General features: G+C 52.2%; 14 protein-coding genes, 2 long non-coding RNA genes, 2 other non-coding genes and 1 pseudogene across 34 annotated transcripts; 10 read left to right on the forward strand and 9 right to left on the reverse strand.

The window, feature by feature from the left end:
* Positions 1–12,253: 12,253 nt before the first annotated feature.
* RTCA (RNA 3'-terminal phosphate cyclase) lies at positions 12,254–22,970 on the reverse strand. Of its 2 annotated transcripts, none has more exons than XM_059674269.1 (11): positions 22,682–22,970; positions 22,476–22,576; positions 20,460–20,603; positions 19,701–19,824; positions 18,534–18,592; positions 16,973–17,114; positions 16,450–16,604; positions 15,281–15,339; positions 14,215–14,309; positions 12,990–13,094; positions 12,254–12,622 (listed from the first exon to the last, which is right to left on the reverse strand). In XM_059674269.1, exons 1-11 carry the CDS (start codon positions 22,724–22,726, stop codon positions 12,521–12,523), a joined length of 1,131 nt encoding a protein of 376 aa, XP_059530252.1. In that variant the 5' UTR covers positions 22,727–22,970; the 3' UTR covers positions 12,254–12,520. The 2 variants fall into 2 exon arrangements, with proteins under 2 accessions (XP_059530252.1, XP_059530254.1); XM_059674271.1 differs by having other exon boundaries at positions 16,480–16,604; positions 22,682–22,966.
* A 2,837-nt stretch (positions 22,971–25,807) lies between these two features.
* Positions 25,808–43,822, forward strand: DBT (dihydrolipoamide branched chain transacylase E2). Of its 2 annotated transcripts, XM_059674272.1 has the most exons (11): positions 25,808–25,928; positions 27,221–27,344; positions 30,576–30,651; positions 32,323–32,504; positions 33,947–34,068; positions 35,714–35,930; positions 36,593–36,759; positions 38,621–38,698; positions 39,921–40,112; positions 40,226–40,297; positions 42,164–43,822. In XM_059674272.1, the coding sequence occupies exons 1-11, from the start codon at positions 25,878–25,880 to the stop codon at positions 42,329–42,331; spliced, it is 1,449 nt and encodes a 482-aa protein (XP_059530255.1). In that variant the 5' UTR covers positions 25,808–25,877; the 3' UTR covers positions 42,332–43,822. The 2 variants fall into 2 exon arrangements, with proteins under 2 accessions (XP_059530255.1, XP_059530256.1); XM_059674273.1 differs by lacking the exon at positions 38,621–38,698.
* A 3,125-nt stretch (positions 43,823–46,947) lies between these two features.
* On the forward strand, positions 46,948–62,266 carry LRRC39 (leucine rich repeat containing 39). Of its 2 annotated transcripts, none has more exons than XM_059673612.1 (10): positions 46,948–47,254; positions 48,526–48,716; positions 52,337–52,442; positions 53,031–53,187; positions 54,440–54,576; positions 55,797–55,942; positions 58,215–58,367; positions 59,839–59,978; positions 60,102–60,170; positions 62,034–62,266. In XM_059673612.1, exons 2-10 carry the CDS (start codon positions 48,604–48,606, stop codon positions 62,087–62,089), a joined length of 1,077 nt encoding a protein of 358 aa, XP_059529595.1. In that variant the 5' UTR covers positions 46,948–47,254; positions 48,526–48,603; the 3' UTR covers positions 62,090–62,266. The 2 variants fall into 2 exon arrangements, with proteins under 2 accessions (XP_059529595.1, XP_059529593.1); XM_059673610.1 differs by having other exon boundaries at positions 46,955–47,254; positions 60,096–60,170.
* LOC132221488 (U6 spliceosomal RNA) lies at positions 55,090–55,196 on the forward strand. The gene has a single exon (XR_009450018.1). It is a non-coding gene; the product is annotated as a U6 spliceosomal RNA (small nuclear RNA).
* Positions 60,882–69,819, reverse strand: TRMT13 (tRNA methyltransferase 13 homolog). Of its 3 annotated transcripts, XM_059673607.1 has the most exons (11): positions 69,587–69,819; positions 67,177–67,223; positions 67,020–67,086; positions 65,835–65,897; positions 65,361–65,430; positions 65,099–65,205; positions 64,578–64,745; positions 64,322–64,394; positions 63,926–64,000; positions 62,777–63,206; positions 60,882–62,502 (listed from the first exon to the last, which is right to left on the reverse strand). In XM_059673607.1, exons 1-11 carry the CDS (start codon positions 69,731–69,733, stop codon positions 62,307–62,309), a joined length of 1,443 nt encoding a protein of 480 aa, XP_059529590.1. In that variant the 5' UTR covers positions 69,734–69,819; the 3' UTR covers positions 60,882–62,306. The 3 variants fall into 3 exon arrangements, with proteins under 3 accessions (XP_059529590.1, XP_059529591.1, XP_059529592.1); XM_059673608.1 differs by lacking the exon at positions 65,099–65,205 and having other exon boundaries at positions 64,578–64,630; XM_059673609.1 differs by lacking the exon at positions 60,882–62,502 and having other exon boundaries at positions 63,063–63,644.
* Positions 69,820–69,937: 118 nt separating this feature from the next.
* On the forward strand, positions 69,938–94,379 carry SASS6 (SAS-6 centriolar assembly protein). The gene is made up of 17 exons (XM_059673604.1): positions 69,938–70,127; positions 75,966–76,026; positions 77,519–77,598; positions 78,011–78,115; positions 79,038–79,209; positions 79,813–79,878; positions 80,700–80,819; positions 83,485–83,676; positions 84,364–84,558; positions 84,659–84,748; positions 84,827–85,006; positions 85,342–85,423; positions 86,698–86,831; positions 89,148–89,276; positions 91,492–91,589; positions 93,220–93,314; positions 93,404–94,379. The coding sequence occupies exons 1-17, from the start codon at positions 70,063–70,065 to the stop codon at positions 93,508–93,510; spliced, it is 1,971 nt and encodes a 656-aa protein (XP_059529587.1). The 5' UTR covers positions 69,938–70,062; the 3' UTR covers positions 93,511–94,379.
* A 1,301-nt stretch (positions 94,380–95,680) lies between these two features.
* Positions 95,681–114,272, reverse strand: MFSD14A (major facilitator superfamily domain containing 14A). 2 transcript variants are annotated; one of them, XM_059673605.1, is made up of 12 exons: positions 113,994–114,270; positions 108,949–109,044; positions 107,192–107,254; positions 106,043–106,170; positions 104,509–104,623; positions 103,721–103,939; positions 103,409–103,522; positions 102,745–102,816; positions 99,782–99,894; positions 98,575–98,672; positions 97,656–97,819; positions 95,681–96,960 (listed from the first exon to the last, which is right to left on the reverse strand). In XM_059673605.1, exons 1-12 carry the CDS (start codon positions 114,075–114,077, stop codon positions 96,754–96,756), a joined length of 1,473 nt encoding a protein of 490 aa, XP_059529588.1. In that variant the 5' UTR covers positions 114,078–114,270; the 3' UTR covers positions 95,681–96,753. The 2 variants fall into 2 exon arrangements, with proteins under 2 accessions (XP_059529588.1, XP_059529589.1); XM_059673606.1 differs by lacking the exon at positions 108,949–109,044 and having other exon boundaries at positions 113,994–114,272.
* Positions 114,273–114,474: 202 nt separating this feature from the next.
* LOC132220471 (uncharacterized) lies at positions 114,475–115,631 on the forward strand. Its single transcript, XR_009449793.1, has 2 exons — positions 114,475–115,424; positions 115,459–115,631. It is a non-coding gene; the product is annotated as an uncharacterized LOC132220471 (long non-coding RNA).
* Positions 115,632–116,619: 988 nt separating this feature from the next.
* On the forward strand, positions 116,620–116,724 carry LOC132221509 (U6 spliceosomal RNA). The gene has a single exon (XR_009450036.1). It is a non-coding gene; the product is annotated as a U6 spliceosomal RNA (small nuclear RNA).
* Positions 116,725–118,185: 1,461 nt separating this feature from the next.
* Positions 118,186–134,248, reverse strand: SLC35A3 (solute carrier family 35 member A3). Of its 3 annotated transcripts, none has more exons than XM_059674895.1 (8): positions 134,143–134,248; positions 130,324–130,528; positions 129,557–129,711; positions 129,355–129,477; positions 126,302–126,473; positions 124,179–124,297; positions 121,927–122,060; positions 118,186–120,893 (listed from the first exon to the last, which is right to left on the reverse strand). In XM_059674895.1, exons 2-8 carry the CDS (start codon positions 130,508–130,510, stop codon positions 120,803–120,805), a joined length of 981 nt encoding a protein of 326 aa, XP_059530878.1. In that variant the 5' UTR covers positions 130,511–130,528; positions 134,143–134,248; the 3' UTR covers positions 118,186–120,802. The 3 variants fall into 3 exon arrangements, with proteins under 3 accessions (XP_059530878.1, XP_059530880.1, XP_059530879.1); XM_059674897.1 differs by lacking the exon at positions 134,143–134,248 and adding an exon at positions 133,759–133,874; XM_059674896.1 differs by lacking the exon at positions 134,143–134,248 and adding an exon at positions 133,504–133,528.
* Positions 134,249–138,386: 4,138 nt separating this feature from the next.
* On the reverse strand, positions 138,387–179,570 carry AGL (amylo-alpha-1, 6-glucosidase, 4-alpha-glucanotransferase). Of its 2 annotated transcripts, none has more exons than XM_059674602.1 (34): positions 179,242–179,570; positions 178,525–178,671; positions 172,257–172,467; positions 171,123–171,289; positions 170,025–170,228; positions 168,655–168,836; positions 168,384–168,495; positions 166,980–167,106; positions 165,994–166,096; positions 165,804–165,901; positions 164,572–164,711; positions 163,354–163,541; positions 161,906–162,029; positions 160,565–160,728; positions 160,194–160,295; positions 159,659–159,814; positions 159,411–159,561; positions 158,813–158,937; positions 158,614–158,726; positions 158,373–158,507; positions 155,373–155,503; positions 154,350–154,486; positions 153,237–153,370; positions 152,590–152,765; positions 151,241–151,343; positions 149,358–149,583; positions 147,815–147,926; positions 146,306–146,441; positions 145,337–145,449; positions 144,592–144,803; positions 143,522–143,619; positions 142,064–142,151; positions 141,827–141,960; positions 138,387–139,546 (listed from the first exon to the last, which is right to left on the reverse strand). In XM_059674602.1, exons 2-34 carry the CDS (start codon positions 178,604–178,606, stop codon positions 139,429–139,431), a joined length of 4,602 nt encoding a protein of 1,533 aa, XP_059530585.1. In that variant the 5' UTR covers positions 178,607–178,671; positions 179,242–179,570; the 3' UTR covers positions 138,387–139,428. The 2 variants fall into 2 exon arrangements, with proteins under 2 accessions (XP_059530585.1, XP_059530586.1); XM_059674603.1 differs by lacking the exon at positions 179,242–179,570 and adding an exon at positions 178,751–179,162.
* On the forward strand, positions 145,673–145,789 carry LOC132221446 (small nucleolar RNA SNORA51; annotated as a pseudogene).
* A 2,562-nt stretch (positions 179,571–182,132) lies between the features above and the next one.
* On the forward strand, positions 182,133–217,052 carry FRRS1 (ferric chelate reductase 1). 3 transcript variants are annotated; one of them, XM_059675127.1, is made up of 16 exons: positions 182,133–182,487; positions 199,753–199,948; positions 201,041–201,177; positions 202,402–202,496; positions 202,832–202,979; positions 204,271–204,453; positions 205,534–205,632; positions 206,501–206,648; positions 208,235–208,348; positions 209,190–209,302; positions 210,005–210,091; positions 212,703–212,800; positions 213,035–213,093; positions 214,005–214,148; positions 215,382–215,443; positions 215,893–217,052. In XM_059675127.1, the coding sequence occupies exons 2-16, from the start codon at positions 199,753–199,755 to the stop codon at positions 215,983–215,985; spliced, it is 1,776 nt and encodes a 591-aa protein (XP_059531110.1). In that variant the 5' UTR covers positions 182,133–182,487; the 3' UTR covers positions 215,986–217,052. The 3 variants fall into 3 exon arrangements, with proteins under 3 accessions (XP_059531110.1, XP_059531109.1, XP_059531108.1); XM_059675126.1 differs by lacking the exon at positions 182,133–182,487 and adding an exon at positions 192,991–193,195; XM_059675125.1 differs by lacking the exon at positions 182,133–182,487 and adding an exon at positions 193,205–193,339.
* A 5,274-nt stretch (positions 217,053–222,326) lies between these two features.
* Positions 222,327–261,081, reverse strand: PALMD (palmdelphin). 2 transcript variants are annotated; one of them, XM_059674539.1, is made up of 8 exons: positions 260,564–261,079; positions 245,823–245,903; positions 240,191–240,318; positions 230,791–230,905; positions 230,612–230,645; positions 230,378–230,491; positions 227,181–228,257; positions 222,327–222,700 (listed from the first exon to the last, which is right to left on the reverse strand). In XM_059674539.1, exons 1-8 carry the CDS (start codon positions 260,606–260,608, stop codon positions 222,657–222,659), a joined length of 1,638 nt encoding a protein of 545 aa, XP_059530522.1. In that variant the 5' UTR covers positions 260,609–261,079; the 3' UTR covers positions 222,327–222,656. The 2 variants fall into 2 exon arrangements, with proteins under 2 accessions (XP_059530522.1, XP_059530523.1); XM_059674540.1 differs by lacking the exon at positions 245,823–245,903 and having other exon boundaries at positions 260,564–261,081.
* Positions 247,301–251,917, forward strand: LOC132220884 (basic salivary proline-rich protein 4-like). The gene has a single exon (XM_059674541.1). The coding sequence runs from the start codon at positions 250,852–250,854 to the stop codon at positions 251,659–251,661; it is 810 nt and encodes a 269-aa protein (XP_059530524.1). The 5' UTR covers positions 247,301–250,851; the 3' UTR covers positions 251,662–251,917.
* Positions 261,082–312,993: 51,912 nt separating the features above from the next.
* PLPPR4 (phospholipid phosphatase related 4) lies at positions 312,994–340,170 on the reverse strand. The gene is made up of 7 exons (XM_059673239.1): positions 339,882–340,170; positions 329,704–329,889; positions 324,969–325,098; positions 323,097–323,292; positions 321,216–321,273; positions 320,285–320,458; positions 312,994–317,189 (listed from the first exon to the last, which is right to left on the reverse strand). Exons 1-7 carry the CDS (start codon positions 339,957–339,959, stop codon positions 315,864–315,866), a joined length of 2,148 nt encoding a protein of 715 aa, XP_059529222.1. The 5' UTR covers positions 339,960–340,170; the 3' UTR covers positions 312,994–315,863.
* A 49,970-nt stretch (positions 340,171–390,140) lies between these two features.
* PLPPR5 (phospholipid phosphatase related 5) lies at positions 390,141–429,960 on the forward strand. 2 transcript variants are annotated; one of them, XM_059673657.1, is made up of 7 exons: positions 390,141–390,784; positions 409,470–409,602; positions 410,797–411,047; positions 416,917–417,093; positions 419,422–419,541; positions 424,001–424,134; positions 429,603–429,960. In XM_059673657.1, the coding sequence occupies exons 1-6, from the start codon at positions 390,581–390,583 to the stop codon at positions 424,130–424,132; spliced, it is 1,017 nt and encodes a 338-aa protein (XP_059529640.1). In that variant the 5' UTR covers positions 390,141–390,580; the 3' UTR covers positions 424,133–424,134; positions 429,603–429,960. The 2 variants fall into 2 exon arrangements, with proteins under 2 accessions (XP_059529640.1, XP_059529641.1); XM_059673658.1 differs by lacking the exon at positions 424,001–424,134 and having other exon boundaries at positions 390,147–390,784.
* Positions 429,961–446,531: 16,571 nt separating this feature from the next.
* Positions 446,532–448,701, reverse strand: LOC132220461 (uncharacterized). The gene is made up of 3 exons (XR_009449791.1): positions 448,450–448,701; positions 447,588–447,701; positions 446,532–447,013 (listed from the first exon to the last, which is right to left on the reverse strand). It is a non-coding gene; the product is annotated as an uncharacterized LOC132220461 (long non-coding RNA).
* A 1,324-nt stretch (positions 448,702–450,025) lies between these two features.
* Positions 450,026–488,595, reverse strand: SNX7 (sorting nexin 7). 4 transcript variants are annotated; one of them, XM_059674658.1, is made up of 9 exons: positions 488,398–488,590; positions 476,729–476,911; positions 474,355–474,465; positions 473,643–473,807; positions 472,987–473,185; positions 470,807–471,006; positions 468,944–469,030; positions 458,064–458,216; positions 450,026–450,420 (listed from the first exon to the last, which is right to left on the reverse strand). In XM_059674658.1, exons 1-9 carry the CDS (start codon positions 488,539–488,541, stop codon positions 450,343–450,345), a joined length of 1,320 nt encoding a protein of 439 aa, XP_059530641.1. In that variant the 5' UTR covers positions 488,542–488,590; the 3' UTR covers positions 450,026–450,342. The 4 variants fall into 4 exon arrangements, with proteins under 4 accessions (XP_059530641.1, XP_059530644.1, XP_059530643.1 ...); XM_059674661.1 differs by lacking the exon at positions 488,398–488,590 and adding an exon at positions 488,053–488,182; XM_059674660.1 differs by lacking the exon at positions 468,944–469,030 and having other exon boundaries at positions 488,398–488,592.
* Positions 488,596–566,171: the final 77,576 nt, after the last annotated feature.

A 566,171-nucleotide genomic window follows, 5' to 3' on the forward strand; every position in this document is an offset into this window, starting at 1 on the left:
GGGCTTGTAGAAGGCTTCGTTGATGAAAAGGCTGATGAAAGCCTAGATGTCAGGGGTGCCCTACAATAGCTTCCACGAGAGTGAAAGATTTCAATATTTTAAAAATCAAGCCATTGGTCTCATTGTCTAATTATTGCCTGTTTATCTAATCGCTTCAAATAAAAGTGACCTCCCAGGAAGCGCATAGGGAACCAGAGGGACAGCAAACCCGAATCACCCCGGGAATCCCACCCGACATTCCAGGGGGCGGGAGAGAAGGGGAAAGGGAGCTTCAGATGGTTTCCTTTCCTCAAAAGACACCAAAACGGAGACATTGAGACACAGAGGTAAGAGGATTCGGCTTAACCGGTGCCAGAGTCTCCTCAACGTAACGGCAGGCTCTCAAACGATGCGATGCGAGAAGCATTGCTTTTGAATGTTCTGGAAGAGGAGAGAAAAGGAAAGTGTGTGTCCAGAGGATCTCAGAGGAAAGGGGGTGGGGGGAGGGCGGAGATCACGCAAAGACCTGGTGTGCACATATGCCTAGCCCATGGACACAGACAATAGTGCGGTGAAGGCCTGGGGGGTGGGCGACCTATGGGGGGAAAGGTGGACCACCTTTAATACTTTCAACAATAAAGGTTAACTTAAAAATAAATAAATAATAAATTTAAAAGATTTTAAGAGCGGGATCTAGTCCGCTCTTCCTCGTTATAAAGAAGTCTGACATGTTCAAAGCTGTTGGGTTTGCTGCATCGAGAATCCCAGGCCCTCGAGAGCATCACTACCCCGACCATCAAGCCATCTGCCCTCCTTGCAGAGCCTCAGCCGAACAGTTAACACTCACAGAGCGTCCCAGAAAGGCTATCACTCCAGAGCACTGAGCATTGCTGCCAGGTTCACACCTTCCCAGACGCCACATAATTAGAAACCACAGATGTGAGTGACATGCGTTAGACTCTCACCCTCATCCCCGGATCCAGCGACGCGCACAGCAGGCTGGTGCCTTCAAGGGGCAGGACATGGACCTTCCTAACTCCTCTGCCACCGCCTGTGTGTGGGTCTTCACATCATGCGGTTCTCCATCTCTCGGGGGTACCGACGGCGCGTCCTACAATCCAGTTGAATTCTGACTCTCCCCGGGGTGAGCGCAGACCCCACAGGTCTGTCCCACAAGACAGGCCCCACTTCCGATGCCGCCACAAGTCCCGCGTGGCCCCTGCACTTCTGACCGTCCAGCTCTGGATCGGGCCACTCCTCAGGCCCGACCATTTGCCAGAACGGCTCCCAGGCCTCGGGAAAGCATCCTACTGACTCTTGCCCATGTTTTCATAAAGGATTCAAACCGGGAGCAGCCCCAAGGGAGCCATGCAGAAGGCGAGGTGTGGGGAAGGGGCCCTCTCTGACGCCACAGCTTTGGGAAGGTCTCCAACGCCCTTCCCAGCGTCTCTACCTGCCGAAATCCTCGTGGCTGAGAGCAGCTCAAATGATACTTCTGTCCGACTCAGTCACTCCCTCTCCGGTGTCCCCCAGACATCTTCCCGCACCTCTCTTTGGGGGCGCCGATCACACTAACTAGCATCTGCCATCAAGGTCCATGACTCCACCCCCACTAGACTCTGGAGCGCCTCCACTTTCAAAGGGTGCCTTGCCTGCAATAAATCCTCCACACATTCGCTCCCTGCAAAGGTGACGCCTGTCTGCGGGACGATGAGTCATCCGGAGTGGCTGGAGCAAAGGGCGCGGGAAAGGCAGTTCGGGATATGAAACTGGAGCACAATGGGCGTTTCCAACGACGGGCTGAGGCGTTCGGGGTGTTGTGAGCCCCCCCCCAACACCCCCCCCCCCCCCGCGTCCTGATTCCTTCAGCTCTCTTTACAGTACGCCAGGCTTATCCTGTGTTGTTGGTTGTTTTCAAGCCGTAAGTCTATGTTGGGTTGAAAACCAGAGCAATCAGACTGTTAGCAGAGGAAAGAGAAAAGAACCCCTGCTCCTCATTCCTCCGCAGCCCAGGCACTGTGGAGGCGACACTGAGATGCCTGCCTTTGACAGTAGACCTCCGATGGGTTTAGGCTCTGAGATCTGAGCGCCCCTCAAATCAGCCGTGTCCTCTGCAAAGGGAGGATGACACTGTCCTGGCTGTAACTTGTAAAGGACGAGAAGGAAGCCCCACGCCGTGGGTGGGAGGAGGAAATGACAGGAGGTGACTAAAGCGCCTTCGCACAGGTTACGCCCGCCAGTGAATGGGCAGCTTCCCTAGCTACCGCCTCCACGACCTTCTGTTGCAGGGGTTGCCGGAGAGATCTGTGCAGGCAGAACGGCTGAATCAAAGCCGGTGAAAGTCTGGACGTATTGGGAAGAATCTGCATTTCCTGTTTTACCCTTCAAGTGCATGGTCTGTGTGTAGCTTAACTATTGAGAAACGTCCCTGTAAAGGCAGAATTTGGGGTAGAAATTATAACTCGGGCTATTGCTTCTCTGATCCAGTGCCTACACGTGCTCTTACTTGCCCCTTCCTGGGGCTGAGGTCTGCAACCCAAGGAAGATGTGCTAAAGTGTGCTCCCTTCTAAGGGAACCAGGAAACACTGTGTTGTCTGTCTGGAAAGTGACCTTGGTTTCTGGAGAACAGTTTGCCACCTTGAGGGCTGTTGTGAGTCACAGAAGCAAGGCCCGTCTGTGAGAGATCGGGACAAATGCCCAGCCAGCGTCCTGGGAGCAAGTGCCACCACAACCCCCCCAACCCCCCCCCCCACCCCCGGTTCTATTCTTTCTCTTCTGATCCATCCTCTCCACACTCTGCCAATCCCTCAGGTCCACCCTGAGCCCAAGAGGAGTCCCCACAGCAGGAAACTGGCTAATCAACTGGACCTGGTGTCAGCCGACCTGCGTTCAAATCCCAGCCTAGCTGCTTGCTTGCTTTTTAAATATATTTTTATTGATTTCAAAGAGGAAGGGAGAGGGAGAGAGAGACAGAAACATCAGTGATGAGAGAGAATCATGGATCGGCTGCCTCCTGCACGCCCCCCACTGGGGGTCGAGCCCACGACCCCGGGCCTGTGCCCTGACCGGGAATGGAACCGTGACCTCCTGGTTCCTAGATCGACGCTCAGCCACTGAGCCACGCGGCCGGGCCCCGCCTCGCTGCTTTCTTCCCAGCTCCGTGACTTAGCCCGACCTGCATCGCTTAACGTAGGCATCACTGTGCTCCTCTGCACCGTGGGAGTCAGCGAAGTGAGGGAGAGCATTCCAGGCCGTCAGACTGTGCCTGGCAACTGCAGTCAACAAAGGGTAGTTGCTGTCATCACTGCATTAGCCTTCACTGGAAGATACCCTGTCTATAACTTGTAAAGGACAAGAAAAAAACATAGCGCCAGGCAGCCCGACCCCAGGAGCTCAGAGAGGCGACGAGTGAAATAGTGCTTACGAGGCCTGTTGAGTCACGCAGGAGAGAAGTAACACGGGTGTGGGCAGCTAGCAGGGGAAAGGGCTGACCCACGAAAGATCGCCTGCCGCTCACCTTTACATGACAGCAGCTCCGACTACAGAGGTCATGAAAGAGACAACCACCCTTGACATTTGACCCCCTAGAAGCTGCCACGGGCTCTGAGTCAGCCAACCGGGTTACAGATTCCAGGGACCTGACTCTTGTAAACACAACCAGGACGCGTGAAAGATGCCCGGACCCACCCCTCCCCCAGGACCTGGAGACGAAGCAGCCAGATCCATGGGTGCACACACACACACACACACACACACACACACACACACGCTTCCTAGAGCAAGTCCTTTCAGACGCTTCCTGGGCCCAAAGCACACCCCCAGGACACTGACCTGCGATTTGTGGGGCCCATACTTCCTCTTCGGCATAAGGATACCCGCTTGGGCTGTAAGGACCCCACATATTCTGAGTCACCTTCTCATTCTTCTGGGCGGCACGAGCCCCTTGTACCCGGGTGAGAAGACAGGAGAGGTCTGCCCTATCACATGGGCAGGCCGGGGGTTCGGTTACCTTCTATCAGTTAGATTGCAGGCCAAGGGAATCGTATCGGGTTACAGGCTAGGTGTGCAGGCGTCGCAAGGCAAGGACGGGTATGGATGACAGAGCGCAAGGCTTTGCCGTCGGAAAACACCAACCTGGCACAACGTGCAGCCTGATCCCAGACTTCTACCCCAAACTGCCCGGAAGCTCAGAGGAAAGCCCACGGGCCCGCCTAGGAAGGCCGAGCGCATCGGGGCCTGTGGTGTCACTGAGGCACTTTGTGGTGAGCCAAGGACCAGCGGGAGGGAGGGCTGGCCTCTGAGCTGGAGAGGCCAACCGTCTGTGCTGGTGAAGAGTGAAGGGCACATTCCCTGGGTTCAGCTCCCGGCTCTGCCACTCGGGAGCAATGACGCCCTGGGCACGTTTCTCCATTCGTAGAAGAGCGCTGATACTAATAAATGCCAGAAATTGGCTATAACCATCAATACCAGGCTAAGAGTGCTAATGATAATAAATACCAGCCGTTGGCTGTACCCACCAATACCACGCTAAGAGCGCTAATGATAATAAATACCAGCCATTGGCTATACCCATCAATACCAGGCTAACAGGACCTTTCCCGACAGTTGCTCTCTCAGAAACACAAGGACTGATGCGGACACTGGCCAGGGATTCCCAACCTCATCCAGCTGCCATTTTGGACTCGATAGCAGCGCTGACACCTACCCACCACATCCATCGTCCCGGCTGTGACAACCAAACTGTCTCCAGAATTGCCAGGGCCTCTGTGCTGGAGCCAGGAATAGCCGCGTAAGGACACACCATCTTTGTCATGTCACTCTCGCCTACATGTCCCATCCACTACATTCACCATATAACTAAATGATACACAAACCACAATGCAGAAGGCTGCCTTAAAATTACTTCCTCCCTTGCCCTTCATTCAACTCTGTGTAAAGATGGACAATGTCTGTCCTTTTTACCTACGTGTTTTCAGTGCCTGGCACACAATGGACAATGAATGAATGAATGATAGGTGAAAGAATGAATGAATGGATGAGTGAATGAGTGAATGAATGAATGGATGGATGGACGATGAGTGAATGAACACACTCCAGCTTTTTCATGTTGTTAGATAACTCTGCGTAGCGGTTAGGTTTCCTCACTCTTTGACTCCAGTCAACACGCAGAGGAGGTAAGCACGGATCACACACTCACCAGTGACGAGAAACAACGCTGCGACAAGCTGGGCCAGGGTCCCGGGCGGCGGGAGGCCGGAGCACCCTTTCCACAGACTTCAGGGCTCAGAGCCGAAGGCCAAACACCTGATCTTCCCCGGGGAAACAGCGCCAAAGGCCCAGCCCGAGGACTGGGGCCAAATAGGCCAGTGAGCAAGGAGGCCGGCAGCAAATCCCGGCGAGGGCTGAGCCCGCAGAGTCCCAGCGAGCAGCTGACAGCAGCTCAGACCCAGCAGCTGCCTGGGAAACGCCACGAACGGGCAGAAGCGCTTTGGGCCCACCGAAGAGGCAGCTGTGATTACGTAGAGAACAACTGAAATATGCTATAAAATAACACGAGCGTCCCAAAGCTCAGCAGACAGAATTTTCAAGGGAGCATCTGCTATTTCCAGAGGAGCCCCAAAAAGTGATGCAACTGCATCAGGTGATGGCGTGATGTTTCTGAAGCACACGGTGGCGGATTCCTGAATCCCCAGCTGCCCGCCGCTGGGAAATAAACTGGTAAACAGACACACAGCCTCGCAAAGCCGTCACCTGCCCCTACCGCTTCCTTCACGGCCCCTTTACCGTCCCCCCGGCCTTCATTCAGCTAAAATGGATATTCTCTGGGCTCTGCGCCTTTTTCCCTTTTACACATCCATAGTGAGCTTGCTTATAATGGCGGGTTCTGTTTTCCTGCAGCATGGATCGCCTGGCGATTTCTGATTGGATGCCAGACTCTACGGTTTTTTCCCTTATTGGGGGCTGATATGTCCGTGTCCTTGTAAACATCCCTGAGATTGGTTCCGGGCCACAGTGAAGTTAGTGGGAGGCAGGTGCGCCCTTTCGGGGGTCTTTTAAATGTGTTAGGGGGCACCAGTCAGCATTTGTTCTAGGACTAGCTCTGCCCCACTTCTGGAGTGACCATCTGAGTGCTCTGGACAATGCTCTGTGAACTAGGCCGTTTTCTCACAAGGTGGGGGTGGGGGGTGCGGGGGTGGGGGCTGGGGCGCAGTGGGCAGGTGTGTGAGCGCCAAGTGCTGTTCCCTCTCACCCTCTCAGGTGACTGGTCGCGGCCCCAGGAACTTGCTCACGTGCGTGCGCTCGTCAGTGCTCTGCTGAGCACCTGAGGGACCCTCTGCAGGTCTCTGGGCTCCTCTCTCTCCTCTCCAGGACTCTGTGGTGCGGACTTGAACCCTCCAGGTCTCCTCAGGCTCTCAGTCCACACCCTCCGCTCAGTGAGTTCACCAGGTTCTGGGGCTCCCCGCCCTGCCCCGGCCTGGAAGCTTTCTCCTCGCAGGAGCGGAGCAGTCATGGGCTCCCGGTGCCTGCCCTTCAGCTCAGACAGCATCTCCTTCATGGCTGATGGGCAACGTCTCGAGCATGACCGCCCCATACGTTCTGTTCGCTTTCCAAGTGTTCTCAGGCAGAAGGGCGCACCTAGCACCTGTTCCGCAGCCCGGCTGGAAACAGGAGCCTGACAAACATGTTGGTTATGTGTCCTGTAAATATCCACAGATAACAGATAGCTACGGCCCAGCTGACCTGGCTCAGTGGTTGAGCATCGACCTATGAACCAGGAGGTCAGGGTTTGATTCCCAGTCAGGGCACAGGCCCGGGTTACGGGCTTGAACCCCAGTGGGGGGCGTGCAGGAGGCAGCCCATCCATGAATCTCTCTCATCCTTCATGTTTCTCTCTCTCTCTCTCTCCCTCTCCCTGCCTCTCTGAAATCAATAAAAATATATTTTAATAAATAATAGTTACAAATCCCTTGTATGTACATGACTCTTATACAACTAGGCTTTAAATTTTATAAATTAATTATAGGCAAATCCAAAAGCGAGTAACACTTGCTCAGATGAACAGCATTATTTTAATGGCAGCTTGCAGGTGCCTGAGGAGGTGGTTTGCCTTGAACTGGGCACAGCAGTCCTCGCTCCAAACAGGTCTGCCTGCCTCGGGCAGCGGTGACTCGCTCCTCCCTTCGTCCTGTGTGTTTAAGTCCCTGGAAAACATCCGTCTGCACCATGTCCCATGATGTCATTCAGCCTCCGCTGTGTTCAAACACGCAGTCACATGTTGAGTCCCCTTGTTCTCTGTGGTGCCAGGCAATTACATGTGCGAGTGTGAACGCTGGGATTGTGTGACAGCGTGTGGCCGTACGATGGCACTCAGATGATCCTGAATGTGCACATATTAATTTTTAAAACAGTCACTGAATTGGAAAAGCAAACATTTAAAGATTCTTGTCTAGAGCACACCGTTTGTTACAGACACTGCAATTCCCAGGCAGGACAATAAAACTTCCATCAGCGTGGGAGCCACGGTGAGCAGGCTGACGACGTATGTGAGCCAAACTGTGAGGTCACGTCTGCAGCACCTAAGACGGCTGGTCCCGGGAGGCGCGGGAAGCGGGGCTGTGAGGAGCTGGGAGGGAAAAGTGGGGAGGACGCTAAGCGAATGACAAGGCACCTGCCGGGAAGAGGGGGAGAAGTGAGTGCGACAGGATCTACTGATGACAAAGGAGGCAAAGAGGAGGAAGAGAGAGAAACCCGTGAGGAAGAATCCAAAGAATATCAGTGTCAGAAACGCCAAGAGTAAGAAGACGGGAAAACAGATTATCCAGGGTCTTTACAGAGAAAACACCATCTCCAGGGCGGGAAAGGACACGATACCCCAGTCAAGGGCATGTGGAAGCATCCGGCAGCTTTCGCCAACAGCCAGCGCGTGGACCACGTGGACCGCGTGGATCTAGTGGATTTCGGGGACCGCGGGGATGGGGAGCCCAGCAGGGTGGAACCCCGGCCTTCCGGAGGGGTCGGGGGAGTTCAGCGCTGGGCGCTGGGTGGGAAATTCGGGCGCCTGGACCCCTCAGACAACAAGAACTCAGCAGGACAGCTGGGAGGCACTGCCAGGGTTTCCCTCTGCAGAAGCCTGCAGCTCGGGTCCGCGGTCTCGCCTGGGGAGCTCCGCATCTGCTTCTGGTGTCCTGGGCGCTCTCCTGGTTTGGCCTGTGACGTGGCCATGACCCCTGACTCTCGGACACGTTTTCCCACCGTGTGACTGGAGGAGCCCTTCCTTCTCTATTGTGACTCGTTCCGGCCCTGTCCATGGCTTCCCTGAGCCTGGTTCCCTTACCTGCTCTGCTCCGTCTAGACTCAATGACGCTACTCACCGCCTCCCAGGGTGAGGGCAAGGCGTCCAGGGAACAGACAGGCCCACAGGATGGAAAAGCGGGGAGGGCCATGAGAGTAACCAAGCTCCAGGGAGTGAGGTCTCTATGGAGACCTCGGTGCTAAGTGGATGCCAAGAAGAATACCTGCTTGGGCCCTGGTTGGTTTGGCTCAGTGGATAGAGCGTTGGCCTGCAGACTGAAGGGTCCCAGGTTCAAAGGGTCTTAGGTTCGATTCCAGTCAAGGGCACATGCCTGGGTTGCGGGCTCGATCTCCAGTAGGGGGCGTGCAGGAGGCAGCCGATCAATGATTCTCTCTCATCATTGATGTTTCTATCTCTCTCTCTCCCTCTCCTTCCTCCTTCCTCTCTGAAATCAATAAAAAAATATATATATATTTTTAAAGAGTACCTGCTTGGTACTCTACACCTGCAAGTCCATGTGGCGAGAGTGCTCAGCGGGCCCTGGCTGGGTGGCTCAGTTGGTTAGAGCACTGCCTTGACATGCCACAGTTGTAGGTTCCATCCCTGGTCAGAGCACATGCAAGAATCAACCAATGGCTCTAGCTGGTCTGGCTCAGAGGATAGGGCATCGGCTTGCAGACAGAGGGGTCCTGGGTTTGATCCCAGTCAAGTGCACGTATGTAGGTGGTAGGCCCGATCCTTGGCCCTGGTCGGGGTGCATGCAGGAGGCAACCACTCAATGTGTCTCTCTCACGTCGATGTTTCTCTATTTCTGTCTTTCTCCCTCCCTCCCACTCTCTCTAAAAATCAATGGAAAAATATCCCCGGGTGAGGATTAACAACAACAAAAAAATCAACCAATGAATGCATAGAATAACAAATCGATGTTTGTCTCTCTCCCTTCCTCCCTCCCTCTAAAATCATTTTTTTTTAAAGAATGAATAACTGAGAGGTTGAATATGCAAAGCCAGCTGAGAGATGTGAAGGGCACTGGAGAAAAATATCTCAACTGCAAGCGTTAGTGCCTGAGAACCCCTCCATGCCATCAAGGTTGGCTGTCTGCACACGCCTACCCACTGCGTGTGGGAGGGGACCAGGCGGCCAGAAAGGTGAGAGGGTGGGAAAGGGCAGGGTTCCAGGCTCCCGGCCTGGAGAGGGAACCTTTCCCCTTTGTGTTCTCTGGGGTGACGGAGGGGGCGAAACCCGAGCCAGGACCGGAGTGAGATGAGACGCCGTGCCCTATTTCGGCTCAAAAGCGCCTTAGGAATTCGACGTCATTGGTTCTTCACACGGCCCACTGGGGAGCCGCCCGCTGCGACGCGGCGTGACGGACCTCGGGTTTCGCATCAATGGGCAGTCTTTTCCGAGACAGAAAGTCCGCTGAGGACATTCACCAGAATCTGCCTGATAAGGCTGCTCTTGGGGGCCGGGGGGGGGGGCGGGTAGCTGCGAAGATTGCCTTCGGTTCCGGAGGCGGCCTCACCCTGCGGTCTCATGTCACCTGCAGCAGGCACTGCCCTATTCGGTGGAGGAATACATGGGTTGTTTAAAAATGTCCTGCCCAAGGCAGCAGAATGATTCTAATGGCTTTCTTTATCTCAACATTGTGACTTTATGTGTTCTGCAAGGACCCGAATGTTTCCACTTACACTAGAAATAGGATCCTGGTAGACTATACAAAGAATGGTAGAGCTGGGAAGAATATCAGAGACTCTGCCCGGCCAGTGTGTGGCTCAGTGGTTGAGAGTTGACCCATGAACCAGGAGGTCACAGTTCGGTTCCCGGTCAGGGCACGTGTCCGGGTTGCAGGCTCCATCCCAAGTAGGGGGCGTGCAGGGGGCAGCTGACCAAATGATTCTCTCATTATTGATGTTTCTCTCTCTCTCCTTCTCTCCCTTCCTCTCTGAAATAAGTGAAAACATATTTTTTTAAAAAGAATATCAGATTCTAGTCCTCATCCTGTATCATAAAAGCATAGTATGCAAATTATCCCCTCAACCGGGAGTTGTCCAGGAGTTCGACCAGGGGGTGGGGCCGGCTGGGGGAAAGGAGGGGACCCCGGCTGGGGACCCTACCAGTGCCTGAATTTCGTGCACTGGGGCTCTAGTAATTTTATAAAAGAATGGAAATCTAACAGTTCTAAGCATTTCAACTCAACTGATACTTCTGTAAGCGATCAAAAAATAGGGTCCCCTGAAAAGCTAAGGCTCCAGGGCTGGTTAACTCACCTAAGCTGACAACTAGGAAGCGGTGGAGCTGTCGGCAAACTCGCATCTGCTTGTCTGTTGGCTCTGGCGGGGCCTGGCGGGGCCGTGACATGGTCGGGAAGAGAGCGTCATGCTGCGGCCTGGCCTTTCTCCCGCCGGCAGGACCCCCCGCACACCGAGGCTGGTAACCTGAGCGCGAGGAGGGACGTGCTGCACTTTGAATCAATGCTGAGCAGAGGCGAGCAGGGATTGGGGGCTGCCTTCCTACTTGAGTTTCTGGAATCTGATCCTATGACAACGGGGTAACAATCGGCCTGCACCTTTCTTCCCATGTCAGGCGTGGATTCTACCAGCTGTGCCCCAGCCTGGAGCCTCCTGGGGCCAGTGCTCCTCCCAGGGTGTCAGGTGGCCAGGCCAAACCAGTCGCTCGCCTCGGGGCCCTTTTAGAAACATAGAGACTCCTGGGTCTCCCCCCAGTTACCCCGTCAGAATTCTAGAGGGCTGAGCGGGCAGCCTGGGAGCGGCATCTGTGTAGGCCGCCCTGAGACGCTGGTGCACGCTGCCCCTGGAGAAGCCCGAGTCCCGGACAGGTGGCTCCGACCGGCGGCTGCACAGCCAGTCCCCAGGCGTCTGAGATAACAGGTTCGTGATGAACGCGGAGGCGCCTCGCGCTGGGCTGTCTTAGCCAGGACACAGCTCTTCAGGAGCGCAGCCTAGAAACCGCCTTCAATCGCCTTACGTCTTAATGTATTACCCCAACTACATGATTTGGAAAATGGGGAAAAAACGGAAAGCAGCAGCAGTATCTACAGGGGTGGGCAAAGGTTGGTTTACAGTTGTGAGTACACGAAAGTTTATTCTTGTATTATTATTTCTTCACTATTTTATTATTCATTTGTATTATTTGTCTTTCTATTATTCGTTATTATCTTGTTACTATCCTTAGGACTTATCTGTTAGGTAATGATGGCTGGGATTTCACCTGCTTTTGCCCACCCCTGTGTACACAGCTCCCTCATTCCCATTAGTCAGCTGCCTTGAACATTTTCCATGTATTGCTTTCCTATTGTTCCTCCCTTCCAATCTCTCCCTCCCTTCCTTCCTCAATTACTGTACAGTTAAGCATAACAAATGTACTTCGCTCGACTGTTCTGTACAGACCAGCTCAGCGCTTCCTGAATGTGTGGTAACGCCACCCTCTGATCTATGTCGTGGACTGTTTTCATCATCACGGGTTGAAGTCCCAGACGGAACCAAGTTTCAGTGCATCCCTCACTACAGCACAGTTCAGCCCGCTTAGCTCAGACACCAAACTGGTTCCCACTGCTCACAGGGCAGGAAGTAACCTAAGCGTGGGAGCGCCCGGGGCTGTGAGAATGCCGGGCGATGGAAGGCACGCTGCGTTCCGAGACACTCGGCCAGTTCGTCCTGCGAGCGGAACAGTAACAGAGCTGGGGCCCAGGTCCTGCAATTCTCCTTGTTTGGCTTTCACAACACGCCCAACAGGTTCGGCGCCGGCGTGTTACCCCGGGCCCGGCGAGGGCGAGGGAGAGGGTGCGTGGAGTTAGGATGAGACGACGCTCACTGAGTCGTGGACACAGCGAGGGCGTGAGCGGGGAGCGGTCCATTCACGCGGTGCGTGAGACTCGGCGCAGCGATCAGACCACGCAGGTATCACGGGCACCTCGGCATCCCCGACTCCATTTATTAAGTAAGAAAGGAAAGCACACGTACTCCGGGGGAACAGAAGATTTTATACCAACACGTTCACACTGAGATCAGCTGTCAGACACCCACCGGCGGACAGCTCCCGGTCCGCGTGCCGGGGACATTCTGAGTCAGACGAATGGGACGGCGCGGCCCCGCAGATCTAGAACACTCTGTACTCCGCCTGGAGTTTCAGTGGGTTCGCCAGCAAGGACTCCCGATGCGCGGTCCTGCGGTATTTACGACATGAGTCAGCGCAATAGGTCGCCGCGGGCCGTCCCCCAGGCACAGCCCCTACAGGTTTGGATTCGTCATCGCGACCCCTTGGCACTCGATGATGTAGGCGTCTTTCGAGGCGTCTCCTTCCTCTTCTGATTTCTTCACCGTGAATTTAGCCTGAAACCAGGGGAGAGCTCAGTGCGCAGGTGATAGGAAGTGCCCGCAGCTCCATGGGCTTCAACAGGTGGGTAGCTAACATCAAAGACCTTTTAAATTTTTTTTTTTAATTAAGCATTTAAGTATTTTTTCTTCTCTCTTAAAATTGGTTCTCTGACCTTTTTACAGTTGATGCACACAGCTTCATTTCTTGCCTTTTTCAGTAACATGGAGCATGTGTCCACCTTACTACAGTCTTTATAATGTAGTTTTATAAAATAATATAAAATGTATAAAGACAACTGGGTTTCTGTTTATTAAAATCTGTACCATGATTTTAATGGTACCAAACCGGCTATGATAAAAATCAGCTACTACTTCTGCTCACCTTTGCTAGCTGTTCAGCAAAATGTATAGCCGTCTGCGTGTGGAGTGTCACGGGTCCTGTTTTTATTCTGGAAACTCCGTTGGCCAGTGCCATGAAAATGATCAGCTATGGAAAAGGAGTAAAGAAGAAACATCTCACACAGCGGCTAATATTGGAGTTAAAATTCCCTTGCTTCCCACATATAAACACCAGAAATCATAGCAGCTGAAAGAATTCCTATTTCTTCAGGTTTCCAAAACCCTAAGAAGATGACAGAAAACCCGCGTCACCCAAAGTCTATAGTGTGGTATCAAACTGTTCCACAGCAGTCCTCAATATAGATTTTTTTAAAAATTAATGCTTAAGAATAAACTATTGCTGAAAGGCAACAGTTAATCAGACCAACTACCTGCACGGGCTGGTCTACATAATATGACAGGCTTCTTCCACCCTCTAAGAGTACACCCTTCTAACCGGTAAATCAACACTCTAATTCAGAATTACGGCGAGGGTGGCGTAGACCTGGGCCGGAAGGAAGGGACTGGCGGTAAGGGAAACGGTCTTAAGAAACTGGTCAAGAGCCAGAGGAACAGTTTCTAAAGGGAGGCTGCTGGCTTGAGATGGAGAAGAGAAAAGTGTGGCAGGAGGAAAATCTCTCAAGACAGTGGGCCACGGGAGATGCTTGGAAATAGTCACTGGTTTCTCAGTGGGAGCCGGCGTGTCCGGGTAGAGAGGCCACGGCACTTCCGAGAGGAGGCGCTGCAGGCGTGAGTGACGGGGTGAGGAGCAAGACGGGGCCGGGGACGGAGGCCTGAGAGCTGTCAGTGCAATGGAACTAACCCATGAGACGGGGCAGAGTCACCCAGGAGTGAATGCAGACCCAGAAAAGAGGGGTGAGCCCGAGCCCCGGGCTCCCCAACAGCTCAGGGTGAGATGATGGGAATGTCAACAGTGACGAGCCAGCAAAGAGACTGGATAGATGGCCTTGAGACAGGAAGACAGTGTATCAGCACCACGGGAGGAAGTACTTCAGGAGGGAAGGGTGATGGGCTGTGCCAAGTGCTGCAGCCAGGTCACGTGGTGAGGTCTGGAATCCGAGGAACAAATTCCAGGATAATACTGTAATAACTCACTCAACTGAGCCACGCCAGGCGGGGCCTGACCGTCAGTATGAACATGTACACTCAACGCAACTACCGAGCGCTCAGATCCAACAGGCTCCAAGGCTGGCCCCGGAAGCCACTACCTGGTCTTGCAGGTACTCGTCCACGGCCCCGCCGTGCCTCAGGTTTGCCAGGAGCATCTCGGCAGCGTCGATGCCAACCTTGTCTGCATTGACACCTACGGGGCACGGAGTAAAAAAACCTGCATTAACGGAGCGGCCAAAACCGGAACTCGCAGATGCCCGTCAGCATGGCTACGCCTGACATTCTTCAGGCCTCTCCACTCAGGCAGTGTGACTTCCCGGACAGGAGCTTTTCTGTATTTAATCTTCTGGACACTCGGCGTATGATTGTCTAACCACGAGATGATCAAGCAAACCCAGAGGTGGGAAATCTTATGAGAAAATGGTCTGGACTTTTAAAATGTCAATATCACCAAAGGGGGGGAAATGGTGAAGAGACTATTCTGTAGCAAAAAGGAACTCAACAGACGTGATGACCAAATGCTGTCTGTGCTTTAAAAAGATAATAAAACAAGAAAATGCGCCCGGCCTGAGTGGCTAGTGGTGGAGCGTCGACCTATGAACCAGAAGGTCACGGTTCAATTCTTGGTCAGGGCACAGGCCCGGGTTGCGGGCTAGATTCCCGGGGGGGAGGGAGGGGGGGGCGTGCAGGAGTCAGCCGATCAATGATACTCTCTCATCATTGATGTTTCTCTCTCTCCCTTTCCTTTCCTCTCTGACATCAATAAAAATAAGTGTTTTTGAAAACCCCACGTTGCACTAAGGGACTTTGGAGGCTGCTGGTGACGTCTGTAGGTGACAGACACCTTCCTGGGCGTAAGGATGGTGCTGTGATGATGCTGCCATCTTCAGAGATCCTGCAGCTCGATGTTCAGGACGGGAGTTGGGGGGGGGTGCGCGGGGGGGGGGGCAGTGAGAACAGGGTGGGGCGCTCACTAGCCCTGCAACTCTTCTATGGGTTTCAAATCTTTCAAAGTGTAAAGCTGGGGGAAGACTGAAAATGTAACGGACTCTAAAACAGAACCAGTCAACCATACCCTTTTCGGCCTGCCACCCAGCACTCCTCGCGCCAGAGAAGTGGAGAGTTTAACTGGCGCTGGGCACGGGGGACCCCCTTCGTTTGTACCTCGTTTGCCCAGCGCTGACCCTGCCAGCAGGCAGCCCGTGGACGTCTCAGCCACCACGCTGCGGAGGAAGAGAAGAGCATGAGCGCCCGAGCCACCGAGACCCTCGCGGACATGCCAGCAGGACACAGGGCAGCCGCGGGCCGACGGGGAGAATGAGATCTGGCTGGTACGCGGCCAAAGTGAGTGCTTCCCATGGAGAGCAGCGTGATTGGCGTTCTCCATCCTCGGGGAGGCGGGAGGGCCCTCACCCTCGATGCCAACCACCCCCAGGGGAGGCCCATCCCGCACGAGGTGTTGCCGCCCCACAGCCACACTGCGCCGTACAGCAGTCAGGGGTGACCTTAAATGGGAAGGTCTTTCCACAGGGATGCTGGGTCTCATTTTAGGTTTCAGACAGTGTTACCACACTAGAGCACGCATTTACTATAACCCCGTTAGCAGTAACTCCGAAAAAGACCTTAACATTTAAATACCCACAAAAGAGACTTTTACACCTCAAATAAGCATTTTTATAACACGCAAATCACTAACTCCTAATTAGATTAATAGAGTAGTTACATTTCTATTTCTTTTCTTTAATCCTCACCTGAGGATATTTTTCCATTGATTTTTAAAGAGAGTGGAAGAGAGAGGGAAAGACAAGGAGAAGCATCAAGGTGAGAGAAACACATCAACTGGTTGCCTCCTTCACACTCCCCGACCAGGGCCAGGGAGGGGTCCAGGCCAGGGAGGATCCTGCAACTGGGGTACATGCCCTTGACCGGAATCGAACCCGGGACCTCTCAGTCCACAGGCCAATGCTCAATCCACTGAGCCAAACCAGCTAGGGCTCTATTTCTTTTCTAAAAGATCTTGGCCATATCTAATATTCGTTTGTCAACTGACTTCACACTGAGGTACAGAAAAGCAACAGGAAATAGTTCTCCCAGGTCAGCTTCAAAGGCTGACTTCTGATGAGCGTCGGCGCTGAAGTTCACCATACAGACAATGCAATGAAGGCAAACCATCCTCAGAAAAAATTCTGAATATAATCACCTTCATTCACTGCACAGCTGTTTCAGGTGTAAATGCCCTTTAAAATAGATCTCCTTAACTCGATAAACTTCAACAAAAGGCACAAACAAACCACCCTCCAAATCTTGCACGTGAATGAGACAGTTATTTCAACCCAGGTCTGGGAGAAAGCCCGGGGCCGCACATGATGCCACTGCCATTGCCGAAGGCGTGGTCCCGGGGCTCCTGCACCGGCTGGATGTTCACGTACAGGTCCCTGAACTCCTTCCGGAGGCACCTCACGGCCGCCGCCGCCATCTCCTTCGCTACCTGTTTTGGCGAAACAGAAATGCAGAGTAAACCAAGTTCACGATCATTGTGACAACTGTCTTCACACCTTCGAGACAAACAACTTCTATGTGCGTTACAGAAAGGCTTGATTTGCATGAGCAGAGAGCACAGAACTGTAAGAAAAAAATTTTTAATAAAAAGATTAACAAATTAATTCTTCTAATCATTTCTAAGTTTAGTTGCTAGAATACTTATCAAGACTTCACACACTGCTAAGAACATCTGGACGACTTACTTTAGATCAATGATTCTCTCTCATCATTGATGTTTCTATCTCTCTCGCCATTTCCCTTCCTCTCGGAAATCAATAAAAAATAATAATAATTTTTAAAAAATGGACGACTTACTTTAAATGGCAAAGCGCCGGCCACAAAAGCCCTCCCGGATATCTTCGTCACAGAGCCACGCTCGGTTATGTTTATCGGGTTCAGCTGTTTCACTGGAGACACTTGGACAATCACTTCACCACCCCCTTTTGGGTAGTAGCCCCTAAAAAAAGCATGACGAACACTCACATACCCTGATTACATGACACAAATAAAGCTCGATATTTACCAGGTAATAACATGGGGATGATATCCAACCACAGAAATGCTGGTTAAAACTTCCAAGCCCCCTTTGAGACCTCTGCTGCCCAATAGGGTAGCCTCCATCACCAAGGCACTACTTCAATGAAATAAAACGCAAGCTCAGCTCCCCAGTCGCACCAGCCGCATCCCAAGGGCTCAGGGGGACAGGCGGGGGACGTTTTCCTCCAGGCAGGAGGCGATCCTGCGCAGGGTTGTTTCAGAATAAAACCTTGAGGTAGGGCCGTGTCTCTTTTGCGCCTGCCACGTTCCAGTGCCTAAAACAACGCGTGGCGTGTAGTAGGTGCTCAGTGAAGAATGTGAGTGTTTAAGGAGCTGAACACCAACACAACTGATTCGACAGGAGACGCTGAGAACCCGCGGGGGAGGGCGCAGGGCTCCGGTCCACAAGGCGCTCCCCGTCGGGGAGGCTACGGCCCCTCACACGGCGGGAGCCAGGCTGTGAGGCCCACACCAGAGGTGCGGATATGAACTCGCGGACAAGTCACACAAGAAATTGCAAGTTTCATCTGGAAAGAAATACAGGATTCCAACTTTTAGGAGAGCAGGGGAGGAAAAACATGAATGACGACACACAAGTGTGAAGGCACAAGCAGGGTTAAGGAATAGCAGGCGGTCGCATAATCAGGACACACAGGATGTGGAAAGGAAGAGGGGAACAGTGAACCCGGCCGGCGCGGCTCAGTGGTTGAGCGTCGGCCTATGAACCAGGAGGTCAGGGTTCCATTCCCGGTCAGGGCACAGGCCCGGGTTGTGGGCTCAACCCCCAGTAGGGGGTGTGCAGGAGGCAGCCGACCCATGGTTCTCTCTCATCACTGATGTTTCTGTCTCTCCCTCTTCCTTCCTCTCTGAAGTTAATAAAAATATTGTGTGTTTTTTTTTTAAAAAAAAAGAGGGGGACAGTGAAGCCAGAAGGTACGTTGGAACAAGACTTCAGCGTCATCGCAAGAAATGTGGCCTTTCTCTTGGAAAAGCACCCTGAGGGACTGTGGCAGAGGGTCCCTCCTGTGACCCCCCGTCCCTGTCCAGCCGCCGGCGCAGTGGGCCCTGGATCCGCTCCGAGCCCGGCTCACACTAGACAGGAAGGCGCCTCAGAGCAGAATTCCCCTGAAAATCTCTCTCCCCGCAAACGAGTGAGTATCCCACGCACCTGCTTCCCAGGCCCACGCCCCTGCTGCTTGCTGTTGGCAAACACAGAGCACAGAGATTCCCTACAGGACATAAAGGAGAGTGGGCCCAGGACGCTGTTCTCTGCCGTCTGACCTCTCCACTATTTTTACCCTAAGTGGTGGGTCCGAGGGCCGCGAAATAAGCAACTTACCTCATCTTAATGTCACAATTAAACTTGAAACCAAATTTTTCAGCAATTGGCTTGAACACCTGAAAAATCAGAGCATTGTCGCCTTAACAACCAATAGTCACTGATTCAACAAGTGCATCTATTAGACACAAGTGCCCCGTACGGAGACTGAGCTAGTAACAACGTGTAGGCTAGTTCCAGTTTTCAAATAAAATAAGGGGCGTGGAGCTGAAGTGCAAAGTTTAACATTTCATGAGCCAGGGCTGCGCAAGTCTGTGTCATGAGAATAAAAATCGCAACTCGGGGTCCGTGATCCCAATGATCATTTTACCCGGGAGGCCGCTGTTTCTAACCCTTTCCCTAGAACGCACTGTAAGGAATCAGGGGGTTTTGCTGAACAGGATTCTATTCCGCCTTCTCGCTTTTTTTAAATATAACATACATTTAGGTTATTTCTTGGCTAGTATGGATAGTACTACAGCGAACACAAGTTCTCTCAGAGATCTTAATTTATCAATTCTTTTGGACAAATACCCAGAAGTTGCATTACTGGATCAGGCGGTCATTTTATTTTTAGTTTTTTTAAAATATATTTTGTTGATTTTTTACAGAGAGGAAGGGAGAGGGACAGAGAGTTAGAAACATGGATGAGAGAGAAACACCGGTCAGCTGCCTCCTGCACGCCTCCTACTGGGGATGTGCCCGCAACCAAGGTACATGCCCTTGACCGGAATCGAACCTGGGACCCTTCAGTCCGCAGGCCGACGCTCTATCCACTGAGCCAAACTGGTCAGGGCTATTCTTAATTTTTTGAGGAAGCTCCATATTGTTCCCACAGCGGCGGTACCACACTGGATTCCCACCAGCAGTGCACAGGGGCTCCACTTTCCCCACCTCCTCGCAACACTTGTCAATCATAGTATTTCATTCTGGTTTCGAGTTTTTTTCTTCCAAATCCTAAGTCCCAGAACTGATTTTTGTATAATAAGTAAGAGAATGCATGTAATAATGACTCTTGAGCTTTTTAAAGGGTTCACTATGAACCCTACCTAAGCCACAACACTAAATCTACGGCAAACATAAGCCCACCGTGAAGAAATACACAGGAATGCGCACAAAACCACTCGGATACATTTACATGGAGCGCGCAGGTCCCCGTGGTGTGTCGGCGGCCTCGAGAGCCCTCACCATGGCCGTGTAGTCGATCTGCGGGGCCATCTCAGCGTTGGTGCCGCCTCGCAGGCGCAGCTCGGAGGGAGACGCGGCGAACAGGACGCAGGGCAGGGACACCTGCAGCAAGAGGCACACGCTCCTGAGGGGAAGGCAGAGCGGGCTTAGCTGCGCTTTCCTTCGAGACGGGCCGCAAGAAGGTGATCCTGACACATCCCCGTTGGCGGAAGCACAGACAGCGGGGACGGCAGGTCCACGCCCTCAAGTTTAAAGTTAAAAACCATTTCAGTCACTGAATGACGAAATCCTCCATCTTAAAGACATAGTCGCAGAAACTGGCCTGACATGTACATGTGATAAACCCATTTCTCCAACGAGAAAAAGGAAAACCAAGTTCATTCTAAAAGCAGTAGAACAGGGTTCGTAATGAGCTGTGAGTCAAGAACGGAGTATACTCCCAGGCAGAGATGGGGACGACTACACAGCATGAAAACAGCCGTTTTCACATATGCAATTCCTATTCACAAAAAGCAGGGACACAAATATGCTATGCTATACACACGAGAAAATCCCAGCTATGTAATAGCTGCAGTTAATAAACAATTAGGTCCCCCAAGTCTCAAACCCTCAACGGTGGGTGTGTTATCTCCATTTTAAAAAGTGAGGGAACTGAAACTGAGGAGGGCTCAGCCAGGTGCCCAGGTGCGGGCAGGACCTGCATGTGAACCCGGGCCTGACTCCAAAGCCCAGACTGAGGGGGAAGGAAGAGCCACGCACCCTGCCGTCTTGGTGTCGGCCGTGTGGCTCCCACCTTGGATCTTCTCGGGTGTAAACGTTATCTCGGTGGAGCCGATGTCCGCTCCCTCCAGCTGCCCAGCGCAGAGGTCTCGAATCATCTCCAGTCCGGATAAGTGCTGAGGCCTTTAGATCAAAACACTGCATCAAAACGCGTGCATTCCGACTGCCTACGGCCCCGCGTGTCCGGCAGGAGGACAGCGAGGCCTACCCCCGGGTACTGCCGTGACACCTCCCAGGGTCAGCGCTTCCTCGGGGGTTTTATGCGCCCGGACGACCTGCTAGCAGGTGTCATCTTAAGGGATCCTTCCAGACCATGTAGCTATAAACACATACACTGACATGCTGTCAATTAGAAGTATGCAAAAGAGGGAAAGTAATAAAACTGCCTAGTGCCCCCACTCTCCCTTGCCCTTCCCTGAATAGTCTATGGCACCTGTTAGGGGCTGAACCGTGTTCCCCTGAGATTCATATGCTGATGCCCTGACCCCCAGCACCTGAGAATGTGACTCTATTCGCAGACAGGCCCCTAAAGGAGGTGATTAAGGTAAAGGGGGCAGTGAAGGCGGTAATCCATTCTCATGGTGTCCTTATGAAAAGGGGAGATCAGGACACACAGAGGCGCCCGGGATGTGCCCGTACAGCAGGATGACCGTGAGAAGAGCAAGAGGGTGGCCACCTCCAAGCCAGGGAGAGAGGCCTGGGTCAGAACCCTCCCCTGTGGGCCTCGGAGGAAACCAACCCCACCAGCACCTTGATCTTGAACTTCGACCTCCAGAACTGGGAAAACATAAACTTCTGTTTTTAGGCCGCCCAGCCTGTGGGATGTTGTGATGGCAGCCCCAGCAAAGCAATAATGTGCCTAATGCAACCTTCATGAATTGGATGTCCCTGCTGGAAAGGGGTTGCTGCGAACTCTGGCACAGGGAGTGAATATTCACCACCTCACTCACTGCCTTTTAATCATTTCAAAATGGCCTGTGGGTAAAGGAAGAGGCTAAGAGCTATCTGATCGACAGCTCTAGACCGCATACAAAATGCGCACAGAGGGATCGGTCCGGCTTCCAGCTGGGTCCTCTTCTAACAGGTGCATCCACCCGAACCTTGTGGGATGGCATCCCTGGCTTCCAGACACACGGGACGAGGCCCGGGGCAACGTGTTCCCCTTCTCCGCACGCAGCCCTCGTCCTGGTCCTATCACAGCTGCCTAGTGGCCTGAACGAAAGCAGACGGACCCAGTTCTCAGCCCCTTCCTGTTCTGATTTGAAAATGTGCTGTTCAAAGAGTGTGTTTCCTCCAGCTCCACAGGCCCATCGGCCTCACCTGTCTTGCCCGCTGCTCCGTGCTCCCCAGGCAGCTGCGATGCCCCAGGAGAAGGGGAAGCATTTTAAAAGATAACTCGTTAGGAAACCAGACAACTCTAGCCAGAGGACACAGGCCCTGTTTTCTTCCTTTCTTTTTGATTGTTTTTTTAATTGAATGTTTTGGGGTGACACTGGTTCACAAAATCACGCAGGTTTCAGGGCACAAGTCAACAAAACATCATCTGCACACGGCATATGCCCATCACCTCAAACGAAATCTTTCAGTCCTCGCCCCCCCCCCCATGACAGCTGTCAGAGGGGAGGGGGGTTGGGGGCCTGTTTTCTAAGTTTGCCCCTGGAGGGTTTCAAGACCGAACAACCCAGGCCACGGCTAACAGCCCAGGCTGATGCCTGCACACGGGGACCCTGCTGCCCGGATCTTCTCAGCATCACTGCGGGGGCTCCTGGGTCCCCAGCCCCAAGCCATCTCCAAGGCCCAGCCCCCCAGCCCACCCCATCCATCTCCCAGCCGCCATCCCCTAGGCCCTGCCACCCCCCAGGCCCCAGCCCACCCATCCCAGTCTCCCAGCCAGCATCCCCTTGGCCCTGCCATCCCCCAGGCCCCAGAGCCCGCCTCCCACGGCCTGTCCCCTAGCCCCCAGACCCCTTGGTCCGCCCTCAGACCCCCAATTACCGCAGGCCGGGCGTGCTGCGGCCGGCTCGGATCTTCTGCACCCGCAAGGGGAGCCCCAGGAGGCAGCTCAGGGCCGTGGACACCCTAAGGATCTGGCCGCCCTGCGCAGGGTGCGGGGCGGAGACAAGAGAGATGGTGAGACCACCAAGCTCCCCACCACACCCCACACCCCACACCCCACCCCGCGGCCTCGGGCTCGCACTCACCCCTTCCAGGAGCCCGCCGTCCACCTCCACCCGCAGGCCCGCCATGGAGGGCGCCCTGGGGCCCGGCCCGCAGGCGCACAGCCTCCAACCGCGCGCGGCGAGGAGGACACGCCGGCTCCCGCCCCGCAGCTCCGAAAGCTGGTCCTCGCTGGGGCGCGGGGCCGGCGGAGAGGGAAGGATCGGAGGCTCCGGGACACGATTCCGCGGAGACCACCCGCTTCGCGCCGGGTCCGCACCCCCGGCAGCCACTGCGCCTGCGCGCCGCGCGCTGCTCGGGGAGGAGGGGCGGGGGGGCGGGGGGGACACGAACCGGATTCCAGCAAATCCGGGCGGCGGCCGGGCGGGGCCCCCAGCGCCGCAGGAAATGCGTCCCCAAGGCGGTGCCCTGAGCGCGGACCGCAGTGCCGCGGGCTGCGAGCCTGCCTCTCCCGGGACCGGCCCGCAGCGGCCCCGCAGGCCTGTGCGAACGGCCGTGCTTTCCCCGTTTCCTCCACGACCCGCCGCGCCCGGAGCTGGGGCCTCTTCGAGCTGCGGGTGCGAGACCCGGCCGGGCCTGCACGCACCGACTCCTCCTCCCGTCCGGGTGCCTCGTCCGCAGCCTGTCCCTTGAAATGCGTGTGCCCTGGTGTCGAGTATTATTATTGCTTTTTTTTGTCTTTATTGATTAAGGTATTACATATGTGAACTTGCGCCCCATTGCCCTCCTCATTATTATTGCTTTTCCTCTCGCGAGACGCGCGCACAATAGTGCGGCCACTTTTGAAAAGAGTCTGGCAGTTCCTCATGATCGTGGTTAAAATTAAAGATATATATAATAGAACCGATGTCTCAACAAGTGCATTTTCAGGTATAAACTCTTACCTTGTTAACCACATGCCATTGGCTAACCACTAGCAGCTGTGTCACCTCGAGCTCCTTAGACGTGCAGACTCTCGGGTCCTGCCCTGGTCGGTTGCATTGGGAGCTGCATGTTAATAAGACAAGACCCCCAGTTGATATGAATGTGCAGTGCAGGCTAAAAGCCACCGCCCTGGAGAAACTTTGCAGGAGGATCAAGAGTGTTCCTGCCCTGGCCGACTTGGCTCAGTGGATAGAGCGTCAGCCTGCGGACTGAAGGGTCCCAGGTTCGATTCCGGCCAAGGGCACATGCCTGGGTTGTGGGCTCTTCCCCAGTGGGGGGTGTGCAGGAGGCAGCCGATCCATGATTCTCTCTCATCATTGATGTTTCTGTCTCTCCCTTCTTCTCCCTTCCTCTCTGAAGTCAATAAAGAAATATATATTTTTTTAAAAAAAGAATGTTCCTAGTGTGGACATTTCCAGGCACGGAAAGGTCCCCAGCAGGTGGCAGGTGCCGGTTCAGTCCCCGGTCAGGGCGCATGCCCAGGTTGCAGCGGCTGGCTCCCCAGGAGGGGGCGCACAGGAGGCAGCCAATCGATGTTGCTCACATCTACCCACATTTCTCTCTCCCTCTCTCTAAAATAAAAAAATATAGTTTGAAAAAAATTGATGTTCATGCAGGTTAGAGCACAAATCAGTACTTCAGTCATTGTTAAGGACGAATACTCCTCCTCCATGATATGGATGTGCCACATTTTATTTATCCATTCACTTGTTGAAGGAAATTGGGGGTGTTTCCAGTTTTTGGCTATTGTGAACAATGCTGTTACAATCATTGTTGTACTAGCCTTTGTGTAGACATATGTTTTCCTTTTTCTTGGGTAGACACCTAGGAGTGGAATTACTGGGACACAGTCATATTTATTAGTTAACAAAAGAGAAGAAAGTAATTCTTTGTCCCTTTTGAGTGAAAGGATTAACTAGTGAGTAGGAGGCATGCCTCTTGCTTTTGGAAAGAAAGGTAAGAAAACATAATACTGAATTTGGAAGCAGTCGGCCATTGAGGTAAAAGAGGATAAAAGAAAGGAAATAAACTAGATGTTTTCTTGGGAAAAGGTAGAGATAAAGGGACATTAAGAGGAAGAGGTGGTATAGGGACCCTAGGGAAAAAATAATTCACTTCGAAGTGTTTTTATGTAAACACTTGCATGTAGTATTATCAAATATATCAACAGTGCTTATAAAGTGCTTTGTTAGATTTTCTTTTAAAGATAATGGCTTTGATTTATTGCTCACAGTAGTCCGTGTGTGTGCACGCGTGCATGTGTGTGTGTATAGGTGTGTGTGAGAGAGAGAGAGGGAAATACACTGAAAGGTAAATAAGGCAGATAAAGAAAGGTGAGTTTAGATAATATTAGACATTGAATTTGTGTAATACCTGAGATTTTGTTTCACAGCCACTAATCTTCACAATTGAGGACTTATAATGTTCTCTTTGTCCCAGTTATTTTTTTTTCCTCTCTGTATTTCTTTAGACATCCGTGCAGATTTTCATTCCTAATAAGAGGCAAAAACAGACCAATGTCACCCTGGAAACTTGGCTGTGCAAGCTCTGATCTTATCTTTCCTGGTTCTGAATTTCAGGCAAATAAATGTGCACCAACGGTCATCTTTGTAGTCCAAGAGGCAAATAAATCCGGTTCATAGGTCTGTGACATATATTTCCTGTGCTGAGAAGGGAAGAACGTGTTAATAACATGCTTATTTTAGACATCAGGGCAAACGTGTTCATCTTCCATGAAAAAATACGGAACAGCCAGTTCAAATGGTCAGGGATGCTCGCTGGGATAAGAGCTGCCAGTCGTCGGGACATGGTTCAGTACAGGCCTGTGACCCCATCAGTGGGTCGGAGCCTGGCACCCATCATCCAGGCGGTTGCAATCCCGGCGGAAGACAGGAGCTATTTTCCTGCGCATCCTCAGGGCTGGGTCACACACCTCCCTCCGGGTAAGTGCCTTTCCTTTGTGTTCCCTTAACTCTGCCTCCCCCGCCCCCGCTGCATGGACTACAAAGATGACCGTGGGTGCACACGTCCGACCTCGTCCGCGAAATGAAACCCGGCTGCCCTCCTCCCACTGGTTCCCCATCTTCCAGCTTTTCTCCTCGGGGCATCCCCTCCCGCCCCGCCCCCGCAGTGGGTGTCGCTCAGGCCCCGCCCCCCTCTCTGATTGGCTGTCCGGTGGGCCGCTCCTTCGCTCTCATTGGCCGTTCAGGGGGAGGTGCGTTTCCCGGATCCCAATAGGTGGTCGGGCAGGGGCCACGCCCCCAACCGCGGCGCCGCTGTAGTTTCCGGAGTAAGATGGCCGCAGTGCGCGTGCTGCGGACCTGGAGCCAGAGAGCCGGGCGGCTGGTGAGCGGGCCGGGCGGGCTGAGGTCGGGGAGGAGTGATGTGTCCGCAGTCTTGCGGGGGAGGTGTGTGCGTGTGTCCTCCGAGGGCCGCGCGAACCCGGCACGCGGGATGGAGAGGTGGGGGGACACCCGCAGAGCGAAGGGCACCGAAGGTGGGAGCCGACGGGTCTGGAGACCCACCCCCTCCCCGCACCTGGGCGCGCACCTGGCGGGACTCGGCGGCCCTCCCGCTCCCTCTGCACCCCGAGGCCCAGCTGGCCTGTCGCTGAGCAGCATCCGGGTGCCGGGCGCTGGGACAGGCACCGGGGATGCACCCATTGAGCATTCAGGGAGCACCCACTGGGTGCCAGACACGACGCGACGACCCCAGCTCTCAAGGGCCTCGCAGTCCTGGAAGAGGCCCTCGGAGCAAAGCATCACTGCACGGTCCTTGCCCCCAAGCAGCGGAGACACCTGCTCCAGCCTCATCCCTGGGCGTGCCCTTGCCTCCCAGGTCTGCACCTGTGTCTTCCCAACCTTTGGCTCCATGCAGCTGCGACCCACCACCATCACCCTGCCGTTCCCCACTGTCACTCGGTGTTTTAGCACTAAGCAGTGAACATCCCGTCATCGTAGTGTTCATCTGATTTGTATTCAGTTCCTACTCTGCCCCAGTCCCCTCTGCCCCAGAGCTTCCTACAGGGGGCGACCCCTAATCTTACAAGGTCTTTCGGGAACCCGCTACGGACCAGGTCCGGTGCTAGGCATCCACGATGCAAATATGAATAAGACCGACACCATCCCTGCCCGCACAGAGGTTAATCACAGCCTGTGGTGGAGGACAGACAGACAGACAGACAGAGAGACAGGGATAGGCCTAGACAAGCAGTTACAGCACAGCGTAAGGCGTGCGATGCATGGACAGGTCCTACAGCTGCAGGAACACCTAGGAACGGTCCCGGCGTTCAGACCGGAGTTCCCAGAGGACATTGCATAACTGAGCTTTGTGAAAGAGAAGTAGGAGGTACGGGGAGAAGCCAGCCAGCCGTCCCCAGCAGCACCTGCCCGGCGAGGTACCGGCCTGGCTCCCCTGAGAGCTTCCCCATCCTTGGCTTCCCCGGGACCCGCTCCCCGATCTTCTTCCTGCCACTTGATGTCCGGTATTCTGATTGGGGCCTAGATCATTTCAGGTCGTTTATGCAGTGGTCACGGTCATTCCACTGTTAGAATGGACGTGAAATTCCGTCTATACTTAGAGAGGGAAGCCGTAAAGATCGCGTATCAGAGCTTCTCCTTTTGGTCTTCTGGTCCTAGGTTTGCGTTCGCTACTTTCAGACACGGAGTGATGTTCGTGCTTTGAAACCCAAATATGTGTGTTTCTTCGGCCACCCTTCCTTCAAGGCTAGCCATCCGCACCGACCTCTGAAAACAACTGCTGGTGAGTGTGACCACCATCGCCGCGTGAGAGAACGTTTTGTATCTTACTCAGCACTTTATCTCAAGTGATTGTAGACTTATCAAAGTTTGTTTTCTTTTTCAAGTGGACCTTTTATTCCTAGCCTGGCCCTCCTTGCTCTCCCCACATTTATCCTTTTTTTTATTATTATCTTTGCACCCTACCTCTCCCCCACTCCCCTCTCACACACTTTCCCTTGATGTGTGTCTTCATGGAGTTGGGAATGGGTTGTCTTGGGCCATCTTGTCTTTATCACCTGGCTCATCTGTGTGCAACAGTCAGCGTGGATAGACTGTTTCAGTCAGGGAAATGTGACTTGATCGTCTGATAGAATCGTTTCTGCCCTTGTACTCCCTGCGGTGTTGGTGGTTGGAGGAGGACTTCATCTGTCCTGGTGGGTGGTGGGATGAAACCAGCCCAAGGTGCCCCTAGATACAAAGTTCCCTGCTGTTACCATTTAATTCCCCCCCACCCCTACGTTTTCTACCCTCTCTGAAGAACTTGAGGCTGAAAGGTTTAGATTTGCGAGGACACTAAACTCTATTTTCTGATGTTCTCTTTAGAAACCTGGTAAAGAACCCTGGACTTCTGTTGTGTCATTACCCTTTTGCCAGATATGGGCACCTGGGTCTGTGCTAGCAGTGAAAAGCAGGGGGTTCCAGGCAGACCCACCTGAGGACAGTCAGTCCTTCCATGCCTCTGACACGCCATCTGCCACAACACCCTAAGATATGTGAACCTACTGTCACCATTTGTTTTTTTTAAGATTTTTATTTTCAAAAGTCGGTCTTTGGTGAGAGAATAGAGGCCATTGAAGCTCCAGTGTACAGGCAGTTATGAGCTCTGGGTTCGTGGCCTACCACTTGCTGGCTGTGTAACATCAAGCAAGTGACTTAGTGTCACCTGGAAAGTGGGAGTAATCACAGTATCTGACCCTTTGTGTTGGTGTGAGAATCAGTTCATGCAACACAGATATTTACTGAGCACCTACTGTGTGCCAGGCACTGCTCTAGGTGCTTGGGATACACTCTCTTCTTTAGTCCCCAGCTTAGTAAGTAGCTAAGCTGGAAGCCAAGAACCTGATTCCTTTCTCACTTCAAACTGATGACCATGATCTATTCATTTTACAGCTTATATGTTTCTTAAACCTGTCTTCTCCTTTTCAGGCAGCTTCAAACATGTATAAATCTGTTAAGCTCCGTCCTTCAGCTTCTTAACCTGCAGTAGCCTCCTAACCACCTTCCCTGCCGCCCCTTCCCGTCTCTCTCCGCCACACTCCCGCCGGAGAGAATTGTCTCCTAACATTGCAGACCTAAAGCTACAGCCCTGAGATGGCCACGGGCACTCCCTGGCAGTAAACCACTGCTGAGTAGCAGCCCTCCTCAGAGCGGCTTGAAGCGACATGATTTATTATCTGTCAGGATCCTGGGCGTTGGCCCGGCTCACTGATGTGACTGTTTGGCTAGAGCCTCACCTGGGCTGGAGGGTCCAGGATGCTCTCCCTCACACGCCTAACGATTAGTATTGGTTTCCGGCTGGGACATCGCATTGCTCCACCCCTGGCCTCTCATACTCCGCCAGGTTAGGTCGGCCACCTTCCAAGAGGGACAGGGGAGAGCTGTGAGCGTGAGGTCCTCTGAGGCCTAGGCTCCAGAATTCACACACTTTCCCTGGCCGGTGTGGCTCAGTGGTTGAGCGTTGAACTAGGAGGTCACGGTTTGATTCCTGGTCAGGGCACACGCCCAGGTTTCGGGCTCCATCCCCAGTAGGGGGCATGCATGAGGCAGCCGGTCTATGATTCTCTCTCATCATTGATGTTTCTATCTCTCTCCCTCTCCCTTCCTCTTTTTTTAAAATAATTTACACACTTTCACTTCTGCTATATTCTATAGGTGAAAGCAAGTCACAGGCCAGCGTAGATTTTAGGAATGGTGAAACAGACTAACCCTCACTGGCCCCTGATTACCTGTAGGATAAACTTCAAACACCTCACCTCCGCCTGGCACACAAGGCCTTTTAAAGTCTGGGCTGATTTCTCCCCACAGGTCCTGGCCTCAGCCACATAGAACGGTTGGCCATTCACGAACCGTGTTGTCACATGTCCATGCTCTTGCACATGCTGTCGGCTCATCATGTTCCTTGCATAACCTGGCTTTGCATAGAGGTGTCATTGTGCATTTACTTGTCACGTTTCAGTCACTCAGGTTGGGTCCCGGTCTCCATGGTAACTGTTCTTGAGCACTGACCTCTGTGTGCCTCTATGTCCTCGGGCAAAAAAGGCTTCAAACTAGAGTTGCTGGCTCAAAGTCGTGGGCCTTTTTTTTTTTTTTTTAAGGCTTTGGGTACTTAGTACCAAACTGTTCCCGAAAGGTTCCCGTTTAAATGAGCAGCAGGCCGAGAGAGGGCCCGCTTCCTAGAATGGAAACAGGCTCCTGAGACCTCATATCGAAGACACATTTCTTTACTACTAACTTACCTCCTCATATTTATTAAAGAAAAATGTGCTCCTTAATCAGCTGTTTGTGTATTTTATGAGCAGTTGTACCTATTAGCAGTCTAAAAATAGAGGCACATTCTTAAATCAGTTCAGAGCCATTTGCTAACCAAACATACTGACTTTCTTGGGAATAATTACCATAAAGTTGGCATCCAAGTGTTATAAAAAGGGGGTAGATCTTTGAAAAGGGGTAAAAAGTGGAAAGTGGAAGGAAAAGACTCAAATGTAATAAGTTGGCAGAACATAGTTTGGGCAAATAAGAATCTCCCATCGAGTTTTCTGTGTAGGGATCTGCCTGATCTTTAGCCACTAAGAATGAGAGTTTGAAGCCAAAATACAAGGTCAACAGAGACCTGGGAGCAGGCTGTTGGTGGTTATTACAGCTTCATAACATGAAGCAGGGCATGCGGTGGGGTCTCCCTAATACACACCATGTTTCACAGCCTGTTTACATCCCCTTGTAACAGAACATGGCTTTGGAAGCTGGGAAGTGGGAGTTCTGTGGCAGTGGCGGTGGGTCGGTGGCATCGATGGACTTATTTAAATGTTTGATGGCTATGAATGATGATGATGCTGTTAAAAATTGTGAAATTTTTATCTGTAAAATGAAATCATTTCTGCCTCTGCTGGAGAATATTTTCTAATTTTAGGTATAAAAGTATCTCTTAACAACACGTGACATGTTTAAGGAGATTATTTCTCATTTGTCTTTGAAGGTCAACGGGGACAGATTGTTCAGTTCAAACTCTCAGACATTGGAGAAGGCATTAGAGAAGTAACTGTCAAAGAATGGTAAGTGATTATGAAGAAGTTGTAAGTCCATCTTAAGATAATCAGAGTGAAAATAAGTAGGTTCGATTAAAATGGAGAAACTTGCTATCACCTCCCAAAGCAGTGGGTGAAACGAGCTGCTGGTGTCAGCATGCTGGTGAGCCAGTTCACACAACACTGCGTCTTATTCTGGGCAGTGTCTTAAGCATCATTTTCTCCACCTTTTAAAGACTTTCGCAGCCCACCCCTCGTTTCAGCTAAAAGCAGAGAAGTTCACCTCTAAGGGATGACATGTGTCAGTGCACTTGCTGCCTTTCCGGAGGGGCGGAATCCCGGGGCCCTGCCTGTCTGGGAGGGAAAGCCCCATAGGTGCTCACACCTCATGTGCCTGTCACGGGTGGTGTGTTATGTGGACTGAGACCTGGTTAGGACAGGAAGACAAGGCATAAGAATGACTGAACTATAGTGATGTTAGTGAAGAATTAATGCAAAATGTCAGGAATGTGCTAGATACGTCAAGAGTGGTATTAGATATAAGCATAACCAATGGACACAGACACCAGCGGGGGGAGGGCATGAGTGGGGGGGAGGAGGCAATGGGGGGATAAGGACACATATGTAATAACTTAATCAATAAAGAAAAAATATCCCAGAAGGAAAGTAGGGGAGGGCGGGGATAAGGGGAAGAGATCAACCGAAGGACTTGTGTACATGTATATAAGCCAAACCAATGGACATGGACAACAGGGGGATGGGATCGTGAGTGTGCGGGGCGGGGGGCGGGGGGGACGGGGCGGGGGGAGGTTGGGGGTTAATGGGGGGGATGAGGACACATTTGTAATACCTTAACTAATAATAAAAAAAATTTTTTTTAAAAAAAAAATAATAAATTAAATTTTTTTTTAAAAAAAGAATGGTATTAAACTCAGAATCACATGCAGTATTTGAGGTTGGTCTCATTCTCCCTGCTCTGTTTGGTAAAGCACACTTAAAACAGTTATGGGATAAAGGGATCGATATAAAAGGACAGGCAACAATAATTCTAGAAGAGAACTCAAGCCAAAATTCATGAAATTACAAAGGTTGTGTGCTGGGGACATCAATTTTTCAATCTAATTCTAGAAATAATAGGCACCCCTTAAAGTTTGATACAGGCTAATATAAAACACACATTTAAAATACTTTTTTAGAACGCTTTCCAAGGAGTGGGTAGAGCAGAAAATCTGAAAATTTAATTAAATTTTCAGATTGCAGATCTATGAATGGTTTTAAAATGTTGGTATTGGGCCGAAACCGGTTTGGCTCAGTGGATGGAGCGTCAGCTTGCGGACTGAAGGGTCCCGGGTTCGATTCTGGTCAAGGGCATGTGCCTGGGTTGCGGGCACATCCCCAGTGGGAGATGTGCAGGAGGCAGCTGATCGATGTTTCTCTCTCATCGATGTTTCTAACTATCTCTCTCTCTTACTCTCTGTAAAAAATCAATAAAATATATATTTTTTTAAAAAATGTTGGTATTGGAGATAACACCAGAGAGGTTCTGGAAACCCTGATGGTCTTTTCTGGAACACTCTTTGGTGCGCCTCTGGGACTCTCTGCCAGCCTGGGTGGATAGGACCTAACTCAGCGTGGCGTCAGCGGTGCAGGCTGCTCGGCACTTGGTCACACGGCAGGTCTGACACCTGTTTCTCGTAGGTTCGTGAAGGAAGGAGACACCGTGTCTCAGTTCGACAGCATCTGTGAAGTTCAGAGCGACAAAGCTTCTGTTACCATCACCAGTCGTTACGATGGAGTCATTAAGAAACTGTACTATAACCTAGAGGACACAGCCTATGTGGGGAAGCCACTCGTCGACATAGAAACGGAAGCTTTAAAAGGTACTGACGTGCATGTCCCTGTTTGCCAAGTTGATCGCTGCTGTCCTTGTGTCCTTGGGTACCAATCAAAAGGGATGTTTATATTTAATAACTTACAGGAAGTCAGGGAAATAGAAAGGTCCTTGGTGATGCGTGATTATCTTTTGACCAGTCGCCATAGTAACTACATGGACAGGAACAGTGACCTGGTGGCCAGGCTTCTGGAAACCATAGTGGTCACAGAAGCAACAATGAGAGATCCAGGACACTGGTCACTGCTAACCAGAGGTGTAGTGTGCACAGTGGGATGGCTGTGTGCCGCGGACACGGAACCGAACAGCACTGGTGCTGATGGCTGTGAAAGCCAGGCTTCCTGGAGAGGAGACGCAGGAGAGAAAAGGAGGAAAAGCCGGAGGAACAGTGCGGAGACCCGCATGCGAGGAAGCAGCGGCCGTGGGTCTCACCATCAGTGCGCGTCCTGACAAGGATTCCAGATGAGAGCGCTCCAGGGAAACGGGCACCGGGCAGGTGCCGTGGGGCGCACAGCTGGCTGCCCTCCCCGAAGCCCAGGGCTCTGTCTCCCCGGAAACAGCGCTGTATCGGAGGCTGGCGGGGACCGTCTGTGAGGCAGCCCTCGCCGGCAACCTGGAGGAAGCGCTGGGGTTCGGACAGGTCCGCAGTGAGAGGCAGAAGTCCTGAGGGTGCCTGAGACACGAAGGCCCTGGGGCTGTGCGAGAGTGTAATACTAATGCAGTCCCTTCGTCATCTGTCAGGTTTCACACTTACGTTTCTTATCCTTACACGTGAGTAAGTCTGTTGAACCGATGTAGGAACTAAACCCAACCCAACGGCAGTGACAGCCCAGTTTAGACCTGGGATGTCCTGAGTCTCTGCACCGTGGCCAGCTCCCTCCAAAAGCTGGGAGGTAGCTTATTGAAGCCTTTCATCATTTATTTAATTTCTGTTATCAAAGCAGGACTCTGCATTAGAGAAAGTTATGAGATAAGAAAACCAAAAATAAGAAAATGAAAACATGCTCCCGCTACTCAGAAATCACCACTCTTCACACATCAGTGTTCAAAGTAGAGGAACATTTAAATGCTGTGTCATCGCAGGGAAGCATTTAGACTGGTCCCAGACTTTACATGATCCTCCCGTGTAATTTACCTCCCATCTGATCCTTATTTCATGCGACTTATAAAAGAAATTTATTAGGAAAGTGTTTAAAATACAACATGTTTTGAAATTTATGGAAGAAGCTCTCATTTTTTTAACAGGTAGCTGGCTACGTGATGAAGTGAATGCCAGGTACAAAGCCATGAAACACCACCGGATACCAGTACCCCCACACTCTCCTGTTCGTTTTCCTTTCTGAAGTAGCCCGACTAGTACGCCTTTTGTCTGTCATGCAGAATCTATGTATATATTCTCAGCTGAAGAGTAAACATGTACCTTGTTACCAGATTCCGAGGAGGATGTGGTGGAGACGCCCGCCGTGTCCCATGACGAGCACACTCACCAGGAGATAAAAGGCCACAAGACGCTGGCCACCCCGGCGGTGCGCCGCCTGGCCATGGAGAACAACGTACGTCTTCTTAGCGTGTAAACGTGAGATGCAGAGAGTGTGTGCTTGCATCCGAAAACTAGCCAGCCGTCCAGATGAGATGGCTCCAGTTGCGGGGGAGAAAACATGGGAATGTCTGTTACCGAAAAGTGGTAGTTGCGTCAAGGCACTCGTGAGAAATGAGAAAACCATTGGGAACTCATTACTTCTCCTGAATGAGGAGCGTGCTTTTACTATGCTTTCTTAGGGCTTATAAGAGTCAGGGCCACCATTGATGCAGCTCTTGTGAATACTCGTGTCTTAGGTCAGGTGCCCTAGGAGCAGAGATTGAGACAAGGATTGGGGACGTGATGATTGATTGATTGATTGATTGATTGAAAGAGTGAGCACCTTTACTGGGCATGAGCATAGGGGAGGGCAGAGGCGGGCAGTGCGCCAGGCAAGGATGGGTCTCCAGGATGTGCCCTGACCCCGGGGAGGTGGGGAGAACCCCAGAACTGAGTCAAGGAGGCTGGCCTTTGGAATTCCTCTCATCAGCCGGTCCTTGGTGCCTAACCTCCCGGGAAGGTGGCTCCTGGGCGGGCAATGAGAATTTACATGGTGTTTCATTTAATCTTCACAACTCTGTGAGATAAGATAGGAGGAGGTCAGGAAACCAGCCCAAGGTCACAGCGTGGTGGTGGAGCCAGGATTCTGAAGTCCGTCTCCCGGTCTCCACTGACTGCTTTCCTCAGAGGAGACCTGAGCCAGACGCTGCACACTGACCCCCACTGTAGCCCCGGAGGGGGTTCGGACTGTCCCCATTTTGCAGATGTGGGAGGCCAGAGTTGATGAAGTTGCCTGAAATCGAGGAGGGAGCTGAACTGGGGACTTGGACCCAGATCTGCTTCCTTCCAGGGCCCGAGCTCTTCCCAGTGTGCCCACGGGCAGGTGTTTTGTTGGTTTGTTTTTGAGAGAAGTAACTAAGTTCCAGTGGGAAAAACAAATGTGTACTTTTTGGAAGTAGAAGAGTCACTGAAGTGTTCACATCCCTTCAACAGTTATCCGACGGTTGCTCCAGAAGCCAGCCCGAGGAAGAATCCGGGGCGCATTCCTTCATGTACTTTATAGCCCAAAATTAGCAGCAAGCGCATGTGTTCTAATCAGGGAGATGCCTACATAAGTTATGGTATAGCCTAGAGCCTTCATGGCCATTTATTCGCCATTAAATGCATTCATATATGAAGAGCATTTAGCATAACAGAACATAGAGATAATCGTGGAACACTAGATCATTAAGAGCATCAGGTGACCTCAGTTCTCTGTAGTTTCTAAAAATAGAAAAAATCAATTAAGGACCATGCAAGAAATTTAAGAAGAGTTGATTGTTTACAAATGTAAGTTTTCATACATAGGCATGGATTATCTACAACGTAAATACCGCATGGTTGCCACGTGGACAAATACACGGTATGTGCACAAGTGACGTGATGACTTAGGAGGGCGCTGTGCTTACCGCGCTCTGTTAGGATAATGGAAATGTTACTTCCTTCTACTAACTTCCTGGGCAGAGGTACTTTTTTTTTTTTTTACCTACAATGCATTGAATTCCACTTAGCGACCTTCATGATGGATTTATTTATTTTCAGGTAGTTCTATTTTTCACATTACGTGTATCCTTTTTTAGATTAAGCTGAGTGAAGTTGTTGGCTCAGGAAAAGATGGCAGAATACTCAAAGAAGATATTCTCAACTTTTTGGAGAAGCAGACAGGAGCCATATTACCTCCTTCACCGAAAGCCGAAATTATGCCACCTCCACCGAAACCAAAAGACAAACCTCTTCCTACCCCAGTAGCAAAACCTGTGGTATTCACAGGCCAGGACAGAACAGAGCCCGTAACAGGTACAGTAACGGTACTGCCGGTAACAGTGTAATCTACTGGGGAGCAGCGGCCTCCTTAGGTCCATGCATATAATAGGGTATTTTGATTTTTTTTAAATTTTCTTTATTTATTTTAAATAACATGGTGTTTGTAATTCTTACTGAAGGGAAAGTTCAAGTTCAGCATACAATTTATTTTTAATGATGAAATAACAGTTTTCCCAATTTATACTGTTAATTTCTGAAGCGTAAGTAACGTGTTAGCCAGTTTCTTGGAATATGAATGTGTAAACGAATAACTGTTCAGTTTGAAGTCTCCAGATATTTTAAATATTCATTATATTTTGTTAGCTCTCAAAGTAATTGCGTCTGACTTGTTTATGAACACTAGGATGATAAGTTCCTGAAGAGGGATATTGCAGGAACGCTGCTGGTGGATCCTGGCCTGCAGCCTATAGAGTTATCTGCACACGCAGCCTTGAAAGCGGCCACCTGTTGTGTTGTTGAACTTGGCACTGGGGGTTGGATGGCATTCAGGGCTTCAGCGCTGACACTCATGGCTTTCGAGCTACATAATGGTGTGGGGAGGAGTGTAATTGGGAGTAAACAACATTAACCTTCTATTTTAGGTTAAAAGGAGAAGGATTAAAGGATTTAACAATTGAAAATATACTGTTTTCCAGGCTTTCGGAAAGCGATGGTCAAGACCATGACCGCAGCCCTGAAGATCCCGCACTTCGGGTACTGTGACGAGGTCGACCTCACCGAGCTGGTTAAGCTGCGAGAAGAACTGAAACCCGTGGCTTCTGCTCGCGGCATTAGACTCTCCTTCATGCCCTTCTTCATGAAGGTGAGGTCCATTCACTGCCAGCAGGGTGGAGCAGGGCATGTAAACGCTCCTTTCCAGATATTCAGCGTGTTAACTACGGGTTTGAATGAAAATACTACTTCTCACCAGATCACCTAGAACAGTGGTCGGCAAACTGCGGCTCGCGAGCCACATGCGGCTCTTTGGCCCCTTGAGTGTGGCTCTTCCACAAAATACCGACTTCTGCGCGTGGGCCACGAAGTTTCAATCGCACTGTACATGCGCACCCGCATGTGGTATTTTGTGGAAGAGCCACACTCAAGGGGCCAAAGAGCCGCATGTGGCTCGCGAGCCGCAGTTTGCCGGCCACTGACCTAGAAGAACATGCCCTGTTGTCACCCACTTGCCTCTTGGAGCTGGTGCGGCTGGTCCTGTCAGTGGGTGAAACCTTTGTTCTGTAAGGCCCACTCCAGCGAAGCTCTGATTTAAACAAAAGGGAGAGTTGGTATTGATCTTGCGTATCACTGACATATATTTACTTCCATTTTTAAAAAAATATGTGTTTATTGATTTTAGAGAGAGGAAGGGAGAGAGAGAGAGAGAGAGAGAAACACCGATAAGAGGACCATCGATCAGCTGCCTCCTGCACGCCCCCTACCAGGGATCGAGCCCACAACCCAGGCCTATGCCCCCACCAGGAATGGAACCGCCAACCTTTGGACGCATGGGATGATGCTCAGCCAACTGAGCCACACCAGCCAGGGCTTCCATTAATTCAGCAAACTTATGTTGAGGCTCCTGATCATTTCTAGTACTAGGCTTGGGACCAGTATAAAATGGAATAAAACCATCCACTAACCTTGAGCACAGTCTAGCTCACATGAACCACCACTCACAAAGTTGTTACATGTGCCAGACCCCGTACCAAGCATGCTGCATACGGGATCTCTCTTAATTCTCAGAATGACCCAGACATCCCTCGCGTCCCATTTAAGGAAATGGGGGCCCAGAGAAGCGAGACCCTAAATTTCTGGTTCTGGTCTGTTTTACTCAAAATGCATACGGTTATCGCTAACTGCTGTGTGGCTTCCCACCAGCCTTTCCCCACACTGCACCGAGGCTGAGCTCCCATAAATCAAACTCTTACCATTCCCCAGTTCTTTCCATGGGCTCCCCTCATCGCCTTCAAGATGGTTTCTAAACGCCCGAGTGCGGCATTCAGGTGCGACCATGAGGCGCTGCTGCCCTCTCCAGTCCTAGCTCTCAGTCGCTCCCTCTGTCCCGTCAGACTGAGCTACCATCCACCGCCGTGTGCCTTCCCACCTTGGTCAAATACTTGCATCCTGAGTATAGCCTCCTCCATGAGCCTTCTGTGGCTGTTATAATTTGAGTTCAACCCAGGAAGTCATTAGCACTGTCCTTTTCACACACGGACAGCTTCCTGCCTGGGGACCACAGGTTTGCCTCTCATGGGAACTCTACTCAGAGTGAGGAAATCCCTTAGAATCGAGGCATTTTCTCTGGGACCTGGCCAGCCCATGTGTGGGGTGGGGCAAAAGCAGGATTGCAGTTGTGAGTACCCAAAACACGGTTTACTGTTTCTTACTTATTAATTATTGTATTATCTCCATACAAACCACTGTAAACCTGCTTTTGTCCCACCCTGTAGTTGTTTTGAAAAACCTTTTTAAATTAAAAAAAAAATTTGTGGGGAGAAAATCTTGATGTTTACAAGCTACAGGCTGCTTTCTCTTTTATTCTTAAGTCACCAGGGTGACCCTGTTCCACCTTGCAGGGCAGTCACCTGCCCCGGGGATGTGGGCTTGCAGTGGAAGGTGGCATAAGCAGGCGTCCCCTCCTCCCCCCCCGAGTTCTGAGTGCTAACCTTGCTCTCTGCTGCCAGGCCGCCTCCCTGGGATTGCTGCAGTTCCCCATCCTCAATGCCTCGGTGGACGAGAGCTGCCAGAAGGTCACCTACAAGGTTGGCTGTGTGTGTGAGAATGTGCTTGGCCTACACAGAACGCGGTGCAGGTGTGCTTGTCTGAGCGGCGTCTGGGTCCCGCAAACGTGATGCGTTTTAGACTAGAATCACAGGTAGGGAGGGAGCAGTAAGCTGAGTCTCACTGGTGGTGGTTGTGGCGGGTTTGCTGGTTAACAATGATACTGTGCAGCTATGCATTCTTCAGCCCTTGTGGTTGAGGCAATGGGTCATACTACCCACCCCATCACCCCTTCCCTCAGAAAGAATAACCTCTCTCAAAACAGAATTCCTGCGATTCTTAAAACAAGGGTGATTCAAATGAGAGAAGTGAGAAAAGTTTGAATTCCGTTTGAGTAAACTCTTCTGTTTGGAGTGAAAGTTGATTAAGACAACTCTTGGGGAAGCTGATTCTTACCTGTGTTTGTGTGTCTCACTAGAAATGTACGAGCAGGAAGTGACTTGGATATTCTGAGGGTTGTATCTAAAGTCTTCCCAGGCGATCAGTACCATTTCCTGATTGAGGAGAGGCTGGTTACAAAGAGTTTAGACAAGGAAATGATGTTTGTCTCCGATCCCAGGATCCTGGGACAGCTCAACTGTTTACGATGAGATGTGCATCCTTCCAGGATTTTATTTTTACATACATTACACACAGACACACAGACACACACACACACACACACACACACACACACACACGCACGCACACGGAATTACGCATACTGCTTAATATTGCTTATTTAACTTTTGAACTTTATAAAAATTCTTTCTTTTTCATTTAATATATTATGGACATCATTACCTGTCAGTAAATACTCTGTTACCATTTATTTAGCCAGTGACCTGTTGTAAACATTGTGGTTGTTTTCAGTGTCTCAAATTTACTGACAATCTGAACCCACCATCCCTGTGTGTGTCTACATGCTTCTGTCTTTATCCCTGTAACAGATTTGTATAACTGTTGGTCCGTATTGTTGTTAAATGTTTGCCAGAAAGCCTGTGTCAGCTTACATCTCCACTAACAATGTATATTCTTACCAACAAAGAGTTTCTTTTTCAAAAAATGTCTTGAAATCCTTTAAAAATCACTTCTTTGAAGCCATCCCATTCTGGGGAAGTAAGGTTTGGCAGCTGTTCTGGGGCAGTGGAGGTGGTCCTCTCCTGCTACTACGAGAAGGCTACTGCAGTAGTGTTATTATTATTGTTATTGTTATTGTTTTAGGCGTCTCACAACATCGGGGTGGCCATGGACACCGAGCAGGGGCTGATCGTCCCGAACGTGAAGGACGTCCAGGCGCGCTCCGTGGTGGACATCGCGGCGGAGCTGAACCGCCTCCAGAAGCTGGGCTCCACGGGGCAGCTCAGCACCGCCGACCTCACGGGGGGCACCTTCACCCTCTCCAACATCGGCTCCGTGAGTGCCCGCGCACACTCACCAGCCCGACTCAAAAAAAAGTTTTAGAAATGTCACGGGCCGCTTGCTCCTCACACGCCTAACGTTTCCACTCGTCTTCGCTTGTTTTTCAGATCGGCGGTACCTACGCCAAAGCAGTGATCCTGCCGCCCGAAGTCGCCATTGGGGCTCTTGGGTCAATTAAGGTGCGTTTGTGAAATAACCGAAACAGTTTAAGCAAGTCGGGAGAGTGAGCACAAACAAGAGTAACCTTTTTATGATTATTATCATTATTATTATTTATTATTATTATTGATTTCAGAGAGGACGGGAAAGGGAGAGAGAGAGAGAGAGAGAGAGAGAGAGAGAGAGAGAGAGAGAGAGAAGCATCAATGATGAGAATCACTGATCAGCTGCCTCCTGCACGCCCCCCACTGGGGATCGAGCCCACAATCCAGGCATGTGCCCTTGACGGGAATCGAACCTGGGACCCTTCAGTCCGCAGGCCAACGCTCTATCCACTGAGCCACACCAGCCAGGACAAGAGTAACCATATCTGAGGTTTCCCTCACTTTGCATGGTTGAGTGCAGTGCTTGGCGGGGTGAGCAGTTGTTTCTTCCTGATGCCCCGGCCAGCGGTCCCAGCGGCCTCTGTAGGGAGGGCCTGACTGTGCCCCTGCGAGTCCTCCCCTGTGGGTCCGCCCCTGTGGGTCCCCCGCTGTGGGTCCACCTGGGGTCCGCCCTGAGGGTCCCACGAGTCCCACTGCGAGTCTATGGAGAATCACAGATAAGCCATCTCCTTTCCCACAGTGCCTTGCTTCAGAATGCCAAGGAGTAAGGGTTGCAAGGGTTGTTAACCTGGCTACAAGTCAGTCATGGGGGTTTTTCCTTTTTTAAAAAAATGTCCTGCCGAACCGGTTTGGCTCAGTGGATAGAGCGTCGGCCTGCGGACTCAAGGGTCCCAGGTTCGATTCCGGTCAAGGGCATGTACCTTGGTTGCGGGCACATCCCCAGTGGGGGGTGTGCAGGAGGCAGCTGATCGATGTTTCTGTCTCATCGATGTTTCTAACTCTCTATCCCTCTCCCTTCTTCTCTGTAAAAATCAATAAAATATATTTTTTAAAAAAATGTCCAAGCTCACCCCATACCAACTGAATCAGAATTTAGGGGGTGGGGCTGGGCATCCCTATTAACTCGGGGTCCAGAACCCCCAGAGGTAAAACTCTATGGCCCTGGATGGCATTTGTATGCCACCATTATTGCCTGTCGTTATCACTACATCAACCTCGATGTTGATCTGTAGGATTTCAAAGAACCTTTCTGCTTTTTTTATTTCATTTTTTAAGTCATTCGCTTTTAAATAGCCATCAGTGGTCTAGAAATTTGGGGAAAATATAGGTCCTTTACCAAAGACAGACTGAGAACAGCGTGCTCCATACGTGGCCTCTTCCACTTTCACTTGCCCAGCCCCGCGGCCGCCCTGCCCCCCTGCTGGCCTCCCGCCCTCCTCCCTCCTCCCGCAGTCTCTATCTCGGCATCCACATGGCGGGGTCCCCACTGCTGGTGAGGAGGCCCGCGTGGCGAGGCTCCCCCTGCCCACCCCATCCAAAAAGATGCCCCTCCCCTCTGCTCTCTGCACGCTGCCCCCTGCCAACTGCTCTGCTTTTTCTTCTGCGCTTTTCACAGTCGGACCCTCTGTATATTTCACTTGTTTTTCCTGTCTGTCTCTCCCCATTAAAATGCTCACTCCATGAGGGAAGGGTCACTTGTTCTGTTCACTGCTCCATCCCCAGAGTCTAGAAGGGGCCTGGTACGTAGCAGGTGCTCAGTAAACGCGGGTTCAGTAGCTGAAATCTGAGATGAAAGTCACTGTGGGTGGGGAAGTCCCGGGCCCAGCTGCCGTGGGGGAGCTGAGACTGGAGGCTCGTCCTCGGGGAGGCCAGCGGGATGGCGTTTCCAGAGCCCTGGGAGGCCTCCCTGCTCCGCGAGGAGGGGCGCGCAGTGTCTCCGTCTCCTGCTCCATCTCCTGCTCTGCGCGGCGAAGGCTTGACGCCCTGTTTCTGCGTTTCCAGGCCCTTCCTCGGTTCAACCAGAAGGGAGACGTGTATAAGGCGCAGATCATGAACGTGAGCTGGTCGGCCGATCACAGAGTCATCGACGGGGCCACCATGTCGCGCTTCTCCAACCTGTGGAAGTCCTACTTGGAAAACCCAGCGTCCATGCTGCTGGACCTGAAGTGAAGACCGGACGTCCCCAGCTGTTGGAGCTTCCAAAGAGAATAGAGCCTCGCTGTGCCGCGCCCCATGGCAGTCCGCGTCGTGCCCGTTGTGTTGGATGATTAAATTCTGAGGCGCCACGCTTCCCCCTGCTCTGACACCCTCTCCTGCAAGCGAGGAACAGTGGCTGGTTCTTCCGCGGCTATAGTCACATTGTATAGGTCATGGTGTTAGTTCTTAATGGTGCTGAGGCCGCTGTGTCAATGGATTGAAACTGCCAAGAACAACACAATTTGTGTCCCTGGAAGACAGGTAGCCATAGATAGTATCTGCCCTATTCCTTTCCTTCTCTTCTCTTCTCTTAAACTGACTCAGTGAAACTTTTTGATTACACTAAGTAGGGAAAAGGACTGTGTACAAAAATACCTTCCATTCCCCACAGTAATGCAATTGCTGTATAAACTAAGTGCAATTATACTTTGGATCTAAGATACCCAGGGGTATGTTACTGTGCAAAGGTCATCGGCGTCAATGCCTTATTTATGTAAATTAGTATCTTTTAAAGGGGGAGATTGTAAGTGGATCTTAATGCCCAGTTACATTTTATAACCAGTGTGTGGCTCAGTGGTTGAGTGTCGACCTACGAACCAGAAGGTCATGGTTCAGCCCCAGTCAGGATACATGCCCAGGTTGCCGTCCCAGTGTAGGGCATACAGGAGGCAGCCGATTGATGATTCTCTCTCATCATTGATGTTTTCTCTCTCCCTCTCCTTTCCTCTCTGAAATAAAAAGTATTTAGAAAAGAAAAGGAGAGAGTAAGAGAGAGAGAGGAGTCAAATGGGTAATTATGGACATTAAAATAAATTTCATATAGAAATGAAGATATCATTTGGTAGAGGCCTACTTTAATCAGAAATAGCATCATGATGAATACAATCCAACATTGTGATTTGATTCAGAAATTTAGTTGTTGCAAATGTCTAAAGAACTTCCAAGTGTTACATGTTAGAAAAAAATTGTTTTAACATGTACTTGATTTTACATGTTAATAATGGAAGTAATGTTTAAATTAGAAAACAATAGCTTGGCCTTGGCCAGGGAGCTCGGTTGGTTGGAACATTGTCCCCATACACCAAGGTTGTGGGTTCAATCCCCGGTCAGGGTACGTGCAAGAGGCAGCCAATGAATGCATAAGTCAGTGGAACAAATGTTTCCCTCTCTCTCTTTCCCCCTTCCTCTCTCTAAAAATCAATAAATAATAAAGAAAAATAAATTAATGAATCAACTGAATGTCGTTATATTTTAAATTCAGATAATATGAAGAGTTGCAAAGAAAATAAAGCATCCATAATCCTACCACTATGAACATGTTGACAATGTATCTATATACATAGCAATTCTTTATAAAAATGGGGTCATTCTATACTATTTTATAATTTTTTAAAATTTAACATATAGGTAACTTTAGATGTCAATAAACACTTCTACATTATCATACATTTAAATGGCTGCAAAGTGTTCTATTGTGTGTGTTCATTATACATTTCAATATTACATGGCTACTGTACCAGCCAGGAGCACCATCGGGAGGGCGGTGGGCCCGCAAGGCTTTGCTGTGTTCCTAGAGGTTGACGTTAAGGGGAGAACCAGAGTGGGCCTCTGTGCTGACGTCTGAGGACAAAGGGGGCAGCCAACTCTGAATAATTGGTGCCGAACCTGACATGGCTCATGTTCTCCTTCGCCATCGAAGTGACCAGAGGGCTTATTTACGTTATAGGACGCACCACCATCTAAGGCAGTGGTTCTCAACCTTCCTAATGCTGCGACCCTTCAATACAGTTCCTCATGTTGTGGTGACCCCCAACCATAAAATTATTTTTGTTGCCACTTCATAACTGTAATGTTGCTACTGTTATGAATCATCATGTAAATACCTGATATGCAGGATGTAGTTTCATCATTACAAATTGAACATAACTAAAGCATAGTGATTAATCACAAAAACAATATGTAATTATATATGTGTTTTCCGATGGTCTTAGGCGACCCCTGTGAAAGGGTCGTTCGACCCCCAAAGGGATCACGACCCACAGGTTGGCGTCCCAGAGGTTGAGAACCGCCGATCTAAGGGAACACGCCTGGAGGTCTGCCAGCTCCGAATGCAACGGAGATGGACCAATCCCGAGGCGAGGCAGCCCCAGGACCGAGCACAGGCCCGGCCACACACCCACGCACATGCTGGTGGCCCCGGGGCAGAAGGCAGGCCGCTCGCCCTCGCTGAGCAGGGGACGCTGGAGACGGCCCAGACCAGAGCCACAGACACATCAGACGCGTGACGAGCACAACTGCGGCTGTTCAAGAGCCTCCCCTCCCTCCCTCCCTCCCTCGGCTGCTCCTCGGCACCACGAGGCGTGTCAGCAGCCAGGGCGTGGGCGGCTGTGGGCGGCCTGACAGCCAGCAGAGCCATGCAAACGGGGCAGGACTTGGTTAGATCTGGGGAGAGTCGGGGACAGTCCAAGAAGGGTCCCCTCGTCTCAGCCTGCGGAGGAGGCGGCACCCTTCACCTCTGCGTCACACGGAGCTTCCTGCAAGAAGGTCCCAAATATGCTCCACATACAGAAACGGTTCTAAACCCGGAGAGGGAAGGCCTAAGGGGGACAGTAGTTCGGAAAATGTGATTTAAAGAGAACATTTTAAAAAAATCAAGTCTGTGAAGTCCGTACATGAGTCACAAGAGTGCAGCCACCTGGAAAAACCTAGCGATTTAATTTCCTGGAAAAATGCAGCCAGAGTGCCAACCACGGGAGCAGAGGCCAGTGACGCGGATGGCAGGTGCGACCCAGTTAAGTCCACCTGCAGGGACGCATGTAAGTCAGGCGACTGGGGACATTAGCTGTTCCAGGGGGACCGGGAGCAGGCCCGGGTCGGCACCACACTCTCAAGGCTGCGGACCAGGGGCGTCCGATGGCACGTGGCCCCTGTGTCCCTGGCGCAGGACTAGAAGGGCCGCTCGGCTCCAGTGCTGCTCGGACGGCGCAGGACAAACTGTCACAGAGGGGCCTGATTTTTTCAAACCACCACTGTCACGACACTCGTTCCCCACATAAGCTGGTGAATATTAGAAACATGGATATGTAAATGCAAGGCATTCCCATTTCTTAAAAATATTATACTGAGTGTGTGTGTGTGTGTGTGTGTGTGTGTGTGTATTATATAAATTTTGTTATTGATGTCAGAGAGGAAGGGAGAGGGAGAGATAGAAACATCAATGATGAGAGAGAATCATGGATCGGCTGCCTCCTACACGCCCCACACTGGGGATGGAGCCCGCAACCCGGGCCTGTGCCCTTGACTGGAATAGAACCGTGACCTCCTGGTTCCTAGGTCAACGCTCAATCACGGAGCCACGCCGGCCGGTGGAAGAGAGGAAGAGCCGCTCGCCAAGGCCAGCCTGGGGCCGCCTGGGAGGGGGGCCAGGTGCCGCCCACCTTCCTGATGAGGGTCACCTCCGCCCCGGAAGTGGTTCTGCAGGGAGGCACAGCCTGAGGGTCTGCGGGCAGCGCCAGGGCTGCAGGTCCACGGGGGCCTGGTCAGGCTCCTCCCCAAGGTCCCGCGGCTTCCAGGTGTCCTTCCAGCTCCCAGGTGTCACCCACTCACCTGGGGAGGCTGTGGCGTTTCCGGAAGGGAAGCAGCCGCCACATTGGTTTTGCATCTTTAAGGACGCTGGGCGCCCTGGGCCTCTCCTTGACTCTCAACTCTTGGAAGAAACAGCCCGCGTCCCCCAAAGCAATATCCTGGCGGTGGACACAGAAGCCCAGAGAGAGGTGGGTGTGGAGGCCGCAGAGGCGGGTGGCAGGCAGCTGACGGGCCTCCACCTCCTCGGGGAATAATTCTGGTAAATTTTGGAGTTCACAGCTGCTGGGCAATAAGGAGTTAAGGTCAGAAAACAGGGTTGGCTGGTCTCGGAGGCTGAGGGTGGCTGAGTGGGTCCAAAGGTGGTGACTAGATAAGAGGTTGGAGGGAGGTCAGAGGCAAAGGAAAATGAGGAAAGGTTTTGCAGAAGAGACTGCGCAAATAGATTCTGGAGAACAGCGTTATCACTCGGCCAGCACGGCTCAGGGGTTGAGTGTCGACCTATGAACCAGGAGGTCACGGTTCCATTCCCGGTCAGGGCACATGCCCGGGTTGTGAACTCCATCCCCAGTGTGGGGAGTGCTGGAGGCAGCTGGTCCATGATTCTCTCTCATCATTGATGTTTCTATCTCTCTCTCCCTCTCCCTTCCTCTCTGAAATCAATATATATATATATATATATATATATATATATATATATATATATATATATATATATATATATATATTAGCCCTAGCCGGTTTGGCTCAGTGGATAGAGCGTCAGCCTGCAGACTGAAGGGTCCCGGGTTTGACTCCAGTCAAGGGCACATGCCCGGGTTGCAGGCTCAATCCCCAGTTGGGGGCGTGCAGGAGGCAGCCGATTGATAATTCTCTCTCATCACTGATGTTTCTCTCTCTCTCCCTCTCCCGTCCTCTCTGAAATCAATAAAAATATATATATTTGAAATTACATTAAATACTGGCAATGTGGAAGTCACGGAAAGCGGAAGGACTCTCAGCAGGCACTCTTCTCGGAGCGCAGGAGGAGGCAGGCCTGCTGCTCTGTGATGCCCGCGGCTCGGCGTCCTGCCGCACTGGGAATGCACTCACATCGTCACCAGCTGATGCTTCAGAAGCTCCACGTGGTCCCTGCTATTCTCAGCTTTGCCCGTGAACTAAATTTAGAACTAGGCTGACATTGCCTCTCACTCGGTGACAGCCTGACCCAGGGTTCACTCACTCAGAGCCACGCTGGAGACGGGTCCCCTTGCCATACCCTCAGCTGGCCACCGCTAGCGTGGGGCATGTCAGCTTCTGTCACCACCGATGATGGTAAGTCTTTTTAAAAAAATGTTATTTCTCCTCCTTCACATATAAATAGGTTGCTGCTGATGATGGTGCCTTTACTGGGACTGTGTTGGCCAGAATGTACAGCTGAACTTGGAACTGGATCTAAACAACTCTGGGGGTTCCTGGTCACTCGTGTGATTGTCCTTCTCTGGAGGGTTCAGGAGCATTTGCTTTGAGGTTGTATTTCTCTCCTTTTGACTTTGGGAAGCTGAGGTTCCCGGTCTCGGCACTGTGGTCCTCGCCTCCGGCCAGGCACCGTGCTGGCCTGTCAGGGGATAAGCAAGGAGGAGACCGCAGTCCTAGGGAACGTGGCCACGCTGTTACCGGACAACTGAAGGTGCCCCACGTTGACGGCAGATGAGGAAATGAACGAGCTCATGCAAGTCTAGTAAAACGCACATTTACATGTAGATACTTGGGATTTTAATAAATACTTTGTTGTCTGATAGGCAAATACTTCAGACTGGCTCACCTCTGAGACAAATTGCAGGTTGACTGTGATACAGCCGGGTGGTGGGATTCTAAGCATTTGTATCCCAAGGTTTCTAAATGGCACAAGATCCCGCAAGCTCCCCTGTGTGGGTTCTGTGGGCGTTGCTTAGAAACAGGGACCCTCTCCTTAGGGTTTTCTGCATATTGGCAATTAGTTATCAATTATTTGTCTGTCTTGGTCTCTCTTACCACACATACTGCATACTTCTTCTTTAAAGAAATCAATAATGTAGAGGCAATTAATAATGAAAAGCAGCCCTAACTGGTTTGGCTCAGTGGATAGAGCATGGGTCCTCAAACTTTTTAAACAGGGGGCCAGTTCACTGTCCCTCAGACCGTTGGAGGGCCGGACTATAGTTTTAAAAAAAACTATGAACAAATTCCTATGCACACTGCACATATCTTATTTTGAAGTAAAAAAACAAAACGGGAACAAATACAATATTTGTATTTGCTTGTGGCCTGCGGGCCATAGTTTGAGGACCCCTGGGATAGAGAGTCGGCCGGCAAAGTGAAGGGTCCCGGGTTCGATTCCAGTCAAGGGCACATGCCTGGGTTGCAGGCTCCATCCCCGGTAGGGGGCATACAGGAGGCAGCCTATCAATGATTCTCTCTCATCATTGATGTTTCTATCTCTCTCTCTACCTCTCCCTTCCTCAGTGAGATCGATAAAAAATATAACTATATATAGAAGCTATTTGATCATGATGTACTCAGTGAGCATTCTGAAATGCATTTCTTTCCTCCTCTGGTACCATCAGGTCCTTTCTGAGACGCACCTGTGATCCCGCCATTTAAACCTAAGGAAGCTGGGGACTCTGTGACAATGTGGAGAAACCATGTCAGGGAACGGGGTTTGCTCCGGGGCTGTCAACGCCGTGAAGGAAGTGTGGGAGAAGAGGATACAGATACTCACGGAAGACCTGAAGCGAGAGAAGGAGTTTAAACAGAAGTAGGCTATAATTCCTTTATTCTTTTGAATGAGTGGAAATTCATGGCATCCTTATAGGAAAGAGCATTTCTTACAGGCCTTAGTATTGAATTTGATAGAGATGTTTATTTATTGAAACCTCAACACATACCCAAAGCAGACACCCGACTCAATCAAGAGTGGCCGTGTGACGGGGGCTCGGAAAACACAAGGTCTCTCTGTGAGAACCCTAGTTCCCCTAAGTCCCCAGAGGACTCTGCTCAACATTCACCAAAGTTTGATCAGTACCATTTAGTCTACTTGTCAGTGATTGTTTGCTCAACACCATATCCCCTAGGGTCTAAAGCAACATCCGGCCTGGCCAGTGGGGCTCAGTGGTTGGGTGTTGACCTATGAAACAGGAGATCACGGTTTGATTCCCGGTCAGGGCATATGCTTAGGTTGAGGGCTGGATCCCCAGGGTGGGGCGTGCAGGAGGCAGCCGATCAATGACCCTCTCATCACGATGAGAGCTGTTTCTCTTTCTCTCCTTCTCCCTTCCTCTCTGAAATCAATGAAAACATATTTTAAGAAATAAAACAACATCTGGCAGAAGGCTTTGTAGACTCTCACCTATTTCAATAGCAGTGAGCTCCAGCCAGGGCCTCCAAGAATCCCCTGACTCCTAGATTTGGCTATATTTAAGTCGTTTGGTTCTCCTCTGCCTTCTTGGTATCTGCCTGCTTTCCCCACTGAATGTCTCCAAAGTGCTCTGCTATTCTTGCAAGAGCCCTTTTCCTCATTGATTCCCCATACCTTCACTCCTCAGTTCTCTTTCTAAGCATTACACGGTCTTGCGTTAGTTAGCAAATAACAGAAAATGCAATCGAAAATGGCATAAGCGGGAAGAAAGTCCTGAGGTGAGGCACTTGCAAAACGCCAACAGCCTTGTAGAGTCGGCTTCTCTTGTCACCTTCCACTGCCCATCTCCGCTGAGCTCCCCGAAATGTCACAGGATGACTACACTCCCAGACCTCACAGGCGGGCACCAGAGAAGAGAAGGGAAGAATGGAAACTATTTCTATTTCTTTATTGGCCAGAATTGGGTCATGTGTACACCCCTCATCCAGTTACCTCCTCGGGAATGAGATTGTATGATTGAGTCAGACAAATTAAGGCTTACTGGTATACCTGGGTTACTTGGGGGAAGTGTAGACGGTTGAAAATAACAGGTATTCTCCCAGCAAAGAAGGGGAGGAAAAGATTATTGATGAGCAACTACAGGTGTCTGATAACTGTCCCTAAAAGCATGGGGAGGGGCCATTCTCCCAACCAAAGCCAGGAGAGATAATGATGCTGCTGACAGTGATGAGGGTGGCAGCCCTCGCTGTGCACCCACTGCTTACTAGGCACACAGTGAACTGTGTTTTTGCACCACCTCACGTGATCCTCTCAACATGCTGAAACACAGCCTCCCCTGAGGAGGAAAACCGGCATCCTAGTGCCTTCAACCAGAATGTCCACTTTTCCGGGTGAAGGGACCCAGGGCTGGAAGAGCAGCCACTGAGTCACATCTCCGGCGTCTACCTTGTTGCTCAGCTGTGCGTGGCTTTCATTCCTGCAGTCACCCCAAGGCCCCAAATAGAAACACCAACTGCAGCCAGGGGATTGGACTCCGGCCAGCGGGCAAATGCACTCCCTGCCCCTGCCAGCACCCCCTGAGCCAAGGCTTCCCATGACGCGTATCTGGCTGCAAGGGGGGGTGGCCCAATGACATTTGTGCCCACTTACATTTAGAGGATCTGTTACTGAGGAAGAAGAGGGGTAACGGATACTGGGGACGATAAGCAGTCGCTGTCACCCATGGGTCCTATTATTTTCTCCATTTTCAAGATGGGAAACCCGAGGGACAGGCCTCAGTCACTTGTCAAAGATCACGTTGCTAACAAGTGTGGAAGGGGTATTCGCACTCACGCAGTCCGACGCCCTGTGCGTTACCTCGACCCCAGGTCTCCCACTTCCCTAGGTTGGCTCTGTCTAGGGAGCTACTCTGAGGAAACCCCTTGTTTAGAGTACACACTTCTGATCAAGTCGACTTTACCGCACTCGTAATAAATCCTACTCGTTTTTAAAACAGTGGCCAGGCATCATGGCGTGGTTCTAAACCAGCCGTGGGCAAACTACGGCCCGCGGGCCGGATCCGGCCTGTTTGAAATGAATAAAACTAAAAAAAAAAAAAAAAAAGACCGTACCCTTTTATGTAATGATGTTTACTTTGAATTTATATTAGTTCACACAAACACTCCATCCATGCTTTTGTTCCGGCCCTCCGGTCCAGTTTAAGAACCCATTGTGGCCCTCGAGTCAAAAAGTCTGCCCACCCCTGTTCTCAACTCTTGAATTTCACCTATGACCTGGGTCTCATCAAGAATCATTTATTGCAGCAGCTCTGAGTTCTCTCTGTGCAAGAGTAAGGAGTGTGAATTACTAGTATTTTCCCCTACCATGTCTTCTTTTTCGGCTTCATGACTAGATTGTGATGGGGAGGGAGTAAATGCTAGTAAAATGTAAATTCTAAAAGTTGTTATGCACCCCTCCTCCATCACTAAGGTTACATCTAGACCCCTCTCTGGCCTTACTTAGGTCAGCCCCTGGGGACATTCATTCATGCATGCACCAAACTGACCGTCACCTGGCCTGAGCACCAGGGGGCGCTAAGGATGAACCACCCCCAGATTCTACCCTGGGGTTACAGACAACACTTATGCTAACAGCTATAATTACTATAAGCCATATTAGAGGTTTCTGACTATCTTTAGGGGAAAAGAAAATCAGATACCATTTGATAAATTTAGGGAAAATGCCTATCTTTTTTCACACCTAGACCAAAATTAGTTTTTAGTTCTAGCTAGAATCTTTACTTGGAATTTGCAAAATGTAATTTTCTCTTAATTTTAATCTTAAAACAATTTCATTGTCAATCAGGAACTCAGCTGTTCAGTCTAGAAGGCCACACACACCAACATTCCCTTGTTAGCTGATTAGTTAAATCTTAGGCAAGTCGCAGATGAAAATATACAGACTCTACAGAAATATTTTACAAACACAAACAGCAAATATTACACTTTTAGAGATATTTGGGTTTCTGTGCATTAAAATAAAACCCTTGCTGAAGATCAGTTAATAGGTAAAACTGTTAAGAATATATCTTACCTCCCAGATGTCAAGAGATTTTGGCCAAGAAATATTCAAATGTTTTAAACCTCCATTCTCTGATGACTGCTTCAGTGTTTTGGATTAGATGGTTGCACAGCTCTGTGCATATACCCAAACCGCCGAGTTGCACTGTAAAAGGGTTCGGTTTATGGCACTAAGCTACGTCTCCATAAAGCCGCTAGAACAAATTCATGGGGAGTTACGATGCTTTTCAAAGACGTAAAAACAAAGCATTTGTGATACTGATCATATTTAACATCCTTACAAAATAAGTTCTTGTTCGCTCTCCAGACACTGCTGATCAGTTGTTTTTGAAGGGCCCTCCTTGATAGAAGAGTGAGTGCTCTGGCTAACATCCAGTGCAGTGTCTGCTCTGACCGGTTGAACAGGAAGGTGAGTGTGGCCTCTGTCCTGGCCTGTGAGCTAAGGGACGCCCTGTCTCCCAGGCTCGTGCGGATCTGGGAGGAGCGGGTCACCTTGACGAGGCTGAAGGAAAAGGTCACCAGGGAGAACGGCAGAGTGATTTTGAAGATAGAGCAGGAGGAGTGGAAGGTAAGCGCGGCCGGAATACTCGGTGGTTTGTCCACATTCTGCTTTTCGCAGGAGGAGGGTTCTGAGACTGGGTCATTCAGACTGGAACTAGTTAAGAAATTCTAATTTTAATTACATACCCAAAGGAATGAACAGCTGAGAAGACATATAATGTCACGGTTTTTGTGTGTGTGTGTCTGCAAAAACTCAATTTGCTTCTCCTCTGCGTAAACTTAAATCATTTGTAGTATTTCTTCTTCTAACCCTTTTCAGAATTAATTTCTCATTTTTTAAAAATAAAGGATGACCATCTGCCTAATGAAAATCACATAGCGTTTCTGAAGCAAATAACTCAGTTAAAACTTCACAAAATGGAAATGGATATTATTGTTTTATCAGGTCCACCGACTCTCATATACACACACAGGCACACACGTGCATGCACACACACAGCCCCCCAAAAGTGAGTAACATAATGCACTGGAAAGATCACCCACTTTCCAAGGTTCGTTCACAGATGCAACACTTCCTCTACCACCCCACTTCCGTGCGGCAGGACACGGAGTGACGGAGTAACATCCTGACTGTCTTTCCTTTCTCTCGACTCAGACCCTTCCTTCTTCCCTCCTGAAACTGAATCAGCTACAGGAGTGGCAGCTGCACAGAACTGGTTTGTTGAAAATCCCTGAGTTCATCGGAAGATTCCAGAACCTCATTGTGTTAGATTTATCTCGAAACACGATTTCAGAGATACCCCGAGGGATAGGTAAGGAACTGCTTTTATTCCCGTGCTGTCTTACCCACCTGCAGGTGTGCTTTCCACTAGATTTTTGTTTGAGGCCCCGGCTGGGTAGATCAGTTGGTTAGAGCATCATCCCGATATGCCAAGGTTGTGAGTTTGATCCCTGGTCAGGGCACATGCAAGAATCAACCAATGAGTGAATAGATAAGTGGGCCAACAACTCGACATTTCTCTCCCTCTAAAATAAAAAATCATACATTAAAAAAACCCACGATTTTTGTTTGATACATAGAATAAAGATCTCGTCGTCCCGTAGCCCTGAGTCTTGAGAAAATTTTAAACATTCTGACCTACATCGACGCTCCTGGGTTTACTGAGGTGATTCAGGAGGAGAGATCCATGCAGAAAAGTCTCTTCAGAAATGTATAGATTCTAAAACCAATATTCCTGGTTCAGTAATTCCTCCTTGAAGGAGACAGTGTGAAGGCAAGAAAGGAAATTAGAAAGATCACTTAGCCCTGGCCGGTTTGGCTCAGTGGATAGAGTGTTGGCCTGCAGGCTAAAGGGTCCCGGGTTTGATTCTGGTCAAAGGCACATGCCTGGGTCACAGGCTCAATCCCCACTAGGGGGCATGCAGGAGGCAGCCTATCCATGATTCTCATCAATGATGTTTCTCTCTCTCTCTCTCTCTCTCTCTCTCTCTCTCTCTCTCTTTCCCCCCTCCTCCTCCTCCTCCTCCTCCTCCTCCTCCTCCTCCTCCTCCTCTCTGAAATCAATAAAAATACTTAAAAAAAAAAAAAGAAAGATCACTTAAAGGAGAAAGGAAATCCCCAAAGTGAAAATTTGTCACAATATAGTATAGATAAAACGGAATGAAAAAAATAATGTGTTTTTGCCTAAAGCACTGGTACATCAGCCCCTTATCTGGGAAGAGTTAACAACCTGTCAACTGTGAATATATCACCATAAAACTGGCAAGTTCTTTTTTTTTAAAGTATATTTTTGTTGATTTCAGAGAGGAGGGAAGAGGGAGGGAGAGATAGAAACATTAATGAGAGAGAACCATGGGTCGGCTGCCTCCTGCACACCCTATACTGGGGATCGAGCCTGCAACCTGGGCCTGTGCCCCGACCGGGAATCGAACCGTGACCTCCTGGTTCATAGGTTGACGCTCAACACTGAGCCACACCGGCCGGGCCTGGCAAGTTCTTAATGTGTAATACTTCCTAAGGAAACATTGTCCACCCACCTGGTCTCACTGTGCACTTTTTCATAGGGCTGCTTACTAGACTTCAGGAGCTGACTCTCAGTTACAACAAGATCAAGACGGTCCCCCCGGAGCTGAGTAACTGCGCCAGCTTGGAGAAACTGGAACTGGCTGTCAACAGAGACATCTGCGAGCTTCCTGCGGAGGTCAGGGGAGAGTGCCGGCGACGCCGGTGCCCATCTGCTAGTGGCTTGCTTCTCTCAGTGGTGGGGTCATTCCAAGCAGCACCAGTAAAGAACTGGTACCCATTTTCTTCCAGGGAATGTGTAGTGAAAGCCGTTTCCTGTTATTGTAAGTAAGAGGCATTGTTTAAACAAGAGAAACCTCCGCTTAGCATAAGATACTTCTGTTACTGTCACAGTGCTCACATCCTCCATTGACCAGGCTGTGATCCACCTGAAGGCCAGAGTGAGTCTTACTGATTTCCATTCCTGGAGGCGAAGGCACAGCCTAGGATGTAGTTGATAATAAATGCGTATCGAATGAATGAACCATCATCATGAAGCACAATGTGTTGACAGAAAAAACTCTTTGGTAACTAGTTAGTTGTAATAGAGTGCCCAGGTTGTTTTTAAAAATACATCTTTTTATTGATTTCAGAGAGGAAGGGAGAGGGAGAGAGAGAGGTAAAGGAGAGGGTCCCATAAAAGATTATTTTGGTGCTCGCTTCGGCAGCACATATACTAAAATTGGAACGATACAGAGAAGATTAGCGTGGCCCCTGTGCAAGGATGACACGCGAATTCGTGAAGCGTTCCATATTTTTAAAAGGACACATATGTAATACCCTTTGTAATACTTTAAGCAATAAAAAAAATAAAAATAAAATAAAACCAACATTTCTCACTTAATTTTCTAACAATTTTGCTTGTCAAATAAAGTCTAGAATTTATATACACTAGACAAAATAAAACAAATGAAAATGTCACCTACAGCACATTCTAAAAAGTTGATTCATTTTAACTGTTTTGTATTTCTGTTTTTAAAAAATCTGTACTAGAATTCCCATTTATAAATTATAATAAACAACATTTTAGAAGTTATATATATATATAAAAAAAAGATTATTTTGAATTTGAGCTTTTCCATGCCAATCTCCGCTCCTGGCTGAAAGGAAAGCGTGTTTACTGTGAGAAAGGAAAGAAGTCCCTCCCGGCAGGTCTGCGAGGCCTGGGACTGGGTCTCTTCGGGAGAGACTTTCCTGGGAGTAGATGAGCTTCCGTGGGAGAGGGCTCCATGCTGGAGGTCACTTCGGTTTATTTGATTTCCGCGCTGAGGACATCGCGCCCACGCCTACGGGGAGCTCCCTCGCCAGGGGCGTGTCCGGCCCCTTCCCTCACTGTGGGACCCTCGCTTGTCTCCTCAGCTCGGCCGCCTGACCAAGCTCACCCACCTGGACCTGAGCATGAACAGCTTCACCGCCATCCCCGCCGCCGTGCTGAGCATGCCCGCCCTCGAGTGGCTGGACCTGGGGAGCAACCAACTCGAGCAGCTCCCCGATGCCATAGAGAGGTAAGGCAAGCAGCTTCTATTCCACACTGAGTTCAGGGAGGAAGGAGGGAGAGAGAGAGAAACATCAATGAGGAGAGAGAGTCACGGATCGGCTGCCTCCTGCACGCCCCCTACTGGGGATCGAGCCCGCCACCTGGGCCTGTGCCCTGACCCGGCATTGATCAGTGACCTCCTGGTTCATCGGTTCATCCTCAACCACTGAGCCACCCCGACCAGGCAAGCAAACAACTTCTAATGCTACCAATGGATGTGATGAAGTAACCTAGGATAAGAAATAACAAAGAAAATGAAGGGGACCCCAGGCATAAGCACAGTAGATACATCTAGTTCTAACGGTGCTACCATTTAATAGAAGAGTTTCTTTTATTCCAAAAAAAAAGAAAAGAAAGTAAAATAGCAAAACTTGGCTACCTGGCTTCCGCAATGTGACGAGAACATGCTGCCATGGTGACCACATTGCTTAGCGCATGCCGCACTCTTCTGTGCACGTTAGGAGTGGACGAGGAAGCTGGACTGCTCAAGGCCACAGTCAGTGTGCGACCCGGGACTTGAACCCAGGCCGCCTGCCCCCAGAGTCTATGGTGTTAACCACATGCACACTTCCTTTGCCCGCTGAGCACATTAGTAATTTCTGATTTTCGCTGATTCGGATTCGATCCCATTTACAGCAGGCCTTCTTTAACACTAGATTGCCCAAGGAAGTCATTTTGACTGCTTTTTAATTTCAATTAGAAAAACAATTATGGCCGAAACCGGTTTGGCTCAGTGTATAGAGCGTCGGCCTGTGGACTGAAAGGTCCTGGGTTCGATTCCGGTCAAGGGCATGTACCTGGGTTGCGGGCACATCCCCAGTAGGAGGTGTGCAGGAGGCGGCTGATCGATGTTTCTCTCTCATCGATGTTTCTGACTCTCTATCTCTCTCCCTTCCTCTCTGTAAAAAATCAATAAAATATATTTAAAAAAAAAAAAGAAAAACAATTATGTATATAAGGACACAATGTCTTAGAATTTTGTGACTTTTTGTACAACATATAAATGCGTTTATTAATAATTGTAGTTACCTCCCCCCTCCTTCATTTCCAGTATATATATATGTGTTATACCTATATTGCCCAAAAGCAGTCATTTTGACTGCTTGGGAAATTTTAAATAATCAAATGACTCTTATTACTGAATTGAGTAAATTTCTTATATGACCAGTTCGGCTCTGTATTGAAATAACAGTTTTCCTTTTTTTCCATTACCGTCACATGATAACATACAAGTACATGATAAATTGTCGATACTTGATAAGTTGCAGTTGCTCAATAAGCTAAACTAGTACTTGTTATTCGAATCTTTATGCAGTGATACTTGTTCTAATAAGTTGTTTATTTCTTTTGCGCCCTAAATTCATGAAAGAAATGTCGAATAGAAGTGAGTTATTGGAAAAGCTAAGGAACATAAGTGAAGAGTGCTCCGATATTATTCTTTCACAATGCAGTCATTTTGACTGCTTTTGGGCAATATAGGTATATACTAAGTTTCAGTCTTTCTAGTGTTAAGAAAGTCTATGAGAGCAGTGAAGAAGTCTAGAATACACTGATCTCATTTCCACTCCTGCACCATGACACTGCCCTATAGGAATGAACTCCCTTGCCGAAACCGGTTTGGCTCAGTGGATAGAGCGTCGGCCTGCGGACTGAAAGGTCCCAGGTTCGATTCCGGTCAAGGGCATGTACCTTGGTTGCGGGCACATCCCCAATGGGGAGTGTGCAGGAGGCAGCTGGTCGATGTTTCTCTCTCATCGATGTTTCTAACTCTCTATCTCTCTCCTTTCCTCTCTGTAAAAACTCAATAAAATATATTTTTCTAAAAAAAGGAATGGGCCTGGCTGGCATGGCTCAGTGGTTGAGCATCGACCTATGAACCAGGAGGTCACAGTTCAATTCCCGGTCAGGCCATATGCCCGGGTTTCGGGCTCAACCCCCAGTAGGGGGCGTGCAGGAAGCAGCCAATCAATGATTCTCTCTCATCATTGATGTCTCTGTCTCTCTCCCTCTCTCTTCTTCTCTGAAATCAATAAAAATATATTAAAAAAAAAAAAAAAAAGGAATGAACTCCCCAATGCCGTTCCCTTATAAGCAGGTGAGGTGAGGTGAGTTCACTCGATCGGTATGCTGGCTGGTGGAGATGCTGCAGAAGGTGACATTTCTTTGTTAAGTTCCTAAGAACCAGGGTGTCTGTATCGTGTGCGACTGACTCATCGCAGAAACCTCTTTCAATTCTTCAGGATGCAGAGCCTGCACACCTTGTGGCTGCAGCGGAATGAAATCGCCTGCTTGCCCGAGTCCATCAGCAGCTTGAAAAACCTGGGCACGCTCGTTCTCTGCAACAACAAACTGCAAGACATCCCGGCGTGCATGGGCAAGATGCCCAGCCTGAGGTACAGATTCTCCACACCAGACTGGCACGCTCCTTTCTGGCTGCGGAACAAAGCCACACAGCGGAATCACTGCACATCTGAGTTCTCCTTCAGATGAATACACCCATTTCAAAGGCGTGACCAACTTTGAAACCCTAATTTACAAATCGGATGCATATAATGCCGAGTCCATAAAACTAAAGCCGTGCTGGGATTTATCAGCATCAAGGAATGCCCTATATTTTTTAATATGTTTTTATTGACTTTTAAAGAGAGAGGAAGGAAGAGGGAGAGAGAGAGTAACATTGATGAGAAACATCATCAATCGGCTGCCTCCTGCACGCCCCATTCTGGGGATCAAGCCCATAACCCAGGCATGTGCCCTGATCCGGAATTGAACCGAGATCTCTTGGTTCCTGGGTCAATGCTCAACCATTGAGCACATGGCCAGGCAAGGTATGCCCTCTGTTGGTGACGTTTTCATGAAAATCGCCTAAGTTCATTACTATTAAAACTCCTTTGGTATCTTCCTCCCAAAATTTAACTTCTTGGCAGTGAACATAAGACATGAGAATTCATGCCAAATCCCACATCTGTAACAAAACCATTCATTCACATGTGCAGCGACTACCAAGGTCTGTACCAGATGGTGAAGTTACGATGATAAAAAGACACAAACAAGTCTATAAAATACGCATATTTTAAGTTTATTGCGTTCATTGTACAGATAAAGCAGACTTTCTGTTAGATGGCCTGGCTCAAGTGCAGGCCAATGGGAGTGTTCTGAGCATGTCAGGTCGGCCAGGTGAAGCTATCCTGTGCAGTAGCTTCGGGGAATTACATGCATTTTTGGCTGACTTTCAAGTTACAGTTGGTCTATCAGGTCATAACCCCACTGTCAGGTGGAGGAGCCTCTGTGTTTGAGATGCATTAGGAATGCCCTGGGAAGTCCCACTGCTCCACATTAAATCCATGCTGCTAACAGTTGCTTGCTTTTATTTATTTTAAAATGTTTTTATTGATCTTAGAGAGGGAGAGGGAAAGATTGATGAGAGAAACATCCATCAGCTGCCTCCTGCACGCCCTCTACTGGGAGGAGTCCTCACTCTGGGCATGAGCCCTGACCATTGGAACCTGTCAAACCAGTGACCTTTCCTGCATTGAAGGACGCCCAACCGAGTCACACCCGCAGGACTAGCAGTTACTTTTCCGAGCTCTGGAAATAACTTGTCTCCAGCTGGTATTTTTTTCTTCAAGAAAGAAACTTAAAGGCTCTTGGGCTATGTCACATCTCACCAAGATGCCCAGGCATTGGGACCAGCTAGAAAGAGTTTAGAACAGCGGTCGCCAACCGGTGGTCCGTGGACCACTGGGGGTCCAGGAGGTCCGAAAGGTTGGCAACCGCTGGTTTATATGATCATCGTTGCTCTGTCTCCAGGGAAGTGCACACTCCCACGGCACCTGTAAACCCTGGTTTCTGGCACTCTGCTAGGTTTGTCAACTTCAGAGACAACCCGCTGAGACTGGAAGTGACCCTTCCGGCCCCTGAGAGCACCGAGGAGGAGGAGGAGCAGGAATTATTCGGCCTCCAGTTCATGCACACCTACATCCAGGAGTCCCGGAGACAAGCAGGTATGCGACTGGTTCTTCCACAGGTTCTGTATTCCTTCTGGTGGTGAAGTGTTTATGTTCATGAACTCCTTTGTGGATTTCTTCTATCTTTTTAAAACATGTTTTTATTGATTCTAGAGCGAGAGGAAGGCAGAGGGAGAGAAACAACAATGGGAGAGGAACATCCACCAGCTGAACCTGCAGGTTCTGCAGGTGAGGAGCAGCTAGGTGCACGTCCCACATGTCGGTCAGGAGGCTAAGGGAAATGAACAGGGTGGGGGAAGCTGCGATTGACCTACGGCTGGCATGCTGAAGGGCAATCGTTACTTCCCGTAGAGAATTAGGTACCCGTGTCGGAAATGTAAATGGACAAGACTGTGTCGGTGATTCTCGTGTGTGTATAAATGTTTTATGAAACTTAAGTGATTGTGCCTCCTATAGCATAATCACTTATTTCTGGGCATGAGTTGTTGAATGGTACAAAATGGATGGTGTGACGTAAATGAGCATTGTCTGACCCAGTGTATCAGGTTAATTATTGAATGACTAGTAGCCCTGCGCAGGAATCTGTACGCCAGTAGCTCACTGCCACCCTCCCGTAGCTCCCCCCTCCCCCCTGCACCCCCCTCATGGCTTGCTGCCCTGCCCCCTCCTGTAGCTCTCCGCACCCTGCTTGTACCTCGCTGGCCCACCCTCCTGCTGATCCATGATCTGGTCGTGATATGCTTGGTCGTTATGCCTCAGGGCATAATGGCTAATTAGCATATTCCTCTCTTATTATATAGGATGTATTATCTTCATTTATATTTCCTTGAATGGGGGGCGCATGAGTAACTAACTTAAAATAGAATCAAACTACCTTACTTTAATAATATTTTGCATACAACTTATAACAAGAGAAAAAGGTAACTTAAACAGTCAATACAACCAAGTCTGCTTATTATTTATTAAAATGATGAGATTCATGAACTAGCACTATTTCTAACAGTTACTATTCATGGAGTACTTGCTCTGTGCTCCGACCATTCTAAGCATTTTACATTCATAATCTCATCTGATGTTCACAACAACCTTGCGAGGTAGGCTTTATTATTGCCATCACCCCCATTTTAAGAGGAAATTGAGGCACAGAGATTAGGTAGCTTGCCCAAGGTCACACAGCTGAGAGGTGGTAGGCTTGGGATTTGAACCCACGCAGTTTCACAAAACATGAGATTAAACTAAAATAGAAAAGTCAGGAATTAAAAAGAGGCTGTTTAATTTACGATTCATGTAAGCACAGACCTATAAAAAAGTTTCCTAAGAGCATCACTAATCCAAAACTAGTAATTCTGAATCTCTGTCTTGGCAAAGGTACCAATGATTAACACATTTGTTTACAAATAAAGGCAGAATCACTCAAGGATGCGATGTGGAAAATACCAGTCGCGCCATGTGATTGGCTTAATATTGCTGTGCATAGAAACTCTTTACGAGGTAAATGAGGCCTCAGTGTGAGGTGTCTGGTTTCACTACCTAATTTTCACTACACTCCAAATTCTTTTCCCAAACAAGAGAGAACACACTTATATCTGTATTTATACATGTACAAGTAGCCTCTTAAAAGGTGTGAGATAATTAACTTCAGAAGTTATTTGCAAATTTCGACTTAATTTGTGAAGTGAGCTTCTCAGTGTCTTTTTGGAAGTTCTAACTGTATAATACCCAATAGAACGAAATATTTTTTTCTTCCCCTGGAAAACATCGCTTCGGTTTTGGAGTTTGCTTGGACAAATTCTGAGAATATATACACGCAGGTCTGACCCTGGAAATCTGATTGGTTGATTGTGCATAGCTCTGGGTCTGTTTGCAAAGGAAAAAAAGCAAACTGACTATTCTTTCCAAATCTGCTTGGAAAGAAAAACCCACACAGAAGCCAATGCGCAGGCTGCCCCGTTAGAAACTGACAACTGATTATTACGCCTTGAACTTGAGAAATAAAAAGGACTAAATAAAACCAAGGGACAGTGAATTCCAAAATTCATGTACCTAGAAAGTGACTTTGCTAGCCCCATGGCGACCTGTTGTGTGTTTCAGATGCCGCAGCCGTCTGTGCGACCACGCCCCCCGCCTCTACAGACCCCGACGGCTGACGGGACCCAGGCGCCTGCTGAAGTGACTTTGGTGAATTCTCTCAGGTCTGGACTCTTCTCAAGTAAAAAACAAAGCTAGTACCAAAGTTCAATGAGGCACAACGTTTTTTTAAAGTTCGCATGACCTGCTATCAATGATATTTTTGTGAATATAAAAATACAATGTAGAAGGCCTTGTTTTTTGGTGGAAGACAGATGGTGTTCAGTTTCTTCTCCGTCAAGCAGTCGCGTCTGCTGGTGGAGCCTGCGCGGGTAAGGCCGTGAGCAGCACGTTCTCCAGGGACACCCCCGGGTCGGCGTAGCGCTGCAGCGCGCCCCGGAAGCCCCGCCGCTGCAGGTACTCCAGGCGGCCCTGGTCAATCAGCAGCTTGCACAGGCGCCCCAGCCTCTCCTTCTCCTCCGCAGGGAGAAACCTACACAGAGAACACACACAGCCACGCTCGCGTTTGTCAGTTTGCAACAAGCTCTTTATGGCTCCTGTGTCCTGGAAGCCGCCGGTGAGCTGCCAGACCCTGGGCGCTGTGTCCCACGCTTCCCAGACACGCTTCACTTATGACCACAGTGCAGACGTGAGGCTTTGAGCTGACGGCCACACACATGTTCATGAATGAACTTTGGCAGCATTCGTCTGAGAACAGAGATGACGAACAGTCCCGCCCCAGAGCTGTCCAGTTCCCCGTCACTTACCCGGGCAAAGTCCCGGCGCGGTCCTCAGGGCCCCTGTGTCCCCCGCCATCATGCTCCTCGCCGTCCTCGCTCTCGTCATCTCTTGTCCTGGGGACACTGGAGGCCTCCAGAGCAGCTGTCCGCCTCCCACACGTCGCCCAGCTACTCATGCGCTGGAAATAGTGGAACTCCAGGGCTCCCAGGCCCCGGGCCCTGAAATAGTCTTTGCCCACATAGTGTCTCCAATCGCACCTGTGGTGACAGCACAGCGCGACCACAATGCCAGCCACAGGGCTCCACTCCTCCGCCACGAGTCCTTCACCTCCGTCCCCGGCCGCAGCGTCCAGGTCTTTGTCTGCCTTACTGTTCTTTATGCGTTTGGCTGAAGGCTCCTCATTCCCCTCCTCACGCCTGGCTCCGTACGTTTCAACCAGACAGCGTAATGCCAGATCTGCAAACACAACCACGGCCCCACGGCAGCGTCTTCCCCGTGAGTCCTTTCACTTCGAGGGAGCACTATGGCTTCTAAAACCCCAAACCAAAAGCAGCCAACCTGCTTAGCTTCCCACCAGTGATCAATCTCTTCTGAATGGTCAGCTTTGTTCGTATTTGCTCTTTTCTCATTATTGTCTCACTTTCTTGAATGATTTATTCTGCATAAAGTCTAGTTCCCAGTAAAACTGTCCGAAGCTTAAGGTCTAGTTTGCAAAATCTTTCAGTCCAAATCCTGGGACTGACTTCAGGTCTCCTGCCCTGGCGGAGGAAATGCCTCGCACAGAGCAAACTCATCTCCCTACACTTACAAGCCATGGAGGTTTCCACCTCAAGAAAAGCCGAAGAAAGAAATGAAGAGGCCAGGCGTCCGTGTAGGCTGGCGGAGGTGCCAGTTCTGGAAGGAGAGATGGAGGGAAGACGCAGAGGGAGAACCAGGAAGGAAGAGCCACCGAGAAGCACGCCATTCAAGAAGGGGAGCAGGAGGCCCTGTGTCTGATCTCACTCGGGGCCATGGGCAGCTGAGCAGGAGGCCCTGTCTGCTCTCCCACGGGCAGTGCCCCCGGGCAGACCACCACGCTGTGACCACGTGACGGGAACACAGAGACACCCCTGAAATGGCGGGGCGGTGCGCTAGGACCTCAACAGCGTGGAGATGCGATGGGTGTGCGGGCTTACCTGTCGCCGCACCACACAGGTGCTTTCCGATTCCTACCACAGGCAGCCTCTCCCTGCTCAGCACGGGAATCCTGTCTGAAATAAGAGGAGAACTAAGTCAGCCCCTCGTGGGATAAGGCCTTACGGTGCCTCCCCAAACAGAGAACTAAGAGTCTTTGAATTTTAGGGCTGAGAGAGACTCAAACGAAACGTTCGCACTTGGTGGTTTAGGAATGAGGCTCCAAGACGCAGCGGCTGGAGGAGGAGCACAGGCGGCTGTGAGCGAGCAGTGTGACGGCTGCCTGACCCGGCCTCGCTCTCGCGCCTGACGCGTGTCATGCGTGGCCGGACTTCCAAGCAACCCGAGTTGGAAACGTCTATGATTTATGGCAGACAACGGAAAGTTACGCAACTCACTCAAACACAGGTGTTGAATGTCGATCTGAAGTCTTTGAAACACTGAATTTTTCTTTCTGTGTTTGCCATCTACCTGCACAAACAGAACATTATTATAACCATGGCTTTTCTATGTTTAAGGAAAAGCTTTATTAAAATAAACAAGTTCTATTTGTTTTCAAAATGCAGAGCAAAATCCCCTTTCGTTAAGAGACATGCCTCTGGCCTACGAGGACGTGCAAGCCCATCCGGGCAGAGTGCGGCCGAGGTCGCTCACCTTGAACCTCGTGGGCACCTTCTCTACGAGGATGAAGTGAACTTCTTCGGCATCTTTTAAGGCAATATCAACCCAGTGAGATAATTTCCCCTTTCCTGCTCCAAACTCAACAAAGCATCTTCTTGGACCAAGTAACTTTAATTTCTCAATGTTACCTAAAATAGAAGCCTGCAAACCTCACGAGATTATTTTATAAACGAGAGCAAACACATCTGGCTCAAGCGGGAAGAACAGCAGAAGGTAATGTCTACAGAAGGCGGCATGGTCACAAGGAAGATGTCTGTGTGGCTTTAAATTTTTTTCTCTTGCTTTGTTTTTAAATATTTAACACGCGGTACTCAGACCCACAGTCAGGCCAAACATTTTAGTAGACGTTTACACATACTTATTAGAATGGAAGGGTTCTGTCCCTGAAAGGCACACTGAGTGAAAGCTCATTAGTAGCTATGTTTAGAAGGAACGGAATGTTAGCTTCTGACAGACCAGAGGCCATGTTCAAGATCAGCGTGGCCTACACATACCTGCTGCTTCAGGTGTTTGGTTGCAGAGTCACCATTGTTAGGGTCATTAAGGGCATCATGCAATGCAGGATGGGACATAATTTGATCTTTAAGTGTCGAGTTCAAACCTGTGCCAAATGTAAGCACCAGAGCTTAAGCAGCCAAACCTGAAACCACAGGCTCTGGACCATGGTGGGAATACCCTTAAACCACGCTGGTGCCGGTTCACGTACCACCTAGCTGTTCTTCAAAATCTTGAACTCGCAGCTTTAGGCAGACTTACCCTCACTTGCTTTTTTCAACTTCTTAATTAAAATTTCCAACTGTTCTTCAGGGAGAGAAGAAATTGGAACCTACATACAAAAAAATGAGGGGTGAGCTGATCACTAAGAATATCAATTCTATAGAAAATGCATTCTAAATTTTAAAAAATTAATTTATTCCAAACAAAAATTGGCACACAGCTTATTCAACGTGGAGACAGCTTATAAATACTGTTTAAAAGTAAAAAGTCCGCCCTAACCGGTTTGGCTCAGTGGATAGAGCGTCGGCCTGCGATCTGAAAGGTCCCAGGTTCAATTACGGTCAAGGGCATGTACCTTGGTTGCGGGCACATCCCCAGTGGGGGGTGTGCAGAAGGCAGCTGATCGATGTTTCTCTCTCATCGATGTTTCTAACTCTCTATCCCTCTCCCTTCCTCTCTGTAAAAAATCAATAAAATATATTAAAAAAAAAAAGTAAAAAGTCAAGTACTTACTAACTGTTCAGGTATTTCTGTTTCGTCTTTTAGGCCTGCATTAATATCTTGAATAAAGAAGTCCTTAACCAAAACAAAACCATAAAAATGCTGTTATTAATGTGAAGAGCTCACAGAAACTGAACTGAAAAACTGATCCTTCCCTTCTCCCCTTGTCTGTGCCTCCCTTCGACCCATTCATTCATTACACAGTTACTGAGCACCTACTGTCGTCCTTCATTACAGTTACTGAGCACCTACTGTGGTCATTCATTACAGTTACAGAGCACCTAGTGTGGTCATTCATTACAGTTACTGAGCACCTACTGTGGTCATTCATTACACAGCCACTGAGCACCTACTGTGGTCATTCATTACAAAGTCACTGAGCACCTACTATGGTCCTTCATTACATAGTTACTGAGCACCTATTGTGGCCCTTCATTAGCTTTGGGTGCTGAGGATTCACCACAGGAGAGAACAGAACAAGGAACTCTGTGTACACGGATCTTCTATCCTAGTGAGTGGTTCTGTGAACATCTGTCATCTAGAGAAATTCATCAGTAATTTTCTATGAAGAGTTTTAACCTCACTACAGCGCAGAACGGAGGGCTGTGCCATTTCTGTTCACGGCGTTAAAGCAAAAACAAAGCATCAACTATACCCATGGCTGCTGATCAGACAGGAACCATGACCAACACCAGAGGCAAGATACCGATGTCGCAACAGTTTAGGTCTGATTTCTTCCACCTAAAATACTAATGAAAATAGATAATCATTCTCTCTGGGAAGCCTGTCTTGGTCTCTTGGACTTAATTTTAATTTTTACGTAAGTGTGTGTTCTTATCACATGTGCACTCCTTCCGTTGACCTTATTACGATACCCGTTCTTGACAGCTTACTTACCAGTTTCAAAGAAGCCCCTTGGGATCAATTTAATTGGAATAACCCTAGGAGGCACTAAGGAAATATTTCTGAATAAACACGTTGTGAAATCATTCTCTGAACTACACTCTGGTTGTATAAAATTCTATTATCTGAACGAGGACTCTGTCGGATACAGTGCTGGCCTTCACACATGCAAACGCAGTGACCGCATTCAAGCCTCGGAGACGAGAGTTAAGTGCTCACATCTGTAATCTACTGAGCCTGTAAAACATCACACAGCACACGGTCACCATTCAGTTCTACCGATCAGCTACTTACAGGTTTGGGCTTCTCTCTTGAGTTACATTTTCTCAAATGCTTTGCTAATTGATCTTCGTAGACTGTGCTACATTTGAAGAGAAAATTATTTAAGGTAAGACTTGTGACAATTACTGTTTCCGGCACAGAAAAACCCCTTATCTGACCCCGTACTTACTGTTTCGGATCTAAAGGACACAGGATTCTTTTTCGAGCATTTTCTTCCTAGTAAAGATAAAGGATATATTTATTTGAATAAAATATCAAATTCATTGCTTACAGGTACTAGCTTTGACTTCAGTGTAATCCTAAGTTGATGCATTCCCGAAACAAGGCAGAGAGTCCTTAAGTGGCCATGAATGAAACATTGGCTCAAGTAGGTCACAGGGTTCAACAACTAGTGTCCAGTGCAGCTGGTGTGCGCACAGATGAGCAAATACTGCTTTGGACGAGGCCCCGCAGCTTCCTACAGGTGATGAAGACGGCCTGCATACGAACCTGCACCTATGACAGCACTGATGAAGACACCACTCTCAGTTCAGGCACCACTGAGTGAGGAAAATACTGCCAATTTAAGTTATGATGTCACTGATTTCGGGATACATCCTGATTTCAGAGATGCTCAAAGAAAGGGTCTTAGACACGATGAACTATGGCATTTAACCATTGGCTCGGTGGCCAAATTCTACAGGCGAGCAGAGTCGCACCGTTTGTTTCTAAGTCACGTGGATTGAACCATATGCACTAGGAAAATTCAAGGGAAATTAATCGTGATGGCAACTCCACGCGATCTGTAGGGGACAGGGCAGTACTTGGAGGTCTGGTCCTCAGCTCCAGCTCCTAACTCTGTGACCTTAGTAGACCTACTGCCTCCACCCAAACATGACCATTAATTTTGCCTCCAAAGGGGGAGGAAGATGAAGTGAGCTAATTGTTTCTAAAAACCTGCGTAGCACAGGGCTGGCTCTCGGGGAATACCAACCGACCGGCTGGTAAGGACTGATTCTGAGTCTGCTGTCACCTTCCAGCCGTGTGGCTAAGCTCACGTCCGAGGTCTCAGAGTGAGAACAAAACCACACATCTTCTTCTTCAATCGAGGGACGTCTGCCGGTCCCCTCAAAGCCGGCCCACACACCTGTGGGTGTGCGCCCGAGTTCTCACCCTAAGTCCAGGCCGCCCCACCCCCGAACCAGGGTAAGCTGGTTCCCGTGTGCTGCCCTCTGGGCCAGTGCCAGGGCATTCAGCGTCTGAAGCAGGGCGATGGCCACCACGGACAGTGGCGGATGAAGGGGCTGAGCTGTCCTGCATGGAGCCTAGAAGGGTGAACCGGGACTAACAAAAGCCACACACCCAGCACTGGGCGGCCCCAGGCCCGAAGCAGACACCTGCCTCTTCTCCTTAACCCAGAGCCTACTGGCAGGGCCTTTCCCCACCGGCACCCCTCCTCTGTTCCCATTCCTATTTTCCTATCATCTACACCCCAACTCACAGTCCAGTTATAGGGGGGACTGTACTAGTGAACACAATGGCTGCCTGTTTTCATTTTTATTTTTTTAAATGTGTTTTTATTGATTTCAGAGAGGAAGGGAGAGGGAGAGAGAGCCACCGATCAGCCCCCCCCCACCCCCCCCATCGAGCCCGCAACCCAGGCCTGTGCCCTTGATGGGAATCCAACCCGCGACCCTTCAGTCCGCAGACCGAGGCTCTATCCACCGAGCCAAGCCGGCCAGGGCTGGTTTCATTTTAAAAGGGAGAGTGGATTCTGACATGTTTTAACCCGCCCGCCCCCCCGCCCCCCAATTAGGAAGTACAGATGATGGGGAGAGTGATTAACCACAGAACTTGTATGCATAAGGCATAACCCATGGGTAAGGGGTCAATGGGGGGATGGGGGGGGGCATCTGTAACACTTTCAACAATAAAGATTTAAAAAAAGGCGAGCAGCCACAGCACAGTGGGGATGTAAAGCGCCCGCAGGGAATGCGGTCAGCAATGGCGATAACCACGCGGGGCCAGCTGGGGGCTGGGGCGGGGGGCGGGCACCCTAAGTTACAGGACTGTCTATCGCTGTTGTGCACCGGAACTGACAGGCTATGGAGCGTCACCTGCAACCGAAAAGTGAAACAATAAAACTGCCCCTCCAGGAGCGGGGGGGGGGGGGGGGGCATCCTCGGGGTGAGTTCGGGAGGCCGCACGGGCTGTTCATTTCAGGACTGGACACGGGCGGGGGGGTCCCTTCGTCCACACGGTGCTGCGCACCCCCAACCAACACAGATGACACTGCGTGTCAACTGTCACCGAAAAGTAAAGAAACACCTGCTTCCAAGTCACACTCTAAGGAGCTTCTCTCCGCCGCACTGACGAGAACAAACGGGGTGCGGATCCCCGCGCGTCATGGAGGGACCCCGGGGGGCGGCGACGCGGCGGACGCGGGAGTCCCTCTCCTCGTCGCCCCCCGGGGGCCCAGAACCACGGGGATGAACCGAAGAGGCTGGAAAACGCGGGGGATCGAAGCCCAAGTCGGTGCGAGAGGGGAGGGGCGGGGCCGGGAAACTTGGTTCCGACTTTCGGGCGGGGAGCTACCAGACCTCCGCGGCGCCAGCGTGTTCGCCACAGAACCTCCTCCCGGCTGCCGCCACCATCCTGCAGAACCTCTTCTTCTTTGCCACGTAGTAGCCGCAGCGACCCTCGGCTGGGAAGCCCGTCGCGTGCGGAGTCGGCGCAGAGGCCGCCATCGTTCAGGGCAAGCAGCGAGTGGAGGGAGGGAAAGTTGTCAGCTCCCCGCGGGAACCTCTGCCCTTATCAAAGATGGCCGCCTCGGGCCCCGCCACGCTGGTGACGCCGGGACTACCGCTCTGCCAGCCCCGCCCCCGCCCGACCGGAAGAAGGGGACGGTGGCCGGCGAGGTCCAATCCGCCTTCAGTTTCCGCCCATTTCTCTGCTCCGCCCCCTCAGCGGAAGTCGGGCGCCAAACTCAAACCTTAGCAGCACCCGGACGCCGCTGAGGCGGGTGCCGGGGCCGGGCCTGTGGCCGCTGTGCGCAGCGGCGGGACCGCGGTCCAGCATGAGCCAGGTTCTGTTCCAGCAGCTCGTCCCGCTGCAGGTGAAGTGCAGAGACTGCGAGGAGAGGTGAGGCCCGCGGTCCCCGCTGCCTGCGGGTGGCGGTTGGGGTCGGGCGGAGGGGGAAGATGGCGGCTCCGGCCGGTGGGCTGCGGCCTGCGGCGGGGTGTCGGGCCGGCGGCCCCGGGACGCGGGGTTGGGGTGGGGGGGACTCAGCAGGGAGGCAGGGCCACCTGTCGCACCGAGCGGCCGTTGCCGAGGACGCGGAGGGAGGCGGGGGAGGAGGCGGCAGCCGCCGCGAGTTGGTGTGGGGACCGTGGAGGTGCGAGCCCGTCTCCGCTCTGACCGGCGGGACGTGGGCCGGGCCGGGTCGCGCTGGGCCTCAGGCCGGCCCCGGGTCCCGGGATTCTGCCACAGCCAGTGTGGTGGTGCATCGCCCGTCCCCATGGACCACACGTTAAGTGACTGAAGTAGGCGGAAAACCAGAGGGGCCAACCAGAATTTCCAGTCGTCCGTCCGAGTAAATACCGCCGACGGGCCAAGCGCCGGGCCCCGCGCGGGGCCGCAGGGTCGGGCCGACGGGCCTGGTCTCCGGGGCTGACAGCCCGGGAGGCGGGAGTCAAGGCCCATCTCGCAGGCAGACGCAGTGACAGGCTTCACTAGGGGCGGCGCTTCAGTGGGGAGGTCGGACCAGAAGTCAGGTAGTGGGATCCCCCCCCTTTTTTAAATATATTTTTATTGATGTCAGAGAGGAAGGGAGAGGGAGAGAGAGAGAGAGAGAAATCCCAGTGATGAGAGAATCACTGCCCGGCTGCCACCCGCGCGCCCCCCACTGGGGGTGGAGCCCGCAACCGGGGCTGCGCCCCGACCCGGAATCCAACGGTGACCTCACGTTCATAGATGAGGCTCAACCACTGAGCCACGCTGCCCCCGCCCCTTTATTTGTTTTATTGGGGTCGCATTGGTTGATAACATTACCGAGGCTTCGGGGGTACCGTTCTGCGTATTGTATTGTGTTCAGCACCCCGAGTCGAGTCTCCTTCCATCAGCATGTACCCCCCTTTCCTCTCTTTAACCCCCCTCCCCCAGAAGATTGCAGTTTTGTCTTGGTTCCGCCGCTCGTTAGCTTCTGGTTTGTGAGCTGGTATAACGTTCCCGCCCAGGTGATGGCTGGAGGGTGAGGACACTGGTATATAGTGCGATTGGGTCCAAGACCCGTGGGCAAGCCAGGCGCCCACCCCCACCCCCCACCCCCGTGGTGCCACGCCGTCAGCTGCGGGCGGAGATGTGCGGGTCGTTTCTGTCGGTCATTGGTTCCTGCTGCCCAGGGTGCCGGCCATTGGACATTGAATTGGAGCGAATCCAAACGGATGTGCCATAGAGTGAATGCACAGTGGTCTACGAAGACTCTGTGAAGAGAAGGGATGTAAATATCTCGATTTTTATGCTGATTATGTGTATTAACATTGCCGACGGATCGCGAGAATTCTCGCTTCATATTACACAGTGTTTTACAAAGTCTCATGCTTTAAAAAGATAATAGCTTGTAAGAAAATGTAATAAATAACTTCAAAATGCAATGGGCATGTAATTTTAAAGCGCGCCTTTAACATTTATGTAAAGCGTTTTTTGTACTCGTTCAGTAGGAACTTACCTGGCCCCTGGGTGAAGCTGGCAATAAAACTACTGGTCCGCAATGTGTTAAGATGGCGCTATTTGGGGTATGTTGGGTTAAATGTGGCTTCTGGAAAATGTAAAATTATGCTGTGGCTCATATTCATGGCCTCCATTCTTTCTCGTTCTAGAACGAGGATAGAAAGATGAAAGGTGAGGGTATAATTTCTTTCTTTCTTTTTTTTTTTAATTTTTTTTTTTTATTGCTTAAAGTATTACAAAGGGTGTTACATATGTATCCATTTTATCCCCCCCGCCCTAGACAGTCCCCTAGCCTCCCCTATCACCCAGTGTCTTCTGACTCCAACGCCGAAACTCCTAGCTCTTCTCGATCTCATTATGTCGTTGAGCAAAACTTCTTAACTGCCACAGCTGAAGGTCTTTTTAAAGGGAAGGGTTTATTGGGCCATTGCTAGGCATGAAACCTAAACTACCAGCAGCACACGCGTGGGAAAGCTGTGCTGGAGTGGGCGAGTGTGTGTGTGTGTGTGTGTGTGTGTGTGTGTGTGTGTGTGTGTGTTGGGGAGACTGATAAGTTGTGTCGGGAGGGTTTACACTGGCTCTAGGGAAGGGGGTGGGTGAAGGTGAGGCGGCTGGTTCGGGGCGGGTGCGCAGTCCCCAGGAGGCGTCCTCTGGGAGGGCTCGCTGTGGGCTGCAGGTGGAAGCTCCTGGCCTTGGATGGCCCAGGCGTTCTCTCAGCCAATCGCAGAAACAGCCACCTGGAGGGCAGCCCGGATTCCGCAGTCTTGTCAGCTGGCCCACAGCTGTTAACTGGTTAATTACTCCTGTCTGCTGCGCTTACCCCCGGGCTCTCATTTACTAGTAATTGAGAATATCTCAGAATTTAAGACACAGTGTCACCCTTTTCACCCTCCTGTTTAGAAACCTTTCCTATCCCCTGTAGCAGGGTCAGCAAACTAGAGCCCATGGCCAGGTGGCCCTCTGCCCATTTTTGTGAATAAAGCTTTATGTGTATTGGAGCAGAGCCATTCTCATTTGTTGAGGAATCCTCTGTGGCTGCTTTAGCTACAGGGCAGAGATGAGTACTTGTGGCAGAGACCTATGCCTGCAGAGCTAAAGCACTCACTGTCTGGCCTTGACAGAAAGGTTTGCTGATCCCTGACCTGTGGGAAACAATCAGACTCTAGTTAAGTATTCAAGGCCAGGTCACTCAACAAATACATTGCCGAATGCCCACTGTGTACCAGGAGCTGTCCGGGTGCTAAGAGTGTAAAGCTTCCTGCCTCCTCCCTTCCAGCCCCAAAACTACAACAGAAAACCCCGGTTTTCATTCTGGTCCTCAAGGAACTGAGCTTCAATAGGGGCAGCAGTTTTCCCGGGGGAGGCAGCACGGCACAGGTTCAGATTCAGGCTCGGGGCCAGGTTGGCTTGAAATCCCAGGTCTGCCACTTACTGACCTTCATTTTGTACAGGTTTGTTGTTGGTTTTGTTTGTTTGTTTGTTAGTTTACTGAATGTCTCTGTGCCCATCTTTAAATCGATGATAAAAGTCCCTGCCTCATGGGAGTATTAAGAATTTGCAGTGAGTTAATACATATTAAAGTGCTTAGAACAAACAGTGCCTGGAGCATAGTACGCATTCACTAAATGTTAGCTGTTATTAACGTGTGACTAATGCATGAAGTTTACAAATTACTGAGTCATAGAGAAGGAGGCAGTTTCGTGGAAGACAGTGGCACTGCTCGGAGAACTGTCTGGAGGAAAGTGATGAAAAATGTTGAAGCCCATGATTTGATTCCAACCTGCTTTTCATTTGTGTTTCCTGAGCTCCTCTCCCCAGTATACTAGTCACACGAGACTACTCGTTCCCCTCCGAGTGCAGCTCCTCTCAGTGCTGCCTCTAGTCCTGCTCGCCTCTGCTCCAGTGCTGCTTCCTGCACAACTTTCAAGGTCTGTCTGCGATCCCGTCCACATGAGGGTCTATTCAAGGTTGCTTACGTTGAAATTAATTGACTTTATTTCTTAGATGGCATGATATCGGTGAAAAATCTGAGTTCTGGTTTGGGCTCTGCAATGTGACCTTCACCAGGTTTATAACTGCACCTCAGGTTCTCCCTTTGTAAGACAAATGATATTGACTTCAGATGACTGTTGTTGACTAAGGTTTATTCCAAGGGCCTGGCAAGTGCTCCGTGTGTGGGCGCTCAGTGAGTGTGACTTCCCTCCCTCTCTGGAAGCCCTACAATACAGTCAGAAGCAAAACTGGGTTCAAGTCATTTCATCTGATCTCAGTGTGAGGACACGCACCATGTTTGTTTCTGTTTGTAACCCTAGCACCCAGCACAGTGCCTGGCTTAGAGTAGCTTTCAATTGTTTGAATTGAGAGTTTAAAGTCATAGCTTCTAGGCGGCAGAGTTGGGCTAGAATCCAGGTCTGTAATGCCAGATTTACCTGACAAGGAAGATGTGATGTAGATGTATGCATTGTTCAGAATGTGGCATTAATTTTGAGAAATAGCATTTTTATTGAGGTTTTATTGATTTGTTTCATAATGTTCCTATGACATTAGCCATTACAATGGATAAAATAAGATTTCTGATTTCAGATAGTATATCCTCTGAAAGCACAGATTTTTCTACAAGATATTTGGGGAGGCGTGGGGGAGTTGAAGTAAACATGGGGAATAGGTTTAGTCTGTGGGCCTTTCCTCCTTTTTTCTCCCCACATCTAATGGGTATAAGCATTTGGAATATATGCAACAAAAGCATTAATATGATTGGAAAACTATTACAAATTTGGAAATGAGAAGGTTTTCTCTCCCCCCACCCCCAAGAACGCTTAATTTAAGTGGAATTGGAGTAGGACGCTGATCTGTTTTACATATATTGCTCTCCATACTAGCAAAACAGAAAGAAAACATTCTGTGGGTTTAAAGATAATTCTTCCTATTTTTGTGGTGTTCAGAGAACAGACACAAGTTATGGTAACCTCATCATATGAGCTAGGATTTTAAGCCAATGTAAAATTATAAATCAGAGCATAAAAAAATCAAAGCACTTGAATCTAGCTTTGGTCAGCTCTTACCAGGTTTCCCATCTGGGCGCATTGCTCTGTCGACACTTTTTATTTCTGTAGCATATAAGTAGTGGTGGGCTGTGGGAAAGGTTTAGAACACACCTTTGTAAGAATAACTTAATATTGAACAAATTATTTGTTTCTTTCTCTTTCCATGTTACTTATTTAATTCTAGCACAATAGTTTGAGAACCATTTATGTAGAGATGTTTTTTCACTAATATTTTCCCTTTATTTCCTAATTATTTAAATATCTTTGTTCAATTTGATTAATGTTTATGAGTACCTTTATCTGTATGCCTCTGTTCAGTACTGGATTCTGCAGGGTGCCGTATAGAATGTGGAAAGCTACAGTTTCTTTCTTTTAGGGCCTAAAGTGCCTCTAGAACAGTGGTTCTCAACCTGTGGGTTGCAACCCCTTTGGGGGTCGAACGACCCTTTCACAGGGGTTGCCTAAGACCATCGGAAAACACATATATAATTACATATTGTTTTTGTGATTAATCACCATGCTTAAATTATGTTCAACTTGTAACAATGAAATTGGGGGTCACCACAACACGAGGAACTGTATTAAAGTGTCGTGGCGTTAGGAAGGTTGAGAACCACTGCTCTAGAATAAGATAGGTGGTAACCTGTTGGTGATACTTCTGTGCATGTACTGCATGGAGTATATTGAACAGATGTACTTTGTGGATCTGGAAGAAAAAAAATTTGTGTGTGTGAGGGGAGGGAATATGTTATCCTAGTCCTTGACTCAACATTCCAGTATCTTAATATTACATCACATTTTAAGTTTTTTAAATGGAGTCTCTCATAAATCATTTGATTATTTGAATTGGTAATTTTTTAATGTGAGAAGTTATTACATTGATGGTTTACCTTTCAACAGATGCTGTTTCAGCATCAGGGTAGGAAGGTTATGGTCCAGGCTACTACTAGGCATTCCCCTTCACTTATCTCTTTTAATCCTCAGGACAATCTCATTTTACAGGAGAGACAAATCTAGCCTCAGGTTACAGACCTGATTACTACTTACTAGTGGGAGAAGAAGAACTTGAACTTCGAACCCAGGGTGCTTTCCCAGCATCTCACACGTGAGGAACACCTCACATGTGAAGACCCTGTAGCTAACATAGGAGGGGGGGTAACTGTGTCCTCTGACGGCTTCTGATGGTCGGGCTTGTGTCTTCACACAGGAGAGTCAGTGTTAGAGTGAGCATTGAGCTGCAAGCAGTGTCCAATCCGGTTCACAGAAAGGTGGGTATTTACTTTGATTTTGAACTATGATAATTTCTCTTACATTGCAGGTAATTCTTTTTGTGGTTTAAGAATGTGAGATCTCTTTTACACCTATTTTGCTTTTAATTTGGGGCCATTTTGTACTTGCTGGTCCCGAGTGGGGGAATGAACTACGATAACTAAGAGATTATGATACCACCTATTTCTAAAGCACAGAAGAATGGGGGTGGGGAGGCTGGGTCCCTGAGGTTTGCCAAGGACACTTATGATGCTAGAATATCTGTTGCTACCCTAGAGAGTTGGCATTTGCTGGTGTGCATGTGAGAACGGGATGGATGAATCTCTGCAGGGAGTTATTCTTAAATCTTTCACTTTGCCTTTGGAAGAGCGGCAGTTGGAGCATCGGTCCTAAATGGTCTTCAGATGGATGCAGACCACAGAGCTGAGAAGTAGGGCATTGTTTTCTCCACCACGGCTTTCTCTAAAACATCAGGGACTGGGAGTACTGGCAGCAGCTTCAGTTTTTTACAGCACCTTGGGGTGGATTTCAGGAAGTGCTTCCATTGCAGTTGCTTGAAGAACAGGGCATTCTGAGGCAGAGCAAATGCCTGGACTGCTGATTTTTGGAAGAGATTATCCATGTTCTTCCTATGCGTGCCATGGGACCCTTCATTTTCCAGCTCTCCTCATGGGTGGTGTAGGTTTTTCTAGGACCCCTAACAGTTCCTCAGTCGCCACAAGTAGGTTTCATGTCAAGTGGAACCTTATTCTGACCCCAGTGCCTGCTTTGTTATTGTCTCCTTCATCATCTTGTCGCTCTGCCTGTTTTCCTGACACCCGTGTCCTCTGAGTCCGTGATGTTGGCGTACTTTTCTGTCAGCTTTGGCTGCTGTGAGGAGCTGGCACACGGTCAACTTGATCTGGAAGCAGGTCTTGATGAAAGGTGTTGACTCCTTTGAGACTGAGGCAGGTGGGTTCCACATGAGGCCATCTGGAGCAGGAGGGTGGCCCGGAGCAGGAAGCCTGCAGCATGTCACCTGATACCCCGTCCTCTGCCCGAGACAAATGCTCCTTTTTTCCCAGGGTGGACGGTTGTGATTTCTGCTGATGTGTTTGCCACTTTTGAAATACCAGACAATTAACTTGCAGGAAACTGAAAATATAATTGATTATGGTATAGTCAGTGGTAAAGAATATTTTTGTCATTGTGTCATAGTGTAGCAAGGGCTGGGTCAGAATTTTCCTAAGGCTCTCTGCTAGGATGATATTCCTGAACTTAAAGCTCCTAGCGTTTAATTAACTTCCTAACCCCCTAACCCCCTCCCCCCGTGGCTCTCAAGAAGCAGAATAAGTCCCCTGTGAAGATGGAAGTCTGTAAGACTAGGGAAAGCCAGCAGCTGCAGGCAGCAGAGCCAGCTGAAGGCTGATGCGGATGCATTGATGTTGGGTGATCGCACTTTTTTACTCAAAGGTACAGCTACTAAACACATTAAAAATCACTTTCTTTTAGGATTTAGTTATCCGTCTGACCGATGACACTGATCCATTTTTCCTCTATAACCTTGTTATATCGGAGGAAGATTTTCAGAGGTAACTAAATTTACTTTTCTGATCTTTTATTTAATCTAGGAATAAGTAAGTTTTTAACTTCTATGAATGTATTAGTACTATTCTCTTTGAAACACATACATACCTATTAGGAACATTTAGGGATTTGGGGAACACTGGACTATTTATAATTATTCAGAACGTTTTTGGGAAAATAAGTATTTCATAGATTATTAGAGTTTTGCTTACAGTAGCTCAGAAATTTGGATCTTTAGCTAAATTTATTGACCTTTTTCCTCTCATTGAATAAATTTTATAAAAGTCAAAGTTCCCTAGTTTATTAAATCTTGATTATGCATTGTTAGTAAAGAAAAAATCATCTTCCAGAGTGTTAATTATAATAAAAGATAGTAGTTAAATTTTCTAAAAATATCTTTTCCTGTTTTCTGTGTAGTTTAAAATTCCAGCAAGGTCTTCTGGTAGACTTTTTAGCTTTCCCGCAGAAATTTATCGATCTGCTTCAGCAGTGTACTCAGGAGCATGCCAAGGAAACCCCAAGGTGAGTCTCAGAGCACCGCGTCACCTGCCTTCTCTCAACACCAGCCTCTGTATAGGACAGGTGGATGGCACAGGATTCTCTATGTGTGACAGGTGTCCCTGTCCATCTTAAAAACGGGGGTTCCAGGGCTCCAATAAATCCTAAATTTACTTAATCTCATGATTAAAATCAGCAATATTTACTCTTAATTTTCATTATCTGAAATATTTAATAGCATCAAGTGTATGTTTTTATAATGAGCTTGGAAAAAGGAGAGAATAAGTGGTTGTGTGTGTGTGTGTGTGTGTGTGTGCGCGCGCCGCGCTCTCTCGCATGTGGGCATAAGATGCTGATGCCTGATCCTTTCAGTGTAAACTTCTCCAAGCTTTATCTGTTGCTTCTTCAGCTGATGGTTATTGATCAAATCAGTTATGTCAGAAGGGACTACAAAAGTATGTTTTTCTAATCCTATTCTTTCTATATTTATTGGTTATAATTCATTCATAATCAAGAACTTACCCTCATCAATTAGGGAGATTTGATTACTCTGAAAAGTCATACAATAAAGAATAAATGCTTAATTCTTTTAAATTGTCAATTTTTAGAGTAAGAAGTTGGTACTGTAGTTATTTTTGTGGTTTCAGTTTTTTATTTTAGTTCTTTGCTTTCTCTCATGTGTCTTTCATCGTAAAATCATGGGCATTAATATATTCATTATGTTTCAATCAGTCATTTTTCTTATCCAAGTTACACGTTTTACTATTTACACCAGTTTATCACATTTTACCGTTGGGAGTCTTTCATATTGGCCCCTAGGATTCCAATATGCCCCCTTTCCTGATCCTTCTAATCATTGATGATCCACTGAGTCATGGAAGGTGACTCAGTGGGAGAGTTTCACTATCTCATAACCGTGTGACAACATGACCCTTCGTTTCCCAAGGTTTCTGCTGCAGTTAGTGTCTCCAGCGGCTGTGTTGGATAACTCTCCTGTCCTTCTAAATGTGGTAGAGACAAATCCTTTTAAGCATCTTACACACCTCTCACTAAAACTTCTACCTGGCAGTGATGTGGAGATAAAGAAGTTTCTAGCAGGCTGTTTGAAATGTAGCAAGGTAAGATTGAATTCAAGGTATTCTTTTAAAATAACTACCAAAGGACTCCGATAAACCACCGAAGAGCTATATTGCTTTTAGCTTTGGTTTTCTGAGTAAGATGACCAGAAATTTTTGTAACATGCAATGAGTTTATTTATTTTTCATTTACTCAAGATACAAAGACAGAACTGGACCAGGAACTGAGAAAGTTAGGTCCCAGGTTTTTCACTTCTTTTCTGCGATCTTGGGCAGGTCACTTAAACTCTGGGTGTCATAGTTTCATCAGCTTATCGATACGTGTAGGAATATCTAGCCCATCTTAAATTGAATGAAATAAAATAAGTGCAAATAAAACAAGTGCTCTGTACCAACATTGGGAGGCCTTTTAAGCATTTTCAGGAAGTCTCCTTAGTCAAATGCTGTAGACCAGTGCATCTCAAAATGTAATTGCACACAAATCTAGGGATCTCGCTGGTGCAGATTTTGACTCAGAGGTCTGAGGTGGGGCTTGTGATTCAAGTTTCTAACAAACTCCAGCCTGATGTTGAGGCTGTACTTCGCTAAAGTTTGAGCAGTACCATAATTAAATTGTAAGCTACATCATTTTATTTTTATAAACAGGAAGAAAAATTATCATTGACACAATCGCTAGAGGATGTTACTAGGCAACTGAATTTCACACAAAAGGTAAATCAGGTTTCATTTTTCTTTGTAAGTCATCCAAACATTGGTCCTGAATTGCCTCTGGAATCCCATCCAGGCTTCTGTGTATTTTTTTTTAAAGCATGCTATCACAGAATTCCTCCTCCTTTTTCCACCTTTTTCCTACCAGTTAGTTATCATAACCGGATGCTTTATCTCTTCGATATTTTATTCCATCCAAACACTTTTGTTATTCCCAGCATGTGACATGTTTCCTCCACGTCTTCATTAAGTAAGACAACGTGGAGTGTCTGTTGCAGGTTCCTTCTCTGCTCCTCTTGTTTCCCTCATTCCTCTTGTCTAAAACGGCCTTTCAGTTTGTCTGTAAACCTTCCCGTTTTGTTATGTTTAGAATTAATTCCTCTGGTAGGTTTATTGTTTCAGTCAGAGCTATTACTTTTTGCCCCTCGTACTTGAAATTGAGGACCACGCTATCTGATAACCTGCTATTCTGCACAGCACGGCCCAGCTTGGGAGCCTGTGCCCAGGCTTCCCGTGTTAAGTGAATGCTTCTGACTGTCTGGCTCCAGCCGGCGTTTATACTTCTTCATGCCAGAGGAGGGGACTGGGTGGGGAAGAGCCAGATTTAACTGAAAGGTTAAAGATAGACAAGCTTGACCGGTGGGCCGTTGCAGATCTGAAACTGCTTTTATTCTAATCTTGATTTCCTCAAATTCAAAAAATCTTTGCGTATATCTTGAAAAACTGTGGTTCCGTATTCCTTGATATCCTTGTTATATTGGCATGTTCTAAACTAATGATCTGTTCAAGAGACTCTTACTATTTTGTATTGAACTCTGATGCAGACTTTATCAGAAAAAGTTCAAGAATTAGATAAGTTACGGAATGAATGGGCATCCCACACAGCAGAATTGTCGAGTAAGCATTCCCAGGAGCTGACCAGTGAGAGGGAAAAGGCCTTGCAGGTATGAACATCAGAGGGAACGGGGGAAATGTTTTGTTACTGCTTAGTTGTAGTGTTAATTATAAAAGTAGTGTGTGCTTACTTTAAAGTGTTCGGACTTCACAGAGTCTAGAAAAATTGTCTCCTTCAAAGTCTTACCACCCAGAGATAAACTATAAATATTTAATGGGTTTTTCAGACTTTTCTCCATATTTGTAAATAATATGTAATTTGTAAATATTTGTTTATATTTATAAAACTTGAAATGTGTAAACTATATATAATTATAGATACACTAGTGGCCCAGAGCGAGATATCACGCACAGTAGGCCGCCTCGCTGCTTCTGTGGGAGCCGGGCGGGAGCCGCGCCGCTTCGGGAGGCTGGAGGGAGCTGCCGCTGCTGCTTGCAGGAGCAGGGCAGGGACCTAGAGGTGCTCCATGCATCTCCTGATGACTGGTTGTGCACACAGCTCCACCCCTTGCTGCGCACAGCCCTGCCCAGCCTGTTGAACGGTCGTTACTGTGACGCAGTAAAGGACAATTTGCATATTACTTCTTTATATATATAAATAGGTGTGTACACACATTGGGCTTTGGTTTTGTCCTCTGCTAGTGAGATCCTCCTGGATCTATTGGCTGTAATGTTTTTTCACTAACATGACATTGTAGGTATCATTCTTTTTTGGTTCAGCTGTTCCTTTTCAGTGGCTGCATAGTATTCATTGTTTGCATATAATAAGTTAACTGCCTACCCAACTGATGGACATTTAAATGCTTCAAATTTTTGATTATTATAAATAATACTGTAATGAACATTCCTTGTTTCTAGAAGTGAGATTGCCGTATACCCAGATAGAACACTAATGGATGCTGCACACTATAATGTCAAAGTGGCGGAAGGATTTGTTTGCCTTCCCTACTGCGTTTTCTGATCGGTTGTGAATCAGTCCTTTGAGACTTTAAAACCAGCTGCTTTGTTCTCCTCTTGCTGATAGCTATTCTGTGGGGCAGTGATTAAAACTTTGATGTGTATCAGAATCATCTGAAATAAAGTAGAAAGTCTAAATGATGTAATTCTGTCCCTCACCTTTCAAAAAAAATCACACACACACACACACACTCCAAAATGGTGATGATCACTGGGACAAAGCCAGTTTTCTCCTTTTGCTGCCTTTGGCCTCGGTTGCCGTGAGCGTGTGTTACCCCTAGCCGGCCGCAGTTAGCACCTCTCCCAGGCTCTGCTTGTTTTCTGGATCGCCCTTCAGTGTTGTCTTCCAGGGTGGCACTTGCAGTTCTATCTGGACTCTTACTTGTTCTATCTTTTTTGCTCCCTTCTCCCCTTTCCAGTTTTTAAAAAATGAGGGAATTTGTAAAATAGTAATGTAACATTCCCAAAGTATTTTATGAAAAATTCCTGCACCTGGGGTAGGGATTTTTGAATGGGTATAACTTTCCTGGAATGCAATTTTATTTATTTTCATTATTTTTATTTTTAAAAGCAAAACTTTATTTAGAAACTCACAGAGGTATAAAAAGTGAGCCATGGAAGAATTGAGCCAGCTTGGCTGGGTGGGCTCAGGAAACAAGTTACAGAGATAAAAGAATGGCCTTTGGAGCTTAGGAGAAAGAAAAGGGGGCGGGGGGAGGGGGAAGAACGTGCTGTAATGCAGTTTTAGAACTTGTATCAAGCTTTATATTTATTCACACTCTTTGACCTATAATTAATCATAAGGAAATAGTCTGAATTTTGGATGTATATCTATGTACAATGATAGGAATCATTTTATTTGTAATTGTGAAAAATTGGAAACTCAGTGACCACAGTAGTGCAGGGATTTAATGAAGGAAGGTACAGCTATGGGTGAAATGTTGTGCAACTACTCACATGTTTAGAGTTTTTTTCAATGATGTGAGAAGGTGCAAATGGTAAGGGAATGAAAAGCATGATTAAATTGTATAAATAGTTTAGCCCTAATATGTTAAATTTAAATATGTATGGGGGATGTTATTCCTAAATCTTTAGGATGAGTCCCTGGATGAGATTATTGGTCATTTGTGATTTCTTTGTGCCTTTAATAGCATATATAACTGTCATAATCAGAAAAGTGTAGTTTATTTTTAAAAAGTATTTAGGATTTGATAGTGCTCACCAGAAATTATTAAGATACGTTTGTGGTATGATTCAAACAGGCAACATGGTATTACACAGTTAATACCATGTTCAGATTTTATTTTAGCTAAAATGTAACTACTAAATGTAGGGCTGAACTAATGCACAATACCTTGCTGATTTCACAAATTTAGGTGTGTGGTTTCTTTTGTTGTTGTTTTTTTAAAGCAAATACTGTAAGTTCCTTATGTACCCTCTCATTTGGTTCAAACTGTTTTACAGTTTGCTTTTTTACTTCATCCTATATTGTTCTTCCCTGAACTTGAAGACCATTACATCTCAACGTGTGTTTAGGAGGAGCAGAAGTTACGAGCGAGATTAGAGTGTCAATCTGCCTTTGTTGACCTTACCTGCTCCTTCATGAAGTTCATGATTGAAAACAGCTCCTCTTCAAAACAAGGACATCCTATAATTACACAGAAGAATAACTGAGATTGTTTTTTTCTTCACATCTTCTTGTATTTGTACTTCTGGTTTTTCCCTTTGAATTTGGTACTCTGTTTTATTATATAATAGGCGCAGGTGCAGTACCAACAGCAGCATGAGCAGCAGAAGAAAGAGCTAGAAATCCTCCATCAGCACAACACCCAGCAGCTGCAGAGCAGGCTGTCCGAGCTGGAAGCAGCTAACAAAGACCTCACCGAGAGGCGATACAAAGGCGACTCCACCATCAGGGAGCTTAAAGCAAAGCTGGCCGGAGTTGAGGAGGTACCGAGCGATGGGCTTGGTGCTTTTCCCCGATGTCAAGAAGTGTGGGCGACAGAGCTGTTCACTCTTGACTTAGGTCTCGCCTTGGTTCTCTTTAAAATCAGTCAGAGGGGTCTTACCGGGCCTCGCCCGGGCCATACCGCATACTGACTGATCAGAAGCTCCCCGGGCTGGAACCAGGCATCGGACAGACAGACCTGGGAGATACGTCGGGTTGGGTTCCAGCGCCCCACAGCACAGCGAGTGCGGTGGTTTTTAAAACTCGTCAGGTGATTCAGTATGCACATCAGCTTGAGGGCCACTGGGTAGATGGTGGAATGTTAAGGTTTTTAATTTATTAACCTTACGTATTTTGAAATTCTGTTATAATCAGTATTTATTACTGAAGTGATTTTTAAAACTGTAGATTTCAAGACAAATTTCTTAGCTAGTTTTTTCAAGTTGTAGTTTATTCACAAGTTAGGATTGTTTTATTTTCCTTTGTGATTGGGTTAGTTTTTAGCCTATTTCACAACTGGATTCCGAATCTATAAGTTACATATACCCTTAGACTTTTGTATCCTTCAAAAAACATCAGTACTGGAACTTCAAAATTATTGAAGACTTTGTATTTTAAGCATCTTAATTATAGGTAACCAGACCAGCAGCTTCGCTTTTTCGCAGTGCCTCATTATTTACCGCCTCTAGGAGCTGCAGCGGGCCAAGCAGGAAGTGCTGTCTCTGCGAAGAGAGAACTCGACGCTAGATGCTGAGTGCCACGAGAAGGAGAAGCATGCTAATCAGCTGCAGACAAAAGTGGCTGTTCTAGAACAGGAGATCAAGGACAAGGACCAGCTGGTCCTCAGAACAAAAGAAGCATTTGATACAATCCAGGAACAGAAGGTCTATTTTACAGTGTTGTAAACAAATTGATGATCACATTTGTAGTGATGCTTTTCCTCAAAAAGGGCCCTAATTATTCATGTTTTTAAAAATACATCAGGTGGCTTTAGAAGAACACCGTGAGAAAAATCAGGTACAAATAGGAAAACTTGAAGCAACCATAAAATCATTATCAGCGGAACTGCTTAAGGTTTGTCTTTGAAAATTTAACAGAATGTTAATATTTTATTGGGTTATGTAGAAATATACATATGAAGCTCTTTTACAGGCAAATGAAATTATCAAGAAGTTACAAGGGGATCTGAAAACTTTAATGGGGAAATTGAAACTGAAAAATACAGTCACCATTCAGCAAGAGAAACTCTTGGCCGAAAAGGAAGAAAAATTACAAAAGGAACAAAAGGAATTACAAGAAGTTGGGCAGTCTCTCCGAAGTAAAGAGCAGGAGGTGGAGAACGTTTTATGCTTCTGTGTGATTATTTGTAGAAGATAACACATTTCCTCAGATGTATAGTTCAGATTTCTACTTTGTTATAGTTGAGAATGGCTTTGGCTTCTTTTTTGTTTTTCAAAGAGCATGACTAGATTCAACAGAAGTTAATAACTTATTTTTGTTTGAAAAGTTAGTTATGACTCACATACCTTTAGTGTTCATTTCCTAAATAGGTGAGCCTTCATTACTTAATAATAAGAGTAATGAACTCTTAAATTAATATCAGTCAGTACATTTCTTCAGTTTTTAATGTAGTCTTTTTTATACTTATGAGGATTGACTTATTTCAGGTATGCAAATTACAAGAACAATTAGAAGCTACAGTTCAAAAACTTGAGGAAAGCAAACAGCTTCTAAAAAATAATGAAAAGTGTGAGTATGTTACCTTTATATGTAAATGAAATTCATTGTTTTTACTCATAACCTTAATATTATACTTAAATTCATAGAAAAGTCTAGGAAAATCAGGATATTGATATATGCAAATAATTTCTGCTTGAAATATACTGTCTTTTGTCTTTGCTATAGTAAAGTATATCACCTGCCCTATAAAACAGTTACCATCATTGAAAGAAACTACATCACCTATATCAGTGACTCAGAATTAAAAGTGTTGAAATATTAACTGTAATTTACTTTTAAAATTCTTCCCTCTTTTTTAATTGCCGTATTTACCTAATAGTAATACAGTGGGGCCTTGACTTAAGAGTTTAATTCGTTCCGTGACAGAGCTCATAACTCAAATTACTCGTATGTCAAATCAACAGTGAACGAGTGAGACACATGATGCCGGGCTGATGTTGTGGCGTTCACTGTGATGTTCACTGCACCAACTAGCGGTGGGGTATCTGAAGCTGGCTCGTAATCCGAATTTTAGCTCGCAACTCAAAGCAAAAAATCGGCCGAGAGACGGCTCGTATCTCGAAAAACTCATTAGTCGGGACACTCGTAAGTCAAGGCCCCACTGTAATATAAATTATTTGAAACTAAAATACAAAATTAAGCCTTTAACATTTTTCTGAGTTATTATATTGGTTGTCAGATATGAGTGTGAACTTTAAATAAACTGTAAGATACCATTCTTGAAATGAAAGCCTTCAAAGAGATCCGTGACTAGCAGACACATACTTGGGGAAGTAATAGAATAAGGAGTTCTGTGTGCTAAAATAAGAATCTTTTTTTTTTTTTTAATAAGAATCTTAAATGACAAAAATTTAAATTAACCTATATTGTTCTCCTGTTATATAAGGCAGTTTTAAGAAATTTAAATTAAAAAAATAACCTCAGCATAATTTTTAATATTTAAAATTATTAGGAAAATAAAATCCTATATAATAAAGCGATAATATGCAAATTGACCCTCACACCATAATGCCATCACAAGATGGCAGCACGCACAGCGGGGGCGAGGCAGTGGGGCGGGGTCCGGTGGCTGCTCCACGCAGCTCGGAGGCGGGACATCGTGGCGGCACACCAGGACTCAGGGCCGTCCAGTGGCGTGCTGGCCACGCAGGTTGGGACTCCGGGACTCAGGGCGGTCCCATGGCGCAGGAGTGGGGGAGGGGGTCCCCGGGTCTCGCTTCGCGCGACGGGTCACTAGTAGCTTAATAAAGTTCTTTCCCTTGTTTCTTGTTGTTTTCTATAAGTGATCACATGGTTAAATAAAGAACTAAATGATAATCAGCTAGTGAGAAAGCAGGACGTGCTGGGACCTTCTGCCACTCCACCGGTACATGCTAGCAGCACGATCAGAAGTGGACTGTCTCCTAGCTCTAACATGGTAAGATTTAAGTGCAGGTGGGAGAGGTCTTAGTAAATTCCCTAAAACAAAAAGTACCCCCAGGTGGTCACGAAGTCTCCATGACACAGGCTGGTGCCGATAGCCTGGAGTCCACAGGCACTGGCACTGAGTAGGGTATGTCCCTGCAAGTGGAACAGGCGGACTGCTCTAACAGAGAGGCTGTACTTCCAGGGCACACTTCTTGTAAGACGTTAGTAGATCGAAATCATTTGGTATTAACTAAAGTACTGCCAAACGCGCTGAAAACTTACACACACGCACACACACACACACACACACACACACACACACACTCACTCACTCACTCAGGAGGCCTTGGGAAGGTGAGAAGGATTGGGCTCAAGTGGGAACTGTGGTGGAAGGGACCTCAACGGAATTGTATTAGAAAGAGGAAAGCCCTGTTAAGAGGCTTTTCAATTCCAGAGTCTAGAAAAAACTGCTGCGAGATAGAAGCTTTTAGTTCCCAGAAGCAGATCCCTTGCTTTTCCCTCCAAGAAATGGCACCTAGGTGTTGCTAGGAGCTGGACTGGGTCTCCCAGCTAGGCCTTGGGCTCGCCTGTGGAACCTACACATTTCACAGTGTCGACATCGGACAAGTCCACTCTGACTGTGCCGTCTTAAGACAAAAACAAGACCACTCCAGCCCTGGCTGGTGGCTCGGTTGGAGTGTTGTCCAGTGCACAAAAGGTTGCGGGTTCAATCCTCGGTTGTGGCGCATATGGGAGGCAACTGGTTTTGTTTCTCTCTCTCCCTTCCTCTCTACCTAAAAAATTTAATAAACATATCCTCAGGTGAGGATTAAAAAAGAAAAAGGAAAAAAAAATGACAAAAATCCAGACATTGCCAAACCAACAAAATGGGCAACCATCTTATCCTTGGTCACATGAGTGCTTTATTCCTAGTTATAGCTTTGGCCTGAATGCATTTCTCCTGCCTTTAGCGGAGATTTACTCAGCTACCAGGCAGACAGCTACCCTCACCTCCTGATAGCTTCCAATCCACAGGAAAGCCCCACTTTCTGAAACCGTCCCTGAAGTCATCCAGCACATGGTTGTCATTCCCGTCAGTACTTCAGCAGCCTGTGTTCCTCATGGTGTGCGGTTTCCCTCACTCCAGGAGCAGTAATCAGCCCAGCGTGCCACCCGTAGGTGTGTTCTGTAGTCCTGGCCAGAGTGCATTGGCAGAGGTCCTCAAACTCAAATGCCTAACTGAGTTTCAATCTGCTCTAGTGAACCAGGTAGTACCTGGTGTTTAAAGAAGGGAAAGGAGCCCTGGCTGGTTTGCTCAGTGGATAGAATGCCAACTTGTGGACTGAAGGGTCCTGGGTTCGATTTCGGTCAAGGGCATGTACCTCGGTTGCAGGCTCCATCCCTGTGCAGGCGGCAACCCATCAGTGTGTCTCTCAAATCGATGTTTCTCTGTGTCTCTCCCCCTCCACTCTGGAAAATTCAATGGAAAAATATCCTCAAGTGAAGAGTAAAAAAAAGGGGATCGCGGGGGGGGGGGGAGGGGGGCGGAGGGGGGAAGGATTTCGGCTGAGGTACAAAAGGTGGAAAGAAGTGCCTGGTGCTGAATTACGAAGTTGAAAGGACTCCTGATCAGCCATGTGAAGGGTGTTTTTGTCATGCAGCCATTGATGTACATTTACTACAGATTTGTGTTTCAGTTGGGCTCATTAAATAAATTGTTTCCATGACATTGGTTAATGGTGTCGTTACTATAATGAAAATTATTGGTAAAGCAAATAATGGTCTCCATTAGTCAGTTTAAGAACACTGATGCTCTTATTTCTACTCACTGGCAGGAAATGATTTTATCCCTGATTGGTTATTGATTTGTGAATCTATCCCATGGTCCCCCTTTTAAGGACGGGTGTGGGGCATTAGATCGAACCAAGATGCTTCCGAGTCTTTGTCTGAATAGTTCCAGGAGCCTGGCCAGTGGGGCTCAGCTGGTTGAGCATCGTCCCATGCACCAGGAGGTCACCGTTGGATTCAATTCCCAGTCAGGGCATGTGCCCGGGTTGTGGGCTCAATCCCCTTCCTCTTTCTGAAATCAATAAAAGAATTAAAAAAAAAAAATAGTTTGAGGCAGGTCTAGTGATTGGTCTGTTGAGCTTGCCCAGCCCCTGGGAAAGGTGAGCTACCCTAGCCTCGTGGTGTGTAACAAAGAGGAGTTTTGTGGTGTGATGAACAAAACTGGCCTCTGAGATAGTGCTGTTAACTCAGTTATTATAGCAGATGCTTATTTAGAAGCAATTTCTCATCCTTAAATGTTGTGTGTGTTCATTTTTAGGTTGATGGTAGGCTGACTTACCCAACTTGTGGCATCGGGTATCCTGTCTCTTCTGCATTTGGTTTCCAGAACACCTTCTCTCATCCCGTGTCTGCCAAAAATGCCATCCACCCGGCTTCAGGACCAAAGGTAAGAAAATTAACACGTAAGGAAACATATATAGCCAGTTATTAGCTTATAAATCCATTTTATCTTTAAAAACTGTTCTGGTCAGTTGTATTAGGTAATGTGTTGGATGAGTACATCACTGACTGTCTAGTGCAGTGATGGCGAACCTTTTGAGCTCGGCGTGTCAGCATTTTGAAAAACCCTAACTTAACTCTGGTGCCGTGTCACATATAGAAATTTCTTGATATTTGCAACCATAATAAAACAAAGACTTATATTTTTGATATTTATTTTATATATTTAAATGCCATTTAACAAAGAAAAATCAACCAAAAAATGAGTTCACGTGTCACCTCTGACACGTGTGTCATAGGTTCACCATCACTGGTCTAGTGTGTAAGTCAAAATCATAGGACTTCTCGTACTGGATGGAGTTGTGGTCACTGCCTGCTTTGGAGACTGCTGATGGGTGGTCTTGTGCTAGCGTCTGCTGCGTGTGAACGGTGCCCCTTCATTCAGCTGGCGCTCTGCTACGGGCCAGTCTTCGCCCAGTGCTCAGCAGCGGTCTCTGGCCTTACGCAGTCGATTTGTAGGATAAATTCTGGAAAGTAACTGGGCCGTAGGCATTTTGGCTTATCTGGCATTTCCCTGGTAATTAAGTGGGGAACATCTTTTTATATATTTATGGGCTATGTTTCTTTTATTAAATTTCTGTTTATCAGTTTTATTCATCTTTGGGCGATTTAATCCTTATAAAATGATGTCATGAATGTTCTTTACATGTTCCAGACATTTACTGTTGGTTTTATATTTTTACTGTGGTTATTTCCCTATTTTGGACTTGTCTTTTTAGTCTCTTTCTGGTGCCTTTTTAACTTAAAACTTTACGAAGGTGTAATTTACATACCATAAATCTCCCATTGGTGAGTTTACAGTTTAATAATGTCAGTCAGTGTATACAGTTGTGAAAGCATCACAGCAGGCAGTGCTAGAGCACTTACACTTTCCTCGGGGTTCCCCTAGTGCTTCGCAGCGAATCCCCTCTCGTCCCCAAGCAGCTAAGCGACAGCTGATGTGCTCTCTGCCTCTGCGACCTGCCTCGGCACTTGCTGTGATGGACTCGGGCAGGCTGTCGTTTTTCCGTCTTTCCGCTCAGCACCGGGTTTGAGGTTGGTCGGGTGGTGGTGCGCATCAGTACCTCACTTCCGATTGCTCGTGCTGCTCCTTGGGTGGGGAGGCCACGCTTGCTCCTCCCTCTGCCATTGGATGGGCGTTTGTGTCATTTCCAGTTTGGGGCTGACTCCACTACAGCTGCCATGAACGTTGGTGTGCAGCCTTTGTATTTCCCTGGGGTGAATACCTGTGATTAGAATGACTGGGTGGGGCAGATATTTAATTTTTAAGAAACTGCCCAATTTTTCTGAAGTGTGGTCCAGTATTTGGTAACATTCTTTTTGTTTTGTCCAGTTTTCTAATTGTTTATGATGGGTGGTCAGAAACCATTATGCATTGATATCTGATACTATTTTCCTCTCCTTTTGCATGTTGATTTTTTATAAGGAGTTCTAAAACCATCTTGTGTGGCTCTGAAAAGTCCTATTTCTGTTTAATGTTATGTTGAATGTGTAGAGCGCTGTAGGGAAAACTGATCTTGAGACTGTGGAACCTTGATAGCCAAGGACAGCAGCGTTCACCTTTCTATCCTGTTACACGAGCCTCTGTCTGTGCCGGCTTTATTAGGAGTTTTTACCACATGTAGACAGCTTTCATGTGCCTTTTCTTCTTTGATCTATTGGTGGGGATTTGTGTTTGTGGGTTTCCTGACGTAGATACATGTACACATCCATGGCGTGAGACCCACTCAGTCACAGTCACTATGTCTTTAAATAGACTTCCATATCTCATGCTGGTGTTTGGTTTGGACTTTTACATGGATTGTTGGAAAATTCGAATTCCTAGCCCTTGTTTATTAAATAACTCTGTGCATACACTTGTCTAAATGTGTTCGTGCTTTGTCTCCGCCGCTCATCTTGCTTGTGTGGTAGGAACTGTTGGGGCAAGGAGAAATATCCTCAGATTAAATCTCCTCCACGAAATGTGTTTGTGTTATGAGCTGTAGTGCGCCTGGACCGCTGCGCTCTCGATTATCAGGAAAAAAAAGTAAGCACCTCGCTCCGTATAGACTTGTCTCCGTTCTCACCAGTTTCGTTACATGAGGTGTTTTCTCGCTTCACAGGTTCAGTTTAACTTGCAGTTAACAAAACCAAATCCGTCACTAGGGGACATTCAGTCAGGAACAACTCTTAGTGTGCCCGGCTCCGCTGATAAGGAAAAGTAAGTACTCCTCGACATAACGCGGGATGTTCGCCCTTTTGAAAACCATCTGAAAGCATTTCATCGGGGCCTGAAAAGCCAGGGCACCTGCTACTTATCTGCGACATTTTAAGTTGATGTCCATGGAACGTAAATTTAGTCACTCTTGGCTATAAGAAAGGGGGTTTTCATATATTTTTGAAACTGTAGGATGCAGTCAGATATATAGTAAAATTTTATTTTCTAAAAGATTTTCCTAGGTAACTGAAGGTCCCCTTTCAAATATTCGCGGGCAGGTAGCTAGAAATCTTACTATTTCCTGATAGTAACCTGAGGAAGCAGCTCGTTAACCTGCTGGGACCCTTCGGCAAGTAAGCGTACAGGCTGATGAGATTGTCCCAGCGAACATGCATACGTACGTCAGCTTTCCTGTCCGCGCGGCCCCGCTGGCCTGCCCAGCGCCTTCCTGTCCCTTGGATCTCAGATGGGTTCACCTGCCGTCCGTCGAATCAGCGAGTTGTGGCCGAATTAAACAGCTCAGATGTGCAGACTGGTCTTCATGTTCATAACAGTGGTTTCTTGTCAGCCTGCTTCCTTGTTACAATGTGATGGCGTTCAGGGCCACCTGCTGGCACTGGTGGGCATGAGCGGCCACCTCGGGGATTTAAACTATGAGCCTAGCAGAGGCTGCTTCCCCAGCTCCCGGCCGTTGTCCTTGGGTGCTCTTAAGCTGCCACCCGACGATATGACAGCAGTCAGCGCTGGGAGCCTCTTGCTTTTCCACTCTGGATGTTTACATACTTACCCAGGTCACATACCAAACCAGCTTACTTGCACAATGTGTGATGATCATATTTGCAGAACAAAAATCAAGAAATCGTGTCCATAAAAGTAGGACTGGTCAGCTATTTTCTGTTGAAATTTGTTAGGTTTTGTTATCAGCTAGTAAGAAGTGGCAGTGGGGATCAAAGATTCAAGAAGAAAAAACATTAAAATGGAAAAAATACCTATTCATCTTTCCTGAAAACTGGGAAAAGACCTTCCTCTAATTTTAAGGTTATAAGGTCATCGTTTAGCAAGAGCTTTTCCTTTCCCATTGCAAGGATGCTACGAGAGAAGCTGCTAACGGGGCAGGTTGGGAAGAAGGGATGCAGTGGCAGAAGGAGAAAAGACAAGGGCGGACATGGCTTTCTTTTTGAAATATCACGTTTGTATTCATCTAACCAGAATCCCTGTTGTGACTGTGTAGTGATATCTAATGACCCCTCTGAAGCACAGACTTTAAAGAGCTTTTGGTTAAAGAAAGAAGAAAGCATTCATTTAAACAGACGCAGTAGGAAAGTCTCAATGGCATGATGGTCTCAGGGCATGCCCGGGGTGTGTATAGTCCTCAGAGAGCTCGTTTCCCCCACATCCCCAGCCCAGCTCTGCGGGTTTAGTTTTACGTGTTCTAATCCACTCTGCTGGGAAGAAGGGCAACGCAGCTTGTGGGGCACATAAGTTATTTGCTTAAGAAAACGGTGAATACAGTGATTTATTTTGAACAAAACTATAAACATATATATAGTATATAGATTAGATGAATAATCACAATTAACTACTAAAGAGAAAAATAAGAGTTTAAGTAAATAAATACTGTTTTCCTCCTAAGTGGTGAAAATGTAGGGCTGGAGCCCAAGTATCTGAAGAAAAGGGAGGACAGCATTCCTTTGCGGGGGCTCAGCCAGAATCTCTTCAGCACTGCAGGTGAGGCCTCTGCGTCCGTCCACTGCGGTGGGAGGGAAGGGGACCGAGGCTGAAGGGAGTCCAAGTCACCTTCTCTTCCTCATTTGCAGACCATCAGAAAGATGGCCCGTTAGGAGCGCTGCAGACATCCTGCAAACCCGCCTCGGTCCCTTCCTCCTCCTCTGCGTACTTCCCCGGGCAGCTGCCGCACAGCTAACAGTGCCCTCTGCCCGCATGAGCTGGCGCCGCCTGGTAGAGGAACTGTGCGGCAGGGGACACCCCACACGCACGCAGGAGCAGTGGCAGAGCTGCCTGGCCGGGCAGCGGGCTGTGCGCGTCTCGGGTGCTGCTGTTGTTGCTGTCCCTGCCGGCGGGCGGCTCAGAGGAGCCGATTGGACTTGGGGACTTGGGGAAGGGAGGCTCTCGGAGCCGGTGCCAGGCTTTGGTGTGTGAACACGGTGCTTTACAGGACAGCAGTGGGGTTTTCTTAAACTCGGCCTGAGCAGCTCTTACACGTGCCACGGCAAGGGTTGGTCGCTATAAGGGACGTTCTGATCACAGTGACGCCTGGTAAAGGCACACTTGTCCGACGGAATGGGAGCCAGAGGATGCTCGTGATTCGTTTTATCCTTTTCATTGGTAAAAAGTTTTAAATTTTCACCTAAGAATTATGAGGGAAGATGGTTATCTCCTAAGGTGTCTGTATTATCGACGATAATGTACAGTAAAGGGAAAAAGTCATAAAATTAAATCAATCCTTTATAGCAAGTATTTTCCTTGAAACCTTTCAGTTAGCTATTGAATAACTTGGACGTGTATTTACGTGACCAGATTAGGTATCACCTGCTTGAGTCATTTGAGCTGCAGTTTACAGGATTTTACTGCTTCCTGAAAGTCTATGCTCATCCAAATTTTCTTTCATTTGGAGTTTTATTAGTGTTTTATGCAGTTAAATTTGTATTAGTGGCGTTTTGTTTTGAAAATTAGTACTATACAAAAGAGCATCATGAATATTCATTGTACTAGCTTTTTAATTTCAAAACGGGTTTAATTGTGTGCGTAATAAAGTAGGCAACTTTCTCTTGGTTTAAGTTTCAAATATGAGTAGTTTCTTGAGAAAAAGTAGGTGATTTAAAAAAATTCACCCAGAATCTTAGGGCCCATTTTTCTTATTGACAATCATTCAATCAAGAGTATCATTCTCTTAAGAAACGTCTCAGTCAGTTTTTATTTGTAAATATTGCTAATGTTCATTTAATCTTTCAAAAATTATTTTCAAGGACCATATTATACAGATAAGGAAAGAGACATTTCAAGATATTGGCATATCAACAGTTCCAGGGTAAGACAAAGAATCTTTGCTAATTTTTTAATGAAGCCATATTGAATCTGATACTTTGCAACTGCTAGCAATTACAAGGTATCCTGAACTAGGGAACTCCCCTAAAACATTTAGTAACCGTTACTGGGCGATGACTTCTCATATGTAGTTGTTTCCTCATTTACATACCCTACATGCATAAGAACACTTGGTTACAGCACCTTGAAAGTGCTTACGGAGTGTGGGAAGAAGCCTCCTGGCCATGTTGATCTGCTCTTGTGAACATTGTGTAAACATATATGGACAGGCTGTGGATGGGATGACATACAGGTAGCTTTTTAAAAATTTTTATATAAATTAGAATTTCCAAAAGAAAGATCACTTTGATGTGCCAAAGATTTTATATTAGATATACTTGTACTGACTTTTGAGTGTGCTAATTCTTTGCTCTACCTCTTAAACTTTTATTTGAAATTGTTTTGCAGTGTAAAGTGTACATGTTAATAATCAGAATGTTGAATTTAATGTATTTCTGTGAACTGTGTGAGCTTGGTTAGTAAGAATATTTTGGGAGTAGGACATGTAAAAAGTATACGACCCTGGCTGGTTTGGTTCAGCAGCTAGAGCTTCAGATTATGGATCGAAGGCTCCCGGGTTTGATTCCGGTCAAGGGCACATACCTCGGTTTTAAGTTCCTCCCTGGCCAGGCCCTGGTCGGAGCACATGCAGGAGGCACATGTGTCAATGTGTCTCTCTTATATCAATGTTTCTCTCTCTCTTGCTGTCTTTCTTCCACTCTCCCTAAAAATCAATGGGAAAATATCCTCAGGTGAGGATTAAAAAAACAAAAGTATATGAAAACTGGAAAAGGACTGATACACAACATCTCTGCTTAGAAACTTGCTTTCACTTATGGATTAAATTTTCACTGTCTTCCTACAAGAGTATTTTATAGTGAAGGGAGAGAAGTGGATTCAGAGAGAAGGCATAACGCTGTGATTTGTTACTGAGAAATGATTATGGTGACAAAGCCAGACTGGCCCTAGAGGGAATCACAGATCAAGACTTTCTTTTAAAAATCATTAAAATATTTAATTTTATTAACAGAGTATTTACATTTTTTAAGACCTTATTTAACCATAAGTGAATGTTCCAAGTTTAAAAAGCATTAAGCAATAATCACACACAAGATGAAAACCCTGTAAACTATACAATACTTTATGTACAATTTTTACAAAGTAACACTTTTTTAAATAATATAACTGGACACAAAAATATACACTTTAGAGAAATTCACATCAGGAATCGTATAAAGCTCTCTCTAGGGTCCTGAAAATGTAGGACACACATTAGCTCTGTAAGTAAGTGTTACTGTGACAGTCCTGAAAGGCCACTATATATATGTATTTACATTAGACATCACGTGGACGTTTTCAAGGCTACCAGCTTGACTATAGGTTTCGGTTATGTGTTCAAGTGTTGAGGTTATGATTTTGCGAACATGAAAGGGTAGTGGTGTAGGAGCTGGGGAACAACTGAGCCAACATGTAGGTTACAGGCTCCCAACACTCAACTGAATGAAACATGGCTGACGTTTTATTTTAAAAACAGTAGTGAAGAATGTTTAAAAGGACTACAAACAGGCTTGAAACATGATTCAGGTTTAGTATAATTCTCTCGAGTTTCTCTCCTGCAGACCGTTCCCTTACCATTCCTTTAGTGCATCTGCATTTAAGGCTTTGAATCATTTGACCCAGGTTTCACAAGGTTAAAGCGAGCAGGCCCCCAGCCACGCCTCTGCTCCATCCGCTGTGATGTGGATAAGCCTAAAGCCCATACCTGGGATGGTAGCAGAGACGCTGCTAGTATCTAAGAAGTCACAGATAGAGCTTTAATGAAAGGACATATATAATAAACAGCTTGGTGGCAAGGAAGTGGTGCGGTTAAACAAAAGGTTTCTTTTCGAAAGAAATTGTAACATCTTTGGAAAACTGTCCAGTTCTTTCTTTAGTTCCCCGGAGTCCATGCAGATCCGTTCCTTAAGACACCCCTAGAGTGTGGAGGTGACGTGGAATGTACATCAGCACTCGGGCGCAGTCAGCCTGGTGCAGCTGGAGAAGGCTCCCGGGCCGGCCGCGCTCACACGTTCGTGTCCTGGAGTAAGGGTTCTTTGGCTTCTCCTGGCGCCTGTGCGCTATGAGGGTGGCTGTGGCCGCCACAGTGCTTCCTCCAGCTGCTGGACCGCAGGCTGAGGTTGGTGTGCTCCGGGATAAACAAGGCCACCAGCAGAGCCAGCAGCACCGAACAGGCTCCAAAGAGGAAGGGCGGGCCGGGGATGATGGAGTTCTAGGGGAGAGAGAGTCAATGAGCGTTTCTGCACAAACATCATTGTCCATAAGAGATTGCTTATCTTGTAGTAATTACCGGTCGCTATGAATTCTAAGCCATCGTTGCTCTCTTTCAGCATTAAAGCCACAATGAGGAAAAGCATTCCCTTTCAGGAGGAAGGAGGTGCTCTCAGCCTCATGAGGGCCTGGGGATAAGACCCCAGAAAGCAGCCTGTGCAGAAACAGTGTCACTGGCGGCACAGGATCTGCACACCCCGGGAAATCCACTTAACGCGTGTTCAGAAGGAACCAGGACAAGCCTCACAAGGAAAGCCAGCAGCTCCAGCAGACCTGGTTCCAGCCGCACTCGCACTGCAGGCCTAACATCCTAACATCGCCCACAAACCACCGGCTGACGCACTGGAACCAGCCTGAGCTGGTCACAAGGCTAGTGGGCAAGGAAACTGCTGAGTGGCCTGTACTGTCTGCCGTTAATATTACAGCTGTAACGAGGCCTAGCAAACGACGCCCCTGCCTTTTCCACAGGAGGCTGCTCCGGGCCCCGCAGCACGACCAAACCAGCACGCTGAAACCGAAACCGTTGTAACTCTCGGGGGGGGGGGGGGGGGGGGGGGGGAGTACGCACCGCCCATCAGGCCTTGGTTTTTAAGTGCTAGTCAGCCTAAAAGAGCGAGAATGTCACACAATTTTTACCTGTTCAAAGTGGTGCTGTGGGCTGGTGTTTGTCCCCAAGTCCGTTCCTGTCATTGGCAGCTCTTTCAGTTCCACGTGGAATATGTAGAAAATGAACCCATAGAGAGCCGGTCCCAGACCGTTGCACAGCCCCCGAATTCCTGTTATCATCCCTTGAACAACACCTGAATGGTTGGGACAGAGCATCACTTAGTGCAGCTCGGGTCCTGGCGACCCTGGAACCTGCACCAAACATGGGAAGCCAGAGCCCTTCTCAGACGCTGGGAGTTTGCTGCAGTGGCAGTGCCATCGCAGTAATCGGCTGACAGTGTGACCGGCTGTGCAGAGGGGAGCTTGGGCGATGCAGCAACTATGCGCAGAAGCCTTTATCCCCCCGCCCTAACACACACACACACACACACACACACACACACACACACACACACACACACACACACACACACACACACACACACACACACACACACCCCCCCCCCCCCCCCCCCCCCCCCCCCCCCCCCGAGGTTCCCAGGCGACGAGTCCGGCCAGTTCAGGAGCACAACTGTGTCCCCAGTAGTCAAGGGTAGCCCTCTCGTACCTATTTGTCTCTGAGATGATCTCATTCAAAATGCAACTTGCATTCCTTCATCATTTACCAACCAAGTGGCCACTGCCTCTCTTGTAAGATCCCTTTTTTTATGACTAGTTGCCGTTTCAAATAATTATTGGCATTTTAGGAATTGTGTTCCCACCACAAAGCCAAGACGATATACATGTCTGCACTGAGCCCGGGAGACTTGCACGGGAACGCCCCCAGGGGTCTGTCTAGTTCACCCGCGTAGACATAAGGGGTCAGCATGAGGCCAAGGCTCTGTGTCCCCCAGGAGAGGACAGGGTTGGAACATCTGCCCACACAGCTGCCATGAACCCAGCAACTCACCTTGTTGGTCGGCATCAGCAGTTCGGGACACGAGTGCGCTGACGGCAGGAAAGGTGATACTGGACATGGCGGCCACGGCCCCTGCGGCCCACATCATCCTGTGGGCAGAGTGGCAGAGCTAAGACCCCTGCTCCCCCGCCTGTCTCCGTGGGCGCCGTGTGAGCGCTGCTGGGAAGCCACGTCACTAGACCCTGGGAAGGTCCTCCCCCCAACTGCGGAGAATAATGTATCAAACAAACAGGAAATGTTTCCAAACACGTGAGGTCAGTAACTTCCTACAGGTTCCCACCGACTTCTGATTCAGTGGAGGCATCACTGGTTTGATCACAACTTTGGATGCTCCTGGTTTGATGTTTGAAATAAATGTTTTATAAACTGTGAAGAACTCCTAAAAGCTGGACTAGAAAAACAAATGCCACCAGAACAGTCTGTTCAGCTTGTGCAACATTAGTCCAAACTGGAGTTCGGTCCTGACGCCAGAGGACAGGGGGACACCCATCCCTCCCTCATGCAGGGAGCCAGCCTGGCAGGAAGGGAGACGTGTCCAGCAGGAGGCTGGACCGAACCACTGGGCTTGCCTCCCAGACCCCTGCTGCTGTCGGTATAGCCGCTGGGGCCACTTAACTCTTTCCGACAAAGTAACTGACTTTCAGGCCCAGTTGCTATGGGATTATGTGCTTTTTCTGAAAGACAAACTGATGGAGGCAATAAATGCTCATTAGAGAGTCAAAGGCTCCATAACCTCGTTCAAAACCCAGCCTGTGAGTCAGCTATGAAATGTCCCTCTGTCCCCAGGCCATCCTAGAACATTCACACACAGGAGAGATGTGTATTTTACCGTTTGAGGGGAAAAAGCACAGTAAGACTGAGGTCTAAACCTCAATTGAGACACAAATAAAGAACTACAAAAAATTGAATTATATCTCAAAACAAGGCTAACACCAACAGTTTAAAGCAGTGGTTCTCAACCTTGGCTGCACATTAGAATCACCTGGGAATCTTTTTAAAATCCTGATTTCTGGGCCTCGGCCTCCGGAAATTCTGTTTCTTTGTTACTAATGTTGTGGCCCCACCCCATAACAAAGGAACAGAATTTCAGGAAGATGAGGCCCAGAAATCAGGATTTTAAAAAGATTCCCAGGTGATTTTAATGTGCAGCCAAGGTTGAGAACCACTGGTTTAAAGGAATTAAAATAAGTACACCTACCAAGGTTCTGAACCGAAGCCATACCACGCCAGCTGTAAGATCTGAAATCCCAGGCCCAACAAAATGGTGTTCTTATTTCCAATGGATCTCATGAGTAAACTCAAGACTATGGTCTGGAAAAAAGAAAGACCAAACAGTTTGTCAGAACAGTCACTTTAAAATATGGGGTGACGCCTCCCGCCGGGAGCAGGTGGACTCCTTTCCTAGCTGGGGCTTTCCGCACAGCCGCCCTAAATCGAGCCCCTTCCCCGCCCCCGTGGCAGGCCGAGCTGGCCTCCCTGCCGCGGTGCAGCGCTGGGACTTGGGGAACGGGACAGGGAGCTTCCTGAGCAGTTCTGAGGTCGAGGTGGCAGGTCAGAGGGTTCCAAGCAGGACCTGGCGACCCCTCTGATGTGACAGCTTTACTCTGCAATGCTTATTCCCCAAATTAAGGAAACCTCAACAGTACAGCTATCCACACGCCCTTCGCCTGCACTCACTGCTGCTGGCACCAGGGCCCGGCGCACGGCCCCTGGGAAACAGCTGCCCCCCGTCTTGGCTGAGTCACCTCACTGAAACCCCGTCTCCTACAAAGTGTCCCTTCCGCCTGGCAGTAACAGCACCTACTTCACACTTGGTCACGTTCACACCCGTGCTCAGCACTGTGCCCGGCACGGTGGACACAAGCACTGAACGAACACTGCTATGGGCGGAGGGGTTTCCTGCTGCTCGTTCTCTTTCAAAGGTAACACGTTTGGCAGTGGCCTGGGGACGGCGGAGGTATTCCTGCTCTTCTAGTGAAGGTGCTGCATCTACCACACAAGACAGCGAGTGAGCCCGCCAAGAGCAGGAAGCAATTCAGAAAATGACTACTTGATGACTGGTGACACTCTAACCTCCCAATCATCAAGGCTCACATTCTGTAAGACAGCCATTGAAGAGTTTCATCAGATTTCAGCACCAGCAAAGGGTTCCTGAAGGATTAGGACCCATCACTGTCTTCTCAGACGTCCCCTCCCACAGGCCAGCAGGAGACTGCGCTCCCAAGGCATGGACCTGGACTGCAGTCCTCACCCACAGCCGCGAAGGAGGCCCCGCGGGAAGCAGGGCGCAGAGCAGCCTCCCGCACACACAGACACTGCGGGGGCTCCTCCCAGCACAGGGGTTCTGCCTCGTCTGTGTACCCCAGCACCAGCTCTTAATAGTGTTTATGAAAACGTCTGATTTTAAACGTCACAATATTCTCAATGGAACAAATTGCTTAGTATATACAGTGTACAACACAACAAGAAACAAGGCCGTATCCTGTCATTCACTGTAACTCAGACTGATTCATGACGTAACCAAGATGACAAGTGATTAACATTAACAGTTAACCAACATCAGCTGTGGTCAGTCACGCACATATCTGCCAGGGCCCGACGATACCCCACTGGACTCTGGGTCAGAGGGCAGTGCCCGTGCAGCCAGTGAACAGGGCAAAGTGCTGGTCAGCAGAAGATGCTGACCTGGGGGAGAAGCGGACACGGCACCTATTTCACAAGGCACCTCCAGGCTGCGGTGCCATGAAGGAAAGGGTAGTGTGAGGGGGGAGGAGGAGGAGAAAGGTAGAGAGGGAGGGAGGGAGGGCCTGGGCCGCAGGGCACTGAACGTGGAGCACTGAGGCGGGAGCCTGTGGCCGGCGGAGAGCAAGGCTCAGAGCATCTGCCCAGCACCTGCCAGAACCAATGACGGGCCCTGCATACCCAGTTTCATATTAACCCCCCCCACCCCCCCCCACCCCCGTGCTGACAAGCTTGTTGCTAATTCTTCAAACTTGTGAAGCACTTTGGGGACTCACGCCCTAAGTTGGCATCTGCTGGGCTGCGGGCATGGTGACGGCGAGGGAGGGCCCGAGGCAAGTGGGAGACACCCTGCCTCACAGCCTCAGTGAATGCTGCCCGGCTTCGCCATCCAAACCCTAAACACGTCCTCGCCATCTCAGCTCGGCGGCCTCTGAGAGAGAGCACTGCGTTGGGAGCAGCTGGGCTGAATCCCAGGAGGCAAGGTGGGCCGGACACGCCCAGCTCCATTCTGACCATGTGCCCCGTCCCTGTCCGTGGGCTCCACTGACCACACACACCGCAGGACCTCGGAGGCCGCGAGCGAGTGAGCGTCCACACGCAGCACTTCCCAGCCCAGGGCTGCCAGGCGGCACCAAGTCACAAACAGCACTCACACTCAGTCAGGAGGCACATTACGGGATTTAAAGTTTATCACTAGACCTGCTCCCACGCACAGATGATGATATCTGCAGGGGGCGCCCCGCTAAGGGATGAAGACTGCGGAGCCCGATGGCACGACCCTCCTTCCTCTGAGCAGGCCCGGGACCTGGCAGCCTGGACCAAGTGGGAAGCGTGTGCGATCGCCTGCAGGGCCAGAAAAAGCCAAGCGCCCCGGCCGGGTGCGGGCAGGGCTTCCAGACAGGAGGCCGAGTGGGAAAAGGTCCCGGGCACTGGACTAGAACTTACTGAGGAACAGAGAGAGCTTGCTGGCCAGGAAACAGATCTAAGAAAATCCAAATTCTTCCTCAAACCGCCAGTTACATCGGGTCCCAAGACACCACTGCAAGCCACCCCTCTGCCAAGGCCCCCGAAGGCACCCGCAGGGCCGGTCCCTCCACCTCTTGAACTTCCTGTCCGCTCCCCGAGCCGTCCTGCCTGCTGCTCCCCACACACCAGGTCCAGCCTCTCCTTATCCAGGTGTACACCCTGCTTATTGCTGCAAATCAATACGCTATCGCTCTGACTTATACATCATACGTTGGTATGTGTCAGTCAGTCCCCAAATCTCATCCATATTAGCTGCCTGACAGTGAAATTTCTGAGCCTGTGGCCCACGAAGCCCGACAGGGCAACTCCACCGAGACCCCATCCCGGGTGCAGCCGGACGGCCGCCAGGCCCACCCTCCGTGACGTCACTCGCGGTGCCTGACGGAGACTCACCTGCGCAATGATGGAGAGGATGCCGAGGACCGCGATAAAGGCCGCCACACTTTCTGGTGAAAACTTCATTATCTGGAAGGTTCCAGAAAAAGTTCCATCAACAGAAAAGCAGAGCAAACACCACACTACTGCCACAGCTTGCACAGCAACATTAGATGAGCCAGAAAAAAATCAAACTACTCATTTGTAACCAAAGTGTTCTGAGGAAAAACCTGGCTTTCCCGGAGAATCAAGATTTATGGTAAGTGTTCACGTGCTAACATACACCCACTAAACACAAGGTCAGCAAATTTAAACTAGTTTAGAGGAACGAAACGAGACAGCCATCAGCGCACAGAATCCACTTGACAAATAAGCAGCAGGTTCTGTGCTCTTCTCGGGGTGCATCGCTGCCCCGAGACCAGGGCCGGGAGGAGACTGACGCTCCTGGGCGCCACAGTCTCCGAGCGGCCGGGGCCCGCCGCCCTTGCGTGGGAGCGAAGACAAGCTTGAGCCACCGGGGCCGCAAGGCTCTCTGCCTGAGGAACAGCAGCCCAGGCGGCAGTGACGCGGTGAGCCGGTGCGGCCCACGGCCTTCGTGTCTCAAGTCTCCGCCAGCCCAGCCCCCTCCGATGGAGATCTCTCTGCCAGCCCAGCCCCAAGCGAGGAAGCGGGCAGCGCTCACCTGCCTGAGGTACAGGAAGAAGCTGGAGTACTGGCCCGCCTCCGGGAGGTAGGAGAGGAACACGGTGATGCAGATGAGCAGCACGATGGAGTCCTGGCCCACCTTCTTCAGGGACTAAACGGAACCACGGAGGGAGCGTTCCCGTCAGCGCCGAGCTGCCGCGGGCCGCGCGGACACCCCTTCCAGTTCCTTTCGTCCTCCCCAACCATCTCAAGAGGGTCTCAGCATTTTCCCCAGAAGCACTGCAGCCCGGGTTACGCTGCCCGGACTCAGCACGCACCCCGCCCCAGAGAAGGGAAGGGGTGAACTTGCCGCGAAGGGGTCGGCCTGCTCCCAGGAGATGGGTGCCCCCCAGGACGCGGGCCGCATCTTCTCAGGCAGAGACTCGGGCACAGCCACCAGGATGAAGCAGATGTCCAGCAGCGCGATCGCCGTCGCCAGGACCACCACCAGGCTGTCCCCGTACACCCGGCCCAGGTATGCGCCGATGGCAGGGCTGATCACCAAGCTCGCGGCGAACGTGGCGGAGACCTGGAGCCAGGCAAGGTCGGAGGTGAGAGTGAGGACTGACCCCTTCCTCCCACAGCGGCTGCCACCCCTGCTGTCTCCCCACCCCTCACCCCCACCCCCACCTGTGCCTCACACGCTCTTCCTCTGCAGGAAGGAAGCCAGGCACCACCTGTGGGCCTAACCTAGGCCCACACGGCTCCTGCCTGAGAGCTGTGCGAAGGCCAGCGGATGCGAGGGGAAGGCACGGGCCACGCCGCACAGCAAGGCCTGCGGGCTCAGTGCGGGGCGTTCGCCCCTGATTTTAGGTCAGCGCTGTCCCGCTCCTGACCTAGTAAAGGAGTCCTCAGTTTTATATAATGTTCAAAAGAACTTCAGTAACGTAACAAGATTCTGTAATTTCAAATCTGCCATGTGTGACCAAATCCATACGGAATGCAAGCATCCAAACATACAAGGCTGTACGTGAGACCATGTGCAGTGTGGTCTGAAGGGACGAGCGCATCAGGAAATGTGTGTGCACCGCCACGCACTGCCCGTGTGAGATCGCTAGACAAGCCAGGCCCCCGGGGCTGGGAGGAGAGCGGCCGCACCTGTCCATAGGCCATGCTTCTTTCATGCTCTTGGGTTATGTCCGCCACGTATGCGAACACCACGGAGAACGTCACTGCAAACACCCCAGACACAGAGATGACGGCGAAGTACCACCTGGAGGGAGAGAAGGGGCAGGAGAGGTGAGGGCCTGACCTCCGCGGGCAGCTCGGCGCTCTGCAGGCCGGGCGGCGCTGGGGCAGCAACACACAACGCACGACGGAACACTGTCTCCAGTCAATCCCTGACCAAACCGCTGGAATTTTTAAGTGGCTTCGTTGTTTCTACTTAAACCAGCAACAAAGCTATTGAAATCCAACCACCACTGTCGCCCACAGCACTGACACACACAAACAAAACTCAGCCAAGAACACAGGTCACTGCAGCTCCTGTGGCCTGAGTACAGAGCCCAGATGTTCTCCCACAGTGTCCAGCTCTGTGAGTGCTGCAAAGCAGCCAGCTCCGTCTCAAAGAGGCCCACGGAGCTCGGAAGTGAACTGGGAAGTGACTATAAAGAGCGAACACGAGATGATAAAAGCTGAGTCCAACACGTTCCAGCGTCATGCCGGGACAGCTTTCAACATCGCGTGTGAGCGTTAGCGAGCCGGGCAGTGGGGCTGTGCTGCCCCCGAGTGCTCTAGCGCTGCCCCCGACAGGTGGCCTCTGCTCATCCCCGTAGCCGCTTGTGACATTTCATGGGCCACCTGCGTTCCAAGGGTCTGGTCCCTCCGATGCAGCACTAACGCCAACACTCAGTGGACAAGGACATCAGCCAGAGAGCGAACGGATTTACCACTAAGCTGGGCTCTGGGTCTTGGGACAGCCATTCTCTGGCGCCTCCCCAGCGAAGATGCCGACTTTCACCAGGGGACAGTGAGCCCATCCGTGACACCACAAGCAGCACGTGCCTGAACTCAGACGCCACGGGGGGGGGGGGGGGGGGGGGCCGTGGGGAGGGGGGGGGGCAGAATCCCCGTGTCCTTCCAGAAGGTGTTGTGCCCGCCCTGCCACCTGGCTGCCTGGACTGTGACATGAGCTGGAGCTCAGGCTGCCTCCTGGACAGCGAGGTGGCAGCAGACGACGGCAGAGGGAGGTCTGCTTCCCTGGAACGGCCAGCCAGCTCGGTGGCCACCACGTCCAGGCTTCTCGAACATGGAGAGGCATCGGAATCCTCAACTTTAAGCTACTGAGGCTTTACTGCTATGTAACAAAGTGACTCCTAATTAATACAGAGAGAGATGGTGACCGGTGCTAACATTCCACATAACAGAAAGGGAAGCTGGCACCCTAACCAATCCCTGAACTCCAGCGGCCGCTTGCAGGTGTCCGCACGCTGCCTGTCGCCTCTTGTTCTGAGAACTTTGGGACCCATCACTCAGCTACTCTGCCTACAAGGGCCTCTTCTCCGCACCGAAGACTCACGCACAAGCGCACAATGCAACACTCAGACGGGACGGCCACAGAGTGAGAGTGACGGGAGTCAGCACGCAATGAGCAGAAGGGCCGTTTCGTTGCTGCAACCCGACGGGCACCTACCACGGGCTGATCTTCATTAAAGGGATCGGGGCGCAGGTGAAAAACACCGTCAGCAGCAAGAAGGACTTCCGGCCCCAGACGTCAGAAAGAGCACCGATGAGCGGGGCGCTGAGGAAGGACAGCAGACCCTGTGGTGGGAAGGGAAACAGCGTATCACGCATGTGATGAGCCCAAAGTGAATCCACGGGAGAGTCAAACCAGCTAATTTCCAAAACAAGTGCATCACCAAATTCTACATGCACAACTCATTTCTTATCTGTATGTGATTTCAGAATGCCCAGGACTGTCTAGAACAGCGGTCGCCAACCGGTGGCCTGCAGACCACTGGTGGTCCATGAGGTCCAGAAGGTTGGTGCCCGCTGGTCTAGAATTATCTGCAGGGTCTTGCTGCGTATGAAATATGCAACGCTCCGGCCGAAACCGGTTTGGCTCAGTGGATAGAGCGTCGGCCTGCGGACTGAAAGGTCCCGGGTTCGATTCCGGTCAAGGGCATGTACCTGGGTTGCGGGCACATCCCCAGTAGGAGATGTGCAGGAGGCAGCTGATCAATGTTTCTCTCTCATCAATGTTTCTAACTCTCTGTCTCTCTCCCTTCCTCTCTGTAAAAAATCAATAAAATATATTAAAAAAAAAAAAAAGAAATATGCAACGCTCCGATGACTTCGCAACCCCAGGAACTCCGCAGGAGCAGCTGGAGAAAGACTATCGTGTTAATTATGTTTTTATGGTCACAGGCTGTTTACAAAATCTGCTGGTCAAAGGAAATCTGGAGTAAACAACATGCAGAATATGCCAGACCTGACCAGACTGACACAGTTCTGTATTTCTGCATTTCTAAAATAGCTCTTTTCTCTTCAGTTTATGTTCTTACTGGCAGTTTACAAACGCATTCGGATCTCGGCGATAAAATGCCACACCTACACCCGGGGCCTGATGGGAAGGGGTTTATCGGGGTCACAGCTGGCTACATTTGAGTCAAAGCCCAGCGAGTTTAAACATTAAACCCAAGACACCCTCTAGCTGTAAAAATGGACACTTATCGGGTCAATTAACCAGCCTCACCTACTGGCAGATTACATGGCAGGCCAGTGTGTGAGGTGGTGGGCGTGAGCACATGCATGCAGACTGTATACATACGACTGATCCTACCTTGACTCCTTGAATCAGGCCATTCATCAGAAACGTATGTTTAGGGAAGGTTTCATGTAACACCTAAAGAATCAAAAGAAAAACCTCAGGCTACATTTGTCTCAGTAAAACATCTTAGCTACGTTTTGAACCATCCCGTCATAACACAACCTCCCTTCATTTCCTGCAGCTCAGCTCTGCAGGATGCTGGGCACGTGAGGAAATGCTGCCCCTGAGCACTGAGGGCATCACCGTCCCAGGCCCTAACCAGGCCCTTCAGACCCCTGTCCCTAAGAAGGACCCCACGCGGACACGGAGACATGGTCAGACCTCTGCCCAAGGCTGCACGGGAAGTGGCACAACCAAAACTGAACCAGGAAGGGGGTGTGCACATCCGTGTGTGTCATCACCAGCCGGTCTGCTCCCACGTGTGAGCAACTGCTCTCCCTCCCTCACAGACAGGCGAGAGCGAAGACGGAACACCAGGGGCATGTGAACTGCAAAAAGTGGGTCTAGAAAGTTTCCATCAAGTGAGAGAAACCCCAACCCATGGAAATGTCCAACGAGCCGTTCAGTGCTCCCGGGCCCAGCGGGTGGAAACCACAGGCCCCGGGAGCCCTGGCGTGACAGCAGCCGGAGGGAAGGTGGGAGAATGAAACTGGCGCCTGCGCCAGGGCCTCCACGGCTTGGCAGCCCCGATCGCTGGCACTGGGCTGTGTCACCGCCTCACAGACGCACCGCGCTCCCGCGGGCCCAGGCTCTCCCTGCCGCCCGTCCCTCAGGCCCAGAGGAGGGCAGTGGGCACAGGAAGGGCGGGACTCTCCTTGGGCAGAAAAACTGCTGCGAGTGCTTCCTGTCACCTTTCAGGGAGGCCTCCACCAGGGTCTGCACGCCTCCCAGTTCCTCTCCGCTGCCGCCAACGAGAGAATCCACCCGGTGGCTCAGACGGAAACCCGAGCACATCAGGAATGAGGCGTTTTAGGAACTTACAGAAATCGAGAGTAAAGTCCAGAGCCCTGAAATACCAAGCGCCCAGGACGGTCTGCAGCGAAGGACAGAGCCATCCGCCTGGACACGCCGCGCCCTGCGAGGAGCAGTGGGACCAGCACACACGGGCCTAGTGTTTCTCGGACCACCGACCGGGCAGTCAGAGGGAAGCCACTCCTCAGCATCTCAGACCCTCAGACCTACGGCCATTCGTTCTCTTGATCTAATGTCATCAAACCAGCAATTGATGACTGAACACCTTCTTCCTGCCCCTCATCTACACTAACTCCCCCTCCTCCCTCCTCCCTCCTCCTTCCTGTCCCGTCTACACCAGGGAACACTAGCCAGCACCTGGCTCGTTCACTCTGGCAGGGAGGTCTTTTCCCAGGTCCCAGAGGTGGGAACGTCTGGGTGAGATCAGCTCAGCCTGTCCTCAGCCTCCCTTTCTACACGGCCACCTCTGGATCTTGGGCTTAAACCAAAGTCTGCATGTGGAAACGCAGCCACATGAACGAGTCTCAAAATAAGCCTGCGAGTGACGCAGGGCAGACTCCTGCCCCTGAGCCGGTGGGTGTAAGACCTGGTCCACCCCGGCAGGCACGGTCCCTGCAGAATCCCCCGCCCCGCCCTCCCGACAGGGAGCCCCCTCGACAGCGAAGCAGTGGAAACCGCGCTGAAGGTGACGGTATTAGGAGAGGTAGCACGGAAATGAAGAAGGGCTCTCCCCCCCTCGTCCCCCGGAACTGTAGAAAGAGGTTTTACAGGAAGTGATAAGTGAAAAGATTACTTACCACCAACGTGGGTGCCGTCAGTAATCCCCAAGCAAAAAACTCCAAAAAGATGACGATGACCGCGTGGTACACACTGGGAGAGCCTATTCCTTGAGGCTGGAAAACAGAGGGCAGCCGATCAGCAGGGCCCGCATCCGAGTCCCAGGAGCGGGGCCTGGCGCTGCCTCTCGGGCACACCTGGTACTTCCTTTTGCTCAATTCTCCTTTTCAACAGCTCGCGCCTGGCCCTCTAGCTCATCTTTAGAGTCATTTTACCAATTCGCGCGGGAAAACGTGTGCCTTCTCCAGTGTCAGAGAGGCAGTCCCCCGCTGTGCTGGCAAGCCCATGGAGACCACAGAAAAAGCCAGCCTCAGGGAACTCGGGTGGGCAAGTCCATTTCCCATAAAATGCAACCGTAAGCCTCGGGCTTCGGCTTCTCACAGGCCGCTCCGCCGTCAGCAACCTGGTCAGACGTGAGAATAACCGCAAGGCTAAGGGGCTGCGGCGACTCGACTTTGGACACAACAAAGCAGCCACCCGCACAGGCAGACGACCTGCGGCGGAGCAGTCACCGTGACAGCGCCAATAAGGGTTGACCGCCTAAATGCCAGGGAATCACGCACCTCCGGACGCAGGCAATCCGATTAGAAATGGGCAGAGGACCCGGACAGACATTTCTCCCAGAGGACACACAGGCCGAGAGACACGGGGAAAGACTTGAGGGGTGCCCATGGAAGCCACCCTGAGGTACCCCTCACACCTGGATGGCTGTCATCGAGACATCAACAAGCCAGTGCTGGGGAGGATGTGGAGGAAAGGGAGCCTCCCACTGCCCTGTCCCTGGGAATGCAGATCGGGGTCAGACACTGTGGAAACATAACGGAGGATCCTCGGAAAATTAGAAACAGAACTGCCTTATGAGCCAGCAAATCCACTTCTGGGTATTTACCCAAAGAAATCCAAAACGCTAATCCCAAGCGATATTATGCACCCTTTACCCCGATGTTCCTAGCAGCATTACTTACAACAGCCAAGATACGGAAGCAACCTAAGTGTCCATGGACAGGCGAATGGATAAGGTAGATGTCACACACACACACACACACACACACACACACACACACACGTATGTACAGTGAAATATTATGCTGCCATAAAAAAGAATGAAATCTGCCCTAGCCGGTTTGGCTCAGTAGATAGATCTCGGCCTGCGGACTGAAGGGTCCCAGGCTCAAGGGCACAGGCCTGGGTTGCGGTCTCGATCCCCAGTAGGGGGCAGGAGAAAGGCAATCCATGATTCTCTCTCATCCCTCTCCCTTCCTCTCTGAAACCAATAAAAATATATTTTAAAAAAAGAAAAAAGAATGAAATCTTACCACCTGCGACATGGATGGGCCCCGAGGGCACTTTGCTAAGTGAAGTAAATTGGACAGAGAAAGACAAACATCGTGATTTAGCTTATTCGTGGAAGCTATAGAACAAAATAAACTAAACAGAAATCAACTCACACACACACAGAGCAAACCGGTAGCTGCCGGACCGGAAGGGTGTGCGGGGGCTGGGTAAAAAAGTGAAAGGGATTAAGAAGTACAAACTGCAAGTTTTAAAAATAGTCATGGAGCCCGGCCAGCGTGGCTCAGTGGTTGACTGTCGACCTATGAACCAGGTTCGATTCCTGATCAGGGCACATGCCCGGGTTACAGCCTCAATCCCCAGTGTGGGGTGTGCAGGAGGCAGCCCATCTCTCATCACTGATGTTTCTCTCTCTCTCCCTCTCCCTTCCTCTCTGAAATAAAAATATATTTAAAAAAATGATCATGGGAATGTAAAGTACAGCATAGGGAATACGGTCAGTGATACTGTACTAAGCATGTGTGGTGTCAGATGGGTGCTAGACTTATTGGGGTGAGCACTGTGTAAAGTATATGAATGTCCAATCCCTATGTTGTACACCTGACACTAATGTAATACTGTATGTCAACTGTAATTTAGAAAACACCGGAAGAAGGCACTTTAAAATTCATCTGTCCCAAATGGTCCACACTGAGTAAGAGATATATCAAAATATTATAGAGTTTTTAACGAAAAACTGTTATTTCTACACTAGGGGCCCAGTGCATGACATTCGTGCGGGGGTGGGGGGGCTCAGCCTGCCTGCGCCCTCTCACACTCCGGGACCCCTCGGGAGATGTCCGCCTGCTGGTCGTGCCCGGGCCTCTAGTACTGTGATAAGGCCACGGCTCCTTCATCAGTGGCATGGCACACAGCAGGTGGTGACATCTGTGCTGAATTTAACCTGGGGAGCTGTTCTGTAGTGAATTACGTTGTTTTCCACTGAACAACTGTTCTTGCTTCCAGGAAGTATAAACCCTTCTGGGAATCTCCCTAGAAAAATATGTCAAAAGCAAATGGTGCAAACAGGTTTAAGGTGAGCAGACCCAAGAAGGAACTCCTGACACGCAGGCGGGGAAAGTGGGTTTACAGGTGCAAGTGCGTGACACACAGTTTATTCTTTTATTGTTATTTTTGTATTATTTGCCATACGAACAACTGTAAACCCACTTTGCCCCACTGTGTAGAATCACACACCTTCATGTCACTTGCCTTCACTGTGTCTGACTCAGGGCAGCCTAATGGTTAGCTCCCCCCCACCCACCCCCAGCCCCGCTGACACAGGAGCTGAGGATGAAGGGGGATCTTGGAAGGGCTCAGTTCCCCCAACTGTTACAAACTGTGACACATCCAACTTTCTGACAAATCATTAACAGCGCATTGCACGGCCTGTGATGGATGTTAAGGTGACTGACCAGGCTAGAAAGATGCCCTTCGCAAAGGACAAAGCAAGGCAACCTGTTAAGGCCGCTGAGCCCCGAGCAGAACAACTGCGGGGGGAGGGCGCCGGCCGGAGGGAGCTGCGCCCAGAGCGGCGCTGGACTCTGAATACGTCCACCGCGCGCAGCTTCCGCAGGGGCAGAAGTAACACCCAGCGCAGCCTTCCTCCCCTTCTTAGGCCGTGTTAGTAATGGTGGTCCTCTGACCAATTACAAGGAGAGGCTGGAAATCAAAGGCCATTGGAAAACCATGTCTATGACTTTATAAAAGGTTTACTTTTGTTATTTTTTTAAATCGATGTTTAGAGGGAGAGGAAGGGAAGGTACCACCACCAAGCGAGTGGAACACCCAGGGGCTGCCCCCAGCGCCCCCACCGGGGGTGGGTCCACCTGGGCACCTGCCCTGACCGTTCTGGGCACGGGATGATGTCCAACCGACCGAGCCACACCGGCCAGGGCAGAAGTTTTACTTGCAAAGTTCTGCTTGTTTTCATTAACAGCTAGAGTGGGTTAAAATATAAACCCTGCCAAAAATTACCCTGACACTTACCGAGATGTAAATGTCTCCTGATTATATGTAGGAATAAGCAAAATATCAATAAAAACCATCTAGAAATGTGCGGGCACACACATTTTATCACAGGAGGTGTTTTTGCCACTTTAGACTCACACTAGGCCCTGCAGGAATCAAAGCACAAACAAAGCCTCTATTCCTAAAGGGCGTCCAGGGCTGGAGGGAGGTACAACCAAGTGCTTCCAGATGACACACGATGCTCTCCCCAGGCCCCCCCCTCCCCCCCATGTATCCTCCACCCTCCTGAAACACTGCTGGTGCGCAGACTGGCTTGTCCAAAAGCAAGCTCTGAATTCACTACAACTCTGATCAGTAACAAGATGAAAAATAACCTCACATCTCACAGGATGAGCAATGGAAGCGTCTGTGAAGTGAGTCAAAACCGTAAAGAGGAAACAACACGGGCTTTACGAGAAAAGGAAAGCGTTTCTTCATCAGCGCCATCGGACCACTTGCTCTTACCCAATCCCACCCCGCGCTGCCGAGAGGTGCGGGTTGCCTTAAAAATTTAATCCAGGGCCCGGATTCTTCCAAGCATTTCTCTGCCCAGCAGCGATTACCGACCTGCTCAAGAGTCAGGGCTGTCCACACCTGATCAAAGTGATGCTTTGATTAACCAAGAACAAAAAGAAGTTTGAGGACTGAGTTGCAAAGGTTTTTTTTTGACCAAATGTCAAATCTATGACATCTAAGAAACCTGACAGTTACCTAAAAGTATATTCTGAAACTGTCCCATACGCCCCAAGCTTTCTGAATTTTAGCATACTACTGGTCCTATTCTGCAATGTCCAAAAAGAGAAAAAAGAAAAGGTATTTGTTTCAAATGAATTCAGCAAGCCCTCCGTGCGGCCCACGCCCATGTAGCTCTGGCCTGGCCGCTGGTCGGGGTCCCGATGTGAAGAAACGCGGGGTAAGAGGAACCATTCTGCAGGCTTCCCGGGAGCGAGGCCAACCGCCAAGTGTAGCAACGGGAGGTGACAGCCGCGGGCGCCGGGCGAGCTGCTCCCGATGGAGCCCCCGGCCCGGCCCGCTCGGCCCGCAGGGAGTCACCGCGATGGCAACTGTGTCTAAGGAGCAGCACTTTCTCCCGCCCGACCCGCCCTCCTCTCGGAGCGTCCTCCTCCGACCGCAGGCGCGGAGGTCCTGTTAGGGCTGCTGCCCATTACGACCCACAGGTGATCGGAAAGCCGGGAGCTGCCGTCTCGGTCCAGGCCCGGTGACCGCGGCCGCGGGGCGGCCCACCCCCGCCGGCTCACCGGGAGGAGGAGCGGGGACCGGGCCGTGAGAGGCGGCCGCACGAGGTACCCGGTGAGCAGCATATGGACAGGCGGGCGGGCGCCGCTCCCGGCGCCTCGGCAGCGCGGCCACGGCTCGCGGGGCCCGGCATCCCCTGTCCCCGGCAGAGGCGCACGTGGGTCGCGGCCAGGCCCTGAGGGTCGCCGGGAGCGAGGGCGGCAGGTGAGGACGGGCAGGCGACCCCTCCCCGAGATCGGGCCCCGGAGGCCGCAGGCCGGGCCGGGCCGGGCCCCAAAGCCCGCGGAGCCGGGGCCCGGGGGCCCGAGACGGCGGCCCCGCGACGGGCGGGGTGGCGGGAGCTCGGGGCGACGGCGCGGGGGCAGGGGGTCGGGTGGGCCCGGGGCACCCGGCGGGCCCCGCTCACCGTGCCTCCGTCCTTAATGATGATCTTCTTGGCCAGCATGATACTGCGGTTCGCGGCCCGTTTCTTCTTCTTCCCCTGCGTCATTTTACCATCCTCGAGTCCCGCCGCCGCTGCTGCCACTCCCGGGGCGGCGGCCCCGCGGCGAGTCCGTGCCGCCGCTACTGCCGGGCCGAGCCGCTCGCGGTGCTCGCCGCCATCTTCCAGGCCCGGCCTGCCTCGGGCGGCGCGTCACATCGTGCGATCGGCGACGAGCCGCCCGGCCCCGCCCCGCGACGCCGCCCGCGCCCGCGCCCGAGACAGTGCTCCTCCCCACGTGACGCCGTCGCCCCGCCCCCGAGACACTGCCGCGCCCCACGTGACGCTTTTGCCCCGCCCCCGCGACACTGCCACTCCCCACGTGACGCCGTTGCTCCGCCCCCGAACCCCCACGTGACGCCGTTGCCCCGCCCCCGAACCTCCACGTGACATCATCCGCCCCCACGTGACGCCGTCGCTCCGCCCCCTCGGCCGCTGGGCTGTGCCGCGCAGGAGGGAAGCCGGCGGGGTTGCTGGTGCTACGGTGTCCGGGGCCCTCCGCTCACCCGCCCGCTTGGCCCTAAACAGCCAGGGCGGCGGGGGGGCTGGGTCCCCCTCGCAGGTGATGAGGCGTTAGTTCTGCAAACCACCTGCTTGCAAGTGGTTGCTCTGGAGCCTGCGCGCTCTCCACCTGCTGTAAGCAAAGGCCACCGCGGGGAGCAGCTGGGATTCCAGACAAACCCACTTTCCAGAAAGGTCTTGTCCGGGGCGCGGGGCCCAGAGCTGAACCGAGCGCGCGCCTCCCGCAGCCGCCAGGCCCCGGGCCTGGTCTGTGGGGCCTGTCGGCACGCGTTACCTGCCGCGCGTTGGAGCCCGCTTCCTGTTCTGCCATTTTGCTTAACAGCCAACTTGATGGAGGGGCGTGGGGCGGGGTCGCTACGAAGGACAGTGGCAGGTTGACGTCGGGCGGTGCCGAGTTTAGGTTTTGGTCATCGCACCGTGTGAGCCTCAAACAGAGTCTTCGGCGTGAGGGCGGGGCCCGGGCCCCCCAGGCGGTTGGAGGAATCGCGTGCCGGTGCGGAGGGGACAGTGACGCGCAGAACGCGGGTGGCGACCCAGCGCCGGGCTGGGGGCGAGTGGAGCGGGGAGCCCCCTCCTGAACGCGGCTGCGCTGCCGGCTCCGTCCCGGTGGAACGAAGTGACAGCCCCGACGTGTGTGTGTGTGTGTGTGTGTGGGGGGGGTGGTGGGGGGTCCCGGCAGCACAGAGCCCGCTGCCGGCTCCGTCCCGCTCGGTCCCCGTCCCGAGGGCGCTCAGGCGCCTTTGGAGTCACCTGGGAGCAGGGCCTCCGTCCTGGCCGGGCCTCAGCCCCCTGCAGCCCCGCCGCACCCGCTGCCCGGCCCGGGGACCCAGCGAGGTCCCCTGCAGCCCCGTCAGGAGCCCGGAGCGAGGCCCCCGCCACCCCGGCCCCGGCGCTGGGACCTGAGACGGGAGCGAGCGCCGGGTCACCCATCACACAGCTACAGAGCACGAATCCACAAGTTAAAGGGGACGGTGTTCTTTGTATGATTGTTGCAACTTTTCTATAAGTTTGAAGTATTTCAAAATAGAGTTTAAAAATAAATTTGAATAAATTTGGTTGAGTTTCCTGTTGTGTTCCTGGAACGGAGTAGAAACAAACCAAGTTCCGCGGGGAGAAAGGCATTTTAGCCGACAGATACCTGCAGTCACGTCCCATCCGCAGGAGCGCTCGGCGTTTGTTCCTGAAGTCCTCAGGCGGCAGGTGGGTGCGGCCCGCCCGGAGCTCTGGGGGCCGCGGAGGCCCGAGGGGCGCCGGAAAGGGTGCAGTTAGAGTTGGGCGCGCAGGCCTCGCGCTGGGGGAGCTGCGATGGCGGGAGGGGAGTCCGGCCGTGGCAGACTCCTGGTGACCTCCGGTGGCCTTGTGTGCGACTTGGGGTTTGAGGACTCATGAAGAGGTTGTGTGGGGTGTACGGGTCACAGCAGAAACGAGCACTGGTACCATAAGCAAGGGAACGACGGGAATAAGGCCGCGGCTCAGGCTTGGAAAACAGGAACGAGGGGGCGGAGGCTCAGGAAGCCACCTCATGAGGCCCCTTGGAAGGGAGTGGGACCTAGAAGTAAATGCTCCTAAAGAAACGATTGCGAATCCAAAACCCCAAACTCACCACGTGTTACAGAACTGCAGCTCATGCCCTCACAGCATCCAGTGACAAAGCTGCCCGTACACATCGGAACTGAAAATTAAGTGAACACTGTACGTGCCACTTAGCACTGTATCTGATTACAGCCACGTTTACCTACCCATGAGTCACGTTCTGTTCAGAATCATTTGACAAAATTTCTGAAATTAAAAATGACAGTGACATTGTAGCCCTCGCTGGTTTGGCTCAGTGGATAGAGCGTTGGCCTGCGAACTGAAGGGTCCCGGGTTCGATTCCGGTCAGGGACACAGGCCAGGGTTGCGGGCTCGATCCCCAGTAGGGGGTGTGCAGGAGGCAGCCGATCAATGATTCTCATCATTGATGTTTCTATCTCTCCCTCTCCCTTCTCTGAAATCAGTAGAAATACATTTTTTAAAAAATGACTGTGTAGTACTCGCTTTGGCAGCACATATACTAAAAATTGGAACCACGGAGAAGAGTAGCATGGCCCTGAGCAAGGATGACATGCAAATTCGTGAAGCATTCTGTATATTTTTAAAAACTGACAGTGCATCCTGAAAGGTCTGTATGAACAGCTGTCCCTGCTGTGCTTCCCCCTTTGCCCAGGAGAATGTGTAGAGGCGCACAGGCCCTGTGAGGGAGCTGGCGGCGCCGTTAGGGGCCCAGGCGATGGGAGTGTGTTGTTCCTGGCGGCCCCCCCAGATGACAGCTGATAACTAATGCTCACAAGGTGACTGGGAGGGGGGCCCTGGAGCCAGATCTCAGGGGCAGCCTGGAGCGAGTCCACCCCGTGGGCAAAGCACCCGTCAGTGATGCCAAGCAGCGTGGGGGCTTTCCTGCTGGCAGTGCTCCGTGACCAGCACCATGGCCGGGAGTGGGCAGCACCGTAGGTCCGGGGCGCGCATACCTGGGGAGGACCGAGTCTGGCACCCCTGGACTTGCGGGCTGTCTTCCTCTGGCTGCTTCTGGCTGGTGGCTTCTCTGTGATGGACTGCAGGTGACAGAGCTTCCAGTGAGGTCTGGTTTTCTAATGAGTCGTCTCACCTGATGAAACCTGGAGAACTTGGGAGAGCCGGAGCTGCTGCCCCCGGGCACTGCCCGCTCCAGCGGGATCCAGCTCTCCTGCCGGCTGTTTGCTTTCTGGGGGGGCATGCTCCGGTCCGGCCCTGAAGGAATGCGCTGTGAGAACAGTCAGACCGTTCTGATGGCCACTGCGTCACCATCTGACTGAATGGCAGTCGCTTCGATAAGATTTAGACTCCCAGGTGTATCTGCATGGCCCTGCACTTCATGAACTGTGGCATACAGTACTTTTTTTTTTTCTAGGTGGACATTTCTTTTACTTATTTCGTTTTTCAATACTTTCAACAAAAGAAATATTCCCATTACCGCCCCCCCCCCCAAGTTTAAATAAGTGCTTTTCATGAGCAGATACCAAAGAAAATTACACATTAAAAAAAAACTGATATTCTTATTTTAGCAATGTTTTAAGATAAAGCATTTTGTACAAGGCTACTTCAGTGATAGCGGTGCAAAGAAAATCCTGTATGTTCCTTATCACTTGACCTCTATGCATTGAATTGATAGTCATGAAAGAAACAATTATATTCAAATTATGAAGAAGATCCGTACCAGTTACTGTAATTACCTAACCTTGAGGCTAGCAGAGAGATCATTAATTTAAAACAAAACACGTTACCAGGTAGGCTAGCATCACCATGCGAGGAGAAAAGTCCAGGCTCGGCTAAATGAGACCCAGTCTTTCGGGCTGAGCATGAGCTAGGCGAGGTCACCTGTGGTGCCGGGAACCAGAGAGCCGGGGAAGGTGTGGGGTCGCTGTGGGCATAGAAAGGGGTCACTCATGGGCCATGTCTGACACAGGGCAGCGGGGCGCCAGGGAACGTAGGAAGACGTTTACATCGCTAATTATGAAAATAATGTACTTTCATAAACCTACTAAGTGGATAACCGGGTACCAAAAAAATGACAACGAAATTTGTTAATTTAAAAAAGCCATTTAACAAAAGACCATTTTATATATTTCTCTGAATTATGTCATAAAATTTAAACATACAAATTACATTCCCAAGCCCAAAAGAATCTTTCAAAACAAATACATATATATAGACAAATTCAGAACCCAAATTATTTAAAAGTTGTTTATATCACAGTAAATGATATCTCATAAGAAATAAAGCGAAAACATGACCGGTCCCTCCAACAGTCCACGTCAGAGGAGCTCAATGCCTGAGGACGGGGCGATTCTTCAAGTCGGTTCTGCCCCCCGGCCCGTGCAGGGCACCCACCCTAACAGCCTGCAGTTCCGCCAGGCTGCCCACCAGTGTGTGAGCAGTACTCCCACCCTAATAGCCTGCTGGGTGATGGGTTCACGAGCAAATGCTGAAACAGCCAGCACAGTGGATTAGTTATTCTTAAAACATCCTACTGTTGCCTATGTGTCCAAAGCCGTGAACTACAGTCATAGCCTCCAGGGAGCAAAGCCAGGTGTTTTGGTAAAGCAAGGCACACAGGGCCGGTTTGGATGAAGGCGCTTTTTCTTTGGTCCTACGAGGACTTTAAATACGCTACGTCTCCTACAGATTGTTCAAGTGACTTCCCACAGAGCTCACGAGCTTCTGTAACCTTCCCTGACATACCGCATGCATCCACAAGTGGTTACAGATGGCAACGATGGAAGTGTAAATAAAACGAGCAATGGGAGACCCTGTTTTTAAAAGAAACTCAGTTGAATGACTACAGGATGCATTTTAAGTCTAATAATTCGGTAGCAGGAAAAGTGCCGTTTCTTAGAATAGTCAGCATTAACCACGTCTACTGAGCACAAAGGTAGTTTCCGTTCAGTCTGTCTCCTTACAATCTAGTTTACATATCAAACTACCCCTCCTTCTATGAAACGTGACCTCCAATATAAACGGACGTAAACATGTAAATTCTGCATCTACACTACGTGTTCCTCCATGAAACAGCCGACAGCACTCCCAGGACTGATCCCCTCCCGGCGAGGAAACACCCTCATGTGGCAGCTCAGACTTTCATTGCCAAACACCATGCTCTGCATTTCTAACAGAACTATCAACTGGCACTTTTCTCCCATGAATTAGCATATTTTTTATAATGAACGAAGTAGTGGAGAGAGAAGTAGTGAAGTAAATAACATTTAGCAAAGTCCATTAGAGCGACTTTTTACAGGAAACTTAAAAAATATATTAAGTATGATGAAAAACAAAGTAAAATAATTCTACTCCCTGGTAATCCAGGTGTCAATAAATAAACCCACATTCCAACTTCTGAAGTATTTTGCCCACGAAGTCCTCTTCTCTCTCCTGCTAGCCTCTCCCTGTGCCCCTGGTAAATAACTCATCCAATTTGCCACTTGGCCTGCGGTGCCGAGCAAATGGAAAAGAAACCTTGTCAGAGGCCAGGGGAGCCAGCGCCTCCCGCCTCCCACCTCCAGCCCCGGGGACTCAGAGCCCCTGGGCGGGGTGTGAGCGCTTGGGAAGCGCTGAGCGGCCCTGGGTGTCAGTCCGAGCGCCATCCATATGAGGTGATACCGTGGCAACCTGGAATGTTTCCAAGGAAAATTGTTTTGGTCTCAATTCCTTGATGTCAGTCCTACTTTGGTGGTTGTTTTTGTCAACAGTTGTAGACTTTACAGGTCAATGAGTAAAATACTCAGTAAAAACATTCTAATGTGTACAGTTCACGCTGTGATAGTTCAAAACTCTCCAAATGGAGATATTAGACAAGAATTATTTTATTGTAAGTTAATAAATGAGTTTTTCATCCCTTTAAATTACGTATTAAAACTTTAATGGAAACACACAGGAATTAATTTAAAGCACCACGAAAGACGATGTGATTTACAGAAAAGAAGCAGGTAGGGGAGGACAGCTCCGCTGGCGCCCACGTGCCCAGTGCCACCCGCACGGGCGGGGATGCTTTCGAGGCTGAGACCTGACGGGCAGATGGAGAAATGTGTGTGTCTCTACGTGGAATGTGAACGTGGACTCTGCACTTCATTCTCTGACCAGCCAGACCCAGAATGGTACGTCACCAGTTTTTATGTAGCTGAATAACATTTAGCGATCTTATGTTTACCAATCTTTTGTATAAACAGAGAAATCTCGGGTCCGTGAAAATGTTTCTCAGGCCATACTTCTATTTCTGCACAGCTTTTATAGGCAATAATCCTAACCGTCAAACTCTGACTATGCCATTGGCTTGCTGACCTGCACAGAGGGTGAGAGACACCGAAGAGAATGAAGTAGCTCGTCTGCAGACGTGACCGCTGACACCTGCTGCTGCGCTCTTGCAGCGCGTGCACAGGTCATCCCTGCGGCGGTCCGAACGGCAGATCCCCCAGACGCACATCTCCAGTCCCCGCGTGATTCTGATCCCGGCAATACCTCAAGCTTGGATTTCTAGAGGCGACAGGCCTGCTGTCACACAGACAGAGACTTGAGCTGCACATTCATGTTTTCCAACCACCTGGACAGTGTGAAGAGCGGCGACACCTCCCGGGGCTCTCAGCAGTCCTGCGGGTTCCCGCAGGGCGAGCCCGGACCCCTGCGAGCCCTGAGAGCAGCGCCCCCTACGCTTTGGTGGGGTTGCCTGCAGGCTTGGGGTCGTAGCCGTATAGGAAAGTAGCTGCTATTACAAGGATGGCTCCCAGGAAGAAGACACTACACAAGAGAAAAGGAAAAAGGCAAAATGAGACTAAAAGCAAACAAGTTCCTTCTCTTCTTTACTCTAACAAGTGGTGGGAAATGCTGCCGTAACAGGCGAACCGAGCCTGTGTTTACTACACCCAGCTGCCCAGCTAGTGTCCACATGTCCTCTCAGTTCTCACAGCCACACGAGGACGTGGTGGCAGTTCTCCTTTTTAATCCGAGAAGAAACTGAAGGCAGCGAGTTCAAGTAACTGGCTCCCAGTCCACCACTCCCCGTGACGCATCTGGCTCCAGCTCCCTCCTCCTCCTCCTCCTCCTCCTCCTCCTCCTCCTCCTCCTCCTCCTCACTGTCCCCCAAAGCAAAGATGTCTAACGTATTTCATCTTAACGTGCCCTGTGCCTGCAATACATTGAATAAGACCTCAATTGTTTTAAGATGTGAAACTGTAAAGGGAAATCTACACTCTTCAAACCAAAGTAAATTTCAGTTTAAAATCCAAGGCAGTAATCAGAAAACCTCAGGACCAATTTTTCAGGGTGCTTTTTAAAAGAGAGAAAGACTAAATGCAGGGAGACTTGGTTTCTTTTTATTTTATCCATAAATATGAGCCCTTACTATGACCTGGAAATGACCTTAAGCTGGACGTAAACTAGAATACCAACCCTAACTTTTGACATGTATATTCTTCAAGAGAATGAAAGCTGCAAACCTTTTAAAATGTCATTTTTTGGCTTATTTTATGACTTTATAAGGCCAATGAACTTTTAAATATGACTTTACATGACTTTTTCTTTGGGAGGAAAAAAACCCATTCAGATCCTTTGGGAAACTCCTGGACAGCCAAATTTGTATAAAAACTTTTCCAGTGGAAGACAATGTCATGCACATAATTTAAAACCTTTTTAAAAAGATAGCTAAAAGGAACCCTCATTACATTTCCATGATTTTTCAAAAGTTGTAATAGAACAGCATTTTTCAGACTAGATCTTAAGAGAAATCCTGACTTTCCTATACCCTTTTGGAGATTTAAAGAAAAGATGTTACCTGGTTGGCACAAAATCTTGTAGCCAAAAATAGGATATCAGTGTCGATAATATTATGGATAAAGAGGTTGCAAATCCTTTTAAAATATTATCTGCATACTTTATAACAGCTGCTATGACAAGGCCGCCCAGTGCCTGCAGAAGTGTTAAAATATTATTTTTAAAAACAAGCATATATAAAACTGCTTTTCAAAACAATGTCATTACTTAATGCAGCTTTAAGCCTTTGGCCTACAGTGTATTCCCATTTAGTGATTTTCATTAAGCACCTCTTCTAACCAGTGGCCTCCACGGTTTTGTTCCGTAGCCTCTATTTCCAAAGCTGCCTGGTAAAGTGACCCCCAGTGTGACCGCCACTGTGACCCGCCGGTGTGACCCGCCGGTGTGACCCGCTGGTGTGACCCCCAGTGTGACCACCAGTGTGACCTGCAGTGTGACCACCAGTGTGACCCGCCGGTGTGACCAGCAGTGTGACCCGCCGGTGTGACCCGCCAGTGTGACCCGCAGTGTGACCACCAGTGTGACCTGCAGTGTGACCCGCCGGTGTGACCTGCAGTGTGACCCGCCGGTGTGACCAGCAGTGTGACCGCAGTGTGACCCCCAGTGTGACCCCCCCAGTGTGACCCGCCAGTGTGACCCCCAGTGTGATCCGCCGGTGTGACCCCCCGGTGTGATCCCCAGTGTGACCCGCCGGTGTGACCCCCAGTGTGACCCGCCGGTGTGACCCCCAGTGTGACCGCAGTGTGACCCGCCGGTGTGACCCCCAGTGTGACCCTCAGTGTGACCCGCCGGTGTGACCCCCAGTGTGACCCGCTGGTGTGACCCCCAGTGTGACCCGCAGTGTGACCCGCCGGTGTGACCCGCCGGTGTGACCCCCAGTGTGATCCGCTGGTGTGACCCCCAGTGTGACCCGCCGGTGTGATCCGCCGGTGTGACCCCCAGTGTGACCCCCAGTGTGACCCGCCAGTGTGACCCGCCGGTATGACCCCCAGTGTGACCGCCAGTGTGACCCGCCGGTGTGACCCCCAGTGTGACCTGCAGTGTGACCTGCAGTGTGTTGTGATGGGTTTGCTCCGAGTACAAGTGAAATACCTCCCCTCACCCAAGTGAGTACGAGCCTCGTGTTCAGACAGGTGTGAGGGCCGGTTCCCAGCTGGCGAGGTGTTTCTTTTGAATAAGAATGCGGGTCACTTGAGCGTTAGCTTGGCCAGCCTTTCCTGGCCTCCTAACTTCACTTCCTCCCCCGTTCCTCCCCATCCAACCCCCCTCTCACTGTCCTCACTTACTTGCCCTAGAGCAGTTTTATCGGTGCTCTTTCCTTAGGAGCAGAGAGAACTCCCTACTAAACCCCTCAGAGCCCACTGCGGCTAGTGAGTGGGGGTGTGGCACCCCGCAGTCTCCTTCCTGCCGCCGCTCTGGACCATTCCCTCGCCTCTTGCCCTCGCCTGGGGGAGGGACAGAGCCTGAGGGAGGAAGTGGGCGGAGGCCCCCAGTCGCTGCGGGGAGGTCTGAGTCCCGTCCCCCAATGCTCTCTCGTCTACTCACTCCTGTGGGTCCCTCCGACCAACGTCCAAAGCTTTCCGTCCCACAGCCACTTCCTAAGGGCAGAGGCTTCCTCTCTAAGGTCAAGGCCATCACACGGAACTGACTTCCTGCCTCTACACGCGTCTCTGAACTTGCACTCGCCCTGTCTCCTCTGTGGTACAGACAGAGCATCCTTCCTGCCCTCGCAGCCCCGCCCCTGGCTCCCCCCGACCACCTTCTGCAGGGGCCCTGCCCCCCCCCCCCGCCCCTGCCAGCGGCTTTGCGAGGCAGGACCTGCAGCCGTGTCTCCCACCCTCCCGGGTGGTGAGTCAGCCTAGAGGTGACAGGGCTCAGCCTGCACACTCAGGGCACAGGCTGTGCCGACATGTGGCCACAGGAGGGGCGCGCTGTCCCCAGTTGCACCTCTGGCCCTGCTTCCTGAGCTGACGGGTGACCGCCTTCCTGTGCCCACGGCAGAGAAGCGGGAAGTTCCATCTGCCCGGCTCCAGCCTCCCGCTCTCACGGGGCATCTCCTCCTGGTAAAGCGAAGGCCCCGGGCCCTCCCGGCCCCTCCTCGGGGGCACGCAGACCAGCGCTGTTTACTTCTGGAGAAGCCAGGGCGCTGAGCGCGGCCAGGGGGACCCGGCCCCTCCCGCAGCTCACGGGGGCCTCTGATCCTCTGCGTTAAAGCCAGTGCATTCGCCTCACACAGGAAAGTGAATGCTTTACCTGAAGAACAACAACGGCCCAGGTCAGCCGGTTGTAGCCCTGGAAAAACCCGTTCTGTGACACCAGCTCTCCGTCGTACACGTACACGCCCATCAAGCCAAACACGCTCCCGAAGAAGCCTGCAAGGCGGGAGTTTACGTCAGCTCAGCTGTCGGAGATGTCTGGCCACTGCACATGACTTTATACTTTTCTTTTAAATTGTTTACTTGGACATTTATGTAAATTTAACAAAAATGCACTTAGTGCTATGAATATAAGAGGAAGACATGGGAACAGAAAGAGAGCAGTGGCGACAGATCTAAATCTTAGAGCATTAACACAAGATAATGCAGAAATCACATGACTCCACGGCTCCCCTCCGAAGACTTGGAAAATGCTCGCTTTGGGTACATGTCAGTGCACCTGTGCCTTCCTGCAGCCAGGCACGCTCACGTGTGGGGCATGCGCTCTTCCTTCCTTCTCAGGAAGCTGGAAGGGTCAGTAACAACAGAAAATCAGCGCTGAGAGGCAGTCGCGGGCCTCGCTGCCGAGGCCTCAGGAGGGAAGGTCACGCAGGACAGCAGGTGCCTCACTCACTGCGGCCGCCCCTGCCCTCCCCCAGCCCCCGCAGAGCTGCCCAGGACCTGATCTCAGAGGTCCCCAAACCTCCTCGGGGAGTGGAGTTCAGGGGCACACGGGCACCCTCAGGTCTGTAAGGAATGAGCCGTGGGTGAGGGCAGCAGTGTTAATAAAGCCATAAGTAGCCACTGTGTTCCACGGGAGGGGACTGGGAGGTGGGGAAGCCATCTTTCCAAAATTGCATTTTGCCAACTCCATCCTTCTAACATTTCGAACTCTCATTTCGAACTCGAAGATAATACTGGCATGCTACAAAATGAGAGAAACCAGTGCTCGCACAGGTACGGTCTTATATTAGAAGAATCACACTGGGTAATTATTAAAGTACATCAAATGCAGAAGGGTACATATGTAGCAGTATGTGCAGAGATCTGCATTCTTCTATCAGTTGCATAGTTGTCCATTGTATGAACAATAATATGAAATGCACGTATAACAAATTGTTCTGGGTGATTTACGCGTGTGAACTCACAACAAACCTACGGGGTAGATAGTCTTGTCCACTTTACAGCTGGAGAAACAGGGCCACAGAGATGCTAAATAAACCTGCTGAGCTCATGCGGCAGCTAAAGGACGGGCTCAGGACTGGGTCCCCAACGCAGCCTGGAGACACGACCTTGACCATTGCACTAGGTGACCCCTTGACAATTACTAACCAGCCTTCTCCACTGTCCATTTTACAATGGAACCAATGCTGAAATGAACAGCCTACCTTCCCGGTCTTATGCAAGCCCCGCTGTAGCATAAATTCTCCGCCAGAGGTGGGGTTTTACATCACTGACTTTTTTTGTTTAAAATTTTGTGAAACACTCCCAAACTGGGATCCAACAGGTTATACCAATCTGCGTGTTTGGAAAATACTACAGTGCTTTCATTCACGGTTTGTAATTCCAAGCTCTGTACTGATCTACGTGTCCTTTCAAGACCTTAGGCGGCCCACCACTGGATTGTGTGTGAGGTCAGAGCAATGAACAGAAATCCATGAAGTTCCACAGAATCATCCGCTCGGAAAGATTTCCATGTTTCATTTATAATTCAAGAAAATTGTGGGCACCTCACACAAACCTTGACTCTTTCTCTCTCCTCCGATATTTGCATGTTGATGGCAACAGCTGACGTCAGGGCCTGCTGTGTGCACGTCTTTATCCTCAACACTTCACATGCATCTCTCATCTAATCCTCAGAGCAACATACAGAGCTCGGTAAGGACACTTTACAGGAGAGGAAATATGTATGTTTTCTCAACGTCTTCCGGGAAAAACGCAGCCACATTCAGGCTCCAACGCTGAGGACAGAAACAGCCTCCACCCACCCTACGTCACAGACCTCAAACCCCACATTCCTGAGTAAAAGTACAACCTTTTTAAAGGGCCAAAACCTGGCCAGGTACTTGGATCAACAGCATGTTTCATGAAAGGCTTGTTTACTTGAAGATCTACAGAAATCTTTAGATGTAACAATACAACCACCTTAAAAAATCACATTAGCAAAGACTTCAGACTTACCCAGTTGAATGTTTCTGATCCACACCGACTGCTTGGTTTCTTTTAAGATTTTCTCGAAGTACACCCCAGCGAAGCCACTGGAAAAGCAGGCCGTGAGGACGGCCATGAGGCCCACAAACTGCGAGCCGGCAGAGAGCGCCTTCGAGTCCAGCTCCTGGGTATCCGAGGGCCACTGGGCGAAGGAACACAGCGCAGTTCAATTCCGGCGCAGCTCCCCGTGCACAGAGCCCCGCTCAGACCCGGAGGCGAAAATGCCACCACGCTAGCCCTGGGGGCTGCGGAGGAGCTTCTGAAAGACAACCTTAGAACCGTCTTACTTCACCCCACGGCGGTATTGCTGTGGCGACTACTACTCTCAGCCTAGCCTGAGAGAGAGAAAGGGACGGACTGCGGCGGCTCAGAGCGGCCTCTCCAAGCACCGTGGCCGCTGAGACCCGGAGTGTGAAGTGTGGAGTAGCTAAGGGAGCCTGGGGCCGCCCTGCACCCCGGCCCTACCCTCCACCCTGGCCGTCCCCTGCACCCCGGCCCTGACCTGCACCCCAGCCTCCACCTGTACCCCGGCCCTGCTCACCATCCACCATCTGGGCTGCACCCTACCCTCAGCGCTCCTGAGACCACTTACTTGCCTATGGTCTTGTTTTGTTTTAATCCTCACCTGAGAATATTTTTCCATTGACTTTAGAGAGTGGGAGGGACAGAGAGAGACACACACACATTGATGTGAGAGAGACACATCAATTGGTTCCTCCCACACACGCCCTGTCTGGGGCCGGGGATTGAACCTGCAACCCAGGTACATGCCCTTGACCAGAAATCAAACCCAAGACCCTTCCGTGCGTGGGCCAATGCTCTAACCACTGAGCTCCCAGCCAGGGCACTTGCCTTCATCTTTAATGTCTCTGTCAAACCCATGTTCCACCTGGATTCATTACTTGATATCTTAATTTAAAATATCTCACTTTGTAAACTGAGTATCTACTTTAGCCTATCCTAAGCAGTATCTGTGAAAATAAGGGTGTGATTGCCAGTTGTATTTTCCAACACCCATCCTATATAATAAAAGAGAAACATGCAAATTAACCATCCCTCTGCTACGGTCAAGCCATGCCCACCAGCCAATCGGGAGCGAGTATGCAAATTAACCCAACTAAGATGGCGGTGGCCACGGAGCTGGAGCGAGCAGGAGACTTGGGTTGCCCCTTGCGATGGAGGAAGCCAAGCTTCCCACCTGCCCTGCTGGCCCTCGCTCTGCTCAAGGCTACAAAGTTTCAATTGTAGAAGATAAATAAATCCCAGATACCTGCTTCCAGTCTGCCAAAAAAAAAAAGAAAAGAAAAAAAGGAGAGGCTGGGAGCTTGAGTCTCCGGGGGGTGTGGCCAGCCTAAAAACGGCCATCAGCCCCTCACCCAGGCTGGCCAGGCACCCCAGTGGGGACCCCCACCCCGAAGGGGTGTGGCCAGCCTAAAAACGGCCCTCAGCCCCTCACCCAGGCTGGTCAGGCACCCCAGCGGGACCCCCACCCTGATCCAGGACACCCTTCAGGGCAAACCAGCCGGCCCTCACCCGTGCACCAGGCCTCTATCCTATATAATAAGAGGGTATTATGCAAATAGACCCTAACAGCAGAAACACTGGGAATGACTGGTCACTATAACACACTGACCACCAGAGGGCAGACGCTCAATGCAGGAGCTGCCCCCTGGTGGTCAGTGAGCTCCCACAGGGAGAGCTCTGCTCAGCCACAAGCCAGGCTGCCAGCACAGCAGTGATGGCGGGAGCCTCTCCCACCTCCTCAGCAGCGCTAAGGATGTCCAACTGCAGCTTAGGCCTGCTCCCCGCTGGCAAGTGGACATCCCCCAAGGGCTCCCGGGCTGCCAGAGGGATGTCTGATTGCCAGCTTAGGCCCGATCCCCCCCAGGGAGTGGGTCTAAGCCAGCAGGTAGGTGGACATCCCCCGAGGACTCCCAGGCTGCAAGAGGGCACAGGCCAGGCTGAGGGACCCCCCGAGTGCAAAAATTTTTGTGCACCAAGCCTCTAGTTTAAAATAAATACGGAAAAGATTTATCCAAGGGACACACTACACTCTGGGAAAGTGCTGTGGGGCCTCTGAGTGGCAGGAACATGATAGGGTTGGATTTGTTCTTAGACAGACCACAGCGGTGACTGCATGGAGGCTGAATTTGGGGGGCGGTTAGGACTGAAGGGGAAAACATCCTTTTCACCCCACAACGACAGTACTTTTATAGAGCCAAATGGCCACAGGAGAAACAGAGGCAGGAGCAGGGCAGCGAGGTGCAGACAGGCAGGACACAATCTGGGAGAACAAGCAGCAGAGCAGCGAAGTCTTACTGGACGTCCAGGCAGAAGGGAGAGGCCAGGCCCACCCCAGGCTGAGTAAGCGTGACTGGCAGAAACAGAGACAGGAGTGGGGGCGGGAGGTCAAGTTCGTTTATCAGGTCAATTGGAGAGCCCAGCCAAGCTGCCTAGCAGGGCTTAGATACACAAATCTGACACCGCGGGCCACAACCAGAGCTGCCGGCCGCGAGCCAGGAGCCTCCAGCACGGTGTGCCAATAGAAGGCTCCACATGGTGGCATCTCCACAAATAAGGACATAACTAAGGAAATAACAAGCTGACTGGGGACCAGGTCCCCAAGTCAGTATCCAGCAAAAGGACCCGGAGGAAACCCGTGAGGAGCCGTGAGAAAGAGGGGCGAAGAGCGGAAGGAATGGCCTCGGGTGCTGGTGGCGGGAGGGAGTCTCCGTCACCTCGAAGCTCCTGGGACCCGCTAGCAATTAGCTTCCCTCCACACAGCAGTGTCCTAGTCCCTAACTAGCTGGTCCACTTCTTTGCGTCAGACCATTGGGTTTTCACATGTTTCTTAGCACCAGGCACAGCCCCAACGTATCGCCCACAGGAAGCTCTCCAAAGTCTCGGCGGGGAGGATAAGCATCGATTTGCTTCCCTAGACAGCAGAGCCACCTGTCCTTGCGCAGAAGACAAGGCTGTGGAACTGCGACACAGTGACAGGAGAGCTTATCTTGAACAGGTACCTGTACAAAAGCCACTCCGGCCATCAGAATCACCAGGGAGAGCCACTGGTACACACCCAGCTTTTTGCCCAGCATAGACACAGAGAACAGCGCCGTCGTCAGGATCTTCAACTGATACGTGACCTGGGAAAGGAAACAGCGAATGTGAGTCATGGCCGAGGGTCCGCTGGTTACAAGGACCCGAGGAATGCACCTTCGGCACCTGGTAGGTGGCTGCGTCGAGATTGGACAGCGCCACGTAGAGCAGGTTGTTCTGAAGAGTGTATATCCCGGATGGAATAGCAAGCTTGATCGTTTCCATAGGCTTGTTAACGATCTCATCCCGCAGGATTCGATTCAGTGCTCTCAGACTGCATTCTAGGAAAAACACACAGAGGTGAAATCAGGCACCGAGTGACGCTGAGTACTAGCACCCTCTCTCTAGGCCGCAGTGTTCTCTCTTGTGAGGGAGGACATTGCGCTACATGTTAAGACACTTTAGGTCTAAACTATACCTTTAATGAGGCTAACGTTTCCAATGTTAAATATTATCAGCAAGCATATTCAGAACAGCACGATCCGTACATCCTACTCGGAGCCCTGGCCCCTGTGGCTCAGTGGGTGCTGCCCGTGCACACAAAGGTTGCCCCTTCCCTTCACCATCAGGGCACGTGCTGGGTTTCAGGTCCCATCCCGGCAGGGGGCGTGCAGGAGGGAGCCAATAGATGTTTTGCTCTCTCATTGATGTTTCTTTCTCTCACTCCCTCTCCCATCCCCTCTCTCTAAAACTCAATTAAAAATCTTAAAAAAAAAGGCGGTCTTAATAAAATGACAAATATTGAAATGTTATGAATATACTAGGGTATTAGATAATGCAATAGTGTTCAGATGTGTAGTTACCAACATATATTTACGTATATGCCATATATAAATAATACCAAACAATTAAATAAACTTCAATGACTTACAAACAACAACCTGGATACCTACGGCTGTCTTTGTAGACTAGAAGAACGCAGGCCATTATCTTCAGAATCTCCGCCGCCACCACGGCCGTGGAGGACAGGTACCGCGGCCCCTCCTCCTTCAAAGTCCTGGAGTAGCGCATCGTCAGCACCAGGCTGGTTGTCTGGAAGACCAGGATCCCCAAGGAAAGGTATTTGAGGTTGGCAGACATTGTTTTATCTGCATCTGCCTGAAAAACAGAATAAACAGGGCAAATAAACAAATTAGAAAAGACATCAACTGATACATTAAAAAAGCCAGTAAGAGCCATCAGGCCTCAAACAAGATGGAGTATGTACGCTCCACCCCCTTCCTTCTGCTCTGGACCGGACACTGAAGCCAGTACCAGGAGACGCTGAAAGGTGAGGAAAAGAGGACAAGCTGGCCAGAGACCTCGCAGGAGGCCAGCCTCCTCAGAAGGGGCAAGCGTACCTTGTCGCTGGAATCCATGGCAGTCCCGGGGAAACCCCCAAATCTTATTTCTTATAAAAGTGCAATAAATGAGTCAGATAATTTACACTATTGGGATATTCAATTTTCTTTCTATGATGGAAACGAAAACTTCCACGAACTCAGTTCCCTCGTAAGTGCTCAGAGAAAAGTGTAAGCCTGCCCAACACCACGCCCAGCTCTAATCTTTACGGATTTCCGGTCCCTAGAACCGTCTGAATTAGACAACTTTCCATTGTTTCTCCTTCCCTTTCTTCCTCCAGGTGTCAGGTGACTGTTTATATACCATAATGTCAACTTTCTGTGAGTTAATTTTTACCTTGGTTTTCCACAGTCTGCAGAATCTGCATCACACATTCAGGTAAAATCAATATTCCTTCAGCTATATAAACATATCATATTTATATTTTCAGTTTTAGATTAAAAAGTGCTCGGTTGTACTCTTTCCGTCCAGCCAACGATTGGGCAGACAAACTGTGGCAGGGACCCTCGCCCACCTGTCTCTCCCGCCCACCACTTCCCACTGGTGTCCTGCCACGCAGCCCAAGGCAGCAGCTCCCCGTGTCCCGCAAAGAGCAGGCGGGAGTGGAGACGCGGGTGGGCCCGCAAGCACCGGCCCTTCGTAAAGGCTCGGGCTGAGGAGACGGGGCAGCAGGACACCTGCCACCCGCATTTCACAGGCACTTCCTGCGGATACACAGCCATGAAGGAGACACACAGGATCTGTTTCTTCCTGGGGCGCATCCTCCAGCATGAAAGACGCGTGTCACTCAAATAATCCCAGAAAGAGTCTGGCCAGGTCACAGGGCAGCAGGACAACAGCGCAGGGAACTACGGCACCTCTTTTCAATTATGCCCACGTGGCTAAACTCAAACACATTCGCCACGCCCTCCAGGTGGTGCCAGGTGAGGACGGCATAAGGTCGAGGGCAGGCCTGCGGCAGGCCGGGACTCCAGGAGGCGCTCACGCTGAGTGTGTGCAGGCTCCGGGGGCAGCTCTCCGTGACTCTATCCTCTGAGGTCAGCCCAGCGGCACTGCCGTGAGCTTCTGGACCCCGGGACCGAGCGCGCAGACTTGGGGTGCCCCTGCTCGTTAGCGGGCTGAAGCCTAAGTGAGGCCGCCCGGTCACACTGCCCTTAAGCTTGCATGCTTATAAACTTCTGCTTTTCTCTGGGTCATCTGTCGTTTATTATAGGGGTCTCAGCTAAGAACTTAGAGGGGCAGAGAGAAAATTACTTTCCTCCTCCTACAGGAGACCAGCAATGCTATCTCAAAAACTGACCTCTAGGAGCAAATGAAGGACTGAAACATGGGACGGAAAAGCGCTTTCAAGTAAAGGCTGTTCATGAAAGTCTGAAGCCAGGTTACCCCACACAGGAGCACCCTTCCTCCGGGAGCACGGCGAGCGTTTGACTGTCTCATTCTATGATTTAGTGAACAATTATTTATTGAGTCTAATCTCTTTAATGCTGTGCTCAAGTATTAAAGTGCTAAAGAAACTTAAAAGATATAATTACTTCTCTTAAAAAGCTTATGTTCTAGCTCGGCCAGTGTGGCTCAGTGGTTGAGCAGCGACCTATGAACCAGGAGGTCACAGTTCAACTCCGGGTCAGGGCACAGGCCCGGGTTGGGGGCTCCCTCCCCCGTGTGGGGCGTGCAGGAGGCAGCAGATCAATGACTCTCCCTCATCATTGATGTTTCTACCTCTCCTTCTCCCTTCCTCTCTGAAATCAATGAACAACAACAAAGCCGCTTATATTCTCGCAGGGATAAGTCCCTCAAATAACCATAGCACAATGCAAACTCCGCAAGTGTAAGACTCATCAGGCCGGACACACAGAGAGAAGAATGTGTCGGACCATGGTCGCCTCCGGAGAGCGGATGAGAAGGGGTGGCACTCAAGGCCTCGAAGGACCAGCAGAGTTTCCGCAAGGACGGCAGGTGCGGGAGGCGGCCTGGGAGGGAGGGTGTCGCCGGCCAAGGCAGCGGGGCGCAGGCTCGGAAATGACATTTCAAAGCAACCGCCCCGGTCGGGCTAACACTGAGGCTGTGCGAGGGAAAACGATTTAAAAGCCAAAAGAGAAAGGGACACATTGATCTGATGGAGCCGGACAGCTCGCAGCTTTGAAGGCCGCCCTGATGATGTGGGTTTCTTCACTGCTGGGCGAGCAGTGGCCAGAGGAGGCCTGGCCTGCGGCTGCGGGAAGCACGTGGAGGGGAGGAAGGGACTGGCCGGGCGCGGGCAGCAGCGGTCCGGCGGCCCCGCTCCTGTGCGGGTCACAGCAGAGATGCGGTTTCCCAGGCCCAGCCGGGGGCCGTGGGCGCGAGAAATGCAGGGCCGAGCGGAGTGGCCGCGCAGGAGACCCGGCGGGAGGGCACCGAGGCGGCACCCCGAGCCCCATCCGTCCGGGCCCAGGGGTCCAAGAACGAAACGGCTACCTGAGCCCCGCTTTCCAGTGCCGCCCGAGAGCGAGCGGATGGGAGCGGCTCGGCCAGGCCCGGCCCGTCCCCAGGGTCCTCCCTTCCCGGAGCCCGTCCCGCTGCCGCCGGTGGCTGAAGGGAACGGGAACCCACAGCCTCCGCCCCCGGCAGGCTCCCCGCCGTTCCTACGGGGCCCCTGGCCAGGACCTCACCTGGCCCGGCCCACCCCCACCCCGACCGGAACCTCACCTGCCCCGACCCCTCCCTCCCCCCCACCCCCACCCGGACCTCACCTGGCCGGGCCCCCCCACCAGCCTCACCACGTCCCGCAGCCTCTGCGGCTTCTCAGCGCGGCGCCCGGGGCGGCGGGCGGAGCCACCGGGGGCGCGGGGGTCACCGGGGGTCATGGGGACCGCCCCCCGCCCGGCCCCCCTCGCCCCGGCTCCCACGCGTGGCGGTTCCCGCCCCCGGGCCCTTCCCCCTCCGCCCGCACATCTCGAACGTCGCCCGGGAGCCGCAACGTGTCACTCGCGCCCCCGCCCGCTCACCTGCCCCGCTCGGCTGGGCGCCGGGGTCCCCCGCGCCCCCTGCCGCGCGGCGCCGCCCGCCGTCCCGTCCGTCCCCGCCGCCAGCGCTTCCGGTGCCGGTCCCTCCGCCGCCGCTCCGGCCGCCGCCGCGCCCGCGCCCCGCCGTTCCCGCCTCCGCACGGCCCCCCGCCCCGCCCGCCGGCGGCTCCGCGGGAGGAAGGGCCCGGCCTGCGGGGCAAAGTCCTGGGTACCGGGCCGCCGCGCCGCCCAGGGCAGCGGCCAGGCTCGTGGGGGCCCGGACCCGGCGCCCCCTCCCCCTCCCGGGCCCTGGCTCCCCACTCCCTCCCGGCCCTGGCTCTCCCCGCGCCCCGCAGCGTCTGGGGCGCCCTGGGCCCCTGCACTCACCTCTCCGGGCTCGGATCCGGTCCCCCTGCCCGGCTGTCCTGGCGCCGCTGGGTCCGGGCGGGTCCGGCACCTGCCGCCCGCCCCGCGCGGGGTGGAGGCCGCCCGCCCTCCTGGGCTGGGCTCCCGGGGCGCGTCCGGGAGCAGCCAGAGCCAGAGCTGCAGCCCCGGGCCCAGCCCGTCCGAGCCGGGCCAGCCGGGGGGAGCACCTTTCTGGATGAGGAGCTGCGCGGGGTGCGCCCGGGCAGTGGGCCCGCGGCAGCTCGGAGCCCGAGCCCTCGCCGCCAGGCAGGCTTCGCCCTGCATTTGGGGAAGGAGCCCTGGGGCCTCCAGACCCTACACCCCGTTCCCAGGTCCCCTCCCTGCGAGACGGGAGTGGGATTCAACCCCAATGTGTCCGCCTTGAAGCTCTAGAACCACCGCGCTTAGCTGCCCAGGGAGGAAAACGGGATGGGAACAGGTGGCAGCCAGCGAACCAGCGAAGGGAGCCCCGGGATAAGCAGTCCCAGGGAGGCCGCCCCTGTGGCTCAGGGGTTGAGGGTCGAGCTCTGGACCAGGAGGTCTCGGTTCGATTCCCGGTCAGGGCACAGGCCGGGCTTGCGGGCTCCATCCGCAGTAGGGACGTGCAGGAGGCAGCCCATCCGTGATTCTCTCTCATCCTTGATGTTTCTTTCCCTCTCTCCCTCTCCCTTCCTCTCTGACATCAATATAATCTCTAATAATAAAAGTGTAATATGCAAATTGACCGAACATGGAACTACAGTCCAGATGTCCTTCGACAACCATCCGGATGAAGCCGGGGCTGCCAGGGAAGCCCGGGTCCCAGGCGCCTGAGGGAAGCCGGTGACGGCAGCCGGGGGAAGGAAGACCAACTCTTGCAGGATTTCCGTGCATCGGGCCTCTAGTAAATTTATAAAAGACGTATCGGTAAAAGCAGAGATGGCCGCGAAAGAAGAGAGAGAACCGGCAGCCTGGGGACAGGGGCAGAGGGCGGCTTCGGCCTCCCTGTGGAAACAGCTCAAAGGCAAAACTTTGGCAGCGGAAGGACAGACAAAGGGAACCACCTGTCAGCGTCAGGACAGCCAGAGCCAACAGGGCGCGTCTCCGGGTAGCGGGTACGGTTGCCAGGTAACACTTAGGACACCTGGCTACCCTGAAATGTCGGATACACAGGGCATAAGTGTTTAGTCTCTACAACATTGGGGATATGCTTACACTAAAAAAAATCCATTGTTGATCAGAAGTTCAGCTTGGACTCGGTAGCCTGTGTCTTTATCTGCGAAACCTGGCAGCCCCGCTGGAGGCATGAACGCACTCAAACATTGCGCAACCACAGGTTTCCGACGGTGCGGAGACGGGGAGACCGAGTCAGAGGGCACTGGCGCAGCTGGCGCTGAGCATGGCGCGCACTGAGTCACGGTCCCCGCTCCGTGGCTGGCAGTTTAGGGACTTGAACGGGTTAAGAGTAAGAAACAAAAAAAGAAAGAAAAGACTACAAATAAGCCCCGGCCGGTTTGCTCAGTGGTTAGAGCGTTGGCCTGCGGACCAAAGGGTCGCAGGTTCAATTCTGGTTAAATGCACGCACAGTCATCCGTGGTGGCAGGCTCCTCCCTGGCCTGGGCCCTGGTCAGGGTGCGTGTAGGAGGCAACCAATCGATGTGTTTCTCTCACATCAATGGTTCTCTCTGTCTTTCCCTCTCTTCCACGCTTCCTAATAATCAATGGAAAAATATCCTCGGGTGAGGACTAACAACAACAACAAAGGAAAAGACAACAAAGAGTGGGGACTGTGGTGATATTTTTTAAGATGTCTGTTCAAAACAACACACACACACACACACACACACACACACACACACGTGTCACTGTTTGGAGAATTAACCTCAGGTTCCCGGGTGTCCCTTATGCTTGGTTCCTGCCCAATTATGTTCCTCAAACTGTCGACTTGAAATCCCAGCTCACGAAGGAGAAAAACCAGTTGGTTCCTTCAAGCTGCCAAGTGGGCTGCATCTGGCGAGGTGTCAGACATTCAGGGCAAACAAGGACTAACTCCTCGTCCATCAGGCGGCTCTGGGAGGACTCACTGAGGTCCCCCCCTCATGGTGCGGACAGCAGCCATGGGACCCTTTCACTTGGAGAACGCCCACCTGACCAGCATGAAGTGAACTTGCTTTTCGTTTCGTCCATTAGCCAGGAGGGGCTTCTGGAAGGTTTTCCTGTCCACCGACCTGCTGGGTCTAGAGTCGGGGTGTCTCCCGGGAGGGAGGCGTCTGCTCTTGCTGCACCTTCAGGACCTGGGGTCACTCCGCAGGCTTGCTCCCTGGAGGGCGGGGCTTGCAGATTCTGCCCAAAGCTACCGGATGACCTGATGCTCTGCGTCCCTGCTTGGTGGGGGACCAGCTTGGTGGGGGACCAACTTGGGGGGGGACCAGCTTGGTGGGGGACCAGCTTGGTGGGGGACCAACTTGGGGGGGGACCAGCTTGGCGGGGGACAAGCTTGGTGGGGGACCACCTTGGGGGGACCAGCTTGGTGGTTTGGGGCAAGGAACTGGCTTCGTCTCAGAGTCCAGGTGAATTGCAAATGGAAGTGTTGGGAGTTCCCCTTTACCTGGTCTACTCACCTGGCAGAGTCACCAGACACCCCGTGGGTGACTAGGAGAGCAGTGAGGAGCAGGGGCTGTGCTGGGCAGCTGCTCAGGGCCTCAGGGCTGGGAAGGGGTGAGGGCTGCAATTCTAGGGACATGGGTCTCCATTCACCCATCAGGAGAACGCTTTTTAAAAAATGTATTTTTATTGATCTCAGAGAGGAAGGGAGAGGGAGAGAGAGAGAAACATCAATGATGAGAGAGAATCATGGATCGGCTGCCTGCTGCACACCCCCAACTGGGGATCGAGCCCCAAACCCGGGCATGTACCCTGACTGGGAATCAAACCGTGACCTCCTGGTTCATAGGTTGACACAACCACTGAGCCACACCGGCCGGGCCTAGCGTACATGTGATTGTACACCCATGTGCAGTTGGATTGTGCTGCATACCAACTACTTCCTGCTGTCTGCCTTCAGGGCACATGGTAGGCTGCATTTCCTGGCTCTCTGGGTTGAGGGGGACCACGTGACTAGCTCTGGCCAATCAGTTGTAAGAGGAGTATGTGTGACACTCAGGGCCATAGCATCCAATTGTCAATTTGTGACCTTCTGCACCTCTCCCTCTGCTTCTGAGCCTGGCGTGCTCCGGTCCTGCCTGCTCTCCCAGCCTGTATCCTGGAGGGTGGAGGTGCAGAGCGGGGCCCCAGCAATGGGCACCCAGCAGAAACAAGACCTCAGTCTGCGTATTGTCCGTCATTACGATCGATGGGCAGAGACGGGTGTGGCACTGTGGCACTGGCCTCGGGCAACGGAAGCTGGAATAACGGTGATCTCTGTTGTGCGCTGGGCTGTTGATAAAACTGCCGCCTGCAATAACTTGGAAGCTAAATAATGAACGCGGGAGACAGCAATGCAGACCCTCTGTAGGCCGCACACTCATTTCTGAGGAAGCAGAGGGGGTGCCAGCTGGCTGGGTGAGCCTTCGTTTCACTTGATGGACAGTTTCTCCGGGTCAGAGTTAGTGCTTCGAAGCTGCTTAAGAAAAGGAAAGCCCGGCGGTGTGGCTCAATGGTTGAGCGTCCACCCAGGACCCAAGAGGGAGCCCGTTTGATTTGGTCAGGGCACAGGCCCGGGTTGCGGGCTCAATCCCCAGTGTGGGGCGTGCAGGAGGCAGCCAATTCTCTCTCGTCACTGATGCTTCTATCTCTCTCTCCCTTCCTCTTTGAAGTAAATAAAAAAATATATATTAACAAAGAGGAACCATAATTTGGAGAAACTACTGTTTAAAATTGTACAGCGCTGCTCACGGAATGTAGGAGACAGTGAACTGACGTTCCCTGGAACATTACAGAATATTCTGGGCCATGAGGAGCTGGCCTGGGTTCCTGAAGACCGAGATCAGCGTCTCCGCCCTGAACAGGTTTGGGGAAATCCCAGGGGAGCGCAGAGTCGCCAGCGGGTCTATTTACACATCGAACGTTTATTTTGCTCCTGACATCAAAGTAAATAAATTACCAAACAGCCTAAAGTCTTCTTTCTCTCTGTGCCCCTCACATCCTGCAAAAAGATCAGGCCCCGAATACCGAGCCTGAACCGCGTGGCAGGCCTCGGTGTCCGCAGGTCGGCTCGGGGTAAAGGAAGGAAGGAAAGCAAGCGCAGGCCTGGAGGAAAGATTTTATTTGCTTGGCACACAGACACAGAAAGACGCTTGCCTACCAGGCAGGACAGCTGAGGACACATCAGAAATGCTTCTGCTGAATTAAAGGCAATGAGAGGATTTCTATCTCTATTTTTATTATATGGAGATTCTTCTCCAGGCTACACTCGTCATGGCAGGCGTGGGTTCATAGGCAGCCAGGAGCTACTGTGACCTATAACACACTGACACACAGACTAAGAACAGTTACTCCGTTTTAGAAAATTAATATAGCATTTTCCCCTTCACGTTCTCAGCAGTATGCCCACCGTTTTTGCATTTTAAAAATGTAAACCATCTCATTGTAAGAAACGGAAACGGAAGAATTTTATAAAACTGGTTTTAGGAAATACCTAATGCTTTGTGGCTTTTCCCTATATCCTATGCATCATTAGCATAAGTAAGTGATATTAAATATACTGTTGGTATTAATGATAAAGCACATACTAATGTATCCATGAAAAAATAAAAGCACGTCTGACCCTCTGTGCCCCATTTCTGAACACATATTATTCTACAGGCGGACCCTCCCAGAACTCATCATTCACTGAGTAGTTGCTGAAAGCAGTGGGAAGGTGCCAGAAATACTACAGTCAATGGCAAGACCATTCATCAAACCACAGCCTGTTCAGTCTGTACTGTGACCGAAGAAAACGGATCCCAGCCTCTCATTTCATGTCACTCATGTACAAACAGAAGATGGCATGATTTCTCTGTTCTCAAACTCCAGGTCTCACACTCGTTATTCGTGAGCCTTCGAAGGACACTTACTGAAATCGAAAGAAAAACACTCCCTTGGTCATGATGACTGTCTCTCTGACTCAAATCAAAAGCTGCCTATGTACATTTAAAAAAATCAATGCTTCCACAGGCTTGACCTAAGTGTGCGTCCATGTTGCATGAGTGAGACTTTCCATGTGACCTGAGCCGGTGCATATAAAGCACTTGCACTGCGTCCCTGCTCCCGCCGACCAGGGACTGCACACGTAACGAGCCCCCGAGTCAGCTACAAGTCGTAGAGCGTTTCGAGAACAGTGGCGATGGACCAGGCTTGCGTCTCGCAGCTGAAGGGGCAGTGCTGGCCGTTCTCGTTGGTCAGCTCCGGGAGCCCTTTCCAAGGGGACCTAGAAGGGAGAAAAGCCGTTTTATGAGACGTAATCTAACACGGATCCCGTGGGGTTAACAGAACAGGCAAGAGGCCTGGGGATTCTGCCTTCCTGTATAGAAAACATGCACGCAGGGTCTTTTGCTACGAAACAGGACATCCTAAAGAGTGTGTATGAGGAGTCTGGATGGACATCCTTCTTTCTATTTGATCTTTGGGTTGAAGACTTTCAGATACAAAGGAATCCCTTTAGGTATTGAACACACAGGAGAAACTCCCATTCTGGGCAATATGTAGAAAAGGAGACCGATGTCCCTCTGGCCTAATTCCAGTCCTTTCGGAGTAAGTTCATGAGACTCAAATTAGATGTATTAAGTTTGATCTTGAGGAAACTGTAAAATTAAGATGAAACAATGAAGAAACATCCAATTATGATTTGGTGAAAGATGGTGATTAAAAACAACATGAACTTCCATACTAATTTCTCATTCTGCTGAATACAGTTGGTATTTATTGTGCATTTATTATGCTCTTATACTAAGTGCTTTAGACACATTATCTCATTTTAATGCTTCTAGAAGCCCCATTAGGTAGGTACCATATAGTGATTCCTGTTTATAGAGGTTTATGGAGGTTGATGACGCGCAGAGCTTGCTATCAGAATGCAGTGTTATTAGCATATCAAGTGTATTCTTCATGTCAATGCAAGCTCTCCAATGTAGAACATAAGTTTAAAATTACAGAATTCTATGACGTTTCATTTCTTCAGTCGGGGTCTGGGAGCATGTTTGCTTCGTTACTGTGCTTTGTAGCTTGTGGCTATGTTACATATGCTTTTCTGTAGCTATCCAATATTTCATGATAAAAATAGAAAAATAACTCCATTGGGTAGATGTGGAGATACTTTGAATAATAACTAACAGCATCAGCTAGTGAAAAACTGCCATAGAGAAATGGGAACTGTAGACAATGTTTGTTTCCAAGTGTTCAGGCGATGTCAGAGGGAAGTGCAGAGCAGCGGGGGGCCGGGTGTCTGTGAGGTGGGACGCTGTCCCTTCCAAGTCCCTGTGCGGGAGGCCTCGCCCAGGACCTCGAAGCGGAGGAGGTCAGTGAAGGTGCAGCAGGGCGGCCCTGATCCAGCCTGATTGGTGTTCTTCTAGAACGGGGACACTCGGGCAGGCGGCGCTCTGGGAGCTGGAGAGAGGGCTGGAGGAGACCCTCCCCGGCGCCTCTGAGGGGGCACGGGCCACCCACGCCTGCATGTCAGGCTCCCGAGAACAGCACCCTAGTAAGGGATGCGCGGGAGACCATCCATTTCTGTCCCTGGAACCACTCAGTTGTGGTGCTTTGCCACGGCAGCCCCAGCAAACTGGCGGCTCTGCCTGAGTGCTGAGGGCAACGCAAAAGCCAGCCGGCAGGTCCGAAGATCACGTGTAGGGTAACCCTTGGAGCAAGGTCATGGGACAGGTGGGGGGATGGGACCACAGGTGGAAGGAGAAAAACGACCAGGCAGGGCGAGCATGCTGACTGCCCCTGGGCAGAGGGAAGAAAGCGGACTCAATGCAGATTATGAGCAATGCTGGGGGCGGTGCCGGCTGGGACGTGGGGTGCTCCTGTCACACACGCTCACGCTGATGGGAGAGAAGCGTGCAGGGGGTGCCTGTGGCTGTACTGAAGCGAAGGGAACAAACACACCCATTCCTGTGACACACGGAGGTCCCTCAGCTCTCATGGCAAAGGGGATACAGTCCGTGCTGTTTATGCACAATTGTTAGCAATAAGATGTACATACATATTCAGGTTTAACCTAGACTTTGGGACAGAAGAGCTTTTGCCTGAATTTCCTCACTGTATAAGGACACAGAACTCTGAGAGTTACTTATCTGCTAACAGGACAAAGGGTGCGACAAATGGGTTTGAAACAAGAGCCCAAAGGCCAACTCTGATACTTTAACAATAAGGAGAGCTTTTCTGAAAATTATTTATCGATATGCCTTTAAATCTGTTCACTCAAAAGGCCCATTTTTTATATTTATCCTGTGCTATCCGGATCCAAAAAGACAGAGCAGCTGAAGTTAAAGTGAAAGACTATTTCACATGCACAGATCATGCAATAAAGTCTTAGGAGTAAAATAAACAACCCAACATGATGAAGGGAAGGCAGGACTACCTCACAGACCTTGTGTTGAAGAGTAAAGCTTCTCCGTTTTGTTGGGACAACTGGAGTGAGCAGCAGTGAATTCTAAAGAAATGTCGCTTTCTACCAATACTGGTTATGGACATGACATGACTGACTTACCTCTCAAGATGAACATAATGCCGAGAAAGGACATTTTTAACCAGAAATATCGTCTTGGCGTTGGTCTCCGGCCCCATCAATTTGGAAAAATACAATTTTGCACGAAGGAAATACCCAACGGGCCACAGCCACTCCTGGAAAAGAAGATTTCACGAGTGAAGGCACGAGCGAGCTGTGAACAGCTGACATTAAGTGAGGAAAACCCGAAAACTCAGAAAAGAGAAACGGAATTCTTACAGGTCCTTGGTGGTAATTGAAACCTTTTGCCAGGTTGTAGTTGTCGTTGTCCAGGGCGTTGTCATAAACCCCACAGTACACCATGTCACTGCAACAGAAATGACACGCAGGTGAAAAGAGACCAGACACGATGTAGGAAGCATCAGAAAAAAGGTTCCACAGCAGAGGTAAGCCAATCATGTTATTCTGTCTCCCACTCATCCCCATGGAACCTTAAACGAGTAAACCCAGAGTTCAGAGCAATTTAATGGTGCATTCGGGAGTGACTAACCCATACTGGCTAACGTACAAGTCTCCCAATCATCCAGCCAGCTTGCCTTCAAGGAGTTACCCCGACACTAACATGGGTTACAGTACATTATTTCACCAGGCCTCTCATGTGCCTGTGACAACTGAGATACACACAGAATAATGCGAATTAGTGGTTACTAAAGATACAGTTTTATTAACTATGAAATATTGGGAAGGTTGTGTTTGAAAGTTCTCTGTGAAATTATGTTAAAATTAACTTCAATAGGGACATTATCAGATTATAAGTAGCAACTGAATACACAGGGAATTCAAACACACGTACAAACCAAAGTATGACAGACTGACTGCGACAGGTGACACAGGACCGCTCCCTCTGCTCTGTTTAATTAAGTGACTCCTTGTTTTCTTTGCGGGAGGGAGACAGGACTTGCCACATGAGTTGCGTCAACTGTGGGTGTGAGTTTGGCCAGTGGCTCCTATCACCTCGGAAAATGTGGAGCGCGCTCAGAAGGCAGGGAAGCACAGACACAACACGACGTTCAAGGCTGAAGTGAGTGCGCGTAAATGGGGAAAACGGACAAAGAACGGGCACCAGGGACCTGGGACTCACACATGGACATAGAAAGCGAATTGATGGTGGGCATCCATCCAACCCGAAGGGAAAACAGGAGACAGAGAGGGCATTGGAGACTCAAGAAAAGATAAAAGCTGGGAAAGAGGAGGAATGTAAAATGGCACAGACTTATCATCAGGACATAAAGACAAAATGGTGTATTGGCTTCAATAGAAATAGGGGTGCGACGGCGCAGAAGGGAGAGGAGTGACAGCGTGGAGAGTGAGGATGCTCCGAGGAGATGCTGAGTCTGTACTTCCGTGTCTACAGAGTCACCGTCACATTAGAAGGTACTCATGACGTTAGTGCTATGACTTAACAACTCCTTTACCGACGGCCGAATGTAGGACAGCCAAAGGCATTTCGAACACCATGTTTTATGAAGATGCAGAAGATGTGTTTAAAACGGAGTGTCAATGCAGCGTCAGAGGTTTCTGCTGACAAAACAGTCATGGTGAACGCACGATGACACCGACGGCTTTCTTAATACGGACACGCCACCTGGACCCGCCTCCAGGTTTTCATGTGCGATGACACAGAATCACGCTCACTGGAACCCGAGCCACATTCTGAAAGCTCATCCTGCGACTTACTCTGGGTCCAAGGTCCTCATGCCCAGGGGCCCGAGCAGCTTTTCCTCAGCCATCGCCAGGGCTTTCCACGCCTTCTCCGCCGTGAACAGCTCGGGGGCCTACGGGGCGTCAGACACAAACACACACGAGGTCACGACGAATGATTTCCACTCCCAGGGGAAGGTAAACTCGCTACGCACTTGGAAAAGCCACTTTAGAACCCAGTGTGGCCGGAATCTGAGTGCTGATGCCAAACCGGAGCCAATGCAATGGGCTGACCGGAAGCCCCGGTCTTGGCCTTAGAAACGAGGAGGCTGCTGGAGGGTTACCTCCCGGGTCGGTCCCCACAGGGCACCAGCCCAGAAGGAAGCTGCCGCGGCTGCCACGGCACCGGCCACACGGACCCGTCCAATTCCCCCTCCAGGAGGCCCCCGTGGCCTCCCTGAAGTTCACCTGGTCGCCACTGCTTGCTTCTGGGGCCAGAATAAAACACAGACGGACTTGCCGCCAATAGCATGTGACATGGAGGAGGAGAGAGCACCGGTGACTAAGAGTCCGCATTAAGTTTTTAAAACAGTATTTTTGTTGATTTCAGAGAGGAAGGGAGAGGGAGAGAGAGAGAGAAACATCCATGATGAGAGAGAATCATGGATCGCTGCCTCCTGCACCCCCCCTACTGGGGATCGAGCCCCCAAACTGGGCATGTGCCCTGACCGGGTGTGGGAGGCATGGGTGAGGGACGTGCAGGTGCCCTCAGCTGTCAAGGCAGCTGGGCGGGGCCATGGCCAAGCTGGATGTGGCCCCGCTACCTGATCCAGCTGCCCGCTGTGCCTTACGATTAGCCTCCTCTCTTATGTGAGCTACGACGTGATGACTTCATTCGTCACCATCCATCGTTATCTATGTTTCCGTACTGAATGTGGGTGGCTAAGGGTGACAGGCATACTGCTTCATGAATGAGAAGAGATTATTTAAATCAGATACTAAGCATGTACTTTTTATCAATCCAATGAGAACAGCTGGGAACTGGGAACTAAATCCACCCTCGCACAACGTTTCTGAAATGTGAGGACCGGACACACGCTGCTCACCACGACCATGGCGATGGTGAAGTTGGGCCTGAGCTGGTAGTCGCACCACGGGCTGGACGCGCCGAAGCTGTCCTTGTAGATGCCACGCTTGTGGACCAGGTCCGGGTTCTTCTCGTTGGGGTCGGACGGGTCTTCGGACACGTAGAACAGCTTCTCGAAGTTGTCCTGTATTTTCCTGTCCCACTCCTCGTAGGACACCTTCACGACCTTTCCTGAAACATTGCACAAGGCGTGGCGGTTGGGTGCCCTCAGAGAAACCACGCATTTAGCGGGCAGTTTACGATGATGTATGTGGCTCACGCTCGCGTTCTATTGGACAGAACAGGCCGAGGAAAAGGCGTGCAAAGGTTTCCTGATTGGAAAGCCACACCTCGCTCGCAGTCCCGCTGGGGAACAGGAATGCAGCAGGAGGCCCTAGCCGGTTTGGCTCAGTGGATAGAGCGTTGGCCTGCGGACTGAAGGGTCCTGAATTTAATTCTGGTCAAGGGAACAGGCCCGGGTTGCGGGCTCGATCCCCAGTAGGGGGCGTGCAGGAGGAGGCTTAGTAAGGATGACGCCTCTCACATCTCAGTTCAGAGCTGCTATAGAGCCTGGTAACAGTCTGTTAGTAAATGAATGGCTTTCTTCCCTGCTCATCTGAAGGGCTGCCCATGACAAGCTCACTGAGTCAGGTGATTGATGGTCGGGGAGGGTAAGAACGCAGACCGTGCCCCGGAGTTTCTCTCCCAATACGACGGCGGCTCACCGTGTCTTTTCACTGTGACTTCGCGGTAAGGGAAGATGTTTTTCCGGGACAGTTCCAGCAGCCACCGCACGGCGGACTTACTCAGGCCCACGATCTCCACGGCGGACCCGTCTCTACAAGGAAAGACACGTTTTATTCTCTGAGTCGGAGCCGGGCAAGCACTGCCTACCGGGCATGCGACCAGCGACGGCGATGAGCTGTCGAACCGCCGTGTCACAAAAAACCACCATCTATAAGGACACTCGCCCTTCACGGGACTGTGGATGAGGGATCGCGCTTCCTACTACTGGCCATCGCCTACCTTCTTATCATATTTTTAAAAAATGCTTTGGAGCAGGCCTCCTGGTGCTACTGCAGGCTGTGTGCTGACGCTGACTGTGCAGAGTAAACCCACCCGTATACACCTCAGCTCAGGCTCTTTGCCTGGTCTGTGTTGTGAAAGGGGAGACATAAAAAAAATGCTTTGGAGCAGATGGAGATGACGGATGAGAGGAGAAGGTGGCTGGAAGGGGGTGGGGTGCGGACGCAGAGGTTACTGAACTGGAGTCCCGGGGAAAAGACGGCAAACACGGTGTGGGACCGGATGGAGGAAGCCAGGACGAACATCATTGTTTGAGGGCTCGCTTGGAAGGAAAACGAAAGGGAAGCAAGAGCTCATAATATACCCAAACAAACAGGTTTGTAGAGAATTTGCAGCCCTAGCTGGTGTGGCTCAGTGGATAGAGCCTTGACCTGCAGAATGAAGGGTTCCGGGTTTGATTCCAGTCGGGGCACATGCCTGAGTTGCGGGCTCCATCCCCAGTGGGGGTCGTGCAGGAGGCAGCCGATCCATGATTCTCTCTCATCATGGATGTTTCTATCTCTCTCCTCCTCTCCCTGCCTCTCTGAAATCAATAAAAATATATTTAAAAAGAAAAGAAAGAGGAAAAGCCAGGGTGTGACTCTGTACGCGCCGCAGAGAAGCCGTGCCTGGGAGTGGCTGGGATGCCTCGGTTCCTCGCTCGGTCGCTCTCCCCCATCTTATCCATCCACGTGCCGCAGTTAAAGCGATTTCCTCCGAAAACAAATCCCGTCTCCTCGTCGACCCCGGCGGTGATATTGAAACCTAGGAGAGCCAAAGGGAACATTTGTGCCAGGAAAAGGCATGTCACCAGCAGGGACACGACGGCGGTGAGCTGGGAGGCCCACAACACGGAGATCGCCTTCCTCCAAGGTGCGCTCGCTCCAGACACTCTCCCCTCTCCCGGGAGCCCGCCCGCGCCTGGGCCGGAGCCAGCGGTGCCACTGCAGCCCTGCTCGCTCCGGACACTCTCCCCTCTCCCCGGAGCCTGCCCGCGCCTGGGCCAGAGCCAGCGGTGCCATCGCAGCCCTGCTGTGAGCAGAGGGATGGACAGCCCTGGCCTTCGTTCCCGTGGAGAGCTGCGGGCCGGACAGGAACGGCTGGATTTACAGGAATCAGAATGGGCCAAGCCCCACAGCACATTTTTTGAGTGAACAAGTTGCAAAAGGAAATGCGTCAGATGCCTTTTCTGCAAACGTTTCAATTATGGACAATAGCAATATATTCAACCACGTATGTGTACGTGGCTAAGTCGTATGTGATTATGTAAGATAAAATTTAAAACCATATCATTTATAGTGTGTGTGTGTGTGTGTGTGTGCTGTAAAATTTGTATGTTACCACTACAAACACTAAGTTGACTAAATAGGGTTAATTACTGTTTAAAATGTAACTTATGAGTTAGTGAGTTATCTGAAATACCTGTGGTAGATCACTTAAAAAGCTTATCATATTATATGAAAAGCAATAGTGTTATAAGAAAGAGTGTTATAAGAAATAGTGTTATAAGAAAGAGTGCCCTGGCCAGTGTGGCTCAGTTGGTTGGAGGTTGTCCTGTGCACCGAAGGGTTGCCAGTTTGAGTCCTGGTCAGGGCACATGCCCAGGTGGTGGGCTGGGTCCCTAGCAGGGGGCGTGCAGGAGGCAGCGGATTGATGTTTTGCTCATACATGGATGTTTCTCTCTCTCCCTCTACCTTCCTCTCTCCCTAAAGATGAATAACAAGATCTTTCCAAAAAATGAACAGAAAGAAGTCCGTAGTCCTATTTGTAACAGACTATTGCTCTCCAGTCATCTTAGCAATAAAAGCGGGAACCATATAACTCACCCCAGTGTTCGCGGGAGTGTAAATGGGACCAACTCCTGCAGCGTGGGCAGCACACAGTGGGCACTCGGTTATCAGCGACTATCATCATGATTGTAAATGCAGCCGCCAGCCGCCTTTCACAGCGGCGGACAAAAGATGTGAATGTTTAGACCTTTCCCCGAGAAGCTACAGCTAAGCCGCGAGGGCAGGCACGGTGTTCGCCTTCCCCACAGCCGTGTTCTGAGGCGCTGCACACGCACAGACCACTTGTCACGTCAGTGGCCGACGTCAGGTTTCGCTCCCCCCGTGGGCCCTACGCCGGGCGGGGCGTACCTTCGTCCTTCATGTTGCGGTCTATCTGGGGCCCGGCGTTCCTCTCCCGGAACTGGATGCCCTGCAGGTGCCTCTGCAGAGCCTCCTGGATCACCTCGAACAGCGGCTGGTCCTGTGGGGACACAGGCGACGCCGCGGGTTACACATGCCCTTTTCTGATCCCCAACCCCACGTGTCCTCCTCCCCCCTCCCCCCGCAACTCCAGTCTTGTGAACACATCTATGTTCCTTTGGGGGGAGAAATGGGGATGAGGGGTAGGGCTGGTGAGAGAGGCAGCTCTGTATGCCGAATAGTACAGTCCACCTTTGGCACGTGAATGTTTTAACACCAGTGCCCGGGTGCACGGATTCGTGCACATGGAAAGGAAATTAATTAGGTGGCTGGTGGGGTGGGACTGGGCCAGACGGGCCGGACACGCCCTGGAGCCAACCTCCCATGTTCCCTCCCTGGCCGGCGGCACCATGGCTCGAAGGGTGTCTGCAGAGTGAGCGGGGGTCCCTCCACCTGGCCTGTGGGGATTGGGCCGAAACCAGCAGTCCGACATCCCCCAAGGGGTCCCGGATTGCGAGAGGGCGGTTCTCAGGTGACGCGTCCTGGAATCGGGCTCCCTCCTCTCTGGTTCTGGGTGCATCACCCGAGAACTGCTCCTGCTAAGTCACTGCAGCTCGGCAGCTCCTGCATTGAGCGTCTGCCCCCTGATGGTCACTGCACGTCGTAGCTACCGGTCGGACGGTTTTATATGTATAGATACTGTCATTTGACTCCTGAAGTCTGGGCCATGGACACACTGACATTGGCTGACACATGGAAAGGAATCCTGGGAGCTTGTACAGTTTCTACTAGAGCGAACTGTTCAGAGAGTAAGTGAGCTAGCTGACTGTGCAGAAAGGGAAACTCCACCCGGCCGGCGTGGCTCAGCGGTTGAGTGCTGACCCCGGAACCAAGAGGTCGCTGGTTCAATTCCCGGTCAGGGCACATGCCCAGGATTGTGGGCTCGATCCCCAGTGCGGGGAGTGCAGGAGGCAGCCGATAGATGAAGTTCCTGTCTCTCTATCACTCTCCCTTCCCCTCTCTCTAATAATCAATTAAAAAACATATTTAAAAAGAAAGATAAACTCTGAACTCCTGGGACTGGTAGGCAAGGCCCTCCCAGCCTGGCTCTCCTGTCCACAGGCTCTACCGACCCTCGGGGCCCCCACGAAACACCACACAGGGCTGCGTGGAACCCCTGACCTGGCTCCGCTCCACGGAGCTCCGTGACCGCATTCTCTCTGAGGTCTTCCCACCACGTCCGCATTCCTGCTGAAGTCCCACCCACCTGGGCAGGCTCAGCGTCTCCCCTGGCGCCCACCCGCTCGGGCATCTCTGCCCCTGCACCTCCCAGGCCCCACTTCGGGCAGCGGGTCTCAGCGCCGCCCTCCCTCCTGGCCCGCAGGTGCCAGGTAACCAGCGCTATCTGAAGGATCCCTAACGGCGTCTGATTTTGTACGAGAAGCCGAGTCATTTTTCAGGAAAAGAAGTGACGGCGGGAGACGGGCTTTACCACTGTGCCGGCCGGCAAAGGCGCGGAGTCGTCGGTGGGGTAGAGCCGGGCCACGGGGCAGCGCAGGAGGTCCAGGCCGCCGGGCACCAGGCGGCAGTAGTCCTGCACGCACTGCAGCCACCACCACACGGCGTCCCGGCAGTTGTACCTGGCGCAGGTGCCTTCGCCCAGCAGGTTGGGGATGAGCCCGTGCCGCAGGGTGCCGGCGAAGGCAAGGATGATGTTCCTGCAACAGCAGAGGCACGGGGCTCACTGGACAGGGCCGCCAGCCCCCGCGGTAGGAACCCAACGAGAACGGCCCTGGGGGTGCCGGTCATAGGGTGCGCCTTCTCTCCTGCCCTAGTTCTTGGTGTCTTCACGGAGGAAGTGGTCAGGGCAGACAAGGAGCACTGGGTTAGAGGTCAGAAACCCACTCGCAGCCCTGGCCTTGTCGCTGACCATCGGTGTGGCTGACCCGCCCTGGGACAGGCTCTCACCTGTAGAGTCAGGGGTGCGGCTGGGAGATTTGCGAGCTATAGAGTCTCCTTTTGAAATCCCTGGTATTTCAAACATAACACGCACTCTATTATTTAAAAAATATATGTGTATTGATTTCAGAGAGGAAGGGAGAGGGAGAGAGAGATAGAAACATCAGTGATGAGAGAGAATCATTGACCGGCTGCCTTTTGCACGCCCCCTACTGGGGATCGAACTGGCAACCCGGGCATGTGCCCTGACCGGGAATCGAACCAGTGACCTCCTGGTTCCTAAGTTGATGTTCAACCACTGAGCCGCACTGGCCGGGCTGCACTCTATTCTTTGAAAGAGCTGATATGAAGAGCAAAGCAAACATGTAAGAAAATAAATGGGTAAAAGCTGACCTTAAAGAACATGATTAATTTTCAAAAACTGGGAAGAGATACTTTATCTTTATTTATTTATTTTTGTTTTTTGGGGTTTTTTTGTTTGTTTTTCGAGATACTTTATCTTTAAAGTGGCGGTGGGTGGCATGGCATTCTAAAAAGAACAGGAAACTAAGAAATAAGGAGGCAGGTTTCAATGCTAGTGTTACCACTGGTAAGTGCCTCGGAAAGTCATTTACCATGTCTAGGCCTCAGGGCATTTTGGCTAAACCACTTAGAAATGTAAAATTCTGTATCTCAATTTAATGCCCATCTCTTATATCACAGCACAATAGGAAACTTCGTATTTTCCACAGTGAAAAGGTGGTAGTGTGGACAGTGACGCTTCCGATGAATAAGAGCTGAGCCCGGCCGGTGCAGCTCAGTGGCTGAGCGTCGACCCTGCACCAGGAGGTCACGGTTCAATTCCCGGTCAGGGCACAGGTCCGGGTTGTGGCTTGATCCAGGTAGGGGGCGTGCAGAAGGCAGCTGACCGATGATGTTTCTCTCTCATCATTGATGTTTCTATCCCTCTCTCCCTCTCCCTTCCTCTCTCTCTCAAAATCAATAAAAACATATTTTTAAGAAAGAGCTTAGCGTGCGAGCAATCTTCCCCATGCAGAGCCATCCCTACGCTTGAAAGTTGAACACAGAGACCTCTGTCCATGGGCATGTGTCCAGGCGTCCCCCCAAACGGCTTTCCTTCACGTCCCCCCACCTCACAGCTGGCTGTGGCCACAGGACGGCGTTCAGAGGTGAAAGAACATAAATGGACTGAGGTGTGCTCAGTGCATGAACGGAGATAAAGGAGCAGATCTGACAACAGCCGGGTCTGCACGGGGAGGCACTAACGTCACAGACGTGCACGCCTTTAACCCTATGAACACGCGGAAAATGAAAATAAAACACCGAATGCTGAGAGCAGACGCATGAGAAGGCAAGTCCGAAGAGCAGGAGAGGAGCGGTCAGACAGCGACCTGCGCCTTTTCTGGGCACACCTACCTGGCCTCCAGGTAGCGCCCCGTGAGCAGCAGGAGGCCTCTCAGCGCGATGAAAGTGTCCCGGCCCCAGCAGCGGAAGATTCCAGAAGAAAAGTGAGGCAAGCCTAACCAAAAACACAGCAAAGTCATATGTTAATCCACATTATCTTGTCTGTCTGTCTTCCTGCTTGTTGAAGCCAGAATGTCTCTCCTCTATCTATCTATCTATCTATCATCTATCTATCTATCTATCTATCTATCTATCTATCTATCTATATCTATCTATCATCTATCTATCTATCTATCTATCTGTCTGTCTATCTATCTATCTATCTATCTATCTATCATCTATCTATCTATCATCTATCTATCTATCTATCTATCTATCTATCATCTATCTATCTATCTATCTATCTATCTATCATCTATCTATCTATCTATCTATCTATCTATCATCTATCTATCTATCTATCTATCTATCTATCTATCTATCTATCTAAAAGCCTAATATGTAAATTGTCCCCTCGGGAGTTCGACCCAGAGACCGGAGTTCAATCGCTTGCTATGACGTGTGCTGACAACCAGGGGGCAGTGCGGAACAAAGGAAGGCTCTGGCCAGCAGCCAGCAGCCTGGGGAAGGGAGGCCCCGGTTGGCAGCCAGAAGGCCCTGATCGGCCCTGATCGCAGGCCAGGCCTAGGGACCCTACCCATGCAAGAATTTCGTGCACCGGGCTTCTAGTAGAAAATAAGATCCAAGCTAACAGAAACCCCACTGTCTCATTTACCAAAGTTCATCGAGAGCATAGGCCATTGTAACTGGCTCAGGTTTCAATGCCCCTTGCAGGAAAGAATGCCAATAACAGCACAGTTAAAGCACTTGATGGCAGCCAGACACATAATAACTTATTTAACGGACGTTTTGTGTTTTGCAGCCTGTAGAGAGCCTTTTCATGATTTCTTGGTCATTATAAGGTTGGGTTAATTTTTAAAAATTGGGGAAGAAGTAGAATATGATGGAATAAAGGTAGTAAAACATATTTCATAAAAAATACAAAATGGCAAGAGTTGAAAATTACAGAAACATGCAGGAGAAAAGGATTAACCAGCCACAATAAAAAACGCACGTAACTATAAATGCCCGCGGCACAGTAATAATCACATGGGAAGCACGGTTCTAATGTTCACAAGTGACCCTCAGTGAAATCTTGCTAAGCAGCCACATAAAATCTTGGATAACGTCATGAGTGTTTTTTATTTCCACTTTTAACAATAAAGATAAATTTTAAAAAATAAAAATAACAATCTCTTCCATAGCTTTTCCTCTTTGAATTATTCTGACGTACACATTCCCACCTCGTACGCACGCCTCACCTGCTGCCAGAGACACACAGCACTGCTCCCGCTCTCGCGTGGCCTCGTTCAGCCTGTAGGGCACATCGGGCAGGGCCGGGGAGAGCCGGGGCAGGCAGGGGAACCTCCCCACCCCGCACATCTGCACCGAGCCCAGCGAGAGGTGTTTCACGAAGGTAGAACCATTCTGGACGAAGCTGCAAGGAAGTGGCAGGGTTGAAAGTATTGTTTGTAGAAACACAAACATTTCATTATTTACTTATTTTTAAAAATATGTATTTTTACTGATTTCAGAGAGGAAGGGAGAGGGAGAGAGAGAGAAACTTCAATGATGAGAGAGAATCATTGATTGGCTGCCTCCTGCACACCTCCTACTGGGGAGTGAGCACACAACCCAGGCATGTACCCTGACCAGGAGTCAAACCAGTGACCTCTTGGTTCATAGGTCGACGCTCAACCACTGAGCAACACCGGCCGGGCAGAACAGATTTTAATATCTAAGCTTTTGTATGCTCCAAATGACAGGAGGCTAATACTGTTACTACCCACTTACAAATGCTCTCGGCTCTCTGCGTCTGTGCTCTCTACCTGGTCTTCTCAGAGCACGTATAAACAGACCGCACAGGGCTTCTGCACAAGCATGCCTATTTCCCAGGCTTTGGGGGTACCTGGACATCTGCTTCCAGGCTGTGTCCAGGAGAGTGGTGTAGGTGCCAATCAGTATGGCATCGAAGTAGCACGGGATCAGGTAGCGTGGGATCTGCTTCAGGTAGAAGAACATGGCCTGCAGCCACTTACCCACCTGCAAGAGACATGATGCAAAAAGCACACGGGGCGTGTTTGCAGGCCGGCTGTGGATTAAAAGGCAAATCCAAACCTCCAACTCTACCGACTAGTTATCTACCAACCAGGTACCCGTTTATTAGAACTGAGAGATGACGGGAAAATGTTTCAGGGTAGCAAGCCATGTAAATATTATACATATGACATGGTAACACATCTTACTATGCCCTTGTTCATTATGTAAATACTAGAGGCCTGGTGCACAAAATTCGTGCACAGGTAGGGCCACTGGCGATCAGGGACGATCGGGGCCTTCCGGCTGCCGGCCGGGGCCTTCCTTCGCTCCACGCCAATCCCCGGTGGTCAGCGCACGTCATAGCGATCAGTCTCCTGGTCAAACTCCCGTGGGGACACTTTGCATATTAGCTATATATATATATATATATATATATATATATATATATATATGCCTAAGCGACCATTACAACTGAACAACTGAATGAACGGTTGACCAGTTGCTATGACGTGCACTGACCACCAGGGGAAGATGCTCAATGCAAGAGCTGCCCCCTGGTGATCAGTGCCCTCCCACAGCCAACCTCCCGTGGCTGGCCGGTGGCGTCAGTGTTCGTTCCTCCCATGCCTGGCCGGGCAACCATTGCCTCCTCTCCCAACCCCACTGAGGCCTTTGGGCCCCGAGCTGGGACAGGGAACCAGAAGCGGGTGGCAGCAGACACGGCCCTTTTCCCAGGGGGGCCAAGGGCCAGCTCCCTCCTCAGGGCCAGTGGCCAACCTCTCGTGCCCCATCCCTCCCCTGGCCAGCAGCCCTGATCGGCTTGGCCCTGATCACCGGCCAGGCCTAAGGATCCTACCCATGCACAAATTTGTGCACCGGGCCTCTAGTATGTGTGTATGTGTATATATATTATACATATAACATGGTAACACAGTTCTTACTGTGCCCTTGTCCATCTGGACTACAATACGGCTGTGCTTACCTCGGCCACAGCTCCCGGTCGGGAAATGAGCCGGCTACTGACGTAGTCAATCATCCAGTCTCCAGCTCTCAAGTTGTCACAGAAGGGGTGCCCCAAGTCGTTCTTTGGTCTTATCTCTGCCAATACGGACATCAATCCTGCAAAGTCACAGGAAGGTCAGGCTCTGTCGCTGGCAGAGGCCATGGCTCCACCATGCTCGTGGATAACCCTCTGGGGAGGCAGACGGTGTCGCCGCTGGCATGCTCTCTCTGCCCCGTGGCACCATGGGGAGGGAACGGATGTCTGTGTGTGTCTTTGTTGACAGGCGGTAGGTTCATTCATACTCAGGGAAGACTCAGAGAGCTGGTTTCCGAGAGCTAGAGCATCGATGGTGATATGACTAAAGCTACTTTGGAAACAATGTTGATACAGAACAGAGGAACTGGGAACTAAACCAAGTGTCTAAGTGAGGTATATGGGCACATCTTTAAATAACTCCTAACGAGAAATAGAAGTCCTATGCATACGTAGCACATTTTTGTCATAGAGGGGCGACTTTTCTTCTTTTTAAAATATGTTTTCTAATTGACTTGAGAGAGAGAGGGAAAGAGAGATAGAAACATCGATGAGATAAAGAATTAAAAAAATAAACAAAAAAACAAAAGAAACATCGATGAGAGAGGGACATCGATCGGCTGCCTCCTGCAACTCCCACACCAGGAATCAAACTGGTGACCTCTTGGTTCACGGGTCGATGCTCAACCACTGCGCACCCCCGGGGGGCAGTCCACAGCATACTCTGCTAGTTCAATGAAGTACCTCATTTCATCCTCAACAAAGCCTTCATGCCGGACAATAGGATGGACACTTTCTAGAGGTGGGCAGGGGGCAGAGCAGCGTCCTGGCAGAGGCCAAGGAGGGAGCAGGCAGCCGAGCACCACCTGCACCCAGGCGTCCCGACTCCCAGCCCACACTCTTATCAAAAAGACACAGTCTGACACCTGAAAAAACACCCCATGTGCTGAAGCCCCTCGCCCTGCTCACCTTGAAGGCCGGCGTACTTGAGAGGCGACCAGCGGGGGACGTCGTAGCACCCGCCGCCGTCCTCGCGCTCCTCGGCCTCGCAGCGGTACAGCACCTGGTTCAGCTCGGCCAGGGTCAACCGGGAGGCAATGCTGAGCGACACAGAGAGTGGGTGAGACGGACGGACGGACGGACGGACACTTGCTGCCCATAAACACGCAGGAGGAAACCCTGCGCCACGACCACAGGATGTCTCAGCGATGCGGGCGTGAGCAACTCATCCTCACCACAGGCCTCATAACCTACATGCCCATCAGCAGCGAAAGGGGGAGCATGCCAGCACGTCCGGCGGGAGGAACGCTGCTCCCACCCCAGGGAGCGAAGCACAGGCCACGCGGTGCTGGTTACAAGCCCCCTGGGAACATCTCCTGACCCCTAAGTTCTTTAACTCGCAAATTTGTTTTCTTAATTTTTTAAAAAATATATTTTTATTGATTTCAGAGAGGAAGGGAGAGGGAGAGATGGAAACATCCATGATGAGAGAGAATCATGGGTCGGCTGCCTCTTGCGGGCCCCCTGCTGGGGATCGAGCCCACAACCCGGGCCTGTGCCGTGACCGGAATCGAACCTGGGGTTTTTCAGTCCGCAGGGCGAGGCTCTAGCCACTGAGCTAAACTGGGTAGGGTACAAAGTTGTTTTCTTAATCTTTCTGGTTTGGGCGAAGTCTCCCCTCCTTTGTATTTTCCTGTATTTTGAAGTTTCCCCTCCTTTGTATTTTCAAGAGCTTTTTACTCCAATTCCTGAAACTCAAGACACTTATCAAAGGACCAGAAAAGGGGTCACCAAGGTCCCGGCTCCGCCTCTGGAATTCTCCCAAAGGCCGCCCTGCCTGTTGGCCCGGTCACTCCGACACCAGGGCTTTCCTTAGATTAGATGCTTGTCGGTAATGGTCAGAGGGAAGGGCCTATCGTGGCCTGATGTCCCTCCCTCGCTCGCTCGGTCAGCAGGGAGGCTCTATGACTGACCACAGCTCAGTACCCCGACCCCCACTTTCCTGTGCTTCCAGTTGCTCGGGTAACTTCCTTGTCCATAACTGAATACACAGCCTCTTGACTTTTATGGGAACACACACCCTGTTGCCTGGACTTCCTTCTTCCTCCTTTAGTCCTGTCTCAACCAGCACCCCCAGCTGGGACGACTCCCTCTGCAGGCTGCCGGCCAAATCCCCCGGCAGTGTCAGCACCAACTCCGTTCTGGCCTATTTCCCAACAGGCGGCCAGGGAGCTCCCTGCGGAAGGGGAGGCTGCAGACGCATCACACTGCAGAGTCCGGGGGGGGGGGGGGGGCGCCCCAGGTGAGCAGAGCAGGCTGAGGAGGAACATCTGTTCTGTGAGCATTCCATAGGAACACAAAGCTGCTGCCCCACGCGATTTTTTTCAGAGTGCAACTACTTTGCTAAGAAGAGTTTGAATTAAGCGTTAATATCCCTGCCCAGCTGGTGTGGCTCAGTGGTTGAGCACTGACCTATGAACCAGGAGGTCACGGTTGATTCCCGGGTCAGGGCACAGGCCCGGGTTGCAGGCTCGAATCCCAGTACGGGACGTGCAAGAGGCAGCCGATCAATGATTCTCTCTCATCACTGATGTTTCTATCTCTCTCTCCTTCTCCCTTCCTGAGATCAATAAAAATATATACATATATATTTTTAAAAAGTTAATATCCCTGATGATAAAAGTTCTTACAAAACAACAAAGATAACTGAGCACAAGAGAGAAAAGGGTGAATGTGTAAAATGACATATCACCAATAAATATAAATGGCTGACGAACAAAAGAAAAATTTAATATTTAAAATAAAATGAGATGTTGCTTTCTATCTAACAACTTTACATATCGTTTATAAAGTACTTTATATTAACCAGTTTGAGTAGCAACAGCTAACACTTCAGGACCACTTACTATGTGTCAGACATGCGCCAAGTGTTTGCCACAGGAAGTCCTCAGAGCTCCGTGGGGGGGCGGGGGGGGGGCCCTAGTCATCACTACTGGACCTCCGCCCGCGGTCTCACTTCTCACCGCGGACAAGAGTCCGAAATGGAGCGTCCCAGGGAGCTGCTGCTAGGCCCTGTGCTTAAACGCTTCACACCACAGCCCACACTGGGATTGGGAAGGAGGGGTGATGGACGCTCGTGCACAGACGGACGGGATTAAAGAGCGTAATCGTTCTGGAGGGAACCTGGCGACGTTAAAAGCCTCAAACAGGTGGATGTGTTCCAACCCAGAACTCCACTTCCGGAAACGCCCCCGATGACCAATGAGGCCAGTGTTAAGTGCTTCCTATGCGCCATCCTCTCTAACCCTTCGGGTTTTAAGCGGCAGGTACTGCTATAAGCCCGTGTTCCAGACGGAGACACGGAGATACAAGGCGTCTAACTACCGTGTCTCACGTCAGACTAACGGTGGTGAGGCTGCAGCGGGGCCCAGCTCGACACTGCACACCCATCCTCTCCCTGGGTGTGGCCCCCCGGGCAGGGAGCAGGAGGGGGAAAAGAAGGGATTATGGGAAGGTGAAAGTGCACACACACACAGAACTGGGAACAACCAGAGGCAGCCTAGATGCCCCAAATGGAGAAGTAAATGATGGTGCCGCTAGGTAACAGACGCCACGCTGGCATCTTCGAAAAATGATGTGGCAGGAAGTGTGTATGGAGTTTCGTCTCAAGTCGTTCAGAAAAATTGTGTGTGAGTGTGTGTGTGTGAGTGTAGACAGAATCGTATGTGTGTGTGTGTGTAGGTATGTCTGTATCTATAGAGACAGCGGACATGCCAACACACACACACACACACACACACACACGAGCAGGCACGTGGGATAAAGGCAGCAGTCGGTGATGCGGGGGCTGCTGGTCCTTGGGCCCCCCTGTGAGTGGCCAGGATGCAGGAACCCTTACACCACCCACGTCAGGCCGGTGGTCGTCCCGGGTGTTAAAGGGGCAGACCTCCGTGCAGGGGGCATACTCACGACGCAAAGGGGACTTGCAGTATGGGGTCCGAGTTGTCGACCACGAGGCTCCCGGCCTTGAAGTGAGGACTGAACTGCGTCAGGTGATTCCGGAGAATCCCAACCGCCACCTGTGCGTGGGGGTCGAGGCTCACTCTGAAAACACGAGTGGGAAACGGGTGAATCGCTAAGAGTAAGTTACTTAAAAGTAACGCAAGCTGTTTGAACAGAAGCAGGGCCGGCGGTGTGAACGCGGCCGTACCGGAATACGATGACACTCCCGGGGGTCAGGTTCTCAAACTCGATTTCCTGGATGTACTCGTGGGGCCCCTTGGCGGTGACGCCGGCCTGCTTCACAATCGTACTCTGGTGAAGCTTGGGACAAAGGGAGACACGACCACTCAGTGATCCTTCCCACGCGCTCAGGACGCCAAGCACGGGAGGGGGGGGGGCGCCAGTACCTGGATGTGTTCTCTGGTTTCCACGGTGACGGTGGGCATCCCGTTGATGGACGTCTCGTCCCTCTTATAAGGCTTTGCGCTCCTTTCAATAGTTCTCGCTTCAAGAACGACTTCTTCAATTTTACCTAGGAGCATGCAAACATGTCCACAGACTTTCGTAAGAAACCATCTGAAATGAGGAATTGCAAAAGGGGTTTTAAAAACCACTTAATTGAAAGTTAAAGAGGAAAAGTCAGTTAATTAAAAAAACAACAAAAAAAAACAAAAACGCCCCGGCCGACGTGGCTCAGCTGGTTCGAGTGCACGCGCCCGGGTTGTGGGTTTGATCCCCGTCGGGGTGTATGGGAGGCACCCGATTGATGTTTCTCTCTTTCCCTCTCCTTTCCTCTCTCTCTAGAATCAATGAAAAACATATCCTTGGGTGAGGATTAAAAAACAAAACAAAATTATTACCGAGATCTCGAATTCTTTTTCTCCATGACAAGCACATGTCACAGGGTTGTAATCCATGCGATATACAACGGCAGCGTCATGTAACAGAGTGTGGATTAATATAGCAACATACCACGACCCCAATAACATGTTTAGGCGGCATTACCGGGGATGCACATCTGTGGCACCTCCTTGCTGTAGAAGGAAGTCTTGGGGTTCCTGAACGCAGTCCGGCACACAGCCACCACGGACTGATGGCTGCTGGGTGAGTGTCTGGTCACAGCCACGATGTCCTCGTCCACCTGGTCCACATACACCTGCGACGCAGGAGGAGCGAGAGGTCAGCGCTCTGGCTGGGGAGACTTGCGGGGACACGGCACCTTAGGGAAGAAACGTGGACAGCCCGCGTCGTGCCTGGATGAAGCCGCCGGCCCCCAGCTCCTGGTGCAGGGTGTTGATGGCGCGCCTGGCCGCGAGGATGCCGCTCTGGAAGTTCACTTCGCCCGCGTCGGACGGCGACGCCCCGGGGTTCCACTTGGTGTAAAACCGCTCTTCGGCCACCACTGAAATCTGGACAGAGTGAAGGCAGATGTGTGGGCACTTTCACCACAAGGAGAACTTTGGGAGCAAATGCTCAAAGCTGCTGGCCACGTGGATTTTATTTTATTTTATTTTATTTTATTTTATTTTATTTTATTTTATTTTAAATATGTCTTTATTGATGTTAGAGAGAGGGAAGGAGAGAGCAAGAAGGATAGAAACATCAATGATGAGAGAGAATCATGGATCGGTTGCCTCCTGCACGCCCCCTACTGGGGATCGAGCCCACAACCAGGGCCTGTGTCCTCACTGGGAATGGAACCGTGACCGCTTGGTTCATGGAGCCACGCTCAACCACGGAGCCACACTGGCCGGGCCGTGTGGACCTGAAGACAGCACATAAACCAACCTGGTGAGGCACCAATTCGTCATAGCCCCGGGTGCTTCCGCTCGCACAGCACGCCATGGAGACGATCGTGGCACTCGGGAGGGCGTCGTAGGCGGATCTGTGCTAGAAAACAAACAAACAAAAAGCCCAAAGTTAATTTTCTGTCCAATGCAAAGAGCCATCTGACATCATCATGAAGTAAAAGGACAATTACAGAAATACGTTCTGTAAGATGCCTCACTTTGCTTTAGAACAAATCACAAGACGTTCTAAGCACCACGTCCCCCAGTCACCTATGAACCTCACACTCTTTTGAAGTCCGTGGACGTTACTGCCGCTAAACAGCGGAGAACTCAACATCGAAACATGCGAGACTCAGGTCGGGCGCTCACCACGATGGGACACTCGTTGTCGTGGGTGATGTCCATGAACAGGGCGTGGGCGATGGCGGGCATCAGGGGCCGCAGGCAGGGCTGCACGAAGGAGCCCACGGGCTCGCCGCCGTAGCGGTATACCAGCCTGCCCTCCTCGTGGCTGTTATGCGCACTCATGGCCTCTGCGAAGCGAGACGGCTCTTTAGTCTTCGTGGTTAATGTCCGAGGCTAGATTTCCCATCATGCCTGACTTTCCGAAGAAGGCCACATGAATATTACCAACAATACAGCTGCTTTAGCCCTAGCTGGCTTGGCCTGCGGACTGAAGGGTCCCAGGTTCGATTCCAGGTCAGCGCACAGGCCTGGGTTGCGGGCTCGATCCCCAGTGTGGGGCGTGCAGGAGGCAGCCAGTCCATGATTCTCTCTCATCACTGATGTTTCTATCTCTCTCTCCCTCTCCCTTCCTCTCTCTGACATCAATAATAATATATTTTTTAAAAAAACTGCTTTAAACATTTAAACAAATGTCCACTAGCTTAAGTGACCAAAAACGTATCTACTTGATAATTTAACTGGGAAAATGGCTCACGTAGATAAAACGGAGCATGTGTTGTTTATTAGGAGGTTGGTTAGATAAAAATCTAAGGATTCTATTGTATATCTAGGTAGTCAAGAGGAAAAACAGATTTGTATATTTTCAACAACAACAAAATGGTTTTGTTCAGGAGTCATCGATGCATCGCCCTGGTCTTTCAGTTTAAAATATTTTACCACCCGGCCAGTGTTGCTCAGTGGTTGACCATCGACCCATGAACCACGAGGTCACGATTCAATTCCCAGTCAGGGCATGTGCCAGGGTTGTGGGCTTGATCCCTAGTAGGGGGTGTGCAGGAGGCAGTTGATTGATAAATCAATAAAAACATATTAAAAAAAATAAAATATTTTTCCCCACAGTGGAAATTTTTACTGAAAAAAAAAGACAAACAAAAACCAAAACCAGCCAAAACCGGTTTGGCTCAGTGGATAGAGCGTCGGCCTGCGGACTGAAGGGTCCCAGGTTCGATTCCGGTCAAGGGCGTGTGCCTGGGTTGCGGGCACATCCCCAGTAGGAGATGTGCAGGGGCGGCTGATTGATGTTTCTCTCTCATCGATGTTTCTAACTCTCTATCTCTCTCCCTTCCTCTCTGTAAAAAATCAATAAAATATATTTAAAAAAAAACAAAAAACCAAAACCAAACCAGACTGTGTTACCTTGGGAATTTTGTGTGGAATATTTGAAAGGACATGCACTGTGCTGAAAGCTATTAAGCCTTCATGGAGAGCTCCGCAAGGCCTTGTCACCCGCGTCAGCAAGCCCACCTCTGATCAGGGAGCTGATGCCCAGCCTGGTGACGAAGATGTTGTCCAGCTCCTCGCTCCCGGTGAACAGCTCCGCCACCACATACAGGTTGGGCTGCAGTTTCCGGGCGGCGTCCAGCATGTACTGCAAAAGGCAGTCAGAAAGGTCACCGGGAGAGAAAGCAAGACGGGAGGAGAGCGGAGGGGCGAGCCTGGGTGCGGACTCGACAGGACAAGACCATGCTGCAAGCCAATGTGGGAATGCAGGAGGCATTTCCAGACATTTAATGTACATGTGAAAAAATAAAATAAAACAGACCAATATATCCAACAAACCAGAGAAGATATAAAGAGAATGAAACTGCCCGGCCGGTGGCGCTCAGTGCTTGAGCATCAACCTAGGAACCAGGAGGTCACGGCTCCATTTCCCATCAGAGCACGTGCCCGGGTTACAGGCTCGATCCCCAGTGTGGGGCGTGCAGGAGGCAGCTGATCCTTGATTCTCTCTCATCATTGATGTTTTTTTTTCTCTCTCTCTCTCTCTCTCTTCTTTCCTCTCTGAAATCATTAAAAATACATATATATTTTTTAAAAAAGAGAATGAAAGAGTTCAAAGGATGGTTAGATTTTGTAAAGATAATAGGGACACGAAAGGGAAAAAAGAGAAATGTTAGTGTCGTGTTAAAAAGGTAGACCATTGCCCTGCAGTTCTGCGAGGCTTTCCCCTGCTTGTGTGTGTGTGTTTGTGCCTCTACGTTCCAGGCGGTGGCTAGGCCGCCACTGATGGAGTCCCTGTGTGAGGCACGCAGGTGTGGCACAGAGCAGAGCGACTGACTTGCTGCAGACAGCTGTTCCTGCAGGTGTGATAACCGCCTAACCCACAGTCAGTCTGCTTCCAAAATTTCCGACATAGCGTTTGCACAAAGGTTAATAAGTACTTGAAAATCTATCAGCTAACAAGTAGGGTCCTAGAGACTTTCTGTTCCCCTAAATTAGAATAAAAATATTAACTCAAACATTTTATCGCTCAGTATTCCACAATAACACGTCAAAGGATGCGGTTAGAATTGTGCAAATTGTGTCCTGGCCAGTTTGGCTCAGTGGATAGAGCGTCAGCCTGCCGAGCAAAGGGACCCGGGCTCGATTCCGGTCAAGGGCACAATTGGTTGCAGGCTCCTCCCAGCCCAGGTCCTGGTCAGGGCATGTGCAGGAGGCAAACAGCTGATGTGTCATCTCTCTCACATCGAGGTTTCTCTCTGTCTCTCCCTCTCTCTTGCACTCTCCCTAAAAATCAATTGAAAAATACCCTCGGGTGAGGATTAACAAAAGAAAAAAGAATTATGCAAACTGTGCAGACGTTTTAAATGCAACCAGCAGGTCCACGCTGTGTCCAGGCGCGCATGCGCGCTCTATCCGGGGAGCCCGGGGGTGCGGGGCCTCCTTGTGACGGAGACGAGCTGCCCCCGTACCTCGGCCACGTGGAGCGGCGTGGAGTGGCAGTTGTCCAGCCGCACGCCCTGGAAGTGCGTGGCGGTGATCTCCGTGTACTTCCTCATGTGGGCCCAGAGGTACGGGCAGTCCTCCGGCTTCTGCCCGTAGCGCAGCTTCACGCTGTCTCCCCAGCAGATCAGCTCCCGCCGGAGATACACGTTGGAGCCTGGAAGGAGAGGGCGTGCCTTCGGTGATCCGAGGCGTCAGAGGGAGACGCCGACGCCAGGGAGACACTGTTGATTTTACACCCCATGGGCTAGTTCTACCACAGCCACGGACATACTGGTTAAGATTATGCCTCGCGTGGCTTGGGATAAAGTTTTAAAAAATTAGTATGAGTTGACGTCTCATCTGCTTTGCAAGAATGCTGGCTCGTAGTCTCTTCTAAAAATGTGGGCTTGATGCCAAAAAACCAAGCTGCTTCTTAAAGGAAAACAGCAACGGCAGTGTCATCGGCCTTTCGAGCGACAGTTCCACCAGACCCTTCGGAAGCTCCACCCCGCCTTGCACCGGTCTGGCAATAGGCGACATGAAGGCCATGACACACAGGATGCTTTATTTACGTTTCACGTACAATGGCCAGAAAGGAGCTGGCGGAGCCGCTTACGCCCAGGTTACATCCTTTTTGCTTTTAAGTGAGCTCTTTGAATTAATCTGACTGTCATGAAGGCAGGCTTCTAGTTCTGAAATGTTGAAAAATAAATATATGGATGGGTTCCCTGTCAGTTCCTCCCGGCAACAACAAACAGCTGCCGAGAAATAAGGTGTCAGGGCTCCGTGAGAGGGAGCCCAGAGATGATTAGTTTCTGGTTGAAAACCGCTCCTCGAAGACTTTACTCCTCTGGCCAATGAGTGCACATATCTCCTATGGCAACACAACTGTGACAGCTGGGGTCCCAAATGCCTTTTAAAAATGCTATAGCGTACATTTTTGCAAAAATACAATCTTATGCGCAATCCCAGGGAACAGCAGATCTACAGGAGCCGCCTGGTGGAGGAGGGGAGAGGAGGAGGGGGAGGAGAAAGCCGAATCCTCCTTTTCTCTCAAACCGTCTGCCCTCTGGTCCCTCTGTGATGAGACAGTTTATAAACCACTAGCCTCGCGAGGAAAATACTGGCTAAAATGGCCCCTGTTTCGCGTTTGCCAGGAGCTTCCTGTCCCTGGCCACAGAGGAGCAGCAAAGGCGCGCACACACCTGGTTCGGCGAAGTTCCGAAGGGGGTCGTCCCCCATGACCCAGCCGTTGTGCGCCATCAGGAAGCAGGCTTTGTCCGGGAGGTGGATCACGGCTTCCTCCGCCGACAGGCTCGCTTCTTCAAACGGGAACGTGAAGTACCTGGGGCGACAGGAGGAACTGTGAAATCCACGGAGAAACTGAGGAGAGGGTGTGAGTGAGCGCTGTGAGCCTTCAAGCTCCTCCCTCGTGGGCAGAACCAGTGAGGCTCGTTGGGCACCATGCATAGGAGATAAATGTCAAGCAGGTGAAACGTCCGCAGCGGAGTTTGGGAGCAAAGCTCCTAGAATCTGAGGGGCGAGAGGTGCCGTTATAACGGATCGGGTCAGCGCGGTGAATAATAGCTCACAAGACCTCCTAACTGACTAATAAAGTCACTGAGGTACCGATTTTTTGCTCCACGTTAGTCGCCTAGCCCCATGGTCAGCAAACTGCGGCTCGCAAGCCACATGCGGCTCTTTGGCCCCTTGAGTGTGGCTCTTCCACAAAATACCACGTGCGGGTGCGCATGTACAGTGCGATTGAAACTTCGTGGCCCATGCGCAGAAGTCAGTATTTTGTGGAAGAGCCACGCTCAAGGGGCCAAAGAGCCGCATGTGGCTCGCGAACCGCGGTTTGCCGAGCCGCGGTTTGCCGACCACTGGCCTAGCCGATGCCGCACATCACGTGAAAGGAGCTGAATGCTTGCTCCGTTTGAGTGGCACGGAAATGATCGGTAAGGGTGCCGTCCTCCCGTGACATGAATGTAAGTGATTGTACAGTGGTTTACACTGAGGATAGCGTCTGTAACTAAAGATCTGCCCAACAGAATGAATGTATAGCAAGCCCAGTCACCCAACCAGCGCTTCCACTGCCATTGAAGAGATGAACTGGAAGTCATGCACGAAAGGGAACATTTAGGCTCACTTGAAAAGCTAAGTACCACTTCTAATTTTTTAAAAATATTTTTTTATTGATTTCAGAGAGGAAGGGAGAGGGAGAGAGAGATAGAAACCTCTATGATGAGAGAGACTCATTGATTGGCTGCCTCCTGCACGCCCCGCACGGGGGATAGAGCCCACAACCCAGGCATGTGCCCTTGACCAGAATCAAACCCGGGACCCTTCAGTCCACAGGCTGATGCTCTATCCACTGAGCAACACCGCCCAGGGCCCACTTTTAACTTTTAATGAGAAGAAAACAAAAACAGAATACCTGGTAACTAAAGGGTCTTTCCTCGTGATGGGTCCTAGTTTGGGACCATGGCCAGCCAGTCGCTCATAAAACACATTTCCCAAAACGCAATTAACCGCCTGGAAAACATTAAGTGATGTTAACGTCACAGCAACAACAATAGCCGGGACTGCGATTCGGAGACCCACGGCAGCGCAACGACAGGCCAGACCTGCTCCTGATGGGAGTTGACGAGTTGGCGTTTCTCTGCATTTAATTCCTCGACTCTCTTCCGGAACCAGGCACAGCATTCGTCAATCGCGGCCGGCCCGTTGCTAGAGCAGAGAGAGCAACACAAGCCTGTTCGTTCACGCCGTTACGCATCCTACGTTTAAAATGTTCCCGGGGGTTGGTGACAAAGGTGACGGGATGGAGAAGTGCAAGCTGGTAGCTACAGAGTCGTCACGGGGACGTAGAGTACAGCATGGGGAATACCGTCAACAGCATTGCAGGACCCTGTATGGGCCCAGGCGGTGCTGGGTTTATCAGGGCGACCACGGAGTGAGCTAGATCAATAGCGAATCATGGGTCTGCACACCTGAAGTTAATGTAAGATTGTATGTGAACTGTCATTGGAAAATACAATATTATTTAAAGTAAAAAATAATTTTTTAATGAAATGAAAAGATAATTTCTACCAAGGGTCATAGATTCTTTTTTTTATTTTAATATATTTTATTGATTTTTTTACATAGAGGAGGGAGAGGGATAGAGAGTTAGAAACATCGATGAGAGAAAAACATCGATGAGCTGCCTCCTGCACACCCCCTACTGGGGATGTGCCCACAACCAAGGTACATGCCCTTGATCGGAATTGAACCTGAGACCCTTCGGTCTGCAGGCCAACGCTCTATTCCAGTGATGGCAAACCTATGACACGCGTGTTAGAGGTGACACACGAACTCATTTTTTTTGGTTGATTTTTCTTTGTTAAATGGCATTAAATATATAAAATAAATATCAAAAATATAAGTCTTTGTTTTACTATGGTTGCAAATATCAAAAAATTTCTATATGTGACACGGCACCAGAGTTAAGTTAGGGTTTTTCAAAATGCTGACACGCAGAGCTCAAAAGGTTCGCCATCACTGCTCTATCCACTGAGCCACGCTGGCCAGGGTGGGGCTTATTCTCTATTGCACAGAACACACAACGTACTTGTGGGGTATGAAGGTGGCCAGTGCGAGGTTCATGTCCACGGTACAGCCCAGCCGCCGGTACTCGGGGTCCTGGATAATCTCCAGGTGCCGCTGGGCATCAGGTGGGGTTGCTACTTTCCTATTTCCTGAGGAAGAAAAGGCAACGCCATCCTCAATGCAAATACCCACAAGGAGATGAACTCTTACTGACTCCACATTTTTAGTTTGTGATGCTTTTCATTGACAATAAAACAAGCGTTTATTTCACAAACATCCTTCCTGTCCCCTTCCAACCTCCTGCACACCACCCAACACACATACACACACATGCAGACCACCCAACACACATACAGACCTCCCAACACACATGCACACACATGCAGACCACCCAACACACATGCACACATATGCACACACGGAGGGAAAGAGACATAGAGATAGAGAGACAGAGAGAGACTGGGAGAAAATAGCATCATGGAAGAAGAAACACAAGGATTCCTATCAGTTCGACCCCAGGCCCACTTTCCTGCCTCCGTCAGCATTCACTCATTCTATACGTTATTTTAGAGCAAACACACAACCCCAGGAGTTCTTCTCCCCGAAGACTGCTTTCTCTTCTACAGTGCGTCTCACTAACCCCCTGACTTTCTTTCCACACAGGTTTGTTTTCATACTTTTCTCTTTCCCACAACAAGCACATTCCTTATAGAGTGAGAAAAAATCTAAAAAGTAAACAAGTGTTCTGTGGGGTGACTTTTCATTCCTTTTCTAGAAGGTGTTTCTGATTCATCAGGTGTTGGCGTGCGATTGCTTCCCGAGCTTGATTTTACATGAACTAACTAATACCTGGCTTATTCTAAAGAGACATAGAAATGGCTTATGGCCTGGCCAGCGTGGCTCAGTGGTTGAGCGTCGACCTATGAACCAGAAGGTCACAGTTCTATTCCCGGTCAGGGCACATGCCCAGGTTGCAGGCTCGATCCTCAGTGTAGGGTGTGCAGGAGGCAGCCAATCCATCATTCTCTCTCATCATTGATGTTTCTATCTCTCCCTTTCCCTCTCCCTTCCTCTCTGAAATCAATAAAAACATATTTTTTTAGAAAAGAAATGGCTTATAAAAGCACAAACAAAATAAGATTAAATATAGATTCTCAAAATCTAGTTACTGTATTCTGAGCATTGTACTAAGGAACCAAGGGACAGACACAGTCCCCAAAGGCAAGGATGAGGTTATATATGATTATGACCTGCCCTCCGATGGTCTCCGCTAACTATCAGAGAGCTCCCCAAAGCATAGTTTTACAGTTGATCAAAACAACACAAATACCACATAACCACACATCCACGAAAGGGTTAATGCGGGGAAAGAAGAGTAAGGTTACATTTCGGAAACCCGACAGGCGCACTGGTGTGTGTGCTGTACCTTGTGTAAGGAGCCCTCGGAATTGCTCAACGGCTTTGTCAACGTCCACTTGGAAAAACTCCCAGAGCTGGATCTTTGGGAAAACATCCTCCCAGATGATCTTCCGGACGCACTGAAAAATGACCAATCGTTAAAACACAGGTGCATATTTTTAAAGCCTTTTAAGCAAATGTCATTGCGCGTATCAAAAGGCCGGTCGTAAACGACGTTCAGCCACGCGTGGAATGTGTGGGGACCGTGTGCTGGGCTGCGGAGCCCCATACATACTGACATGCATGTGATGCTCGTTCTCGATCAGCGCGGGCACCCCCCTGTCCCGGTATCTCCCGGCGGCCACGTCGCAGGAGAGGTGCCACAGGGCGCGGTCCAGGACCCAGGCGGGCTTCAGGTGCGGGGAATTCACCAGGTTGTACGCGCTCTCCGGGTGGTCCTGGATCCATCTGCTGTTCGTAGCTTCAGGAAGAGGGAAACGTAAGGGGAGAGCTTGTAAGGGACTGAAGTTAGTAGCTGCGCTAGGTTTAAAGGTGAAAAATGCCGTCACCGTCGCCCGCTCGTTGTCTGATATGTGAGACATCAGTGCCTTGTGCGGATGCTGTGCTGGGAAAACAGTACGTTGTGTCTGTGATACAGACCCCACCACCCACTTCCCCATCCGTGGTGCTTTTCTGCTGTGGGCATTTTCAGTGAGAGCAGATAGGACGCCACGCTGATCTAACACCGCTGTAGTAACGAGGGGTGTGTCCTTTGAGGGTCACGACCTCTCTGATGGTCCTTGAGTCGACCATAAAACGCTCCTTCGTAAGGCAGCCTGGGGTCTAGCCCGACGTCAAGCCCCCTGGCCTCTGTGGGCAGAGTCGCCTGTGCCTTCAGCTGGGGTCTGGGCTGCTCCGTGTCTGGCTGTGAGAGGTCCAGGCCGGGAGAACAGTCCCCTTTCCATGTGTTTTCTCCCCCTTCCCGTCTCCTGAGCGACAGGGCCCTTCTCCATCCCACCTAACCTCTGGGCTCTCTCTCTTACCTTAACTTTAAGAGTCAAAAGGTTGTGGACACCCCTTTTTCCTACAGACTCATTTCTCCCCGGGTATTTTTGCAGGGAATGGGGTGGGGGAGGTGAGGTTCTTTCCTCTGCACCTTCAAATACGCTCGTATCCCCCCAAAGCTGAGACTACAGACAAGCACACATCCTGTCTAAAAAGCTCCTTCTCTAACTTCTGCACAGTCTCCTAGTAGCGAGAACAAATGTCTTGAAAGTCCGTCCCGTATCTGCTGCCTCCACCGTCTCCCCACACTGCAACCCGCTGCACCAGGCCCTCGGCCGAGGGTACCCCCCTCCTAACCACCAAACTTCCTGTTAGTTCCATCTTCATCCCTTCCAACCCCTGCACCTGCCGTTCCCGATCGGTCCCTCCTTGATTTACAAAACTGCCTTCCTTGGTTTACGCCCAGACACTCACATACTGATTATATATATTCAAGCAACACTTTAGTTTTCTTTTAAAGAAAAGATGGTATTATATAAGGTGGTTTTTAAATCGAAGGATACCTAAGCGTCATTTGTGTTTCCAATGTTATATGAAACGGCCAGGATTGAAATAACTAGAATATATTTTCGTCAAAATGCACAGCGGTTAACGAAGCTCCTACCAGTGTGATTGTAGACAACGTCGGTAATGCAAAGCATGTTCCACTCCTTTTTCAGTTTTTGCACTAGCTGGCCGACATCGTCCCAAGTGTACTTTTTATTGGGTCTTGAGAAATCAGGGTTTAATTCCAGCTGATTAGCAAGGGAGTAGCACGACCGCGATTGTCCGAGGGTCTGCAGCGGCGTAAGGTGAATCATGTTGTAACCTGCAACGCAGGAAAGTGAGCACAGATCACCGAAAGGAAAACAACACCTAAACCAAGCAAAATACAACTCCTTCAGTAATTCTAAACATTAGTTGAAGGCGACCGTGGTACCAGAAAGGAGGCAAAGGCTTGGGTTCAAATCCAAGCTCTACCACAGGCAGCTTCAAGCGAGTTCACTCAAGTCTTCCGGGACATCAGTGTCTTCAGACACAAGACAGAGAAAATGAGATGGTGTATGTGAAAAAAATCACACGCCGTGTCTAGTTACCATTAGGGGCTTGATGTATGTTTGTTGAATGGATAGATTTACATGTAGAAAATTCGTCCTAAGCAAGTTTATCAGCATATCTTTCTCCTACTTTTAATGCTCCACGATACTTGTATTTTGGGTTAGTTATGACATTGAATTTCTCATTTATCTCTTCACACCATAGTCAGCTTGAAAGTAGAAAACTAATATGACCTCTTATTGAAGAGTAAAACACAACTTAAGTTTCATTTTACTCTTGCATGTATGACAGCCTTCCTCCCATACATGTCTCCCACACAGAAGGCAGTTAATCAGTATCTGTCGAATTAAAGTTATATGTAATGATAATACATTTTCCAACACATCTTAATAGTGTACCACTCATCTTTACATGTCAAAGTCTCAAACAATAATGATCTCACTTTGTCACAGAGTTCCTTCATTTAAGTTGAACCATGTAATCTGTCAGTTTAATACATTAAAAAATGGTCAAGCATCAACAATTACATTAGTTCCATCTCTTTGTATTACTAAATATACTAAGAAACACAATGAAAAGGAGAATCAAAGCCTGTGAGTTCTGTATCACAGACAACGATTACACTTGTTGTCAAACAGGAGAAAAGAAAGAACGCTGACAGTACCTGATTCCTTCGCAACCCTCAGCCGGCTCTCCCACTCGTCAAAGGGCCCCAGACACTTAGCGAGGAAGGTCTGGAGAGTGACACAGTCCAGGGGCAACACCCGGTCATCAGCACCGACACGTAAAATGGGGTCCACAACTATGTAACCCCCTCCGCTCTTCTCGCTCCTAAGGGAAGAAGACACATAAAAACGCTCACCCAGGGACGGGGAAACTCTTCGTCTCATGGTCTGACTCTAGCTGGAAGTGCCTGTCCCATTTAACAGTGTATCTCTAAGCACATAAAACCACTTAAAAAGTTGTAATAAAACTCAACGAAAAGCCACGTTTTATCCTTTTCCAATCTTTACATAATAATATAATATGTCCAATAATGCTGCTTTAAGAAAAAAATAAGGTTCCTAAAATCTGTCCGTGATAACAAGGGCACTCAAGTAAGTAGCACCCTATCATCAGGTTGCACGGAAAGTCTAGGGCAGCCGTGGGCAAACTACAGCCCGCAGGCCAGATCCGGCCCATTTGAAATGAATAAAACTAAAAAAAAAAAAAGACCGTACCCTTTTATGTAATGATGTTTACTTTGAATTTATATTAGTTCACACAAACACTCCATCCATGCTTTTGTTCCGGCCCTCCGGTCCAGTTTAAGAACCCATTGTGGCCCTCGAGTCAAAAAGTTTGCCCACCCCTGGTCTAGGGTATTGAAGCTGTTATTTAAAAAAATAACAATAATGCATGGCCGGTGTGGCTCAGTTGGTTGAGCATCATCCCATGCACCAAGAGGTTGCTGGTTTGATTCCCATTTGGGGCACATGCCCGGGTTGCAGGCTCGATCCCCAGTAGGGGGCGTGCAGGAGGCAGCCGATCCATGATTCTCTCTCAGCGATGTTTCTCTCTCTCTTCCCCTCTCCCTTCCTCTCTCTCTCAAGTCAATCCAAACACATTTTAAAATAAAATAATAATAATACTTTGAATCTGCAATGAGCCTTCCAATCACTTTCTAGAAGAGCCATTTTCTATTTGCATCTCAAGAAATTCCTGTCGAAGCTGCAACGCCATGGTGAATCAGGCAACTTCCTACACAGTTAAGCAAGAGAGTAGGTGAAGCTCCTTTTCCCGCCGGGAGCTGGCTCACCCTTGAAGGAAGTAGTAGTGGAAGGAGCCGGCCTGCTGGAGGTGGAGGGCACAGTGTTTGTCCGAGTCGTCCTCTCTGCCGGACGGATGCTCCCATTCCAGGGGGCGGAATTTTTCTCGGTGAAACGCTTGCCCGGGAAAGGGGTAGTTTGTGTGCACAGTGACTGCTTTTCCCTGGAGCGTTGGGCCTAATCGAAACTGCAGCTCAAACCCTAAAGGAAAAGCAGATTATTGCAGGACTCGAAGGGCCGCAGTGACGCAATAGAGCGTTTAGTGCAAGTATCACAAACCGCGGTTTCTCAGTGATGGTCATCAGACCGCCACAGACGGGATGCTGTCTTGGGAACGGCGCTGCCTCCAGATTCCGCTCAATTTCACATTTTAGCATCAGGGCCCGTCGCAGGACCGTCCGCTCTGCGCTGCGCCTGCCCTCTGCCCTGGACACGGATCCCTATTCTCAGGGCTACGCTGGGGTATGCGAGTTCTTACGTGACCCCATTTCACACCATCCCCCCAACCCCTCCCAGCCCTGAACTGACTGCCCAGTGGTGGGCATGCAACCAGAGACCTCGGCTGGTATTTTCTAAACTGCAACCAACCGAGTAGTGCATGTCTGGGGGTCCGACTGTATGGCATGTGTGGGGGGTGTCATGGCACAGCTACCTCACCATCCAGAGAAAGCCAGGCCTCCCGGAGAGGAGCCCCCCTCTGGAGAGGAAGAAGCGGGGCTCGACAGGAGTTGTAGAGGCATCCGAGCCCGATACCTGTTGATGTCGCTCGAATCCAGAGAGGGGGGGACAGAAGATTAGGAAGTGGCTGGGGTGGGAGTGGGGGGATGAGGAGCTCTGGTTTGCTGACCTTCTAGTGTCACCAGTCGGACACAGACCCTCTCAAGCTACCAGCCCAACATCCCTGACCGGGGACGAGGCCCCATCAGCGCTCTGAGCCGCGAGAGTGATCCCAGCAAAGCACTGCCTACATCCCGGCTCCTTGGGGCTGGTTACGAAGCCTTTCTACACGACGCTTATGAAGACGCAGACTGAGAAGCGATCGTCTGAAGACCTGAAATCTGAAGGTTCACTGCGCAGTGACTGTGCGAATCCTGCATTGCTACGTCTCTGCGGGAATGACCGAATCCCTCCCAGAGGAAACGTGCCCTTCTGAACACAGACAAGCTGCGGACAGCGGCTGTCTGGGCAGATGTGGACAGCCTGTCCCCTCAGCTTGTGCAAACATTGCTCTGATGATGACACAAGGACCCAGCACAAAGGTGAAGGCATCCGAACACGCTCACGCGGCATCTGGATCCGCGGTCTGTCTCCAGAGAAGCATTCCCCAAACATGGATATTTATTTTTCCATGTAACATACATGTCTGAGAATTTCATCGATTATGTACATTATAAGGCAGCAAGATAAGGGTAAGAGACAAGTAAACAATATTTTAAAGAGCTAATTTTATTTATGAACGGACGGGAAAACCGAGCTGTCACTAATAGTTAATATGGATCAGATCTGTCTCTGGAAGAAATGGGGTTAAGTACATGTCATCAGTTTTAAACACCTTTTGAAAAAGCAATTTGAAGACTCGCTAAGTTCTGTTCATTGGGACACCTGGTTGAATGGCCTCAGATCTGGGAAAATGCCACACAAAGACGCCCACGTCCACACGGCAGACGCCCCTGGCGGCTCTGCGTCCTCTCCATGGCGTTCCCTTTCAGTCCCGTTCACCGGTTAGGTACAGGTTTTTGTTGAAAGGTGCTAGTAAATCTATATATTTTCCCTGACATGCACCAATTGTTTCTACAAGCTCACCAGAAGGTGCGCCATAGTTATATACTAAACAGATGATTTGAAAAGCAACTGAAATTCCTTATTTGGAAGGTTGTAAACAGACTAGAAAACTTTACCGACTTTTTAAAGTGGAAAGGTACTCATTTATATGGGTCAAACTGTTGATAGAAGTATTACTATCATGTTCAAAATGCTCTCACCGCATAGCAAGGCCGGCAAACGACAGCCTACCTACTCCCGTGTCTGTACAGTGCCACTGGAACACAGCCACGCCCGGGCATTTATGGACGAGTCTGTGGCTGCTTTCCCGGGACAAGGGCGGAGCTGAGTAGCCGCAGCAGAAAGTATATGGCCTGCGCCTGGCCAGTGTGGCTCGGATGGTTGGGCATTGTCCCAGGGACCAGAAGGTTGCTGGTTTGATTCCTGGCCAGGGCACATGCCCAGGTTGCAGCCCCAGCCCCAGTGGGGGGCATGCAGGAGGCAGCTGGTCCATGCTTCTCTCTCGTGATTGATGTTTCTCTCTCTCTCTCCCTCTCTCTTTCTCTCTGAAATCAATAAAAATATATTAAAGAAACACAAATATAGATAGGTAGGTATGGGGGGAGAGAGAGGGAGAGAGGAAAAAACACACACAAAAAGCAAGCTGAATCTACAGTTTATTTCTATATCCCAGTAGACAGATCAGTGCTTCCCCCAAGGGTGCACAGTCCGTAGCGCCTGGAACTAAACTTCTCAGACAGTAAGTGAAGCTTAGAACGCCCGGAGGGTGTCCGACTCCACAGCTAACCGCACGCCGGCCAAAATTAGCTCCGGTCACAGCGCACATGACGCGGCTATCTTAGTCCTCACCCCCAGCCCTCCTGCAGGCGACCAGCGAGGTGACCGGTCACACTGTTACTGACAACTCAGTCTTCTCTCTTGTCCACACTCCATTTACACAGCAAGAGCTGGAAACTGCTGAGCTACACAAAGGACGGAAGGCGTCCAGGTACGGGGAGCCCTGGCTTTGTTCATTACTCTGCCACGAAACGCGGTAGGAAGACGGGGAAAGGCCCGGATTTGGCTAGAAAAGGCAGCTACTGGGTCTTGCGCTTGGAATCCTTCGTTAGGGAACCGTGAAAAGGAAAGAAACATGAAGAAAGACTTGGTGACCAATTAAAGATGAAAGAACCAAAAACTGCCAGGTCGTTCTTTTCCATACCCGCCTGGTTGCCAAGTCCTATGCCTTTTAAAATGTCCCCTACTCTGTCCCTTCTTTTCCAAGTCTGATGTAGGAAAGTCCTTCCCTTTAACTGGGCGTGTTTTTAAAACGGCTTTCTCAATGATGTCCTCTGTCCAATGCCCCTTCTCTCATTTTCCACATCACAACTGTCTTCTAAAATAATATGATCACATCGTTACTGCACAAAAACATTGGCTATATCCCCATTTATTTATTTGTTTGTTTAATTTCAGAGAGGAAATGAGAGGGAAAGAGAGAGAAAGAAACATCAATGATGAGAGATCGGCTGTCTCCTGCACGCCCCGTACTGGGGATTGAGCCTGAAACCCAGGCATGTGCCCTGACCGGAATCGAACCTGGGACCCTTCACAGTCCACGGGCTGATGCTCTATCCATGGAGCCAACCAGCCAGGGCAGATATATCCCCCCTTAGGTCATCTGGGTGAATTACCGGTTTTCACTAAGTTAGAGTCAACCACATCGCCCTGGTTCATAAACCCTTCACAGGCTGGTCAGTAGCTTGGCTGGGTTTCCAATGTCTGCTGCTCGACCTGGGGGTGAGCAATCCAGCAGCCGAGACCTACTGACCGCTGTCCACGGGGCTTGTCACCCTGTCCCTGCCTCAGACCATTCACTCCTGCCGGACACTCTGAGACTAACACGCTTTCAGACACGGCTACACGGTTCGGCACATCACCGTTCTGCACCCACTGTGTCATCGGAAATCAAAGACAGCTGTAACTTCCCGGAGGAGTGGTTCCAGCTGAAAGCTGAGAGGTGGGCACCACCAGGAAGGACAGGAAAGGGATTTACTCGACGTGGGGGAACCCCAAGGAGGGGACGTGTCAGGACAAGCAGGAGGAAACCCCCGGGGTGGGAATTCACCGGGGAACCGTGCACACGCAGGCCACTGATCACGGGGAGCAAGGACACAGGCGTGGCAGGGCCGGTGCATTCGTGACAGACCGCCTCGGGGGCCAGGAGGGGCGTTTCAATGTGACTTCATAGATGCCGGTGAATAAAAAGGGAAGCGCTGGTTAGGAGAAGACGATTCCAGCAGGCGTAGTCAGGCACGTGGGAGAGACACAGACGGGCAAGCAGAGATGTGGGGGAAGAAACCGTACGGTTTAAAGGGAGATTGCAGTTAAAGAGAAGAAATCGTCAAAGAAGAGTCGCCTTGGAAACCAGGGAAATGGAGACATCCCTAAAAATCAGCCAGGGACCTGGAAGCAAAGGGCTGAGAATGAGAAGGGGCGGCTGTGGACGGGGATTTAGGCAGGTTCAAGAGGAGCTACCGAAGGCCCACTGTCGCCCAATCCAGGCTGAAGCCGAGGACTGAGGGCCAGAAGAGACAGGTGTGGCGGTACCAACGCCTTCCATCGACTTAGGACCTGGAAGTCACCTATGATTCGTCGGGAGCCTCAAAGCCCAGGCTGGTGGGAGAGCAGGGCAAGCCCTTCACATCACAGATGAAGAATCGATGTTCAGAATGAATGTGACCTCCCTGCAGTCCCACAGGCTGTGAGCAGGCGAACCAGGCACTTCCTCGCTCCCTCCTCTCGCCCTGAGACTGGCCAGCTCCCAGAGGCAGGCAGAGCCCGGCCCTTCTTCCGAGGGAGCCCTGAGGGTGTCAAACCTTTGAGGCAGGAGAAGGGACAACTCAAGCAGGATCCCCTGCAGAAACGCACAATTAATCGAAATGGGGAGAGAGGGCACAGCAGGAGGCACCACCACGTTGACAGAAATACTCAAGAGCAAGCATGTCAAACTCAAAGGCTAAGATGGGCCAAATAAACAAGGTTTACGTGTGTGTGGGCCCCCCAAAACCAAAAGCTTCCATTTTCATAGAAACGCAGGTTTATTTCAATTGAGACATGCTGAATACAAAGGGCTGAAATGAGTCATCGTTAACATAAAATAATAGAACTTTTTAATAGAAATTACTATTTTTTCTTGAACATTCACTTAGCAGACACTGAATAACTGCACAAATTAATAAGCGTCACGCAAATAAACATATTTTTCTTGTTCTCTGAAAGCGAAATATTTCCTGTTGCGCACACCAAACAAGTCAGTCCAAGACTACTGGTGTGGCCATCGGCTGCTAAAACATTCGCCGCTGGTATCAGTGGGGAGAAATGGTGCGCCTGCGCGTAAGGCGCGTAAGGGAAATGAAGGCAACACGATTATAGTCATCAGTCATTAGCGAACATTGCAGTTTGTAATTAATTATGTATAACAGGATATTGTAAAAGTTACGTTACGAAATCTTTATTAGAACGTTTCTTATATACCGTTATATTGGCTGGGCCGCAAAAATATTCGTTATGGGCCACATGCGGCCCGAAGGCTGTGATTTGACATGCTTGCTGAAGAGGGTAGAAAAAAAAATCAAAACCAGAAAAGTGCAGAGTCAGGAAAGCCAAAAATGGAGTGAGTGCTTGGTGATGCCAAAGGCAGAAGAAGATTTGGCATGGAGGTAACACATCTGATGGTTGACATTTTTTCAAACATTTAACTGGAGATATTGAAGGGAATAACTCCTTCAACATTTTTACTAGTAACAGTGTCCAGTTGGTACATGAATAAAAGGGGTCGCATTTTATTTTCCATACATGAAACTTCTACTTCACAGATTACATGAACAGAAATGAGTGTGGAATGTTTTCTGATGCTTAAAAATTGAAAAGTCTAGGAAAATAAAGCATGTACAGAATTAGTCTTATGGAAATATAATTTGATCTTTTAAAAAGCTCAAATGTATTTCACCATAATCTGATCAGTCATTTCACTTTTTATTTGGCGAAAAATTATTTTCAGCTTTTACCTTCTCCATAGTTGAGAGGCTTTGGATAAAAATAAATAATAGCTCACTTTTTGCTGTGATCTGTTTTGCTAATTCAAAATTCCAATATAGGAAAAGAATAGGAGCTATAAGTGAGTAAACCTACAGTTACAGGCAAAGAAAAAAAAATACATAGGAATTAATTTACCAACTTCTGTGTTAAGGGGAAGTTTGCATGCAAAGAAAAATGGGCTATTTTATTCCGGTTCCGACATGGCTGATACGAAATCTCTTCAACGACAATCGACTCTCATTACTGACACTTTTAGAGCACAGCACGGCCTCTGCCCAAATCAAGTTTCAAAGGGTCCTTGGAAATTACATCCATCTTAAAGTTTTAAAAAATGGAATATGACAACGGATTAAAAAAATCAAAGACGCAGAGCGAATCCAACAACTGGCCACTGACCTTGCTCAACTCGGAAGAGGGTCTTTTCCAGCTTCTCCATGTCGTTCAGGAGTAAAATTCGGATCTGACTACTGTGCCCCATGCTGGCTGCTGGAGGGCTGGAGGCCTTTCTGCAGAACGAGGACTCCGGAATCCAGTGAGCGGCCCCTGAGACACACACACACACCAGTCAGGATAAGGAGAACAACGTGCTCTTAAGTCCTCCAGGGCTGTCAGGCACACTTACATGTTCTAAGTATGATTCACCCTCGCAGAGCACAGAAAGAGCGAGTCTTATGAATAAGACCAGAGAAGGCAAACTGACAGCTACTTAGTCACTTGAAACACAATATGACCGAAGCAAAAATATTGTTTTATATTCTTACAATTAAAAACCAACAACCCCCCCCAACCTCCCCCCAAAAAACACACACAAACAAACAAAAATCCCCAAAGCACTGCGTTTGGAATCAGGCAGGTGGGTGGGGTGAAGTCCCAGGCCAGGCCAAGCGGCTGGAAGGCTCCAATGGCACCTCTGCCCAAGGGGTTAGTCCTTCCAAGGGAACAGGTGGGAGGTCGCCCGGTTCCCAAATTGGGGTCGGCAGCCACCAATGGGCAGAGGGGCCGCGGGGCAGCTGTCGCCCCCGGAATAGCTGCGGTGCACATCGGACGTGCAGCGGCGCTATAGATAGAAAGAAGGCTCGGCCCCCGGAGGCCCGCGGCATTCCTCGCACTTACACCAGCAAGTTCTACGTGCGGCTCCGGGGACACGCCGGGCCCGCGCCCGGCAGCGGAGTCGGGGGGGACGGGAGGCCGGCGCCGGGAGAGGCAGGCTGCCCAGGAGCAGCGGGAGCCCCACAGCCAGGCCGGGCGCCGTGAAGGGCAAAGGGAGGGGCGGCCGCAGGGGGCCGGGGCTCAGCGGCGGTGGGCGGGGCCAGGGCGACGTGGGCGGGGCCCGGACTCTGTGGGCGGGGCCTGGAGCTTCTCCCGGATGCCGCCTCGCGCCGGTCCCCTCCAGAGACCCTCGTCGCCCCCCGGACCTATAGTGCTGCGGCCCCGGGTGTCGGCGGACAGCTTTCCTCGCCCACTTCCGGGGGCGCCGCGCCGCTAGTCTCGCGAGAGCGTGGGCGCGGCGGGCCGGGCGGGGAGGTGGCTGCGGTGTAGGGGGGCGCTCCTCTCTTTTCTCCGCGGGGGCAGGTGCGCGGCCGCCCTCGGCCTCTGGTCGCAGCCGCGAGCTGTTGGGCCCGCAGAGCCGCGGGGAAGGCCGCGAGGTCGCTGTGGGGACGGGCGGGATGGTGGGGGCCCAGCCACCTGGCTTCCTGGGCCGGTTCCTCCATGAGTTTGGGGTCTTCGCTGTTATTTTTTATTTTTGTTTATTTCGTGGCCTCAGTGTACTTGTCCCAAGTTGTCTGAGCCTTGATTTCCCCGCGTCTCAAAGGAAGGGCCTGGCTACAGCCCCTGTCACGTGTCCCCACCTGTAGCCCCAATACGGGGCCACCTCCCCAATGATGCAGCCCCAGGACTAAGTGGGTGCGGGCGGCCCGGTAACCACCCACCCGGCCCGGTAACCACCCACCCCGCCAGGTAACCACCCACCCCTCCAGGTAACCACCCACCCCGCCAGGTAACCACCCACCCCGCCAGGTAACCAACCACCCGGCCAGTAACCCCACCCACTCCGCCAGGTAACCAAGCATGAGGTCCGGTAAACACCCACGGCGTGCACGCTGCCTGTGCTCACAGTGTCTGCCCCAGGATCCTGTGAGATCAAGGATCCCTGTTGCCTGCAGCTGCACACACTTTGAATAATTAGAAAGGCAGTGTTGGTTAAAACACATTTCATTTTCAACATTGAGCCATCAGCGGTTAAAGTGTGTAGACATTTGTTGGGGACACCCTGTATTTTAGGCAGAAGTTCAGGGCGTGGCCCAGGTGCCAGGGTCCCTGGTGCCAGAGGGAAGCTGGTGCCGGCAGCCGGGGGAAGGCAGGCTTACTTTTGCACAAATTTTGTGCGTTGGGCCTCTGGTAGCTAAATAAACTGTCAGGTATGGTGTGGAAGGAGGCAAGGAGACCAGCTAGGAAGCTGTTTCAAATACCCATACAAGAGGTAGGCACGTGTGTGTGTGCGCGGCGTGCAGAACAATGGAGGTGGTGAGAAGTTGAATTATGGACCCATTTTGAAGGCAGAGCCTACACAATTTGCCGAGGGAGAGAAAGGAATCAAAGATGGTTCCAGCCCAGCCAGCATGGCGCAGTGGTCGAGCATGGACCTCTGTATGAACCAGGAGGTCATGGTTCGGTTACAGGTCAGGGTGTATGTCCAGGTTTCAGACTCGATCCCCAGTCGGGGGTGTGCAGGAGGCAGCGGATCAATGATTCTCTCTCATCATTGATGTTTCTATCTCTCCCTTTCCTTTTCTCTCTGAAATCAATAAAAATTTATTTTTTAAAAACCCCACAAAGACGGCCCCCGTGTTTTTTAGCCTGAGAGGACATTTCTGTCCAATGGAAATATACCGTGTCAGTATATACCAGAGGGAATTGAAAACTTTCAAGTCGCCCCGTCAGAGAAAGGAAAAAAGAAACAGGTGACATTTTAATAATGTATTTTACTTAACTCGGTCTATCGAAAACATGATTTCAGCATGCGATCAATATAAAAGGCTATGAATTAGATATTCCAAATTCTTTTTTTCATGTGAAGTCTTGGAAGTGTGATGTGTATTTTTCACTTCCAATTGTCTCAATTCCGGGAGCTACGTTTCAGGTGGCTGGTGTCCGCCAGGTGGACAGTGTGAGAGACGCTGCCAGGGAGCAAGAGACAAGAAGACAGAGGGCGCGGGCCTGGAGGGTGAGATTCAGGAGTTTGGCTGTGGACTGTCAGCCACCAAGTGCAGGCGTCTGGCCACTTCCTTGTTCTTAGGAAAGAGCTTTTTAAAGTTCTCTGGCCCCAATGTAAAGCTCAATCATTTCCCCCTTGCAAATACATTTAACTTGCTGTTGAAATCTTGGCTTCCCTCCCGCAGTAGATTGGCAGTCTGGTTGGGGAGAAAGGACCAGGGAATGAGGGCTTGAGGCTGTTTCTATGGGGCTGATAACAAAACAACAGTGGCTTAAGTCAGAGATAAGGTTGTTTCTCTCTCTCTGAAGCCTCCAGGTTAGCAGTTCAGAGCTGGTGTGGCAGCTCAGTCAAGTCACAGGAAGCCAGGCCCTCACTGGCCCACAGCTTCCTCGCTCTTGCATCTGGACCTCCTCACAGTACGGAGACACCCACAGCCGCAGCCACAGCAGCCATATCCAAGTTTGGGCAACAGGACGAGGGAGAAGAAAGGCAGGGCGAGCCTCCTCCCTTTAAGAATTCCTGGACACACCACACGGCATTTCTGTGTGTCGCCTATCAGCCAGAACTTAGTCACAAGGCACACACACACATCCCCTCTCTCTAGGCAGCAACAAAACGAACCCAAACCCACGTTTTGTTATTAAGGGGAGAGAGAATAGATTCGAGCAGGTCACCGGTAGCCCCTGCCACAGTTTGCCTGGTACTTTAGTCTCCATTTGAGTCATTATCAAGGCAGTAAAGACGCTGGGAGCAGGAGGGCGGATGGAAGGCTCTCAGGAGAGTGTCTCCAAGGAAAAAGTGGATCTGATGACTCAGCATGCTTGACAGCGTGGAGAGAGATTTCACAAACCCCTCGGTTTTCTGTCACTGGGCTTGGCGGCGGATCCATGATTGGCACACAGACAACGAAGCCAGCCAACTTGCCCCCGCCCCTCACCCCCAGGGAAGTCTAGGTGGAGACGCCAGCCTCAGATCTGCCCGTGAGCCGAGGGAGCTAGCTCAGAGGAAACCCCAGCACCGGCCGCTCACCCCCAGTCGCAGAAGGCCTGGGGGAGTCATGTTCGCTGCTGGCCACTCCCCAAAGGAAGAAGGACAGAGCGAGCCAAGCCCATCCGGTTCTTCTTCCCCAATTTAGCCTTCAGGTAAGTCACTCTGCCTCCGGGGAGGGAGGCTGCAGAGGAGAGGCGCCGGGAGTCTGTTAAGGGAAGAAGCTCTTTTAAGGAAACGGCATTCGGGAATTCGGAATTCGGGGCAGTGTTCTCCTCCAGGCATCAAGCAAGTCATGTAACCCCTTGTGCTCTAGTTCCTAAGCTCCTTGGACTTTCTCTTCTAAGGATCTATAAAACTAACATGTATGAAATGGTTTGAAAACTGATATGCCCTATAAGTAATAACAGCTAATATTCAGCGAACATGTGTGAGGGGCCAGGCACTGTGCTAAGCCCAGCACATGCACTAGCTCAGTTCCCAGCACAGCAGTACGATTACCCCCGATTTCATGATGAGACTGAGCTCAGCCTTTTACGCCACATATACTAGTACGTGAGATCATACTTTATCCTGTGTTTGTCTTGGACTTATTTCACTCAGCATAATGCCCTCGAGGTCCATTCGTGTAGCCAATGGCAGGCCTTCCTTCTATCTCATGGCGATCACATTGCATTGTGCTGTATGCATTTTGCTTATCCTGGAGTCTGTGGACACGGGTCTTATGAATAAGACCAGAGAAGGTTCCCAAATTGGGGTCGGCAGCCCAATGGGGGGAGGGGCCGACATTTTAGCTGCTGAGGATAATGCTGCTGTGCGTGTGGGTGTACAGATATCTCTTCCAGACCCCGCCTTCAATTCTTCTGGGTAAATACTAAGTGGTAGAAGTGCTGGGCCGGGTGGTAATTCTATTTTTAACTTTGGGCGAGGGGGCCCATCATACTCTTTTCCATAGCAGCTGTACCATTCTACATGCTCATCAGCAGTCTGCAAGGGTTCAGGTTACTCCGCATCCTTGCCAACACTTGCTGTGTTCTGCTTTTTTTTAGTAGCCATCCCAGTAGGTGTGAGGTGGCACCTCATTGTCCCGAACGATGAGTGATATTGAACGTCTTTCATGGGCTTACTAACTATTCCTATATTTTCTTTGGAGAGTTGTCTATTCAAGTCTTCTTCCAATTTTTGAATGGAGTCGTTTGGATTTTTGTTATTCAATTCTCTGTTTTTCTGGCTATCAACCTCTTGTCATATGTATGAATATGCAAATATTTCCTCCCATTCTGTGGGTTGCCTTTTCCCTCTGTTAATCAATAGGAGCTTTAGATTTTCATGAAGTCCAGTTTGTCTGTTTTTTATTTTTTGTGCTTTTTGTGCCATATCCAAGAAAGCATTGCCAAGTTCATCACCGTGAACATGGCAGTAAGTTTTGGAGTTAGGAATCATGAGGCCTCTCGTTTTGTTCTCCTTTTTCAAGATTGTTGAGGCTCTTTGGGGGTCCCTTTGTAAGAAATAAGGCAACCCCAAACTCAGGGGTCCTGGTGGAACACAGAGCTAACGGGAGCCAGGCGGCAGGCAAGCATCCTTCCTCCTGCAGAAGGGGCGTGCACAAGCCTGGGAGCACCACACACTGAGAGGGCTGGCGCTCGACACACGTGACCCGTCTCTCACTCTTGATTGGAGCTCAGGTGCACGGTCTTTCCTGATTGGCTAACTCGAAGGGAGCCATTTCAAGATGGCAGCCCCCAGGCGCGTTGCAAGTCACAGGGCCAACATGGCGGCTGTGGTTGGGTTGGCTGTTTGCTCAGCGGTGAAGAGTTGGTGGATGGCTGACTCTGTGGGCATTTTGCTCACCTCACAATGGCGGAGCACAAGCCGTCTCCCAACAATACTTTGCACGTGGGAGGATGCGTCAGGTACGCCCACAGGAACGCTATGTGCTGCCGCCCTACCAGCAGGGAGCTCCTGGGGGGAAAGTATCGTCCCCTCATCCCAGGACTTGGACCTGGAGATCTTTTATTTTTAATTGATTTTAGAGAGGGAGGAAGGGAGAGGCTAGAGAGAGAGAGAAACATCAATGAGAGAGAGACATGCATCGGCTGCCTTCTACACGCCCCCTCCAGGGGACTGAACCCCAAACATGGGCAGTGTGCTCTGGCCTGACCAGGAATCGAAACCCTGACCTCCTGGTTCACAGGTCAACGCTCAACCACTGAGCCACGCTGGCCGGCCTAGAACTGGAGATCGTTGCCTGTGGTTGGCAAGCCCCCCATAAACCATCCTGGGAGATAATGAGAGGAGACGGTGTATCCCTTGCCCTTTCTCCCCTGCCTTTCCTCAAGAGAGAAGGCATGACACGCAGTAACTTCCCTGTAGTTAGTTTACTGTAAGTGTAAATAGGGAGTGTTCTGGAAATCGTGCAGAAGTGAGCAGCTGTGCCATCCGACTCTGTTGTTGAAATGAAATACTGAGTTTGGATGTGAAGCGAGGCTGCACTCTGACCGCCATCATGGGTTGCTTTCTTGTTTCAAAGCCCTATCGACTCACGTCCTGCTCAGTTCTCAACAGCTAAGGTGACAGCCCTCCTCGGTCGGAGTAGGTGGCCACAGGGATACGAAGCCAGACCTGAGCTTCACACAGTGCATTGTGGGAAAATAAAATCAGATGACGTATCATCTGTGAGTGGTGCCTGCATCTCAACTCTCAGCTTCGTGGCCAACACAACCCGGTTTCCCGGACGCTTGACTGACGTATGTCACTGCCCGTCACGCGAACTCGCAGGAAAGGTCAGGGGTGTCACTACAAAGGCCAATCTATTTTAATTGCCTACGGTTTAAAAAAGCCCTCTTCTCAATTTACAGCGACCGTGGGCATCCCTTTCCCGCTTGCATGTTATTTATGCAGGGAATGGACGAGCAGCAAAACTCCCCGGTGAAGTGGAATGAGTCGGCACTTTGGAGAGTTTATTCCAGGAGCGCAGGCCGCACTCCTGTCGAGGCCAATGAGTACTACTTTGGTTACAGAGAAAAATACCGATAAGCGGTCATTTTCTTTTCTTTTCTTTTTTTTTTTTTTAATATTTTATTGATTTTTCACAGAGAGGAAGGGAGAGAGATAGAGAGCCAGAAACATCGATGAGAGAGAAACATCGATCAGCTGCCTCCTGCACATCTCCTACTAGGGATATGCCCGCAACCCAGGCACATGCCCCTGACCGGAATCGAACCCGGGACCTCTCAGTCCGCAGGCCGACGCTCCATCCACTGAGCCAAACCGGTTTCGGCTCTTTTCTTTTTTTTTTAAAAAAAAAAAGTTTTACCGGAAAGAATTTAAGTAGAGATTCAAACATCGTAAAGTTACATTTAAAAAAAATGTGAGGCTGCCCTGGCCGGTGCTGCTCAGTGGTTAGAGAATTGCACAGAGACGAAGGGAACAGATGTGGCCATACAACTAGTTTTCTGGAGAATAAAACGGCATCATTGCAGAGATGGCCTGGGGTCTCATCCAGGGGGGCATCACCAGGTGAAGAGTCGATCTGATTGGGCGAAATGTGGTAACAATAGCCTTCATTACAATGCTTCTATTTTATTAAGTATATTTTTATTGATTTCAGAGAGGAAGGGAGAGGGAGAGAGAAACATCAATGATGACAGAGAATCATTGATCAGCTGCCTCCTGCACACCCCCTACTGGGGATCGAGCACGGAACCCAGGCCTGCGCCCTAGACTAGAATCCAACCCAGGACCCTTCAGACCGCAGGCTGATGCTCTATCCACTCAGCCACACCAGCCAGGGCTGATTACAATACTTTTAGTCAAATGGCAGCATCCCTACTCCTGGGGCTGGAGTTGGGCCACAGGTGGGAGATACAGACAGCATCCATTGTTGGATTCTCTCAGAAAGGCGATTAAGTTCAATATTGCACATGTTTAGGCAGCTTTGGAGTACGTTTACCAGTAAAAATAAAACCCCGGTGGCTCAGTTGGTTGAGCGTCATCTCATGCGTCAGGAGGTCGCAGGTTACTTGGGTTGCAGGCTCGATCCCCAGTAGGGGGCGTACAGGAGGCAGCTGACTGATGTTCTCTCTCATCGATGTTTCGATCTCTCCCTCTTCCTGCCTCTCTCTCTAAAAATCAATAAAAACATCTTTTTAAAAAAGCCAAAAGGGCTCCTTGGTAGCTTTCTCTGCCGCGCTCAACTCTTTTGGCCAGGGGTCCTCAAACTTTTTAAACGGGGGGCCCGTTCACTGTCCCTCAGACCGTTGGAGGGCCGGACTGTAGTTTAAAAAAAAAACTATGAACAAATTCCTATGCACACTGCACATATCTTACTTTGAAGCAAAAAAACAAAACGGGAACAAAGACAATATTTGTATTTGCATGTGGCCCGCGGGCCGTAGTTTGAGGACCCCTGCTTTTGGCTTTTCACAACATGGAGGACTCTGGTCCTCTTCTCTCCCAGCAGTGGCTCCGTGTCTTCTGTGACCTCATTCTAGAACCCTAAGCCCATTGCGGGGAAATCTTTCCCCGACACCCAGACATCTTCTCTTCTCCGTTCTCTTTGTTTTCTATTTTTTTTCCGCCTTAAGGAAAAGACCCTCATGGAGCACGGTGCCATTCCGAAACTTGGGGATTTATGTCTGTGCTGCTTTTGCGTCTGTGTCAGGACTTGCATTTAGAAATATCCTCTGTTACGTACACGGACACCTTGTTAGTTGGCCGGTGCCAACAGCACTCTGGTTTCTTTCATAAGACGCCTCTTCCCTTTGAAACCATTGAAACCATATCCTCGGTCTCTTCCTTTTCTCTTGAGACCACACAGGATGATGAAGAAACGCCGCGAGCGGAGTCTGTTGAAACACATGACAACGAGCTGTTCGAAATGTTATTAATTGACTTTCATGGCACAAGAAGCCACAGACCAGCGGGCCATTGGGAACCAGGAATCACTCCTCTGTCGTGGGAGAAGCCACACTGGCACTCAGCCTCCTCTCAGACTGCTGGCGCGATCGCCCCTCTTGCAGGAACTACGGCTTTCTGTGGTCGCTGCTGTCCTCAGGGGCTGGCCAGCCAGCGTTCACAGTCACGGCCTCTGAATTAACAGCGTGCCTTCCGACTGCCTACCATTCACGTGTCTGCTCACCTCTCCTACTAGGGTGCCCTCATGCTCTCCCTCTAAAGCAGGAGAGTAACCTGGGGTGGGTCCCTTCCCTGGGGTATTGGACTGGTGTCCATCAGATGGCCCAGGCTCCCGCATACTACTTCTTCTTTCGTTAATCCTCACCCGAGGACATTTTCCATTGACTTTTAGAGAGAGTGGAAGGGAAGGGAAGAGAGAGAAACATCAGCGTGAGAGAGACACATCGATTGGTTGTCTCCCGCACACACCCTGACTGGGGCCGGGGATTGAGCCTGCAACTGAGATACCTGCCCTTGACCAGAATGGAACCCGGGACCCTTTAATCTGCAAGCCAGCGCTCTATCCACCGAGCCAAACTGGCGAGGGCTCCTGCATGCTTTATTATGGGAAAATGAAAGTCAAAGGGCCTGTGAGTTCTTGCTGCTGACCCCTAGAGTTCCCTCAATAAAGCCATTTTTTTTTAAGATTTTTTTTTTATTGATTTCTAGAGAGAGAGGAAGGGAGAGGGAGAGAGAAAAATATCGATGTGAGAGCGAAACACTGAGCAACGTGGGCATGTGCCCTGACTGGGAATTGACCCAGCAACCTTTTGGTGCATGGGATGCTGCTCAACCCACTGAGCCACACCGGCCAAGGCAGTAAAGCCCATGTTTTCATCCTAACAATGCACATTGTAAACTTTCCTCTGAGCTCGAGTGAGCCTCAGGCGGCCTCCGCAGCGGGGCCCATATCACACAGTCATTGATGATAATCAAAGCTGTGCTCTGCACGCCCTGCTCTGGGAGAGTTCATGCCTTTGCTTGCATATTTGTCACACGGATGGAAGTCACCGGCCATGCTCCTATCTTGCCTTGGATAAAAAGTTCTCCTCTGTATGTTTGTTCACTCGTGCGGTTTCTTCTCAGCTCTCGTCTGCCTTATTCATATCCCTCCTTGCCCAGCTAGGATCCCGTGGTGTTTGCTCAATAATACTGTTGCGAGTCCCCTCCCCTCCCTTCCCTTCCTGTCCCCTTTGTGGCATCTGGTAAGGACTGCAACCAGCTGTGACACCCGACAATGGCTTCAGACATTGCCAAACGGCCCCTGGAGGGCACAACTGCTTCCCGTGGGGATGCAGCGCTCTGTCCCCATGGCCCCGGCTGAGGGTGCCAGTGGTGCCCAGGATGCTGTCTCCTCACCTGGCTCACCCGCTCCGTGGCATCTGACCTCATCGACTCCTCCCTCCTCGAAGCATTTTCCCTTTTGCTTCCAGTGACTTCACCTTCCCACGATTTTCCTTTTCTCTCTCAGGTTGTGCCTGAACTTAGTATATTTTAAGGTTTACTAATAACACTTTCATTGTCATCTACTGATGTATTAGAACAAGGGTTAGCCCCACCGGTTTGTCTCAGTGGATAGAGCGTTGGTCTGCAGACTGAAGGGTCCCGGGTTCAACTTCGGTCAAGGGCCCATGCCCAGGTTTCGGGCTCAATCTCTAGTAGGAGGTGCACAGGAGGCAGCCGATCAATGATTCTCTCTCATCGTTGATGTTTCTATCTCTCTCTCCCTCTCCCTTCCTCTCTGAAAACAATAAAAATATATTATATATATAAAAAAATAACAAGGTGTTTTAGTGCCATAAATATAAATGAAAAACAGGCCTATCTAAACCCTGGCTCAGACTAGCACTACAGTAACATTAACCCATGGATAAAGACACTTGTAGACAAATTAAAAAATATTAGGTTGTCAACTCAGAAAATTCGTGAAGGATACATAGCATTTCCAGTTTCTTTTAAGGTTCACAAGCGAAAACGTTGGGAGCCAACTGACCCGACAAACAAACGCGGGTGGCTGTACCATCACTGACCGCTCTGAGGGTGTCTCCGCCTATTTTTAACTGTCCTCTTGGCAGATGTCAGCAGGCAGCTGTGGCCAATGGCGAGGCTGTGGAGGGCGTGGAGAGCAGGTGTGGGCCCACTCACTCCCAGCTGTGAACCCTTCAAACCCCAGCGTGAGAGAACATCCCTGAGGCTGGAGCTTAGCGCCTGGGGCGGGACCACGCCCCTCGGAGCTGTGGGACGGGGCGTGTGCAGGCCTCTGTTGGGGAGCAGCTCTGGTCCGCCCCCCGCAGAGCCCCCCTCTTATTTGTCCAGCACCCTGTGTACTCACGTCGCTGGTCAGTACAAAGTCTGAGCAGCCCACGTGGCCGGAGCCGAGTAGGAGAGAAGGTCAGGGAGGCAAGAGGCCTGACTGCATAGAGTTTTGTAGAAGATTCGAAGGACTCAGCTTTACTCTGGGTGACATGAGTGAGGCCCCGCCTGGGGCTTCAGAGCAGAATGACCACAGCGTCATTGTGGCTACTTGGTGGACAGCAGTCGGCAGGAGGGCAAACGTGTGAGCAGGGAGGGTAGCGAGGGGCACATCGCAAGAATCCAGGTGAGGTGCCTGGCCGGCGTGGCTCAGTGATGGAGCATCGACCTCTGAACCAGGAGGTCACGGTTCGATTCCTGGTCAGGGCACTTACCTGGGCTGTGGGCTCGATCCCCAGTGTGGGGCGTGCAGGAGGCAGCCGATCCATGATTCTCTCTCATCATTTGATGTTTCTATCTCTCCCTCTCCATTCCTCTCTGAATAAAAAAATATATAGATATTTAAAAAATATTTCTGAGTTTATACCTGGCACAGGTAATCAAGCTTCTCTGGTAATACAGCCTTCCCTGACACATTCTGATCCACAGGGTTTTGTCCTGTTTCGTCCATGTCAGATCTGCCTGCTCCGACGGGTCACGCTAACGCTGAGCTGCTGTGCAGCGTGCATGCGAACATGTGAGTGTGTGTAGGCGTGTACATGGCACCAAGCCTTCCTCCTTAGTATCTCGTTTGCAGACACGACATCCTCCTTATATTTGATACCTTCTCTCCCCCTGGGAGCCCCCCATTCGTGTCAACTCTGAACCACCTGGCTCTTCCCCAGAGCAGGTGGAAGGTAGCCCGGGAACCGCATCTGCTAAGGAGGGTCTCCCCAAGTTCCTGTTTCAGGCCCCCTTCCCCTCCCTAAGACCTCGCTGCTGTCCTAGGAGCGGGGGGAGGGATCCAGTGACCTGTGTGGGTCGCGCTGGGGGTGGTGGGTAGGAAGATACCAGTCACCCCCTCTCCTTCCAATAATCAGACAGAAAACAGCCTGGGTGCCAGGTGGGAAGATACCTGGCCCTCAGCTGGTCTTACTCAGTTGCCTGGCAGCTACTGCCCCCCTGTGGACGGTCGCAGTTACTGACTCCAAACCTGGGCTTCCTGGCCAGGCTGGTCTGGCCCAGGCTGTCTGCTAGGTCCCTCCAGGTCCCTGCGCTTTCAGACTCACAGCCGCTTCGCTGTCAAACGCGCCTCCCTCCTACGCGGCCCTCTGTTCAGGCAGCGCGAGGGCCGCCCGCGGACCCCCAGTGGCTTGGTTTCCATAAGTCAGTTTGAGGCAGAGAGACTCAAAAGTAGCCCCCAGTGACCTCTGTCTCAGGGGATCCCTGCCTCCTGTGGCCCCTCCACCTGATCGTGGGTGGGGCCTGGGGCGGCTGTGCCCCTGGGAAGTGGGAGGTGACAGCTGGGCATTGCCTGGGCGTCTGGAAGCCTGAGGGGTGGGTGGAGCGCGTGGCCTTTTACCCATCAGGAGGCCCTGACTTGCCCAGGCCAGCCCGGTCTCGCATGAAAGGGCACCCGGGCCCTGGGCTCCATCCAGACTCATCCGTCAGACTCTCAGACTCGCTGGCCCACTGCCCCCCGCCTGCGCCCCGTTTCCGGGCCCCTTGCTCTGCCCACACGGTTCAGCTCGCATGTCCCAGGTGGAGTCGGGCTTGCTCGCCTGGTTTGCTCTCGATGCCTCAGCAGGAGCTCAGCCCCGGGTTTGCCCGCAGGCTCCCTGCAGCGGAGGCTTGTGGGAAAGGACTGCTCCTGCCTTCACCTGGGCGCTGCGGGGCGGCCACAGCCCCGTCCCGTTTCCCTGGGCGTCTAGGGTCATCATTCATCCTTGGAGCCCACGGTGCTGTCCCACACATTCTGTGAAACAAGTGGTGTTTGTCGCCCCCTTTTTCTGTCTCCGATGTGTTCTCCTCCGTCCGCTGGGCAACACCCCTGCCTTCTTCTCTGAAGACTCCTTCCTGCAGGCGGCAAGGTGTCCTCTGGCTTCCACAGCCTCTTTTTATCTTTATTGATGTCAGAGAGGAAGGGAGAGGGAGAGAGAGAGAGAAGCACCAATGATGAGAGAATCATGGATCGGCTGCCTCCTGCACGCCTGCTACTGGGGATCGAGCCCACAACCCGGCATGTGCCCTGACCGGAATCCAACTGTGACCTCCTGGTTCATAGGTCGACCCACTGAGCCGCACCAGCTGGGTCACAGGGATTTTTACGGTCGCAGAGTGGTCCTGAGACCCCGTGGTGTGGACCAATGTGGAGGCCTGGCCGGGGGAGGCCAGCGGGCCCACTTCTCAGGCCCAGGCTCCACGGAACATCGCGGTCAGTTTGCAGTCAGTTTGGCTTCCTCTTGACAGCCGGCCAGTGGCTGGTGAGGAAAGAGCCGGCTGGCTGCGGGGAGCTGGGAGGCAGTGACAGGGGACTAGAGCGGGCCTTTGGGGGAGTGATAAGCCGGGAGAGGGTGGTTTTGGGCGGTGCTAAGCCTCACCATTAACGCATTCCTTCCGGAGTGGTGCTGCTTGGGGTGAGAGGCTGCGATAACACAGTGAGAGCTGTTTGCTTCTGGCTCTTTCTCCTCCGCTTTTGGCTCACACAGTGCCGCTCAGTGGGGCTCCTCCTGGACAGCGTCTGCTCTAGCTGCTGGCGCCGTGGCCGGAGGGGCGGCAGGGGCTCTGGGGTCAGCTGACTTCTGCTCACCTCTCCCACTGGGAGCCACTGGGAGCCGCTGGGAGCCGTGGAAACCAGCCTCCGCTCACCCTGCAGGGGCCCAGGGGCTCTGGTCAGTGGGGACTAGTTCTAAGGAGAGAGATGAACGCAGTGGCGCGCTCCCCCCTCTGAATCGCCTCCTATGATGGATCGCTTTAGAGTTTACAGAGCTCACAGGCCCCGGCCCTGCCTCTCCCCGTCTGCGTGTGTGTGTTAGTCACAGTGTGAGGCCGGGCGTCTCAGTGTCACATGCATCTTCCCTTTCCAGCCCCATTTTTTTTTCTCTCCAAAGAATCTTGTAAAAAAACAAGATTCAAGGCTTAAAAAGAAACAGCACTCCTCAACTTCAGGGCACATTATCCAAAGTCAAATCGTTCTTTTGCTCTGTGTCGTTCACACGTTCAAGTTTCAGTTCTCTGCAGTCCGGCTCTCTTGTGTCTTTTGAAGTGAACGGAAGAGTTTGCTATTTACTGTTATTTCCTGGGTAACAGGGCTGCCAGGGTACATTCGAATTTCGGGAAAACAACGGATCCCTTTAAAAAATATAATTCGCAGCCAAGATTGCGTAAGACAACACTGGCGCTGAGGAATGATTGGTTATCTGGAATTCGAATTTTAATCAGGTGTCTTATATTTTAATTTGCTGAATCTGGTTCACCCTACCTAATGGCAAGCAGGTTCTTTCGCTTGCCTTCGCATCCCATAGCCTGTTTTCACATGCTTTTGTAGCTAAAGACAAAATCCTAATTCTCTCAGAAAAACAATGACCAGTTGGCAAAAAAAGAAAGAAAAAGGTTCCTTGGTGTGGAACAGAATGTGCAGCTCAGACCCCGCGCCCTCAAGGGCCCGTCTTGCAGGTCAAGTTCTGCAGCTGGGCTTGGGCTTGGGCTTGGGTTTGGGAAGTTGCCCGTCTTCATGGGCATCCGCTGGCCCCACCCACCGGCTGAAACGCGATCCGAGTTGTAGCGGAGCCGGAAGCTGGCCGGCGCCTCCTTCCCAAGGTAAGGGTGTCTTCTCCGCTTCTGTCCCAGCTCGTTGCAAAGCGTGGAAACGTTTGTAAAAGTTGAACTCAGCCAGGTGACAGCACTGGCCGGGGTGGGGGGGGTGGGGGGGGTGGGGGGGGCAGGGGAGGGTGCTCCGTGAGCAAACTGCCTCCCGGAGCCCGTCTGGAGGTCCGAGCGCCCACTGACCGGGTCCCGGTGACTTTGACTTGTGAGCTTTCGTCCCACGGGAGGGCTGAGAGTGGAGCTGTGTGGAGCCTGACAGGCAATGGCTGTTCACCCACGTGTTTTATGGTTTAACTTTTAAACTGTGGGAACTCCCTTTTATATTCACTCTGCATGACGTAGTCACCTGTGTGAAGGTGACTGAGGGCCTCACTTGGTTTTTTTTTAAGTGTCTTTTAAGGTAGGAATTTTAGCTCCCTCCACCCCCACCCTCGCCCGGGTGCAGCTTTAAAGCTGTGAACTCTGCCCTTAATTTTTTTCCTTTTTTTTTTCTTTTGCATCTTGCCACGCTGCCCAGGGGCAGTGGGGGTGTTTCCGTTTGTAAATGAGTTGTCAGGAGCGTTGCTTCACTAAGCTAACTCTTCAGTTCAGAGATTTTCTTTTTTCTTGGAATTAAAAGGTGGAGCAGAGGGAGCGGCCTCGGTGGGCAGGGCGGGGACTAGACCTGGCCTGTCGGCTTGTTGACATCAGGAGCCAGCCTTTCAGGACGGTTTTGTGTGAAGGGGTGAGTCCTACCAGGTCGCCACCAGCGCTGTTCCACGGGGGCTGCTGGCTGCGGTGACCGATCCACCAGGACAGGGCGGCCGCCTCCAGGAATTGGCCCAGAGGCGCATCTCCAGTTGTGGGAGGAAACCGAGATGGGTTTTTCATTAGGGACAAGGGAGTGGGTGGAGGCTCTGAAAGAGAGAGGTCCCGCAGGTGGTGGAGTCGGGCGTGTTGGAGTCAGGTGAGATTTCAGTCCATCTTCTTGTTAATCCTCACCCGAGGATGTGTCTCCATTGATTTTTAGGGAGAGTGGGAGGGGGAGGGAAAGATGGAGAGGGACATTGATGTGAGAGACACACATCGATTGGTGGCCTCCTGTACGTGTCTTGACCAGGGCCCAGTCAGGGAGGAGCCTGCAACCGAGGGATGTGCCCTCGACCGGAATCGAACCCGGGGCCCTCTGGTCCGCAGGCGGCGCTCTGTCCACTGAGCCACACCGAAGGCGCAGGCCCATCTTTAATGGGGACCTGCTTTGCGGCAGGTACTGTGCGGAGGGTTCACAGAGGCTCTGCAATCTTCACGGAAGCCCTGGATGTGGCTCCCACCGTCTCTCAGAACGAGAGAGCGAAGGCCCGGTGAGCTGAGGTCACTTGCCCGAGGTCCCTCGGTGACCGCTGGGCCCGGCCCAGGCCTGTGACTCCCAGGGCCACACTGTTCGCTCTCAGGGCGCAGTAGCTGATGGCATTTTAAATGGTCGCCGTCAGAAACGTCCAAACCTGTGAAGAATTCTTACGAGTTTATCTGAGCCAAGCTGACCATTTCGGGGAAGCAGAGAGCTGAATGGGTCGGGATGAAGCTCTCCCGGAGAATGGCAGTTCCTCACCTTGTTTCATACCTCACATCAGAGGAGACGGAAGTGGGTTGGGTGAGCTCCAGCGGGGACGGATTAGAGAGGCAGAGAAAGCAAATCGGGGAGGCCTCTGGGCTGGGGTAAAAGGTGGGGTAGAAGGTGAAGTGATCGTCTTTCACAGGGGTGAGTACTGGGTAGTTAATAGCCAACAACTAACGCGATAACAATAACAGTGAGAGGATTCCAGGCTCTGTGCCCGCCCACAGGCTGTGCCCCAAGGGGTCTGGAAAAGGGAATTTAGCCTGACTTTCCATAGGAATGCTGCCCTGGATGCCAAAGACACAGGCAGGCTCAGTCAAGGTAGAGGCTGACTTTGCCGTGGAGATTCTAGCCCAGGACATGCCCGCCACCACCAACTGCGTGTACTCAGCAAGTTCCCATTCAGGCCTCTGAGCTGGTCGGGTAGGGTGGCCCCTGTGCGTCCACGGGTCTGCAGGGAACGGGAAAACAGTGAGGGGTCCCGTGGGCTGGTGCCTCTGGCGGGAGCATGTGCCCTGAGGGGTGGGAAGAGGGGGTCACCCTAACATCCCGGTCAGTTAGTGTAGCTGCAGGAAGACACCGGAGAGGCTCAGGGAAGCTCTCCTTTTGCCTCCAGCTGAGGCTGGCAGTGAAGGTGATGGCTCTCGCCGAACTGGCCCCGCACTCGGGGCTCTGGGTCTCGGGCGGCACCTGTCTTCCTCCTGCTGACCCGCCTGGCGTTCACCTGGTTGTCAGTGCAGCCGGAGGAACCGGGAGGGGTGGGAGGAAATCATGTTCCCACCGGACCCATTCAGCGGTGAATTTCTTAAAATCGTCCTCCCTGTGCTGCCCGCCGTGAGAACGGAGCCGGAGACATCGATGTCGTCTGGGGAAGTGGAAATACTTGGCTCATTTTTCAGTTCCCCTGCAGTTTGAGATTCAGCTTCAAGGTCAATTAGTCCTGGATTTGGGGGTTTGTAGGACGTGAGAGTTAAATTGCCGGGGAAGCAGGAAGCAAGGGTCTGGACTATTTTGGGAGGTGAGCGCAGGAGACGAGGATGAAAGGAGTGTGGACGAAAGGGGCCACATGCTGACCTGACCAGCTCAGGGGAGGCCTGCGTGGTGGTCTTGCAAACTCAGAGACCTAAAGTCACCACAAGGATGGTCTGAAATTAAACTTTAAAAGCAGTGATGGTGGGCAGTTACGTCCTAGGCCGGTATCTTCTCTGACAAGGTCAACCTTTACCTTAACTGAGCCTATCTGTCTTTTTGCATCTATGATAACATACTCTTGAAATGTCTGGGTAACTTGTAACTTCCTTTTTTTCTGGAGCCCCTGGGGCACAGCCGAATGCCACAAATTCCTTCATTATCATGTTAATTGATCCTGCACCGACCTAAGCATGTGTCCATCATTTTACTTTTTATCCAATCCCAGGGGTTTCCCGCTTTGCTTTCTCCCTCCTCCTTAATCTGTCACCAATGGATTCCATGTAACCCACCTATGTCCCTCCTCTGATTTCAATGTATAAATACAGATGTAACCCGCCATTCTCCGGAGCATTATCTCAATTCTTTGAGGTTCTGCTTCCCGGCATACATATGTCGGCAGTTTGGCTCAAATAAACTCACACAAATTCTTTACAGTTTCAATGGGTTTTTTACGTTAACAGGAGCAGGTGAGCGTTCCAGCTGTCTCACCGCAACAGTGTCAGAAGTGGGCCCCTGCTGGTGCCGGGAAGGCAGCAGGGGTGGTAGATACGGGCAGCTACGATTTACCGACAACCTAGTGTTTGTAGACGTTGAACTAAAACAGTTAGGAATTGACCCTGGTTCTTCAGGAGCTCTGTTTCCCGAGCCAGATCTCTGCCTGGCCTCCCAGACTCGGAGAGTGGCTGGGCCTTCTGAATTAGGTTCATGCACACGGCAGCCTTTGTCGCAGTCATGCCCCCACTCACATTGCTCGTCGTGCAACGCGGCTCCTCGTGGGACTTGCCTACCTCCCCGGGGAGGGGGCAGTGATGTCAAGTGGAAATGTAACCGGACAACCGAGGCGTCCGGGCTGCCTGTCACTACTTGAGCCAGTTCAACCCCCATAAGCCAGCTGCTTACATTGGGTAGAAGGACAAAGATGATGTGGGGAAGTAGGGATTACAGGCGTGGGAAAGTAGACTCCAGATAATCACAGGTTACAAGTCATGCGGGCTGGGGCGGGGCGGGGGGTGGGGGGAGGGCGGGCGCCTCTGGGCACCCGGGACCAGATGACAGGCCATAGGGGCTGGGGGTTGTACAGAGCAGGTGCCTCCGGGACTAGATCATTTCGGCCACGAGGTTGTCAGTCTTTCCATGATGACAGGCAGTTCTCAGGAGGATGGACCGCATTCCGATGTGAGCTCCCCTGTCCCAGGGCGCACAGCTCCCAGCAGGCGAGGATGTGCTTTCTTTAATCCAGTGGTTCTCAACTTTCCTAACGCCGCGACCCTTTCATACAGTTCCTCATGTTGTGGTGACCCCCAACCATAAAGTTATTTTCGTTGCTACTTCATCACTGTAATGTTGCTACTGTTATGAATCGTCATGTAAATATCTGATATGCAGGATGGATTTTCACTGTTACAAATTGAACATCATTAAAGCATCGTGATTAATCACAAAAACAATATGTAATTATATGTGTGTTTTCCGATGGTCTTAGGTGACCCCTGTGAAAGGGTCGTTCAACCCTCAAAGGGGTCACGACCCACAGGTTGAGAACCGCTGCTCTAATCGAACAGAACCATCAGGTTAACAGAGCAGGACTCACAGTTCTGATCATCGGAGCTGGTCCCCGTCTGCGCGCTGCAGCGCCCATGCCCAGCCCGGCCCTCTCCTCTGCCGCGAAGCTGGTCCCGCTGGCTGGGAGGCGGCCTCTCGCTCACCGCTCACTCCGCACAGCCCAGGGCTTAGCGCACACGCTTCCACGAATAACCCCCTACCTCAGGGGTGGGCAAACTTTCTGACTCGAGGGCCACAATGGGTTCTTAAACTGGACCGGAGGCCGGAACAAAAGCATGGATGGAGTGTTTGTGTGAACTAATATAAATGCAAAGTAAACATCATTACATAAAAGGGTACGGTCTTTTTTTTTTTTTTTTAGTTTTATTCATTTCAAATGGGCCGGATCCGGCCCGCGGGCCGTAGTTTGCCCACCGCTGCCCTACCCTCTCCCCTGTGTGGTCCCGGGGCCCAGATTGGCCGATGCGGCGAATGTGTCCTTTGAAGGAAGAGTGTCCTGCCATCATCCCGGGAGCGTCACTGGCCACAGACATGGAAACAGCCTCCCCCTGGGCGGTGGCACCCAACCCGGAGCCAGGGACTCACTCCTGTTTATTCCCTCGCTGACCTTGTTTGTCATATTTTATTTCCTTTTTTAAAGTAAATTAAAAAAATTTTTTGATTTCAGAGAGGGAGAGAGAGAAACATCCATGATGAGGGACGATCATGGATCGACTGCCTCCTGCACGCCTCCTACTGGGATTGAGCCCACAACCCGGGCACGTGCCCATGACTGGAATTGAACCCGGGACCCTTCAGTCCACAGGCCAATGCTCTATCCACTGAGCCACACCAGCTAGGACATGTCCTATTTTCCTAGTGACTGGCAGGTGGGCGCCTCTGAGTCACTTCCCTTCCTGTCTTCTGCTTTCTCCTCTCACGGTTCCCAGCCTGCGTGCCCACCGTGCCTTCTGGAATCATCCTGGGAGGCGGGAGGTGGCCCTGCGTTTATTCGGCTCACGGCCGGGGTTCTGCAGATGAGGCAGCCAAGCCAGGGGTCCCGTGACCTCACGATGGTATCCAGCTCCTTCGTGCACAGCAGGGAGCAGAGACCCAGCCTGGCTGCCGCTCCACCCACAGAGGTCAGCGCCCAGTGACTGTCTGTGCGACGGGACCGGCCCCGCCCTCGGGGCCATTCTCTAGGCGCGTGGCCCGTCCTGCCGTTAGTTTTGTGGCAGCTGGGCCACGGCCATCTGGTGAAAGCCATGACTCGGATCTTCTCAAGAGAATATTACCTGGTCCCAAAGGCAGGTCTGCCCCCAGCAAAGGGACCTGTTCATCCCCAGCCCGGGATGGTTTGCCGTTTGGGTTAGACACGCACAGGGAGGTGGGCCTGAGGAGCCAGTGCCGGTCAGGCTGGTGGTGCCCCTGAGGCCGGTGGTGCCTGTGAGGCCGGTGGTGCCTGTGAGGCCGGTGGCCGGAGGGCCTCACCTGGATGCAGGAGAAACACCTGGCTGACAATGGCGCTTCCTAATCCAAGGCCTCTGGGCCGCAGGGAACAGAAAGATTGCCTCTTGCAATGGGTGGTCTGTCGCCGTCACTTTCCAAGATTGCAAATTAACCACCCCCCCTCCCCCCGCCGTGCCATCATGATAGCGCAGGGGCTCGGAGAAGGGGCCAGATGCGCTCAGGGGACGCATTTGCATCCAGCAGCAGCTCCTGTGAGCTCGCTAAGCTCTCTAGGTGACGCGGAATAAAGCCTCTGGTTTTATTGGACGAGTCGGTCCTTCCCGGTCAGACTCCCAGCTGTCTTCGTCCTGTGCGGCGCCGGGGCAGGAAGCCGTGAGGCCCTGCAGGCTTTCGGGGGCTTTGCTCCGAGCCTCACCGCGTAAGAGGTGGAGCTGGGGTCCAGCCCGTGGAGACGCCACCCACCGTCTTCCTCTGTGGCCCGTCGTTGAGGATTCGGGGAGCTGCCGGCTGAAAGCAAGTGGCTCTCTGGCTCCCCTGTCCTGCGTGTGGAAGCTTCTAGCGTTCATCTCAGTTGCCTCTGAAAATAACGCCCTTTCATCTTCCTGTGCAGATGGCAGCTCCCGGACGCACCGCGGGGGCCCTCCTGCTGCTGCTGCGCCTCAGCCTGGTGGCGGGCTATCCCAGCGGCAGAGTGACGGAGTCCTGCGGGGACATGGTCCCCAGACACGGCCACGCCCCGCGCTCCGACCCCGTCCACAGCGTGGCCGTGGCCCGGACGACATTCATGCCGGGAGACCAGATCGAAGGTACGCGTGCGGGGTTCCCCGTTCACAGGCTGAGGTTCACCCTCCCGCTGCACCTGAGGGGCTGTCGCCGTCGGAGTCCCAGTCCCAGGGAGGCCCCTCACCTGTTCGGTAGACGCCATCGTCTTCACCCCACGCTTCCCACGCGTGTGTTTAGCTGCTACAGACGCTCAATGACCTACGTAGTATGTCTGCTCCCCATTCAGGGCTGGTTTTCAAACATGTGCTTATCATGTTTAATGTGTTGTCATGAACAATACTATTTATTCCACAGAAAGGAAAATAAAGTTTATTTTATTTGGTTTGAGATAGCATAAACCCTTATCTTTCTTTTTCCTTTTTATTGAGCCTTTCTCTTTCTTTTTTAATTTTTAAATATATTTTTATTGATTTCAGAGAGGAAGGGAGAGGGAGAGAGAGATAGGAACATCAATGATGATAGAGAATCATTGATCTGCCGCCTCCTGCACACCCCCTACCGGGGGTCGAGCCTGCAACCCGGGCATGTGCCCCGACCAGGAATCAAACCTGGGACCCTTCAGTCCGCAGGCTGACTCTCTATCCACTGAGCCAAACCGGCTAGGGCTCTCTTTCTTGATACAGTGTAATCTCTTATACTAGTAGTTCCTTGATTCTTCTGGCAAAATGTGGACTGGCTAAAGGTGTATCTCGAACAGCATTCTGCAAACTCCACTTCCTGCAACTATTCCCAGCACTCTCTACCCAGAAGAGTATTCGGAAAGCACACTTTACGTGCATATATCAGGCTTCTTAGCGTTGCATGCTGCGTGGTAGGACGGTACAGGGCCTAAGGATTCGCGGTGAAGAAACAGCATTACTTTCATCCAGCGTTTTCCACACTAGTTTGGCCTCATGGGCCTGACCATGGCCCACCTCTCCCCGCGGGACGGTGGTTAATGTCTCTCGCAGAGACTGTCCCGTGCAGCCGAGCCTGGAGCTGTGTCTAGGGGACGGTCGCTGCCGTGCCCTCTCCTGGGGAAGCTCTGTGTGTGGAAGCCGTTGGAACCCGGCCGCGCCTCCAGCAGTTCCCTCTGGGCAGTGCCAAACCTCTTCCCCGTCTCTCTGTTGCCACAGTTACGGTGTCGGGGCCGGAGTTTAAAGGCTTTCTCATCGAGGCCCGGGATGCTGAGGATCTGAGCGGCGCTCCTGTGGGCTCCTTCACGCTGATTGACAGCCAGGAGTCCCAGCTTCTGACTTGCGGAGATAAGCAGGTTTGTGGCTGGTTTAAAATCGGTTTCTGTCTGTTTCCACGGGCCTTGTCACAGGAGGGTGGCGCGTGCAAGATAAACGACATCGCCCACGTGATGCAAACATCTAAACAGATGCCCAGTGACCCAACTCCCCCTTCACCCCCCTCCCCCGTTTTACTACTGGCAATCTACTTTACACATGCGCATCCTAGGAAAGGCAGGGCAGAGCTTGAATAGTGTATGCCTCCTAATACTTCATGTGCTATTGACTCAGCGTGTTGATTTTGGAAGGTGTAAATGTTGAAGATAGAGTTCTAGAGAGGGACGGAAATTCAATTTTTATCATTCATTCGTTTGTTTAGTAAGCATTTATTATCCCAGGAACTGTCTTGGAGGGCTCATAGCCGGGGACACGAGTAAAGCATGCGGACACGCGTGACATGGCACATGGATAGGACATGGATGTAGGACAGACACATGAGTAGAACAGTGTGCACCCACAGGACGGGGGAAGCATAGCTAGGGAGCCACACCCAAGCTCGAGGGGATGGAGAGGGAGCTGCTCGGAGGACCCGACCCCAAAGCTGGGCCACAGGGCGTCTGCCAGGTGAAAGGAAGAGGGAGGTAAGATTGAGAGAAAGGAATTATGCAAATATAATCACCACCTATTTGGAGGCGGGAATACTTTTTCTTTTGATGAGTCTTCTGTGTACTAGTTGCATGTATGAATGAAAGGAATATACATTTATAGTATAAATGAAATAGCAAGCCAAATGCACCTAGTATTCATAACTCTCTCTAGTTCCTTTTTTTAAAAAATATGTTTTTATTGATTTCAGAGAGAGGGAGGGAGGGAGAGAGAAACATCAATGATAAGAGAGAATCATGGATCGGCTGCCTCCTGCACGCCCCACACTGGGATCGAGCCTGAAAGCGGGGCACGTACCCTGACCGTGAAGCAAACCTTGACCTCCTGGTTCATAGGTCGACGCTCCACCACTGAGCCACCTCGGCCGGGCTCTCCTTAGCTCTTGCATTTCTGCGGACTGGGATTTATTCAGAGCCAGACTAGTCTGGTCTCCCCAGTCAACCTGCATGTACTGGGTACGCGAGGCCCTGTTCTAATAGAAAGGTCTCTACCAGCGGCCGAGGCCGCGCACTAATAAGCCCCTTTGCAAATGAGACCGCTCCGGCCCTGCTGAGCCGGCCAGGGGCTGACGGAGAGCTCTTTTCCATTCATCACAGGGGTCAGCGGTGAGCCACACCAGTGCGCACAAGAAGACAGAAGTGAGAGTCTACTGGGACGCCCCCGGCAGCGCCCCCAACCACGTGCAGTTCCTGTGAGTACAGAGACCGAGGTGAATGAGGGTGTGCAGTCTTGGCATGTCGGGGGGATCGTGCAGTTTAGTCTCTGGCCTGACGTTGGGAGCGTGCCCCCCAATGACAAGTCAGAGTAGAGAAGAGGAGCGGAAGGGGGGAGGAGGAGGAAGAGCAGAATCAGGAGAAGGAGGAGGATGAGAAGGAGGAGGAGGAGGAGGGAGAGAGCCATCAGAGATCTGGTAGGCACTCCTAAGTCGCGTGTCCCTTCTGAACTCCTTCTCACACCTTGGAAGTTTTGATCTGCCTGCTGGTCCGCAGTTGGGGTTCTGGCTGATGCCCCGGTTCTGCGTTTCAGGGCCACTGTCTTGGAGAAGTATAAAAGCTACTGGGTGAGGATTCCTAGTCCTGTCATTTCACAGCCGAAGGCCCCGCCCTTTTCAACACCTGGGACCACACCAGCGCCTTCGCCAGCCTCACCTGCAGTCTCCCGTCTCACCAAACCAGTGAGTCGCCTCCTGTGGGTCCCCAAACGCAGTCTAGGGGAGCCCTCCTTGGGAGCTGGGGTTCCGTGCTCAGGGCCCTGTGAGGAGAAGCAGCAGCCCTGAGCGGTGGTGGCAGCAGGCGGGTCTCAGGAGGAGGGAGGTCCTCCTCCAGCATTAGGGCTGCAGGTTAGAGGGGGGGGCCCAGCCCTGCACCTCCCAGTGCGGCCACCACACTGACACAGTCCCTACCGGCGGGATGCAGTTCCTCTGAGACCTGGGGAAGCAGCAGCAAGAAACTCCCTCCCTCCCTCCCTCCCTCCCTCCCTCCTTCCTTCCATTCTCTTCCTCCCTCCCTCCCTCCTTCCTTCCATTCTCTTCCTCCCTCCCTCCCTCCTTCCTTCCATTCTCTTCCTCCCTCCCTCCCTCCTTCCTTCCATTCTCTTCCTCTCTCCCTCCCTCCTCTCTCTCTTTCCACCACCAAATATGAAACATGGAGTGGGAGCTTAAAGCTTAAGCTCTATTCAGACAAGATTTGGAAAGTGGAGCACAATCTTGAAGTAGTGGTAGAGCTCTTAAATACATATTTAAATATATTTGTATTGATTTCAGAGAGGAAGGGAGAGAGAGAGAGAGAGAGAGAGAGAGAGCGAGAGAGAGAAAAACATTAATGAGAGAGAATGATGAATCGGCTGCCTCCTGCACACCCTCTACTGGGGATGAACCTGCAACCAGGCCTGTGCCCTGACCAGGAATCGCACCAGTGACCTCTCTGTGCACAGGACGATGCTCAACCGACTGAGCCACACAGGCCAGGGCTCTTATATTATTTTAATATCAAATTTGAACCAAATGCTAGAGGCAGAGTCCAGGGTCTAAATACACAATTTTGCAAAGGTTTTGCCTGTTTGATTTTTAAATTGCACCTCTGGAAACTGGAGGATGCCCTGCAGGCAAGACTGTCCCTGTGGGCTTAAACACTCCTGAGGAGTTTCTAGAATTTCCCCGGGCCTTCCTTGGGGAACATAATTAACATGAACTATTTGTGTATTAAAGGGACTTTAATACTCGAGCACAATTACAGTCCAACTACTGTGCCTTCCAAATGTTAATTAAAAGAAATTACGCTGAAAAGTTCATGACCTTGAACACAACTGCCCGGGTCATTTCTAATGTGGGGCCTGTCTCCTGCCCCCTTAATTTGGGTCCTGTTCTGAAAGGGGGTCCGTTAGGACCTGTGCCCCGGGAGGGGCTCTTCTGTCTTTGGGATGAACGGCCGGTTTGATCACGAAGCCCCGCCCCCTCATTTTCCCAGGTCAGCGCCTCGGGCTGCGGGAGCAAGAAGTTCTGTGTGCGGAGCCCCTCGGCCTGCGACCCAGCGAAGGAGGCCACCTGCCTCTTCCTGTCCTTCACGCGGGACGACCAGTCGGTGACGGTGGAGATGAGCGGCCCCAGTAAAGGCTACCTGTCCTTCGCGCTTTCCCACGACCGGTGGATGGTGGGTACCTCTCACGAGTCCGTGGGGTGACCTTAGTCCCGGGGGGCCAGCTGTTTGTTCCGGGTCAGATGATGGCCCTTGAGGGAGGGGTGGGAGGGAGGGCGGGTGCTGAGGCTGAATGAGCCTGTGTGCTGTGGTTTGTCGAGTCCTGGTGTCATTCACGGCGACTCCAAATTTCTTACCTTGAGCTGGGCTAATTCCGAGTTGAGTGTAAGATTAACGGGTTGTTCTTGGGTCTTGTTTAAGGAGCTTAGCGACCACGGCCCATAAAACACCTTGCTGGGTAGTTGAGGGGGAGCGACTTAGACTAGGCGAAAGAACCAAATCTACGCACAGTAACGTGAGAGCCAGAAGATTGGCTTGTACCTTGGAATGATGCCAGGTGCTTTGAAGAGGCAGCCTGCCCTTTGGTAGTAATTGAAATGAGATCTGAGTTTAGAGAACGTTAGAGATGAAAGGACACGTGGGAATCAGACCGGCGAAGAACGCCTCCCTGAGCTCAGACGTTGTGGCCTCCATACGGAACGCTTACCCTAGTGGGTGTTGAATGTGTACAATATTAGCAATATTGGATTACAGTGCCTTCCATCTTGAAGGCTACCCCCCCAAAACCGATATAATATAGCGCATTTACAGTCATGAAAACGTTCAAGACATATATATATATATATATATATATATATACATAGAAATAAGTATCCAGAATAACATTCATGATAAATTAAAACAGGTAACAAAACTGTGTATTTTTCTATTTGGAGAGAGAGAAAGATATAGGTATAAATATAAATGGATTTGGATGAATATATATGAAAGCATTAACCGTGGTGTTCAATTGGGGATGGGTTTATGGGCATATAAACATGTTAAGTGTATTTTAGCCTGTTTTTTATAATGAAATTGTATTGCTTTCCTATTATAACAAAATCCTATTGATTCCTAAATCGGACAGCCATAGTATCATTGAAGGCTGCCAGTAAATTACTTAAGAATACCAAATACTATTTGATTTTTATTAAGGACTTAAAAGCACAGCGTTGAACTTCCTTTAGACTCTTCTCCCTTCCCATCATTCTCCAGGGCGACGATGACGCTTACCTGTGTATTCATGGGGACCAGACCGTGAGCATCCGACCTGCCCATCTGACGGGGCGGAGCCACCCTGCCCTGGACTCCTGGGTAGGTGTCAAAGTTCTGGGAGCCTCTACCTGGCCTGCCCACCCTCTGGCCACGCGGCTCACAGCGGCACGTCTGTGTGGCAAGGTGGCCTCGAACCCTCAGTTAGTCGGGCCCGAGCAGGGGCCTCGCCGAAGGGTTCCTCTCTCATAACACTCTGGGAAAGCTTTTCTGCACTTTGCCTTATTTTTTTTTTTTACTAGATATACATATATATTTAATAAAGTTTATGTGTATTTAAGGCGTGCATCATGATGTGTTTTAAAAAAATGTTTTGATTGATTTTTATTTTTTTTTAGAGAGAGAGGAAGGGAGAGGGAGCGAGAGACAGAAACATCAATGATGAGAGGGAATCATCAATTGGCTGTCTCCTGCACGCCCCACACTGGGGATCGAGCCTGCAACCCCAGGCATGTGCCCTCGGCCGAGGATCAAACCGTGACCTCCTGGTTCCTAGGCCGACGCTCAGCCACTGAGCCTCGCCGGCCGGGCGCGATGTTTGGATATCCATACACACAGTGAAATGCTGTGCCAAGCCGGCTAGGGCTACTTGCTATTGTTTGTTCAATGTTTCTGATTGTTAGTGGCCAGATGGAGTTTTTTATGCCTGCCAAAGGTTCTCTCTTGGGGAGAGGAATTTTGGGGTTTTGACTCAAAGTAAAAATAATACTTTTGCCAAGTGAGATCAAGACAGACTGGGAGGTAGTGTTTGTTGTACTCTTTGAAGGGGAAGTGGAGGAGCAAGGCCAGCGCAGACCAGACGTGCACAGAGGGTCTCAGAGAAAGGAGCTTGGACGGACAGGACTGCGATCACATCGGGTTTTTAGCAAATCTTGGGGAAGCGCTGATGAGACCCACTGTGTGCTTGTAGGACGCCCTCGAGGATATGGCCTGGAGGCTGGAGGATGGCGGGATGCAATGTTCTTTCAGAAGAAACATCACCCTTCCTGGCATTGAGAATAGATTTGACCTAAACACAAGCTACTACATATTTCTAGCAACTGGTGCAGCCAAGGATGGTAAGTACTATGTATTGATAAAAACCACCTTTTCAAGATTTTTTTCTTCTCTCTCTTCTCCCCTCCCCCCATTTAAAAAATATTTACACTTGCGGGTAAAGAGTTACCAAAACCCTCTTCCATCTTGCCTTCCCTTTTGACCTTGGTTGGCCTTTAAGCTTCATTTCCCTAGAAACTAGGCAAAGGTAGGGTCAACTACGCCATCAGGCCACATGCTCACGATGGAAGTGAATTTCTGGCTGGTAAGCAGCATTTGGGCCAGGTATAAGAAGCCGGAAGAGCGAGGAAAGTCATTTTATAAATATCTAGGGCAGTGATGGTGAACCTTTTGAGCTCAGCATGTCAGCATTTTGAAAAACCCTAACTTAACTCCCATGCTGTGTCACATATAGAAATTTTTTGATATTTGCAACCATAGTAAAACAAAGACTTATATTTTTGATATTTATTTTATATATTTAAATGCCATTTAACAAAGAAAAATCAACCAAAAAATGAGTTTGCGTGTCACCTCTGACACGCGTGTCATAGGTTCGCCATCACTGATCTAGGGGGACCATTGCTCTTCTGCGTTTTATTGTTAATGTTTGATTTTGTTGCATTTTGGATAGATGATATACCTGGTTTCCTATAAAGTTACATCTTTTTGGAAATTATTGCCTTGTAGTCTGTGGTCTAATATGTATTTTTGTTTTGGCCAAAGATATATAATATATATATATATATATATATATATATATATATATATATATATATATAATCAAATTTCTTAATTATTTTTATTCTTTTTGATACACATTGTTTTCTAAAAATAATCTACGCTCCATAATTTATTTACTGATTCTCCTGATGATGACCATTCAGCTTGTTTAAATTTTTTTGGCTAGCATAAAACAAATTTCCGTGAACATTCTTGTACATATACCTTTGGGTAAAGGGTATTTCTGTAGGGTAGATTCTCAGAAGGTAGGAATTCACACACACCCATACTCACGAATACAAACTAACAGGAATAACACTACATCCACAGACTTAAAGTTATACATAATGAACAATAATATGATAACCCATTCTCAAACTGTGCACATCACTTTTCTTTGGGACTTTGGTTTGTTAGTCAAACCCAGTCCCAGTCGATCAATGCCACATAATGGAGCATCAAAATGTGCTTGTCTTTCTCTCAGGCCCAGTTTCTGTCGGTTTAATCTAGAATTCTAGATTAGTTTTCACATGTATTCTCTTTCAAGAATTATCCTTGCTATTTTCAATCATTTGTGGTCACATTAACGGTAATTATTTGGTTGAAACATTGTTTGTGGGTGTCTCACTGTAACTCCCACCTTCCCAGCCTCATGTCTTGGTTGGCTAAATTATTTCTTTAGTTTTTTTTCCCCAATAAGGTCATGTGACCTTGCATCTGGGTTTAGGTTGCTTTTGCATATGAAGGGCATCTCTGTTGATATTTATTTTCTATTATTTTGAGAAGTTTTGTTTCCAGGTCCTGACACAGTCTTTTCATTCCTTCTCTTCTGAGGAAGTAATTCTTCTTCATCTTTTTTTTTTTTCCTGCTTTTTTATAATTTCAGGTCGAATTTATAGACACTCCCAGCAGCCTCTGATTACATATGAAAAACATGAGGTGACAGGTGATCCGCAGGACGTGGGAGCATCTCGGGCCCCGCCCCTGCTGAGGGCTCATGGTGAGCTGCTCCCTGTGTGTGTGCTGCATCCTCACTCCGCCCATAACCTTACCTGGTGGCTCGGTGCTGGCTGGGGTAGGAGCCGTGGCGAACAGAAGTTAGCAACTGTTTAGAAATCTCTGTGTGACCATTCACACGTGCAGTTAGCAGTATTTACCTTTCTGTAAAAAACATTTAAAAATATTTTTATTTTTTAATATGTTTTTATTGATTTTAGGGAGAGAGGGAGAGACATAGAAACATCAATGAGAGAGAAACATCGATGAGCTGCCTCCTGCACGCCCCCCACCGGGGATCGAGCCTGCAACCCAGGCTTGTGCCCTGACAGGGAACTGAACCCGCAACCTTTTGGTGTGTGGGACGATGCTCCAATCCACTGAGCCACCCGGCCGGGGCACCTATTGGTTTTTTCACTGGTTTTTGGAGTGAGAGGTGAGACGGTTCCAAGGTGACTCGGGCTCTAGTAGCACAATGGTTAAGGGTACGATTGCTCAAGCCAGGATGGACTCGACTTACATGGCATCTCTGCCTTGGTTTCCCCATCCAGCAAAACTGGAATAATAATAATTGTAATCACTTCATCGGATTGTGGTAAAGATCCATTAGGTTAGTTCACGGGGAGCACTTAGAGACTGTGCCTTGCACATAGTAGGGCTATGGAAGTGTTAGCTGTTAGAAGCAGTCGTGGTGAGAGTGAAAGCTGTGATATCCGGGTGTTTTGAGGGTGTGCCATGGCAGTTGAATGTACTTTGCTGGCGGTGTCTGTTTTCCGAGCCCGTGGCGTGGTCGCTGCAGGATAGCAGGGTGAGTTGGTGATGTCACCACCGCATCTTCCCTGCAGGGGCCTTGATGCTTGTGAGCTGGATGACGGCCGTCAGCGTGGGTGTCATCATTGCCCGGTTCTTCAAGCCCGTTCTGTCCCGGCCTCTCTTCGGCGAATCCGCTTGGTTCCAGGTAGGCGGGAGGAGAAGGTCCATGCGGTTTCGTACTAGCTGTACGGTGCAGCAAGCAAACACATGAACTATGTGGGTTCCTTTCCCTTGGTGTGTGTGTGGCATAGTTTTGTGGTTTCGGGATCCTAATAATTTCTTCTTCTTGCCCTTTGGTTTCCTGACCAGTTGAGAACAGACACAAGGTCCTTGAGAGAGGTCACAACAGCGGCGACTTTAGGCAGGGCTCGGGCAGGTTGGAGGACGTGCCAGGGCCGCGTGCCTCCCTGTGTGACGTAGACTTTGGGACCCGCAGGACCCTGACCTGCATGTCCAGCTGCACCGAGCACAGACGGGCAAGGAAGGCAGAGGGCAGGGAGGGAAATCGCGAGGGCTTCCTGTGTGTCCACAGGGGTCTGTCCTCCGGGTGCTGCGCCAATCCGCGTCAGACTCCCCGGTCAAGGTCACCTGTCTCCTCTGGGGGGGGGGATGGGAACTAGAAGCGTTTCTTTTCATGTTGCCCCCTTTGTCTGGGACCAGGAGGCGGGGGTCAGTCGGTACCCCCCAAAACAAAGCAGAACACACCTTGTCTTTCGTGTGCCACATGTCAGGTGTCAATCAAGCATTCCTTCGGGGAATCTCATCCCATGGTCTTGTCCCCATGGTAACACCAAGTCCTTTCTCTGGCTCAGGTAACTCCCTTCTCACTGTCATTTCACCCTTGCAGGTGCATCGGGCGCTCATGCTAATTACTTCCTTCCTCACCTGCCTTGCTTTCATCCTGCCTTTCATTTACCGAGGAGGCTGGAGTAGCGTAAGTACCTTACACTGGGTGTTTTCCTTTAAATTCACTTGAGCGTCAAAGGAGATTGCTGTTTTTTTTTTGTTTGTTTTTTTGGAGATTGCTGTTTTATTCTCAGTCGATGGGCAAACAGATATTTCTGTGCGTGGGTGACGCCACAGCCACGTCCTTGGACCCGTTACTGGTGTCTCTGACCCTCAGTTCCCCCGTTTTTAAAAGTGGGTTATTCATAACCGAGCGTGGAGCATGAGTGTGTGCAGTGTGTGCCTGGTGTGAAGGACATCATCATACCATCACCATCATCACCACCACCACCACCACCGTCATCATCACCACCACTACCATTATCACCATCATCATCACCATCATCATCTCCATCACTGTCCTCATAATCAACATCACTGTCATCATCACCACCACCACCACCACCGTCACCATCACCACCATCATCATCACCACTACTACCATTATCACACCATCACCATCATCATCTCCATCACTGTCCTTATAATCAACATCACTGTCATCATCACCACCACCACCACCACCACCGTCATCATCACCACCATCATCATCACCACCACTACCATTATCACACCATCACCATCACTATCATCATCACCATCATCATCTCCATCACTGTCATCATAATCAACATCACTGTCATCATCACCATCATCATCTCCATCACTGTCATCATAATCAACATCACTGTCATCATCATCACCACCATCACTGTCATCATAATCAACATCACTGTCATCATCATCACCACCACCACTACCATTATCACACCATCACCATCACTATCATCATCACCATCATCATCTCCATCACTGTCATCATAATCAACATCACTGTCACCATCATCACCACCATCACTGTCATCATCATCATCACCATCACTGTCATCATCATCAACATCACTGTCACCATCATCACCACCATCACTGTCATCATCATCACCATCACTGTCATCATAATCAGCATCACTGTCATCATCATCACCACCATCACTGTCATAATCAACATCACTGTCATCATCATCACCACCATCACTGTCATCATAATCAACATCAGTCACCATCATCACCACCATCACTGTCATCATCATCATCACCATCACTGTCATCATAATCAACATCACTGTCACCATCATCACCACCATCACTGTCATCATCACCACCATCACTGTCATCATAATCAACATCACCGTCATCATCATCACCACCATCACTGTCATCATCACCACCATCACTGTCATCATAATCAACATCAGTGTCATCATCACCACTACCATCACTGTCATCATAATCAACATCACTGTCATCATAATCAACATCACTGTCATCATCATCACCACCATCACTGTCATCATCACCACCATCACTGTCATCATAATCAACATCAGTGTCATCATCACCACTACCATCACTGTCATCATAATCAACATCACTGTCACCATCATCACCACCATCACTGTCATCATCACCACCACCATCACCACCACCACCACCATCACCTCCATCGCTGTCATCATTACCATCATCACTGTCATCATAATCAACATCACTGTCATCATAATCAACATCACTGTCATCATCATCACCACCATCACTGTCATCATAATCAACATCACTGTCACCATCATCACCACCATCACTGTCATCATCACCACCATCACTGTCATCATAATCAACATCACTGTCACCATCATCACCACCATCACTGTCATCATCACCACCACCATCACCACCACCACCACCATCACCTCCATCGCTGTCATCATCACCACTACCATCACTGTCATCATAATCAACATCACTGTCATCATAATCAACATCACTGTCATCATCATCACCACCATCACTGTCATCATAATCAACATCACTGTCACCATCATCACCACCATCACTGTCATCATCACCACCATCACTGTCATCATAATCAACATCACTGTCATCATCACCACCACCATCACTGTCATCATAATCAACATCACTGTCATCATAATCAACATCACTGTCATCATCATCACCACCATCACTGTCATCATAATCAACATCACTGTCACCATCATCACCACCATCACTGTCATCATCATCACCATCACTGTCATCATAATCAACATCACTGTCACCATCATCACCACCATCACTGTCATCATCATCACCATCACTGTCATCATAATCACTATCACTGTCATCATCATCACCACCATCACTGTCACCATCATCACCATCACTGTCATCATAATCAACATCACTGTCACCATCATCACCACCATCACTGTCATCATCACCACCATCACTGTCATCACAATCAACATCACTGTCATCATCATCACCACCATCACTGTCATCATAATCAACATCACTGTCACCATCATCACCACCATCACTGTCATCATCACCACCACCATCACCACCACCACCACCATCACCTCCATCGCTGTCATCATTACCATCATCACTGTCATCATCAGCATCACTGTGTCATCACCATCCTCCAATGTTTAAAGCTACAGGCAAGCATGAAGAATGCATAGATGTGTATTATTTCTAACTTGTGGGTGTGAATCGAGGGCGGGAGCGAGAGCATTAACGTGGGGTCCCTCTCTCAGCGTGCAGGTTACCACCCCTACCTCGGCTGCGTGGTGCTGGTCCTGGCGGTTCTGCAGCCCCTGCTGGCAGCCATGAGGCCACCTCTACACGACCCCAGGTACTCGCAGCCTTGCTATACGGCGCTCCTCACGTGCCGGGCATTCGTCGGCACACGAATCTCTTTTCAAGCAGAAGCACTTTGCATTTTGTGAAATTCAGTGATAAATTCTATTTACTTAAAAGCTTTAAAGTAGATTTCAGATGTCTCATTCCTAGGCAGTAGGGGGGTCTCTGGGGAATTCACGGTGGTTCCGTCCCTTTTAAGGATCCTTTGGCTTCTTTATTGTGGCAGGAGGCACCTGTTTAACTGGACGCACTGGGGGATGGGAACAGCTGCTAGAATCGTGGCAGGTAAGTGGCTGTGATGCCGACATTCACATATGATTGCCGGTCGCCCACGATGCAAGTTGTAATTGGGCGTAAAGCCTTTTTAGGTGCATTAGTGATCGGAGTGATTGGTTGTTGAGGAGAAATCAGCCTTAAAACATTGAAATCCAGAAAGTAATTTCTCGAGATAGCTATTTAAGTCATTATTTCAGTTTTAAGCTTAGGGTTTTTAAAATGACATTAAAACTTTCCTTTTAAGACTTTTTTTTAGCTTTTGCCTTTGCAAACAGAATAAACGCTGCTGGCTGCCAACTGTTTGAGGAGCTCAAGTGATGGGTCATTTGTGGGCTGGGCTGAGCTGGGCCTTGGGTGGGGGTTGGAGGGGGCGTCCCAGGCCTCTGTCTCCAGGCCCCTCCTCCGGGGATGGTGCCTCTCCTAGAAGGCGGTTTGCAGAGTCGGGTCTGACTTTCCCGTGTTTTGCTGCCTTGGTAACAAGTTTCTGAACTGGCGCCGCTTCCCTCCCGTTTCCGTGTCCCGTGGGGCTCCTGGTGGAAAGGGAGCGCAGTCGCCACTGGTTTCCGTACTGGTCTCCCTTCCACCGCAGCCTTGACACCTGCAAAGTGCAGCCGCCTCTTTTTTAGAGCATCGCTACAGTCTCTCCTCTGACCCTCCCAGTCTAGTCCTAAGACTAGGAAACACGGAGTAACTGTTGAGCCTGAAATAGTGATTTTATTCACTCAACTCTTTGGACACGTGTCCTCTGCTACAACCCGCGTGCATGGAGACACACAGAGACCTTCTTGGTGGCGACTGCATGGACATGCCGTACAGATGTAGCTCTGTTTCCCTCTGCATGTAGTGTAGACACACAGAGACCTCTCTTGGTGGCGACTCCATGGAAATACACACGTGGCTCTGTTTCCCTCTGCACGCAGTGGCGGCGATGTTCCTGGGGATGGATTTGCCGGGACTAGCCCTTCCCGGCCCGTGGAAGACCTACGTGATGCTGGGGTTTGTCGCCTGGCACGTGGGGGCAGAGATCGTGCTGGAGGTCCACGCGTACCGCCTCTCGCGCAAAGGTACTGCCCGGAATCGTTGTCCCGTGAGCCGGTGGAGAGCGGGCGGGTTCCCGATACTAAGGGGGGCTGCTCCCGGGAGCGCCTTGAACACTCCTGCCCGATCACTCAGGGCTAGAAACTGTGGGCATTTCCTGCCTTTCTCTTTCGTGTTTGTCAGGATGATAAATTGTGGGTAAAACAGAAGGGCCGACTGCAGGCTTCAGGGAGGACGTCGTCGTGAGGACGTGTGCTGCGTGGGTCTGGCTGGGAGGCAGTGGACACAGGGAGCCCCACATGCCTGGGGGGGACCCCGAGCCGGAGGAAGCAGGGATGCCCAGAGTCAGCCCAGGGCAGGGCTGCAGACAGCTGTTCCCTTCTGATAGTTTATGGGGCGCTACCTCCGCTGGCCTTGCCCGTCGGACACAGCCGGCTCATGAGTGAGCCACGGGGGAGGGGCTGACTCTGCCCAGCTGTCTGTCCCAGGCAGGGCACTGCCCTGGAGCCCGAGGGTGGAGAGATGTCCAACCAGTGTGGAGTCTGGGCTGTGTCCTTGGTGCCCTGTCTAGTATTCTGCGCCCCTCCTCCACCCCCCAGTGATAAATCAAGGTGTCCCTCTCCGAGCCCAACCTCTTTGTTGCTAATGTAGCATGTTGTGACGTTAGGAGTCGGTGGCTTTTGGGAGCTGAATACTCCTGCGTATTTAGTTTCTGATAGGAATACATATATAGTCGGGCTTCTGCTGACCACGGAGCTGGGGCTTGTTGTTTAAAAGACACATGTACTGCCCAGCTGGTGAGGCTCAGTGGTTGAGCATCGACCTATGAACCAGGAGGTCATGGTTCCATTCCCAGGCAGGGCACATGCCCGAGTTGTGGGCTCGATACCCAGTGTGGGGCGTGCAGGAGGCAGCCGATCAATGATTGTCTCTCATCATTGATGTTTCTATCTCTCTCTCTCTCTCTCTCTCTCCCTCTCCTTTCCTCTCTGAAATCAATAAAAAATATAAAAAAGAAAAAAAAAAGTGTACTTCACACTTGTATTGTTGGGGGTTTGATCTGGTTGGAATTGCCTAGAAAAGAGCATGTTTAAGTGCCCGTCCGGAGTGTGAGAGCCTTACTATTGGGGACGTTTGGAATGTCCCGGGAGCTGGAAATGGGAGAACAGACTCAGCAAACCCTCCCCATGAGCCTCGCTGCGCAAGTGTTCGCCTGCACACCCACGGGCCTTACCGACCCATGTTTTTGCTCTTGGCAGTTGAAATACTGGATGACACTAGAATTCAGATTATGCAGACCTTTACCATGGCTGAGGCAGAAGTAAGTCCTTCTTGTTTATAGTTTTACTAGAGGCTTGGTACATGAAATTTGTGCACTTGCGGGGGGGCCCTCAGCCCAGATTGCGAGAGGGTGCAGGCTGGGCCAAGGGACCCCACGGGTGCACAATCGGGGCCAGGGGGGACATGGGAGGTTGGCCAGTGGGGGAGGGACTATGGGAGGGCTCCAGGGCGTGTCCAGCGCATCTCGCTCAGTCCTGATTGGCTGGACCCCAGTAGCAAGCTAACCTACTGGTCGGAGTGTCTGCCCCCTGGTGGTCAGTGCCCATCATAGCAACTGGTCGAGAGGCCTTAGCATATCATTAGCATATTACACTTTGATTGGTTGAATGGATGACTGGAAACTTAGCATATTAGGCTTTTATGATATAGGGTTGACAAAGGCCTTTAGAATCGGCGGTCCGTCCTCTCACCTGTGCGTTTTCCTTTCAGGGCCACGGCTTTAAGAAGGCGGTGCTAGCCGTGTATGTCTGTGGGAACGTGACTTTTCTCGTCATACTCTTGTCTGCCGTCAGCCGTCTCTGAGCCCGCCGCCGCCTTGCTGTGCCGGCCAGGCGACGGTCTCATCGAGCCGAGGAACGCGAGGCCCGCGCCGCCTGCCGGGTGTGGGCAGGAAATCCGAGTTGGAGACCAGGCCATGCCCACGCGGGGTTCTGGCGGCTGGCCCTTAGGGTCCTGTGGACTGTGACGTGCCGTCCAGCCTTTAGGTGCAGGTCCGAGTCTTAAAGGGAAGGTCGAGGAGAAGTGACCCTCGAATATTTCTCTTTTCTGCCCCTTTTTATTAAATGTATCGGGGTGACCCTGGTTCATGAAAGGATACAGGTTTCAGGCGAACAACTCCACACACATCATCTGTACGCTGTCTGGTGTGTTCACCACCCCAAGTCAGGTCTCCTTCCATCACCATTGGTCCCCCGTCTCCCCTCCCCCACCTCCCCCAGCCCCCTCCCAGTATTTCTATGCTGAGATTTTAAGAATGTTAGCATTTAGGAATGTAAACAAGAACTATTTGGAAAATAAAGGATGACCTTAGGATGGAAAGGCGAGGAGAGGAACTATATTGGGGCTCTGGAAGCACTGTGGGTCTTTTAAGACAACATCTACAGGGTGTCCCCCAAAATGAGTACACACTTTAACAGCTGATAGCTCAATTTTAAAGATAGGATGTATTTTAATAAACGCTGCCTTTACAATTATTCAAAGTGTGTATACATTTTTGGGGGGACACCCTGTATTTTTACTAGTTTATCTCAATGGTCTTTTTTCTTAGGGCTTTTTGGGAAACTGTATTTTTCAGTCCTGTTTTGGGGACTCATTCCTTGCTCTGTGTATCTTGTTTCTTTGGTAAAGGTGGAAATGGGGCTGACCCCATGGTAGGTTTTGTTAACATTGAAACATATTACGGATATTATAATGTCTTCCCTAGCTGTGAAATGTGCATCTTCTGCTTAAAAACTGCCTTTATATATTCAGCAACAGAGCTGATGGCCTTTTATATGCTCCGTGTTTTGACAATCAGATTTGAATCCGACAGCCTTTGGAGATTGTAGACTCGAATTTCAAAACGAATAAAGCTCACCCTTGTGGACACATCTAAGTTCCTCTCTTTCCGTGTGGGGTTCTGCTCTGCTGGGAGCTCCTGGTGCTCTCATGAGCTGGAATCATTAGTTATCTTCCTTCCTGCTGCAATCATTTTCCTATTTTGGGGCTGCGTTTTATACCTGCCATGAGGACTCCTAGCCAGTGGGGGGCGTCATATACCAGCTGTACCAAAGTACAGCTTGGTTCCTGCCTCCTTGGGCCAAGATTCCTTTTCAGAACTTAGATAACATCATGGACGTATTTTCCTTAAAATCCACCGACTTGATCTTCATTTGAAAAAAAATCCTGCCTTTTTTTGGGGGGGGGGGGTCGGTATTTTGCGTCAGAAACAGAAATTAAGTCCATTGTTTCACTTGATTTTTCTTCCCTGTGATTATCTGTAACAGCAGTTTGATATTTCCCTGTACAGTCCTCTGACCCTGTGGCCGATGAACCAGCGATCCTCGGCACAGGACACAGCACAGTGGACACTCTGAAAATAATACGAGTGCAGGGCGCACAGGTCACTTCTGTAGCTGTTCTGATTACGTTACCGTTCCCGGTTGGCCCGAGGCCCTGACTTCTGTCGGGTGTAAGGCAGCCTCGGCCGTGTCTCCCGCGCCTCTGACTGGGTGAAGTGATGGGGAGGTTTGCTTTTCTTCCTTTTAGTGGAGTTTCTCACAAGCAGCGTGGGGGCGAGATGTGACTTTTCCGTAAGTGCCCGGCGACTCACAGCCTAACCCTTCCTTTTGCATGTATGTTGAAAAAATAAGTTTTTTAAGCCTAGAAAATGAAATGTATGCTAAACTGGTTTTCACCAGTTTTCACCTCGAAGGGGCTTAAAGGCTAGTGACTTTCTCTCGGTCAGCTCTGTTCTGCATGTGGCAAGGAAGGATCCTCTGAAGGGGAAGGGGGACCTCGGTGTGTTTGGTTTTCAGGACGTGAACTTGCTGATGTGCGTGGTCAGTTTTTCTTCTTCCCGGATTCATCTGTGGGCGCTCTTTGGATATAGCATTGATCGATTGAGAGCTGCCCAGTGAAGGTTTTGTCACTTAATCTTAATTGATGAAACTTTTTCAGTAATACCAAGTCAGGATGCTTCTGCTAGGAATGGTAAGAAGGAACTCTTACAACAGCAAGAGCATGGAGGCACCTGGAGGGTGTGATGCAGAGCGAAATAAGCCAGAGAGAGGCAAGTGTCACATGATCCCACCCACACGTGGAATCTAATGAACAAAATACACTGATGAACAAAATGGATCCAGAGACACAGAACCATGAGCAGACGGATGCATTTCAGAGGGAAGGCGGGGGTGGGGTAGTGGGGGGAGAGTTTAACCGTGGAACTTATATGCATAACAGCAAACAAAGTGGACATCTGTCATACTTTCAACAATAAAGATAAATTTAAGAAAAATAAAAGAAAATGCCTTCACTTTTCGCAATCTTTCTCTCCATTTTTATAGTAAACAATCGGGGTGTCTTTTTAAAACACACACACATTTCTTTCGATAGCAGTGATTGCTAAACGACATGCCTTTCTGTCTTTAGCGATGTTGTCCGGGGAGTGAGCAGAATCACAGGTGCTTGTTTATCTTAAAGATGGGCTCCTCTATACAATACAAATAAGTATGTTTTTTTGGGGAAGAAAATGACACTAATTCTAGAGGACAGTGGCTGGGGAGCATTGATCGCCGAGCCTGTTCTGTGTTTATGATTTTCTGCTCTGTGGTCATCGGTCTTAAGGGCACAGGGAGCTTGCGGCAAAGCTTGTGAACAAATGCACGACTTCACTTCAGTGCCGGCGTGGTTTCCATCAGGGTTTGGGTTCTAACGCGTGGCCAGTGAGCTTCGTCCTCCCACGTCCCGCCCACCCCACCCAGGGCGCAGTGTGGCACCTGCCACCGGAAAGTTCTGGGGCATGTGCAGCTCTTGGCTGGAATTCTGTGGATCTGTTACTCTGGTGGAGCAGGCAGACAGGACCAGGTCCCCGTGTGAGATAATCCAGGAGAGAGGGAAAGAAAGGACGCTTCCTCTCAGCTCTTGTCACAGCTGATGAGGACCCACGCTGTCCCTGTCCTCGTCCGCTTCTTTCTTCCTGGCCCAGCCCCCACGGCTCACCCCTGGGCCCAGGTCACCGCTGGCCACCTGCCTGGGATGCCCTCTCGGTTCCTCTCGCTCTGGCAAAAGCCAGCTTGTCAGGTTCTGGCTCAGGACTACGCCCCTCTTGGAGCCCTTCCAAGCACATGAGTTTGCGCTCGGCTCGGGCGGGGCTGGCTCCCTCCCGGTTCGGACCATCTGCAGGCTTAGAAGCTGCAGGTCTGTGGGCTGGTCACTGACCTTCCCTGGGCCCATTCCTTTTTTTTTCCTTCTTCCTAAATATATGTTTTTACTGATTTCAGAGAGGAAGGGAGAGGGGGAGGGATAGAAAAATCAGTGATAACAGAGCATCATTGATCGGCTGCCTCCCTGTGGGGCGGAGGGAATGGGAGTCATTGCATGATGCACAGACCATTTTCAGTTTGGGGTGATGAACGTATTCTGGAGATTGAGGTGGCAGTTGCACAACATCACGAATATAAGAAATGCTACTGAATAGTTCACTTTAAATTGTTATTTTTTGACCTGGCCGGCATGGCTCAGGGGTTGAGCGTTGACCTATGAACCAGGACGTCACGGTTCGATTCCAGGTCAGGGCACATGGCCGGGTTGCAGGCTCAATCCCCAGTCTCTCCCTCTCCCTTCCTCTCTGAAATCAATAAAAGTATATTTTAAAAATTATTTTTATGTGCATTTCACTTCAATAAAACAAATATTGTCTCATGACTGCTCTTGGATTACACTTTTGGGTGGAAAAATTCAGGGGTTTTGCTGGCCCTGAACTTGTTATCAGTTTAGTTTCTTATTTTGTTATCAAAGAAGTTCATGTAATTTCCTGTCATGCCTGGTCCCACACCTCTGGTTTGGGGAGGAGGCTTTCTCTGGGTGTGCAGAGCTCATCTGTGGAGTGTGACGCCTTATTCACACGTGGAAGAGATCGCCTCGTACTCTGCATTTCCCCTGAGGATCTCAGCAAATGTTTTGATTCCCATCAGACACCCATACTCTTAGGATAAGCATTTCCCGAATCGAGCAATGGCTAAGGTCTTGTCGAACAGATTCTCCTCCAGAAACGAATGTAAACTTTAAAAAAGCAGCTGCCCTGCCCGACCTGGTTTGGCTCAGTGGATAGAGCCTTGGCCTGTGGACTGAAGGACCCTGGGTTCGATTCTGGTTAAGGGCATGTGCCTTGGTTGCGGGCTCATCCCCAGTAGGGGGTGTGCAGGAGGCAGCTGATGGATGTTTCTCTCTCATCGGTCTTTCTAATTCTCTATCCCTCTCCCTTCCCCTCTGTCAAAAATCAATAATATATATATATATTTTAAAAAGGGGGTTTGAGTTCCCTGTTCTCAGAGCAGCTGCAGTGAGCCCTGTGGTGCTGGGTGGCAGGGCACTGCGGTCTCAGCACAGACTGCGGGACAGGCTGCCTGCCGCTGTCAGGACAGGGAGGGGGGGGTCCTGGAAAGGAACCCCCCTTTAGAGAGGGGAGCCCAGCGCCTGTTTGCCCGCCGCCCTGGCAGTCTGGCCTAAGATGCCTGCTGCAAATCAAAAGATGCACAGAGCCCAGCCAGTGTGGCTCAGTGGTTGAGCATTGACCTATGAACTAGGAGGTAATGGTCTGATTCCTGGTCAGGGCACATGCCTGGTTTCGGGCTTAGGTCCCCAGTGTGGGGTCATGCGGCCGGGAGGGGGGTGAGTGGAGAGTCAATCAATGGTTCTCTCTCATCACTGATGTTTCTCTCCCTCCCTCCCTCCTTCTCCTTTCCTCTCTGAAATCAATAAAAATAATTTTTAAGAAAAGATGCACGGACATGGAAACAATGCAATAGGACCATATAGAATTGAAGAGCTGAAAAAAGTATTTGAAAAAATTCACTGGATAGAATTAATACCAGAATGGAGACAAAGGAGCCAGTGGATTTGAAGATAGATCGATCAATAGAAACGATCTCTTTGAAGAGAAGAAAGAAAAACTTTTGGAGAACAGTTGAACCGCAGGGACCTGTTGAATGACAACCTGCGTGGTATTCTCTTAGAAGGAGAGGAGGCTCCGGATCTAACGACTAGGAAATCCCCGAATTTGATAACTTTACTGACTCCCGACGCAGGGGGACATGTCGTGCAGGAAAACCTGAAGGCAGGCTTATGCAAGTCACAGCGGAACCCTTGAAAGCAAAAATGACAGAGCACATCCTGGAAGGAGAAAGAGCAAAAGGAAAGATTGCATTCCAACCTCCGACTTCCCCCAGGAGGGTCAGGGTTAGGGCTAAGGTTAGGGAAGAGGGGGAAGGAATGGGACCCGGGGTTGGGGTGTTTGCATGAAAGTGTCTCTGAAATTCGAATCCCCAGATTTTCTAGAACATTCCAGACAGCAGAGGAGCTCTTTCCTCCTCGAGACCAGCTGGCTTTTACAGAGAACTCGTCTGAGGCCGATGCCTCTCAGGGTGATGCTGGTCTGTCGGGTCTGCTGCTGCTACTTCCCAGCGACTGAGGTTGGGTCTCATCGTCTCAGCAGGGAAACTCACCGGAAGACCCACAGGACCGGGGAGCCAGGCGTGGGTGTGATCAGGGGAGGATGCGTGTGCGTGGGTGTGAGGGTGTTGGGTGGAGTAGGAGAGAACTGGCATCAGACTATTCTTCAAATTAGGAGTCATGCCCCAGCAAGAATCCTTAGGAATGCATGCTGCACACATTCTCATTGTATGTTGATAACAGGATTCTGTCTTGTTCACCACCATCGGCCAAGCCGGAGACCAGATTTGTGATCTCTGAGAACAGGGGAAGCCCTCCATCGACCAGCCTTGGGTCGTACCCAGCCATTGAACCAGGGGGCTCACACTGAATTGAATGACAGAAAGGGTGATGATTCAAGAAGAATAAACATGCCAGTTACCGTCTGTAAAGTCACGCACACTGGCAGCAGAATCCCAGTCCCGTCCCCAAATGTGAGGGTAACCATCGCACACACCTGTTGGACGTGTGCCAAGGGCTGAAGTCTCTCCCCAGCCAGCCGACTTGGTCCTCAGCGGAGGATGTGGTTGTCTTACAGCCTCGGTGGGTTGGGAAGGCCCGGTCACGTGTCAGACTTAAAGATGGATGTTTCTGTGACAAGGGACAGTGGCTCCCGATGATCTTTCATTTGTATTCGCAAAATTACAACATCAGTTAATGGAATAGAGTCAGGCTATTTTAAATAACTTTATTCTTAAATTTAATAAGCTCTTCTTAGAAATGCTTTGGTATCAGGACAATAAAAATATTCTGGTTTTCACCCCCACTGAATCATGTCAAGTAACTGGAAAAGCTGAGTGTTCGTTCTCCCAGCTTTTTTGCAATATATATATATATTTTTTACAAATAATTGCTACTGCTTACTCACATGGCTTAATATGGATATAATCGTAATTTTTTTTTGGATCGAAAAGAAAAAGAAAGAAACACAGTATCCAGGAGAGAAAGTGGCAAACATTTCGTAGTTTCTTCTCCAAAGTATGTTTATGTAGATGGTACACCTCTCAGATAACTTTTTTCCCCAGCTTTGCCATTCTTATCCTTAAAGCTGCAAATTAAAGAAAAAAAATAGTTATAAACAGAAATCTTAATTTTTACTCTAAATGACCATTTCATAGAATGCAGGAAAGTTTGAAACATACCTCAGATGATTTTGTCCAACAATGTGAGCATTGTTTTAGTAGCACAAAAAGATAGTAGAAATAATAAGCTATGATTAACTCAGGGTAGAAGCAGGGTCAGAGCTAGAAGGAGCCTGTTACTATAAAGATTAGAAAAATCAGTACAGCAAGCAAGGCAAAGGTGGAGTCAATGTAGGGTTAGCGCACAGCCTCACTGTTGGCTATCGATAAATTCCATCAAGGTCAATGACTGCGTTTTGTGCATATTCCTAGCTATGCACAACTAAAAAAGGCATCGACTCAAAGTCTATTTCATGGTTACATTATCTTTTAATTCATCAAACTTGACTATACCGAGGGGCTCCATTCTTGCATAGAGAGTGACAAAAGCAAAATTTTTTTATAATGAAAGCACGTGAACCAGTAATGAAAGTTGGAGTAATCATAAAACGTCTTTCAAATGCCAAATACACATTTCTGAGCATATCCCACCACTAATGATGTACTGGAGGAAGAGACCATTTTTAAACACGTCGAGTTAGAATCCATAAGACACGTGTGATGTTCTGGTACCACGCCCTCCAGAGTTAGGGCTCAGAGTTCAGCTGCTCCACCACATTTTCCAAAAGTTGAGAAAGGCTGGCAAGGCACTGGTTATGACAGTCACGTGTGACAGAGCTGGTTAACTGATTGCAAAATGTTATTTAATGAAAAAAAGAAAAGAAAAGGGAAGACATGCTCTCTCGTTTCTCAGCCATCTATGATTAGTTGTCATTAACAAATGACATGAATGACGACACCTCTAAGAAGCTCTTGTTCACACATAGGATCCAATACTATAACGAAACCATGATTGTGTTTATTGTCACGTCACTCATGAAATGGTCGCATCTAAATGAAACAAAAGAGTAGTATTTCCCCGGAAGCCTGAAGGGGAATGGTTATTTCTAGTGGGCGGGGTCGAGAACAGTCCCTTGAATTTGGGATCAGACCAAGAGGGTGGTCTCTGTTGCTGGGAGAAGTTGGGAGGTGCCACCTGAGAACAGTCCTCTCGCAGCAGGAGGGAGCTGGAGGCAGAACAGGCTTTGTCGTTTCTCCTCATGGCTTTGTGGCCCTATCGCTTGCCCACCCCCAAAGGGGAGCTGGGCCAGGTCCACGGGGAGGGTTTTGCCCAACAATGTGAGCATCGTTTTAGTAGCACAAAAGGGTCGTAGGAATAACAAGCGACTGTTAACCTGGGGCAGAAGCAGACTCAGGACTAGAAGGAACCTTTTTCTGTAAAGGTTGGAAAAATGAGTCGAGCAAACACAGCATACATGACATCCAGTGAAATTCTTAAAGGACATGTGGCTGTGTGAGGGCTCAGGAGTGGGGTGATTCAGTCCCGTTTCTCACTCTCCTATTCCTTAATGGGGAAAAGAATTCTCGTTCGTTAGAGTGTGCTAATTCCTTTCTCTGCTCCTGTGGCAATAGGTAGCGTGAGTGTCAAGTAGGTAGATGTGTGGGGCCAGGGCGCGTGGGCAGTGGGAAGGCCCTGAGGTGCCCAGCTAATCAACCCAGGCTCTCAGCTCTCCTTTCTGCTCCTCTCTGCTCTCTGCCTCCCCTCCCCACAGCGATGCAGGCTCATGGCGTTGGCTGGTTGAACCTGGTGAGAGAGCTTGCCCCTCACTCTCAGAACCCTTTGGCTCCTAATGGTTGGCACAGGTTGGCCACATGGGCACCGGCAGCCTGTGAATCCCCCGGAGCTGAGGTTCCCCACCTCCTCATCCTGAAACGCCACTGACATGTCTAAGGGGAGAACAGAGCCAGGAGAGGTCCAAGTCCAAGTTGGTGAGGATGCCAAAGAGAGCCAGCCGTCCAGCTGGTGGGGAGGTTGGTGACATCCGGTAGGGGCTTGCTGGGGCCCCTCGCTGGCGGGAGGTCTGGCACTGAGCTGTATCTTAGACCAGCGGTCGCCAGCCTTTCGGACCTCACGGATCACCTGTGGTCCGCGGGCCACCAGGTGGCGATCGCTGTGTTAGACCACGACCCTGTTATGTGTACACCAGCAGACTGTGCCGACATGTTCTTGTCGTGTCGTACGCTGCTCAAAGTTTTGACTGAAAAATATTGCCTCTAGGATCTCCCGCCTCCACCTTTTCCCATCTCTCTTCCTCCTCCAGGCTCTTTTCCACGTTCACAATCGCTGTTCGCTCAGGCTCTCATGACAACATTTACACGAAGAGAAGAACAATTCCTAACTATGATGCCTTCCAGAAATATCGATATGTAGACGGGGACCTATTCCATAAGCAAAGGGGTTGACTGAAGTGAATTCTCAAACACCAACCATGGCATGTTAGGGGGGTGGGTGGCGAAGTTCAACCGACTCGGTGCTTGTGAAGCAGGGGCTGGGTATTCTATGCCCACAGAGGCTCCCTGAGGGCATGCGTCGATGGGATGTGCTTATTGAAAAGACCCACTCACAGCAGAGCAGCTCTGCGAGCCACGCGCCGAGTTAGAGAGCAGCGGCATGTGGCCGCGTCCTGACGGGCGAGGGATTCGGAGCTCCTGTTTGTGAGATGCTCCGCCCGATGGCGCGGGCTTTGCATTGTTCCTCGGGCTGGAGGGCGCTTCCTGTTTTCCCGAGTTAGTTCAGTGCCAGGAGTGTCTGGAAGCATGAGTCACTTCCTGGCTTTTCCTTGAGGTCAGGGCGTGGACACGGTAGGGGAGAGGGTCGGGGCCTTCAGGAGGCGTTAACGTCCGAACTAAAAAGTGGGAGGTTTCGGGGTGGGTCATGTCACAGCTCCCGGCCATACACAGCGTGCTCCCCGATCCCAAGTCTGCCGTGTGGTTTTAAAAATGAATTCAAGATGCAAAGTTTGCTCAGCAGACAAAGCCCATTCTCGAAAGGGAAAGGAATGTTCTGATAGCAGGTCTCCATCGTGGGGGACACACCATCATCGCTTGGTGCTTGTGGAATCGAGTTCAGGGTTTAGGAAGATAATGAAGGTGTCCAGTCGCCAGGAGATTAGAAATGCTTCAGATGAGTACGTGGGCAGCTGGTGAGCCTCATTGAACGAGGTCACAGATGGGAAGAGACCCATTTCACTGTGTTATTGGCAAACCAAGGCTGGGTTTATCGGGTGCAGAGGAAGAAGAACGGTCCAGGCACTAGCAGACTCCTGTAGAATGGTCAGGCTCTGCTTGCTAGACTAGCTGGGACTCAATAATTATTGCTTTTTTTTTTTTAATCCTCACCTGAGGTCATTTTTCCATAGATTTTTAGAGAGAGTGGAAGAGAGAGGGAGAGACAGAAACATCCATGTGAGAGAGACACATCGATTGGTTGCCTCCTGCATGTGCCCAGACCAGGGCCCAAGCTGGGGAGAAGCCTGCAACCAAGGTACGTGCCCTTGACCGGAATCAAACCCGGTCCGCAGGCCACCGCTCTGTCTACTGAGCCAAACAGGCCGGGGCGATAGTTATTGCTTTTTAATGAGAATTCTTCTATTGGAGACATTTGAAATGACTGTCCCCTTTATATATGTCCCTTACAATATGCCTGGGTATGTTGTCTACGTCTTTAGCAAGGCAAGTACAGCTTTCATCATTGATTTTGTCAGATTCTTGTTTAGTATTTGTAAATGGTGAGTAGAGAACCCTAGTCAAGTGCTACCAAGGAATCTAAACTTGAAGAGCTGTCGCTTTTGTAGAAAAAGAGTGTGGTTTTCCACTCGATGCTAAGAGAGATAGGCAGCCATAAAACTGTACAGGGAAGGAGAAGTGCAAAGATATAGAAAATGGTAAAAATAAATGAGCTGAGTTAGGGAAGGCTATGCAAAATCAAATGTTGTAGATAATGTCCGATAGATAAAGTGATATTCTATTTTAAAATATAGAAAAATTAAGGAAGTAAAGTTAATAAAACTAGGAAAAGTAGGAAGAAGGTATTGCAAAGTGATAAAATATCACACTAAAAATAAAATTTGTTTCTTGTTCTTTCTTGCAAAAATAAGGCCATTTGTTAGCTTATGTAGGAAGCTGAAATCACAGAGGCACACAAAAGTAGCTGGCATCAGCTTCTGGAGCGAAAAGATCTGACATCAATGAGCTAACTTATTAGTGATCTAAATACCTTCACACACAGGACCACACACCCTGACAGCAGGCACATTTCAGGTTATCAGTGTCAGCCAATGCAATACCCAAATAAGGGGATGATTTTTTGAAACCCCATTTCTCCTTATCTTTTGAATTGACTGACTCACGTTGGGTGACAGTGAAATCAGGGTTAATGATCAATCTTAGTGTGTGTTAGTCTGTGGGATGGTCCGAAAGGCGGAAAGCAAGGGGATTTGTTAACGACGCGAGGACCGGGCTGTCACATGACCACACAGCAGCGGCAAGCCCTGCCCCGTGTATTACCTGTGAGTGACGGGTCCTCCGTGCCGTCCCCGGCCATCGGCGCGGCGTGTGGAGGCGGGTGGACGGGGCTGCCCAGGCGTTCCTCCTGCTCTCTCAGCGACATGGAGTGTCTGTGGGGAGAAGGGTGGCGTGCGTGCTCCGGGGGCTTGACCTCCGCTCTCTTCCGGGGGAGAGGTGTCGGCCTGGCCGGCTGGGGCGCCTGACTGTGCGCCCTGGGCTGGGGGGCAGGTTTCCCTGCTTCTCCCTCGCCCTCCTCCTCATCGATGACAACCAGCTCCGCATGGATGACGCCGTCATAACCCGTCAGGACGCCGCTCTCCTCCGCGTCGTCTTCTGCCTGCTGGTACCCCATGAAGATCATGGTCACGGGTTCCGCGCCGTCCATGTCAGAAGGCAGGGAGTGCATGATGTTGTAGCGCACGTCTTCCTCGGCCCCCTGCCACGTGGGAGAAGGGCCCTGGCGCTCAGGCCTCCCAGCGAGCCCTCCTCTGGGGCCCGGCCCGGCCTTGGGGGAGGCCGCCTGCTGGTCCGGAGGCCCGTCTGTCCCATCGGCTCCTTCCCAAGCGGCCGGCAGCCTCTCTGCTGGTGGAATCACCCATCGGCGCGGGTGAGGGGTCGGCCGAGGGGGGCTGTCGGGATGCCGGCGGTCGCCCCTCTCCCCCGACAGCCCGTTGTCCACGTGGTGGACGGAGTGGTTCCTGTCGCCTCCCAGTCCGTTCGCTTGCCTCTGGCTCCTTTCCTGGAGGGGGGGCCCGGGGGCTGCTCTCTCCCTCTGCGGGGTGGCGGGCCTGCAGAAGGGGTTGGCGTACACGGGCTCGTGGTACTCGGTCGGGGACCGGGAGCTCCTCTCGGACGCCTGCCTCAGGAGGTCCTCCACCTCCACGGGCCCCAGGCTGTCCGTGCCGTTGAGCGCGGCCGGGTGGTCGGAGCTGACTTCGTACACCGACTTGCGCCCGTCGTCATACACTTTCACCCCCTCGCCCGTGAAGTCCTCCGACGGCAGCGGGATGGAGGACAGGACTGTGCTCTCACCCGTCTTCAGGTCTTTCTCCACCTTGATTTCCATGGCGTACAGCGCTGCGGAGACAAAGCCCATCTCCGATCAGTTCCCGCTTCCTCTCGTACACGAGCCTGCTTTCCCATGGCACACACACACACACACACACACACACAAACACATACACCCGCAACGCACGCACACATACACGCACACACATACACACACGTGCGCACACATACACACACACATGCACGCGCGCGCGCGCGCACACACACACACACACACACACATGAAGGTCCCTTCTGATGGTCTAGTTTGTGCATTTCTAATTTTATTCGTCAACTACCCAGTGACCAAGACTGTGGTGAGATGAGAGTTTAGGTCAGGATGGGTGACATCAGAGAAAAGTGGGAAGGATTGGAGGAGAGAAGCAGGTTGTTTCAGATGGTCAGGCTTTTCACCGGGCACCCAAAGCTATGTTCTTTCTAAGGAACAAACCCAACGAGATGGATTTACGCTCTTTTGCATGACTCACTGGGAGGACACAGACCTCGTGAGCTGGGAGAAGTGTTCCGCACTGCGTTCCCGGAGGCAGAGGCCTCGCTTGGTCCCACGTTGGGTTAAGTGCCCCACTTGCTGCTCAGGGACCTCGCAGCCATGGGAGACCATAGACCAGGGGTCCTCAAACTACGGCTGGTGGGCCACATGCAAATACAAATACTGTATTTGTTCCTGTTTTGTTTTTTTACTTCAAAATAAGATATGTGCAGTGTGCATAGGAATTTGTTCATAGTTTTTTATAAACTATAGTCCGGTCCTCCAACGGTCTGAGGGACAGTGAACTGGCCCCCTGTTTAAAAAGTTTGAGGACCCCTGCCATAGAGGACTCCTGACGCCCTCTCCAGGGGAGCTCGCGTCACTGTCCAGCTGGCCGTGAAGAGGGAGGGGGCTGGGGTCACAGGCCTCGCCTCTGGCTGGACGCTGCTTCTCATTTTCACTCCCATGTTCAAGTGGAGAAAGGGCTAAAAATAGAGCGGCCAGCGGTCCTGCAACCACGGACTGGAGCAAGCCTGCTGATGGGGGAGCTGAGGCCCTGCCAGGGCCCAGCGAGGTCCCGTGGCTGCCGTCTTAACTGTGTCTGGAAGCTAATAGGACGGTGGGCACCATGGCAGTGGCTGGTCCCCACCTTCCTTCTGAAGCCACCGCCTTCCTGTCTCGTTCATCGCCCCCGGCTCCCGGCCTCGGCTCCCCCACGACAATGACAGAGCCCTCATCCCCACCCCTCCCGTCTCTGCTTCACCCTTCTCTCCAGCACCCTCACTCCCTGGTGCGGGATGGTTTATTATTTACCTAATGTCTGTCTGTTTTCTCCCTTAGAATGTCAGCTCCACGAGGGCAGTGGCTCTCGCTGTTATATTTATTTATTTTTAAATATGTCTTTATTGATTTCAGAGAGGAAGGGAGACGGGGAGAGAGATAGAAGCATCGATGATGAGAGAGAATCATTGCTCGGCTGCCTCCTGCACGCCCACTGCATGTGCCCTGACCGGGAACGGAACCATGACCTCCTGGTTCATAGGTCAACGGCCAACCCCTGAGCCACCGAGGCCGGGCTCTTGCTGTGCTATTCACTGCCTTGCTCTTCGTGGAGGACGGAGCTGGGCATGCAGGGCGTGCTCACTAAACAGTTGCTGAATGAATGAGCGAATGGCTGGTACCTGCCCTTTCTGGTCTAAAATGCAAAGCTTCCCCTATAGAATTTCATTTCCCCAGCAGCTTTGAAGCATTGTTTTATGGAAGCCACGCCCCCCCGCCCCCCATGGGGGTAAACCAATCCTGGCCTGCCCACGGGGAGTGTTTCCATTTTGATGGAGGATCTTAGTCACTCAAGAGCATGTCTATGGGGTGGGATCTGGTGGGAGAGACGCTTTCGAGTAGAGGAGCGTTGCTTTCAAGAGCTGCTTGTTCCCGTCGGCCTTGCTCTCCTCCGTCCTTACCTCATTGCTAGGGAATAGAGCGCCTGGACCGAACACCCGGCCGGTTACCCCTACCTGTGCAGGTGACCCCAGACCTCACGGGAGTCTGTGAAACGGACCATTGAATAAGCTGGGCGCGTAGATGGCAGAGCAAGTGGCTAACGTGACCTTGCAAAGCTCTGAAGGCGCGAGCTGCCTCTGGAGGCAGATCCCTCGTGTACCTTTTCTATTTTGCTCATCGTCTTCTAGGCCATCATTTCTTTCCTTCCTTAACCGGGAAGGGACGTAGGATTTTGGAAGGTCGGGGATATTAGCATAGATGTCTTCAATCGACTCTGCAAAATTAATATCAATTAAAAATACAGCTGGAGGATATGGACGGTCATGGAAACATGGCAGTGGGCTTGTCAAAACACATCTGAATGAGACATAGACGAGAATGCGCAGAAACGTACCTCCCGGCGTTCCTTCCTCTTCCACCTTCACAGACTATAAGAGAGAAAAAAAAGAATTCTTTAAGGTTAATACAGTTGACAAGGTCGCTTCTGAGTGTGGGTATGCGCTGAAGAATGGTACGCTCTCGTGGACCCGCTTGGAGGGGAAATCTGGTTTTAGGCTTCATCCAGGCCCTCACCCTTATTATGTCTTCCGTGGTCCTCTCCACGGATTTCAGTTTCTTTAAAATCGCCTCCTCGTGAGTCGAGATCTGCAGCTCCGCCCTTTCCAGGTCTTGGATCTCTTTTTCAAGCCTGACAACAAAAGAGAGAGACGTTTATTGCTGCGGCAGGACAAATGCGTCGCTCTCAAGTGTATCCCCCCGGTACCCCCTCTCCTGGGGCGATGGCATGCAAGTATCCAGGTACCGTCTGAGAACGCAGCCCCCACCACACAGCACCTTGGGCCCATGGGAGGCACCCGACACCCGGCTGTGGTTGAGCGGTGCTCAGTGCCAGGTTACCATGTGTTCTGGGCAAAAGGAATTCTTGGGCGAAGTGGTTGGCCCCTGCCCCAGGGTCTTCATTGCAATGACTAATGTTACTTCCCAGCGAAACCGAGGAGTTTCTTGGACAAAGACTCTTAAGTTTAAAGCTGAACAGAAGGAACAGTGCATGTGCAGTTCGCCGATGTTTCGTACCCACATCTCCACATAAATGATTTGGAAAAAATCATAGCAATTTTTTTTTTCTAGCCAGTCAACACTTTAGAACATTATAATTATTAAGCTCAATTCAAGAATCATAGCTATTTAACAGGGAAGGACCCTTTGTATCCCAGCCCTGGGCATGATCCTTGGTTCTGATTTCAGTTTCCTGAGAGCTGTGTTGTGGTGTGGTGAAGAAGGCAAACACACACACACACGCACACACACACGCACACACACACGCACGCGCACACGCACACACGCACACGCACACACACGCACACACACACATGCACACACACACGCACACGCACACACACACATAAAAATTCATGCACTTGTTTGGGAGGGGGCAGGGTCCTTCAGCCCGGCCTGCGCCCTCTGGCAGCCTGGGAGCCCTCAGGGGATGTCCACCTGCCAGCTTAGGTCGGCTCCCGGGGGGATTGGGCCTAAGCTGCAGTCAGACATCCTTAGCGCTGTGGAGGAGGCAGGAGCGGCTCCCGCCACTGCGGCTGTGCTTGCGGCTGAGCGGAGCTCGCCCTTTGGGAGAGCACTGACCCCCAGCGGGCAGCTCCTGCATTGAGCATCTGCCCCTTGGTGGTAAGTGCGCATCACAGTAACCGGTCATTCCTGGTCGTTCCACCGTTAGGGTCAATTTGCATATTACCCTTTATTATATAGGATATTTACATGTATATATACACACATATGTATCTATATACATCCTTGTAATTATTCAAAGTATGTGTATACATGCATATGCATACATACATATTCATATGTGTGTATATATTTAAAAGATTTTAGTTTTAGATATATGTATACCCTGTATATACAGGGTACACACTCTTTAACAGCTGATAGATCAATTCTGAAAGTGGGATGTATTTTAATAAGCACTGCCTTTGGAATTATTCAGAGCGTGTGTAGACATTTTGGGGGGACACCCTCCATACTGAAAACTGAAATTGTTTGTACCTGGGGCCTTTTGGGGGAGGTCGCTGGGCGACGGCTCCCTAACCTTCACTGCTTCTCTCTCCGCGATGGGTTAGAGTTTCTGTAATTGCCGCATCCCCTCCTTAGGAGGTATCACCTTCCCGGGTGGAGCTGCGGGGGGGAGTGCTGACTCAGGCTGCGAGAACCAGGCGGTGGGGACAGAGAACTGGCCTCCTGGTGCCTCCCGGGCTGTGAGGCAGGGCCGATGGAAGCGTGAGCCCCTCCCAGCTCCTGAGAGGTGGTGGGCAGGGGGCAGGTGCCAGTTTAGATAACAGAGGATCTGAGAGAGGACTTGGGATGCTGTCCATGCCTGCAGTCCACCTTCTCCATGGCCACTTGCTGGGGAAGGAGGGTTATTTTCGAGAGTCCCCTGGGGAGAGCAGGCAGCTTTCATTTCGTGCCGTGGCCTGGTAACAGTCTCCCTTACTCATCACGAGACAGTGTCCCCAGTCCCATTACAGCTGCAGTTTTTTATCTTCAGAAAAGGACAGAACATAATGCTGGATGCGCCAAGAAGGGGTCATTTCGGAAGGTGGTTTTTCTGCTGCTCAGGGTCCATTTCTCTCTCCCATTGTCGGTGGAGTTAAGCAAGGGCTAACACAACCGACAGGCTGCCATGAGGGCTGGACAGACTGCAGCTCAGGAGAAAACAAATTCAGCAGCGCGTGTCCTATGTCACAGCACCTCCTGTCAGCCACTAGCACCACGTGTCACATGTATGAGCGTCACCCTGTGCCAGGCCGGGCCTGCTTGGTCCTCACCACCAGCCCGGAGCCCTGCGATGGTTCCATCGCACAGATGAGCAAGCTGAGCCCTCGGAAGGTCCCTGGCCGGGAGGCGCAGCCCGAGCAGGACGGGATTGGGAAGCAAGTCCCTCCCTACACCCCTCCCTTCGGAGCCTGAGCTCCTAACTCCTGCCTTATCAGCCTCTGTGGGAGCAAGACCTGTAAGACGGGTTCTTAGGCAGAGGCATTCTCCTCGCTCAGCGGTGGGACAGGGTTTCCGACTTTTCACGCTAATGAAGAGAGAAGATGGAAATGCTGGTGGGGCCCAGCCCCATGTGGAAGCAGCCTTTCTGTCTGGCCCTTCCTTAGGGTTTGCCGGGGTAGCCGTTCTCCGCTGGGTGGACCGTCCGCTGCCCAGGAGTCAGGCCTGGCTCCACCGTTTCCCTCGGCTGCCGAGCCTGGTCCTGGGAGGCGCTGGTGGCGAGGCCCCTGCCAAGGAGTTTCTCTGCTCTGACATGACGCTGTCCAAAGTGGTGGAGGCTTAGGAGGGACACGGGCAGCGGCTGATGCGGTGCGAGTGGAACAGAGCACACACCCGGAGCTGGACAAACGGAGCCGGAGTCCGGGACTCACAGGCCCTCAGGCAGGTGGCCTCCAGCAGGTGTTGAATTCAGCTCCGAGAGCTGAGCAGTGTGACCCCTGACCCTGGACCCTGCCTCTGGGCCAGGGAGCTGCGTTCCTTTCTCCCCCACGGGATCCGGGAGACTGGGAGGCCGCTGGTGGTTTGCCTCTATTTTGTGATTTTGTGTGTGAAGGTTCGCTTCCCCCCGCCCCCAGCTCTGGCCACGGACACAGTCAGGGAGCCCGCGCAAAGCTGGCGCCCGTTGGAGTTACTGAACCGCTCAAGCTTCAGCTCCCTCGTTTGGGCTCATAGTTTCCCAGAGGGCTTTCTGGAGGAGGTAGATGAGGTCCTGTTTGCAAGCCTCGGGCACAGGGTGTGACCTAAAAGGTGTTCCTCAGTAATGACTCGCTGTCCCTTCTCCATGTCTGCTGGGGGGAGGGCCGGCTCCGACAGCTCCAGGGAAAGAGCAAACCTACCAGGTCCATCTGGAGATTCAATCTTCAATTAAAAATTTAAAAAATCAATCAATCAATCAATCAATCAATTTGAGAGAGAGAGAGAGAGAAAGAGAGAGAGAGAGAGAGATCAATTTGTTGTTGTAGCCTGGTTGGTGTGGCTCAGTGCTTGAGTGTGATCTATGAACCAGGAGGTCACGGTTCGATTCCTGGTCAGGGCACATGCCCGGGTTTCGGGCTCAATTCCCAGTAGGGGGCGTGTAGGAGGCAGCAGATCCATGATTTTCTCTCATCATTAATGTTTCTGTCTCTCTCTTCCTCTCCCTTCCTCTCTGAAATCAACAAAAAAATATTTTTAAAAAGTTGTTTTTCCACTTGTTGATGCATTCATTGGTTGATTCTTTTGTATGCTCTGACTGGGGATCCAACCTGAAACCTTGACGTATGGGGGCGATGCTCTTATGATCTTCAATTTTAATATTGATGCTTTTGGAACAAAGGGGTGCTACTATAGCTTCAGGGACACCCTGTCCTTGAAAATCCTGCTCTCGACAGAAAACCAAAATGCGCTCCAACATTGCCAGGATTGTTGTAATAGTTATGGGATGGTGCTTGATTAATAAATGCGATCCGTGTGATAAATGAAGGAACGGGCTAGTGACTAGTCTGTTTTGGCCACCTGCTAATCCCCCACCCCCATTGCTCCTGTTCTCTCAGTAAGGGTTTCACGTGTCTCTCTGGCTACCTAGCCACAGACTACATTTCCCAGCCCCCTTTGCATTAAATGGTGCCATGTGACTAAATTCTGGCCAATAGGACAGTAGTAGAAGCGACCTCTGCCATTTTCAGGTCATATCCTTAAAATAGAGGTGTTTGTCCTCCGTTTATCTTCCCTTCCCAGGCTGGAATGCGGAGGTGGCAGTGGAGAGCTGACGGTGGCCACGCAACCAAGGGACCACTTGGGGGGCGGGGTGGGGGAGCAGAGTAACAACAGGCAGATCAGGTGACTCGCCTCCTGCCCGCGTCCCCTGGAATGACTCCCAGCCGGACAGAGGCGAACCTCCCTCGTCTTGTTCAGGCCGCTGCTATTCTGGAATCTCATAAAACATTGCAACCCCATTTCCCCATAACCTTATGGGGAGGAACCTCAGTGACCGATTTCATGAACTTTCCCATCACACACACCGCGCCCCCTGCCGCCCGCGCCCCCCTTCCCCGCCCCTCCCCAGCAACATTGGTTTGCAGATTGCTCAGGCAGGTCTTGCATTTTGGGGTAGTTAGCCAGTAAAAATGGAAAAAAGATAATTCAGTCTTTACTCTGGTGGGTAAAGAATTTACATGTTTCCGAATGACCCGTCAAATCCGAGATGCTTTGTATTGTCATGAGCTAGTTAATACGGATGCCTCCGGTCCGTGGGGGGGGGGGGGGTGCTGGGGGGAAGGAGGGGAGAAGCTGTAACCGTACAGCCCTGGCCTCGCCGATGCCCTTCAGGGCACAGAGCGGACGCTTGGGCCAGGCAACCCTGACCGAAGGGGGTTGGTCACCTGTGATGGGCGGCGGATGATTCCTAATGGGTCGGCGGTAAAGATAATTTATCTTTAGAGATCGTTTGGCCAAAGCTAATGTCCAGCCACACCTTCTCCATAAAATTGAGAGTGTAGGCTAGTCGAACGAGGGCTGCTTTGTTGTATTCTTTTAAAGACGGGTCCGATACATTTCATCAAACACTTAACAAACGTTTCATAAGCACTTACGACGTGGCAGGCACACGCCCTCACCAGCTGAAACGAAAGTCTATCGGAAAAGACAAGGCACTTCTCTGCACGGAGGGAGGGCGGGAGTCGAGGACGGCCAGGCCTTGCACGGCTGTGGACAGTGACAATAAGGAAGAGCGGACTCACCGGAGCAGTCACACGCCCCGGGGAGCGCGCCAGGGGACTGAAGGGCATTTGGCAAAGGGCAAGCGCGGCGTCTGCCTCGAGCCAGATCTCCTGCGTCTAATCCTGAACCTTTAAGAGCAGAACAGCAGTCGCGCACGGCCGGCGGCTTCAGATGACCCTCGATGACATTGAAACAAGTGTGCGTCGGCCCTGAGCACTGGGGACAGAGCGGGGGCCTGGAAAAGCTGAGTAATTCCCAGTGACGCTCGAGGAACGCGGGGAATCTCGTCACCAGCTAGAATGCCGTAAACGTTAGTCATTATCTGATGGGCAGGGGACGCCACCATGGTCTGAGGCTGCCAGGCAGGCAGGCGATGTCACGAGAGAATCATTTAGGGGGCAAGCAAAGCCTCTCCGTCAGAACAGGATTTTGTAGGGGAAGGGTTTCCTCGGCCGTCAGAATGCAGGAACCCACCTGGTTGGCGGGGGGCCGGGCACTTCCCTGTGCTGGCTACACAGGCAGCTTCACGTGGGTGCCCGTGAACACACACCCTGCAGGTGGGCGTGGAGGACAGGTGGTTGGGGGCCTCTCAAACGCATTGGCAGGCAGAGGCTGTGTGTGTGTGTGTGTGTGTGTGTGTGTGTGTTTTAAATATATTTTTATTGATCTCAGAGAGGAAGAGGGAAAGAGAGAAAAACATCAATGATTAGAGAGGATCATGGATCGCCTCCTCCTGCACACCCCCTACTGGGGATCCAGCCTGCAAGCAGGCATGTGCCCTGACCGGGAATCTAACCGTGACCTCCTGGTTCATAGGTCGATGCTCAACCACTGAGCCACGCCGGCCGAGCGATAACGCTGTTCTTCAGGCTCAACTACTGAGCCACACCGGCTGGGCTGGGTGTGCGATTTTTTATTAGGTCCTGCTGGGAACCACGTACTACGTGCCGGCATTTAATAAGACCTAAATAGGTGTAATCATAGTTCACATTGCCCTCTGCGTAGGGGACTGGAGTTTCCCAAGTGGCCTTCAATGATGGTGCCCAGGGCGTGGCAAGCTAACCACAGATGTTCCTCTCCTTCAGTTTGGAAAGCCTTTTTTCTTTCCTTGTTTTTAAGTGGCAGGGAAGAATATTTTTAGTGAATAAACTACTTGTAATCACACAATGAAACGACACAACCCATTCAATGACGCCTGGAGCCACTGACTCTCTGTTGGACACAGTCGCCGGCTTTGTCCTGGTCACCCCCCACATTTTTCTCTCCGGGTAACAGAGCCGCCACTGTCTTCTTGCTCCCCGGCCACTGCATTCCGCTTCGCCCCAGTGTTCACTGTGCTCACTGCACGCCTGAGCAGGACCCCATTCTCTGAAGACCATGTGCTAGCTGCATGCAGCACAGATACCCACAAGGACCCGCTAGTATGGGTGGTCTAAAGGGACGGAGTGACATCTGCCTCTGGTGGACGAGATGCACTGTGAGGCTGTGAGGCTGGGGGGTGGGGTATGGAGCTCTCCGGGGAATGAGTGAGCCTGCGCCCCCGGCACACACATCTTCCTCCCTCACCATGAGTCTCTGTCCTCGCACTTCCTTTTTATGTTGTTATACCTCACCTGAGGATATTTTTTGGTTGATTTTTAGAGAGAGTGGAAGGGAGGGGGAGAGACAGAGATAAACATCGATGTGAGAGAGACACATAGATTGGTTGCCTCCTGCACGCACCCAGACCAGGGCCTGTAATTGAGGTACGTGCCCTTGACCAGGAATTGAACCTGGGACCCTTCAGTCTGCAGGCCGATGCTCTATCCACTGAACCAAGCCGACCAGGGCTGCCTTTCTTTCTTTGTGACCAGGACCTGGGGGATGGGTCACTGAAACCAACACCCCCTACCCCTTCCTTCCTTCCTTAGTCACATCCAGAGCCCAAGGTCTGTGTCCCCTCGGCGGGTGGTCTCATATTTATGTTTCAAGTTCCTTACACTGTTTTGAATGCAAAAGCACTTTGAAAAGTTAAAGGATATAAAAAGAGGTGTTTTGAGAAGCTTAGAATTTCAAGACTTTTCTTTTTAGTTCATTAATGTTCAAGTCATTGTCTAGTCTTCACCTGGTCCCTCACATCGATATTTTCTAAGTCCCTCTGTCTATCCATTCATTCATCCATCCATCTGTCTGTACATCTTCTGTCTCTTCATCATCCATTTTTTTTATCGATTCATTTATTAGGCTGTGTAGTTCATGTTCATGCTATGTGCTAGGCATGTATTAGGCATTTTTTTGGGGGGAGGGGGTGAGGGGTGGTGAATAGATTTCTTCCTTTTTTCCTGGAAAATGAATTTACTTAGCTCCTTTTGTTGAACTTAAAAAGCTCCTAAATTAAAAATGATCAGAATATCTGAGGAATTAAAAACAACAACAGATACACTGCTGCAAATCTGGTAAACCAATGAGTTAAACACGGAGAGCGAGAAGCATGCTGGGAATGGTTTGACTCCTGTAATTGCCGCGGATTAATTTCTTGAGTGTTTCTAGGCAACGGGGAATTTTAGAAGAAACAAATGGTGGGTGTTTTGTGTTCTCCCTTTTGGCCCTTTCCCCCGTTTCTCTCCCTCTCATGTGATCGCAGGGGAGCGGCTTGTCTACGTCGCTGCAATGTGATGCGGGACGTGGCTGGCTGGCTGTGAGGAGACGGTCCTCTCATTAAGGCACACACTGTCCTGTGCAGGTTGATGGGAGCCTTAGGTAGCGGTTCACCGTGGGCCGGAACGAGAATGACTTAAATTTGGCTAAACCATAACCAGCAACAGAATCCGTTCACCTTTCTATTTCTACATCATGGAGTTCCTTGTTGAAATTGAAGCTGGCCTGGCTGGCATGGCTCAGTGCTTGAGCGTCAACCTATGAACCAGGAGGTCAGGGCTTGATTCCAGATCAGGGCATATACCTGGGTTGTGGGCTCGATCCCCAATCTGAGGCATGTAGGAGGCAGGGGATCAATGAGTCTCTCTCATCATTGACGTTTCTCTCTCCCTCTCCCTTCCTCTCTGAAATCAATAAAAACACACATATATAAATATATATATATTTAAATTGAGCTATCAGCTGTTAAAGCCTGTATACAGTTTTTGGGGACACTCTGTCTAAAGTGGCTAGAAAATACATTCTCCTCCTCCTCCTCCTCTCTCTTTCTCCCGTGCTGTCTCTATTTTGTGATAACACTGATAATCCTATCGTATATTTGACCTTTCTGATTTTTCCCCACACCCTTTACCTCATCTTAAACCCAGGCGATTGAAAGCTTGGTTAGATCAGAAGCTGCCGGCTGCACTGAGCAGGTGTGATGGGCAGGGGTGGGCCTGGGGAAGGAGGGCACTGCCTGTGCCCAAATCATCGGGGAAGTAGATGAGAGACACTGTTGTGAGGTCTTCCCACAGCGCCTTCTCCTCCCAACTGGGTGTGGCCAGGGAGGCCTGGGCGGTGTGAGGGGGCAGCGGGAGCATGCCTGTAGAGCTGTCCCGTCGTCAGGGGCGGGCGGGGGTTGGGGCTGCGAAGGCCTGTTGTTTGGTCACCTGCCATGGGCCAGGAAGGCGCTTCTAGCTTTGCATTGGTGTTTGTAAGCTGCCAATCACTCTAAAGCAGCGGTTCTCACCCTTCCTAATGCCGCGGCCCTTTCATACAGTTCCTCATGTTGTGGTGACCCCCAACCATAAAGTTATTTTCGTTGCTACTTCATCACTGTAATGTTGCTACTGTTATGAACCGTCATGTAAATATCTGATATGCAGGATGGATTTTCATTGTTACAAATTGAACATAATTAAAGCATCGTGATGAATCACAAAAACAATATGTAATTATATATGTGTTTTCTGATGGTCTTAGGCGACCCCTGTGAAAGGGTCGTTCGACCCCCAAAGGGGTCGTGACCCACAGGTTGAAAAGCGCTGCTCTAAAGGCTATCGGTGCTACTATCTGTGCATGAGCACGTCGGCGGCGTCACCAATCTGCACTTGAGGAATCCCTCTTGCGTTGCTAGGCACACGTGACATCTACAGCACCGTCGCCATGGTTCCCCTCGGGTGTGTTTCCCTAGTTTCTATGAGAAATTTCAAACGGAAGATCCGACGTTGTCCCCAAACGTGGGAACGGCTCTCCCCCCTGCAGCGTGGGGACTAACTCGGAGCACGGGCGGCTGGGAGCCTCCGCGAGGCCCTACCTGAGGATGCTCTGGTCCAGGGCCTGGATCTGCCGCTGGTCCTGCTGGTTCTGCCTCTTCAGCTCCTCCTGCTCCTTCCCGCCGCCGCCGACGCCGTCCAGCAGCCAGCTCTCCCGCAGGGCCTTTTTCTGAGTCAGGGGACACAGAGACGTTTCCTTAAGCCGGTCCACAGCCCCCGACCTCTGACCCCTCTCAAATCTAGGAGTTTCAGCACGGGCGCACTTCAGAGAGAAAGTGTCCTCCCCTTGCCCGAATAAACCTGGCCTTTTCCTTCTCTGCACCCTTCTTTTTAAAAAATATGTTGTTATTGAATTCAGAGAGGAAAGGAGAGGGAGAGAGAGATAGAAACATCAATGATGAGGGAGAATCATGGATCGGCTGCCTCCTGCACGCCCCCTGCTGGGGATCAGGCTTGCAGCTGGGGCCTGTGCCCTTGATCAGAATTGAACCCAGGACCTTTCAGTCCACAGGCCGACACTCTATCCACTCAGCCAGACCACCCGGGACGCACGGAACACCCTTTGCAAACCACGGGGGTGAGTGACGCCCTCCTCCCAGGTCACGGTGTTCGCATTGACCTCTCAGAGTTCAAGGGCACGTGGACAACGCGCCCAGCGAGCCAGAGCGCCCTCTCAGCCTCTAATTATAGCCGCTGAGCTGCTGTGGAAACGTTTTCCCGCAGACAGAGTCCGTGTTATCCCCGAAGGTCAGGGCTGATCTCCCGAAGTCCAAGACGCCCCGTGGGCCTGAGTTGCCGCCTTTTTAAAGAATTCACCTGGACTTTAATTTGCTTTTATTTGGTGGACGATGGTGCCCATTCACGCAGAGGCGGTCCCTGTCCGAGGGCGTTGCTGCCCTTCCCAGCCCCCTCGCTGGGAGTGCCAGCCAGTCCTGTGCGGCCCCGTCACTGCCCAGCCATGGGGACGGGCTGGCCCGTGACGCTGGCGGGACACGGAGAGCGAGCCTGTGGCGTGGTTACGGCAGCGAGGGGCTGCCTTCTTGGCTCTCAGCCTGGCGGGGAATGCGAGTGATTTTCCTTTTCGCCGCGTAAAACGTGGTGCGTCACCCACACCTCGCCATTCCCCCTGGCAGAGAGCTCGTCGCAGGAACGGAAAGCCTATCGTTTGGATGTGCAATCAGAATGACGCGGTGCCATATTCTAGTAATAAAAACAGTTATTTTGCTTTTATGTCACGAGTTAGACTTAAGCATAGGAGGTTAATGAACATATAGGCTCTATTTCACAGTGACATTCAGAATCAAAGGCATAGTAACTACGTGAAAATGTAAGTGGTGTGGGAGTCAGACATTTTGGCAGTTAGAGAATTATATTTGCTTACATTTTCCGGTTACTTTGGGCAGTTTTTTTTCTTTTTTAAATATATATTTTTTCAGAGAGAAAGAGAGAGGGAGAGAGAGCGATAGAAACATCAGTGATGAGAGAGAACCGTTGATGGGCTGCCTCCTGCACGCCCCCAACTGGGGACGGAACCCAAAACCTGGACATGTGCCCCGACCGGGAATCCAACCGTGACCTCCTGGCTCATAGGTCAATGCTCAACCACCGAGCCAGCGGTCGGGCTGGGCAGTGTTTTAGGGAAAGGTTTCCCGATGCACTTCTACGTCCTACACAGCATGGCACAGACGTTGGGAATCCATTTGTTTTTCAAGCCATGAATTCGATGGACTCCCAGAAAAGAGACATTTTCTAGGTTTGGTGTATTTTATGTGTCTCCGTGGCTTGAGACTCTGACCAGGATGCTTGGCAAGATGACCCACAGGGCAGGCCGGGGTGTCAGGACACTAACAACATCCCGGGAAAGCCGCCTGCCCAGCGTGTGGTCGGGGTGTTTGCAGGACCCGGATCGAAGGGGCTCAGAGGGAGTGCCCACAGCTCTTTGAAATGAGTGCGCTTCCTGTGTGTGCACCTGCGTCGCTTAGGGTGGTGGCTGGAGCGGACTGACCAGGCCCGCGGTCAGCGAGGTGGGGCGGGGGGACAAGCGGTGAAGAAGCAAGTGAAAGGGACACTGGTCGCGGCAGAGGCCAGCGCGGTCTGGGCGGGGTGCGCCTGCTCCGGGATAGGTTTTCAAATGCTCGCCCACATTCCTGAGTGTGCTCTGGCGGGGTGCCCGGTGGCCGCTGGGTCAGCCAGCCCTTTCCGCAGAGCTGGAGATGAGCCTGCTCCCCAGACGCCCTTTCCTCCCGCCCCTCGGCCTCACAGGCAGTCTCATGGCGGCACAAATGCCTCGCAGGTTGCGTGGCAGCTTCCACGGTGAGGGCGCAGGCCGGATTTTGTTTTATAGTCTCTGGAAGCTTTGGCGAGCGTCCAGCTTAGTGCCTGGCACATAGTAGGTGTTTAAGAAATCGTTACTGTCCCGGCTGGCGTGGCTCAGTTGGCTGAGCGTCGTCCCACACACTGAGAGGTTGCTGGCTCTACTCCTGGTCAGGGCACAGGCCCCGCTTGCAGGTTGGGACCCCCGTCTGGGTACGATGGGAGGCAACTGATCGATGTGTCTCTCTTCTCTCTCTCTCTCCTTTCCTCTCCCTCCCCCCTCCCTTCCTCTCTCTCTAAAAATATCAATAAAAACGTTAAGTAAAAGAGGTATTTATTGATGGAAAGGCCCGATGTGCGCCTACGTCAATTCTACTTAAGAGTCAGCTTCAGACCCACTTCCACAGAACCCTGTTACTGCCTATTCTTATATTTATTTATTTATATTCTTATATTTAAATTAAAAATCATCATCTAAGTTCTCCTCATTATTTACTTCATCTTGAATTTCCCACTAGGTTGCAGGCAGAAGGGCTATAGCCCACCAGGGCCATGCTGGTCTCCATGGCATTAATATGCAAATGAGAAGGGCGGTTCCCCACTCCCACCCCTTGGGGTCAGTGCACAGCTCTGGGGGTGGACAGCCCCCTGTGCAGAGACAGAAGCAGCCGCAGGCCCTAGTGCACGTGGGAGTGTGGCAGGGTTTCAGCAGCCCACTCCCAGGTAGCCCTGAGCATAGCGCACCCCACACACCTGTGCGCACCCCACACACCTGTGCACACCCCGCACACCTGTGCGCAGCCTGCACACCTGGGCACACCCCACATACCTGTGTGCAGCCTGCACACCTGGGCACACCCTGAATACCTGTGCACAGCCTGCACACCTGGGCAAAGCCTGCAACCTGGGCACACACCTGGGCACACCCCGCACACCTGGGCACATCCCGCACACCCGGGCACAGCCCGCACACCCGGGCACACCCCGCACACCCGGGCACACCCCACACACCCGGGCACAGCCCGCACACCCGGGCATAGCCCACACACCTGGGCACACACCCGGGCACAGCCCGCACACCCGGGCACATCCCGCACACCCGGGCACAGCCCCCACACCTGGGCCCACCCCACACACCCGGGCACAGCCCACACACCCGGGCACACCCCGCACACCCGGGCACAGCCCGCACACCTGGGCACACCCCGCACAACCGGGCACAGCCCGCACACCCGGGCACACCCCGCACACCCGGGCACAGCCCGCACACCCGGGCACACCCCGCACACCCGGGCACAGCCTGCACACCCGGGCCCAGCCCGCACACCTGTGACCAGCGGAAGCATGATGAGCGCGTTGGTGGGCTGGGTTGGAGGAGGCCTGCTGGGTTCTGTGGGAGAGCATGTTCTCCTTTGTGGACGGCTTTGGCAAGCGCTGCACCGAGCAGCCGCCTCAGAGTGGGCCTTCCCGTGGGTGAGAGGGTTCCTGTGTGAAACTTACGTCCTAGAGCAGTGGTTCTCACCTTGGCTGCACAGTAGAATCACCTGGGAGTCTTTTTAAAATCCTGATTTCTGGGCCTCATCCTCCGGAAATTCTGTTTCTTTGTTATGGGGTGGGGCCACAACATTAGTAACAAAGAAACAGAATTTCCGGAGGCCGAGGCCCGGAAATCAGGATTTTAACAAGATTCCCAGGTGATTCTAACGTGCAGCCAAGGCTGAGAACCGCTGTCTGAGAGGGACCCAGGGACCAAGGGACCAGGCAATGGTCACACCTGCTTGTTCTACAGCAAAACCAATCGCTGAGTGCAGAGAGCAACGTGTTTGCTTAGGAGCAGTAATTTGTTCCCTGGGAGACCAAACTGTGTGTGTGTGTGTGTGTGTGTGAGAGAGAGAGAGAGAGAGAGAGAGAGAGAGAGAGAGAGAGGGGCAGCGACCCACAGCACTGATTTTGGAGTTAGAAATGGCCCATCTTAAAAACTGCTGTAGGTGTGACTTCTGACTTCGGTCGCGTTGCAGTGAAATAACTTGGTAAAGCTGGTTCTCATTGCCTTGGTTTTCCTGGGAACACGCCTTGCATTTCCTGGCTGTGTCCGCTGCTCGGTAACTCAGGGGACACCCTGGGGTAGCAGGCCAGCCTGCCTCCCACCGACCCGCCAGACGTGGACATGCTGGTTCGTATGGGAGCAAAGACACACAGAATCCCGAGCACCGGGGCCCTGGAGTCTCCAGCGACGTGTCTGCTCAGAGGCGGCCCTTGTCCATCAGAGAGATGGGCTGAGCTGAACGGGTCTCTCTGACTTCGGGGTGTGGGCCCCGCGAGTGTAGGCCGATCCCACGAGGGGCTTGTCCCCCCTGCTGGTAGCAGCCGGCCACCCGACTGCTTCCTGCTCGGGCCTGCTCAGGGGAGCCCAGGTTGTGACCTGGTGCCTCCAGTGGCAGGAAATGCTGAGTCGCAGCTGCTTTAATGACAGTGGCCACACCCACGGGAGAGGGAAAGTCTGGTGTTAAAATGGAGCTGTATTTTGGGTTATGATCTCATGTTCCGTCCAAAGAAAATACAACAAAGACCCAAACCACTCTCAGCCAACATGGCGCCCACTGGGCTGCGCTCTCAGGCCCCGCGTCCTCGGTGGGTGGGCCGGTTGGGGTTGGGCCTGGCCCTTGGGGAAGGGCGGGCCTGGCCTTCTGTGGATGTGAAAAGGGGCTTCCTCGTGGCCCGCCCCTGGGATGGTAAGCAAGGCCGTGTCCTGGGCCAGATGCCAGGGCTGAAGCCTCCCTCCCGTGCGTCCAGGCACCTGAGGACACTCAGGAGTAAAGGCTGACCCGTGAGAAGCCAGGCTCAGCTCTGCACATGCTGCCGGGAAGGCGGACGTCACTGCTTGTCGGCCTCTCTGAGGCCAGGAGGGTGCTGGGAGGATGCTAGGAGGGTGTTAGGAGGGTGCTGGGAGGGTGCTAGGAGGGTGCTGGGAGGGTGCTGGGAGGATGCTAGGAGGGTGTTAGGAGGGTGTTAGGAGGGTGCTGGGAGGGTGCTGGGAGGATGCTAGGAGGATGCTAGGAGGGTGCTAGGAGGGTGCTGGGAGGGTGCTGGGAGGATGCTAGGAGGGTGTTAGGAGGGTGTTAGGAGGGTGCTGGGAGGATGCTAGGAGGGTGTTAGGAGGGTGTTAGGAGGGTGCTGGGAGGGTGCTGGGAGGATGCTAGGAGGATGCTAGGAGGGTGCTAGAAGGGTGCTGGGAGGGTGCTGGGTGGGTGCTAGGAGGGCAGTGCGGGGCTGTCTTTCTTCCTAACGTGATTTCCTGTTGAAACCCGAGTGCCAGGAGGGCCCTGAGGAAGCCGCTGGGAGGAAGGGAAGACACGTTACCTTCAGGTGCTGGTGCTGCAGCTTCTCCTCCTCTATCTTCAGGCGCTTCTCGGAGATTTCCTCCTGTATTCTCCTTTTATCCTGAAATACACAAGTCCCGGCGTCACCTTTCCATTTTAAATCGGTTTCCTTAACCGCGTGTCCTCGGGTTGGTGCCGGGGTGGAGAGGGTGGCCAGCGACGGGCGCCTGGCACGGGTACGAGGCTGCTTTGCAAACTCCTGCTGCACAGCAAGGAGAGCAGAGGGGCCCGTTCAGGGCACCTGTGGCTGGAGGAGGACATGGTGCTTTTTCAAAGAGAACCAAGCCGCTTCCCTGCCTCCCCTGCCCCTCTCCTCGCTCTGTCTTCCCCAGGAGCCCAGCGAGGTCGAGCTGTGGAGGACAGGCTGGTGGTTAGAGAGCAGGCATGTGGGGACCCGGGGTACAGCCTGGGGCGTCTGGCCCGTGGGATTGTGGTGGCCATGAGAGGGCCGGGCGGGTGCCTGAGGCCCCAGGGGACCACTCTGTGACGTGTGGGGTTGTCTGGCCACCGGGCTGTGTGCCTGAAACTAATGCAGAATGGTGCTGGGTGTGAGCTGTGATGGAAACATTTCACAAAAGTAGATGATCAGGAAAGACAACGAAAGATTGAGCTACGGAGAGGTGCGATGGGAAAGCGAGTGGAGGGAGGGCGCTCTGAACGGGGGGGGGGGGGGGGGGCCCTGTGGGAGGGGGACTCGTCCCGGCGTGAGGGTGAGGAAAGGGGCTGTGCGTGTGGGAAAGCAGGCCAGACTCGGGAGCTGCCCCGGGCACCGCTCCCTCCTTGTGTAACTCGCTGTGGGAAGATGGAGAGAACAGGGGTGAGGCACTGCTTGTCAACACTGAGGTTAGAAAAGCCTCATGGAGCGAGACTGTAGCTTTCACCAACTTCAAACTGCAGAACCTCACAAAACCCGGAACGCACGGCTGGCCCTGCACGCGGCCTGCACCGTTGAGAAAAAGATAGCGCGTGTCCTCCATCGCCTGGGCTCCAGTTCCGGCTCCGCCATTTGCCAGCTCCGTGTCCCCGGACAAAGTGCTTAAGTTCTCGGTGCCTCGATCGCCTCATCTCTACCGTTTGGGTAAGCACACTACCCGCCTCATGAGGCATTGGCATGAAATGAGCGGATGTGTGCAAGAGTTCCTAGAACAGTGCTCGGCACAGGGCCTCCTGCGAGTCTCCGTGGGATAAAATTCGCTAAAGAAACCTGTTAACCACACAGAACGCCAGGCACTCATTCTGATCACGTGTGCCGCGGTCGGAGGTGTTTGAGAGATTTTACAAGCTGCGCCAAAAGGCCCTGTTTCCTTCTGGTCACCATTGTCATTTTTTACCGGAGGTGGCAATGCGGTCCATCTGACTTAGATGGTTTCAAATCTGCTTCCCAAAAAAATGGAGGCTCCCACAGAACAGAAGTGTGTGGCCAGTGGAGACATCGGAGGGATCGGAAGCCGGCTCGGCTCGGAAGGTGGTTAGAAGGAAGAGATCCAAACACACTTGGCAAGCTGGCGGCAGCAGGGCGGCCTCCCCAGGCGGCCTCTTTGAAGATAAGAACTCGCTTTGATGTGGAAGCTCAGGTGCATTTGTTGAAGGAAAACAGCCCGCGCTCCAGCCTGATGTCACTGCTCGTCCCTGCCTGGAAGGAGACGATGACCTCACCAGGCATCTCCGGAAGCTGCTCTTTTGGAAAAGCAATCGCCAGGCAACCAGCCGGGCCACTTCTTTCCCTTGGATAAGATCTGGCCGTTGGGAAGAAACACTCCCCAAACGCATGAGTCAGGTCGCCACCCTCTCTGGAGGCTGGCATGGAGCAAATACTAGTCATATTTTAACTTCCTGAGCCAGACGCTGTGGAACGTCGTTTTGGGCACCGTTTCCCTCGATAGTTACACTCACACGATGTGCTGTGATGTTTCCCTTAATAGTCATAGTTACAGGAGGCATCACAGGAGGAGAAGCGGGTGTGGGGGTCACTGACCCATCCAGGCTCTCGCAACCCGTCAGTGGCAGAGCCGGGATTCCCCCCACCCCCCCAAATATGAGTTTTATTCTAAGTGAGGAGTTTGGGCTTGGCTGGCATTGGTTTCTCCTTTAGAAATGAAGTATACGTGGTGGTGACTGCACCAACACACAAGGTCCCATGTAATAAATTAAACTATAATGACTTTTTACTGGTTTACACTGGATTTTTATTGATTAAATTTTCCCCACAAGAACAAAAGCCCCCAAATTCTTTTTTTCTAAATATATTTTTATTAATTTCAGAGTGGAAGGGAGAGGGAGAAAGAGATAGAAACATCAATGATGAGGGAGAATCATTGATCAGCTGCCTCATGAATACCACCTTCTGGGGATCGAGCCCACAACCTGGGCATGTGTCCTTGACCAGAATCGAACCCGGGACCCTTCAGTCCATAGGCTGACGTTCTATCCACTGAGCCAAACCGACTAGGGCTTTAATTCTTATTTTTTGAAGCAAGGTAACAATGAAACCAAAACCCACCCCAAATTGGGACTCTCCCCCCCAAAGTAAACACTAGGCCAATATCTTTCAAGAATATTTAGGAAAGAGAAAGCTAAATAAGCTATTAGAGACAGAATCCAGAGCGCGTCAGAAGAACTATGTACTTTGTCCACGAGTAGGATTTTGTCAGTCGCAAGGAGGGTCAGTCTTAGGAACGACACACTATGATTAAAACACGTCATCCCCTCAGCACATCTAAGCAGGAGACTCCTGTTTCCATTTCCACAGATTCCTAAAAGACATTTGACAACATTCACCATTTAAAAAATTTTAATGAGACATTAAAATTTTAAGAAGAATTCCCTAACTTGATAAACTAGATTAATCTCAGCTCAAAAGGAAACAGCATGCCCAGTGTGGAAAGGGATCCGAATCTTAAATATTAAATTGAGTTAGGTTCCAGCAGTAGCCAGTAAAGTTAGACGGAAAAAGAGAAAGGAAATTAGAGAAACAATTAGTGGGGCCCCATGTTGATGTTTGGAAGTCAATTCCCCTGACGCATACAAATCACAATGAGAAGATACCAGGGAAGAAAGAGTTCTACTTGTTCTAGAAACTAGAAAAACTGAAACACCTGGGAATGAACTTCACGTAAAATGTCAACGAGAACTAGTAAAACATTCCTAAGGGACACAGTAAACTTGAATTAATAAAACTGGTGCCACCTTACGGTTAGGAAGACATCATGAAGACATGGTGAATGCCAATTCCCCGCAAGTTGCTATTCTCCATGAACTGTTTGTTCTCCATCAATTTCACGTGGCCCCCACCCATGCACCGATGGCTGTGTCGTGGGAGGCCGTCCTGTGGTAGGATGTTGAGCGGCATCTCTGACCTCCACCCCCTGGCTGCCAGGAGGGCCCCCGAGAAGTGATAACGGAACACATCTCCAGTCCTTCAACGTCCTGGCTGAGCACCACGGAGAGACGCTAATCTCCAGCACCCACCAACTAGTGAGATCCGCTGCGTGGTGGAGCGTGAGAAGAGACGGACGTCTCCAGTGGCCACGAAAACGGGTTTTACCGGGTCAACATGTTGACCTACCGGTGAAAGCACACGGTGGCTGACTCCCTGATGCCTCTAGCTTCCTGGCAGGAGGCAGGTGTGTCAGAGGGCATCGGCCTCAAGCCAGAACGACACCCACTGGGTCACAGTGCAGATAGGACATGGGGAATTCTGCAGACGTTGGGAAAAAATCCGGGATAAGGACTCCAACCCCAATGGCGCTAGACCATGTAGTCTGATGCCATCACCACCATAAGAGATAGGTTAGGGAGCTACTGAGAGTCGTTCTATTAGGAAAAATGTCTTCAGAAAAAAATGATACCACAGGATACCTGGGGTCATCCCTTAACTAAGAAATTGGCAAAATAATAATAATAATAATAATCATCATCATCATCAGTGAGTGGAGACTGTTAGGAATCCCGTTCCCGAGTACCACCAGCTGGCCACTGCCTGCCTCCCAAGACCACGGCCTATCTCTGACCTCAGGACCTCTGGTCCCCCCCACGAAGGCTTCTTCAGCGTCCGCACCATCCGGCTGTCTGCCTCTCAGGGCTGGGGGGGATCTGTTGCCCACTCGTGGGTGTGATTGATTGGGGGCTTTTCCTTTCTGTCCATCTCCCCTCCCGGCATTGGGGCCGGCCCAACAGTTGCCTTCTGAGGGGGAAGTTCTCCAGAAGGGATTGAGTCCCACCGCCTCGCACCAGCCTCTGCACCTGAGCACTGTCACCAGCGCTCCAGGCCTGCGGGTGCTTTGCTTTTGAACTTGGATGTTTCCAACGATGGTGTTAGACGTGCCTCACTCTCCCCGCCCTCACCAGTGGAAACGAATGGAGAGACACGGCCTTGGTGAGCACAGTGGCCTTCAGAGAGAACAGATGTGCCCGTGAATGGAGGCGGACGGGAAATTATGCGCGTCCCGTTAAATCCACGCTGTTGGTGCTAACACATGAAATCCCTGGTGGCTCTCGCCTCTTCCTCAAGCGCAGAATTGCAACAAGTGACATCAGCAACGGCTCCAGGAGAAAGACACGCGCACCCCTTTCCCACTGAAAGGAGCCCCCTCGTTTTCCCTCTAAGAGCTCGCGAGTGTATGTGTCCGTTTTTACGACATGGGAGAACGCGCCCTTCGGCCAAGTTTCTACACTTTCCAGAACCTGGAGGAAATGGTGATATTTCCTCCCATTGAGTGTCGAGTGCAGACGTGAAGGCCTCCTAAGCCCTGTGCCCAGCGCCAGGGCCAGCCGTGGGAGCTGGGGTTCCCCGCCTCAGGGCGCAGGGGCGGGTCCGAGTTCCCCGTGCGCGCAGGTCACCGGCACGTGCAGGACCCGCGCACGGGGGCTCCCCAGACGCCAGCGCCCCACGCGCTGTCCTTGCGCCCCGAGGTGCCAACGGTCAGCCTAGCCCTACCCGCCTGGAATCTCCAAACAGCCGGACTGTCCGGGAGCCAGTGGCCCCTGGACCCCGACCCCGTCGCCCCATCATGGGCAGCTACCTGAGCAGCTACCTGAGCAGGTACCTCCGCACGGCCCGCGCCTCGCTGCGGCCCTCCGCCCAGGGGCGCCCGCTCCCCCCGCCCGGACCTGCCCTTCGCCTGCGGGGCCCGGAGCAGGGTGGGGAGCAGGGCCACGTCCCTTGTGCGCACCCCAGGCTCTGCGCCCCCTCCCAACCCCCGCCCCCCACACCGCCCGGCTGGCACCGAGCCAGGGCCTGCAGGGGCCGGATGCCCGAAGCCAGGAGGCGCCTCCCCGGCCCCCCGCCCGGCCCGGGCCCCGCGGGGCGGGCTGTTCCCATGGCTCCGAAGGGCACGGTGACGCTGCGGATCCCCGGTGCCCGCCACCCACGGCGCCCGCAGAGCCTGGTGACCGTCAGGATCGCCCCCCCGGAGCGCAGGGGGAGCCTCTACACATGCCCTCCGAGCCGAGAGCGCCCCGACCCCTGTGCCCGGGACACGGTGCTGCAGGCGCTGAGCCAGTGCAGCAAAGGACGAGCCAAGTTCGACGGCCCGCTCTGGTTTGAGACCCCGGACGCCAAGAGGAGGAGGCACAGCCCCCAGCGCGGCCGCTCCGCCTTCGCGCCCATCGGGAGATTCGGAGAGGCCCTTCCCCTCGTGCCCAGGCCGGGGCCTCTGCGCCCCCTGCAGCCATGTGGACGGGAGGCCCCCGCCGCCCGCCCTGAGCCGCCCCTGCGCACGCCCCACCCAGATGCGAGGTCACCCCTAGCCCCCGCCACACCGTCCTGGCCTCCGCCCCCCGAAAACCTGAAGCCCGAGGTCGCCACTGTGTCCGGTTAGTCAAGGCCTGGCGCCCCCACCTCCTGGGACTCACACCAGGGGAGCACAGCGCTTCCCCGCATGAGTCAGGGGCACCCCAGATCCCACCCCCCCACCCCCCACACCCGGCTGGCAGGGCTGCCCAGCCCCAGACCTTCTCTCCTCAGCTGGCAGCACCCGCTGCAGAATCACTGCTCTGATCACATCTCTGTCTCCCTCCCTCCCTCCCACCGCTGCCCACCTCGCCCAGGGCACACGAGGGAATGTCTTCCTCCCCTTGCCCAGTTGGTAGAATTAAAGTTTGTACTTGTTTTAAATAAGAATTATAGGCATCGTTATTACCATGGAGACGGGCACAGTCTTTCTTTCCGATTCAGGTGTTAGGGTTTCTTGCACCCTGCCCTTTCTCCACCTTGCACCGTTAACATTTGGGGCCGGGTAATTCCTTTATTTTTCAATCCTCACCCGAGGATATTTTCCCATTGATTTTTAGAGAGAGTGGGAGGGGGAGAGAGAACTGTGGATGTGAGAGACACATCTACTGGTTGCCTCCTGCATGCGCCCCTGACCAGGGCCCAGGTCAGGAAGGAGCCTGCCACCGAGGTACGTGCCCTTGACCGGAATCAAACTGGGGACCCTTCAGTCTGTAGGCTGATGCTCTATCCACTGAGCCACACCGGCCAAGGCGGGGCAGGGTAATTCTTTGTGGTCTGTTGGGTGCTGGCCTCTGCATGGCAGGGTGTTAGCAGAGTCCCTAACCTCTAGGTGCCAAATTAGTCCGGCTCCCACAGCTGCCGTCTCGAGTACCGTGGTCTGGACCTGCCCCAGCACAGCCAGCAGCAGGTGGGGGGGAGGGGCCTCCTCGGAAGGGAGCACTTGTTAGCTCCCTGCCGGCTGGTGGGCAGTCACGCACCTGTCTCCGTGGGGAGCCCACAGAGAGGAGCAGGTAGGCGTGTGCGACAGTGGCTGCTGGCCCCGGCCACGCTGCCCCACCCCCGTCCGTAGCCACTCGGGCCGGTTTCATCTTGGGGTTTGGAAGAAGGTAATGAAGGCTGTGGCCGGAGGCGCAGGCGGGGAGGCGGGGCGCCCCCAGTGTTTTGGCAACACCAGGCTGGCAGAGGGTTGCTAAGGACTACGCTGTTGGTCACGCGGCGGTAATGTGATGCCTCCTATCACCCAGGCCGTTAAGAAGGAAATTTTATAATGTCGTAGGTGTGATTCTAGTTGAAGCAAGGAGCACCTTTTCCTCATGAGATCGTCCCCAGCCGTGAGCGATTATCCTGCTGCCGGATTTCATAGGAATAGGAGCATGATTGAGAAATAATGTGCGAAATAAAAGATCAGCCCGCCTAAGTTGTATGTCTAGCTCGACGGCTGGTGATGCCAAACGTTACCCTCGCCAGCTCATTCCTTCCCACATCATCATGAAACAAACCGATGTGAAGTGCCAGCTGCTTCCCCACCTTCCCCCACGAGCCCGCGCGTCTCCACAGACACCTGCTGGGACCTGGCACCCGAGGGGTGTCAGTGTTAACCATTACGGACAACTTCTATTTCTGTTTCCGTCTAAAGTCAATTAACAAAGGGGCGTTTTGTTCACAGAACAATTGCCTAGATTTTTAGTTGTTTCACTTACTGTTTCAGCAGGTGGCACCCTCAAATTCCAGTTCCGTAGACGGCCACCTCTTAGTTATAATGAAAATTTATGTACCTGGGACAACTATAAGGCTATTGTGACCGTCAATGATTCAATGATATGACCTCAATCCCATACTTGACCAAAGAAGCACAGTACTTAGTGATGCGTATCTGAGAGATGCTGCTGATGAGGTGGCTGATATGATAAAAGAGCCCGAATCTGTGAGGAAGGCAGGAGTTATTCTGAGTTACTGAATTATTAGTCTATCCAACACTTAGGCACTTCAAACACATGCTATGTTCAAGGCGACGCTAGGAGTTGCGTAACATTTAAAAATTATTTAGAAGTAGATGCGTCCGCCAAGGAGCTTACATTCTCATGAGGAAAGAGAATCATGTATACAAGTGACTCTGGCCTCAGACACGAATGGATCCATGTCGTTACTGAGGCCCAAGCAGGGTGCGTGTGAGCTGAGGGGTGCGTGTGAGCTGAGGGGTGCGTGTGAGCTGAGGGTGCGTGTGAGCTGAGGGGTGCGTGTGAGCTGAGGGGAGCGTGTGAGCTGAGGGGTGCGTGTGAGCTGAGGGGTGCGTGTGAGCTGAGGGGGGTGCGTGTGAGCTGAGGGGAGCGTGTGAGCTGAGGGGGTGCGTGTGAGCTGAGGGGTGGGGTGCGTGTGAGCTGAGGGGAGCGTGTGAGCTGAGGGGGTGTGTGTGAGCTGAGGGGGTGCGTGTGAGCTGAGGGGATGCATGTGAGCTGAGGGGAGCGTGTGAGCCGAGGGGTGCATGTGAGCTGAGGGGTGCGTGTGAGTTGAGGGGTGCGTGTGAGCTGAGGGGTGCGTGTGAGCTGAGGGGGTGCGTGTGAGCTGAGGGGGTGCGTGTGAGCTGAGGGGGTGTGTGTGAGCTGAGGGGATGCGTGTGAGCTGAGGGGTGCGTGTGAGCTGAGGGGTGCGTGTGAGCTGAGGGGGTGTGTGTGAGCTGAGGGCTGCGTGTGAGCTGAGGGGTGTGTGTGAGCTGAGGGGATGCGTGTGAGCTGAGGGCTGCGTGTGAGCTGAGGGGTGCGTGTGAGCTGAGGGGGTGCGTGTGAGTTGAGGGGTGCGTGTGAGCTGAGGGCTGCGTGTGAGCTGAGGGGATGCGTGTGAGCTGAGGGGTGCGTGTGAGCTGAGGGGTGCGTGTGAGCTGAGGGGATGCGTGTGAGCTGAGGGGTGCGTGTGAGCTGAGGGGTGCGTGTGAGCTGAGGGGTGCGTGTGAGCTGAGGGGATGCGTGTGAGCTGAGGGGTGCGTGTGAGCTGAGGGGATGCGTGTGAGCTGAGGGGTGTGTGTGAGCTGAGGGGTGCGTGTGAGCTGAGGGGGTGCGTGTGAGCTGAGGGGTGCGTGTGAGCTGAGGGGATGCGTGTGAGCTGAGGGGTGCGTGTGAGCTGAGGGGTGCATGTGAGCTGAGGGGGTGCTTCAGCTGCCGTGGTGGTGGGGGGCTTGGGAATACCCTCTGAGGGCAGTACGGTACATCTTCCCAAAGTGACCCCACAGCCACTTACATAAGTGAAAATAGTCTTATTTTATTCTTATTAAAGTTGAAGTGTTTCCATTTAATTAAAATATTCTCAGTAGAATGAAAATATTTTTTTTTTAAAAATATTTTTTTTATTGATCTTTTTTAGAGAGGAAAAGAGAGGAAGGGAGAGAGATAGACACATCAATAATGAGAATCACGGATCGGCTGCCTCCTGCACGCCCCCTACTGGGGATCGAGCCTGCAACCCGGGCCTGTGCCCTGACCGGGAATCGAACCAATGGCCGCTTGTTCATTCAGTGGACATTCACCCCCTCAGCCACACCAGTTGGGCAAAAATACTCTTGCTTGAGTCTAGGAGGAGCTCTGTCCTCTGGGGCTCGGGGGTGGGAGTGTCCACACGGGACCGGGCTCCCCGCAGATGCTGGTCTCTCAGGTACCAAGCCAGTGCTCTCCAGCAGCACCGAGCCATGGTGCTCCGTGCTCAGGGCATCCTGTGGTCGGGGCTGGCGAGGCGGCCCTCTCATCCCGCAGCAATGGGAAAGCTGGCCCGTTATCAGAACGCCATTTCCTTAGTGAGCTCCCACTGTCACGGCGCCTCCCCATGTGGTCTCCGTGTGGGTGGCTGTTGTGCTTGGCACAGAGGCACAGGGCACGTGAGTGAGGACGCTATTCCTTCGCTGGGAGAAACGAGTCATCCTGGGACCGTGCCGTGGGAAGTTGCGCCCGGCCTCATGGTTCGCACCTCCTGGCACAGGCGTCCTCCACGCAGGCACGCCTACAGCTCCGGGTGCCATCTTCGTGCGCATCCTCAGATGCTCGTGACAAATCAGTTCCTCCTGTGACAATATCTGAACCCCGAGTACAGGTGCGGATGCTCTCTTTGAGCCATTATTGCTTTAAGAAGTCCTGCCTGGCCGGTGTGGCTCAGTGGTGGAGCGTCGACCTATGAACCAGGAGGTCACGGTTCGATTCCTGGTCAGGGCACAGGCCGGGGTTGCGGACTCGATCCCCAGTGGGGGGCAGCCGATCCATGATTCTCTCTCCTCATTGATGCTTCTCTCTCTCCCTCTCTCTTCCTCTCTGAAATCAATGAAAATATATTTAAAAAGAAGTCCCGGCAACGCTGAACAGCGCAGTGGTCCAAACACACGCGGTGTCTCCCTATAGTCAGAGCCGGCTGCTTGCTCTTGCTTTCACTCCCGTGTGCAGGGGCAGGAGAGGAGGGGAGAGGCCCATGGCTGCCGGGGAGGTGGGAGTAGGGCCATTTCCTGGGTGTGTGACTGTGACGCCCTGCAAGGCTTCAGGCCCAGGAGGGCCCAGCATGTCACTGAATGCTCCGCGGCTGCCGTCCTGAAGTGTGGAGCACCCGTTGACCAGGGCTCCCACACTGTCCTCGTGCCTGGGCCCCACGGTGAGGTCGTTCCTGCTCGGAGGTCGTGAGCGGCCTCAGTAACAACTAGAAGACCGCACAGTGACGGGAAGGCAATGAGCCGCACGGGAGGGCCCGTGGCGGGGCAGCGGGTGCGGGAGAACCGGGCGGCCGTGCTGGCGCTGCTCTGTGTCCGGTGGATTTCTGCCCCGGGGAAAGCTCCCGCAGGAGGGAGGGGGTCCGGGGTGGGAGCTCCTTATGAGCGCGGGTCCCGTGGCGCTGGCTGCCCATCTGGCTCCGTGGTCAGATCCCAGGGTCAGAACTCCCCGTGGCTCCTCTCCAGGTGGAGTCGGTCCGAGGCAGGTGCTCGCTCTGTGGTTACGTCCCAGCGTGGACAGCGCTCTCCTCCTTCCCATCCATTTCTCCGGGCCCATCCCGGCCACTCAGCTGCCAATAACAACCCCCTCTCGCCCTGCCCCCGCCCCACGCTCACCATTCCCGAGTTCCACTTCTTCTCACTGACACGCACGGGGCTGTGCGGAGCAGGTGCTCAGCACCGTGAGCTGAACAAGGGGTGAGAGGGTGGCTGGCAGCTCCCTCCTGCCCTCTCCTCCCGCTGGTCTGTTCTCTGAAAACGGATCCCAGGGCTCAGCCTTCTGAGCCCCCCTCCGGCTCCTCAGTGTGTGAGGCACCACTCCAGACCCGGGGCTTTCCTGCCCGAGTCCCCATGCGACTCGGGGCCCGTGTTTTCCAACCCACAGCCGGATGGAGACGCGAGCAGGAGGGTGTCCCTTAGTCCGCAGGAGCAGATGGGACATGGCCGATCTTACGGGAGCTTCTCCTTCTCAGGGGACTCCCTGGGCCTCTTCCCTGTTCTTTTTTTTTTTTTTTTCAATCTTCACCGGAGGATATGGTTGGTTATTGATTTGTGAGGGAGAGAGAGAGAAACATTGATGTGAGAGCGATACATTGATCAGCTGCCGCTCGTACACACCCCACCAGGGATGGAACCCACAGCCTAGGCATGGGCCCTGACTGGGAATCGAACCGGCGACCTTTTGGCGCACGGGACGACGCTCCAACCACGGAGCCGCTGCCCGGGCCCCCTGTTCCGCAGTGGGGCCGGTGCGCCTACAGAGGGGGGCTCTGGGGTGACTTGGCCGGTCCTCCGTCTCGCTCCTCCTGAGAACACTCGGGCCTGGAGTCCTCAGCCCCAGGGCTGCTGACCGCAAGCCAGTTGCAGTCCACAGTCTGCCTCCACCGCCCTCCTTCGTGGACCAGCCGCCGTGTTTCCGTGTGGGCGACTGGAAATGAGCCTCGAGAGACGTTTTCACCAAGTACTTGTACGTGATCGGCTGGAGGCCGCGGCCGGACACTGAGCCCCTGGGCGGAGAGAGCTGTGGCCGTCGTGTGGGAGGGGAAGCGCTGCACGCGGATGAAGCAGGCGAGGGGGAAGGTGAGAGCCCGTGTGCCCAGCAGGGCCCGGATCCGCGCATGCAATCGGCAGCACCTGCTTCTGAGCAGCCGCCTTGGGTGGCGCCGGCCTCGTTCTCCTTGGAAAGACTTCTGCCTCCTCTGAAGTCCGCCTCGCTGATGAGCGACAGGGCGCCATCACGGCGACTGGGTCTCCGGTGCGAGGGCCCCGGTGCCACGTTTCACGGCTGACTGTGGGCGATCCTTTTTTTTTTTTTTTTTTTTTTTTTTTAAGAGGAGCAGGAAGGCTGCTCCGTGGTTCTGTGAAGTTACGGGCACATGCATTTGTTTTTCCAGTTCCTTGCAGTGGAAATAATGACGGTTTGGCTACTCAAAACCAGGTGGAAGGAATTCGGCCTGGAGATTAGTGCGTTTGACAGCCAGGAACGGGAGGAGCACATCTCGACATGAAAATCAAATAGATTTCAGAGCGTAAAACATTCTTTCCCCGTTCTAACAAAGTGACGTCTCGGAGTTGGCATGTTTGGAAGCACCGCGCAATCGCCTGATGATTTTGTTCTGGAGGCACGTACACAGGATGGCTTCGGTGTGGAGGGAAATGGGAGGGAAACAGTGAAAATGAGAAGATTGTCCCTGGGCCGGAGATTTTGAGGATCTTAAGTGCTTCCCAAAGAGGAATAGTCCTTGCAGTCTCTGGGTACTGTATGTGCATGTGTGTGCGTGTGTGAATATACATGTATGTGCATGTGTGTGCGTGTTCCCGGGGCAGGGGCACAGCTGAGGTGGCTTCCTGGGTGAGGCCGGGCTGCAGGAAGCTGGCATTTCCAGGGTGTCCGGGAGGGAGGCGAGGGCCTGTGTGGTTTCCATGGTCACAGCACTGCTCCCGCCTTCCTCTCGGTGGTGACCAATGGGCCCGCGCTGGACTTGGAGACTGGACTCAGCTAGAGGAAATCTGTTCCCGTAGACTTCCCCCAATTCTTTCCCTACGACCTTTATGCAAACATATAACTTCCAACACAGCATTGCTTCAGCGTCTCACTTGGGAGATCTGCTTAATCCTGGCTAATGGGGCCCGTGGACGCTAATGGAATGGTCCGCACACTCATACAGTTTTTAAATGTCCCCAAAGCACACGTCGCTGTATTCAGGGACCTCCCCGCTCGCTTCCCCCCCCCCTCACCCCCGCTCTGTCTCCACCTGTGTTTGGCGCCTCAGCGAAGAGTCCCCGTCTTCCCGAATACCTGTCACACCCCACCTTTATTATTTTTGAAAATATATATTTTTATTGATTTCAGAGAGGAAGGGAGAAGGAGAGAGAGAGAAACATCAGTGATGAGAGAGAATGATGGGCCGGCTGCCTCCTGCACGCCCCACACTGGGGATCGAGCCCACAACCCGGGCACCTGCCCTGACCAGGAATTGAACCGTGGCCCCCTGGTTCATAGGTCGATGCTCAACCACTGAGCCACGCCAGCCGGGCACAGTCCTGCCTCTGGAAGGCAGGGCACAATCAGTAAGAGCCACAGGTGTGCTGGTGGGTGCCAGGGCCACGGGCAGGGCTGCACCGTTCAAAAGAGAACAATGCGGAACCCATTGTGCGTTTCATGGGGTTCATCGCTTCCCCCAGCTCCTTCGGAGACAGGCGCTCAGAGGTCGCGGAGCCCATGCCCACACCTCTCACACAGCCGCATGAAGTAACATTGACACCACAGCTGCTGGGCCAGAGGCCCGGCCACAGCCAACACGGCCGGGCCAGCTCCTGCCCCCCGAGCAGGACAGCCGGTGGTGGCCGGGCCTCACACAGGAAGCGGCACACCGAGCCAGCAGCGGCCCGGACCCGCCTTCTCCCGAGAAAGGAAAGTGGACGCGAGAAGCCAGATGTCTCACGAGCGTTGTCTCACGTCTCACGGACGGTGCCGCCCTTCCCACCCGCCGGGAGAATGTCTCCACTCCCCAGACCCCCCTGGGGGGCCCTGAGACCCTGTGTCCACTTCATAGAAACCCAGAGCCGGGATTAGCTGTTACTTATGCCGGAGACTCTGAAGAGCAAAGGAAAATTCCCCCTCATCCCCCCCCCCCCCGCCCGCCCCGCTGTGGCATCGGGTTTCTCTAAAGCACCCGCGTCCTGGCAGCTCACTTCAGTGGCAGAAAACGCGGAGACGCTGGGGTGCCAGTTCCCAAAGTTCCTTCTCCCAAAGACAACGAAGTGAAGCTAATGATCAGTGATCATGGCACACGGAGTTCCCAGTCCCTGCCAGGCAGAGGATTTAATAACATTAAAATCTAAAAAGCTGCAGCACCTCAGGAAAGCAATTCATTTCTTGCTTTGACTCGTTCCCAGAACACACCTAAAAAATGCATTATTTTCCTTCCCGGCATCAACGAAATAGTTTCCAGAACCAGCGCCCCGCCCGCCCCGCATTCCTCCGTCAGGCCCCGCGCTGGAGACCGAGGGCTGGGGCTTCAGGGACGGACGCGCTTCTCCCAAGCCCAGCCGTGGACCGTCATTTCCATCCTGCGGGGCTTTCTGGGGCGCGCTCCCCCACGCAAACACGGAGTTTCCACTTGTTTGCGTTCTGTCTTTTTCTCTCCCCGCTTTTAAAAAGGATTTTAACTTTGGGGGGATTGTTTTAAACAGTTCCCAAGGCGGGGACCTGTCCTTGGATCGCACGTCTGTCAAAACAGGGATTTCAGGGAAAACTGTGTCTCTGAGGCGCCGGGAGTCAGCCAGGCTGTCTCCGCGTTCCGACGGCCGTTGGAAACGCAGGCACAGTGTGTGCAGAAATCAGGAGCGCGTACTCTGCGCGGGGGTTCGGAAACCCGGGGGTGAGGGAGGGTCCGGAGGGCTAAGGGAGCGGCAGAGACGCGATGACAGCTCCTTTTCCACTTGCGGGGCTCCGCGGCCCCCCGGAGGCAGCCACCGCCCCCAGGCAGCCCCCCAGGAGGCAGCCCGGGGGCTGGGAGCGCGCACTTACCGTGATGGCCTGTAGCCGCTCCCGCAGCAGCGCCGCCTCGTCCATCCTAGGAGTCCCAGCCCCGCCGACGCTGCAGGAAGTCCCCGGCCACCATAGGTCAGGAGCCTCCCTGGGAGAGGGGCAGGGGTGACCGGGAGCCGGACAAATCCGCCCTCAGTCCCGCCAGGGAGCAGCCGGGGCCGCCGGCGGGGCAGCGGCGTCCGGGAGCAGATGGACACACCGGTCAGCCAGACAGACACATGTAATGAGGGTGCGCCAGGCGGGCGGGCGGCGCCGGCTGCTGCTCCGCTGACTGACAAGTCTGAGCGCGGCTCCCAAGCCCTTTCCTCCAGGAGCTGCCAGCCCTTTGTTGTAACGTGCACAGCACAGCAGGAGCTCTCATTAACTGTTCCTTCCCCACGCCCGTCCTGCCGGGCTGGCAGGGGGAGCCCAGGCTGGTCCTCCCCGGGCTGGCTGGCCTCCGCCAGCGTCACCCAGGGCCCCTGTGGGGGTCTTCGTGTTTGTACAAGGCACTTCCCCTGCCCTCTCCTCCGGGCTCTGCAAAGACAGGGCCTCACCTTGACTTGGCCCAGGCCTCTGCCTGCTGTCAGCCCTCCTCTGATTGGCTATAGATAATCATGACGAATTCTAGGCTTTCCTTAGAACTTGCTAGAGTGGTAAACTGGCCTCCCCTCTCCCTCACCCTCCCGCTTCCACAGTGGTTTGAGTCTTGGGGAACCTTCAGGTCACGGGGAATCGCGGGCGTGAGGGTGACTGTTGAGATCCTGGCCCCCCAGCTGTCAAGGGACCCCCCCCAACCCCCTGTGCGCACCGCCCCCCACGAACTCCTGTCCCGGGTCTCTGAGGAAGGCAGGCCTGCCTGGGACCTTGATCAGAAATGACACTCGGCTCTTGGGACGCTGCCCTTGCTGACCTCCCGGTTGTGCAAGAGGAAGGCTGGGCCTCTGGCGGTGCGAGCAGACATGCCCGGCTCCCGCGGGTCCTCGCCGCCGGACCTTCCCCTTCGGCGGAGAAGCCGAGCCCCCGGAACGCTCAGTTCGAGGCGGAGCTGGAGCTGGGCCTGGACTCGATGCTTCCCTGCCATTTCCGTAATCCCGTTCTGAGCAGCGGGTCCTTATCACCATCTCCCTCGTCGCCGCGTGTGTGGCCGCCATCGGACACCTTCCTACGGGCACTGAGCTGAGAGCGCAGGGACGACCTCTGCAGGGGACACGCAGTTCAGTTCAGTGCTCGTGGCGCTGTCCACGGCGGTGTCACACCAGCTGGTGCTCGTGAGCGCTCCCTGTGGGCAGATGCTGGGCGTCCTGCTGATTTTGCGAGGGCCTGGGAGACAGATGCCACGGGCCTGGTTTACACACGGGGAAACTGAGGCCCAGGGAGGAAATTTCACTCGGCCAATCAGCGGCAAGGCCAGGGCCGGGACCTGGAAGCCCGACACTGTAACCGCTGTTCCTCGGGCTGCTCAGGGACTGGGGCAGGGGGGGAAGGGCCCCCCGCCTCCTCCTCCAGGGAACTCCCAGAACACGTAGCCGGGGTCACCCCTCGGTGGAACCCCGCGGGAATCCCCTTTAGAGAAGAGGTTTCTGCATGTTCTCATGTATAGCCCCCCACCCCCACCCCCCACCCCCCACCCAGCCATGGCACCTGAGGTGAAAGCCGCCGGTTTCCCGTCCGAAATCATACCTTAGCGTGGGCTGTCCCCGCTCCTACGCCCTCAGAAGACGCTCAGGGGGACCGGAGTGCGGGGGCGTGGTTAGGGGTGGGCCAGTGTGAGTCCCATTGGGGGGATATCTAAGCTGATAAGAAATAGCAAACCTTCAAAACGGTCCATGTCGTCGACCTGCAGATCCTGGCTGCTGGGAAAGGCGGGAGAGCAGTGGTGATAAACAGCTCAGTCAAGAGTGTGTGTCTGCTGCCCAGAACCGACGGGCCTCCATCCAGTTATTGGTCAGGATCTTTTCCTAAAATCAACCTACCGCTCGGATCTCATTTCTGCTCCCGGAAAACATCCTGAAGGGGAGGGTGAGATAGAGGAAGGGGGTCAGGGGATCCAGGAGGCAGCAGAGTGGGGGCCACTGGTTAGGTCGCCGTGCGTGTATTCATTTATGTAGAGGACAACATGAACAACTGCTGCTACCGTAAAGCATTTGCTATTCCTTTAACCTGCGTGTATTTACCGAGCACCTACGATGCGTCAGGCGCTGGGCCAGGCGTTCGGGATGCATGGATGCACGTATGTACCCGCCGGAACTCATATTTGAGTAGACAGTGGAAGACAAACATCATGAGCAAGCACAATACGGGAGGGGAGAAGGGGGTCATGTTAGTGGGAGTCCTCTAAGGAACCAGTGCCCGATGGAGTAGATTGTTGGGTTTTATCAGTAGGACGACCGTAGGAGAGGCCATGGGGAGGTAGGACGAAGAGGTCAGAGCTGGGAACGCCTGGGAGAGGGGTCAGACCTGGTGTGAGTCTGACCGGGGTGAAGGAGAGAGGGAGGCAGGGCTGGGTCTAAGGAAGGTCGCCGACGCTGCAGAGAGTCTTGGAGCCCAGGTCCGCCGCCCGCGTCCCGTGTCTCCTCGGTCGCCTGGTTTTGGGGCCCAGCCATGCTCAGCCATGGGCTCAGAGCAGCCCCGGGGAGGCGGGTCCTGAGGCAAACACAGGGATAAAGTTCAGAGTCCACAGCCCGGACCCGGGCCCGTTATGCTCCCGGAGTTGGATGTCCGAGTGGCACATCCTCACGACAGCCACAGTGAGAACGGCTGCGGGAAGAACACAGAGCAAGGGAGGGAAACCGTCGCTTGTGGGTGGCAAGCTGCAGTTTAGAATCAGGCCATCAGGTCGCCTCAGTGAGAAGGGAGCATGTGGACAAGGCCTTGGAGGGGGCGGGAGTTAGCCTTGAGGACACCAATGGAAAGAGCCTATCAGGGAAAGCCTGTGCAAAGGCCCTGAGGTGGCCTGCGTCCGGCATGTTTCAGGAACAAGGTGATCCGACAGGGAGGAGGAGAGGGTGGTGACGGGGACGTGGCTGGAAATGGCGCAGGTCTCAGTTCAGGCAGGGTCCTGGCCATTGTGAGGACTCAGGCCGTTTTCCGTGTGGGCAGGAGGCCATGGAGATGTTCTGAAGCCGGAGGCCGGGCGGCCGGGTAGGATGCCACTGCGGTTGAGAAACGACGGCAGCTGGAGCCCAGGAGGTAGCAGCGAGGGCAGTGGGGATGGGTTGGACCGTGGATGTGTTTTAAAGTGGAACGACCAGGATTTCCTGCGGTTGGATGTGGGGTTTGAGGAGAGAGGCTTTGAGGTAACTCTCAGACTCTCGGACGGAGCACATGGCAGTTGCCGTCGGCTGAGGTGGGAAGAATACCTCGTGCACGACACACAGATCTGATCGTTCTGATGATTTGTGGCATGGTTTTCCAGAGACAGGACACGGCCTACAGCCATTTCTTCTTAGGCGCTTGCTTAAAGATTAGACTGCGACTTTTCTGTAAGTGAAGTGTTCCGGAGGTCCCCATGCGTGCTCCCCCTACGCCCCCAGAAAAAGAATTCTTCTAGCAGACAGCAGCACGTGTGCTTCGCACGCTGCTTTCTCTTTGAACATCACAGTTTTGTTTTTTCAGGCTCAGTTTCCTAGAATTCCAACCACTGCCGCATTTAGCGCAGAAGGATATGTCGCTAAGCCCCGGGGGCCTTTGGAGATGAAGGAGACAGCTGTTTCCTGAGCACGGCCTCGGGGATCCAACAGCCTATAGAAATAGCCACAGATTTAAAAAAAAAACAAAAACCCATGAACAAACCAAGCACACAGACAGCTGAGTAATCCCCCCACACCCGGCGAACGGAACGAAAGTGCCCCGTAGCCGGAAGAGTCCCCTTCTCACACGCTTACAGCAGGAGAAACGAATGCTGAACATAGCTGGGGCCTTAGCCTCGGGTCTCCTCTGCCCCGTGGACAGGTGGACGTGGAAATACCGGCATCATGGGACGTGTCGGCATGGCTGTGAGCCGGGGAGCAGTCAGGGGCCAGCAGTCCGCGTGTGCATTCCTCCGAGATCAAAGACAACAGGTGCCTCCGCCCAGTGGGTTCCTCTCCATCCGCTGACATTTGCGGCGTCCACACCCCCGCACCGCGTGCGCCGTCGAGGGGAGAGAAAGGGCCATGGAGGCTGGGCTTTTCACGTCCTGGTTCTGCGTCCGAGGCGCTGTGAGGACGGCCCGTTGCCTGACTCACTTCCCCTCCTTGGTGGGCTGGGTGCCGGAGCTTCCTCGCCATTGTTCTGGGGTTGGGTGTTTTCAGAAACCCTGTTCGCTGGGATGCCCTCCCCCGGGCGCTTCATTTCCAGCCGAGTCGACGCTGCTTAAAATGTTTGCCCCAGAGAGTGTGCCTGAGCTCCGCAGCGCCTGGCCCAGGCCGCGGTCTGCGATCGCACGCGGACGCTGGGGTTGGCGTTGGTGGTTGGGTTTGCCTTCTGTGTGTGCTCAGCTGCTCTTCGAACCGGGGCGTGTAGAGCTTTTGTTTTGGAAAAGGATTTTTCCATTTCCTCCCAAGTTGGTGATTTTCGTTGAAGGAGTAGCGGATTGCAAGCATCACCGTTGAGTAGCTGCAAGTTTTCGCCGTAGATTTCCACAGAGGAGTCCTGAGTGGGGCCCCTCTTGTTGCTGAAACACCTGCCTGCCCTTTCCCATTCTCCTTACGTGTGACTCTCCTTTTCCCGTGGGGTCTGAACTGGGATCATAAACGCAAAGAGAGAAGTTGAAACTGACCGTGGCGGAGCTGTGCTCCCCGGAAAGAAGTCATTGATCCTGGAGTCCGACTTGTTCCTGAATTTCGACACGGGGAGTCCTAGGTCGGACAGCTAGGCCTGCATTCCCTGAGGAGGCCTGCAGGACAGCATGGCCCCCCGGGAGTGCAGGTGCGGCCCTGGATGGGGAATTGTAGAGGGTGACACCAGCAAATGGGGACTCTGGTCGCTTGTCCATTCATCCGTCTACATGTTGCTCGTCGGGTGAACATCCGCTGGCTGTGCAACCAGCAGCGTGCTACGTGCTCGAGACGGACGCACAGGACAAGGAGCCCCTGTGCGTGGCGAGGCAGGAGGGAAACAGGAGGCAAGCAGACACTGTGCGAAAGTGCTGAGTCGCCAGGTCCGGCTCAGGGCAGAGGCAGGGCCTTGCTTCCGCCAAGTCAGCCGGCGGAGAGGCCGGCTCGCGGAGCCGAGTATCTGAGCCAGTTGGAGCTGGACAGCATGCGGTGAATTAGCCAAGAGAACAAATGAGGGTGCGGGCAGGGAGGCAGAGAAAACTTGTGTAGTCCCAGTTTTCTCAATGGTTTTCTCAATGATGGACCAGCTGACTCATCCTCCCAGGCACCGATCCCTTCGCAGACGGTGGGACGACAGACTTGCCAAGCCGTCGTGTGCAGGCCTGTAAGTCCTCAGCTGGTTACGTAAGGCGTGTGGTAGTCAAAGGCTACACATCTGTGTACACACAGGAAAAATTCATAGATTTGTCTGCATACGTTTATTAAGGATCCCCCACCAACTCCCATACACCAGAACCTGACTCTCCGCCCTTAGAAATTAATCGATGTAGGTGGTCTTGGCATCAAAGATGCAGGGCTACGTTCTAACTTCTCCACGTCCTGGGTGAATGGACTTCAAAAAGTCCATTCTTCTAATAGCAGAGAGACGCCGAGTGTGACGACAGTGCTCACGCTACTTTTTGATCAAGGGTAAGTGACGCGTTGGGTAAAGGCGGTCACGGAGCCTGACAGATCCGTAATCCGTGGCAACGAGCATTATTATTCATTCAGTCAAGTGCTGAGAAAGGTCACATGATGGGTTCTCTCAGGACTTTGACATTTGCTGAATGTGTCTTTCCTCATGTACAACCCAACACAGTAATGGCCTCCTTCGGAGTCTCATCTTTCTCTGTGAGCCAAGAAGCGGTCAGATGTGCTCCTTTCCAAATGGGGAAACCGAGGCAGAGGTGGACGGACGTGGACAGAGAGCCAGCTCGTTCCCTGGAAGCATCCTCCGCCCGGCAGTCTTTCCACGAGGCTGACCGTGGAGACCTCGGGAGGCTCCGTCTGATTCTTTGGAAAATCTGCTCTAAGCGTCTCTGGGGGTTTGGCTTCTGGGCGGAGCCCTCGCCCTGAGAGCCAGGGTGCGGCCGGTGCCGTGAAAGCGGATTCAGATGGCAGAGCCAGGAGCGCGCCGGGGTGAGCGGCCTGCCCTTCCGTCCATTTCCCTGGCGGGAGGGCGGGCCCTGAGGCGTTGCTTCCTGAGGGATTGGCTTTCAGACTCCGGTGATCCTAGCTGGAGATTGGGGAAGTATGTGTTTTGAAAGATGCCAACTGAAAGTCGACTTCTCCACTATTTAATGGGCCCCTCTTCAGAGCGGGGCACGCTTGGTGAGGGCCGGTGAGGACGGCGTGCCTCACATAGGGCTTTAAAACAAAACCTAAAAAAATTACAGACCCCCCGCACCCCAAACAGGAGGAAAACAAAAAAATACCCCGTTTTATTTAGAAGTTTGCCTTTGTTGGCGCTTAGCATGAAAGGCCTTTGTTACTTTATCATTGGGTCCTTTCCCTCCCCTCTCCCCTCTCCCCTCTCCCCTCTCCCCTCTCCCCTCTCCCCTCTCCCCTCTCCCCTCTCCCCTCTCCCCTCTCCCCTCTCCCCTCTCCCCTCTCCCCTTTCCCCTTTCCCCTTTCCCCTCCTCTTTGGGGAGAGTCTGACTGTAGGAGTCCGATGGCCTCACGTGTGCCCAGGGCAAGGGCTGAGAGAATCGCACTCCGCAGTCAGGCAGTGGGGTGGGGGTGGGGGTGGGGGTAGGGGTGGGGTGAGAATCCCAGGGAACACAAAGTTCCAAGAAATACAGTTGCCACCAACAGAGCACCAGCAACTCCCTGGGGCCGGAGGTGCACCGAGTCCTATTTCCTGTGAGCTTTGAGGGCCTGGAGTTCGCAGCAGCAGAGACAGCTGCCGCCGGCTGCCCCCGCCCCGTCCGTCACTCATTGTTTAAAGTCTCAGCCGCAAGAACACCCCTTCGCCCGGATCTCGCGCTAATCCCGTGACATAAACATGTTTTCGGAAGGGAAATTTAAAAAAAACAATTTGAACGAAAACCTCCTCCTAAGTGACATTCCAAAGAGCCATCTGTTCAGTTGCTCGGGGACCTTGGAATTCTCGAGGCTGAAACCCTGGGCATCGCCGGCCCACAGTGCGCCCGGCCCTCTCAAGGCGGCCGCCGCGTGGGGAACAACAGGAATTCCTTCGGGAAGGAAAGACCAGCCAGGGACTGGGCCGGTCCATGCTGCCCAAGCCGCATTCGCGCACGACCTTTGCCCACTTGACCTCTGATTGTTCTCCAGCTTTCTTCTGGTTCCCTCCCTTACTGACACCACCCCCTTGGAAATGGATCGCAATGAAATGAAAACCAGACCTTTTTCGGGCGCGGGACAGACCCATTTTCCTTTCTTTGAATGTCTGTGTGTGTGAGAAAGCGAGGGGATGCGCTTGAGGGTGGCGGATGGAGTGTGGATTACAGCCTCGCCTCTCGGAGTCTGAGCCGGTGAAGGCAGGCAGCTCAGGTCCAGCAGGGCCACGCGGGCTCTGTGTGACGGGCCTTCTCCCCTTGCCCACACGCACGGACAGACGGGACGCAGACCCGCGGTGTGCGAGTGTCCGGACGGGGAAACGCGCAGAGGCCATTGCAAAGGGTAGCCCCCCTCCCCACCCCCCATGCCTCGTGTGTATGAGAGCAGAAGCGGCGGCTCCCCCACACGGGCTCCGCAAGAAGGGCTGTCCGCAGCGAGAAAGTGCCCGCTCAGCGCTGTGCCTTTGTTTATCCACCGGCACTTTCCCCTGACGCCTGACATTCCACCAGGCAAACGGCTCGGTTCTCCCCACCCCCGCCCCTCAGAGCTGGGCTTCATTTACAGGCTTCCTTACACCAAAGAACACCATGTTCCCGGGGTTGAATAGGCGTCAGGTGGCAGCCCACTGGCCGCTCCTTTCGGGAGAGCTGGTCGACTCCCACAGAGCAGCCCTGAGTGTGAGCTGGGGCAGCAGGCCTTGTTGTTCTGCGTTTACTGCAGACCAAACCACCACTTTAGCCCTCCCTCCCTCCCTCCTTTCTTCTTCCCTCCTCTTTCCTTCCCTCCCTCCCTCCTCTTTCCTTTCCTTCTCCTTCCTTCCTTTCTTCTTCCCTCCCTCCCTCCCTCCCTTCTTCCTTCCTCCCTCCTCTTTCCTTTCCCCTTCCTTCCTTCCTTCCTTCCTTCCTTCCTTCCTTCCTTCCTTCCTTCCTCCCTCCCTCCCTCCCTCCCTCCCTCCCTCCCTCCCTCCATCCCTCCCTCCTGTCCTCCCTCCTCCCTTTCCCTTCTTTCTTTGCAGTAGTGTTTTTCTACTTTAGCTAAGATTCTTCAATAAACAAAGAAGAGCTTTGAGCTGGTAAGCTGAGCTTTGAAATTGCTCGATTGCATTTGTTTCAAAGCCTCCAACTTCACCCAACGTTGGAGTTTCCCTGTGACAGGGGGAGGGTGGAGGGTGCAGTAGGAGGAGCTCCTGGGTACACCTTGGGATTCCGGGGGTCTGCGTGCGGGGGGACAGCTGAGGAGTTGATCCTGCACAGTCAGGAAGCTCCTCTGAATACAGGAGGTTGTCGCAAAGACACGCACCTCAGTTTAGGAGATGGGTCACTTCTCGATGGGGCAGGGCTCTGGTGTGGGACACCCAGGTCTTGGACCTCCCCCCAAGGAGCCGGACCCGCTGGGGTTCGGAGCCGCATGGACATGCTGTCTGCCCTCCTGGGCCTTAGGTTTCCGCGGTGACAAACCCCCACGAGAAGAGCAAACACGCCAGGCCGGCTTCCCCTGGTGTGAAGGGCTGAGGCGAGAACAAAGCGGCCTTTCAGGAGGTTCCCGTTGGGGGGTGGGGGGTGTTCAGCTCATTCCCAGGAGGCCTCTCTCAGGGGATAATGTTTGAATTGTGTCCCAAGCTGAGCGCTCGGGGATCTTTCTGAATTAAATTTCTCCCTGCACAGCTCTGTGCCTATGGAATCTGGCTGAAGGCCTATTCAGTGTCTATTTGCTCTGGCTGAGTGGACTGAGCGTCTTGGCTGTTGCCATATAAACATTTAAGAAGCTTACGGGCCCGGCTGGTGTGGCTCAGTGGTTGAGCATCGACCTATGAACCAGGAAGTCAGGGTTGGATTCCCGGTCAGGGCACATGCCAGGGTGCGGGCTCGATCCCAGTGTGGGGCATGCAGGAGGCAGCTGATCCATGGTTCCCTCTCCCCATTGATGTTTCTCTCTCTCTCTCTCCCTCTCCCCTCCTCTCTGAAACCAATAAAATATATTTAAAAAAATAAGGTTGCCACTGAGCGCAGTGGACGGAGTTGCGATGCGCGCTCCAGCATGGATGGACTTTGAACACATTGTTCTGGGGGAAAGGGGTCGGGAACAAAAGGCCACCAACTGTGCGCCTCCTCGCACGCACACGAGGTGTCCAGAGCGGCACACCTGCCACGACGGAGAGCAGGGCTGTGCCCAGGCTGGGAGCCGGAGCCGCACCGGTGGCTGAGGGTGTGGGCTCTTTTGGAGGAATGACGATGCCCTAAAGTGGATCGCGGGGAGGGACGCACAGCTCCGACGACGCTAGAAGCCGCCCGCTTTCCTGGGCGAATCGTGCAGCATGTGAATTATTTCTCACTGGAGCTGCTTGTAAAACACAAAAACAAAAACAAAACCTTTGCCCCGGCCCGTTTGGCTCAGCGGTTGGAGCGTTGGCCCGAGGACCGAAGAGTCATGGGTTTGAATCCCAGTCAAGGGCACACACCCCGGCGTCAGGCTCCATCCCCGGGCTCGGTCAGGGTGCGAATCCCTGTCTCTCTCTCACATCGATGTAAACAAGAAAAACAGAAGCTCTGAGAGAGTTGGGGGGCTTCGGCCATTGGGCGGGAGACGTTTTCTGAGGCTGTAGCTCCACCCCAGCTGGGGATCCCCTGAGCCCCCTCTCTGTTCGCAGAGCTAAAGGCTGAAAGGCCTCTCTGCTCGGAAGCCGTCAGAAGGCACGGGGCCCACGCCCGCCGTGTGAGGATGCGCCTCACTATATAGAATTACTAGAAGCAGAGTCACTTTCCACCAGGGAAAGCTCTTCTCTCTCAAATAACCATGCTCGCAGCGAAAGCCTTACTTTAAGAGCTTGCTATAGAGAGATTGTTGCTCTTGCCTCCGTTCCATGTACAAGCAGCACTCGTTTGGTAACTAAAACCTGAAGCCATGTATCCTATTCACGCGTGTTCTGGACTGTGCGGTGTTAGTTTGCAGGGACTATGAAATCACGCGTGCATTTTAAAAAGAGGCGTTGGAAGCAGGGTGGCCAGCCCCAGGTCCCGGGATCCGGCGCTGAGGACTCCCCGGAATTCTCCAGCTGCTGAGGCCGAGCTGCAAGCTAAAAATAGCACAGAGTACGACCCCCACGGGGGCAACTGGGAGAGAATGCTCAGCCGCGGGGAGAGCGCGCGATCAGGGAGCCGGGCACGGCGCTCCTGCGTCTCAAACAGGGCGTGTTTCTAATGACATAGTTCACTGTTCCTCTTCTTTTAAGTATTTTTTTAAATATATTTTTATTGATGTCAGAGAGGAAGGGAGAGGGAGAGAGAAAGAGAGAGATAGAAGCATCAATGATGAGAGAGAACCATGGATCGGCTGCCTCCTGCACGCCCCCCACTGGGGATCCAGCCCCCAACCCGGGCCTGTGCCCTGACCGGGAATCGAACCCTGACCTCCTGGCTCACAGGTCGACGCACAATGACTGCGCCCCGCAGGTCGGGCGGGAATTGAAAACGTGGGGCCTCTGGAACGTGGGGCCTCCCATTCTTTGCCAGTCACCCCACGTTGTCGCTGGTCAGTCGCTGTGGCCGGAGCGGGGAGGACAGACAATGCCAGCCAGGTGACTCCACAGTGAGCCCCGAGGGCCCCGGGGGAAGGACGGGCGCTGGCACCGGGCACGGGCGGGACAATGGCCTCGCCCTGCAGAGGCAACGCGTCGCGTTTCCTGTTATTTTCCAGAGCTTTCTTCTCTGTTTCCGTCTGACGGGCGGCCGCCCAGTCGCACTGGGCTGTAGCATTGCTTTCTTCACTGCCAGGGCAGCGGTGTTCCTGACGCTTATAAAGAAAACAGGCGCCTGTGTCACCGAGGGGCCCGTGAAGGAAGACAGTCTTAAGGGAAGGGGCGGCTTAGACCCGGCTTCTCAAGGCCGCGTGCTGCTCTTGGTGCCGCGCACGCGGGAGGCAGCGGGGAGAATCGGGTACCAAACGCGCTCAGGCCGGCTGGTGTCAGCACAGGGTCACTAGCGGGAGCTGAGGTTAATCAGAATGGGGTGACTGGGCAGTCTCTACCTAAGTCATAGCTGCAAGGGGCGGGCATTTCCTGAGGAGGAGGAGGAGGGGGGAGGAGGAGGAGGAGGGGGGGGGAGAAGGAGGAAGGAGGGGGAGGAAGAGTGGGAGAAAGGGGAGAAGGAGGAGGGGAATGGGGAGGAGGAGGAGGGGGAGGAGGGGAGAAGGAAGGGGAGGAGGAGGGAGAGTGGGACAAGGAGAAAGGGAGAAGGAGGAGGAGGGGGGGATGGGGAGGGGGAGAAGGAAGGGAAGGAGGAGGAGGAGGGGAAGGAGGAGGAAGGGGAGGGGAGAGGAGGAGCTGAAAGCTCCTGAAATCCTCCTCCTTCAAATGGTTCGCCCTCAGGAAGCCCGTGTGGAGATTCCTAACTGCCACTATGAGATGGACGTTTTTAAAAAAGGCAGGTGCACAGCTCAGCACCATCGAGGTTTCTTTGCGGAGACTGGCCCTGTCCTAGCCCCTTTCCGAGGGAGGAGCCGGGGAGGGGGCCCGAGGGAGGAGCCTGAGTGAGGTGGGCAGTCCGACGGGAAGGGCCTGCGTGTTCAAGGCAGCACAGAGGACATGCTGTGCTCGTGGCCCTCTGTCCTCGCCAGGGACTGCGTCCTCTCTCTGCAGCTCTAGAGCGTGTGTCACAGCCATTTCTCTCTCTTCGCCGCCTGGCTCTGCCCCGACTCACTCCCGCTGTTACAAGAGGCCTGTTTGTAACAACAGGTGCAGCTTCGCGTGGACTGGAAACCCTGACTCACCCGTTCTCTCTCCTAATAACCACCTCGCGCCGCGTCTGCCTCCTGCCCGGGCTCAGCTGGCCACGGGAAAGGGCAGGGAGAAGTTTTGGCTCTAAGAGTAGAAACAATGACGGACGGGCCTAGGCCACGTCTCTGAGAAGTTCCCCAGCCCTTGACACGCCTTCTCAGATGCAAACTAGCAGTGAGAATAACATTTAGGTGGAGCTGGGATGCATATTCTTTTCTCTCTATTTTAATTAGAAAATATTTTTATTGATTTCAGAGAGGACGGGAGAGGGAGAGAGAGAAACATCAATGATGAGAATTATTGATGGGCTGCCTCCTGCAAGCCCCCTACTGGGGATTGAGCCCGAAACCTGGGCATATGCCCTTGACCAGTATCGAACCCCGGACTTTTCAGTCCGCAGGCCGATGCTCTATCCACTGAGCTACACCGGCCAGGGCACGAAGCTCTTCTGTAGTGCACTCAAACCTCCCCTCTAAATCCCTGCTGCATTCGCTCTCTACCTTGCTCCTTCGTTTCCGTGGGAATAAAGTGCTAGTTACCACCCATTACCTGCTCGGTACTAGTACATTCATATCTTTTCTCCTAACACGGCTTGGCATTCTGAGAGGACAGCGCTGCAGGACTTGTCTCGCCTTCTGCGGGCTCCGCAGGGCAACTCTGGTTGAGAGAAGGAGAGCTGTGCGTTGGGCCAGAAACCTGAATTTCAGTCCTGCGCCTGGTCCTGGCTAACTGTGACCCGAGGCGACTTCCCCAGCCCCCTCGTCTTCGTCCATGGAGTGGAACTCACGGGCACTCTCCCAGGGCAGCTGTGCAGGGAGAGCAGGATATGGTCGGTGAGCGTAGCGTGGCGGCCCCAGGCACTTGCAGATGAGTCAGAATATTTGCTCATAAAATCCCTCCCAAATGAATGACTGTGTGCCCACAACCACATGCTTTCACGCCATTCCAGTGCCTGTATGGGGGTGACGGGGACCCCACAGTCCCGGGACTTCGCTGTAAACGTCTCTACAAAGCGATGGCCTTTCTTCTAAGCGTCACTTGAATGCCTCCCAGCAGCCGGTTCAGACTTTCCTGGCCTCATCAAGCCCTGTTGCTCCAAGCGCCCGCTATGGCCCGTGAGGAAGGGAGGGCTGTGGCCAGCCTGGTGGTGGGCTGACCTTCGTGTGATGGAGACTCCGCCGGAGCCTTGTTAGGACAGAGGTCGCTGGCCCCACCCCCGTGCTCTGAAGCAGCAGGTCTACGTGGACCACAGGAATGCACGTCCCGTAGTTCCCGCGCGGCGCTGGACGGCCAAGGCCTTCAGCGGGGAGCTGGGACAGGGCATCGGGGAGGGGGGACTGAGCCAGGGGGGCTGAGCCAGGGGGGACCGAGCCAGGGGCTGTGGTCACATGGGTTTGGGGAAGAGACGCTGCATCGTAAACATCCGATGGCTGCCTGGAGCCTGTCACCCACGTGTCGCCCACGCTGCTGAGCTGGGGCTCGCGTCAAGGTTTCCAGGAAGATCACAAGACCGTTCCACGTGCGTTCTGGAAAGGACGAATCAAACAAAAGCCCCAAACTTGAACGAATGCACATGCAGCTCCTTAGTGAGATGGTGGAGGCATGGGCGGGGGGGGCGGGGGGAGTTCCATCTCACCAGGGCGGGCCCGGGGAGGCCTGGGCTGGGCAGCTGTCTCCGGTGGTGGCAGCTGACACCGGCCCGGCCCCGCAGGCACCGTGCTGGCGTTCAGCCCCGTGGTGGCCTGTGGGCGCTGCAGCCGCACGGGGACCTGCCCGGACTTCAGGAGTAGGGTGTTTGTCATCTCCCCCAAACTGGGCAAGAACCTACAGACGCAAAAGGAATGCGTGTTCCTGTCGTAGCCACGACTCTCGTCCACACGGAGTCTGTTCGCAGACGTCCTGAGTAGGTTCTGAGCAGGTGAGCAAGAGGCGGCTTCAGCCAAGGACGCAGCCAGGTCTGCTGAGCTGCAGAGTGGCCACACTTTCCAAGGAAGAGGGCGCGAGAGAGGGAGTCAGGGGCCAAGTTCCGCCCCCCCCTCCCCCCCCCCCCCCCGCCCTCCCATCTGCAGTGACCATGTGGCCAGGTGTGAGCAAGTCCCCAAAATGATCCGGTCTCAGTAAACTGGATGTAAAATCAACTGGACGGATCAGACAATTCCAAAGGTGCTGAGTCTAAAGTTCAATGATAATTTTTTAAAAAATATATTTTATTGATTTTTTACAGAGAGGAAGGGAGAGAGATAGAGAGTTAGAAACATCGATGAGATAGAAATATCGATCAGCTGCCTCCTGCACATCTCCTACTGGGGATGTGCCCGCAACCCAGGTACATGCCCTTGACCGGAATCGAACCTGGGACCTTTCAGTCTGCAGGCCGACGCTCTATCCACTGAGCCAAACCGGTTTCGGCCAATGATAATTTTTTAAAAAGTATATTTTTTATTGATTTCAGAGAGAAAGTAAGAGAGAGATAGATACATCAATGATGAGAGAGAATCATGGATCGGCTGCCTCCTGCACGCCCCCTACTGGGGATCGAGCCCACAACCTGGGCCTGTGCCCTTGACTGGATTCGAACCAGGGACCCTTTAGTCTGCAGGCCGACGCTCTATCCACTGAGCCAGACCGGCTAGGGCTTCAGTGACAACTTTAAGGGGAAAACGGGCTCATGAAGTGGTAGGCCGATGTCTTCATTCTGGGAAGCGACACAGAGCCATGTTAGGAAGGAGAAGTCTGCGGAGGAGGTGACGGGACCGGCGTGGCGGCAGGTCCGAGCCCTCCGGGACTGGCGGATGTTCTAGCTGGTCTTGGAGACGGCAGTGCTTTGAGGGAGGCCGGGTGGGCTGGCCCGGAGGCTGTGCACCTTGGCATCCTGGTCTCTTGTGTCACGTCCGTCCTCTGCAGGGCCAGTGTCAACAGTGAGGCCCACACAAAGAAGGCCATTGAGTCACGGCGCCGATGCCTGGGTGACTGGCAGGGGCAGGCTGACGGTGGAGTTTGCTTAAGCATCTGGATTGTTTACCTACGACCTTCAGCCGCCAAAACTTCATTACAAATTGCTCCGAACAAATTTGACACGGAACGTCACCTGCAAAGGCGTCCTTTCGGAATTTAGTTACATCATTGTAACTAAGTGATATTTTAGTCACATATTTAGGTGATGATATTAGCCTGAGACAATTTTTAAAAAAATAGGTCTTTATTGATTTCAGAGAGAGGAAGGGAGAGGGAGAGAGCGATAGAAACATCCATGATGAGAGAATCATGGATCGGCTGCCTCCTGCATGCCCGCCATTGGGGACTGAGCCCACAACCCGGGCCTGTGGGCTCCATCCAGGAGCCAGACCATGACCTCCTGGTTCACAGGTCGACGCTCAGCCCTGAGCCCCGCCGGCCGGCCGCAGGACTCCTTTTATGAAGTCCTTCTTATTGTGAAGGGGAGCCTGCTTCCTGGCATTGACGCTCCGGTGCGGGGGGAGCGCTTACAGACATCGTCTCCTGGACCGAAGCATCCGGCCTTTGCATGAGGCCCCAGGGAAGAGGAAACGATGCACTAACTGGCACAGGACGTCAGCAGCACCCCGTGAAACCGGGGGGCCCTGGACTGCGGCCTCCGCTCGGTTTCATTGAATACTCGTTCCCCTTTTGTGGAAAGACATACACAACGAAGGCACCAGTCACAGAAAAATGGAATCAGTTCAATAGTTAATTCTTTGCCATGTTGTAAGGACGAACTATCCATGTTTGCTGAAAATAGGACTCCCTGCCTAAAAAGCCCCCTTTACAGTGAAAAGTCTGCCCAAAAGCATAGATCACGTCTGTGTGTGTGTGTGTCTGTGTGTACACGTGTGACTCACTTTGATATTTCTTTACTGCAGTCATCTGGAACTGAGCCTGCAGTATCGGGAGGTGTGCCTGTATCAGGGCTCCAATTTCTCCACATGCTCACCAACACTTAGCTTTCTTTTTATATTAGCCCTTCTCTCTGTCATCTATCTATCTATCTATCTATCTATCTATCTATCTATCTATCTATCTATCCATCCATCCATCCATCCATCCATCTCCTGGTATTATTGGTAGTTAGTTCTTAGGGCGGATGCGAATATGGGGAATTGTTCCAGTTTCCAAAGTTACACTGATTTATCTATACAAGTGGTTTTGACTTTAGTTACCTTAGTTGAAACATACTAAATAAATACAATATCCACAAGGGGAAAAAAAAAATCACACCTTCACTATTTATTACACATTAGAGCAGTCCTGGCCATATTACCGAGTGAGCATGTTTTCTGGTGCCTGCGATGTACTTTAAGGAGGTTTGGCAAACAGTTAGATTCATTCAACCCTCACAAATCTCCTGCCCCCCCGCCCCCCCGCCCCCGACAGTCAGGCCCGCAGAGGCTGGCTTCCTCACTCTGTTTACCAGCACCCGCTCAACATCCTCCCAGGATGGGGACGTGGGGAAACATCTTTTATTTTTTCCCTTTTCCTTTTCAATCCTGGTCCTGGAAGCCCTGGTAGATGGTAGAACAGTTAAGGCGATTTCTTAACAGTGAACTGGGGTTTTTCTCTTTCGGTTTTGAAGGTGCACTAATTAACTCGTTTCCTCTTCCGCGCTGGGAATTCAGAACAAGGACCTGCCGGGAATGCGAACATTCCTGCTCTTCCTGACGCCTAAGCGTCATTAGAAAGCTGGGGGCCTTACAGGAGTTTCCTAAGAGGAGAGGGAGGCAGGGACCAGGGTGTTTGTGAGTGGGGAGCTGAGACGCAACGGGCCTCCCCCGTGACTCGTGCAACGAGCAAGGTTAATCCCACGGCTTGCGGGTTCCGAGGTAGTTTAGCTCCGGTTGCCACTGGGAGAAGCGTGTCAGTCAGTATTTGCTGAGAACCTACTGTGTGTCAGGCACGCAGTAAGGCATTTCCCCATGTATCGTCTCGTTTAATCCTTCGTGCAATCCTGTGGCCGGGTGGCGTTGCAATCCAAATTATTAGATCCCCAGTGTGAGGCATGCAGGAGGCAGCCCATCCATGATTCTCTCTCATCATTGATGTTTCTATCTCTCTCTTCCTCTCTGAAATCAATAAAACTATATTTAAAAACAAACAAACAAAAGCATTTCCTTTTGATAAGGATGTGTTAGATGCGAGTGGGAAATAATGCCGAGGTTCCGTCTGCTCCATCTCTGGGTTTTATAACCTGACGTACAAGGAGCGTCGGAAGGACACACCCGGTGGAGGGGCGTGCCCAGCAAACATGTCGCTGCGAACACCTGCGTGCCCCCAGGGGCAGGGCCCGGCAGAGATGCCGGGAGAGCCGGGCCAGCCTTGGGTAAAGAGCTCGGAGGGCAATGTCATTCCATGTTGGAAACATTTCTCTGCATTTTCTAGCCTGTTTAGAAAGAACATGCGGTGCGTGTCAGTCCTCTTCTCAAAGGACCCGTTCCCTGGAAAGCAGCCCTGGGGGGCGGGGGGGGGCCCTCCTCCTGGGGAAACAATGTTGTTGCTGGTCAGGGGTTTGGCTTTCAGACGGAGACCAGGCGGTTGTCTCCTGATGCCATGGCAACCGGAGGAAGCCTCAGTCCCACCGAGGTAGAACATGCCTAGAGGGCGGGCGAGGAGAGGGCCACCTTGGACCCCTCCCCCGACCTCCCCCCCACATAGCCCCGCCCCCTTTCCCTGGGAACAGAGGCCCATTCTTAGTTTCCGGCTGTGCCAGGCGGGAGCAGACCATAACAGTCACCTTTCCTCCTGGCCTTTCGGCCTGAAATATCTCCGCAAAGCTGTGTTTCTCCGGGAGAAAGGCAGGTTCCTCCTGATGTCCCTTCTGAGCCTCCCTCCCCTTGAGGGCCCGACTCAGTCATCGCCTGGAGTTCTGGGCCGCGGTTGTGTCCCCTCTGGGGTGGGTGGGCCTTTCCCTGGTCCGCCCCCCCCCCCGGCTTCCTCCTGGGGGCGCCCTCCTCAGGCCCCCCTCCTCCCCGCATTGCTGCTGGTCTCCACCGATGGGGGCGTCCGATGCCCTCTTTTCTTTCGAAAACTTGGTTTACACCTCGTCCTATTGCTCGGGTACAGAGATCCCGCCAAACCACCACAGGTCACGGAGGTCCTCACCTCGGCCACGGCAATCGGGGTGCTCTGAGGACAGAGGCAGCAGACAGGGCGGGAGGCGGGCGCAGAGCACGAGGGCAGGTCAGCACAGCCAGGCCTGCCGGCCTCGGGGCTGTTAGCACTCGGAGGTGCTGCATGTTTGGGCTGAAACACGTGAGTCAGCGCAGGAGCCACCAGCACCCCAGCAGGCGGCTTCTCGGTTCACACCCAGACCCACGGGAGCACTCCTCGGCGAACAGCGTGCTGGCCTCTCCCTCTTCGCTTGCCCATTCCTGAAGGGAAGTCAGCGCTGATTCTTCACCTGCATCAGGGACACGGGAGCTGGGTTCCCATTCACGTCTCAGAGTGGACGTGGCCACTGCCCGGAGTTCCCGAGGGCTCAGTTAACGGGGTCAGGGTGATCGCGTCTGATTTTGGTGTCAGTTGCTTTAGGGAGGATGTGACGTGGAAGAAGGTTCTGGAGGAAACCGGAAACAGGTAAACAGCCCGGCCGGCGTGGCTCAGTGGCTGAGCGTCGACCTCTGAACCAGGAGGTGAGGGTTTGAGTCCCAGTCAGGGCACAGGCCTGGGTTGCAGGCTCGATCCCCAGTGTGGGGCGTGCAGGAGGAAGCCAGTCCATGATTCTCTCTCCTCCTCACTGATGTTTCTGTCTCTCCCTCTCCCTCTCCCTTCCTCTCTGAAATCCATAAAAACATATGTTTTAAACTCGATAAAGCTTTCACAAAGTAAAATAGAAACAGGTAACCGTGGTGGGCGGGGGTGCTGGGGACTTATCCTTGACCTTGACTTTCTCTTGGGCTCATCCCTCTGGCAGGACCGGTCTGAGAGACTCCACGTTCACACGTCGTTTCCTTTCACAAATGCCACCTGTCAGCCCCGCGTCACAGGAGGGTCCTGGCGAGCTCTGGTTGGGGCGGAAGGAAGACGTGGAGGCCGAGGCTGCCGTGTGAGCGGCTCTTGGTTCCCCCCGGCCGCGCTGGCTGGGCTGGAAGCCGCCCCTGCCTGACGGGCTGCGTCTCACCTCCCTCCGTGGCCTCAGCTCCTCCTCACGGGAGGCTGGGCTGAGGCATGGCCCTCTCATGCTGGGAGCTTTATTTTGCAACAAACATTTCTTTCTTTTTTTTAAAAAAATATATTTTTATTGATTTCAGAGAGGAATGGAGGGGGAGAGACAGAAATGTCAATGATGAGAAAGAATCATTGATTAGCTGCCCCCTGCACAGCCCCCACTGGGCATGTGCCCTGACAGGGAATTGAACTGTGACCTCCTGGTTCATAGGTCGATGCTCAACCACTGAGCCACACTGGCCGGGCACAACGGAGAACACTCTAGTCCTAGAGGAGAAGGGCCGGACACTGGCTGTGGGGCTGTGAGGAGGGGCGGGGGTTCGAACGCCAGGGGCACGTCCGGGCGGTGGCAGCTCAGGCTGATGCCTGCTGGCAGGGGTGGGGGAAGTGGCGCCAGATGGGCACGGTGGGCAGGCAGAGGGGAGCGGGCCCTGTCCAGGGCCGCAGCGGGGAACAAAGCCGCTCTGTGTCTGCCTCCCCGAGCACAGGAGGCTCCGTCTCGCGGGCTCACTGCCGTCCTTGTTTCCTAGGCACACCGTGCCCTCAGGCCCGGACGGGCGGGTCCACGTGGGTATCCGATGGCGTGTGAACCGAGGTGTGGCTGTCGCGACCTCCGGGCTCAGGATGAGCCGCAGTGTTGTTGAAGGTCAAGCCGTGGCCAAGAAGGACTTGTGCTCCGCGGGGTTCTGCGTTTCCCTGCTTTAGGGGGCGTCCAGCCCAGAGGGCGGCGTGTCTAACGGATAAAGGGGACCGCCTGCTCTGCCTGTGGCTCCCGGAGCCAGCGGGGGGCCCTCGGGGACTGCAGAGGCTGTCCCCGGGCTGAGTGCCACCTCCCGGCCTGGCCCGGTGCCCGCTGGGATGGGGGAGCCCTGTGTGCCCAGTGCCCACCGTCCCACCAGGCAGGAAGGGGTCTGTCACCGTCACTGACCCAGACACGTCCGTGGATTTTCCACATGGCCTCTGCCCGCCTGAGCCCAGCCAGAGCCACGTGAGTGCGTGGGACCGGGGCCTCCTGACGGGCGTTTGAGGTAGGAACGGGGAGTGGCCGAGGCGTGAACTTCCCAAAGGGAAGCTGGAGGGGGAGGAAAGGGACCCCTCTTCCTCTCCACGCGCGCCTGCGCAGGGGGAGACGCGGGCGGCAGGAAAGTCCGAGAGGCGGCGTGTCTGGAGCGGGAATGGGAGCAGGAGCCGAGCCGCGTCGGGGGCAAGCGGGCCTCTGCCCGGCTCTGCCTCGCGGTCCACGCGCGGCATCCGGGGCGGGGGGGGGGGGGGGGCCCTGGGGCCAGGGGCCAGCAGAGGAGCCGGGTGTGGAGGAGGAGGGCACCTCTGTCCTTTCCTGATCCCACGGGGGAGCGGAGCAGGGACACACGCATAACAGACACTCAGCATACAGTGAAAATAATGAACCGATGACTGAGACGCAGGCCTGAGAGCAGACTCGCCTGGTTCCACGGGGGCACGGCGTGAGGCGTGCAGGCTGGGCCTGTCACCCGCTCGCAGGCCTCCGTCCTTGCACCTGTTTTAAGTCAGGCCGAGAAACCTGTGAGGTCTCGGCAGGGCCTTCGGTCGGCGCTGTTCCTGGACACGCTGGGGTTTTCACTGCCGGTCGTGCAGCTCTAGGTTATAGCCCGGGACCATCTGCCCCGCAGTGGCGGCCCCATAGCCCTGTAGGCCCCGCGTCCGCACACCCGCCCACAGGCACCGCAGTCTGCTTAAGGGAACGTCACGCGAGCAGGCGCCTGGGCTCTCCTCAGCGAGGCCGTCACCCGCTCTAGACGAGGGCCCCCAGGGATGGAGCTTTCAGGAACCTGCAGCAGCGTGGGTCTGACTGGGCGTTCTGTGACCCACCAGTGTTCAAACATTGTCCTTTTAAAATATATATATATACATATATATTTGTATTGATTTCAGAGAGGAAGGGAGAGGCAGGGAGAGATAGAAACATCAGTGGAGAGAGAATCATGGATCGGCTGCCTCCTGCACGCCCCACATGGGGATGGAGCCTGCCACCGGGGCGTGTGTCCTGGTCGGGAATCGAACCGTGACCTCCTGGTTCATAGGGTGACGCTCAACCCTGAGCCCCGCCGGCCGGGCTCAGGCATTGTCCTCTCGGGGGTGGCGATCCAGCAGGAGGCCGGGTCGAGGGCTTGGCTCCGGAGTGCCATGGAGCTGTGTGGGATCCGAGTACTGCTGCTCACTGTGACGCTGGGCAAGCTCCTCCTCCACCGAACCTGAGGCTTGCTGTCTTTACATGGGGCTACGAGCAGGGTCAGGGTCATTGTGAAGGTGAAATGCCTGTCCATCATGCCGGTCGCATGTGACGTTGTTGTCAGGGACCCGGTGCAGCACGCCCTCCTCACGTGGCGGCTCTCACTGTCGCATCGCGGGCGTGTTCTTTGGCAGGAGACGCTTCCGGGCCCATTGTCTTCGGATCAAAGCCTCTCATTATGACGCTTCCGTTTTCTTTCTTCCTGACTTTCTCTACAAAGCAAAGCGCTATCAGTCCATCTGAGTCCACCCTCCTTCCTGAATATTCCCCACACGGCCACCTCACTCACATCTCGTCTTGACATTCCTATCGCCCAGATATACCGATAGCATACACCGAACTACTTAAAAAACATGTTTTTTTATTGATTTCAGACAAGAAGGGAAAGGGATTGAGAAACATCACTGATGAGAGAGAATCACTGATTGGCTACCTCCTGCACGACCCCGACTGGGGATTGAGTCTGCAACCTGGGCATGTGCCCTGGCCGGGAATTGAACCAAACACTGAGCCACCCTGGCCGGGCTATGCCAAACTATTTACTTGACCACTACTGGCTTTTCTCCCTGGGCTCTGGGTGTGGTCTGTCCCCCTGATTGAGTTTTAAGCACCTTCAGGACAGGGATCACGCCTGGCACCACATTTGTCCCACACGGACTATTCTAGAAGGCGCTGGGCAAAGAGCCGGTGCTCAGCAGACAATGTGGAGCTCACTTTCCATTTGGAAGGCGAAGACAACACCCCCCGCTGGAACGGTCTAAAGGACAGACACCTCCTGAGCTGTCACCGAGAGCTCTGGGCTCGGCCCGGGGAGATGATCCCTGGGCTCACGAGGGCCGAAAGGGGATCTGGCCACACGTCACATGTGTGCGTGGGACGTGGGAGGAGGCCAGTGAACTGTGAGTCAAAGAATTGGTGTAAACAAACCAAGCGATCACATGCCCTCTGCTCTGCCCCTGCCCACGGCTGGTCCAGGGCCGGCCGCGGGGCTGGAGAGGTGGGGAGGGCGGACGCCTGGCGGTGTGGCCCGTGCCGTGAACAGGGCGCCCTCTCCCACTGCCTCCCAGGTTTCTCCGCGGCCAAGGGCAGGCCCTGGGCTAGAACAGCAGCTGACAGACAGCAGAGCCGAGCTGGTGCAGGGGGAGGGGATGGAAAACGTGGTGCCCGGGTCCACCCTGGGGAGGCAGCGTCTTCAGAGCCGAGTGCGTGCAGCCTGGCAGGCCTGCGGGAGGTGCGCCCGGGGCCTGCAGCGTGGTGCCCAGGCCAGGGTGGATTCCGCCTGCGTCACAGCTCTGCAGAGGGCGTGGCCCTCCCAGCCATGTCCGCATCGCCGCCCGTCCTCCTCGTGATCCGGACGGACCCTGGGGTCCCCGGGGCGTGGGGGCCACCCTCCCGGCTCCAGGTTCCAACGACAGTCAGGAGACGCCCCATTGGCCGCGTGTCCCTACCCCGCAGGCCCCCGTTTAGTGGTGAGCTAGCTCCGTGCCTGTGACCAGGTTGCAGGCATGAAGCACCTGAGTTTCCAGAGCTTGTACGTGCTCCCCTCATGGAGCAGGTGAGCAGGAGGTGGCACCATGCCTCGTGCGTCCCGGCCCGTTTCCGAGGTCTCCTAACTCGGTAAGCGATCTCTACGGCCACAGCGCACACCAGTCCTGAGAAGGGGCTGGCCTGGTTTTTCTCGTCTGGGAAGAGACAAACCTGTTTAGCCAGATGACTTCATCTTTACTCCAGCGACTGGGGGTGGGGTGGGGGGGGGACTACAACAGAAGACAAGAAAGGCGGCAGTTTCCCCGGAGGGATCGGCGTGGGAGGGGGAGGATGCTACTGGGGGAGGGACAGGCCGCGGTCTGCTGGGAAGCAATGAAATAACATGGTGATTGACGCTCACAACTTCAGCCTCGGGCCTGAAGGAGCTGGTTCCACAGAGAACACAGTGGTGGATGTCGAACGCTGGGGTGACTGGTTTTCAGATGGGAGAGAGCACGGGGTTTGGAAATAGCACATACATTGCACGTTGCTTTAGGATTTCAACGCTGCATTTGAACCTGGCTGCTATGTTTTCTCTGGGTGGCGTTGGCTCCGTGGTTTCTAGTGTTATATACGAGTTCACTTATTTTCACAGACACTTAACGGAGCAGACCCCACTGGTTGAGTCTATTCTTGGTAGAATTCTTCAGCAAAGCTGCCCACACAAGTCAAAATTCAGGAGAGTCCACGGGGAGAGTTAAATGCTCCGAATTCCAGGCCTGTCCTACGCACGTATTAGCCTCTGTAACCTTCACCTACGACCAGTGCCCAGTACCGTGGATTTCCTACGTCAGTGCAGCGTGTCAAACCGTCACAGACGCCAAGGCTCACTGCGCTCCAACCCAGTGCCCAGACCACCTGCCACAGGGGCCGTCTCACTGACGGAGGCGGTGTTCGTGCTACCACCCAGGAGCCAGCACTTCGAGACCGCAGATTTAAGTTGTGCTGCCTGATGTCCGACCTCAATGAAAGCTGTCATTGGGCTAAATACACCCAAGTAATTTCTTTTTTAAAAAAATATATATTTTTACTGATTTCAGAGAGGAAGGGAAAGGGAGAGAGATAGAAACATCCATGATGAGAGAGAATCATGGACCGGCTGCCTCCTGCACGCCTGCCACTGGGGATCGAGTCCACAACCCAGGCCTGTGCCCTGACTGGGAATCAAACCGTGACCTCCTGGTTCATAGGTCGATGCTCAACCACTGAGCCACACTGGCCGGGCCTCCCAAGTAATTTCATCCCAACGAGTCGTTTACAGGAGGGACAGAGGACAGGTGTAGGCTAGGGCTTTGTAAGAAAGTTCGCGTTAATGCCTGGACTGGGCACCTCTGCGACACAAAAATACTCAGTGAGGCCAAAGAATGAGGCATCTATTTGTAGACCAGCTTAGGCAGAAATACTCTTCTCCCGTGACCACAGGAAGCCCTGAGGGTGTGTGGGGGACGGACTGCGAGGCTGCACAGCAGCGCCTGCCTGTGCAGAGAGCCGACTGGGGACCCGCCCTGCTGGCTATGGGCTGTGTGGATGGAAAGAGAGTGGGCTCTGGGGTTTGACAGATCAGAGCTCAAGTCCCATCTCTGCGCCTTAAGAGCCGCATAACCTGGCCCTGGCCGGTTTGGCTCTGTGGATAGAGCGTTGACCTGTGGACCGAAGGGTTACAGGTTCGATTCTGGTCAAAGGCACGCACCTCAATCCCCAGGCCTGGTCGGGGCGCATGTGGGAGGCAGTCAACCCATGTGTCTCTCTCGCATCGATGCTTCTCTCTCTGTGTCTCTCCCCCCTCCACTCTCTCTAAAAATCAACAGGAAAATGCCCTCTAATGAGGAAGCTGCATAGCCTTGGGCCTGTCGTCGCCCCTCGGTGCCTCAGTCTCTCCGTCTGCAGGGCGAAGGCAGCAGCTCTCCTTGCGGAAGTTGAGGGGTCACACCTGTGTGGGGAGCCCCGTGAAAGGCTGTGTAAATGTCCAGGCCCCCATTTCTTCGGTCCCCGCATTGAACCAAGGCTCGGGGTCCCCAGGCAGGATCCCCCACGGCCTTGCACTCCGAGAAGGAGCGTCTAAAGGTGGAGCAGGGAGCAGCTTTGACCAGAGAGAGACCTGGGGGAGAGGGTCCCACACCTGCGGGGAGAAAGCATGGTGGGCAGGCAGGAAGCGGCGTGCTCTGCCTGAAGAAATGAAAGAAACCACGCGGCACTGAAGCAGGGCTGATTGTTGGAGCAATGAGCGGCGCAACGTCAATGTCAGGGGGTGTTGGATCCTCACGTCCCCACAGGGAACCGGTGGGAAGGTTCTGGCTGTGGTGGTGGCTGGCCCGCTCCTGGGTGCAGGTCTCCGAGGGGCTATGGCCCAGCTGCTGGACCCAGGGGTGGGCTGCTAGGAACGAGGGTGCAGCCATCCTGTGTGCGAAATGCTAGAGCCCAGCCCGCGTGGCTCAGTGGTTGAACGTCGACCTAGGAACCAGGAGGCCATGGTTCGATTCCCGGTCAGTTCACATGCCCGGGTTGCGGGCTCAATCTCCAGTGTGGGCCGTGCAGGAGGCAGCCGATCCATGATTCTCTCTCATCACTGCTGTTCCTCTCTCTCTCCCCCTCTCCCTTCTTCTCTAAAATCAATAAAAATATATTAAGAAAAAATTACAGAACCCATGTTGGAAACAGTGTCTTGGCGCTGGAGGTGGCCCCTTGATTGACGGCAGCGGAGTGACCCAGTGACCCACATTGGCACGGCCCCGAGGCCCGGCTCTGGGTCAGGTCCCCTCTCCCAAGGAGACAGGCTGCCTGCACCCTCGTTCATCTGGTAGCTCACGTGCACGTGGGGGAAGCTGGCTGGGCTGCTCAGCTGCCGTGGCCTGACTTCTGCTCTGATTTATGAACCTTGTTTGGAATTCTGGCTCCTGTGTTGTTGACCTCGAATCTGCTGGCCCCAGCGCCAACCCTGCTCTGTGGCCGGGTTTGCTGTTCGTGTTCCCTTTGTTCGTTCGGAATTCTCCTTTCTTTCCCCTTCGGTCCCTGCCGGGCCTTCAAGAAATGTTTCAGCTTCTCAAAGAGAATACTTTTCTAAATGATTGTGATCATGGACCGGCCTCTGTAATTATCCCCGCGTTACATTCACCGTCTTTACAACCATGGCCGTGCCCCGGGACCGAAGAGGGCCCCTTGGCGCCGGGCCACCCCGCGAGGGTGCTGGACGTCCGGGGACCTTCTGCGGTGTGTTGGATCTGGGAAGACATTTCACTGGTGTGTTATTTGTGTTTTTTTGGAGCACAATTCCTCAAGCTTGATAAAATAAGACACAATTGCCTGGCCAGTGTGGCTCAGTGGTTGAGCATTGACCTGTGAACCAGGAGGTCATGGTTTGATTCCTGGTCAGGGCACATGCCCGGATTGTGGGCTCGATCCCCAGTGTGGGCGTGTAGGAGGCAGCCGATCAATGATGTTTCTCTCTCATCATTGATGTTTCTCTCTCCCTCTCTGAAATCAATAAAAATATATTTTAAAAAATAATGCACAATTATCTAGAAGCACTTTGTAACAAATCAATTGTTCTTCCTCTCGGTTATGGGGGGAGTGACTGTTACTAAGACAACGTGGGAAAAGTTTTACCAATATCGACCTCTTGCGCCTAGTGAGTACATGACTCAGCTCTTAGAAGTGATGAATGCTTTCGGGTAACAGGCACCAGGCAGGATGCGGAGGCCGACATCCTGAAACGAGTTAAGTGATTTATGATCCAATTTCCCTGAGCGCCAGAAGCTGGGCGGCTGGGGACCAGGCCAGTCAACCTTGTGTTTTGGGACGTGAAACAGGGTCCGAGTGAGCGTCAGGCGACTGCTCCTACCGGAGACCTCTTTCCTTCGTGCTTGGGAACGGCACCCTTTTCATCAGAAACGTTGTGAAACGTGAATATATTTCACAACTAAAAATCCCCCCGAGATTGACTTTATCCCTCATTGATTACTTAGTGCCACGTCACTGGGCAAACATTCCCAAGAGTTCAGTACCTCTGGGCCACAGGCAGTTTGATAAGAATATTTGAGGAGCACACCAAATATTTGCCGGGTCTCGTTCCTTAAAACGCAAGTTACATTTCAAAGCTCACCTAAAGCAGTGGGAGGAGACTTTTTGCTTTGGCTTTCCGTGGGCTCATCTTAGTTAAAAGCAGGAAAGTAAAACCTATAAAATACATTCAAAGCGTTCTTACCACTGAGCAGTGAAACCGTATCACTAGCCCCGTTCCTTTCCGTGAAGAGTTTACTCAGGGGGCTAACTTTCCTCGTTTGCTTCTGCATCTGGGCAGATGGCAGCGAGGCTCCTTATAGGGGTCTTGGGTGCGACTGAGAAAGTTTCATTTACCTCCCTAGCGGGATGCCTGCAGAGGATGCCGCGGACCCTGGAGACTTTCCCGGCAGCGTGGCAACCCTTCTTCCTGCCCCACGGGCTGTCTCTTCTCCGGGACTTCAGGTCCGAGGAGTCAGCCTTCCGCCCCTGCCTCCCCTATCACCCTCACCCTCCCCTCTGTGTTTCCTTTCCTTTCTCTCTGCATGTCTACTCCGGCTCGGCTTCCAGTTCAGGAATGCCGTCCTCGTTTATGTATCATCTAACGTTAGACGCATCCATTGAGTTTTTAATACTGGTTATTGTATTTTTTTAAACAAAGAAGACTCTAAGGAACTACTTACTCTTTCTTCTAAAAACATATTTTTATTGATTTCAGAGAGCGGAAGGGAGAGGGAGAGAGAGATAGAAACATCAGTGATGAGAAAGAATCGTTGACTGGCTGCCTCCTGCACGCCCCCTACTGGGAATTGAGCCCACAACCTGGCCACATACCCTGATGGGGAATTGAACCGTGACATCCTGGTTCATAGGTCAAGGCTCAACCACTGAGCCGGGCCGGCCGGGCCCCCGTTTATTGTATGTTTCATGAGCAGAATCTCTGTGCTTGAAAGTGTCTATGGCCTGGTCAGGATCCCCAGGTGGATTGTGGGTGTTTGGACGGATGAATGAGGGCGTGAGTCTGTGTAGACGCCTTCGTCTGGACCCCCTGCAGCTCCGGGCTGTTTCCCTGACTTCCCTTGCTTTGTAATCACATTGTCGGGTGGCTTTGGATTGTGCTGAACAACGTGTGCTGAAACACTGTGAAATTAATTCGAAGCACCTGACAGTCACCCCCGGCCTTTTCATTGTAGGTTGCGTGTGTTTATTTGGCAAGAGCCTCGGAACACTCGCGATCCCAGATCGCCTCGGTCTAATTATAGAAATTAGCATGACACGGAGCTGGGTTTCAGGCCCCGAGAAGGTGGAACTATTTCGGGCTTATCTGTACTCCTAGGGCTCAGCCCTTTGGGGTCATAACCCCAAACACGGGGTGTCTCCCTAGAACACGTCTGCTCCCCTCTCCCTGCCCGGCCTCCGGATCTCCGCTCAGCATCTCAGCGTCTCTGTGCGAAGAGGCGGAGAGGGCCCTGAACGCAGGGCTCACTTCTGTGGGTCCCTTTCTTTTTTTCTTTTTATTGTTTATTTATTTTTTAAAATCTTTATTGTTGACAGCATTACACAGGTCCTCCCTTTCCCCCCATTAACCTCTCCCAGCCCCCCGCCCCCGCAAGGCCCTCACCACCCCTTTGCCTGTGTCCCGGATTGTGCCCTTTCTTTCCCGCGGTCGGTGTGTCTCACAGACAACGCTGAGGGACTAAAGCTGGAGTTTCGTTCCCGAGCCGTAGCCACAGCACTGCCCCCCGCCCCCCCCCCCCCCACCTCCTCGGGAGCTGACTTGTCAGAAGCCAGTAACGAAGTTCAGGACCCGGATCTGGGTCCCGGGCTGGCACACTGGATGCAAATACAATGCATCATCGTATCTTTTAAAACGCCTGCATTGAAAATACAAATCTATACATTTAGTCTATACGCATGTATATGTAGTCTAGGGAAAAACGGGAAGGGGAGAAATGAAAATCTTTTTTAAAAAGATACATACTTTTATTGATTTCCAGGAGGAAGGGAGAGGGAGAGAGAGAGAAACATCCATGATGAGAGAGAATCATGGATCAGCTGCCTCTTGCACACCCCCCACTGGGGATCAAGCCTGAGACCTGGGCATGTGCCCTGACTGGGAATCGAACCCTGACCTCCTGGTTCATAGGTTGATGCTCAGCCACTGAGCTCCGCCTGAAAATATTAACAGTAGTGACACTGGCTGATAGGAAAGGCAGGGCTCCTGGCAATTCTCAAAATGGCAGGGCTGGTCCTGGGCATCTTTGCGCTCTCCCCCTTCCCCCCACTCCCCCTGAGCCTCCCTGTGGCCCCGTGGCTGGGCTCAGGGTGTTACTCCCTTGTGGCCCCGAGAGATGCCCGGTGCAGTCAGGGCCACAGGCTCAGGGAGGGCAGAGCTGACAGGTGGACCCAGGTTCTCTGCCGCTCTCCCTGGAGCTGCTGTCTCTAAACTGAGCTGGCTGTGAGGTCCCGAGGCTGGGACGCCTGTGGAGAGGCCAGCGAGTGCCGGGAACCTAGTCGTGATTCCTGGCGGTTTCACCGGCATCGCCTGGAATAAGAGAAGCCCAGGCCGATGCCAGGCGTGGTTCGTTACCCGCAGACGGGAGCTTCTGCCGGCTTTGCATAAACAGACCTGGTGTTCGTGGTTCGCGAAGTGTGACCTACCAGGCTCATTTATCTCATGCTCCATCCTACCTCTGCACTATGGCACATGAAAATGCTCTGTACAAAGCGATGTTAGTCACTATTCATAGCTCTTTCACTCCCTTCCTCTCTCTGAAATCAAGTAAAAAAAAAAGGCAATAGCCCTAGCTGGGTTGGCTCAGTGGATAGAGCGCTGGTCCACCTGTGGACTGAAGGGTCCCGGGTTCAATTCTGGTCAAGGGCACAGGCCCGGGTTGCGGGCTCCATGTCCGGTGGGGGGCGTGCAGAAAGCAGCCAATCAATGATCCTCTCTCAACACTGATGTTTCTATCTCTCTCTCCCTCTCCCTCTCCCTTCCTCTCTGAAATCAATAAAAATATATTTTTTAAAAAAGAAAGACAGAAATTAAGGTCTTTATCCTGACATATGACTAATTACTCCAGATTTCTGTGGGGTGGTTGGCGCATCAGAAATCAAATGGCAACAGGGGGATGAGAGTATGAGTGGGGGGGGGGGAGGTTGGAGGTTAATGGAGGGATGAGGACACATTTGTAATACCTTAACCAATAAAGAAATTAAAAAAAAGAAAGAAATCAAATGGCCTTCGTTCTCCCTGTCTGTGTCCCAACCTTTCACCCCAGTTAATTGGAGTTGAGTTGCTGCTGCTTTCCGCCCAAAGACCCAAGGACGGAAAGAACTGGAACCAGACGTGAGCCGTGAGGCCTCGGCACCCCTGTGATGGTCAGGATGGAGCAGACCCTGGGGTTTTCCGGGACCCACGTGTGTCCGAGGCCGTGGAAGCTCGCAGAGCCGGGAGCCGGGCCGGGCCAGGCCGAGGGAAAGCTGGGGACGAAGGTGAGGACTGGTTTAGGCGACAACCACGGAGCAGGGCCTCCCTTCAGAGCCGTCACTGGCCCGGGTCCCAGACAGAAGCCACTTTGAAACCCGCCTCCATGTCTGGGATCCTAGTCAGGCACGTGACACGGCTGTAATTGCATGTCGGCTTCTGTGCGCTTTGATGCTAATCTGCTCAGGCTGCAGTTCTTGCTGCTCCTACCTCGGCTCTCTTTCCCTTCGAAATCCTATTTTCTGAAGCAACGGCGAGCCTGGAAAAGGATGCTCACATCTGGCCGGGGCTGTCACTGGCTGCTCGGTCCCCGACGCCAGGAAGCACATTCCTGGGGAAAACCGTGGCTTTTCGTTAAACCCTCTGGGAGGCAAGAAGCTCGCCTTGCCAAGGGGAGACCCTTCTGTGCCTCAGCACCTGGGGGGTCACCTCTAAGCCTGCAGCGCAGGGCCTGATGGGAGTATCTCCGTGTGACGGGGGTTGGGCCGCACCCTCGTCTAACGGCGCTCTGTGTGGTGGGGCTCTGAGCCCCGGGGTACCTGCTGGAAACGGAGGGCAGCCACGCGGGCATCCGACCACGATCCCGAATGAAACCCTAGACACCAAGCAGAAGTTCATCAGCCGAACCCCGGCCGTGAGCCCAGATGGCTCCGAGGTCACTTCGAGGCCGGGGATGGAGCTCAGCATCTCTGGGCTAGCGATCCTTTAACTCCAGAGCCGCTGGCAGGAAGAGGCCAGCTCCCCGGGAGTAGCTACCGTGTCGCCCATCGAAGAGAAACGTCCCAGCAGCCGCTGTTCGGACACGCCCCGGGTCCCCGGTCCCTGAGGAAGGAGCAAAAACCTGCGGCTGTTGCTTTTCCCAGAAAGTAGGGAGAGCCGGTCCGTTCTTTGGGGTTCACGCCCCCTTGCGGCCGCTGAAGGGAGCGATCTCCCAGGGCCGGGACAGGCAAGGCAGCGCGACTCCGAAGGTCCCTGGATTGGACAAGTGTCCCGGCTGGAGCGCCCCTGGATGGCTTTCTCTCCGCAGCCCCGTGAGCGAGGCGGGGGCCTGGGGTTCAGTGTGAAGAGAGGTGGGGCGCTCGCCTGTTTTGCAAAAACCTGGAAATGGAACCTTGTTTTCAAAATAGGTTGTCGAGAACGAGTCGCTCTGCAGGTCTTACACTCCCTTAGTATTTCCAGAGCATTCACATGCGAAACACCGTCAGGTTAAGACACACATGTCTGGGCGATCCAACATGGAGCCTTGCGTGGCGGTCAGAGATCTATGACGTGTGTAGATGTTTAAAAATAGCGCTTTAATGTAGAGCAGCGGTTCTCAACCTGCGGGTCGCGACCCCTTTGGCGGTCAAACGACCCTTTCACAGGGGTCGCCTAAGACCATCCTGCCTATCAGATATTGGCATGACGATTCATCACAGTAACAACATGACAGTTATGAAGTAGCAACGAAAATAATTTTATGGTTGGGTCACACATGAGGAGCTGTATTGAAAGGGCCAGAAGGTTGAGAACCACGGATGTAGAGGAATTGCGGATATTACGCTTAGCGATTGCATGAACAATGGCCGCACACAATAATCAATCCAAGCCCTCATTCGCTTCTACACGGTTCTGTGACCGGTAACAGCAAGCATTTTCCCAGTGACTCACACATCGCAAGCCCATGCACCTCCACCTATTAAACGTGTATCTTCCTGTTTCGATAATGACGATCTGGGACCTGCTCAAGGCATGTTTCGCTAGCTCCTTTCCACATCAATCTCCACGCGACCTTAACGCCTTGCAGACAAGTAGAGCGCAGCGAGAAGAGGAGGAGTTTTTAAGGAATGAATCCAGTTCACAACAAGGCCAGCTCTTTGCAAGGGCAGGCTGAGCGCTAAGGCTGGGAGTGACTCCGGAAGAGAAGCTGGGAAGTTCTACCAGAGGCCAGATGGTGGCAGCAGAGAGGGCGCGAGGAAAACCCTTGCGAGCAGTAACGTCCCCAAACATACAAACGTTGTAAAAGGTTGCAAACCTACTAATGACCGATGCCCATGAAGGAAGGAACCTGCTAAGGACGTCGCTTTAGTGGCAGCGACCCCGAGGCAGACTCGGGGGCCCTGTGAGCTCGCCCAGGTCTTGTTCCTCATGTGTAAGGGGGTGATGATGGTAGTTGTGGGGTTTGGGAGGAAGAGAGATAATGTAGCTGAAGCCTAGAATGTTTTAAGGGGGGGCAGGAGGGAGGGAGGGAAGCAGGGAGAGAGAGAGAGAGGGAGAGAGAAAGAGAGAGAGAGAGAGAGAGAGGAACATCAATGAGGAGAGAGAATCATGGATCGGCTGCCTCCTGCACACCCCCTACTGGAGATCGAGCCCACAACCCGGGCCTGTGCCCTTGACCGGAATGGAACCCGGGACCCTCCAGTCTGCAGGCCGGCGCTCTATCCACTGAGCCACACCGGTTAGGGAGGCACAGGCTATCTTTTTCCTTTTAAGCAGCGCCCTCTTCTGGCTGAGAGAGAAATGAATGCACATACTGGTTTCTTCAAGGAAAAAAACATTTTTTTTTAAAAGACCAAAGATTTCTCTGCGCAGGAGGGTAGGTTGGAGGGTGCACAGTGCTCTTGGGGTGAACACAGCTCCTGTCTGTAAGGGAGGGTGTCTTGCTTGGGCTGCTGTGTCCAAACGCGAAGAAACCAGCAGACGGCTGGTCACCGGTCATTAGGGAATCACCACTTTGCGACGCCCCGGCAGAAATGCAGACCCAGCCCCACACCGAGCAGAGACGGCTTTGATCCGCTGCCTCCTGGTGGTAGTCGGGGATGGCTGCCTTCCCTTTGTTCGGAGCAGCGCGGATCTGGCGGGTGCGCTGGGGACTTGGTGTAGTTTGATCGTTGGTGACGGGGAAGGCCACGGACTTTTCCAGTCCTTAATATACGCCTGATGATGGAAACAGAATAAATGGTATGACTCGTACTCACGGCTGGGTAAGTCGGTTAGCGTGACCGGCGGGTAAGCAGGCTGGGGAAGCTGAGTCACTTGTCCACCGTGACGCGGAGTCGTCATCACGGCCTTTAGGCTTTTCACGCTCCCCGTTCTGCTCAGGGAAGCTTGTCTCCCCTGTTTCCATGACAACGACCACCCCACCACAGGTCTCCTCGGTGTCTGCAGCCTGGGCCTCCCGTGGCTGTTCTCCATCCATCCCTCCAACGGCCTGTTCGCCGTCTTGTCTCGGCCTTTCCCAGCCCCCTCCAGTTCTGCCTGTTCTCATCGTCCTTACCATCTCCTCCCACACCGTGTTCTCCGCTACCCTCCTCAAGCTCAACTCAGAAATGGCCCACGCCCCGAATCATGAAGTTCTTTTTGTTGTTGTTGTTAATCCTCATCCAAGGATATTTTTTTTCCATTGATTTTTTTTTTTTAGAGAGAGTAGAAGGGATGGGGAGAGATGCAGAGAGAGAAACATCGATGTGAGAGAGACGCATTGATTGGTAGCCTCCCGCACACACTCTGACCAGAGCCGGGGATTGAGCCTGCAACCCAGGTATGTGCCCTTGACGGGAACTGAACCTGAGACCCTTCAGTCTGAGGGCCAACACTCTAACCACTGGGCAAAACCGGCCAGGGCAGCAACGTTCTTTGGATTCCAATAACCCTGTTATCTCCTGGCCCAGAACGAGGTCCATATCTGTTTAAGTCTTGCCTGCTTGTCTTTTTATTGTAAATAAAAGGAATTACAGCATTGAGCTTGAGCATCGACTGGCCGCCAGGCCCCGAGGGCCTCTTCATGTGCATTAATTCCCGGATCCTCTCCACATGCGTGAGGGGGGGCTGTCACCCCACTTGCAGGTGCAGTGGCTGGAGAGGAGGGAGCGGAGGACTCACTCGTTCTCGCCTTTCCCCCGCACCAGACCCTCACCTGGCGCCAACACGAATTCGTTGAATGGATCACGCGGAGGCTTATGAACTGCTTCCCGCGGGACCCACGTCCCCGCTGATCTTGTTCAGCAAGAAGGAATGCTGGGCACCTGTCAGGGGGCGGCGTCTGCAGCTGGCAGGCCTGTCCCGGGGCTGATGGCTGCTGGGCCCCGAGAGCCCGGGACGAGGAGCATCCAGAGACCCTGCGAGGTGCCTCCCAGGGAGGACGGGCGTGGCCCATGGGCGTTAGTCCTGGAGGCCAGCCCGGCAGGGGCAGGGGCGTTTGATAACAAGGCTCTAGTCTTCCGTCTGGACAGCATTCGGTGGGTGCTTTCCCCCCAAGCATCCGGGGTCCTCGTTGTGGCTAATCCGACGGGTTCTAGTTGCGTTTTCTGGGCACAGCGGGTGACAAGGGGCGGGGGCAGCCCTGGCCGGTGGTGAGCGTGCGGGGCCGGTCAGGGGTGAACCACGGGCTCGGACCCGCCCACCCGGGACAGTCCTCCCGCGGACAGCCTGCCCGTGGGAAAGGCGTGTGCACAGAGAGGACACGGGGCCGGGAAGGGGCAGAGGAGAGGCGTGGACCGCGGAGAACACAGACGCCCTGCAGAGTGGCCGTCAGAGGCGACTGCTCAGGGGGACGGCCGGCAGCCCGTTTCTTCTCTGTGGGCTGCTTTGCGCGGCCCTTGCTGTCCTCAGTGACTGGGACCAAAGCGGACGCGCACTTTAATGTCCTGGCTCAGTTCTAGAACACTCGGCGGGGATGGGGGGGGGGGTGCAGTGTTCCCAGGGCGATGCTCTGAGCGTGTTTATTGTTGCACTGAAGGTGTCAGGGACAGCTCCTGGGCTGGGTGGCATGAGGTTAAATGCTCTCCTACAGGCCAGCGGGACGCAGCGGCCTGCCCCCTCTCCCGCCTCCGCCTCATTTTCAGGCCTGAAATCTGTGCAGCCACAACCTCCTGCGTCTCTCCTTCTTCTTCTTCCTCTTCTTCTTTTTTAAAAAATATATTTTTATTGATTTCAGGGAGGAAGAGAGAGAGAGACAGAAACATCAGTGATGAGAGAGAATCATGGATCGGCTGCCTCCTGCACACTCCACACTGGGGACCAAGCCCGCAACCCAGGCAGGTGCCCTGACCGGGAATCGAACCATGACCTTCTGGTTCATAGGTCGACGCTCAACCACTGAGCCACACTGGCCGGGCTCAGAGCAAGGACTTAAACCCATACAGCCGAAGGCTTGTGTCGCTGATCATTTCAGATGTTTCTCTTCGTTGCAATACGGGCAGAGGGGACTTAAAGGATGTCTTCTGTGCCTAAAGCTGGATTCTGTAAATCGCCTCAGAGTAACTCTGACATTAAAAGTAAAAAGGAGCTTCAATCCCGAGTTTAAAAAAGAAAACCGTGTGGGCGGCAGCCTCCGCCTGGGAGATGCGTGAGGAGAGTCTCACCGTCCCAGCCCACGTGACCACATGGTGTCAGTGCTCAGGGAGGGGATTCTCTGGCTGCCGCCGCCGAGCTCATCCTATTTCCCTGGGAGCCTATTTATGGATTTCTTAACGCTGATTTCAGAGAGGAAGGGAGAGGGAGAGAGAGAGAGAGAAACATCAATGAGGAGAGAGTCATTCATCGGCTGCCTCCTGCACGCCCCCGACTGGGGATCGAGCCCGCAAACTGGGCCTGTGCTCTGACTGGTTGACCACTGAGCCACGCTGGTGGGGCCCAAGAGCATATTTATACCCAGGCGTTTAGCTCATGAAGAAATGGAAGAATTGCTCTTTCATGATGAAACGCCACATGGTCGGTGGTTAGAGGAAGGACAAGAAAGCACAGACCCGTATGCTCTCAGGTGAACAGGCCTGGACTGGTATGTTCAGGTGTGAACCCCGGAGGACTCCGCATTACGTGATTCTACTCTCATGCAGTTAGGGGGATGGAATGCGCAAAGCCACACGTGTGGACGGATGGCTCCTTCTCTAGTACAGATTCCTCCAGCTGAAACCCCAGGAACCAGACATGTCCCTGCCCACGCCTCATCATTTGTGTGTGAATCATGCTTTCGTGCTCGGTTGACACGCCAGGGTCACGGCCATCCCTCATCAGGGAGCCCCGGTTATCTGATGATGAGCTGAGGGAAAGGGGGCGGGGGAGGTAGGAGCAGGTAAAGGGGATACATGGTGATGGAAGGAGGTGGACTTGGGGTTGTAAACTATGCAGATGATGTATTCTAGAATTGTACACCTGACACCTATGTAATTTATTAACCGATGTGACCCCAATAAATTCAGTAAGAAAAAGAAAAACAGTATTCTCAAAGGGAAAGCTGTTTCCACCTCCCCTTCATTTTTTATATAATGGGGCCACTTGTCCAGCTCTGAAATATTTCCAGCTATCTTTGAACATCACTTTCTATTTTGGTAAACTTTAAGCATTTTCCTTTTTTTTTTTTTTTTTTTTTTTGCTATTTCCTCAAATAACATACCGGCATTTAAAGTTTAAGAATATATTACACTTTAATTAAGATTAAACTTTAAATTTAAACTCACAGGTACTAAAGTAAATCAGAATTTTAAATTAAACTTTAATGAAATGAAACGTTTAAATTAAATTTAAAATCATGCAAAAGAATCAGAATTAGTTAAAAAACATCAAATCTCTATGAAACCAAAAATGTGACTTCTTCCAAGGAACAATCAGGGTATCTTAATCTGGTTGGTAGCCATTTGCAAAATTATTTCTGAAAATTAAAAAAACAAAACAAAAAACCCACACAATGAAAACAAATAAAACAAAATGGACCAAACTTTTTTAAAAAGCTGAAGAAGGGTAAAAAAATTAATCAATTAAAAATACTAAAATAATAACAATGGATACTAAAAAGTTGGCTCAATAAAAATGTGCAAAGAGTTCCCACATCCCCCCCCCCCCATTCCTCCCTTTAATATGGGCGTTTAGAGAACCCTGACCCCTCTTCAAGCATCACGGTGAGATTGTAATGCTTGAGTGTGATTCCCTCCTCCCCCCAACCCCCCACCCCCCGCCCAGCAAAAAGGGGACTTTATTGAAAATGCACCTTCAGGTCTGGTTAAATCCAGGTGCTCCAACTGTATAATCCGGGAACTTTTCTGTACCTCTCTCTCTTGCTTTAAATTTATTTTTATTGTTAATAATATGACAGATGTCCCCCATTTCACGCCCCCTGTGGCCCCCCTCCACCAGCCCCCACCTCACCCCCGTTTTGTTGATTCTCTCTTTCCTTCACGAGCCGTGAACGCCATGAGGCTAAGACTCTGTTTGTTATTATTTGTCATTTGCCCCCAACATCTGTCCCAGTGCCTGGCCTGCAGCAGCCGGTCTTCAACAATCCCTCGTCCCCGTGACCGGAGGGACAGGCATCAGGAGCCCAGGCTGGGCTCCGGGCTGAACACAGCTCTGCGTCGTTACTAGTGTGGGGCTTTGAAAACCTACAATAAACATTCACCATAATTTTGCTGTTTGTTTCTCTCCCAGACTAATTCAGATTTGGTGTTTATAGCTATTCTTGTGCGGCAAGTAGCTTTTAAAGTTTAACCGCAGGTGGCACACGAAGGGCACACGTGTGGGCGAAAATGAAGTTATTCTGTTGTGTTTGCATGCAGTAATTCCTTCCTGCTCTCTGTTTTCCCTTGTCTGTCCTCAAACCCCAGTTGTTTGCGGCGCTGTAGGGGTGCGCGCACCTCCCGCAGAGGCAAGGCCGCCACCAGGGGGCAGCGCACACCGATGTTCCATCTGTTGGCCCCGGCTCTGCCTCAGGAGAAGTCCTTTGCCAGAATCGATGTGGGCCGTTATTTTTTGCATGAGCTTCTTTTTTCATCTGCCATCGGCTTAAAATCTGTAAGTACCATTACCCTCTTCAGATGGTGTGTGTTTTTAAAAAGCCGAACAGCCTTCCAACTAGACAAATTGTAGCATGAAATAATAACTCGTTTCCGCAGCAACATTAAGTAATTTTACCGAGTTTGTAAGAGTGACATGCCAGGCATTGTGGTAAACCGGTCATCGGTAATTTTAGAGCTAGTTTCCATTTTTTAAAAATCATTAGCCTACACACACACACACACACACACACACACACACACACAGATATACACACTGGTAGAGGATAAAGGAGATTTAAGGTTTTAAAAAAATAACCACATAGGGAATATTTAGGAACTTATGACATAGAAGTGAGAAATCGAACATGTTTTTGGAAATAGGGATTCGCGGTATTATTGCTTTATTATTCTATTTTTGTGCACTAGCTACATACTTATGTTTTTCAGTGTGACAGGGAAAAGCACAGCCCGCACTTTCTGGGGCTGGCTCGGCATAGCTCGCCTAACCAGCTCAGGGAGGGCTTTCTGCCGGTGATCTGGTTACATAGCTAACCGGGCTTTATCGGTTATTCTGGAATTTAGTTCCTTGTAAATGACGAGCCCATCAGATTTAGAGTCGAATTTTAAGAATGTTAAGTTTAATGGTGATAAGACGACTTGTGTGTGAACAGATGCCTTGGTTAGAAGGAAGTTTAGGAGAGAAAAATGGCTGTTTTAGAGAAACTAACAGCGGAAAGAACAACATGTTGGTTGGGCCTGGGAACCACCAAAGAGCACCAGGAAGTTGGGAGGAGCGTCAGGTGGGCTCGACGCTCTCGATGCCTCTGTGTCTGCCCCTGCTTGCCTCCGGGGAGGGGGAGACGGACACCGGACACTGCTGGGTGGCTTTCCTGGTGTCGGAGCCTGCTCCTCGGTGAAGAGCCTTTGGCGTGCGCAGCATAAAGGCTGAGGGAATGCTCTCTGTAGGACTTAGCTTTGCCTCAGATGATGCCAGGGACAGGGCACGTCAGCTGATGCCACACCCCACGTGTGACCCCTGGTGCAGGAAGCTCCCATCCAGGTGTGTGGATTCCCTCCTGGGGGACCAGCCATCCCCCTTTGCACCGTCCCAGGGGCTGCTCAAACCGCAAAGGCCCCAGGCGAGCCAATCCCGGTCCTCTTCGCGGAGAATGTAAAATCCTTATTTATTTATTTTCTAAAATATATTTTTATTGATTTCAGAGAGGAAGGGAGAGAGAGAGATAGAAACATCAAGGATGAGAGCGAATCATTGATTAGCTGCCTCCTGCACGCCCCACACTTGGGATCAAGCCTACAACCCGGGCCTGTGCCCTGGCAGGGAATAGAGCTCCTGACCTCCTGGTTCATAGATCGACGCTCAACCACAGAGCCACGCCGGCCGGGCAAAAACCCTTATTTAAAACGAAGTAAAAAAGATAAAGTGAGATGAAGAATTCCCCCTGCACTTCTCGTCTGTGTGCTGGTGGCTCGGAGCGCGGTGTGTCACACGGCAGGTTATGGGGGGGTCAGTTATGGGGGGGTCAGTTATGGGGGGTCATCTTGCTGGCAAACAGTTTGTAAATTCCTTCATGACTCATCTCAGCGTCATCTGAGAGTTAGCTGTCTGACTAAACCAAACGGCAAAGCAGGCGGGAGCGTCTCTCACCATGGGAACGGCCGTCCGCCCACTGGCAACCGGGGCTCGGGTGGGAGTTTGAGGCAGCTGAGTGGTCCTCTCCTTAGACGTTACCCTCAGACGCAGGTTCAGGCGGGAACAGGACAGGCTGGAGGGAGGCCAGGGAACGGCTCAGCCTGTCCTACCCTTGGCACAGGACGGGCCGGGGCCAAGGTGACACTCAGTGTGGGAGCTGAGCCGCCAGGCCCAGGCATCTTTCTCCGGGGTCCCGTTAGCGAGGGTTGGGGGCCCAAAACTCCTTTGGTCGCGGTGGGCTCAGTCCTCAGTGTAGTCCTCTGGTCCACATAACCCAGCCGCGCCCGATCGAAGCACCTTTAACGCTGACCTTGAACTCCACCCCCAGGGGAATCGCTGAGCGAATGGCCGGGAGGATGCTATTGATGGACGGGGTGTGCCGGGGCCTGACTGCCTCCGGTGTATTCGGTCCCTCTGCTTGCTGGGTCCCCTGGACGTGCCTGGCCGACTGCTGTGCAATCCTCTCCTCCACGGCTCTGCCTATGCCTCTCGGGCTGATCGCCTTCCCCCACAGGAGGTCACCAGGCCCCCACAGGGGCAGCTGAGGACACAGTGACCCAGACGCTCACCTAAGTTGCACTTCACACTGGGACGGACCGGGTCTCCTCGTCTTCCCGGCGGCTCTTCTGGCTCCTGTAAAGGCCCTGGTGTTCTTTCCTCCCGGGCACATGCTCTCTGCACCTGCTCGCCCGGCCGCCCGGAGCCCTCCCGACCTTCTCCTTCCAGCTCGAGGCTCTTTCCAATGTGTCCCCTCTGCCCTCTGGGCTCGCTCAGGCCGCTCGCTCAGCCACCTTCTCCTCCTCTCCATGTGGGTCTCCTTCCCCGTCTCCCGGAACCTCTCTCTTCCCGTCACATCTGAACTGATTTCACGCGTCACCCTTAACCCTTCACCTTTTCTTTCGTTATAACCTTTTCATCCCAGTCCCTGAACAGGGCCTCCGAACATGGATGGTGACCATCCTCTCCCGGGCTCCTCCTCCCAGGTCTCCAGTGGCACCTCCACCAGGACTTCCCTCCACCTCCTACCCCACCCAGCTCTCCTGTGTGGCGCTGACCTTAGTGAGGGCGCTGGGTCTGTTCAGTGACTACGCGGCCTCCTTTGCTGGGTCTGAGAGCAGGGAGATTCACTCATCAAGCACCTCGGAGCCTCGCTGACACTCGGCCCGCACTGTGTCGTCAATATTTACAGAGTAGCGACGGGCGTGCCAGCGTGTGCCGACATTGGAGGTCATCTTTTTTTGAGGAATGGTAAATATTCAAGGCAGGCAGGCAGGCAGTTTCTAACACAAGTGCACGAACTACATCTGTCTTTAAGTATTTTATGGATCGTGCATGGGGTGTCAGGGCACTTTTTGATAACCACTCTGCAGACCTTACACAGCTCAGTGGTTCGGCGTACGCCAGGGCACGCAGAGCTTGAAATGTGGTTTCCGTCTGCCTCCAATCAGCGCCCATTTCCGCGTTCTCGGGATTGACGGAGATTTCTCAGAAGTATCAACTGTGGGCAGTGGCTTCGTGAAAGGGAGCCAGCGTGACGTGGACTGGAGGTTCCGAGCCGGACCTCCTTGGCTTTGGATCCCAGCCCTGCTGTGTTCTCATCCCCTGGGTCATTTGGGGCGGACGCATCCATCTCTCTGCGCATCAGCATCTCATTTGTACAATGGGTTCTACATGACCTGCCTCCTGGGATTATCTAATGGGTTGGAACGTAACATACAGGGTCACATCCTTTCTATTGAATCGGTGCCGAATGAAAGGTCTTCCTCGGCCTGGCCCCGGGACTTCTAGGCCCTAGAATCCCCTAGAATCTGGGGAATCTGCATAATTTGAAAGATGCACCAGTTAGAGTCTCATCCCTTCTGCATGGTCCACTCAAACGGGGAGGGGGGGTGTGAGGGATTGGGGGGGCTTCTTTAAAACTGAACATCACCTGGTCAGGGCCGGAGAGAGAGGATGGAAAGAAGACAGGTGTTCTACTCAATCACCTGGGGTGCCCGGGTTAATGCCTTGAAAATGAGCAGAAGGGAATGTGTGTCATTAGCCTTTAGCATAGTCATTCCTCGATTTCAGATTGCTTTTCATTGATGTGTGTTATTCATATGACCTCTTCTTTGATGGTCGTGGTGTGTATTGGTTTTTTAGCAGGAAGGTGTGGGAGGAGAAGGCCATGCAAGGATGTGACTGCCCGTGACCCTCGAGCTGCCCCTGGACATTGGAGTCTCCTCACTCCCACCCCCACCCTCACACCACCCCCTTCCCATCCTTGGAATGGAAGTAGGTTCTGCCCACTGTTCCTACAGTGAGAGCTACTTCCAGGGGTATAGCCTGGAGACAGCGATGCGTTATTGGAACCATCTGAAGGCGTGCGAGGCTGAGCCCAGTTAAGGCCTCTGTATACCCTGAGGAAGCTGGAGGCAGGCGTCAGACCTACTCCTCTCGCCGTCGCCAAGACCAGCGGGTAAGTCAGTTCCCTGGCTATATGATGTGGTTATGTTATGTTATGTTATGTTATGTTATGTTATGTTATGTTATGTTATGTTATGTTATGTTATGTTATGATGTCACATTCATTCTATTTTCTTAGTTCCTTTGCTTTTAAAAACAGCCGCCCATCACCCGGGGGTGGTGTGCCGGCTTCTTTGGTCTCTCCTTGGCCTGGTGGATGGGGCCCGTTTCAGATTTCACTGGGAGAAGCTCCCGGGTTTACAACCAGCAGGATGGTGTCTTGATGTTTTGCGCTGTGATTCGCTTCCGTATGCTTTTTAACTTTACCTGGTTTAGGAGGAAAAGATATAATGGATGCTGCGAACGCGGTATTCAAATGAACTCGGACGATTCTGAAAGTGCGAACGTGACTAAGGACGGCGCGAGGGTGTTCTTAGTGCGAGGGGACTGAGGTGCTCTGGGGGCCCCTGATTATAGGAGCACAGGTTTCCGCTCAGGAGAACGCAAGCACTTGGCCTCCTGTGCCTTCCGGAGGGCGGCCTGGGCCAGCTCAGCGGGAGAGCAGCTGGCTCACTGCTTCTAAAACCCTAGGATTTCAAAGGCACATCTGTCTGTCATAGCCTGTGAGCTTTGTCCTTGTAATCGTCTTTTACTTTGGGGATAGCCAGGATCTTTTAGGACTGATTTTTTAGCAAGTAATTACAAAATACTGCACTTGAATGTAGTAGGAGAGAGGGAGCTGAGACTACCCACCAACCAATCACAGAACTAATGAGAACGAATCCTTAACGGAGACAGAGAGTGAAGGCGGCAGACGGTACGGGCCTTGCTCTTTGGCCTTGCGTCACCCGTGGCACTGTGTTATTTTGACATGTAATTAAGGAATACCAAAATGACGTGCATATGTGCCCTGACGATGCGGCAGGAGGCTGTAGAAAGGTTTCTTCGTCGGCATTAATCTCTACTAACTGCTCCTTGGTTAGGATGCTACGATAATAACAATGTAGATGCTTAACCATTATTTAGCGCTCATTAGGGTCCAGATCCTTCGGTAGTTATTTCACACGCAGAATTCTCCCAGCATTTTGTTGAGGCAGGTGTTTGTAAGCTGCGTCTCCCCGGGGAGGAAAGGGGAACTCGGAGAGATGAGGTAACTTTCTCAAGGTCCCTGCAGCTTCGGAAGTGAGGGAGCTGTGTTCTGAGTTCACGTTCACTTGGTTCGGGAGGCCTTCAGGCTTGGCCGCTGGTCAGAAGTCTGCAGAGGAGAGCCGCTGGGGGTCTGGTGGATGGTTGTTTCAGGGAATGTTGTTGTGTATTTCTGTGAGCAGGTGATCGCCATCAGCAACATGGATCTCGTGTTTTCTCTGAAAGCTTTTAGGTGTGACCTTTCTGCGGGGGTGGGGGTGGGTGTTGCTGGGGAGGTGAGTAATGGCCTAGCAGATGACTGAAAGCACTTTGTTGCCATGGAGTCGGCGAGAACGCCCAGGCTGAGAGAAAGTGGGATGGTGCAAACCGATGCTGGTATGTAATTAAGTCAACCTGCAACCCATTGCTCCAACAACGCACCAGGGAGCTATTCTATGCCAAGTAACATTTAAAAAAATACGGTAAGGTTTAAAGACACAGGCTAAGTGAAATAAGCCAGTTAGAGAAGACAAGTATCACATGATCTCACTCAGATGTGGAACCTAATGAACAAAATAAACTCATGAACAAGAAAGATCCAGAGACACTGAAATATGCAACAGGCTGGTGTATTTCAGAGGGAAGGGGGGCGGGGAAAGATTCACCAATGAACTTATGTGCATGTATGTATGGCCCATGGACACAGACAATAGTTTGGGGCAGGGGGGACCTCTGGAGTGCTTTCAACAATAACGATAAAAAAGACATAACAATGAGCAGCATAAACTCTGTCCTTTCCGAGCTCATATTCTAGTTTGTATGGCAAGAGAGGAGTTGCCGGGTCTGTAATTGCAATAATAAGATATATTCCCTAGGAAAGGCATGGAGGAAAGTTCCCTGGGCACCCATAGAAGGGGGGGCTTGGTTGGAGTTTCAAGGACTTGTTCTAGAGAAAGGGCCAGGCATGCTGAGGCTGTACCGGAAATCTAACCGTAATCGGCAGGATCAGAGAGGGCTGCTGTGACCTAAGCGAGAGAACTTGTGCTGTCCCTCAAATCCTACGACACACCGAGCCCACCAACGGGCAGCATCGTCCTAGCCTCGACATGCATTATTCAGAAATGCAGATGCTTTTAGGAGGTTCGCATTCAGACCAGGGTCAGTGGTTGGTCATTTTTCTAAAGTGCCCGTATGGCAATGTAGGCAAACCAGAAGCCTCTATTTTCTCTTGATCTTCTTGTAACCCATCCATCGGCTGGTTAATTAACAAGAGCCGCATGAAGCTCCCAGGCGGTGAGGCAGCTAATTGGCCTTGGAATCCGAATCCCGCTAAATGGCAAGTCCCTGGGGAGAGACACTATGCTGCTACACTCTGCTCTCTCGGTAAACTGCTGGCATGAGGAGGAACAAAGGAAGCCTGGGGAGAATAAGTCACATTGGGCCCAGGCCGCCCTTTGCCAGGGCTGAGCTGGATGCCTGTGCGTGCCCATCTCAATGACTCCCTAGGGAAAGGAAATATTTAGAAGGAAGTGACCTCTGAGCCTGAAAGACCTCCCATGTGTAACATAAAGCAAACCAAACTGGTAACGACGCCCAGGCGGGTCGCGCTCGATATTCTTCTGTGACTTTGTGGGAACAAATGGGAAAGGTAATTGAAGGCGGCTTCCTGCTCAGTGAATCTATTTTCAGATCCTGACCCACTTCAATACGCAAGAGGGGAGCAAGACACTTTCCCTGCGAACCAAGAGGAGTAGGATCCAGGGCGTCAGGGTCAGCCTCCTGGGGAAAATAGTCATTAAAACGAGAAGGACACTTAGTCTCAGATGAGCACCTTTTCCTCTGTTTTCAGCTTTATCCCAGGCCAGGAGGCCGTGCTTGGCTCTCCCGGGCGTGGTCCTCAGAGGGTGGCCTGTGTGGTACCCGTGGCCGCTTCCACTAGACGGCCTCAGGGTATTTCATCTGGGAAGCCAACTTGAGAGGTTGCTCAACGTGACACCAATCTGGTGACATTTAAAGAGCTTGCTTTGCACCCTAGCTGGTGTGGCCCAGTGGATAGAGCATCAGCCTAAGGACTGAAGGGCCCCGGGTTTGATTCCGGTCAAGGGCACATGCCTGGGTTGCGGGCTCAATCCCCAGTAGGGGGCGTGCAGGAGGCAGTCGATCCATGATTCTCTCTCATCACTGATGTTTCTATCTCTCTCTCTCTCCTCCTTTCCTCTCTGAAATCCATAATAAATATATTTTTTTAAAAAGGCTTGCTTTGCTTCAGTGCCTTTCACCTTTGAGCCACAGAAAAGGAGGACCCGGGTGCATCCCAGGTGAAGGTGAAGAGCAGTCCGTGCCGGTTAGGACGGATTCAGAGAAGTTAGTCTTTCGGGATGGAGCATTCTTTGCCTAAAGAGGTTCTTCCTTCCTTCCTTCCTTCCTTCCTTCCTTCCTTCCTTCCTTCCTTCCTTCCTTCCTTCCTTCCTTCCTTCCTTCTTCAGTAAGGACATGCCTATGACATCTAGTTTCTTGAACTATTTATTCCTCACAGATGTGAAGGCAGTTTTTTGTGTTGTTTTTTTGCAGCACAAACCATGCTTTTAATCATTGTTTTTCTGATCGTTTATTCAAACAAAAGGCCTCTGTTGTGGGGATGGATGGACTAGGTTCTGCTCTGGGTGCCCCTCGTCCGAATAGACCAAGAAAGGGAAGGCATTGCTGAGATGTGGTTTTGGACACGGTGCGTTCTTTCTCAGCCTTCTAGCAATGACACATTGTAAAAGCATTGTTCGTGACCGGCATTCCAAATATAACGGAAGAAGTAGCTGGGTTTCTTTAGCATCAGAACAATGCATTTAATCATAAGTGATGGAATCTCAGAAATAATAGCTTCATGATGTGATTGGATCCCATTTCTGTCGTCATGGAAGATGTTTGGATTCATACCAGGTACCCTCGCTTCCCTCAGGCATCTGAGAAGGTCCCCTTAGGCTTTTGTATCCAAGGCAGCGCTGATGTCTAACAGACATTAAGTATCTGACATACATTTCATTACACAGTCAACCCTGACATGAATGCAAACTCCACGTCCACGAGTGGACCGCTGTGCGGGATGCAAGAGGATCAAGTCACGTTCTTGCAACCTCTTGATGCTCTTCCCGTAATTCCCAGAAGAAACCGCAAAAGGGTGAGTCAGCAGACTGGGAACTGTCAGGGGGCAGTTCCACTTGTCTGTGCCAACGAGCATTTCCCAGACGAAAGGGGCACAGGCAATACCCTCGATTGAGGTGCGCCGTGAATCTGCCCAGAAAGCATGATGCTAATGACAGTGACAATCGAATTCCAGAAGAAGAGGAAGACTTGGCCAGTAGTCACATGATATTAATATTTTGTTTCAAATATTTTTTCATAAAAATAGAGATTTTTTTAAAAAACAAACAAACATGTATTTTTGTTGATTTTAGAGAGGAAGGGAGAGAGAGAGAGAGAAAAACATCAATGAGGAGTCATTGATTGGCTGCCTCCTGCATGCCCCCTACTGGCGGTTGAGCCCCAGAACCCAGGCATGTGCCCTGACAGGGAATTGCACTGTGACCTCCTGGTTCATAGGTTGATGCTCAACCACTGAGCCACCCCGGCCAGGCAGAACACAGTCATTTTTGATCGTTCAGCTCCCTTCCTTATGTGTAAGGTGCCTACAGGTAGCCCCCTTTATTCTGATGAAGGGAAAGAGCCCCTTCTTCAGGTGAAGGTACAATCACCGGAAGCACCTGGGAATAAGGCCACATGTGGTATAAAAATACAAGACTCACTGTAGGGGAATTTCACAGGCTTCAGGCGAACGTGGGCTCTCTCCTCTGACGAAAAGTGGCTGGGGTGATAAGGGTTGACTGACAGACTCAGCAACACGAGGTGTGGTTAATAGATGTTACTCCAAAAGAGACCATGACTGCTTTCAGTGGGGAAAATTAAAAGTGTCCCAATGGCACATTTTTGCTTTGAAATGCTGAGTATTCTTTCTTCTCCCAGGTACTTGCCAACAGGCACCTACACAGCTCGTCAGTTCTAGCTTCTATTTTCACACCCTGACGGGTGAAAGATGCCTGTTCCCCTACACCTTGATTCACAGGTTATTTTCTTTCCTCACAATTCCTCTTGCTGCAGAAGGGTGCTCAAAAACTGAACTTTCAGAAGCCTGCTATTATTACAAAATAGCTATTTATAGTAGGCAACTGGCAGGGTTGCCATAGAAACTAAAACAGCAATCAATTCAGAACCTGTGAAAGTGTAAGTAAAGATGTGAGTCTTATGAATAGAAAGCAATAAAACTCAAAATTCCTCATAATTATTGGAAAAATGCAAAGTGGATTTTTTTCAAAGGATAACAGATGGAAAAGCAGTTTACAATTATGGGTTTATCTCCGACTATAAGTTTGTGCAACTGTCATGAAGCTAGGTCTGCTCTCCCTTTAAGATCTGTCAAGAAATCAGTTTTTTGAAGAAAACGGGGTAAATAGAAAGCTCGGTGGACTTTGAGAGGCCTGTATCTTAAGGCAAACCGCTATGAGTCTCCTGGCCGCATTTCCCATATCAGACCTAGCTCGGGGGCCAGGCCCGAATCAGTTGGATCTGACATACGGGCATCTCGACCCAAACCCGCACCTTCTACACCTGCTTTGTGTTAAATCCGCTGGATGAGCCGGGGAAGAGGCCAGGAGTCATGGCCCGTGGCCATCAAAGGGGTACAACATCATGGCGCTTGGTTGCCTGGGCCTCTCCGCGGGCACCCTGGGGAGCGCGTGGTCGCAGCTCACGAGGGGGCCGCCGTCAGAGGACGGCCAGTGCTGGCGGGAATGGATTTCGTTTTCCCTTCACAACTAAGTTTTAATTTATAAAATGTCATTCATAAAAGCAAGCCAGTGTTGCATTGATCAAGGGCGTAAGGAGTGGCTGTTCCTCGCCTGGGGGCGTGCAGTGGGGTCGCAGTGGGGCTGAGAGAGAGGAGGGTCAGAGGTGAGGTCCTTTCCGGAGGAAATCAATGCCAGCGTGCGGCCCAGACCCAAGGCAGCGGTGAGTGGACCGCGGGCAAACCAATGTGCGCGCCTGGATTTTCATCTGAACAACAGAGGACGTTCATGACTTACCAGGGACCCAAGATAAGGCCGTTTCTATAAATACTCTTTTGCTGAATTAAAAGCTTCTCATGGGGCGACTGGCAAGCCCAGGGACCACGCGGCCGCTTTGCCATGTGTCTTCGCTCTCATCATCGCTCTCTTCCTCTAGCGGAGGTTGCATGCGAGCTACAGACTTTCCTCAGACGGACGCTTTTCGCCGGCCCTTAAAATACAGCGCAGACGAACCTCACTCTCTTCTATTCATTATGAGAAGTTACTTGTAAGTTAGCAATTTTTCTTCCAAATCGCATTATGTCATATCAGTTCATCGTGTAAATTCAGACAAGAGGGATGAGTTGCTTATTGCTTTCTTACTGCTGTGGGGTTCTGCAGGCTCTCTGTCAAGTAGGCAGTGTGTCTTAATTAGATGTACGGCAGAGTTAATGTTTAAGAAAAAGTAATTATTTTGTGCTGCCTCCACTTTCTCCTGGAATATTTATGCTTTAGCTGGCTCCCCCCACCCCCACCCCCACCACCCAATATTTAAACAGTGCCAATCCCAATGAAAAATGCAGTGAATTTTCTGATTTTAAATAGGTTTCTTTTCAGAGGCCGGAGAGTCCACGTTTGTACACTTAAGAATTAGTAAGTGCTCAGTCGCCACGGAAGGTCGTTTGGGACACAGGGTCCGACCACACTCCAGCTCCCACAGGTTTTTCCGTGGCTACCTTTGTTCCCATGGAAACGGACCCCTCTCCCGCTCCTCATGCTCTTTAGAAAAAGGCTCCAGGAGCCACGCCAGGAGGAAACCTGAGGCAGTCACACACACGTACAGGGGTGTGCTTCTTCTAGAGGCCGCACACACCCACTGCCCCCACGCCACGCGGGCTAACAACCTAGACTGCGGGCACTGAAGACTTCCTCCGACTTGTCCCCATAGTGACAGCGCTCCAAGCTCCAAGGTCTTGCGGGGGCGGGGGTGGGGGTGGGGGTGGGGGTGGGGGTGGGGGTGGGGGTGGGGACGGAGCCGGGAGCAGACCTGGGAGGTGGTGGCTGCTCCCTGGAAGCTCAGTTCTGGGCCCAGCCTTGCTCCCCGCATCTGCGGATTAACAAATAGCCCTGGCAGGTATGGCTCAGTGGTTGAGCATCGACCTATGAACCAGGAGGTCACGGTTCAATTCCCGGTCAGAGCACAGGCCCGGATTTCAGGCTCCATCCCCAGTGTGGGGTGTGCAGGAGGCAGCTGATCCATGATTCTCTCTCATCATTGATGTTTCTCTCTCTCTCTCCCTTCCTCTCTGAAATCAATAAACATATATGTAAAAGGTGCTTTCCTCCTATATCAGTACTTTCCTGTGGTCACTTGGCTACATGTCCGTTCTCTCACGTTGTTCACACACGTATGTGATGGCGTGGAGAACAGAGGAACGGAACCGCAGCGGGGACTGGCCTTTCCTGGATTTTCCTCCCACTAAGCCTGGGGGAGAGGAGCCGTTTCAGACGGGGCCCCCACGTCTCAGCGTCCGTGGGGGTGACCCAGGGGGCGTCAGCCGGATCGTCCCAGCTCTGAGAGTCATTGTGGCATTCTGGGATGTATTGTGTGGGAACAAGAGACCAGTGGATATGCTAGATTGAAAGAAATCTCTCAAGTCCCTGGACTCTGATATCTGACTTTGAACTTGAAAATAACGGTGAGTGCTGACTCCAGAGGCCTTTAAAAAACAGATAGACTAAGTCGGTCCTTTGTGTTGGCGCCTGCCCAGACAGGACTGGCGGTGGGAGCCTTGGAACAAACAACCGCTGTGAACAGACGGGCCCGTTCCAACGACCGGCGTGCACCCCGCCCACCCGGGAAACAGATGCTTCCAAGGAGACGCACACAAGTAACAAATTTCCCCTCGGAGCCTGGGGGGTTTCTGAGCCCCGTGGGGTGTGGGGTGCAATCAGACAGGCAACCCTGTCTTCTCTTGCAAACCCTTTGCACTGTCCTCGGTGCAATAAGTTCGGTTATTTACTTGTTTCCATCGTTTTTTCCACTCCCAGCAGACAGGACGTTCTGCACTCACCCAGTTCTTCTGATATTGATTGAGCACCCGCTGTGCTGAGAGCTGCTTCTGTAGAACTTACAAGTTAGTGTTTGCCTATTATTAGTAGAACCGAGATGGACATGTAGGTGCCATTTTTGTGTATGGACATAAGTTTGCGTTTCTGTGGGCATAAGTGCCCAAGAGTGCAATTCCGGGGTCCAAGGGTACGACCCAGGAATTCTTATTTTTAAATGATGAATTGACGCACCGCTTTCCAGAGCAGGTGGACCATTTTCCATGCTCAGCGGCAATATGGAAGGGATCCAGTTTCTCCAAGTTTTTGCTAGCAGCTGGTATCATCACTATTTTTTTTTTTTTAGTTTAGTCGTTCTTACAGAGGGGTAGCGATATCTCCTTGTGGTTTTAATTTGTACGTCCCAAACAGCTAGTGACACTGACCATCTATTTACAGGTGTGTTTTTTTCTGTTTATCTTCTTTGATGGAATGTCTATTCCTATTTCTTATTTTACTATTTTAGTTTTTACTGCTTATGTGTGTGTGTTTTTTTACTGTTGAATATTGAGGTTTTAAAAATATTTTTAAAATGTAACTTTAAAAACATGGCCCATAACGGGAAAAGCTAAGTTGGTCCCCATCAGAATTTAAAACACTTGCTCTGAAAGATCTTGTTACCAAGACGAAAGGATACATACAGGCAGGAAAAAAATATTTGAAGACACATATTCAACCAAGGACTAGTCACGGGGTCGTTGACCCAGCTCCAAAGACTTTCTCCTCTGGCTTTCACTAAAAATTTTAGCTTTACATTTAAGTCCCTGACTCATTTTTACTTTACTTTTGAAAATACCTGTTTCCATGCCTCCAGAAATATCTGTAAAATTACCTTCCGTTATCTGACTTAGAGATGGGATGGGAAAGACTGAGCTGGGGATGGAGTTAGGTTTTCCTAATGTTCCAAGATGGACATACCTCTTCTCAGAGGACAGCAGAGGCTGGAAGAGAAAACCATTAGGCAGGGGAAAGAGCCCTGGTAGAGAGGGTGGCCCACAGCCTTCCTTTGGGTGCGAGGTGTCCTGAGGTGGTTAAGAGGCGGAGGCTTTTGGTACATACCATGGCCATCACCTTCTCTTCACGCTCACTGGTCTGCTTGTCGCTGGGCCTACTGTGAAGCTAACACCAGAGTCTAGATGGAGTTCTCTCACAGGCAATGTGAGTAATCTGTGTCTAAAGAAGTCTATGAGCGCTCCCTTTAAGACGCTCAAGGTGAAAATGCTGAATGATAAGGAAATGCTATGTCATGGTTTGACAAGCCTTTCTTTCCTGGGGCAATAGTCTTTCTCCTAGCAGCGGTTCTCAACCTGTGGGTCGCGACCCCTGAAAATCCATCCTGCATATCAGATATTTACATGACGATTCATAACAGTAGCAAACTTACAGTTGTGAAGCGGCAACGAAAATAATTTTATGGTTGGGGGTCGCCACAACATGAGGAACTGTGTTAAAGGGTCGTGGCATTAGGAAGGTGGAGAACCACTGTCTCAGTTCTGATGCCTTCTTATTTCTTCATCCCTGTTCCTGTAAGCCAGGTCATTGCCATTCATACATACTCTGAAGTTAAAAACAAAACAAAACACACAAAATGACCTAATTCTGATGAAGAAATCTAATCTTTATTTCTAGGATGTTAGCACAATATACTCACACGATAGCTTTGATCTGTACTTAACAAAATACACTATAGCACTTTACAAACTTGATCAGTTTGGAAAACACTGTGTAACATTTTATTAAACACGATACTTTGTGTATATATATATTATATATCTATTTCCATAACTTTATTTACTTTAAAAAGATAATTAACTCTCTTTGTTCAGTACTTGGTTTTACCAGGAAAGCACAGCTTAAGGGCTCAGGGAGGAGGAGGGGCTCTCTGAGCAAATGAGAGGAATCGAACACGAGGAAGGGTACCACCTGTCAGTCTCGCTTACTCTAAGTTAAGGTACCAGTGGAATGTAAACAATTTTTTTGTAATTATTACTATCTTTTTTACAAAAGATGTGTTATCAAATACACATGCAGAGGTCTGAGTTCTAGCGGCTGTCGTTGGATTTCCTTAACAACGTGGTACAATTGGAAGTCTTTAAAAACTGTAGCCTTTGGCACTTTGAGTAGAAAAAGAATGTATCAAGATTTATGTAAAGAACAAAAGCTTCAATGACTAGAGAAGTTCTTTAAAATCTGTTGTCAAGAAGTAGGAAAGATTAGGAAATACCACACTGCGCCGGAAATGCTGCAGGATTTGTTTTCGTTGTGTTTTGTTTTTTTCTTCAGAGTACTAAAACCTTGCTCCCTAGGAACCGGCCAAAGCCAGGCGACTCGGGATGGGGGTGTCGGGGAGAAGTGGGCAAGGCAGTGCTTGGTTCCCACTCCCCGCTCCGAGAAGGAAGTTGCCAGAGGGACGGAGCTGAATCTGTATTTTATTGCCAGAGTTTTCAGTTCTGCTGGTTTCGGCTACATCCCTAAGCTCCCGGAGGTGGGCGGCTCTTGGAAGCTCGCCCCTTCCCCACAGAAGGTGGTAATGACAGGTACCCTCCTTTCTAAACAAGGCCTTCTGGTCGCTCTGTATCCGACGCCCCGGTCAGGCGGGCGGGCCTGGTTGTAACCTTGGGTCCCCCTGGCAGTCATGCATGGAGGTGAGGATTCTTAAGAAACGTGTAGAAAACAGCGCACACTACGCTCCAAGGATCAAATACTTCTTTGCACCTAACAGAAATGTTTATGTTGGAAACACCTCAGCATGTTTTCTTTTTGTTCTTATTGGTAATACTAGAGGCCCGGTGCATGAAATTCATGCACTCAGGGTGGGGGTGGGGGGTGGGGGGCGGGTCCCTCAGCCCAGCCTGTGCCCTCTCACAGTCTGGGAGCCCTCGGGGGGATGTCTGACTGACGGCTTAGGCCCACTCCCACGTCAGTCAGACATTCTTAGCACTGCTGCAGAGGCGGGAGAGGCTCCTGCCACTGCCGCTGCACTCGCCAGCCATGAGCCTGGCTTCTGGCTGAGTGGTGCTCCCTCTTTGGGAGCGCACTGACCACCAGGGGGCAGCTCCTGCATTGAGCGTCTGCCCCCTGGTGGTCAGTGGGCGTCCTAGCGACCGGTCATTCTGCCGTTTGGTTGATTTGCATATTAGCCTCTTATTATATAGGATTGTTTTCCTGAAAGCCCCATTCAGGACAGATAGCAAAGACTGTCGTGTGCACACGAAGCACCAAGGCTGTGCCTGTTTAGATGTTTTAAAGAAATGCAGCCTTCGTTTATTCTGGGAGATGCTTTTGTTATCCATTTGCACCTGTTTCACATTCTTCCTGTGGGTGTCGAATGAATAAAAATGAGGAAGAAGGTGAAACCCACCGATGTGGCCCTAGTTTACTGGTTATCAGGACATCAAAAAAGCTAATAACCTGGAACTGCGTGGGATTCTTGGATGACTTGTTCAGAGAGCAGCCTAAGCCAGCCAGCAATGTAGCCCAAGGTCAAGTTTTGGCTCAGGTTCCTTGTTCCTAAGTTCACAGCGATACGTTTCACTGACGACATGTCAATGGTTGTTTTCACTTTAAAAATAGCAGAGCTTATCTATAACACCAAAAAATATATAGAAAATCAATAAATAAAGGACAAGCCATAAAACACCGAGTAGGATCACAACCATTCAAAAAGCTCTCTCTAAAACAATATATTTTTAAGTGAAGCAAATTTACTCACTGGAAGCCAGATTCTTCATTAGCCGTGCCTACACTGAAATAAAAAGTAAGCCGCAAAGAAACAAAAATGATGCAGAAAAGCACTTAGCGATTCCCTTTTGCTGAAAACACACAATGTTGTTGTTGTTGTTGAAGAAAGCATAGTTTTTAAGAAAAAAAAATGCACCAAACCTTTGCCTGTGTGGACGGTGACAGCCACTACGGGGAGCTACGGGGTGCCCACATCTACCACGAAGCAGCCAGCGTCCTCTCACACAGTAGCGTTTCTCAGGCAGGGACTGCACACACTACTGCACTGCTAGGTAGAACTGGGGGGCTGGGGGGCTGGGGGTGGCGTGGGAGATGCACTGACTAGACTAACCAGCACCCCCACGGGGAGTGTGGGGTGCGGATTCTGCTGAATGGATATATAAAACCGGTGGCCTGTGCGTGGGGAACCGAGGTCTGGACCCCCACTGCTAAATAGAAAGGGGGGGGATCCCTTATGTTGGCACATTGGGGGAGTGACATAGCATCCAGGGAAGGCAACCGCTGTCCTCTGAGCTGGCCCCCCACAGAGCTGCCGGCCTGGCTGAGGTCCTCGCCTTGTGCTTCTCCCTCCCCCGGGGCACCCCACGCGCTGAGGGTAGCAGCTCCCACGGGTGCGTGAGTCACGGATGCTGGAGGGGCTAGTCTGGTGCAAAGTCTCACTGTCCCCCCCCCCATCTGCTGGGACAGCGCGCGAGTAGGATCCACGCTGGTTTGTCGGCCCGACCCTCAGTCCTTGTAGGCCCGCGTGGGGGAGGTGCCCTTGTAGAAGATGTTCCTCGTGTTCTCGGGGCTGCTGCTCCGCTCGGGGATCAGGATGATGTTGCCCTTCCGGCGAAGCGTGGAGTCGCGCGAGGACGACACGGACAGCGTCTCGGAGCCGCCCTCGCTGCCGTCCACGGGGGTGACGCGGATGGTGGTGACGCCGTGGTGGTGGTGGTCGCTGCCGTCGATGTTGCCGCGCTTGCGCTCCCCGGAGCCCAGGCTGTCCCGCAGCGACTCGCAGCTCTCCGAGTCCCGGTTGAGGTCGTTGAGCTCATAGGTCTGGCGCAGGCTGCCCTTCTCGGGGGCCTTCCACTTCCAGGAGCCGCTGCCCTCGCCCTCGGTGGACGCGGGGATCTGGATGACCGGCCGGCTGTTCTCGGGGTGCGCCTCCACCCGGACGATGCCGCCGCCGCCCGGCTCGTGGTCCGTCAGCGCCTTGTAGCGGATGGAGCCCGTGCAGGTGACCGCGCTGCCGTCGGCGCCCGGGGGGCCGCCCTGCAGGACGCCCTGCTGCTTGGACATGGCGATGACCTGCATGATGCGCGGCTGGCTGCTGCCGCGGCTGCAGGCCACGGTCTTCTCGGCCGCCTTCAGCCACTTGGCGCGCGCCGAGCTGCCCTTGGGGGACGCGCCCAGGGCCTCGTGCGCCTCCTCGGGGATGTGCACCAGCTGCGAGGAGCCGGGGCGCGCCTGCAGGGACACGCGCGGGCCCCCGGGCACGCTGTTGCACACGGGCCCGGGCCCCGGCTGGATCTTCAGGTACTGGGTGCCCGGCCCGTGGTGGTCCCCGTTCACCCCGACCCGCGCCGGCTCCGAGTTGGAGCGCAGCTCGATGGCCCGCGGCGGCGACTGGCCGGGCTCGGGCTCCATGACCTGCAGGGACAGCTTGCGGCTCTCGTTCTTGCTCTTCCACTGGCTGAGCAGCTGCTTGGAGCGCGCCGAGTCCATGGAGGCGTGGATGCTGGCGTGGCGGCGCACCGGGTCCTCCACCGACGGTGTGCTGGCCCGCGGCAGCGTGTTGCTGAAGGTCACCATGTTCTCCTTGCCCAGCGGGCTGCGCGGGGTGATGATCTCCACGTCCGCGTTGGCGCGCTTCAGGCTGGACAGCGCGCTGGCGTCGCGGGGGGTGCGGGCCAGGATGCCTTCGGTGTGCGCGATACCGTCACAGGCCCCGGCCTTGGCCGCCAGCACGCGGCTGGCGTCAGGGTGCAGCTCGGCCAGCGACCGCAGGGCCTCCCGGTGCTGCAGGCTCTCCTCGCTGGGCAGGAAGTTCCCCACGGCGTACAGGCCCTGCGGGGAGGGGTGAATGCGGGGAGGGGTGTGAGTGCGGGGGAGGGGTGAATGCGGGGAGGGGTGTGAATGCGGGGAGGGGTGTGAGTGCGGGGAGGGGTGTGAATGTGGGGAGGGGTGTGAGTGCGGGGAGGGGTGTGAGTGCGGGGAGGGGTGTGAATGTGGGGAGGGGTGTGAATGCAGGGAGGGGTGTGAATGTGGGGAGGGGTGTGAGTGCGGGAGAGGGGTGTGAATGCAGAGAGGGGTGTGAGTGCGGGGACGGGTGAATGCAGGGAGAGGTGAATGCAGGGAGGGGTGTGAATGTGGGGAGGGGTGTGAGTGTGGGGGAGGGGTGTGAATGTGGGGAGGGATGTGAGTTCGGGGGAGGGGTGTGAATGTGGGGAGGGGTGTGAGTGCGGGGAGGGGTGTGAGTGCAGGGAGGGGTGAATGCAGGGAGAGGTGAATGCAGGGAGGGGTGTGAAATTGGGGAGGGGTGTGAGTGTGGGGGAGGGGTGTGAATATGGGGAGGGGTGTGAGTGCGGGGAGGGGTGAATGCCACACGAACACCAGGTCGCTGGGAGCTCCTCCCAGGGGACCTCTGACCACATCAGCAAGGTGCCCGCTCTATGCACCACCGACTAACACACATCGCAAAACAAGGAAAACCAGTTACTGGGGGAATAGTGTGCATGTGAGAGCACAAGGCACAGACTGTTCAGAAATATGGATCCCTTGATTTTTAAAATTTTTTTTTTGGGGGGGGGGTTAGTCCTCACCCGAGGATATTTTTCCATTGATTTTTAGAGAGAGGGGAAGGGAGAGACACAGAGAGAAACATGGATGTGAGAGAGACACATGGATTGGTTGCCTCCCCAACACGCCCCAGCCAGGGCTGGGATCCAGCCTGCAACTGAGGTGCGTGCCCTTGGCCGGAATCGAGCCCAGGACCCTCCAGTCACGAGGCTGATGTTCTATCCACCGAGCCAAACCGGCTAGGGCTGGAGCCCATTTTTCAAAACTGAATTTATTGGGGTGACACTGGTTAATAAAATTATACAGGTTTCAGGTGTACGATCCTATAACACATCACCTGTATATTGTATTGTGAGTTCACCACCCCAAGTCAAGTCTCTTTCCATCTCCATTTATCTCCCTTTATCCTCTCCCACCTCCCCCCGCCCCCTTACCCCCTGGCAGTCACCATGCTGCTGTCTGCCTGTGAGGTTTTTATTTTTATTTATTTACTTATTGTTGCTCCATCCCTTCACCTTTTCCACCCAGGCCCCCTACCCCCATCCCCATTATATTTTTTATCAGTTGGGTTTTCTCTCCCTTCTCCACCCCCGCCCCCCCACGGGATGTTTTTGTGAGTTTAATCCTCTGTATGTTTTGAAAAGAAAAGTCGGACAATGACGGAAGAACATTTTTCTGCTTTCCCCAGCGGTTCATTTTTTTCTGGGTTTCAGGATCTCTTGTTGAGTGGCACCTCCGGGGGCTTAAATGGTTCATGTTACCTCTCATTTCCTATCACTCGTCTGATGGAAAGCAGAAGTTTGGAGAATCGAGAACAACACCTCAGGCATGACACCAGGTTTTACAACGAGGTCAGGCGTGTGTGTTGTCACAGTTGCCGGGAGCACAGCCCATGTGGGCAGCGTGGCACGGAAGGTTCTGGGAAGACGGAGCAGAAACTGTCCCTGGTTGGGGCGCCCATGACCTTTCTGGACTTAAACTTGGTCTTCAGTGGGGAGATCAGAGTTGGTGGATTTAGTGCTATTACATGAAATCGGAGCCAAGTTTTATTTAATCTTTTGTCTGCACACGCGGGCTCTCCATTTCTTGTTTTTTGATTTGGGGGATAAAACATTGGAAAAGGTTGAAATTCCGAGTCAGATGTTTACCCCTGTACACACAGAGGATCCGATCCCTGCGGGGTTATTTGGTTTTGAGGCGCTTCGTTTAGAGATGAGAGCCAGGGCAGACTCCCACGTGCGTGCTAATTTCATAGGTGGTAGCCACTGTGTCCTTTTCCGGCCAAACGGAAGAATCCCACGGACTTAACAAGCTATGGAGCCGCTTAATTTACAGTGGCGTTGGCCTAGCCCCGAGAAGTCTCCAAGTTCAGGGCATGGAGAGCAATAGGAATGGGGGAGGGACAGGCTCTATCTCTCCAACTACTTCGGTTCCTATCTGTCTGCACTCTCGCTGCCAGAGTGCCCGGGAGAAGCGGTCCCTACTTCGTGTCCCATTAATAACTGCATTGAAATGGAGGAGCATCCTCCACTAGACTGCAAATCACCTCTGCCTACAGTATTCTTACTAGTCTGCACGCTGTAAACGCCTCGAGGATATATCTTATTTGTCACTCTTTGGGTGCTCAGTATAGTGCCTGGCACGGATAGAATATTGCATAAATGTAGAATGGATGAATGAATGAATGAATGAAATGGGCAATCTCAGTTTCCTTATTCTGAGGACACTTCCCTTGAGGAAAGATCAGGCTTGAAGACAGATTTCTGTTCAATAATTCCGTATTAGTTGGATCAGTTGGATCCAGGTGCCCCATTTGTGTTGCTGGGCAAGGTATATGGTCTTCCACTAACCCTTCGCTTTCACCATTCACTCTCCCCGTCTGTAAAAGTATGCTCATCCCTGGCTCCTGTGTGTGTGTGTGTGTGTGCATAAAATACAACATTCCTTCGAAGATGGCAGTGTCTGGCCCATGGTGAGAGTTTGACAGCTCATTAGACTGGAAGTGGGCTCTGTGCTCTGGGTCAGAATGGAGATGCAGCCAGGTTGTTTGTCATGAATAGAAACTATAAGCCAGGGGTCCTCAAACGACGGCCCGCGGGCCACATGCAAATACAAATACTGTATTTGTTCCCATTTTGTTTTTTTGCTTCAAAATAAGATATGTGCGGTGTGCATAGGAATTTGTTCATAGTTTTTTTTTAAACTATAGTCCGGTCCTCCAACGGTCTGAGGGACAGTGAACTGGCCCCCTGTTTAAAAAGTTTGAGGACCCCTGCTTTAAGTAAATCTGTACAGTGCCACCTAGTCTGTGCGGGATTCCATGTTAAACCGTGGCTTGTCCCATAACGACAGCAACCATGTACCAAGTACAGAGCGATTCCTCCTCCGATCAGGAAGCCGCAGTAGACGTCCACGGGGTGGCTCTTGTGCTGTGCGATGCGCGTCAGCCCGCAGATGATGCCGCAGATGGTGAACGTGAAGACCAAGAGGGGTTTCAGGAGCTTCGAGGAGTCCGTTAACGTCGAGTTGAAGTACATCTGACACATGAGAGCGAGAGGTTAAGTCGGGGAGGAAGGTCATTTTACTATGATATCATCATCAAATAAAAAGCTGACTCCGAAGTCTAACCAATGCGCTCCACACCAGTGCTACTGTCCCGCTCCCCCTGCTCTCTCTACGCTCTCTCCTGGAGGGGAAGGACACACCAGACAGAACGCATCAAGAAATTAACCTCAGTGAATTACACGGACGTCTGAAAAAGATGGACGCGGTACAGTTAGCCACACGCGTGTTTAGCCTCCAGGTATTTGTCATAATCCCTGTTCATCTGTCTCCCGTAAGAGCTAACGAACTATTGTATTAATCAGCTACGATGACAGTTCATGGCACAGCATTTATCCTATCGACACTGACTTAGAACTCACAGTTACAGCTCAAGCTTGTGTGTGTGTTCATGTGTGCGTGTGTGCATGTGATGTGTGCGTGTGTGGACGTAAGACGATGCTTTCAGTTTTAGAATTACAACCTCCACGCAGTTCACAGCCCCCTCATGAAGCCCCCTATCCCACTACAGGGACGCCAGGCCGCGTGCCTAACACGGCTGCGCAGAACCGTCCTTTCCTCTGGCACTGTCCCTGGCAGCCCCGTTTCTGCTCTGGGCGCCGTGTGCAGAAGGACCCTGTGCTGGAGCCGACTGTTTTGTTGTTACACGGCGGCCGGATGGACTTGGGAGGAGAAAGCTCATCCCTGACTTCCTCTGGGACACAGACCGATGAGAGAGGCCCCGTTACTCACCGACACGTACACAGCGGCAAAGGCAGCGAGGGTCGCGTGCTGGGAAGGGAATGATTTTCTGCCGAAGGAAGACAGTCAGATTACGCCTCCTGTTTCAGACACACGCCCACGACCAGCTCAAGAACACCGTGTGGCTCACACGTTCAGCTCAGACGCCACCAGGCAACAGCAGTGCCTGTCATTTATTTTCCGGGGAAACATCTGAGCGGTAGGAGAGGCACCGCTCACCACCACTGGCATTAAGGCCGCGTGGGGCACCTTCCCAGAGCAGGTGCTGGCCCTGCCCGGGTCACTTCCCCACACGACTGCAATGACGGTGGAAAGTAGAAGCGGATTGGAAGACCTTGTAATTGTTTGGTGTTAGGATCATGTCAGTTTAAAGTGAAAGTTCATAAAACCTAGGATTTTAAAGCTTTTCATTTTTTTCTATGCTCCTAAATGTATGGTTTCATGTACATAAAATTTTAAGACAAAATTATGTTCTCATAGCCATGGGTCCAAGGGGGTGTGTGTTTACAGTCCATAAAGCATGAGAAAGATCTCATCTTCACAAAACGTTCCTCTGTGTAGTCCCCTTTGAAATGAGTGTTATCTCAGGAGCCACAGAGCTTCTTGTTTAGTTAAATAATTGAAGAAGCAGGGAGCTGGAGGCTCACAGGGTAAGGGGAGAGACATTGGAAAAGAAACGAAAGAAGAACAGAGATTTCTTTTCATGGAAAAACAATTCAGTTATAATCGTGTCCTCCTAGTTGTTTGGTTCCCAATGGAAAGGGTTACCGTTCAATACAGACAAGATAACGTAAGAGGACTGAGAGAGGACAGAGGCCACAGGTTACAAATGTGGGCTCAGAACTTCTGAATGTACCCGAGCACCCGAATGAGTCTAACTCCACACATCAGGCTCCGACTTTCTGCGAATGTGCTTTTCAACTGGTTTTGACTCCGAAACCGATCTTTGGGAAGTCCTTGCATGACAAATACAACTCATACCACAGTCACTTACTGCCCTCAGCCTTCTGGGACTTATTTCTCTTGAACTTTGAAAACACCTCCTGCCATTCAAGTTTCTTTTTTTACTTTATTGATTGAAAAAACGTTCATGCATTGGTAGGTTCTTGAGTTTTTCTTTTCTTTTTTTTTAAAAATATATTTTATTGATTTTTTACAGAGAGGACGGGAGAGAGATAGTTAGAAACATCGATGAGAGAGAAACATCGATCAGCTGCCTCCTGCACATCTCCTACTGGGGATATGCCCGCAACCCAGGTACATGCCCTTGACCAGAATCGAACCTGGGACCCTTCAGTCCGCAGGCCGACGCTCTATCCACTGAGCCAAACCAGTATCGGCTTGAGTTTTTCTATCTCCTGTTTTTTTGAAGTGCAAAGTCAGAAGCTGTACAGATCTTCCGGGTTTAATCATGTAGTCCCGGATGTGACCCCTTTTAAAACTCTACCGAAAGGCCAATTCCCATGGTTGTTTCATAAAACACACAACGGATGAGCAAATATCATGGACATTTAGTCTTCCACTTACGTCAGGACGGATACATACCGACTGTAAGCACGGAAAACTATCAATAGCCTATAATAAACCGAGCCCGATCACCTAAAGCGCCATGAGCAGAGGGCGGATCACAGAACCCGAGTAGGCTGGAAGGGAAGATAGCGGCAGAGTGTGAGCCTGACATGTGGACCCGGGGAGGAAGGCGGGGAATGAGCCGCCGCTGGGCTTCTAGGGTGTCACCGCGACAGAGCTCACTGGATGGAAAAGCAAAAGAACGTCAACACCATGGCGGCCACAAACGGCCGGCCGCGGGGCCCCCAGCTGCTAAGGAGCCTGCGCGCCCCGAGCTGGCCCGGGCTCGGCGGCCGCCCCTACCTGCCGCTGTTGATGACGGTGAGGTCCGAGCCCGAGCAGATGTCTTCCACGATGTAGGAGTTCTCTTTGCAGGAGACGTTCAGGGAGGTGTAGTTGGGCTTGCACACCGTCAGGAAGTAGGGCGCCTGGTACCCCGTGGACAGCTGGATGATGTCTGTGATCAGGGCCGTGGAGCACAGGCCGAACACGTGGACACCTGCGCGCGAGAGGGCAGAGCTGTCACCAGGCTAGCGCCCGGCGCGGATGCTGGCCACCATGGACCTTCGAATCTGTGGTGATCGTTTTCTCTATTTCGAGGAGATAATACAGAACATCCCTAACTTCTAAACAGATGCTTAAGGTCAACAGAATAGCAATGAGTATCTTTAAAGTAGTCATTTGAGGTACTGTTGTCAGTTTGGTTAAATAAGGCCAATTCCCAATTGTATTCACCATAGGACCCCTGTCCACATAGGACCCCTGTCCACATAGGACCCCTGTCCACATAGGACCCCTGTCACCATAGGACCCCTGTCACCATAGGACCCCTGTCCACATAGGACCCCTGTCACCATAGGACCCCTGTCACCATAGGACCCCTGTCCACATAGGACCCCTGTCAACATAGGACCCATGTCACCATAGGACCCCTGTCCACATAGGACCCCTGTCACCATAGGACCCCTGGAACATGTTAAGGTGACGGGTTGGGTTAAATATCGGGAATGAAGGAAAATTAAAAACAATTTGAAGTTGCTTACCATGCTTGAGCTGCCAGGGCTCTGTCTCTCCCTTCCCCTCCGATCCCCCGCAGCCCCTAACTCTAGCCACAGCTGCCAAACCCTCCAGAACCGGCCCTGACTCCCTGAGGGCTGCAGGTGCACTGGGATGCTCACCCAGGCAGTTCCTGATGCTGCCACGGGGCCTAGCCTTGTCTCCCCGTCTCCCTGGGCCTTGCTTAGTGGGCAGGGTCCTGGCCATGATCCAGACCAGACTCCCTCTTGGTGCGGAGACAGTTGTGTTTAATGACCTACGAGGTGCTGATGGGCCCCATTTCTCTGAGATGACAGGTTGCAGGTACAATACCTTTCCACTGACTTAGGGGAACGAATGTACAGCATTCCTGTTGGCGTGAGGAGCTGTGGCTTCACTTCTCAACCCACTTACAAATAAAAAAAGACCTGTGACTCAAAGAACATTAAGACGTTTCCATGCCAACCAGAAGAGACGGAGGTTTAGATGCTGGATTGATACAGAGGCCGGCTAGCCAGGCCTGTGGGTTTTCTGCGGGTCTCAGAGACCAGAGGCGGAGACTTAGGATAACCAAGGAGGAACAGCCATGGTGCGGGCTGTAGGGTGACATCTTACGTGCAGTAATTTCTGGACAAAGACACTGCAGGACAATCCACATGGAATCACTGATGTGACCAAAGTCATTGGTGAGGAGCCATTCATTCCTACTGGCCTGCTGACACGTACTCTCACTTTAAAAATGAACACAACCCAGCCAGCATGGCTCAGTGGGTGAGCATCCATCTATGAATCAGGAGGTCACGGTTTGATTCCCCGTCAGGGCACAGGCCCGGGTTGCAGGCTTGATCCCCAGTGTGGGACGTGCAGGAGGCAGCTGAGCAATGATTCTCTCTCATCATTGATGGTTCTCTCTCTCCCCCTCTCCCTTCCTCTCTGAAATCAATAAAAGTATATTTTAAAAAATGAACACAGATCCAATGGAACCATTTCAAAGTAAATGCATGCTTCCGCCAGAGCTCAGACAAAAACATGCTGAAATGCACACGTTAAATTACAGCCTTAGAGACCTAATCTCTGTGATTAAACAGGACATTTCTGTTTGAAACAACCACTTCCTTTCTTTGCGGCTCCCACACCCACCGACGAATCGGACGGCCCTTCTGAGGAAGGAGTTGAAGTTGCAGCCCCCGGCGTTGATGTTGGGCTCCAGGCCCACACCGTTCCTCCTCTTGGACAGGCAGCAGTAGAGAATGCCTTCCCCCACCATGATCTGCAAAGACAAGAGGGTCCCGCGTGGGCTCAGTGGGCTCAGGTGAGTGATAAGTCACCGCTTAACACACGGTCAACGCCACAAGGCAGAGAAGCGCTGTCCTAGCAGCGATGTGACCGTTTCTCCCTCGCAGCCAGGCCCCCGGAAGGGTCTCGGTTAGACCTTCTGACCTCCCGCCGCTGGTCAAGGGCATGATGGCATCTGGAGTTTCCATGTGGCAGCACCAGACCTGGCCCTTTGCTCACCAGCACCCAGTGGCTCCTCACCCATGAACCCTCCGGGGACGGATTCTGCCCTCATTCTTGTTTCCAAACCCAGGAAACAAGATGCCCGAGGAGAATGGAATAGTACAGGGGTGTGGTAGGAGCACTGCCCAGCAGACTGTGGCAGTGAAGCAGCTGGGATTGCGCAGAAGGGTCTACCTGCAGAGAGCATGCGCGAGGTGGGGAGGGTGCTGCCAACGCAGAGTGGCCGGTGGGCGTTTCTGGGACACGGACGAGCCCTCCGCCCTGCCCACTGCGGGAGCCGCTACCCACACGTGCCCACTGAGCACTTGGAATTCAGCAGCCGCAGTTGAGGAGCCCAGTTTTTATTTCATGTCATTGTATTTAATTATTTAAAATGGAAGGCCACCTGGATTTAAAGGGACATAGCCACAGGTGGCCAGGGCCGTCTTATCGGAGGATGCAGGCTCCGGGAGGCTCTAGGGAAGCTGATGTCAGGGGAAGCGCTCCAGGGCGATTGAAATGGAGTTGTGGCTGATGTGGCTGAAGTCATTACTGAGACGTTCTCCATTCCTACTGGGCAGAGTGTCCTGGGTGTAAGCCAGTTAGGAACCGTGGACAGACGCGCACACTCCCACCAGAAAGGCTGTCTGCTAGGGGCCCGCACTTGCCGTGGGATTCTACGACACTGCATGTCAGTGAGGGGAGTGACCGTAGTTAGACCCCAATTGAGCGACGTCCCCTTGTATGTGGCTCCTCAGCACCCGCCCTGCCCTCTAGCAGAGCCCGGTTAAAGGGCACGTCCGCCATGCTCTTGATGATCTCTCCCCAACCCCGGCCCTCTGAGAGAGACCCGTTTCTCTTTTCCTTTTACCCTCACTGTCCGGCTCAGTACCTGGCACTGTGGGGCCTGCACCTGTCACCTCACTGTGGGATTCTCGTCGGCTAATGGCCCTGGGCGCTGGGCTGCTGGTCACTCTGTATAAGGGAAGCAAGGTCTGAAATCATGAGTTTTATTTATGCAAAAGACCCTAAAATATTTGGGGTTACTGCGCCTAAGAGATTATTGTGAAATTAGAATTGACTTGTGTAACCATGCGGAACTGAGAAAAACAGGGTTACGTGAGATCCCGACAGTCCCTTCAGTATAAGTGGTCGTGTCATTTTAAGGACTACGACCATGATTAGGGCTGAAATAGATTTTTCCAGGGAAACATCCCAGTTCCAGTACTGAGCATAATATTTTATGAACTATTTAAAATGATAGGCTTTTAAAAACTCATGATAGGAACCCCCTGGCCTTCTGCTCTATTTAATTCTATAGGTACTATGGAATCTGCATTTGTATAAAAATCAATTTTCTTAATGAAACTCTACCAATAACCACGTGTGTGTGAAAATCATGCAGCATACATGCTAGGCTTTTAAAATCAATCATAGAGAAATAATCAAAAGGATTCTTTTCCAAATCACTGAACATTGAGTTAATTATATGTCTTGAAAAATGTCATCCTACATTATCTCTTTAAGGTAGGCTTGGCGACACAAAAGGCTCTGTATTCTGCCTGGCGCACCATGCGCATGGAATAGCATAATGGTTGTCTTGAATTGATCATCGCAAGAAAATTACCCACTCATTTCCGAAATGCATTGTCATAGGGCTCAAAGAGATGGAGTTCGTTTCCACATCTTTAATAACAATTCTGTGGATAATTTTGTTTCCTTTTTAATTACATCTGTAATGATGATGCACTTCTTATTAGTGAATGCGAGGTTACATAAGAATCTGTTGGTACAGCACCATTCAGAAATGATGTCTCACCATGCAACATCACAGCCATGATCTCCAATGACCTTGAAGTTTCTGGAGTTTTCTATTAGAGCTGCTTAATACGCTGAAACACATAGGTCAACACTGTGCTCTCCGGCTATCTGGCTTGATTATAGAGAGAGTGGTGTATTGTTGTTTTTAACCTTTATAACATTTATTTTATGTTTTTAGAGAGAGTGGAAGGGAGGGGGAGAGACAGACAGAGAATAACAGCGATGTGAGAGAGACACATCGAATGGTTGCCTCCAGCAAACACCCTAACCAGGGATTGAGCCTGCAACCAAGGCCTGTGCCGTTGACTGGAATCAATCCCGGGACCCTTCAGTCCACAGGCTGACGCTCTATCCACTAAGCCAAACCGGCTAGGGTTTTTGTCCGCATTTTGACATCACCCAACTGTCCCTCTCTCCAAGGAGAACATCAATGTTTTCCTCACACTTCCATTCAACCTTGGTCTCTATGCCATTGCATGGATTTTCAAAATGACCGGATTCGGTTAAAGATGGAATTCTCCTCGGGGAGGGGAGGTGCTTGCTGATGTATTTCCAGAAGCGGCCGCCTGTTTCCATGTCCATTTCTCAGGGCTCAAGGAAGAAAACTTTGACCCAGAATCCCCCAGGAAGCCTCTTTCCATGGCATGTTAAGAATTTCTTATGGGAAATGAGGGAACCAGAGAAGCAGGAACACAGACATGAGGCCAAGGTCCCCGTCCCCAGCACACGTGTCAGCAAAGGGATGGATGTGAGAGTCATGGTGCTGGGTGGGGGGTTGCGATACAACTAGACTTGCTTTCCTAGCTGCTCAATAAAATATACCCGGGGAGAAAGACAGGGGTATAGAAAAGCAAATTACTCAGCTGGTTAATATCCACACAGCCTTTTGAGCAGACTCGTGGCCATTTGTACAGCATTTTGTTTCAAACAAACCAATCGATAAATTTGTCCATTGCCCCCCAACGAGGAGAAATGCTTCCTAGCGTAATAGCGTGAAAGCACATGTTCATGTTGCTCTTATAAAAGGAGTGGGCGGTATGGATTTTTCACAAGCCCTTAAAGAAGCGACAGGAAAACAATGTTCTTCTGAGCAACGTCGCACTTTAAATGTGTTCCCTTCGTCCGGGTCTCAGCTACGTGCAAATGCATTATTAGTAGCTCCCAGCATGCCACAGTCACTGGCGCTCAAGCAACTCATTGATTTTCGAAGTGTTTTGAGGTCTTCTAAGCGTGATGAAGTTCTTTGGAAAATTAGGTTCTAATTTTATCTGTGGAGAGCATTTGGTGTGATTTATGTGCAGTGCAAATAGCGTGTTATGATTATTAATGTAGGGGGGATTTTTAGAAAACAAACTCACAGCCAAAGCAAGCGTAGACTTCAGAAGGCCGATGCCGAGACTCACCCCAAACTGCTGACGCGCCGAACCGGCACCGGCCAGCTCTTAGGAAAGGGGCACATACCCCGTTCCCAGGCGGCGTTTTATTCAGCAGCCCCTCCCCCGATGTTCGTGAGCCCGAGGAACGCAAAGGCAGCGTTCCTCCTGTGAGAAATAAATATGATTCACCTCGAAACACGTTTGCTGCCCTGTAGGTAGGATTCAGGGGGCACAGGAGATGAGGGGAAGGGTTGGCCAGGCTTATTTATGAATGAGTTTATCAAAAAGCATGCTCTCCCCCTGGCTGGGTGGCTCAGTTGGTTGGAGTGTCATTCCAAAAGGTTGCAGGTTTGATCCCTGGTCAGGGTGCATACAGGAGATTGATGTTTCTTTCTCACAGCAACGCTTCTCTCTCTCTCTCTCTCTCTCTCTCTCTCTCTCTCTCGCCCCCCCTTCCTCTCTCTCTCAAATTAATAAACATATACTCGGGTGAGGATTAAAAAAAAATAGTGTTATTCACAATGTGTCTGTTAGCAACCCAAAAAGAACTATGTTTTTAATTCAGCTCCAGCAGGGGGAGGGCATTTCTTTATGCTACATATTTTTAAAGGCAAGTGCCTGTTCTGCATCTGAAGTATTTTCTGTGTGTGTGCGTGTGTGTGCGCACGCATGTGCGTGTGTCACGTGAGTTATGGCCTCTTTATAGTTGGTGACCCACAGTGCTCGGAATCAGTGAAAAGTGCCAATCAAGCAAGAGAGGAAATGCTGAGAGATATCAGCATGCGCCTTTGGGAAGAGTCTAATCTGTTGGCCACATAGTCACCTGTTTTCCCTGCGGCTGCCGCACTTCAGATACCCCGTATGCACGCAGATAATGCATTCATGAGTGTGTGGGCCAGCCACTCAAGAGTTATGCAGTTACAAACCTTCCCCCCTAAAAAATGATTTGTAAACTGTTAGCGAACCTTCACATTTGCAATCACATCTCCTTGAGTTATTCATGCCAGTGATTTTAAACTGTGATGCATTCCCATGTGATGTGGTCACGGTCTCTCAGAGACACGGTCTTCCCGGGCCTGGAGCTAGACTTCACCTTTCACTTGCTTTGAACCCACTGGCTGCCCTGTGGGGGCCGCCTCAGTTTTCTGGGACTGAGGACCCAGTTTGGGGGCAATGCTCACCGCAATGGCGGGCCCCGCGAAAGCCAGGCTCAGCAGCATGAGGAGCGGGATGGCCTCCTGGGTGGGCTCGATGTAGGGCATGCTGAGGCTGCGGTCATAGCAGCTGAACCCCGAGTGCACGGGCTTGAAGACATCCGTGAGCTCCAGGAAGTACAGGCTGACCACCGACGAGGCCAGGATCGGCAGCTGAGGAGGAAGGACAGGGGTCACTTTATGCTCGCCCGCAGGTCACACACAGAGCCCGACGCCTTGAAGTAGGAAATGAGTGTGTTCCCCCGCCACCACCACCACCACTCTTGCCAGCTTCGGAGGTCACGTCATTCCTGAGCACTATTGCCTCTGCCTTCAGAGCCCGCCTCCGGGTCATCCACCGGGGTCAGCCGGTTGCTAGGAGCCCATGCGGTCACTCACCTGTGCTCCCGGGTCACCTCCTAACTGGCCTTCCACTTTCACTCCTACCCACCCCACCCCACCCGACCCAGCCATTTCCTACCCATCACCCCAAGGGGCTTCTGAAAAGATCTGAGGACAAATCGCTTCCTATCTTAACCCCTCCAGTGGTTCTCATTCTGGTCAAGATGTCACCCCGGGGGATGCGAGTTTCTGCAGGACCGGCTCTGGCTTGCTTCTCACATCTTCTTGTACATGTGTATACCATTCCCAGCCCTGGCCCATGACAATCCAATTGGTCTTTGCTATTTTTTTTTTTAAATTTGAGATCTACTTGGTGTGCAACATTATATTAGCTTCAGATGTACAACATAATGATTTGGTATTTGTATATATTACAAAAGGATCACCACAACACTCAGCCAACATCGATCACGACACAAAGTTACAAATCATTTTTTCCTTGTAATGAGAACTTTCCAGGTCTAGTCTCATAAATTTATAATACAGTCTGATTAGTTATAGTCTTCATGCTGTTCATTATCTCCTCGGGACTTATTTATCTTAGAGCTGGACATTTGTAACTCAGGACCCCCTTCTCCCATTTTGCCCACCCCACCCCTCTCCACTGGCAACCACTCACCTATTCTCTGTATCTGTGAGTTTGGTTTGTTGTTGTTTGAGATTCCACATATAAGTAATACTGATTCCACGCACAGTATTTGTCTTTCTCAGTCTGCCTGAGCATAATGCCCTCTAGGTCCATAATGTTGCAAATAGCAAGATTTCCTTCTTTTTCGTGGGTTAATAATATATTGTATGTATATACCACATTTTCTTTGTTAATTTATCAGTGGACACTGGGGTTGTTTCCATGTCTTGGCTATTGTAAACGATGCTGCAGTGAAGATGGTGGGGTATATATCTTTTCCGGTTGGCATTTTAGTTGCCATTGGATATATACTTAGAAGTGGGATCATATGGTAATTCTATTTTTATTTTTTTGAGAACCTTCCATACGTTTTCCACAGTGGCCGCACCGATTTACAGTCCCACCAATTGCACACAAGGGTTTGCTGTTCTCCATATCCTCACCAACACTTCTCTGTTCTCTTTTCGATCATAGTAACTCTTACAGTGTGAGGTGGTATCTCACTGTGGTTTTGATTACATTTCCCTGCTGATTAGTGATGTTTAGCACCTTCCTATGTATGTGTTGGGTATTTGTATGTCTTCTTCGGAAAAAAATGTCTTCTTAGAGCCTCCAGCCATTTTCTAACCGGATTTTTTAAAGGTATTGAGTTATATGAGCTCATTTTTTTTGGATATAAACCCCTTATCAGCTTTGCGAATATGGCCTCCCAGTGGGCAGGTAGCCTTTCATGCTTGCTGATGGCTCCTTTGCTGTGCGGAGCTTTTCATGTGATGGAGCCCCACAGCCTTTACCCTTTTCCTGTGATACTCAATCCCCTTCTACCCCGGGCCCTTGGTATTGGCGGTTCCTTCTCTCCTTGGCGCTCTTTCCGGCTCTTTGTCTGGCTGGCTTCCTCTTGCCATGTAGCAGTAACTCTAAGGCAGCCTTGGCCCACCCTGCCCTCTCCACCCTTTCCATCTTGCTCGCTTTTCTTCCGGGCCCTGACCATGGACTGAAAGGACCTTGTCCATGTAACACTTCACATACTTATTTTTCACTGCTCTCCCTATCTCAGCCCCTATCACTTCCTAACTCACCCCCCCAGTGGTTCCCATTCGGGTCCAGATGCCACCCCGGGGGATGCGAGTGTCTGCAGGACCCTGGAAACCCATGCTCCACAGAGCGAGCGTCGGCCAGTGTTCACTGCCGAGTCCCCAGGGCACAGTTCCTCCCGGCACATGGCCGGCATGCAGTGCATCATTAATAACTTAATGAAGCCACACACACTTGTTGACAAGTGGCTGAGTAAATGAGTAAATCTTGATTTATAACAAGAACTAGACCAGAGTCACCAGATTGAGCCAATGCAAATCCAGGTCACTGAGCGAGATCAGGCTTTAAGGTGAGCAGAGAATGACTTTTACTGTATGTACAGTAAAGATTATTTATTGTTTATCATAAATGTTAATGTCACTGGATGTTCTGCAGCGTATCTGGTAAACCTAAACGAGACGAGTTTTTTTCTAGACTGTGTGCTATGGATTCAATTATTCGTTCAACCAACCTACCTACGCTCAGTGCTCGTTGGTGCCAATTATCATGTGGCAAACAAGACAAGGGTGTGGCCATGAGGGGTCACAAGCTCAGGGAGAGACCGCTCCGAGCCAAAGAGAAAATACCCTGAACACGCTGTCCGGTGCTGGGTCTTTCGGCGCCTGAAAATGCAGGCGTGTTGCCGCCAGAAAATCTGTTTAGTTTAGCCCTCGCCGGTGTGGCTCAGTGGATAGAGCATCAGCCTGCGGACCAAAGGGTCCCGAGTTCTATTCTGGTCAAGGGCACGTACCTCAGCCGCAGGCTCCTTCCTGGCTCGGACCCTGGTCAGGGCTCGTGCAGGAGGCAACCAATCGATGTTTCTCTCTCACATGGATGTTTCTCTCTTTCCCTCTCTCTCCCACTCTCTCTAAAAATCAATGGGAAAATATCCTCGGGTGAGGACTAACAAAAAAACCCACCACAAAACAAAATAAAAAAAACCCTCTTTAGTTTAAGGCCTAGTTACTTGCGGACAATATAATATTTATTTAATGAAACAGAGCAGGTTTTTAAATAAAGATGTATTGACCACCATGATGCCTTCTATTCCCAAGAGGTTCTCGTGTGATGAGGTGACCGTTGGGCTCTGGTCCCGTGGTGGCGCCTGGGAGGCTGTAATAGTAGCGTCTCCACTCACCACCACCCGGTGAGCCAGGGAAGGTTTCCTTCATCTCAGTTTTCTGACCTGTGGCTCGGGGACAGGCTAGCGCCCAGCATCACAGGCAGCCCAAAGGGGTGAAGTGGTACAAGTCAGACCCACAACAGCGGGGAGGAAGACTAGCGTGTGCACGTGAGTCTCATTATTGTCGTTGCTGTTAGACGATCAATAATATCCTCGTCTCCTTCCTCCTAATGCCTGCCCTGGGGCGGTTCCCTTGGAGAGCATTTCCTCACTCTTGAGTTCCCAGCGCTTCCTTTAAGGCAGCGGTCAGCAGACTGCGGCCCCTGGCGTGTGGCTCTTCCACCAAACACCACCTGCGGGCGCGCACGTACAGTGCGACTGAAACTTCGTGGGCACACTCAAGGGGCCAAAAAGCCGCATGTGACGCGCCAGCCGCAGTTTGCCGACCGCTGCCTTTAGGGAATTATTGGGCGCTGGTCTTTACCAGCCGTAGCTGGGACAGCCAGGTGCAGGCTTTGCCCCGCTTCCCAACTAAAAGCCTCCTGAAGGCTCGGACCTAGTCGTATCATTTCTGTATCCCCGCTGTCACTACACATCAGAGAGACCTCAAACACACACGCATGTAGACATACAAGGAGTCAACATCCGGGCGACATGATTCCCGCCAGACACGCCTCTGCTTGAAACTGCCGGTTTCCCAGACACGCCGTTTCCCAGACACGCTGTTTTCCCGCCCATGCGCTCATCTTTCTATTTGTTTTCAAACTAGGAATCACATTTTTCTTCCTTTTTGATGTCTGTTTCTCTGACTTGTTTAAAGAAGTCTCTTTTACTCTGTCTTTTCTATCAAACTGTTTCTAAGAGTGATTCGGACAAAATATTTACAACACTTGGGGAAAAGCAATTTGATCCATTGCTTTCCTGCACCGTGTCTTATACTGGACAGTGTAATGCATTACATGACAATGTTTACTTCTGACACATATATCTTCAAAGACATCTTTCATCTTTGAAATGCTCAACAGCAGAACTTTCGAAATTTCACAGATGGTATGTGCAAAATTTGGCACAGACATGCACGTCATACAATCACATGGCATCTTCCGATGGCACTGACAGTGAGATTTAAAAAGATATTTAAAGAGGTTTATGTAATCATGCATTGGGAATTTTATTCCCTAGTTGTGTTGTAGTCAAGAGTAAAAGGATGAGCCACACTGTTTTTATGCACTAATACAGAGGAGGAAAATTACCTGAAGATTGGAAAGCAGTTTCAGAAAGAAAAGACTGACTCATAATTACCATCTGCCAAGGTACTTGTGAGTAATAATAATAGAGCAATTTGTACAGAGAACATTAGAACAGTCTTAGAGAACAGGGAAAATAAAAGAAATGTGTTCCAAAAGATTACATTTGCTAGAGAATACTGATTTTTTACACCAATTTTATTATTATTATTTTATAATTTAGGGTGAAGGTATGGTGCATTTTATTTTATTATTATTTCTTTAATCCTTACCTGAGGATATGTTTTTACTGATTTGAGAGAGAGAGAGAGAGAGAGAGAGAGAGAGAGAGAGAGAGACATAGGGTGTTTCCCCCAAAAAATGTATACGCACTTTAACGACTGATAACTCACTTAATTTTCACTCCATTTCAGGTTTAACTGATTGGAAATATTGGGCGAAGCCAGTCTAAGCCTGAACAAAGAAAACTTATCCTAAAGTGCGAGCTGATGTTTTTCTTTTTATGGGGGTACATAAAAGATAAAGTTCACGGTGCAAAACCGTCAACAGTTGAGGAATGGAGGGAGCACAGATACCCAACAAAATGATTCTTGATGTTCGAGGTTCCATTGCTCCTGTTATCTGCGGAGCCTGAACCAGACAGTCATCCTCTGAAAACAGGTATTCACACACACACACACACACACACAAAAGTTTATTTCTGTAGATGCTTTTACACTTTGAAAACGAGCTGTATGTAAATAAACACCGACTTTATAATCCTGCAAAGTGGGGATACATTTTGGGGGCCACCCTGTATTTCCTGGTTCCCACACCCAAACGACACCCTGGTTTATCTTTTCTTCGAAATGCATTGGTTTCCAGTCCCTGCACTTTCACTTCCTTTGTGATTTATACCTAACTGGTCTAATGTCAGTCTCAGAAGCATGTGCAGCTAGGAGGGAGGCAATGAGCCTCCTTGTGCCAATTAGCAGAAATGAGTGTCTAATTACTGGCAGGAGAAACACCCCAACACTAATTGGGTCCCAAGGAGCATTTCTGCCCGTGGCCCCATGTTCCAGAACTCACGTCACTGTGAGGAAACCTCCCATTCTGCAGGTACGGGAAGGCCGTTTCTCAGCCAATTTATTCTAGAAGAAGCCATAGAAGGCTGGGGTGCGCATCGTTAGAAACCTCCGTTCCAATCCCTTCCTCTGTGGCCAGCATGGGGGAGGAGCGCCACGTGGATTTCCGGCAAGTCCTGGGGCCTCCCCGAGTCTCGGTTAGCAGAGGCAATAGCTACTCCCGGGCTGTATTTGAGGGTCAAGTGAGGTAATGTATGTGAGCACGTTACATTAAACTGCATGGGAAACTCAGAGTTATTTTACTACCAATGATGTGAATCATATTCTAACCCTCCCAACGTCGCCTCTTCCCTCTCCTGTCCGTCAGAGACCTCATGGCAAGGGAAGGGACTGTGAAATTCTAGGTGGGCCAATCTTCCGATGTTAGCTAGACCCATGCTTTCCAAACGGCCCAGCCCGTGGGAAAAGCAGATCATCACTCAGGACCGCTCTGACGTGCTGTTGAACGCCACGTGGCGTCGCGAAGCGCGTGCGCTGGGCGTCTGGGTCCAGCTTCACACGGCGCGCCCAATCCGTTCACATGTCGCATTGGAGTGACCTGTGTTCTGAGCGTGGTCATCCCGGGGAGCTGTCTCATAGGAGGGATTCTAGAAACACTCACGATGGGGCACAGCCCTGGTTCCTGTCAGCCGCGTGTCCCCGGGGAACTCGTAACCCTTTTCAAGCCCTGACCCGCTCGGCCATGGTGAAAAAGATAATCAAACGAGAGGTCCCCGGCACCTGATTTTAGAAGACTTCACTCCGGAGTGGGAGTGGGGCATGGCCTCATTTTAATCTTTTTAAAAGAGAGGCTGCTTGGACATGGCCTGGGCTGTATGCACGTACTGAGCGGAAACATGTTGTGACGTCGGTAACACATTCCCAGCGTAAACAGGAACTATGGTGCCTCAGATACTTTTTGGTTGTTGTTTTGTTTTAAAAAATATTTTTTTATTGATTTCAGAGAGAAAGGGAGAGGGAGAGATAGAAACATCAATGATGAGAGAGAATCATGGATCGGCTGCCTCCAGCACACCTCCCCCTCTCCCCCCGCCCCAGCCCCGGAGATCCAGCCCGAAACCCAGGCATGCGCCCTGACCTGAAATTGAGCTGTGACCTCGTGGGTCATAAGTCAGCGCTCAACCACTGAGCCACACCGGCTGAGCTTCTTTATTTTTATTTTTTAGTTTTATTACGATAGTCGTCATCGTCACTAACCTCAGTCTGAGGTTGGTAGAAGCCAGCACTTGTTTCTCCCTGTTTGAGAAAAGCAGGACAGAGACCGTCTGAGTGACGTGGCCGTGGAGAACGGGGGCACACGGTGGTGCCTACGGATGGTGTCCCACCCCCGATGGCAGGGCTGAGGTTCAGCATCTGTCTCCGTAGCTGCGGAAATGCCGTCGTGTAGTCTCCCTAAAACTCGGGCATCTGTTCCCTGGTTCCCCTTCTTTTCCATCAGAGACCTGGGTGCCCTGTGCCTCCAGGAGAGGAGAGCGGGGCCTCGCCAGCGGCTGGGGTGCTGGAGCAGACTCTCCCCCGTCACCTAGAAAAGGGGGGTCTCCCGCTGCCATTCTGGTGGGTGCAAGGCAGACGTGTGAGGTTCTGGGCTTCCTGCCGCTGCTGCCGTTTATGTAAAAGGAATAAGCCAGCCACACCCCCAGCAGCCTGAGCAGGGTGGACGGGCAGGAAGGAAGCACGTTTAGGCACATGCACAGCCCCTCCCAGGAGCATTGGGAGGGGCGGGAGGGGCCTCCCCTGGTACCAGGCGTGCAGCCAGCAGCGGCGCCATCCTGAGGGGTACTCCGCCCGTGGAGGGTGCGTGGGAACCCGCAGGGCAGCAGACCGCTCCCCCTGCTGCTCTGTTCTCCCCATAAGACCCCGATGCGCTTGGTGTGAGAGTTCCTGCCCCACCATGACCATGACCTTCCCTGAACAGAGCAGATGGAATCTCTAGACTTACTCATATGAGTCGTTCCAGCGACCCGCAATGCCACCCACCCCCCCCCCAGGCCCTTAGAGAGGGGCGGGGCTGTCTCCCCGCTCTCTAGAGGGTCTCTGGCCATCCGTCCTGCATTTACGTTTCAGGGAGACCATCCGCAAGCCAGGATTGTGGCTGTTCTCCGCACCCCAAGACAGTGTCATGGATGCTCATTCAAACGCCACGAATGGGCTTCCAGGACCTGCTGTCCTGCGGGAGTTCTCGGAGGGCAGCCACCGGGTCCGGGTGAAGGGTGATGCGGGCTCCCACCCGGGAGAGGGGCGGCTTCAGGGCCATGTTCCTGCCTCGAGACCCCTCGTGAGGCGTGCTCACTGTTAACGTTCTACCAGGGATGGGCAAACTTTCTGACTCGAGGGCCACAATGGGTTCTTAAACTGGACCGGAGGCCGGAACAAAAGCATGGATGGAGTGTTTGTGTGAACTAATATAAATTCAAAGTAAATGTCATTACATAAAAGGGTACGGTCTTTTTTTTTTTTTTTTTTTAGTTTTATTCATTTCAAACGGGCCGGATCCGGCCCGCGGGCTGTAGTTTGCCCACGGCTGGTCTAGAGGCAGGGACCTGCCCGCCCGTCCAAGGTGCCTCCGAAGCGCACGCCTGGGTCCAGCAAAGGCACAGCCCTCGTCCCCCGCTGTGCGCCCCTCTCGGGGGGGGGGGGGGGCGGGGGGAGCGTTTTCCTCGAAGCCCTGTGGCTCGGAGGCTCTCATCCACCCGCAGCAGCCCCGGCCGACCTCCCTGTGCTCTGTCGGGGGGGGCGGTGGGTCCCCGCAATCAACCCGCCTCTCCCAGGCACAGGGAGTCCATCCCGACGTCAATGAAAGCGCCTTCCTACAAACAGCGGGTCAGCCACGTGACCAACGGCTGGGCAGGGTTTAACTCAGAAGCAGGTGCCCATCTTTCTACTCTCTTACCCTTTTATAAAAACGTTTTTATCCATTTCAGAGCGAGGAAAGGAGAGAGAGAAACATCCATGTTGAGAGAGAATTATGGATCGGCTGCCTCCTGCACGCCCTACACTGGGGATCAAGCCCACAACCCGGGCCTGTGCCCTGACCGGGAATTGAACCGTGGCCTCTTGGCTCACAGGTCGACGCTCAACCCCTGAGCCACGCAGGCGGGGCCCTTTACTCTGTTCACCAGGGCGTCTTCTGCTGCCCACACGTCTCTTTAGGAAATTCTTTATTATCTCTTGGTAAAATCGCCTAAAACATGGCCTCAAAACCCCTCCTGGAAAGAGGAAGGCCGCAGGGAGTGGGCCCATTCGTTACTTTAAGTCAACAGGACAATTTCTTTTCTCCCAGGGGTGGTGGGTGAGGGAGGCAGCCATCATCTCTCTGACACTTTCTGCAAACCACCTTCCTCTTTCTTCCAAGGGGCTCCCCTTAAAACCATTTGTGACTCTTGAGACAACACTTGCAAACAGACTGTTTTCCAGGAAGACAGCCTGGCCAGCCCCTCCCCCAGTGTCAGGCAGGGGCGGCCCCACGACAGATAAGCCTCCCGAGCCACAGCACAGGATCTGCCATCTGTCCTCGCAAGTACTGAGCCTCCATAGTTGGCCGAGTGACGGCCGAGGAGGGGTATGGATCATTCAGCAACAGCCTTCCCAGCCGCCATGCAATGCAGGCCCTGATCGCACAGCACAGCGCCATGCCCCTCGCCACCTGCATTCACTCCCCCGAGCACCACATTTCTCCCGGCCTGCGATTTCATCAGCCTCTGGCTTAGCAAGGCCCCCTCCCCCCCTGCAGGAAAGGCCTGCACCTGCCAATCTCCATGGCCCCACCCCACGCCCCCTCCCCGAAGCACTGCATTCTGGTGAGTTAGAGACTCCTTAGGGATACATGGCAGGTTAACTGCTTGTCTGTAATCCTGCTCAGCACAGCTCAGGACAAATGCACATGGACAAACCTCGTAAGACCAGATGATGTCACGTCTTTCACACATGCGTGCATACTGACAGGGAGCCATCATGCATGCATGTGTGTGTGTGCGTGTATAATGTTTTTGCTAACCATGGAAGAGGGCCCGTAGGTTGGTGCCGAGATTCACAGGCCCAGTTTTAGGAGCCGATGGGAGCACCATAGTGGCTATGCCAGGAGAAGGCTTTTATGGTTTGTTTGTGTTTTTGGTAATAAAGCCACCCATAGCCCTCGTACTCTGTACACATCGCAGCCCTCATGCACCCGGGCAGGGCTGTGTGCATTTTGCGCATTTGAATTCCTAATCAAAGCGCATAGGATTCTGGAGGCACACTCGCAGGTTGGAGACACAAACCCAGGAATATGGCCTCCCGGCCCCTGGGAGCCCCAGGCTGTGCCCACAGCCAGGGGGGGCCCGGGAACCAACCCCCCCCCCCCACTCACACAGGTACCCTTCCCTGCAGGCCGCCCCGCAGCGCCAGCGCCAGAGCCAGCGCCTGGGAAGGGGGGGCAGGTAGTCCCAGGCACCGGGCAGGGAGCTCCCCGAAGGTGAGGGGGGAGGGGGTTGGGCACTCCAGGCGGCGTGCACCCTGGCACCCGGTCCAGGTCCCGAATCCCCGGAGCTGCCGGGAGAAACCGCGCGGTGCCGAGGCCCTGGCCCACCTACCTCCACAAAATAGAAGCAGGGCAGGAGGGTGACGCTGTCCTTGATCACTTTGCCCTTCGGCCTCTCCTTCGCCGACATCCCGCCGCCGGCCGGTCCGCGTCCTCCCGGGCGAGGTGCGCACCGCGCAGCAGAGGGGAGCTGCCTGCTCCAGCCGCCTGCGCCGCTCGCTGATGTCACATCCCGCGGGCGCAGCGCCCCCGCCTGTCCCCGCCTCTCGGGGCGCAGCCCGGTGGTCCTCGGCCCCTTCCCTCCCCGCTCAGGTCCCGCGCCCTGATTCCCCGCTGAGATGACCAGCTCCGCTCCAAACTGTTGCTGCAATGGCCTCGCCTCCCTCCCTCCCTCCCTCCCGCTCCCCCGCCCCTGCCGGCTGTGGGAACCTGACGTCAGAATCCGAAAGGGGGGCGCGCCCCTGGATTCTGCAGGCTGCGCCTGGGGAGCGAGGGGAGCGAGGGGAGCGAGGGTCCCCTGGGAGCGCTGACCTCGGGATGCTGGAGCGCACAGCAGGGCTCCGGCGCCCCCAGCAACCACCCGGTGAAACCCAGGCGTGCGCCCTGACCCGGAATCCAATGGTGACCTCCTGGCTCATGGGTGGATGATCAACCACTGAGCACCCCGGCGCAGGGAGGGGGAGGGGGTAACCCTTGTTTTGCACCCCGAACACTCGGAGTGAGCTGTGCTGTGCCTTCGGCTTACTATATTCTCATCTGTTCTCCCCAGGGCAGACCAGGCATGAGTCGGAGGAAGGACAGGTGCCACTTCGCCCCTGTTCACCGCCCCCCTTCCTAGCTTGGCTCTCAGGCCACTGGTTTGCTCAGAAACGCCCCTTGGTGCTCTCCGTGACCTACACACTGTGTTCAGTCTCTAGCGTGGCCTTGGGCTGCCGTGGTCCACCCTTCGCCAGCCTGTCCACCTCACTCCCCGTTCTCCCAGAGCGGACCCCACATCCAGACACCCCAGCCTGCGGGGCGTTGCACAAACATGCTCTCCTGCAAGCAAGCCTTTCCCGGGCCCTTCCTTTTCTCATTCTCAAAGTTTCCAATGAAAAGCAACTTCCTGATGAGGAAGAGGGAGAGAGAGAGAGAGAATCATCAGTGATGAGAATCATGGACCGGCTGCCTCCTGCATGTCTCCACTGAGGATCCAGCCCACAACCTGGGCATGTGCCCTGATCAGGAATCGAACCGGTGACTTCTTCATTTCTGGGCTGAAGCTCAACCGCTAAGCCACATGCAGCCAGGCCTGTGATTCTATTTTTAATTAATTTATTGGGGTGACATTGGTGCATATGGTCATACAGGTGTCAGGTGTGGGTTTCTGTGTCACCAGGTCTACACATTGCACTGTGTGCCCACCGCCCAGAGTCAGATCTCCTCCCGTCACCATCCATGAGGACCCTCTTCCCGCGGCGGCTCTTTCTGACGGTCTTTGGACATGGTTTGTAGATTGGGTCGCATTCCGCCTTGATTGTCTTTAGTGTTTCTTCTCCAACAATATTTTGCTTCTTGGGAGTAGGCGCCACCTGTCACTCGTCTTTCTTTAACCACTTCAACCTCAGCACAGTAATTTGTATACAAGGAGACTCAGTGAGTATTTAGGGAGCACAGACCTGTTATGACCTCTACTCTCTCCCACAGGGTGAGGCTGGCCCTGGAGAAACAGAGGCTGAGTCAGCCGCACGGATTACCTCAGGGCTTTGTGGTCCCAGAGTCTGTTGGGGTGAGGTCTCACTCTCTGGCTTTTTCCCAACGCTCTGAGCACACGGGCACCTTTCACCAGAGGTGAGAAAGGAGTCCGACACATGAGAATGAGCCCCGATTTTGATTATACAGTTCTCGTAATTTTTCTCTGATGGTGCTTGGGCATAAGGCGTGTGTGTAAGAATTATCCAGTTCTCGCGATTCTCCTCTGATGGCGCCCTGGGCACATGGCTGGGTATAATGATTACCCAGTTCTCACAATTCTCCTCTGATGGTGCCCTGGGCGCATGGCTGGGTATAATGATTACCCAGTTCTCACAATTCTCCTCTGATGGTGCCCTGGGTGCATGGCTGGGTATAATGATTACCCAGTTCTCACAATTCTCCTCTGATGGTGCCCTGGGCGCATGGCTGGGTATAATGATTACCCAGTTCTCACAATTCTCCTCTGATGGTGCCCTGGGCGCATGGCTGGGTATAATGATTACCCAGTTCTCACAATTCTCCTCTGATGGTGCCCTGGGCGCATGGCTGGGTATAATGATTACCCAGTTCTCACAATTCTCCTCTGATGGTGCCCTGGGCGCATGGCTGGGTATAATGATTACCCAGTTCTCACAATTCTCCTCTGATGGTGCATTGGACACATGGCTGGGTATAATGATTACCCAGTTCTCACAATTCTCCTCTGATGGCGCCCTGGGCACATGGCTGGGTATAATGATTACCCAGTTCTCACAATTCTCCTCTGATGGCGCCCTGGGCACATGGCTGGGTATAATGATTACCCAGTTCTCACAATTCTCCTCTGATGGCGCCCTGGGCACATGGCTGGGTATAATGATTACCCAGTTCTCACAATTCTCCTCTGATGGTGCCCTGGGCACATGGCTGGGTATAATGATTACCCAGTTCTCACAATTCTCCTCTGATGGTGCATTGGACACATGGCTGGGTATAATGATTACCCAGTTCTCACAATTCTCCTCTGATGGTGCCCTGGGCGCATGGCTGGGTATAATGATTACCCAGTTCTCACAATTCTCCTCTGATGGTGCCCTGGGCACATGGCTGGGTATAATGATTACCCAGTTCTCACAATTCTCCTCTGTTGGTGCCCTGGGCGCATGGCTGGGTATAATGATTACCCAGTTCTCACAATTCTCCTCCGATGGTGCCCTGGGCGCATGGCTGGGTATAATGATTACCCAGTTCTCACAATTCTCCTCTGATGGTGCCCTGGGCACATGGCTGGGTATAATGATTACCCAGGTCTCACAATTCTCCTCTGTTGGTGCCCTGGGCGCATGGCTGGGTATAATGATTACCCAGTTCTCACAATTCTCCTCTGATGGTGCCCTGGGCGCATGGCTGGGTATAATGATTACCCAGTTCTCACAATTCTCCTCTGATGGTGCCCTGGGCACATGGCTGGGTATAATGATTACCCAGTTCTCACAATTCTCCTCTGTTGGTGCCCTGGGCGCATGGCTGGGTATAATGATTACCCAGTTCTCACAATTCTCCTCTGTTGGTGCCCTGGGCGCATGGCTGGGTATAATGATTACCCAGTTCTCACAATTCTCCTCTGATGGTGCCCTGGGCGCATGGCTGGGTATAATGATTACCCAGTTCTCACAATTCTCCTCTGATGGTGCCCTGGGCACATGGCTGGGTATAATGATTACCCAGTTCTCACAATTCTCCTCTGATGGTGCCCTGGGCACATGGCTGGGTATAATGATTACCCAGTTCTCACAATTCTCCTCTGTTGGTGCCCTGGGCGCATGGCTGGGTATAATGATTACCCAGTTCTCACAATTCTCCTCTGTTGGTGCCCTGGGCGCATGGCTGGGTATAATGATTACCCAGTTCTCACAATTCTCCTCTGATGGTGCCCTGGGCGCATGGCTGGGTATAATGATTACCCAGTTCTCACAATTCTCCTCTGATGGTGCCCTGGGCACATGGCTGGGTATAATGATTACCCAGTTCTCACAATTCTCCTCTGTTGGTGCCCTGGGCGCATGGCTGGGTATAATGATTACCCAGTTCTCACAATTCTCCTCTGATGGTGCATTGGACACATGGCTGGGTATAATGATTACCCAGTTCTCACAATTCTCCTCTGATGGTGCCCTGGGCACATGGCTGGGTATAATGATTACCCAGTTCTCACAATTCTCCTCTGATGGTGCATTGGACACATGGCTGGGTATAATGATTACCCAGTTCTCACAATTCTCCTCTGATGGTGCCCTGGGTGCATGGCTGGGTATAATGATTACCCAGTTCTCACAATTCTCCTCTGATGGTGCCCTGGGCGCATGGCTGGGTATAATGATTACCCAGTTCTCACAATTCTCCTCTGATGGTGCCCTGGGCGCATGGCTGGGTATAATGATTACCCAGTTCTCACAATTCTCCTCTGATGGTGCCCTGGGCGCATGGCTGGGTATAATGATTACCCAGTTCTCACAATTCTCCTCTGATGGTGCCCTGGGCACATGGCTGGGTATAATGATTACCCAGTTCTCACAATTCTCCTCTGATGGTGCCCTGGGTGCATGGCTGGGTATAATGATTACCCAGTTCTCACAATTCTCCTCTGATGGTGCCCTGGGCACATGGCTGGGTATAATGATTACCCAGTTCTCACAATTCTCCTCTGATGGTGCCCTGGGTGCATGGCTGGGTATAATGATTACCCAGTTCTCACAATTCTCCTCTGATGGTGCCCTGGGCACATGGCTGGGTATAATGATTACCCAGTTCTCACAATTCTCCTCTGATGGTGCCCTGGGCGCATGGCTGGGTATAATGATTACCCAGTTCTCACAATTCTCCTCTGATGGTGCATTGGACACATGGCTGGGTATAATGATTACCCAGTTCTCACAATTCTCCTCTGATGGTGCCCTGGGCGCATGGCTGGGTATAATGATTACCCAGTTCTCACAATTCTCCTCTGATGGTGCCCTGGGCGCATGGCTGGGTATAATGATTACCCAGTTCTCACAATTCTCCTCTGATGGTGCATTGGACACATGGCTGGGTATAATGATTACCCAGTTCTCACAATTCTCCTCTGATGGTGCATTGGACACATGGCTGGGTATAATGATTACCCAGTTCTCACAATTCTCCTCTGATGGTGCATTGGACACATGGCTGGGTATAATGATTACCCAGTTCTCACAATTCTCCTCTGATGGTGCCCTGGGTGCATGGCTGGGTATAATGATTACCCAGTTCTCACAATTCTCCTCTGATGGTGCCCTGGGCGCATGGCTGGGTATAATGATTACCCAGTTCTCACAATTCTCCTCTGATGGTGCATTGGACACATGGCTGGGTATAATGATTACCCAGTTCTCACAATTCTCCTCTGTTGGTGCCCTGGGCGCATGGCTGGGTATAATGATTACCCAGTTCTCACAATTCTCCTCTGATGGTGCCCTGGGCGCATGGCTGGGTATAATGATTACCCAGTTCTCACAATTCTCCTCTGATGGTGCCCTGGGCGCATGGCTGGGTATAATGATTACCCAGTTCTCACAATTCTCCTCTGATGGCGCCCTGGGCACATGGCTGGGTATAATGATTACCCAGTTCTCACAATTCTCCTCTGATGGCGCCCTGGGCACATGGCTGGGTATAATGATTACCCAGTTCTCACAATTCTCCTCTGATGGTGCATTGGACACATGGCTGGGTATAATGATTACCCAGTTCTCACAATTCTCCTCTGATGGTGCCCTGGGCGCATGGCTGGGTATAATGATTACCCAGTTCTCACAATTCTCCTCTGATGGCGCCCTGGACACATGGCTGGGTATAATGATTACCCAGTTCTCACAATTCTCCTCTGATGGCGCCCTGGGCACATGGCTGGGTATAATGATTACCCAGTTCTCACAATTCTCCTCTGATGGCGCCCTGGGCACATGGCTGGGTATAATGATTACCCAGTTCTCACAATTCTCCTCTGATGGTGCCCTGGGCGCATGGCTGGGTATAATGATTACCCAGTTCTCACAATTCTCCTCTGATGGTGCCCTGGGCGCATGGCTGGGTATAATGATTACCCAGTTCTCACAATTCTCCTCTGATGGCGCCCTGGGCACATGGCTGGGTATAATGATTACCCAGTTCTCACAATTCTCCTCTGATGGTGCATTGGACACATGGCTGGGTATAATGATTACCCAGTTCTCACAATTCTCCTCTGATGGTGCCCTGGGCACATGGCTGGGTATAATGATTACCCAGTTCTCACAATTCTCCTCTGATGGTGCCCTGGGCACATGGCTGGGTATAATGATTACCCAGTTCTCACAATTCTCCTCTGATGGTGCATTGGACACATGGCTGGGTATAATGATTACCCAGTTCTCACAATTCTCCTCTGATGGTGCCCTGGGTGCATGGCTGGGTATAATGATTACCCAGTTCTCACAATTCTCCTCTGATGGTGCCCTGGGCACATGGCTGGGTATAATGATTACCCAGTTCTCACAATTCTCCTCTGATGGTGCCCTGGACACATGGCTGGGTATAATGATTACCCAGTTCTCACAATTCTCCTCTGATGGTGCCCTGGGTGCATGGCTGGGTATAATGATTACCCAGTTCTCACAATTCTCCTCTGATGGTGCCCTGGGCGCATGGCTGGGTATAATGATTACCCAGTTCTCACAATTCTCCTCTGATGGTGCCCTGGGCGCATGGCTGGGTATAATGATTACCCAGTTCTCACAATTCTCCTCTGATGGTGCCCTGGGCGCATGGCTGGGTATAATGATTACCCAGTTCTCACAATTCTCCTCTGATGGTGCCCTGGGCGCATGGCTGGGTATAATGATTACCCAGTTCTCACAATTCTCCTCTGATGGTGCCCTGGGTGCATGGCTGGGTATAATGATTACCCAGTTCTCACAATTCTCCTCTGATGGTGCCCTGGGCACATGGCTGGGTATAATGATTACCCAGTTCTCACAATTCTCCTCTGATGGTGCCCTGGGTGCATGGCTGGGTATAATGATTACCCAGTTCTCACAATTCTCCTCTGATGGTGCCCTGGGCACATGGCTGGGTATAATGATTACCCAGTTCTCACAATTCTCCTCTGATGGTGCCCTGGGCGCATGGCTGGGTATAATGATTACCCAGTTCTCACAATTCTCCTCTGATGGTGCATTGGACACATGGCTGGGTATAATGATTACCCAGTTCTCACAATTCTCCTCTGATGGTGCCCTGGGCGCATGGCTGGGTATAATGATTACCCAGTTCTCACAATTCTCCTCTGATGGTGCCCTGGGCGCATGGCTGGGTATAATGATTACCCAGTTCTCACAATTCTCCTCTGATGGTGCATTGGACACATGGCTGGGTATAATGATTACCCAGTTCTCACAATTCTCCTCTGATGGTGCATTGGACACATGGCTGGGTATAATGATTACCCAGTTCTCACAATTCTCCTCTGATGGTGCATTGGACACATGGCTGGGTATAATGATTACCCAGTTCTCACAATTCTCCTCTGATGGTGCCCTGGGTGCATGGCTGGGTATAATGATTACCCAGTTCTCACAATTCTCCTCTGATGGTGCCCTGGGCGCATGGCTGGGTATAATGATTACCCAGTTCTCACAATTCTCCTCTGATGGTGCATTGGACACATGGCTGGGTATAATGATTACCCAGTTCTCACAATTCTCCTCTGTTGGTGCCCTGGGCGCATGGCTGGGTATAATGATTACCCAGTTCTCACAATTCTCCTCTGATGGTGCCCTGGGCGCATGGCTGGGTATAATGATTACCCAGTTCTCACAATTCTCCTCTGATGGTGCCCTGGGCGCATGGCTGGGTATAATGATTACCCAGTTCTCACAATTCTCCTCTGATGGCGCCCTGGGCACATGGCTGGGTATAATGATTACCCAGTTCTCACAATTCTCCTCTGATGGCGCCCTGGGCACATGGCTGGGTATAATGATTACCCAGTTCTCACAATTCTCCTCTGATGGTGCATTGGACACATGGCTGGGTATAATGATTACCCAGTTCTCACAATTCTCCTCTGATGGTGCCCTGGGCGCATGGCTGGGTATAATGATTACCCAGTTCTCACAATTCTCCTCTGATGGCGCCCTGGACACATGGCTGGGTATAATGATTACCCAGTTCTCACAATTCTCCTCTGATGGCGCCCTGGGCACATGGCTGGGTATAATGATTACCCAGTTCTCACAATTCTCCTCTGATGGCGCCCTGGGCACATGGCTGGGTATAATGATTACCCAGTTCTCACAATTCTCCTCTGATGGTGCCCTGGGCGCATGGCTGGGTATAATGATTACCCAGTTCTCACAATTCTCCTCTGATGGTGCCCTGGGCGCATGGCTGGGTATAATGATTACCCAGTTCTCACAATTCTCCTCTGATGGCGCCCTGGGCACATGGCTGGGTATAATGATTACCCAGTTCTCACAATTCTCCTCTGATGGTGCATTGGACACATGGCTGGGTATAATGATTACCCAGTTCTCACAATTCTCCTCTGATGGTGCCCTGGGCACATGGCTGGGTATAATGATTACCCAGTTCTCACAATTCTCCTCTGATGGTGCCCTGGACACATGGCTGGGTATAATGATTACCCAGTTCTCACAATTCTCCTCTGATGGTGCCCTGGGCGCATGGCTGGGTATAATGATTACCCAGTTCTCACAATTCTCCTCTGATGGCGCCCTGGGCGCATGGCTGGGTATAATGATTACCCAGTTCTCACAATTCTCCTCTGATGGTGCCCTGGGCGCATGGCTGGGTATAATGATTACCCAGTTCTCACAATTCTCCTCTGATGGTGCCCTGGGCGCATGGCTGGGTATAATGATTACCCAGTTCTCACAATTCTCCTCTGATGGTGCCCTGGGCGCATGGCTGGGTATAATGATTACCCAGTTCTCACAATTCTCCTCTGATGGCGCCCTGGGCACATGGCTGGGTATAATGATTACCCAGTTCTCACAATTCTCCTCTGATGGTGCATTGGACACATGGCTGGGTATAATGATTACCCAGTTCTCACAATTCTCCTCTGATGGTGCATTGGACACATGGCTGGGTATAATGATTACCCAGTTCTCACAATTCTCCTCTGATGGCGCCCTGGGCACATGGCTGGGTATAATGATTACCCAGTTCTCACAATTCTCCTCTGATGGTGCATTGGACACATGGCTGGGTATAATGATTACCCAGTTCTCACAATTCTCCTCTGATGGTGCCCTGGGCACATGGCTGGGTATAATGATTACCCAGTTCTCACAATTCTCCTCTGATGGTGCCCTGGGCACATGGCTGGGTATAATGATTACCCAGTTCTCACAATTCTCCTCTGATGGCGCCCTGGGCACATGGCTGGGTATAATGATTACCCAGTTCTCACAATTCTCCTCTGATGGTGCCCTGGGCGCATGGCTGGGTATAATGATTACCCAGTTCTCACAATTCTCCTCTGATGGTGCCCTGGGCACATGGCTGGGTATAATGATTACCCAGTTCTCACAATTCTCCTCTGATGGTGCCCTGGGCGCATGGCTGGGTATAATGATTACCCAGTTCTCACAATTCTCCTCTGATGGTGCCCTGGGCGCATGGCTGGGTATAATGATTACCCAGTTCTCACAATTCTCCTCTGATGGCGCCCTGGGCACATGGCTGGGTATAATGATTACCCAGTTCTCACAATTCTCCTCTGATGGTGCCCTGGGCGCATGGCTGGGTATAATGATTACCCAGTTCTCACAATTCTCCTCTGATGGCGCCCTGGGCACATGGCTGGGTATAATGATTACCCAGTTCTCACAATTCTCCTCTGATGGTGCATTGGACACATGGCTGGGTATAATGATTACCCAGTTCTCACAATTCTCCTCTGATGGTGCCCTGGGCGCATGGCTGGGTATAATGATTACCCAGTTCTCACAATTCTCCTCTGATGGCGCCCTGGGCACATGGCTGGGTATAATGATTACCCAGTTCTCACAATTCTCCTCTGATGGCGCCCTGGGCACATGGCTGGGTATAATGATTACCCAGTTCTCACAATTCTCCTCTGATGGCGCCCTGGGCACATGGCTGGGTATAATGATTACCCAGTTCTCACAATTCTCCTCTGATGGCGCCCTGGGCACATGGCTGGGTATAATGATTACCCAGTTCTCACAATTCTCCTCTGATGGTGCCCTGGGCGCATGGCTGGGTATAATGATTACCCAGTTCTCACAATTCTCCTCTGATGGTGCCCTGGGCGCATGGCTGGGTATAATGATTACCCAGTTCTCACAATTCTCCTCTGATGGCGCCCTGGGCACATGGCTGGGTATAATGATTACCCAGTTCTCACAATTCTCCTCTGATGGTGCATTGGACACATGGCTGGGTATAATGATTACCCAGTTCTCACAATTCTCCTCTGATGGCGCCCTGGGCACATGGCTGGGTATAATGATTACCCAGTTCTCACAATTCTCCTCTGATGGTGCCCTGGGCGCATGGCTGGGTATAATGATTACCCAGTTCTCACAATTCTCCTCTGATGGTGCCCTGGGCACATGGCTGGGTATAATGATTACCCAGTTCTCACAATTCTCCTCTGATGGTGCCCTGGGCGCATGGCTGGGTATAATGATTACCCAGTTCTCACAATTCTCCTCTGATGGCGCCCTGGGCACATGGCTGGGTATAATGATTACCCAGTTCTCACAATTCTCCTCTGATGGCGCCCTGGGCACATGGCTGGGTATAATGATTACCCAGTTCTCACAATTCTCCTCTGATGGCGCCCTGGGCACATGGCTGGGTATAATGATTACCCAGTTCTCACAATTCTCCTCTGATGGTGCCCTGGGCACATGGCTGGGTATAATGATTACCCAGTTCTCACAATTCTCCTCTGATGGCGCCCTGGGCACATGGCTGGGTATAAGAATGAGTCCCCCAGGAGAGTTTGCAGCATCGCTTGCTGGGCTGTGGGAGATGCCTCGGTTTTCTCACAAGCAAGGGTCTTGGGAAGAAGGGGCCAGGACTCGGAGCCCTGCTTTCCTGGGTGGGAGTGAAGGGAGTCTCCGGGTGACCGAGGGCGGCCTGGACAGGAGGTCTCCTGGCGGAGGAGACACACAGGCTCACTAGAGGGACTTCTGGCTTGGTGACCCCGACTCATCAGAATGGGGTGCAGGAGGTGTTAGGAAGGACCAGCGCCAGGGGCATATGTAACTGAGGCGGGAGCCGTTCAGGCCCTGGTTCTGGCGGTGCCGTGCCTGCAGGAAGGATGGATGCGCTTGCGATCGGGAGTGCGAGAACTCGGACCCCGTCGTCCCAGCGTGGGTGCTGCTGCGCCTGGGCAGGTGCCTGTCACCGGGAGAATTGGAGCAGCCCTGCGGAGCTTGCCTTGGCCTGTGGGGGGCCGGGGGGGGGGCAGCAAAGGGAGAAGCACAGCTTTTCAGTCTCTCTTCTGGCACAGGGTGTGGGGACCAGTTATCCGCTGGGGTCCTTGGGCGGTGCAGCAGGGATGGTGAATGACAGCTCAGAGGCCCAATCCAGGCTGCTCTTCTAACTGGTGTCATTGGAACACCCGTTTCTCCCTGTAATGTCTGGGGCTACTTGGACAGGACAGGGGCAATTGAGTAGCTGTGACAAAGAGTGTATGGCTGGCCCGGCTGGTGTGGCTCAGTGGTTGAGCATTAACCCATGAACCAGGAGGTCACGGTTCAATTCCCGGTCAGGGCACATGCCAGGTTGTGGGCCCGATCCCCAGTGTGGGGCATGCAGGAGGCAGCCGATCAATGATTCTCTCTCATCACTGATGTTTCTCTCTCTCTCTCCTCCCTTCCTCTCTGAAATCAATAAAAGATATTTTTTTAAAAAAGATTTGACAGACTTGAAAACTCTTCCCTAATATGCCATAAACTGCAGTAGAGTAATATTTTTAATACCACATTTAAATTTCAGACATCCATTTGCCTTCGCAAATGTTATTCAGAGAAAATTTTAAACTTTGAAATGTCATAAAATGGCAAGAGCCACATTACACAAATATCTTTAATTTGTTCAATCTGTGCTAAGTTCTCTCCAAGTTATTTAAGATGGCCCGCCAATGAGAGTAAATGAACCAATATTTCACGGGGAAGCAGCTGGAAGCTGGGTCTCCATGTCATTTGAACACGGGCACCAACTGGTATTTGATTAGAGAGGAAAATGCTGGACTTTAATGAAAATAACAGTGTGTCCCATTGTTGACCAGTTACCCATCATGGCAACACAATCTTCAAAAGTCTGTATGCTGAGCCCTGGCCGGGTGGCTGAGTGGGTGGGGGCCCTGTCCCATCCACCAAAAGATGTCGAGTTGGATTCAAGAGAAATGTATCTGATATAGGAGTAAAGGACACCCCATAAAAAACTAGAATTATTTATTTTTGGAATTTGCTCCTTAATGTGAAGTGAAAATGTCTATGTTTGTGCCAAATCTAGTTTAAAGGCCAAAGTACTTTAAACCATGAAACACATGAACAGAGAAATGGACACAAGAGTCATGACACATGCATTGCTTAATGAATCTTTATGGTTAAAATTTATTACGTTTATAATTATGAACCCGGACAGCGTTAACTCCACCCAAGGAGGATAAATCCATCCTAACGAGTGAAAGCCAGTTGTTCACATCGCACGCGTCACATCTTAGATTGCGTTTTGGGGTCTGATACAGCACAGCGAGAGTCGGGGGGGGGGTGACCAGTTATATCCGTCCTCCGTGATGGCATGTCCCTCCCGCTCTGGGACCCGCCTTGAGCGGCGGTGTGGACGGTGTGGACGGTGTGGACGGGCCAGGGCGAGCCCCCTGGTTGACGACCATCACAGCCTCGCTCGCGGTGCCAGCCCAGTTCCATCGGCACCGAAGACAGACCCGCGAGGGAGCCCAGCCCAAACCGTCAGACACGAAACTGTAGGCCGGACCCATGGTTCCGCTAAATACTGGAGCGATTCATTCCACAGCCTGTGTCAGCGGCACGGCTTCTGCCTGGGACTCTGGCTGTCGAACCTTCTTTCTTCTTCCCCGAGCCCAGCTTCTCTGGGGATGCCAGGAGCTTGTCAAACAGCCTTCAGAACACATTCCTTGTCGGCAGAACGCAGCCAGATGCCGGGTTCCTGCTGCTCGTCCCTAAGAAGTCTGACGGGCGGCCTGGGAATGAGACGGGATTCTGATATTCGAGCGCATTTTTATTCCCAGTCACCTGTCATGTCATGATCCCTTCTGTTCAGAGTAGCTAGTACACAAGGTGGCAAAGGCAGGTGTACAGTGCAAGCACAAAAAACCCTATTCATTCTGGTATTATTTTTATTAGTTATTGTATTATTTCCCAAGCAAACAACTGTAAACCTACGTTTCCCCACCCTGTGTTATACGCTAACTTACGTGGAGAGCCGATGAAACACATTGCAATGAACCAACCCATCAAGCAGTTGTTGGTGTAGAAAGGGATTGAGAATGAGTGGGAAAAAGCTGATCATGTTCCCTGTCTTCCCCGCCACCCTTGGTCCCCGGCAAGCACAAAGAAAGAGTGAACGGTTTGGAAGAAGAGAGAGAATTAGAAAAGGGAAGCAAAGTGAGAGCTATTGGCGGTGGATCGCCATGAAGGGGCTGAGCATGACACTCCTCTCCCACCGGCACGGCGGCCCAGGCCGCTCCAGGCCCACAGGAGCGCAGGGGCCTGGCCGCGTAGGGGCAGAGGGTCCCGCAAAGCATTGCTTGGTTCGGCTGCTCTGAAACCAGCCTCTTCCCCCGACGCCGGCCCAGTCACCCCAGCTCTGCCCGCAGCGCCCCGGACGCACCGCCCGGGTCCCACAGAGGCATCTGCGCCGAATTCTGTTACTGTGTCCCTGGCGAGGGCTCCTGAGATGCACGGACCAGAGGCCGCCACAGACCAGCTCATCTGGCCAGGGCCCCTCCGGCAAGAGCTCCAGGAGCCTGGCCCGGTTTCTGGTCCCGCTGGAGTTCTGCAAAGCGGTGCCAACGATTTCATCGAGTCCTTAATAGTAGGAAATACAAGAAGGGTCCACGTTGACCCAAGCGAGCACCCCGGGAACCCCACTCCGTTTCTGGAGCTTGGTTGCCATCGGCATGACCGTGACCGACCATCATGTCTGCTCACAGCGGGTTGGCCCACCACGCTCTTGGCTCGGATGCAGCCGAAGGGAAATGATGCCCGAGAATCTGTGGGCTCCAGTCCTGAGTGGGAGGGTGAGTGTGTGCGGCACATCCTGCCTCCACGCCCATCTGCTGCTCTGAAACAAGAAAAGCCAGGCAGGGCCGCGGGACGTGCCCATGGCAACCGGAGACCGAGAAAGCCAGGCGTGGGGGGTATGCATGGCCTTGTTTGATCCCAGTGCCTGTCGGCAAGGGCCACCCCCCAGACCAGGACACGCCTTTATTTTCCTAGAATAGGTCTCAGAGACATGGTCCTGCTCACTCAACGAAGGCAAACGTGTTGTTCCGGACACATTTTATTTTTTAATAAAATAAAATCCCAAGCCCAAAGGAAGCAACGACGCGTCTTAAAGTGTCAGGGACTGTTTTGTTCTGTAAACATCGCCCGCACGCAGATATAAACGCATCTCTTGTACACGATTTCTATCTTGGATTGTTTAATTCTATTAAATTATTTATGGATATAACATTTCGATTTGAATCCTCAATGTAACAGCAAAAAAACTGCTTGGGGAAAAAAAACACACACACAAAATCATAAAGGAAAAATACCACGATTCTTGTTACCAAAAGACCAACCATTTGAGGAGTCCTTCGCTGCCACGCGGTCTCACACGTTTAAACAACAGCGTGGGGCAAAAGGAGGCTGACAGTTGTCCATGTGGAAAGTAGTGCAAGAATCAGAAAGCAATGATATGAGAATAAACTGTTTCGTGCACCCACACACGTAGACCCACTTTTGCCCCCCCCCGTATATGTGCAGCATCCCCCAAATATTGTTTGCACACTACTTTGTATGCTGCTCTGCTCATTCAGCGACAGACCAGGGACATGTCCCCAGGGCCGTACATACTCAGCTACCGCTTCTAGATCAGCTGTGTTTAGAAATAGCTCTGTAACCAGATGTTGTGACCTGGACGTTCATCCCCTTGTTAGGAAGGGATCACTGGCTTTTTCGTTGGATGCAAACCTCTTGTTCTGTCCTTGGAGTTGGAGGAGAGAGATGCCACTAGGCAGGACCTCCCGGAGGGCCTGCTAGCCCAGCGGTTCTCAACCTGTGGGTCGCGACCCTTTGGGGGCCGAACGACCCTTTCACAGGGGTCGCCTAAGACCATCGGAAAACACGTATTTTCGATGGTCTTAGGAACCGAGACACCGCTCCTCTATCCGTCTGCAGGCGGGTCCGCCCACATGCAGATAGGCCCACATCCGAGTTCCCAGCGTGTTAAAGGGTCGCGGCATCAGGAAGGTGAGAACCACGGTGCTAGCCCATCCGGCCCACTGGCTAACGGCTGGGCCGCGTGTGGGCACGGCCCTCGCCAGGGGCTGTTCCCTGGGACAGGCCCGGGTGGTTGGAAGGCACCCAGAATCAGAGAAACATCTGTTTCAAGAGCGCTAGTGGGTCGGAGTTCTGCTCGTGTCTGGGCGGTGGGAGCGGGCAGCGCGAGCCCAGGCCACCTGTGGGCAGGACTTCCATGGAAGGTTCCCCTGATTTCCTGGACACTTCACTCTGAGAAAGGACTTCCACTCAAAACAGACCCTGGCTGAGCAAGTGAGCATCTCTCTTCTTCATTTCACAGCCTTTGCCTAATTTCGCTGTCTCTTCCCTCAGTCCTCCAAGCCCAGTTCCCGGTGTGGCCCGGCCGCGCCAGGGTCTGCAGCCAATGGCGACGGGCCGTTTGTACCCGCATGTCCACCAAAACTTCGCAGGAACCTGTGTCCTTCCCAAGCACGCTTTATGCCTCGCCTTCATCAGAACATCTTCCTAGCGCTCAGACCTTTTATTGAAAATGGTCGTTTTCCGTAGTCGGTATTCCTCAACTTGAAACATTTCAGCAACCGGCATGGATAAGATCTTAGAAACTGTCTCAGAAACGATCACAGCCTCTGAGCAGCTCTATCGCATGACAATACCCCTCACCGCAAGCACGCATGGAGTTCGTCGTCTCGCTCATTGCTTTTTAGTTTCGTTTGGGGAAAACAACAACTGTCTTTGCCTTCTTGGATTTCAAATCTGTCCTCTCAACATTCAAAAAGAAAATAATTTTCTTTTTTTTACTTCTCCATATGCTGCTGTTTTTCAAGAGGAACTATAACATGTAAAAATAATGATGAAAATGTGTACGTGTGAAAGGCCACCAGGGACATTTTCTCATTCAATTAACATCCACTTGGTACAGTCACATGGATTTTCCCCTGTAATTTTCACACTGGAGCGTTGATTCAGTTGGCTAGGGAGGATTTTGTATGCAATGTAGAGGGCTTTCTTAACCAAGCATTTATTTTCAATGCCATAATTTTGGGGAACACTCTTACTTCCTTTGGCAGTACTAGCTCTCAGGTGTTTCGCTAACTCACAGATTTCTGACAAATCAGACAAATGGATAGAAAAACTGAACTTTTTTTTTTTTAACCTCATGAGTGAGGGATGATCTCCTTCATGCAGTCTCTGTCTTCACAGTACTTTTCTTCTAGTGTATTATATGTGAGATTTTCTTCATGGTGATGATGCTATCTGGGGCTTCTGTAGGGTGGGAGAGAAATTAAAAAGCAATTGTTGCTCTAAAGATATATTTGCACTAAGGAAATCCGAGTCCAAATTATTTGAAAATTCAGGAACATGTGGCTAGGAACAAAGTAATTGTCGAAGAAGCCTCTCTTGGTAATAAATTTCAGATACTGGCAATACATGGATATATATCAAGCCAAAAGCACTTTCATTTTGGATCCCAGATGGAAGTTGTTTATGAGCAGAGAACATCCCATTTATTTTTAGCCCAGACATTACTAACACTTGAAAAAACAACAACAACAAAAAGCAATTACTGTATCTCCAAGCGTGTAATGACCATGTTAGACACAAGAGTCGCAAATTTCGCTTCAGCATCCTTCAATCAAAAGCTGGATCGCAGAGATTATGGCTGTGCTTGGAAAATTGGGGGAAAAACAACACTTTCAGAATTAGAACATAAAGAGACAATTAAGCTGCTGCCATTGTTCTCCCGAACAATAAAGTTCCATTTCGGAGAAGACATAAAAGTCATCAGAGAAATATTGAAATTAAATTCGTCAGCTGATCAAAGGTTCTTCCCCGATTCTCTCTCTTCCTTCTGTGGTGGGTATCTCCTAAGAGCCTCTTTGCATTTCCAACTTTCCCTTTTCTTCAGAGTCACAATTTTCACCCCCTGTCCCCATTTTTTTTAAATGGATTTAAGAAAATGTTTTTATTGATTTCAGAGAGAGGAAGGGAGAGAGGGATAGAAACATCAATGATGGATCAACAGAATCATGGATCGGCTGTCTCCTGCATGCCCCCTACTGGGGATGGAGCCCGCAACCTGGGCCTGTGCCCTGACTGGGAATCAAACCGTGACCTCCTGGTCCCGAGGTCCATGCTCAACCCTGAGCCATGCTGGCCGGCTCCGCTTCCTCTTTGAATTCCTGTTCTTAGTGGAGGAGGCCTGTTCCAGGCCTGGCCATTCAGTCCTCAGGGCTCAGAAGCAATGATGAGTCATTAGAGAAGGAAAGATGATACTCCCGGCCGCCGAGAGATGAAGATGACTCCCCTGGCCCCCCTCCTCCCCCTCCCCCGTCTGTTCCCCCTTTAAATATTAATGGCACTGCCCTGGCAGCCTGCGAACGTGACTGGGCTGGCACTGGGCAGAGGCCGGGGAGCTGCAGGCGCAGTCCCAGGTAAGAGACTCAAGACGTCTTCTCCTTCTAGCTGCTACTTGCCCTGCCACCGCGCCCGCCCGCCACGCTTGCCAAGGACAGGACACCCACGTGCGAGACAGTAGATTGGCTGTACCCTGTGCGGAGGCTGGTGGCCCGGTGCCCGAGCTCCTGTGGCCACCGCACAGGCGGGCCCTGCTCACGGGGAGGGCGTCTGCCCCGCCGAGATCCCGGGGGTGATGTCTCCAGGCTTCTGGGCGAAGGGGGAACCCATCGGGTGTGGCCCCACAGAGGTTGCTCATCCCACCACGTGTGACCCACGGGGCCTCTGGCTCCCCCGCCCCGGGGAAGGGGCCAGAGTGAGGGCGGGCATTTCCTGACTTTCCAGGCGCTCCCTCGGGTGGGGCGGTGAGGACGCTGTGGGCTCCGAGGGGCACCCTGAGTTACGTGGTGGAGTCTCAGAGCAGGTGCATGGACGGCGGCCCTGGCTTTGAACACGCTTACACTGCAGAGGTGGGCGAAGCGAGTGGGGGTAGGCCCCGTCATGAGGCTTCACATGTGGTTTAAGGGAGCGGCACATGGCTGGCACGTCCACGGGGTCACATTTGGACCATGTTAGCAAAGGGGCACAGGTGGCATGAAAGCCAGCTCGGACTCGGACCTGTGCCTTCTCTGGGTCTGTGTGTGCGCGCGTCTGCCTGCATGTATGTTGTATGTGTGGTGTGTGTGATGTATGGTATGTGTGATGTGTGTGTGGAGTGTATGGTGTGTGTGTGTTTGTGTGTGATGTGAGTGTGGTGTGGTGTGTGTGTGGTGTGTATGTGGAGTGTATGGTATGTGTGTGTGGTGTGTGTGATGTGTGTGGTGTGTGTGATGTGTGTGGCATGTGTGATGTATGTGTGTGATGTGTGTGGTATGTGTGGTGTGGTGTGTGTGTATAATTTCTATGAGGATAAGGGTCCTTCCAACTCTTACTTTTGATGGACGGGCACCGTCAATATGACTTTCATTTCAAAAGGACCAGCTGTGGCTGCTGTCTGAGGCTGTTTTCATAAAAAGTCTCCCCACACCCCCCCGCCCCCAAAATGATAGCATTTCTTCTAACCGGTTCTTTGAAAACTCCACCGAATCAAACAGCAGAGTCCTGGCCGGCGGGTTCACAATCACCGCTTATCAGACCAGCCCCCACCCTTCCTTAGTCCCCCTGAGGGTGCCCTCGCTGCCAGCCGCCTGCCAGCAGGCCCGCCGAGCCCAGGCTAACGAACCGGGGACCCAGGCCGCCCCACAGATGGCTGCGCAGTTCAGCGTTTAACCCGGGGAGTGACACCGGCGGGGTGCCTGCCATGGACAAGGTCAAGTTACCCCCCGACGCCGCCCGCTCGGCTTGGCTATCGCCACCCCCGAACCCCGATTTCCCACAGATCAGACGGGGTGAGGGCTGCGTGAGTTACAGTGCAAACCGCGGGGCTCAGCGCCCACCGGGCGGAAACGCTGCTCCCGGGGGGCAGCCCTGAGGAGGTTGGAGCTTCTCCGTGAGAGTCACCCGTGTGCGTGGGAGGGGTCAGGGCCCAGCCACACGGCTGTCATGTATCCGGTTCACGTAGCAGAAGCTTCCAGCCGGGGCAGGTGTTCGGTTACCGGTCGCCTTGAAAGACAGGGTCCGTTTCCGAGTGTCCAGGCCGGGCGGGGACTGGGGGCTCCTCTTCGCCTGTCTTCCTGGCGGGAGCCGCCTCATTCTTGGTCGTGCATAGAGCCCGGCAAGAGCGTATCGCACGTGCCCCTCCCGGGTGCTGGCGCTGTCCCCGCCCCGCCAGGCGCCTCTTGCAGGAGCCCCGCTTCTCATGCTGTCGGGGAGGCGTCTTGGCGCGCCGGGGCCTTTGCACAGGCCGGGCCCCTGTGCGCGCCGCCCTCCCGAATGGGGAGTAACCGTCCGCCCACAGCAGCGGAGCCGGCCTCTGCTCGCTCCCGGACAAGAAGTGGACCGGGCCCTGCGCCCGGCATCGGGGGTCCCCTCTCATGTCTGCATCCACAGATGGATGTTAAGTTCCTAAGAAAGCACCGTGTGCTCCACACCCGCGTCCCTCCCCGTGACCAGGAACGTCCCCAAAACTCTTGCCCAAGAAACGCGGAGGCGACTAGAGGCATCGATCGCCAGCCTCACCTTCGCGTCACGAGATGTGGCTCTGCATGCCCAGAAAGCCGAGACGGGAACGTTTCCAGATGATTAATTCATTAATTCATTCAACTGAATTAAATGCGCCTCTCGGAGCAGTGGGCGACGTGTGCTGCCGCGGGCACGCTGCCGTGACAAGCGGTGAGTTCCACTTTGGATCCCACCCTAACACGGCTCTGCAGAGGGACCCAAACTTTCTCTTCCGTCTTTTGAGGCCAGAAACCATGCAGCTTTTAGAAGAGAATTTGTTTTATTATTTTTTAAATTTTTATTTTATCTTTAAAAATATTTTTATTGATTTCAGAGAGGAAGGGAGAGGGAGAAAGAGAGAAACATCAGTAATGAGAGAGAATCATGGATCGGCTGCCTCCTGTACGCGCCCCCACTAGGGATCGAGCCCACAACCCGGGCAGGTGCCCTGACCGGAAATCGAACCCAGGACCCTTCAGTCCGCAGGCCGAGGCTCTATCCACTGAGCAACACCAGCCAGGGCTAAATTCCATCTTAGTTGTTAGATTTAGGGACGAGTTGACTGATCCCTGGGGACCTCTCACAGCCACGGTTGTTCTGCATCCATGGGAGCGCGGCCGAGCCGGTTCTGCTCTCATGCCCTGTGCTCGGGGAGACCGCCTCCCTGTTCCGACCTGATGTTTTTCCTCATCCGAGGGGTACGCCTGCCAGCCCCTTGGGGTGTTGTGGATGTAAGGAAATGGATGTGACTGGGCTTTAAGAGAGATGAAGTGGACACGGGTTTTTCTCCCGCCCCCTTAAAATCAATCACACAAGACCCCAATTTGGTTCCCAACATTGCTTTCCCCATACCTCTACTCAATTAAAGGGTTGTTCAATATTGGCAATTCTTCATGAGACACGATATGACTCTAAGGCAGCGGTTCTCAACCTGTGGGTCGCGACCCCTTTGGGGGTCGAATGACACTTTCAGAGGAGTCGCCTAAGACCATCGGAAAAACATATATAATTACATATTGTTTTTGTGATTAATCACCATGCTTTCATGATGTTCAATTTGTAACAATGACATTGGGGGTCACCACCACATGAGGCACTGTATTAAAGGGTCGCGGCCTTAGGAAGGTTGAGAACCGCTGTGAAATGGTAACTCCAGGACTGTGTGCTGGCGAATGATATTTTCTCTCTTCTCAGCACAGAAAAATCAGTGGCCAAAAGCAAGCACGTTCCGCCCCCAAATAAGCCTTTCTTTTCCTTTGCTCCCTCGGCACCCCCTTCTTCCTACAAAACCCGCCCTTGTACCGCCCTCCCTGGGGGCGCCCTGCAGGGAGCCGGGTGGGGTGCCGCCTCATAGGCACGAGGGGCTTCCTGAAGCCGAGGGGACCTTCGCGTTTACTGGCTGAGTTTTGTTTTTAATGCTGCTGGCCTTGTTTAGATCTCCCCCCCACCCGCCTGGATTCCAGCTCCCCCTTTCTTTTGAGTCCCTGTTACCCCGGAGTCTCAGCCAGCCCTTCACTATCATGTGTGACCTTCATGGTGTTTGTGAAAAATTTGAATGAGACCGGCCAGCGTGGCTCAGTGGTTGAGCGTCGACCTGTGAACCAGGAGGTCGCGGTTTGATTCCTGGTCAGGGCACGTGCCCGGGTTGCAGGCTCGATCCCCAGTAGGGGGTGTGCAGGAGGCAGCCGATCCATGATTCTCTCTCATCATTGATGTTCCTCTCTCTTTCTCTCTCCCTTCTTCTCTGAAACCAATAAAAAATATATTTTAAGAAAAAGAAATTTGAATGAGCACTTGTAATAAATGTGATTTCCTCTTCCGGAACAACCTGCTAGGAAAGATGGGGCACAGTGGGTGGACTGGCCCTGCCCCAGAGCCCTCCCCTCGCTGACTGCTCTGAACACGGGTGTGGCATTTGGAGCAGGCAGAGTGGGTGGTCCTGGGTCCTCCGAGAAGCAGGTCGGTGCCAGGAGGGGATGAAATGTACAAGAATGTCACTGGGGTAGGACTAGTGACAGGACCAGGGAGCCCAGGACTTGTTTTAATCAGACGCGTCTGAACCCAGCCAAAGAGAGATGCTCGCCGTTCCTACCAGCAGCCGGCCTCGTGCACGGGCCGCCCAGGGCGGCTTCGCATCCTGTTGAGATGCGCCCGCTGCTGTGCTGGGCTCTCCGAGGCGCGGACGTGAGCACACAGCTTCCTGGGCAGCCGCCTGTCCGCTGGCTGAATCCCACACATGCCAGCTGAGGGTGACATGTCACCATTCTGCGGTAGGGAAGCTTTCCTAAGCACTTTCAACAAGGTGCGTTGCTACCAAAGCCCAAGTTGTGAATGTTGGGTGATCATGAGGCGACATTACAATGAGGCACCATTTGGCCAGTGACATCGGCGTCACCCTGACGTGTCCTCCTCTCCCACCTCCTGTGGGACCTGCACTTCCTCTGGAACGTGCCCGGGATCCCGGCACTGACAGCCGCCCCGGATTAAGCATCTTCTGGATTATTTCATCTGACCTCCATGTTTGCCACTCCAGGCTACTTCCTTTAAAAAATATTTTTATTGATTGATTTGAGAGAGAGAGAGGAAGGGAGAGAGTGAGAGAGGAACATCGATCTGTTGTTCCACTTATGGTGCCTTCACTGGTTGCTTCTTGTATCTGCCCTGACTGGAGATCGAACCCACAACCGTGGCGTACAGGGATGATGCTCTAACCAACTGAGCTATCCGGCCAGGGCTGTACCTTTCTGAAGGAAAGAAAAAAAAAATAGGTGCTTAGCATTTTTATGGAATAGCCGTCTATTATAACCCTTGGCAATGTGTTAGCACTCTCAGGAGTTTCAGCAATGTCTTAACTTCAACAAGCCTTTCCTGCGATGGCTTCCACATGACGGCAATCACGTGAAGGCGTGGGTCCCTTTGGCGTCTATATTAACATGTTTTTAAAGGAGCTGGGGGTCTCTACTCTTATTCAAATGCCATTATGGATGCTTGAAAAGTCATTGTCGTAAAATCCCTCAGCCATCATTCGCTCTCCATGCACCGGACTCCGTGTTCTGCTAACCTTTCTGGGCAAATGCCGCTTTTAACCCTTTAAGCATGTCCCTGGGCCCCTCCGGGGCGGAGGGAACCTGAGCTCACAGATGGTCTCACCCCGGGCGCATCTCCCGCAGAGGAGGGGGAGCGTGAGGCCTGGAGAGAGGCCATGCATCTGCCCGGAATGTAGTTGCTAATGGGAGGAACGGGTTCCTTCCCTTCCGCAAATAGAGCCCACGGGGCCCCGAAGCCAAGGGTTTTCAGAAAGCCTGGCGCGGAAGAGCGGTTGTCGAAGAAAGAGATAATGGCAATGCCTCCAATGGCAAGAAAAAATAATTGCGTATTTCCGTTTGCGGACGGAGGGGAGCGCCAGGGCTGCTTATGTAAGCGTTTTTCAGATCTATGCGCCCCCCGTCACCCCAATCAGGCTCTCTGATTAGAATCAGCTTCATTTCTCTAACCCTTCTAGGAGATGAATACCTGCTAGGACTCGGATTTTTTTTTTTCTCCTTCCTGACAAGACGATACTGCAGCTTTAATTGTGCGTGGAACTGGGAGGTTGCCATGGAGATGAGATCTGTGCGGGGCTGCTCCACTTCTCTGGCCTGGTTCTGCGCCTCGAGTGGGAGGTTCCATTCTTCCGCCGATCAAGCCCGTTCGCATGTTGAAATGCGGGTTGTTCCCGGCCCGTGTCGCCCTTCCTTAAACGGAAGAGTGTTTGTGGGATGCTGCGGGGCCCAGGAAGGGGTCCTGCGGGCACAGGGTCTGCACACGCTCTGGCTTCGGGAGGAAGCGCCCGCCCCCTGGCGGCGGAGGGGAGCACCTACGCCCCGAACCCGTCCTTCCCGGCTGCACGGGGTTCAGGGCTCCAGGGACACCCGCGCCTCTCCATGCCGCTGCCTGGAACAGGCTGAAGGCGCAGCTCAAACGCCTGCGCCCTTGCGAGCCTTGCTGACCCTCCGCATGGCGAGGAGGACTCCCCGAGCTCCCAGGGCGTCGGTTCTTACCGCGGGGACAGTACTGATGACCCCATACCCTGTCTGCGGTCCCGGTGCATGTTCGCTCAGTGAGGGAACTGGCGGCCCCCGACCTTCCGCCTCCCCGGGGCCCTGCGCCTCTTTCCTCGCTTTAATCCCCGCACCTGCTCTTGGGCACTCCCCCAGCTGCCCCCGCACAGCCTGGCACAGGTGGTCCCCTCTCCTGGAGCCAGGGCCCGCCCTCCCCTTTTCGCCTGTGGACAGGGAGATGCCACGGGGCTCTGGTTCTGAAGTCCAGGTGACCCTCCTGCTGCCCCGACGGGTAACACGCCCATCCCCCATCCCCCCCCCCCCCCGCCCCGCGCTTTGCTCTGAGAGATTTCATGCGCTCGGGCAACTGTCACTCATCCCTGCCTCCGCCTGCCCACCCGGCGTGGGAGGCCTTCCCAGGCGGCGGCCGCACCTGCTTTGCTCAGTGGGTAACCTCTAGGGCTGGAAAAATGTCTGGCTTAATTATTAACCATAATCAAGTTCAAGATTTGCTCATAGTGACTTTTTAATTTATTTTTAAAATATATATTTTTATTGATTTCAGAGAGGAAGGGAGAGGGAGGGAGAGATAGAATCACCAATGATGAGAGAGACTCATTGGTCAGCTGCCTCCTGCACGCCCCACACTGGGGATGGAGCCCCCAACCCTGACAGGTGCCCTGACCGGGAATCCAACCTTGACCTTCTGGTTCATAGATTGACGCTCAACCACTGAGCCACACCAGCTAGGCCATAGTGACTTTTTAACATTTATTTACTTTTTACATTTTTTAAAAAAATATATTTTTATTGATTTCAGAGAGGAAGGGAGAGGGAGAGATAGAATCACCAATGATGAGAATCATTGGTCAGCTGCCTCATCACGCCCCCTACTGGGGAAAGGAGCCTGCAACCCCGGCATGTGCCCTGACCAGAGTTGAATTATGACCTCCTGGTTCATAGGTCAATGCTCAACCACTGAGCCACACCGGCTGGGTTTATATTTATTTTAATTGACATGTAGCATTCTGTATGTTTAGGGTGTACAGTGTGTCGATTTGATGTTTATATTTTGCAATCTTATTACCACTGTAGAGTTAGCTAACTCCTCTCTCGGGTCACATTGTATTCATTTCTTTTTGTGGTGGGAATAATTAAGATCTAGTCTCTTAGCAACTCCGAACTGTACAATACAGTGCCGTTGTCTAAAATCACGAAGCTGTGTGATGGATCACTAGGACTTATTTATCCACTGGCTGCAAGTTGGTCCCTTAAAACCATCTCCCCCACCTCCAACCCCTGGCAACCAGGATTCTACTGTTTTTCTGGATTTGGCTTTTTAAAAATTCCACATGTAAGTGATATGATGCAGGGCTTGTCTCTCTCTGGCTTATCGCACAGAGCATACTGCCCTCAAGGTTTACCCCAAGATTACAGTGTTTGAAATGTTCCCCCCAAATAATTGTCACAGAGGAGTGATAAAGTCAGTTGAAGACAGGAAGCCTGAGATAAAGGTTAGCTTCCATCACTACTAGCTCACACCAGTTGGTGGAAATCCCAGTTTTAGTTCAAAGTAATTTTTTTAAAAATTAGTAAAATCTCAGGGAAATATTTAAAAACTAGAGGCCTGGTGCATGAAATTCATGCACTCGGGGGGAGGGAGGTCCCTCAGCCTGGCCTGTGCCCTCTCACAGTCCAGGAGCCCTCGGGGGATGTCCGACTCACTGTGGACCTCCAGGGGAGCGGGCCTAAGCAGTCAGTCAGACATCCTTAGCGCTGCTGCGGAGGCAGAAGAGGCTCCCGCCATTGCTGTTGCACTTGCCAGCTGTGAGCCCGGCTTCTGGCTGAGCAGAGCTCCCCCTGGGGGAGCATACTAACCACCAGGGGGCAGCTCCTGCATGGAGCATCTGCCCCCTGGTGGTCAGGGAGTGTCATAGCAACCGGTTGTTCCACCATTCGGTTGATTTACATATTAGCCTTTTATTATATAGGATGTTGCCTCTCTAGTGTTTACTGATCCACGTGGGCAGCTCACCGATGACAGGCATTTTGAGGGCCCTCTTGTGGGAAAGGCAGTGGTTTTCATTATCTAGGGATGGTCAGCTACGGGATAGAAGTCCTAAATCCATAGAAAACACCTTACTGTTGCCACATTTGGCATCACTGCTCATGTCACTGAATGCAGCAGGTCCCTTTCATGACTGATGGCTCGATGAGGAAAGTAAGTAGGGAAAACGCTGCAGCGTTCTAGGAAATGAAAAAGCAACCTCCTAGAAAAACCGCAATCCATTCAGTCCATATGTTGCTCATGCATCGCGATGGAGCAAATTTCCACGACACCAGGCTTCTCCGAACCTTTTCCATCATCAGACCAACCCCCGGTGAAACATCGCAAGAAAACCGCCTTTGCCAGAGAAAATGGAGGCCCCTTGGCATTCAGTAGGATGAAGGGATCCTGTGCTCTTTTTCTTGAGTGTCATTTATTCATTTTAAAATAAGTTTGAATAAGAAACAATGATTAACCCTGAATATGTTAAATATGCCACAGTGTTTAAAAGGTTCTTAGCGCCATTCAAGGTCTGCACTGATGAAATGCATGTCTGGAGGAGCCGTCTGTTAGGTGGGTGTGGGGAGAGTCGGCGCGCGTGCCCCCGTTGGAGGGAATATTCCCCTGGCGACGAGTATTCATCTATTTGTCTCCCGGGTTCTCTGGTCTGTCTTCGTGGAAATGTGTTATCACCGCGATGCTATCTCCACTGTTATTTACAAAAACGATGCTGTTGGCTGCTCTCGGAGGAGGCAGACAGCTGCACTGCCTAACTCGTGCTTCTGAATCACAATGAGTGGTCCCAGCCCTGTGTGGTTTTCTGTTCTTTCCTCTTTACCGTCTCCCCTGTGAATGCAGAGATGAGAGGAAGAATCCAGAGTCCTTTCCAAGAGAGATGAAGCCAGAGGAGTAAGCAGGAAGATGACCCGGGCAGGGCAGGGCAGGGCAGGGTAGCTTGGACATGTCACCATTCCGTGTCATCTGCTACTAGCTGTGGGACTACATATACCCCAAGCATGTGGCCAGGCGGCTTAATGAAAAGGAGAAACTGAGGGGTGAGAGGGGAGGAAGAGAGGGCGGGAGAGAGAAAGAAGGGATGGAAGAGGAAACTCAGTTTTGACGAGCACATTGAAAGGCTCATGAGCCCTTCCTGTTGGGACCGCCCACGGGAAGCTTTGAGGGCACAGAGCGAATATTCCTATCGCTCTCAGCATCGAATGTCTACCGGGGCTCAGCCCTTTTGGCGGTAGTTTTGATCTTCACAGCAACGTGTCAGTTCATTGCTATGGTCTCCTTTGATAGGAGATGAGATGAGAACATTGAGGCTCAGGCAGGCCGAGTCCCCCACAGCCCAGAGCTCACACATGCCCGAGGGGGCGTCCATGCTCCCACCTGTTGTGTTCGGAACCCCAATGTTTTCCTTAATGCTGTGCAGCCTCTGGAAATGGACCACAGCTTCCAAAACCCGCCCTGGGGTGTCCTCTGTGCACCCCAGTAAAGCAAACACAACGCGCCCCCATCCACGTCCAGAAAGGACCCCTTTCAGGCTGTGTTTGCGATTCTCCCCCTCCATCCCTTCCAAACACCCCTTCCCAGGCCCCCGTGAGGCATTATAACGGGGACACTCCCAGTCAACCCTCCCCTCAGCCCGGACGGGGCTCCTCTCGCTCAGGCAATAATCCACTGCTGTCTGGCACTCCAGGGAGAGCGACTCCCAGGGGACACCGTGCAAACTCCTCGCAAGTGCCGAGGGGTAGGTCAACATGGACAGAAAGAGAGAATTCCTTTCGGTTGCAAACAACCACTCGGTCACTTCTGGGGAGAGTGCAAACTTTCCCTTTGGGTGGAGGCGGGAGGAAGCCTCATGTCCCGGCTGAGCCTGTCGGGAGCGTCTGGAATGAAAGCACCTCGCCTGGGAGGGCTTGCCTGAGACACCCAGAACAGACAACTGGCTTCAAGAATCTGTATGAGCCCTGGCTGGTATGCTCAGTGGATAGAGCGTCAGCCTGTGGACTGAAGGGTCCCAGGTTCAATTCTGGTCAAGAACACAGGCCTGGGTTGCAGGCTCGATCCCCAGTGTGGGGCGTGCAGGAGGCAGCCGATCAATGATTCTCATCATCGATGTTTCTATCTCTCTCCCTCCTCCTCCTCCTCCTCCTTCTCTGGAATCAATAAAAATTAAAAAAAATTTTAAAAGAATCTTTTATTATAAACTTCATCAAAACATGACCTGTTTAGGAAAAACACTGAGCCAATAAATATTTATTTATTTATTTATTTATTTATTTATTTATTTAATATCTTTTTATTGATTTCAGAGAGAGAGAGAGAGAGAGAGAGAGAGAGAGAGAGAGAGAGAGAGAGAAACATCAATGATGAGAGAGAATCGTTGATCGGGGCTGCCTCCTACCCTCTACTGGGGGTGGGGCCCACAACTGGGGGCATGTGCCCTGACTGGGAATCAAACTGTGACCTCCTGGTTCATAGGTCGACGCTCAACCACTGAGCCACGCGGCCAGGCATGAGCCGATGAATGAGGCTTCATGAAAATGAGGCTTAATGAAAGGTAACGAGTACTCACACTACCTGCTCTGAACGTGTAGTTGACACAATCCTAAATTCGTGGGCGCCAAACGGGACTGCACTGCCGTGGACTCAGGCAGTTGTTCCGGTTTCTACATGTGACCACCTTCGTGAATGGTCACCCCGTCTTGTCCCTGAATACTTACCTCACAGCTCCATGTTCTGCACACGAGAACGTGAGGGGACCTTTGGTTGCTGCTCTCTCTTCCTCCGAGAGACGTGGGTTAGTATAGAAGCTTTCATCCACCCGCTGGCGTGGCTCGGTGGCTGAGCATCCACTCACGAACCAGTCAGGGCACAGGCCCGGGCTGCGGGCTGGATCCCCAGTAGGGGGCGTGCAGGAGGCAGCCGATCCCTGATGTTTCTCTCTCATCCATGTTTCTATCTTTATCCCTCTCACTTCCTCTCTCTCTAAAAATCAAATTTTAAAATATTTGAAAAAGAAAAAAGAAAGCTTTGATCCAGGACTGGCATTCAAGCCAGACCCGTGGCCTCTGAAGGCCCAGGACCGTGGGCACGGCTCTGAAACTGCACACGGTTCTGTTGCCACAAGACAAAGAGCCGCCTCACCCACCCTTCCCGGGAGAGGCGGCTGCTGGAGATTGGAGGTGTGTTTCCGCTGCCACTCTCCGCTCCTGGCATCCAGCCGCCTCCTCATCGCACAGAGCGCGTCACAGGAAGCCACACTCCCCAGCCCGCCCTTTCCCCAGTGTCGCTCCGGGGCCCCCGCGACTGCCTGGGTTTTCTGACTCTGTCCAAACTGCTCGCCTCCCTCCACAGTCTCCCCTGTAAGGACACGGCTGCAGGCCTCCCGCCTCTGCCCTGTGTCTTGCCTGGTCACTTCTTGGATAGGCAGTGAGCGCTCCGGGTGCCCAGTCTTTTTCATAACAAAGTCGTAGGTTATGCAGATGCACGTGTGGTGGGAGGAGGAGGAGGCCACAGCAATAGGAGCCCCGATAGAGGAGAGGTTAGCAGAAGAGTCCATGTAGGTATGTGAACGTCTATTCCTATGTTCCCATAGAAAAATTACCATGAGCACGAACCCGCTTCCCAATGAACGAAGAACCCAAAACTCGATGAAAACCACACCTGGAAATGCAGGATATATTTTCAGGCCTTTGCGTGGCTTTAGGAGCAACAAAACCCAGCATTACAGTGAATTATCTTCCTGGGTACAGCCTGTGCATATTGTTGGATCTACTTACGTGTCTACAAGATTTCCAGGTAGAAAAAGTAGATAGAATCATGGCCAAAAGATAGGAGTTTAAGCCTAGTTGCATGGTTTTCGTTAGTCATTTAAAGTTCATTGCTTCTTAGTTTTCCTTTCTATTTATTTTTTTGCTAATCCTCACCTGAGGGTATTTTTTTCCCATTGATTTTTTTTTTTCTCAGAAAGAGTGGAAGGGAGAAAGGGAGGGAGGGTGGGGGGAAGGAGAGATGAGAGAGAGAGAGAGAGAGAGAGAGAGAGAGAGAGAGAGAGAGAGAGAGAGAGAGAAACATCAATGTGAGAAAGACACATCAATTGGTTGCCACTAGCAGGCACCCCGACTGGGGCCTGAGAGTGAACTTGCAACCCAGGTACATGCCCTTGACAGGGGATCGAACCCCAGATCCTTCTGCCATAGGCCAATGCTCTATCCCTGAGCCACACTGGCCGGGGCAGTTTTCCTTGATTTAAGCAGGTTATTCTCACTTGCTCTTTTCCGCACGTTGCTTTAGTGAATGCTAATATGTTAACTTTCCCAGATTAAGAGAATCATTTTGTAGTATTTTGGGTTTGTGTGTGTGTATGTGTATTTTCGTTTTAAACAAAGAGTTTGTTTAAACAACAAGATGCTTGACTTGAAGGGAGAGCTACCCAGGATTCCTTTCTTTTGCAGTGGTTCTTAACCTTCCTAATGCCGCGACCCTTTCATACAGTTCCTCATGTGGTGGTGACTCCCAATTTCATTGTTACAAGTTGAACATAATTAAAGCATGGTGATTAATCACAAAACAATGTGTAATTATATATGTGTTTTCCGATGGTCTTAGGCGACCCCTGTGAAAGGGCCGTTCGACCTTCAAAGGGGCCGCGACCCACAGGTTGAGAACCGCTGTTTTAGAGTAATTTATCCTGCCTGAGGCAGATCGGCCCAGGTAGCAGGGACGTGCAGTTGTCCTGTCTTTGCGATGATAAATGGACAACATTAACACTCTCCAGTCGAACAAGGCGTGCAAGGGTTTCTGTGTTGCTGGTGTTTTGTTAAGCAGTGAGAGCCAATCCCCTGCAGGGATATCAAGATAAGAGGGCTGAGCACCCCCTACTGGAGAGGGGCGGTACTGTCACAGAACCTGCATTTTCCCTCATCTCCACAGGACGTCCATCAAAACGCACCATTGGCCACTTAGTTTAAAAATGCAAATGCTGCCCTAACTGGTTTGGCTCAGTGGATAGAGTGTTGGCCTGTGGACTGAAGGGTCCCGGGTTCGATTCCGGTCACGGGCACATACCCAGTGGGGAGTGTGCGGGAGGCGGCTGATTGATGTTTCTCTCTCATCGATGTTTCTGGCTCTGTATCCCTCTCCCTTCCTCTCTGTAAAAAAAAAAAAAATCAATAAAATATATTCTTTTAAAAAATGCAAATGCTGCTGAGCAATCCTCAGTTACTGGATGCTCCGTAAAGAGATGGGGCGGGGAGTGAGAGACTGGAGAAGCCTGGACGGCAGGAGGCAGCCCTGGTGGAACCAGTTGCAGTTTCTCATCGAGACTGTCTTGTGGGCGGAGGCGCGGGGTTCTGGGCAGAGCAGCAGGCTGCCTTGTCCCCGATGCCTCCCGTCTGCTGCTGGGGCGTGCCCACAGTCTCCACCCCCCTGCCCACCATGCACGTGTGTCGTGTGTGTGTGTGTGTGTGTGTGTGTGTGTGTGTGTGTGTGATCGACTGGCCGCCCACCAAGTCGGAATCTGATCTGCTTCATTGACAAACCCTGCGGTGCATAACAGGATCTCATTAATTCGCTGAGGGATGTGTGCCTCTTACTCTCACACTGCACCCCAGAACCGTCCTGCCGCCGTCCCTCCCCCATCGTTCTCCATCTAGACTCCTTCCTTGGGCTCCTTGTTGACTATGGCACGTGCCAGAGTCTCCTCGTCCCCCGCCACCAGGGGCGCCAAGTCCGCACCGGGCACAGAGTTAGTTAAATCCTCAGAACACCGTCCAATGATGTTATTTCTCTCCTACAGCCCCGGGGGCTTGGGGTCTGTGTTTGAGACCACGTCATGGATGTGGCATAGAATTCCAGCACAGTCAGCAAACACTTCATGTCACTTCCTGCCTGCTGCTACTTCTCCCTGTGGCTTCTGGTTTGGAGCCTCCAGAGGGCGCCCTTATTCTCACCTCTGCGTTTCCTACCATCGTTCCTGCAGACGCTCAGCGACGGGAGCACAGAGCTTTTCCGAATGTATCATTCTCTTTACATCACTGACGTTTTTCCCCCCCAAAAGTACCTCGACTTGTGTTCTCTTTCCCCACCTCTCTGTTCACCGGAGTCGCTGACTCTTCCATATCCGCCCACAGCGTGGCCTCCTCTGCGGCGGCTTCACCGGGTCTCGGCCGCCCTCTCTGCCTCCCCCGCGTCCCTAACCAGCTGTCACTGTGCGGGTGTTTGTCTCTCTTCGTCGACCTCCCGTGCGAGGCCGCTTTGATGGAGGGACTGTGATACCGCGATATTCATGTGGCTTTTACCCTGCATATTTCCTGATATATAACATTGGTTTTTAGATAAGGTGCTCGATAAGGAATAAATGCAAAAATGCAATTGCTTTTGCTTTGTAATAGTTATTACAATTGAAAGTCAAAACATCTCTGTGCTATTATTATTATTATTTTTAATGAATGTCCTCCCCATTAGTTAATACTTCACAGCCAGGCACCGTGTCAGTCTTGTTTACCACTGTATTCTCAGGGTCTGGCACAGAAAAGCTCATGAATATGTATTTATTGCATACGTTACTATTATTTATTATAAATTAAAAACATCATTACTATCATGTGAAACCATAGCACATATTCATATTAAAGGTTTGCAATGAGAAATTGTTATGTAAATGATTAGAAGATATTTCAGGAGAAGAAACAGTATCGTTTCATGATGTTTTGAGGATTTACATAAATTCCTCATTTTAAAAGTCATCAGGAGACTGTGGCCACAGGAGAAGATGTCCTGCAGCAAAGTAATATCTTTATTTTGCTTTAAGTCAAAACATGATGGGAGCTCGACCCATGAAACATTTATACGATGCATATAAATAGGCTGTTAGCAATAGAAACAGCGGCCAACTGGTTTACCCTGTCAACAGCCATTTAGTAACATGGCCAGTCGGTAAAGTAACATGTAAAATGAGCCATAATTCTGCCTGATTTTCATTTCGATGGTCACTTCCAGAAGAAACCGTGACATCCTTGCATTTACTTGCTTCCTTCTTAAATATTCACAGCTTTTTTTTTTTTTAAATAAAGAAGGTTTGCAAGATGATCCAGAATTTTTAAAATGACATTCCGAGGGAATGTACTCAGAGCAGCACAGTTTTGAAAAGAGAATAATTATGAAAATACAGAAGTTTCAGGCTCTCCATGAATCTGATAGGAAAGATATGTACAGCATGATTGAACAATGGCCCAGCCAGGAGTCATCAGCAAGTCGCTGTGGCTGACATAGACATCGTATACTCGATACATGATCATATACATTACACATGTATACGTAACTGCTGGCGCAGAGCCACATACCAACCTTTCAGCAAACATTTCATTTAAAATGCGCATTTCTCGCTCCTCGGTTTGGTAGGCAATTGTTATGGAACAGAACGATCGTATGTGGGGGCGTGTGCCTTTTCCCAGCATCCGATTCCACGTGAATGCGCGATTCGGAGGAACAAAGGGTGGAGGGAATAGAAGAGAGGCGGCGATCAGGAGAGTCGCCTGTGCCTTTCATTGGGGTCAGTGACCAACCAGAACCTCCGTGAACGGAGACCCTGTGGGCTTGGGACCGAATGCGCGCTCATTGCTGAGTCCGACCTGCCGGCTCCCGCGGGAGGTGTCCCAGCGGCGGCCACGGCCACTCGCCGCTGCTCCCACCGGGCACAGGCCTGGCTCGCATCCTCTCGACAGTTTCCTGTGCAATCGGGAGCATTTGATTAGAAAATAAAAATTTTTAAAAAAGTCTGATGAACCTCAAGCTGTCCACTCAGGCCGGAGACTGTATGTACCCGGAGGCACTTCATTCCTGATGGGTTTCCTGTCCCTCCTCCCCCTTCACGTCTCTGGGACACGTGCCCCCGGAGGCATCTCCAGGTGACTCTAGAACTGGCCCAGGCTCGCGGCCCCCGCTGCTGGAGGCCACACATCCACTCCTTGTAAAATCTCGAAGGTTACAGCTTGGCAATATTAAACCCTGTGTATTCGGAAGCTATTCTTCCTCTCCCTCTTTCTCCAAGAGCACGGGCGTCTGAGCTACCAGTGAGCTTGCTGTGCGGGATGAAAAGGGAATCCAGCCACGTACTCCCTGAAATGAGACGCAGCCCAGGCGATGGCGCCCACGGGCACGCGAGGTTATCGTGCTGTGGACGGCTTTCATCTCTTCCTGTGAGATTCTCCAGCAGAGGCTGCAGTCAGTAGCCGATGAGTTATTTTCTTGTCGGGGGGCGAGTTGGTATTTATGCATCGCTTGAGGCCCCAGGGGGCGACGCATGTGAATCGGTGACTAGAGACGAGGGTATGAAAACAATACATAAATGCAATAAAATGCAGAATGGCGTTGTGGGGGTCTCTGGCAATAATAGAATAGCATCGGTGCAACACAGTTCTATTCATTTTGCCTTGAAAAAGTATGTAACATTACCTGCTGATGTCCACATACTCCATAACACACAGCAATGTTACAAAAGTTGCGATAATGTCCAGTCCACTGTCCAGTCCATGGCAATGCTTTGTACTAAGAGGACTCGATGCACGAAGTGAAGCCGGGTTCCTGGCCGCCCTCAAGTGGCTTCTGCTGGATGGAGCAGGTCGCCTGGTGTGAGGGCAGGGGATGCAGCAGACTCACTGCTAGTCGTGTTCTCCTGAGATGAACATTAACGCTAGTTAGCATTCCACGTGCGCTCTAAGGAAAAGCGCTCCGGAATTTAAATGTGTCTCAGTGATGCCGTATTCAAATTCAGTGGATTTTCTTCTGTTATATTACTTTCCATGTGAAACAATTTCTAATTTCCCCTGAATGAGAAATAAAAGACTTTCAACATAATTTACATTTTAATAAATTGTTTAACGTTTCAATGTATTTATAGCAGCGTGGACATTTTTCTAAGATTATGTGACTAGTTAAGACAACTAGTTCATCTTTCCCTTTCTTTCTTTATTTTTCTTTCTTCCTTTCTTTCGTTAAACCTCGCTGGAGGATATTTTTTCCCATTGATTTTAGGGAGAATGGAAGGGAGGGGAAATGGGAAAAAAGGAGAAAGAGAAATATCGATGTGAGAGAGCCACGTCAATTGGTTGCCTCCCACACACACCCCAACCAGAGTGGGGAACCTGTAACCTAGGTACCTGCCCTTGACCGGAACTGAACCGGAGACCCTTGGGTTAGAGGGCCAGCACTCTAACCATTGAGCAATGCCGGCCAGGACGAGGTCATCTTTTCTTATCATAGAACTGCTATTCAGATACCGGCTAGTCCCAGCTCATTTCTTCTTCTTCTACTCTAATAACGGCCACATTTGCTTTTTCATCACCATTCACTGTACTTATTGAGACAGATAAACCTACAATAGATGAAAGTAAAATGAACATTTGAAATGAGCTTTATGACTGAAATTTCATGAGATTGCTACATGTGATGAGTTGCCAGTAGATAGTCCATGCCATGGAAACCTTTTGAACTAAGTGTGCAGTGGGAAGCCATCTTGGGCAAACAGAGTGTCCAGTGTAAGAAAACCTTTGATAATTGTGAAACAACGTCTATTCCATTGACGAGTCCCTATCCGTGATAACCTTCTCTTAAAGTGCTGGGGTTCTCGCCTGGCATTTTATCTCGTAAACTTTCCCTACGAGGTGGTGGGGGACACGTGGGTGTCCTAGGAATTTGAGTTTGGGCTGCGATCCGAGTTCAGGGCCTCTTCCTTTGTCATCCTACTCCGGGGCCAGGGGCACCTTGTCAGGTTGTTGATACGAGTTCATTGACAAGAGGCCATGTTTCATGTTGTGACAGAAGTGGGGGCGGTAGAGACCCAGAGCTGCCCGGGGAGGTGCGGCTATGGGGCCCGTGAACTCAACACACTATGTCCAGGGTCAGAAGCGGCCCCTCCCACAGACGGGCAGGCGGGGGCTCTCTGATCGCACCTGCCCCGGGTGGGCGTGGCCATGTCCAAGGACCTCTCAAGCCAGGGGTAGCGTTTCCCAAAGAAGGGTCCCTGTGGCCGCTGAGTGTGACGCGAGTGGAAGATGTGGTGATTCTGACATTAATAACTCGGGGGGCGAGATGTCCGTTCCTGGTAAAACCTAAGTTAGCTTTGGAACGAGAATTGATGGCGTTTCCCTAGAGCACAGGGCCACATGCAAGCTGATTTCAGAACCATCCTGTTTCCCCCATCCCAACAGGAAAACATGTTTCCGAATCCTCAAAGACAAGAGACCAGGAGCTACACGATTTTCCCCTGCTTCATCTTTGTGGAGGTAAGAAAATCCCAGAAGTTCTTCTTTAGAATCTGTGTGGGTGATTTCATGAGCACCTGGACGGACCATCACTCGTGTTGGCCTCTGGACTGTGTGTGTGTATAAATAACACCCCCATGCCACAGCCACGGCGGTAAAGGCTACCCAGTCGAAACGCGTGGCCATCCCTGTGTGCTGCTGTGAATGTACTTGTATCAAGCTACTGGGGGAGGGGAGATGGTGAAATAACCAGGCAAACGGGTTTTCAACCTTCCAAACTTTTCTCCTCTAAAAATATGTGTCAGCTCGGCCAGTGTGGCTCAGTTGGTTGAGCATCATCTTTTGCACCGAGAGGTTGCTGGTTTGATGACCAGTCAAGGCCCATGCCCGGGTTTCAGGCTCCATCCCCAGTAGGGGGCGTGCAGGAGGCAGCCGATCCATGTGTCTCTCTCTCTCCCTCTTCCGTCCTCTCCCTCTCTCTCTCAAATCAATTTAAAAATGCTTTAAAGCATTAGAACTACAGAAATTAGGTTTTAAAGAAAAAAATTCAGTAAGAAACACAAAAGTAAGGTAGAATGAACTACGTTCTGTGTTTACAGCAAAGAACTTGGGCCTTAGCATAGGAAATATTTTTTAAAATATATTTTATTGATTTTTTTACAGAGAGGAAGGGAGAGGGATAGAGAGAGAGAAACATCGATCAGCTGCCTCCTGCACACCCCCTACTGGGGATGTGCCGGCAACTAAGGTACATGCCTTTGACTGGATTCGAACCTGGGACCCTTCAGTCCGCAAGCCGACGCTCTATCCACTGAGCCAAACGGGTTAGGGCGAGTAGGAAATATTTATGTGAAGGTATACACTGACAGATGATGAGCTGGAGATGGCGCTTTCTTTATCGCTGGGAGAAGGATGGACAACGTGCCGTTCCCACCGAGTTTTCTTTCATGACCCGGGACAGGAATAGCACCGAGGCCGCAGGGAGAATCTGAAAACTCAGTCGGACTATGAGCAAGACAAGAGGACGCTCCGAGGCGGCCAAGTAGGGCCGGGCATGGGGCACGGGTGTGAGCTGGTCACTGTCTCAAGTTCTCACGATGGGACAGAGCGAGGGAGCCGGACCAGGGCAGAGTGAGCGGCAACCCCTGATGCCGTATCTCGTGGCTCTTTAAACTGAAACGATTCTGGCGTCTGGGGATCATGGACACTCCACAGAGGGATGCTAACAACCGAAGCAGTGCCGGGGGTGAGCTGGGGACACTTACCAAGTTCTCTGCAGCGTAAATCCAGGGAAACAATGAGGCAGAGGGAAAATAGCGGAGGCTGGATGGGGACAGCATGAGCAGTGATGAAGGCGTTTTAAATTAACCTTAAATGGCCCGGCCGGTGTGGTTCAGGGGTTGAGCGTCAACCTATGAACCAGGAGGTTGTGATTCCATTCCCGGTCAGGGCACAGGCCCGGGTTGCGGGCTCGGTCCCCAGTGTGGGGCGTGCAGGAGGCAGCCGATCCATTATTCTCTCTCATCATGGATGTTTCTCTCTCCCCCCCCCCCCTCTAAAATCAGTAAAAACATATTTTAAAAAATTAACCTTAAACAGGCTGCTGTTAACGTGTGAGCAGAGACGGCTAGTCTGTCAGGTCACGTTAGGTGATGTGAACTTGTGCCTCCGGGAACTGGAAACTGGAAAGAAAGCTTCAGGGAGCGTCCATTCGTCTACTTCACGCTGCACAGCCGAGGAAGAGGAGCCAGGCCGGCCCTCCTTCCCCACTCCCCGCCTCGTCCTCATCCTCACTGGATGGGCCGGAATGTGAAGGACACTCTGGTCTGTTCCGGGACACCCCCTGGCTGGCTCCACCCCCTGAAGAGGCGAGGCCCATGTGGGGTGACCCTGCTCCGTGCACAGGGGCCAGCTCCTGGGACGTCTCTCAAAGCAGAGACCCGCGTGACCGGCCACCCCACTCCCCGATTTTCTTCGCAGACAGCATTGCCCATTGTTCTTAGAAATGGAAATGCTTTCATTTTTTCTTCTGACTTTAAAAGACCGGTTCATTAAGTGTAAGAAAGAGATATTCAGCCGAGAGTTTGAAATTTCATTTACCCATTTCTGTTAGGGAATGTGCCTCTGGCATGGGCACTGCTTCAGACCCCGGGGTACCCAGGGGATGAGAACAGATCATGTCTCGTTCCTCGTGGGGGTTACATGCCTGGGAGCTGGGGAACCACGGCACTTACGTGAGCAGAGTACGTGGAGTTTCCACTGCGGGCGAGGGCCGTGGGGAAAGAAGGCGGGGAGAGCGCGGGGTGGTCTTCCCGCCCTCCCGTGTGCTGCCGTTTGTAGGTCACACCGCTACCCATTGAATACATACCTTACCCTACATTTTCTTTTCAATCTATAAATAAGTGCACATGTCCCTTGTGCCGCGTCCATGTCCTCGTCCTTTTTGAGAATCTCACACGGTCCTGCGTCCAGGTCCCATAAGCAGGTCACAGACACCCGAGGGACCTGCAGGGCCCAGCCCAGGAAGCCACACGTGTCCCTGTCACCTCACCCTTCTGCCCGAGTGACTGGACCTGGACTGGATATCCGATTCGAGGTGACTCATCCGCCAGTGTATGACTTTGGAGAATTTGGAATTGACATCAAGAAGTGAAAATCCATCTCTGGGAATTGCCTGGATCGAGGACAAGCACACCCAGGAATTACAGAAGCCGTGGCCGAGCAGTTCCAGCAGGGATCGGAGGAACCTGTGCCAGGAGGGAGGGAGACTGGCCGACTCCTGGCCTCGCTCCCTGGAAGTTTTCCAATCCCAGGGTTCAGTGCTTCGCGAAAGCAGGCTGTACTTCCTGCCTGTCGGTCACATTAAGAATCAATTTTCCATTTTTGCTTAAGTTTGTAGGATTTCATTTCTTAAATCTAAAGTGCTATGCTCAGCCGGCCTGGCTCAGTGGTTGAGCGTCGACCTATGAACCAGCAGGTTAGGGTTCGATTCCCGGTCAAGGGCACATGCCTAGGTTGCCTGCTCAATCCCCAGTGTGGGGTGTGCAGGAGGCAGCCAATCCATGATTCTCTCTCATCATTGAGGTTTCTATTTCTCTCTCCCTCACCCTTCCTCTCTGAAATCAATATAAATATATTTTTAAACATGTAAAGTGCTTTAAGGCTGACCCAGGATGTGACAGGAGGGAGGGAGCTGATGCTGAAAGACCTGAGACCCAGCCGGAGCTGAGGGTGAGCGCTCACAGGCCGAGGGAGGAGAACTGGGCTCTTTCTGCCCTTTCTCTGCCGACAGCGAGGGGATGGTTAGTATACCGAGGAGATCCTGGCCCTTCCAGTGATAATGGCGCTCAATTGTGTATTCACAGTGTTACCTGTAGGCCTTAGGGATGTTTTTCCTAAAACACTGGCTTGTTTTTCAGTAGAAATATAAACACGTCATTACATCTCCTCTGTTCCATACTTAGGGAAAGGAAGGCTGAGAGGCCATGGCAGCCGGCCTCTCCCAGGTGACCGGAGCCTGGACCCAGCCCCAGCTGGTCTGTCTCACATCTTACTATTTTTTAAAATATATATATTGTTATTGATGTCAGAGAGAGGAAGGGAGAGGAAGAGAGATCGAAACATCAATGGGGAGAGAGAATCATTGATCAGCTGCCTCCTACACGCCCCACACTGGGGATGGAGCCTGCAACCCCGGGCATGTGCCCTAACCGGGAATCGCACTGTGACCTCCTGGTTCATAGGTCGATGCTCAACCACTGAGCCACGCACACCGGGCTCACCATCTCCCTGTTCGGTGGGGCAGACACACGTGCGTGTGTGTCAGGGATAATACAAACCCTGTATTTCCACCTGGGGCCAAAAATGTTTGCTTTTTGGGGGATTTTCCCACTTAAGAATGGACCTGTGTTAGTGGGGTCCGTAGGATAGATGACCTGAAGTCACAGCCCAGGCAGCGGACCTGCCCCGGTCAGGTGGCTATGGGGACATTTGACGAGGGTGACGGGGAGAGTGGCAGACGCGCAACAGAGAGCCATGCCCTTCGGCAGGCAAGGGTCTCCGTCAGCTCGTCAGCTCGGTGGCAGGAGAGGCGTTGCCAGCGCTCCGTTTCCTCAGGCCGTTTGCGGTTGCGGAGATGCCTGGTTGGCGTGGAGGCGTAATGAGCACCAGGAGGCCCTGACGCTGTCAGCCGGTGTGAAATGTGGTTAGCGGCTCGCGGATGCCCTGTGAGCTCCCGGACGGACGCATTAGGCTGGTCTGCTAATTAGGTTGCGTGCTCACGGGGCAGGGCTGCGAGCGCCTGGCCAAGTTTTCCATTCAGACCGAGTGTATTTGTTTTTTCTCAATAAATTTCTTTTGCATGAAACCTCAAAGAGTGGCATGCAGGTATGTTCACTTAAATATCGTGAAAGGAGGACACGTGATTGAGGGAACTAATAGGCTCACTTGGTCTGAAACCCAGCCTCTGAGTTGAGGAATGTTCTTTGGGTTGTTGCACCATTTTCTTTTCACACAGTGAAGGGGAAAGCCTAGTGGTATGTGTATAGATCAGCCAGGGGCCATGGCGTTTCATTAATCTATTCACCAGTGAGTATTTGTGATGCTCCCGAAATGTGCCAGATGCGTCCGCGGTCTCGGAGAACTGGCTGTCATCTGTGTCACCAGGTGGGCTGGTGTCCTAGGGCCGCATGACGAAGCGCCCAAGGCTCTGTGACGGGGAAACAACAGAGATGTGTGGTCTCCCAGGCCGGGAGGTGGAGAGTCTGAAGTGCAGGCGCTGGCCAGGCGGGGCCTCTCTGGTGGCCCCGCCTCTTCCAGCTTCGGGGGTTTGGGGCAACCCTGGGCTTGTAGGTGCATCGCTCCAGTCGGCTCCCTGTCTTCACATCCTCCTCTTTGCTTGTGTGTCAATCTCTTTGTCCAAATCCCCACCCCCCCTTTTCTTTTAAATATATTTTTATTGATTTCAGAGAGGAAGGGAGAGGGAGATAGAAACATCCATGATGAGAGAGAATCATTGATTGGCTGCCTCCTGCACGCCCCACACTGGGGATCGAGCCTGCCACCCAGGCATGTGCCCTTGACTGGAATCGAACCTGGGACCCTTCAGTCTGCAGGCTGACGCTCTATCCATTGAGCCAAACCATTTAGGGCCAAATTTCCCCTTTTTATAAGGACACCAGTCCTATAGGTTGGAGCCCACCCTAATGACTTCCTCTTAAATCAACTATCTCTTAAGGATCCTGTTTCCAAATAAGGTCACGTCCTGAGGCCAGGCGGTTACCTGTCTTTACGGGGTGGAGGGCGGGGGACATACTCTCCCTACAGCACAGGCATTTACTGCTTCTTAAAGGAGCCAGCGAACGTCTAACCCGCCCCCAGCCCAGGAAGGCTGAGCCCCAAGCCGTTCTCGGAGAAGCGTCCCTGCGTGTCCTACTTTCCTCCACCTCGCTGCGCGGCCATCCCCTGCCGGCCTCATTTGAGAGCTGTCCCTTGGGTCTGGGTTAGCTGTCACTCCTGGTCTAATTAGGGGCGCCACTCACTGACCTGCGCTTCCGTGCCCAGGGGGCCCCCATCCTGCTTCTCCTGACAATCCCGCCTCCCGTAATAAGACAGCCTCCCTTGGAGGCTGACCTTGACCTCATTTTGCCTCATTGACCGCCTATCAAGGTCGATGGCAGTAGGAACAGCTCCTAGTTAGTGAAAGCTCTTCTGAGCTGGGGGTCACACCCAACGTGCTGCAGGCACCGCCTCCCTGAATCCCCACAGCAGGCCCGTGTGGTGGGCCGGCCCCTACAGCTGAGACGACCCTGGACCTTCTCTCACCAGGAGCAGGGGAACTAGCCACGCTCATTAGAACGCGGTCGAAGGCCCCAGCAAGCCACGGAGAGCACGCGCCTACTGGCCGAAATGGGAAGAATCGCGGTGCGAATGAGAGTAACAGCCTCATGGATGTGAGCACATCCAATACCTGTACGTCCATCATTTCCATTACCTATTCTTTCCTGCATGTTTCACAGGAATGCCAGAAAATACGGCATTACTCAGATGGGAGCAATGCCCACCGCATAAGAGACAAGCTGGAGCGCTTACTTCTGCCACCAGCCTGGAAGCTGCCAGCGCCCCAGACTCCTGTTGTTCGTGCTTGTCCGCGAAGAAGTCCATTTTGCATCGACCCTAACTTGCTGAGTCGAGGGACATCACTGAATTGTCTTATTCCTCCCGGTCGGTCCTTCATTTCCCTGCTTTCCAATGGGGACATATGCACATGGATAACTGAGAAACTCGATCCTTCTGTGCTGCAAGCTGCCGGAAGAGAGCCATCCTGGAAATGCCGTGCTTTTCCATGTCGCCCATCCTGCCGTCAGCTGCACTGCTTGGGCCTCTTGCATTTCATACCAAACGGCTTTTACTTCACATTTTCTGACGCCTTCGTCTTTCTCAACCAAAGGGAGGGGGCGTGGCTGGTTTTCACCGACAAGGGCTGGACCCTGCGCACAGCCCATGGGGTTCTCTCTCCGCGTGGCCTTTGTCTCAGGCTGAGCTGACTGAGGTGGCACTTGGCTGAGTTCAGCCCCCCGCAGGGCACGGGATCCGTCGGTGGGCTGGGCAGGACTCGAGTGGCCCGGACAGAGGCTTTGTTAGGAAGGAGGGTATTCACCAGATGTTCCCCAGCTGCTCAAAGGGGAAAATAACAGTGTGTGGAGCCCTGCTGCTTCCCCCCCCCCCCCCGCCCCCGCCCCCACCCCGCCAAAGGCTAAGAGCAGAGGGGCGGGAGGGGCTGGGGCCACGGGAGAGGGGAGAGGCCGGGGCAGGAGTCTGGAGTCTGCCTTCCAACCTCAGGACCAGCTCCCTTCCCCTGGGGGGTGGGGTTTCCAAATGGGGGCGCCCAGCTGCCTCCCGTGTGCGTCCTTCCACACTCAGCTCTCCCCCTGGGCTGCGCGTCTATTTCAGGGCGCTGCTCACGTGCCCTGATGGAGGACAGACCTCGATGCTGAGGGAAGCTGGAGAGGAGCCAGGGCTTGTTCGCAGGGAGAGTGACTCCCCGGCCTTCCCTACTGCCCACTCCCCCCTCACGCCAGCTTCATCCTCTCCCCCGCCCCGGCTGCTTCATCCTCTCTGACCTCTGTGGGTCCTTTCTATTTTTAAAATATATTTTTATTGATTTCAAAGAGGAAGGAGAGGGAGAGAGAAACATCAGTGATGAGAGGGAATCACTGATTGGCTGCCTCCTGCACACCCCCTACTGGGGATGGAGCCTGCAACCTGGGCAGGTGCCCTGGCTGGGAATCGAACCCTGACCTCCTGGTTCATAGGTCAATGCTCAACCACTGAGCCATGCCAGCCAGGCAGTATGGCCTAGTCCTCATTCTTGTATTAGTCGCCATCCTCATGTAGATCATTCCCAGGTGGTGTCTCTGGGCCTGGTGTATTTCTAAACGCTGCAGTTTGAAACCTCCCCATCCTCCCCATTGTGGTCCCTGGCACTGCCCCTGCCAATCACCACGTGTCTCCTGCGTCTCCCCCTCCTGTGCCTGTTGGCCCTTCTTCCAGAATGGCTCTCCGACCGGCTCTCCTCTCGGGTTTGCACTCTGCCATGCGCTCTGCTCCTTCCTCACCACCGCTGCCTCCCCCAGCATTGACTAGGGACGCCCAGGTGCCAGGACACCTTCTTAGGGAGCTGGAGGGAGGAAGCGGGCCCGGCCCTGTGGGGCCCGGCACACTGTGTTAAGAAGTGTTTTCTTTATTTTGAGATTAAAGAAAGTCCCTGAAGTGTTTAAACCTCAGGGTCACGCGATTAGCATGGGCCTTGGAAAGGAGCACTCTTGCATTTTTGGATTCTCGCCTTTGCTTCCCAGTGGACCCTGTGGCCTCCCATCTCACCTCCGCCTGTGAATCTCCCTCAAACCAGTGTCCGAAGAGCCCTCACCAGGCGCTGCTTGAACGGCGTCTGTTTCCTAGCGAAACAGTTTAGATGACTCCCCATTATCTTTAGGATAAAACTCACACTCACACAAGTGGGCCTGTTTTGCGAAGGCTTGCTACCATCTGGATTCGGTCTCCCAGTCCAAAAAAATCTCCACTCCTCCCAGTGATCCCCCGTCCTGGCCAAGCCCATCTTCCCAACCGCACCTGCCTCGCACCTGCCTCCATTTCCGCCCAAAACGTTGAGATTTGGAAATTCCTGCCAAAATGCTTCCCCTTGGGAAAATCCACGCATATTCCAGGTTCCGCTCACTCGGCCGGGTGTGTAGCTGTGACCAGGCTCCCGGGAATGGGCCTTGCGTAGGCGGGTTCCTCTGTGGGACGCGGATTATTGCCATTTGGGTACAAGCATCTCGGTTCATGTGTCAGTGCAAACTTGGATTATGGCCGTCTCGGTGGTATCACTTTTGTTCTGTTTTGTTTTTCCATTAGGAATATGGTATTTTTTTTCTATAGAAAGTTTTAGAAATAGAGAACAGGGAAGGATAATAGAGTCTGAGGAAACTCCATACTGTCTCCCACAGCGGCTGCACAGTCTGCATCCCCACCAGCAGCGCACGAGGGTCCCCTTTTCTCCACACCCTCGCCCGCACTTGTCTGTGGATTATTGACGGGAGCCGTTCTGACACGCGTGAGGTGGTACCTCCTTGTGGTTCCCATTTGCGTCTCTCTGATGATCAGTGACGCTGAGCATCTTTTCATGTGTCCGTTGGCCACCTGTGTGTCCTCTTTGGAGAAGTGTCTACACAAGTCCTCTGCCCAGTTTTCATTGAATCGATTATTTTGTTGGTGTTGAGTTGTATACATTCTTTCTAAGCAGGCATCCGATTAAAACCCACGTCATTCACCCTGGACTCCACACCCCGAAAGCCTGGAGTAAGTGGACGAGAGTAGTGGGGGCTCCCACAGGCTGCCTGGTGGCAGACACTCAAGCCAAGTCTGAGGGCGTGACACCTCTCTTGGGCACTGGGGTAGTCGTGAGGGTCAGAGATACTTGAGTGAGACACACGCCTGTTTCTGGTGTATAGTAGTCACTCAATAAATACCGTTGTTTCAAGAAAACAAACACCTATTTTAGGCATTTTCCCCCCACAAAACGTCCAGAGTGTATCCTACCATAACCACAAAACTGGGCCTCCTGCATCGTGTCACTGCAGGAGTGAGCAGTAAGAGCTGGGCTTCCACATAATGACTCCTGTCAGATCCCAGACGACACATGGGGCCGCCTCAGCACGCGGTGACTAAGGGGCGCGTCCTCCCAGAACACGTGGAGGGTTTCCATGAATACCAGCAGCGCTTCCCAGGACACCCTTTTCTTTTATGAGACGTCTGTGCAGTTCATTAAGGTTTTACTCCCCGTGTTCTATTTTTATGGGAGACCTATCTATGTAAGCGGCAAAAAATATCACAGCAAGTCATTGGGTGCGCGGAAAGCAAACTGAAGTATTTTATTCTTACCCATTACAGTACACTGAGGGCATCATTACACAGGGACGCATTCATTATAAGGACAGGATGAACACAGTGAGATGTGACTCGTTGAACCTAGTCTAGTCACAAGCAGGGACAATCAGAAGAGTCAAAAAACCAATCAGCCATGTCTTGTTTCCCTGCCCGAATTCCTTCCCAAGTGGCACCATACGCAAAGAATTGTATTTCAGGGGAACCTGTTCCTCTACTGAGCCTCTTCCAACTCAGCCAGTGGGGCGTTATTTCCTCTCCTTGACCAGCAATCACTTTTCTTGCTTGTAGTTGTGAACTCTTCGGGAGAGAAGTGCTCAGTAACCTAATAATCCATTTAAGGATGATGACATCTGGGGCAGGGCACTCAAGCCCTCACTAAAAATGAGCACTTTAAACGTCGCCCGACTCCAGCCTGAAGTTGAAAATGGCCCATCGGTGGCCAGGAGGAGCCGTTCTGAGTGTCTGGCTCCCATAGAGGTAGCTCTGTCCCCGTCATGACCTCGTTCAGCGAAGGGCAGCCTAGCCGATGCCCAGTGGCAGTCACAGTCTGCACCGTTGACGAAGGCCCTCAGCCGCCATCAGCAGGTTCGCCCCGTGAGTTCCCGCCACTGGTGATGCGTTTGCAAGGTCCATGGTTCTGGTTGGGACGGTCCTCGTCCATCACAGCATGATAGGATGCCTTCCAGGTGGCCCGGGGACCAAGAAGCTACAAAGCCAGGGCAGCGGGATGTAGGCCGGCAATTTCCAAAGGGATCAAGGAAGTGGTTGCTGCCTGGCCGGCGTGGCTCTGTGGTTGAGCGTCGACCGATGAACCAGGAGGTCACCATTCGATTCCCCGTCAGGGCACAGGCCCAGGTTGCAGGCTGGATCCCCAGGAGGGAGCGTGTAGGAGGCAGTTGATCGATGATTCTCTATCATTACTTTTGTTTCTATGTCTCTCTCCCTCTCCATTCCTCTCTGAAATCAATAAAAATAGAATGTTTAAAAAATTTCAAAGAAAAAAAATAGGAGGTGTGGCTGCCCCAGCAGTAGCAGGTGAATAGACTCGGGCGCTCACGAGCAGCAGTCGCCACAGCCACCCTTGCTGTCGCGATGGCCTGGGCTCCTTACTACGTCGTGGTGACGGAGGCAGCGCCCTCCTCCTTTGAGGGCACTGTACTCTCTGGGAAAGGACAGCGAGTTGGCCAACATCCCCCGATTATGAATCCACAGAGCAGCGATAGGAGCTCAGTTCTGTTGAGTTTCAGTCCTTCGGGTTCCCACCATCCTCACAGTCCTGCGTCCTTTTCCTTAATCGTTGTTTCAAGTTGCTCTCAGGGAACGGGCACCTGTGGAAACCTCCCCTGATGTTGTGGATCCACAGGGTTTAAACTTTAAAAACAATGTGTGTCTCTGTGATGGAAACATGCGGCAAACAATCCAGCATGCCCCGAGGTGGGCACAGACCGGGCAGCGAGCCCTCGGAGCTGCTGGAGGGGCGCTCTGTGCTGGGGAGGACACCCAGGACCCACTATATTACTGTCCCTCCTCCCGATGGTAACATGTGTGCAATGAAGACTTGCCCGATGATGCTTTAAGGTTTGTGCAGCATTTTATAAATGTAAGCCTTTCAATGTCTTGGGAAAGGTTTACTGATCCAATTTCACAGATGAGCAAATGGAGAGTCAGAGGGCCTAAGAGATTGGAACTCCACAGAGCAGTTCTGATCAATAATCATCAGCATGTTGCAGTTATTAGTCATTTAAATTTTTTAATTTTAATATAGGAGCACTCAATTGAAGGCATACTAGTTAAACTGTTCTATTCTTTCCAGGCTTAATATTTTTTAAAATATATTTTTATGGATTTCAGAGAAGAAGGAAGAGGGAGAGAGAGAGAAACATCAATGATGAGAGAGCATCATGGATCAGCTGCCCCACTGCGCACCTCCTACTGGGGGTCGAGCCCTGACTGGGAATCGAACTGTGACCTCCTGGTTTATGTGTTGATGCTCGACCACTGATCCACACGGGCTGTGCCCAGGCTTAATATTTTCATAAATGTGGGCATTTTGCTTAGTCCAGCAATGCCATGCCTAGACCTTCAGGGAACTGCGTGTACCAGTAAGGAGGGCCTCTGATAGAACGTGTGCTTTGTGATGACTGTTCCGATGGGTGTTCTAGCTGAAGCAAAGTGCCACTTGTCCAGGTCCGAAGCCGCTGGCCTTGGAGGTAAACGTCCCCTCACAGCAGCACCTCAAGACAGACGGACAGATTCCTCTGCTCCCTGTGTTTCTCCCCGTGTTCTCGAGAAAACAGCTACCTCCCACACCACCCTCCGGAGACCATTCTGTGAGGGAGCGTGTGCCAGATGTCATAGCGAGAGGTCAGCCCTGGCTGGCGACTCGGTGGCTTGGAGCATCGTCCTGGTTACCAAAAAGTTGCAGGTTCAATTCCTGGCCGGGCACCTATCTGGGCTGTGGGTTCAATTTCCAGTTGGGGTGTGTATGGGAGACCAATGACCCATGTTTCTCTCTCACAGCGATGTTTCAGTATTAACTTCCATTTCAGCAATGGATCGCTAGTCTGCCATGAATCTCCCAACAACACTATTTGGCCACCTAATATGAACTAATGATGGGGAAATTGAAAATTCTGAAGGAAAATAATATCTTATTCCTGTGTTGGGTAGCATTCGAAAGAGAAGACAGAATGTATACAAATCTATAGGACAATGTACCCGCCTACAAAAGCATGGGTACTCCCAGCATCACTTTGTAAGCAATCAAACGAGAAGGAAGTGTCTGGGGAGGGATGCTAGAATGCCCTGGACTAAGGTGGGACAGGTACGTTTATGTCTGGAAGTTACATCTCATTTAACTGAAACGCAGTAAAGGCGTTCACATGTGCCAGACATAATTAATTGAGTGTGATTAATCCTCATATCGCCTTTGCAAAGGGATGAACTCAAGCAGAACGAGGTCGAGTGTCTTGCCCAGGTTTGCACGGCTGGTAAGGGGCAGGGCTGGGTGTGAACAGGCAGTCCCAGCATTGCTCTCACACCGACGCTGTGCCTTCAGCGTCAATGTGCCGTGTGAGTGTGCGAGCTGAGCTTACCTGGGGACAGAAAGATCAGGATCCCCTAACCCTGGACATAAATTTTCTATGTGAGAACACCTGCCTGCTGTTCTTAGAGGAGTAAGTTCATTGATTTATTCAAGGGATCCTTCTTGAATACCTACAGCGTGCAAAGGGTGCTCCCCCTGGGGGCAGAGCAGGGCCATGACAGACAGGGGCCCTGCTATGGCATGGGGACTGTGCTGGGCACTCAACACTTAGTCTCGCCATGCGTTTTCATTTAGGAAGTTATGGGAGAATACATCGCCTGCAGGAGACTCTCCCTAACCCAAAGGTAAAAGTGCGAACTTAAAACTGAGCACTGTTCTTCCGGAAGTTCCATCAGGTGGGAAGCTTTGGGGGAGTTCTGTGTAGGACAGGAGCCGTTCACAGTCTCAGTGGTTTTCTGAATGGAGCAGTAAACCAGGTATCTTTGTGGTAGTCATACCATCTGTGTAGCCCAATGTTACCAGAACACGGTCCATGCAGGGGCCGGTGGCTCCCACCGCCCCAGATCGCTTATTATTACCCATGTTGCCTGGTGTCGCCTGCCTGGTAAACGCTCAGTCATGCGTTACTAAAGGGTGTTTGTAACCATGTGGAGGAATGCACACGCCATCAGAACAGCATCCCCAAACCACCCATCCCCTGCCAAACGCCAATGGCCTCTTAAAGCGAACAGTGTTGCTTTTCCCTCGTGACAAAGGCCCACCTCCCAATATCATCGAGCTACAACCTATTAAAAGGAACATTCCAGAAACTCGGAAGGCAATGCCACGTTTTCAGAAGGACAAGAACTGTTTCATCTCTTTGTTTCCTACACAACGCTTCCTTACCTGCTCTCTGGAGTGGGGCGTGTGAGCAGTGTCAGGCTCTGGGGACCCCTCCCCCAAATGCGCTGCTTAAACTTATCATGCAAGACAGGCACCCCCCCTGGCCTCAGGGCGCAGGCTCTGCACACCTGTGCGGCTCCACAGTGACTTCCCTGCCCACGCACATGCGTGTCCGCGCACCCTGTGTGCGTTCCGTGTGCATATTCCCTATGCACGCTCCGTGTGCATGTTCCGTGTGCACGGTCCATATGCATGTTCCGTGTGCATGTTCCATATGCACGCTCCGTGTGCATGTTCCGTGTGCATGCGGTGTGCCCGCCTGGTCTCCTGACCCTGGGGAATTAGGGACTCAAGGAGCAGCCCTTCCCCCCTTAGCGGCTGCCCCCCCCATGGGTCCCCGGAATCTGCAATGGCTTGTCTCACAGGCAGCTAATGACGGGAGACGAAGATGAGCAGGCGGGGAAGACAGGGCCGGGCAGGGGCCGCTGTGCGGGAGCCAGCGCGCGGGATCGCTGCTTCCGCCCGCCCAGCCCCGCGCCGGCAGGAGGCGACCCGCAGCTCCAGGCCCCGGAGGCTTCTCCCCGCGGCGCCCGCTCACCAGCGCCGGCTCCGTCCTGCGCCCCGAGAAGCCGGCCGAGGGGGCGCGGGCTGGGAGTCGCCGCGCAGCCGGGCGCTCTGGCGGCGTTTGCGCTCCGCAGCCGCGTGCGCGCCCCGCTCTCCCGGCGCCGTGCGGCTGCCCGAACCGCCCAGCGGCGGCCTCGGAAGGGAGTTTCCAGCGGCTCCTTCGCAGCCGCCTCCCCGCCCCCCATCCGGGTTCCCCTCGCCCCCCGCGAGGAGCTCCTCCTGCTCCTCCGCGTGCGCCCTCCGAGGGGCGCAGGTGCCGCTGTCCCGGCCGCGGCCGCTGCCCCGCCGACGCCGCCTCCTCCGCGCCGGCCCGGGGGCTTGACCGGCGCCGCGGCACCAAGAGGCTCCCGCGCCCCCGGCTCCCCGCCCTCCCGCGCGACCCCGCGCCCCAGCGGGCGGCGCTTGCCGAGGGCAGGGGGCGGGAGGGGAGCGCCCGTCCGGGGGAGCCGCCCCCGCCGCCCTCCGCCGCCGCCCCGGCAGCCCGGCCTGCGCGCCTCCTCCCCGGCGCCCGCCCGCCCGCCTGCCCGCGGCGGCCGGAGCAGCGGCCAGCAGCATGCTCTACTTCCAGATGGTGATCATGGCAGGCACCGTGATGCTGGCGTACTACTTCGAGTACACGGACACGTTCGCCGTGAACGTGCAGGGCTTCTTCTGTCACGACAGCGCCTACCGCAAGCCCTACCCGGGCCCGGAGGACAGCAGCGCCGTGCCGCCCGCGCTCCTCTACTCGCTGGCCGCCGGGGTCCCCGCGCTCGTGGTAAGCCCGCGCGCCCGCGCCCCGCGCCCCGCGCCCTTCCTTCCTTCCTTCCTTCCTTTCCTTCGGGAGGAGGCCCCGCCGAGCCTGGGCCTCCCCAGCGCGTCCGAGAGGCACCCCCACCCCCCAGGGGACCGCTAGGGCGTCCCCATAGGTGCGGAGGGAGCTCCCATCGACCTCCCCCGCGCGCCACCCCGCACCCCTGCGGCGTCTGCAGCCAGTGCGGGAGGGGCGCTGAGGGCTGTCAGAGGGGCTGGGTGGGGGTCGGGGCCTGGGGGGTGGGGTGGGGGCATTGGGGTGCATCTTGACTTCATCGCGCGGCGGCCTGGCTCCCAGGTTGGACGGGGACCGGGGATCCACCGCTGGGGTGTGGAGGGGACTCCGTCTCCCCAGTCAGGACGCCTGCTCCCATTCCACCACCTCCTGCCCCGTCCAAGAAGGTGCCGGTGGGCCCCGCTGACCTGGGCGCAGCCCTCCCTAAGGGAGCAGAGACCTCCCAGATGCAGGGGCTGAGCGGGGAGCTCTCCGGGAGCAGCGCTGTCAGCCCCAGCATCCACCCAGGCTGCTCCGCTCTGCTCCCCGGCCGCGAGCCCCTTTCCGGCCACAGCCTCGCTGGCCAAGAAGGCCTTTCGGGCTCAGGGACTCTGAGTGTGTGTGTGTGTGTGTGTGTGTGTGTGTGTGTGTGTCTATACGGACACGCATGTGCATGCACAGGCAATGATTATATGGATATGCAAATGCAATAGACTCAGTATGTTCTATTAATAAGCATATTTACACGTGTGGAGAGGACGCACAGGTCCTGGCAGGAGCACTGGTGGTGTTTCTTCAGAACACACTGTGGCTCCTGTGATGTTGTGAGAGAATTGAAGGTTCCCTTTCTGTGGTCCCCCCCCCCCTTCCCTAACAGATAACAGATAACAAACAGGAAATTAAAAGTGAGGCGGGCAGTGCTGTTGTCAGTGGCTGGGTCTGTCCACCGCAGCCGTGAATGTTCAGAACATCTGTTCTATCCGGTTTGGATATTCGTGTTTTCTTTGGTTTTAGGGGCAATCATTTAGTGAGTTACAGAATAGTGAAAAGTGCCCAGACGGCATTCCGGGAGCCCTGGGGGTGACTGTGCTGGGCCCCGCTCGCCCACAGCCCCAGCCGGCGCTGTGGGAAGGGGTGGCCCTCGCCCCGGGAATGTCCTGCTTGGTTTTCGTTGTCATCGCTGACCTGTGTCAGCACCTGGAACCCAGCCCAGCTCCATGCGGGTGTTCTCTGGCCCCATTGGAAAAGCTGGACGAGGGAAAAACCTGTTTTCCTTGAGGCCGTCCCTGCAGACGCTGGGTCCCAGCACGTGTTTTTCTGAGGCGACACCGCTCAGGGTTGGTGCGTTTTTTAGAGAAAAGGCCTGCCCTTCCCGACACCGGTTCCCTTGCACCGTCATCGGTCATGTCCGCACTCAGCCTCGGTCGGAGCTGTGCTGGTTTTAGGCTGTGCCTAACCGCTTGGCCCTGGTGGCGGGGGCCAGTTCGAGACGCCAAGATATTGGCCCAAAGATGTCGATTGTTGGCCCCTTGGGGGAACTGAGGAGGGGAAAGGGGGTCCGTCGGCATCACTGGTGCCTGCTCAGTGCGGGGGGGTGGAAGTTGGGGGGTGTCCAGGTCCCCAGAGCCGCATGCGCTTCCAGAGCCCCCTCCAGGGGACCCTGAGGGTCAGGCATGAACTGGGGGTGCCCGCAAGCAGAGAGCAGGTGTGGAGGGTGGTGCCCACGAGACCCGTCAGGTCTACCCGTGTGTGGAAGGGGACAGAGGCGCTGAGGGGCGGCATCCAGGGAGGCGCCAGCTTGGCCCACATGTTGGCCGTGTTTCTTTAGGCCCCGGAGGCAGGCCTGGGGGTCAGTGTGCAGAGGCAGCTGGGTTTGGAGGCTCACTGGGCGCTGGCCTCCGCTGGCCTCGGCTGCCCCCGGCTCTGTGGCGAGGACGGTGGGAGTGTGCAAAGCTGGGCCAGCGAGGCAGCTCCACGCCCGTCCAGGGACTGGCACGGCAGTCACACACGTGAACACGCTGTTGTGAATGGTCATGGCAGCGCTGCTGTCCTGGGTTGAGTTCTCTGCCTTCTACCCATCCAGTGTTTGCGTTCTCTCTGACAGCAATTATTATTATTTTTAAAATATATTTTATTAGTTGCAGAGAGGAAGGGAGAGGGAGAGAGAGAAACATCCATGATGAGAGAGAATCATGGATCGGCTGCCTCCTGCACGCCCCACACTGGGGATGGAACCCGCATCCCGGCCATGTGCCCTGATGGGGAATCAGACCGTGACCTCCTGGTTCAGAGGTCGATACTCCACCACTGAGCCACACCGGCCGGGCTAAAAGCAGTTATTGTTATTGTCACCGATCACTGGGGAAAATGAGACTTAGACAGAGGAAGTAATTTGCCTGAGGACCACAGCCAAACATGCTCTGCCCGGAATTTAACCGACTCCGCCAGACTCCCCAGCCTGTGCCTTTCCTGTCAGCACACGCAGGCGTGGTTTCCTCACACAGCGCGTGCCTCCATCTCTCCCTCCTCCTCTCACAGTCCTGGCCGCAGCGATAAAGGTTCCTCATCACACACAGCTTCTCACTTCCCAGATGCGTCTCTAATCCTTCAGATTGAGTTTGGAACGTCGCTCCTCTCGCTGCCACAAGCTGAGGTTTGGTTTCATGCTCGGTAAACGCATGTATCTAAACCTGGAAAGCAATGTCTTTTTTCAATTTCATCATTTTTCTATGGGGGTGACTTGGGGACCAGGTTGGAGTCTAACAAATCTGGCTTTAGATTCAAAGTCCGTCCTGCTGTTGTGTTAACAGTTGGGGAGCCTTCTTGCTGGGTGACCTTGACCAGCAGGGTGACCTTGACCAGCAGGGTGACCTTGACCAGCAGGGTGACCTTGACCAGCAGGGATCCTTGGACAAGTTACTTAAGCTCCTCAGGCCCCAGTTTTCTAAGTCACAGGATTCCAAGTATTAAATTAGATTTAACATATAAATACCACCCTTGGCCCGTACTGGATACTCCGTAAGAATCACTCTCCCGCCCTGGCTGGTGTGGCTCAGGGGATGGAGCGTCAGCCTGCGGACTGAAGAGTCCCTGGTTCGATTCTGGTCCAGGTCACCTGCCTGGTTGCAGGCTCGATCCCCAGTATGGGGACCTGCAGGGGGCAGCCAATCAATGATTCTCTCTCATCATTGATGTTTCCATCTCTCCCTCTCCCTCTCCCTTCCCCTCTGAAATTGATAAACATATATATTTTTTTAAAAAGAATCACTCTCTCGTCCGCATTATTAATAAGATAATAATTCAGTAGCTGTTTGTTGAATCTGGGCTGCACGCACCGCAGCAGGCAGAGAAGAGGCTAGAAAGGGTCCTTCAGAGGCAAGCCTCGTTGGGTAAACACGCCAAGGGTCACACGTAAGTCATCCTGATAAAGGCGTTCGTGGGTACTTACGTACGTGTGTGCACATGTATGTAACACAAGACCTCTGGTGGCTGGGGTGGTGATGAGACCCTTTTTGTTGTTGTTAATCCTCACCCGAGGGTATTTTTCCCATTGATTTTTAGAGAGAGTAGAAGGGAGAGGGAGGGAGGGCAGGAGGGAGGAAGAGAGAGAGAGAAACATTGATGTGAGCAAGACATATCGATTGGCTGCTTCCCACACGCACCCCAACTGAGGCCCTTGACCCAGGTACATGCCCTTGACCGGGAATCGAACCCCGAGACCCTTTGGAGCTGGAGCCGGCGCTCTAACCGCTGAGAGCACTGGCCAGGGCCGATGAGGTCATCGTTATTTGGAGGGGCTGAGGGGCTTCTCCTTCTGAGGGGCGTGTCTTCCATGGGACCTCGCACCGGGCGGGGCACAGCCAACACTGCGCAGCTGTGTGTCCAACGCTGCACCCGTGTGTGTATGTGTGTGCGTGCATGTGCGTACGCATGTATGTGTGTGTGTGTGTGTGCACGCGCGCGTGCCATTCTCTAGCCAGTGCCTCTGGGCCCCTCAGGTTGGCAGGACATCCAAGGTGCCTGGAGGTCAGAGGTCCTCCTTGCGGATCTGTTTAGAGTCCCTCCATGCCTCTGGACCTTCTCTACTTAGACACCTCATTCATAGTAGCCGTCGCGGGCCTCCTTTCCTCCCTGGCTCCCCGTAGTGTCTCTCTCTCTCTCTCTCTCTCTCTCTCTCTCTCCCCCCCCCCATTCATCCCCTCCCCTTTGCAAATGGATAAGGAAACGGTGATGGGAGGAGAGAGCAATGGCCCAGGACTCGGAAAATGGCTAGCGTTCCCCCTCCCCCTCCCTGTCCCTCTCCCTCCCTCGGCTTCTCTCTCCCCCACCCCACCCGTGTGCCTCTCTCTGTCTCCCCACCTCCACCCCCACTGCTCATCCCTGGGGCTTCTCTGAGCCAGTTGCCTCCTCTGGAAAAATGTTGACTTATTGCCTCCTGCCCTCCCGAGCTGCCGGGAGAAGCAGGTGGGTGAGAACGCTCCTTGGAGACCATCCATCGCTTGGTACATCCGAGAAACACACCACGTGAGCCGATTTCCCGGGCCAAGTAGCCACCTGGGCCGGCGATGCTGCCGCCCGCTCTGGGGCGGCTCAGCCAGTCTGGCACACCCACTCCGTGGTGGAGAGAAAGGAGTGCGAGCTTCATGCTTTTCCTTTTCCGAGTTTCCCGTAGAAAGAATAGCAAACACAAGGCCCCAGTAAGAAATGGTCTCCTAACTAATGCTGACAGAACATGACTCCGATGCCCGCTGCTGTCTTTCAGTATATTTCAGTATGTTCAGAGGATTGTCAAGATTATTAGAAAGAGTCATCTCATTCGTTGGAGAGAGAGAATGGGCCCGGGGACCAGTGTTAATGCCACCTGGTAAGCACAGATGGCCTCAGATTCATTTTCCAGTCGGCACTGTGCCAGGAAGACAACACCATGATAACACGCAGAATTCCCTGGTCCTTTAACGAGTAGGCTGCTCACTGCCCTTCGGGGTGCAAGGAGTTACAGCTCCCAGCCTCCGTGCCCTTGTGAGGGGAGAGAGAAGTTGTTAGCTTGGTGCCTGATAAGAATTCACTGTCGCCCGGCTGGCTACAGTGAACCGGGAGGTCACCGTTCAATTCCCGGTCAGGGCACAGGCCCGGGTTGCGGGCTCGATCCCCAGTGTGGGGCATGCAGGAGGCAGCTGATCCATGATTCTCTCTCATCATTGATGTTTCTATCTCTCTCTCCCTCTCCCTTCCTCTCTGAAATCAATAAAAAATATATTTTTTTAAAAAGAATTCACTGTAAGCATGTGTGCAGTACTGAGTAAGTGACGGCTCTTCTTCTAACATAGATGCCGATAACGTTTATTGATTGTGCGCAGTGGAAGGACACGGCATGTTCATCATGTCTGTGGGTGAGGGAGGCGCACCATTTACGGTTCGCACCCCCCCTCAGGTAGTCCGTCCGGGGAGCGGAGGCGGTTTGCTCCGTGGGTAAAGGCGCATCGAGGGCCTGGGCCTGTGACTTCGCGCCCAGTGCTGCCACTCGTTTGGTTCCTAGCACCAGCGGTGGGACTCCTACCAGACAGGGCGGGCCAAAGCCAGGGACGCCACGTCAATGTGCTGTTCACGGCCTCCACACACTTGCTCAGGTGCAGATGCGGTCACAGTCAGACAGGAAAAGGGGATTTAAATTCTGTGTTTAAAGCCCGGACTTCCTTGGTTCCTATGAGCAGGGGAGTAGCCCCAGACCTAATTCCCCCCTGCCCAGCGTCCCCACCCGCCCGGGGGGAGCAGGCACTCTGACGGGAGCCGTGATGGCCACCCGGCCTGTGGGGACCCTGTGGGCACGGTGGGAGGGTGTCATCGGCGGGAAGGTGGTTTAACTCCGTGAGATGACGGGCTGCCCTCGGCCTATGGAGGCGGTTCCGGAGGGAGCGGGCGCGCTCGGCCGGCTGGTGACTTTCTTAGTCACTGTGGCAGGTGTGGCTGCAGAATCACCGTCAGGACAGTCACCTGCTGTTTTGTGAAAGCGGAATCCCGAGAGTGATGTTGCAGGCCAGGCGTGTTTACAACGCTCAGCACGGTCGTCTGGTGGACTTCCCTCAGTGCGTGCATCTGTGTGTGTGTGTGATCTATTTATATATCTATATCTATATCTGTATCTGTATCTGTATCTATATCTATATCTATATCTATATCTATATCTATATCTATATCTATCTATATCTATATCCTAGAGGCCTGATGCACAAAATTCGTGCAAGAGTAGGCCTTCCTTCCCCCCGGCTGCTGCACCAGCTTCCCTCTGACACCCCGGACCCTGGCTTCCCTCGCAGCCCTGGCTTTGTCCGGAAGGACATCTGGTCTAATTAGCATATTACACTTTTATTATTATAGATATAAATATGTGTGTGTGTATAACACATTTGTTATTTTTTGTAGGAATACATTTTTATCTCCTTTGCTTCTAACATCTACCAGGGGTGGGCAAACTTTTTGACTCGAGGGCCACAATGGATTCTTAAACTGGACCGGAGGGCCGGAACAAAAGCATGGATGGAGTGTTTGTGTGAACTAATATAAATTCAAAGTAAACATCATTACATAAAAGGGTACGGTCTTTTTTTTTTTTTTTAGTTTTATTCATTTCAAACGGGCCGGATCTGGCCCGCGGGCCGTAGTTTGCCCACGGGTGATAGACTGTCTCCCCTCCCCAAAGAAAACCCCAACTTTCTGGCACATTCTGCGTTTCCCTTCCAGACCTGGCATCAGCTCCTCTGGGCGGATCTCTCGGGCACCCCCAGGTGGAAGCCCTGCCTTCTCCCCTCCGACTCCTTCCTCTCTCTCACAGCTTATGGCTTTGAGATAAGCTCATCTTGCTCTCACTTCTCTTCATGCTCCCATCTCCCGACGTGAGCCTCTCCAAGCTGGGGTGTTGCCGTCCGACGCCAGCCCATGCCACCAGATGCCCTTCTCTGGCTATTTGTGGTGCATACGTTTTCCAGACGCCCCCTGAAATCTGTGGTGATGAGATTATAATGGCCACACGGCTACTTAATGGCCATCATTAAGGCAGGCCGAGCAGGCCAGGCCCTCCCTGTTCTGTAAGTGCAATGTGTTAAGTATCGGAAACCATGAGTGAAGGTCCGGCCAGGAACTCAGGGTTCCGTGTCCTCAAGCTGACAAGCTTCAGGCAGAAACCCCCCTAAGCCAGTGGCTGTGCCCTGCGCCCCGTCCCCGGGGAGCCAGCCGCGGGGGTACAGGGACCGGCTCACGCAGCCTTACACCGTGTTCACTCCAGGGCGGGACGTGTCTCCAACGATTCCCGTCGACCCCAGAGCCTGAAAGTCTGTAATTGCACCAATAAAGAGGCCATTTTTAGCATTCATCAGGCTAATTAAAAGTCACTACTTTCATCGATAAAAAAATCATTTTTAAAATATCCACAATGTTCATTAAATCAGTTGTTAATTAACAGCAAGACAGCGAAGACTTATAGCAGCCTCTTCGGGTGGGACCCTGGGGATGAAATGCTGGTGAGGACCAGGACTCCTTCCCTCCCTCCCTCTCCCCCTCCCTCCCTCCCTCCCTCCCTTCCTCCTTCTCTCTCCTCCCCTCCCTCCCTCTCTCTGTCCTCCCTCCCTTTCCTCCCTCCCTCCTTTCCCTCCCTCCCTCCCTTCCCCCTCCTCCATCCCTCCCTCCCTCCTTCCTTCCTTGAGCAAGTATTTGTGGAATGCCTTCCATGGGTAGCAGACCTGAAAGTAAGGATAACCGAGGTTACCTGACTCGCTCCAAAGCCCCGCATTAGGAGCAGAGCCCATCTCCCCTTCTGCAAACCTTCCGGAGCAGGCTCAGGAGATAGGAGGCTGTGAGGTCGAAGGGCAGCGAGTGGGCATGCACCCTGGCACCTGCCTGGCCCCACACCAGCCCCCAGCGCTGTCCCCTCCCCACGGGGCGGGACTGTGTCGTACCAACCCCTCCACGCTGGGTGTGTCATGCATGGTGCTTCTAGGGCAACGATCCCCCCTTTTTTGGGGGTGCTTTCAGTCGTGCAGCAGAAACTGTGCTTTTCTTTTTTAAAATATATTTTTATTGATTTCAGAGAGGAAGGGAGATGGAGAGGGAGAGAGAGAGAAACATCAATGATGAGAGAGAATCATGGACCGGCTGCCTCCTGCGCGCCCCACACGGGGGATCGAGGCCGGACCTCCTGGTTCATGGTCCATGTTTCTCACACTGGGGCGCCCAGTAGTGTGTTTCATGCTGAGAAACAGCTTATAACCCCAGAGGCCTCCTGGAAGCAGACGCCGGTTCTCGGGCACCAAAGCCCGCTGAGTGGGCATGGACTCCTGGCCTCTCCGGCTAAGGGACAGCCCAGGTCTCCGGTCGGTGACGGTGACGGTGACCCCTCCGCACGCGCTGCTGCGGCCGGGGGTGCTTGGCCCCGACGTGAGTGAAGAGGCTTAGTCAAAACTCGGGCCACCTCTAGGCCTTGGACAAAGGCTCCCTTGTTCCTCTCCCCTCGGCTCCTTGTCATGTGACGCCTCGGGGTCCCCTCCCCTTCTCGGGGGTGAGGTCTGGCATACAGATCCGGAGGCCGGGACACTCCCCCCTTTGGGAAGGGATGTGTGAATTCAGTGTGAGCGAGAACTTGCTTCATCGCTGGAACTTCTTAGTCATGACGAAGGCTCTCCCTCTTTTTAAAATTTTTTAAAAATAAATCCTTACCCAAGGGTTTATGTATTGATCCTAGAGAGAGGAATGGAGAGAGAGAGAAGCATTGATGTGAGAGGGAAACATTGATCAGCTGCCTCCTGCACGCCCCCTCCTGGGCATGGAGCCCCCAACCCGGGCCTGTGCCCTGACCCACATCGGACTGTGACCTCCTGGTGCATGGGATGACACTCAACCACTGAGCCACACGGGCTGGGCTACCATGCTGTTTAGAAAATCATTAAACCTTCGTATTTCCCCTCTGGAACCACTAAGCTCATTTCCCCAGACATGTTCTATATCCCAGTACTATTTTTCCCCCAACAACACCCCGGTCGATTTAAAGGGCACACCATCTCCTTCCTCTTTTGTACATCGAGCCGCCCATCCGCTCACAGCGGGCTCTGCGTACAGGGTGCCTGGGACGCTGCTTCCGGCGTCTGCTGTGGGAGGGGGCGCGGGCAGCGTTGCTAAGCGAGCTGAGTCAGGCTTTACTGCCGCCCAGGGCCGGTGACTCACGCCGGTGCCTTTTCATTAGTAATCATAGACTAAGCGGGCAACACGTGACTCAGTGCGGGCAGCTCTCTTTGACAAGAGTTGCCTTCCGGGGGGGGTGGGGGGGCTGTAAAAAGTGGGGGGACTCTGCCGAAGGACGTTGATGAGTGGGGACAGGATTCAGTGTTGCTCGGGCAGGGCGATCATTGCGTTCGGCTTCAGTTCACCTCGGGAGGAACTGGGGGAACGAAAGCAGGATTTTATGGTTCATGGAGGCGTTTCATGGAAATCCAGGGTTTCCGATTAGGGTGAACTATGAAACCGGGGAACCTTAGCCCCCGCCCAGTCAAATGGGTGCCGGCTCAGGAGGCCCAGGGAGCGAGGCTCGGGAGTTCGCTCTTCCAGGTTCATCACAAAACGTCTGCCGGTCGGCAGGACTCTGCGGGCTGAGCGTCGTCCCACGCACGGCGAGGCCGCTGGTTCCATTCGCGGGCGGCACGTGCCGGGGTTGTGGGCTCAGTCCCCAAGACGGGTGTGCAGGAGCAACCGATCCATAGTTATCGCTCATCGATGTTCCTCTCGCTCCCTCTCCCTTCTTTTCTCCCTAAAATCGATTTAAAAAACATTAAAAAAATACACACAAACATTCCCTCAGCCCTCCCCAGACAAGGCTGTGTGTGTGCTGGCTTCTGCAGATTCAAAGGCGCCGGCGAGGGGCGAGGACGATAGAAGGGATAGAAGATTCCAGAGAGGAGTGATGCTGGCTCATCGGGGGAGCAGGGAGAGGGGCCAGGCACCTAGGCTGGGAGCCCTTCCTGGTGGCTGGGGCTGTGGGACGAAGATTCGTTTCAGAGGTGAGGGTGATTAGTAGAAAATGCGTTACAGTGACACTCAGGGTGAAGTCAGCTCCCTTTCCAGCCTGTAGGCACAGGCCCCGGTTTCGGGCTCCATCCCCAGTGTGGGGTGTGCAGGAGGCAGCCGATCCGCGATTCTCTCTCATCGTTGATGTTTCTCTTTCTCTCCCTCTCCCTGCCTCTCTCTCTAAAAGTCAATAAAAACATATAAAAAAGGTTTCCTACATGCTCCCCTCAGGTTGAGTTTTCTGTTCCTGCCACGAGAAACCCACCGGAGGGGCAGGCTCCGTAAACGCATGGGGCATCGCAGAGGGGGCGAGGCAGGAACCGAGTTCCTGCGTTACCGTGTGCAAGCTTCCCTCCTGCCTGGATGCTCTCTCCAAGCTGAGGGTGGATCCGACCGACCCCCGGGAGCCTGCGTCAGGGCAGGGAGGGCAGGGACCTGGCTTCAGGCCGGCAGTGCTGGGCATGGAGGCATGGAGAGGTGGCCATGGGCGGGAAGCCTGGCCGGAGGCGGGCGCCTGGTCCTGCCACGGGACCTGGGCTGTGCCTGGTGGTCCCCGGGGCGGGTGCTCTGCGGGGGGAGGTAGGTCTGGGTCAGCGAGGCGGAGCCTGGGATTGGGCAGAACACAGCTCAGGGGTCCGGGAGCCGCTGGGTGTTGGGAAAAGCTGCAGCCCAGTAAGAGAATGGGTCTGAGACACGCTGCCAGCTGGGCAGTGACTCTTCATGTGCTCTGGACGGGAGTCCAGCTGTGACCTCCTGGTTCACAGGCCGATGCTCAACCACGGAGCCACATCGGCCGGGCTCTGAGTCCCTTTGTCAGAGCACCCACCCCTGGAGAAGTCGCCCCTTCTTCCTCAGGTGGAAACACACCACCCAGGCCCACAGCTGCCATGGGCGGGGCCCTCAGGACTGGACGCATCTTCCGTCCTTCGAGGCCAAGGCCGGCCCCTGAAGGTCACACGGAAGAGAAGGTTGGTAGCTGAAGGAAACCAGGGCTCCGTGGGGAAGAGCCACAGCCAACATGGAGTCGGCAAACCTGCTGCCTGTACGGTGGGGTTGAGTCGGTGTTTACGAAGTAGGGTCTTCGTCTCATTTCAGGACGGAAGCTTTTCAATTCACTTGAATATTCTGACGTCATCGTGAGTTACAGCTGCTGGTGTTCACGAGCCCTTTACCACGCTCAGTGCCGCACGCAGCGGCAGGTCCCCGGCAACGCTATTTGCTTATGTTCGTCTGGGAGATTGTGGTGAAGACTTTGAAAGGAAGCGTGATTGAGGTTTAACAGACGTCGAAACGCTGGGCCAGCACGCCCTGCCCAGACCTGCTCGTTAGGCGGGACTGTGGCTGCTGCTTGCAGAAGGAAAGTCTTTTTCCAAGTGTGCAGCCCTGGATGCACGCACGCCTGGACCCCTGAGTCATCCGCCCCCAGGACTCAAGTGCTCCCAGGGTCTCAATGATCTGTAACAAACTTGCCTTTTGCTACCAAATGGCAGGATTCTCAAGGTACCTGCCCAGCCAGGCTGTGGCGGCTCAGTGGACCAAGAGGTTCTGGGTTCCATTCCGGTCAGGGCATATGCCCCTGTTGCGGGCTCCATCCCCAGTAGGGGGCGTGCAGGAGGCAGCCCATCCATGATTCTCTCTGATCATTGATGTTTCTCTCTCCCCTTCCTCTCTAAAGTCAATATCTTTTAAACGTCTGCCCATTGGGAAATATAATGAGCCAGAGGTGAGACGGTTGTGATTATCCAGGGGAGCTTGCAAAGAGGGACTGCTCCCCAGGGGCCCTGGGCGCTCATGCCCGAGAGAGGACTCGCCTCCCGCCCGCCCGCCCGGCGCCTGGTCGGGCCCAGCCAGGTCCCCGTGGGCGAGTCAGAGGTGGGAGCCGGGCACTGGGAGCTGCAGGTAGCGCTGGACTCCGCCTCCAGGTGCTGCCCCGGGTCTGCACCAGGTGGGCCCAGCGAGGGAGCCCAGGGCCCAGCACCTGGGGCCAGCTCTGCTCACACTTTGTGTCTGGAGGAACCAGGAAGGACAGAGCCGAGGGAGACCACGTCTGAGCCTGCCTGAACGCCGCCGGGTACCACAGGGCTTGGTGCTGCCACGGCCGTCCTAGCGACGCGCCCGGGACCGGCTGAGAGGGGACGCCTCTCACGACGCTGGCAGCTCCTGACGGGGCTCCGTGGGGCAGCGGGGGTCGTGGCTGGGCAAAGCCTCCGCCATCAGCACGGACTCCTCCCGGGAACGCGTTTAAAAATGAAGTCCTTCCAGTGTCCAGGCCTCTTTTTCCTCCAGGAAAAATGAATGGCCATAGACGACAGTCGCGGTCCCTTTAAAGCGGAGAGAAACCGGGAGGAGCTGGCCCAGGGCAGGATGCGGGGGGCGAGGGGTGGTCTGAACTCGCAGGGACACTGTTCCTGCTTTCCCCGGCCGCGCTGTCCCCTCGCAAGCCTGTTGTCAGGAGCAGAGTGTGAGCGAAGATCACAGATCTCACCCGTTGAGTGCATGTTCCCCGAGGGCAGGCTGGGCCCTGGGAGGGACCGGCGTCACCGGCCTGGTGTCCAGCAGAGCCGTATGTTTTGTGCAGAAGAAATCTCAGGGACACACAGCGCAGATCTTTGGAGCTAGGGGGGGGCGGGGGGAGATAAAATCACTGTCCGCTACAACACGGTCATGGTGAGCTGCCACACTGGGCAGGGGTCCCTGGGGAATTCTTCTTAAGCCGTGGCCAGGGACACCCCAGGAGGTCCGTGGGAAAGCCGGGCCCTGCGGTACCAGAGGGGAGAACGTGAGTCTTTCTTAGCCCCATGGCAGAAAGGTCGGGCCATGTCCTCCCCTGGCCTTGGCCGGCGGCACAGGTCACATCTCGAAACCCCACCTCAATGCCCTTTGACCTCCCACCTGTGTCCCTTGTCAGAATAAGAGCTTTCTCTCTCGTTGTGTGAGTGAACCCTTGTTTTCTTTCTAAAAATATAATTGTAGTATTGATTTCAGGGAGGAAGGGAGAGGGAGAGAGAGATAGAAACATGAATGATGAGAGAGAATCATGGATCGGCTGCCTCCTGCACGCCCCCTACGGGGGACGGAGCCTGCAGCCCGGGAATCCAACTGTGACCTCCTGGTTCACAAGTTGATGCTCAACCCCTGAGCCCCGCCGGCTGGGCCCCCTTTTTCTTTTGCTTTATACGTTCTCTCTCCTCTTCCTAACGGCCGGCGCGGGGAGGAGCTGTCCCTCCATGGAGTGCCTTCCCCAGCGTTACTCCATCATTGGTGCAGAGCCTGCTGCTTCCCCCATTGCCATAAATAGTGCTGCCGGCTGGTCCTTCCTCAGGCCGCTCTGCTCAGGAGGAGGACTTTGGCTTTTTTTACTCACCCCAGCGTTCCTGGGATACAAGCCCGGCCGGATACGCAGGACCGTCCCTGAACATAGACTCACTCCTAAGACCAAGCAAGTGTGACGTCGGCAGCCAAGTTCACAGGTTGTCACAGGAAAGCTAGCTGGGAAGAAATGACACTCCTGCATGCGAAAGTTCACACAGGAGAGCATTTATTTTTATTTATATATTTTTAAAATCTATTTTATTGATTTTTTACAGAGAGGAAGGGAGAGGGATAGAGTTAGAAACATCGATGAGAGAGAAACATCGATCAGCTGCCTCCTGCACACCCCCCACTGGGATGTGCCCGCAACCCAGGTACATGCCCTTGACCAGAATCGAACCTGGGACCCTTGAGTCCGCAGGCCGACGCTCTATCCACTGAGCCACACCAGTCAGGGCACACAGGAGAGCTTTTAGCCGCCGGACGCTTCTTCCTAAAATAAAGCAGAAGAACAAAACAGCGTCACGGCCAGCTGGACGCCAGAACCGGCCCGCGGGGAGTGGGGTCCGGGCCTTGGTCCTTACTCGCCCAGGGACCCTCGATAAGTTCTACAGTCTCTCCACGCCCTCGAGGGCTCATCCATAGGATGGAGGCGGTGAAATAATGCCTCCGTGGGCAGCTGGAAATGACGGGTCTTGTGCTCATGTGAATCTCTGAGAAGGGTTCGAACTTGTGACTTTTAGCTGATTTTTCGGACCAGGAATGAACTCCCCCTCCCCCTTCTCCCACACCCCCCGGCAAAACAAACAAACAAAAAACCCACAAAAAAAGAAAAAAAAACCAACCCACAGCACTTATCCTGCTGGACCTAGTTTTGGGGCATCTAATTATTGCTTGTGCTTCAAGATTCATTTCGAAAAACGCCATTATTTCAATGTCCCAAGGAGCATTTAAATGTGATCACGTTGCTTCTTTATTGTTGATAAAGACCTGGGGAAATTAATTCGAACAAGTGTTGTCGCGGAGCCGGAACGCAAGCGAACAGCCTGCACACTTGTTAATGACGGAGCTTTCATTAATGACGAGCTGGCTCTGGGAGGATGGCGGGTCCGTGAGAGCGGCCCTGGCCGGCGGTAGGCTCATGAACACGGAGAAGGTGACCTTACGTCTTAAAATTAAGGGCTGCACGTACGCATGATGAGTCGGCATTATGGGCCCTTTAACTCCTCTTTCCCGTAGCTTATGGTCACGACATTTATGTGCATGGTTGGGCAAAAGAAGAAGAATCATGTAAAGTTTAATGAGCGGCACTTATTTTAATTAGGGGAGAAGTTTTTAAATCGTTTCCACAAGCTTCTCATCGTGACAGGAAAGAAAAAAGATTGCCTCCCGCTTGTAAATCCGGGCTTTGTTGTGGGACAGACTACACTTCCTTTCTCTGTATCCTCATGTCGCCCCACCCCACTCTCACCTCCCCCCCCGCCCCCCCACACACACACAAACAAGATTAGTGTCAGGACTTCCCACTTTCTCAGCTTCTGTTTTTTTTCTACAAAGATATGTCCTTTATTTTTATTTATTAACTAGAGGCCTGTTGCACGAATTCATGCATGGGTGGGGTCCAGCCAGCCTGCCCTGATCAGGGCTAATTGGACCGGGCTGGCTGAGGGAGGGGCCATGGGTGGTTGGAGGGCCGGCCCCACCCCCGAATCGGGGAGTGGGGGGCTGAGCAGGGGTGGGGGCCGCCCAGGGGGAGGGGCCCCAGGCAGTTGGCTGGCTGGCCCCCCCCTGGTTGAACTCCTGGTCGAACTACAGGTGAGGGGACAATTTGCATATTAGCCTTTTATTATATAGGACTAGAGGCCCGGTACACAAAAATTTGTGCACTCGGGGTTGGGAGAGGAGGTCCCTCAGCCTGGCCTGTGCCCTCTCACAGTCTGGGACCCATCAGGAGATAAGGACCTGCTGGTTTAGGCCTGCTCCCGGGTGGCAGAGGGCAGGCCTAATCCTAGGTGTAACCCCTGGTCGGGCTCAGAGCAGGGCCCATTGGGGAGTTGGGGCCCCGCCTCCTGTCATGCACAGAGCAGGGCGGATTGGGAGGTTGCGATGCCACCCTCAGTCATGCTCAGGGTAGGGCTGATTGGGGGGTTGGGGCACCACCCCCTGGCACACTCAAGGCAGGGTCCATAGGGAGGTTGCAGCGCCACTCCTGTCATGCACAGAGCAGGGCCGATCAGAGGGTTGGAGCTCCGCACCCTGTCACACTGATCCTGGTGCTGGGAAGCCTCGCTGCTCCGCTGATCACTGGGGCCAGGACGCCTCTTGGCTCCCCTGATCCCTGGCCGGGAGGCCTCTCGACTCCGCTGATCACCGGGGCCGGGAGGCCTCTCGGCTCCGCTGATCACCGGGGCCGGGAGGCCTCTCGGATCCGCTGATCACCGGGACCGGGAGGCCTCTCGGATCCGCTGATCACTGGGACCGGGAGGCCTCTCGGATCCGCTGATCACTGGGACCGGGAGGCCTCTCGGATCCGCTGATCACCGGGACCGGGAGGCCTCTCGGATCCGCTGATCACCGGGGCCAGGAGGCCTCTAGGCTCGCTGATCACCGGGGCCGGGAGGCCTCTCGACTCTGCTGATCCCAGGCCCTGAGGCCTCTCTGCCCTGCTGCTTCAGGGCTGTTTGGCTTCGCTCTGCTTGGAGCCTGAGTATGCAAATTAACCGCCATCTTTTAGCTTCTATAATTGAAACATTGTATCTTTTGGAGTTGTTGCTTCAGGAGCTCAGAGCCCTGCAGCTGCGGGGATCCTTGACTTTCTCCATCGCTGGGGCAACCAAGCCTCCTATTCTCAGCTGCCTGGCTGCCAGCCGCCATCTTGGCTGACAGTTAATTTGCATATCTCACTGAGTGGCCAATGAAAAAGGTATCGGTTGTACGCCAATTACCATTTTTCTCTTTTATTAGTATAGGATGTTATTGGGGTGACATTGGTCAACAGGAACATATAGGTTGCATGTGTGGATTTCCAAGTTACAAATCTGTATAGAGCACCATGTGCCCAGCACCCGACTTCTCAACTTCATCCTATCCCCGGCGCCCATTCCCTCGCCGTGAATACCAACCCCCGCAGCTCTGAGTTGGGCGGGGCCTTCAAGGTCATCGAATGGCCCATGTGCAAGCTGTGTGCTCTGTGCTGCCCTCTTCTGAGGACCTGATGGCAGTGAACTCCGTGGGTCCTTCCAGCGGCCGCGATGGCGTTGTTTCTGTCATCGCTCTTTGACATGATGACGCCGAGGCAAAGAGAAGGTCTGACCTTGGTTAAGGTCATTCAGCGAGTCTGAGGCAAAGCCAAGATGCAGCCCCACTCCAGGCTCCGGACTTCCCACCCCCTGCTGCCTGGAGGAACAGGTGTGCTGAGCACCCAGCCAGGTGCCACTGCTCCGCCCGCGCTCTCTCCTGGGCCTGGAGGGTCACTCCTGACCCCCTGCCTGCATGGGGCTGCAGGAGATGGTCCCGTTCTGCAGGGGTGTGGCAGGGAGGACACCACAGCCCTGGCTGGGGGCTCAGCTGGTGGAGCTCCTCCCGTGCACCTGGAGGTGGCAGGTTTGATTCCTGGTCAGCGCACGTACCTAGGTTGCAGGTTTGATCCCTACGGGGGCTTGTGGGGAAGGTGGCTGATGGATGTTTCTCTCTCCCATTGATGTTTCTCTTTCCCCACTTCTCTCTCTAAAATCAATCCATCAGCCCTGGCTGGTTTGGCTCAGTGGACAGAGCATCAGCCTGTGGACTGAAGGGTCCCAGGTTTGATTCTGGTCAAGGACACATGCATGGGTTACGGGCTCGATCCCCAGTAGGGGGTGTACAGGAGGCAGCCAATCCACGATTCTCTCTCATCATTGATGTTTCTCTCTCCCTCTCCCTCTCCCCTCCTCTCTGAAATCAATTTTTTAAAAATTTTAACAAAGGGGTCACCATGGCCCTTTTCCATCCTTGGTTCTCTCACACCCGGTGGCCCAGGAGTCAGGGCCACCTGTGAGTGCTCTGTGCCCCATCCCTCCCCCTTAGAACTGTGGGTGCCAGGGATGTGGCTAAGCCTCAGGGGGGACCTGGGCTCACCTGGCTAACCCTGGGAGTCGAGGACAAGCTCACAGCTCGGGCAGAGGCTGTGGTCAACACAGGCCTGAACTTGAATTCCGATTCTGCGGTTCTGGAGACTTGCTCTCATCTCTACGGCAGAATCAAACTTAACAAGACACATCACGTAAAAAACATGGAATGCAGTCACACACCAAGCATGAGTGAGCACCTCCTGAGAGCCCAGGTTCTGGGTATATTTTATTTTATTTTTGTTAAATAACTAGAGGCTCGGTGCACGAATTCGTGCACGGGTGGGATCTGGCTGAGGGGAGGAGGGGAGGAGGGAATGCAGGAGGTTTGCTGGCCGGCCCTGCCCCCTGATCGAGGGGACAATTTGCATATTAGGCTTTTATTATATAGGATTTTAATGTTGATACTATTGCACGTGCCCCCTTTCTCACCTCCTTTGCCCACCTGCTCCCCCCTCTCCTGGCCCTCACCACACTATTGTCTGTGTCCATGGGGTGTGCATGTATGGTCTTTAGTGAATCCCTTTGCTTTCTTTATCCAGTCATCCCAGCCCTCTCCCCTCGGGCACCGGCCAGTCAGTGCCAGGTACCCATGCTTCCCGGTCCACTCTGTTCATCGGTGTATATTGTCCATTAGATTCCACATATGAGTGAGGTCATGTGACACTGTCTTTCTCTGCCTGGCTTATTTCGCTCAGCATCACACTCTCCAGGTCCTTCCATGCTGTCCCAAAGGGTAAGAGATCCTTCTTTTTTCCTGCTGCATAGTATTCCATGGTGTAAACATACCACAGCTTTTTTACCCACTCACCTGCTGATGGGCACTTGGGCTGTTTCCAGATCTTGGCTATTGTACATAACACTGCTATGGACATAGGGGTGCATGCGTCCTTTCTGACTGGTGTTCTTATGATAGGCCCAGCATTTTTAATGGTCTTTTATGTGACAAAACTGTTCTAGTCCACTCGTATTCGTAACTTACCCGTTTCAGACTCCCTTGGATTGAGAGAAATGTGGGTTATCCACGCAGGGATGCCGTTATCATATCAGGGCTGAGTTGAGCCGCCACGCTCAGTGTAATACTGAGATTGTTGCTACTCGCGGAAGCGCCTCTGTTGCTTTTTAAATAAAATTTTCTGCTTTACGTTGGTGAGAGTCTAATGTTCTTTAACCTTTTGTTTTGTTGCAAGATAATAGTTGGAGAGACCGCGGTGTTTTGCCTACAACTAGCCACAAGGGATTTTGAAAACCAGGAGAAAACGATTTTAACCGGAGACTGTTGCTACATAAACCCACTGGTGCGGAGGACTGTGCGATTTCTCGGTATGTGTTCACTGAATTGTTTTCATTCTGTTTTAAAAATAAGCCTGGTGCCCTGACCAGCGGCTCGGTGGGTTGGAGCTTTGTCTGTGCAGCAAAAACTGGCCGGTTTGATCCTGGTGAGGGTCCATACGGGAGGCAACCAATCAATGTTTCTCTCTCTCTCTCTCTCTCTCTCTCTCTCTCTCTCTCTCTCTCCAACAAACTGACCCACCCAGCCAGGGCAAAAGATAAGTTTTGACAACAATGGCCAATGTTACTGCATTTAGAACATGTTTTTGGTATTTGAGTAAACTGACAAGGGAGAGAAAATAAAATCCATGTACTTATTTTATACCTTTAGGTAACCAGAGAAAGTAAAGTTTAATCCTGTGAAGATAATTGAAAAACTTATCATTTTGATCGCTTTATTGTTTACTAAATTGCCCCAATTGTGATAATTAAAATGTAATTCATAAAAGAGAAGGCAGGACTAAGTTCCTAGCTGTTGTGCGGCTTTAAAAATGTGTTTCCGAAAGCAGTGTGTTGCATGGTATGTAACCGAAGACGGATGGCCTGGCTTCGACCGCTAACCGGCCCTCCACCAGCGTTCACATCGGGCTGAGTGGGTTTCAGGGGCACCATCCAAGGGAGACCACTTGCTTTGCTTTCTGTCAGAAAAGATAAAAAATATTTTTGCCCAGTGTGGCTCAGTGGTTGAGTGTCGACCTGTGAACCAGGAGGTCACGGTTCGATTCCCGGTCAGGGCACAGGCCCGGGTTGCGGGCTCGATCCCCAGTAGGGGGTGTGCAGGAGGCAGCCGAACCATGATTCTCTCTCATCATGGATGTTTCTCTCTCTCTCTCCCCTCCTCTCTGAAATCAATAAAAATATGTTTAAAAAAATATTTTCAAAATGGGGACAAACAAACACTGAGGTGATAGACTGAGGCCTCGAAGGGAGCCCTGGCTCCATTTATAGAAATCGCAGTGCCCAACCACAGGCCTAGAGGGCGTCTTCTTGTCTGATAGGCCCGCCAGGCGTTTGCGCCCGAGGTGGCCAGCGGGGCTGTGAGCCAGTGCAGCACCCCCACCTCCAGGGAGCGGGGGGCGGGCAGGGGTGGATGCCTGTGTGCTGGTCCCTAGGATCTTCCCTGGTCGGCTCCCTGGGAACCGAGGCACAGCCCCCGGGGCGCTCACGGGCTGCGCTTGCTTCCAGGCATCTACACGTTCGGCCTGTTCGCCACGGACATCTTCGTGAACGCCGGGCAGGTGGTGACGGGGAACCTGGCGCCCCACTTCCTGGCCCTGTGCCGGCCCAACTACACGGCGCTGGGCTGCCAGCAGCTCACGCAGTTCATCAGCGGCGAGGAGGCCTGCACGGGCGACCCCGAGCTCATCCTCCGGGCCCGGAAGACCTTCCCGTCCAAGGAGGCGGCGCTCAGCGTCTACGCGGCCGTGTACCTGACGGTAAGTGTGGGCCTGACCGCAGCCAGGCCCCGGTCCCCGCCAGGCAGCAGGGGCGCCTCCCCGCCAGCGCGGAGCCCCAGGGGCAGCTTCCGTGGCCACTTCCTGTGTGTTTCCCGAGCTGTTGGTTCCGGGAGTAGAATTACTAGTCGGTGGACTCCCTGAGGTTATGCGTGGGGAGCGGACTGTGTTAGGAAACAGCCGCTTGCATCGCTGTTGGAGACTGTGTTCATCTTGTGGTCATAGGGCTGGATGGACATACTGTGTCCGGGGGCGGCCAGTCCCCAGGAACCTGCCGTGGCGCCGTGAAGAGAGGTGGCCGGCCTCCTAGCTGCTTACTCACGCCCTCATGGTCTCTGGTGGGGCGGGGGAAGGGGCCCTCCTTTTCTAGAACGTTCTCTCGGGGGCGTTTGTAACGATAACATGACATTGACTGAGCTTTTACTATGTGCCAGGCACCACGTGCTGCACTGTTGCTAATTTATGCGCTACTGGTCCTCACGTAGGCATTGTTACAACCTATTCTTCCCTTATTATTATTAGTTACGTAATAATCTGTCCTCTGTAGTAACTCACTGGGCTCTCACAACAGCTCCTCGAAGCGTGTCCTATCATCATGCCCATGTTACAGATGGGGATAAACCACAAACTGTCCCGACGTCAGTGATGATTCAGAATGTTCCAGAGAGGCGAGCACTACCTCCTGAGCCCCCCAGGTGGGTGGTCAGGTGACCTTCCTCCTGCCCCCGCCGGTCCCGGCCTCCCTGAAGGCGGAGGCCCGGGGTTCAGAGGGCAGACACCTTCAGAGAAGAAGCGTTTAGGAGCCCCAACACCCAGGACCCTTAAATAGCGTGGAGTCCACACGTCAGGGCTCCTGCCTGTAATCACACTGAAGGGAACCGCTGCCTTTTCAACAATCGGTGCTGTTCCGTGCTAACGGCTCTTCTCTCGGCCCGCCACCCTGAGCCATGGGCGTGTGGGAGGCTGCCATGGCAACCCGTCCGACTCCCGCTGCCAATGTGGGCATTACCGGCGGCTGTGCTGTTATATTTGAACCTACGTGCAGATCTATTTCTTCCCAGCGTCCCTAGCGACAGCTTGGGGGAACTTTAAAATAGACACATTGGGGTGTTTCAAGCATTTACGGTCTCAGAAAACGCTTGCCAGGAGTTTGATAAGTAGGTAAATAGCGGGGAGTTAGTAGATTCCGTGATGGCGGCGGGAACAGGCGTGCCCTGCGTTTAGGTAGCGCTGGCACTGCTGCATGGGGTGTGGCGCTGTACACACACACACACGGGCACACACGCATGCACGCACACACACACACACACACCTCGGGAGGAAGAAATGAGCCCTGTGCTGACGTGTGTGGGTAAGGACGGGGGGATGGTCTCCTGGTGTTTCTCATTGTGGTTTAGTAAATAACATGAAGGAATTGGGTCTCTCCCTTAGCACCTGGCTTTCCTGAAGGTTTGGGGATAATTTGATCGCAGGTTTATTCTCTTTTACTTTCCTGAGACTTTTAGGGGGAAAAAATCCCTATGCCTGTTTCCGCAAATACAGTCGGTTTCCCAGGAGGGGAAAACATTCTGAAGGTCATTGAACCCTCCATCATTAAATTTGTAATTCAGTGTGAGTGGCATTAGAATACTATTTAAGTTTAGCTTCGTGGTGTCTCTTTCCATATAAAATGGGTAAAGTTTATTCCCCGATTAGAGTAAAATGAACTTCAGCCCGGCCAGCGTGGCTCAGTGGTTGAGCACCAACCTATGAACCAGGAGGTCACGGTTTGATTCCCGGTCAAGGGCACCTGCCCAGGTTGTGGGGTCGATCCACAGTGTGCCGCCCACTCAGGACCCCGCTACAGGAGACGTCCTGCAGGATAAGGGCACCCTTATGTAGCCTTTTGTTGGTGCCCCTCCAGTGTATTGCAAAGGAGATGATGGTTACTCTTTTTTTGTTGTTAATCCTCACCCCAGGATATGTTCCCATTGAATTTTAGGGAGAGTAGAAGAGAGAGGGAAAGACAGAGAGAAACACTGATGGGAGAGAGACACATCAATTGGTTGCCTCCTGCACGAGCCCCGACCAGGGCCCGGGCCAGGGAGGAGCCTGTAACTGAGCTACATGCCCTTGACTGGAATGGAACCCGGGACCCTTTGGTCCACAGGCTGACGCTCTATCTACTGGGCCACACCAGCCAGGGTGGACGGTTACTCTTGATTTCCAAATACAATAATCTGCCTAAGGCCCTTTATCCCCTTGCCCATACATACGTTAGGCAGTTGGGTTTACTCCTCCTCCAGCAAATATATAGTTTCAATCCAAGTACACCATTTTAGTTTATTATTTTGCTGTTGTTGTTAATCCTCACCCGAGGATATTTTCCCATTGATTTTGAGAGAGAGTGGAAGGGAGGGGGAGAGACAGAGAGACATATCGATGTGAGAGACACATTGATTGGTTGCCTCCCGTACACGCCCCAGACTGGTGGGGCTGGGATCGAGCCTGCAGCCGAGGTCCATGCCCTTGACCAGAATCAAACCCGGGACACTTCAGTCCTCAGGCCGAACCTCTAACCGCTGAGCGACCCGCCAGGCCCCAAATCTGTCATTTTAAACCTTTAGGTTTACTCTAGTCACGAAGCAAAGATCTTCATGGTGCCACGTGACAGTAAGAAAAGTTACACTCCTGTGTGATTCCTGAGCTCATGCAGACAGTTCTTGTCATATTCACTTGTAAATGATATGAACCCAGACTCGGAGAAGTGATTTGTCTAAGCTCACAGAACTAACCAGTGTGTGTGTGTGTGGCGGGGGGGGGGGGGGGCACATGGGAACGGATTGCCAAGCTCCTGAAACGGGCTTTCCCTCCTGGCCTGCCCTGACCAGGCGTGGACTCTCTCAACACCTACAGGGGGTCCACAGAAAATCCCCCAAACCATCGATTCCTTTCGATGAAGTAAAATAGAAAAAGGCAGCTGTTACAATAACCGGAACATGAAAAAACAGGCTGTGATAAACTCTGAAAACTCGAAATAATTCCATGATACCACTCCATGAACATTCTGTGCTAGTTGAATCAGTAATATGTTTAATAGACAGAACAGATAGATATTTTTTAAAAAGATACAGAAAAGCATTGTTTGACAAAACACCAGTGTCCTAAAAATTGTTTCAATAATAATATAGTATTTAGTAGACCAGCTGGCCCAATGCTTTTTGAATATCAACAGATATAGTTTTCATTTCTTCTAAGTGAGAGGGCTCTTGGCTCGGTCAGCATCATCCAACAGAATTAGGAAGTTCATGATCCAACAGAAACCTAAAACGGACCGCATTTGTGGTTTTTAATTTGCTAGCAGTCACATTAAAAAATGCTTTGAAAAGTCAAAAGTAATTTTAAGAATTTACTTTGACAGATTATATCCAAAAGATTACTATCTCGGCTGACATACATCAGCATAAAAATATCAATGAAACATTGTGCATCCCTTTTCTTTACAAAGTTTTCTAAATGTGCAGCATTTCTGGGCCCTTCTGTTTGGGTTTTGTTTTAGCTACATTCTGACATCTGGTTAACCTAGATGGTTTCGTAAGTGAATTAAAAGCCAAGAGAGCATAAATAATCAATTCCTGCCCCGTGTCCAACTCACTTACTCCATTCCTATGCCGTAATTTCCTCTTCTGTTCGTTAGGGTTAAATAGGCGTTCTCTAAAGATAACAGATTAGACCCGCTAAACGGCGCCCAGGAAGCACCAAAGAGCTGCCCAGTGTAAGGGGAAAAATCCCGAATTTTCCTCTTGTGTTTAGAGTTGACAGATGTGAAGAAGTGCAAAATAAGAACTCGTTAGCCTGGCTCTGTGGCTCCGCTGGCTGAACGGGTTCCGTGCACCAGGAGGTCCCCGGTTCCATTCCTGTCTGGGCACATGCTCTGGCTTCCAGCACCCCCCCCCCAGTGGGGGGCGTGCAAGAGGCAGATGGTGGTTGTTTCTCTCTCATCATCCATGTTTCTCTCTCCCTCCCCCTCCCTCTCTCTGTAAACTTCACTGGTCAGCCTCACCGCTGTGTTAAAGGAACTCCCACAAGCAGCCCGATCTCCCTCCTGCTCACGCGCGCGAGCCGAGCAGGGAGCTGCGGCATCAGATGAGTCACTGGGGCCGAGGTGGCGATGTCCTCGCCTCGCTAGTCCCCTGGGCAGAGCTCTAAGGCTTCCTCTCAGGATGACAGCGTGGTCTCCTCCTTCTCGCCGCCTCCTGTGCCCCTCCCGTGCCCTCGCCCCCAGGACTGACTCAGCTCTCCCCGGGGCTGGCTGAGAGTGCGGACCCGCCACCAGAGGCCACAGGCCCAGATGCGGACCCTCAGCCTTTGTTTTTCCCTAGAGGATTGGTACCTGGGATCGATGGGCTGCACGTTGGCGAGAGAGAAGCTTTCTGTCACAGGGGCTGTTAATATTCAGACAGCCTCTTCTGGCAGCCAACAGGGCTGCGAACGTTGCCCAGGAAAAAACAAAACAACAACAACCAACAATAAGAGAGGAGATAATTGCTGAATTTCACAGCCTTCTAAAATGGCTGCTAGGAACGGAAAAGCTCAGCATTGACTTTCGTTTCCTCTCTTGGGCAAATGTTTTTATTTTTAGAGAGGGAAAGAGAGAGGGATACTGATTAGTTGTTTCACTTACCTATGCGCTCATCGGTTGATGCTTGTATGTGGCCTGACCGGGGATCGAACCCGCAACCTTGACATATCGGGATGACGCTCTAACCAACTGAGCCACCGGCCAGGGCCGGCAAACATGTTTTTTATGCAACTCAGGACCATAGGCAAGTGTGTTTCTGAGTCTGTATGATCAGTATCAGCCACTACTGACACCAACACCCTAAAAACATATCGAAATGTCAGAGCATCTCTTTTATAATCACCTCACCATGACTTGAATAATAACGGACCCCTCCCCTTGCAGCCAGCGGATTGGTTTCCATAGTAACACGAGTTAAAGGATGAGCACTTGCGCTACAGAATCCATCCGATTAGGGGAAGGACCGAGTTTTTCCTGAGCGTCGTGTTGGCCACTGGAGGACATGCCACTCACTACAATCAGCTGACACGTTCTTCTTGCATATGTAACACACCAGAGATGTACACGCCTGCTCACTGTTTTGCATACGTGAACACACCAAAGATGTACACACCTGCTCACTGTTTTGCATACGTGAACACACCAAAGATGTGTGCATCTGCTCACTGTTTTGTTTTGTTTTTAGCTGACATTTTCTGTTTGTATTTAAGTTCCTATGTTGTCCTAATTGTGGCCAATAAAATTTAAAGTCATTTCACAATTTCAGATAGCAACATAAAACAAATACTGGCACTGCGTTGAACCTTGAACCCCTTCTTTAAAGTACTAACTACGTAGTAACAATTTGTTCCGTTTTACTTTTTTATGACTATATTCACAAGTTTTGATTTTGTTTCTCTCACATCGATGTTTCTCCCTCTCTCTCTCTCTCTCTCTCTCTCAAATAAAATGAAAATAAAAAAGAATACGTCTTCCTCAGTGTTCCCCTGCTAACAATATTGATCTAAAAAGTAAATTCAGATAAAAACAAGAGCATTGAATGCTTAGACACCAGGTCACTGGAATGCCTGAGCTCGGGGTTCCTAAATGACGAATGTATTACATAAGAATTCGCTATTAGTAGATTTCGGGCGAGTAAAATTAAATAACCACTGCCCTTAAATTCTACTTTTTTAAGAAACAGCCTTCAAAAGATTACTGAGGCGTCGTGAAGCGTTGAACCCCGTAGGCTGTAAACACACACACACGCGTGTGAGGCACGTTCGCGGACTGGGCCCCGTTGTGTTTCAGATGTACATCACCAGCACCATCAAAGCCAAGGGCACGCGCCTCGCCAAGCCTGTCCTGTGCCTGGGCCTCCTGTGCGTGGCTTTCCTCACCGGCCTCAACCGGGTGGCCGAGCACCGGAACCACTGGTCGGACGTCATAGCCGGCTTCCTGGTGGGGACAGCGATAGCCGTGTTCCTGGTGAGTACAGATAGGTGCAGAGTTACCGAGAGAGCGCGGGGGGTTGTCTGGTTGTTGTTAATCCTCCCTTGAGGATGTTTTCCCATTGATTTTTTATTTTTATTATTATTTTTAAAAAAATATATTTCTTTATTGATTTCAGAGAGGAAGGAAGAGAGAGAGAGAGAGAGAAACATCAATGATGAGAGAGAATCATTGATTGGCTGCCTCCTGCACGCCCCCTACTGGGGATCCAGCCCGAAACCTGGGCCTGTGCCCTTGGCCGGAATGGAACCTGGGACCCTTCAGTCCACAGGCTGATGCTCTATCCACTGAGCCAAACTGGTTAGGGCAAAAAAATATATTTTATTGATTTTTTACAGAGAGCAATGGAGAGTGATAGAGAGTTAGAAACATCGATGAGAGAGAAACATCGATCAGCTGCCTCCTGGACATCTCCTACTGGGTATGTGCCACAACCAAGGTACATGCCCTTGACTGGAATCGAACCTGGGACCCTTGAGTCCGCAGGCCAATGCTCTACCCTCTGAGCCAAACCAGTTAGGGCCCATTGATTTTTTAAAGAGAGTGGAGGGAGAGGGAGAGACAGAGGGAAACATTGATGTGAGAGGGACACATTGACAGGTTGCCTCCCTCACGCACCCCGACCAGGGCCAGGGATGGAGCCTGCCACTAGGGTAGGTGCCCCTGTGCCTCAGCGTAGCAGCCTCCACGGGCACCTGTCACAGCCACAGTCTCCCCACCCGGTGACCCTCCCTGGTGACAGGGCCTGGGTCCCTCCGGTAACCAAAACCCCATGTTCCCAAGGCCAGGTGCCCCCAGCAGCTTTGGGGGGGGGCAGCTGGAGAGCACCCGCGGGGACTGGCCATGGCCTGAGCATCGCTCCTCATTGGGAATCTCCCTGGAGCGCTTCGTAGCTTCCAGCTGTTGGGAAATGGACTTGCCCGGCTTCGGGGTTGACTGGTCGTCGGAAGTAGGAGTAGCTGACATTTCGCCCAGATGGAAAGCAGGGCTGACTATCAATCACAACCTATTTCCGCGGCGATGCACTGTAAGGCGCCCTTTCATTCCCGTTCGGTTTCCGTTAACTTGCCCCTCACAGTCACCTCTGCTCCCTCCCGCCTGCGCCAGGGAACACCCCGCATGCGAGCCAGCCCGGCTGCCTGAGCCCAGCGGATGGACGTGCCAGGCACGTTAAAGAGGCTGCCCTCTGGGGCGCCCTGTGTAAAGGGGTGGCCCTGTCCCTGTCCCCGGCCTGCACCCTGCGCTGCTGTTCTTCCCCATGTCATCCCTCTGACTCCCCAGCCCCGGGGAGACGGATCCCTCCTGCCCCCCGAGAGACCCAGCAGCCTCATGGAAGCTCGGGTCCGGCTTCACTCTCCACAGTGGAAGCCGGTTCACAGTGAACAGAACAAAACAAGACAAAAGGCATCTCCCAGAGATCCCAGGACATCACCCAGGCCAGCCAGAGCCCGAAGCCTGACCCTCAGTGCGAGGCCCTGTCGTCTCTGGGCTACACCCCCCAGCACAGGGCCAGCTCCCCTCGGGGGATAAAGGTCTCGCTCAGGAGCAGCCCCCGGAGCTGCTGTGGACACACTGAGAACACAGGGGACACGATCAGAGACAACGGCCTGGCTCACTGAGAGGCCGCTGCTGCGGAAGGCGCGCGGGCCACTGAAGGGGGTTTCTGAGGAGTGCTCCGGTGACCTTGAACAAGGGGACGTAATTAGCATTTAAATTAAGTTGTAGGTTAGCCACGCTGGGAAAGGTCAGCATGCTATGCATTTTTATTAGGTTACGATGTTATTTTTGGATTCATTTGCGCATGGACTGTTAACTAATTTAATGAACATTTTGGAATCAGAAAATTGTCATGATTAACTGAGCTACGTATTTTTTAAAAATGTATTTTTATTGATTTCAGAAAGGAAGGGAGAGGGAGAGAGAGAGAGATAGAAACATCAGTGATGAGAGAGAATCATCGATGGGCTGCCTCCCGCACGCCCCACCCTGGGGAGGGAGCCCGCAACCCAGGCCTGTACCCTGAGCAGGAATCGAACCGTGACCTCCTGGTTCATAGGTCGATGCTCAACCACTGACCTGTACCCCAGGCCCGAGCTAATATTAATTGATGGATTTTCTTGAACACACACGCACCAGAGTAACTATTTCAAATTTATACAAGATAAGTCTGGTGTAAAGTCATATGCACTTAATATTCAGGTAACTTTAATACGTTATTATTAGGGTTAGGTTTATGGAGCTACTCAGGGGTCATTGTCAAGGGGTCTGGCTTGGCTTTAACCGCAGTTTTTTCCGAAATGCCAGGTGGTGTGCGTGGTGAGTAACTTCCGGGGAAGACACCCCGAGAGCGAGCACGCCCGCGCGGCCGACCTGGCGCACGCACCGATGATCAGCATCCCGCGGGTGGAGAGTCCGCTGGAAAAGGTAAGGGCTGTTCCGGGGACGCGAAGTTTAAATTCCGAGATGTGATCGTCCCCAGCGTCACCGCGGTCGCTTCCCGTTCACTGAAAGGGGCTCCCCGCGCCTCAGTGGCATTTAGCCAAGATTCAGTCCCTGGCGACGCCCTGTGGGGAGGGAGGTCCCACCGCAAATGTCCTGGACCCGACCCACGCTGCCAGCTGAGAAGCAGGGAAGCTCCTGGGAGGGGGACGCTGGGCGCTGGGCCTCCGTGGAGGCAAGTGATGGGATGGCTGTGCTGGGGAAGGCGCGCTCTTCTCCTAAAACATGGTCGGCTCTCCCACGCTCCGCGGGCAGGCGGCCGTGAACAAGGCGGGGTCGACCTCCACTCGTGTGCCGGTTTTCTCAGTCAATGCAGGAAGTGTGTTTTCTCTTTCTGGGGTTTTCTTAGTAGCACTTCCTCTTCTCCAGCTCACTGTGTGGTAAGAGGACAGCGTGTGCCGCACAACAGAGAAACATGTTCGTCGGCCCTTAGGTGGTCGGCAAGGCTGCGGGCGGCGGCAGGCGGGCGGGAGGTGCGTTTCGGGGCAGCCACGGCAGGGTCACCTGAACCAGCTCAGTGGCTCGCCGTGGAAAAGGACCAGCTGCTAGGCAGGGGCACTGAGAAAACTGCCCCACCGCCCCCCAAGAATCACGCTGCCCTTTCACCTTCTGCCCTCTCACCCTCTGCCCTCCCACCCACTGCATTTTCCTGTCTTCCCTTCAGAGGGTGCTCTTGCCCAGAACTAATGGCAAGGGGTACCTGACATTCGCCCAGGACCCTCAGGGGTCAGGCTGCGGTCACTGCAGCAGCAAAGCGCTGGGCACGCGTGGCCTTTCTCTCTTGCCCCCACTCGTCCTCCCTTTAAGGTGACTTTCAGTTCTGCACAGGCGAGCACCTGTCAAGAACGCAGGCATGTGCCTCATTGATTTCAATGGATGCCGCACAGAAAATCTACGGGAAGGGACATTCTCTCGTCCCAAAAATATTTAAAAATAAATATAAGTCATGGATGGGATTTGATAGAACATGAAATAGTTCCAATCGATGAAGAGAATTAATATCTACAGAGTTTTATTGGGCAGTTAGAACAGGCCACTGTAGCCACGTCTGGCTACTTTGGGATAACGCTGAGAGGTAAATCAGTGGTATAGGAAATACCACTTTTTGAGAAAACAATTTTTTTTCTTGGGTTTAGGTGATCAAACTGAAACAAAGGGAAGTCCCCCTTGCCAATGACAAGACAGGGGAGCTAATGCTAGGAATGATTTGCAAATTGCAGCCTTGTAGTTCTGGTCAGGGGCTCTGTACCAACCTGACTACCCAAGATGCTGTGCGTGTCAGAGCACCCCGTGACTGAGAGTGGCACCACCTGAATGCAGGCGGTGAGCAGTGAGGACGGCTCCCCAGAGCTGGAGATGCCATGAGTGCGTGCAGTCACGGGTGGAAATTACCATGTTTCGTTCCCATGGCCACCGTGGAGGGAAATGACAGGGCTAGGAACATTCTAAGGGGACTCGCACGGACCCAGAGAAGCAAACGCATGGACTGTTTTGAAGGTTAGAACATCACAGGGGTCAAGGTGAAACCTGAGCTGAAGGTTCGGCAGAGTGAGGGGGTGGGGCGTGGCGAGCCAGGCTTTTGTAGGTGCCGGCAGTCCTGGGTTGGAAGGTTGGCTTGGCTACATAATGACTAAGTAGAATCAGACGAATTCCTTCTTTTCTCCTTACCTGAAAAAAATGGATACGATTATGGTTCCTTTATAGGGTAACTAGAGGCCCAGTGCATGAAATTCATGCATGGGTAGGGTCCCTAGGCCTGACCAGCGATCAGGGCTGATCGGGGCCTTCCAGCTGCCGGTCAGGGCCTTCCTTCACTCCGCGCCACCCCCTGGTGGTCAGCGCACATCATAGCGAGCAATCGAACTCCCGGTTGAACTTTGCACATTAGCCTTTTATATATATAGATTGTTTGAAATGACAGATCACAAATAAACTTCTTGGCACACAGTTGGTGCTTAAATCAAGGTAGCTCCCTCCTGTAAAACGAATGATTCCCTTAATAGGATTTTCATTGTATTTCGGACTAGGATACCCCATAGTCCTATTTCACGGACTTGAAGGTTTATGCAGATTGTCTATGCCATACATAGAGCATATGGCAGGAAATCTTATAGCAAAAATTGCCGCCTAGATTAGTGTCATAGCAACAGCAAAACAACCCTGTGGTTCCTTGCCAAGACAGACATGATTACCCATGACTTTGCTCTCTGGGATAAGTCCCTTTGAGGTTTCAGCATGTTGGCACGAACACGTGTGGGAATCCACTTAAGATGTGTTTGCTTTTCTAGGATGCAAATCTTTGTTTTACAGAGCTGCCGACGGTACGTAAATGTTCCATGGGAGCTTGTCAAAACAACTTTATTAGGGATCAGATGTTGGAATAGTTAGCGGAGCTAAGTCTCTTTCCTCAGCCTGAGCTTCGAGCACTTATGAAAGGTGTTCACAGGCCATCAACGCTCGCGTGCTGGGCTCGGCTCTCACTTGTCTCATTTCATTTCGCTTTAAAGAGTCCATTGAAAAGGGGAGTTAAACATCCCAACGGGCGTCAGCACTCAGGTTAGGAGGACGTGCCCATGGCTGTTGTCTGCCGTGTTGTTTTCCCTGTGTGTGCTCGCGCCTGGTCAGTATTTATTTCTCCGCCCTGTCTATACATTACAATACGCTCTGCAAAACATGAGAAGCCAGGTTTTCTCCAACGTTATCTAACAGGCCTTTATGAAAGCGTCTTTTCAGTACGTTACCTTTGAGCACGAACCATCTTTCTCATCTCCTTGGAGGGAACAAATACCGGGTTGCTGACTGCACCTTCGGGTTCTCGGGCCCCTGCAGCCATCGGTCAGGGAGGCGACCAAAGGCTGCGGGAGGAAGTCGCTGACAGTGCACACCCGCCAGGGACACGTGGAGACTCCCCCCCCCCCCCCCGCCCTCCTCGCTCCCTCTGCTCCCGGCGGACGGTCCCAGGGACGCTTCCCTGTCTGTCTGGCTGCCACGGCGCGCTGAACGGTCTGACCCAGTGGGCCTGGGGGTCTGGTTGGCACCAGGCAGCACTGGTGATTTGGGTTCAGAGCCAACTGCCGCCAGGGCCCAGGGCCTGCGGAGCTGAGACAGTGGGTCTGAACGTCGGCTGCGCGTTACAGCCGCCTGGGGAGTCTTTGTGAATCCCAGGGCCTGGCCGCCTTCACACCAATTAAGTCCAAGTCCCAGGAGAAGCGTCCGTGTCTTGGTAACACTCCCGGTGGGTCGGCGAGCAGCCAGGTTGGGGGCCCAGGGCTCCTTTCCCCAGGGAACAGGGATCCGAGGTCAAGGCCCAGCGGTAACTCATTCATTTAATGACGGGACCGCGACTCCTCATCCCAAACCCTGGGCCAGACGCTCCTCAGGACTCAGACGCTCTATAGTTCGATGCGAATGCTGTGTGTTCTGTGAGGAGCAGGACGGGAAGCAGCGCTGGGCATCAGAGCAGACAGACAGGTAGACAGTCCCCATGGCCTTCCATCCACCCAGCTCCGTTCTGCCCCCAGATGGGTTTGTAGCAACCGTATAAGACATACTTGGGTGTGAAAGTGTGTCCACTAGATCTGTAAACTTGCAGAATTGTAACATTCCAACCAATTATTTTTTTTTAAATCTCCATGGTTTTATCTATTTATTATCTAATATTTTGTTTCTTTGGCTATATATATTCGATTTCAGAGAGGAAGAGAGAGATAGAAACATCAATGATGAGAGAGAATCATGGATCGGCTGCCTCCTGCACGCCCCATACGGGGGAGTCAAGCCCACAACCCGGGCATGTGCCCTGACAGGGAATGGAACCGGGACCTCTTGGTTCCTAGATCAATGCTCAACCACTGAGCCCCAGTGGTCAGGCGGTTTCTGTGGCTTTGACTGACAACTATAATGAGATGTTTGCGAAGACCAGGACCTTTGTGTATATATATATATATAATCTCATTTGCTCTTAATTTTAAAAATCCGTGTAAATGGTCTTCTTCCCATTGCCCGGATGCGAAAGCCGGGTCTCTGAGGGGCTGCGTTGCTTGTGAACACTCTGTGGTTAGGGGCCCACATGCAAATACGCTGAAGCCCACCTGCCACCCAGCTTCCTCATGCGGGAGCTGAGGACCGAGTCCTTGAATGGAAGACATTGACACACAGATCCCGGCTTCTGTTTAGGCCCCAAACCTACGCCGACGGGCTGACAGCCTCCCGTTCCAACGCAAAGGCTGCTTCTGGGCCTCTGGCAGGGAAGGAACCTGGGCCGTATCTAACCTCAGCCTTGGGCCTAACACGGGAGCAGCCGGGAGCGCCGGACGCGGCCTCTGCCCGGCTGAGTGAGCCCACACCAACGGCACTGAAGTAACGGCTGTGGTACCTTTCCTAGGTGTCCCGAGGCCAACCTGCCGAGGGTGGCGAAGAGCACGCGCAGGGGCGGCCCCTGAAGGACTGCCTCGCTCGGCTCTTCGGCTGGGTGCTGGGGATGAGCCGCCGCGAACACCTCCGATTAAGGCAATAAACGTAGGTGCGCGGAGCGCACTGGTGTTGGAGCTGAGCTGAAAGCTCCGGCAAATACAGAAAACGCGTCCCTCTGGGCAGGGCCACGGCTCCCAAAGGGGTCTGGGTCCTCCGTCACTGTTCTCGTTTATCTTCCAAACAGGCTTCATTTTTCCACTGCGTTCGCACGCACGGCTGGAGCTTAGCATCCCTCCACCCAGCAGCCCCTGCTCGAATGGCCCTTCTTGTTTTGTGTGTGATATATATATATTATTAATTTCAGAGAGGAAGGGAGGGGAGAAAGAGATAGAAGCATCAATGATGAGAGAGAATCATTGATCGGCTGCCTCCTGCACGCCCCCCACTGGGGATTGAGCCTGCAATCTGGGCATATGCCCTAACCAGGAATCGAACCATGACCTCCTGGTTCATAGGTCAATGCTCAACCACTGAGCCACGCTGGCTGGGCTAAAATGCCTTTCTTGTTTTCCTACATGAATTGCTCTTTTTTTTTTTTTTTTCATTTCCCCCTATTTTTCCAAAGGCAAATAAATAAACCGCCAGTGGCTTGCCTTGTCTGGTGGCAAGTCACCCCCACATTGTGTGTCATAAGTAAATGGCAGTGTTGTGTGAAATCACCAAAGAGTGAAATACAGATTATTTTTTAAAATATATTTTTATTGATTTCAGAGAGGAAGGGAGAGAGAGAAACATCAATGATGAGAGAGAATCATTGAATGGCTGCCTCCTGCACGCCCCCTACTGGGTATTGAGTCGGCAACCTGGGCCTGTGCCCTTGACTGGAATCAAACCTGGGACCCTTTTGTCCGCAGGCCGATGCTCTATCCACTGAGCCACACCAGCAGGGCTGAGATACAGATTTCACGTAGAGTGTAGAGCTTCAGAAGTTGGCGTGCTGTCTAGCCCTCGGCACTTGCCACACGGAAGGCTCTGGGGGCTGCTTTTGGGGCAGGTGGTGGCCCTGCCTGTGCTCTGCCCTCAGGGACCGGGTTCGGTATTTGGCTCGTGGACTTGCTGTGAACTTAGGCAGTGCTTTCTGAGGGGGCAGTGCTTTCCCATCTTCAGCTCTGGCTCCCGCCTGCCACCTGCACCCCAAGCCTCTGACTGTGTGACAGCAGAAGCAGTCATCGAACTGATGAATGATACGCAGGGTATCCCCCCAAAAATGTCTGCACACTTGGAATACTTTCTCATTCCAATGCGTTCGATCTGAAAAGAGAGGAATATCGATGGAGCTATCCGCCGTAAAGTGGGCGTGCATTTTGGGGGGACACCCCATCGCTGACCATTTCTTCTTGTGGCTCTGAACTACACGCTTCCCTGCATGAGTGTTTGCGTGGCCCACTGCGTGTTTGCACTGTTCTCTACTAATGAGATCGACGGTTGCAAAATACGGGTTCAGCCGGGTTAGAAGGAGAGACCCCTCGGCACCCTGTGTGCCCGGGAGCCCGTTCCCGACACGGGTGACCTGGGAGCGGCGCATGCAGTCCTGTCTCTTACGTTGCCGAGAAGATGCTGGCGGGGACCGAGCGGGCGCACCTGCCTGCCCGGGAGCGAGGCCTCTGTCTGGGCCGGGCCAGGCAGGCGCCTGCCCTCCTCGCCGATGTGACTGCTGTGCGGCAGTCATGGCCTCATGGACCGGGAGGACCGGAGTCAGTGGCTTGTCCCTCCTCCGATCCGGTCAGGGAGAGCCGCCCCCGGCCGGAGGGGAATCCATCTCATTCTGTAAAGCCGACTGAGAGAAACAGCAGACCCCCTGCATGCCGTGGGGGCTGCGTTTGCACTTGACGGTGAGATTCATGGACAGATGCCCCCGTGCGACCTGCACATCCCTGCCATGTACTTAGAACGTGTGATTCAATTCCCCAGTAATTGCTCTTCCCTGGGCACTGTTGCCTCCATATTGTGTTTTCATCTGTTTATCTCTCTGCGAACGACCACCTTTAACAGAGAGGCCTGGGGAGCAGGATCCCTCTCATCCCAGAGGTTAAAGCTTCAGTGTGGCCCTGGCCGGTGTGGCTCAGTGGGTTGGACATCGTCCCAGGCACCGAAAGGTCGCCAGTTCCACTCCCATCAGGGCACCTGCCCAGGTTGCAGGCTTGATCCCCAGTAGGGGGCGTGCAGGAGGCCGCCGATCGATGTTTCTCTCTTGCATCATTGGTTTTTTCTCCCTCTCCCTTCCTCTTTCTCTAAAAAATAAAATAAAAACAACAACAATTAAAGCACCTAAGTGTGATGTGAAAAGGAAATGGTGCTGTTTGCAAAAAAGCAGGCGTTTTCCCAGGGCCCTGGGCCTGACAATGTAGTCAGTGACCTGCAGTTTAACCTGGTAATGACTCAGCAGAAGCGCGGGGTTTGGGGCAGCGAGAGGACGCTCGAGCGGTCACCGAAACATGGCTTTATTTTATTATTTTGTTAATATATTTTTTGTCAATTTCAGAGAGGAAGGGAGAAGAAGGGAGGGGGAGAGAGAAACATCAATGATGAGAGAGAGTCATTGATCGGCTGCCTTCCGCACGCCCCCTACTGGGGGTCGAGCCCACAACCCCGGCATGTGCCCTTGACCGGAATCGAACCCGGGACCTTCCAGTCCACAGGCCGACGCTCTACCCGCTGAGCCACACCAGCTAGGGCCTGAAACATGATTTTAAAGGCCAGGCTGAGCTCAGCACTCCAGAGCTCAGTTACACGTTCCAGGCCTTGTTTCTCAGGTGACGTCATGTCCCTGTGTGGGACGGTCTCCCTGAGGCCTGTTGTCTCTGTGTTATTAGCACCGGCTTCCGCCCTCAGCGGGTCCGGGTTCAGATGATCGTTTACATTTTACACGGTCACAGGGCCCATTCTTTGTGGTCGTTGTTGCTCATCCTCACCGAGGATACTTTTCCATTGATTTTTAGAGAGCGTGGAAGGGAGAGGGAGACACACAGAGAGAGAAACATCGATGTGAGAGAGACACATCCGCTGTTTGCCTCCTGCACACGCCTCGGGGTCAGGGATGGAGCCTGCAACCGAGGTCCAGGCCCTCGACCGGAATGGAACCTGGGACCCTGCCTTCCGCGGGCAGATGCTCTCTCCACTGAGCCACACCAGCCGGAGCGCATTGCTTCTTCCTTGCCCTCGCCTCTGCACCCGCCCTGCCCTGCGTTTCTGATACGTTTCCTGCCTCATTCCGCTCCTTTGCTAATTCTGCTCCTCCTTCCCAGGTCGTGGCTATCCCCTGCGCTCTGGATCGCCTTCGGCAAATGTAATGAGCCTCGCAGGCCCTTCATACCGAGACCCAGGGGACACGACACCCAGGCTTCCGAGTGCCGCCCATTTCCTTTCTTATCTTCTGCTTCTAACTCCTTTCCTTCCTTTTTAACTGCCCCTGCCTCGCCCTTCACCTCCCACCTTGCCGCAGATGGATGGATCTCCAGTTTATTCCTTAACCTCTTCCCAGCAGGTCTTGTCTGCGGGTCCTGCCCGGCCGGTGCCGCCCCGGCCAGCTTCGTCCGGAAACCCCGTATCCGATGCCCAGTCCCGGTTCACGGGGCTCGGGGCCTCTGAGCCGGCGGAGTGAGCCTGTGACGGACTGTCTGCCCTGCTCGGGGCGTTCGTTCCATCCTCGTGCCGTAGACACTGGGGCCAGGTCTCGTGTCCTCGCGTCAGCCCGCGCTTTTGTAGAGGAAACACGGGGACACGCAGAGAGAGGCCGCGGGGTCCCCGCGCTCCCATCAGGCCTTTCTCACGGGACACCGTGTTCCCACGGCTCTGTCTGGAGGGACATGCGGGCTGGCGGCTGGTTTTCACGGACTGTTTTTCTCCAGGGTCCAACCCGGGAATCATGCCCTGGGCGGCCGTCGGCATAGCCTCCTCGCCGTGACTTGGCAGGCCCACAGCCAGTGGAAAGGGATTTCCACTTCTTCACACACACTTTTTAAAATATATTTTTACTGATTTCACAGAGGAAGGGAGAGGGCGAGAGAGACAGAAACATCCATGATGAGAGAGAATCACGGATCGGCTGCCTCCTGCACGCCCCACACTGGGGATGGAGCCCGCAACCCTGGCCTGTGCCCTGCCGGGAATCGAACTAACCATGACCTGGTTCATAGGTCGATGTTCAGCCACTGAGCCATGCCGGCCGGGCCAACATTCTTTATTATACTTTTTGTTTTTAATTTGAGAGAGAGGAAGGGAGAGGGAGAGAGAGAAACATCCATGATGAGAGAGAATCATGGATCAGCTGCCTCCTGCACGCCCACACTGGGGATGGAGCCCGCAACCCGGGCCTGTGCCCTGACCGGGAATCGAACCCTGACTTCCTGGTTCCTAGGTTGATGCTCAGCCACGGAGCCATGCTAGCCGGGCTCTTCACACACCTTTTTAAAAAATGTTCTGAGTAAACAGTTTACACCTGAATTTGAAAAAAGCTCCACCCACAGGAGGCACCTCCTGGCATGCGTTCATCACACAGGATTCCTTGTAGGTGCCTGTGACTGACAGTCAATACGTAGCCACTCTGACCAGCATTCCGAACGGGCAATGTGGGGGTCACACCCGTTTCCCTGCTGCTGCTGGTGCCAGGCTGTCACTCACCTTGGCTCTAGACGCCCCCTGGAGGTGGCCTGATTATTACGTCAGAGCCGTTCTGTGCTGCAACGTTTCAGCAGCCACCGAGGGCCTGTTGCACGTCTGAATCCATTTAAATATTAGTCGTTCCGCAGGGTTTCCTTGTACCCAGTTCTGGGGCTTGGAAAAATGAAAAATACAGACAAGCCAAAAGGCTGCGGGGAGGATTCGGCGGTGGAGGTAAACCGCAGACAGGGCCGTCCGGGGCCGGCCTCCGGCAGCAGAAACAGGGCGTGTAAGCAGGTCTCTGTCCGCCAGCACGTGCCCACCTCCTCTGCGCCGTCTGTCTCCGGGGAGCAGCAACGCCGAAGCCCCGCATCCCGTCAGCACCGAGCGGAACAGTAATGTGTCCGGCTCCGCCATTCTCACCACATGTCAGTGTTCATGTTGAAGAGAGCAGGTACAGCATTTCCACTTCTTTGGTTAATTAAGAATCTTGACGACAGCCCTGGCCGGTGTGGCTCAGCGGTTGAGCATCGCCCCTTGCACCAGGAGGTCATCAGTTCGGTTTCCGGTCAGGGCACAGGCCCGGGTTGTGGGCTCCATCCCCAGTAGAGGGTGTGCAGGAGGCAGCCGATCCATGACTCTCTCTCATCATTGATGTTTCTATCTCTCTCTCTCCCTTCCTCTCTGAAATCAATAAAAAAATATATTTTCAAAAGGAATGTTGACTACAACATCTGATTAGCAGCTGAGTTTATGCCACCGTCCATAGAGTTTAATAATGCTGTGTTTTTGCAACCTAAACCCCTGCGGGCTGTGGATGTCTGCGAGGCTAGCGATGGTTTGCAGAAGCACTGAGGCCGGGACGAAGCCAGTCTTGCCCAGACCCTGACCTTGCGATTCCTTTCTCATTGCAGAACCACATCACCGCCTTCGCGGAAGTCACATGATACGGAAGCCGCCGGGGTTTCCCTGCACTGGACGTCGTCCCTTTTCACCGTCCATTCCTAACACCCAAAGTTTGTCCGACTGCAGAAGGAGTTTCTCAAGTTGTCTAATGATTTCTATAAGTTTAAAGTCAGTGTCAACGTGTCCGTTTCCCCCACTAGACTGTGAGCTCCTCAAAGGCAGGGCCGTGTCTCTCTTCTCCGGGTCCCCGGCACCTACAACACAGCCTCGCACACAGTAGGTGTTCAGTTAACGCGGGAGGCCCGGGCGAGCCCCTTCATTCTGAAATAAAACACCCACCTGAGTCCTCACAGAATCCCTGGGGCTGAGGGGAAAGAAACCGCTACACACACAAGTCAGATCTGTCTGAGAAATCCCTCCGTTCGGGGCTAGTTATGCTTTTTACTTTTCACGTTAAAAAGCTGAAGAGGAGGTCCCCTTCCGCAGTTCGCCACTTCGAACGTCACGGGGGTTTTTACTTTATTCGTCCGCACGACACGATGGCCACCCTGGCGGAGCTCCGTGTGCGACACGACTTTACTTTTAGAAAGTCTTGTTCTCGACGAAAATCCTGTTTGCACACAGTATTCCGCTCTATTTCCCTGAAAATACCATTCATTCTGTACCTTCTAAGACTGGTGCTTCTGCTTTTGGAGGGGGAAATGCCAATTTGTACTGTAATAAGTAATGTATCATAATTAAAAGCTATTTATTTGGACTCTGGTTCCTGACAGCTGTGGTGTGGCTGTGGCCGTGTAGCTTCTCAATGGGGCAGCGGGCCGGGCGGCTGGGGGGCCGAGTCCGGCGATGGCCCGACATCCTGAGCGCTTTCCCGTTGATGGCCGCATCTCAGGACTGGTCAGAGGCTCCGTTCTTAGGCTTTTTACTAATCAAGTTCCCACATAACTTTTAAAAATATTTTTTCATTGACTTGAGAGAGGAAAGGAGAGGGAGAGAGAGAGAGACAGACACATCAGTGACGAGAATCATGGATCGGCTGCCTACAAGAGCAACGGGACCGAATATCTCAAAGGTGGTGGTGGCAGCGTGGTCCGTGTGACCTCAGAAGCCATGGCAGCAGGGGCCGGGCTCATGGTGCGAGCCCACGGAATATTTATTACTAGCATTTGGTCGTTCAGATGATGGCTCAGCACATTGTGTAGCAACAGGCAAACGTGTCTGCTGTGATTCCAAGTTGAAAGGGGTGCAAATGACGCCCTGTAATTGCTAGGATGCAACCACCCCACAGGTGAACGCGCACGGTTCAAAGACAGCGTGGAGACGTGGCTTCCAGAACGTGGGCATGTGCAGTCGTGAAAGATATAGCTCAGTGGTGCCATGGCTCTTTGCAGATGTTTATAATTATAATTCAAAAGACCACAGAGGGCAAGGCCCTTCCCCTCCACAGGCTTGGTCTTGACCAAAATCCTGCTGTCTTTGTTCTGCAATCTGGCCGAACCTTAGCCCATCCTAATTTATAAACCCCAACTTAGCACTTTCCTGATTGAGTAAATGGCTCTTTCTTTATTGAGTTTATCTTGAACAAATAAATCCTGACATTACATTCATGGCATGTAATCAGCTGGCACTTACTTCTAATGCATTGCAATGAAATGTGGATTTTAAATTATATGATACTAGAGGCCCAGTGCACAAAAATTTGTGCACTGGGTGGGGGGGGGGGGGTCCTCAGCCCGGCCTGTGCCCTCTTGCAGTCTGGGACCCCTCAGGAGATGACCACCTGCTGGCTTAGGCCTGCTCCCGGGGGATCGGGCCCAAGCTGGCAGTCAGACATCCCTCTGGCAGCCCGGGAGCCCTCGGGGGATGCCCACTTGCCAGCGGGGAGCAAGCCTAAGCTGCAGCCGGACATCCTTAGCGCTGCTGAGGAGGCAGGAGAGGCTCCTGCCACCACCTGTACTGGCAGCCGTCAGCCTGGCTTGTGGCTGAGCAGAGCTCCGCCTGTGGGAGCGCACTGACCACCAGGAGGCAGCTCCTGCATTGAGCGTCTGCCCCGGTGGTCCGTGTGTGTCACAGTGACCAGTCCTTCCCAGTCCTTCTGCTGTTAGGGTCAGTTTGCATATTACCCTTTTATTATATAGGATGTGGTGTCTTCACTGCTGAAGTTTGGGGGGAGGGGAGGGACGGATCCGGGCTTTCCTTGCTTAAAAACAGATTGTGGGCGAGGGCCAGCGGTTCCGCACCAGGGGCTCGGTTTGGTCCCCCAAGGGACATTGGTGATGACTGGAGACATTGTCACAACGTGGGGGAGGAGAGTGTGTGACTGCCAGCCGTGGCGGAGGCCAGGGATGTGGCTAAACACCTGACGTGCACACTTACCCGCCCCAGTCCTGCCCAGGACGAGAACCCTGGTGAAAAAACCCAGCTTTTGGGTTTATTTCCGCCACTGAAAGCAGGGCTCTGAGCGAGCCACTTCGTCCTAGGTCCCAATTTACTTATTTGTAAAACAGAAGGTAAATGCTGGTGCTCCCCGTCTGGGATGGTCCTGAGGTTAAATAGGAGGACGGGGCTCGATGTTCCAGAACGCGGCATCTACACGTGACCGGCCCGTGGGTCTGAAACACCTCTTCGAGCGGATGACGGAGAATGAGGTGGGAGTGCTAAATCGCCGTGAGGAATTGCTTTTGACATTGTAAATTGTTTTCATGTTTCCCTGCAGAATCCTAATGAAAGCCATAACAAAATATCGCCACCTCGCTGATCTTTTCCAGATAAAATGATTCGGCTGCCTTAACCCACTGCCGGGCCCGGCCCCGAATTCCTCCACTCTCATTGGACCCTGGTCGTTAGCTACAGACGGGCTCAGGATTCTTGGCGCGGAAATTAGAAAACAGGTTGACTCCCTCCGAGTTTTGGGTAAGAGCAGACAAGGGGGAGAGGCCAGGGCAGAGCTGGAGACCAGCGAGGCGGTGTCCCACTTCCCCAGGTGAGAGGCGAGGGCGTGCGTGAGGGGGTAGCTGGGCGAGGTCTGATCGGGTTCTGAATACGGACTGGAGGTCTAGGCAGTAGGATAACGATGCGTTTGAGAGAAAGAGAAAGGTCAAGTGTTACCTTGAGATTTGGGCCTGAGCTTGCACAAAGATGGAGCTGTGATGAGCTGAAATGAGGAAGGTGGAGGGAGAAACAGACTTGGGGAGAGGAATAGCACACGCTGAGTGTTGGTCACAGAGGCCTACGGTCCCTGTAGGAGCCGCCCCGCACACAGGGGACATGAGTCTGCGATGCAGGGGAGAGCTTGGGGCTGGGAGATACATTATATAATATATATGCAATTTTTATATACCCAGGCTGTCCCCCCCAAAATGTATATGCACTGTAACAGCCGAGAGCTCAGTTTTGAAATTGAAATGTGTTTTAATGAACACGGCCTTTATAATTATTCAAAGTGTGTGGGTGCCTTTTGGGGGACACCCTATATTGACATGGAGAATGTAGACCTGAAATAAACCCAATGCAGTGCACCTTCCTGCCGACATCCCTCACCGAGGGAGACGGATCCCCGCGGAACCAGCACCACGCGGCCAGGGAGACGCGGAGAAGGGACCTGCCCAGGAGGCCGAGGGCGGACCGAGGCAGCAGTGCGGCCAGAGCTGCCGCTCCCCAGGAGAGAGTTTCAGGAGGAGAGGGTTCCCCATTTGTCACCTTCCACCTGCGGGCCAAAGGCGACTTGACCTTGGGTTTAGAACATGCGAGTCGCTATTGACCTGGAGAAGGTGGAGGAGGCGAGGAGGCGAGGGTGGTGGGGGAAAGCCGGGCCCAGGGAATTCAGAGAAGACCGGAGAGCAGCAGCGTGGACAGAGACCTCCTCCTCCAGGGGCGTCCAGAGCGGCGGAAGGAAATGGGGTCCTCGCTGAACAGGAACGTGCCAGGGACAATGGCCACCCCAAAGGGGGCTCCCCAGAAAGACTGTCCTCCCCAGGGAATCTGGTCTCCATTTAGTTCTTTTTTTAAAATATATTTTTATTCATTTCAGAGAGGAAGGGGGAGGGAGAGAGAGAAACATCAATGATGAGAGAGAATCATGGATCGGCTGCCTCCTGCACGCCCCCCCACCCCTCCCGGACTGAGCCCGCAATCCAGGCATGTGCCCTTGGCCAGAGTCGAACCCAGGACCCTTCGGTCCACAGGCCGATGCTCTATTCACTGAGCCAAACCGGCTAGGGCCCAACTGAGCTCTTAATGACAGAACAAACCTGGCATCTAGAAATAGCCGGGGAGAGATTGGCTGCCCTCGCGCCGCCTTCCGGTGTCTGTCTCCACACTCCCGACACCTCCCCGGGGTGAGGGGTACTGCAGCTGAGCTTCTGGCAGCCGCCACCAACCCGACCGCCAGCAGCTCAGGATCTCACACTGTTGTTGACAGAATTAGCTTCCACATGACGAAACCAAGGCCCGCCCTCCCTCCCTCCCTCCCTCCCTCCCTCCCTCCCTCCCTCCCACCTTTCCCTCTCTGTCTTTTGGAAAGGAGGGTAAGCAAAGAGAGGATGGTTAGTTTTTATTTTTAATATATTTTTATTTATTTCAGAGAGGAAAGGGGAGGGTTAGCTTGTTTGTTTCATGTTTGACGAGAGAAGAATTGAAAAGCAGCCGATCGCAAGTTTAAAAGGAGGGAGGAGGGGAGGAAAGAAAGAGGCCTTTCTCCTTGGCAACGCGCCTGTTACCGGGTCGCGGCCTTTCCGGCTCAGGATGGTTTAGTCCTAAGAACACATCCCTCACGGCCCAAGGAAGGGCACCCCCGCCCAGCGCGTGTTCTCCGCGGTGGCTGCCGTGGCCTGGCTGGGTGACCGTGGTGGCTGCCGTGGCCTGGCTGGGTGACCGTGGTGGCTGCCATGGCCTGGCTGGGTGACCGTGGTGGCTGCCATGGCCTGGCTGGGTCACCCCAGTGGCTGCCGTGGCCTGGCTGGGTCACCCCAGTGGCTTCCGTCGCCTGGCTGGGTGACCGCGGTGGCTGCCGTGGCCTGGCTGGGTCACCCCGGTGGCTGCCACGGCCTGGCTGGGTCACCCCGGTGGCTGCCACGGCCTGGCTGGCGCTGGGTGCAGGGAGCAGCCCAGGTGGCAGGGCCTGCAGCTCCGGGAGGCATTGTGACAGCGGGGGTAGTTCTTTCCCCCACGTGGAGCACTTGCTTTTTTTTTTTTTTCTTTCTAAATTTGGTGCCGGTTCTTGGTGCACTTGCCTGTTCACTCCTCAGCTTCCCCCCTGCCAGGGCGGCAGAGCCTGAGTGGCAGCACCTCCCACTGTCTCTGCTGAGGGCGAGGAGCGCAGGCAGCTGGAGGCTGAGGTTGGGGCAGGCGGCCTGGTGCCCTCCCTGGACCCTTGGGCTCCTGCTAGGAGGTGTGTGTGACCAGCCCCGGCGGGAGGAGAGGCCGGGATGGGGTCACTCCAGATGGAGGACAGGCTGCGGCTCCTGTGTCATCTCTGACTCCAGGGCGAGCTCCTACAGGTGCCTCCCATCAGGGCCAGGTCCCCCCGTCCTAGATCTTTGACGCTCGGTGTTATTTCAGTGCCAGGCCACGTGGGCAGCTCTGGCCCCGTGGACACTGGGTACTGACTAACATCAACGTTTCCCCCTTTTTTTTTTGCTGTGAAGGTGACCCTCGCCAAAAGGAGAGAAGGACAGTGAGGGGCAGTGGTGTGTCCGGGTGACGGCGGGGCGACGCTGTGGCCCAAAGGGAAAGGGCGGCTCTGGGTGGGACAGCGGGGAAGGGGCCACGTGAGGGTCTCACCCACTGTCCACTGGTAACCACGCGATGCTGCTCTAGGGAAATGCCATCTGGACAAAAATGGGCTCCGTCCACTCGTGAACTAAACCAGGTCGCCAGGCATTGTCTTCCTCACTTGCTGACGAGCAGTGTGTGTGCGCGGAGGACACTTCCTGCGACTTCAAGCTCTATAGTCAGAGGACGCTGCATACATGTCACAAGTTAATCCATGTGTCAGGAGTGATAACAGTCTGAAATGTAAGATTATAAAATGAAAAGGACGGTGAAAGAAGAGTTTTGAAAATAATTTCAAAACATAAGCCAGTATTTATTTGAACTAATAGATGTGAGTTTAAATAGTTCTTTTACCTTTTCATCAATAATTACTTGAATCTTATAGTGGATTCTACAAAACAGGAATGGCTATAAGCCACAGCTTGTTTTTGTTTACACTTGGTTTAAGTTACACTTCCCAGGGATTAATAGTTTATCATAACATAAATGAAGAATATTTCCACTCTAACAGAAAGAAAATTTAGTATAAACTGAACAGCTACACAAGGAACAGACTGCGGCATCAAAATTCTAAAATATACACCTATCATTATTCCCAGGATAAAACAAGCCCTAGCGCTAACCCTAGCCTTACCCCTAACCCGAACATAACCCTAATACTAAACATAACCCTAACCCTAACCCCAACCCTAACCCTAACCCTAACCCTAACACTAAACATAACCCTAACCCTAACCCTAACCCTAACCCTAACCCTAACCCTAACCCTAACCCTAACCCTAACCCTAACCCTAACCCTAACCCTAACCCTAACCCCAACCCTAACCCTAACCCTAACCCTAACCCTAACCCTAACCCTAACCCTAACCCTAATACTAAACATAACCCTAACCCTAACCCCAACCCTAACCCTAACCCTAACCCTAACCCTAACCCTAACCCTAACCCTAACCCTAACCCTAATGGAAACCCTAACCCGAATCCTAACCCTAACCCTGTGGAGATCCAAACCCTAACCCTAATCATAACCCTAACCCTAACCCTAACGCTAACCCTAACCCTAACCCTGTAGAGATCCTAAAAATAACCCTAACCCTAACCCTAACCCTACTGCAAACCCTAACCCTAACCCTAACCCTAACCCTAACCCTAACCCTAACCCTAACCCTAACCCTGTGGAGATCCGAACCCTAACCCTAATCATAACCCTAACCCTAACCCTAACCCTAACCCTAACCCTAACCCTAACACTAAACATAACCCTAACCCTAACCCCAACCCTAATCCTAACCCTAACCCTAACCCTAACCCTGTGGAGATCCTAACCCTAACCCTAACCCTAGGCCTAACCAAACCGTAACCCTAACCCTAACCCTAGCCCTGTAGAGATCCTAACCCTAACCCTAACCCTAATGCAAACCCTAACACTAACCCTGTGGAGATCCTAACCCTAACCCTAGTCCTAACCCGAACCCTAACACTAACGCTAACACTGTGGAGATCCTAACCCTAACCCTAATTCTAACCCAACCCTAACCCTAACCCTAACCCTGTGGAGATCCTAACCCTAACCCTAACCCTAACCCTAACCCTAATCTTAACCCTAACCCAAAGCCAAGCCGTAAACCTAACATTAACCCTAACCCTGTGTAGATCCGAACCGTAACCCTAATCATAACCCTAACCCTAACCCTGTAGAGATCCTAACCCTAACCCTAACCCTAACCCTAACCCTAACCCTAACCCTAACCCTAACCCTAACCCTAATGGAAACCCTAACCCGAACCCTAACCCTAACCCTGTGGAGATCCAAACCCTAACCCTAATCATAACCCTAACCCTAACCCTAACGCTAACCCTAACCCTAACCCTGTAGAGATCCTAAAAATAACCCTAACCCTAACCCTAACCCTACTGCAAACCCTAACCCTAACCCTAACCCTAACCCTAACCCTGTGGAGATCCGAACCCTAACCCTAATCATAACCCTAACCCTAACCCTAACCCTAACCCTGTAGAGATCCTAACGCTAACCCTAACCCTAATGCAAACCCTAACCCGAACCCTAACCATAACCCTGTGAAGATCCGAACATTACCCCTAATCATAACCCTAACCCTAACCCTAACCCTAACCCTGTAGAGATCCTAACCCTAAACCTAATCCTAATGGAAACCCTAACCCTAAACCTGTGGAGATCCGAACCCTAACCCTAACCCTAACCCTAACCCTAACCCTAACCCTAATGCAAACCCTAACCCGAACCCTAACCCTAACCCTGTGGAGATCCTAGCCCTAAACCTAATCCTAATGCAAACCCTAACCCTAACCCTGTGGAGATCCAAACCCTAACCCTAATCATAACCCTAACCCTAACCCTAACCCTAACCCTAACCCTAACCCTAACCCTAACCCTGTGGAGATCCAAACCCTAACCCTAATCATAACCCTAACCCTAACCCTAACCCTAACCCTAACCCTAACCCTAACCCTAACCCTAACCCTGTAGAGATCCTAAAAATAACCCTAACCCTAACCCTAACCCTACTGCAAACCCTAACCCTAACCCTAACCCTGTGGAGATCCTAACCCTAACCCTAACCCTAATGCAAACCCTAACCCTAACCCTAACCCTGACCTGTGGAGATCCGAACCCTAACCCTAATCATAACCCTAACCGTAACCCTAACCCTAACCCTGTAGTGATCCTAACCCTAACCCTAACCCTAATGCAAACCCTAACCCGAACCCTAACCATAACCCTGTGGAGATCCGAACCCTACACCTAATCATAACCCTAACCCTAACCCTAACCCTAACCCTGTAGAGATCCTAACCCTAACCCTAATCCGAAGCCGAACCCTAACGCTAACCCTAACCCTAACCCTAACCCTAACGCTAACCCTGTGGAGATCCTAACCTTAATCCTAACCCTAATCCTAGCCCTAAAGCTAAACCTAACCCTAACCCTAACCCTGTGGAGATCCTAACACTAACCCTAACCCTAACCCTAACCCTAACCCTAACCCTAACCCTAACCCTAACCCTGTAGAGATCCTAACCCTAACCCTAATCCTAATGCAAACCCTAACCCTAACCCTGTGGAGATCCGAACCCTAAACCTAATAATAACCCTAACCCTAACCCTAACCCTAACCCTGTAGAGATCCTAACCCTAACCCTAATGCGAAGCCGAACCCTAACGCTAACCCTAACCCTAACCCTAACCCTAACCCTAACCCTAACGCTAACCCTGTGGAGATCCTAACCTTAATCCTAACCCTAATCCTAGCCCTAAAGCTAAACCTAACCCTAACCCTAACCCTGTGGAGATCCTAACCCTAATCCTAATCCTAATGCAAACCCTAACCCTAACCCTAACCCTGTGGAGATCCGAAACCTAACCCTAATCATAACCCTAACCCTAACCCTAACACTGTAGAGATCCTAACCCTAATCCAAATCCGAAGCCTAACCCTAACCCTAACACTAACCCTAACCCTATAGAAATCCTAACCCTAACCCGAACCCGAACCCTAACCCTAACCCTGTAGAGATCCTAACCCTAACCCTAACCCGAACCCTAAAGCTAACCCTGTGGAGATCCTAACCCTAACCCTAATCCTAATACAAACCCTAACCCTAACCCTAACCCTGTGGAGATCCGAACCCTAACCCTAATCATAACCCTAACCCTAAACCTAACCCTAACCCTAATGCAAACCCTAACCCGAACCCTAACCCTAACCCTGTGGATCCTAACCCTAACCCTAATCCTAATGCAAACCCTAACCCTAACCCTAACCCTCTAGAGATCCTAACCCTAACCCTAATCCGAAGCCGAACCCTAACCGTAACCCTAACCCTAACCCTGTGGAGATCCGAACCCTAACCCTAATCATAACCCTAACCCTAACCCTAACCCTCAGAGATCCTAACCCTAACCCTAATCCGAAGCCAAACCCTAACCGTAACCCTAACCCTAACCCTAATGCAAACCCTAACCGTAACCCTAACCCTAACCCAAACCCTAACACTAACCCTGTGGAGATCGTAACCCTAATCCTAAACCTAATCCTAACCCTAAAGCTAACCCTAACCCTAACCCTAACCCTGTGGAGATCCTAACCCTAACCCTAACCCGAACCCTAATCCTAACCCTATAGAGATCCTAAACCTAACCCTAACCCTAACCCTAACCCTAACCCTAACCCTAACCCTAGTACTAACCCGAAACCTAACCCTAAACCTAACCCGAACCCGAACCCTAACCCTGTGGAGATCCTAATCCTAACCCTAGTCCTAACCCGAACCCTAACCCTAACCCTAACGCTAACACTGTGGAGATCCGAACCCTAACCCTAACGATAACCCTAACCCTAAACCTAACCCCAACCCTGTAGAGATCCTAACCTTAGCCCTAACCCTAACCCTAACCCTAACCCTAACACTAACCCTAACCCTAACCCTAACCCTAACCCTGTAGAGATCCTAACCCTAACCCTAACCCTAACCCTAACCCTAACCCTAACCTAATACTAACCCTGAAGCTAACCCTAACCCTAACCCTAACCCTAACCCTATAGAGATCCTAACCCTAACCCTAACGCGAACCCTAACCCTAACCCTGTGGAGATCCTAACCCTAACCCGAATCCTAATGCAAACCCTACCCTAACCCTAACCCTAACCCTGTGGAGATCCGAACCCTAACCCTAATCATAACCCTAACCCTAAACCTAACCCTGTAGAGATCCTAAACCTAACCCAAACCCGGAGCCGAACCCTAACCCTAAACCTAACCCTATAGAGATCCTAACCCTAACCCTAACCCTAACCCTAACCCTAACCCTAACCCTAATGCAAAGCCTAACCCTAACCCTAACCCTAACCCAAACCCTAACCCTGTGGAGATCCAAACCCTAACCCTAATCATAACCCTAACCCTAACCCTAACCCTAACCCTAACCCTGTAGAGATCCTAACCCTAACCCTAATGCAAACCCTAACCCGAACCCTAACCCTTACCATGTGGAGATCCTAACCCTAACCCTAATCCTAATGCAAACCCTAACCCTAACCCTAACACTAACCCTGTGGAGATCTGAACACTAACCCTAATCCGAAGCCGAACCCTAACCCTAACCCTAACCCTAACCCTAACCCTAATCCTAATCAAACCCAAACCCTAACCCTAACCCTAACACTAACCCTGTAAAGATCCTAACCCTAACCCTAACCCTAACGCAAACCCTAAGCATAACCCAAACCCTAACCCTGTGGAGATCCTAACCCTAACCCTAGTCCTAACCCTAACCCTAACCCTAACACTAACCCTAACCCTGTAGAGATACTAACCCTAACCCTAACCCAACCCTAGTCCTAACCCTAACCCTAACCCTAACCCTAACCCTAACCCTAACCCTGTAGAGATCCTAACCCTAACCCTAACCCTAATGCAAACCCTAACCCTAACCCGAACCCTAACCCTGTGGAGATCCTAACCCTAACCCTAGTCCTAACCCGAACCCTAACCCTAACCCTAACGCTAACACTGTGGAGATCCGAACCCTAACCCTAATCATAAGCCTAAACCTAACCCTAAACCTAACCCCAACAGTGTAGAGATCCTAACCTTAGCCCTAACCCTAATCTAACCGTAACCCGAAGCCAAGCCCTAACACTAACCCTAACCCTAACACTGTAGAGATGCTAACCTTATCCCTAACCCTAACGCTAACCCTAACCCTAACCCTGTAGAGATCCTAACGTAAACCCTAACCCTAACCCTAACCCAAAGCCAAACCCTAACCCTAACCCTGTGGAGATCCTAACCCTAACCCTAACCCTAACCCTAACCCTAACCCTAACCCTAACTCTAACCCTAACCCTGTAGAGATCCTAACCTTAACCCTAACCCTAACCCTAACCTGAAGCCAAACCCTAACCCTAACCCTGTGGAGACCCTAACCCTAATCCTAACCCTAACCCTAACCCTATAAGATCCTAACCCTAACCCTAACCCTAACCCTGTGGAGATCCTAACCGTAACCCTAATCCTAACCCTAACCCTAATCCTAACCCACCCTAAACCTAACCCTAACCCTAACCCTGTAGAGATCCTAAACCTAACCCTAACCCTAACCCTAACCCTGTAGAGATCCTAAACCTAACCCTAACCCTAACCCTAACCCTAACCCTAACCCTGTAGAGATCCTAACCCTAAAACTAACCCTAATGCAAACCCTAACCCTAATCCTAATGCTAACCAAAACCCTAACCCTAACCTTAACCCTTGGAGATCCTAACGCTAACCCTAACCCTAACCCTAACCCTAATCATAATGCAAACCCTAACCTTAACCCTAACCCTGTGGAGATCCGAACCCTAACCCTAATCATAACCCTAACCCTAACCCTAACCCTGTAGAGATCCTAACCCTAACCCGAAGCCGAAGCCGAACCCTAACCCTAACCCTAACCCTAACGCTAACCCTAACCCTAACCCTGTAGAGATCCTAACCCTAACCCTAACCCTAACCCTAATGCAAACCCTAACCCGAACCCTAACCCTAACCCTGTGGACATCCTAACCCTAACCCTAATCCTAATGCAAACCCTAACCCTAACCCTAACCCTAACCATGTAGAGATCCTAACCCTAACCCTAACCCTAACCCTGTGGAGATCCTAACCCTAACACTAACCTAACCCTAACCCTGTCCCGATCCTAACCCTAACCCTAACCTGATCCTAATGCTAACCCTAACCCTAACACTAACCCGATCCTAATCCTAACCCAAACCTTCACCGTAAGCCTAACCCGATCCTAACCCTGATCTTAACCCTAACACTAATCCTAACTCTAACACTAACCCTAACCCTAACCCAAACAGTAACCCTAACCCTAACACTAACCCTAAACATAAACCTAACCCTAACCAAAGCTCTAAACCTAACCCTAACCCTAACCATAACCCTAACACTAACCGTAACCCTAACACTAACCCTAACCATGACACTAACCCTAACCCTAAAGCTATCCTAATCCTAACATTAGCCCTAACACTAATCTTAACCCTAACCATAACCTAATCCTAACCCAAACCGTAACCCTAATCTTAACCTTAACACTAACCCTAACCTTAACCATAACCCTAACCCTAACACTAACCTGATCCTAATCCTAACCCTAACCTTAACCATAACCCTAACCCTAACCCTAACCCTATTCTAACCATAACCCTAACCTTAATCCTAACCATAACACTAACCCTAACCTGATCCTAACCCTAACCCTAACTCTAACCCTAACCCAATCCTAACTCTAATCCTAACCCTAACCCTACTTCTAACCTTAACCCTAACCCTAACCTTAACCATAACCATAACCCTAACCCTAAACCTAACCCTAACACTAACCTGATCCTAACCCTAACCCTAACCCTAACCCAGTCCTGATCCTAACCCTAACCGTAACACTAACCCTGGATCCATCCCGATCTTAACCCTAACCATAACCGTAACCCTAACCATAACCATAACCCAATCCTAATCCTAACCCGAACCGTAACCCTAACCAGAACCCGATCCTCATCCAGCCCTAACACTAACCCAATCCTAATCCTAACCCTATCCTATTCCGAACCCAAACCCTAACCCTAATCCTAACCCTAACCATAACCATAACCCTAACCCTAACCCTAACACTAACCCTAGACCTATCCCTAACCCAACCCTAAACCTGGCTAGGCTAAGAACTCCAATACACACACACACACACACACACACACACACACACACACACACTAGGGGCCCGGTGCACGAAATTCGTGCACTGGGTGTGTGTGTGTGGGGAGTGTCCCTCAGCCCAGCCTGCCCCCTCTCACATACTGGGAGCCCTCAGGCATTGACCCCCATCACCCTCCAATCGCAGGATCGGCCCCTTGCCCAGGCCTGACGCCTCTGACAGAGGTGTCAGGCCTGGGCAGGGGACCCTCATTTCCCCCCATCACTGGTTCTTCCCCCAGCCCAGGCCTGATGCCTCTGGCCCAGGCGTCAGGCCTGGGCAGGGGAACCCCAGGCCCAGGCCTGATGCTTCGGCCAGAGTCATAGACCCCCCATCACCCTCCAATTGCCTGATCGGCCCCTTGCCCAGGCCTGACGCCTCCGCCAGAGGTGTCAGGCTTGGATAGGGGACCCCCATCTCCCCCTGATCACTGGCTCTGACCCCCGCCCAGGCCTGAGGCCTCTGGCCCAGGAATCATGCCTGGGCAGGGGACCCCCATATCCCTCTGATCGCTTGCTCCACCCCCAGCCCAAGCCTGACGCCTCTGACCCAGGCTTCAGGCCTGGGCAAGGGGACCATCATATCCCTCCAATCCCCGGCTCCGCCCCCCACCCAGGCCTGATGCCTCTGGCCCAGGCATCAGGCCTGGGCAGGGGACCACCAGCCCCCCACCCAGGCCTGATGCCTCGGCCAGAGGAGTTGACCCTCATCACCCTCCGATCACCAATCACCGGATCGGCCCCTTGACCAGGCCTGAGGCCTCCGGCAGAGGTGTCAGGCCTGGGCAGGGGACTCCCAGCTCCCTGCGATCTCCCGCTCTGCCCCTGCCCAGGCCTAACGCCTCTGGCCTAGGCATCCAGCCCGGGCAGCGGGGACCCGCAGTGGCAGCGGGGGGTGCCGCGATCGCGCAGGCTCTGCCCCTGCCCCTGCAGGACACCTCTGGCTGAGGCATCCGGCTCGGGCAGCGGGGACCCGCAGCTGCAGCGGCCCCGCGATCCTGGGCTCTGCTTTAGGCCCAGGCAAGGGACCCCTAGCTCCCGGGACTGCCAGCTTCGACCGTGCCCAGCTCCCATCGCTGGCTCCACCCCTACTTCCTGCTATCACTGGCCAGGGCGGCAAAGGCGCCTGATTCTCCAATCATGGCTGGGGGGCAGGGCAAAGGCGGCCCCAGGGTTTCCGAGCTCCCCCCTGGGTTTCCGATCACTGTCAGTGGCAGGGGGCTTCTTCCTGCCTTCCCTTTCGCCTCCCTGCATTGTGCCTACATATGCAAATTAGCCGCCATCTTTGTTGGCAGTTAACTGCCATCTTAGTTGGCAGTTAATTTGCATATAGCCCTGATTAGCCAATGAAAAGGGTAGTGCCGTACGCCAATTACCATTTTTCTCTTTTATTAGTGTAGATATATATGGAGAGAGAGAGAGAGAGAGAGAGAGAGGTTGAGAGAGAGAGAGAGAGAGAGAGAGAGAGAGAGAGGTAATGTCCCAGTCATGGCCATTCAACAGGCTGTGCACGCACAGGAGATGGTGGGATGGGGACGGGGGCAGGGACTTGCACCACCAGGACATGAGGCTGCCGCCAGGAGCCGCACACAGGCCCACAACGCCACCTGGCCCAAAGCGGGGCATCAGGACAGGGGCGGGGCCTCAGCAGAGAGCTCTCAGTACTCCTGCGCCGGGGTCTAAAGGCGTGGAGAGGAAAGGAGAGCAGATGGGCAGTTAGAAGGTTTAGGCCAGGAGGGGAGAGCAGTTAGGCAGTTAGGGGGATCAGGCCCGGAGGGGAGAGCAGTTAGGGGCATCAGGTAGGCAGGCAGGTGAACGCTTAGGAGCCAGTGGTTCTGGATTGTGAGAGGGATCCCAGATTGGAGAGGGTGCCTGCCAGGCTGAGGGACACCCCCCCGCCCCCACATGAATTTTGTGCACTGGGCCTCTAGTGTATATATATTTTATTCTAAGTCTGGTTCAATGAGTACTGAGTATATTCTGTGTGGCTGACATCACTCTCCCAGGGCCTGACATGCACAAATGGACGCCTCCCCCTCCCCCAATTAAATATACATATTTAACTGATTTCAGAGAGGAAGGGAGAGGGAGAGATAGAAATATCAATGCTGAGAGAGAAGCATGGATCGGCTGCCTCCTGTGCGCCCCACACTGGAGATTGAGCCTGCAACCTGGGCATGTGCCCTGACTGGGGATCGAACCGTGACCTCCTGGTTCATAGGTCAATGCTCAACCACGGAGCCACGCCGGCCGGGCGAGATGCCAACTCTAGGACCCTCACACTTGAAGGCTTTGGCTCCTGCAAGTGAGCAGAGTCCGGGTGATGTGCAGTGGATGGAGCAGCCTGCAGCTCCTCCTAGTGGCCAGAGCAGCCACTTACATTCACTGCCTGGTGTGAAGTGTGAACCAATGACTCCACGGGACCCCCGCTGAGGTTTTGGCTTGAAACACCTGCCATCAAAGCCTTCCTGAGCCCCGAGGCCTCATGAAACATGTGACATGTCATCTACACCGGGTCCCATAGCAACCGGGGCAGAGCATCACGCAGATGGAAGCGATGACATGACCCCCAAGTTCCGGGGGCGCATGTGGGCGCTGTTTTCCGGTTTCCTCCTCGCGTGGCACTGCAGGAAACATCCATGCTCGTTAGCCCGCCGGTGACACAGCTGCCCGGCACCAAGGAAGCCCCGTTCTCCGTTCATTCCTGACCCGAGGCATTTCGGCGCGTCCCTCTGATGACAGCTTCCTCCCCTTTTAAGAGCAGAGGGCCCAGCTGCTCAGCTCGTGGGGGAGACGCCACCCTCCTCCCAGTGCCGGTGGGGCTCAGGGTGAAGGTGCCTTAACTGCAGAAATTGGTGGTCTTGAAAAGGGGGCTATTTTCAGACCCGTTTACAAGATTGCAACCTCAAACAGCCCTCAGACCAGCTCGGACGGACGGCACGTCCTCTGGACCAGGGCACCTCCCGGCAGAACGTGCTCACAGGGCAGGGTCTGCTCGGGGAGCTCTCGGCCCCTGGCAGCCGGTAGCCAAGACTGAGCTCAGAGAGAATAAAAAACTGCGTCCCTATTTTAGGCCCCTGAATCCCCAACACATTTGTGGTTGGACTAAGTTCCCCCTGGGACCATCTCCAGCAAAATGCGGGCAAATTATGACGAAATTTAGGAGACGGTCTTAGGCGTTGCTTTAGACTCATGACCACAGAACTGGACAGAAAGACCCTCCCAAGTCAGCACTGTAAAACCGATTCACAGAGGCAGAGAAACGCCTCATGCAGACGCAAGGTACCACCTGAACAACCGGCCTCAGTAGACATTGTGATCGAAGTCATGTGGGAGTTTGAAAAAATAGTGAATGATCCAGATTTTTATTCTAAGTCCAGTTCAACGGGTACTGAGCCTATTCTGTGTGGCTGACCTCAGTCCCAGGGCCTGGCCTGCACGGGTGGCAGCCCCAGGGGCACACGGTCTAACGGGAGGCATCCCGGCAAGAGTCCAATCTGACTCCAACCACAACCAGTACCAGCCAGGCCTTCCGGGCGACAGGTAATGAACCGTAACCTGTCAGTGCATTGGCCATGTTCTTACAGCCACCGACATCTTTGCATTTCAGAATTCCCAGCGTTTTATCGACAATGTTCTTTAGCTCGGACTACTGGATGGAGTTACAAGAAAAAATTCTGCAGATAGAACGGAACTCGGAAGAGCGAAGGTGAGAGGTTTTTATAGATCAAGGTGAGCAGCGACACGGACGTCCCAGCAGGGGTTGCCGGCTGGTTAGAGCACGGTTACCTTCCGAATTGGAGCAAAGGGCTGTCCAGGAGCCCGGTCAGGCCTCCCGGAGGGTGACCTAGGCCTTCCTTCCCTGGGAGAGTCAAGCATAAAAACTTAGTTAAATTTGGGTTGTTGATGTGGGATTTTCCCCGAGTGACTCCATTTCGTGAGGCAGTAAACCTCTGCTGTCCTGAGCCACCTCGTTGGCGCTTTCCTATGGCAACCCTAGGGCCGCGCGCGCGTGCCGGCACCGATGGAGACTTGTTGTTGCCTGTGCACGGCGTCCGTCTGTCAGGGAACTTGCAGCTCCTGAGGGCCGGCGGCGCTTCTGTAATCTCCCGTTACCGTCCACAGCCCCCAGATGGCAGGCGGGGCACCTGTCCGCAGGGGAATATCTGAGGAGCTAGCGCATTAGCCCCGAGTGGATGCACGGATGGCGACAGGTCCATGCGAAGGGTTTCAAAAGATTTTACCATCTCAGATTGTTCCAATAAACCACCTAAAAGTGATCGCAACTTAATCTTGGAATTGGTAATCACCATACTTCAGGTAGGAAGAGAACGCCTTGTATGCATAATTATCAAATGCCTCACTTACCCAGCTCCATGGGGATGTTCGGGGATGATTTCCCTTAAAATGAGAAAGCATTGTTCTTCTGATCTTACCGGAAGATTCCCCTGGCATCATGCTGTAGACTGGAAAACACGAGCCACCTCTTCCATCTCCATGGCTTACGCCGAGAGAAGTATCAACAGGCTGGGGGAGGTCCGCTGTGCCCCCTGGAACGAATGTAATTATGGCCTGAAAGAGTCACACTCCCCGAGGGATGAGGGCAGACACACGCACACACACACACACACACACACACACACGCACAGCTGCCCACTGGAAAGCATCTCATTGCTCAGTAACTGTATGAAGATGAACGTAAGTATATTTTCAAACCCGAGGGAGCTGTGGTTCACTGAAAGGAGGCAGGACTATAAGCATCAGTGTCCATGCAATGGGCTTCCCACTCCGGTGATTTCTAGTGCACTCATCTTTCCACTAATTACTGCACACGCTGCCACCCCGCACATGCACACACGCCCGTGTACATAAACATGAACTCAAATATGTACCTATGTCTATTTTTACTCACACACTTGCATCCTACGCGGAACCCTTCTTACTACAATATACCTCAGGAGTTAGGACCCGTGGCTTGTTTTGTCTCAGGATAAATTCATGGATGGGCTGCAAGTTTCAAGTATGGGGGGCAAGGAGGAAGGAATAAGGGGAAACGGATGTAGAATTTCATGCTTTTTTTTGGGGGGTCCAAGTAGCCCAAGTCAGCTGTGCATAATTTACTCTCATACTTCCCAGCACTGCAGGTCTGGCAGGCTGACTTCCCCTTCCACAGATGGGAGATGGGGCCTGGAATACCTCACACACAAGGTCAGCATTGCAAATGCTCCAAATGCCTCGTGTTGCTTCTCACAGCGCACGCAGAATTCCATGCTACCTCTAACTACTCTGAGAGTTTACCAAAGCCACGATCAAACACGCAGGAGCGTTATCTTGACATCTGTCAGCTCAATGTCAGAGCTGGGCTGCCAAGGATCTGTCTCCAGGCAGTTTTCCATCCTCTCTGCGGCGGGGCTGTCACTCTCCATCTGGTGTTGGGAACGCGGGGCATCAGGAGACGTTTCCCGATTCCTTTCATGCTGGGCCTGGGGAACAGACACTGAACAGAAGGAACCCAGTGTTCCGGGAGCAGGTATGGAAAACAGGCCCATGTTCAATGAAAGGTACGTGTAAACCATAGGGTAGGTCTTTCTTTTAAGTAAAAGTCAAATATGTTATGCTCTTTTGTTGTTGTTTTGATGATGAAGGATCCAGGAATCATATTTCACGTTACTAACAATAACCATCCCAGCACACGTGACAACCAGCTCAAGAAACCCACACCAGAAGCTCCAGGTGGTACAGCAGAGAGCTAGACAGAGATGAGGGGGGAGAGGGGTCACAGAAGGTTGGCTGTGGAGTGCTAAGGATGTCTGACTGCCAGTTATCATTCATGTTTAAGCCGGCAGTCAGACATTCCCTGAGGGCTCCTGGCCTGCCAGAGCGGGCCTAAGCTGGCAAGTGGACATCCCCTGAGGAGTTCCAGGCTGCAAGAGGGCACAGGCCAGGCTGATCCCCCACTCCCGAGTGCACGAATTTTTGTGCACCAGGCCTCTAGTTCAATAAATAAATGGCAGAATCAATCTCATAAACACTGTGTACAGTAAAAAAAATCTGGCATGGCTGGTGTGGCTCAGTTCATTGGGCATCTTCTGTGCACCAAGATGTACCCAGTTCGATTCCTGGTACATGCCCAGGATACGGGCTTGATCCCCAGTTGGGGGCATGCAGGAGGCAGCTTATTGATGAATCTCTCTCATTGATGTTTCTCTCTCTCTCTTCCTCTCTATAAAATCAATAAAAACATATTTAAAAAAAATAAAAAGCTAGATGTGAGTTGTGAAGACTATGTAAAAAAGACCCCCCAAAATTTACCAGTGGGAATATGATCACATAATGATTTCTAACTAAGAACTCAAATAATAATTTTGGTACCTTTTTAAAAATTGTGGAAAATAATTACTTATCTTTTAACCAACCATTGAACAGTTCTCAGTCATGTTTAATCATATTAAATCATCTATATATATAAAAGCCTAAGTGACCGAACAACTGAACTACTGGTCGACTGGTTGCTATAACGGACACTGACTACCAGGGGGCAGACACTCAGTGCAGGAGTTGTCCCCTGGTGGTCAGTGCACTTCTACAACCAACCTCCCGTGGCCCCTCCCCCTGGATGGCCAACCTCAGGTGACCCCTCCCCCGAGCCAACCTCCTGCTGCCCTGATCACCGGCCAGGCCGAGGGACCACCCCCCCCCGCACGAATTTGTGCACCAGGCCTCTAGTTTTTTATAATTATTTCAAGTTCTTAATTGAAGTGAATAGCATTTCAGAGGAAGCTGGGATGAAATAAAGGTGACTGTTACTATCCGCGGAATTCATATTAGAATCTGCTTCAGGTTCTGTAGAAAAAGAACACACCACAGCCAGTCCTTTCATATCAAACTTTTTATTAAAATTGAGTCTTTACAATATATTTAGAATGACACGTTCCACGGACAAATACTTGAGATGTTCTATATCTCATTGTGGGCATACAAATTTACGAACATAATGAAAACTAAGCTATACACGTACATCCCAATTTATACCAGCGATCTGGAACTCCCGAGCTCCCCCCCTGTTGGTTTCCCAGACCCTGTGGGACGTTTCCGTCCACTTTAGAAAGGATACGACCCATCCCGAGGGCATCACTTTGGCCAACCGATGCTGTCTCTCCAAGGTCACACAGAAGCCGGCCTCCCGTGGGACTAAGGTTGATCTTCAGGGGGTTCTTTGGCGTAGAGGTCGGACTGTGCTGTGAGGAAGGATTCCCAGGTAGCAAGGCACTGAGGAACGAAAACACACACGAGGAGATGAGCAGTGGCTCACGGTCAGTGTTCAAGGACGGGAGGCCCGGTATCACCGGCCCACAGCCATCCGCCCCACTCCACTCTCCCACCAGCTTGCCAGGCCCCCGTCCTGTTCTACACATTTTAATTCTTTTCAAAAAAAACATTTTATTAATCGCACCAGAGGATATTTTCCCATTGAATTTGAGAAAGAGTGGAAGGGGGGAGAGACAGAGAGAGCAAGAAACATCAATGTGAGAGAGACACATCTATTGGTTGCCTCCTGCACGAACCCCAACCAGGGACAATGATCGAGTCTGCAACCGGGGCGCATGCCCTTGACTGGAATCAAACCCAGGACCCTTCAGTCCACGGGCTGACACTATCCACTGAGCCAAACCGGGGAGAGCTATACTTTAATTCTTAATGAGGGAAACGACTGCTCAGGGCGGGGAAAGCCTATACAAGGTTAAAAGGTGAGCCAGGATTAGTTTGCTGAAATGACCCACTGGTACCGCACTAAGTGATCCAGGGAAAGATGGAGCATTTGGCTGTGAGGGGGCCGGTCTGAGACATCCAGGCAGAGGGCGGAGACGCAACCATGCCTCCGTCGGGTCTGAGTCCCACAGCAGCAGGTGGGTCCGCACAGGCTGACGGTCTAGATCCACGTTTCTTCAGCTGAAACCCAGGTCACTGACAGTGCTCACTCACCACGAAAGCAGCTGTGAAGTGGCATTTCTGTGACCTGCACAAACCTCTAGGCAGAACGCCTCGCACAAAGCAAGTGCTCAGAAAGTTAGCGATGAAGCGATGAGGGTCTGCGGGCCCCGCTGGGGCGAGCTGGCCACTGCTGGGCTCGGGAAGCGAGAAAGGGATCAGGAGACTGAAGAAGACGCACAGATGTAAATGGGGTCGTGACCTTGCCTGGGGCCGATCCTCCCCATGGCCTAGCCCCCGGTACCCGTGCGACCTGCATCCACGGGACAATCTTAACAGCTTGTGTGCTGTATACAGAAGACAAGGATGACAGCATTTCTCACCCAAATGGTGTGAGCGAGAAGACAGCAGAGCAGCCTTTTTTCAGCGGTGGAAGAGAACACACCATTAAGGGATTGATTTTTTCGACTCTGAAATCATGACAACTTGTGACGTGAGCTAAAAACCTAAAAACTCAGCAACGCCCGAAAGTGCCCGGTATCTCCGTGGCCTGAACGTTCATGGAACCCGTCAGCTCGTTCTAGCTTTATCCTCACTGGAGAATCAGCACAGGAATCCCACTTCTAGTTGAATCGTGTGTCATGGTCCCCCATGCGTTCTATTTCGTTGGCTTCAATGCTTTGAGGAAATCACGCTGTGTATCTGACAGTTAAGGGAATTGTGACCTGTACTGTCCAGTGAAAGTGAATCTCTTGCCATTTCCACGAGGCAGCGATGCTGGTGCCTTTAGAAGAGGCACATGGGTGGCGACCCCACAGCGAGGGGGCCAAGTTTCCTAAAGAACAAATGAGGACACGAATGGGGCTCCCACAGGCACAACAGAGCTCCCACGGGAGCTTCCGCATTTAAGGATGAATAGTTTCCGAGCCGGTGGGGTGTGAGGCCGTTCGGACCCAGTGGGACTGCAGGCGGACCTTGGTCCTTCTTTGGGCCATTTTCACAAGTGTGCCCATCAAGTGTCACCCGAGAACTAAAAGGGCGGGTGTCCCAGGACTGATGGCGACCCCACGCAACGGTCGAGTCTGCCTGGCTGTGGGGCAGGACGAGGTGTGGAGACACAGCAGGGGCAACACTGCCCCTCCCCACCATCTTCGATATTTGTAGGATGATCATCATCGCAAAGGATGTCCAAAGATCCATACAGCACGGAGACGCAGTGCCGGTGGCTGCTCTTCCTCCAGGGGTCGGCGTTTACCGAAACCTCCCTTTGTGCTGGGCACGGAGTGAGGGTGACACGCATTTCATGTGTCTATCGAGCAGCTTGGAGACTTACGTTCTATGTTGGCAACTTCAGGCTCAAGGGAAAGAAGTTGTGACTTAAAGGATAAGCTGGTTGAGACGCCAGAAAAATATTTCTGAGTAAGAAAGCTTCAAAATCATTTATTTTAGTGACTTACCCAGAATGGTCAATGTTGCTTCTGGGCCTTGTCTTTCATCTGTCTTCATTCTATTCCACACACACACACACACACACACACACACACACACACACACAGCCTAGCATGCAGGCAGATCTGTGATGAGGGCCCTGTTATTTTTAGTGCTTTAGAGATGAAGAACCTCAAGTATAAGTCTTCAAGGGCTTCCAGCTCAAGGTCACCATTGCTCCTGCCCACAGCCCATGCTCTTAGCCACCATGGAATAAGGCCAACATAAAGTTTAGTATTTTTATAGGTAACTAGAGGCCCGGTGCACGAAATTATGCACTGGGGGGGGCGGTTTCCTCAGCCCGGCCTGTGCCCTCTCGCAGTCAGGGACCCCTCAGGATGTCCACCTGCCGGCTTAGGCCCGATCCCCAGGGGATCCGGGATCTCTTGCTCTTTACTTTCCGGCCTGCTCGATCCTTACTGCTTGGCTCACTGCTCCTGAGCGCTGCTGTGGCAGTGGGAGAAGCTCTCGCCACCACCGCTGCACTCACCAGCCGTGAGCCCGGCTTCTGGCTGAGCGGCCGGAGGCCCCGCCTGTGAGCGCACTAACCACCAGGGGGCAGCTCCTGTGTTGAGTGTCTGCCCTTGGTGTCAGTGAGCATCATAGCAACCGGTCGTTCTGGTTGTTCTGCCTTAACAGCCACTTAGGCTTTTATTATATAGATGCCACACCCTGTTCATGGAACAGCTAACAGAAAACTTAGTTTCATCCAAACAGACTGATAGATCCGGAGACAGATTGATGGTTGTCAGAGGAGACGGGGTTCGGGGCTGGGTGAAAAAGGTGAAGGGGTTTAGAAGTACACAGTGGTTGTTTCAGAATCGCCTTAAAGATATAACGCGCGGCATAGGGAATATGGGCAATCACACTGTCACATTTCTGTATGGTGCCAGGTGGGAACTGGAAATACCGGGGGGACCACTTTGAAAAGCATGTGATTGTCTAACCACCATGCTGTTCACCTGAAACTAACACAAAATAATCCTGAATGTCAACTGCAATTGCAACAGAAAACTTGAAAAAAGAAAAGTTAGTTTCATCCAAATTATCACATAAACACCTCAATACTACCTATGACAACCAAGTAAAATAACCATAAATTTATAAAATGTGGTAACAGCCAAACCTTAGCATGTGTTTCTTTTAAAATCAGAAATTCCCATATTAAGGCAGCAATTGTGGTGGCTACCATCTCCCCCCTGATCTGAAAGCGTATTCAGACAGCACGGTGTAAGTGCGTCTCTCTACTAACCTACTGGTGGGAGCCGTGGCTGCGGGTCCACTGAGTGTCCCAATGGCCTTGGGCGCAGACGACATCACTGATGTTTGAGGAAATACTGACGCTCAAACATGTAAACATCTCTACCTGGAGCCAATATGGTTGCAAAATCAATGACGTTACCAAAGTCGTAGACCAGGCCTAAGATGAGGGCGACGAGCTGTGCGACCTTTTAGTAACTGCTCTTTACCACCGAACCCTGACACTCAAACCCGTCACGGAAGCTTTGGGAGCCGCCTGCTGTAAAGTTTTGAGAAGTCACCCATCTAGAGAGACACTGGAGGCCATGTCACTAGAGGAAAGCAGTCCTGCTATTTTGCAGCAGCTCAAGATTTCCATAGATTCCATTCGGGGGAAAGCCTACATTCAGCTCCTGAGAGTCACCTGCCAACTTCCGATGTTATAAATACCAACAACTTCAGAATGACGAAATCTGCATGTTTTCTAAAAATTTCTTATGTCTCTCAAGAATATGCCAGTAATAAGTGTGCACCTGTCAAGCCGTAACTGCAGGAGTGAAGGCACAGGGCTCATCAGCTGGAAACGCCACCTTGTGGCCCATTGCTTCACCGCTTTGTCGTGCGTCTGAGCTCTCACTCAAGGTCGGCTGAAGAGAGAGGTTCGCTTCTCACTTTCACACCCGGGAAAGCTGGGCCTCTCCTGCATGGCAAGTCTCAGAGGAAGAATTAATCCAGGAGCCACATTCGAAGGCGTATCTTTTCCACGCGCACTTTTGCGGTATCGTGTCATCATCATCTTTACTAACAGCAAGCCAGTCACGCGAGGCGCGCCCAGTTCCGTATGGAATTACACTCCAAACATCAAGGTCCCTGTGTCTGGGCACCCAAAGCCCAGAGCATGGAGAGGAAGACCACACTCACTTCTGGGTTCCTGGGCGATTCTCGAGGCGCAGGCGCAGTGGTGAGGTGGTTTGTGTGACAGCATCGCGCATGTTTTCTAATTTTATTTTCCACAGATGCTGTGAGGACTGTGTGGCTGGGAGGGGGGTGACAGGAGGAGTACCATCACCTCTACTTGACAGATTAGATCCTTAAATGAGTGATTCTACATGAGGCAACGACATAGAAGACTGACAGCATCTGGAATGACGTGATCTCTGACCTGGCCATGCAACCTCATGTTGTTCTTTTTTAATGATTTTTAGAGAGAGAGGAAGAGAGAGAGAGAGAGATCGCTGAGAGAGAAACATGGACCGGCTGCCTGCTGCACTCCCCTTACTGGGGATCAAGCCCACAACCCAGCCAAGTGCCCCCACTGGGAATTGAACCAGCGACCTCCGGGTGCATGGGACAATGCCCAACCAACCGAGCCACCCTGGACGGGCGCGGCCACATGTCTTTATGCTGACACGCTCAGAAAGGGCCCTGCAGACGCTGAACAATAGTTTGATTGGACACAGCAAATCGTTTTCCGATAATGGTGCTTAAAGTGCCACTCGAGGCGACAAGGCCATGGGCTCTCTTCATTTCCTCCCTACTTGTCAGAGGACTGAGCTCTGTTGTTGCTTGTTCTGAGTGCCCTGGTATTAATTTTATAACCAGAAAGATAAGGCAACAGAACAAGGACCTCCATCCATTAACTAGTAATTCTAAAATAAACTGTGCGAAGGAACACGTTCTGTTACTCTGAGTATTATGTCCAGCTAACCACAAACTGCTGCACTTGGCAAAAAAAGTTAACATGACGTACTCTTTTCATGGTTATGCCGTAAAAATTAAGCTTTCAAAGCATCTATCCTTTCAATTTGTACGACATAGTAAGGATCACTTTCTTCCAAATCTCTTTGCCATCATCATCACCATCATCATCTCTATCATCATCATCTCTATCATCAGCATCTCTATCATCATCAGCATCTCTATCATCATCTCTATCATCAACATCTCTATCATCTCTATCATCAGCATCTCTATCATCAGCATCTCTATCATCAACATCTCTATCATCAGCATCAATGACACAAACAGCTACTGCTGGGGAACAACTAGAAAACGGCCATGCACTTGGTCCAGCACGATTGTGGTTGTGCGTCCCTTCCCACTGTGACAGGAATCGCTGTCCTCAGTTATCTGGGTACCAGTAGACTTTGAAACGATTCACTCATGTTCAACTGGGTTTGGGGTTCCATTGTTTTGTTCTTCTCATTTTAAAAAAAAAAAGACTCCATAAATGTATTCCTACTTATCGATCCTACAGGACAAAGTGGGAATGGCCTCATTTTATAAAATTCCTGTTTTATATTTGCTGTCAACTGCCTCTGGGTAAATTCGCACATCCACGCACATTCACCACGACAATAATTGGCTTCTGGTACAGACCTCTGCCTTATATTCATAATCTGATTTTCCTCGATCACTTTGGTATTTAAATTTTAAGTTATAAACCAGCTGTGACCATTTGTCTTCATAAAAGTAAGTCCAGAGGCAAGTGTTCGTTCCGTATTTCATCCATCACACTAGAAACAAACCCCGCTGGGGCTCTGTCTGTGCAAATGTTGATGAAAAAAGAAGTATTTCCATAAGAATGTGATTAAACTTACAAAGGGAATGGGACGATTCTGGAGCATTCCACTTCCCTGTGTGTCTGAGAGATTCTGAAGTGAACGGACAACAGCAAACGGTGGGTGGCGGTCCAGGCCCACAACACAGTCTGTGTGCAAATTAGGGAGCCTGGACTGAAGGGCTCCACCCTCCCCATTGCGCTGGGACGACCTGCCAACCACTTAGAAGTTACTCAGGAAAAAAACCACAGAACAAGTAATGGTGGGGTTTTCTGAAGTTATAATGAAGTTCACACATCCAATATAATAAAAGCCTAACATGCAAATCAACCAAACAGCGAACGACCAGTCGCTATGATGCGCGCTGACCACCAGGTGCAGACGCTCAATGCAGGAGCTGCCCCCTGGTGGTCAGTGCACTCCCACAGGGGGAGTGCTGCTTAGCTAGAAGCCAGGCTCATGGCTGGCGAACGCAGCGGCGGTGGCAGGAGCCTCTCCCGCCTCCACGGCAGCACTAAGGAGCATCGAGACAAGCAGTAAAGAGCAGCAAGCAGGCGGGCGGTAAGGAGCGAAAGGTCCCGGAGAGGGCCTAAGCCGGCAGTCGGACATCCCCCGAAGGGTCCCGGACTACAAGAGGGCACAGGCTGTGTTGAGGGACCCCCCTCTACCAGCGCATGAATCTTGTGCACTGGGCCTCTAGTCCAATTATAATTCACACTGCGGCTGGTGTGGTTCAGATGGTTGGAAATGGTACCAAGCACCAAAAGGTTGCCAGTTCGATTCCCGGCCAGGGCACATGCCCAGATTTCGGGCTGCAGGAGGCAGCCGATCAATGTTTCTCTCTTTCTCTCTCTCCCTTCTTTTCTCTCTAAAAAAAAAAAAATCAATAAAAACATATTAAAAATTAAAAAAAGAACTATAATTTACTTGGAGGTAAGTGTTAAAAACATAACATCTGATAGCAAATGCTGTGATGGACAAAACTTGCAAAATGGCAATATGGTATGTGATGCTAATTGAATTGTTTCTAAGAAAATTGTTTTTTCTTTCCTCACTTTGCAAACCCTTTATTACATAAGAAAGGGAGAGTCTGGCCAGCATGGCTCGGTGGTTGAGCATCGACCTATGAACCAGGAGGTCAAGATTCGATTCCTGGTCAGGGCACATGCCCTGGATGCGAGCTCCATCCCCAGTGAGGGGCGTGCAGGGGGTGGCTGATCAATGATTCCCTCTCATCACTGATGTTTCTATATCTTCCTCTTCCTCTCTGAAATCAATTAAAATATTTTTTTAAAGAAGAAAGGGAGGGAAAGACGGAATAAGAAAGGAGATGATGAGGAAGCATTATCAAGTGCTCGCAAGGACTTCGAATCCTTCCGGATCAAGAGACCAACGAGAAAGACACCAGAGGAAACGGTGGCATGTCCCCTCATGTTGCGCTCAGGTGTGTGTGCCCCTGGGATCTTGTGCAGAAGACGACGACAGAAAACACATCCTCCTTGTGGTCATCCACACACGCATCTCAGTGGGCGGGTGTGGCATCACCCCATTAACCGGCAAGTTCATGGGCATTGAGCCACCAAGAGGCTCTTGAACGGGCCACCTGCTTCCTTACCACTCTCCCAACACAGGCCAGGGGGGCAGTAAAGGAGAAGACGCCCTGTTACAGGAGGCGCTATCCCGGGTCATAATCACCTGCTCATAGTAGTGGATGTTCCGCTCGGCCGTGTCCGCAAACGCGGACTTGATGTCGTTCCGCATGTTCTGCTTCCATCGCTCCCAGTCCGCTCTCAGTGCGGTGTTGGCGCACTCCACCTTGTCCTCCAGCTTCCCGATCTCCTCCGTGAGCTGAACAGGACACAGAGAGAGAAGTGGATCTACGGATTCCAGCCACTGAGCAAGGAGTCTAGGCTGCACATTACATTATATCAAAACTAGAGGCCCAGTACACAAAATCCATGCACGGGTAGGGTCGCTCGGCCTGGCAGGAGATCAGGGCCGATCGGGGCCTTCCTTCCCTGGCTGCCGCTGCTGGCCGGGACCTTCCTTCATTCCGCCCCACCCCCTGGAGGTCAGCGCATGTCATAGCGAGCGATCTAACTCCTGGTCTCCCAGTTGAACTCCTGAGGGGACACTTTGCATATTAGCTTTTTATATGCATAGATACCAAAACAGCTGAAGAATAATTCTTCTTTTTCATTTTTTTTGCAAAGTCAGCGGCATTTACTGTGTGCAACCTCGTTCACATCAGGAGAACACTGGGTTTGGTCAGAGGTGCTGAGTGGGGGTCCCAGGTCTGAGCCCACTGAGCACAGGACCCTGGCTAACTCTCCAACCCTGGACTTCAGCCCCACTATTCACCAAACAAAGGGAATGGAACTACAACTTGTCTCCAAGTTCTGCACAGACACTCCATCACCTCTGCTGTGTGTGCTGCTGGGGTTTATGCTGCAGGAGGGTTTTGTTCGCTGCGGCTCCCCCCCCCCCCGCCCCCGCAGGAGGGTTTTGTTCGCTGCGGCTCCCCCCCCCCACCCCCCCGGCCTCCGTGTCCGGTCATTGTGGTGGAACACTCAGTTAAGTGGCGTTACAACCTCCAGACAGGATGCAGTCCAACCTCCAGGCCAGAGGCGTCCCCGTCACCCAGTCAGCTCCCATGATTCCAATCCTTGGAAACTCTAATCCTATATCATAAAAGCCTAATATGCAAATTGTCCACTTGACCAGGAGTTCGACTGGGAGTTTGACCAGGGGGTGGGGCCGGCCGGCCAACTGCGGGAAGGGAGGCCCCGGCTGGCAGCAGCAGCAGCATGCAGCCGGGGGAAGGGAGGCCCTGGCTGGCAGCCGGCAGCCGCTAGGGACCCTATCCGTGCACGAATTTTGTGCACCGGGCCTCTAGTTTATAATAAACACACACCACCTAACTCAAACTAAGAATGACCTGGACTGTACCTTTCCCCAAAATTTGGATAAGTATACCATTGTCAGATGCCCTTTCCTTTAGCTGACTTTAATCGCACCAAGTCCTTGGCCACAGGAACTCACTGAACGTGGACCATCGACAAAAGTTAACAGGCCCGGCCAGCGTGGCGCAATGGCTGAGCGACAACCTATGAACCAGGAGGTCCTGGTTCAATTCCCGATCAGGGCACATGCCTGGGTTGCGGGCTCGATCCCCAGTTGGGGTTGTGTAGGAGGCAGCCAATCAATGATTCTCTCTTATCATTGATGTTTCTGTTTCTCTCACCCTCTCCAAAAATAGATATGTATTTAAAAAATAAAAACAAATAATAAAAGTTGACTGAAGTGGGGGTGTAGGACGACTGAGAAGCCCGGCAGGCCCAGGAGGCCCCTCCAGCCACATGGGTGTGAGGAGCTTTCCTGTAGGACTTCAGCTCGGTTCTCTGCGGGAAGACAGCACCGGGAGGGCGGGAGAGGACGCAAGCTTGACTAATTCTTTCCACAAACTGGCAGCTACTTGGCCCTCTGTTGGTGGAAACATAGACGCAGCAGCAAGCCTTTCTTCCCCCTCCCCGCCCGTCCCCCCCCCCCCCCCCCGCCCCCGACCTCATCAAATGCTGTAAAACTGAAATAATAAACGCTTGTAAGCTGGGGGTGGGGAGACTGCTATTTCACAGCAAGGCTAGTGGGTAATTCTTAGCCTCCGTCACATACAGCCAGACATGAGCCACCCAGCTCAATGACAGCCATAATACTAAGAGCTTGGGCACACGACACGGGATCCCGCTCCAACCTCGAGCCCTCACTAGTACCAGTGCCTGTGCCACGGTGATGACCACCGAGGAGGCCACACACTTCCCGTGCACGATTTCACTGCATCTGCATCCAACGCTGCAAACTCGGCACGCGAGTCGTCCTTCCACCCGGGACCGGGGGGAGGGAGTGCGAGCGACCACACAGCCTTTGCAGCAGAGCAGCCATGTCCAGGCCCAGGGCTGCCGTGTCCCCTCCTGCTGACTGCACCAGCCGACCGCTCTCCCTGGAGGGGGATGCAGTCCGTGAGAATAAATAACAACGCCCCGAGGCGGCCGTGCAATGCGGAAAGCAGTCTGTCCCAGCAGAGGGAACAGGAAAGGGGTCCCCAGGAAACGCATGGAGGGGCAGATGGACCGCGAGAGGGGGAACTGGCTTTGGGCAGGGCGCGAGCCTGCAGGGAGTGGGGAGCCCGGGAAGGTGGGGAGCAGGGCCCAGCTGTGCTGCGGGAGGGTTCCTGAGTCCCAGGGAGGTGTGGGGTGCGGAGGGTGAGCAGGGACGGGGGGGGGGGGGGGGGGGGGGAACTGGCCCGCCTGCATGGAGCGACGGGGGCGCCATGCACAGCGCGGAGGGCGGGTTCCGTCCCGGCCCTCTCCCACCCTCTCAGCAGCCCTCTAGCCTGAGCGCGGGGCTAAGGCGCGGGCACAGCAATGGGCTGGCCCTCCAGGACTCACGCCTAGAAGGGGAGAGAACATGGAGCTGGACCAGGGAAAGGTGCTGTGCGTCGTGAGCAAAGCTACTAGCCGGTGGCAGCGGGAGGCCGGCGGGCGCGTGTGAGGAAGGACAGGGGGTCCTTCCGGGCGGTCCCAGCCCGTGAGTGCGGGGCGGCAGAAGGTGACGGGGGAGCGGGCCGCCGCCAGGCCCTGAAGTGGGGGTTTGGGTTTTAACAGAAGCCCATGGAACGACTGCAGAAGCTTCAGGAAGGGGCGGGGCAGCTGTATTCTCATTCGGGAACACGGACGTGAAAGTCCGAAAAACGGAGCCGGCCAAATGCTGCGAGGACCCTGTCCGCTTCACCCCAGGGGCCCGGGGTCGGTTCCAAAGAAAACCATCTCAGTGCGGATCCCCACACGACGTGCACGTGGAGGAAATCATACAATTACAGTAGCAGATGCAGAAACCCACCACGGTCACCCGGCAGCCACTTAGGGCCCGACCTCTCCTCGCGCAGGTGAGCCCGCCCTCCACCTGGTGGGACACGCACACAGGGGTCCCCCCAGGACGGGGCCACGCCTGAGGGGCAGCTCAGTTTGGAAAATGGATGTATTTCCGTAAGCGCGGCCTTTGTAAGTACTGAAGGTGTTTGCATCCATTTTCTAGTTTATGACACAAACACACAAAAACAGAAGATACTTAGGAACAAATTGATCACAAGATGCAGAAGACCTTTTCGGAAAAAGCATTTTTAAAGTTTCTTAGGAGATTTCAAAGAGGACCAATACTTGGTGAGGTTTCCGAAAAACTAGTCTGTTTTGAATCTTCTGGCTCATTCTCTTTTCATTTCAGCCTAAACGCCAGCTCCTCAGATCACCCTTCTGAGAACAGCATTTCCGTACAAACCGGTCCGTGTTGCTGTCGTCTGTCCCCGCCCACTGGTCCTTCCCTGTCACTCACGGAACCAGCAGTTACTTCACGGACTTGCCCCCTGTTGATGGACGCTGTCCTCTGGGCCTGCGTGTCCATCTTCCCACCCCATGTCCCGGTGCGCATGCTCAGTGGGAACTTGATAAATAACAGTATTTGTGGAAGGAATGAATGCTTTTGGAAAAATAAAATATTAGTAATAGATCGAGGCTCGTTTCCCTATTGCCTTTCCAAGGTTTATTTTCTTTACTTTTAAATATTACAGAAACTTAGGCCCTGGCCCAGTAGCTCAGTTGGTTAGAGCGACGACATCTCGATATGTCAAGGTTATGGGTTCAATCCCCTGTCAGGGCATATATAAGACTAAATCAATGAACGTAACAGTAAGTGGAACAAGTCGATGTCTGTCTGTCTGTCTCTCTCTCTCATCAATAAATAATAATAATCCTATATAATAAAAGGCTAATATGCAAATCCACCAAACTGTGGAATGACTGGTCGCTATGATGCGCACTGACCACTAGGGGGCAGACGCTCAATGCAGGAGCTGCCCCTGGTGGTCAGTGAGCACCACTCAGCCAGAAGCCCGGCTCATGGTTGGCGAGCGAAGCGGCAGTGGCAGGAGCCTCTCCTGCTTCCATGGCAGCGCCAAGGATGTCCGGCTGATGGCTCAGGCCCACTCCCTCTGGGCTCCCGGACTGCGAGAGGGTGTAGGCCGGGCTGAGGGACCCCCTCTGAGTGCACGAATTTCATGCACCAGGCCTCTAGTAAACAAATAAAGATCACAGAAACTTAAAATGGGCCTGCCCCTACCCCTAAAGGCACATATCACCGACGTTTTTGAGCAGAACAATACAATTTGATCATAACAGCTATTCTTACTGGCGGGGGGTGGGGGGGGGGAGCCTTGTTTTCTTTGTGAAACGGCTTCTCTGTTATTTCCTTTTATGGAATAAAATCAACCATCCTATTTATTCAAATGCTAAAAATCTCTCTTCATAACCAGGAAAGCCGGAACTGATCCTTTCGAAACGTTCTTGAAAATAACACGCCTAAATAAAAAGATTTCGAGGGGCCCTCCATCAGGAGACAATAGCAAACTCAAGAGCTGACAGCTCCCCTCCTTCACAGGCGGTAATTAAATTGCAGGGGGAGCTGAGAGCTCTCGGCGAGAAAGTGCTGTTACTTTCTGATTTGCGCGAGGGGAGAGGCGCGTGGGGAAATGAGACGCTTGGTGAGACAACGCCGCGGTGAGGCAGCCGTGCGATTGCTGAGCGGCACCTTCTTCGTCGACGGCACAATGCACACTTGTCTTCAACGCAGGGGCCTCTCTCCCGGCCGCCCCGGTCGACTCTGTTATCGAAAATACCGCAAGTGTCGTGGACACGTCACCTGCCAAGCCAGGACCCCGACACCTTGAGCATCCCTCAGAAAGGGTCAGCGTGACTCCCTGTGACACTGGAGGCGACAGGGGGCGGCTGTTAAACGGCCCCATTTTAGGAAATGCTTTCCTTTGAGTCCTCTGCACAACAGAGCCCCCCCCCCCCAATACATTAGACTGAAGAGGAGGCGTCCCTGGGTGCTGCTAGGAGTCCTCTTGATATACACCCTTGATTAAAGAATAATGTGCCTGGCCCGTGTGGCTCGGTTGGTGGAGTGTCGGCCTGGGCCCTGAAAGGGTCCCGGTCAGGGCACATGCCCTGGTTGGGGCTCGATTCCCAGCAGAGGGCGTGCAGGAGGCAGCCGATCGATGTTTCTCTCTCATCAATTTTTGTCTCTTTCGCTCTCGCTCTCCCTTCCTCTCTCTCTAAAATCAACAAAAATGTATGTTTTAAAAAAGAATAATGTATCTGCTTAGAAAATTCAAGGTTTTTTAACCTCTTATAGATAATAATTTCCTCTATTTGTCCCTAAAGAGCATCATCTAAGCTGAGAAACACACTGTATTATCATAAGGTCGCACTGAGGTTAAAAATCATTTTGAAGCCAAAATCTGAGCTGATTTATTTCACAGAGCTTCTCAGGCTATAGATTTTGTCGTAAATTATTTTTATTTTATTTTGTACTTAATCCAATCTCTCACATATTATCTCATTAAAATCCTCACAATACAGCTGTTGGGTAATTACTATTTTCCCCATTTTATTGACAAGAAAAAGTAAGGTTTACTGAGGTTGAAGTGCCTTTTTTGGTAACTTCTTCTTGGAACCCAGGTTGTCTAACTTGGGAACCAACCCCCAGAAAAACCTTCCTCTCCAAGGCCCAGAGCTCCGTGTAATCCAAGGGCACTGACGCTGGGGTGGGGCACCCACCAGGGGACGCCTGCTCTGGTCTTTGTGGAGCAGAGCTGCTGACTTTAGAAGCACCATTGAGACGATTCGTACCTTAAATCAGGGGCGGGGAACGCCCAGCCTGCAGATCATGTAGGGCCCTGGAAATCACTGGGCCTGGCCCTGCCACGGCTTCAGGGGTGAGTTAATTCAGTGTCTGGCCACATAGAGCAGGCTGGCTTTTAAGCTGATCATTGGGTGTGGCCCGCAAATATCCAAATGGCCTGTGGCAGGAAAAAAGCTCCCACCCCTGGCTTAAATAAGTTTTATGATGCCATTATATAGTCTCCAGTATATTCTTCTGGACTTTTTTCCTCTTACCAAAATTTTTACTGACACAAGCTCTACCTTTATACACATTAATTCATCTTCAAAACGTTTTTCTTCAAAGCCAGCATTATTAGTTCTGCACGTTCGTGGATAAAGAGTAATTAATGTCTGATGAAAGTTGCACAGTAAGTAACAGCATCCAAGCCCAGGCCTCGGACTCCCAGTGTTACTACTGCTCTGAGCCTCATCAAGTATTTACTGAGGCAGGGCTGGGGTAGAGAGAGAGAAAGAGAAAGGGGGGGGGACGTGAAACAGACCCTCAGGACACATTTCTTATGAACAAAAAGTCTAAATTAAAAGAGAAAATAAAGGAATTGGACCTATTTTTGAGTTCCTATAGGGGACAGCTGTTCAAGAATTCTATCTATAGTGGGCAGGACTCCCCAAACCACACCCCCACCTGCAGCACACCGTACAGAGGAGCTCTCCCATCCTGAGAAGAGATGACAGGGATTCTTTTTAAATATATTTCTATTGATTTCAGAGAGGAAGGGAGAGGGGGAGAGAGAGATAGAGAATCACTGACCGGCTGCCTCCTGCAAGCCCCACACTGGGGATCGAGCCTGAAACCAGGGCCTGTGCCCTGACTGGGGATCGAACCCTGACCCCCTGGTTCCTAGGTCCATGCTCAGCCCCTGAGCCACGCTGACGAGTGCTCGACCACCCTCTTTACTCATCCTGTTACTTCCCCCACAGCAGGTAGGGCAGTGGGAAGTGTTGCTGGAGACAGACACCGAGGTTACAGTGTGTCTTTGGGAACCACAGGCGACCGCGTTCCGCTAGAGTCTCCCTGTCCTGCCCCCCACACTCGCCCCCGCAGCACGCCGGCCCCATTCGCCACACTCCACGCCGATGGGTCCTCCCCGCAAACCTGGACCCGTACACGCACCCACGCCCCCGCGCACAGCTCACGGCGGACGCTTTGGAGGCGGCACAGCCTTTTCTCGCCCGCAGATGCCTCCTGACAGATTTTCTGGGTCACAGTTGGTATGAGTCAATTCCATGTTGTGTTCACGACAGACAAGCTGGTGTCTGCAGGTTCCGAAAGGCTCCTAACTGAACACACATTTCTGGGTCACTTCTCTGCAGGAAAAGATGTGGGCATAACCTTGAGAGCATGTGGACTCCTTCACCTGGGGCTCCTGCCTGACCATCGGCTGCCCCGTCCCCTGGGGCGTAAGGGGCGCCCACAGGTTCCCTCCGGGCGACTCGGCCAGCGAGACGGGGCAGCGCCGATGCTTTGGGACGCGCCGATGCAAAGACACCAACAAGAAGGGCCTTCTCCTCCCCCGGGGCCATGTCCGCCAGCGCCCTCCCTGCGGACGAGTGTGTGCACACGGACGCGTGTGTACCAGCGTCCCTCACACACGCAGATGCGGACAGACAGAAGAGCGGCAGAGAGAGACAGGTATTGGGAAATGAAGCCTATTGGAAGAAAGACATTCGCAAAAGGGTCAGGAGAGAAAGGCAAGAAAAAAATATCTGAGAACAGGTAGAGGCAACCTCTACTCCGCGCCCCCCCCGCCCCCCCCCCCCCGCCCCAGCACACGCGCACATGCACACACGCGCACATGCACATGCACGCTATGTCAATATTATCATTTCTTTAAGGCACAGCAAGCAGGCAGTGCTGCTCTGTGCAGGGTGCTGTCGAGAACATCAGAAGACGAACCATCATTATTTGAAGATAAGAGCAAAATCCTGGTTCACAACTAGCACGTCACCCGGAGCAGGACCGGCTTGAATGAATCCGGTGTCTGTGTGTAGCTACTGAGCGCTGCTACATGCAAATCCAGGCTGCGATGATGATCTGAGGGAAACGCGAGTTTATTTTCTGCTCACAGACACCCTGCCACCGCGATGGCGGCGCTTCCAGGCCCGACTCGCGGATCCCGCGCACATGTTGCTGAATGTCAAGCGTGTTCGCGTTCATTCCTATCTGAATGCTGCCTGAGTGAGCAGATAAAGCGCCCATTCAGAAATAAGAATGAGGACACCATGAGAGGCAGCGGCATTAGCACCCGAGGCCCCTGCTCTCCTCCGGGGAGGCGGCGAGTGAGTAAGTGTTTTCAAGCAGCTCTGCCTCGGAGGACTCCTCACCGAAGGCAGAGCCCACAGCGCCCGCACCCCCGCGCCTGCCCCCTCGGGGCCATCGCGGCCCCTCGTCTCCACTGTCTCCCCCGGCAGATGCGGCTGTGACTCGGAAGAGCATCTTCTTCCTGGAGCCCATCACCCAACTCTCAGCTCCTCTGGCAACACGTGACGGCCGGCCGGCGCGTGTCCCAGTCGCCCTGCTGTTTGCATAAAGGCCTCCCACGCGGAGAAGCGGGGTAGAGGAGTCGAATGACCCTCCACGTTCAGTTCACCTTATCGGTCCCGTTCCCTCCCGGCAGCCGAAGCGGCAATCCCCTTCCTTCGCTCCACACGCCCCTGGCCTGGCTCTTCATGCTGGCCAGTGCTGGGGTTCAGCCACGGGGCCTCTAGTCTCACCCCTGAGTGACCTCGACAAATCTCATCGCTCTAAATGCTGCCTATCTTCTAGCCACTCCCACACGTGTACCCCAGGTGGGTCCCTCCCTGTCCACCTGACACACCCAATGTGACCTCGGGGGTGTCCATCGGGGTTCTATTTCCACCCAATAATTATGACTCCCTGGTCTCCGCCCGTCTTGGGAGAGCTCCGTCAGCGGCCTCCTCGTGCTGAGCCGCTGAGCTGGGCTTGCACAGGGCGTCCCACCCTCAGGGGATGGGGATGGAGCCTCTGAAGGCAGCCCCGGCAGGTCTCCATAGAGACGGCCCCGGGGTGGGCTCTAAAGTGGCCCTGCTTGAGTTGCCATGGTGAACACCCGGGCTGGATGGCTCTATTCAGTTCTCTGCCAGGGTCGCCATGGCGACTGCAAAGGATGGCTCCTTCCAAGGACCTCACAAGGGTGCGTTTCCATGGTGATCCTATCCTGCATCTTTCTAAGCAACTTCCTTTCCGTTGTTCTGGGACCGATCGTGTCAGCTTCCTTCTGAAGGTCTCTCCCGACAATGCCATCCTAACACGCCGGGCTGCTGCAGTGAGGTCTACGCAAATGCCGCCACCCACAAACCCTCCACCCCTCCCTGCACGCTCCAGGAAGGCCCGTTCTGATGGCAACAACCAAGTACTCGCCATGTCTCTGCTTCAAATCTTAGTTGATTAAACGTATCTTACAGAATATCATGCAGATAATTAACGTTTCAAATTTCTCCACGCTTTCCACACAGCAGCTCGCTAGGTTAAAAAACCAACAAAAACTTTATCCTGGACCCGGCAAACGCACAAATGGATCAGAAATACAGATGGACCATTAGGTTATAATGAGACCTCAAGGAAACTTTTATAGAAAAAAGACAAAATATTTGCAAGTCAAATGAAAAGTGCCCTTTTTAGGTGAGTTGGGAAAGCTGAGCCATGTGTGGGCAGCTCTTTCTTCCGTGACTTTTGCGACGGGATAATCCCAGCGACTTCCGGTCCGTGTTCCCACGCACAACCTGAGCAGGAGCCATTCTGAACAGACGCTCAGCTTTTAGCGTCGTCCTCTGCTCCTGAAACTGTAAGGTGCTTTTTCTAGGATTTGGTCAACGGCAACATTTTACCTCACCGCTAATTTCAGTATCTTCAAAAATTATTTAACAAATAAAAGAATTCTACAGTGTAAAGGATAAGAATACTATTTCAGTACATGTGTCCCCCCCTTCTTGTTCCTTCTACTTGACTCTTTAAATAAAATAAAAAGTTAAAGACACACATACACACACACACACACACCTTATTGAGTGGGAAGGGTTCATCCTGGCTTAGTGCCTCTGCTTTTCTGTGGTTCTCTCTCCTCTTCTGCCCACAGCAGCCCACCCCGTCCCACCCACACCCTGTTCGGGAGAATGAACTCGACTTTGAAACACACACTCAGCCCAGAAAGAAACCCCAGCCCAGGACGCTGAGGGGAGTTCATCGCCCTCCCTAGTGAGGTCTCGGGGTTCTGCCCTATGGGGGCTCCTGGTTTCCAGACTCCAACGTGGTCCCCGCAGTTTTCACCCATTCACCCACGAGATGCTCACTGTGTGAGCCGCGTACCCAGCGCGATGCCGGGGCTGAGAACCCGTCAGGGAACAAATAAAAGTTCCCTGCCCTGAAGGTGCTCAGGTTAGACAAGGAGAGAGACAGAGAGGAAGATGCATAAAGAGCAGCAGGAAGGACATCATATCTTTTATAGGAAAAGGATTAAAATGAAGGACACATTAACGCAGGCTGGACGGGGGTCATCATCCTATGGATTAATGGGGGTTTCAAGGACACCCCCACTCACCTGTCATTCATGTCCTCAACACTCACCTACGTCCTTGGAGTGAAAAAAGACATTAACAAGTCTCCTTCCTAGAGAACTCAACAGAAGGTATAGACATTTCGGGAGAAATTTTGGTGCCTTTGGCTGAACGCTTCAAGGCAAGCTGTAAGGGAGCTCTACGCGGCCAGGAAAAGTCTCAGATAAGCATTAAGTCGACACCATCGTATCGAGAAACGTGAGTGCTCACCAGGTCTGTGTCCGCCTTTTTGTAGGTCAAAGCTTCCGCCTTGGATTCCAGCTCTGCCTGGATGTGGTCTCTCCTCCTCATGACGCCCTTTGCGAGAAAACACAAGGACCTCGTCAGCTGTGCGTGCACGACGTAGACGTTTCGGGGTAACAGCAGCCACCACTCGGTTGGGGACAGAACGACTTTACAAATGGTTGTCCGTCTCTAAGAGCTAAGCCGACAGCAGGCATTAGGGAAAGGCGTTTATAAACCCTCCAGCCTCCCAGGACCTCTCTTGCTGGCGGAAGTACTTGAGGAGCCACGGTGGGAGGAGTACCCCGGGCTCGCACAGCGATCCAGAAAGAGCCAGAAGCAAAGCAAACAGAAGGTCAGGAGCACTCATCGGGAGGGTGTACCCTCGCGGCAGCTGGCGGCCACGCGGGCCACTCCCCGGAAGATACCCACCCTCCCCGGCTGCCCTGACCCGACTCCCGAGGAATGGCTATCAGTCGGGGACGGCGGGACCCCCAGTGTGTGCTCACATCTCAGGGTTTTATTTTAGCTTCACGGGTGCGAATCTGAAGCAATGAGCCCAGCTCTGCAGGGAAAGCACGGCCTCTTCTCCCACCTCGTTTTCCTGAATCACCGGGGCTCCCTGTTTGCGGCGTTAAGCTGCACACACCCGTGTGGGGGCCCCTGCGTGCAGAAGTCACCGGAAGCTTGTCCAGTGTTTGCTGGTCTTTGGCCAGGCCTTTCCCTGGGTGACTCCCTTTCTTCCGAGACAGTCTCCTTAGGCTCGGGGGCACAAGGGCTCCTGTTACTTGCACTCATCTTTCCCTGCTTGTCACAGTATTTTTTTTTTTTTTTTTAATATCAGAGAGGAAAGGAGAGGGAGAGAGAAACATCCATGATGAGAGAGAATCATGGATCGCCTGCCTCCTGCAAGTCCCCTTCTGGGGATCAAGCCCGCAACCTGGGCCTGTGCCCTGACCGGGAATCGAACTGTGACCTCCTGGTTCATAGGTCAACGTCCAACCCCTGAGCCCCGCCGCCTGGGCACTGGTTGCCACAGCATTAATCAAACAATAATGAAATTATAATAACGAACACAAGTGGCCTCCACAGGTTAAAGAAAACACTGCCTCAACCAGGGAGAGTTAAAGGACATACAGGAGAGGGGGCTTGAGGAGAACGGGGTCTCGCGGTGTGCGCGGGGCAGGGAAGGGCCCAGACACAAACCCCTACACGGGGAGGGAGGAGGTGGCTGTCCGTGTCCCGGTGAGAACTGAGAGGCGCTGGAGCAAAAGCACCCGACACCACTCAGTCTGGCTCTGTGCCGGTCAAACCGCCCTGACAACATGCAGGAATGATGAAGAGTCCCCCTTGTCTAGAGAAATCAATACCAAGTTCAACCACTGGCCACAGATTCTTTTACATTTACTTCCCTGTGTCATTGCCATTAACGCCAGGCACCCCTTCGCTCCTTTTTTAAAAATATATATAATTATTGATTTCAGAGAGGAAGGGAGAAAGAGATAGGAACATCCACAACGAAAGAGAATCATGGATCGGCTGCCTCCTGCACGCCCCCTACTGGGGATGGAGCCCACAACTCAGGTATGTGCCCTTGACAGGGAATCAAACCCTGACCTCCTGGTTCCTAGGTCGACGCTCAACCACTGAGCCACACCGGCCGGGCGTCCCCTCTTTTGTTAACGTCTCCTTCCGCCCAGCACTGCATGGGCGGGCGGGCGAGCAACACCATCCGTCCACGCGCAGGGTCCTGCTGGGATGGGAAGACGCGCAAAGGCAGAACAGCAGTGCCTTTCTGCAGCCCACACTCGGGTCAGGGCCGGAGGCCGGAGCGTCAGGCAGGGGCCTCACCATGAGCATCTCGCTGTAGAGCACGTATTCGTGCACGACGGGGAGCAGGGCCTCGGACAGGCCGCACAGACGCCGCTCGGTGGCCTGGCAGCACCGGTCCAGGCAGCTGGCCACGCCGCCCAGCGTGTCCGCCAGGTCCTCTTCCGACTCCGACCACAGGGCATGAATGGGGCCGTATTCTTTCATTTCATCAAAATATTCTAAAAAAATAATAAGTCCTTCAGTTCATGGACGTTTGAAAATCCCTGCTGACAGGCGTCCTGACTGGGACGTGACTGCGTCCGCTACCAGACACCTGCACCCGCGTCTCCAGCAACCTGACCGGAGACCAAGATGCGCGCCGTCTTCTCCCTTCTCCTGCCCGCATGGCCCACTTCAGGGTAAGTGTTCCCAGTGATCTGAGCAGGAGTCTGGCCGCATCCTAGACTCACACCTGAACACTCAGCCAACCACCACTTCCCGCGTCTTCATCTTTACTATCTATCAGTCTTCACTATCCATCATCTATTTCTCCACCCACCCACCCACCCACCCAACCACCCACTTACCTATCTTGACTCCCATTACCGCCTGCATCTCTACCCGGTCCTCCCCAGGGTCCCTCTCCCCATTTCCGCCACAGCATGTAAGCACTGAATCAGGAGGTCCTTGTATGACCAGACTTCATCTCGCCTCTGTGGATCCAACTCTTGTGATTCTCTCCCAAAGATATTTCAATTGAAGCCAAAAGAACGGCTCATGTATGACTATCTCATGTCCCTCCTCGCTCACACCCTGGACAGACCCCTCTGCCTGGTCCTCTGCCCTTTCCATCATCCAACAGACTCCTTTGAATCCTTTAACTCGCAGAGTAAATAAACCCCTTCTGATTCCGCCCCAAAGCGTTCTTAGATGCTCTGTCCTCAGCCACGACTGTGTACCTCTGCCCACGCCTGTCATGACGTTTACACCTGTCACCCCACGCCTGTGCCCGCCTGCGGAGCTGGCACGCTCCTAGGCCACCTGCTCCTTAGGGTCAAGTTTTACTTTTTTTTTTAAAAAAAATCTCAAAGCCCGATACACAGTGTGTTCAATAAATATTTTCACATCAATGAAACAATAAATGAGTAACAAAAGGGCTCTTCAATGCTTGATGAGCCATTGATCCAAAAGTCTGGATTTCATTTTAAAATCTGAGGACTTTCACATTTCTGCGTTCGGACTATCCACTCTCCGTGACAGCGTTTCATGGGAGGGAATGTATAAGCAGTGAGCATTGGTGCCTTTTTTTGGGTCTGGGGTGTAATGTCATATTGCTCTAAAATAAACTATTATAATTTCAAAAGTTGGTACGATGAAGTAAACTGAAAAACATTAAAAATGGCCAAAACCGGTTTGGCTCAGTGGATAGAGCGTCGGCCTGCGGACTGAGGGGTCCTAGGTTCGATTCCGGTCAAGGGCATGTACCTGGGCTGCGCGCACTTCCCCAGTGGGGGATGTGCAGGAGGCGGCTGATCGATGTTTCTCTCTCATCGATGTTTCTAACTCTCTATCTCTCTCCCTTCCTCTCTGTAAAAAATCAATAAAATATATTTTAAAAAAAACAACATTAAAAATGTTGAAAATAATTGCCTGTCTGGTGGGACTTCTGTTTACACAGTTACTCTGACCGTGTTCATCACACCCGGGACCAAGAAAAATCCCCAGGGTGGGCACGGGCACCAGGAGAGCAGGAATTTACAGAATTTACAGCGCCCGTGACTCAGACCCTGGGTGCGGCGGTGCTGCAGGCAGGAGATGGGGAGACGGGGCTGCGGGCAGGGAGACGGGCTGCGGGCAGGGAGACGGGGCTGCGGGCAGGGAGACGGGCTGCGGGCAGGGAGACGGGCTGCGGGCAGGGAGACGGGCTGCGGGCAGGGAGACGGGGCTGCGGGCAGGGAGACGGGGCCACGGGCAGGGAGACAGTTGTTGCGGGCAGGGAGACGGGCTGCGGGCAGGGAGATGGGGCCTCGGGCAGGGAGACGGGCCTGCGGGCAGGGAGACGGGCTGCGGGCAGGGAGACGGGCTGCGGGCAGGGAGACACGAGTACGGAGAAAGGGCCCAAGAGAGGCGCCACCTCCTCGCCGCCTACCAGCCAGCGACTAGGAGGACCGTCAGGAACCGAACAGCGTGAAAAGCACACGCCCGGGGCTGCTACGTACCGCGCTCCTCCTTGTAAATCCTCTGGGATATCTTATCGATCAAATTTATTTTCTGGCTGAAAGTCTCGATGAAGTCGTTCATTTCCGTGAACTCGTCGGGGCGGCTCCTCACGCCCCTCATGGACAGGGCCATGGCGCGGACCGTCTGGCCCATCTTGCTCAGCAGCCCCGGCCCCTGCTTCTTGTGCGATGACAGCTCCTGCAAACAGAGGGAGAGGGGTCTGCAAGGTGGAGGAAGGCGTGGGGTGTCTGTAGCTTTGGAAGGAGACCTGGCCCAGAACTGCACCTGAAGGCTATCCCTCCAGCACTTAAAAGCCCTTAAGCCCTGGTTGGTGTGGCTCAGTGGATAGAGCACCCACCTACGGACTGAAGGTGCCAGGTTCGATTCTGGTTAAGGGCACAGGCCCGGGTTACAGGCTCGACCCCCAGTGTGGGACATGCAGGAGGCAGCTGATCAATGATTCTCTCTCATCATTGATGCTTCTCTTTCTCCTTCTCCCTTCCTCTCTGAAATCAATAAAAATATATACTTTTTCAAATCCTTCTTAACTCCAGGGCCCTGCTGCCTGGCTTATGAATTAGGCCAACAAGGGGAGGGACGGCCTTCTGTCGCACAGACAGGAAAGGGTTACGCGAGTACAAATCCAAGGCGTTACCCCAGCCTGCGCGGTAAGGAAGACTTTGAAGTCTTCGCTGAACGTCAAGGTTGGATGGTCGGCAATTCGGTTCAAAAACTTATTCAGGGCCCTCCTGCGCGTCTCGATGAAGTCGTCGTTGAAGCGCTCCACCATGCCCTTCACCACGAACTTCTCCGGCAGCGGCTGCGGCAAAAACAAACACGCCGGTGAGCGCGGCACCTGCCCCAGGCGGCAGAGGGGGAGGGAAATGCTACCCATGCCCGTTTACAGGCTGTTGGAACATGCCACCATTTCTCACAAGGATACTTTAAAGATGCGCAATGCTAAGTCCAAACACGACAAAACGGTAACATGAAACAGGTAAACAAGCAAGCCTGGCCCGGCCGGCGTGGCTCGGTGGCTGAGCGTTGATCACAGTTCAATTCCCGGTCAGGGCACAGGCCCGGGTGGGGCCTCGACCCCCAGTGTGGGGTGTGCAGGAGGCAGCCGGTCCATGATTCTCTCTCATCACCGATGTTTCTCTTTCTCTCTCTCCCTCCCCCTCCCTGAGACCAATACAAAAATATTAAAAAGGCAAAAGCAAATCTGTAGTTAGGTGGAAACGTTTAAAACAAATGTTTCTAAGGTGAATGAATTACACGAACAGAAAGGCCTGGAACCTGGTGGCGGGCATGTTCACAGTTCACAGGACAAGGTGGCAGCCGTTCTACGGAAGACGGGGTCTACCTACCGGGATGATGAGAGTGGGGTGGGCTTCCTCGAGCTTTCCCTTGAGCCACAGGAAGTCCTGGTACCGCCTCCTGACTTCGAATTCGCTGGAGTCGAACTCCCCGCGTGACGTCTGCAGGAGGAAGCAGCAGGCAAGCAATGCGAGGCCGGCCACGCCGCGGCCTGTCCGGACACCCGGGCTCAGCGGGCCTCACTGCGCAGCCGCAGTGCACGGGGCAGGGGGAGGGAGCCAGCTCCCCGCATGGCCAGCAGGAAAGCAAACCCCACGCCCGGGTTCCAGACCCACACGGGGAGTCTGCGTGCGAGACCCCTCTGCCTCCCACAGGCGCGGCCACCCGTGGGCGAGTGCATCCCGCACTGAGGCTTAAACACGCGTCTCCTCTCAGGAGATCGGGATTCAGGATGGGAGGCAAGTAAGTCCTGTCAGTGCGGTTTGAGAGAGAACGGAACACAACCAAGAAAAAACGTTTTGCTGGAATGTGCTCGAACCAACTGCTTGGCTAAAATGTGCGTTTGGTAGGCGAGCATTCTAGCCTTTGACAGAGTGGTTTTACCCACTGTTTTAAACATGTTATTAAAGGAGGTTTGATGTGGAAAGACAATGTTCCCGTCATTCTCAAGGGATTCTATTTTGAGTCATATGCTGAACTCCTAAAAATTTAGCAAATATCTTAAAATATCTCAACAAACCAAAAAGCTACGCCAACATGGGTATAATAGCAGCCTCGCTTCTACTGCCGAATCTTGAGCCAAATACAAATGTAGACCATCTAATGCATGTGCACCTCTCGGGAACACAGCCACTACCACCAGCATCTTATGTAGCTGAAATTTGCAAATTAAAAATCACACACAGCCATACGAAGCTTGAGGTTTTCTGGAGTAAGAATGGAATCACACATGGCATGCATATCCCACACTCACCCCCACAGATAAACACAATTGTAGAATTCAGCAGCTCCAGAGCTAAGCAACCTTAATTGCTGTAAAATAAGGCTCCCCTAAGCTACACTTTCCAAGATTTATTCTTTTAAAATGCATGTTTAGAATATCTCCCAATGTAGCTCAGTAAAACATTCCCTTTTTAGTGGAAAAGGTAGAGGTAAGTGAGATGCAGAAATCTAAAGAACTAAATGCTCACAGAACACTACAAAATCTTAACTATTATGCAAAAAGGTACAGGTTGTAGGAATGCTAAAAATAGGAAAACTAAATCTAGGAGAGACAGTTTAACAACGTAAATGAGTTGATATGTGGACATATATATGCAAATATATACATACGCACACAAAACACAGTGCAGAGTCACTCATGAAAATATATTTACTGAAGCCCGGCAGGTGTGGCTCAGTGGCTGAGCATCAACCTATGAACCAGGAGGTCATGGGTTCGAATCCCGGTCAGGGAACAAGCCCAGGTGGCGGGCTTGATCTCCAGTGGGGGGCAGCTGATCAATGATTCTCTCTCACCGATGTTTCTATCTCTCTATTCTTCTCCCTTCCCCTCTCTCTCTAAAAAAAATAAACTAAAAACATCTTTTAAAATATGTCCATATCTGTACCTATGTATTGAACAGCTGTGCAGCCAGCACATATGCACAGGTTCATTACCAAGTACCAGAGGGGAAAATTGGCCTAACTACTAGTGAAAATGAGGACACGCAAAACCTGGGCAGTTAACACTGAGCTTCAGACGTCCTCAAGACCCTCTCACCCTTTCAGTAACCCTCAGACAGGAGGAAGGCACCAGATCAAGTCACGTGACGGTCGGTCTGCCCTCGTCGCTGTCAGGGGCGGAGAAGAGCGAACGTCAGGTGGTAATGGGGTGAGGACTGTCCCCAGGGCGGGTATCCTTTCTCCCTGCCGGGCGTCCCCACCCCCAGAGAGGCCGCAAGATCTACAGTGGATCGGACGAGGAAAACCAGTGCTGCCAGCCAGGCTCACGTCCTAACTCATCCCCGACGACAGGGACAGGGTCACTGCCCAGTCTGAAGTGGCCCACGGGGGCCATCGGAGCACAGGCACACGCTGCACCAGGGGGACGAGATGGCCGATCTCCAGCTCAGCAAGAACGTGTGTTCTAGAAAGTGAACTCAGAGCACAGATAACTTCCAACCTAAACACAGGTCCCCCTGGGAGCTGCTTGTAAATGTTTGGTTTTCATGTCTTCCCGTAAAAACTTGGGTACCTGGAGTTCGGAACTAACGGACTCAGGCGAGCTACACCCCAAAGTGCAATATCTTACCCAAAATGGTTAAAAAAAACAACCAGATAAATTCAGCACAGACTGCGTGACGCTGAGTGTGCGGTGAGCAAGATGCCCGTCCGCAGCCCACGGACAGCCACGTGCTCGGGGGGCCGGCCTTCGGTACCCACCTGGGTGGCGACCCTGTAAGTGATGAAGGTCTCGACGGTGGTCACGTGGCTCTCGGGGTCGTCGACCGTGATGAAGAGATCTTTCAAGTCGGGCTCATCCTCAAACTTGACCTGGTTGATCATCGACAAAGGGGACGTCGGCATCGTCGGGCTTAAGGAATTCATGTCCATCAGGGAGGCGTCCTGAGGAACAAACCGGCAGCTGTTAACATCGACAGGGAGAACAGGTACAGCCTTCTCTTCCTCAGGTTCCACACGGTTCCTGAGACACGTCAAGAACGAGGCGGGCAAGGGACTCCCGGGTCACCGGGCACGTGGCTCACCCGGGCACGTGGAACACGTATGTCTATCTCAGCTTCCTCTCAAGACCCCACAGATGTCAGTGAAGAACAACACAAATAGATAAAAACCAAACAGGACCCAAAGGCGTAAGCCCTCAGCGTAAAAGAGGAGACTGAGCAGAGTTGCCATTTTCGGAAGCTGGAGGCCGGACTGCCGAGGGGTGGCGGGGACCTCAGCCAGAGGGAGCTGAGAAGTAGCCCCGAGGGACGCGGACGGCCCCTCACGACCCAGAGCCCCGGAGGCTGGGACCTGGTGTCGCGGACACGGAGGGCGGGCCCAGCTGACCCCGGAGGGGCCCTGAAAAGCTAATACCCAACCACCACCACCACAGAGAGGCGAGCAGGCGAGCGTTCTCCGCTGTGCAGAGAACTGCGCTCCCTTTCCGGAGGGCCTGCTCTCCAGGGCACCATGAGGGAGCGGGGGAGATGGGCCCTAAGAAAGCACAGGGCCAAGGCCGAGTCCCACACCCTCCAGGGAGGGGACCAGCCCGCTGCCTCACTGGCCCAGGGATGTGGGCAGCCGGCCCTTCCAGCCTCTGCCCTTCACCCACAGGGAGGCCGTGCGTGCTGCGTGTCCACGCAGCTTTAAGGCCCAGCGATGGGGGGCGGGGGGGGGGCAGAGGGAGAGAGCCGGGGGCGAGGGGGAGGGGAGGGGGACGCAAGATGCACTCAGTGCGCATCAACTTAAAGTGATACCAAAACAGCTGAAAGGGATTCCAGGTGTTGGAATTGCTGCTGAACGTCATGGTTTTAGCATGAGCCTCTGTATTTCCAAACAGCCTAAAATAAACATGTATCTTGAAAAGAATATTAAAACTGTTAGAGTCAACAGCTTTACGCCGTGTTCGGAGACGGAGAAACCACTGTGACAGGCGACAGGCGGCGTCCAGGGCCGTCGGGGCAGAAGCCCTGGGTCACGTTGGATTCTGTTTCTTAACTCATCCAAGTGGCGCAGTGACACAGGAAGTGCCAACATGTGTTGGGAGCACATGGGAATGGGATTGTCCGACTAAATCATGGGATGCTAAGACCGTGGAATGCTAAGCAGCCATTCAGAACCAGAGGTTCCAGTCCGGCGGGTGGGGCTCAGTGGTTGAGCGTTGACCTATGAACCAGGAGGTCACGGTTCGATTCCCGGTCAGGGCACAGGCCCGGGTTGCCGGCTCCATCTCCAGTGGGGGGTGTGCAGGAGGCAGCCGATCCATGATTCTCTCTCATCACTGATGTTTCTCTCTCTCTCCCTCTCCCTTCCTCTCTGAAATCAATAAAAATATATTAAACAAACAAACCAGAAGTTCCAAATAAATGTGCCATCAGTGTCCCAAATCTCTCTCAACAGCCATTTCATTGAAAGGGGGGTATTTAGCCGACACGTTTTGGGTTGATGGGCAAACGTTCTTTGAAAGTCACTGGCAGGGTCCCCGACCACATGCCTTGGCATTCCATGCAGTCACCCCGGAACTCACCCACCCCTCCTTTCGCCCACGCCTCGTTCAGCATTCTACTTCTCCTGCTAAGATGCGTCCTTCCGTGGCGTGGGACGATCGACATTCCAGGGAGTGCATTGTGGTGTCGAAAACACAGGCTTCCGTATCGAGTGCAGAAAGAAAATCACAGGCTAAGCTTCAGCAACGCCCCACATTCCCGCACAAGGATCTGAATGACTATGAATCACTCAAAAACATTCTGAGCCCTGGCTGGTGTGGCTCAGTGGATAGAGCAGGGGTGGGCAAACTTTTTGACTCGAGGGCCACAATGGGTTCTTAAACTGGACCGGAGGGCCGGAACAAAAGCATGGATGGAGTGTTTGTGTGAACTAATATAAATTCAAAGTAAACATCATTACATAAAAGGGTACGGTCTTTTATTTTTTTAGTTTTATTCATTTCAAACAGGCCAGATCCGGCCTGCGGGCCGTAGTTTGCCCATGGCTGGGATAGAGCGTCAGCCTGTGAACTGAGGCACATGCCTATGTTGTGAGCTTGATCCCTAGTGGGGGCGTGCAGGAGGCAGCCGATCAGTGATTCTCATCATTGATATTTCTCTCTCTCTCTCTCTCCCTCTTCCTTCCTCTCTGAAATCAATAAAAATGTATTAAAAAAAATTCTTAAAGTCTCAATAAAACTGACTATCCAGTGTTTGAGAGTCACTTAAAAAAAAAAAAAAAGGAAAGGGAATATGTTGCTAATATCTAAAGGGTTTGCCCTTGGACGTGAGTGAGTGAAGGAAATGTGTTTGAGAAGATCCAAAACAGCACTTCACCGATGGATGACTCTCCTCATGGATGTTACTCTCTCTCTCTCCCTCTCCCTTCCTCTCTCTGAAATCAATAAAAACGTATTTAAACACACACAACAAACAAAAAAAAACAAGCAGGGGTTTGCCAATCTCTAACTACTCAGAAGATAAACACCAAAGACCCAGGTGGGAGGAGAGAAGACACGTCTAAAGCGTCCTTCCTTCAAGCCCTCGGTAACACGCCTCAGGGGCATCGCACAAACACGCCACAAGGTACTCTGGCGGCTCGGAGCCACACGGCTATTTTCTCCCCACAAGTAGAGGAACAAAGAAACCCGTGTGCGAAGTGTGACCAACAGAACGCTGGCCTGAAAAGGCCGAGAGAACAGAACGGCTGATGCCCCGAAACCGGTGCCCGCAGACGTCTGGTGGAAAAGCGACGTCCTGCGGAAGGAGCCGGAGCAGCAGCGAGGCGGGGAGGGGCACGCATCTCGATGGGCCTAAACTTAGACTCCACAGCTGTGTTTTGGTTTACGACTCCTTCCAACCCGCCTGCTTATAATAATAATAGAAATGAGACAGGCTTCTGCCGACACTGCGGACCGCGTGCCTGGGGATGTCGGTAAAGGGGCTGGCGACACGCCAATGATGTTTAACACTGTTCCGCGCTGTGTAGTATCCACACCCTCCTATGCATAGACCATCATTAATTCATCCATTTTTGTGTTTCCATTTTGCAACTGTGTTGCCTGGAATGTTCCTGGACTTCCTCGGGTTTTGTGTACTGCGAGGCTATACTGGCCATAGAAATTGTTCACCTAACTTTATTCTACAGGATTTTCTCCTTCCGCAAAAAAAAAAAAAAAAAAAAAAGGCACATTTTTTAAAAAGTCTCTGTAGTCAGGCGGAGCCGAACTTGATTCAAGCGTAGACACATACCACCTGTGTGAACCTGGTCACGTCACTGTACCTCCGAGCTGGGACGGGAGCGGAGTAGGAGAGGATAAAAAGTGGAGCATCAATGAGTCAGTGTGATGTGCACATGGCCTGCTTGAAGGCTTGCTGCGCGTTATCTTACGTGAAACTCGCCACGACCCAGCGCCGTGTATGCTAATGCCAGCCATGAAAACCAGCCGCACCTTCACGCAGGAACACAGGCGGCCTCACAGGCTAATGTTAGGGGAAAGCAGAGCAGAGGAGAATGTGAACTCACTTTTAAATATCCTAAAGCAAAAGGTCCCAAATGGCATAAATCCTTAAAACACATTGCTTCGAGCTACGTATATAAACTGTATGAAAACCACACAAATGACAAAGTTCAGATTCTCATTTTCCTCCAAGCAGAGGAGCGAGCGCCTTGGGGAGGTCCACACAGGAGCATCAAAACGTGGGTTATGGTTTCTGTCCTAAGCTGAGTCCCGGGAACATGGATGCGAGTTTTATTATCCTCTTACCAGGCGTCTGCAGACATTCACAGAAAGGGCCAGACAGGACATGTGGGCCTAATGGGCCACCTGGTCTCCGTCACCTTGGCCACGGCAGTGGCTGCAGTCACAGGCGGCACACCGACGAACAGGTGTGGTGAACGCCAATAAAACCTAATTGGCCCCTACTGACCGCTACATGGGGTACAGATGTTACGCAGCTATTTAACATACGGACAGGCAGGGTGCACCTATGCTTCTATAGCTATGCTTTTGGGTGCGTGAGAATATTCTACAACGAAAATCACTTTAAAGGTTTTAAAAATCATTACAAAGGTAGGATCCAATAGAATAAGGACATATTCTTGATGGTTGAAAATGGATTTTCTTTTCGCAGTTTTCGCGTTGAACTTGGACACAGTCGTCCTGACCACTGCCAGGGAGGCGGGAGGTGCTAGTAAGCTCGCTCGATTCTAGCACCTGCGTTTCTTCTGGGGGCTTTTATGCTTACCCTCAGACACGCACACACTCACTCACTCACTAATGAACGTTTTAACCAGGTCAGTGCAGGCGGCTGCATGTGAAGCAAGAACAAGGAACGGACAAGTAAAATGTGGCGGCTGAAAGGCAGACAGGGCTCCCTCGTACACGTAACATATATGTAACATGCGCGGCTATGCTCTGTTCCTGCATGCCAGAGCTTCTCAAAGCCACGAATGCCAAATCCACCGGGAGGGGCTTCCTGAACTGGCCTGGGGTCCTGGGGACACAAGGAAACAGCCGGTGGTGGCTTCAGTGATGACTAAGCGGAGCGGGGGGGGGGGGGGGGGATCATTACTCATCGCAGAGCTCCCCACGGGGTGGAAAGTGTGACTGTGGACATGCAGCCAGGAATGCAGCCGGCCGGCCGGGCCCCACCTGAGGCCAGCCGCGCCCGCACTCCAGGCGCATTTCTGCGGGACCTGATACTCACACTTCGGTCTGGAACGCCAGGAATGCCCCTCCCTGTCCTCAGCAGCCTGGCAGGCCTACGTGGGATGACTCACGGGAGCAGAGGCCCCCCCCCCCCCCCCCACACACACACACACAGCCTCTACGAAACAGCCCAGAGCCTGGGCAAGCCCCACAGCCCGGAAGCACCGCCGTCGAAGGCTGTGTCCATGAAAAGGGTCTCGCCGCCTGCGTTGGGCCGTCACGGCGCCTCCTTGACTCCATGGGGTTTTCCCATGGTTTCCACCCGGTTCGTCTGAGTGGTCGTAGGTCTATCCCCACCTCCCTCTCAGGCTCTCACCACGCAGCCTCCCTGGTGAGGACCCGCTCCTTCCGTGGAGATGACCCTCCGAAGCTCGCCGCGCACACGCAACAGGGACGCTGCGCAGGTGAAAACGTTCACCTTAAACGCCGCCAGCCAGTCCTGCGGTTCCTAAGGGCCCGGCCCACGTGCCCGTGTCATCTCATCAGCCCTCCCTGCAGCCGGGGGGCGGGGGGCGATGGGATTGCCATCACCTGCACTTCACGGACAGCACACCTGCGGTCCGGTCGGAGTGATCTGGTCCTCCCCGCACCGCCTCTGTCTCAACCAGTGGAGCAAGGCCCCACGGCCACTCCCCTCCCCCCGCCCCACGCACACAGGGAGCACCTCCCCTCACAGCTTCTCTTCATTGAACAAACCGCATCCCATATCGCCAGCGTCAGCCCTGGGCACAGCCTGACCGAGACTGACCTGGCCGCTGCTCCCAGGAGCTCACACTCTGGGGAAGGGGGAGCGGGGGAGTGGGGGAGTGGGGGGCGGGGGGAGGGGGTCGCTAATAGACAAGGAAGCACAGGAAAGCAGTTCCAGCCAGAACCAAGTGTTGGCCAGCGAGGGAGCGAATCCGGAGCCGTGCAGTGGGTGCTGGGGTGCAGGGTGAGGGCGGGGCCCGCAGGACGCAGGGACAGCTGTCAGGGGAGGGGTCTTCAGGGAGGGCCGTGGAAGGAGCCGGCCACGGGAAACGCGGAGGGAAGGAGGCGCCCATCCGGGAACCGCCAGGCCTGAGGCAGGATAAACGAACGTGGTGCCTCGAAGTCCAAAGGCGGGCATCTGTGCCCCAGCTGGAGGTCTTATTTATTTATTTATTGTTGTTGATTTCAGAGAGGACAGGAGAGGGAGAGAGAGAGAGAAACATCAATGATGAGAGAGAATCACTGAGCGGCTGCCTCCTGCACGCCCCCTACTGGGGATCGAGCCCAACAACCCAGGCCTGTGCCCTGACGGGGAATCAAACCTGGGACCCTTCAGCCTTCAGGCCGATGCTCTACCCACTGAGCCACACCCGCCAAGGCGGCTAGAGGTCTTCATGCATCTGTGTGGTCTCACTCGGATGACTGGTGAGCGTTAGCCAACTGGAGGTTATTAATTATGACTAATACCTTTCCATTTATCTCGATTCCACTTGGGCAATTTCTTACCTAGTGAAAAATTTTCTTTTTTTGGATTTAACACTACGGAAAAAAATTGGTTGTTCTTATTCTGAACGTTCCACCGTGCCCTTTGCTCTAACTCTGCCCAGGACCACGACGGGAGATGGGCGATCGCTCCCAGCGGCCCCTCTCTCCCCCGCCCCCCGTCTCCGGTGAGAGGCCTGCACCTCCCCGTGACTCTGCCCTCTCAGAGCCTCCCACGGGCGGAGAGGGCCCTGCCCGCGGACCTGACCAGGGCCTTGCTTTGGATAATGGCAGCCACTGCCTGCTCCCCATTCAGGGTCGCTCCTCCCGTCTTGATCCCCAAATGGAAGATGCGAAGCTGGCCCCAAGCCTTGGACAGAGCGGCCCCACCCCACCGGGCGGGTCCAAGAGGAAGAAACAGGTGGCACTGCAGGTGCAGGTGAGCCACCCGGAGGTGGTGGCCCAGGGCCTCGCCGAGGGAGAGCTGGTGGGAACCCCATCAACGCTCGATTAGATGAAACACATGCAGGTACATACGTACGCACATGCAGGTACATACGTACGCACATACACACACACACTTAACCTTCTCAGAGTCCGTGCAGATGAACACAGTGGGGATGGTTTTCCTAGGTCTGAAGATCCGCACACCGAGAGGTGGCCATTCGCTTTTGGTCACACATAACGAGGCTTTTATTTTCATTCTGGACAAAATGTCGGCTCCTAATGTGTCGTTTTACATGATGAAGCCCTGTTTTTCACTTCAAAACTTTATTTCTTATATGAAAAATTAAATCTACAACTAAAACAGAAAACAATTACGACAAAAACAAGCCTAGAATGTTAAGCGACATGAAAGAACAGCACAAAAGCACTCCTGTGGCCCTAACCGGTGTGGCTCAGTGGCTAGAGCGTCAGCCTGCAGACTGAAAGGCCCCAGGTTTGATTCCAGTCAAGGGCATGTACCTTGATTGCGGGCACATCCCCAGTGGGGGGTGTGCAGGAGGCAGCTGATCGATGTTTCTCTCATCGATGTTTCTAACTCTCTATCCCTCTCCCTTCCTCTCTGTAAAAAAATCAGTAAAATATATATATTTTTTGAAAAGCGCGCCTGTGTGTGATCCCGGTGCAGGTATGCTAACCCCTGGACGCAGACAGCGGTGTGGGGAAGGCCGGGGCGGGTGGGGGGTGGGGGGGACTGGAATGGGTCAGGATGGGGGTGGGAGGGGACATCTGTAATACTTTCAACAATAAAGATACACTTAAAAGAACACATGGCCACCTCTCTTTCTCTCAGGGTGTTATAGACACAATCCTAAACTGTCCGGTAGCTTGGACAGCTCTGCGGGAGACTGACGCCTCCTGCGGTACCTCCCGGAACGCTCTTCTGGACCATCACCGAAAGCACGCCTGTCTGTAGCTTTGGGCCCCGCGCTGGAACCCAGGCCTTCTGAAGAGGAGCCTGGTAATGAGGAGAATCGCACCTGTGACCCCCAGCTTCCCACATGCCCCGGGTCTTCTCTCCCATCACGGCCGCCAGTTCCGTTAAAAAGGTCGCTAATCAGAGCTGTCACTCACTGAGGGCCAGTCGGCATCGCGGCGCTGGGACCGTTACCCTGCTCTTTCAACGACTGCTTCTTCCACACCTCGTCTTCTTTAGGAAGAAACAGTCCATTTGCAAGAAATATTCAAAGTGATGAATACCAAGAACCTACAACCAAGATTACTTTATCCAGCAAAGCTATCATTCAGAATTGAAGGTCAGATAAAGAGCTTCACAGATAAGGAAAAGCTAAAGGAGTTCATCACCACCAGACCAGGATTATATGAAATGCTTAAAGGTATCCTTTAAGAAGAGGAAGAGGAAGAAAAAGGTAAAGATACAAATTATGAACAACAAATATGCATCTATCAACAAGTGAATCTAAGAATCAAGTGAATAAATAATCTGATGAACAGAATAAACTGTTGATTATAATAGAATCAGGGACATAGAAAGGGAATGGACTGACTATTCTTGGGGGGGAAAGGGGTGTGGGAGATGTGGGAAGAGACTGGACAAAAATCGTGCACCTATGGATGAGGACAGTGGGTGGGGAGTGAGGGCGGAGGGTAGGGCGGGAACTGGGAGGAGGGGAGTTATGGGGGGAAAAAAGGAACAAATGTAATAATCTGAACAATAAAGATTTAAAAAAAAAAGAAACAGTCCATTTGTTTTATTGTAACGTATTCTTTTCCTCCAAAGGAGAACTTTTTCCTCTAGCGGCAGAGAAATGGGCCCCTTCGGTCTGACTCCACTTTTCGGCACCCTCCTCTCTCAGGCCCAGCTCTGACACCATCTCACGCTCTTGTTGTCATTGTCACCTTTTCCTTTTCCTGAGTCAGCGGTGATACGGGCCTAACCTCCAGCACCGGGGCGAGATCCTTTAAGTCAAGTTTCTGTGTCGCCCTGTGTTCCCCACTGGGCCTCCTGTTCTCCTCGCGGGACGAGTTGAGAACTTAGAACAAGGCCTCCCTCCGAGAGTCATGTTGCCGGCTCGGGTCTCCGCCCCATCGCCCACCTGGACCCCAAGAACTGAATCTCACTTTCCTTTTTCCCCAAAGAATCCTTAGCACAGCGTCTTATGTAAAAATGCTTAACATGGACTTGCCAGGTGCTTGTACTACACTGTGGGGGGGAAAGGTGCCGGCCGGTGTGGCTCAGGGGTTGAGCGTCGACCCATGAACCAGGAGGTCACGGTTCGATTCCCGGTCAGGGCACAGGCCTGGGTTGCGGGCTCAATCCCCAGTAGGGGGCGTGCAGGAGGCAGCTGATCCACGATTCTCTCTCATCACAGATGTTTCTCTCTCTCTCTCTCTCTCTCTCTCTCTCTCTCTCTCTCTCCTTTCCTCTCTGAAACCAATCAATCACTATATATATATGAAATACTAATAAGTCAAAGGTTCTGCTCTTAAATAAGTGTCTGGAGAGGAGCAGGGTGCACATTCACTAAGGGAGTAAGGGTGGCGGCTGTCAGTGGGAACTGAATGTGGCCCTCGTGGATGTGAACGCACGAAAAGGCAATGTTCCTTCCTACAGAAGTTCCTGATGCCACCCTGGAGTGGGCTGGCCACAGGACAGGGAGAGGGAGAGGGAGGGAGAGGGAGGGAGAGAGAGAGGGAGAGAGGGAGAGAGAGATAGAGAGAGCGAGCAAACAGAGAGGGCTGCGTCCATGTGCCTGTCTACCTCCCTGGTTCACGGTTGGCAATGCCAGCGCACTGGAGCAGAAGCGGGCAGCTACTGTGAATGCTTCCCGGGCACCTCAGACGCTACCCAGCATCAGGTCTTCCCGGAGCCTAAGGGCCAGGTGCCCGTAGACTAAGAGCCACAGGCGGTGCCTAACCTTCCCAGGTGCCTGACCCAGGTGCTGATGGGGAGCAGGAAACAGGAATGGGGGGGGGGGGCAGGGCCGGGCTGAGGCTTCTGTCCTTTTAAGAAAATGCGGAAGTGCGGAGACAAGATCAGGTTGAAAAACAAAGTTTTGCTAGAATGAAAGAGAAGCGTCCACCGGTCGGCCACGGAGCCCGAGAAGTCGCCGTTCTGCCCGGCAGCCGCCGGCAATTTAAGGGAAAGGCGGACACAGAAATGCGCCCTGTACTTTCCTCTTAATCCCCTCACCTCCTTCGCCCAACCCCACGCCCCTCCCCCTGACTGTTCTCTGGACCCAGGAGTCCGTTTCTATTTCGTTCGTCAGTTTAGCTTGTTCACTGAGCCCCCATAGAAGTGAGGGCTCACGGTGCTCGTCTCTCTCTGGCTGGCTTACTTCCCTCGGCGTAAGGCTCGCCAGGTCCCTCCATTGCTGTGGCAAAAGGTCAGATGTCACTTGAAACCCGGATGGTTTCATTGACCAGTGTCACCCCAATACATGCAACACAAACACGAAATACAGAGAGGCCCCTGGCTGCACCCTGCCCTTCCCTTCCCTTCCCTTCCCTCCTAAGCCACCCACAGCCCCAGTCACAGTCCACATCTCCAGGGGCCTGAGCCATCCCACACCTGAAGCTCCAACTCCATTAGCTTCGCCTTCGATCGGCCTCCACAACAGGGGCTCATGCGAGGGGGCTGGGGCGCCGAGAATCTGGGACAAGAAGTCATGTGACAAGTTCGAGAGGATCCCAGGGGACTGATACTCAGGTCCACTCCCATCACGGGGCCCTCCCATCACCGGCCCTCCCAGGCTGGAGTGTCCCAGGGAAGAGCCTTAGGCATATTCCTAGACTAACAGCACCTCCCAAGGCGGCCCAGGCGGCCAGCTACACGGGAAAGGAGACTGACTCCAGCAAGAGCACAGAACTGAACCCGCAGACACCTGGCCTGCAGCCCTGCCCACCTTTATGTACTTCCCCCCAACACTGGTTTTCCCCTGTGGGGTCTGAGTTTAACTGGTCCCTTTCTAACTTCAGTCGCTCTCCCACAGTAAAGCAATGATCCGTGTGTTGCTTTACCTACTTCCCAGGCGTCTTAGCCATGAACACAGTGTTGTCATCGCTTCTACCCTGGGCAGCGAGGTGAGAAACTGGGGTGACATTCAATGCCTCCCGCCAAGAAAGACATTTCTCTTTACAAGCAGCAATTGTATCCACAGTCCACACACACAGCAGTCCACCACGAACCGAGTGGGCTTCTCTCCACCTACACCAGAAGTTAGAGGGCCTGGGGTCCCAGGTGTGCCCGGGGAAGGACAGACACGGTGGCTGGCGGGGGGGGGGGGGGGGGGGGGGGGGTAGTGGGGGGGGCAGCTGGGTGTCTGGGCTCCTGGGCTCCGCAGGGGAGCTTCCTGTTGGACCCGGGAACCGCCCCCCCCCCCCCGCAAAGAGGGGGCTCCCTGGCACCTTTCCCGGGGGACTTGAGACGCACCACGGGTGTCCCCAAGCCCCAAATCCGCAACCGGCCACAGGAAATCAAAAGTAACTTCTGCGGACTCCATCTCCCTCCCAGAGGGCGGGTCGGGCTGCAGCCGAAACCAATCTGCGAGGGGCGGGGAGCTTGGCGCCACCGCCGCGGGGTTTGGCCACCGTCCCCAGAAGTCCGCGTCGGGGAAGAAGGAAGGAGATCCAAGGGGGGAAATCACAACTTTGCAAACTCCACGGAGCTACGGCCCTGCCCCGCGGCGGTCAAAGTGCAGGCGGCGGCGGGGGGGGTGGGACGGGACCCGCCCGCCTGCACCCCAGGGCGCGGGGACGGCCGGGGGCGCGCGCTCACCTTGCTGAACACCTCCAGGTCGTCCTCGTCCCCGTCCAGGGCCAGCGCCTCGGCCGGCAGCAGGGCGCAGGGGCTGTCCCCGCCGGCGTCCCCCGCCGGGGGCCCCGAGGAGCCGCGCGGAGCCGCGGGGAGCTCGCCCTCCATCCCCAGAGTGCGCCCGCCCCGCCGCCCTCGCGCCGCCCATTGGCTCCCGCGCGGCCCGGCCTCCCGGCTCCAGCCCGGCCGCGCGCAGACGCGGAACGGCCCGGCCGGCCTCCCTGGCCCGGGGCCCGGAGGGGCGGAGGGACGCCGAGGCCGAAGATCCCGGAGGTGGGCGCGGGCCCTGGCACCGCCCCGCCGCGCCCCGCTCCAGCCGCCCGGCCAGGTCTCCGGCGCGCGGGGGTCCTGGCGCGGCCACCGGTTGACTCAGCGGGTCCCGGCCCGGAGAAGCCGATCCTGTATTTGCTGGCCTTGCCGGGGCGCCTTTCTCTGGCTGTGGTTTTGGACTCTTCCTGGAGCGAAGGCAAACAGAAAAGGAAAGACGTGCCCTGCTGTTACAGTAATAAGTTTAGTTGGTGTAGGTTAGCATAAGCAAACTCCATGGTGTATTAGAGTGAATTTAAACTTTACTTAGAAGAGGAACTCTCTTGTGTGTGTGTGTGTGTGTGTGTGTGTGTGTGTGTGTGTGTGTGTGTGACCCTGATAAGTACCTGTAACTCCCTGCGCGTGTATCTGCTAAGCCCAGAAGGCACCCGGAGCACACTGATATGAGACACTGAAGAAACCCACTCATGGGGTATGAAAGGACTCTCACACCAGCAGTCAGACGCCTCCTGTCTGCCCTCCACAGACAAGCCGTTCTCCTTGCCCCTGGAAACTGCCCTTCCTGCTCTGCCTCTGAGCCCAGACTGTTAGAGGCCTCTCTCCGTGTCAAGAGACCAAGCATCTTGCAGCTGCGTACCTGACCACCTCTGTGTGTCTCTGTCAGCGAGTGTCTCCGGGTGGCCTGCCAAGGACTGGAACGCATCAGCTCTCTGGTAAACAAACCTGTGTGATTCTTGCACTGTGTTTGTCTCCTGTGTCTCCTCTCTTCTTAGTTTTAGTTTAAGCTCGGCCTAATTAATAATAAGTACCCTTTGGCGTCTGTATTGGTATATCCAAATGAGGCGGACTGGATCACCACGTTCCCATAGGAGTGGAACACCAGCTCCCCAGGTTAGGAACTGATGTTTGGCCCCGTGACGGGATTCGTGTGGTCCTTTCACTGTGGAGACAGGGACCCCGGGCGGAGAAGCGATTTTAAACTTTGAAGAGGATCGTGACTCCTGAGAGCCTCCCTGAAGTTCCAGCCCAGAAGTCAGCCCGACCCTTCGCTCTTCCATTGCAAAGCTGTGATCAGTGCGCGCTGCTGACACTTTTTCCAAAAAAGCCTCACCTTCCAAAGAGAATGGAAAGGTGCCTGCTAACCGGCCTGTTTCGGAGCCACCCCAGGTTCTGCTGTGACTCCCTTAGGCCCAGCTTTTTTCTCCCAAGTCCCTGGAAAGAATGTCAGAAATTCAAATAGTGCGAGGGCGGCGCTGCTCCAGACGGCTTCGCAAACCTTCCCTGGCAGAACAGCCCAGTGTGTAGACATTTCAACTTTAAAGAAGTTTGCCCAGTGGTGGGGCTCAGTGGTTGAGTGACCACCTATGAGCCAGGAGGTCAGGGTTCGATTCCCGGTCAGGGCACCTGCCCCAGGTTGTGGGCTCCATCCCCAGTTGGGGGCAGGCAGGAGGCAGCCGATCCGAGATTCTCTCTCATCATTGATGTCTCTCTCTCTTTCTCCCTCTCCCTTCCTCTCTGAAATCAATAAAAATATATTTAAAAAATAAAGAAATTAAAAGATATGTAAGATAACTTGGGGAAATAGAAAATTTCCTTATTTCTTACTAGAGGACAGGCCTTAGGAATACACTCCCTCCTGACTACTCAATGTGCCGTTCGCTGGTTCAGTGCCTGCCCACCTTCTGCAGGCAGGTGGCCCCCCGCCCGTGACTGCGCAGTCTCCTTCCTGTGCTTTGCCATCCCTGGCCCCCGAATGCCACCCCCACCCCCCACCCTCGGGGAATGAACGGAGGTCCCATCCCTTCCAGGAAAACTTTACAAGTGGCACCTTCTAGTCCCCAGTTAGCATTTAATTTTATTCCTTTTTTAAAAAATGTATTTTATTGATTTCAGAGAGGAAAGGAAAGGGACATGGAAAGATCCATGATGAGAGAGAATCTCGGATCGGCTGCCTCCTGCACGCCCCCCACTGGGGACCAAGCCTGCAGCCCAGGCATCGAACAGGAATTGAACCCTGACCTCCTAGTTCATGGTTTGATGCTCAACCACTGAGCCACACCGGCCGGACAATTTTATTCCATTTTAAAGATTGCATTTATTTCATGTGAATGCCTTGCATTCTTTGGTAAATGATCGCATGTCAAGGTTAGGGGTCACACGGTTGTTTAATGAACCTCACTGTCCGGTGCGGTCCCTAGGAGCCTCTCTGCTGAGGTCTGAGGAAGGAACACAAGCTGGAAGAGAGATTTTTCCTCGTTAAGCTCCTTTTGGCGCGGGAGGAAGACTCGAGGCTTTCTGGCTGCAACCTGAACCGGGGAATTCGGAAGGTCACCACACGGGACGCACAGCGTTGCCAGAAAGCACGGAGCCGGGCTCTGAAAACGGCTGGGCAGCACAAGCCAGACGGCAGGGCGCGAACCACGGGGGAGCTGAGGGGCACACCCCGCTGTCCCCGTGCGGGCCGCCGGCCACCCGCCCACTCCACGCGCGCCACCTCCACATGCTGCCCCCACCCTGGTGCCCCTGGTGCCACCAACACCAGCACCACAGCGTCCCTCTCTTCCTGCTACAGAAGCGCACCCCCCCCCCCCCCCCCCCGCCGCCCAGTCCCATTTCTTTGTTACTAGTTCTCCTTTCAGAACCCAGGAGGGTCGGTCTCCTTGGCATCAACACTGCTCAGCCAGAAAAATCCTGCTGTAACCGACTCCTTGGGCCTAGCAACAGGAATCAGACGCTCCTCTGGGTGTCCGTCCCCCTCCCTCCAGCGCCTGGGCCTCTCGCCCACTTCCCCAAAGGAAGGAAACCTGACCTACTCACTGGCGGGGTCCGAGCCTCTAGGTTTCAAGGCTCCACACAGGATCGTTAGCCCGGGGCGTCATTGCTTCACAAGCTGCCCCGTTCCCGTCTGTGACCATCTCCATTTTTCTCAGGAGCCACCACTCAGTTTATCAAGAGTCTGAACAGAGAGGACCTGACGTGCCTGTAACCTTCATAAGCGTGTGTTGCATCATAGTCAGATGCAAAATGGCGGACACATTCAATGTCACACGACGTAGCAATTGGAATATAAAATTACAGAGACCATAGCTAGATGTGGTCATGAAAATGATCGGCTATTCAGTACCCATGTTGGCATGTGCAAGTCTATGTGCTATATAGAAATGACTTATTTTTTATCTTTACTAAATTTATTGGGGTGACACTGGCGGACATGATCCTATAGGTGTCAGGCGTGGGTTTCTATGGGACAGGATCAGCATATTGCACCGTGTGCCCACCACCCACAGTCAAATCTCCTCCTGTCCCCTTATACTAGGACCCCCTTTCCCCTGCCCACCCCCCCCACACACATACACACACACACACACGCACACATACACACATACACACACACACACGCACACACACAAGATCACTAGATGCTGGTGAAATGATTGCTTTGTCCTCCCAGGAGGGGGGCCCTACTGGGTGTGTGTGTGTGTGAGGGGGGCGGGCAAACCATGGGTATCAGAAACTGTTGGACAAAAACACCCTTTAAAAAAACAACTAAAATGCATGAGATCATTGATTAAGTGAAGTTTGCAAAAAATAACCTTAAACATGCCCGTGTTGAAGGAAACAGAACACATTCTCAAAATCCTAACCAAGATAAAACTGACGCCTAACTGATGTGTTTCGACATCACTAAGGACAGTGTTGATAGGTGTGGAATTTAGAGGCGATAAGGAAAAGGGCAGAGTCTGGCATTTAGAGGTTGGCAGGGAAACCCTGGCACATTCTAGCAGTGGTCGGCAAACTGCGGCTCGAGAGCCACGTGCTGCTCTTTGGCCCCTTGAGTGTGGCTCTTCCTAAGCCTTAGGAGTACCCTAATTAAGTTAATAACAATGTACCTACCTATATAGTTTAAGTTTAAAAAATCTGGCTCTCAAAAGAAATTTCAATCGTTGTACTGTTGATATTTGGCTCTGTTGACTAATGAGTTTGCCGACCACTATTCTCGGGGATGAGCGAGGTCTGTGCTGCAGACAGGAGTGACTCATGGCATCTCCTCGTATCCTGGACACGGGGGCTCCCACGGGGGTGACCTCTGAGGCCCCATCTGTGCGTCCGCCCGCTCTGAATCCTTGCCGCCTGTCAGTGCTACACTTTTTGCAGCGTTAAAGCTGCAGCATTAACACGCTGAGGATCCATCATGGCCCAGAGCCCGGGATTAGTGGGATATACGGTGGTCAAGTCCCAGGGTCTCAACAATCGATAGCGAACTGCCATTTGCTGCCTTCGAAATGCCGCCCCTTATATCAACAGAATGGCCCGGGCTCTGTTTATTGGAAAGCAATCCCAGGAAGAGTGATTTAGAGAGAGAAGCTCAAGGAAAGATAAGCAAAGTCAAGGAGAAATACAAGGGGGCTTATAAAACGGACCCAAATCAGGAATCAAATTGACGTGAGGATTTGAGCTAATAGGCACCAGTTGGTTAGAAAAAGACTCGCCTTCAAGAAGAAAACAAGGACCGCTGTAAATCTGGTGGGATGTCTGTGGGCATTTAGAGAGGGAGATGGGAAAGGAAGAAAAGAACGGAAGCCTGAGGCTCGGGTTGTTGTAGAGTAGCAGGTACATGCTCACACCTGGGGAGGCTTTCGGCATCTGGCTGCAGCGGCCACACCTACCCAGGGCTTCCCTTCGCTCCAGGAGCCAGTCTCACTGTTTCCTATAACCAAGACACCCAGCCTGGCCCGTGTGGCTCAGAGGTTGAGCATCCACCTAGGAACCAGGAGGTCACGGTTCAATTCCCAGTCAGGGAACATGCCTGGGTTGCAGGCTTGGCCCCCAATAGGGGGCAGCTGATCCATGATTCTCTCTCATTGATGTTTCTATCTCTCTCTCTCCCTTCCTCTCTGAAATCAAGACAGATATATTTTCAAACAAACAAACAAAAAATATCCGAGTTGCTCTCAGTCTTTTTCAACTTATATGCAAGTGATATCATTCGTGTTGCTAACACTCCCTTTCATGTTTCGTGAACAAATAAACCAGGGAGGTGTCCAGCCGGATCCTGCCCCCAGGGGACACCCCCTGCCCTGTCCCCACAGGACCTGGCCCCTGCGGTCCACCCCTAAACACATTTCACATTTGCGCCCAGTAGGTCTGATCTCCTGTGACTCCGTACACAGGGCGACGGGAGGATGAAGGGGAAGGTGCCGTTGGGGTTACTGGGAAGGACCGGTCTGCTGACGAGTGGGCGGAGGCGGGAGGAAACCAGCCGTGTAACTGGTCCCACCTGCGCTGTTTTCGTTAGTAATTGTCTGGTCCTGCAGGCGGGCATCCTGATGGAGCCTGAGAGAGCAGGACTCGCCGAGTCTTAGCTCACCACACAATGAGCCCAGCCCGGCCGGGTCTGAAGTCAAATCCGCTGTGTGTACTCGGCTGGGCTTTCTGAAATTTCAAAGAGAAACTCTGCAGCCCAGTGGGGAACGGGGAACTGGCATTGATTTTGAGCTGAATTATCAACGATGCCACTGAGATGGCAGATGCACCTGTAACCGCCACAGGAGCCTCAAAAAAAAAAAAAAAAAAAAAGGCAAGACTTTAGTATTTCTCCAAAGCCCCTCAGAGCACAGGGAGTCAGGGCCAATCAGTGAAAAACCCATTCAGCTGGCATTCTGAGGGGAGCGAAGTTCACGTGTTTTCTCACTTGGTCTTTAGTTTATAAAATACATTAGTAAACAGGCCTCTCTCCTCTGGCCCCGGCGGTTCTGCCAGAGACACGATGAGGCAGTTCGTTTCTATAGTTACCACTTTTACGACATTTGGGTTCCATAAATCCTTGGTCAATCAATACAGCCAGGGTTGTTTTTTGTCTGTTTTTTTTTTTTACATCTCGAGGTTGAAAGTCTGCTGGCAATTCTTAGGCCTAAAATGCGTAGCAGGTGAAATGTTCCCACGTCCTTCATTTATTCTCCGTCTGGATCTGAAAGCATTTGCTGTGCCCCCCCTGGAGCTGGGGGTATTGATTTCTTTAATGGGTACACTTTTCTCTAATGGAGGCCATCGCTTAAGTCCAACATCCGCTCCTCTGTCGAAGGAGTGGCTTCCTGTTCCCAAGTCATCACCGTCCTCCTGCGGCCGCCGGTGAAGTCCGCGTGTTCTCTCCAGGAAAGGGCCTGGGCCTCCCGTGCCGGGAAGCGAGCGGCGATGGGATGTTAGGGATCGACCCGCTGTGACACAGAATTCTAAACGCGGGTTTTAGAACAGAATTGAGCTTTCGCCTACGAAACAGACCCACTTTCTCTCTGTGGAGACCCGGTGGGCACCGACCCCACACTGATCATTTTCTCCACTCTGGACAGACCCTGCCGGGGAGTGAAGGTGGCGGAGGCTGTCGGAAACTCAGCCTTTCGAGTCCACCTTTATGAACAAGAACAGGTGCCTCCTGCCAGCGAGAGGCCGTTGGCTGGAGGGGTAACTGGAGAACAGGAGGCCTGAGCCTGACAAAGCCTCACAGAAGTCAAGGGCGAGCTCGTTCCATGAGCCGCAGCCTGGCACACACATGCTCCCCTTGAGTGGCTGTTTTACAGATTCCTGAGGACCATCAGCCCTGCACAGCCCCCAGAAAGGACAGAAAGGACGCCTGGCGCCAGCAGGAGGACAAAGGGCAAGGTCCTGGGCCAAGCTGAGCCCTGTCCACAGCTCTCCCAGAGCATAAAAGCCTGCTCTCTCCCTCCCCAAGTCATCGCTGGCTCTTTCTCGAGTCAGACCACCTGCACCCAGGTGCCTGGAATAAGGTATCATTTTGATGACACTGAGCCTTGAGTCTGTTCTGTGTGACCCCGGCCCAACCCCAACCTTTCATTGGCCACCTAACCACGAGGCGTCCCCCAATTATCTGAGCTCCAGGGTGTACAAGGGCCAGAAGAGGGGTTCTTTCCTGGGTTTGCTACAACTCTCTTGTCTTAGGCCAGGAGGGGTTGAGACCTGTCTGCTCTCTCTCAGTCCTACCCAGCTCCCTGGACAGGGTTCTCTTAAGTGCATTTTGGCACCTACCGCCACCATGGCCTTGCTCACAGAGCTGGGCTACTCGCCAGTATTCATTGATTTTTTTAAAAAAAGCTACCCGATACGTTATTAACTCAAGGGCAGCTTGCTCTTTCTGCAGGGCCAAGGAAGGGCAGCGCAGCCAGGGAAAGCTGAGCATGGCCTCCTGTGGAAATCAGAACAGCTCAGGGGGTCTGAGAGGCAGCCTCAGGGGGCTCCATGCAGAGAGGAGGTGGAGGGCCTGGGAGGTGGGGCCGGCGGGAGGCGGGGCCAGCAGGAAGCTAGTTCTCAGGTGCCTTTAGGTGCAGCTATAGACTTGGGACTGGGTTCTGAAGCAGGAGACCTACTGTGTGACGCTGAGCAGGAGAGCAGCACAGTAATGAATTGTTGTTTTGTGTTGTTCTTTAGTGAGCATTCACTCCGGATGTCTATGAAGAAAAGCTTAGAGCAGGAGCCACTGGAGGCCAGGTGATCAGTTAGGACAGCGGTTCTCAACCTGTGGGTTGGGACCCCTTCGGGGGTCGAACGACCCTTTCACAGGGGTCGCCTAAGACCATCGGAAAACACATCTATAATTACATATTGTTTTTGTGATGAATCACCATGCTTTCATTATGTTCAATTTGTAACAATGAAATTGGGGGTCACCACAACATGAGGAACTGTATTAAAGGGTCGCGGCATAAGGAAGGTTGAGAACCGATGAGTTAGGAGGTTCTCCATCACTTACTTAGACACCTCAGTGCACAATCAAAGGCGCCACTGCGGACTGATGTAAAAGACAGGCTGGGAGGCGCTGAGAGAATAGAACAGGGGCCTTTGATTATTTGGTTGGATACAGAGATACAGAAAAAAGTTGATGTCAAAAGTGACCACAGCCTAGCTGGGTTGGCTCAGTGGACAGAGCATCGGCCTGTGGACCAAAGGGTCTGGGGTTCAATTCCGGTCAAGGGCACATACCTCCCCAGCCGGGCCCTAGTTGGAGCTCCTGCAGGAGGCAACCAGTTGATGTGTTTCTCTCACATTGTTGTTTCTCTCTGTCCTTCCCTCTCTCTTCCACTTTCCCTAAAAATCAATGGAAAAATATCCTTGGGTGAGGATTAACAAAACAAACAAACAAACAAAAATTGACCACAGAACCTGATTTGGGTAATTGAGTGGAATTCTTGAAATCTGTTTCTTTCTCTTACATACCAACACAGAAAATTTTCACAAAAGTTTAAGGTGACTTGGAAAGATTATCGTATAAGAAGATATTAAAATGTAAATTATCATAAACATTCAAGTGAGTCATAAAGTTGAGAATTGCAATTTTACAAATCTATAAAAATAGTCTTCAACTTTACAAATTAATTAGGTTTTCAACTTTCAGCTTTTGGGTGCATTTTAAAAATTCAGATCTCCTTTTCTGATCACTGGCACCACCTGAAACGCAAGCAATATGCCATGTCCTCCCAGTGCCGGTAACGCGTGCTTTTACCCGAACTCCCTCCCCGGATCAGAATCCATCCTAAATTCTTAGGGGGCATCAAAGGCACTTAGCAATCGGATTTCTATCCATTTCAAAACTGTAGCCATTCAATAGTAAGGATTTTTAAAAGTCATAAACACCAGTTCACATGATTAATTCTCTAAAAGCTGAACTGACTGTTGCATAGAAAACAAGGAAGCCTTAAATAATCCATTTGACAAAGCATGAATGCCGCTGTGACACACTTAACAGCCATGCATCTGTGAGATGTAGGGGAGAAACGGTTCTTTAAAAGCCCGCTGTCCATCTCCCACGTTTTAAAGGGGAAGGAACTGAGAGTGAGAGGCATCACGTGGCTTTGTAAGGCCCCAGCGCGATGGCACCATTTTGAAGGGCTGCTGTCCCTGAGACGTCACAGAAACCCCAGGATCGGTTCAGGCGAGTCTAGTATTTCCCTTCCTCCAGGAGAAAAGAGCAAAGTCACTTAGGGCAGCCGGTGACTCCTTCTTTCTAAAATATTTTATTTTAGAAATGAGTGAATTTGCTTTTAACAAACCAGTTGATTCCTAAAATGTCAAAAGTGGTGTCTGGGCACGTACTGTGAGGCTCATTCGTCCTGGACTTTATCGTGATCTTAACGCGTTACTCAAAAGCAAGAGCAAAACGAGGATGCTAAGTGCCACGGAGGGAGGGTTTGGGGAAGGCCTCTGCTCTCAGCCAGCCAACCAGCCAACCAGACAACCAGCCAACCAGACAAACAGCCAACCAGACAACCAGACAACCAGACAACCAGACAACCAGGGAACAGCTTCTGGGATTTCTGCTTGCAGGCTGCTACTCGTGCCCGCATTTCACGTTCCCAACACCACCTGTAGTTTAAATACAAGTCACCGGGCCAGTACCAGTTTGTTTCTACAAACTCTGACCCAACACCCTGCTGGGCCAGTCCGTGAGCGTTGGCAGGGCTGAGAACCGGGTGGGCTGCCGAGAAGGAGGGCAGGGGTGGGAATGTCACCAGACCACCCAGCCTTACCAGAGGAAGCCGGGGCAGCTGAGAGGGTAGGAGGGGCAGAGGAAGAGCCGGTCAGTGGCACGAGATCAGAGTCCTGATGGCCCGGGAATGGGGCACACGAGGCAAAGCCTGAGCGAGCAAGCACCGCCCGGAGGTCCAGCCGCGGGCAGGGAGGCCCCTGGGGAGCAGGAGGGGCCGTGAGAGGGTGTTGCGGCCATTTTCTGTACCAAATGGGAGGTTCCTAGGGACTCACTGCTAGAAAACAAATGAACAAATAAGTGTCCGTCAGCAATCCAGTCCATCGCAGGCTTTGGACAGCCCAGGGCCCGCCGGGGAGAGCCGGTTAGAGAATTAAACAGAATGAAGAAGATGAGCGATCCCATCGGAAGCGGTGGTCCCTGTTCCAGGAAGGACGGTGCACTTGGCTCACCCACCATCCTTTCCTGCCCTGCATCACCCCGCCCACACGCGCCCTTCTCCCGGGGCCACTCAGTGCTCCCAGCCGTGGCCGCTCTGTTCCTCTCAGCCTGCTGTCGTTCCCTACAGTCCTCAACACTCCCTCGCACGCCTAGAAGGTATGGATTATGTGGCCTGTCTTCTTCAAGTAGAATGCAAGTTCTTCGGAGAGAGACCTTGCTCTGATTTATTCTTTGTTGTGTTTTTAATATCTAGACTACCGTTTGACACATAGCAAATACTCAAACTATACTTGTTAAATGAATAAAAATTATTACCAATACACCTGCATATATATATATATATATATATATACATATATATATATATATATATATATTTTTTTTTTTCTTTTTTCAGGCAAAAAAATGTTGGTAACATTTTTTTAATATATATTTTTTATTGATTTCAGAGAGGAAGGGAGAGTGATAGAAACATCAATGTTGAGAGAGAATCATGGATTGCCTGCCTCCTGCACACCCCCTTACTGGGGATCAAGTCCACAGCCCGGGCATGTGCCCTTGACCGGAATCGAACTTGGAACCTTTCAGTCTGCAGCCGATGCTCTATCCACTGAGCCACACCGGCCAGGGCGGTAACATCTTTGAAGCAAGCTTAGTGTCGCCCACACTGGAATCCCACCCCCTGAGGCACCCGCTTGCTTCGGAAATGAATGTAAGCTTTGCATCCAGGCATCACATGTTTGATGTTCAAAGGGGCCTACAGGCTGGGTCCAGCGTGTGAGAAGGCTCCTGCTCAGTGGAGACCCAAAGACGAGGCAACAGGGAGAACAAGGTGGAAGGAAAGGTGGAAGGAGGGGATGTGGGGCCTTTGCTGGGCAGGGAAGCGCGGTGTGCGGATGTGAATTTCTCATTCAGAGCCAGGCTGACCCCAGGGCCCTTCCCTTGAGCGTCTCACACCCGCCTTAGATAACCCACGTGACCCTCTGTTTCACTGGGGATTATGGCGACACCACCGCTGGGGTCAGTGAACCTAACACCTTTTTCCTGGAAACCTAATGAATGCTTTTTTAAAAAATTACTTATGAGAAATACATCTGTACATTCAGATGAAAAATAGCAAAAAAATAAATAAGATCTCTGCGACGGGAATTCTAAACTAGGACTCAACCTATCCTGGCCAAAGAACACTTCCTTCCACTTATTTAAACAAGATGCGCTCTTTCCAAAGACACGCTTCATTTCTCCTTCGAGATGTTCTGAAACTCGGCAGAGAAAACCAGCTCTTAGCACAGGACTCAGACACGAAACAGCCAAAAAGGTCCCGAACACAACGTCAGAAGCAAACCTGAGAGAGCAGGCCGCCCTGGATGGTTCTCTTTGGAGACAGTGACAAACCATGACTTTAAACCCCAAGGAATCCTTCTTCTAAAAACAGCTGCTGCTTTCAGATTTGAAGGGAATTTTAAAAACATCCCGCAGACAGCAAAATAAAACTGCACGTGGACGACTGGCCAAACCAACCTAGAATTTGAGACCAGCCGCCGTGGGAAGGGAAACAGCACTTCCCCAGGCCCAAGGCGAGGCAGCAAGCTCAGGGGAAGGCGGGTGCCTTGGGAAGTCCTGAAGCGGTGCTTGCATTTGCGTAATGAGGGAGGTTGAATTGCTTCTCCTATAGTTCTTTGTCTTTCATGGCCTTCCCCAGAGTGTACTGTTTTCTCCCTGTATTTCTTTTTAAGAAAAAAAAACAAAACACACGAAAGTAAAATCTGGCATCTGTCCATTATAAAGAATTTGAAAAACATGCTGAAATCCCAAAGATGGAAGTGAAAAAACAACCCAACCCCAGCAGCCAGCATAACCAATCACAGTCGGTGAACATCACTTTGAACAACTTGTTAACGTAAAAAGCCATTGAAACCTGTAAAGAATTTTTGTGAGTTTATTTGAGCCAAACTGTTGACATATGGCGGGAAGCAGAACCTCAATGAATTGAGAAAATGCTCCGGAGAATGGCAGGTTACATGTGTATTTATACATTGAAAGCAAAGGAAAGGGAAGTAGGTGGGTACCTGATATCAGTTGGTGACAGACTAGAGAGGCAGGAGAAAGCAAAAGGGTAGTGGGGAGAGAAACCCCTGGATTGGATAAGAAGTAAAATGATGGACACATGCTTAGGTCGGTGCAGGATCAATTTACATGGTAATGAAGGAATTTGTGGCATCTGTCCTGGCGCCCAGCACATTTGGTTGTGCCCCAGGGGCTCCAGAAAAAGGGAAGTTACAAGTTGCCCAGACATTTCAAGGGTATGTTATCATAGATGCAAAAAGACAGATAGGCTCAGTTAAGGTCAAGGTTGACCTTGTCAGTGAAGATACTGGCCTAGGAGGTGACTGCCCACCATCACTGCTTTAGTTAAAGTTTAATTTCAGACCATCCTTGTGGTGACTTTAGGTCTCTGAGTTTGCAAGACGGCCATGCAGGCCTCCCCTGAGCTGGTCAGGTCCGCATGTGGCCCCTCCCGTCCACAAACTTAATGTGCAGACACACAAAGAGAAGCCTGGGTAAGGAACCAATGGGCAGAGGTACTTTTATAAAACCATAACAATCGTATTTCGGATACAATTTTAAATTTAATTTTACTAGAATTTCACAAAAGAAAAGAAAGAGAAGTTGATGGAATTGCTGAATTCACAGAAATGTTTCTCTAGACAAGAGACACTTCCCCTAAAATATCCCTTCAGATTAAAAGAAAGAAACTGAGAACGTCAAAGGCTGAAGTCATTATGGTTTTCTCCAAGGACATGTTCTCACTTTTGTGTGTATAGACTGACTTGCTGTGGAAGGTGAGCTCGTTGGCCCAGCCTCACGGGCACGAACAGGAAGTTCTGAAGATACTGAGGCCCTTCTGTGTCTAGTAAATGTCAGCCCTGGCCTCTCCCCAGGGCTCCCCCTCCCCCTGGCTGCCCCATCCCACCACCAGGACCAACCCAGCCCTCATCTCCCGGACCCAGAGCTACAGGGGGACGCTGGTCCCATCTCCCAGGTGCCTTCACTTCACCCCAAGCAGCTTAGCTTCCATCTGTTTTACATAATGGCCTCAGATAAGGCATTGTTTGCAGAAAGTACTCAGGGGGAAAACCATTGGAAAACCCCTGCCCGAGGTCAGCCCTCAGGCCCTTGCAAGCTTGCCTGGTCCAGGATTTTGGAGAATGGAGGCCTTTCTCCTAATTCTCCCAAACACACTAGCTCCCTATGAAGTCAAGTGCAGTCTGCATCCTGGTGTCATGACCTTGCATCCTAATGGGCAGCAGACCCAGGCCAGTGGGTGTGGAGAGGACTCCTGAGCTGGGTCCAAATCAGAGGAGGCAGAAGGTGCTGGAGCCCAGGCTCAGGTGGAGGCAGCAGGAAGGGATGGGGCTTTGCTCCGTGCCCAGCCCTGTGCAAGGTGCTCACGGTCCAGATCTGCTCCAATCCTACGAGAGGTATTTCTTTGCTTCCTTTCTTCCTTCCCTCCCTCCCTCCTTCCCTTCCCTCCTCCCTCCTTCCTTTTCCTCCGGATTTACTGAGCACCCTCTGTGCCAGGTGCTGGGGCACAAAGGCAAAGCTAGCACCCAAGACCTCATTGTCCCATGAGAGCGTCAGCAAGACTTAGGGATAACTAGGCTGGAGACTCAGGGATGACTAGGCTGGAGACTCAGGGATAACTAGGCTGGAGACACAGGGATAACTAGGCTGGAGACACAGGGATAACTAGGCTGGAGACACAGGGATAACTAGGCTGGAGACACAGGGATAACTAGGCTGGAGACTCAGGGATAACTAGGCTGGAGACACAGGGATAACTAGGCTGGAGACACAGGGATAACTAGGCTGGAGACACAGGGATAACTAGGCTGGAGACTCAGGGATAACTAGGCTGGAGACACAGGGATGACTAGGCTGGAGACTCAGGGATAACTTGGCTGGAGACTCAGGAATGACTAGGCTGGAGACACAGGGATAACTAGGCTGGAGACACAGGGATAACTAGGCTGGAGACACAGGGATAACTAGGCTGGAGACTCAGGGATAACTAGGCTGGAGACACAGGGATAACTAGGCTGGAGACACAGGGATAACTAGGCTGGAGACACAGGGATAACTAGGCTGGAGACTCAGGGATAACTAGGCTGGAGACACAGGGATAACTAGGCTGGAGACACAGGGATAACTAGGCTGGAGACACAGGGATAACTAGGCTGGAGACTTAGGGATAACTAGGCTGGAGACACAGGGATAACTAGGCTGGGGAAATCTAGGTAAAAGACATTTCACACCCTTTATACAACTCAGATGCAATCCAGTAGTCAGCCAGTAGCTTTTATTAATTAGCCTTTCCAAATCGGTTGTGGTACTGGTTTAATGTGTGTCTTGAACTCACCAACTTAGTTCGCTCCACAGGAAACAACAAAACAAGAAACAAAAGTTCCCTGAGCATTTTCTGTGGTCCTTGAACTCCTTTCCTTCTCATAGCCGCCACCGGCTCCCCACACGCAGAATGTCGCCTTATTCTTGAAGTAACTGAGCTCTACCGACGGTGGCACGGAGGCAGGCCCAGGAGCTATTTCAGGTCTCTGAGACGCCCCCAGCTCCCTGGAGGAACGCGCGCTGAATATGGAGGAACCAGTAATAAGTGAGTGTGACGCCCAAGGAGAAACCCTGCTCCTGGGTCCGAGCCGTGAGCCTCACGTGTCCGCCAGCGCAGGGCGTTCCTAAACCCAGCCCCGCGGGCAGGGCCGGGGAGGGAAGCGGCCAGTCACCCGACTGCCAGGAGGCGGTTGCTGCAGGGACCCCGAGAGCTGCCCCTCTCAGGGCTCCTGTGAGGGACCACGTGGTCAGCTACCTCCTTCCAGGTGCTGAGTGAGACCTGCTGCCTGGAGAAAGATGAATGGGTGAGCGGTTTCCTCCAGAGCATTTGGTTCCCTCGGAGTCAGCATGGCTGCTGCCCAGTGGCGCTCGGAGGGCAGACTGCCCCGGAAAGAGCAGCTTAAAGGTGTCGAGTTATCGAAGCCATAGATCAACTAGGTCCCGAGGTACCGAAAGCCGGGACTTCCCACCAGGGGTAAGAGTTTCATTATCAGCAGAACTATACCATTTCCCTCGGTGGCCCAATGCAGGGGGGAAGGGTGGCAGCCACCCCTAAAATATGAAATCCATTACTTTTTTAAAGAATACATTTTTTATTGATTTCAGAGAGGAAAGGAGAGGGAGAGAAAGAGAGAAACTTCAATGATGAGAGAGAATCATCCATCGGCTGCCTCCTGCACGATCCCTTCTGGGGATCGAGCCCAGAACTTGGGCATGTGCCCTGACCGGGAATCGAACTGTGACCTCCTGGTTCATAGGTCGGTGGTCAACCACTGAGCCAAGCCGGCTGGGAGAAATATGTTAATTTTTTGTAACGTTTATTTACTTACAGTCAACTGATGATCTCTTGGTCCCTTCTAGAACATGCCACGTCATCTGGCCTCTGTCCCCGTGTCTCAGGCAATTCAGAATGCTGCCACGCCAAGGAAATAAATGTGACTGCCTCCTCTGGAAGTATGTTTTCTGCGTTTAATGGATTATACATTTATTGATGTGACAGAGAATTCAAACAGGCCGGAGGCGTTATTGGATTTAGAACTGATTTCTTTTTTTTTTAAATAGAGAAGACCAAAATGGCATTTTGTTCAGCTTTATCTAATTATTTCTCAAGCTCTGTTCCACAGTCAGTTAAATTAAATTAACAAAATTAAATAATGAATTTTCGAGAAGGGTTTTCTTTGAAGAACCTGATGTTATTGTGGTTATTTAAACAAAATGGATATACCTCTTTCATACAGTGAAAATGCTCAAAGTGTCTTTGAGGCTAGGGTAAGCACAAATGATCAAGGACATGTTCTGGCAGGAATTATTTTAGGTGGACCCACTAAGAGATATTAATGTTACCACATTTGTAAAGCACGTCTATTTTCTGAGAAATTGAGAATCATATATATATATATATATATATATATATATATATATATATATATATATTATCCTCACCAGAGGATATTTTTTCCATTGATTAGAAAGAGTGGAAGGGGGAGAGAGAGAGAGAGAGAGAGAGAGAGAGAGAGAGAGAGAGAGAAACATCGATGTAAGAGAGACGGAGCTATTGGGTTTCTTCTCCGGACTGGGGTTGGGGATTGAACCTGCAGCCCAGGTGTGTGCCCTTGCCTGGGAATCAAACCTGAGACCCTGTCGTGTGTGGGCCACACTCTAACCACCAAGCAACACCGGCCAGGGCTAGCCCAATGTTTTAATTGCTTATCAAAAGGCATCTACGAACCAGGGAGAAGTGACCTATATTGAATTTCTACAAAGCTGAGGTTATAGGGCCAGAAGCCCCTAATGAGTCCGTGTGACCTCAGTCGCCCTCCTCTGCCATGGTGTGTCTTCACAATACTCCAAGTGCCCTTAAAAAATAAAATCTAATCACAAAACTCTAGCCGCGGAAAGAAATACAAGTGCATGCATTTGTTTTCCCTGAAAATGATAACAGAAATGAATCAGACTGCTTCCATCTACTGCCTGCCACAGCCCCAACAGCTGGGTGTCACCCCGTGAACTCCCCCTTGCTCGCGTCTAAAGCTGCAGTTGTCCCGGCGATGAAGATGCTGCCGTTCACATGAAGCCCTGGGCACAGGGCCCAGCAGTGGCCGCCCTCAGCACACGCTGGATACTATTATCACGTTATTATCGCCGTCACAGTGCTGTTTCCGGTTGGTGACCAGCCCTGGCCAATGTGGCGGAGGCTGTGGACGGCGTGGAACGTATGGCTTTTGCTATTTGAGAAAATTATTTGTAACGTGGGAGAGGCAGGGAGAAGGAAAGAGAGAGAGAGAAACATCAGTGATGAGAGAGAATCATCGATTGGCTGCCTCCTGCACGCCCCACACTGGGGATCAAGCCTGCAACCCGGGCCTGGGCCCTGACCAGGAATCAACCATGACCCCCTGGTTCATAGGTCGACGCTCAGCCCCCGAGCCACGCCTCTGGGCACTAGCTGGTACCTTCATGCCAAACCCTCATAACATCTAATCACCACGAGGTCAAGGCCACATGAGGAACAGTCTGTGATCACAGCTTTACTTCCTAACACACAAGGGAAGATGTTAGGCACGAGGCAAAAGCACGGAGTAATGAATGCCTACAGCTTCATCTCCACGCGTCCCTGCCTGCAGCAGCGGAATAAATACCCGGGCGAAGGAACGGAGGAGTGAAGGGGGTGGGCGTGCGGGTTAAAGAAGAGGATTAATCTCCATGGCGGTTAGCACTCAGGGCGCGTGGCCGTGGGCTGGGACAGGTGTCGATGGCGTGGCTGTATCTGTTTCACGGCCAGAGAGGAAACATCGAACGTTTCATAAAATCGCTCTGTTTTCTCGTATAAAACGAAGGCCTCACTCCAAAGTCAAATGAATCCCGTAGATACTTGTTTTGGAAAAGAATAGATTTTGATTACTTTTAGGCACTAGAAGTGGTTTCAAATCTCTTTTTTATCTAAAAACTATGTCAACCGACCTAAGGCTGCACATCCACAGGGTTATCCTCTCGCTCACCGATTCTGTAAATTCCAGGTAGCAATGCTATGCGCACGGAGTGTTTAATTAATCTTCGAATTCATATTTGTCGTTCAAGCTTGTATTCCTTGATCACGAGGATAGACTTGTAGCAGCCGTTGCTGGGAAAGACGGCAAGGCTCCCTTTCAGGGTCATTTATTTACGGGTTCAGTGCTCTGTGCCTGATGATCACGTGTACCCTTACACCGCCACATGCAAGATGTTCACACCGCACACGACTTATTGGGCGACACGAATATGCGGTTCATTTGTACTAAGCGCACATCTGACTTTCATTAACGCCTGTAGATGACGCTTTGAAAGAGGGCCCCTCAGTGCTTACACTCCCTACGTTTCCGAAGTCCCCCTTCTCATCAGGCCTTTCCCATGAAAAGGAGACGTCCAAACAAAGACTGGCTGCAACTTTGGAAGAATATTTTTAAAAGCCATTTCCTGTATAGTATTCCTTGTCTGAGAGTTCTTGTTTTAAAACAATAAAAAAAGAAAGAAAGAAAAGGCTAGATTTGCCGCAAAGCAAAACTCTCTGATACAAAGCTTACAAAAATAAGAACTTACTAGCAGATACGTACACGGTAACTTACGGACACAGACCATCGTGCGATGAAGGCCTGGGGTGGGGTGGGGGTGGAGGCGAGGAGGGGGCCAAGGGGAAAAAGGGGAGCATCTGTATAACGTTCAACAACAGAGATAAGTAAGACCTATACAACGCAGGAGCAATTGTACAGGAACAATCTGGAAGGCGTGTGCGTGCCCCTCAGGAGCCGCTACAGGCCCACTGCAGACCTCGGAGCTCCTTCCGCCCGCCCCTCCCTGTTTGGGTCAGGGCTGCAGCCGGGGCTGAGCGCTAAGCTTTCCATCACCTACTGTGCTCTGTGCTCAGGTCCAAGGAGTCACACGATGGGGGAGGCGCCGGGCCCGAGGACTTGTCTGTCTCGTGAGTGACCGGTCGGCCTCCTCTGGTGATGGTGACAGTGGGTAATGCGGGTGAGATGACTCCGGCTTGTCCCTTGCCCTTGATAGGAAAACTGACAGGACCAGCCTGGGATGAGTGTTGGAGTGACTTTGAAAAAAGCGTTTTCTTTATTTTTAAAAATATATATTTTTATTGATTTCAGAGAGAAAGGGAGAGAGAGAGAAACATCAAGGATAAGAGAGAATCATTGATGGGCTGCCTCCTGCACACACCACCCTCCCCAAATATAATGCTTTTTTGGTTAGGAAAGACCTCAGAGACTCATTTCCTAGCTATTGAACACACACACGCACACACGCACACACACACACACACACGCACACCCCGTGAGGCGCTATGCCTCTGTGATAACATTGCTGCCTCGTTAGGAAGGAGGGGAGTTCCCTGCCCTTTGCTCTGCTCGGCCCCAGGCGCTGGGTACTGGGTCAGCGCACAAGTTGGAAACCAGGGAGGGAAGGGGTAGGCCCCCATGCCGGGAGCCGGTCCATCCTTGCTGTTTCAAGGGACCTGGCATATATGGCATACGGTTCTTAATATGTTTGCTCACCTTCTTGGCACTGTGTTTTAACCAAAGTCACCTCTCCGAGAAAGGTTGAATCCCCAGGTAGGGATTTTCCCCTGAAGTTAGGGAGGGAATAAAACCCCTCAACTAAGTGCCAGGCGGGTAATTAATCCCTTTAACTACGAACAATCATGCTTAAACTACATAATCTTTTCTCCCTGGAATGGAGATAAGAAACGCCCTAACCTTTGTAATAGAGATTGATAGGATTGAATCAACTGGTATAAATACAGTTGTAACAAGACAGAAACACTCAGAACTTAGAACAGAATCAAGAAGACAGAACCTACACGGAGCCTAGAGACAGAAGAACTTCGCTGGAGAGAGCATGCCGGAGGATCCTGGAGAGGGACTGGCCTCGGAGCCTAGAGACAGAGCCTAGCGGGAGAACATGGCAAGGGATCCTGGACTGAACCTGACTACAGAGATTGGCAGGAGAACCTGACTGGAACCTGGACACTGAACCTGACTGGAGAGCCTGGACAGAACCTGGCTGGAGAACCTAGCGAGGGAACATGGCTACAGAACCTCGCTGGAGATCCGAAGCAGAACCTCTCTGGAGATCCGGGCTAGAGATCCTGGCTAGGTTGCTGATCAACTGAACGCTGTCTCCGTGTCATTCCTTCTTCGCCGACTCCGTCCACACCTTTGGGGACCCCTGGACCCACTGGGGTTGGACCCCGGCACCCCCAGGCCAGTGTTGGATGGTCATCCCCTCGGTGTTGGAGCAGCACCTGCAGGTGTGTGTCCCGGGCTAGTTCACCTGCAGGTGTGTGTCCCGGGCTAGTTCACCTGCAGGTGTGTGTCCCGGGCTAGTTCACCTGCAGGTCTGTGTCCCGGGCTAGTTCACCTGCAGGTGTGTGTCCCGGGCTAGTTCACCTGCAGGTCTGTGTCCCGGGCTAGTTCACCTGCAGGTGTGTGTCCTGGGCTAGTTCCCAGCGTCTTCTCCATGTTTAACTTCCCAGGGCGAGGGGAGGCTCACAGGGAGGAGGATCCAGGTGGCCGCACAGGCTGAACAGCGAGCTCCCAGGAGAGGGCGCAGGGCCCGGCTGATGGGACCATGGGGGTTGCCATGGAGATCCCACGCACAGGGGAACTTTCCCCCGAGCTTCACTTTGACGTGGCATTTGGAAAAGCATCGCCCGGAAAGGCGTGGCAGCTGCGAAGACGGACGCAGGCCGAGGAGATGGATGGTTCTCGTCTTTCTTCCGCCCGGAGAGGACCGGCCGTCCGTCTCGGTGATGTCCCCCAGCGTGGACAGAGGGCTCCGAGGGGCCCCTCTGACTCCCCCGGGCGGCCCCAGGGTCCTTCCTTCTGGGTTGAGTGGGAAACTGGCCATTCCAGGGCTGTGAGCAAGACTGCAAGGAGAAGAAGGAAGGGAGAGGCGCCCGAAGAGGGTGCGGCCTGGGCCCGCGTCCTGCGCGGGCGGGCGGGCTGCTGCGTGTTTAGTGTCAGCAGAGGTTGGAGATGGTCACGCTCCACTTACCTCCGGCGTCAAAGCGAACGGCCCCCAGGTCGCAGTACCTCCTGTTCACCTGGCGGCATTTCTTTCTCGCCAGCCCTCCCGCTCAGAGCTTCCGGTCACCCCAGCTCTTCATGGCAGCCCCAGTTAGAATCGCACGGCAGGCACCACGCAGGCATGTCCCCCGCGGGATAACACTGAACTCTTCACACACTGCCCCCGGGAGACGCTGCCACCCACTCCAGCCGCACGTGCGGAGGGGCACCCTCTGAGAGAAGGGACTGGGGCCAGTCGCCCAGAAAAGGGAGATCGGAGCGGAGCCCAGAGCCAGGCTCCTGTGGACCCCGCTCTGGACTTGTAACAGCAAAGACGGGTTTGCCTGGTTTTAGTGAGTGGAATGTTTACTCCAGTTACAGTGCTCACTGCTTACAGCACCCACACCTTATGACTCCAGGATGATGGCTTACTTATAAAATCTATGACATAAAAGCTTATGTTCTTAATTAAGCTTTACGAAGACATGGTCTCCGCCTTCCAGAAGTTCATTCGATCTCCCCGAACGGAGCGAGCAGGAGGCAGCCGGTTGATGTTTCTCTCTCATAGGTGTTTCTCTCCCTCTCCCTCTCCCTCTCCCTCTCCCTCTCCCTCTCCCTCTCCCTCTCCCTCTCCCATTCTTCTCTCTCTAAAAAAAATCAATAAAAATATATTAAAACAACAACAACAAAACTCATCTATAATTAGAAAGTGTGCCTGGTACCGATGTTGAGGCCAATGACTGGCTGCTGTCCAGTCCCTCAGATTCCTGGGCGCCCGCAGCCAGGGTCCTGCCACGGTGTCAGCAATGCCGTGGCATTTACGGAGGCGCAGGCAGGCAGGGAGAGTAAGCCGGTGTTCTCATACCACGCAGGTACATTCCGTTCGCCTCCAGGGACACACTGGCCTCGAGAGTGTTGGCCTCCACCGTCCCTAAAACACCGAGGGAAGCAGCAGGGGACGGACCGTGAGTCACAACTGCCCCATGAAGGCCTGTGTGAGGAAGCTGTGCTCCAGAACGTATCACCAATACCCCTCCTCCCCAGGAGGGGGCGCCCTCCGTGTCTGGATGGTTCCTATGACAAATGAGCATGGACGTCTCTTCGACATGTCTATTATCGAATTGAACTCTTAAACCTTTCATTGCCAGTTAAAAACAATATTTTCATTGATTTCAGAGAGGAAGGGAGAGGGAGAGAGAGAAACAATGACGAGAGAGAATCATTCATTGGCTGCCTCCTGCACACCCCCTACTGGGGACTGAGCCTGCACCGGGGCATGTACCCTTGACTGGAATTGAACCTGGAACCTTCTGTCCACTTAGGCCGACGCTCTATCCACTGAGCCACACCAGCCAGGGCTTGCACTGCCATCTGATTTCTCACTGATGCACGCGTTCTCTCTCCCCCTGAACTGAGGTTCGGGGAGGTCACCGAGCACGTGTCCCAATTCCTGTCCCAGCCCAGGGCCTCCGGGAGCCTCCGGTAGGTACTCAATAAATATTGATGGATCGAGAAGATTTAGCAGAAACACCCCACCCGGGGCCTCGGTGCTCAGCTGCCAGTTCAATCCCATGACTTGCAAATTTAATTTTGAATGAGTGCAAAGTACTCACTTATCCTGCAAAATGAAACACTGCGCATATTAGAGAGAATCGATCTCCTTCTGGTGACATCAAAATCCTAGATCTGCTTTCTCCCTTAAAGGCCCAGATAATGTGCACATTTCTATTACATTAATTGACAAGTATCGTCATTTAAAACTTAGTGTTTCAAATAGACACACCCTGCAAATAGGTTTTAAAATATGGCACTCTGCCCTAAGACGGGTTTTATGTTACCGAGAACGAGTGAATTTTACATGCGAATTACAAGCCAATCAATGCAAATCTTGTATCTGAAAACACGCAAAAACCCTAATTTTGAATTAATACTCAATAAAAGTTACACCCAGAAGGCAGATGGGATTTTTACTTGGTTTGTTGGTACCACAGCGGTCACAGGTAAAGGCAAAATCACACAGTCTCAGGGGAGAGCCAAGCCCTTCCTACGGACTGAGAAAAGAAACGGTCGCATAAATGGTCGAAGGCACTACGTGTTCGCATGACCTCCGCTTGGCAAAGGAAGTATCGGGCGTCCTCCAAACATGCACACGCACACTTTGAATAGTGATAAAGGCGGGTTTATTAAAAGGCATTTCATTTCCACAACGGAGCTCTCCGCTGCGGAAGTGTGTGTGCCTTTCAGGGCCACCCTGTGTTTTCTTAACGATGTGGACGCGCATTCGGGCAAGAACGTCCCGTCTAACACATCCGCGCAGCCGGGGGTCACAGTTCACGCGCCCGTGTCAGCGGGGTGTCTCATCCAGCCGCGCTCTCCGCACCTTCAGCAGCGAGGAGACACCCGGTGCGTCCAAAGGGCGAGAAGCATCTGTTTTGACAGCGTCCCGTAGCCAGCCTTCTCAGACCAAATGGTCCGATAATGTTAAAGACATCACAGTGCCCCCCCCCGCCCCCTCGGCCCCCCCAAAAAATCATTTAGAGGCTCTGGAATACGAAACTAGAACCAGAGACTTGAAAAATAGAAACGTTATACTTATCAACAGCCTTCACGTGGCTGCTTGTTTTTTTTTCTTTTTTCTTTCTCTGAAACAAAAGAGCTTTAAAACAACAGCCAATCTTCGAGTGTTTCAAAACCCGCGGGCAAGGTCTGGGCCTGGAGGCGCCCACGGCCGCTTAATGAACACATTCATGCAGGTGCTGCACTGGGCTCCACAGGCTACTGTCCACCTATCTCTGTGATGAAATGCTTTAGGGCCTAACTTTTGTGTCTTTTTAAGCAAATGCAGTTTTCCCACCTTTGTCAATAGAAAATCCAGGGAATCGACAAAATCACGGAATGCATTGCAATGTCCTTTACGGGTCTCTCAGGATTTGAGTATTCGGAGAGAAATAAAAGGTGAGTGGCTTTGCTGAAACAGACGTGTAACACCCAGAATGAGTGACATCTTATGCTTCTAGAAAAAACAACAACGATGGGGCTTTTGGAAATTTCCGTTTCAAAGGAGCTACATTTCTGTATAACTCAGTGGTTCTCAACCTTCTGGCCCTTTAAATACAGCTCCTCATGTTGTGACCCAACCATAAAATCATTTTCGTGGCTACTTCATAACTGTCATGTTGCTGCTGTGATGAATCGTCATGTCAATATCTGATATGCAGGATGGTCTTAGGCGACCCCTGTGAAAGGGTTGTTCGCCCGCCAAAGGGGTCGCGACCCACAGGCTGAGAACCGCTGGTCTAGATGGACGGAGCGGTGACTGGGGAATGGCAGAGCTTCGGGAATACGACACCGGAGCCGGCCGGGCCTTCGCTTTTGGTGCTGGCGACAGAGCGAGTCCTCACTGAGGTGTGAAGACGGCAGGCGCTCGGCCACCTTCCAGCTCCCGCTTCCTCTCCGAACCGCTCTGCACAGAATAACTCCTGCCTTTTATTGTCATTTAGTTGTTTTCCTTTGTTCTTCTTTGCTAATCTTAGAAAAGAAACATTATCTTAAAATGAGGTTTCTTTCTGCAGGCATGAAAAGTTCTCACTGCCTGTACTCTTCTGGGGAAAACATAAGGAATTTTGAAATGATGGCCTGGATTACAAAAAATTATTTAAATTGCTTCAGCTCCAGGAGCTTGAAGAAGACGCTGGAGCCCATTTCCGTGGGATCCTGGTCGGGTTTGAACAGGCCCGTTGGAATCCTGACGCCAGCCGGCCTGCCCAGCAGCCACTAGAGGGCACTGTTGTATAAGCCGGACAGTGAGAGGCCGGCTGTGACAATAACCAATTTATCTCACATATATATTTAGATATGTCAGTGTCTCTCCAGATGAAACTGGCTTAGCATTTTTAATTGGATATGGCTGCTAACTACAACTTCATATAATTAGAGTAAAGTTACCCTCAAAGGTTAAAACGAAGGAAAGAAAAAAGAGAAACATATCTATATCCCAGCAATCACATTTTTTACAATAGAAAGATCTTTCAAAACCTGGATTTTTTCCCAGTTAAAACAGACTTCATTATGAATTTCACATTGTGCCATTTGAAATCGAGTGACAATAACTGTACGAATAATGGTTTCCCAAGTAGCGCCTGTCAGCGATCTTTTTCCTCTCTCTCTCTCTCTCTCTCTCTCTCTCTCTCTCTCCTGCCCTCTCTCTTTCCCCAGTCCTCCTCCTCCGTCCTGTCATTTCAATTCTCTTTCCTCCCCCCTGGATTCTGGCCTGAGCGCGGTCCCGACGTCAGGGAAGGACCTGGGGTCCGCACAGCGTCCCTGGGGGACTCCAGCCTCAGGAACCGCTCCACAGGCGATGCCCGGGGGAAGCGGGGGGGGGGGGGGGCGCGGGGCGGGAGAGCCGGCAGGCAGCTGTGAGCACCTGGGACCTGGCGGCAGCCTCTGGACACAGAGATTATCCTGGAAAAGGCACGTTCGGAGCCACCACGCGGATCCCTGAGGCAGCCCCTGAGTGAGCCTTCCTTCTGACTAAATCGTCCATGAACTGATGCCCGAAACCACGCCTGCTGCTCACCCGGGATCTCCGAGGAGGAGCCAGGCCCGAAGGGAGTCACTCAAGGCCGGGCGGCACAGAAGAGGGAAGCGACAGACCTCACCTCAGTTTTCTTCTTAAAAGAAATAATAATGATAAATATATATATAGATATAGATAGATAGATAGATAGATAGATAGATGATAGATAGATGATAGATAGATGATAGATAGATGATAGATAGATGATAGATAGATGATAGATAGATAGATAGATGATAGATAGATGATAGATAGATAGATAGATGATAGATAGATAGATAGATGATAGATAGATAGATGATAGATAGATGATAGATAGATGATAGATAGATAGATAGATAGATAGATAGATAGATAGATAGATAGATGTCAGAGAGGAAGGGAGAGGGAGAGAGAGAGAGAAACATCAGTGATGAGAGAGAATCATGGATCGGCTGCCCCCTGCATGCTCCACACTGGGGATGGAACCCGCAACCCAGGCCTGTGCCCTGACTGGGAATCGAACGGTGACCTCCTGGTTCACAGGTTAACCACGGAGCCACGGCCGGGGCGACCCACTGAGTTTTCTTGAGCAACGGACTGAAAAGCACTAGCCTGGAGAACAGCATTTTATGCGATGACATGACACTTAGGATGCAGACCTCAGTTGTGAACGGAGTTCCCCTGGGGCTGCGTGGAAAGCAAGGACGCGTCACGAAAGCCACAGAAATGCTCGTACTGACTCCCCCCCCCCCACCCCCCGCCCAGGACTGGGCCACAGGGGGCTCTGGGCACGTCCTCACGCCTCCTGCTGCTGGGGTTCCTCCTGTAAACTGGGGCTGTGGATGGCCACCCGCCCCCAGATGCTGGCAGGGTTCATGACACAGGCTGGAGGTAGGAAAAGATAACACGTGGCTTATTCGATCCCACTCAGTAACCGCTCCGAAGCGACAAGAAACCGGCCCCCAAACTCTAAGTGGAGCGTGTCAGTTCCATTCACGTCTCTGCTTGGACCGAGCGGTGCTCGAGCATCCCAGACGCAGGCCCGTGATTGCGGGGCTGGCTGGGCAGAGAGGGGCTGGCGAGGAGGGCAGGGTGACTGTGCCTGTGGGCCCAGGAGCTGCCCGTGGGCTGAGGAGCTGGCTGCCCGTGGGCCGAGGAGCTGGCCGCAACACACAACCACTGCCCAGACGGCAGCCGGTCCTGCAGGTGTGCGGTGTGGGAGGCAGCGTCGTGGGCCCATTGCACAGATGTGGAAACTAACCAGGGGTCTCTCCAGCCACAGCGCATCTCTCCACCCGCCCCTCGCCCCCCCCCCCCACACACACACATACACTGGCCTGCCCCACCCTGGGCTATCACAGGGTGAGGGACAGCACCCCCAGTGGCACACCCTGGAGGGACCTCCTCCTTTCTGCACGCCTGCGCCCAATCCAGATGGCCGTCTCACCTGCAGCCAGAAGGACCTCAGGGCTGTTCTGCCTCCCGCATCTTCCTTCTTCCAGCCCCCCGCCTGAGCTGGGAGGTCGCCCTGGGCACACCTGGCCCACCTGCCTGGCGCAGGGCCAATCCCCGCCCTGATCTCGCAGGGGCCTCACTTTCCCTGCGGGTTCCCAGGCCCTTCATCCTCTGAACCCGAGGAGCACGCCCAGGCCTTCCAGGCACGGCCTCGCCCTCGCCCTCGCCCTCGCCCTCGCCCTCGCCCTCGCCCTCACCCTCGCCCTGGCCCTGGCCCTGGCCCTGGCCCTCGCCCTCGCCCTCGCCCTCGCCCTCGCCCTCGCCCTCACTCTCGCCCTCGCCCTCGCCCTCGCCCTCACTCTCGCCCTCGCCCTCGCCCGGAGCACCTGCCCTTCCTCCTTGTTCTCAGAACTCAGCCCACGTTCTTCAACCCCACACCTTCTCCCTCCTCACCCACGGAGCGCGGGGCCACGGCCCTGTACCCGCCTCCTACCCACTGACCTGGCGGTCAGACTCCACAGGCCTCCCAGCTCCGCCCTCCCCCACGCTGCTCCTCAGCTGTCTCTGCCACTGGAGTTATTCTTTCTCTTAAACACACACACACGTTTTTACTGATTTCTGAGAGAGAGGGAGAGGGGGAGAGAAAGAAACACCAATGATGAGAGAATCGTGGATCGGCTGCCTCCTGCACGCCCCACCCTGGGGATTCGGCCTGCCACCCGGGCCTGTGCCCTGACCGGGAATCCAACCGTGACCGCCTGGTTCATAGGTCGACGCTCAACCACTGAGCCACGCCGGCCGGCAGCTCTCCTGTTTTTTCTCTATGTTTGTAACTCGCAGACAGGAAACCCCTGCAGGATTTTCAGGTGAAGAAGCAGTTCTTCCCACCAGGAGACCAATCTGCACATTTTTTGCCTAATGTCCGCCCGCCCTCGGCCCTGTTGGTGCTGGAGCTCAGCCTCCCGCCATGGTGTCATCCCAGGAGCAGAGCCACCCATGCGCAGGGCACACGTCTGATTCCCTTTACCTCCCGCCCGCCGCCCCCCCGCCCGGGCCCCGTGAGTCACAGATGGGAGGCGCACGGCTCCCTGAAGGCCGGCCTTCCGAGGAGAGATCGGGGTGCCTCCTCCCTGGGGAGCAGGGACTTTGGAAGCAGGACCGTCTGCGATGAACTACAAACAGTTTCAAACGGGTCCCACGGCCGAGTCCGCACCCCGGCTCTCATCACTGATGCTTCTCTCTCTCTCCCTCTCCCTTCCTCTCTGAAATCAATAAAAACATATTTTAAAAAAGGAAACAGGAGGCAGCTGCAGGCCACCCCGTCTGCAGTTTCTTGGACAACGGACCTGACACCCGAGAAGAACGGAGGAGATGGAAGAGCCCCCGGTGTATGTTGCGCCTGTGCCACCTGCTGAGGCTGAGGGTGATCGGCCTTTGGGACTGAAGCAGTGAGTCGCACGGCCAGGAAAGTTACAGGAAGCGACACGCACAGCGGCGCCTCCCTAAACGCCTTCTGTGGTCCCCGGCGCCCATCTCCTGCCCTTCCGGAAGCCGGCTTCTCTCTCCTGCGCCCGGGCGACTGGTCTGGGTTGTGATTTCAACGCCCGGGAGCACGTGGCTGGGTGGCAGTGGTCCTGGGCTGAGCCACGGAAATGGAAACCGGACGTTATTACTTCGGGGTGGGGTATGTGGTGAAGACCATCCCCAGCTCCAGCACTCGAACCGGATTCTCCGTCGTTTCAACCACAGCGACAAGGACCGCGCTTTGCCCCCTTCTCGCTTTGCCCCCTTCTCCGCCGGCTGCTCTGAGTTCTGTTTTCGGAACCGGAAGGAGCAAATCTCCCAGAACAGAAGCCCAAACACGCCGGGCGGCCGGGAAACAATGGCCGGACTCAGGCCGACTCCTTGTGTCAACTTCCAGGATAGGCTAACGCGGCTGCACTGCACATTCAATGTCCACGTGTAACCTTTGAAATAAATTGGAATATTCCTCCCCGCAACTCTCGGCCGTGGAGGACCTCCTAAAGGTCACCCGCTCGATACGGCCCGGCCCGCTGCGGGGGGGGGGGGGGGGGGAGGCGCCCAGACAGGTCCCGGGGCCGAGACCCTCCATGTCATGTCTCCTTCCCCGCTCCCGGCAAAGCCCCGAAAGACGGGCATCTCCTCACCCCGCAGGGCCCACGGGGTTTCTGGGATGCTGGCTGTTTTTCTCTTTTTCTTGAACTTGACTCTGTCTTAAAACTTACGTTGGCCGATGGAGGGCCGGCCCGGCAGGCTGGCGAAGGGGGTTTCAGGTCTTCAGCCCGCAGTGCATTGGCGATTTCCAAGAAAAAGATGACCTGATTTCAAGTCCTCTCTCCTCTAGTGAATTTACGTGAACAGACGCGTCGTGTCTTCGTTTACAGAACCTGCTCGCCGACCACACGCCTCCCGGGGGCCCCCGTCAGCCTCATGGGCTTTCCCACGGCCCCTCCAGCGCGTCTCGCGGCAGCGCAGACCTGTGTTTTGTTAAGTCCAATCATGTCAGTTGCGCATGTAACCAGCAAAATAGCCCCGATCGATACTCTTCGACTGGCAGATAATCACTTCTCCCGCTACCTGCCAATTCCAGGGCTGCCAAACAACACAGGTGACTGTCCCTCGTCCTAACAGGGACATAGGAAAGCACTTCCTGGCCACACACCTGTCTAAAGACCTTTACCTGGGTCACACCCGTAGGCCTGGTCGTCCAGAAAGCGACCTGGGAGTGGTAGGCGAGGGCGGTCCAGATAGAGGGTCACACAACACCTTCTGTCGGAGGATCCGCCTGAACCCCTAGCATAAGCCCAGTCATTTCTTTAAAAAAAAAAAAAAAAAAAAAAATATATATATATATATATATATATATATATATATATATATATATATATATAATTGATTTCAGAGAGGAAGGGAGAGGGAGAGAGAGTGAGGAACATCAGTGATGAGAGAGAATCATCCCCTACTGAGGATCGAACCTGCAACCTGGACATGTGCCGTTGACTGGAATCGAACCCGGGACCCTTCAGTCTGCAGGCCGATGCTCTATCCAGTGATGGCAAACCTATGACACGCAGGTCAGAGGTGACACGTGAACTCATTTTTTTGGTTGATTTTTCTTTGTTAAATGACATTTAAATATATAAAATAAATATCAAAAATACGTCTTTGTTTTACTCTGGTTGCAAAGATCAAAAAATTTCTATATGTGACACGGCACCAGAGTTAAGTTAGGGTTTTTCAAAATGCTGACACGCTGAGCTCAAAAGGCTCGCCATCACTGCTCTATCCACGGAGACAAACAGGCTGGGGCTGGTGTTAAGTATTTAGGAGAAGCTTTGACTTTGGGTGGTGGCTACACGGTGCAAAATACAGATCTTGTAACAGAAACCCACACCTGAAACCTGCATGTCCATGTTGACCAGTGCCACCCCAATACATGTAATAAAAAACAAACAGTTAAATATTGGGATGCATGAGGCAAATGATGGTGCTCTGTGGAAGGGCAGGTGGACCCAATGAAAATTCAGAACTGAGCGCACTTTAGGGACCGAGCATGCATGGCCCAGCACATCCCCTATTCACTTCTCCGCCGCCCGCCTCTTCATTATGCCACTGCGGCTGCCTGGCACCGATAGGGATACATCTAGAAAATGCCACTCGGGTCTGTGAGTTGGTAAGAATTTGCATTTATCTTTGTCAAGAGGATAAGTGAAGGCAGCGAGGTTTTCTGAGGAATATTCTAATGAATCCAGCTCCCCACGCTTTCGTATTCTGAAAACCCACCCGCTAAACTTCAGTTCTCCCGGTGAGAAGGAGAGAAAGAGCAGAGATGTCCCCGAGGAGGGAAAAGGGAGGAATTAAAATGTAAAAAGTGACCAGAACTCAAGGCAGGAGCCCAGAGAGGACACTTCTGCATGACCACCACCGTCTCTCCGCGTCCCTTCCGACAGCGCTGACCTCTGCCTCCCCCCTCCCCGCCCCCAAGAGCCGGTCCTGCTGTCAGAGGACGCGATGCTTTTCCAGGAAACCCTGCGCACTCGTACCCCTGGCCTTCAACGTGGCCCGCCTGTCAGGTTGCGTCAGCATCCAGCTGCCTCGCCTGCACGCGGAGCAGCAGGTCCCCAGTGGCTGGCGATCGGGGTCCTTCCCCCTGCGAACTGCACCCACAGTCTGCAGGGGAGAGGAGGCCCCGCGCTGGGAAGGCCCCGGAGACGCGTCCGGCCGGCCCAGGTGCGGGCGGGTGGGTGCACATTCCAGACGCCTCTCTTCCCCGTGAGCCCTCGGCCCCACACCTGCGCGGCTGCCTGGGGACTCCCGTTCGAAATGTATTTTTTAAAAAATATTTTTATTGATTTCAGAGAGGAAGGGAGAGGGAGGGAGAGAGAGAGAGAGAGAGAGAGAGAGAGAGAGAGAGAGAGAGAGAGAAACATCAATGATGAGAATCATGGGTCAGCTGCTTCCTGCACACCGCCCACTGGGGATGGAGCCCGTAATCCGGGCATGAGCTCCTGACCGGAATCAAACCTGGGACTTTTCAGTCCACAGGCCGACGCTGAGCCGAACCGGCTGGGGCGACACCATCTTCTTTTGTTAAGTCCTGGGCGGAAAGACAGACGTGGCTCCCTGGTGGGCCTGCTTAGAAAGCCGGGCATTCACAGGCGGCCTGGGCAGGAGTGGCCGCTCCATCACTGACAGTTAATAATTAAATCAAACATTATATTCGGCAATAGAACATATGCATCAGCTTCTTTCAAATTGCATTTCCTTCCTGTGAGGTCCATTAGCGTAAACCAGACTGCCTCTCGGAGCCCCTCGCCGCCCGTCCGTCAGCGCGGTTCCCGGGATGGATAATGCGGAGCGTGTGATGGGCGATTACGCAGAGCTCCCTGGCGACGGGCTGCAGAGTTACAGCTCACAACAGCCGGGACGACAGAGCTACACGCTAATCGCCAAGGAGGAAACAGTTAAAAAAATAAATAACCCGGACAAAGAAAGGGAAAAAAAAAAAAAAAGGGAAGCAGGAGAGGTTCCATAAAAGCATTGTTCCCAGGGAAGCTGTCTGGCTCTGAAGGCTCTCAGGCGCTCACGGAGCAGAACTATCTAACCCAGCGGTTCTCAACCTGTGGGTCGCGGCCCCTTTGGGGGTCGCACGACCCTTTCACAGGGGTCGCCTAAGACCATCGGAAAACACATCTATAATTACATATTGTTTCTGTGATTAATCACCATGCTTTCATTATGTTCAATTTGTAACACTGAAATTGGGGGTCACCACAACATGAGGAACTGTATTAAAGGGTCGCGGCGTTAGGAAGGTTGAGAACCACTGATCTAACCCTACACATGCCATTTTCTCCTCAATGTATTTAGCTAGGTCTTTTATTTCTTAATATATTTTTATTGACTTAAGAGAGGAAGAGAGAGGGAGAGAGAGATGGAAACATCAAAGATGAGAGAGAATCACTGATCGGCTGCCTCCTGCACGCCCCACTCTGGGGAAGGAGCCCACAACCGAGGCAGGTGCCCTGACTGGGAATCGAACCCTGGCCTCCTGGCTCATAGGTCGGCTGGCCAGCTGGGTGTTTTACATCCTGGTCTACGAAGCACACACCGGTCGGCAGAGGGGAGGGCTTTTCTCTTGCCGTTCTCGGTGTCCTCACTCCACGTCAGCAACGTCCGAGGAAGCGGCCACGGCTCTGGCCTGGAAGGTGAGCTTCCCGTTTCCCACGCGAGCCGCACTCGTCACGTTCCCATCTCGTCATTCGATGCGGGGCCACGGCGGTCAGCAATGGCCGCGGCTCGCTCACTGGCCACTTGCTCCGGGGCGGCGGGCGTCTGCCCAACAGCCAGGCGCACATGCGAGCCGGGGTCCGTGGTCCTCAGGCCTCGGAGACGCTGCACCGTCAAGGGGAGAAGCGATCCCCGCTTTCTCCCGCAGTTTCAGGAAAGACAGCGATAACGGGTTTCGAGGGCCGGCGTGTCGCTCCGCTTGGTTTTAAGTAAAAGGCCGTTTTCGTTGTGCCCAGGGAGTGTGGTGAAAACGTTCAGTAAAATGACTTCACAGCCTGAGGCGTCTTGGGCCGGCCTGCGCGGTAAGGACCGGGAAGCGACAGGAGAGGGGGCGCGAGGGCGACGGTGGGGTGGGTACAGCCCCCTTTAGAGCTGCTTCCAGGTGTGCTCTGCCCAGAGCTACGCAAACCGGGGACGGTCACGGGCGACGTCTGCCCGCTCCCGCACCGTGTTCTCTTCTCCAGAAAGAGCTGGATCGCCGAGTGGCAGCCGATTTATGCGGCTACGGAGGTCCTTCCACGAGGCGGCAGCAGCCAGTGTTTATTTCTCCACGATGAACCGCTGCCGGAGGAGCGGACGTGAAACATGCTTCCCTGTTGATCTCCTGCCAGTGCCCCCCCCCCCCCCCCGCCACCCCATCCCTCCAGAGCCCCGAGTGAGTCTGTTATTGCTGGTGGTGCCCCGCCCCTTACAGTAAAAGCTTCATTAGGATCGAGGGACGGAGCGGGAGCAGAGACGGTAACAAGACAAAGTGGCCAAGTCAGAGGCAGCCGTGTCTCCTCATTATCAAAGTAAATGCTCGGTTTAACAGGAAAACCCTCATTTGTTTTTGTTATCGAAGCTGCAGTGGTGACCGTGCAGTACAAGACGGGAAGATGCCCCGAATACCCGAACCCACTTTTGTGTGACAGACAGTCCCGGAGGTTCAACTGGGGGTGAGACAGAGGGAGGGCAGACCTAACGGAGAGGGTGTGTGCAGCGCGGCTGTGTAGCTCGGCAGTCAAGCGTTGACCTATGAACCAGGAGGTCACAGTTCAATTCCGGTCAGGGCACATGCCTGGGTTGTGGGCTCGATCCCCAGTGTGGGGCATGCAGGAGGCAGCCGATCCATGATTCTCTCTCATCATTGCTGTTTCTATATCTTTCTCCCTTTCCCTTCCTCTCTGAAATCAATACAAATATATAAAAAAAAAAAGAAAGAAAGAAAAGAAATGGTGTGTGCATTGGGCAGAGGGACAGAGAAACTAGTAACTTCTTACTTCTTTTTTCTACACTAGAGGCCCCATGCACGACATTTGTGCACTGGGGGGGAGGGGGGTCCCTCAGCTCGGCCTGTGCCTCTTGCAGTCTGAGACTCCTCAGGGGATGTCTGACTGCTGGCTTAGGCCCGCAGACATCCCCTGACGGGCCCTTAGTGCTGCTGCGGAGGTGAGAGAGGCTCCCGCCACTGCCACTGTGCTTGCCAGCCATGAGCCCGGCTTCTGGCTGAGTGGTGCTCCCCCTGTGGGAGTGCACTGGCCACCAGGGGGCAGCTCCTGCATTGAGCGTCTTCCCCCTGGTGGTCAGTGCATGTCATAGTGACTGGTCATTCTGCTGTTCGGTTGATTTGCATATTAGCCTTTATTATACAGGATAAATGTACCAGGGGGTGGGGGGGATGTGTTTTTTGTCTTTAATTTCTGATGCAGGAAATTTCCTGGAAAAAAAAAAGTCCTTATTCTTCATATTAAATAACCATTTTTTGTCTCCATATGCTTTGCATTTCTATTGAGACAAAATAGCAGCCCTTAGAGCACACGCATGCCAGTGCCTGAAGGAGCACTTGGTGAATATCACTGGTCTAACCCTCCGGCCACACGGGGTGTAGTTCGGTTGTTAACCCCATTCTGCAGGTGGAGAAACCGCACCAGAGCATGACCTCACTGGCGGGTCACACAACTTTGTTACAAGGCGGAGCCGAGATGTGAACCGAGGCCTTTGCACTCAGAATCTGAGCTCTTCACTGTGACAACAGAGGCTGCCTTTGAAGGCAGATGTGTCCCAGAATGCTCTGCTCTACCGGCTCAGATGACGCAACAGCAATGAACCGTGTGTCCACGTGTGGAACGCGCAAGCCATGATTCTGTGATGCGACTTTGGTGACTAGCAAAAGCCTGTACAGTTCTCACATTTACCTAATTTCCACCCCAAGGGGCAGAGCCATTCTGCTACTATTGTGCTGTTAGCTCACTGATCTGTTCCTGTACAATATTTTGCTTCATTCTTTTTTGTTTAAATTTTTGTATTCATTTCAGAGAGGAAGGGAGAAGGAGAGTTAGAAACATCATTGATGAGAGAGAATCATTGATTGGCTGCCTCCTGCACATCCCACACTGGGGATGGAGCCCACAACCTGGGCACGTGCCCTGAGCGGGAATCAAGCCATGGCCTCCTGGTTCATAGGTTGATGCTCGACCACTGAGCCAGGTCAGCAGGCTATTTTGCTTCGTTCTAACAGTTATTCTCCAGGGGCATCCGGCCCTCGCTGGCACACTGTGAAAGCCTCCAGAAACCCCTGGAATAATCCAGTGACTACGAGGAATAAAAATGTTGCCTCGGTCTAAAGCAGCCTGCCATCCGTCACCAATTAACTCCACACTAAGGCCTCTGAAATGTATTATGTTTGGGTTCCTCTTTAAAATGGTAATCGCTCGTGGAAGCAGTGTATTTTAATGAAAATACCACAAGAAAATATGGCAAAATATTTGTATAATTTTGAGTTGCATGAGTTTCTTCCAAGGGAACCCCAGCTCTCGGAATTCATAACAAACCGGGTAGATGCTCCGAATACACAGCAGTGTTTCAGTGTCTCACAAAGATACCGTGAATTTTAAAATGACACCAGCTTATGAAGTAGGAACATATTTGTCAACCCCTATGACATGGAAAGGGCTGACAGAGCCCAGTCGATGTTGCTCAGTGGTTGAGCGTTGACCCAGGAGGTCAGGGTTCAGTTCCTGGTCAGGGCACATGCTGGAGTTGCAGGCTCCATCCCCAGTAGGGGGCGTGCAGGAGGCAGGCGATCCATGATTCTCTCTCATCATTGATGCTTCCAACTCCCCCTCTCCCTTTCTCTCTGAAGTCAATAAAAATATTTTTTTAAAAAGAAGGGTTGACAGATATTAGCAGACAGAAGGTGCTTTTGACACTGAGATGATATCTTAATGCGCTATCTATACCAGTATCTCTCAAGCTCTAGATAAATCAGCCGGGATCTTGTTAAATCAAAGATTGTATTTGGGGAAGTGGGATCTGGCAATAAGCTCCATGGGATGCGAACGCTGCTGGAGCACCTGGCGTTGATCTAGAACATTCCAGCGTGTGTGACCCATATGTAACCTAAGTGACTTCAAACACAATTTTGAACACAATTGCTATGTTTTTATTCACGGAAACTGTTTGAAATGGGTTCTTTTAAAGGAATGCATTTCTTTAACATTGGATTATAAAAGGATTTCCTATCCATAAGACCTAAGACCGAGGTGAGGATTTTTCCTTTCCTACCCTCTCTACATCTAATTTTGAATAACAACAACAACAAAAATGTTTAAAAAGAGGACACAACCCAAGAGAAAATTTGGCAAATGATAGTAAAAGGTAACTGATCTAAAAGGGAGTTAAATAGACAATACATTTAGGGAGGATTCTTGATCTCACCATCCTATATAATAAAAGGCTAATATGCAAATCAACTGAATGGCAGAACGACCGGTTGCTATGATGCACACTGACCACCAGGGGGGCAGACGCTCAATGCAGGAGCTGCCTCCCCCTGGTGGTCAGTGTGCTCCTACAGGGGGATTGCCGCTCCCCAAGTGCATGAATTTCGTGCACTGGGCCTCTAGTTAGTCATAAAATACAAATGACAGGAGTAAGAATATGCCTGTTTTTACTGATGACTTTGGCGAAAGGAGAGAGTGAAAATAAAACATTTGCTTCCATGCAGGATGCACTAGGTCAGCGGTTCTCAACCTGTGGGTCACGGCCATGGGAAAACACATATAGCATATCAGATATTTACATGACGATTCATAACAGTAGCAAAATTACAGTTATGAAGTAGCAACGAAAATAATTTTATGGTTGGGGGTCACCACAACATGAGGAGCTGTATGAAAGGGTTGCGGCATTAGGAAGGTTGAGAACCACTGCACTAGGTGGTGGCAGGTGGGCCCTCCTGTGACTACAAAACAAGAGAAAAGAAAGAGCTGCATAAACGACAAATAACAGAGGGGAAATGGAGGCCTGGGAAGGGGAGCTACCCAGGGTCACGCATGGGTGAGTGGTGGGGCTGGGCTTTGAACCCGGACAGTCTGTGCCTGGGTCTTACTATTATTACTAATTCTCAATCTCGCCGGTTATTTTAGGGCCCGCATGGTTTAAGATATGACTGCAGCGAGGGCCACCTTATCCAAGCTTCACAAACCAGAGTGAATGGAACCTTCAGGTCCAGGGTCACAGGAACGATACTCACAGAGCAGTGACCTGCAGGCACCTGCTCTCATGTATGTGCCTGGGCCGACCCTCAGCCACAGGCCGGCTGTTACTAATTAATTTTGGAACCTAATGTTTGCATAAAGCAGGGGTCCTCAAACTTTTTAAACAAGGGGCCAGTTCACTGTCCCTCAGACCGTTGGAGGGCCGGACTATAGTTTAAAAAAAAACTATGAACAAATTCCTATGCACACTGCACATACCTTATTTTGAAGTAAAAAAACAAAACGGGAACAAATACAATATTTGTATTTGCATGTGGCCCGCGGGCCGTAGTTTGAGGACCCCTGGCTTAAAGCATGGGGTCGCAACCTGCCAGTTGGGGGAGTCCTAGCAGGCATGGCTTTCCCGTCTCTCCTCTGTACTTCAGGGAGGGGTGGACTCATTCCTTTACACAGTCATTCAAACTTCTATTTAGACAGATGAGAGATCACCTCCCCCGTGTGGAGACGGCCATTTCCCAGCAAACTGGTCACGGCACGCGCGAACGACCGGCGATGAGCTGTGATGTCTAACCCCTGCTTCAGGGGGTTCAACTACTTGCCGACTCTCCAGGCACGACACGTGCGCCAGGGCCTCGGGCCTTGGAGCCGGAGGGCTGCCGAGTCAGTGGACTGTTTCTGATGAGCACTGTGCCCCGACAGCCTCCGGTATCCGGGGGTAGACCAGCTCCCCCGCATGGCCCCCGTGGACCTGGACCCGCCCGCGGACCTGGCAGCAACTGAGCCATGGGGTGTTCCGTCTGTGGCCCCGCGGAGCCTGCCAGGAGCACGCCTGGGCTGTGCCAACGGTGCTGGTGTCTCATGGCTCCTCCATCTCTAACGACCCACAGCGTCCCACCACGCGAACCTCTGCCTCCTGGCGCCCTCCCAGCGTGTCTATTGATCTGAAATCTGGCAGCAAGCACAAGCTTTTGTTTGTTTGGGGGATTATTTTTATGATCTGGCTCCACACAGAGTGCATGGAAGGGGGTGGAGGGGAGCGTGGGGGAGAGGAACCAGGACATCCACTCCGGAGGGCTGGGTCCCCCGGCCCCGAGGGAAGCGTGTGCGGAGCTGGGCAGAGCACCCGCATTGGCGTCGCCTTGATGGCGAGCGCAGCTGCTCGGCCCATCTGTGGAGCAGACGGGATTCTGCAGTTCAGGGAGGAAAGCAGCGGCCGCGGGTCCGAGCGGGGGCTCGCACAGCCGGGAGAAGGGCTCCCTCTGCTCTCCATTGAGGAGGCAGCCACCCCGGGTCTTCACTTATCCCCCCTCTCCACTGTGTTTCCCAAACTGGGTGCCCAGGCGCCTGGGAACCCTGAATGACGAAAGAAAACCGTTCTTCAAAAGAGGGGTTTTGTGGTCCATTAGTTGTTTTGGGGAAAAGCTACATGAACATTCATTTCTTGGAGATGGACAATTTGTTAATACATTTAAGGCTGGGTGAGCAGAGAGGAGGCTGCTCAGCTTGGGTGGGACGGATGCCAGCGTGCTCTTCCTGCTGCGTCCCCTCCGTCCCACCCAACAGTCTGCACATGTCCTGCGAGAGGGGAGCTGGGCGATGCGGTAACAGACCACGTCTCCACGATGCCTGGCTTCCACACCCGGGTTCCCTGGGAAATGGACGGGCCTCAGAGGTGAGTGGTTAAGGGGACGATGGCTTGCAGAGGTTAAAGAACATTTGTCTGTTGTCTAACATTTGGCCTACTGCACTGCCAGCTTTCCTACCAGCGCCGGTCACTTCTTCCTCATTGGCCATGTGCTCGGCAGTGGCCTCTTGACATAACTCTTGTTTCATCTAGTTTTTTTTTTTTTTTAACAACCTGGAAAGCTATTATTTTCCCATTTTTCAAATGAGAAAACTAAGGCTCAGAGAAGTTATGTGATTTGCTCAACGTCACCCAGTGACGCGCAGAAAAGCTAGGAGGTCGGATCTGACTCCACGCTGGGACTTCTCGGTGCTGAGGTACGGAGGACCATGATGCTCATATATCACATTTCCCAAAGGGCATCACAGTCTTCATAATACCAGGGCACACTTAAAAAACACCTTTTTATTGATTTCAGAGAGGAGGGAAGAGGGAGAGAGAAAAACATCAATGATGAGAATCGTGGATCGGCTGCCTCCTGCACGCCCCACACTGGGGATTGAGCCCGCAACCCGGGCAGGTGCTCTGACCATGACCTCCTGGTTCATAGGTTGATGCTCAACCACTGAACCACACCGGCCGGGCAAGAGTACACTTTGTATTGAAAGAGGCACAACATATGATCCTTGCAGATGGTGACCTAGAATTCATAAAGACGTTCAGCCACGCTAACACTCTAATGAGCGTGTGGAGGGCGCCACGGGGAGGGTGGGAGCATTTTCGGGACAGCTGGGGCCCATCAGCACCACGTCATTTAACAGGCAGCAAGCAACCGAGCACCAGAGCCTCTCCGCGATCGACTTGCAAACCAGTGAATGACAAAGTCCAAATTGTCACCCTGTGAGCGAGGGTGCGCTGGGGCGCCTCCTGACCTGGCACGGTGCCTGGGTGAGGCTCAGATCCTGCACACAAAGCTAACACTCATCCGTGAAGACACAGGCCCCGTGACTACGTCTCACCCACGGACGCCCCGGACGGCTGCGTGGCAGCACGCAGAGGCCACGCGTGGGGCCCACCAGCCTGATGACTCGGGTTCTGGTTCCACGAACCCTCACGTCATGGGGCTGACTCCCGGGGCCTCGGACTTGACGCTGCTATGGACTTGGAGTGTCGCGGGCAAGGCTGGGACTTGGAAGCCAGACCGCTCTCCCAGGCTGTGTGTTGTCCCTGTGTGTCCCTGGCATGTTCTAGCTCACCAGTGTTCCCACCAAAGCGGAGAACAACGCTACTGGGCACCTCACCAGGCAACCTGTGAGAGTAAAGGGAGGGACGGGGAGGCTCCAACACGAGCGTGTTCGTGTAGCCGTGGCTGCTCCTGCGGCCACACTAATCATGCCTGTTCCCTCCCTCTTCATCCGACTCACACCCAGTCCTTCCAGGTCAAGACGATGGTGCCAAGGAATCTGAGGCCCATGAAACTCACTTCTCTAATTTTTTATAACCCTCACCTGAGGATAAGTTTTGATTGGTTTTTAGAGAGAGGGGAAGGGAGAGAAGAGAGGAGAGAGAGGGAGAGAGGAAAACATCATTGATCGGTTGCCTCTTGCATGCTCCCTGACCCGGGATGGAACCCACAACCTAGGTGTGTGTCCTGATGGGGAATCGAACCTGCAACCTCTGGTGTACGGGGCGACGCTCAACCACCTGAGCACCCGGCCAGGGTGGAAGTCCCGGTTACACTGAGAAGGAATTGTGAGTGTTTCCAACTTCAGGGGAACCAGAGGATATGAAACGGAGAAGCTCACACGTGCGCTTCCAGGACAGGCCTTAAGAACTGAGCCCGACTTCGGCCCGTGCTGTACAGACGACCGAGACTTCTCTCCGGACCCATGAGCATCGGCCCAGAACCTCTCCCATCGTCCAGCCATGAACCCGCTGCTGGAGCCCGGCTGGCCTCCCCCGTCCTTGCCCTTAAACACGGCTGCCCCCAGCCCCCAGCCCCCAGCCCCCAGGGGACTCGCTCAGAGCTTTGAGCGCCTGTGTTTGCAGAACTGCAAGGCCTCTGCTGTTCCCCAATAAACTCAGTTTCTCATAAGCTGAGCCGGCCTCAGTTTACCTCTTTTTTTTTAGGTTGAACAGGACACTTGGCCTCAGAGGAATGTATGTTTTCATGGTCATAAACTTGTTATGCTCATTCCAAACAAGCAGAGAAACAAAGTGGATTAAAGGCAAAAATAATTGAACAATTAGACTCTAGTCGTTTCTGCCACTATGTTTTTGAAGAATTTCAGTATTTATGCATTTGCATATTTTATTTGCATTTCCCTCCAAGCCTATTTAATTTCTTAATTTTTTTTTCACTTATCATCAAAACATCCTGAAGAAATTATTCATGAACATCATTTTAATGGATGGGAATGTTTATCCTGGAGATGTTCTTAGGTTCAGATGCTATCCTATATGTGTGTATGTATGTGCATATGTGTGTGCATCTTAGTATATGTGTATGCATGTGTGTGCATGTATGTGAGTGTGTGTGCATGTGAATGTGCATATGTGTGTTCAGGTGTGCTTCACTGAATCTCAGAAGGCCTCCCCTGAAACAAATTATCCTGATAGCCCTCAGCTAGAGGGACAAATTCCTTGTTCCATTCAAGCAGTTGGGGTGGGTTTTATGCTCCTTGCAACTTTAAGAGGCTCAATGGATGCGTGACCAGAGCGCACGTGGGTTACGAGGTGAAAGGAGGCCTTCCGGAATGGCCAGGACTGGCTGGAGAAGAGCAGAAGCTAAACTTCATGTGAAGCATGTTGTGCTTCCAAATCCACCTCAAGCCCCTGAATAGCTCCACGTGCCAATAAGACCGGGAGCCCTGGCCTGCGGCTGCCAAGTGTGAGAAGCGACGAGGGGAGCAGGCCCCGGGGGATCAGCACCCACGGGAAACCGAGCGAGGAAACAAATTCCCCAGCAGCTCGGAAGGGGACGAGCCAGTGAGCTCCGCGGCGTGCAGGCAGGAGCACAGAGCGCCGCACACACACGCCCTGGCAGTGCTTGGCATGATTATTATCTAAAACGCAGGGCGAGAAAGCTCCCAGGAGCTGATAACGGTCGGAGATGAAAATGTTCTTTGTAAAGCAATTTCCACGATTATCCATCTACACCGATGTAATGTACTCAGTTGTTTAAAACAGCTATTTTTATAGTCAGTTAAATGTAATATTACAGCTCACATCATTTTCTTTTCGCAGGGAAGGGACTCTATGAATCTAAATCTGAAAATGTAAATCGCGAGAAAACAAATGTAGTATTTTTTACATGAAAAAGTGATGGAAGAACAAATCGGGTACAGAGATTAAACTGGGCCCCGTCACTGTGTATGCAAATCAACCCCCGATTTGATGGCTTGGATTGGTCCGTGGAGTTAAAACATTAACCCAGACTGGTTTACAGCAATCTCTCTTTTGACTGGCTTTTACTTATTCACCAAGACTCAGCCCACTGACGGGCAACGTCACTCAGAAGACCTAAACCTGACCCTCAGCACCTTACTCCCCGTTCTCCCAAGGGTTCCAACAGCATCTCGTGCTTATCTCTGGTACAGCTCTCATACCAGGTGTTAACGGTCCCAGCTGCGTGACAGGCACAGCTCTTGTCCCGTGTTATCTCGTGTAATCGCCATAGAAGGTATGTTGAAGTTATCGCTACGACTAAAATAGTTTCTATAACCTGGTGAGTGACTAGTGACCAGCGAAGCACATGCCCTGATTTTCCCAATTTGAAGGGGGCGGGGGGGTGGGGGAGAAATGAAGCAAGAAAAAATTATTGAAATTTGCCCAAGATTCCATAGCTAGCGAGCAGTAGCGTCAAGACCCCGTGGGATTGAGGCAGCTCGGAGCTCCAGCGTGGGCTGCGTCCTGAGGGCTCTGAAGGTTGCTGTTAGGTTTTGCTTTATCGGTTTAAAAATGTCTACTGTGTAGAGTTATGTGATTAGAATGATTGCATGCACCTGGCAAACTGAAACTTGACCCTTCCGTTATAAATGCCCTTTGCCCTAAAGAAAACTGTGCACTGTTAAAATAACTCTATGACCTTTAAGATAGCGCGTTCCTAGTATCTTCTTAAAATTTTAAACTGTTCTTTTTCCTTATGTTTTAAGTGTGAATCTAATCTTGTACCTCTCAATTCACTGACTTCTTTTTTTAAACTATGACTTTTAAATGGCAGGTTTAGTCTATTTATTTTAATCACCATTTAAATGGGTTCATTCCTATCATTTTCTGTTTGTCTCCTATTTTCCTTTTTCCTCCTTTATCGTCTTTTTACAAACCGTGGGCGGGTTCCTTCCTTATTCTATTTTGCTCCCTCCTGAGGACATTATGGAAGGTGTATGCTCTATCTTTGTGCGTTCCCGGTTACTCTATAAAGCTGAAATCCAAGGGCATTACGGAAGGTGTATGCTCTATCTTTGTGCGTTCCCGGTTACTCTATAAAGCTGAAATCCAAGGGCTGTATTGATCCCTCAGAGGCGCTCACGCAGAACTAGCTCCAGCACAGGAGGTGCTTCCATGGTTCTAGGCCCTGGATGTTCAGTACTGTCCAGATTATTTAACTTAGCCCTCACATAATCCTGTGAGATGAATACTGTTATTTTCATTTCATAGAGGAGGAAAATAGGTCCATGGGGATTCACAAACAAATGAAGGAATAAAACAGTAATATACTGAACGTTTACACAATTTATGCAGAAGGCAGTGACTAACACCTTAGAACAGTGGTTCTCAACCTTCCTAATGCCACGACCCTTTAATACAGCTCCTCATGTTGTGGTGACCCCCAACCATAAAATTATTTTCTTTGCTACTTCATCACTGTAATGTTGCTACTGTTATGAATCATAATGTAAATACCTTACATGCAGGATGTATTTTCATTGTTACAAATTGAACATAATTAAAGCATAGTGATTAATCACAAAAACAATATATTATATATGTGTTTATATATGTGTTTTCCGATGGTCTTAGGTGACCCCTGTGAAAGGGTCGTTTGACCCCCAAAGGGGTTGCGACCCACAGGATGAGAACCGCTGCCTTAGAAAATTAGGGCTTGACCCATTTTCTGCAACAGGATCATATCAGAGGAGAGGTGTTGTACCTTTGATCGATGCATTTTAAAGACTTTACAATTGATTTTGAGAGAAAGGGAGAAAGAGAGGGAGGAGAGAAACATTGATGAGAGAGGGAAACACTGATCAGCTGCCTCCTGCATGCCCCCAACTGGGGATCAAGCCTGCAACCCCAGCATGTGCCCCGACCAGGAATCGAACTGGTGACCTTTTGGTGCACAGGACAATGCCCAACCAACTGAGCCACATTGGCCAGGCCTGATGGACACATTTTATTTTTATTTTTTTAAATATATTTTATTGATTTTTTACAGAGAGGAAGGGAGAGGGATAGAGAGTTAGAAACATCGATCAGCCACCTCCTGTACATCCTCTACTGGGGATGTGCCTGCAACCAAGGTACATGCTCTTGACTGGAATCGAACCTGGGACCCTTCAGTCCGCAGGCTGATGCTCTATCCACCGAGCCAAACCGGTCAGGGCTGGACACATTTTAAAACATACTTTGAAATTCTTTTTATAAAAACAAAAAATCAGAATTGTAAGCATCTGATAATTGTCTTATAAATATTTCAACCACTTAAAAGTATTCATCAAAACCTCGTATGACTTTCTGCTTTAAATATTTGCTGGTGCAGGAGAACTGGTTTCTGGCGGTTTCGCGCTCAGAAGCCAAGTGCGGCTGAGACCTTGCTCACCATCGAAGTCCCGCTGCAATGACTGTTCTTTAAAGCAACGACTGGTTAAAAAAACACCCATGATGATCTGGTTTAACTGACTTTTAAAACAACCAACCTCTTAAAGGTTATCCTAATCAAAATCTCCAAAAGCCGCTCACATCAACAGTGAAAACCTGACGTCTCCGGTGGCATTTGGCTCTCAGAAGAGCTCAAGATCAAACAAAAGGACGCACAAGGTTTGAATAGGGAAATGACTTACGAAGGCACAGAAGGCCATCTTTTTATTTATTTTTTAAAATAAAACAGAATGCCCAGCTATGCAAATTGTCCAGCACATTCTAAAGACGAATATGCCAAGGACAGATTTTAAAAGAGAAAAAGAGAAGAAGAAATAACCCCATCTTTCCCCACACAGAGCAGGGCACCCGCGGGAAACGCCTGTCCTGGAAGGAGGAAGGCGCTCGTCAGGCTCACAGGCAGGAAGCACAGCCGGGCTCCCTGAGGAAGACGAGGGCGTGTGCACGGGAGCAGCTTTCAGACACAGTAGAGACCATGCCAGTTAGCAAAGGGGAAACATATACCAATAACGGATAGACAGCGGCGTGAGATAAGTAAACACTCTTTTTAAAAATAATTCTCACCCGAGGATATTTTCCCATTGATTTTTAGAGAGAGTAGAAAAAGGAGAGTGACGGCTAGAGAGAGAAATACGGATGTGAGAAAGACACATGGATTGGTTGCCTCTCACACGCACCCCGACCAGGGCTGGGGATCCAACCTGCAACCAGGGTGCATGCCCTTGACCGTACCTCGGGGCGGCAGGCTCCTCCCAGGCCTGGACCCCGGTCGCAGCGCGTGCAGGAGGCAACCAATCGATGTCTCTCTCTCACATGGATATTTCTCTCCGTCTTTCCCTCTCTCTTCCACTCTCTCTAAAAATCAATGGAAAAATACCCTCGGGTGAGGGTTAAGGAAAAGGAAAAGGGATATTTCATGAAACATGAAGACATCTACTATTGCATCCATCCTCTGTTCATGTCTATGGTTATGGCTCAGCTAAAGAAATGCCACCCACCTCCGCGAGGACACAGAACCCCGCGCTCTCCACTTAGTCATGATCTGACCCAAACAGCCAACTCCCCCTCAGTCTGTGTGCTGAGAGGGGGTGGAGATTCACCACAGAAGACGAGGAGGCGAGAAATAATGTTTTTAGAGACTTTTATGCAGCTTACATTTTAAATATCTCATACAATAAAGCTCAAAACAAGCTCTTAATCACCCGCGCACATGCCCCCTTGTAAGTAAGGCGGGGTGCTGCGAGAACCCTAAATCACGGACGTTTCTCCCCCAGTCTGAGCGGCCTGCGCCGTCTGCATTAATTAAATGTGCGCAGGGCTTCTGAGTGGACCATCAAGTCTGCGCCCTGATTTAAATCCGCAGTAAAACATTTCTCCATTAAGTCTTGTGCCTTTGTGTCGTATTTCATACACTAGTTGTCTCTTAATTAAATCCATGATGGTCCACCAACACAGACTATTAAAATAACTATACTTTGCTCCTGACATATTTATGAGACGGAGTCAGAAGACTATAGACTGGTACTTGAACGACTCACTAGACATGCTAATGAGGTTATGATGAAGGCACGATTAGAATACGATTCCTCTTCTTTCTCTTCTTTCTGGAGATTTATTTTTGTAACTGGCTCACTTCTATTTCAGGTTCTGACTTTTCCAAAACGCCAGACCCTCTGAAAGCTCTTTTAGGATAGAATAGCTGCAGATTAACAGTCAACGGAGACCTTGCAAAGTGTTCATTTGCATCATATGACGCCAATATACCAGGTCTCCTCTGAGTTTTGCCCTGTTCACGGCTGCGAGGACACCCGTGGACCTAGACAGATGTTGGCCAAGGTTTAGGTGTGCGGAGAGAAGCGAATGTACAGGCCGGGGAGGGCACACAGCCGGGGGAGAGCAGGTGCCCTGTAGACGGGGTGAAGGCAAGTCCCCGAGTGTCGCCCGAGATCCCGCATTTCCAACCTGCCCGCCCCCACGGAGGGCGCTGTCTGTGGGGGAGGGGCGCCGGTTTATGTTTGCCTTCGGCAGCTTGATGTGCACTCTGGCCTTCATCTCGTTTTTCTTAGACACATGTTTGAGCGTTTGTTCGCCATGGGGGCGGGGGAGGGCCTGTAGCGGGGAGACGTGCTTAAAGGATCAGGAAGTTTCAAATGACTGGGAGCTGTGTCCAAGCGGAGAGGACGGTATTAGCTAACACGGATATAGGGAGGGGCTCGGCACTTCACTCCATTTTAGCTGCTCCTTCCTAATGTCAGTAGATGCTCTGCGGCTTTATGTTTTTACATTTTATTTATTATTTATTGACTTTGAGAGAGAGAGAAAGAGAGAGGGAAGAGAGAGAAACATCGATTTGTTGTTCCACTTAGTTCTGCACTCATTCACTCACTGCTTAGTTCCTGTATGTGCCCTGGCCCGGGATCAAACCCGCAACCTTGATGTGATCAGGATGATGCTCTACCCAACTGAACTACGCGGCCAGGGCCGCCACTCGGCAGCTGTAAATAAAAACACTTTGCAATTCATCATTCAGCTCTGTTGTGTGTGGTTTTTCTCAGCAGAAGTTTTAAAAGTCCTGGGAAGTGAGAGATGAGCTTACAATCTAGTTTTTTATGGCCTTGGTCTGTGACGAACAATGCAAATATGAAATAAATTCTAATGTCTTGTCAAGACCAAGCAGCTACAGTCAGGCAGCTCCGCTAAACACATTACAGCTAATAAACTCACCCTCACGTACGCCTGACACGACGAGTAATTAAAATAGCTTGTTCCCCCCAAACGGGCCCTATACATGAATACTCATTGGCAATTATTCCTTAGTTCTTCAAACCAAAGGGAACATAATTTGATTCGCACTCAATTTTCTTGCAAACGCCGTTCACGTTGGGTGTCGCATGCAGCTTACGACTGCTGGCTGCCACCCTGGGCCCACAGTGAAGCAGGGTTCCATGTGCCACTTCCCTGATGCGCAGCATGATGTTTGAGAGGCGCTGGTCTTGGCCTAATGAACTGGGGATCACTGACGCCCAGAGTCCCATCTTCCGGTCTAAGTGGTTCTGACTCCTAGAGCCGGTGAGGCCCGACCCACTTGGTCGGTGCGTCTGAGTGTAGAAACCGTGGCGAGTCGGCGAACGCAGGGCCCCCGAGCGGGCTTTGCGTGGTGTGCGGTTCCCGAGGCCACTTTGTCACTGGCCCTCTTTTCCCTGAGCGTTCCAGTCAGGCCCTTCCCCCGAGCGCCTGGCTCTCCATGTCTGCGGCAGAACACGAGCTGGCTCACAGCAGTTCCAAAGGCCCCGCCTCTTGGCGGGCTCCCGTGGTAGCTTCCAGAATCTACCGAGACTTCCCTGTCCCACCGGGAAGGAGGAGGAGCTGATGGATAGCACTGACATACACTCATGACTAAGGGACGCGCAGTGTCTGCACCTTAAAGTCGCTCATGGCCGCCCGTCGCCTTCAGCATGAAGTTCAAACCTGGGCATACGCGCTCCTCCATGGCCTGCCTCTGGCTGGTCAGTCTCCTGCAGGAAGACCACCCTGCAGGCGCCCTCACTAGGGTTTCCTGAAACATGCCAGGTCCTGGCAGCCTCTCCCTCCTGCGAGCACTGCTTCCTCCGCTGCCGGAGCTCTCCACCTCCTGGCACCGTCCGCCACAGCAGGGCCAGCGTCACTGTCTTCAGAAGCATTTCCCACGTCCCTGCAGGCCCTTAGGGCCTCTTCTCTGTGGCTTTCCCATTTCACTATTCCCCGCCTCTTCTGCATCCCCCATCGCCCGCTACTGCAATCGAAGATCTCCTGGAATCTTCCCTCATATGAGCACCGTGATGGTGGAGACGGGAAGTTCTTCGTTTCTGTACTCCCAGTGTCTGGAGCGGCGTCTGACCCTGGTAGGCACGCAGTGCTTTTGAATGAAGGAATGGAAATAAACGTGTTTAATTGATGATCAAACTTACGCTTCTCAGCGCTATGTGGACAGCCACCACCATTCCCATTATGTAGGCTTCTACCATCATTTCTCTTCCAGGCACATGAGCACACCCTCGTACTAAGAAAATAACTCCCGGCAACTCTTTAATTGCGCTCGTTTCCGCCTCCAATTCCCAGGGGCACACAGCAAAGACCAGGCCTGTGCCGGCACCGGCACCGAGTGCGGCGGGGACGTGGTGTTCTGACCAGGCATTAATGGGAGCGACGTAGATAGCCAACCCCAGCAGTTTAACTCCTGCAGCAGGGAGGCCACGCCACGCTGCCCGGCACTGTCCTCCACGTGTGTCTTTCTTCAAGAAACATGAAATATGTGGAAATCGTGTGCATACTGCAGACTGAGTTCACGCCTTGGCATGTTTTCAGAGATCAGATTCATGAGAGGGATGCTGAATTTCCACTTCACTGTCTGTGCATTCCTGGTCTGAATGGTGAGAGCCTTTTTCCTGAAATATCGCCCCGGGAAGAAGGTCTGAAATCTGCCTCAGATGAAAGGAGCGCTGCTACAATACAAGGAAAAGAAAACGCTTTTTTCAAAGAAAAAATTTTAAAAAGAAAAACCAAGGAAACAGCTGGATTTTAAACAAACCGACTGGGTCTACCCCAAATTATCATGTTACAAGTCACGAAACCACAAAGAATTTGAAAGCATTCTGCTTAGTGAATCAGATGAACTGTGATAAAAATTTTACATATGTATTATTATGTTTTTAAAAAAGGAGTAAAATTTTAGTCTGGCTTCTAAGTCTATTAATTTATAAAATTAGAAAATTTTGCTAATGGGAATACAGCAGACCTACATAGAGTTCCTCCTGTTAGTAGCTTTAAAGGCATAATTCTTTTGTAAATGGTCACATAAAATTTCAATTTATAATAATATTTTGAGATAACTGGTTAATGTTGCTAAACTATTCCAATGTGGTGCTGTGTAATGATTCATTTTCCCACTCAGAATGACAAATACTCAGAATAATGAAGTACCAAGAAATGTCAAAATGTAAACTACTATATAATTTTGTGTGAGAAATAACATATCAGAGATCAGTGGAAAAAACAAACAAACAAATAACCAAACAACCACAACAACTAAACATTCCTTTCTGCTTAGGAAAAAAAATAGACCAAAAAAAAAATGCTTCTGGCCAGTGAGAACAGCCACAGGAGTGTGCACCTGGGTGCGTGCAGAAGCAAGAACCAGCCACAGCGTCAAGAAAAAGTGAAATAGAAACATATCATGCAGAGTAGGTTTTTTGTCTTTTCAAGATATCTACTTTCTAGCAGCTTCTTGGACATAGATCCATTCCGTTTCTTTTTAAAAACATGTTTTAATTTATTTCTTTTTTAGAAAGAGAGGAAGGGTAAGGGATAGAGAGATAGAGACATTGATCAGCTACTTCCTGCATGCCCTCCCTATACTGGGAATCGAGCTGACAACCTGGGCATGAACCTGACCTCCTGGTTCATAGATCGACGCTCAAGCACTGAGCCACACAGGCTGGGCCATTTCTGTTCTTTGATGACTGTGGTGATACATCTTGCAACGGGACTGGACGGCAGACTGAGACCACACGGTGGATCCCCCCACGCAGGAGGCAAGGGGGCCAACCTGCCGAGGGAAAGTTCTTCCGCCTTGCAGTAGTCCTGCGCCACGAAGATCAAGCAGCCAGGTGTCCTCTCCTCTCATCTCCTCTCCTCTCCTCTCCTCTCCTCTCCTCTCCTCTCCTCTCCTCTCCTCTCCTCTCCTCTCCTCTCCTCAGGGGGCCCTGGACAACAGCCCATGCCCTCCAGACTCATGGTCACCACAAGGACCAACAGAGGGCTTCCCATCCAATGGCTCACCATCGCTGGAGACTGAAGGGCATCCGATAGTCAAGGTCAAAGGCATTGACAACCCATCACCAAATTTCAAGAGCATTTTTCTACAGAACTTTTCTAAATTCACCCTGCAGCTCACACACAGAAAATTAGGGAGAGAAGAACGCTTGGTACTTTTGTGGGGAGGGGAGGAGACGGGGTTATGGTCTGGAATCTGCTGGGAGCAATGTTGTTGATGAGAAGAAATTCACCATGCGATCTTCACTATTAAATGAGATAAAGTGCAGCAATGTTCTCTCTAAACGGTTAAGGTGCTACTTCTCATATTAAAATGATCAGTCATCTAGATCACCTCCCTTAACTTCTGTTTCTTCCTGTTTCCGTGTGTTTTCCTACAACCTTCCTAACTTCCTAACTTCATTTCTCCAAAAATGCCCGGTGAGTATAGACATTTTTCTTTGTCTTTCTCTCACTTTCCCCACAGCATCCGGAGAATTTCCAGTCCTCCGGCGTTTCTTGGAGGATGATAAGTAGTTCAGTAAGGATTGTGGGAACTCCCCTGATACTGGGCAGCCATCTGATCCACGCCACACACAGCTCCCTAACTTTCTTCTCTAGTTACCCTGGACAAAATGTTGCTCAACGAATCAATCAGTAAGAAGAACATTTTTCTATGCAAAGAATGAGTCTTTACTGTTCTAACAAAGGTTAGAGGCGGGTAGCATCAAACCCAGGAGGCACGCGCGTGCTGACATCGCAGACATTTCTACAGCAGATATTGTTCTTTGGTTGGTGTTGCCAGCGCTATTTAAAGGCATCCCCACTCCGAGACACCGAACTGTAAGGCGCTGCGGGTTTGTGCTGGATGCAGTCACTGCTTGATGCTGACGGTGGAAACAGTCCACCTGCTCCCAGTTCTGCGTCTGCGCGCTGGCTTTCAGGGAGGGGCCGGCTGCAGCTCCTTGAACCTGTGGTTGGATGTAATGGCTGTGGGGCGCGGATCCGCAGAGAGAAGTCCTCAGAGCCCAGAGAAGTGCAGCGCCCGCCTCGGCCTTGACCCCGTTCCACGACAGTGTCTACACGTTGCGGGGGAGCCTGGCCCTGAAGGATGTCTGACTCCAGGAACCACCGAGCGGCCACTGGGGTTTACTCTGGCCACTGGCTGACATGCTTATCATAGAACCACAAACCTTCCACCGACGCGTGTCCCGATCTTGACTGTTCCCCACTCTACCTGAGTCAGAAAATAGACGCGCGCTGCCGGGTCAGCTTAATGCTTTTCCGAACTGTGCTGGCTGGACAGCAGATCAAACATCCCCTCCCGCCCCCTCCCTTTCTGCTCTTCCATTAAAACAAACACACAAAAATCAAACAAAGCACCGGATCAGAGAGCTCTGTGGTCGCGCCGCCAACGCGCGGGGCACTAGAGGATGGGCCGTGCGCCGGGATTCGGCGGGGACAGGTGTGCAAATCAGAACACGCCGGAGCCCACGCAGCCACGGGAACTCCGGGTCCGACACGCCTGGCAGGAGCCGCGTCCCTGAGAGTCAGAGCCCAGCACAGTGGGACGCGCAGCGTCGGTGCTGTCCACTGGCACTCGGCTCTGAGGGGCCTTCACAGCCGCAGGACGAGACACTGGGAGTATTCTTTCCACTTGTCTACTAGGCTGCTCAACTCACCTGAGAAACCGTCTCAGCCACATCGCTTTTGGTATCTGGCTTCCCCGTGTCTTTAAAAATACATATATTTTTATTGATTTCAGAGAGAGGAAGGGAGAGGGAGAGAGTGAAAAACACCGCGGTGTAAGCATTGATCCGCTGCTTCTTGCACGCCCCCTACTGGGGATCCAGCCTACAACCCAGGTATGTGCCCTGACCTGGAATCGCACCAACCACCTTCCAGTACACAGACGGTGCCAAACCCACGGAGCCACAGGGGCCAGGGCTCGCTGGGGAACCTGCATTGTGGGTGCGGGGAGCGGCGCGGTGTTCAGCGGTTTCGTGTAGAATGAGCAGGTGAGGAACCCGGCCTCCCGGGGGGGGGGGGGGCGGGGGAGGGGGGGGCAGTGCCGGTTTCAGGCCCTCAGCCGGCGTGAGCCCTGCGGATCGGTCTTCGCCTAATATGTTTAGCAACTTGGGACTTTATGCTCTCAGACCTGAGGCTCTGTTGTGCGCCCAAGGGGTAACGGATTATAAACCAATACGCCTGGGATGGTGTCCTGGCTGGGCGGCCAAGTATGTACCCAAGAAAGGCCAGGGAGTGGCTGTCTTGTCTTTTTCATCTGTGAGATGGGGACAGTGTCAGCCTCCTGGGGCTGTGGTGATGGCGGCGGAGACCTCTGTGTGCCATCGCTGTGGAAAGCACCAGAATGCAAGCCCATTAGTGTTACCGCCTTAGTTTACAAATAGCAGGTACTGCGTTATTTGCTTGTCGGTTTCTTCTACGTTTTTACATGTGTAAATACATGGAGAAATAAAAAAAAAAAAAAGGGAAAAACTACTTAAAAGTACCCAGGCCAAATATTTTCAGTATTCTTTCGTATGCTCCTAAATATTTAATAGATTATTAGTAGATGCAAACACAGAAGACACTATCTCATATTTGCATGTTAATGAAAAGCCATGAATTATGCATTGCTGGCTGTGTGGAGTAATGGAAGCGGCATTCATTTTTTATGGCTGCAAAAACTCAGATCGTCTCCTGCACGGCGCGAGTCCCTCCGTCCCAGCGCCAGAGAGGCCTGCGGGCTTCTTAAAACCATCCCCAGCGACACGAGACGGGTTTGTTTGTGCCGCGGTGCCGCACGCAGCGTGAATGTTCATGTTAAACAAAAACAGTTTCAATCATGTCATGACTAATGTATATTTGGTCACGACTAAAAAAAGGGGGGGGTGGAAGGTTTAATCGGAATGTTGCATTTTTAAAAAAGATTTTTATTGATTTTTACAGAGAGGAAGGGAGAGGGATAGAGAGTTAGAAACACGGATGAGAGAGAAACATCGATCAGCTGCCCCCTGCATGACCCCTACTGGGGATCAAACCTGCAACCGAGGTACACGCCCTTGACAGGAATTGAACTCGGGCACCTTCAGTCCGAGGGCCCGCGCTCTATCCACTGAGCCACACCGGCCAGGACAGGGATGTTGCACTTTCTAATAAACGCCGGAGCAAGCCGTGGCCCTGCGCCTGCGGCAGGAAGTGGTGCCACCCCGGGGCACAGCCGGACTGTGCTGCCCCGTCCGGAGCCGCTCCGAGGAGGAGAGCGGGCTGAATTCAAACAATGAGGCTCGCTGCAGCGCAACCAGGGACCCACACTCTCCCATTATCTCCTGACCTCGTGCCAACACTCCCACTTACAGTAATAATTAGAATTAGCGCTTCCAGCGCCCGCCTCCATCCCCCTGACAAACAGCGCGACATGGAAATTCCCGGCTCTGATGGAGGCAGCTCCATCTCCTGACTCGCTCCCAGCTCACCGCCCCGCGCTGCAGGTGCCTCGCCGGGACTGCGGATCCCGCACCACCGGTGAGAGCCGCCGGTATTTCTGCCCGCCCCTCATTAAATTCTAAGACACTCATTTTACTTTCCCGGTCAGAGCACCTACGGGAAGCTGTCTCCCAGTGCATTTGTCTGGTAATCTGAGCAACTGTAAATACAGCACATGTTTAATCACAGCCCGGCCTGCATGGCTCAGTGATTGAGCGTCGACCTATGAACCAGGAGGTCATGGTTAGATTCCTGGTTAGGGCACAGGCCCAGGTAGCGGGCTTGATCCCCAGTGGTGTGGGGGTGGGGGGGCGTGCAGGAGGCAGCAGATCAATGCTTCCCTCTCATCATTGATGTTTCTGTCTCTTTCTCCCTCTCCCTTCCTCTCTGAAATCAAAAAAATAAAAACGTTTACTCACCAGTGCTGGAATTCGGCACAGTGTGAGCGATGCGCCCGCCAGTCACGGAGCGAGGGGTCGGAGGACAGTGGGGGGGAGGTGGTGTGGATGGGAGGGTTCGTGTGCTTGGCCAGTGGGCACCCGCCCGCCAGGCTCCCGGCCACGCTCAGCCGGCCCCCACGGAGGGAGCGGCGAGAAGCGGGTCAGGACACAGCTCTGCGTGGGGGACGGTGGCGGCACCGCGGTGATGACGCTCGCCGGGGCCTGACAGGCCAGGAGCTTCCCCTGAGCGGGCGGGACCTGGTGGGAAGTCAAATGGGAATCACCAGGTGTGAAAACAAGCGGGTCCAGGTCATCGAAACAACACATTTACCAGGAGAAACGCCCCGGCCATGCCCAGCGCGAGGCCTGCCCGTTCCCCCCGGAGGGCCTGTCTCTCCTCAGAGGCCTCCCAGATGCAAGCCCTCTGACCCGGACCCGCCCGCCCGAGGGCCGGCACCCCAGCTCAGGGGCAGGGAGCACAGACTGCGTCTCAGCCCGTGGAGCCTCGCGACAACTCGGTGCAGTATGTGCTGCGGTTACGCTGGGGAAACTGAGGCACGCCGGAGTCCGATCCCTCGCCCAGGGTCACTCAGCGAGCGGTGGCGGGGCTGAGAGCGGTGCTCACCTGGGTGACGACAGAGTGCGCTTCGTCGCTGCCCACCCTCCGGCCCCCGGGACAGAGGCCAGGGCTGGTTTCCTTGGGCTGCGTCGAGAGCTCACCTCTCATGACAACGCGCTGTTCCAGAGAACGTGTGGCGCACAGGGAGCCCTGAAATAAATCACTTTCCGTTCCCGGCGATGCTGGGTCGTGCTTGCATCTCGCGATTATACTAGAATTATTAGAATTATTAAGATCAGAATTATTAAGAAAAAAGAGCCGTCTTGGGTGCATCACCTATTTCTCATTTGACACAGATGAGCCATCCGGCTACCATTCCATCCATCACGCTCCTGCACCCGCCCTGTCCCTTCCTCCAGCTTCAGAGAGACAGGAACTAAAAGCCGCGCCGGAAGAAATCATGCGGAGAATCCACTGGCACTTTCAGTTTCCATTTCACGGGTTTTTTGTTTTGTTTTGTTTTTCTGTTGCCTTTGTTAAGATCTCAAATCATACAGACGGTAGTGAGGCACGCAGTTCCGCTCAGCCGCAGCCGCTTCCCCACGCGGGGGCTTTAGAAGGAAGAACCGTCGTCGTGCAACTCCTCAGTGCCGGCCGCTAATGAGCGCTGCTTCATTAGAACGAGGAGTCACTCAGAAGGAGAGCCCCCGACAGCGAGATGCGCGGACCAGGCGTCGTGGTAATTAACCACCGACTTTCCAGATGAGGAGGCAGAAAGCAAGTTCTGTCTCAGAGAAATGGCCTCTGGAGAGAAGGGGGGGATAAAAAGGGTTTTGAGTTTGACAGGACACCCTCATCGCAGCCCCGCTGTCTTCTCCTCTGGTTCAGGGAGTCCTAGGCACCCCCTGTCAATCATCGGCTCCCATCTCTTATTATCCTCAGGCCAGCGCCCAGCGCTCCCTGCTGCACACGGGCTCCGGCAAGAATACACGGCCTCCGGCAAGAACACGCGGGCTCCGGCAAGAACACGCGGGCTCCGGAAAGAACACACGGGCTCCGGCAAGAATACACGGGCTCCCGCAAGAACACGTGGGCTCCCGCAAGAATACACGGGCTCCGGCAAGAATACGCGGGCTCCCGCAAGAACACGCGGGCTCCGGCAAGAACACGCGGGCTCCCGCAAGAACACGCGGGCTCCAGTGGGGAGACAGCAAGGCAGTGCGCTCGGGGACCAGCTACGCAGGGTCTCAACCTGCAACGCAGCTCTGTGCTCACTGGGACTGTGGGCAGTGATGACAACAAAGGTCTAGTGTGGAGTCCCTGTGCGTTACCCAGGCATCCCGTGCACGTGCACAGAGAAAGTATCTGGCTGCCCTGGAGTAGCATAAGGCTGAAGCCTTTTGTCTAAAATACATTTTTGTTGATTTCAGAGAGGAAGAAAGAGGGAGAGATAGAAACATCAATGATGAGAGAGAATCATTGATCGGCTGTCTCCTGCACGCCTCCTACTGGGGATCGAGCCCGCAACCCCAGGCATGTGCCCTTGACCGGAATTGAATATGGGATCCTTCAGTCCGCTGGTCGACGCTCTAGCCACTGAGCCAAACCAGCCAGGGCTTGAAGCCTTTTTTTTTTTTTTTTTTAAATGTTACTATTGATTTTTAGAGAGAGGGCAAAGGAGAGGGAGAGAAACATCAATGATGAGAGAGAATCATGGATCAGCTGCCTCCTGCACGCTCCCCACTGGGGGTGGAGCCCACAACCCGTGCCTGTGCCTTGACCTGGAATAGAACCAGTGACTTCTTGGTGCATGAGTTGAGGCTCAACCACTGAAGCACACAGGCCGGCCCCCATTTTTTTTGCTATTAGCCATCAGATTTTGGGAACCTGTACCCAAAGGGTGTTTATACACAGTACACCCACAGCACGAGCAGCTGCACCAGAACGGTCTCGAGTTCCCTGTATTCCTAACTCCCTCCGATGCTGATCTGTACTAAGTCAGGACCTGACTATTCTGCTGACCCAGATGGGGCCACAAAAGCCTCTTTTGTTAAACCAGTTTCCTACGGCTCAGAATTTCATGCTCAATGGAAAACACACGAAAAAACACAAGCCCTCGTACTCCCTGCAGCCGAGCTGAAGGCCGAGGAGCCGGCGTGCAGACGCCTCTCTCGGTAAGACGCCGTGCGCCCCCCTCGCCTGCTCCGAGGCCCTGCTCCCGGCCACCACCCAGCCCGGCCCGTGTGGGGAGGAAGTCATGGCCTCCCCACATTTTGTCTGAGTTGGGTGTGAAAATTGCAAAGAAAACCCAGAACGCATCTTTTTAGTCAACACATTACTATGACAATGGTTGTTTGGACTCTGAGGTAACTTTATGATTATTATTTATTTTTTGCTTTTTTGAAAATAAAAAAAAATCTCATTTCTAGCTCACCTAGTGGCGTTCGATCTCATTATTCCATACGTTGTCAGGCAACTGGTGATTCACACGCATGAAATGAGCCATTTTGTATTTAACGTACTGATGACAAACCGTAGGACTCAGCCGTTTTGCGCGGACGACCTTTAGACCGTGTTCGTTCCACCCGTGGTGTCCACAGGGCCTCCTTCCCGCTGCTCCCCGCTTCCTTCTCCGCCGCAGAAACACCCCGGTTTTTCAATTTGGTTCCTAGTCGGCACAGGAGAGCCCCCCTTTTCCTCCTTTTCTAGCGGCTCTGAAATTCGAGGCTTCAATATTTCAAGAAATTGCACCACGAACTCTCACGTGGCTTTCCTATCGCCGGGAGCCTTTTGAGGGACAATACAGGGGTTGTCCGCGAATGGAGGGGTGGCCCGCGAACACGCGGGTTAAGTTAATTGCATTCAAATGCAGTTGGCTTTTCAAATCATGACACATGGACATTACAAAGACATTTCCCCCGATCCCCTCAGCCCCCCATGCCAATGTACCGACATCTCTGGGCACTGCCCCAAAGGCAAACATTGGATTCAGAGTGTCCTGAGGCGGCTCTGAGGGGGCGTCCGGGGGACAGAAGCTGCTCTGACTCCCTCACGCCCCACCGTGCTTGGGGCGGAGGAAGGAGGGACCCCCTGCCGCCCGGCTTAGCTCCGCTATTGCCATCTCCAGGCCAGAGGACCCCACATATAACGGGGTGATTCCAAAGTTCAGTAAATGTGGGCTAGTAGACAGAACTCCAGTTCGTGTAAAACCGATTCTAACCATGTACTTGATGTCTAGTTAGAGCAGTGATGGCGAACCTATGACACGCGGGTCAGAGGTGACACGCGAACTCATTTTTTGGTTGATTTTTCTTTGTTAAATGGCATTTAAATATATAAAATAAATATCAAAAATGTAAGTCTTTGTTTTACTATGTTTGCAAATATCAAAAAATTTCTCTATGTGACACGGCACCAGAGTTAAGTTAGGGTTTTTCAAAATGCTGACACGCCGAGCTCAGAGGGTTCGCCATCACTGAGTTAGACCTCGGACAAAAATAAACGAACCACCAGACTGAAAAGTGACTGGGTGGACCAACCGACCCAGCAAAAACCCTCCTTCCAGCTCCCAGATGGTTTGGGCCTGTCTGTCATGGCTAAAGGCAGCGACGTCGAACCTTGCGTGGCAAGTGCAAATACGCCATATTCCCAAACTCAGTTCCACAAAAGAGAAGATGGCGGTGGGGACCGAGGAGCTACTGAAGCACCCCATTCCCCCCCCACCCCCACACAGACGTGGTACCCGCTGGTGTGGGCACGGGGCTGCATCAGGATGGGGACGCGGGGGACCAGAGTTCGGGAAGAAGGTGAAGTGCGCTTGAGGTTTCACACTGAGGAAGTGGAGAGAGGCTTGGCCATTTGAGTCGCTACATCCACTTTCTAGTACGTTCAGAAGCTCAACGGAAAAGAACCCTGCAGGCCCCGGCCGGGTGGCTCAGTTGGTTAGAGCATCGCCCCCCCCCCCCCATACGCCAAAGTTGTGGGTTCCATCCGTGGCTGGGGCACAATAAGAATCAATGAATGCATCAGTAAGTGAAACAAAAACTTGATGTTTGTCTCTCTCTTCCTTCTTCTTCTTCTTCTTCTCCTGCTCCATCTCCTCCTCCTCCTCCTTCCCCTTCCCCTTCCCCTTCTTCTTCTTTGAGGGCGGCCCTGGGTACGAGGGAGGGTACAAGGTGGCAAAGCCAGTGGGTCAGCATCAGCATTGAGAGCCAGCAGCTGACCGGAATGAAACAAATACTCACACAGTCACCCCAGGGAGGCGCCTCTTCCTCTGACCGCCCCTGTGGGTCCGTCTGCGCTTTCCCACGTCTGCCCTGAGTCCGGCGGGTCACCGCGTAGGCTGCGCGACGCGTTTCCTTCACAGCGAAATCGGGCAGGTCCTAACACGGACCAGGACCCAGGCCCTCTCGATGACTGGACTTCTTCCACGTAGGTGTGATTCGTGTCAGGCACAGCTGCGGAGGCCAACGTTTCTTCGCACACTGTTTTATACACCACCCAGCGCCTTTCCCGGAATGCCTGTTCTATGTTGAAAGAGGCCCAGGATTTCTTTACGTGCTGATGCTGTGTGGCAGTGAGGGCCACACTCCGTTTCCCACCTTTCTATCTGTGAGTCCACATCCCCTGGCGTGGCTGCTGTGCTGAGGGAATGCTAGGCACCATGCCCTTTCCTCCCGCCGTGCAAATGAGCTCTCTTGATTGCTTACTGTCCTCTCCTCCTGTGTGTATTCCGACCTGGTTCACAGAGAAACGCAGGTTGCGATGCCTCCTAAGTGACTTCGTCCCCACTGCCGCTGTCACCCCACTCTTGCTCCAGTTCCCAGGCCGGAGTCTGTCCCAGAGAAGGCAGTCAAGACGTATTTCTGAAGGGATGAAGGATTAAAAGCACCATCAGCATCGGCTGCCTGGCGCCCTCATGGAGGTCTGTGCCAGGTAAGCTGGAGGGCTCTGCCCGCGGAGGCGAGAGCGTCTGATGCCTCCTGTCCCTGGAGGAGCCGGAGGTCAGGCTGTCTCCGCGATCGCTGTCCCAGGGGTGCCCTCGAGGGCGCGGCTTCGCCCCTCCTGGACGCCCCGTCCTGCAGCCGTCAGATGGACACGATGCCCAGCGATTTCTAAGACGTGGTGGGGGCAGAGCTGAGCCCTCCGATGTCCCTGATCATCATGTGCAAAGAGAGAAACATCTAAAGGGCACGATCGCTTCTTTTTGAACCACACGCGTGACTTTACAGTGTCACTGAGAGAGCACAAACAGGAGAACAAAACAAACACCAGCGAAGCAGGGTGTCTGTGGCAGGAATTACAGGTAAGCCGGGAGTCAGGTCGTTATTTAAAGATTGCACAGTGAGTTCTCAGCCCCGTGATCTGAATATTTATTTCACTGAAAAAACAACAACGTGTGTATGAAGTGAATTGTGTAACAGCATTCCTAAAAAATATATATACATGTAGAAGCCTCGTGATGAGCTTTTGAAATATGTGCTTTTTAAGTTCCATATTCTAATATACTATCCAATTACTCAATGCCGGAGAGGATCTATGAACCACGGTATTTGTGTTTTATTGAAACTCTCTTTTATGCGGTGTGCGCGCTGTATTTCCTGGAGGCTCTTTGCCCCTGGGATGTCCAACGAGCCCCATTTTGGCTGCATCTCTCGGAGCGGCATCGTCTGCTGTGGTAACGGAAACCCAGGCTTCACTGTGAGGCGCAGCACACGCCTTCATCACGGACACTCAGGTCGCGGTCTCGTGCGCAAGGACACGGGTTCATGGAGGAGAGTGCTGCCCGTTTCAGGCTCCTCCTCTGGGTCCCCGCGTCCTGGCGCCCCCCTGGGTGTGTGTCCTCGCGCGACACCTGGAGAGCCCTGTGCGACATGCGTCCCCAGAGTCAGACCAGGGGAGCTCCCGCGTGGGCCGTGGGCATGTGCCCGACAGCACTCTGCTGGAAACCAGCACCACGGGGTCTGGCCGGGACACACGGGGCTGCTGGGCTGGGAGATGAAGGACACCCGGCCAGCTGTTCCAGACGTGCCGGGTCCTCCTCGGTCTGTTTACGCCCGGGGGCAACGGGGACAGAAGGCTCCTTTGTGGGGCCATTTGCGGCTCTGACTTCAGGCACACCAGCGGCTTTGTCCTCCTGGTAGACAACTCGGTTGCAATTTACCTGGACCATTTGCTTTCCCTGAATATTCCTCTTTCATCCCCCCCTCCTGCTTCTTTTAGAGAGAGAGAGAGGAAGGGAGAGAGAGAGAGAGGAACATCGATTGGTTGCCTCCCATATGCTCCCCGACCAGGGGTTGAACTCAGAACCTAGGTCTGCGACCTGACCGTGAACTGAACCCCGAGCCTCTCAGTGCAAGGGCGGCGCTCAACCAACTGCACCCCCAACTGTGGCCGGGGGCCTGCCTCTCAGCTAGTGGGTTTCTGTACGTCCCCCCTCACTGGGCTCGACTTTCCATCCCCTCTTCTTGCCAACAGACGGTATATTTGTAGAATTAGTAGAAATTCAGAAAAATCAGGTGTTGACCACAAACACCCCCGGAGGCTGTCGGCACTCCGCTCCCGCTACAGCTGCGTGCACGTCCCTAAGTGGGCACACGTGGTGTGTGTACCTCACCTGCACCTCTCGACCCCGCTCTAAGCCCTCGCACTTCTCCGTCCTTCACCCGGGAGAGGAAGGAGGTGCCCGAGGAACCAGGCCCATTCGGGGCGTGCGTGCCTCTCGGGGTCACTGCCTGCCGTTGTCGCGGAGTGACGGAGTGACGTGTGGCTCAGCGCACCAGCAGCCTGGCCACCAAACTTCAAGCCAGAGAGAGAGGGGTCTTTGAAGGCAGCAATGGTCACAGCTGGAGGCCATGGCCTCCTTTATACTGGATCCCTCTCCTTCCAGCTGAGCCTCCGAGTCTCCGCTTCTCCTGGAGGCCCTGGACATATTCCCAGACATTTTAACAGGACGGGGCTCAGTCCAGCCCTGATCAGTGATTACACCCTCCCCCGCTGCAGACTCTCAGCCTGCATTGGGTTTCAGCCTCGGGGAGGGGAGGCGGAGGACGAGTGTCACCCACTGATTTCTAGGAGGAGAGGCTTCAAGTGGTCGGTGAGGAACTCTCCGGGGCAGAGAGAGGAGGGGCGGAGAGACAGAGGCTCAGGCACAGGCAGTGCCTGGCCGGCCCGGGGAGCACCATGGGACTGAAGGAGCAGGCGAGGTTGACGGGAGACCCCCAGGGAGTCCCCAGAGTGTGAGCGGTGGACGTCTCAAGTGAGACGGGGACCCAAGTCGCTCATCGATAAAACCCCGCATCACAGAGACAATTCCACCAGGCGGATGCGGAGGAGAGAACGTCCGAACGTCCACCAGGAACCCTCCTCTCCCTCCGGAAACAGGTTAAGGTTCGGACACGTTCTGCCAAATGCACGCACGTGTCCTATTTCCACGCGACACGGGAACCATGGGTGACCTGACCCTCGGAAATGGCCCAGTGAGGCGGCTCGGCCAGCAACGGCAATCACACAGCAAACATGGCCAAGCGTCTCCGCTCGGGTTTCCAAGCCTTGCCAGGTGCCTTCTTTTTGATTTTATTATTATTTTTAAATATATTTTATTGATTTCAGAGAGGACGGGAGGGGAGAGAGATGGAGACATCACTGATGGGAGACAATCACTGATCGGCCGCCTCCTGCACGCCCCCTACCCAGACACCTGCCCTTGACCGGAATTGAACCCGGAACCCTTTAGTCCGAGGGCCGACGCTCTCCCCACTGAGGACACCAGCCAGGGCAGGTTCTGTTTTCAGGCCCATGACGGCAGTTTCCCTTTATTCTAAAAACAATCAAAAGCCACCCGGAAGTTTAAAAACACGTTGGGATGTGGTGCTACTTGTTTTGACTCATTTGGGGAGCAGAGCAGAGGAAGCGGGGATGGACACTCTTTATCAGCCAGGACACGCCTGCCAGCATGCAGGTGAGACGCGGGTGACGGGGTGGAAGAACCTGGACTCACCTGAGCAGTAGGTCAGGGGGGGTTGGATTACAGGGAGGGAGGCCACGGAGCCCAGGATGGACACACCTGAGCAGCGTGAAGGAGATCACGGAGCCCAGGATGGCGCGTGCATGTCAGGAGAGGGTGAGTATCCGGAGTCAAGAGGCTGGGGCGTCTATTTGCAAGCCCAGACTCTGTCCTAAGAGAACCGTAAACATTTCTGCTTCGGAGCAGCTTCCCTTGGAGAGAGAGTCCAGAAACCTGCGTGGCCGGGGTCACACGGAGACACCCCCCTGCTTCTGTGCAATAATGCCCGCCTTTAGCATCCCAGCAGAGCATCTTCCTTCCAGAATTTTCCACAGCGTGTGTGCTCCTGAGAGAGAAGCCGACGCGAAACTGCCCTGAGATCCGTCAGGCACCTTGTGGAAGTCACCGTCACGAGCTTCAGACAGAGCCTTGCTGCGCTCACTGCAGATCGCCACGAGAGCCAGGCCTGCTCTGCAGAGGTGGTAGACAGAGTAGCTGATGTGACTGCTGTTTGAATATTTGGTGAGATTGTTTTCCACTGACCAGTTCCTGTAGCTCATTAATCCCCGGGAAGGTAAGACGCACAGGGAAGGGGCAGGCCCCATGGGCTGGTCTCTATTTAGTTGGTCCTATTTCTGTCTCCTTTTCTCACCCTGCAGATCCCGAGGACAGAGATAACTTCACCAGAATACCTACTGTGCCTCGCAGCTGTGTGACGGACGCTGTCTTGGTTACGGATTCACAAACGCCCTGTCTTAGCTAACAAGGCTTTTTTTTCCCTTAAATGAGGAAGAATAGTTCAGTGAAACCCCTTAATCTGAGCATGAGTGCTCCATTCCAATTAAGCTTGAAGAATCAAAGAAAAGAGAGTTGATTTCATTTTTTTCTGCAGTAAAAAGTAGGCAACACGCTAAGAGATGTAGCATCTGCTAATCACACATTCTTATTTAGAACTTGGGTCAAATGTGAGAAAAATATGGTATGAAAAAATAAAACTGACACAAAATATAGTAATGCACTAAGCCGATGGGACGGACACTAGACAATGCACTCGCTGTTTACCTTAAAATTGCAAATGTGGCCCTGGCCGGGCGGCTCAGATGGTTAGAGCACCGACCCAATATTCCACGGTGGTGGGTTTGGTCCCCGGTCAGGGCACATACAAGCAGCAACCAGTGAACGCATCAATAAGTGGAACAACAAACTGAAGTCTCACTCTGTCTCTCTCTCTCAAATCAATCAATAAATTTTTTAAAAATTGCAAATGTCCAAAAGCCACCCCTGCAACCATTCCTTTATTGCCAACCATGTTCTGTTGGTGGCGATAGAATCCCTAAGAGCTGTGCGCCACTCCCACCTCCGGCGTGCGTGTGTCTCCCGCCCTGTTGATAAAGAAAGCAACCATTTCTAGAAACAGCTGGACCGTCTGAGAAACGTGGCGACACCCAGGTAGCACGACCGCCTGTGCTGGTACTGCCGGCTCCTCCTATTCAGCTCATTGCCACCGGGTCTAATGAGCAAGGGCGTGACTCCGGGGGGCTGGGATGTGCTGGGGAATGTGTCCCCCCGGAGGCCTCAGCACGCTGCCCCCAAGCATGTGCATCTATTTCTGACTCACGCTGTATGTTCGGCTCTGGCTGGGGGTGGGTGGGCAGGGGCCACGACGGGACTCGGGCTAACATGGACGCTATTAGCTGTGATGCTGCTACTCCAACAAGTGGCTCCTGGGGTCCACCTCTGAGCCCCCCAGAACTATCCGTTTCCACTCTCAACCAGAGCGCCACTCGCCATCCAACTTGAACCTCACTTCAAGGGAGGCTTCAGAAGAAATGACTCCACAGAGAATTGTGCCGGAGGCTCAGCGCTACACAGAGGTTCTGTCCGGGATGGAGGGCCCAGTGGGCGTGGTCACTGAGGAAGACCCACGCCAAGCCTGGAAGACAATGAGGGAGGCAAGGAAGGGAAGAGGAATGAGTGCCCAAGGCCCACGCCCCTGCAAGCAAGCCAAAGAAACCCGTCACCCAGCCTGACCTTGTAAGAATAAAGGGGAAAAAGGCAAACTGAATACAACGCCGTGGAGCTGTGCTGTTGTTCTGAGGCGCTCTGACTGCACACGCTGAGTCACTAGAGGATTTTGCACAGAGGAAGGGCATACCTGTAGGGAACCCAAGCTAATTCCAGCCCCAGGAACTTTAAAAAAAAATTTATTTCAGAGAGGAAGGGAGAGGGAGAGAGAGATAGAAGCATCAGTGATGAGAGAGAATCATGGATCGGCTGCCTCCTGCACGCCCCACACTGGGGATGGAACCCGCAACCCGGGCATGTGCCCTGACAGGGAATCGAACCATGACCTCCTGGTTCATAGGTCGTCGCTCAACCACTGAGAAACCCCAGCCTGGCCCAGCCTAAGGAGTTTTAAACCGAGAAAAATAAAGACAGTATCAAGTAGATGCCATCCTCTGGGGATTTGTCATGGATCTGAAAACAACAAAGAAGACGTATGTTAAAAAGAAGGGATCTAATTTTGATGATTCCATGGGTGTGTGTGGAACTCAGAGAGCAGGAATGAGCAGCAGTGACCTCGGGCTGTGTTACCCTGCGATGGGGGTGTGAGGGGAAAAAGGAGGGGAAGTGCTGAACGCAGAGAACACAGGAGAAAGAGGGGTGTGCTGACTTACATCTGTATAGAAACGGTGCAAGATGTGTTCTCCATTTGACGTTTCACCACGACAATAGTGGTAACAGCGCTCCTTTAAACTGAGTGTGGAGCGCCTTACAAGTACTGAGCGAGCACTGTAATCCCGTATCCACGCGCATTATCACCCAGGTCACTGTGATGCGGTCTGGCTCCCACATGGCAAGGACCTTGCCCACCTGCACCAGCTCATTCCCGGGACTGGATGCAGGTTTCCCTGAAATCAGACCGTCAGCGAAGCCTTTCCCCTCAACCTCCTATTCGTATTTCATCCCGTTTCCTTTTCCCATCTGTACATCCTATAGACCAGTGGTTCTCAACCTTCCTCATGCCGAGACCCTTTAATAAGTTCCTCATGTTGTGGTGACCCCCAATTTCATTATTACAAATTGAACGTAATTAAAGCATAGTGATTCATCACAAAAACAAAATGTAATGATATATGTGTTTTCCGATGGTCTTAGGCGACCCCTGTGAAAGGGTCGTTCGACCCCCAAAGGGGTCTCGACCCCCAGGTTTAGAACCGCTGCTATATACACCCTACAGTTCCAAAAGCAAGCCCAGCCCCCAATAAATCAAGATACGTCATTCAAATTACATTTGAGGGAAACAACCTGATTCACTAGGGAGTCAAATGCTCTGGTCCTAATATTTCCCACCTCAAACCCTACTGTAAGTTTCCGGGGCTTTCCAGGGAAATGAAGCAAAAAATGAATGGGGGACATGTTGACACTGAATGGTGTCATCACAGTGACTGAACAACACATCAAAAAAACAAAGAAGGGCAACTTATCAACGAGGTAGATAAATTATTCTTTTTTCCTAGTCGTGTCCAGGCTTTCCTACTCTCAGACATTTGACTTGTATTTTAACCTTTCATCTCATCAATTAAGCTCCATGGGAAATATTTCATTTCGTTCCCTTGTTTATTATTATAAAACGCATTATTACCCAGGGCATTCAGCTGCCTGATCGATTCCCGCTCGGCGTCTCCTGGATATGACTTTACAACGACTGGAAGTGGCTTACAGACGGAGTTGAAATCCTTCCAATTCATGCCTTTCCCTTTGCTCATTTCTTGAACCTCAAGATCAATACTAACCTTGACAAATGTTATGGCTCATTCGACGGGCAGAATCCAATGCAGATGGTCGAGACGCTGCCGGTGGTTTCATGTACCTGGGAATACAGCCAGGTGTCTGGGAACCCCAAAGAGGAACCCCGATTTTATAAGCAGGTTACAGTTTTTATCCGCCTCCATCCCGAGTCCCATATCTTTGTTGGAAAGAGCAGAACTAGCCCTTACAGAGGAAAGCCTCTCCGAGGCAGGGGTCCCAGCTGCCTTGTTTTCCCGACTCGGTTGTGTGTAAAACATAAAGGGGATTCTTACATCTGCTGGGAGATGGGGTTGCTAGGGTGACTGTTAAAGCAAGCGAGGCCGAGACTACCAGAGATCAATAAGAAGAGGGAGGCACTAGGGGCTCAAGTTAGAAATATTAAATCTTTGGACAAGACCTTTTTCTCTAAAGCTTAGAGATCTAATTGATTTTCTTGGTTTTATCCCTCAGCCATGGCCCTAACACACAGACACCTCTTTTCAAGATCAGACACTTGCTATCTCCCTTCTTTTTTAAAAAAAAAATTGTATTTCTCCAAGACGAACATGAGATGAGTAAAAAATTCACTACCGGGCAGATTGCCCCTCCCGGTGGTGATATTCCCGGCTCCCACGATCTCAGGCCTGGTCCGCACACTCCTCTTCTTCGCTTCTGTCTTTTCCATGACCCCTTCAAGCAGAAGATAAGTGTCCCTAAGCTCCAAACTAGAACCTCCTCACACCATGCAAAGCTTTCCCCAACTACATCAATAATAACCAACGGAACGGAACCCACCGAACTCTGCTGAGTGTGCTTCTCACTCTGGGGAGGGCTCCTACGGAGCAGGAGCAGGAAGAAGAGGAGAGGGAATGAGGAGAAGGCACACCTGCTTCCTGAAGCCTGGGGTGTGTGAACTTCAGAGTTCAACAAATTATGATATTCAGTGGATGTCCTGTTGATGCATTCTTTTTGTAAAATGCATTTTTATTGATTTCTGAGAGGAAAAGAGAGGGAGAGAGAGAGAGAGAGAGAGAGAGAGAGAGAGAGAGAGAGAGAGAGAGAAACATCAATGATGACAGAGAATCATTGATTGGCTGCCCCCTGCATGCCCTGTACTGGGATGGGGCCTGCAACCCGGGCCTGTGCCCTGACCAGGAATCGAACTGTGACCTCCTTGTTCATAGGTGGACACTCAACCGCTGAGCTGGCTGAGCTCCCAGCACTGGCCTCCCACGGCAGCCCTGGCAGACTCTCACCCGCGGGAGCTACGGCACAGTCATTTCTATGGCGCTATAATCTGGACCAAGAAAGAGAGCAGCTTTTCCAGGAAGAGCTGTGAGAATTAAATCACTGTTTGTAGAACTGCGTGGATTCCAATCTGAAGGCTTCAAGCTTAAAGAATGCGATGAACGCATTGGCATATGACATCCCATCTTCCCTTCCTACATGACCCATCTCCCTAGCTTCTGCAGTATCTCAACTTGTGGGCCTTTGAGCCAACCATGCTCACCTGGAAAGCACTGTGGAAATTAAATTACAAACAAGGGTGCTCATGATGACTAAACAACTTTTTTAAAGGCGCTGGGAAAGGGACGTAATAATAATATTATCATAGCACTTACATAATGCTCGCTAGGTATGCGTTCTTTTCTGTGGGGAGGAGCATTATTATTATCAGAGCCAAGACTTACATAATGTTTTCTATATTAGCTACTTTTCTTAGCACTTTATAGCTATTTAATATGATCTTCATAATAAAAACTCCGCAAAGCAGGTAGGATTATGATCTGCATTTTACAGAAGAAGGAACTCAGTCGCCATGAGGTTTAGCCGCACAGCTAGTGAGGAACAAGGGCTGGCTTCAGGTCGCCTCGCCGCCTTTACCCTCCTCTCTGCTGCCCGATGCAGCCGCCTCCTGGCTGCTCCGTGTCTCATTCCTGCCCATGGTCAATGCATTCTTCGACCAATTTCTTCCTGTGGATTAACGCCAACAATGCCTGGACAGACTTCTAGCCTTTTTGTCACTCGTTGTCACAACAGACGGGTCCACTGACCATGATTCATTAACGTTCTTCACTCATTCGATTTCCAAACAAATACTGGCGATGCGATTTGTGGCAGAAATGAAATGAGGCGCCAGGCTTGGTGGGTCAGAGGGGACAGGGTGTGGGGTGTAAGCGTGGTGGAATGTAGGGGGGTCCTGTGGGAGCGGAGAAGGGGGCAGGAGGGACGGGTTCCAGCCCCGCCTTAGAGCAGGGTGCAGGCGGCCGAGGGCGGAGGAGGACACAGTGGAGGCGGAGGCGGAGGCGGGAGCCAAGAGGCGAGGCGCAAGTGAGGACAGTGAACTGAAAACACACACAAAAGCAAACCCAACTTGTTCAGCTTTACTCATATCTCACAATTACTGAGCAACCACCAACGGGCTTTGCGCTGTGCTAAGCGCTGGGGATTCAGCGAAAAATAGGACGCAGTCCGCACGCTCACGAAATGTGGGGCCCGAGGCGTTACTAACCCCGTGGCGGCTGAGTTCCTTCTTCTGTAAAATGCAGACCATAATCCCACCTGCTCTGCGGAGTTTTTATTATGAGGATCATAATAACTAGCTCTGAAGTGCTAAGAGAAGTGGCTAATACAGAAAACATTATGTCATTCTTAGCCATGAGAATAACAATACTCCTCCCCGTAGAAGAGCTCCTAACACGTAGCGAGCATTGTGTGAGCGCTGGAATAATAATGCTGTTATTATTGCGCCCCTTTCCCAGCCTCGTTTTATTTTTAAATATACTTTTACTGATTTCAGAGAGGAAGGGAGAAGGGGAGAGAGAGAGAGACAGCCACGAAGATGGGGGGGCCTGGGACAGGGAGCCCCGGGGTCTGTCCACTCACCCCACCTCCTCCCCGGGACACAGAGGCCTCACAGGACAAAGCAGGGTGCCACCCACGTGGTTGACTAGCGAGACGTCAGTGAGGGGAACCTAGGGGCCAGCGAGGCCGTGTCGCACGCGTCTGTCCACCTTGGGGGAGATTTGATCCGTGCTGTCATCCATAATTCACACGCACAAACAGGGTCGCCGACAACAAAGAGCGGCGTCGGAGACAGGAAACGGCCCCCCGGTGCGCACTCCCACCTGACGGAGCCGCAACGCAACGATCCATTTAAAACATCAGACATCGCATCTGGCTTCTCAGAAGAGATGTGCTCCCATTACCGAAGCTCCATTACTCCACAAACAGCCCCGGTGCCTGCGTCGGGACTCGGTTATCATCAATAATTAAGCCCGAACGGCGCTGGTCAGAATCCATAACCAAAGGGCATCTGTACTGTGTGGTCATCTTGTCGAGACTGAGGGTTTGGGGAGACTTTCTGTTGTTGTTGGTTTGTTTCGTTTGATCCTTATTTGCTGAAATGCCAATTCCCTCAAATTGGTAACCCCCATTGTTTCCCCTCTGAGTTGTCAATTAAGCGTGAGAAGGACATAGCGTGTAGGCAAAGGATCTTATGCAAAAACGCCGTCAGTGCATCAGAGAAAGAGAAACCCAATAGGACATGCAGGTTGATAAATTCCATTTCAAGCACATTGCAGCTAGCATGCGTATGCGTGTGTGTGTGTGTGTGTGTGTGTGTGTTTCCTGTTACTTATCATAATGCCTCCAAAACTCAGTGGGTGTAAGTCAAGGTCTTCAGGCTCTCACTAAGCCACAAAAGCTTATACAGAATTTTTCTTCCAGGAAGAAACAAAGAACGTGCTTCGTTCCAATGATCCACATGTAGAAAACACAGCGGCTAGGAAACACGTACCCGGCAAAGACTCAGCATGAACATGACACGCCTCTGGGATTTTCTGGATGGACAGACAGACGAATGGATGAATAGCGGATAGATGGCTGCACGGGAGAACAGGCAGGCAGACGGATGCTCATAATTCATAAGGAAAACGATCCACCAAAAAGAAACAAGTGCCATTTGCTGGGCATTTAACGGGTCAAGACCCGAGCTGTGTGTGTTTAATATATAATCTTTCGTCTCCACAACGATGTATTGGTTACGTTTTGCACACGGTCAAACCATGGCTCAGGGAAAGTCAGTCATGTTTCCAAGCTCGCATAACATTCAGAGCCAGGGGTTCAGTTTAGATTTCTCTAGCTAAGAGCCTGCGTCTTTCCCCTACACCACATGCTCCATGGATGCGAGAAAGGGGTCCCGTGGTCTCTCAACTCAGATCCTCTCAGCGACGAACCAGGGCCTGTCTGTTCCCGAGACGCGAGGGAACACAAGCTCATTTGCTTTCCTATATGTGATGGGCACTCATGGGGAAGAGAAAAGTGTGCGGATCAAACAGGGAAGAAAGGAAGAACAGAACAGGAGAGAGAGAGAGAGAGAGAGGGAAGCGGGTGGGAGGGAGAGAGAGGGGGGAGAGAGAGGGAGAAGGAGAGAGAGGGAGGGTGTGTGAGGCTGGGCGTGTGAGGCTGGGCGTGTGAGGCTGGGCGTGTGAGGCTGGGCATGCACTCCTGGAGGGAGGCAGGAACATGTGCTACAATCCACGGGGCGTCCCCGATTTTCTAACCCACTCTCCTGCACACAGTGGACAGAATTCTGTATTCCCAGCACCCTGATCGAGGACTGATTTTTCTAAAGAAAATGTCGTTTTTATTGAATACTTTTCTACTGTGAAAGCAGTATGACACGTCCCCTTTAGGATCATCCGAGGGAGGATGGGGGCCAGAGGCCCTCCCAAACCCAGAGACTCTGCCCTTTCCGTTTTCCCTTGGCCGTGATCCTGACAGAATCCCAGATTCGGGCTCCTTCAGCCCGAGGCCCAGAACCAAGAGGCAGGGCCCGCACTCGCTGGAGACGACACCTCGGTGAAGGTGCGGTGGTTGTCACTGCAGCAGAACCTGGCCCACGCTCACTGCCGTGTGCGGTGTGAACGCTGAGCCGCCGACCACCCGCCAGGGCCAGGTCCTCCTCCCCCAGATGGACAACCCGGAGGACAGTGAAACGTGCACCGAGGAGGCCGCACGCCCGTCGCTCTCCATCTGCAGTTGATTTTTAAAGAAAGTGCAAAGGTTGTTAACCACAGTCCTACATGTTTTACACCCTCCAACCACAGAGCAAAGGCATCTGACCCCTGCTAAACTGAGAACTCGAATACCAATCCATTCCCTTTAAAGTGAGGAATAAACCACAAGTACCCCTGGACACTCTTGGCTTGTACCAGAAAGAGGGATCCTGCCCCCCTGTGTCCCTCCCCTCCTCTCCCTGCAGGTACACTTGGCCATCACGAACTTCCCCCAACGGTCCACTTCCCAAACGGCCTGCAGATTCTTTTTCTAAAAAAAAAAATATTGTCATTGGTTTCAGAGAGGAAGGGAGAGGAAGAAACATCAGTGATGAGAGAGAATCATGGACCAGCTGCCTCCTGCATGCCCCTCACTGGGGATGGAGCCCGCAACCCGGGCCTGTGCCCTGACTGGGAATCGAACCCTGACGCTCACCCCCTGGGCCACACCAGCTGGGCTAGGGTGCAGATTCTATGGACAGTAGGTCCGAAGTCCAATGTGAACCGTTATCGGTGTCACACAGAGGCCTGGGCTGTGCCCTCTTGACCCGACTCCTATCTGCTCTTCGTCTCCCGTGAGAAAGGCAAAGGGAGGAAACGATTTAAAACAGTAAGCACACAGCTCGCCTCAGGCGCCCCTTACGCTGCGCATCGGTAAGAACACCCTCAAGTCACAGTCGCGAGGCGCATCTGCAACTCTTCCCCACGTGACCGCGACCGACTTCCTTCCGGGTGGCTCTGTCCCCTGGCAGTGTCGGCTCCCGGCAGCGAGGCCTGGCTTCTGCCACGAGAACACCCGCTCGGATTCTCCCGGGAAGAAACGCGGGGTCGCCGACCACCCAGAGGGGCCGTCCCTCTGAGTTCCTGGGTTGTGTTTGTACCTTAAGAAACAGTATCTTTCTTTGCGAATTAAAAGAACGCGTTGCCAGGTCCCCTGAATAATTCATGTCAAATGATCAGCTGTTTCAAGAACAACACGTTCCATTTAGCGTGGAACGGCGCTCTAGTGACTGACTCCCCCTCATCCGGACGGAGCCTCTGCATCTTTAATGCTCTCCTCACCGTCTCTTCCTGAAACCCCGCGCCTGGGGGAGATGGTGGGCCCTGGGCGGGGCCAGGGCTGGTCCGGGCGATGGTTAATTATTAAGGACAACGAAATGCAACTTCCGGAAAACCGTGCCCTTCCCCGCAGGCACCTTCCCTCCCATCCAGGTCCTACCGGGGAGATAATGCGTGTGGAGAACAGGGCCCCGTGGGAAAGGACAGGGTTTCCTCTGAAAGGAACGAGCCCATGACCAGGTAACGTGCACGGCGCCTTCCAGTGGGTTCTGGCCTCTCTGAGGGAGCCGGGGGAGGGCGGGCAGCGGCAGGGGCAGCGGGAAGAGAGCCGACCGCCAGCCCGGGGCTGTCTCTCCGGGAAGCGGGTGAGAGGGTGCAGCGTGTGCCGTCTGCAGGGCAGTGTCCTGGCCGTAGGGTTTCCGCTGTCACTCACCGTGCGTGGGGCCTCGCGCCGTTGTCCCCCCTGAGACGTCATTTCCTCCCTTCAGCACAGGGTGTCCGGGGGAATTCGTTGAAGATCCTTCAGGTGACGCTCTAAGAACAATGCTTGGAGCCAACAACGTAGGCACGAAACATCACCATCCAGGCGTGTGGTCCTCACTGCAGAGACTCAGAGGCTCTGCCTCCCATCTCGCCCCCCAATTCAAGCAGCGACTGTGGGTGGGGGGCCGCGAAATGAGAGCGTGGGTCTCTCGGGCCACAGAACCCAGACCAGGATTATGTCTTAGATGGAAGCTCAACCACTGAGCCACGCTGGCCGGGCCTGGATGAAATTTTAACAACAAGCAGTGGCAGAAATGTTACAGAATCCCCCCAGCTGTCGGGAGGGAACCGGCGGTGAGATTTCACGTAGCGAAGGGGAAGTCAGTTACCGGAAAACCAACCCACATCTACATCCTCAGCTATGGGCAGAGGTGGGCAGAGGCCTGAGCGGCGCCCGGGGGTAGAGGAAGGAGGAGGCCTGGACGGGAGACCCAGTCCCCGTGTCTGCGAGGCAGGACTGCGCGTGGCCGCCCAGAGACTGGCCTCAGAAGGAAGATAAGGCGAGTTCCTGGTCGGGACACCAACGCAGGCCCCGCAGCCTTGTACCGCCCTGACCTCGCTCTGTCGCCCTCGCCTCGCTTTTTCACCATTTGCAAAAGAATTCATGTTTTACACAATGAAACTCTTCCTCCTCAAAGCGCCCTCTGTTTTTCCGATTCAGAGTTTCTGGCAGGGACCCTTGGACCTTTCCACAGTGCTCAGTGCCACGTTGCTGATCTGCCCCCGCCGCCCCCACCCCACAGGACAGCCGCTGCCCCCAGGACACCGCCGCATGCGGAACCGAGCGCTGAGAGCCGAACAAGACAACTGACAAGTGAAAAGGAGAAAATACTGGAGATGATCAGAACGAAGAAGCGTGGCTTAGCCGTGGTCTCCACCCCCTCTGGTCATCGCAGTGGGTCTCCTAAGCCTCTCATTTCCATGGGGTTCCCCGGGAGCCCCACTTATGAAAGTCCGCTTTTCCGGCGTTTTCCTGCCAGCTGGAAATCCTCGGTGGGAATCCACAGGCCGCGCAGATCCACGGAGGAATATGCATAAGACGCCAGACAGGACGGGATGTATGGGCGAGAACAGTACGGCGCGTGGCTCATTACAAACACGATTATCGCGTGTAAGTAACGGATGGGCTGCCAGGGCCCAGTGGGTTATGTGAAGTTTACAAGTTTGTTATGGATTGATTTATTCATGAACTGCTTTGTTTCTATGACAACTTTATTGGTTGGCCTGTGGTCTAAATACATACAGGCATGGCAGGCATTCCGGGGTACAAAACAAATCACACCCCCCCCTCCCCCAAGCGCTGGCTGCCTTTAGGGAGCCGAGCGAAAGGGCTTCCAGCCGGGGCGGACATCGCCACACGCGGGGCCAGCGTGAGGGAGGCCACATAATAAAGGGAAAAAAGGCTTTTTAAAAAGAACAACTTAGAAGTCTCCAGCGGCCTCCCACTCCGTAATGTAAGGAGAGATGGAAATGAGCAAGGAAATGCTCACCATCAGATAAGAGGCGCAGGCTACCCACAATGCACGCGGCTTTTATTTAAAAGAAAACAATGATCAAAGCCCCTGATTTCCTGCTATAAATGATGCCCTTGAAGGGTAGCATTAATATTCACAACAGCGGCGCCACTACCAAAGAAGCGGAGAATTGTTGTTTAGAGAAAATAACCACAGGTTTTCAGAAGATAAAAGGAAAAGGTAGAAGAGAAGAGAGAGATAAGTGCGTGGACCAAGGGCCCTCGGGGCTGGGCCTTCGTTTTCCAGCGACTCTGAAGTCAGGGAATCTGCCCCGAGCACGGCGAGGGCGTGAGGGCCGAGGGCCGGGAAAGAGGGAGCAGAAACGAGCGCTGCCCACATCGCCCCAGAAACGCTTCCCACGGGCACGTGGGAGGGACAATGAACGCGGGGGCGTCTTCACAGCCAAACTGTGGTTCCTCGTGGTTCAGAGAACACCCGTTACAGAATGAAAATCGTCTTAAGGAGAGAGTGAGACGGTGTGGATTTCGATAAAAAATATACAGGAAGTCAGATGTATTTTCTCCAAATCATGATTTTCTATGTTTGTAAAAGTGACTTCACATTTTCTGCTCTTATGTTCATTTCCACAGACGTGCGTGTGTGTGCGTGTGTGTGTGTGTGCACGCGCGCGGGCGCCCGCACATGTAGAAGATGGACGTGGACCACGCAACCTTCCCCGGGAGGAATCCGTGTCTCTCTCCGTTTCTCTGCTAAGGGGTCAGATTAGACCACGTGTGCCATGCCATGCCGACGGTCAGAGGTGAACATCTGACCCAGGGGAGCCGATCCACGCCCATGCCGGCAACTATGAGTGGCTTTCAACAAATCACACACTCAGAACATAATGTGTGTGTGTGTGTGTGGGGGGGCGTGTACAATGAAAGTCACATCACGTGAGACACGGCAGCAGCATGTGCCCATGCCACTGTCTAGCGGGAACACGCCAGACGACAGAGCTGCACAGGCCGCTGTGGAGACGAGGGAAGTGGCGGGGGCGGGGGGTGCCTCTGCCTGAGCCTCTGATTCCCCAAAAGCTTGGCTACAGCTTATTTCTCTGAGGGTACCATGCCTTTCCAGTAAATTGTGTTTTTTAGCTAACAGGTAGCACTTCCTTTTCTCTGCAATTAGAATCTTGGTTAAGCTATAGAATCTTACTGTCTCCTTCCCAACCATGGCTCATTCACCTTTTTCCATGGAAATGGGCTACGTGTGGAGAGCAAGACCGACTACGGACGGCACCAGGTGCAGAATTCCGGGAGCGGACGTGGACTGAACAGCTGCACCTGTGCAGGCATTGCCAGTGTGTTGCTTAGTTGCAATCAGCTGACGTCCTCGACGGCTCAGTTGGTCTCAACATCCATCGGTGGTCAAATTCCAACCAGTGTAAGAATCACTGATCTCCGTGGCAACAAAGCCATGCTGCACACGTTTCATATACTACACAGGGCATCGCCGTCTTGTTCGCTGGCTGGGCCAGTGAACTTGGTAGACGGAGCCCCCTAAAGGCCACGTCTTCCTACACCATGAGAACATGTGCCCGTTTATGTCAGAGCTTCACAGGCTGTGCTGGTGTGGTTGAACCAGGGACATGACGTACAAGAATGGAACGTGCCGTATTTGGGGTTTAGACTTCCAGGTTGCCCTAGCCGGTTTGGCTCAGTGGCTAGAGCCTCAGCCTGGGGACTGAAGGGTCCCAGGTTCGATTCCAGTCAAGGGCATGTACCTTGGTTGTGGGCACATCCCCAGTAGGGTGTGTGCAGGAGGCAGCTGATGGATGTTTCTCTCTCATCGATGTTTCTAACTCTCTATCCCTATCCCTTCCTCTCTGTAAAAAAATCAATAAAATATATATTTAAAAACAATAGACTTCCAGGTGTTGGCTGTGACACCCTGAGGGCTGGCACCCTGGCCCCATGAAGCTACCACTCCCAGGGACAACGAGGAAATAGCTGCTAACATACCAACCTGTTTCTCTTTAATACATCCTCTCCCGATTTGAAAAGAAACCAGTAAGCATCTCACGGACTGTATGCCACCAAAGCCAGTTTCACAATTCGACTCGGAACACACAGGAAAAACAATGCGTGTCGACTCCCTGGGAACTGAACACTGGGTTTTTCTTGGGGAAATTAAGGTGCGGTGGTCGACCAGCTATTCACATATTCCTTTGGTGGGGATCGTGGCGGCTCCACAGTGCACGCTGACCAGTCCTCGCCCTTCATCGCCCGTGGTCAGTGCTCTGTGGGAAACCCCTGTGGTCTGAGAGAGGTAAACACACAGAGACGGGAGGGTCATTCCTGTGGATAGAACCAGTAGAGAGTGATCTTTAAAGCTGAGACCTCCAGGGCAGGAAGAATTTAGCTATGGGGTTAAGGGCTTGGAGAGGGAGAGAAACATTTTAAACCAGAGGGAAACAGTAGGTTAAAATAAATCAATAAATGTAGAGGTGTTGGGGAAAGATTTATGGTATACTTGAGGAATGACAAGTGATATCCACTGCCAACGCTGGTCTACGTGCCTTGCTTCTATGATATAGACTTAATATACATATACTAGAGGCTCGATGCACAAAATTCATGCGAGGGGCTCGGTCACGGCGGCGCCTCTGCCTCGGCCCCCGCTGCTTCGTCTGGGAGGTCATCCAGAACTGTGACCTCCTGGCTCATAGGTCGAGACTCAACCACTGAGCCATGCCGTCCGGGCAATGCGTCTGTTTTTACCATTTATTCACAGTGGCAACAAGGACATCTGTCTGGATAAAGGATCCCTTCATCGGCCCACTCCAGGGGCACCGGGCACAT

Source organism: Myotis daubentonii, chromosome 18 (assembly GCF_963259705.1).
Source record: "Myotis daubentonii chromosome 18, mMyoDau2.1, whole genome shotgun sequence".
Classification (NCBI taxonomy): Eukaryota; Metazoa; Chordata; class Mammalia; order Chiroptera; family Vespertilionidae; genus Myotis; species Myotis daubentonii.

What these genes read in the sequence shown, in the direction of transcription:
- LRRC39 (XM_059673610.1), top strand. Translation starts at nt 48,604, where the DNA reads ATGTCAGGGAACGGGGTTTGCTCCGGGGCTGTCAACGCCGTGAAGGAA. An exon ending in AGAGATACCCCGAGGGATAG is followed by an intron (nt 53,188 to 54,439) that starts GTAAGGAACTGC and finishes ACTTTTTCATAG; the next exon opens with GGCTGCTTACTAGACTTCAG. An exon ending in TGAACCTGCAGGTTCTGCAG is followed by an intron (nt 60,171 to 62,033) that starts GTGAGGAGCAGC and finishes TGTGTGTTTCAG; the next exon opens with ATGCCGCAGCCGTCTGTGCG.
- PLPPR4 (XM_059673239.1), bottom strand. Translation starts at nt 339,959, where the DNA reads ATGTCGGCGAAGGAGAGGCCGAAGGGCAAAGTGATCAAGGACAGCGTC. An exon ending in TCGCGGGGCCCGCCATTGCG is followed by an intron (nt 325,099 to 329,703) that starts GTGAGCATTGCC and finishes TTGTCTTTGCAG; the next exon opens with ATCATGGTGGGGGAAGGCAT. An exon ending in GAGGAATCGCTCTGTACTTG is followed by an intron (nt 317,190 to 320,284) that starts GTACATGGTTGC and finishes CCCTCCCCGCAG; the next exon opens with GGCCTGTACGCCGTGGGGAA.
- LOC132220884 (XM_059674541.1), top strand. Translation starts at nt 250,852, where the DNA reads ATGGGCAGCTACCTGAGCAGCTACCTGAGCAGGTACCTCCGCACGGCC.
- PALMD (XM_059674539.1), bottom strand. Translation starts at nt 260,608, where the DNA reads ATGGACGAGGCGGCGCTGCTGCGGGAGCGGCTACAGGCCATCACG. An exon ending in AGCGGCTACAGGCCATCACG is followed by an intron (nt 245,904 to 260,563) that starts GTAAGTGCGCGC and finishes TGTGTATTTCAG; the next exon opens with GATAAAAGGAGAATACAGGA. An exon ending in CGATGAGCAAAATAGAAAAG is followed by an intron (nt 228,258 to 230,377) that starts GTACACGAGGGA and finishes TTGTCTCCGCAG; the next exon opens with CGCTGTACGCCATGGAAATC.
- AGL (XM_059674602.1), bottom strand. Translation starts at nt 178,606, where the DNA reads ATGGGGCACAGTAGTCAGATCCGAATTTTACTCCTGAACGACATGGAG. An exon ending in CCTCTTCCGAGTTGAGCAAG is followed by an intron (nt 172,468 to 178,524) that starts GTCAGTGGCCAG and finishes CTTTTCCTTTAG; the next exon opens with GGTTTGAGCTGCAGTTTCGA. An exon ending in GGGAGTGTCATCGTATTCCG is followed by an intron (nt 158,508 to 158,613) that starts GTACGGCCGCGT and finishes TCGTGTTTTCAG; the next exon opens with AGTGAGCCTCGACCCCCACG.
- SLC35A3 (XM_059674895.1), bottom strand. Translation starts at nt 130,510, where the DNA reads ATGTCTGCCAACCTCAAATACCTTTCCTTGGGGATCCTGGTCTTCCAG. An exon ending in TCTAGTCTACAAAGACAGCC is followed by an intron (nt 129,712 to 130,323) that starts GTAGGTATCCAG and finishes TGTTTTTCCTAG; the next exon opens with AATGCAGTCTGAGAGCACTG. An exon ending in CAAGATTTTGTGCCAACCAG is followed by an intron (nt 120,894 to 121,926) that starts GTAACATCTTTT and finishes TCTCTTGTGTAG; the next exon opens with TGTCTTCTTCCTGGGAGCCA.
- DBT (XM_059674272.1), top strand. Translation starts at nt 25,878, where the DNA reads ATGGCCGCAGTGCGCGTGCTGCGGACCTGGAGCCAGAGAGCCGGGCGG. An exon ending in GAAGTAACTGTCAAAGAATG is followed by an intron (nt 30,652 to 32,322) that starts GTAAGTGATTAT and finishes TGTTTCTCGTAG; the next exon opens with GTTCGTGAAGGAAGGAGACA. An exon ending in GCCAGAAGGTCACCTACAAG is followed by an intron (nt 38,699 to 39,920) that starts GTTGGCTGTGTG and finishes TTATTGTTTTAG; the next exon opens with GCGTCTCACAACATCGGGGT.
- MFSD14A (XM_059673605.1), bottom strand. Translation starts at nt 114,077, where the DNA reads ATGACGCAGGGGAAGAAGAAGAAACGGGCCGCGAACCGCAGTATCATG. An exon ending in TTAATGAAGATCAGCCCGTG is followed by an intron (nt 104,624 to 106,042) that starts GTAGGTGCCCGT and finishes CTCTCCCTCCAG; the next exon opens with GTGGTACTTCGCCGTCATCT. An exon ending in TCTTCCTGTACCTCAGGCAG is followed by an intron (nt 102,817 to 103,408) that starts GTGAGCGCTGCC and finishes GGAACCTTCCAG; the next exon opens with ATAATGAAGTTTTCACCAGA.
- SASS6 (XM_059673604.1), top strand. Translation starts at nt 70,063, where the DNA reads ATGAGCCAGGTTCTGTTCCAGCAGCTCGTCCCGCTGCAGGTGAAGTGC. An exon ending in AGAGGGAAAAGGCCTTGCAG is followed by an intron (nt 80,820 to 83,484) that starts GTATGAACATCA and finishes ATTATATAATAG; the next exon opens with GCGCAGGTGCAGTACCAACA. An exon ending in ACCCGGCTTCAGGACCAAAG is followed by an intron (nt 89,277 to 91,491) that starts GTAAGAAAATTA and finishes CTCGCTTCACAG; the next exon opens with GTTCAGTTTAACTTGCAGTT.
- PLPPR5 (XM_059673657.1), top strand. Translation starts at nt 390,581, where the DNA reads ATGCTCTACTTCCAGATGGTGATCATGGCAGGCACCGTGATGCTGGCG. An exon ending in CAGCGATAGCCGTGTTCCTG is followed by an intron (nt 417,094 to 419,421) that starts GTGAGTACAGAT and finishes CCGAAATGCCAG; the next exon opens with GTGGTGTGCGTGGTGAGTAA. An exon ending in TGGAGAGTCCGCTGGAAAAG is followed by an intron (nt 419,542 to 424,000) that starts GTAAGGGCTGTT and finishes TACCTTTCCTAG; the next exon opens with GTGTCCCGAGGCCAACCTGC.
- FRRS1 (XM_059675127.1), top strand. Translation starts at nt 199,753, where the DNA reads ATGGCAGCTCCCGGACGCACCGCGGGGGCCCTCCTGCTGCTGCTGCGC. An exon ending in GCCCCTGCTGAGGGCTCATG is followed by an intron (nt 208,349 to 209,189) that starts GTGAGCTGCTCC and finishes TCTTCCCTGCAG; the next exon opens with GGGCCTTGATGCTTGTGAGC. An exon ending in GCGAATCCGCTTGGTTCCAG is followed by an intron (nt 209,303 to 210,004) that starts GTAGGCGGGAGG and finishes TCACCCTTGCAG; the next exon opens with GTGCATCGGGCGCTCATGCT.
- RTCA (XM_059674269.1), bottom strand. Translation starts at nt 22,726, where the DNA reads ATGGCGGGCCTGCGGGTGGAGGTGGACGGCGGGCTCCTGGAAGGG. An exon ending in CGCAGCACGCCCGGCCTGCG is followed by an intron (nt 20,604 to 22,475) that starts GTAATTGGGGGT and finishes TTTGATCTAAAG; the next exon opens with GCCTCAGCACTTATCCGGAC. An exon ending in TTGCTGAACAGCTAGCAAAG is followed by an intron (nt 12,623 to 12,989) that starts GTGAGCAGAAGT and finishes CCCTGGTTTCAG; the next exon opens with GCTAAATTCACGGTGAAGAA.
- SNX7 (XM_059674658.1), bottom strand. Translation starts at nt 488,541, where the DNA reads ATGGAGGGCGAGCTCCCCGCGGCTCCGCGCGGCTCCTCGGGGCCCCCG. An exon ending in ACCTGGAGGTGTTCAGCAAG is followed by an intron (nt 476,912 to 488,397) that starts GTGAGCGCGCGC and finishes TTTGTTCCTCAG; the next exon opens with GACGCCTCCCTGATGGACAT. An exon ending in ACATCCACTACTATGAGCAG is followed by an intron (nt 450,421 to 458,063) that starts GTGATTATGACC and finishes TTCGTTCCTCAG; the next exon opens with TGCCTTGCTACCTGGGAATC.
- TRMT13 (XM_059673607.1), bottom strand. Translation starts at nt 69,733, where the DNA reads ATGGCGGCCTCTGCGCCGACTCCGCACGCGACGGGCTTCCCAGCCGAG. An exon ending in TGTCCTTTAGATCCGAAACA is followed by an intron (nt 67,087 to 67,176) that starts GTAAGTACGGGG and finishes CTTCAAATGTAG; the next exon opens with CACAGTCTACGAAGATCAAT. An exon ending in CCTGTGTGGTGCGGCGACAG is followed by an intron (nt 63,207 to 63,925) that starts GTAAGCCCGCAC and finishes TTGTGTTTGCAG; the next exon opens with ATCTGGCATTACGCTGTCTG.